The sequence below is a fragment of the Somniosus microcephalus genome, chromosome 3 (assembly GCF_052327205.1).
Source record: "Somniosus microcephalus isolate GS21.2 chromosome 3, FLI_Smic_1.0, whole genome shotgun sequence".
NCBI classification, from domain to species: domain Eukaryota; kingdom Metazoa; phylum Chordata; class Chondrichthyes; order Squaliformes; family Somniosidae; genus Somniosus; species Somniosus microcephalus.
Genome location: NC_140989.1, coordinates 92,424,771 through 93,001,486, shown reverse-complemented (window position 1 = coordinate 93,001,486; position 576,716 = coordinate 92,424,771). Strand labels below are relative to the sequence as shown.

Sequence of the window (576,716 nt, the reverse complement as noted above, 5' to 3'; positions counted from 1 at the left end):
CATTTTACTTTCCAAAATGCATCACTTTACACTTCTCTATTACATTTCATCTGACACGTGTCTGCCCATTTCATCAGTCGGTCTAGAATGCAAAGAACATAAAACAAAATACAGGAAACTCTTTTTTATCCGGCACTGACGGGACCGGCGTGTTGCCGGTTTATCAAAATTTCCGGATGACGGAGAGGGTTATCTACCGAGGCTATTTTTAACAAAGAAAAATAAAAAAAATCAAGAAATGTGCAGTATACAGTAATTGGGTACTCACCTACAGAATGTTGTGTAAAATGGACGGTGGAAGATGCTTGATTAAGTACAGTACTGCCAGTTAAGGGTAATCCATAACTCTTTAATTACTTAACAGTAAAACAAAACTTATAAATGACTGTACAGTACAGTATAAAGTACTGTGGTTGACTGTACACTTATTCCAAGTCAACTGGTTCATCAGGAATATCCATGTCAGCTGAGTCATCAGGATCATGCACTTCAACAGATTCTTCAGGCACTTCCATTACTTCAACTCTTTTCGAAGCTTTCCTAAACATGTCCCGGATGTCTGCTTGCTTAGTGGACTCTTGCCTTTTTTGTAGAAAGGTGGAATGCAGAATATGAAGGTGCATAACTTCTTGGGCAGAATAGCAAGGCTGCCTTTCAGCAAATTTGAGGAATAAAGCAAATCCTTCTGCAGCTTTAGCCCAAGAAATCTTCTTCTCTTCAGAAATCTCATCCTCTTCACTTTCCATCTCACTTTCCTTTTCTTTCTTTGGATTCAAAACATTCTCTATTATTTCATCATCACTTAGCATATGCACAACAGCAACTTCTCTATCTGCATCAACCCACTGCTCAATATCACTTTCACTGAGGTGACGTAGAGGGTTTGCTGGGCCTACATTTATCACCATGCCAGCCATTTCCATTACTGTACTCCTCTTGGGACGAACATTGAACCCATGAAATTCCTCCTCTGAAGAAGAACCTTCAGCAAACATTACAGAAGGCCACAATTTGCACCAGGCTTGCCTCAAAGTGTGACCTTTCACCAAGTTCCAGGAACATGCAGCATTAAAGATGGCGGCCTAGAAATTCAATTGTGTCCGCCAGCCGTTAGCGCCATAAGAGGGGTAGATTTCCAGCGCTCGGCACTTAGCGCCCGGGCGCAGGCCGATCTGCGCCTACGCCCAACTTCAGTTGACATTTAGCGCCGGCGCAAAGTGTTTGCGCCCGCTCAGCTGCGCGCGCAGCTTATGACGTCATTTCGTCGTGCAACGCTGTTTGTGCGCCCCAAACCGGAAATTCAGTGGCGCCTGCCCAATGTGGGCGTGGCGCTGTTAAGAACTGTGAAGTGGAACGCAGCAGAGGCCCTGCGGGCCTCGGGGAGCGCTAATTAAAGGGCACTTACACTGAACTATAAAGGCCAGCCATTTTGCTGCAATGACTTTAGTGCTTTGGATTTCTGGACAGAGACCAAGGAACAGACCTTCCTGATTTGGGACAACATAGGAGAGGTATTTTTGGCTTCTGGCCAGAGCTTGGAACTTTCACTCATTGTGATTTCACTGTTTGCAAGTTTATTATGGGGGCTGCATGGGGTTCCAACCCTCAGTTCCAGCATTATGTGCGAAGGGCTCGCAGACGCTGTGTGAGAGGGGCAGCCATGCCTAGACGCAGAGGGGCCATCAGGCGTCGGCAACGTAGGCCTTACCCACTCAGGGAATACCAGCAGCAGGTGTCCTATCTCACCATGACTGCCGCGCATTGTGTTAAGAGGCTGCGCTTCAGAAGGGAGGTGGTTGCAGAGATCTGCCAGCTGCTTCACAGAGATCTGCGTCCACAGCTGATGTGCAGGACGTCTCTGTCGGTGGAAGTGAAGGTCACGGTGGCTCTGAACTTTTATGCAAGCGGATCATTCCAAGCTGCTGCTGGGGACATAGCGAACATTTCCCAGTTCGCCGTGCATCGCTGCATCCGGCAGGTCACCGATGCCCTTTTCGCAAGGAGACACCAATTCATCTCTTTCCCCATGACCCTAGAGAGGCAGGAGCAGCGTGCAGTCGGATTTGCCAGGATCGCCGACTTCCCCATGGTGCAGGGCGCCATTGACTGCACGCATGTGGCTATGCGGGCACCTATCGACAATGCCGAGGATTACCGCAACCGGAAGGGCTACCATTCCCTCAATGTACAGCTGGTGTGTGACCACAGGCAGCGCATCCTAGCTGTCAATGCCCGCTTTCCAGGAAGCAGCCACGATGCATTTATCCTGCGCCAGACTACTGTGGCTGACATGTTCGAGGCACAGCCTCCACCAAGGGGATGGCTTATTGGGGACAAGGGCTACCCTTTGTGTACATGGCTCATGACCCCGCTCCGCGCGCCCAGGACCCCTGCGGAGGAGACATACAACGAAAGCCATCAAGCCACAAGGAACATCATAGAGCAAACGATTGGCGTCCTCAAGCAACGGTTCCGCTGCCTGGATCGTTCCGGCGGATCTCTACAGTATTCGCCGGATAGAGTCTCCCAGTTCGTCGTCGTTTGCTGCATGCTGCACAACCTGGCTATCCGCAGGACTCAGGCACTGCCACCTCACGTTAGACCACCACCTCAGGAGGACGAGCAGGAGGACCATGAGGAGGAGGAGGAGGAGGAGGAGTACCAGCCCAGGAGGGAGCCACAAGGTCCAAGGGCCGTCCGCCGGCGGCTTATTGAACGGCACTTCTAGGCCCCCTGTCAGGGAATGGCTTGTGGCAATGAACGCACCTGAATGCAGCCGCTCCGCAAGCCCTCAGCCGGTTAACGCAACAACCACTTGAAACATGACACCTGGACAAGCTGAATAAATAAAAAGCTTTATTTAACAAACTCAGGGCCGTTCCCACATGAAACAGAGAAACAGACAAGACCCCCAAAAAACAGTCAAAAACATATCTCACTCCCACAACCTGGGGAGGAATAACAAAACTTGTCAATAGCATTTGCCTTCATCTTCGGCCTTCCCAAAATAAGCCCCCCCCCCCCCCCCAGAACACAAACACCCCCATATAAAAAAACAGTTGGCAACACACTCTACTTGGTGTGCCGAGAGGGCGAGTCCTTGTGCAGGCTTCTCCGGCCCCTGCCCGGCCTGTTGCTCCGCCTCAACCTGGGCCCTGTGGGTGTGGCAAGCCTCCTGAGGGGCACACTGCGTGACGGCAGATGCCCTTGGGGGTCGGCCTAGACGAGGTCCGGCCCTGGAGGGGCCGGCTGCTGACTGCTGCAGCTGTGGCTGGGCAGCATCAGTCTCTGCATTAGCTCGTCACACCTTGGCTGGGGGAGTGGCAGTGGTGGCTGCAGCAATGGGGGCAAGCTGGCTGATGCCAGGCGCTCGCTGGTCGCCAGAGACACTGGCACTCGGCCGGGCTGGCACTGCAGCAAGCGCAGCAATCTGGTGGAGGCCAGACCGCTGTGCTGCAGCAGGGCGGCGGGTGCCCTGGCGATGCTTCCGTGACACCGCGAGTGTGGCAGAAGTGAGTGCCCGAACTGCCCTGGTCTGTGCCCGCATCAGATCAGCCAGTGTCTGCACGGCACCACTCATGAACTCGCGACTCGCGTCCTGTGCTGCCGCGAGTTGGTCGACACCCCTGGCCTGTGCTGCCGTGAGTTGCTCGACACCCCTGGCCTGTGAGTCCCCGAAAGCGGCCACACTATGAGCCAGGGACTCAATGGCCTGAGGCATCTGTCCCACAACCCCCATGAACTCGTTGTGGCGCCGCTCCAAGGCCGCGGACATTTCATCAAGGAGGCGCACCTCCTGGGCGAGGACCGTCTCCGGACTGGAGGGCGGACTCTCCCTCTGGGGAGAAGGCCGCCGTGCTGCCCGACCCTTCCCGCGTGCCTGGACGCCACTGGGCCCAGCAACTGCCCTCCCCTGCAACACTTCCCCCCTCTGGGGAGAAGGCAGCCGTGCTGCCCGACCCTTCCCGCGTGCCTGGGCGCCACTGGGCCCAGGAGCTACACCCCCCTGCAACACTTCCCCTTGGCTCTCCTCCAGGCAAGACGTCTCCCCTCCATTGCCATCCCCTGGCGCGGATGAGGGTTCCCCCGATGTGCCGCCTTCCTCTTGGTCCTCGTCGTCCTCCTCTTCCGAGGGACTGGCACTCTCAGCTTCATGGACCTCCTCCTCACCAGCTGAAAGCAGGAAGGCACAAGAGTAGCTTTAGAGTGAGGACAGGGCGTCAGCGAGGGAGGCATGAGTGGTGGCATTATGCGCATTGGTCGGACAGTGGCAAAGGATGTAGATCTGAAGCGCAAGGGGAACGAGAGAGGTCCAAACGGTCATGTCCTTACCATTGGGGCCCAGCACAGGGTCCGCATCACCAATAGCAACGGGGCCAACCACCCGGCCACGCATGAGTCGAGCCACGCGCTCCTCCAGCTCACTGAGCTCCTGGAACTGGGCACGGCCTCCCCCGGTGACATTCCGGCTCTTCATATTCTGGGCCAGCTTGGCCTGCAAGAGAAAGGACGGCCTCTAAATACAGTGTGGTGCCCTGTTGTTGTGTGCACTGCCTCCCATGGTCGAATAGCTTGGCCAGTGTGTAAAGTGCAGAAAGTGCTATTGATGATCATGCCAGTGCCATAGCTGCGGGAGTAGGGCTGGCCATTAGGCCTTTGAGGTCCCTTTGCCCATAATGTGAGGTGCATATGCAAGGATGAGGAGGACACTGGAAAGGCTACTCACCTTGACCAACCGAGTGAGGTCGTTGTACTTCTTGCGGCATTGGTCACCAGTCCTGGGGACATCGCTGGTGGCTGACACCTTGTGGGCGATTTCCCTCCAGGCTCTCCTGAACTGCCTCCTGGGAGCCTTCTTGCCACTGTCCGGGCACAAGATCTCTCTTCTCTTTTCCAAACCCTTAAGCAGCACCCACAAAGCAGGCTCTGAGAAGCGCTGCGCTCGTTCACAGGCCTTCTGCATGGCTTCAGGCGCTATTTGGGTCCACCAGCAGTGTTGAGGCCTAGCTGCAGGGCTCCACTATCCAGGGCGTGGCAGCAGACAAAGTCGACCCTTCCCCCTTTAAGAGCTGGCCGGCGTCAGGGTGTCTGCTGTCAATCAAAACATGACCGCACCTGCGCTGCGCCCGGCCTCGGCGTTATCAGTCCGCACCGCCGGCTTAGCACCTAAAGATAGGAGTGCAACGCCAGTTTCAGCGCTCGCCCAAGCTCCTTGGCCAAATCTACTGAATTTCGGCGAAGTGGCCTACACTTTCCGGCGGGCGCTAACTTTAGCGACCGCCCGACTTTAGCTCCCCAAAAGTGGCGCGACTGAATTTCTAGGCCGGCATCTTTAAGATTGTATTCCTTCTGAAATGCGTGAATATTGTCATCTTGGTTTATCAGTTTACGTAGGAAGTCTTTCTTGTAATGAAACTTGAGATTTTGGATAACGCCCTGGTCCATGGGTTGTATGAGAGAAGTTACATTTGGTGGCAAATAAATGGTGAAAATATTTCCCGAAACCAACTCGGATTCATGCGGATGGGCTCTACAATTATCAAGTAATAAAATGCATTTGCTATCTTCAGGTTTCCCTATTCTACGGAAATGTTCCCTCACAGATGGAACAAAAATATGATGGAACCAATTCAAAAAGATTTCCTTATCCATCCAAGCATTTCTTTGAGCTTTGTACTCAACAGTTAAGTGCCTCACATTTTTAAATGCACGGGGATTTTTATACTTCCCAATGACAAGAAGTTTAACCCAGTGTGATCCAGCAGCGTTCGCGCATGTTAGCACAGCTACACGATCTTTATTTTTCTTGTAACCTAAAGCATTAGCCTCACTAGCCCCAGCAAGCGCTGATTCTGGCAAAAACCTCCAAAATAAGCCAGTTTCATCGGCATTGTATAGCTGTGCTGGCGACAAATCATATTGCTGCACAATCCGATTGAAATAATCGCAGTATTCTTCTGCGGCGTCGTGATCAGCTGATTTCTTCTCCCCAGAAATATCGAGTCGTCGTATCCCATGCCGTACTTTGAAGCATGTTAGCCATCCCTCAGAGAAAGCACGCTTGTCAGTGAGCTCCATCTTTGCATAGAAATCCGTCGCTTTTTCGATTAGCATGGGTCCGGAAATCAGAACACCCTCTGAACGCTTAAGAGAAAACCACTCATAAAGCACGGTATCCAGCTCTTCAAGCGGCTTATGAAGCGTACGCCGTTTCTCTACACTCTTAGATGTCTCCGAGCTTGAATAAAACTTGAGCAGCTTATCCTTCTGCGATTTGATGTCGTAGATTGTTGACGAACCGATTTTGAATTCATTCATAATGTTGATACGCTTCTCTCCCCTTTCTAGTCGTTGGCATATGTCGATTTTCTGTTTTAAAGTTAACACCACTCTCTTCCTTTTGCTTGGACCAACTTTTGGGATTTCCATAATGCAATGCAATGACTACCAGCAGCGTGGGAGACACACAGTACCCTTGTAAAATGGCGGATCAGAAGAGACTACCGGCAGCGCAGAGAGTCAGACTCCTGTTACAGGGGTTTTGAGGTGTTCCGACTTCCGACAGCGCCAAGAAGCCGAGTAGTGGCAGTTTGGAGAACTACCCCCACTGACTAACTCGGCTACCGCAGGAGACTCGGACTCGGCAATATTGCCGGTTATTGAGGTGTTGTTTTCGGAGTGAGAATTTTGCCGGTTAAGAGAGAAAATTCCGGATATTTAGGTGCCGTTTAAACGAGAGTTTCCTGTAGTAAAATATTCTACAGGCACACAAATAAAAAAAGGAAAGTCGGGATGGGAATAGTGCCACTAAGGGACGGTCAGGATAAAATCACAGGCAGCAATAGCGAAATGGCAGAAATACTAGCTAATTACTTTGCTTCAGTATTTACCAGGGGCACAGATCAGGTGGACATGACATCGGAAGATGAGATTAGAAATGATATAACGGCATTTAAAATAAAGAGAGAAATATTAATTAAACGAATCAAACTCAAAGAGGATAAAACCCCTGGTCCAGACAGATTACTTCCGCGCGCATTTTAAGAGAATCTAGGGAAGAGATAGCAGAGGCACTTTTACACATATTTAATAATTCATTGGAAAAAGGTGTAGTGTCAGAGGGCTGGTGGATAGCTAATGTAATGCCTATATGTAAGAAGGGAGATAGAACATTTCCAGGGCACTATAGACCAGTCAGCTTAACATTGGTGGTAGGAAAAATAATGGAATCCCTACTAAAGGTGAAAAATAGAAGAACTTCTAGAAACCAAAAATATAATAATGAATAGTCAGCATGGATTTCAAAAGGGAACGTCTTGCTTGACCAACCTCATTGAATTCTTTGAAGAGGTAACAGGGAGAGTGGACAAGGGTAATGCAGTAGATGTAATTTATCTGGATTTCCAAAAGGCCTTCGATAAGGTACCACATAATCAACTAATGAAGAAGGTCAGAGAATGCGGAGTCAGGGGACAAGTAGCAGAATGGATAACTAGCTGGCTTCAAGACAGACAGCATAGGGTAGGAGTAAAGGGTAAAGGGTAGCTATTCAGAGTGGCAGAAGGTGGAAAGTGGTGCTCCACAGGATCAGGGCTGGAACCAGTGCTGTTCACAATTTATATTAATGATTTAGACTTTGGAATCAAAAATACAATTTCTAAATTTGCAGATGACACTAATTTTTTTTTTTGAGGTGGGAAGATAGTCAATACTGAGGAAGACTGCAACAAATTACAAGGAGACATTAATAAACTTGCAGAATGGCATATAATTGGCAAATGAATTTCAACACAGATAAATGTGCAGTATTACATTTTGGTAAGAAAAATAAGGATGTCACATATTACTTGGAAAATAAGAATCTAAATGGGGTAGAAGAGCAAAGGGATCTCGGAGTACAGATACACAAATCACTAAAAGTAGCGACACAGGTTAATAAGGCCATAAAAAAGGCAAACCAAGCACTAGGGTTTATTTCTAGAGAGATAGAATTGAAAAGCAGAGAAGTTATGTTAAGCTTGTATCGAACCTTGGTTAGACCACACTTGTGGAGTACTGTGTGCAATTCTGGTCACCATATTATAAAAAGGATATAGAGGCACTGCAGAGGGTACAAAAAAGATTTCGAAGGATGATACCAGAAATGCGAGGTTCACAGAATCACAGAATCACAGAAACCCCACAGTGCAGATAGAGGCCATTTCGGCCCATCGAGCCTGCACCGACACATATCCCACCCGATCCTATCAGGAAAGGATGAACAGGATGGGTGTCTTTTCGCTTGAAAAGAGAAAGCTAAGGGGTGACCTAATAGAGCTTTTTAAAATTATGAAAGGTTTTTGATAGAGTAGACACAGAGAATGTTTCCACTTGTGGTGAAGAGCAAAACTAGAGGCCATCAATATTAAGATGGTCACCAAGAAATTAAATAAGGAATTCAGAAGAAACTTCTTCACCCTGGACCTGATGGCTTACATCCTAGGGTCTTGAGGGAAGTGGCGGTAGGGATTGTGGATGCATTGGTAATAATTTTCCAAAACTCCCTGGACTCGGCAAAGGTCCCGGCAGACTGGAAAACTGCTAATGTAACACCCTTATTTAAAAAGGGCAGTAGACAGAAGGCTGGAAACTATAGACCGGTTAGCCTAACATCTGTGGTAGGTAAAATTTTGGAGTCCATTATTAAGGAGACAGTAACAGGACATTTGGATAATCATAATTTAATAGGACAAAGTCAGCATGGTTTTATGAAGGGGAAGTCATGTTTGACAAATTTGCTGGAGTTCTTTGAGGAAGTAACATATAGGGTGGATAAAGGGGAACCAGTGGACGTAGTGTATTTAGACTTCCAAAAGACATTTGACAAGGTGCCACACAAAAGATTATTGCTTAAGATAACAAATCACGGGATTGGGGGTAATATTCTGGCATGGATAGAGGATTGGCTATCTAACAGAAGGCAGAGAGTTGGGATAAATGGTTCATTCTCAGACTGGCAATCAGTAACTAGTGGTGTTCCGCAGGGGTCAGTGCTGGGTCCCCAACTCTTTACAATCTATATTAACGATTTGGAGGAGGGGACCGAGTGTAACATATCAAAGTTTGCAGATGATACTAAGATGGGAGGGAAAGCCTGCAGACAGGCTAAGTAAGTGGGCAGAGATTTGGCAGATGGAATACAATACTGGAAAGTGTGAGGTTATGCACTTTGGCAGGAAAAATCGTAGAGCAAGTTATTATCTTAATGGCAAGAAACTGGAAAGTACTGAAGTACAAAGGGATCTGGGGGTCCTGGTGCACGAAACTCAAAAGGTTAGTATGCAGGTGCAGCAAGTGATTAAGAAGGCCAATGGAATGTTGGCTTTCATTGCTAGGGGGATAGAATATAAAAATAGGGAGGTATTGCTTCAGTTGTACAAGGTATTGGTGAGACCACACCTGGAATACTGCATACAGTTTTGGTGTCCATACTTAAGAAAAGACATACTTGCTCTCGAGTCAGTACAAAGAAGGTTCACTTGGTTAATCCCGGGGATGAGGGGATGGACATATGAGGAGAGGTTGAGTAGATTGGGACTCTACTCATTGGAGTTCAGAAGAATGAGAGGCGATCTTATTGAAACATATAAGATTGTGAAGAGGTTGGATCGGGTGGATGCGGGGAGGATGTTCCCGATGATGGGTGAAACTAGAACTAGGGGGCATAGTCTTAGAATAAGGGGCTGCTCTTTCAAAACTGAGATGAGGAGGAACTACTTCACTCAGAGGGTGGCAGGTCCATGGAATATGCTGCCCCAAAAAGCTGTAGAAGCTACATCATTACATAAATTTAAAACAGAAATAGACAGTTTCCTAGAAGTAAAGGGAATTAAGGGTTACGGGGAGCGGGCAGGAATTTGGACATGAGTCTAGGTTCGGATCGGACATGGCCCTGTGGGTAGCGGAGCGGGCCCAGGTAGCCTGATCCTGCTCCTATTTCGTGTGTCTAATTCTGTTAGATTCAGGAGATGGTTCTGTGATAGTAGATTGGCGGTTAGGATCAGATCAGCCATGATCTTATTGAATGGCGGAGCAGGCTCAAGGGGCCGATTGGCCTACTCCTGCTCCTATTTCTTATGTTCTTATGTAAAGTGCATCCAGGAGAGCTTTTTGAGCCACCATGTAGAAAGTCCTACAAGAGAGGGGGCGGTACTGGACCTAATTCTAGGGAATGTGGCCGGGCAAGTGGTAGAAGTGTTAGTAGGTGAGCACTTTGGTGACAGTGACCATAATTCGGTGAGATTTAAGGTAGTCATGGAAAAGGACAGAGATGGACCGGAAATAAAGGTTCTAAATTGGGGGGGGGGGGGAAGGCCGATTTTAACATGATAAGGCAGGATCTGGCCAAAGTGGACTGGGATCAGCTGCTTGTAGGAAAATCCACATCGGAGCAATGGGAGTCTTTCAGAAAGGAAATTGAGAGAGTACAATGGCAACATGTTCCCGTAAAGGTCAAGGGTGGGACCAACAAGCCCAGGGAACCTTGGATGTCAAGGGATACACGAGAATGGATTAGGAAAAAAAGGAGGGCTTTTGGCAGATACAAAGGACTAAAGACAGAGGAAGCCCTGGAGGAGTATAAAAAGTGCAGGGGGATACTTAAAAAAGAAATTAGGAGAGCGAGGAGGGGCCATGAAATAACACTGGCGAGCAAAATAAAGGAAAATCCTAAGGTGTTTTATAAGTATATTAAGGGCAAGAGGATAACTAGGGAAAGAGTAGGGCCCATTAGGGACCAAAGTGGCAATCTGTGTGTGGAGCCAGAAGATGTAGGTGGGGTTTTAAATGAATATTTTGCATCTGTGTTCACTATGGAAAAGGACGATGTAGACATAGAAATCGGGCAGGGGGACTGTGATATACTTGAACATATTAGCATCGAGAGGGAGGAGGTACTGGCGGTTTTAGCAGGCTTAAAAGTGGATAAATCCCCAGGCCCGGACGAGATGTATCCCAGGCTGCTGAGTGAGGCAAAGAAGAAGATTGCAGGGGCTCTGACACAAATTTTCAGAACCTCTCTGGCCACAGGGGATGTGCCAGAGGACTGGAGAACAGCTAGCGTAGTACCATTATTCAAGAAGGATAGTAGGGATAAACCAGGGAATTACAGGCCAGTGAGCCTAACATCAGTGGTAGGGAAATTATTGGAAAAAATTCTGAGGGACAGAATTAGTCTCCACTTGGAGAGGCAAGGATTAATCAGGGATAGTCAGCATGGCTTTGTCAAGGGAAAATCATGTCTCACTAATTTGATTGAATTTTGAGAGGGGGTGACTAGGTGTGTGGATGAGGATAGTGCAGTGGATGTGGTATACATGGATTTCAGTAAGGCTTTCGATAAAGTCCCGCATAGGAGACTGGTCAAGAAGGCACATTGGATCCAAAACTGGCTTAGTGTCAGAAGGCAGAGGGTGATGGTCGAAGGTTGTTTTTGTGACTGGAAGCCTGTGTCCAGTGGGGTACCGCAGGGATCGGTGCTGGGTCCCTTGCTGTTTGTGGTCTACATTAATGATTTGGATGTGAATGTAGAAGGTATGGTCAGTAAGTTCGCAGATGACACGAAAATTGGTGGGGTGGTAAATAGCGAGGAGGGTAGCCTCAGTCTGCAGGACGATATAGATGGGTTGGTCAGATGGGCGGAACAGTGGCAAATGGAATTTAACCCTGAAAAGTGTGAGGTGATGCATTTTGGAGTGACTAACAAGGCAAGGGAATACACAATGAATGGTAAGACCCTAGGAAAGACAGAGGATCAGAGGGACCTTGGTGTGCATGTACATAGATCCCTGAAGGCAGCAGAACAGGTGGATAAGGTGGTTAAAAAGGCATATGGGATACTTGCCTTCATTAGCCGAGGCATAGAATATAAGAGCAGGGAGGTTATGATGGAGCTGTACAAAACGCTGGTTAGGCCACAGCTGGAATACTGTGTGCAGTTCTGGTCGCCACACTATAGGAAGGATGTGATTGCTTTGGAGAGGGTGCAGAGGAGATTCACCAGGATGTTACCTGGGCTGGAGCGCTTCAGCTATGAAGAAAGACTGGACAGGCTGGGGTTGTTTTCCTTGGAGCAGAGAAGGCTGAGGGGGGACCTGATTGAGGTGTACAAAATTATGAGGGGCATAGATGGGGTAGATAGAAAGGAACTTTTTCCCTTAGTGGAGGGGTCAATAACAAGGGGGCATAGATTCAAGGTAAGGGGTAGGAGGTTTAGAGGGGATTTGAGGAAGAACCTTTTCACCCAGAGGGTGGTTGGAATCTGGAACTCACTGCCTGAAAGGGTGGTAGAAGCAGGAACCCTCACAACATTCAAGAAGCATTTGGATGAGCACTTGAAATGCCATAGCATACAAGGCTACGGACCAAATGCTGGAAAATGGGATTAGATTAGACAGGGCCTGATGGCCGGCGCAGACACGATAGGCCGAAGGGCCTCTTTCTGTGCTGTATAACTCTGACTCTATGACAACAAACAGCTAGCTGACAGTTACAGCTCATTTTTTCATGTTGTAGTCAAAAAATGTGTGTAATTAAGTCTTGCATCCAGCATGTATTGTCATGTCACACCTATCAAAGGCATGACCTGAAATTACAGTCCCTGTCTCAAAGCTATTGCAACTCAAAAGTGTCACAGTTCAAGATGATCAAACATCTAAAGGACAAAATGTAATAAATGAAATAAGGACCTTTCTGTTAAGCTACCAATTAAACGTGAAAGAATCAAATGTAGTTTGATTCATTCAATAAAAAACAACGCGGAGCAAGCAGAGAAAACTAAGCAATGAAATTGATCAACTTCTTTTCAAAACTACCAATGCCGAATGATCATGCATGCAGAAATCAACCAATTAAATCCTTCAAATAAATCAGTGAACTTGGTTTGAGCTGCCAACTCAATTTTCAGCTAACTAAAAATATATCCATCTAAGTAACATTTATAACATAAATAATTAAAAAAAACAATTCAGAATAAAATGCGTATTCTTACTCATAGAATTGTTTGTAGTTTTGTCACAGACCTTCTGTTTCAATTCTATGTATTTCCCTGGAGGTTAAATTACTGAGTAGGACTTTGTCATCTGTTTTTTTTCTGCTGATGACTTGGATCCTCCTAATTAGCTGTAGCCCATGTTCCACTACGGTGCTCCCTTCAGCAATCTATCCCAACCCCATCCCTGTTTTTTTCTTCAGCTGCCTGATCCAACCCACTTTCCATGTTCTATTCTGCAACTTGGCCCAATCTGCTCCCTTCAGTGGCCCAGCCCAGCCCAACCCAAGAGAGGTATACACTGTCTGAGAGCTAAATACCAAGGTGCCTTTACCCAGTAAACCTTTAGGGAATCAGAAAAGATATGGGATCGGTGCCGTTGCTCACACAAAAAAGGACAACTTCTGTTGGGTTTGTGGGCCTTGCTTTGAGGAATGTTTTAATGTTTGGTGAGGTTGTTGATCCAATGAAGTTCTGCACTTGTGGGCTGACAATTAGTTAATTAGGTAATGTAATATTTTATTGCAACATTCAGGGGTACAGAGTGTAACAATTTTTCATATATCTGATACAAGGCATCTAGGAGTAAGGGGGAATGTTCACTGTTTATGACCAAAACATGTCTCTTCTAATCTCCACTATGCAAGTTGCTGTTGGTGGTGGTGGTGGTTGAAATACAGTATACCTGTATTATTATTCAATCTTCTGTTAAACTGGGAACGCAAATTTTCATAACAGTAGACAAATGATAACTTTATACAGCTATAACAATACACAAACTCAAATCTGTATAAAACATACAGGGGGAAAAATTGGGTGAGTAGCGCCACCTGCTAGCGCCTAAAGAGGCAGTCAGTGGCTGTAACACCACTGGCTGCGCCTCCCGCGATATTCAGCAGGGCCGCTAATGGTGGCGTTAGCCATTTGCGCTGCGCCGCCACCGATGACGTCATCGGTGTGCGCAGCGCCCCATTCGCGCCCCGTTCGCGATATTTGGTAGCGAACGGCGCAGTTGCGCCGTTCGCTACCTGCGCCCGTTTCACGGGGCCTTGCTGTGCCGGCAGCGGCGCAAGTTAAGGTGGAGGTGCGGGGCGGCCGCCTGCCAGTACCTCTGTCCCCGGCCTCCTGACACCCCCCCCCCCCACCCTCTCCTTGGTGCCGGGCTCGTTTGCTGGCACTCACGAGCGGGGATCGCGCTGTTGCAGGCCCCTCCCCCTTAACAATGGGAGGAAGGCCTGCAGTACCGCAGCGTGCCGTGCCGCAGCGTGTGGCGCTGCGGCATGTTGCGCTGCGATATTCAGTTTCAGCGCCCTAAGCGCCTCGAGCCTCGCCCCGTCTCCCTCTAGGGGCAATTAAACTGAATATCTGACGATCACTAAAGCCTCGAACGCTGCGCTAAATCCTGCGCTCAGGCGACTTTGGCGCCCCAACCCAATTTCTAGGCCACAGGATATTCCACACTTGCTCTTTCAAAAACTTGTCAGTCCTCCATTCCAGAAGCGTATCACACTTCACACACTCCTGGCCAACTCAATTACTGTTATATGAATCCAGACAATGCAAAGCAGTGGTTACAAACACCCGCACTGTAGTATTCCCTTTAAAGCATGGGCCCTGACATTTTTCATCCCGCTCCATCAATACAAATGCAGTGGACCGGAACCCCTGTCCACCCATGTCCAAAGGAGCAGGGCCCATCCAAATTGCAGATATGGGGTCATTTGCATGGCCAGTGCTGAAAGAAGCAGAAGAGAGATTGCCTAAAGAAAATCTTTTTTTTCCATATCCTGCTCCGAGTGGAGCAAGTGGGCCTCTTGGAGAAGGTAACTAATCTCCTCTGGACTTGATTACCTTTCCCTAATTAAGGATTGGTGGCTTCATAAAGCCCTCAGGGGACTTCATGCCAGCTAAAAGCACTGCATTTGTTAGCATAGGTACAGGCCATTCAGCCGAATTGGTTCATACTTCACACAAACCTCCTCCCACGCTAATGACCTCTTCTCACCCTGCCCCCCCGTATCCCTCTATTTATTTCTCCCTCATGTATGCATCAAGCCTCCCCTTAAATTCATCAATGCAATCTGCTTCAACCACTCCACGAGTGGCAGTGAGTTCTACATTCACACCACTCTGTGTAAACAAATCCCTCCTAAATTTTTTATTTAATCTGTTAGTGGCTATCTTATATTAATGCCCCCTTGTTCTGGACTCAAGCACAAGTGGAAGATGTTTCTCCACCCGATCAAACCCCTTCATAATTTTAAAGACCTCTTATCAGCTCTCCTCTTAGTCTTTTCCAGAGAGAAGAACCCAGCCTGCTTAATCTTTCCAATAGTTGCATGCTCTCAATTCTGGTAACATACTTGTAAATCTTTTCTGCACTTTCTCCAGTACTTCAATATCCTTTTTGCAGTGATCAGAACTGCACACAGTACTCAAAGTGTGGTCTACCCAAGTATTAACACAAATTTAACATTACTTCCCTGCTTTTGTATTCTATTCCTCTAGAAATAATTCCCAGTACTTTCTTTGCACACTTTATGGCTTTATCAACTTGTAATGCTACTTTTAAGAACATAAGAAGTAGGAGCAGGCCATACGGCCCCTCGGGCCTGCTCCGCCATTCAATAGAATCATGGCTGATCCGAATCTAGACTCACGTCCACTTCCCTGCCCTCTCCCCGTAACCCCTAATTCCCTTATCTGCTAGGAAACTGTCTATCTCCATTTTAAATTTATTTAATGTTGCAGCTTCCACAGCTCTCTGGGGTAGCAAATTCCATAGATTTACTACCCTCTGAGTGAACAAGTTTCTCCTCATCTCAGTTTTGAAAGGGCAGCCCCTTATTCTAAGATTATGCCCCCTAGTTCTAGTCTCACCCATCAGTGGAAACATCCTCCCCGCATCCACCCGATCAAGCCCCGTCACAATCTTATATGTTTCGATAAGATCGCCTCTCATTCTTCTGAACTCCAATGAGTAGAGTCCCAACCTACTCAACCTTTCCTCATACGTCAACCCCCTCATCTCCGGAATCAACCGAGTGAACCTTCTCTGAACCGCCTCGAGAGCAAGTATATCTTTTCTTAAATATGGAAACCAAAACTGCATGCAGTATTCCAGGTGTGGCCTCACCAATACCCTGTATAACTGCAGCAAGACTTCCCTGTTTTTATACTCCATCCCCCTTGCAATAAAAGCCAAGATTCCATTGGCCTTCCTGATCACCTGCTGCACCTGCATACTAACTTTTTGTGTTTCATGCACCAGGACCCCCAGATCCCTTTGTACTGTAGCACTTTGCAGTTTCTTTCAATTTAGATAATAACTTGCTCTTTGATTTTTTCTGCCAAAGTGCATAACCTCACACTTTCCAACATTATATTGCATCTGCCAAATCTCTGCCCACTCACTTAGCCTGTCTATGTCCTTTTGCAGGTTTTTTATGTCATCCTCACTCATTGCTTTCCCTCCCATCTTTGTATCATCGGCAAACTTGGATATGTTGCACTCGGTCCCTTCCTCCAAATCGTTAATATAGATTGTAAAGAGTTGGGGTCCCAGCACTGACCCCTGCGGAACACCACTAGTTACTGATTGCCAGCCCGAGAACGAACCATTTATCCCAACTCTGTTTTCTGTTAGATAGCCAATCTTCCACCCATGCCAGTATATTACCCCCAATCCCGTGATTTCTTATCTTGATCAGTAATCTTTTGTGTGGAACCTTGTCAAATGCCTTTTGGAACTCCAAATACACTACATCCACTGGTTCCCCTTTATCCACCCTGTATGTTACATCCTCAAAGAATTCGAGCAAATTTGTCAAACATGACTTCCCCTTCATAAAACCATGCTGACTCTGTCCTATTAAATTATGTTTATCCAAATGCTCTGTTACTGTTTCCTTAATAATGGACTCCAACATTTTGCCAACCACAGATGTTAGGCTAACTGGTTTATAGTTTCCAGCTTTTTGTCTACTTCCCTTCTTAAATAAGGGTGTTACATTAGCAGTTTTCCAATCTGCCGGGACCTTTCCCGAGTCCAGGGAGTTCTGGAAAATAATCACCAATGCATCCACGATCCCTACCGCCACTTCTCTCAAGACCCTAGGATGTAGGCCATCAGGTCCGGGGGATTTATCCGCCTTAAGTCCCATTATTTTACTGAGTACCATCTCCTTAGTGATTTTAATCGTCTTTAGCTTCTCTCCGCCCCCCCCCCCCCATTGCCCCCTGTTTGTCCAGTGTTGGGATATTTTTAGTGTCCTCTACTGTAAAGACTGATACAAAATATTTGTTCAGCGTCTTTGCCATCTCCATGTTCCCCACCACTAGTTTCCCGGCCCCATCCTCTAAGGGACCAACGTTCACTTTAGCCACCCTTTTTCTTTTTATATAGCTGTAGAAACTCTTGCTATCTGTTTTTATATTTTTTGCTAGTTTACTTTCATAATCTATCTTCCCTTTCTTAATTAATCTTTTAGTTATTGTTTGCTGGCTTTTAAATGCTTCCCAATCTTCTATCCTCCCACTAGATTTGGCTACTTTATATGCCCTTGTTTTCAGTCGGATACTATCCTTTATTACTTTACTAAGCCACGGATGGCTGTCTTTTCTTTTACTCCCCTTTTTCCTCAGTGGAATATATTTATCTTGAAAGATGTGAAATATCTCCTTGAATGTAGACCACTGCTCTTGTACCGTCTTACACTTTAATCTGTTTTCCCAGTCCACTTTAGTCAATTCTACTCTCATACCTTCATAGTCTCCTTTATTTAAGCTCAGTATGCTGGTTTGAGATCCAACTCTCTCACCCTCAAACTGAATATGGAATTCAACCATATTATGGTCACTCATTCCAAGGGGATCCTTTACTAGGACATTTTTTTATTAATCCTGTTTCATTACACAGGACCAGATCTAAGATTGCCTGCCCCCTGCTTGGTTCAGTTACATACTGCTCAAGGAACCCGTCCCTAATACACTCTATGAACTCTTCCTCAAGGCTGCCATGCCCAATTTGATTAGTCCAGTCAATATGAAAGTTAAAATCCCCCATGATTATAGCTGTTCCCTTATTACAAGCCCCAACTATTTCCTGATTTATACTCCGACCAACAGAGTTGCAACTGTTAGGAGGCCTATAGACTACGCCCACTAGTGACTTTTTCCCCTTATTATTCCTTATCTCCACCCAAACTATTTCACTATCCTGATCCTTTGACCCAATATCATTTCTGACTTTTGCAGTGATTCCATCCTTGATTAACATAGCAACCCCACCTCCCTTTCCTTCCTGTCTGTCCTTCCTAATTGTCAAATACCCTTGTATGTTTAGTTCCCAGTCATGATTATCTTGCAGCCATGTTTCCGTAATGGCCACCAGATCATACCCATGTGTAGTTATTTGTACCGTCAATTTTGTTACGAATGCTGCGTGCATTCAGATAAAGAACTTTCAAATATGTTTTCTGACAATTTATTCCTGCTTTTACCCCTTTTACTACTTTACCTTTATCATTATACATTCTGTCCCTTCCCAACACGCTCTGGTTTTTAATTCCCCCACTGCTACCTTGCTCTATTGCCTTCTCCGCTGTCATTTTTATTTTTCGCTCTCTTAAAACCTCCCCTCCACTAATTAGTTTAAAGCCCTCTCTACAGCCTAGTTATTCGATTCGCCAGGACTCTAGTCCCAGCACTGGCCAAGTGAAGTCCATCCCAACGGAACAGCTCTCTCCTGTCCCAGTACTGATGCCAATGTCCCAGGAAGCAAAACCCATTTCTCCCACACCAGGCTTTGAGCCACGCATTTAACTCTCTAATTTTATTTACCCTAGCCAAATTTGCACGTGGCTCAGGTAGTAATCCAGAGATTACTACCCTTGTGGTTCTGCTTTTTAATTTGGCCCCTAGCTGCTCAAACTCCCTCAGCAGAACCTCCTTCCTTGTCCTATCTATGTCGTTGGTACCAACATGGACCACGACAACTGGATCCTCCCCCTCCCACTCCAAGTTTCTCTCCAGCCCAGAGGAGATGTCCTTAACCCTGGCACCGGGTTATGGATCTATAGTCCCAGATCACTTTGCTCAACTACCCTATCAGTTTCTCACCTTCAAAGGAATAACTGGCCTCCTTATTACTGCTACCAAAATGAACCACCTCACACTTTGTTATATCGAATTTCATTTGCGATTTATCCACCCATTCTGCAAGCCCATTTATCTCTTCCTCCACATTATTAGTTATACTCCCAATTTGGTATCATCTGCAAATTTCAACACCAATTTCTGATTCCAAATCGTTTATGCATATGGTGAACAACAGTGGTCCCACCACGATCGCTGCAGGACACCACTTCCCACTTTCTATCAGTCCAACAAACTTCACCTCACTCCTACCCTTCGTGTTTTGAAGCCATCTTTCAATCCATTCTGCTGCCTGGCCCTGACTCTGCATGTCCTGATCTTTGTCAGGAGACCCTTATGTGGCACGTTATCGAAGGCCTTCTTAAAGTCCATGTGCATCATATCCACTGCATTACATTTAAATGTAATTTGCATCTCAGTTAATTTGCTTCAATAATTATGCCAACATGACACAGACAACCAAGGATGCATTCACACTGCAATTGTAGCATCAGTGCATAGTGGTTTCACTTTGTATCAATGCTGCAGTTAGAATGTAAATGCAGCTTGAAACTGAAATTAGGGCATCACCCATTGCCAGAGAGAAACAGAGTAAGGCTCCCTAGCCTTGACATCCGATTTACACTCGTGCGAAGCCAACATTAAACTTGCAGTGTAAATGAACTGCAACTGTACTCTTCCATATTATCCGTTCCTTGTAGTTAAACAGGCATTTTCTATTAGACTTACGGATATATCCTACTGAACACTGAAACAACAGAATATTCCAATATATTAAAATCATAAGAATGATCCAACTTCATGGTGCAATGAGAGTACTGCGCTGGCACCTACTTAATTGGGCATAATCCCATTTTTTGGCCTACACAATTTTCTGTCCATTATTTTAACAGCTAGAAAATCATGTGGGACATGAATCAGGTGCACTGACCCGTGCACCCACATTTCTGATGTGCATTATCATCATGCAAAGCTCTGCACCAGGAGCACCAAATTGTAAAATGTATTCAATACTTCTTTATTGGTTCTTTGCACCCATACTAATTATTTTACACATGTTCCCACTGAACTGCATCTGCCACCTGCTGGCCCAGCTGCCCAAGGGAACTGTTACAGAGTGATGCACAGCCAACAGACCAGAGTTATAATGATAGCTCCCACATTGTTTTCTGCCCAGGCACAATAGTGCTGCATTTACTTTTAACATCAGGAAAGAGCCCAAGGGGCAGTCAGCATTCTTCTAACATTACAAACATAAGAACATAGGAATAGGAGTAGGCCATTGAGCACCTCGAGCCTGTTCCACCATTCAATGAGATAATGGCTGATCTGCAACCTAGCTCCATATACCTGCCTTTGCCCCATATCTCTTAATGCCTTTGGTTAACAAAAATCTATCAATCTCAGATTTAAAATTAACAATTGATCCAGCATCAACTGCGGCTTGTGGAAGAGTATGCCAAAATTCTACCACCCTTTGTGTGTAGATGTGTTTCCTAAATTCACTCCTGAAAGGTCTGGCTCTAATTTTTAGATTATGCCCCCTAGTCCTAGACTCCCCAACCAGCGGAAATAGTTTCTCTATCTATTCCCCTTAATATCTTGAAAACTTTGATCAAATCACCCCTTAACCTTCTAAATTCCAGGGAATAAAACCCTAGTTTGTGTAATCTCTACTTGTGGTTGAAGGGGCGGGTGGGTGGGGTGCTTGGGTTGAAGTGCGTTGCTTGCGCTTGACTTCCGCTTGCACCCGGCGAAGTGACTCGAGGTGCTCACGTCACTGCCTACAATGCTGCCTATCTTTGTGTCATCAGCAAATTTGGATATGTGGCTTTCTATCCCATCATCTAAGGCATTAATAAATACAGTGAATGGTCGAGGCCCCAACACAGATCCCTGTGGGACACCACTAGTCACATCCTGCCAATTAAAGTACTTGCCCATTATCCCTACTCTGTCTCCTGCTGCTCAGCTAATTTCATAACCAGGTCAATAATTTACATACAAACATAGAAGATAGGAGCAGGAGCAGGCCATTCGGCCCCTCGAGCCTGCTCCGCCATTCAATGAGATCATGGCTGATCATCCAAACTCAGTACCCTGTCCCTGCCTTCTCCCCATGTCCCTTGATCTCTTTCGCCTTAACAAATATCTATCTATCTATCTATATATATATATATATATAAAAGGATAGTTCCGTCTGTCTGTCTGTCTGTCTGTCCTGGCATCACTCAAAATTTATAGAGCGTACCTACACATGTGTTATATCAAAAGAAAGCTTATGATTAGGGGAGTCTACTAGGCGTCTTTACTTTTTGGTCAGACAAAAATTGTTGGACAGTAGACAAAAAACGTTCAAAAAACAGGAAAAAATCCGCTCATTAGCGGTTGACCAATCCTACCGCTCATTAGCATTGATTGACGTGATGGTTGACTAATCCTACAGTTCAGTGACCTGATGGTTGACCAATCGGTGCATCACGGGGGGCGTTTCATGGTGTTTGTGGGCGGGGCCTAATCCTTCAAACTGCCGTTACTGAGGTGAGTGACGGCCATTACAGAGCGGCCGGGCCTGAAGCTTAAAAAAGTTCTCTCTCTCTCTCTCTCCTTTCCCCCCCCCCCTCTCTCTCTCTCCTCTTCCCTCTCTTCTTCCCTCTCTCTCGCTCCTTCCCCCGCTCTCTCTTGCCGTGTGTGCAGGACTGGGAAAACCGGGGCTTTCACACGAGCCGTCCCCGACCGATATCGGACATGGGAGTCCGGGTCGAGAGGCATTCCACTGCCGCCCAGCCAGCCGGGTCCAAAGACCCGCCGCGTTAACCATGAGGAACCCCGGGCTCGCTTCGGAGCAATGGGCACCCGGACTCCCGGTGTCGGATATGCTCCGTTCTGGTACCGTGGTGAGTCGGAGGGAGAGGAGAGGGAGAGAGAGGGAGAGGGGAGGGAGGGAGAGAGAGAGAGCGGGGAGGGACGGGGAGAGAGGGGCAGGGAGAGACAGGGGCACGGAGAGAGAGGGGGCGGGAGAGGGGGAGGGAGAGAGAGAGGGAACTTCCCGCCGACCTCACAAAATGCCGGCCGCCCTTCTTCACCCGCAGTCTCTCTCTCTCTCTCCCCCCCAGTCTCTCTCTCTCTCCCCCCAAGTCTCTCTCTTCTCCCCCCAATCTCTCTCTCTTCTCCCCCCAATCTCTCTCTCTCTTCCCCCCAGTCTCTCTCTCCCCCCCGCAGTCTCTCTCTCGATCCCCGGGTCTCTTTCCCCCCCCCCCCCAGTCTCTCCCTCCCTCTCTCCTTCCCACACAGACAGACAGACAAACTCATTTTAATATCTAAATATTATTTCTACTTTTTTCATAACAACATGCCCTCAAAAAACCCTCGGCACCGCCGGGCACTCCAGCTAGTATTTAATAAAATGGCCGCAACTGCCTTCTGTGGTAGAGAATTCCACAGGTTCACCACTCTCTGGGTGAAGAAATTCCTCCTCATCTCTGTCCGAAATGGCTTACCCCTTATCTTTAGACTGTGACCCCTGGTTCTGGACTCCCCCGCAATCGGGAACATCCTTCCTGCATCTAGTCTGTCTAGTCCTGTTAGAATTTTATAAGTTTCAATGAGATCCCCTCTCATTCTTCTAAACTCCAGCGAGTATAAACCCAATTGACCCAATCTCTCCTCATATGTCATTCCTGCCATCCCAGGTATCAGTCTGGTGAATCTTCGCTGCACTCCCTCCATGGCAAGAACATCCTTCCTCAAATAAGGCGACCAAAACTGCACACAATATTCAAGGTGTGGTCTCACCAAGGCCCTGTACAACTGCAGCAAGACACCCTTGCTCCTGTACTTGAATCCTCTCGCTACGAAGGCCAACATACCATTTGCCTTCTTAAGCGCCTGCTGCACCTGCATGCTTACCTTCAGCGACTGGTGCACAAGGACACCCAGGTCTCATTGCACTTCCCCTTCTCCCAATCTATTGCCATTCAGATAATAATCTGCCTTCCTGTTTTTGCCACCAAAGTGGATAACCTCGCATTTATCCACATTATACTGCATCTGCCATACATCTGCCCAATCACCCAACCTGTCCAAATCATACTGGAGTTTCTCGGCATCCTCCTAACAGCACACACACCCACCCAGCTTTGTGTCGTCTGCAAACTTGGAAATATTACATCTAGTTCCCTCGTCTAGATCATTAATATATATTGTGCATAGCTGGGGTCCTAGCACCGATCCCTGCGGTACCCCACTAGTCACTGCCTGCCACTCGGAAAAAGACCCGTTTATTCCAACTCTTTGCTTCCTGTCTGCCAGCCAGTAACTTGCCCCCAATCCCATGTGCTTTAACTTTACACGCTAATCTCTTATGCGAGACCTTATCGAAAGTGTTCTGAAAGTGCAAATACACCACATCCACTGGTTCTCCCTTATCTATTTTACCAGTTACATCCTCAAAAAATTCCAGTAGATTAGTCAAGCACGATTTACCTTTTGTAAATCCATGTTGACTTTGTCCGATCCTGTCACTGTTTTCCAAGTGCTCTGCTATTACATCTTTTATAATGGACTCTAGCATTTTCCCCACTACCGATGTCAGGCTTACCGGTCTATAATTCCCCGTTTTCCCTCTACCATCTTTTTTGAATAGTGGGGTAACATTAGCTACCCTCCAATCCATGGGAACTGTTCCAAAATTCTATACATTCTGGAAGATGACCAGCAATGCATCTACTATTTCTAGGGTCACTTCCTTAAGTACCCTAGGATGTAGATTATCAGGCCCTGGGGATTTATCGGCCTTCAATCCCGTCAATTTCCCTAACACCATTTCCCTACAAATACTGATTTCATTCAATTCCTCCCTCTCATTAGAGCCTATGTTCCCCGACATCTCTGGGAGGTTATTTGTGTCCTCCTTTGTGAAGACAGAACCAAAGTATGTATTTAATTGGTCAGCCATTTCTTTGTCCCCCATTATAAATTCCCCTGATTCTGACTGCAAGGGACCTACACTTGACTTCACCAATCTTTTTCTCTTCACAAATCTATAGAAGCTTTTACAGTCAGTTTTTATGTTCCCTGAAAGCTTACTCTCATACTTTATTTTCCCCCTCTTAATTAATCCCTTTGTCCTCCTTTGCTGAATCCTAAACTGCTCCCAAACCTCAGGTTTACTGCTTTTTCTGGCCAATTTATATGTCCTCTCCTTGGATCTTATGCTATCCCCAATTTCCCTTGTTAGCCACGGTTGAGTCACCTTTTTTGTTTTATTTTTATGCCAAACTGGGATGAACAAATTCTGTAGTTCATCCATGCGATCTTTAAATGTTTGCCATCAACCCTTTAAGTAACATTCCCCAAATATCCTACCCAACTCGCACCTCATACCACCAGTTTCCTTTATTTAAATTCAGGACCCTAGTCTCTGAATCAAATGCTTCACTCTCCATCTTAATGAAAAATTCGATCATATTATGCTCACTCCGCCCCAAGGCGTCTCGCACAAGATTGCTAATTAATCCTTTCACATTACATAATACCCAGTCTAAGATGGCCTGATCTCTAGTTGGTTCCTCGACATATTGGTCCAGGAAACCATCCCGTATACACTCCAGGCATTCCTCCTCCACAGTATTGTTACTAATTTGGTTAGTGTAGTGTATGTACCTTTAAGGGGAGAACTACCTTTTACAGCTCCTGTATACTGTAGTACCGGCAGTGACCACACCTGTATATAAACCCTGAGTAGGGATCTGTACGTTTAGTTTTAGAGTAACCCTCATCCAGTAAACACCTGTTGATTGTTCCCTGCAGTCTCGTGTCTAGTTATTGAAGGACACACAACATCAAAATACACGGATCTAACATTGGCGACGAGGCAGATTCAAACCTACCTGCAACTCTGCATTACCTCCCAGGGATTCACTCCTGGAGAACAGTGGAAGGTTGAGGCCAGAAGCACGGGCGTCGACCACGAGCAACCGCCCAGTCATCCAGCGGGAATTTGAGCATCGCAGGGGAGGCTGTTGAGAGCTGAGCTTGGTTCCCCAGTCACGGTGGTCCAGCGAAACGGGCTGGCAACAGGTAAGGCGCAGACCCTTCCTGGACAGCGGCAGCTAGAGCCGGCCGATGGCACTGAAAAGGCCGAGCAGCGTCGTTGGGAGAAGAGAGAGGGTAGAGCGCACAGGGCGCAGCCGGTGTTCAGGACCTAGCGGCGTCGACGGGAAAAGAGAGAGGGTAGAGTGCACAGGGCGCAACCGGTGTTCAGGACCGAACGGCGTCGACGGGAAAAGAGAGAGAGGCGTGAAGGAAAACGCGCAGAGCGCAGCCGGTGTTCAAGGGCCGAGCAGCCGCAGCGGAGGAGAAGGGAGAGCGCGGGAAACGCCATTTTGAGCCGCAGCGGAGAAGAAGGGAGAGCGCGGGAAAACGGCATTTTGAGCCGCAGCGGAGAAGAAGGGAGAGCGCGGGAAAATGCCATTTTGAGCCAGTCTAACCACACCCAGGGATGCCGAAGAGTGGCAGTATCACAGCGTTCGACAATGAAGTCGAAGATTGGACGACATATGTCGAACGCATAGAAGTGTACTGCAAGGAGAATGAAGTGCCAGATGAGAGGAAAGCGCTGGTATTGTTGAATTCAATGGGTGCAAAAACGTATGGCTTACTGCGAAACCTAGTAACCCCAGAGAAGCCAGTGGAAAAGGATTTTGGAAACAGGCCTAGAAATTCAGTATAGACACGTTTGGGGCGCTACAGTCGGGCGGCCGCTAAAGTTTGCGCCCGGCGCAAGTTCGCGCCACCTTCGCCGATATTCAGTCGCATCGCCCCAAGAGGTTGCTGCTGCGCTAAAACAGGCGATGCACGACTATCTTTAGGCGCTAAGCCGGCGGTGCTGAGCGATACTCGCGAGGCCGGGCGCAGCACAGGTGCGGCGAGTTTCTGATTGACGGCAGACACTCTGGTGCCGGTCAGCTCTTAAAGGGGGAGGGTGGATTTGTTTGCCTGCCACGCCCTGCACACTGCAGCCCTCAAGCTAGGCCTGACCACTTCTGCTTCATCTGCACAACGCCCAGGGCTATGGAGAAGGCCAGGGAGAGAGCGCAGCGCTTCAGCGACGGTGACCTGAGGGTGCTGGTTGGTGGAGTGGAGCGCAGGCGCCATGTTCTGTTCCCAGAAGGTGGCAGGAGGCCGCTGCCCAGCGCCTACCGGAAAGCCTGGAGGGAGGTCTCAAACAGGGTGACTTCCAACAGCGTGGTTGCCAGGACTCCTGTGCAATGCCGGAAAAAGTTCAACGACCTCACTCGGGTTGTCAGGGTGAGTACCCTTTCCAGTGTCCTCCTCATCCCTGCATGTGCACCTCAGTTTATGGGCAAAGGGACCTGAAAGCCCTAATGGCCAGCCCTCATCCAGCAGCTATGGGACTGTCATGAAAATCACTTGCACATTCAGCACTTTACACACTGTACAAGATATTCGACCATGGGAGGCATTGCAGACAAGATCAGGGCTTCACACTGTCAGGGCCAGTCCACCATGGGAGGCAGTGCAGACAAGATCAGGGCTTCACACTGTCAGGGCCAGTCCACCATGGGAGGCAGTGCAGACAAGATCAGGGCTTCACACTGTACTTAGAGGCCGTCCTTTCTCTTGCAGGCCAAGGTGGCGCACAACCGGAGGAAGCTACGTGAGACCGGGGGAGGCTGTCCTGACGTCAAAGAGCTCTCCGACCTCGACCAGCGTGTGGAGCGCATTATGGCAGGCCGGCTGATTGGCCCCGTCGCCAGTGGAGATGCCGACCCTGTTCTGGGCATCAATGGTAAGGGCATCACCTTTTTGACCTCTCTCTTTCCACTTGCGCCTCAGATCAGCATCCTTTGCCACTGTCCGACCAATGCAGTGCATGGCAGCACTCATGCCTCCCTCGCTGCCGCCCTGTCCTCACTCTAAAGCTACTCTTGTGCCTCCCTGCTTTCAGATGGTGAATCGCCAGGTGAGGAGGCGGGCCCTCAAGCTGCCACTGTCAGCGATTCCGAATTCGAAGAGGAGGAAGAGGAAGCCGGCCCATCAGTGCCACCCTCAGCCGCGCCAGCCCATGGCGATGAAGGGGACACGTCTTCCCTGGAGGGGAGCCGGGGGGAAGGGTCGGAGGAGAGTGAAGCTCCGGGGCCCAGCGGCCTGCAGCAATGCGGGAGGGGTGGTGAAGCTCGGCGGACTTCTCCCCAGAGGGTGAGTGCGGCCTCCAGTCCTGCGACGGTGAGCGCAGAGGAGGTCCGGCTCCTGGAGGAAATGGCCGTCCAGGCTGAGCGCAGGCACACTGAGCTCATGGCTGCAGTGGCAAGGATGCCTGACTCCATTGAGTCTCTGTCAAGGAGTGTGCAGGAATTCGGAGCAGCACAGGCCAGGAGTCTGCAACAATTCAGTGCAGCACAGGCCAGGAGTCTGCAACAATTCAGTGCAGCACAGGCCAGGAGTCTGCAGGACTTCGCGGCAGCACAGGCGGCTTCGAGCCAAGTGCTCAGTCGTGCCGTTCATTCACTGGCTGGTGACATGCGGACACAGACCAGGGCCACACGGGCACTAACTGCTGCCACCCTCGCTGGATCGGCCAGGCATCGCCAGGTCACTCGCCGCGCAGCAGCAGCCCAGCAGTCTGTTCTTCAGCTGTTTGCTGCGCATGCTGCAGTGCTGGCCCGTGCGAGTGCCAATGTATCAGGCGACCAGGGAGTACCTGCGATCTGTCAGGTTGGCACCATTCCTGCAGCCGGCACTGCCACTCCGCCATTGCAGCTGCCACGAGCCGCTGGACAGACTGCTGCCGCCCAAGCAGAGTTGGAGCAGTCAGCAGCCGGACCCTCCAGGGCCAGAGCTGGTACAGGCCGACCCCCAAGGGCATCTGCCGTCTCGCCATCTGACCCTCAGCAACCTTCCCCCAGCCTTGCTGCAGCCACTGGGGTCCCATTGAGGAGCTGCTGCAGGGCGGGCAGGGGCCAGTCACGGATGCGAAAGGCATCGCCCTCGCAGGGCAAAAAGTAGAAGGTCTGCACAAATGCTTTGTGTTTTTGTAAGGCCGAGACTGGTGTCTTTCTTTGTTTTGTAAGGCCGAGACTGTTAGTTTTGTGTTTTTGGAGGGGGCATCTCTCCATGAGGTTGTAATGTGGGAAGGGCAGAGGTTTGCAATAAATTAATGTTCTTAAATTGCACTGTGCATGCTTTTTTTTTGCAAGTCCTGGTTGCCCTGCTCGGCTGAGGGCTTGTGGAGCGGCTACATTCATCTGGTGACATTGGCACAAGCCATTCCCTGAGAGGGGGCCTAGAACCGACGTTCAATAAGCCGGCGACGGGCGGCCCTTGCACTTTCTGCCTCCCTCCTGTGCTGGTCCTCCTCCTCCTCCTCCTCCTCAGGTGGTCCTCCAATCTCTGGTGGCAGTGGCTGAGTCCTGCGGATAGCCAGGTTGTGCAGCATGCAGCACACGACCACGAAATGGGAGACTCGCTCCGGGGAATATTGTAGGGCTCCACCGGAACGATCCAGACAGCGGAACCGTTGCTTCAGGACGCCGATTGTTTGCTCAATGATGTTCCTGGTCGCTTGATGGCTGTCGTTGTATCCCTCTTCAGCAGGGGTGCTGGGCGCACGGAGCGGGATCAGCCAGGTACACAAAGGATAGCCTTTGTCCCCGAGAAGCCATCCTCGTGGGTGAGGCTGGGCCTGGAACATGTCTGCCACAGAAGTCTGGCGCAGGATGAAGGCATCGTGGCTGCTGCCTGGAAAGCGGGCATTGACAGCTAGGATGGGCTGCCTGTGGTCACACACCAGCTGAACGTTGAGCGAATGGTAGCCCTTCCGGTTGCGGTAATCCTCGGCATTCTCCAGAGGTGCCCGCAAAGCCACATGCGTGCAGTCAATGGCGCCCTGCATCATGGGGAAGCCCGCGAATGCTGCAAAGCCCATTGCACGCTGTTGCTGTTTGACAAGGGCCATGGAGAAGGAGATGAACTGACGTCTCCTTTTGAAAAGGGCATTGGTCACCTGGCGGATGCAGCAATGCACGGCGAACTGGGAGATGTTGGAAATGTCCCCAGTAGCGGATTGGAAGGAGCCGGTGGCATAGAAGTTGACAGCCACCGTCACCTTCACTGCCACCGACAGAGACGTCCTGCTCCTCAGATGTGGCTGCAGATCACCGCCAAGCAGATGGCAGATCTCAGTGACCACCTCCCTTCGGAATCGCAGCCTCCGAACACACTGCTCGTCAGACATGTTCAGATAGGAGAACTGCTGGCGGTATACCCTGGGTGGGTAAGACCTCCTTTCCCGACGCCTGTTGCCCCCTCTCCGTCTAGCCAGGACTGCCACTCTCTCATGGCGTCTGTGAGCCCTTTGGGTGCAATGGAGAAAGCCAGCGTTTGCACCCATTGCAGCCCCCATTATATGTTAGCAAACAATGATATGTCACTGAAGGCAAAGACAAGTGGAAAGCTGTGGCCTGAAGCCACAAGTACCTGTCCGAGTGTTGAGCCAAAGCAGAAAGCTCGCTACCTTGGTCTCACTGCAAAGATCCGTCTCTCAAAAAGGAGTGCTGCCAAATGGCAGCCTTTTCTACTGCAGGAGGTGTGCCCTTTAATTTGCGCCCCCCGCGCCCCGCTTCGACTGAGAACCGTTCCCCTCTACCAGTCGCTAGGGGTGCCAGGCGCACAATAGGGCGTCGCGACTGAATTTCCGGTTTGGGGCGCACAAAGGGCGTTGCACGAGGAAATGACGTCGGGATCTGCGCGCGCAGCTGAGCGCGCGCAAAGACTTTGCGCCGCCGCTAAATCGTGAGTGAAGTTGGGGAGAGGCGCAGATCGCGCTGCGCCCGGCCGCTAGCCGCCTAGCGCCCAACATCTCCTACTCCTAAGGCGCTACCGGCTGGCCCAAGCAACTGAATTTCTCGGCCATAGTGTCAATCCTACAGGACCACTTAAACCCCACACCGCTGCTGATAGCAGAAAGATTTAAGTTTCACAAAAGGAACCAGCATAAAGATGAAAGTAATGCTGAGTATTTAACGGAACTGCGCAAGCTATCGAAACACTGCCAGTTTGGAACGGGACTAGCAGATACTTGAAGGGACAAGTTTGTGTGTGGGCTTCAAAGTGAAGGAACCCAGAAACAGCTTCTATCAGAAAAGGATCTTACACTGGACAAGGCTTTCAGCATGGCAGTATCACACGATGCAGCCGCACGGGGCGCTGCAGAGATACAACGGAGACCGCAAGAATATGGCACAAATGAAATGTCATACGGAACAGTGAAGTGCTATCGCTGCGGCAGAACAACACACGACCATAATGATTGCTGGTTCAAGGACAAAGTGTGCAGACAGTGTGGAAAAGCAGGACACATAGCAAGAGTCTGCAGGTCGGGAAAGAAAACCAGCAGCAAGAAATCTCCACAGGAGAAGTACAAGAAGGTACATAAGATGACGGAGAGTAGTTCAGACGAACAGAAGAGTGATACAGACTCCGGAAGCAAGGAGCTGGGTTGTCTGAAACTACATAAGGTGATCAAAACGGAGGATCACCAAACTATCTGGGTCACGCTCAAGATAGCTGGAGTCCAAGTGAAAATGGAATTGGACACAGGATCAGCCCTAACAGTCATAAACCGAAGGGACTACAAGCGGCTATTCTCACATATACCCTTGAGAGATATAGAGATTGTCTTGAAGACGTACACGGGGCAAAAAGTCTACCCCAAAGGAAAAATAAGGGTGAACGTTATATATAACAGCAAGGAAACACCAAAAATGGACCTATATGTATTGCCAGATGGAGGACCACCACTACTAGGACGTGAATGGATCCAGAAGATACAGCTAGATTGGCATTCCATACAAGCACTGACTGTAGATGCCAAAAAGGATGACGACGTCACACCTGGACGACTGTCAAAAATGCTAACTGACGCACAAGAAATGTTCCAGGAAGGACTCGGAACACTAAAAGGAATAACAGCGATGATCAAAATAGAGGAAAATGCAAGCCCAAAGTTTTTTTTAAGGCCAGACCGGTGCCTTATGCGATCCGCCCAGCCGTCGAAGCAGAGCTGGAAGGTTTGGAACGTTCAGGAGTACTGTCCAAAGTGGACTGGAGCGAGTGGGCTACACCCATCGTTCCTGTAATGAAGAGGTCATTGAGTAATACGCCTGGGGAACCAAAGAAGGTTCGCATCTGTGGGGACTTTAAGGTGACAGTGAACCCAGTCCTTCACACGGTACAATATCCGCTTCCACGGATTGAAGATATTTTCGCCTCGCTATCTGGAGGGAAACGCTTCACCAAGATTGATCTGGCCCAGGCGTACCTGCAAATGGAGGTAGAAGAAGCCTCGAAACAGTACCTCACGATCAACACTCACAAAGGTCTCTACCAATACAACCGGCTGGTGTTCGGGGTAGCATCACCTCCGGCTATTTGGCAAAGGGCAATGGATCAAGTCCTGCAAGGGATTCCAGGGACCCAGTGTTATTTGGACGACATCCTGGTCACGGGCGAAAATGACAGTGATCACCTTGCCAACCTGGAGCAGGTGCTCACTAGATTGAAGGAATATGGGCTCCGAGCAAATCGCCACAAATGCGAGTTTTTCCAGAAGCAGATCTCGTATTGTGGCCACGTTATTGATGAAGAGGGGTTACATAAGTCCCCTGAAAAGATTGAGGCAGTAGTCAAGGCTCCAGCACCGGAAAATGTGTCACAACTGATGTCGTTCCTCGGGCTGGTGAACTACTACCATAAGTTCTTGCCGAATTTGTCTACAGTACTACACCCACTGAACACCCTACTGCAAACAGGGGTACCATGGAAGTGGAATGACGAATGTAAACGAGCTTTCCAGAAGTGCAAAGAATTGATCACATCAAAAGAGGTGTTGGCTCATTTCAACCCAGCACTACCAATTCGGTTGGCGTGTGATGCATCACCCTATGGCATTGGAGCGGTGCTGTCGCACAAGTTCCCGGACGGCTCGGAGAGGCCAGTAGCTTTTGCGTCTCGGTCACTAACCTCAGCCAAGCGTAACTACGCACAGATTGACAGGGAGGCCCTCTGCCTAGTGTGGGGAGTGAAAAAGTTCAACCACTATCTGCACGGGCAGAAGTTCACCTTGCTGACTGACCACCAACCACTTGTCTCCATCTTTAATCCAAAGAAGGGCGTTCCAGTGATGACTGCACAATGACTACAAAGATGGTCCCTTTTTCTAGGGGCGAACCAATATGAAATCGAGTATAAGGGCACGAAACAGCATGGAAACGCTGATGGGCTATCACGCCTGCCACTGCCTACTGCGGAGGAAGCACCAGCAGTGGACCCTGTCGAAATATTTTATTCGACTATAATTGAACGCTTGCCAGTAACTAACACTGATAGAGAGGAGACCCGAAATGAACCGACACTGTCTCGGGTATATGACTTGACGGTGAAGGGATGGCCAACACATGGCGACTCACTGTTGCCAGCATTCTCATCCAGAAGAGAACAGCTGTCAGTATGCCAGGGGACCTTGATGTGTGGATCCCGAGTGGTAATTCCACCCAAGTTAAGGGAGAGTGTGCTCAATGAGCTTCACGAAGGCCATCTGGGAGGGGTGAAAATGAAAAGCCTTGCTAGGGCTTATGTGTGGTGGCCGGGGATCGATCAGCAAATTGAGGACCTGACAAAGAGCTGCTCAGGATGCCAGAAGGTCCAAAATGCACCACCACATGCCCCTCTACACCCATGGGAGTGGCCCTCATCTCCATGGCAACGGGTGCATATTGATTTTGCTGGTCCATTCATGGACTCAATGTTTTTAATAGCCGTGGATGCGCACTCGAAATGGCCTGAGGTGATCAAAATGTCGTCCACCACCACGGAGAAAACTATTGCAGTCCTACGGACCATATTTGCCAGGAACGGCTTGCCAGAGCAGATTTGCTCTGATAACGGACCACAGAGTTTCGAAGATTCATGAAAAGGAATGGGGTAAGGCATTACACATCCGCCCCGTATCATCCAGCCACAAATGGATTGGCTGAGAGGTTCGTACAAACCTTTAAAAAAGCAGTAAGGGCCATGTGCTATGACGACATTCCACTGCAGCATAAGGTGGACAATTTCCTGTTAGCCTACAGAAATGCGACACATGCAGTCACCAACCAGACCCCGGCCATGATGTTCTTTAACCGAAGGTTGAGATCTCGTCTGGATTTGCTCAGACCAAATGTACGAAGAGATGTTGAGAATAAGCAATTCCAGCACATCAATGAGAAGCCGACAAGGAGCTTCAATGTAGGGCAACCAGTCTTGGCCCGCGACTACCGAACAGAGAAATGGCAACCAGGAACGATATGCTCACGGCAGGGGCCACTAATGTACACAGTGGATGTTGGGGAGAACATTGTGAGATGCCATGTCGACTAGATCCTAGAGTCACAGGAACGAGTCAACCCCATGTCTCGCGCACCTGGTGATGAACCCGACATACAGGTAGCATCTACCCCAGAAACAGTAGCATTGGAAGCTGATGAACCAACTGACGACAAGGGGCCTCTGCACCAAGAGCAAGACACTCAGGAAAGGCGCTATTCAGAAAGGATCAGGAAGCCGCCCCAAAGACTGAATTTATAAATGGACTATTTTCAGTTAATGTGCATGTTAAACGTGTTAATTGTTAAATGAATGTTACGGTACTGTTAATCTAAAAGGGGAGGAATTGTAATGTATGTACCTTTAAGGGGAGAACTACTTTTTACAGCTCCTGTATACTGTAGTACCGGCAGTGACCACACCTGTATATAAACCCTGAGTAGGGATCTGTACATTTAGTTTTAGAGTAACCCTCATCCAGCAAACACCTGTTGATTACTCCCTGCAGTCTCGTGTCTAGTTATTGAAGGACACACAACATCAAAATACACGGATCTAACAGTTAGCCCAATCTACATGTAGATTAAAGTCACCCATGATAACTGCTTTGCCCTTATTGCACGCTTCTCTAATTTTCCATTTAATGCCATCCCCAACATCGGCATTACTGATTGGGGGTCTGTATACAACCTCCACTAATGCCCAGCGCTATTAGTGACAGTTCGAAGGAGGGCTAACAGGCCCTTCTCGGAGTAGGGGGGCGCTATTTAAAGGGGACAGCTTTAGTGCAGAATCTTCTGCCACTTGGCCTGCTCATTGCGATCGTTGCTAGAGAGAGTTGGCGAGCTAATGTGGAGCCGAGTTCTGGGAATTTAGCTTTACAGTACTTGGGTCCTTCAAACCTGTCCGAAGCACTTGCAGCACTACACCGAAAAGCCTTTTGACCAATTGGCATCGGAATGAGAGTTTGTTTGGAGGGCGACGGCCTCATCGCCCAACACTGTGAAGGGGCAGAGAGACGGTGGGAGGGCCGGGATTGGCCAGAAGGAGGAGGGGCAATGGAGGTCGGCCAATCCGACGGGAAGCTGCGGGGGTCTTTAGGCAGCAGGTGACAAGCCTTGACATGTCGGAGGAGCAGTGTTTGGGAAGGCTCCGATTCTGGACAGACATTGTTACTGATCTGTGCCACCTGTTTGGTCAGGATCTGCAGCCGCGTGAACGCTGCAGAACCTCTCTGTCCGTGATGGCTAAACTGACCGATGGCCTCCATTTTTATGCCAACGGATCCTTTCAGTCAGCCATTGGGGACATTGCGACTGTCGCTCAGGTTGCAGTCCACTGTTGCATCCGGCAAGTTACAGAAGCCCTTTATAGGCGAAGGCGTCAAATCATGACCTTCCCTCGGACCCTGCACAAGCAGGCGGAGGGCGCGCAGGGTGTCGCTTCTATTGCGGACTTCCCCATGGTGCAGGGGGCGAGTGACAGCACACACGTGGCTTTGAGGGCGCCATGCCATCATCCTTAGGACTTCCGCAACCGCAAGGGGTTGCACTCCCTCAACATGCAGCTGGTCTGTGACCACCGCCAAATCATCATGGCAGTCACCGCGCATTTCCCAGGGTGCAGCCACGATGCCTTTATCCTGCGGTTGACCTCAGTTTGTAACCTTTTTGAGGGGCTGCCTCGAAGACGAGGCTGGCTTACTGGGGACAAGGGCTATCCTCTCTGGCCATGGCTGATGACAACACTCCGTGTGGCCGACACCCCAGCAGAAGAGCTGATCAGCAGCGGCCATCAGGCGACCAGGCACAGTAAACAGCACACTATTGGTGATGTCAAAAAGCGTTTCCAATGTCTGGAACATTCGGGGGGATCCCTGCAGTACTCGCCGCAGCAAGTGGCACACATCGTCGTCGTCTGCTGCATGCTCCACAACTTGGCGAATCGACGCACCCAGCCAATTCCAGCTGTCCCTCAACGACCAGCAGAGCAGGCGGAGGAGGAGGAGTATGAGGAGGAGGAGGAGGAGGAAGAGCAGGCGGAGGAGGAGGAGGAGGAGGAGGAGTATGAGGAGGAGGAGGAGGAAGAGGAGGAGGAAGAGCAGGCGGAGGAGGAGGAAGAGGAGTATGAGGAGGAGGAGGAGGAGGAGGAGGAGGAGGAGGAGGAAGATGGAAGGGCTGCTGAAAGTGGAAGGGCCATACGTCAGAGGCTCATCTGGACTTGTGTCGAGACCCCTGTGGCGGAATGATGAGAGTCTTAACTCATGCGCACTTTGGATATTTGAGGGCCTCTGAATGCCAGCATCACTGAAACTAGTCACATGCACCATGCCACATTGAAACTTCTGTTTATTGGCACAAAAGTCTTTCATTACAGCTAAACAACGTAATGTCAACAGAAACCATAACTTTCAAAATAACTGTGAACTGTTCGGCAAAGCCGCAAAACTCAACAAACCTTCTGCAAATATAACAGCAGGTGAGGGTGTCCTTGAATTTGAACAAACAAACGTCTCAGCACCTCCCTCTACAACTGGCCCCTTGAGGGAGAACGACTTCTTTTTCGCGCCCAGCCCCTTCCCTCCCTGCTGCTCCTACGTAATTGGACCCCAGTGGCGGCCTCAAGGCTGGGGGACGCCTGCTGACTGTCTGGAAGCGCAGAAGCCCCTGAGGGACGGCCTGGCCGACCTCTGGGCTTGGAGGGTGCGGACGCAGGATGCTTGATGTGACCATGGCTGGAAGTAGTGTGGCCTGCAGGTGGTGGCAGCTGCAATGCAGGCGTCCCAGCGCTGGCATGTGCAGTGGTCTCCTGCCGAGAGAGGACACCTGCACCATGGTCGGACGACACACTGGCTATCTGAGGGGAGCGGCTCGGCTCATCCGCCACAATCGCATGCTCCACTGATTGCTGGCCTTGTATGGGACTGGAAGGGCCCGGGGTGATCCTAACTGATGCAGAGAGGGTGGCTACAGTGAGAGATCGCGTTGCGTCAATCTGGCTGTGGAGGAGCCCAGCAAGTGACTGCGTGGCAACAGTGAGGACCTGTGTGCCAGGTGCCAGTGCTTCGGAGAAGGCCTGGACAGTTCTTCCCATTGCTTCGGACAAGCCAGGTGCCGACCGCTCCACTGCCTCGGACAAGCCCTGCACAGACCTTTCCAGGGATTGTCCGAAGCCCTGAACAGTCCTTTCCATAGCCGACTCAAAGCCGTGGACAGTCCTCTCCATTGTTGGGCCGAAGCCCTGGATAGTCCTGTCCATTGTTGCCCCGAAGCCCTGGATAGACCTGTCCATTGTTGCCCCAAACACCTGCAGAGTCCTGTCCATTGTTGCCCCAAAGCCCTGGAGAGTCCTCTCCATTGTTGCCCCGAAGTCCAACATACTCTTAGCCAATGAATCTATTGACTCAGGCATCTTCTCAACTGCAGCCATCAGCTCCGTGTGTCTGACCCGGGCCGGTTTGCTCATCTCAGCCAGGCGACGCACCTCATCTGCACTCTGTGCAGCAGTCATCACGACCTGCCTTGCCCTCCGGGGAGACGGTGGCCGAACTTGCCTATCCCTCGTGCGTTGCTGCATGCCGCTTGGTCCGGCAACTGGTTCATCCTCAGAGCCACCCCCCCCTCCCCTCCAGGGGACTACTATCCCCAGTCTGTAGATGTGTCAGCTCCCCGGATTCTGCAACGGCTGGTCCGGATTCCTCCTGGTCCTCGCCTCCGGTGGCACTGGCACTGGCAGCTTCAGCGCGTTGAGCCCGAGTTGGTGCTGCTTCATCTGAAAGTGGGAGGTGGAAGAGTGGCTTTAGCAAAAGGACAGGTTTGCTGAAAGGCATGCCAGATTGCGGCAAGGCTCTGACATGGCTGCACACTGAGGATGCATGCTGGCGGGGGGACCAAGTGGAAGGCAACAGGTGAAAAAGGTGAGAGTCTTACCCTCGCTGTCGGTAATGGGGTCTGCAGATGCAGTGGTCACAGGACCAGACAGACGTCCTCCAAGTATCTGGTGCACTCTCTCCTCCGGATCCGTCAGAGTGACCACTTGTGGAGGTCCGCCACCGGTTCGACGTTGCTCCTTCTGGATCATCGCCAGCTTGGGCTGCAGGGGAAAGGGGAAGTTCTGTAACATGATGCCTTGAGAGATCATCGGATGCCCCCCATGGTGCAAGAGCCCTTACATGAGGCCTTGAGAGATCATCGCATGCCCCCCATGGTGCAAGAGCCCTTACATGAGGCCTTGAGAGATCATCGCATGCCCCCCATGGTGCAAGAGCCCTTACATGAGGCCTTGAGACATCTGTCCATGTGTGTGCCCAGAAAGGGCCATGGGTGCATGCTGACAGATGGCCATTGGGGCATCATTGCAGCAGGGTGCCCGAAGTCAGCTGCAGATGGAGGGAATCAGAAGATTGCTAAACCATCACTCACCCTAATGATCCATGTGAGGTCGTTGAATTTCTTCCTGCACTGAACAGGGGTCCTGGTCGCCATGCTGCTGGAGTTGACCCTCACAGCAACCTCCCTCCAAGATCATCGGTAAGCCTTCTGATTCGACCTCTTGCCATTATCCGGATACAGGACCTCTCGACGGCGTTCAACTGCAGCCACCAAGTGGTCCAGAGCCTCAGTGCTGAAGCGCTCTGCTCTCTGTCTAACCTTCTCCATGCTGAACAAGTTTGTACCGCCAGACAAGGGCGAGCGTCGAATCTATGAGGCCTACAGGGCGTTGGGTGTTGAAGCTCAAGCTGACTGACCAACCCCTTTAAGAGCCGGCCGGCGCCTGGAGGTCTTGTGGTTTCCCGTAATTGAGATCACCTGCGCTGCACCCGTCCGCGTCGATATTGAGTAGCGCCTGAACTTTTGCGCCTTAAGAGCACCGTGCAACGGCTGAATTAGCGCCTCAATCCTCTTTGGGGGCGATGCAACCCAATATCTCGCCAGGCAGCGATAACTTTCGTCTGGCTATAAACTTAGCGCTCCGCCAGTTCTAACGCCTCAAGCGAGGCTATACCCAATTTCCAGGCCAAAGTCTTCAGGCTTTTTTTTTTTTAAACACTCTTTGACCTTTTAGAACTATTATTTACTGTGGCCATGTTTGATTTAAACCCTTGGCTTCTCTGCCTGCCACTTTTGCTTTTCTCCTTCCTGTCTTTTGCTTCTATCCTTGTTTCCCATTCCTCTGTCTCCTTGCACAGGTTCCCAACCCCCTGCCATTTTAGTTTAAACCCTCCCCAACAGCACTAGCAAACACTCTCCCTAGGACATTGTTCCCGGTCCTGCCCAGGTGCAAACTGTCCAGTTTGTACTGGTCCCACCTCCCGCAGAACCGGTTCCAATGTCCTAGGAATTTGAATCCCTCCCCCTTGTACCATTCCTGTAGCCACGTATTCATCTGAAATATCCTTCTATTTCTACTCTGACTAGCACGTGGCACTGGTAGCAATCCTGAGATTACTACCTTTGAGGTCCTATTTTTTAATTTACCTCCTAACTCCCTATATTCAGCTTTTCGGACCTCATCCTGGTTTTTACCTATATCGTTGGTACCTATATGCACCACGACAACTGGCTGCTCACCCTCCCCCTCCAGAATGCTCTGCAGCTGCTCCGAGACATCCTCGACCCTTGCACCAGGGAGGCAACATACCATCCTGGAGTCTCGTTTGCGGCCGCAGAAATGCCTATCTATTCCCCTTACAATAGAATCCCCTATTACTATAGCTCTCCCACTCTTTTTCCGCCTGTCCTGTGCAGCAGAACCACCCACGGTGCCAGGAAGTTGGCTACTGCTGCCTTACCCCGATAAGCCATCTCCCCCAACAATATCCAAAGCGGTATATCTGTTTGAGAGGGGGATGGCCACAGGGGACCCCTGCACTACCTGCCTGCACCTACTACTCTGCCTGACGGTCACCCATTCCCTTCCTGCCTGCGCAGCCTTTACCTGCGGTGTGACCAACTCCCTAAACGTGCTTTCCACGACGTCCTCAGCATCGCGAATGCTGCAGTATGTATGCATTCATAGCTCCAGTGCCGCAATGCGGTCTGCCAGTAGCTGCAGCTGGATACACTTCCCACACACATGATCGTCAGAGACACAGGAAGTGTACCTGATTTCCCACATAGTGCAGGAGGAGCATACCATGGCACCGAGCTGTCCTGCATGACTTACCCTTCAATTAAGTTTAATTAACTTAAATCAAATCAATACCAATTACACTACAATTAAATGCTGTACTCAAGGGCCCTTGGTTACTAGCACTAGAAACTATAACCACAAAAAAATTAAGACCTTCTAAACTTTATAAACTATGGGGGAGAAATTGGGTGAGTAGCGCCACCTGTTAGCACCTAAAGAGGCAGTCAGTGGCTGTAGCGCCACTGGCTGCATCTCCCGCGATATTCAGTAGGGGCGCTAATGGTGGCATTAGGCATTTGCGCTGCGCCGCCACCGATGATGTCATCGGTGTGCGCAGCGCCCCATTCGCGATATTTGGTAGCGAACGCCGCATTTGCGCCGTTCGCTACCTGCGCCCGGTTCACTGGGCCTTGCTGTGCCGGCAGCGGCGCAAGTTAAGGTGGAGGTGCGAGCCGACCGCTTTTTTGGCGGCCGCCTGCCAGCACCTCCGTCCCCGGCCTCCTAAACCTCCCCCCGTGGCATTGCCGGCTGTTTCCCGAGAGCCCGGCACTTCTCCTTGGTGCCGGGCTCATTTGCCAGCACTCGCGAGCGGGGATCGCGCTGTTGCAGGCACCTCCCCCTTAACAGTGGGAGGAAGGCCTGCAGTACCGCAGCGTGCCGTGCCGCAGCGTCTGGCGCTGCGGCACGTTGCGCTGCGATAATCAGTTTCAGCGCCCTAAGAGGGACGCGGAGCGCCTCGAGCCTCGCCCCATGTCCCTCGAGCGGCACTGAAACTGAATTTTTGGCGATCGGTATTACTCCGATCGCTGCGCTAAATCCTGCGCTCAGGCGACTTTTGCGCCCCAACCCAATTTCTAGGCCTATGAACCTTAACTGTCAAACTATAGAGTAGTATAAATACTCCATGGCCGTACTCACCCAATCAGCTGCTCCCTCCTGCCCGCGTCACGTTTTGAATCGTGACGTGGCTCTGGAACGCCGCCGCCGGTCTGAGATTGGTAAGAAAGCCCACGAAAGTGAGTTTAAATACTCATTGGGTCTCCGATCTCACTGCTCCCGACACCAGCCTCTGCAAAGAAAGCCCGCGAAAGTGAGTTTAAATACTTACTGGGTCTCCTGACTCTCCGCTCCCGACACCAGACTCTGCGGGAACTCTTCAGGGTGGGTAAGCACATACACCACCACCGACAGTTCAGCGTGTTGGGCGCTCATGGTGCTCGGGAGTTTAATGGCCTTGGCAATGCCTGCCTTTGGGTCAAAAATCCCGCATCTAGTGAGTCGCTCCCCGGCCACCAATGTACTGGACCCGTCTACATAGATCTCGCGGCCCGTGGGATGGATCCCAGCCCGAAACCCTATGTCTATGTCCCATACCCCTTCAATAGAACAGTTGTGGGTCACCCCTGGGTAGATCAAATTTGCGGCGAGCTTGGGCTCACAGAGGCCTTTCACACTCAAATTCATCTGAGAGCAATAAAGTCCAGCTAGCAATGCGTGCACTGCTCACCGTGCCGTCCTTTATCCTCCCATCCAGAAGCATCTGAGTGGGCATATGATGGGTTAAGAGAGTTACCGGGGACGTCCCCGTGAAGATTTGTGATCTCCTCACGGCCCAATGTGTGGCAAGCAGGTGCCTCTCACAATTGGAGTGCCCTCTCTCTACATCTGTGAGGATTCTTGATGAGTATGCAACAGGCCTCAGCTTGTCATGCCACTCCTGGAGCAGCACTGCGCTCAAACTGTCCCCTGTGGCAGCTACCTCCAAAAAGAACTCCTTTTCCCCCATCAATCGCTCCTAAAGCCGGTGCGGTCTGCAGATCTCCCTTCAGACGACTAAAAGCTGCCATGCAGTCCTCATCCCACTCCTTTCAAGTCCATGGCCTTCAACCTTAGTTAACACTCTCTTACATGGGACGTTATCAAATGCCTTCTGGAAGTCCATATAAATAACATCCACTACTTTAGTCAACTCTTCAAAAAATGCAATCAGGTTTGTCAGGCATGACCTACCTTTTACAAATCCATACTGGCTGATGTAAGAAAAAGGAGTCTTACCATCAAGTAACTTTAAAGTAAGCTTTAAGTAACTTATAAACACACTGGGCCAGAAATTCCAGGCCAGAAGCGTGAGTACGGTCGGGTTACTCACGCATCTGGCCGTTGGAAATGCCGGCGTTCAGCAGGAACAGCGCATGCGGGGAACGCCGGCATTTCCAGACCCGAGGTCTATTCACAGCGCGTGCGACTGCACAGGCAGCGCTTGCGCAGTGAACTTTGTAGATTTCACTGATGGATTCAGTGAGGGTAAGTCCCTAGAACTTACACGTGAAAAAAGCAAGTGTAAAGTTGTTCATTGGCTGGGGAAGGAGATATATTTTATGGAGGAGCTTATGAAATGCAATATTTAGGTTTGGGAAAGGGAGGGAAGTTATTTTAAGAAATTTTAAGTAAATTTTAAACATTAATTTTTTTTTTTTTTTTTAAACGGGTTTTCAGAACGGTAGGTAGAAGGAGCAATTGTGGCTGTGTGAATGGAATGTGAGAATGAGTTATGTATGTATGTCCACATATATTCCTTTACGTATATGTATGTATGTTTTATATTCCTTTACTAATGTGTATGAATGTATATTTTTAATTATTTTCCAATAAGTTACTTTCTCTGAAAGTCATAATTAAATAATACATTCATACACATAAGTAAAGGAATATATACATAACACGCAAAGGAATATATACAGACATACATACTTTCAGAAGCTCCACGATAAGAAATATCTTCCTCCGCAGCCTCTGGAGCAACTGTACCCATGCTTTTTTCATGTGTAAGTTGTAATGACTGGACCTCACTGAAAGCATTAATGAAAGCGGCGAATTATACTGCGCACGCGCTGCCTGTGCAGTCGCACGCGTTCTGCCTCTGAGCCCCTTCGTTCAGAGGACAGGAAATGCCGGTTTTCCCCACATGCACTGTGCATGCTGAAAACCGGCATTTCATCTGGCCAGATGCGTAAGTACCCCGACCGTACTAGCGCATTTGGAAGGGAATTACTGGGCCAGCATTTTACATGTCAATAAAATAAAAAATTTAACAATTGCACGACTTGCCCCCTCGCATCTGCGACTGAGGGTCCAAGGAGGTGCATTGCGCAAGAGGTCATCATCGTACGTATCCTCACACTGTTCCCTTTGGGGAACTGTATGAAGTGGTGGAAGGATTTATGGCCGTGATTAACGCTCATTCCGTGACCGTAACCATCTTTGAACCAGCCATTAGGGTGGTTAGTCCTATGGCGGGAGGGTTTTACGGGCTCCCACAACCCATCTGAGGGGGCGGGGGGCACCAACACCCACGGACGCAAGTATCCCGCTGGATGTCCACCCAGAATTTAAAGTTGGAGCTCCGACTCCACTTGCCGGGACTGTCTGGAGTGGGGTTCAAAACCCTACTCCTTCTGGCCCAGTGGCGGGGATGCTTACTGCTACGCAAAAGGCCCACTCCGCACAAAAGGTGACACCCATACGTTTCCTGCGCCTTTTCCCTCCCCGTGACTGGAGCCCTATGCTGCCATTTCACGTTGCTAATTGGATTGGGCCTTTGTCATAGCGGTAGGATCCTCGCCGCTGGGCCAGATCAGGGTAGGGTTTCGAACCCCGCTCCAGACAGTCCCGGCAAGTGGAGTCGGAGCTCCGGCTCTAAATTCTGGGTTGACATCCAGTGGGATATTTGCGTCCGTGGGTGTGGGTGGCCCCCCCTCCTTGTATAGCTTGTGGGAGCCCGTAAAACCCTCCCGCCATAGGACTAACCGCCCTAATGGCTGGTTCAAAGATGGTTACGGTCACGGAATGAGCGTTAATCATGGCCATAAATCCTTCCACCACTTCATACAGTTCCCCAAAGGGAACAGTGTGAAGACACGTATGACGACGACATTGCTAAATAAATAAATGGAATTAAAAAAATTCTTTTAGGGCTTTTAAAAGTCTTTAAATTGCTTTAATTCTCTTTAAAACTACTTCAGATTACTCAAAATAATGTAAACATTTTAAAAAGTTTATAAAAGTTACCAAAATCTTCAAAAAACTTCCAAAAACCTATTTAAACTGCTGCTTTGCATGTAAAAATCCTTAGCAGCTTGACAGAAACACTGGGGGCGTGTCCAGTGAAACTGAGGCCTCAAGGGGCGTGTCTCACTTACACTGCACGCTCCTGGCTTCGCACTGGCTGCACTCCTGGGCGGCGTGACGTCATACGCTGCCCGGGAATGTGCTTTATATTTCTGCAAGTTCAGGCGTCCCAGAAGCTGATCGGCACGAGCGCGGGGTAAGTGCAAATACAGGGCTTGCACGCGCTGCAAGCCCCGTTCTGGAATTTCTGGGCCACTATATACAAGAGAGGTCTTTACCATGCCTCTGGTAGAAGCCTCTTACAATACTGAACAGACCAGTATTTATACCAGTCCAACAGGAAGTGACATATGACAGGAAGTGAGGTATGTACACAGTTCATGGTTCATAGTTCACAGGAAGTGATGACATAACTTCCCGGAAGTTATTATTATTATCACATTCTTCCCTCCTGCAGGATTAGGAGGCTGTGGTCTACCTTTTGGTCCGCAGCCGCCGAACAAGGAAGAGTCGCACCCGTTTGGATTCCCGTCGTAGAGGGTCGCTGGTCCGCTTACATGCGGTTGGCCATTGGTCAGAGTCTGTGTGGCCTGGATTGCCCTGTGAAGGGTCGGGGAGATCATGGCTTCGAGTACGAGCCCCAATAGGTTCAAAGTCGGACTGCCTCTGTTCAGAGGGAGGTGCAGAGCTGGTCTGTGGCGGATCAGTACTTTCATGCGCGGTACTGGGAGGGTCGCAACCTTGAGTACGGGGTTCTACCAGCACCAAGCTAGTTGGTGTCCGATCAGGATCCTGGACAGGGGTACCCGATAGGTCCCAAGAGTTTCCTGGTGAAATGCCATCACCCGATGTCCCACTAGGTCCTGGTGGGCAGGGAGCCAGATCCCGTAATGATACGGTAGATTCTCGGCCGTCGGAATATCGTATGTTTGCATAGGTGGAGTTGGCATCGGTTAGTTCGACCTCGTCTACGAGAGGGTCATTTTTAGATGTCCGAACGTATCTTCAGAGTAATACAGGTCCAGGAGTAGTTAGCCATGACGGGAGTGATGTCCCATGAGATGAGCGACGCTGGAATCCAAAGAACCGCTCATGAGGTGTAGTATTTGTGGCTGTAGAAAGAAGGGACCGTATAGAGTGCAATGCATCCGGAAGCACTGTTTCCCATTGCTGGTCTGGTAGGCCCCGAGATCTTAAAGCGAGACATACGGAATTCCAGATGATACCGTTATACCTCTCTACCTGCCCATTTCCGATGGGATGGTATGGTGTTGTTTTGCTTGTAGCAATTCCCCGTTCTGAGAGGTAGTCCTTGAGTTCCCTTGACATAAAGGATGGACCCCGATCTGAGTGAATATAAGCCGGCATGCCACAGAGAGAAAATACCTGCTCAAGGCAGCAGATTACTGTGGACGCCAGTATATTGGAGCAGGGGAAGGCAAACGGAAAACGTGAATATTCGTCGATCATGGTGAGCAAATATGTGTTCCGAGTTGAAGAGGGCACTGGGCCCTTAAAATCGATGCTAAGTCGTTGCATCGGTTGGGTTGCATGTATGAGTATACCATCTGAGGGGCGGAAGAACTGAGGTTTTAATTCCACACAAAGCCGGCATTCTGAGCATATTTTCTTTACATCTCCAGTGGAAAAAGGGAGATTCCGTGATCGTACGAAATGTAGCATGCGCGTAATGCCAGGATGACACAATCCATTGTGGACATCCATGAGAGTAGAGGATGACACAGTGGAGCAGAATGCCCGTGTGAGGGTGTCCGTGGCCACATTCTCCTTGCCAGGCCGATAGAGAATGGTATAACCAAAAGAGGCCAGTTCCATCCTCCAAAGTTGTATTTTATTATTCTTAATTTTGGTTCGTTTTCGATTATCGAGCATGAAGGCGACTGATCGTTGGTCCGTGATCAATGTAAAGTGCTGGCGAGCTAGAAAATGGTTCCACTTCCGTACTGCCTCTATGATGGCTGTGGCTTCTTTCTCAACCGGAGGATAATGTAGCTCGGCACCTTGTAAGGTCCTGGACATAAATGCTACAGGACGACCTTCCTGATTCAGAGTAGCCGAGATCGCCACCTCCGAGGCATCACATTCAACCACGAAAGGGAGATTCTCATCGATGGAGTGAAGAGCTGCTTTCTCCAACTGTTTTTTGAGAAGGTTAAAGGCTGCAACAGCCGCTGTTCCCAGTGGAAATGATCTAGCATGCAGCAAGGGTTGGATTTTGTCCAAAAAATGAGGAATCCATTTAGCGTAGTATGCAAACAGACCGAGAGCCCGACGTAAAGAAGCCGGATTCTTAGGTGACGGGAGCTCTTGGAGCGGGCGAAGTCTTTCTGGGTCTGGCTTAATGATACCATTGCCTACGCAGTAGCCAAGGATGTTGATGGTTGGTTGCGACTCAACAGATTTGGATTCATTCAGGGTCAAATTACGGCGATGGAGGGCATCCCGAAATTTTTGGAGGTTGGCGTCGTGTTCCTGTTGATCGTGACCTGCAATGGTAATGTTATCAAGATAGGGAAAAGTGTCCCTTAGGTTTTCCTGCTTAACCAGGCCATCCATTGCCCGTTGGAAGACAGCCACTCCATTAGTAACCCCGAATGGGAGGCGACAAAATTGGTACAGCCGTCCATTAGCCTCAAAGGCCGTGTACTGCTTATCTGAGACCTTCAAGGGTACCTGATGATAGGCACTTTTTAAATCGTAAGTTGAGAACACTTTGCGTTCGGCCAGTTTATTAACCAAATCATCAATGCGTGGCAATGGGTAGGCATCCAAGTCGGTATATTGATTGATGGTTTGCGAATAATCGATGCATAGTCGCTGTTTGTGAGTTTTTAGAGGGTTCTTGACAATGACGACTTGAGCCCGCCAGGGCGACGAACATGGTTCGATGATATCCTCTGCTAGAAGTCGAGAGATTTCAGCCGCAATAAAAGATTGGTCTTCCTGATTAAAGCGCCGCAATTTCGTTATTATTGGTTTGCATTGAGGCGGAATACTGGCAAATAATGAGGGTTCATCAAGTGAAGCTGCTGACAATGCACAAAACGGTAATTTAGACGGTATATTAGAAATAGTAAGTCCGGGTTTGGATCCACCAAACTCAATGGTGAGTTTCTTATGCTGTTTTTGGAAGTCCAGCCCTAAGAGGAGATCACTACATAAGTCCTTGAGCACCGAAAGTCGGGTGGAGGGATACATACGACCATGAAGTGTCATATCAACAACACAAAAGCTGGAGATTCTGGTATTAAGTGATGACTGGGCCATCGCAATTGCCTGGTCCGATGGGAAGACATGTAGTTTCAATTTCGCAACAATCTGTTCCTTAATGAAACTATCAGTACTTCCTGAGTCAATTAAGGCATCTAAGGTATGCCCTTTAATTGAAATTTTTGTGGCTGCATGAGACAGGTTCTGTGGGCAAGCAGCTGTAATTGGTGTCGTTGCACAGAGAGTGGCTAAAACTCTCGGTGTGCTTCTTCGGGAGAGAGCTCGAGAGGAAGCTTGATAGGTCCTAGCTGGAGCATCTTGATAGGCCCTAATTGGGGCAGTTCGGTAGGCCTTAGCTGGATTGGCCCTCGTAGAGGCCCTTGATAGGCAAACTTTAGCAAAGTGTACTTTTTTTTTGCAATAACTGCAGATTGCATTGCGAGCAGGGCAGGTTTTCCTAGGGTGAAAAGCATCTCCACAAAAGAAGCACTCCTTCCTAGATTGCCAAGAGGCTGCTAAAGTGGGGTCATCCTCCTCTTCTTCATCAGAATTATCAGAATTAGATTCCCCCATGATAGGGTTCACCTGAGACCGCTTGAATTGTCTGGTTGCAGCTACAGCAGCAGATCGAGATCTGGGCAGCTGATAGAGGTCTGCATTTCTCTTTGCCAAATCCAGAGAACAAGCTAGGTCAAAAGCTTTTTGTAGCTCAAGTGTTTTACTTTCTAGTAGACGCTGGCGTATAAATGGAGAGGCAATCCCGCAGATGAAAGCATCACGAATCATTTCTTTGCGGTACAGCTCAGCTGAGGCTGCCTGAAAGTTACAATCTATGCTGAGCCTGCGAAGTTCTTGCAGGAATTCGTCAATTGATTCCCCTGGCCCTTGTTGGGCTGTGGCCAGTAGATGTCTAGCATAGACCTCATTTGGGGTCTTGGCATACAGTTTCTTAAGTGCCCGAATCACCTCATCGTAATTATCCCATTCATCAACATATTCGAACACTTTTGGGGTCACATAATTGATAAGTATCCTCAATCTAGCAGGAGCATCCGCTTCACATTCATCCAGAAAATTCTCAAAAGTACGGTACCAATGCTTCCATACCCTGCCAGCTGCTGGTGTATTCGGGTCCAAGTCCAGACGAATAGGTCTAAGGATTCTCTCCATGATGGGTGGTTCCCTGGATCCTTAACTCCGAGTTTGTCCGAAGGTCTAGTATTTGTGAGTGTAAATACTAAGTTACTTAAATTGATGTAAGAAAAAGAAGGAGTCTTACCATCAAGTAACTTTAAAGTAAGCTTTAAGTAACTTATAAACACACTATATACAAGAGAGGTCTTTACCATGCCTCTGGTAGAAGCCTCTTACAATACTGAACAGACCAGTATTTATACCAGTCCAACAGGAAGTGACATATGACAGGAAGTGAGGTATGTACACAGTTCATAGTTCACAGTAAGTGATGACATAACTTCCCGGAAGTTATTATTATTATCACACTGGCTCTCTCTGATCAGCTGAAAATTTTCCAGGTGTTCAGTCACCCTATCCTTAATTATAGACTCTAGTAATTTTCCGACAACAGATGTTAGACTAACTGGTCTATAATTCCCTGGTTTCCCTCTCTCACCATTCTTAAATAGTGGAGTGACATGCGCAATTTTCCAATCTGAAGGAACAGTTCCTGAATCGAGAGAACTTTGGAAGATTATAGTTAGGGCATCTGCAATGTGCTCACCTACTTCCTTTAAAACCCTGGGATGGAAACCATCTGGTCCTGGAGATTTGTCACTCTTTAGTGCCATTATTTTTTCCATCACTGTTATTTTGCTTACATTAATTTTGCTGAGTCCCTGTCCCTGATTCAATATTAGTTTCCTTGGGATTTCTGGCATGCTATCCTCTTCCTCTATTGTAAATACTGATGCAAAGTAATTATTCAATATGTCTGCCATTTTCTTATCAAGGTCACTATCACAGTTATCAGTTTTCAAGGGACCAACATTGCTCCTGACTAGGGTTGCAACATTCGGGAATTTTTAAAAGAGGCCATTTTCCATGGGAATTTAGAGTTCTTTTTGCACACTGATGGTTTTTGTCTCTGACCCTTATATTATCTTTGTCATCAAAATAGACATACTGTTAGATACAAATAAAAACAGGCTTTCAAAACTTTATTTAGGTTATAATTTTGAACTTTATTGAACCCCCACAAAAAAGACCCATCTAAAATAAAATAAAAAGAGCGTCAGCTTATTTAGCCTGTAATTTGTCCTTATTTTGTCCCTTTGAATCTTCTACTCATGGGTCTTCTACTCATCATTGCTCCTCCTGATTCTCTGACTCTGGCTCTGACGTCTCCATTTCCTCCTCTGTGTCACTGTCTAGCTGTGTGGTGGACACTTCTGTATTTGGCTCAATAAGTTGTAGGTTCGTCTGGATAGCCACCAATTTCTCCACTCTCTTGTTAGTCAGCCTGTTGCGCACCTTTGTATGCGTATTCCCAAAAAGTGAACAGTTTCGATCAGAGGCCACTGATGAAGGTGGGATTTGGAGTATCACCGATGCAATGGGTGACAGGGCCTCAGATGCACAAAGTCCCTTCCACCAGGTATGTGCACTGATATGCTTGCATGATTCCCATATCCCGTCCCCATTCCAAAGACCTTGTTTGGTACAGAACTTTGCTAGACTTCCCACAACTTTGCCCACGTCCAGATTGAGGTGGCGTGAGAGGGTAGAAATCACACTGTAAGCGCTGTTGATCTGTTCTCCAGAAAGCATTGGTCTCCCAACATGCTTTGGGTCCAGCATGTATGCTGCAGCATGAATCGGCTTGACACAAAATTCTTGCGGTCGGTCAGCACGATTGCAACAGGGTGAGTAAATGTTTCCTGATGCTCCATGTGATGGAAGCATGACCTGTGCACGCACGACGTTACATCACCAATAGAGGGAGCTCATTGCTTATCTACTCATCCAACCAATCAGGACACATTTGTTCAGTCACACACAAAACTTGCAATTATTAAAACAAGCCAAGCAAGAAGATAAACATATATTGATTAAGAAATTCCTTAATAATTAAGATTCTATCTCTTAGTAATTTTAAGAGAGGACCTGTGAAAAAAAATGAAAGAAATACAAAAAAAAAACAATATTATGCTAGCATGTGCTTTTTTGGGCAAAATTCCCAAGCTAAACTTCCCGTGGAAAATTTCTACCGCTTCCCAACCCTACTCCTGACCGCCCTCTTTTTCCTAATTTAATTGTAAAAAAAAGTGTGTTGATTTCGATATCCCTTGCAAATTTCTTTTCCTACTCCCTTCTTGTAGCTCTTACTATCAGTTTTGTCACTCTTTGCTGTTCTTTCCCATTCACCAGGATCTGTGCTATTTCTTGCATTTTTTTATGCTTTTTCTTTTAGTATTATGTTGTCCCTTATCTCTTTAGTCATCCGTGGCTGTTTTTTTTTGGCAAGTAGAGCTCTTACCCCTTGGGAGTATAAACTGGTTCCGTATAACATTAAATTCTTTTTTGAACACCTCCCACTGATCTTCTGTCATTTTATCAATTAACAGATTTGCCCAGTTTACTGTGGACAATCTGTCTCATCGCATTGAAGTCAGCCTTACCTAAATCTAGAATCTTAGTAGCTGTTTCGCGTTTCTCCCTTCCAAACACTATGTTGAACATGTTATGATTGCTATTAGATAAATGTTCACGCACCGTTAGGCTGTTAACTAAATCTGTCTCATTACTCATTATTAAATCTAATGTGGCATGTCCCCTTGTTCGTTCCAGGACATATTGCTGCAGCAATCTATCCTGGACACCTTTCTGACATGTGCTATCTGCTTATCCCAATCCATATGAAAGTTAAAATCCCCCATTAAACCACTCTTCCTTTACTACATGCTTGTCGAACCTCTGCATTTATACAATCTAGCACTTCACAGCTGCTACCAGGGGGCCAATACACAACTCCCACTACAGTCTTAAATCCTTTCCTATTTCTTAATTTTACTCAAAGTCTCAACTGCCTGCTTACCTCTCCTTATATCCTCTCTTATCATTGACGTGATTTCATCTTTAATCACTAAGGAGAGTCCCCCCCTTCTACCATTTTCCCTATCTTTCCTGAAGGCTTTATAACATGGTATATTTAGTTCCCAGTCCTAACCGTCTTGCAGTCATGTCTCATGTCAAATCCAAGTTGAATGTCTGCAATTCATTCAATTTATTCCTTATACCCAGTGTGTTTGTATAAAGAACGCTTATTTGGGCCACAAACCCTAACTTGTCCTTGAGCTCTAATGTTTCATTCACATGTCATTTATTTCTCTCTCCTGGTTTAATCATTTTACATCTTTTAGTTTTCCCTTTACCTGTAGTGCCTAAAGCACAATTTCTGACCGTTACTCTACTCTCTTACCTTTCATTTGTTTTTGAACTATTATTTATACTACATTTTCCACCTGAGCCCTCATATAGATTAAAGTTTGGAGAGTTCCCAGGTGGTCCAAGACCTAGAAACTTTTTAAACTCGACTTTGCGTGGGACTGCAAGAAACATAGAAGATAGGATAGGAGCAGAAGTAGGCCATTCGGCCCCTCGAGACTGATCCGCCATTCAATGAGATCATGGCTGATCATCCAAATTCAGTACCCTCTCCCTGCCTTCTCTCCATATCCCTTGATCCCTTTAGCCTTAAGAAATATATCTGACCCCTTCATGAATATATTTAATGAATTGGCCTCTACTGCCTTCTGTGGTAGAGAATTCCACAAGTTCACCACTCTCTGGGTGAAGAAATTCCTCCTCATCTCTGTCCTAAATGGCTTACCCCTTATCCTTAGACTGTGACCCCCGGTTCTGGACTCCCCGGCTATCGGGAACACCCTTCCTGCATCAAGTCTGTCTAGTCCTGTTAGAATTTTATAAGTTTCAATGAGATCCCCTCTCATTCTTCTAAACTCCAGCAAGTATAAGCCCAATCGACCCAATCTCTCCTCATACGTCATTCCTGCCATCCCAGGTATCAGTCTGGTGAATCTTCGCTGCCATCTTCAATCTGTCATTGGCCCAAGCAGTAGTCCCTATATGCTTCAAGACCGCTACCATTATTCCTGTGCCAAAACAAACGGCTGTGACGTGCCTGAACGACTATCGACCTGTCGCACTCACACCCATCATAATGAAGTGTTGAGAGAGACTGGTCCTGGCTCACATCAAAGCCAGTGTTCCCGCCTCTCTTGACCAACACCAGTTTGCCTATCGTGCAAACAGATCAACGGAGGATGCAATCACAACTGCTCTACACTCTGCACTGAATCACTTAGATGGTAAAGAGACCTACATCAGAATGCTGTTCATAGACTACAGCTCAGCATTCAAGACTATCGTCCCCAACAAGCTGGCCACCAAACTCCACACTCTTGGCCTGAACACTTCCCTCTGCAAATGGACCCTGGACTTCCTAACAAACAGACCCCAGTCTGTCAAATTAGGTAACCACACCTCCACCCCCCTGACCCTGAACACGGGGGCCCCACAAGGATGTGTGCTGAGCCCCCTCCTCTACTCCCTCTTCACCCACGACTGTGTGGCTGTTCATGGTTCCAACACCATCATCAAATTTGCGGATGATACCACGGTAGTAGGCCAGATCACCAACAACGATGAGTCAGCCTACAGGGAGGAGGTCCAGCATCTCGTGAAGTGGTGCGCCGATAACATCCTGGCCCTTAACATGAAGAAAACCAAAGAAATCATTGTGGACTTCAGGAAGTCTAAAGGCGGAAGTCACACCCCCATTCACATCAATGGGGCTGTGGTGGAAAGGGTGGACAGCTTTAAGTTCCTCGGAGTCCACATCACGGAAGACCTCTCCTGGTCCCTCAATACCTCCTCTCTGGTGAAGAAGGCCCAGCAGCGCCTATATTTCCTAAGGAGGCTGAAGGGATGTAACCTGTCACCCCTGATCCTCTCTAACTTTTACCGCTGCACAATAGAGAGCATCCTGACGAACTGTATCACAGTATGGTATGGCAGCTGTAGCTACTATGACCGGAAAGCCCTGCAGCGGGTAGTCAAAACTGCCCAACGCATTACCGGCACCCGGCTACCGACCATAGAGCACATATACCAGAAACGCTGTTTACGGAGGTCACGAACCATCATCAAAGACCCTACCCGCCCCAGCCACAGTCTGTTCGCCCTACTGCCATCTGGGAGACGCTACAGATGCATTCGCACCCGTACGACCAGATTTAGGAACAGCTTCTTTCCCAGGGCTGTCATCCTACTGAACTCCACAAATAAACTCTAAAGCCTGCACATCTGCCAATGCACTTTATTATGGTTATGTTTGCGTTAATGTATTACAATCCAAATGTATGTTGAATGTTTAAATGTCTTAATCTAAATGTACACTCTCGGGAGCCGCAAGCCTACATTTCGTTGTACTGCACTTGTGCACTAACAATTACAATAAAGTTTATTATTATTATTATTATTCGATGTCTCCACTAGTCCCTGTGATTAGAACCATCTCCTGAAATCTAACAGAATTAGGACACAAGAAGTAGGAGCAGGACCAGGCTACACGGCCCCTGGGCCCGCTCCGCTACCCACAGGGCCATGACCGTTCCGAACCTAGATTCATGTCCAATTTCCTGCCCGCTCCCCGTAACCCCTAATTCCCTTACTTCTAGGAAACTGTCCATTTCTGTTTTAAATTTATTTAATGATGTAGCTTCCACAGCTTTCTGGGGCAGCAAATTCCACAGACCTACTACCCTCCGAGTAAAGAAGTTTCTCCTCATCTCAGTTTTGAAAGAGCAGCCCCTTATTCTAAGATTGTGCCCCCTAGTTCTAGTTTCACCCATCATTGGGAACATCCTCACCACATCCACCCGATCAAGCCCCTTCACAATCTTATATGTTTCAATAAGATCGCCTCTCATTCTTCTGAACTCCAATGAGTAGAGTCCCAATCTACTCAACCTCTCCTCATATGACCACCCCCTCATCCCCGGGATTAACCGAGTGAACCTTCTTTGTACTGACTCGAGAGCAAGTATGTCTTTTCTTAAGTATGGACACCAAAACTGTATGCAGTATTCCAGGTGCGGTCTCACCAATACCTTGTACAACTGCAGCAATACCTCCCTGTTTTTATATTCTATCTCCCTAGCAATAAAAGCCAACATTCCATTGGCCTTCTTGATCACTTGCTGCACCTGCATACTAACTTTTTGAGTTTCGTGCACCAGGACCCCCAGATCCCTTTGTACTACAGTACTTTCCAGTTTCTTGCCATTAAGATAATAACTTGCTCTATGATTTTTCCTGCCAAAGTGCATAACCTCACACTTTCCAGTATTGTATTCCATCTGCCAAATCTCTGCCCACTTACTTAGCCTGTCCATGTCCCTTTGCAGGTTTTTTATGTCCTCCTCACTCACTACTTTCCCTCCCATCTTTGTATCATCTGCAAACTTTGATATGTTACACTCGATCCCCTCCTCCAAATTGTTAATATAGATTGTAAAGAGTTGGGGACCCAACACTGACCCCTGCGGAACACCACTAGTTACTGATTGCCAGTCTGAGAATCACCCATTTATCCCAACTCTCTGCTTTCTGTTAGATAACCAATCCTCCACCCATGCCAGAATATTACCCCCAATCCCGTGATTTTTTATCTTGAGCAATAATCTTTTGTGGGGCACCTTGTCAAATGCCTTTTGGAAGTCTAAATACACAACGTCCACTGGTTCCCCTCTATCCACCCTGTATGTTACTTCCTCAAAGAACTCAAGCAAATTTGTCAAACATGACTTCCCCTTCATAAAACCATGCTGGCTTTGTCCTATTAAATTATGTTTATCCAAATATCTCGTTACTGTCTCCTTAATAATGGACTCTAAAATTTTACCAACCGCAGATGTTAGGCTAACAGGTCTATAGTTTCCAGCCTTCTGCCTACTACCCTTTTTAAATAAGGGTGTTACATTAGCAGTTTTCCAATCTGCCGGGACCTTTGCTGAGTCCAGGGAGTTTTGGAAAATTATTACCAATGCATCCACAATCCCTACCGCCACTTCCCTCAAGACCCTAGGATGTAAGCCATCGGGTCCAGGGGATTTATCCGCCTTGAGTCCCATTATTTTACCGAGTACCACTTCCTTAGTGATTTTAATCGTATTTAGCTCCTCCCCCCCTAGAGCCCCCTGTTTGTCCAGTGTTGGGATATTCTTGGTGTCCTCTACCGTAAAGACTGATACAAAATATTTGTTCAGCGTTTTTGCCATCTCCATGTTTCCCACCATTAATTTCCCAGTCTCATCCTCTAAGGGACCAACATTTACTTTAGCCACCCTTTTTCTTTTTATATAACTATAGAAACTTCATCTCTGGAAGGTTATTTGTGTCCTCCTTTGTGAAGACAGAAGCAAAGTATGTATTTAATCGGTCTGCCATTTCTTTGTTCCCCATTATAAATTCCCCTGATTCTGACTGCAAGGGACCTACGCTTGACTTCACCAATCTTTTTCTCTTCACATATCTATAAAAGCTTTTAGTTAGTTTTTATGTTCCCTGAAAGCTTACTCTCATACTCTATTTTCCCCCTCTTAATTAATCCCTTTGTCCTCCTTTGTTGAATCCTAAACTGCTCCCAATCCTCAGGTTTACTGCTTTTTCTGGCCAATTTATATGTCCTCTCCTTGGATCTTATGCTATCCCTAATTTCCCTTGTTAGCCACAGTTGAGTCACCTTATTTGTTTTATTTTTATGCCGAACTGGGATGAACAAATTCTGTAGTTCATCCATGCGATCTTTGAATGTTTCCCATTGCCTATCCACCGTCAACCCTTTGAGTGACATTCCCCAATCAATCCTACCCAACTCGCGCCTCATACCATCGTAGTTTCCTTTATTTAAATTCAGGACCCTCGTCTCTGAGTCAACTACTTCACTCTCCATCTTAATGAAGAATTCGATCATATTATGATCGCTCCAACCCAAGGGGCCTCGCACAAGATTGCTAATTAATCCTTGCTCATTACATAATACCCAGTCTAAGATGGCCTGATCTCTGGTTGGTTCCTTGACATATTGGTCCAGGAAACCATCCCGTATACACTCCAGGAATTCCTCCTCCACAGTATTGTTACTAATTTGGTTAGCCCAATCTATATGTAGATTAAAGTCACCCATGATAACTGCTGTGCCCTTACTGCACGCTTCCCTAATTTCCCTTTTAATGCCATCCCCAACCTCTGCATTACTGTTTGGAGGTCTATATACCACTCCCACTAACGGTTTCTGCCCCTTGGTATTTCTCAGTTCTACCCATACAGATTCCACAACATCAGAGCTAATATCCTTCCTTACAATTGTGTTAATCCCCTCTTTAACCAGCAATGCTACCCCACCTCCTTTTTCTTTTTGCCTATCTTTCCTGAATATTGAATACCCCTGGATGTTGAGTTCCCAGCCTTGGCCACCCTGGAGCCATGTTTCCATAATCCCAATCATATCATATTCGTTTACCTCTATTTGCGCAGCTAATTCATCCACCTTATTACGAATGCTCCTCGCATTAAGACACAAAGGGGGAGAAATTCGGTGGAGCCGCAAACAGGGCACCAAGCTCGCCTGGGCGCCGGAATTAGCGCAGCGATCGGAGCAGTTGCGACCGCCGGAAATTCAGCTTGAACACCCCAAGAGGGACATAGGGCAAGGCTCGAGGTGCTCCGCGTCCCTCTTAGGGCGCTGAAACTGAATATCGCAGCGCAACGTGCCGCAGCGGCGCGCTGCGGTACTGCAGGCCTTCCTCCCATTCTTAAGGGGGAGGGGCCTGCACCAGCACGAGCGGAGATCGCAAGTGCCGGCAAAAGAGCCCGGCACCGAGGAGAAGTGCCGGGCTCTCGGAAAACAGCCGGCACTGCCGTGGAGGGAGATCAGGAGGCCGGGGACAGAGGTGCTGGCAGGCGGCCGCCGAAAAAACGGCTGCCCCGCACCTCCACCTTAATTTGCACCACTGCCGCCACAGGTAAGCCCCGTGAACCGGGCGCGATTTGCCAACGGCGCTAGAGGCGGTCGCAAACAAATTTCGCGATCGGGGCGGTAGCGGGGCGCTGCGCACACCGATGACGTCATCGGTGGCGGCGCAGCGCAACAGGCTAACGCCGCCATTAGCGCCCCAGCTAAATATCGCGGGAGGCGTGGCCAGTGGCGCTAAAGCCACTGAGTGCCCTCTTTAGGCGCTAACTGGTGGCGCAGCCCACCGAATTTCTAGGCCAAAGCCTTCAGGTTTGTTTTTTTGTAATTTCCCACATAATTTAATGACCTCTGCAGAGCTGGACAATTTCCAGCAGAGGCACCATGCATCTATTTACTGTGTAATTTGTAATAACTGACTTTCTTCCCTGTCTCACACTGCAAATTTCAATCATCTTACAGAAACAGATGTTCATTTTGAATATGCCCAAATGCAGGAAATCCAGCTTCTGAATCAGCATCAATAAGAGAATATTGTTCAAGTAACAAAGAAACTGCTTTATGAGCATGCGCAAGGTCTTTCCCACACTTTATCGACTAGATGCCATCAGTATTTTGCTGAGTGTTTTCCCACAAAGGCCATAATTCCATGACACAACAGTAATGTCAATGGGATAGTGGCGTATTCTGTAACCATTTATAGCATGTTAGAAATTCATCTGTTCATAGGCAATTTTCTACCTATATGTATGTCGGAAGTACAATTTCAAAATTTGTGGATTTGGGGACTTTAGTTAATACAGAGGAGGACGGTGACAAAATACAGGAAGACATTAATGAACTTGCTGAATGAGCGTGTAATTGGCAAACGAACTACAACATAGATAAATGTGAGGTTGTACATTTTGATAGGAATAATAAGGAGGCCACATACTCCTTGGAAAATAAGTGTCTAAATGGGGTTGCGGAACAGAGGGATCTGGGGGTACAGATACACAAATCACTAAAAGTAGTGACACAGGTTAATAAGGCCATAAAAAAAACAAAGCACTGGGGTTCATTTCTTGAGAGATAGAATTGAAAAGCAGAGAAGTTATGTTAATCTTGTATAGAACCTTGGTTAGGCCACAGTAGGAGTACTATGAACAGTTCTGGTCTTCATATTATAAAAAGGACATAGAGGCACTGGAGAAGCTGCGAAAAAGATTTACAAGGATGATACCAGAACTGAGAGGTTATACCTATCAGGAAAGATTAAACCGGCTAGGCTAGAAGACCTGATGGAAGTCTTTAAGATTATGAAATGATTTGATAAGGTAGATGTAGAGAAGATGTTTCTTCTTGCAGGTGAGACCAGAACTAGGAGCCATAAATACAAGATAATCACTAATAAATCTAATACGGAATTCAGGAGAAACTTCTTCACCCAGAGAGTGGTTAGAATATGTAACTCGCTACCACAAGGAGTAGTTGAGGTGACTAGCATAGATGTGTTTAAGGGGAAGCTAGATAAGCACATGAGGGGGTAAGGAATAGAAGGATATGTTGATGGGGTTAGATGAAGAAACATAGAAGATAGGAGCAGGAGTAGGCCATTCGGCCCTTCGAGCCTGCTCCGCCATTCAATGAGATCATGGCTGATCATCCAAACCCTAGCACCCGGTCCCTACACCGACAGCCATCCCACCCAAGCCCTATCCCCGTAACCCCACGTATTTAATCCCCCCTAACACTAAGGGCCAATTTTTTTTTATCATGGCCAATCAACCTAACCCGCACATCTTTGGACTGTGGGAGGAAACCGGAGCACCCGGAGGAAACCCACGCAAACACGGGGAGAATGTGCAAACTCCACACAGACAGTCACCCGAGGCCGGATTTGAACCCGGGTCCCTGGCGCTGTGAGGCAACAGTGCTAACCACTATGCCACCGTGCCAAGAAGGGTGTGAGGAGTCTCGTGTGGTGCATACACGCTGGCAAAAACCTATTGGGCCGAATAGCCTGTTTGTGTGCTGTAAATACTTTGTAATCTTCAGAGAATATAGATTATTATTGAACAAGCCACTGTATATATTCATAAGGTGCAAACTTCAGGAAACAGCAAAGCTGCTACAAAGAAGGATGCTAAGATTTTCACTGTTATAGTTTTGCCTTCCTTTGCACTTTCATTGGAATAAAGTACAACAATCTAATGTGACTACACTTTATTTAATCAGTCACTGAATCTGAAATGTAATTTCAGTCATTTTGCCAATCCTTCAATAAGAAAAGGCCAAGCTAATTGCACAAGACTAACTCATTAGGATTTCTAAACAACAACAGTATGAAGGTCCTCTTACTTCCTCTGTTAGTTGGAATAATCCTTGCTTTCTCACTAGAGAGCAAGAAATTGAGAAGTACAGCACTGAATCCCAGCCCCATCAACTTCTTGTAAGGAAGCATCTAAATTACAACAGACTTGATTCTGACATAAAAAGATTTAAAGGGTGCACATCACAATACCTATGACGCAGAACACTGTTGCACAAATTTCTAGAATAGAAATTGCCTCAGACTGGGTATCTTATTACAGAAGTCTGCTGATCCAGTAATTCGTGATCTCCTATTCAAACTTGTAAAAAATGGTGGACAATATAAAAAAGTGATACGCTGTAATTGTATGCACCAATTACAACAAAGAAAAGTTTCCTGTAAACATGTAATTGCTGGATTAAAAAAAGGTCAGTAATAACTGATCAAACTAGTCTCATTAAAAGTAGAAGTATTCTGAAAATTATAGTACAGGAAACTTTGGTTTATCCGGAGGTTGTATGTCCGGAAACCTCGATCTAACGGCAGAAATCAGCAGCCGTTTTGGTTAGGTTTTTTTTCTTCTCCTAGCATTTTTTTAAACAGTCAGGCTCGGGAAAGCGTCTCTGTAGCTTAGCAACAGCTTCAGAGACGCTTCCAAGGTACGGGCTGAGTGTTTACAAGCTGTTGCTAAGCAACAGTGTTTGTTGTCAGATACGGAGATGAAAACCTCCGTATCCTTCAACATTAGCGCTGGTCTATCCGGAAGTTTTGATAGATCGGCAGCAGCTCGGTCCCGGACATCGCGAAGTTTCCTGTAGCTCCAGTGGAGTTTAATAAAAATAAGCAAGTTAAATCCTACCTATTTGTCAGCAAATATATTCAAGCTGCAAATCACACTATAGTATCTCAGGAAGTTGTATAAACCCTTTTTTGGCATGAACACTGGTAATGCGTATTACATGAAGCAGTACGTCCAGGATACACTGGCAAGATTGCTACCAAACTGTACACACCACTTGTTTCGCACAACTTTTAGATTTAGTGGCAGTAGACTTTCAAAAACCTTTTCAAGAGTTCATGAAGTAAAAGCGACTTATCTGCAATTCTTTCTGGTTGCAAAGCTAGATATCTACAGTAACTTTAATCTTAATTACTCAACAGAGCAGGCACACTTTGCTGTGTAATCTTGCTGATTCTCGCTGGAACGCTTCATTTGAGGCAAAAAAATATTGGCCTGTAATTTGCAGTCACAAGGTCAGCGGCAATTGCTGTTGCAACGCCGCTGACCTCGAAGAAAGCTGCCCACAGAAATCTTGTGATTTCTGTGGCGAGAACTTTAGCTTCCTCGATGTGCAATTGATTGTAGCACTGTGAATAGGGGATTCCTAGTGTACAGTAGCAGTGACATCATCAAGCTGTCTAAGCAGCCAATCACACTGAAGAATTCTCAGACAGCAAACCAGGAAATGAAAAGCACTGATTGTAACATTTTTTTAAAGTGCAGATAGAGAGCAAAATAAAGATCGGGACATACACATGGGGTTAAGGTAGAAGTTGAAATTCATGAACAAACTTGAAAAAATATATATTTTTTTTTACTTTTAAAAATTTTTGCAGTTTTTAAATCATAATGGAGAAATTTGACATTCCACAAATATAAATTTAGTTTTTCAGGGCCAGAATGGTTGTTTAAGCAGTCAATACACTGTTAAAACCCCAGTTACATCTATTGCAACAAGGCTTAACATTTAAAGGGGGGTTTAACAGCGATATTAGCGTGGAAAAGCTTAAGTTCTCATCAGTTCCACTGATTGCCGGCTATGGGGGTGGGGGGGGGGGGGGGGGGGGGGAGATGGGGAGGCGGCGGGTAGGGGTCCATAGCTGTATCAGAGTAGTGAATGACTAACTGCAACTTCAGGATTTCCGCGGCTGCGATGGCATCGGAAATTCAGGGAAGCTTCTCTTCATCACCGACTCCCTATCTGGTTGACGTTTCCTTTGCGACACCGGGGCGCAGTGTAGCATCCTACCTGCGTCAAATCTCGATATACTAGCCGGGGGCCATGGCCCCGCCCTCGCGGCGGCTAATGGCGTGGCCATTCGGACGGCGGCGGGTCCAGGTGTGTTTCGGCGGCCAGCGCTTCCACTGGGAATTCATCACAGCCAAAGTCATGCAGGCCATCCTTGGGGCGGATTTTTTGTGCGCCAACGGTCTCCTGGTCGATGTCAGGCACCGCCGGTTGATCAATGCGGCCACATTCCACTCCATCCCATGCCACCGCGGTAAAGCGGTGCGTTCCCACCTCCAGACGACTTCACTCGCCTCCTCGGAGAGTTCCCGGATCTGACCAGGCCCACCTTCTCCTCCTCGGCCACTAAACATGGTGTAGAACATCACATCACCACTAGCGGCCCCCCGGTTTACGCACGGGCCCGACGACTCAAACCCGGCAAGCTCGCGGCTGCGAAAGCGGAGTTCGACACGATGGAGCGGCTGGGGATTATTCACCGGTCGAATAGTCCCTGGTCTTCGCCTCTCCACATTGTTCCGAAACCCGGCAGCGTATGGCGGCCATGCGGCGACTACCGACGCCTGAATGACGCCACTACTCCTGATCGGTACCCGATCCCGCATATCCAAGATTTCTCGGCCCATTTGGCGGGAAATACTTTTTATTCGAAAGTCAACCTCATCCGCGGTTACCACCAGGTCCCCGTGCACCCGCAAGACGTCCCGAAAACCGCAGTCATCACCCAATTCGGCCTGTTTGAATTTCTGCGGATGCCGTTTGGCTTGAAGAACACTGCACAGGCTTTCCAGCACTTGATGGACTCCGTGCTTCGGGACCTAAAATTCCTCTTTGTCTACCTCGACGACATCCTCATCGCCAGCCCTAGCAAAGAGGAGCACTTCTGCCATTTGCGCACCCTCTTCACATGCCTCAGTCAACACAGTTCGGCCTGCAGCGGATTGATTTCTTGGGCCACCGCATCACATCAGATGGCGCAATTCCCTTACAGGCGAAGGTAGAGGCGGTTACATCTTTCCCGCGCCCACAGACCGTCAAGGCCCTACAAGAGTTCCTCGAGATGGTCAATTTTTATCACCGGTTCGTCCCTAAGGCGGCTCTGCTTATGCAGCCCTTGTACGAGGCCCTCAAGGCCAAGTCCGGTAAGGATCCGATCAGCTGGACGGCCGAGATGGACCGGGCGTTCGTCAACACCAAAGGCGCCTTGGCCAACGCAACCATGCTGGCGCGCCCGCTTCCAGGTGCCACCATTTCCCTTACCACCAACGCGTCGGACTACACAATCGGCGCAGTGCAGGAACAGTGGGTGAATGGGACGTGGCAACCGCTGGCGTTTTTCAGCCGTCAAGTACGGTGAAACGAAAGAAAGTACAGCACTTTCGACTGGGAGTTGCTGGCCCTTTTTCTAGCCATCCGCCATTTCCGGTTCTTACTAGAGGGACGTCCGTTCATGGCTTTTGTAGACCACAAGCCACTAACGTAGGCTATGGCCAAGACCGCCGAACCGTGGTCAGCTCGGCAACAACGTCACCTGACGTTCATTTCAGAATTCACCACGGACATTCAATATTTGTCCGGCAAAGACAACCTGGTGGCGGATTGCCTCTCCCGCGTGACTGTTCACGCAGTCCAACTCGGAATCGACTATGCCCTCATGGCTGCGGATCAAGCCTCGGGCCCAGAGGTCCAAGCATACAGGACCAGCCCCTCTAGCTTCCAAGCGGCCGACGTCAAATTCCATGCCGCAGGCACCACGCTACTTTGCGACGTCTCCATGGGAGCTCCCCGCCCTTTCGTACCAGTCACCTGGCGCCGTAAAGTTTTCGATGCCATACACGGGTTGTCACACCCTGGCATGAAGGCCTCGCAAAGGCTGATGTCATCAAAATTTGTCTGGAGGGGTATGCACATGGATGTCAGCGACTGGGCCAACACCTGCGTGGTCTGCCAAAAGGCCAAGGTACAGCGTCATGTAAAAGCTCCATTGGCCACTTTCGCTGTTCCGGAGCGTCGATTCGACCACGTGAATGTGGACCTCGTGGGGCCGCTTCCACCTTCTCAAGGTTTTACACACATCCTCAAAATGGTAGACCGCACCGCTAGATGGCCAGAGGCAGTTCCTTTGGTTTCCACCACTTCGGCAGTCGTAGCCAGAGCTTTCATCTCTTGGGTTGCTCGTTTCGGGGTGCCGGCGGACATCTCTTCCGATCGTGGATCACAGTTTTCCTCTGAGCTCTGGAACGCTGTGGCTCAGGGGCTTGGCACCAAACTACATCGCACCACTGCCTATCATCCACAGGCGAGCGGCCTGTGCGAGCAATTCTGCGGGCCAGTCTTCAAGGCGCGGGATGGGTGGACAGACTTCCCTGGGTCCTTTTGGGTCTTCGTACAGCGCCCAAAGAAGATTTGCAATCGTCCTCGGCGGAACTCGTATATGGCCAGCCACTACGAGTACCAGGGGATTTCCTCCCGTCGCCAACAGAGCCATGGTCCGCATCCCAGCAACTCGTCAGCCACCAGGAAGCGGCCAGATGTTTCGCTCCAGTGCCTACGTCGCATCACGGCTTACAGAGCTCCCACGTCCCAACTGAGCTGAAAAGCGCCGAGTACGTGTTTATCCGCCACGACGCTCACCGGGATCCGCTCAAGCCTCCTTACACTGGTCCCTTCCGCGTCATAGAGCCAGGAGACAAAACCTTTTCGGTCGATATCGGAGGTAAACCGGACCACATTTCGGTTGACCGGTTGAAGCCGGCATACTTAGACCTGGACCGCCCAGTCGAAATCGCTCAACCGCCAAAACGGGGCCGACCGCCCACACAGTCGCCATGCCAGATCCACCACAACCGCCCGCCAGCTCGACCACCGTCCATCAGCTTCCACTTCAGGGTTACAGAAGTCACTCGGACAGGCTTGTCAGGCCTCCTCGCCGTCTCACTTTTGCTGTTAAAGACAATTCTGGGGGGGCGCATGTGGCGGAGCCACTAAAGGACTCAGATCATTTGTATATAATTCCCTTTAACAACATGTTAGCTACAGCCTGAGTCTGTATCTTTATTTATACTGTTTACTTGTACTTTAACAGCGCAGGTAAACGCGATGACGTCACGCCGTTCATCACGTGATTCCCCCACTGGCGGGAAGAACGTGATGATGTCATGACGTCAACCACGGGACCGCCCTAGCAGTCCTCGTGGAGCCTCCGAACTGAACAGACCTACACTCAATGTTCTCCTGCAGTTACTTGTTTAAACCTGTTTGTTTCCATTAAACTTTGTTTTGTTTGATCGCCTGAGTGGACCTCAGTCTTTGGATAGGAACTAGACATTCCTACAATGCCACAGCTCTCTACAATATTGAGTACAATCTAACAAGTGTTTAAACCAGTTTCTCCAATGAATGGTCCCAGACCTGAAACGTTAACTCTGTTTCTCTCTCCACGGATGCTGCCTGGCCTGCTGAGTATTTCCAGCATTTTCTGTTGTTATTCTCCAATAACTTGTCTTATTTGCTTACGAATCCTGTGTAGTGCGGAACTGAGCTCACACACATCTCAGTTATCAGATTTTTAAACTCTGGTTTCTCCTACCTCTTCTCCCTCATTCAGCAACAGACACCTTTTCATTGTTGTTAAGTCTGTGAGTTGTTCAAGTAATTAATACTCAGACTTAATCAGTAACAATAAAACAGGTCTTTACTGGTTGGAGGTAGGGACTACACTGAATACAAGATTACTGCACAGTGCTTATATACCGGCGTGTTCACCCCCGGTATTACGTCTACAGCAGCCTGAGAAAGTAGTACATCTCTTAAGGTGGAACAGGCTTAAGCTCTCTTAAGGTGGAACAGGTTACATACACAACACTCCTCCCTTCTTAGCTTTATAGTCATCCCCCCCATTTAACATAACGTAATAACATATATACATATATAACTTCATGTTTAACGTAGCATATCACAGATTCAGTCTCTGCGGAAAACAGTTCACAGATTCAATCTCTGTGGTGTAGTCGGTTCACGTTACTCATTCAATAGTCCTTTCATGGATTTAACAGCTTGAACTTCCGAACTGATTTGGCTCCGTTCGGAGGGACCACGTGTGTGATCTGGTAGAGGTGATAATGGTTCAGATGGGTCATCTTCTGTTTTTACTTTTCCTTTTCTGCTTCTTGAAGACTCTCTGGGCTCCATTGTCAGCTGCCACAGCTGCCAGCTGCATGCGCAGTTCCTCCTTCTCTTCCTCCTGTTTCCGTCGTAGAGCCAGCTTCTCCCGATGTTCCGTAGACTTTTGGTGCTCCTCCATGATTTCTGCACTTTGGGAGTCGAAGTTACAAGCTGGGCAGGACAGGACATCGTAATATTCGGTGTCGTCCACCAGGTCATGGTAATATTCGGTGTCGTCCTGAGCTAGACCAGTGAGAGGGTCGTCTATTCCCTCCATACCCAGCTGGACGTTAGCCAGCTCTTGTTCCAAATCCAGACATCTTTCCTGAAGAGACTTCTTCATGTGTACCTCTGCATCCAGCTTTTTCTGGGCTTTCAGCAAGTCGTTTACTAGTGACCTCATTTGTGATTTTAATACTTCAACTTCCTTTGGAGATTGATTGATCGGACTATGCAATCCCTCTACCGGAGCAGCTGTTTCAGCGGTCTGTTGTTCTACATTGACGTGAGTCAGCGTACTTTTGGCATCCAATGGCTGCTCTGTTGCAGTCGTTTCAGTCTGTGTCGTCACATCAGCCATCTCAATGACTTTTGAGAGCTCCGAACCCTTTTCCTTTGAAGATCGCAGCTCGTGTTCAAGTTTTTCCCATTTCAGAGTCTTGTCCCTCAGCATATGAAGGAGTTGGCTGACCGTTAACTCTTCTGACACCAGATTATGGCACGCACCTTCAGAACCTGAATCAGCTTTGATTCGTTCGGCCTCCTCGCGCAGATGGTTGGTGTGCTCCTGCTCCATTTTCTCCATCAGTTGCTTCTGTTGACTTTCCAGATTCTCCCACTCTGTAACAAAGAACTTTTTTATTTCATTCATCTCTTGCTCAAAACGGCGAATCATTTGTTCTAATTGCTGTTGTAGTTTGAAATGGAGTTGAGTTCGAGCCCAGTGTCCCTCAAAAATGTGCATATCAGTAGACTTGACAGACTCAGAATTCTCTGTTAAACTATGTTGTTGTTGCTCAGTGGAATTCTGTGCTGAAACTTTGTCTTTTGCACATGGGTTGGTCTTACCATCATCAGTTCTAGAGTCTGGGCTGATTATCTGCACCGAGTTCTCACTCTTTATGGCTTTTAGCGAATGCCAGTCCATATTTATGTTTCTAAACCACTCCCGGCCTAGTAGTGGTGGACCTCCCTCCGGTAGCACATATAAGTCCATTATTTGACTTCCTTCGCCCTTGTTGGCCACTGCAACCTTTATTGTCCCGATGGGGTACACTCTCTGCCCCGTGTAGGTTGTCAATATAATCTCCGTATCCTGTAGGGGAATATGTTGGAATAACCTTCTGTAATCTTTCTTATTCATGACCGACAATGCCGATCCAGTGTCCAATTCCATTTTTACTTGGACTCCTTCTATCTGAAGAGTAACCCAAATTGTCTGGAGGTCTGCACCCTTACCAACATTGAGTACCCTTAAGCTAGCCAGTTCAATACTGCTTGCGTCTGAATCGGACTCCTGTTCGGCCACCTTGTGTACCTTTGCGTATTTCCCTTGCGGTGACTTCTTGTTGCTGGTCTTCTTCGCTGACCTGCATACTCTAGCTATATGTCCAAGCCTACCACAAGTTCTGCATTCTTGGTTTTTAACCCAACACTGGTTCTGATCATGCGTTGTCTTTCCACAACGATAACATTTGCCAGAACTCACACCCAATTTGTGTGCACTGAGCTCCGGTGACCGTAGCTGCATTACTGCCGTGCCTCTCGCTGCGGCTTCGTGTGCTGCTGCCATAGTGACCGCCTTCTCAAGCGTCAGCTCATTCTCCTCGAGCAGTCGCTTTTGTGTATCCTGTTTAAATAAACCACACACAAATTTGTCTCGAAGTGCCTCTGTCAGTCCCGTTCCAAACTGGCAATATTTCGCTAATTTACGCAATTCCAGCAAATATTCAGCATTGCTTTCATGCTGTAGCTGCCTTCTGTCGTAAAATTTAAATCGTTCCGCTAGCATCAGCGGCGTGGGGTTTAGATGATCTTTCAGGACAGTAACAATCTCATCGAACGTCTTATCCGCCGGTTCATCTGGTGATAACAGGTGTTTCAATTGCCCGTATGTCTTCGCACCCATTAAATTTAATAATGTTAGAGCTTTATCTTGGTCACGAATTTTATTGGCCTTACAATAATTTTTTACTCTTTCAACATATATGGCCCAATCTTCGAGGTCACTATCAAAGGTGCTAATATTCCCGTGTTTAGGCATTGTAGATTTGCAATTTCTCAGATTTTATTTTCTTTACTTGTTATCAAAGATGGCGGCTTCCCGCTCTTGCCGTCGTCCTCCGCCCACAAAATGGCAGTTTTCCCGCGCTTGGCGGTCTTCACCCGTCCCCCGACGCCGTCTCCCTTCAGCCCCCGAGTGCGGCCCTTATCAGCGGATGCGATCGATGGCCCGGCTGCGCCTCGCACTTGAAAGCGGCCCGGCCCTTATCTGCCGATCGCTATCGCCCTGTACCTCTCTTCCCCAGTCCTGTCTTCTACTCCGGTTCACAAGCTGATGGAGGCTTCAGGGTCCTAATGCCTGTCGCTTCCAGTCGCTGGAAGCTGTCAGGATTTCTGCTGCCCTTCAGTTTTGAGTGGGGTGTTGAGGATTGAAACCTCTCTTCAACGTCCTGTCTTTGGACGAAGCCGCCGTGGAATAACTGCCGCAGGGTAAGAGCCTGACTCGTCGCCAGTGTTAAGTCTGTGAGTTGTTCAAGTAATTAATACTCAGACTTAATCAGTAACAATAAAACAGGTCTTTACTGGTTGGAGGTAGGGACTACACTGAATACAAGATTACTGCACAGTGCTTATATACCGGTGTGTTCACCCCCGGTATTACGTCTACAGCAGCCTGAGAAAGTAGTACATCTCTTAAGGTGGAACAGGCTTAAGCTCTCTTAAGGTGGAACAGGTTACATACACAACAATTGTCCCAAGTCACTCTCACCAGTATGCATTTCTAATACCCACTGGCAGCTAATAAGGTACCTCACTAATGGCGAGAACTCCGAAGATCTACCTTTATGTCGCCACCTCTGGCTTCTCTCCTCTCTTTCCTAAGTTTATCTTTGCTAGTCACCTTTGCTTCTCCCCTCGTGTTACTATCTAGTTCCAGCTCCTCTTTAACCAAACATTAGCGATTGGTTGAACTTTGTTCTTGGTCACGTCACTTCCACAATCTGATATCACAGGATTTTTAGGTTGCAGGTCTTTGATTTTGGGGTTGTTAAAATGCCCAGGACATCCAGGGTTCTGAGATACAATATCCAAAGATTGTAGATCCTATCCAAATACTTCTGAATCTGGCTACACAATTTCTTATTATTTCCACTGCCTCTTATATTGCTATTGCCTCATTTTGGGTTTTTACACTAGACGCTGAAGTAAGGAGATCTCACAACTCATACAATCTGCAATGTATCTTTTTCTGCCCATTACCTAGGTAAGTGAGAGCGAGATGCAGGGATCTTCAGAGAACCCTACTTTGTACACACGCTACTGAAACGTGATTTCCCCTCTCTTTGTAAGGCAGACAGAATATACACTCTTAACAGAGCAAAACTCAGGCTCTGAACCAACAAATGGTTTTATTTAAATAGGACAGGTTAATGAACCGTACACCATGTAAACCAATGTAAAATATGCTCTCTGTTCCCCTCAATGCATCCAACAATAAATATACTACTCACTTTTTTGCTATACAAAGACTTTAAAACATATGGTCACATCTTGCATTGTAGAACAGGCTGCAATTTAAAAATTAGCCCAGCGCCTCTGTTCGCTGGCACAATCTTAAAACACAAAACCTTGCTGTAGCCTTTAAAGCCGAGATATTCACTCTTTTTGGTGCACAGGCTTCTATAGGTACTACAACAATAGCGCATGGGTTCTTTACATTCAATTCCACCTTTTCCACAGCATCTAGTAACAATAATGTATGGGCAAGAACGTGAACCAAGAGGGGTTGGAGGTGGAGGAACGATTGCAGTCTGGTGGGGGGTGCGGACTGCCGGGGAAGAGGAGGCCCAAGATTGCCTCTTGATCAGGTGTGCTTCTCCTGGCCCACATGGAACTTCTGTCCCCAATCCCGCTTAAGGACTGCTTTTACTGGCAGCTCCGGGTCTGTGTGTGATTCGTGCATCTCAGATTTAAATTAGCATTGGGTCCGAATTATGTCATCGGAACCTGATATTGACATATTTATGAAGCCCCCGCCTGCCTGCAGCAAGCAGCCTCAACACTCCTGGAAATCCGGGAGTTAAAATGGCAGTGGCCACAAACGGCGCAAGAACATAGAGGGTAGCACCCATCCACCATTTTAACCAGCGCACACACTGTTCCGGCCATGCGGGCAGAGTTAAAATCAGGCTTTAAATGTAGGAGACACTTATGGCTGGGGTTCTCCAGATCAGTCTTAAGACTGGTCTCAAATGCCAGCTCCAGTATAAATGAATAGAGCCTTTTCAGGACTCCTTCTTGTAAGAAAGTTGTAATAACTCTGACCAGAGGGTTGATTTCTTACATGACTTGTATACTCTGCTGAACAATGGAAGGAGAATTTTTCTCTGTTATAGCAAATGACCTTGGGCCTTGGATAGAGGCAAGAAGCCAGACAGAGTTATACGGTTGATGGCTTTGTGCATTACGCCCTTGGGATGATCTTATCATACAAGCCAATGGTTCGCATTTGATGCAGACAGCCAATGTTTTGGGTGCCAGTCCGCATTCATGGATGAAAATCAGTGCAGACCATTTCCTTCCCCTCAGCAACACGCTTAAGGCTCTTACCCGGCTCTTCTTGTTGCTGCTGAACAAAGTAGCAAACTGCTGGTGGCAATTATCACAAGATCAGGAATTCTGCATTGAATTGCTTCAACTTACAGTAGCAGCAAATAGGAGATGTTTACAAGCCATGGAACGGTGCTAAGAGAAAAAAGGGGGAAAAAAGATGGGAGCAGCGATAAAGGGGGAGGAGGAAGGATACTACCAGCATGGACTGAAGTTATTGGTGAAAGGAGAGTGTCAACATTGACTAGGAGGTGGAAGAACAATGGCTGCATGAGATAAGGGGTTAGGGGTACCACCCAGAACTATTTGCGGGGGTGGGGGGGGGGGGGGGGGGAATAAAAGAGGCAGGTTAAACTCCGGGAATGGGGGGTAAAGGGGAGTGCCAGCATGGACCAGGAGGGCTTGGGCAGGAAGAGGAGTACCATTATGAACTTGGGAAAAGGGAGGCGAGTACCAACAAAAACTGGGGGAGAAGGAAAAAGAGTTCCAAAATGGACTGGGAAGTAAAAAGAGTGTCATCTTGAACAGTGCGGGGTAGGAGGGAGAATGGAACCATGAACTAACATTTTATTAACATTTATACACTAACACGATTAATATCACCTTCATACTAGCACTAGAGAGTGCACAACATACTTAAACAGAGGTTATAAAGAAAGAACAAATGAACTGAGCATTTATCTAGCACCTTTCACATCCTCAGAATGTCCCACAACATTTCACAACCAATGAACTACTTTTGAAGTGCAATCGCTTTTAATGGAGGCAAACACACAGTAAGGTCCCACAAATAACAATGAGACGAATGACCAGATAATCTGTTTGTGGTGATGTCGGTTGAAGAATAAATGTTGGCCAGGCCACCAGGAAAACTCCCCTAGTTTCTTTGAATGCTGCTATGGGATTTTTTTTTACCTCCAACTGACGGGACAGACGAGGCCTCAGTTTATAGTCTCATCCAATAGATAGCACCCCCAACAGTACAACACTCCCTCAGTACTGCACTGAAGTGTCAGCCTAGATTATTTGCTGAAGCCCCTTGCAGAATTAACTCACCAAACTGTACAACTGACAAGTTACCAACTTTAATTGCTGCTTTAAATATTAACTCTACTTCTGTAAACTAACATAGTGTAATCTATGTCAAATATATTTAATCTTATCAAGGGTCACACTTTTGTTATCAATACTCTGGTGGAAAGGCAAGAGGAGTGTTATTAAATATTCAAACAAAACTTATGTTTTTCCCTCCTTTCAAAGTGGCCTTGATCAAACCAGTTTTCTACACAACTTAATGATGGCTGTCACAATTTTCAGGATTTTGCATTAGATATTCTCTCAGGTTCAGTATTCAGTCACTTCCATCAGCACACCTTTTCTGCCCAATATCTAGTTAAACAATAGCACAACCCGTATACTGGCTACTGAAATATGATAGGTGTCACCTCTATGGAAGGTGGACCTACAGCACTTCATCAAAACAAAGGCATAGCTTTATACCAATAACTGGTTATAATGACAAGAGGTATAATACATAAAAAACTAGCTGGAGTGCCCGGCGGTGCCGAGGCTTTTTTGAGGGCATATTGTTGTTGGAAGAGAGAGCGAGAGCGACTGGGGGGGAAGAGAGAGCGCGACTGGGGGGGAAGAGAGCGCGCGACTGGGGGGAAAGAGAGAGCGCGACTGGGGGGAAAGAGAGAGCGCGACTGGGGGGGAAGAGAGAGCGCGACTGGGGGGAAGAGAGAGCGCGACTGGGGGGGGGGAAGAGAGAGCGCGACTGGGGGGGGGGAAGAGAGAGCGCGACTGGGGGGGGAAGAGAGAGCGCGACTGGGGGGAAGAGAGCGCGCGACTGGGGGGAAGAGAGCGCGCGACTGGGGGGAAGAGAGCGCGCGACTGGGGGGAAGAGAGCGCGCGACTGGGGGGGAAGAGAGAGCGCGACTGGGGGGAAGAGAGAGCGCGACTGGGGGGAAGAGAGCGCGACTGGGGGGAAGAGAGCGCGACTGGGGGGAAGAGAGAGCGCGACTGGGGGGGAAGAGAGAGCGCGACTGGGGGGGAAGAGAGAGCGCGACTGGGGGGGGGAAGAGAGAGCGCGACTGGGGGGGGGAAGAGAGAGCGCGACTGGGGGGGAAGAGAGAGCGCGACTGGGGGGGAAGAGAGAGCGCGACTGGGGGGGAAGAGAGAGCGCGACTGGGGGGGAAGAGAGAGCGCGACTGGGGGGGAAGAGAGAGCGCGACTGGGGGGGAAGAGAGAGCGCGACTGGGGGGGAAGAGAGAGCGCGACTGGGGGGGGAAGAGAGAGCGCGACTGGGGGGGAAGAGAGAGCGCGACTGGGGGGAAGAGAGCGCGCGACTGGGGGGAAGAGAGAGCGCGACTGGGGGGAAGAGAGCGCGCGACTGGGGGGAAGAGAGCGCGCGACTGGGGTGAAGAGAGCGCGCGACTGGGGTGAAGAGAGCGCGCGACTGGGGGGAAGAGAGCGCGCGACTGGGGGGAAGAGAGCGCGCGACTGGGGGGGAAGAGAGAGCGCGACTGGGGGGAAGAGAGAGCGCGACTGGGGGGAAGAGAGAGCGCGACTGGGGGGAAGAGAGCGCGCGACTGGGGGGAAGAGAGAGCGCGACTGGGGGGAAGAGAGAGCGCGACTGGGGGGAAGAGAGAGCGCGACTGGGGGGAAGAGAGAGCGCGACTGGGGGGAAGAGAGAGCGCGACTGGGGGGGAAGAGAGAGCGCGACTGGGGGGAAGAGAGAGCGCGACTGGGGGGGAAGAGAGCGCGCGACTGGGGGGAAGAGAGAGCGCGACTGGGGGGAAGAGAGAGCGCGACTGGGGGGAAGAGAGAGCGCGACTGGGGGGAAGAGAGAGCGCGACTGGGGGGAAGAGAGAGCGCGACTGGGGGGAAGAGAGAGCGCGACTGGGGGGAAGAGAGAGCGCGACTGGGGGGAAGAGAGAGCGCGACTGGGGGGGAAGAGAGAGCGCGACTGGGGGGGAAGAGAGAGCGCGACTGGGGGGAAGAGAGAGCGCGACTGGGGGGAAGAGAGAGCGCGACTGGGGGGAAGAGAGAGCGCGACTGGGGGGAAGAGAGAGCGCGACTGGGGGGAAGAGAGAGCGCGACTGGGGGGAAGAGAGAGCGCGACTGGGGGGGAAGAGAGAGCGCGACTGGGGGGAAGAGAGAGCGCGACTGGGGGGAAGAGAGAGCGCGACTGGGGGGAAGAGAGAGCGCGACTGGGGGGAAGAGAGAGCGCGACTGGGGGGAAGAGAGAGCGCGACTGGGGGGAAGAGAGAGCGCGACTGGGGGGAAGAGAGAGCGCGACTGGGGGGAAGAGAGAGCGCGACTGGGGGGAAGAGAGAGCGCGACTGGGGGGAAGAGAGAGCGCGACTGGGGGGAAGAGAGAGCGCGACTGGGGGGAAGAGAGAGCGCGACTGGGGGGAAGAGAGAGCGCGACTGGGGGGAAGAGAGAGCGCGACTGGGGGGAAGAGAGAGCGCGACTGGGGGGAAGAGAGAGCGCGACTGGGGGGAAGAGAGAGCGCGACTGGGGGGAAGAGAGAGCGCGACTGGGGGGAAGAGAGAGCGCGACTGGGGGGAAGAGAGAGCGCGACTGGGGGGAAGAGAGAGCGCGACTGGGGGGAAGAGAGAGCGCGACTGGGGGGAAGAGAGAGCGCGACTGGGGGGAAGAGAGAGCGCGACTGGGGGGAAGAGAGAGCGCGACTGGGGGGAAGAGAGAGCGCGACTGGGGGGAAGAGAGAGCGCGACTGGGGGGAAGAGAGAGCGCGACTGGGGGGAAGAGAGAGCGCGACTGGGGGGAAGAGAGAGCGCGACTGGGGGGAAGAGAGAGCGCGACTGGGGGGAAGAGAGAGCGCGACTGGGGGGAAGAGAGAGCGCGACTGGGGGGAAGAGAGAGCGCGACTGGGGGGAAGAGAGAGCGCGACTGGGGGGGAAGAGAGAGCGCGACTGGGGGGAAGAGAGAGCGCGACTGGGGGGAAGAGAGAGCGCGACTGGGGGGAAGAGAGAGCGCGACTGGGGGGGAAGAGAGAGCGCGACTGGGGGGGAAGAGAGAGCGCGACTGGGGGGGAAGAGAGAGCGCGACTGGGGGGGAAAGAGAGAGCGCGACTGGGGGGGAAAGAGAGAGCGCGACTGGGGGGAAGAGAGAGCGCGACTGGGGGGAAGAGAGAGCGCGACTGGGGGGAAGAGAGAGCGCGACTGGGGGGAAGAGAGAGCGCGACTGGGGGGAAGAGAGAGCGCGACTGGGGGGAAGAGAGAGCGCGACTGGGGGGAAGAGAGAGCGCGACTGGGGGGAAGAGAGAGCGCGACTGGGGGGAAGAGAGAGCGCGACTGGGGGGAAGAGAGAGCGCGACTGGGGGGAAGAGAGAGCGCGACTGGGGGGAAGAGAGAGCGCGACTGGGGGGAAGAGAGAGCGCGACTGGGGGGAAGAGAGAGCGCGACTGGGGGGAAGAGAGAGCGCGACTGGGGGGAAGAGAGAGCGCGACTGGGGGGAAGAGAGCGCGCGACTGGGGGGAAGAGAGCGCGCGACTGGGGGGAAGAGAGAGCGCGACTGGGGGGAAGAGAGAGCGCGACTGGGGGGAAGAGAGAGCGCGACTGGGGGGAAGAGAGAGCGCGACTGGGGGGAAGAGAGAGCGCGACTGGGGGGGAAGAGAGAGCGCGACTGGGGGGGAAGAGAGAGCGCGACTGGGGGGGAAGAGAGAGCGCGACGGGGGGGAAGAGAGCGCGCGACTGGGGGGGGAGAGCGCGACTGGGGGGGAAGAGAGAGCGCGACTGGGGGGAAGAGAGCGCGACTGGGGGGGAAGAGAGAGCGCGACTGGGGGGAAGAGAGAGCGCGACTGGGGGGGAAGAGAGCGCGCGACTGGGGGGGAAGAGAGAGCGCGACTGGGGGGGAAGAGAGAGCGCGACTGGGGGGGAAGAGAGAGCGCGACTGGGGGGAAGAGAGCGCGACTGGGGGGGAGAGAGAGCGCGACTGGGGGGGGGAGAGAGAGCGCGACTGGGGGGGAAGAGAGAGCGCGACTGGGGGGGAAGAGAGAGCGCGACTGGGGGGGAAGAGAGAGCGCGACTGGGGGGGAAGAGAGCGCGCGACTGGGGGGGAAGAGAGAGCGCGACTGGGGGGGAAGAGCGCGACTGGGGGGGAAGAGAGAGCGCGACTGGGGGGAAGAGAGAGCGCGACTGGGGGAAGGGGGGGATGGGGAAGGGGGAAGGGGGGTGGAGGGGGAGGGTGGATGGGGAGGGGGGTTGGAGGGGCGGAAGGGGGGGTGAAGGGGGAGTGGGAAGTGTGTGGGGGGAAAGGGTGTGGGGGGAAGGGTGGGGGAACGAGGGGGAGGGGGGAAGGGAGAAAGGGAGGGGTGGGGAGCCAGCAGACCCTCTCCTCTCTGCCGACGATGGCTCCGCGGAGCTCCGTGCCGCCCCACGCACTGACATGGCCCAGCCGAGCGCAGCGCCCCGGTCAGTCCGAGCCCCGCCCCCCCGAGCCCCACCCCACGCCCTCCCGAGCCCCGGCTTCAAGACCGCCGATTGCGGCTGGGCCTGCGCTGGAGCCAAGCCCCGGGAACAGGCGTGAGCCGGCTTGAGGCTGTGAGAGGGGGCCGGGCCCGGTTGCCGGGGTAACCCTTCCCCCCTCTTTCCGCTCTCCCGAGCACCGGCCTCCCGAGCCCCGCCCTCCCGAGCCCTGCCCTCCCGAGCACCGGCCCCCCGCCTGACCAGCGGGGGAGGGGAAGGAGAGGGAGAGCCGCCGCTCCTCCTCCGGTCGATGTGTTGCGGGCCGACCCCTGATGAGCGCCCGATCAGCTGAGCCCGAGCCCCGCGGTGACCGCAACTCACCTCCCACTAGGCTCCCTCCCTCCCTCCCCGCCAGCCTTTACCAAAATGGCGGCGATGGCTACGCTCGGCCCAGTCCCGCACCGCCAGCCTTTACAAAGATGGCAGCGATCGCGGGGCGGGCCCAGCGGGAGGGGCAGTGCCTAGCTCGGGCGTGGCTGGGCAACAGAGGCCCAGGCTTCCAGGCCTGCAAAAACGGTGAAAGGTAGGGAAATTATAGAGGTTAGAGAAAAGATTTACAAATTAATTAACTTTTTAAAAAACAATTTGTGTTTTAAAAGCAACTTTTTTTTTTGCTGGAAATCTAGATTTGAAAAGAAACACGCAGACAGTGGGAAAAAAAAATAAACTTACGAATCAAGATGGCTGACACTCACCTCAGTTCAGAATGATAAGGCCCGCCCACACACGCACCGATTGGTCAACCGTCAGGTCACTGAACTGTAGGATTGGTCAATCGTCACGTCACTCAACTCTAGGATGGCCCGCCCCCACGCGATGCTAATGAACGGATAATGAGCGGAATTTTAAACGTTTTTTGGATACCGTCGGCACAATTTTTGTCCGACCAAAAAGTAAATACACCTATGAGAGTCCCCTAATGATAAGCTTTCTTTTGATATAACATATAGCTTCTGATCGTATAGCCGGACAGACAGACAGAGAGACAGACAGAGAGACAGACAGAGAGACAGACAGACAGACAGACAGAGACAAAGGCCTAGAAATTCAGTCGCGCCACTTCTGGGGCGCTAAAGTCGGGCGGGCGCTAAAGTTAGCGCCCGCCGGAAAGTGTAGGCCACTTTGCCGAAATTCAGTAGATTTGGCCAAGGAGTTTGGGCGAGCGCTGAAACTGGCGTTGCACTCCTATCTTTAGGCGCTAAGCCGGCGGTGCGGACTGATAACGCCGAGGCCGGGCGCAGCGCAGGTGCGGTCATGTTTTGATTGACAGCAGACACCCTGACGCCGGCCAGCTCTTAAAGGGGGAAGGGTCGACTTTGTCTGCTGCCACGCCCTGGATAGTGGAGCCCTGCAGCTAGGCCTGAACACTGGTGGTGGGCCCAAATAGCGCCTGAAGCCATGCAGAAGGCCCGTGAACGAGCGCAGCGCTTCTCAGAGCATGCTTTGAGGGTGCTGCTTAAGGCTTTTGAAAAGAGAAGAGAGATCTTGTGCCCGGACAGTGGCAAGAAGGCTCCCAGGAGGCAGTACAGGAGAGCCTGGAGGGAAATCGCCCACAGGGTGTCATCCACCAGCGATGTCCCCAGGAGTGCGGACCAATGCCGCAAGAAGTACAACGACCTCACTCGGATGGTCAGGGTGAGTACCCTTTCCAGTGTCCTCCTCATCCTTGCATGTGCACCTCACATTATGGGCAAAGGGACCTCAAAGGCCTAATGGCCATCCCTCCTCCCGCAGCTATGGCACTGGCATGATCATCAATAGCACTTTCTGCACTTTACACACTGGCCAAGCTATTCGACCATGGGAGGCAGTGCACACAACAACAGGGCACCACACTGGCCATGCTAATCGACCATGGGAGGCAGTGCAGACAACAACAGGGCAACACACTGTACTTAGAGGCCGTCCTTTCTCTTGCAGGCCAAGCTGGCCAAGAATATGAAGAGCCGGAATGTCACCGGGGGAGGCCGTGCCCAGTTCCAGGAGCTCAGTGAGCTGGAGGAGCGCGTGGCTCGACTCATGCGTGGCCGGGTGGTTGGCCCTGTTGCTATTGGTGACGCGGACCCTGTGCTGGGCCCCAATGGTAAGGACATGACCGTTTGGACCTCTCTCGTTCCCCTTGCGCTTCAGATCTACATCCTTTGCCACTGTCCGACCAATGCGCATAATGCCACCACTCATGCCTCCCTCGCTGACGCCCTGTCCTCACTCTAAAGCTACTCTTGTGCCTTCCTGCTTTCAGCTGGTGAGGAGGAGGTCCATGAAGCTGAGAGTGCCAGTCCCTCGGAAGAGGAGGACGACGAGGACCAAGAGGAAGGCGGCACATCGGGGGAACCCTCATCCGCGCCAGGGGATGGCAATGGAGGGGACACGTCTTGCCTGGAGGAGAGCCAGGGGGAAGTGTTGCAGCGGGGTGCAGCTCCTGGGCCCAGTGGCGTCCAGGCAGGCAGGGTCAGGCAGCACGGCTGCCTTCTCCCCAGAGGGGGGAAGTGTTGCAGGGAAGGGCAGTTGCTGGGCCCAGTGGCGTCCAGGCACGCGGGAAGGGTCGGGCAGCTCGGCGGCCTTCTCCCCAGATGGAGAGTCCGCCCTCCAGTCCGGAGACAGTCCTCGCCCAGGAGGTGCGCCTCCTTGATGAAATGTCCGCGGCCTCCAAGCGGCGCCACAACGAGTTCATGGGGGTTGTGGGACAGTTGCCTCAGGCCATTGAGTCCTTGGCTCATAGTGTGGCCGCTTTCGGGGACTCACAGGCCAGGGGTGTCGAGCAACTCGCGGCAGCACAGGCCAGGGGTGTCGACCAACTCGCGGCAGCACAGGACGCGAGTCGCGAGTTCATGAGTGGTGCCGTGCAGACACTGGCTGATCTGATGCGGGCACAGAACAGGGCAGTTCGGGCACTCACTTCTGCCACACTCGCTGTGTCACGGAAGCATCGACAGGGCACCCGCTGCCCTGCTGCAGCACAGCGGTCTGGCCTCCACCAGATTGCTGCGCTTGCTGCAGTGCCAGCCCGGCCGAGTGCCAATGTCTCTGGCGACCAGCGAGCGCCTGGCATCAGCCAGCTTGCCCCCATTGCTGCAGCCGCCACTGCCACTCCCCCAGCCAAGGTGCGACGAGCTGCTGCAGAGACTGATGCTGCCCAGCCACAGCTGCAGCAGTCAGCAGCCGGACCCTCCAGGGCTGGACCTCGTCTAGGCCGACCCCCAAGGGCATCTGCCGTTACGCATTGCGGCCCTCAGGAGCCTTTCCCCAGCCTCCCAACACCCACAGGGCCCAGGTTGAGGCGGAGCAACAGGTCGGGCAGGGGCCGGAGAAGCCTGCACAAGGACTCGCCCTCTCGGCACACCAAGTAGAGGGTGTCGGCAACTGTTTTTTTTATATGGGGGTGTTTGTGTTCTGGACGGGGGGGGGGGCTTATTTTGGAAAGGCCGAAGATGAAGGCCAATTGGATTGACAAGATTTGTTATTCCTCCCCAGGTTGTGGGAGTGAGATATGTTTTTCACTGTTTTTTGGGGGTCTTGTCTGTTTTTCTGTTTCATGTGGGAAGGGCCCTGAGTTTGTTAAATAAAGCTTTTTTTTTATTCAGCTTGTCCAGGTGTCATGTTTCAAGTGGTTGTTGCGTTAGCCGGCTGAGGGCTTGCGGAGCGGCTGCATTCAGGTGCGTTCATTGCCACAAGCCATTCCCTGACAGGGGGCCTAGAAGTGTCGTTCAATAAGCCGCCGGCGGACGGCCCTTGGACCTTGTGGCTCCCTTCTGGGCTGGTACTCCTCCTCCTCCTCCTCCTCCTCACGGTCCTCCTGCTCGTCCTCCTGAGGTGGTGGCCCAACGTGAGGTGGCAGTGCCTGAGTCCTGCGGATAGCCAGGTTGTGCAGCATGCAGCAAACGACGACGAACTGGGAGACTCTATCCGGCGAATACTGTAGAGATCCGCCGGATCGATCCAGGCAGCGGAACCGTTGCTTCAGGACGCCAATCGTTTGCTCTATGATGTTCCTTGTGGCTTGATGGCTTTCGTTGTATGCCTCCTCCGCAGGGGTCCTGGGCGCGCGGAGCGGGGTCATGAGCCATGTGCACAAAGGGTAGCCCTTGTCCCCGATAGACCATCCCCTTGGTGGAGGCTGTGCCTCGAACATGTCAGCCACAGTAGTCTGGCGCAGGATAAATGCATCGTGGCTGCTTCCTGGAAAGCGGGCATTGACAGCTAGGATGCGCTGCCTGTGGTCACACACCAGCTGTACATTGAGGGAATGGTAGCCCTTCCGGTTGCGGTAATCCTCGGCATTGTCGATAGGTGCCCGCATAGCCACATGCGTGCAGTCAATGGCGCCCTGCACCATGGGGAAGTCGGCGATCCTGGCAAATCCGACTGCACGCTGCTCCTGCCTCTCTAGGGTCATGGGGAAGGAGATGAATTGGTGTCTCCTTGCGAAAAGGGCATCGGTGACCTGCCGGATGCAGCGATGCACGGCGAACTGGGAGATGTTCGCTATGTCCGCAGCAGCAGCTTGGTAGGAGCCGCTTGCATAAAAGTTCAGAGCCACCGTGACCTTCACTTCCACCGACAGAGAGGTCCTGCACATCAGCTGTGGACGCAGATCTCTGTGAAGCAGCTGGCAGATCTCTGCAACCACCTCCCTTCTGAAGCGCAGCCTCTTAACACAATGCGCGGCAGTCATGGTGAGATAGGATACCTGCTGCCGGTATTCCCTGAGTGGGTAAGGCCTACGTTGCCGACGCCTGATGGCCCCTCTGCGTCTAGGCATGGCTGCCCCTCTCACACAGCGTCTGCGAGCCCTTCGCACATAATGCTGGAACTGAGGGTTGGAACCCCATGCAGCCCCCATAATAAACTTGCAAACAATGAAATCACAAAGAGTCAAATTTCCAAGCTCTGGCCAGAAGCCAAAAATACCTCTCCTATGTTGTCCCAAATCAGGAAGGTCTGTTCCTTGGTCTCTGTCCAGAAATCCAAAGCACTAAAGTCATTGCAGCAAAATGGCTGGCCTTTATAGTTCAGTGTAAGTGCCCTTTAATTAGCGCTCCCCGAGGCCCGCAGGGCCTCTGCTGCGTTCCACTTCACAGTTCTTAACAGCGCCACGCCCACATTGGGCGGGCGCCACTGAATTTCCGGTTTAGGGCGCACAAACAGCGTTGCACGACGAAATGACGTCATAAGCTGCGCGCGCAGCTGAGCGGGCGCAAACACTTTGCGCCGGCGCTAAATGTCAACTGAAGTTGGGCGTTGGCGCAGACCGGCCTGCGCCCGGGTACTAAGTGCCTAGCGCTGGAAATCTACCCCTCTTATGGCGTTAACGGCTGGCGAACGCAACTGAATTTCTAGGCCATACTGTTTTATATGAGACGTAATGATGAATGTATATAAACCCTTAGTATGACCACAGTTGGAGTACTACGTGCAGTTTTGGGTTCCACAAGATAGGAAGGATGTTGCGGCAATAGGCAGTGTTAAGTACAGATTCATTAGAATACTGCCTGGTATGAGGAAATAAAGACAAAGAAAGATTTGAAAAATTGGGGCTGCTTTTGTTAGAACAGAGGAGATTAAGGTGTGGCGGAACCACCAGAGGATTACGGACAATTGTATATAATTCCTTTTACAGCAATGTAGTACAGCTGGGGGCTGCACCTTTAATGTATCTGTTAACTGTACTAGGGCTTCTTTCCTGTACTCCGTGTGCCGTCCGTCACGTGATCTCTCAACGGCGGGAAGAACGTGATGACGTCAGAGCTCGGAACCTTCTAGCAGTAGAGCTCAGAACCTGCTAGCAGTTGAGCTCGGAACCTGCTAGCAGTTGAGTGAGCTCGGAACCTTCTAGCAGTTTCCAGAGAGGCTTTCAAGCAGACCAGACCTATTTGCATTGTATCCTACAGTTTCCTGTACAGCTTCGTTTGTTCATTAAATTTTATTGTTTTTGATTTTCTGAGTCGATCTCAATTCTTCGGCTAGGAACCCCAGTTCCTATAAAGGGGTAATTTGATGTGTTTAAAATTATGAAGCAATGGAATGGAGTAGACAGAAACAGACACTTTCTGGTGGTTGAGGGATCTAGAACGGGTTATAGAAACAAGACTAAATTTTAAGGATTGAGGACAGGGAGCAGGAGAGACTTTTTTGGGGTTGTGAAGCTGTGGAATGCACTAGCAGTGTTAGTGATTGAAGCAGAAACCATGTCAATAGTTAAGAAGCGGAGTTGGTGATTGAAGGAGAACCCTTGGGGTAGATTTTGACTGTCGAGCAGCCGACCATGGAGCTGCCCAATTGTGCCGATAAGAGTCCTGGGCCGCTTTGAGGGCCAGGCCTCATTAGCATTGAGCTGACGGGCTACCGGCAGAAAATGAGCGCCCTGGAGCAACCCGCCGCAATATCATCTGACTCCAGCTGGAAGAATATAGGTCCAACAGGGGGTTTCGGTTTCGGGTCGATTGGAAGCCAGAGTGGCAACAACCCAAGCTGGTTTTGTGGAGCCTGTAGGAGCTCCAAAAAACAAAAAAACTTACCTGTCGGCTACTTTGGTTAGACTGCCAACTGATGCTGGGCAGAGCATGCGCAGTACACACTTCGCCCAGTACTGTCCTAAAATGGCAAATGGGGTTCTATGTTTGTTGCAACTTACAACCTCTCTAAGCATGGGTTCACCTTCTCTATCTTAACCTTTTCAAGGTAAGCTGGGTCAGACCTTTAAAGTGCAGACGGCATGTTGCTGCTGCTACAAAAAATCACTGATTATAGTGTAGAAAGAGAGGCTCCTCTCAGGAAACAGCTACCCCTTAAGTCTGTATGTAAACAATAGATCTTTCATCACTTAATTAACCCAGAACAGCGAATTCACCAATATTGTTTGGAGATAAAGCAGACCATTTTATTAGGTCTGCCTTAAATATTCTCTCAGTACAGCACTGCTAATCACTCATGTAAGCAGTCCGAACATCTGTGCCCATACTGCCCAATATCTAATTATACGATAGCGTAACCTGGGCTTTAACAATAGGTCTATGTAACCTGAACTAAATATTGTGACTTACACACTCACACACACACCTCACCTATGCTTCTCCAACTTTTCTGAAAGTAGAATGACTTAGTGAGACAAGTACAGGTAATTAAACTGCTCTATTTTGTCAGAAAAAAAGTGTAACAGTTGTAATTAAATATTATCCCCCACTCCTCCCACCCCGCTTCCTGTAAAAACTCTATTCCATTCTCCCACTTTCTCCGTCTCGGTCACATCTGTTCTGTCGATGCCACCTTCCACACCATTGCTTCCGATAAGTCTTCCTTTTTCCTCAACCGAGGATTCCCCCCCACCATGGTTGGCATGAAATTGCATAAGGATGAACGTGATTGGGAGTGATGGATGGATAGATGGAGATTTGAGTAAGTGCATAGAAAGAGAAGGATGGGTGCGTATGCAAGGTAAATGGGTGCGAGGAGTGATATGATAGAATAGGTTTGAAAAGTCAGAGTGAGGGGGTGGGGTGATGTGCACAACAGGATGTAGGTGAATGTGCAACTTTACTAACCTTTCCTGACCTGGTTAGGTCATTAAAGCACTACCTGCACTGAATCCATGAGCGTGGCTCTCCACTCCTGCTGCTGACCTCCTCAGCCACCTCCAGCCATGCCTTCTTGGTGTCAGCAGCAGGTTTCATCCTCCCATTGCTAGGGAAGAGTATCTCTCTCCATCTCCTCACTGACTCCATCAGTACACCAAGCGAGGTGTCACTGAACCTTGGTGCAGCCTTTGCCCATCTGGAATCCATTGTCACACCTTGTCTTCTCTTGTTTCCAACTCCTCCAAATTCCATCTTCGGATTGGTCCTTTAAATACTGGAGCTGAGATCGCGTCATGCGGGTCCTCATCACACCCGCTGCCATGCATTGGACACCAAACCCAGAAGTAAAATGCTGATAAGCTGGCTGAGTTAAAAAGCTACTGACATAGAAACATAGAAGATAGGCGCAGGAGTATGCCATTCGGCCCCTCGAGTCTGTTCCGCCATTTAATGAGATCATAGCTGATCATCCAAATTCAGTACACTGTCCCTGCTGTCTCCCCATATCTCTTGATCCCTTTAGCCTTAAGAAATATATCTAACTCCTTCTTGAATATATTTAATGAACTGGCCTCCACTGCCTCCTGTGGCAGAGAATTCCACAGGTTCACCACTCTCTGGGTGAAGAAATTCCTCATCTCATAAGAACATAAGAACATAAGAAATAGGAGCAGGAGTAGGCCAATCGGCCCCTCGAGCCTGCTCCGCCATTCAATAAGATCATGGCTGATCTGATCCTAACCGCAAATCCACTATCATAGAACCATCTCCTGAATCTAACAGAATTAGACACACGAAATAGGAGCAGGATCAGGCTACACGGCCCCTGGGCCCGCTCCGCTACCCACAGGGCCATGACCGGTCCGAACCTAGACTCATGTCCAAATTCCTGCCCGCTCCCCGTAACCCTTAATTCCCTTTACTTCTAGGAAACTGTCTATTTCTGTTTTAAATTTATGTAATGATGTAGCTTCTACAGCTTTTTGGGGCAGCATATTCCATGGACCTACCACCCTCTGAGTGAAGTAGTTCCTCCTCATCTCAGTTTTAAAAGAGCAGCCCCTTATTCTAAGACTATGCCCCCTAGTTCTAGTTTCACCCATCATCGGGAACATCTTCCCCGCATCCACCCGATCCGACCCCTTCACAATCTTATATGTTTCAATAAGATCGCCTCTCATTCTTCTGAACTCCAATGAGTAGAGTCTCAATCTACTCAACCTCTCCTCATATGTCCATCCCCTCATCCCCGGGATTAACCGAGTGAACCTTCTTTGTACTGACTCGAGAGCAAGAATGTCCTTTCTTAAGTATGGACACCAAAACTGTACGCAGTATTCCAGGTGCGGCCTCACCAATACCTTGTACAACTGAAGCAATACCTCCCTGTTTTTATATTCTATCCCCCTAGCAATGAAAGCCAACATTCCATTGGCCTTCTTAATCACTTGCTGCACCTGCATACTAACCTTTTGAGTTTCGTGCACCAGGACCCCCAGATCCCTTTGTACTTCAGTACTTTCCAGTTTCTTGCCATTAAGATAATAACTTGCTCTACGATTTTTCCTGCCAAAGTGCATAACCTCACACTTTCCAGTATTGTATTCCATCTGCCAAATCTCTGCCCACTTACTTAGCCTGTCTATGTCCCCTTGCAGGTTTTTTATGTCCTCCTCACTCACTACTTTCCCTCCCATCTTAGTATCATCTGCAAACTTTGATATGTTACACTCGGTCCCCTCCTCCAAATCGTTAATATAGATTGTAAAGAGTTGGGGACCCAGCACTGGCCCCTGCGGAACACCACTAGTTACTGATTGCCAGTCTGAGAATGAACCATTTATCCCAAATCTCTGCCTTCTGTTAGATAGCCAATCCTCTATCCATGCCAGAATATTACCCCCAATCCCGTGATTTGTTATCTTAAGCAATAATCTTTTGTGTGGCACCTTGTCAAATGTCTTTTGGAAGTCTAAATACACTACGTCCACTGGTTCCCCTTTATCCACCCTATACGTTACTTCCTCAAAGAACTCCAGCAAATTTGTCAAACATGACTTCCCCTTCATAAAACCATGCTGACTTTGTCCTATTAAATTATGATTATCCAAATGTCCTGTTACTGTCTCCTTAATAATGGACTCCAAAATTTTACCTACCACAGATGTTAGGCTAACCGGTCTATAGTTTCCAGCCTTCTGTCTACTGCCCTTTTTAAATAAGGGTGTTACATTAGCAGTTTTCCAGTCTGCCAGGACCTTTGCCGAGTCCAGGGAGTTTTGGAAAATTATTACCAATGCATCCACAATCCCTACCGCCACTTCCCTCAAGACCCTAGGAGGTAAGCCATCAGGTCCAGGCGATTTATCCGCCTTGAGTCCCATTATTTTACCGAGTACCACTTCCTTAGTGATTTTGATCGTGTTTAGCTCCTCCCCCCCCTTTAGCCCCCTGTTTGTCCAGTGTTGGGATATTCTTAGTGTCTTCTACTGTAAAGGCTGATGTAAAATATTCAGTGTTTTTGCCATCTCCATATTCCCCACCATTAATTTCCCGGTCTCATCCTCTAAGGGACCAACATTTACTTTAGCCACCCTTTTTCTTTTTATATAACTATAAAAACTCTTACTATCTGTTTTTATATTTTTTGCTAATTTACTTTCATAATCTATCTTCCCTTTCTTAATCAATCTATTTGTTATTTTTTGCTGTCTTTTAAAGTTTTCCCAATCCTCTATCCTCCCACTAGATTTGGCTACCTTATATGCCCTTGTTTTTGGTCGAATACTATCCTTAATTTCTTTACTTAGCCACGGATGGCTGTCTTTTCTTTTACACCCTTTTCTTCTCAGTGGAATATTTTTTTTTTGGAAGTTGTAAAATAACTCCTTGAATGTACACCACTGATCATGTATCGTCTTACCCTTTAATCTATTTTCCCAATCCACTCTACTCAATTCCGCTCTCATACCTTCATAGTCTCCTTTATTCAAGCTTAGCACGCTTGTTTGAGATCCAACCTTCTCACCCTCTAATTGAATATGGAATTCAACCATGTTATGGTCACTCATTCCAAGGGGATCCTTTACTAGGACATTTTTAATTAATCCCATCTCGTTACACAGGACCAGATCTAAGGTTGCTTGCCCCCTGGTCGGTTCAGTTACATACTGCTCAAGAAACCCATCCCTAGTACACTCAATGAACTCATCCTCAAGGCTGCTCTGCCCAGTTTGATTTGTCCAATTAATATGATAGTTGAAATCCCCCATAATTATAGATGTTCCCTTATTACAAGCCTCAACTATTTCCTGATTGATACTCCGTCCAACAGAGTTGCCACTGTTCGGAGGCCTATAGACTACGCCCACTAGTGTTTTTTTCCCCTTATTATTCCTTACCTCCACCCAAACTGTTTCATTATCCTGATCTTTTGACCCAATATCATTTCTCTGTATTACAGTGATTCCTTCCTTTATTAACATAGCCACCCCACCTCCCCTTCCTTCCTGCCTGTCCTTCCTGATCGTTAAATCACCTGGTATGTTTAATTCCCAGGCATTGTCACCCTGCAGCCATGTTTCTGTAATGGCCACAAGATCATACCCATATGTAGTTATTTGTGCCATTAACTCATCTATTTTGTTACGAATGCTACGTGCATTCAGATAGAGAACTTTCAAAGATGTTTTGTGACACTTAGTTCCTGCTTTTGCCCTTTTTATTACTTTACCTTTTACTCCATACCTTCTGCCACTTCCTGACACGCTCTGGTTTTTAATTTCCCCACTGCTACCTAAGTCTAAGTCTATTACCTTCTCTGTTGTCATTTTTATTATTTGCTCTCTAGGAACCTCCCCCCCACTAGTTAGTTTAAAGCCCTCTCTACAGCCCTAGCTATATGATCCACCAGGACTCTAGTCCCAGCACTGGCCAAGTGAAGCCCGTCCCAACGGAACAGCTCCCTCCTGCCCCAGTACTGGTGCCAGTGTCCCAGGAAGCAAAACCCATTTCTCCCACACCAGTCTTTGAGCCACGCATTTAACTCTCTAATTTTATTTGTCCTAGCCAAATTCACTCGTGGCTCAGGTAATAATCCAGAGATTATTACCCTTGTGGTTCTGCTTTTTAATTTGGCCCCTAGCTGCTCAAACTCCCTCAGCAGAACCTCCTTCCTTGTCCTATCTATGTCGTTGGTACCAACATGGACCATGACAACTGGATCCTCCCCCTCCCACTCCAAGTTTCTCTCCAGTCCAGAGGAGATGTCCTTAACCCTGGCACCGGGCAGGCAACACAGCCTTCGGGACTCTCGCTCTCGGCTGCAAAGAACTCTATCTATCCCCCTAACGATACTATCCCCTACCACTACAATATTTCCTTTAACTCCCCCCACTTGAATGGCCCCCTGCTCCACGGTGCTGTGGCCAGGTTGCTCATCCTCCCTGCAGTCCCTGCTCCTGTCCCCACAGGGAGTAAGAGCCTCGAACCTGTTGGACAAGTGCAAGGGCTGCGGCTCCTCCAACACTACCTCCTGGGTCCCCGTACCTGCCTCACTTCTAGTCACACCATCCTGACCCTGGCCACAGACTGCATCTGAATTAATTAATCTAATTGGTGTGACTACCTCCTGATACACAGAGTCCAGGTAACTCTCCCCCTCCCTGATGTGTCTCAGTGTTTGAAGCTCTGTCTCCAGCTCTTCAACACGGAGCCGGAGTTCCTCGAGCAGCCAACACTTACTGCAAATGTGATCACCATGAGCATCAATGGTGTTCACCAGCTCCCACATATTGCAGCAGCAACACATCGCCTGATCTCCCATTCTATGTAATTAATTAAATTTATTAATATTATTCTTAAATCAGTCCTAAATGGCTTACCCCTTATCCTTAGGCTGTGACCCCTGGTTCTGGACGCCCCTGCCATCGGGAACATCCTTCCTGCATCTAGTTTGTCTAGTCCATTAGAATTTTATACGTTTCAATGAGATCCCCTCTCATTCTTCTAAACTCTAGCGAATACAAGCCCAATCGACCCAATCTCTCTTCATATGTCATTCCTGCCATCCCAGGTATCAGTTTGGTGAATCTTCACTGCACTCCCTCCAGGGCAAGAACATCCTTCCTCAGATAAGGCGACCAAAACTGCACACAATACTCAAGGTGTGCTCTCACCAAGGCCCTGTACAACTGCAGCAAGACATCCTTGTTCCTGTACTCGAATCCTCTCGCTATGAAGGCCAACATACCATTTGCCTTCTTAACTGCCTGCTGCACCTGCATGCTTACCTTCAGCGACTGGTGCACAAGGACACCCAGGACTCGTTGCACTTCCCCTTTTCCCAATCTATTGCCGTTCAGATAATAATCTGCCTTCCTGTTTTTGCCACCAAAGTGGATAACCTCACATTTATCCACATTATACTGCATCTGCCATGGATCTGCCCAATCACCCAACTTCTCCAAATCATACTGGAGTTTCTCTGCATCCTCCTCACAGCACACACGCCCACCCAGCTTTGTGTCGTCTGCAAACTTGGAGATACTACATCTCGTTCCCTCGTCTAGATCATTAATATATATTGTGAATAATTGGGGTCCTAGCACCGATCCCTGCGGTACCCCACTAGTCACTACCTGCCACTCGGAAAAAGACCAGTTTATTCCAACTCTTTGCTTCCTGTCTGCCAACCAGTTCTCTATCCAAGTCAGTGCCTTACCCCCAATCCCATGTGCTTTAACTTTGCACGCTAATCTCTTATGCGGGACCTTATCGAAAGCCTTCCGAAAGTCCAAATACACCACATCCACTGGTTCTCCCTTATCTACTCTACCAGTTCCATCCTTTAAAAATTCCAGTAGATTAGTCAAGCACGATTTACCTTTTGTAGATCCATGTTGACTTTGTCCGATCCCGTCACTGTTTTCCAAGTGCTCTGCTATTACATCTTTTATAATGGACTCTAGCATTTGCCCCACTACCAATGTCAGGCTTACTATAATTCCCCATTTTCTCTCTACCACCTTTTTTAAATAGTGGGGTTACATTAGCTACCGTCCAATCCATGGGAACTGTTCCAGAGTCTATAGAATTTTGGAAGATGACCAACAATGCATCTACTATTTCTAGGGCCACTTCCTTAAGTACCCTAGGATGTAGATTATCAAGCCCTGGGGATTTATCGGCGTTCAATCCCGTCAATTTCCCTAACACCATTTCCCTACAAATACTGATTTCATTCAGTTCCTCTCTCTCATTAGACCCTATGTTCCCTGGCATCTCTGGGAGGTTATTTGTGTCCTCCTTTGTGAAGACAGAACCAAAGTATGTATTTAATTGGTCTGCCATTTCTTTGTTCCCCATTATAAATTCCCCTGATTCTGACTGCAAGGGACCTATGCTTGACTTCACCAATCTTTTTCTCTTCACATATCTATAGAAACTATTACAGTCAGTTTTTATGTTCCCTGAAAGCTTACTCTCATACTCTATTTTCCCCCTCAGACACGCTGAGCTTTCTTCCAGGTTTCCCATGTGATATCGGAGCACATTTCAGCATGAATGCCATCCAATTTGAGTTCCACAATATTTTTAGTACCACTTCCTTATCTATGGTTATCCGATTGGATAGTTCAACCTCCTCCCTTTGTACCCTTTCATTCCCACTATCAGTCTTCTATGAAAATTGAGGCAAAGAACTGATTTAGTATCTCCATCATTTCTTCATCTTCCATGAAAAGATTTCTCCTTTAGTTCCTAATTGGCCCTATTAACTATTTTATTTTTTATATGTTTATAAAATCATTTACTATTTCACTTTGTTAGGTGCCACTCTTTCTTTATACCACATTTTAGACTTTCTAATCTATTTTGTTTTTCTTCTACTTTCTATAATCCACTTGATTTTCTTTTGAACTATTACATAGGATTACATAGAATATAAAGCATAGAAACAGGCCATTTGGCCCAACCAGTCCATGCCGGCGTTTATGCTCCACTCGAGCCTCCTCTCATCCTTCCTCATCTAACTCTATCAGCATTACTCTCTATTCCCTTCTCCCTCATATGCTTATCTAGCATCCCCTTAAATGCACTTAGCCTATTTGCTTCAACCACTCCCAGAGTTCCACATTCTCACCACTCTCTGGGTAAAGAAGTTTCTTCTGAATTCCCTATTGGATTTCTTGGTGACTATCTTATATTGATGGCCTCTAGTTTTGCTCTTCCCCACAAGTGGAAACACTCTGTGTGTCTACTCTATCAAAACCTTTCAGAATTTTAAAGACCTCTATTAGGTCACTCCTCCGCCTTCTCTTTTTTGCCTTGGGATGTTTTACCATGTTAAAGGCGCTATATAAATACAAGATGTTGTTGTTGTGAAGACTCAAAAGAGAATTGGATGGATATCTTATTCAGCAGAAAGTGGTGTCGGCGGGAGGCGCGAGCGGGAAGCTTAAAAAGGCCCCAGAGACCCAGGTAAGGCCTCAGACTGCAGGTGTCGGCGGGAGGCGCGAGCGGGAAGCTTAAAAAGGCTCCCGAGACCCAGGTAAGGCGTACCAATCTCCAGTGTCGGACCTCAGAGGGAAGGAGAGAGGTAAAAAGTAATCCAAGTGTGACGTCACCAGAAAGCGGGTAAGTGATTGGTTGGTGAGTATTTCTCTCTTTTGAAGCATAAACTCTGTGGTTTATAGTTTCTAAGGTGTGATATTCATCATCTAGAATCGGGGCAGAGGGTATTTAAGAATAATATTAATAAATTTAATTAATTACATAGAATGGGAGATCAGGTGATGTGTTGCTGCTGCAATATGTGGGAGCTGGTGGACACCAATGATGCTCACAGTGATCACATTTGCAGTAAGTGTTGGCTGCTCGAGGAATTCCGGCTCCGTGTTGAAGAGCTGGAGTCCGAGCTTCAAACACTGGGACACATCAGGGAGGGGGAGAGTTACCTGGACTCTGTGTATCAGGAGGTAGTCACACCAATTAGATTAATTAATTCAGATGTAGTCCGTGGCCAGGGTCAGGATGGTGTGACTAGAAGTGAGGCAGGTACGGGGATTCAGGAGGTAGTGTTGGAGGAGCCGTAGCCCTTGCTCTTGTCCAACAGGTTTGAGGCTCTTACTCCCGGTGAGGATGGGAACGGGGACTGCGGGGAGGATGAGCAACCCGGCCACAGCACCGTGGAGCGGGGAGCCATTCAAGTGGGGGGAGATAAAAGAAATGTTGTAGTGGTAGGGGATAGTACCGTTAGGGGGATAGATAGAATTCTTTGCAGCCGAGAGCGAGAGTCCCGAAGGTTGTGTTGCCTGCCCGGTGCCAGGGTTAAGGACATCTCCTCTGGGCTGGAGAGAAACTTGGAGTGGGAGGGGGAGGATCCAGTTGTCATGGTCCATGTTGGTACCAACGACATAGATAGGACAAGGAAGGAGGTTCTGCTGAGGGAGTTTGAGCAGCTAGGGGCCAAATTAAAAAGCAGAACCACAAGGGTAATAATCTCTGGATTACTACCTGAGCCACGTGCAAATTTGGCTAGGGTAAATAAAATCAGAGAGTTAAATGCGTGGCTCAAAGCCTGGTGTGGGAGAAATGGGTTTTGCTTCCTGGGACACTGGCATCAGTACTGGGACAGGAGAGAGCTGTTCCGTTGGGACGGACTTCACTTGGCCAGTGCTGGGACTAGAATCCTGGCAAATCGAATAACTAGGGCTGTAGAGAGGGCTTTAAACTAATTAGTGGGGGGGGGAGGTTTTAAGAGAGCGAAAAATAAAAATGACAGCGGAGAAGGCAATAGAGCAAGGTAGCAGTGGGGGAATTAAAAACCAGAGCGTGTCAGGAAGGGACAGAATGTATAATGATAAAGGTAAAGTAGTAAAAGGGGTAAAAGCAGGAATAAATTGTCAGAAAACATATTTGGAAGTTCTTTATCTGAATGCACGCAGCATTCGTAACAAAATTGACGAGTTGACGGTACAAATAACTACACATGGGTATGATCTGGTGGCCATTACGGAAACATGGCTGCAAGATAATCATGACTGGGAACTAAACATACAAGGGTATTTGACAATTAGGAAGGACAGACAGGAAGGAAAGGGAGGTGGGGTTGCTATGTTAATCAAGGATGGAATCACTGCAATAGTCAGAAATGATATTGGGTCAAAGGATCAGGATAGTGAAATAGTTTGGGTGGAGATAAGAAATAAGAAGGGGAAAAAGTCACTAGTGGGCGTAGTCTATAGGCCTCCTAACAGTTGCAACTCTGTTGGTCGGAGTATAAATCAGGAAATAGTTGGGGCTTGTAATAAGGGAACAGCTATAATCATGGGGGATTTTAACTTTCATATTGACTGGACTAATCAAATTGGGCATGGCAGCCTTGAGGAAGAGTTCATAGAGTGTATTAGGGACGGGTTCCTTGAGCAGTATGTAACTGAACCAACCAGGGGGCAGGCAATCTTAGATCTGGTCCTGTGTAATGAAACAGGATTAATAAAAAATGTCCTAGTAAAGGATCCCCTTGGAATGAGTGACCATAATATGGTTGAATTCCATATTCAGTTTGAGGGTGAGAGAGTTGGATCTCAAACCAGCATACTGAGCTTAAATAAAGGAGACTATGAAGGTATGAGAGTAGAATTGACTAAAGTGGACTGGGAAAACAGATTAAAGTGTAAGACGGTACAAGAGCAGTGGTCTACATTCAAGGAGATATTTCACATCTTTCAAGATAAATATATTCCACTGAGGAAAAAGGGGAGTAAAAGAAAAGACAGCCATCCGTGGCTTAGTAAAGTAATAAAGGATAGTATCCGACTGAAAACAAGGGCATATAAAGTAGCCAAATCTAGTGGGAGGATAGAAGATTGGGAAGCATTTAAAAGCCAGCAAACAATAACTAAAAGATTAATTAAGAAAGGGAAGATAGATTATGAAAGTAAACTAGCAAAAAATATAAAAACAGATAGCAAGAGTTTCTACAGCTATATAAAAAGAAAAAGGGTGGCTAAAGTGAACGTTGGTCCCTTAGAGGATGGGGCCGGGAAACTAGTGGTGGGGAACATGGAGATGGCAAAGACGCTGAACAAATATTTTGTATCAGTCTTTACAGTAGAGGACACTAAAAATATCCCAACACTGGACAAACAGGGGGCAATGGGGGGGGGGGGGGGGGTGGAGGAGCTAAAGACGATTAAAATCACTAAGGAGATGGTACTCAGTAAAATAATGGGACTTAAGGCGGATAAATCCCCCGGACCTGATGGCCTACATCCTAGGGTCTTGAGAGAAGTGGCGGTAGGGATTGTGGATGCATTGGTGATCATTTTCCAGGACTCCCTGGACTCAGGAAAGGTCCCGGCAGATTGGAAAACTGCTAATGTAACACCCTTATTTAAGAAGGGAAGTAGACAAAAAGCTGGAAACTATAGACCAGTTAGCCTAACATCTGTGGTTGGCAAAATGTTGGAGTCCATTATTAAGGAAACAGTAACAGAGCATTTGGATAAACATAATTTAATAGGACAGAGTCAGCATGGTTTTATGAAGGGGAAGTCATGTTTGACAAATTTGCTCGAATTCTTTGAGGATGTAACATACAGGGTGGATAAAGGGGAACCAGTGGATGTAGTGTATTTGTACTTCCAAAAGGCATTTGACAAGGTTCCACACAAAAGATTACTGATTGGGGGTAATATACTGGCATGGGTGGAAGATTGGCTATCTAACAGAAAACAAAGAGTTGGGATAAATGGTTCATTCTCGGGCTGGCAATCAGTAACTAGTGGTGTTCCACGGGGGTCAGTGCTGGGACCCCAACTCTTTACAATCTATATTAACGATTTGGAGGAAGGGACCGAGTGCAACATATCCAAGTTTGCCGACGATACAAAGATGGGAGGGAAAGCAGTGAGTGAGGATGACATAAAAAACCTGCAAAAGGACATAGACAGGCTAAGTGAGTGGGCAGTGATTTGGCAGATGCAATATAATGTTGGAAAGTGTGAGGTTATGCACTTTGGCAGAAAAAAATCAAAGAGCAAGTTATTATCTAAATGGAAAGAAACTGCAAAGTGCTACAGTACAAAGGGATCTGGGGGTCCTGGTGCATGAAACACAAAAAGTTAGTATGCAGGTGCAGCAGGTGATCAGGAAGGCCAATGGAATCTTGGCTTTTATTGCAAGGGGGATGGAGTATAAAAACAGGGAAGTCTTGCTGCAGTTATACAGGGTATTGGTGAGGCCACACCTGGAATACTGCGTGCAGTTTTGGTTTCCATATTTAAGAAAAGATATACTTGCTCTCGAGGCGGTTCAGAGAAGGTTCACTCGGTTGATTCCGGAGATGAGGGGGTTGACATATGAGGAAAGGTTGAGTAGGTTGGGACTCTACTCATTGGAGTTCAGGAGAATGAGAGGCGATCTTATCGAAACATATAAGATTGTGAGGGGGCTTGATCGGGTGGATGCGGGGAGGATGTTTCCACTGATGGGTGAGACTAGAACTAGGGGGCATAATCTAAGAATAAGGGGCTGCCCTTTCAAAACTGAGATGAGGAGAAACTTCTTCACTCAGAGGGTAGTAAATCTATGGAATTTGCTACCCCAGAGAGCTGTGGAAGCTGCAACATTAAATAAATTTAAAATGGAGATAGACAGTTTCCTAGCAGATAAGGGAATTAGGGGTTACGGGGAGAGGGCAGGGAAGTGGACGTGAGTCTAGATTCGGATCAGCCATGATCCTATTGAATGGCGGAGCAGGCCCGAGGGGCCGTATGGCCTACTCCTGCTCCTACTTCTTATGTTCTTATGTTCTTATGTGGATTGGGAATAAAACACAAAATATGGCCACATGGAGCACTGGATCATGACCTGGATGATTGGGTTAGTTGAATAAGCCTTTCCCTCTATTTATTTTTAGGTCTAATTTGAATTTCTCTACTTATCCAAGGACTTCCAGATTTTCCAGGGTACTCCATGTAATTGAGCTAGGATGACAACCATCCCGAAGGATTAGCAATTGTGATATGATTACTGGAAGTCTGAGTGAAAAATCTACAGTTCATTATCAGAATGCAATACAGGAATCCTGCCCCAAAAATGGTAGGTTTTGCCATACGCAGAATTCACGTATACATGGCTTCATCTCTGCGGCAATTTTTGCCAACCGCCGCAGTGAATTTTGAGTATACGCGGTTTGCCACGAGACTGCATTCATCCACGCCACTCTTTTCAGCATAATAACAACCACATGTGTGAACGTTTAGCCATTAATCAGACACCTAAGCGTAATCTCAGTGGTAAAGGCGAATCAATAGCGAAAAGGGCAAGGAATGTACTAACCTTAGATAGGAAATTAGATGTCGTTAATAGACTTGCCCGTGGTGAAAGTACAGTGTCGGGTGGATGACTAATGGACGTTAACGAGTCCACCATTGGAACCATAAAAAAAAGTGAGGTGTCGATAAGGACTAGTATTGCGGGTGGCTCTTCAAAAAGTGCTAAAGTATCATTTATGCCACGGGACCATAGCTTGAAAAAAATGGAGAAGGCACTTAATATCTGGTTGGAAGACCAGAACCAGAAAAAAGCGAATGTTAATTCCGCATGGGTACGTAAGAAGGCCCTTAGTATCTACAGGCATCTTACTGTGGCTGCCGGGGAAAGTGTAGATGACAAAGTTTCAAGCGAGTAAGGGCTGGTTGGAAAATTTTAAGAGGAGGTTCGCCTTGACTAACCTCAAGGTTGTGGGGGAAATCGGCCTCAGCCGATCACGAGGCCGCTGCCAAGTTCCCAGAGGAGCTGAAGAAGTTGGTCGCCGAGAAGGGTTACCTGCCGGAGCAGGTATTTAATGCGGATGAGACTGGTCTCTTCTGGAAGCGGATGCCTTCCCGAACTTTCATCGCAAAGGCTGAGAAGCATGCTTCGGGATTCAAGGTGGCTAAGGATAGGGTGACCCTTCTCCTTTGTGCTAATGCCGAGGGAGACTGTTTAGTGAAGCCGATGCTGCTCTACCGCTCTCCTAATCCCCACGCTCTGAAGGGCAAAAACAAAAATTATCTACCTGTCTTTTGGCATTCTAACCGCAAGGCGTGGGTTACTGCTGCAGTCTTCATGGACTGGTTTCATAACTGTTTTGTGCATGACGTGGAGCGGTACCTTGCGAGAGAAAATCTGGCCTTCAAGGTCCTACTCCCCCTCGACAATGCCCCCAGCAACCCGCCAGCACTCCAATTCACCCACCCTAATATCGAAGTCGTCTTCCTGCCTCCCAACACGACATCACTCCTTCAACCCATGGACCAAGGTGTGATAGCCACCTTCAAGGCATACTACATACGACGCAGCTTTGACCGCATGATGGAGGCTATGGAGGATGACGCAACACTGATGGTGAAAACTTGTTGGAAGGATTACACCATTGCTGACTGCATCACCAACATAAAAGAATCGATGGATGAACTGAAGAGGATGACGATCAATGCCTGCTGGGGTAAACTTGTGGAAGGAGGCAGTGAATGGCTTCCGAGGCTTCCCTACAGTTGACGATGAAGTTGATCGCATTATGAAGGCTGCGCGACGTTTGGGAGGCGAGGGGCTGGCCGACAGAGCCTGATGACATCGAGGAGCTCCTTGAGTTGCACGGTGAGGAGTTGACGGAGGAGGACCTTGATGAGCTGATACAGCATTCTAGTGAGGACGAGGACGAAGATGAGGATATGGTGGAGAAGTCGAAGATGACAAGTGCCAACCTTATCAAAGCAATGCTCCTCGTTACTAATCTCTGGGACCTCTTTATGGAGATTGACCCATTCTTGGAGCGTAGTTTAAAATTCAAGTGAGGTTTGGAGGATTTAATGAGACCATACAAGCAGGTCCAGAAAGATATTCAGAAAAAAATATGAGTCAACCATCCATCGCAGAATTCTTTAAGAAACCGCCCAGTTGATCTTTTTTATTGTGTTACAGTATTTGAACTTTTATTGTTTTTGTTACGTTGTGTATTTTATTTGTGTTTAATAAAAGAACGAGCAACATTTATTGTTTTTGTTACGTTATTGTGTATTTTATTTGTGTTTAATAAAAGAACAAGCAACTTACACAGGCTCTGAAGAGTTTAAATGCGACCGCATTCCCCCTAACCCCATTTTTCCCATAGGGTCTTGTATTTGCCAACCGCGGTTTTACAAACCACGGGGGTTTTCAGGGACGTATCCCCCACGGTTGGGGAGGAATCCCTGTACAGTAATGATATATTCCAACATTGGCGTTATACTATACAACCTTGATGTGTCTGTTTGCACTTGTGCATCATCCTTGCAGCAACTTTTTTTTTTTCAACCCATTCATTTTGTTTCCATTTTTCTCCAAATTATTCACACTTAGAAGTAGCCAGGGACAATCCAACTTTGTGGGACGACAACCAAACTACGGCGAGTGGGCGGGGGGCGCAGTAGGAAAGAATGTGGCAGAATGTACTGCAAACCTAACATAATTATGAAGAACTGGATAACACAGGATGAGTTACTACCATCATCTCCAAGGCAGTTATTATCTAAGTTTTTAGCTCCCAAACAAAACTCATCGGTCACTAGAATAGACCGTAGTACTTTTTTATACTAATGTAAATATTTCAAATTAGTACATCTTTTTAAAAAAAACTTCTGGAATACAGGGCCATTAAAAAGACAAATTCAAATTTTCAGTTTTTGCTTGGGACAATCACAGTAGGGCTTGAATTTAAGCAAAGCCAGTGAATAAATGCAGTTAAATTGCACATATTGGTATAGGAGCAGTACAAGTAGACAGTGTGGAAGAATTGGTTAGATTGTCTGGTCATTCATCTAGCTGCATACCTCCTGCTCACACTGCTTTACACTTTAATCCGGTAGAGTTTTGCACATGCATACTTTTCTAACATTAAAATTATCAGCTCTTTTCTCACAGTAAAAATTATAGTGGTAAACTTTCAGCAGAACACCTAAAACATTTCAAATTTGGCATAACTTTTTGTAATTATACTGCAAAGCTGAAACAGTGCGAGATCACTTCTTCAAAGTGCTACAGAAAGTCTGAATTGCTCCTGGTTTGGCACTGAAAACAAAATTATATGGCACTTCTTAGGTCAGTGTGATAAGAATACCACATTGCACCGTCAATGAATATTCAATATTAACCTGAGTAACAGCTCTTACAAAGTAGTTTCAGCTCGTCTAAATTATGCCTAATGCTGCAGTAAAATACTTACTCCTTACAAAAATTATGTGCCATAGATACAAGATTAAATGTAAGAGATTTGGAACAGAGCGCAAGAGAAACTTCTTTATACAGAGCTGTGAAGCCATGGAATTCACTTTCAGAGTTAGTGGTCAATGCAGAAATTGTCAACATTCAAGATTAGATTGGATAGGTAGATGAAGGAAAAAGGAATACAAAGATATAGGAACATGGCGGATAAGCGTGATTATGACTATTTGCTCACCTGGAGCATAAACTCGAACAGGGATTGGTTGGGCAGAATGGCTTGTTTCCAGTTGTATCTTCTATGTATTACTGTGTATAAAGTTTTTGAATGCTAATTCTGACTTCTACTCTTGCCAGGAACCTCGGGAACCAAGATCACCACCAGTCAACTATTTTTGAAAAAATTATGTATTTACTAAAACACAAGATCAATTGAAATAGTCTCTGTTACTATGTTGGGTCTTCAAGCATGGAAAATCTACTCCCAATGTCCATATAAAACGAAAAGGGTAAATTCATACTGAGCAACAGCCACTTCAGCAATGTGAACTTCTGTGCAAATTGGTATTTTTCTGCTTTTCATATCAATTTCACATTAAGCTCATTGGATATTATTGCCCAACTCTGTTTACAAACCTTACAAAATGATAATATAATTTCCTCTCCAAATTTTTATTTACCCCATTTGGGTTGTACACTATCTCCTGCTTCATTGGCCAGCAATGCAACCTCCCAAACCCACAACCTCTACCACCTAGAAGGACAAGGGCAGCAGGCAAATGGTAACACCACCGCCTCCAAGTTCCCCTCCAAGTCACACACCATCCTGACTTGGAACTATATTGCCATTCCTTCATCGTGGAACTCCCTCCCTAATAGCATTGTGGGAGTACTTTCACCTCATGGTTTGCAGCGGTTCAAGGCGGCGGCTCACCACCATCTTCTCAAAGGCAATTAGGGATGGGCAATAAATGCTGGACTTGCCAGTGATGCCCACATCCCATGAATGAATAAAAAAACATCTGCTCCCAGGCCCTTACCATACTTTTCTTGGCTGCTTAGCAGATTTACAAGAGAAACCTCAAGTAATTTCAATTTTGAATTTTTCTCCCGTCTCTTTGGAGGAGGGAAAAGTCCCAGGCCGTTATAAATTGGGACGCGCATCGTTTGCTTGTCAGGCGGTAATCAGCCTACTAAGCCCCCAATATGGTGGACAGAAAGTGCATGCACATTTCCGATCGAAAGTGCGCCACCCACTCTTATGTTCATTAATAAATAGACATTCTTATTATGAACACAGCTAGCTTTTGCTAGACACTTTTATTGAGCACGTGGACTAGGTACAGTATCTGTAGAGGCTTTCATCTTGACTGCTGCCTTGTGGGTAGCCTAGTGCCTCATGGGTAATGTAGTCTTAATATCTATACAGCTGGGTAGTGTAGTCTTACATACAGCTCTACACAGCTCTACGGCTCCACCTAGTGTCCACTATAGAATGACATGTTATTGATCATTACATCCTCCTTTCTTTGAGGTTTAATAAAATCAATATCAATCAACTTTCAAGAAAACAATAAAGATTATCAGTAACACTTTTGTTAGTGCTCTATAAACATAAACATTTTCAAAACAGTCAACACATTTTCAAAGCTTTACATAGACTTAATCTTTGAGTACAATCAGGCTTTTTTACTTCACGTGTGGATCTTCTCAACACGGGTAAGTCTGATGTGTCTTCATGAGATTGTTCTGGCGGTGAATGACAAGATGCAGTTGCAGCATTGTCATCAATCTGGTCTTGAATAGATCGAGGTCTCCTTGCGATCTTTGCTTGGAGAGGGTTTCAGTGTTTCCTTCACTCTTCATGCCATAACTCTCAATGTAGTCAATGCACTCTTGAAAAACTGCTGGCAGCTGGATCCCATCATACAGCATAGTCCTCTCAGCAGCCTCAGCTAATGGAACACCAAAGATTGGCCTGAGGGAAGAAGGAGTATCCACCGGAACTGCTTCCTGCTCTGGTGCAGGCTTCTTCTTTTTCTTTTTCTCTTTCCACTGCTTAACAACATCTGCTGCGGTTATATCTTTGGACTTTTTCTCCTTGTGTTTTTCTTCCTTTGGCTTCTCTTTGACCTTGAAGTCTTTTTCTTTCTTCTTGGAGAAACTAGGCTTTTTGAAGACATGGATACCCTTTGGCCTTTTCATCCTTGATGGGCTCTCTGCTTCATCACCTGAGTCATCTGGTCTGCTTATGGCACAGTTTATACGGTAGACTCTCTTGACCAGTTCTAAGTCTTCACAAGCTTTGTCACCTAGTATCGAATCAAGTCTTTCAGCCACAACAGAAAACATGAGATGATGCACTTTGTCTTTGACTGTCACTTTAAGTCTGCATACACCTAAGCTATCTATTTTCTGTCCATTATAGTCCTTCAGTAGTACTGACTTTTTCTGTATTTTGGGCTTTTCTTTCATATTTTTTTATGTCACTCATACTGATTAAGTTTGCTTTTGCCCCAGTGTCCAGTTTCAATGTAACTAATGCTCCATTTATCTGCAGTGGGATCATCCATTTGTCCTCTTTTACTGCATTGACTTTATGTTCAGCATTGTCCATTTCTGAGGGCTGCACATTTTCTGTATCTTTTTTGATATCGTCACATGACACCATTCCTACAAAAAATGTCTCACTTAAATCAGTGTCCTCAATCACATTAACTTGTTGCCCTTTCGTTGTTTTTACTTTCAAAAAGCATTGTTTGGCAAAGTGATTCTTTCCATTACACTTTGTGCACATTTTTCCAAATGCTGGGCATTGTCTTAACTGGTGTTTGTAACCACAGCGTTTACAATTAAAAATGTCATCCTCCGATTGCTTTTCATTTCTGTTCTGCCCACGTTTCTTCCCCTTGTAGGACACAGCACCGACAGCAGCATTATCACTCATTACAATCGCATCATTATTGATTTCACTGAAAGTCTTCGCGTGCTTTCGAGCTAGCTCGCTGGCTTGGCATATTTTCACTGCATTTTCCAAATTTAGTTCGGTTTCTCTCAACAGACGTTCCCTGACTTTTTTATCATGAATACCAAACACAATCTGGTCACGAATCATGGGTGATTTCAGCTCAGAGAAATTACATGTCTGTGCTTTCAGTTTCAGATCAGTTATGAAGCTATCAAAAGTCTAATTTTGTTGCTGTGTCCGAGAATGGAAGATGTATCTTTCATACGTCTCATTCTTTTTGGGAGAGCAATGTGCATCAAAATTTTTTAGCACATCTTCTAATTTTTCTCTGTTCTCCGCTGGATTAAATACAAATGTATTAAATACCTCTATCGCCTGTGGGCCTGCAACCGTGAGCAGCAACACTATCTTCCTTGCGTCTGGCTTCGTACCGAATCCGATGGCTGCAATGTAGAGTTTGAATTGTTGTTTAAAAGTCTGCCAATTGTAGTCGATTTTTTCTGTGAGTTTCAAACGCTCTGGTGGCTTCAAATTCTCCATGTCGCTTTTCACAATTTTCACCACCCTGGTACCATCTTATGTTCATTAATAAATAGACATTCTTATTATGAACACAGCTAGCTTTTGCTAGTTACTTTATTGAGCACATGTGGACTAGGTACAGTATCTGTAGAGGCTTCCATCTTGACTGCTGCCTTGTGGGTAGCCTAGTGCCTCATGGGTAATGTAGTCTTAATATATATACAGCTGGGTAGTGTAGTCTTATATATACAGCTCTACACAGCTCTATGGCTCCACCTAGTGTCCACTATAGAATGACATGTTATTGATCATTACACCCACCATATTGGGAAAGGACAAAAAATCATCATCCAGTACCAATATTTGAAACAGGCATTAGGTCCTTTGCATTTGCAAATAAGGAGCCAAACACCTGTTTGAGGCCCCCCACTGCAAGATGGGTTTGTCCTGAGGCAGTCAGCGCCAAGGTCGGCTGCACTCAGGAAAATTAGACCTTGGGGCGTGATGATGCCAGCCCTGGAGAGGCGGGTATGGAGGCAGGACTGCCAGGAAAATGGCAGAATCGGGAGATGGGTGCCCAACCCGCCCCCGTGCCATCTTGTCAGGAGGCAGGTAGCCGACCCACGCCGGGTCCTGTCTCCTTGGAGGCGGGAAGGGGATTAGTGCCACTTTCCTGCCTGTTATCAGCTATTTAACAGGCAGATAAGAGGATTATCCCCATTTTGCACACACAAGTGCGGGCTTCCCGAAGGCTCCGAACCCCGCCAGGGTCACCGAGGCGAGCAGTGGGTCTGCGGGGGTCGGAGGGGTGCAAAAGTGCGCTGTGGAGGTAAGTGATGGGTGCAAGTGAGAAGAGGTGAGCATGTGAGGTAAGTGGAAAGTGTTAGTAAAAGTTTACTTACCTTTGTTTCTTCCTGCAGGCTTCAAGAGTTGGGTATGCAGAGAGTCTCGCACCTCTGCGGCAGAGATGACAGATAGCCGCTGCATTCTCCAATGCAACAACAATCTAATTTCTGCTAAATAAAGAGGTTTGATGAGTCTTGAATTGCAGAACTCATCAAACTACAGAGAATGTCAGTATTTGACAGCTTCACAGAGCTGTCAAACGATGACAATTCATCTGTCAAAAATTTTTGACAAATGAAACATCATACGTTGACGTTCTCTGTAACCAGCATTCCCTTAATTGGCCTGGTGGGTTTAACAAGGTCAATCAAGGGAAAATAGCATGAGTTGGCCAGAAGTTGATGGAGGCGGGACTGAAACCCGACAAGTGGGAGTCCCGCCTCCAAAAGCTCCCCATTGGCAAAATCCAGCTCTTGGTACTGTGGTAAACCACTGTTATTGTTATTCACTGTTGTTGTTGTTGTTGCACACTGTTGTACCTATGCATGCCTCAACATGTCTCGGCTGGCTCCACCCACAGGCCCAGGTATAAAGGTGATTGACCTGCAGCCCCCTGCCTTCTTGGAACCCAGTCAACCACGAGAGGCATGCTCTGTTCTTTGCTAATAAAAGCCTTTAGTTACTCTCCTAACTCTCCGTCTTTTATGAGTAATTGATAGCGCATCAGGTACCAACAAGGAAAGTTTTTGAAATGGAATACTCCTCCTGAACCCACATTTCATGAACACGGGTCACCACCACGCCGCTCCCTCCCTCCACCCCCGGATCGCCGCTGCTCCCCGATCCCCTCAGCCTCTGATCCTCCCAACCAGTCTTCTCTTACCCGAGGGCTGCTGCGATGCTAGCAGCGACCCAATATTCGTTGACTCTTTGCCAACAGGCTCTTGGTACCTCACCAGCTTAATGGAAATGATTTAATCTTGTGCCTACCCCCAACATGCCCAAAGATGGACGCACCTGAATTTCTACCCCAAGTCTCTATTTTGCTCTTCCCCCTACAGCATGAACTGATCAAATAACAGGGACTTGCCATGTGGGAATTCTAAATCTACCTCTATGATACAGCATATTACATTATGCCAGCAACGACTAAAGACCTTTAACAGGTAAAATACAGCGGCAACTTGCTTAATTGCAATTCCTGTTTTAACAAAAAATTTCCTAAAGTCCCGTTTTCCAACCTACCAATTGTAAAAAGTTTGTTTTATTGCAATGTTCCAGTACAGCTACAACACTGGCATCTATCCGACAATGTGTAATACTGCCCAGGTATGTCCTGTCCACAAAAAGCAGGACAAAGCCAATCCGGCCAATTACCACACCATCAGTCTACTCTCAATCATCAGCAAAGTCATGGAAGGTGTCGTCGACAGTGCTATCAAGCAGTACTTACTCACCAATATCCTGCTCACTGATGCCCAGTTTGGGTTCTGCCAGGACCACTCGGCTCCAGACCTCATTACAGCTTTGGTCCAAACATGGACAAAAGAGCTGAATTCCAGAGGTGAGATGAGAATGACTGCCCTTAACATCAAGGCAGCATTTGACCGAGTGTGGCATCAAGGAGCCCTAGTAAAACTGAAGTCAATGGGAATCGGGGGGGGGAAATTCTCTACTGGCTGGAGTCATACCTAGCACAAAGATAGATGGCTGTGGTGGTTGGAGGTCAGTCATCAAATCCCTAGGACATCACTGCAGAAGTTCCTCAGGGCAGTGTCCTAGGCCCAACCATCTTCAGCTGCTTCATCAAAGACCTTCCCTCCATCATAAGGTCAGAAGTGGGGATGTTCGCTGATGACTGCACAGTGTTCAGTGCCATTCACAACTCCTCAGATAATGAAGCAGTCCATGCCCGCATGCAGCAAGACCTGGATGACATTTAGGCTTGGGCTGATAAGTGGCAGGTAACATTTGCACCACACAAATGCCAGGCAATGACTATCTCCAACAAGCGAGCATCTAACCACCACCCCTTGACATTACCATCGCCAAATCCCCCACCATCAATGTCCTGGGGGGGGGGGGGGGGTCACCATTGACCAGAAACTTAACTGGACCAGCCACATAAATACTGTGGCACCAAGAGCAAGTCAGATGTTGGGTATTCTGCGGCAAGTGTCTCACCTCCTGACTCCCCAAAGCCTTGCCACCATCTACAAAGCACAAGTCAGGAGTGTAATGGAATACTCTCCACTTGCCTGGATGAATGCAGCTACAACAACACTCAAGAAGCTCGACACCATCCAAGACAAGGCAGCCCGCTTGATTGGCACCCCATCCACCACCTTAAACATTCACTCCCTCCACCACCGGTGTACCGTGGCTGCAGCGTGTACCATCTACAAGATGCAATGCAGCAACTCGCCAAGGCTTCTTTGGCAGTAGCTCCCAAACCAGCTACCTCTACCACCAGAAGGACAAGGGCAGCAGGCGCATGGGAACACCACCACCTCCAAGTTCCCCTCCAAGTCACACACCATCCTGACTTGGAAGTATATCGCTGTTCCTTCATCATCACTGGGTCAAAATCCTGGAACTCCCTCTCTAACAGCACTGTGGGAGTACCTTTACCACACGAACTGCAGTGGTTCAATAAGGCGGCTCACCACCACCTTCTCAAGGGCAACTAGGGATGGGCAATAAATGCTAGCCTTACCAGCGACACCCACATCCCATAAACGAATAAAAAAAATATATTTTATTGCGATTCCCACTTCGATGCAAGTGTGATGCGCAGGAATCCTACTTTAACAATGCTTGCCACCTCCGAACCAGAGATTTTCACCACTCAATCTGATTGGGTTCGGTGGTTAATATGTCTAAGAACTGGTTTGACTTGGATTCCACCTGTTTGTTAGTGTTGTGTGGGTGAGGGAGGAATGGAAGTTGAATTTCCAGGTGGCTAAACAAAACAAGCACCGTGACTTTTTGCTGCGCAAGCAAGTGGATGTTTTGAACAGTTTGAAGGAATTGAGGATCCAGAAGCTGGTCGCACAGAAGCATGGCATTTCTGAATTTCAGGTTTCTAGAATTCTCAAAAGAAAAGCGAACATCTTGAACGACTGGGGCAAAATGAGAACCGGGATGGGAAATGGAAGTATATGAAAATAAGACAGCCAATATTGAAGAAGCGCTGTTTAGGTGCTTTAATCACAAAAGAACTCTGAAAATCCTACTTGATGGATGTCTGTTGAAAGTTAAAACTAATGAGCTTGCCAAACAATTTGGCTTGGAAAGCGTGGAGAGATGACTGATGCAGAAATTGTTTCTTCTCTGAAAGACTTGGAAACAGACTGCAGAGGACGTGAATGCATATATGCCGGAGCTGGAAATTCCTAAAATTAGGAAGGTCGATTCATCAAGTCAAAAGATAGTGAAATGCTTGATTTTTATATAAGGGAAGGTAAAGTATGGAGGCTGATGACTTCTGATCTCCACCAAAAAGAATTCATAGAATTATTGAAGCATGAAAAGTACTCACGAGATGCGAGCATTTTCCTTTCATTTCTAAGATGGTATATTGTATTCACCTTTAAGATATTGAAAGAAGTTGCAATTTTTAAGATGTTGCACTAGTTGTAAGATGTTATATAACATTTAGGCAAATAAAGGTTGTTATCCACTAAACTAGCCTCTTCCCGCTTTATAGATATTCCCTTTTTATCACAATTTGCAAGGTTATCTCAAGCGGTTGCAATTAAATGGATTCCACAAAAAATGTTCGATTTTGAACAATTTTAATCAGATTTCATGTGTAACAAGTCAAACAATTGCCTTTGAATGTGAATAATCTTGATCTATTATTCTATTTATGGGAGTCTGAAATTAGCATATGTTTGCAAAGTATCATGTTTAGGAATTTATTATCTACTTGCTTTTAGATGGGCTGTGCCTATTTACACATTACTTTGGGACTACAAGTTTATCACAAGGCTAATAACTTTACAATCATTGTTGTTAAGAGTGTCTCCACTGAACAGACTCCATAACCTTTACTAATAGTCAAATACTAGAGAAGAAAACATTGCAATTGGTATATGGATTGCTTTTGACTGACCCATTTTCAAGCTTTTAAAAGAATGCCAGGTGCACGTTTTGATTCAACAGCTGCTGCTATGGTGACAGATTACAGTTATTCTTTTCAGCTGGCAGCATTAAAGGACAACAAAAAAAGCTTTTAACTCCTAGTGCTAAATACAGTATAAGCTGGTATCCAAAACAATAAATGGGATCCCGAACAGAGAAAACATAATAGTTTTGCAAATATAAGCATAGTTAAGATTGTTATGTTGCTGCATTACAGTACTGATTTGATAGAATAAAACTGACAACTCTATTTGCCAGTAATCTTTCCTAACCACTCTATTGGTGTCAGCCAGTGGCTCACTTGGTAACACTCTCGCCCGAGTCAGAAGGTTGCGGGTTCATAGTCCCGCTCCAGAGACTTGAGCACAAAAATCTAGGCTGACACTCCAGCGCAGTACTTTCGGATGAGACGTTAAACCGAGGCCCCGTCTGCTCTCTCAGGTGGACGTAAAAGATCCCATGGCACTTTTTCGAAGAAGAGCAGGGGAGTTAGCCCTGGTGTCTTGGTCAATGTTTATCCCTCAATCAACATCACTAAAAAACAGATTATCTGGTCATTATCACGTTTGTGGGAACTTGCAGTGCACAAAATTGGCTGCCGTGTTTCCTACATTACAGCAGTGACTACACTTCAAAAAGTACTTCATTGGCTGTAAAGCGCTTTGGGACCTCCGGTAGTCGTGAAAGGCGCTATATAAATGCAAGTCTTTCTTTTTATTATTGTTTGTTTTAAAACTAATATTAACCTTAAAACAGTCGTCACACATGTTAGATAGAAAGTCACTTTTGTTGTAATTTAATAATGTGGAGTTCCTAATTGTTGAAAGAGTTAAAGGTTCATTTTAAACACTATGTCAGTCACTGAGAAATTTCAAGTAGAGGCACCATACTAACCAAGAAGACTGATATGCTATTTCAGCAGTACAGTGTTTACTCTGCAACCAAGTGCTATATTTAAACATAATGAAAGACAAATTTTTAAGTGTTATTTTAAAAATTTGGTGCTATTGCTTGGAGGACTTCTATTGCTGGAGGCAGACACTGAATACATGTAAATAGAGATCATAATATATGTGCACAGTTTTACAGTATTTCCTCTTCTGCTGAACTACTATATTTGTCAATTTCGGGCTAATTCCTTAAATTCAAAATCAACATCAGCAATTTATTTTCTACATCACGATCATGGAAATTGTCTGTGATAACTGCACTACTATAATGAAATTACAGCAATATAAAAAAATGAATTAAAACTAGACTTTCACATGGGCGATTAAAAATATAAATTCCAAAAACTAGAAATAGAATACCAATTTTCAAAACGAAGTGGAAATTATTTCAAATAACATGTATTGTATTATACACTCTCGAGGCCGCTTTTTGTTCCAATTTCCATGAGTAAAGGAATAAAACCAAGCGGCTCTTAACGGACTGCACCGGACCTCATCGCTGTGTTGAATACTTGTTAAATCTAGCAATGCGAATACCAGCGGTACAAATATGGTTAGACAGATTCGGCTTAGGACAAAACCATTTATTGCTGTCGGTATACGGTACGCGATACGTTACCTCCCTCCGAAATCACTTGGTTGAGCTTTTGTTTCTATGGACAGTGCGTACTACAGCAATTTCGTTCACCTTCCCGTCAGTGTTAGGAGAGATACTGTATCGTTTCCTTAAAGATTAATTTCACCTATCTTTCCAGTACGAACGAAAACATAGCAAAACAGACTGTGATTTGACTCGACAAGTTGCAATGAAACAACAGACTAGTGGAGCACTACCAGAATTTAGCATTAAATCAATGTAAAATGGAAACAAACCTGGAAACATGCACCTGAATTCTACGCTAAACGATCAATTTTAAAACTACTCAAAAATATGAAATCCGAGTTTAATTAAAACATTTCTACTTTAAAACATTTAAATTACAGGTTCAATTATCTTGATCTTATTGGCTTACAAAAATTAATGTATAGGTTGCATATTTTATATTCCACTGTTTAATGCATAAAGACGCCTATAAATTATCATAAAACTTGAAATGTTTTGCTTGAAATTAATACATGTTATAATCTTACAAAAGCAAACTATGACTATCAATAATGCATCAATATATATGTTGTACAAAAATAAATATTGCATTACTGAATTTATTAACCATTCAAATCTTTGCGTCACGAATCATATTTTTAAACACAGATGGTGAAACCGGGAACTATTATTCTGCAAAGTGTCACATTTCATTCCGCATGGTGTACGGTACCTGATAATATCATCGTTGTGACCAAGAAAAAATTTCTGTGTGTGTTCCCTGGTGTTGTACACAATTCCCACTCCGGCAACGAAGTAGACCACCTCCTTGGCAACCGTGTAGTATAGATTATTCCGGCACTGGTGACCTCGGTAACCATAAACCCACTCTAACCGCAGCTGGCATTTCGGTGCAGTTCTATCAGCCATTTCCTTTCCTTCCTATTATTTCTCTGCCGTCCCTCTCTCTCTGCCCCAAACAGACTGCTGCTCCAAATAACGCTTTGGAGAAGAAGAAAAAAAATCTTTATTAAAATTTCAACCAAAAAAAATACGCCCGTTAACTCACAGCGGCACAATAACTACCAATGATGTCAGCTGGATGCAGCTGCAAGCCACCGACACTGAAGGACGCCGATCGATTCGTTGGAAGTGATGCGCGCGCTCGTTACCAGGTGGGAAGAAGCGCTTAGTAACAACGCCGCAGCGGCCGTTGACGTCGGGCGGGGATAGGACGTCGGCCGCGTGCAATGTGCGTGCTATAGCGTCAGCGCGCGCGCGGAAGAAACGGTTTGTGCGTCCCTTGAAAAATGTTTCCTTTCTTTCGCCATGAACAAAAGGAATTTGGGAAATGTCCTTTTTTTTTGCTTCATTTTAACTTTGACCTTTTTTTCTCCCCCCCCCTCTTGCACCCTAAGGCAGATGCCAAACTCAACACAGGGATCAAGACAGGGGTGCGCTGTAAGGATGAGATTATGGTTTGAGTTCTGATATTCTTTGCTGGTGATAACAAGAAAAACATTTATAAAATTGTCTCCACACCATGAGACAGATAAATAAAATTAAAACTTTTACTTTTAAACAAGGCAATTGAGGTCTGGTGTTGGGTCAGAATGGAATTATTTACTAACCTGACAGCTGCAAATGGTCTATGAAAGCTCCCATTTCATAATGTTAGAAGCTGTTGCTTACTGCATTTAGAAGACAGATTGAGCTTTATGCAGCTAGCAAGTGTTTTGAGCAAACACTCCATCCAGTGTCACCTCATTGGAACAACCTCTCTCACCATTGACAGATCGCTTCTGTCATCTCAATCTCACCTGCCATCTATTCCATCAGCATCGGTGCCCTTGAAAGATCTCACCTTGGTCCTCAGAATCCGAACACGATCAGCCCCAACACCAGTAGCACCAACATCCACACCAACCTTCTCCGCAATCGACTCATGCTGCCCTGGAAACAAAGCATCATCACCCGTGCACATTGCTGCCTGGGATGCCAGCGATGGCCTCACCATGTCCAGATTTGCTTTACTTAACACTACACCCTGGCTGCCACATGATGCATCAGGTTGGCACCACCCCACACCAGCACCATAACACATCCTTACAATGTCCAAGCCATTCCTTTCATACTCATCACCGGGGGGGGCGTTATGTCTCTCCATTCACTGGAACTCACTAAGACACTTTCAAAGGTGCACACAAATCTGTCCAAGAAGGCAAAGTGGTGAAAATAAGGATTTCAATGCTTGACAACACATTAACAGAAACTTTAAACGAGCATTGACTAAAGCACACAAGTGCCTACCCTTATGTGTTAGTTTGAATGATGTAAAAAAAAATGTTATTCGTTTTATGGGATGTGGGCATCGCTGGCAAGGCCAGCATTTATTGCCCATCCCTAATTGCCCTTGAGAAGGTGGTGGTGAGCCACCTTCTTGAACTGCTGCAGTCCGTGTGGTAAAGGTACTCCCACAGTGCAGTTAGGTAGGGAGTTCCATGAATTTGACCCAGTGACGATGAAGGATCGGCGATATACTTCTAAGTCAGGATGGTGTGTGACTTGGAGAGGAACTTGAAGGCGGTGGTATTCCCATGCGCCTGCTGCCCTTGTCCTGCTAGGTGGAAGAGGTCACGGGTTTGGGAGGTGCTGCCAAAGAAGCCTTGATTGGACAAGAATGAGGGTGAGTGTGAGGGCTGGCGAGTGAGATGGAAAGTAATAATGTAGATAGAGACGGATGGATGGAGGTGTAAGGTAAGTTGGTGTAAGGATGTGCAGGAGTAGGGTAGGGAAGGCAGAGTGATGGGGATGTGATGAGTGCCACAGGAGAATGAGGTTGAGTGTGGCTTTGCAGTAACGTTTTGTGATCTACTGTGATCATTGAAAGATTTGCGCCACTGCAGCCTGGTCCTCCTGACAACATCCCTGCTTGTGCCCTCCTGTGCAATGTGTAACCAGGCTGCGTTGGTGTCTTGGGGAGGTCTCTTCCACCCATTGGAAGGGAAGAGGACCTCCCTGCATGCTGTGACTCCCTCCATAAGCACATTGTGGGAGTCATGGGAGAACCTGGGTACAGCCGTGCACCTCTGTGCAGCGCTTGTCAGTGTTTGCAGCACTTCAATGCTGTAGAACACTGACAGCACAACTGTCAAAAATGAATGCGGACATGGTCCCTTTAAGGAAACTGGCTGATGACGCGTCATCAGACCCGCTTCCTTTTAATTGGCTGGGAACCTCGCAGGGCGGGCTTAACAAGCCCAATCAGGGCAAAATCACTTGGGAGGAGGCGGGATGAAGACGGGCGTGGGTTTGAGGCAGCTGCCTACTCCAGCCGCACCGGACTGCCATGGCTGGCGAAATCGCAGCCTAGGTGTCTATTCATGCACAGAACATTATAATGTTGCTCACTGTTGAATTTCTAAGATCCATGTGTGCTGCACTCTTCTGGAAGTTTATGTACGTCAATGAGTACAATAGTGTAGTGGCTATGTTACTGGACTAATAATCCAGAGAATATGAGTTTAAGTCCCACCATGGCAGTTTGAGAATTTGAATTCTGTTTTAAAAATCTGGAAATAAAAAAACTGATATCAGTAAAATTGACCATGAAGCTGTCAGATTGCCAGAAAAACCCAACTGATTCACTAATTCGCAAGCCTACATTTCGTTGTACTGCACTTGTGCACTAACAATGACAATAAAAGTTGATTTTGATTTGATTTAATGTATTTTCAGGAAAGAAACCTGCTGTCCTTAACTATATGTGCTGGCCTATATGTATCTCTAGTCCCACACCAACATGATTGACTCTTAACTGCATCTGAAGTGGTCTAGCAAGCCACTCAGTTGTATCAAACAGCTACCACCACCACAGGGATGGGGAATAAATGCTAGTGATGTCCTCACCCCACGACTGAGTAAGAAAAAGTATTTTTATGATGTTTTGCTCCTGGTAAGCCTAGAAATTCCTCTTCCTCATTAGCATTGGCTAATATCCATGTACAAAAACATGAGTCTAGCCTCATTAAAATGTTATTTTTGAGGTTCAAGCCAAATATTTTATACAAGATGTCCCATGTAGCCTCAATAGAAGATTGGTGTGCATATCAGCATTCAAGATCACTTTTAACTCCTATGTGCAAATCATGAATATGAAAAAATAAAATAACACAGAAATGGAATATTTCTATAAATACTGTATTGAATATTTTATTTTCTATTAATGTTGGGAGCAAACAACAGATATCAATACATTACTGTAAAACTAAAAGATACAATCACAATACAGGAAGCATCACATCTTTCACCAGAATCCAGTATGGTACAATACACCAAGATACACTCTTTAACAGTTTCACAAACTGTCAACACCCAATGGCATAGCACACGTTGCTTTTCATTTCTGACATACTTCAACTTGTTTCTGATTTGGGGCAGTTGTACAGGCTCAGATGGCAGGGATTCTAAACAAAGGAGTTTTTCTCCAAATGCCAAACAGCTTTGCTTGTTGTTGGCTTCTCTTCCTCAGGTTCATCCTGAACAGTTTGCTGGGATGTGTATGTGTGGGGGGGGGGGGGGGGTGGTGAAAGATTGCCTCTTTGCTATTTCTAAAATCATGAGGATGTTTATAAATAATGCATTTACTAGTTTGCTACAAATCATGAACAGAGGACATCTTTCCCCTCTGAAATCCATGCTGTGATCTCCAGAGCAACCTGTTGTTGATTCTTTTGAAAAGCTGCTCAGCCATTTGATTTGCAATTATCCTTGACAGAGGTACGCTGAATTGCCTCTGTGCGAATTGTGTGAATGCCTCATTATGCAGTATCTCATCATAGCAGCTCACATTTTCTTGCAGTGAGTCGACATGTGAGAATAGCATCATAAAGCTTTGATTCTTCCTTGATCCTCTCGTGCAAGGTCCCCTCTGGAATCCTAAGTTCTTTGATGGAATTACCCTGGTCTTCAATCAGTCCACAGTTCCAAGCAAAGGGGTCACTTATGGTCTCAGACATTGCTAATTGGTTCACATACTACTGCAGAGCACAAGAATTATAGATTCATAGAATAGTACAGCACAGAAGAAGGTCATTCAGCCCATCGAGTCTGTGCCAGCTCTTTCGAAGAGCAATACCGTTAGTCCCCCGCTCTTGCCTCATATCCCTGCAATATTTTCTCCTTCAGATATTTATCCAATTCCCTTTTGAAGGCTACTATTGACTCTGCATCCACCACACTATCAGGCAGTGCATTCCAGATCCTAACTACTCGCTGCATAAAGAGCTTTTTCCTCATGTCGCCTCTGGTTCTTTTGCCAATCACCTTAAATCTGTGCCCTCTCATTATCAGCCCTTCAGCCATTGGAAACAGTTTCTCTTTATTTACTCTATCTAAACCCTTCATGATTTTAAACACCTCTATCAAATCTCCTCTTAGCCTTGTCTGCTCCAAGGAGAACAACCCCTTCTCTAGTCTATCCACGTAACTGTAATCCCTCATATCCCTGGAACCATTCTAGTAAATCTCTTCTGTACCCTCTCCAAAGCCTTCATGTCCTTCCTAAAGTATGGTGCCCAGAATTGGACACGATACTCCAGCTGTGGCCGAACTAGTGTTTTATATAGGTTTAACATAACCTCTGACTTTTGTACTCTATGCCTCTACTAACAAAGCCCAGGATCCCATATACTTTATTAACTGCTTTGTTAACCTGTCCTGCCACCTTTCAAAGGTTTGTGCACCAGCACCCCCAGGTCTCTCTGTTCTTGCACCCCCTTTAAATTTGTACCATTTAGTATGTATGGTCTCTCCTCATTTTTCCTACCAAAATGTATCACCTCATACTTCTCTGCATTGAATTTCATCTGCCATGTATCTGCCCAGTCTACCAGCCTGTCCATGTCTTCTTGAAGTCTATTACTGTCTTCCTCACTGTTTACTACACTTTCAAGTTTCGTGCCATCCGCAAATTTCAAAATTGTGCCCTGTACCCCCAAGTCCAAGTCATTAATGTATATCAGAAACAACAAGACTTCACTGAAAATTATATACAGAATCTAAACAACCACAGAACAGGAAAAATAGCACTCTTTACAATTCTTCCACAAACCATACAGTTTTAATACAGTACTTTACTCAGCACATCTGCTTGCTCCTCCAGTTCTGATCAGTAGCATTTTCACATCTCAGTCATTGGATACTCTGCTTATAGTAAACAAGCCATTCCAGCCACAATTACTGTAGCATTCACTCTTGGATTGAAAACAACGTGGAGAACTTGGGAGCCATGATTATATAGCTTTACAAGCAGAATCACAGTCACAACCACCAATCATAAGATAGTTGCCTTTGCCTCACTCAAGGCAGATTAATTTCCAACTATTGACCATTTGTCTACTCCCCTACTTGATGGCAAACCGCACAGCTCCTTCAAGCAGCTGGGGGAGGATATGAGCTACTGAATTACTAAAGTTCAATGCTCTCAAGCTGGCACGGTGTTCAGTCACCCTCAGTATCGCAAAGTTTCACGTAAATTGTCATTTATCAGAAATACTAGAATAACTATAATGCCAAGCAGATGAGCGAGATAAATTCTGAGTACAGGTTTGTTCTAGTTCACCCCACTACTAAACTGTAGCCCTCCCAAATTATTTTACTTTGAAAGACCTACTGTTGGTTCTAATATGATAAGTAATGTCCTAGCATATCTACAATAACAATGGATGTAGACTGGTACTATATTAGCCTTTGTTAAATATTGTTTACAATATTCTTTCTTCTTCCACAGCTAGTTTGGGTAGACCTATACCCAAGACTGGCAGAGCTCCTACCTCATAAGAGGAAAGACCTAAAATGGCAGGCCCTTGAAATTGAAAGTCATCATAAAATGCACCATTCCTAACTAAGTAGTCAGGTAAAAACCTGTTTATAGGCTCTGTCAATGCCACTCTGTAACCAGTCTTTAGGATGTTCATGAGAGAAGTTAAATTTAACTGGTTATCTGATTTTTCTTTCCTCCCATTGAGGAACTGGCTCACTTTCAATCTGTCTTGACCACCTGCGTTCCCAGCTGAAGAACACTGCATGGTGAAGAGTTGTTGCAGGGACTTGGAAGGACAAAATTAATTAGAGATATAAAACAGAAGATTTCTTCTCATGTATCTTATATTGCTTTCAGTTGATGAATGCTCACTTTAATACTTGGTGATGGACTGACTATAAATATTAATTATTAATGCTCATTTTAGAGAGTTGAGCTAAATGCATAATTCATAGTAACTCATAAAAATTAAAAGAACCTAAGATTATCTAAGAAACTGCAAACATTCTGAATAAGTGAAGACACATAGTTAGGGATGATAACTCAGTTGCATAATTTGATAGAGACTAGTAGAGAAACTTACCACCCTAATCGATTCCAGTAAATTTGTAGTTTTCACTGATACAGGTCCAATTCTCATACTATTGGATTACCTGCTTAGGAATTCATTGTGAATGTTGGAATAACATTAGGCTTGAAATTAAGGTCGAAGAACCATCTGGCAGCACAAACAATAACTGAAAAGAAATCATAGCAGAGTAAATTTTAGTTGGCCTGAAATAGACATACTTTGTGTGTAGGAGGGTTGTGTAGTGTGGATGCTTTGGCCTTGAAATGTGTTCACTGATCTAGTGGGTTTGTCACTCTTCTATTATCTCTGGTTCTTTTTTGGTAAGTTATTTTGTATTTTCTCCGTTCCCTTTTTTATATTTCCTAGAGCCATGAGTCATTCACTGACCTAAAAATAAGCTATCTGCTTCCAGGTCTTTGAAATGACTTTCTCCCAGGCCTTTGACAATACCATTCTTGAGCTGGTCACCAGGAGGTGTCCAAAAGAATCCATGGAGGACTCACATTACAGTTTTCCTTTCTTTCACACAGGGAAGTGTTTGTCCCAGTCTCACCACTTCTCCCAATGGTACAGCTGAGACAAAGATCTCAATTTACATCCTTCCACTGTGCCGTGTGAGGTCGTACTGATTGACAGCTGACAGTACAGCAAAAGGATATGTGATTTAAAAAGAATAGATCAGAGTACCTTCTAGATGGTGAAAAGCTAGAAATGGTGGAGGTCCAAAGAGACTTAGGGGTCCATGTACATAGATCATTAAAATGTCATGGACAGGTACAGAAAATAATCAAAAAGGCTAATGGAATGCTGAGCTTTATATCTAGAGGACTAGAATACAATGGGGTAGAAGTTATGCTGCAGCTATACAAAACCTTGGTTAGACCACACCTGGAGTATTGTGTTTAGTTCTGGACACCACATCTTTGGAAGGATATATTGGCCTTGGAGGCAGTGCCGCGTGGATTTACTAGAATGATAGCTGAGGGTTAAATTACGAGGAGAGGTTACATAACCTAGGGATGTATTCCCTGGAATTTAGAAGATTAAGGGGTGATTTGATTGAAGTTTTCAAGATGTTAAGGGGAACTGATAGGGTAGATAGAGAGAAACTATTTCTGTTGGTTGGGGAGTCTAGGACTAGCCTAAAAATTAGAGCCAGGCCTTTCAGGAGTGAAGTTAGGAAACACTTCTACACGAAAGGGTGGTAGAAGTTTGGAACTCTCTTCCTCAAATGGCAGTTGATGCTGGGTCAATTGTTAATTTTAAATCTGAGATTGATAGATTTTTGTTAACCAAAGTTATTAAGGGATATGGGGCAAAAGTGGGTATATGGAGTTAGGCCACAGATCAGCCATGATCTCACTGAATAGCGGAACAGGCTAGAGGGTTTGCTCGGATTACAGGCTTCCCCATGGTGCAGGGTGCCATTGACTGTACGCACATTGTTTTGCGTGTGTCTCAAGTGAACTCTGCTATTTTCATGAACTATGTATAGGAGGGAGAAGAGAGAAAAATTATGTTGCAGTGAAACAAATGTTCACCTGTATCTGTGACTCCTTTATGTGCCGTTCAGTTCATTGTTGCATATGCTATGGTGATACAACTTGGGAATTTTGAAAGGCATTTTATGTTAATGAAGGGGTTCTGGGAACGCAATGTGGGAAGGGAGACATGTGACCTTAAAGCACCATTCTCCCCTTTTTAACAGGGGTGGCATTTGCCTTGTGGGGGCCCCCATGCAAAGGTTCAGTTTGGGGGTCCTACAATACGAGACAATTATACTAAATACTACCTATTTAATCTGGTATCAAATCCACACACGGACGATCGTAAAAAGGCATATTTGCAATAGGTAATATAAAAATAGTTGGCAAAATGTTAAGTGATAGCTAATACAAGAGGAAATGACATGGAATGCAACTCAGAAACTAGCTTTTTGTGTTTTAGCTCCAGAGAAGATTTGTATAATATGAGTACTCAAGTGGTACTTACAGTTCGGAAGAACAGAATTTCGTCTTCTTCTCCCACCTCAGCCATGAATGCCTGGCAATATCCACCCAGGGTCTTTAGGGAGCAATTCACTAACCTCAACTTCATCGAGGCCCAATGCTCAAGACGTTTTCACTTCACTAAAGAGGTTGTGACTGAAATCTACCACAGCCACAACTACAACCTCAAAGCAGAGCAAGGACAGCATTGCCTGTGGCTGTCAAAGTGACCATGGCTCTTAACTTTTACGCAACTGGCTCCGTCCAGTCTGCTGCTGGAGATATAAGCAACATCTCACAGTTTGCAGTACACTGCTGCATAAGGGAAGTCACTAAAGCTCTTTATACAAAGAGAGACAGCTTTAGCTCATTCCCTCTTGTCAGAGACAAGCGGGCGGAGCGAGCACAAGGGTTTGCTCGGATTACAGGCTTCCCCATGGTGCAGGGTGCCATTGACTGTACGCACATTGTTTTGCGTGTGTCTCAAGTGAACTCTGCTATTTTCATGAACTGAAAGGGATTCCACTCCCTCAATGTGCAGCTGGTGTGCAACCACAGGCAATGCATCATGCAGGTGAATGCCCAGTATCCTTGCAGTAGTCATGAGTCCTTCATTCTGCGGCAGTCCTCTGTGCCAGCTGCATTTGACCCACCACCGCAAGTCAAAGGCTGGCTACTCGGTGACAAGGGTTATCCACTCATGAAATGGCTCATGACTCTGGACCAGAACCCTCACACACATGCACAGCAGGCCTACAATGAGAGCCATGCTGCTATAAGGAACATTATAGAGCACACCATCAGCATCCTCAAACAACGCGTCCGCTGCTTGGACCGCTCTGGAGGAGCCCTGCAGGACTCAGCTGAGCAGATATCAAGATTTGTGGTAGTATGCTGCATGGTAAACAACATCACCATTATGAGGGAATAACTCTTGCCACCACCTATCAGGCGAGAAGCTGAGGAGCAGGAGCACGAGAAAGAGGAGGCGGAGGCGGAAGAGGAAGAGGAAGGGAGGCTACAATGTAGACAGCCCCTTTCTGCCCAGGCTCTACTTGATCAAATAGTTCATGAAAGATACTAGTAACCTCAACCACAACTCCCCATTCACCAACAGTCCCACACTCTATCATTGACCATCTCTTCATCCTCTTTCAGACAACACAAAAATAAAAGCCACCAGAAAATGCACATTCGAATCCAAATTGCTGCTGACCTCTAATTGAGATGGCTTTGGAGGGCGACCTCAAGCAGTTCTGGGCTTGGAAGGCTTCAGACTGCACCATTTCGGCCTGGGCTGCAGCAGACTGGGCTGGCTGGCTGACAGGCAACAACATGGGGAATTGGTGGACTGGTAGGGGTGGGAGCACAAATGCTGTCATCCTGAGAGAGGAAAGCAGGTTCATACTCCATGGAGCCACCTCCACTTTTCCAAGGCAGTGCCTCAGAAATCCTACTGATCTGTTGGAGAACTGATTAATGGACCGCTGCAACACCCTGGAAGCCTCTTTGAATATTGGTAAACCAAGCCTTGATGGCAGCAGTCTGAGCTTCCACAGCAGCAGTCAGACCTTTGGTAGAACCTGTTGTGCTGCAATGGAAGTTGAGACATTGGCAATCAGATGCTGCATCCTGCTGGGTTCCACAGGTGTGTTGATGGAGGTGACCACCGTTCCATGTTGGAAAGGATGGGCTCCAAGCTCTGTGCAAAGCCTTGTGCCAAGTTGTTGCTGGACTTCTCCATGCTCCTTGACATGGAGTGTAGGCTTTCCAGTGCACCAAGAATTTGGGTGAGTACACCCATCAGCCTTCTTCTGTAGCCTGGCTCATTAAAGTCCTCATCTGAGTCCTCTGCAGCAGAATTAGTGTGCAACCTGGCCCTCCGGCAAGCGGGCACCTGCCTCCGAGCCCTGGCTCCTATGCACTTGTGCCTGGTGACTCAGCACACACAGATCCCTCCTCTCTCCTAGCCTCTAAAATACATGCAGTGTCAGTATCTGAGCTGGTGGCTGCGAGTATAAGATCGAGTGATGGTGTCTTGTCATCTTCATCGTCTTCTTCCTCTTCCTCCACTGCCTGGAGTATCTGAAATGAAAAAGGGACAAGAGTTGGGTTGTGGTGAGGGGAGAAGAGAAAGTAAGAAATGCTTACACTCTCTGCAGCTTCTCGCTCAGAAAAGATTGAGGGATGAGGGAGAAGTGGGATGAAAGAAGGAGGATTAGGTATGTGGATACCCTCATCATCAATCACTTCAGCGCCGCCAGTGGCCACGGCCTCAGCAATGCCCCTTCCACGTTGGCCAGCATTATCTCCTCCATGGGTGCTAAAACATGCAGGCGCACTTGTCCCCCTCCAGTTCTTTGCTATTGCCTGCTGTTATGCTCCTGCAAGAAAGAGAGAAGTCTGTCAGTGTCGTGTAATATGTTTGGGTGATGTGGCTGTCATGTTTGAATAGCTGCCAGTGTGTGCGAGCTGTTAAGTTGTGGGCTTGATGCTTGCAACAGTGCTAAGTGTGTGAGGGTGAGGTAAAGCATATGAATGTTAGGGTTGAGTCCTAATTGATAGATTGTTGGTTGGTGAGTGATGGGGTTTAGTGAATTGAGCAGTGGATGAGGCTATTGGTGCAGTTGGTGGGATATGCTGTTTGAAGATGAAGTCACTCACCTTGACAACTCGTGCAAGATCATTAAGCTTCTTCCTGCACTGCATCCAGTTTGACGAGCAACACCCCTGGCATTGACATCCAGTGCTATTTCTTGCCACTGCCTCTTGAGCATGTGTCTGGAGGGCCTCCTGCCCCCTGCAGATACAGGACATCTCTCCTCCTTTCCAGGTCTTCCACCAAGGCCTCCAGTGCATTGTCTGAAAACCTTGGTGCACGCTCTCTCGCATGTTCAGCCATTGCTCAAAGTATCACAGCACTGATTACATTTTGGAAAAACTCCCACCACTCGTTGCAGCCACAATACACCTCCCCTTTAAGAGGTGCAGGCTCTCTTTAAGAAGCGCTAGACACTCACAATATCGGCCCCCTGCTGATGCATGCAGCCAATTAAAGTGGTCACTGAAATGCTTGAAAGATAAAGTTCATGCTAGGAAAGACTTTCTCGTAATGAGATGTAAATAACATTGATCTTAGAAAATCTAATCAGAATGACATCAGATCACTATTATAAATGGGGAAACTAAAGGATCTCCAAGTGCCAAGCTGTTAACAGATAGTCAAATTATTTTTATTGGACTCATTGTTATTCATTTGTTCAACGGAACTTGTTACAGATGAGAAAGCAGAATGTTAGCCAGTAATAGTTAGGAGTACAATTAAAGCTTGACATCTTACATGTTATGAATAAATGAGATGATAATTATTTAGCTTGGGTCTTAGTACTTGAACTGCAACAATAAAGAATTCAAACAAATAAACCCAGAGTGTAAAAAGGTGCATTCTCCATTATTGTGTTAATTCTATACATCAAAGGCTTCCAAACTGAGAGGCTTGACGAGGACGCCAGAAAATTCCTCAGATCTGCTCACTGAAGAAACTGCAAAAAGATTTACAAGGATGGTACCAGAACTGAGAGGGTACAACTACCAGGAAAGAATTTGAGGTGACCTGATGGAGGTCTTTAAAATTATGAAGGGGTTCAATACTGTAGACGTTTCCACTTATGGGGGAGTCCTAAACTATGGGCCATAAATATAAGGTAATCACTATAAATTCAATAAGCAATTCAGGAGAAACTTCTTTGCTCAGAGAGTGGTGAGAATGTGGAACTCATTACCATAAGGAGTGGTTGAGGCAAATAGCATAGATGCATTTAAGGGGAAGCTAGATAAGTACAGTAAACTCTTGTTTAAATGGCACTTAATCATCTGGAATACTTTAATAACCGGCAAAATAGATAACCGGTAATCTTGCCGAATCCATCCAGCACTCATTTTGCCGAGTCCGAGTCTCCCGTGGTGGCCGAGTTAGTCAGTGGTTTTTATTTTTGTTTATGTTATAAATTGCCTTGGTAGGTATATCTCTCTGTTATCCAGAATTTTTCATCAACTGGCACCATCCTGGTCCCGTAGGTGCCGGATAAGAGTTTACTGTATGAGGGAGAAAGGAATAGAAAGCTATGTTGATAAGGTGATATGAAGTAAGAACATAAGAAATAGGAGCAGGAGTAGGCCATTTGGCCCTTTGAGCCTACTCCACCATTCAATAAGATCATGGCTGATCTTTACCTCCTCTCCACTTTCCTGCACTATCCCCATATCCCTTGATTCCCTTAGAACATGAGATGTAGGAGCAGGAGTAGGTCATTTGGCCCCTCGAGCCTGCTCCACCATTCAATAAGATCATGGCTGATCTGATCTTGGCCTCAACTCCACTTCCCTGCCTGCTCCCCATAACCCTCGACTCCCTTATCATTCAAAAATCTGTCTATCTCCACCTTAAATATATTCAATGACCCAGCCTCCACAGCTCTCTGAGGAAGAGAATTCCAAAGATTCACGACCCTCAGAGAAGAAATTCCTCCTCATTTCCGATTTAAAAGGGTTTCCCCTTATTCTGAAATTATGCCCCCTAGTTCTAGATTCCCCCACGAGGGGAAACATCCTCTCTGCATCTACCCTGTCAAGCCCCTTCAGAACCTTTTGGGGGAGAAATTCAGTCGGTTGCGCCACCCGTTAGCGCCTTAAGAGGGCACTAAGTGGGTCGCAAGCCAACTGGCGCCCGGGCACGGCACTGCCCACGCCTCCCGCTACATTCCGGCACTGCCCACGCCTCCCGCTGACGCCCCGGCCGCGCCCCCTGATTTACCGCCGGACGCTATGTCCGACTGGTTCAGAGGGGCCTACCTGCGGCCGGGGAGGCGCAAATTAAAGGCGAGGTGAGGGGCGGCCATTTTTGTTGCTGGCCGCCTGCCAGCACCTGCCTGCGCTCCCGTCCCCGGCCTCCTGGAACCCCCCCCCCGCGGAGTGCCGGCTGCGCTCCAAGAGCCCGCCACTTCTCCTCGGTGCCGGGCTCTTTTGCCTGCACTCCCGATCCTCGGGGGCCCAGCTGGGCCCCAGATCGCGCTGCACAAGGCCCCTCCCCTTTAAAAAGGGGAGGAAGGCCTGCAATACCGCAGCGCGACGTACCGGAGCGTGTGGCGCTGCGGCACGTAGCGCCACGATATTCACTTGCAGCGCCCCAAGAGGGATGCGGGGCGCCTCCAGTAGCGCCGCGCTTCCCTTTGGGGCGCAACAACTCAATTTCCGGTGCGCGGGCGCGAATGTTTCCGGGGCGTTACTTTTAGCGCCCTGGCGAGGCTGGTGCCCCAGACGGGGCTATACTCAATTTCTCCCCCTATGTGTTTCAATAAGATCCCCTCTCATTCTTCTAAACTCCAATGAGTATAGGCCCAACCTGCTTAACCTTTCTTCATAAGACAACCCCTTCATCTCCGGAATCAACCTCATGAACCTTCTGTGAACTGCCTCCAAAGCAAGTATATCCTTCCTTAAATAAGGAGACCAAAACTGTATGCAGTATTCCAGGTGTGGTCTCACCAATGCCCTGTACAGTTGTAACAGGGCTTCCCTACTTTTATACTCCATTCCCTTTGCAATAAAGGGGCAACATTCCATTTGCTTTTCTAATTACTTGCTGTACCTGCATGCTAACTTTTTGTGATTCATGTACAAGGACCCCCAGATCCCTCAGTACCTCAGCATTTTGTAATCTCTCCCCATTTAAATAATAATTTGCTTTTTTATTTGTCCTACCAAAGTGGATAACCTTGCATTTTCCCACATTAAACTCCATCTGCCAGATTTTTGCCCACTTAGCCTATCTATATCCCTTTGGAGATTCTTTGCGTCCTCCACACAATTTACTTTCCCACCTATCTTTGGCTACATTACACTCAGTCCCTTCATCCAAGTCATTAATATAGAGTAGATTGTAAATAGTTGATGCCCCAGTACTGATCCCTGCGGCACCCCACTAGTTACAGATTGGTGGGAGGAGGCTTGTGTAGAGCATAAACACCGGCATGGATGGACCTGTTGGGCTGAATGGTCTGTTTCTGTGCTGTAAAATTCTACGTAATTCTATGCTCCATTGGTGCTATTTCGCTAGAAGCGCTGCGGAACCCCCATTTACGTGCATAATCAGGGTTTCCAGCGAAGTATTGCTGACAAAGCAGGAGATCAGAGGAATTTAGTGGCCAGTGAGTTTTAATCATATGGATTTCAGAATGAAAATAGCTAAAATGACAGAACTGCAGAAGTATTCTGGGTTACCAGCTACATTTACACCAACATTAATTTAACTCCTTCGGTGTCTAGCCCCTCAAAGCCAATTTCACAAAAGAATCCCAAAGAAACACCAGAAATTAACTGGGTCAGGGAGGGGATTTAATATTAATGCTTAGGAGAGATACTTGGCGTGTCCTCTCCTCATTAAGCACATATATATGTAAAAAAAAAAAATCACCCATCTCTCCAATGGGAAAATGCTACTTTCAGTGTCCATATAAAATGAGCACTGGCTGGATGACTTTTGCATCCATTTTGGGGCTTGCTGTCTTGATAATAATTTTGTTATTTAAGTAAGGCACATTTGATTAGATTCTGCACTAGTTATCCTAGTGATTTTTTGCCTGTTTCTTCCATTTTTTTTCCTGCAGCATATTAAATATATCCCATTTTTCATCTGGACCATAGCTCCCAACTATGGGTGTTCTCACAACACCAGTGTCACAATTCTGAGCAAGGATATTATGGACACCATTATATTTGCTTGTTCTAGAGAAAGATCTAAGGAGACACGAGAGTGAGGTGTATTTTTCCTTAGGCAGTCATTCTGCACCCACCCTTACTCAATCACACATCTATACATAATAAGGTGTACTTATCTTTACATGTTAGAAGAGATCTGCCTAAGAGACTATGATTCACAAGGATGCAGTGACAGAAATTTGAAGAGCTAGGAAAATTGGACTGATTGCTTGCGGACTAAGGCTTTCTTCTTCAGCCTTGACTTATGATCGCTCTGAGGTAGACATGAGCAAGAGCTTAAAGAGCTCCTTCTAAGTAATTCTCCAGTGGGAGGAGGAAGTGTGGTGACTGCCAGCTGGCTGTCAATCTGTGCTTTCCGGGTGAAGTGTTGAAAAACCTGGCAAAGGTGGTATATTATATTTAACACTTAAATATCAGCACGGTAGGATACCCTGCACTCCTTGAATTCTGTATGCCAGTTTTTGAGATCTCAGCACACACACTGATATTGAAAATCCTCTAATATTACAGTAATGCTACAGTGATCCATGGACTGTGTTATTAATACTATTCATTTAAAAAAAATAAAGTTTAAAGCCTTTATTTCTGCTCTGTCTCTTGTCTGGTTTCCCCTATGCTTTATACCTTCCCTAGTCACTTTATTTTATATTCACTATTTTATACAATTATTTGTTGCTTATATTGCTTTAACATTTATTTTAGATTATTGTTTACTTAAATTGAAACATCATGCAGTAAAAATTAGTCAGCGCTGGTTTTGGGCACAAAGGCAGCATGTAACTGCAACACGCACCCAACCATGGATGCCCGAGATAACAACAGAAAATGCTGGAAGCATCCACGGAGAGAGAAACAGAGTTAACGTTTCAAGTCTGTGACCCTTCATCAGAACTGGGAAAGGTTAGAGATGTAACAGATTTTAAGCAGGTGCAGAGACAGGGAAAGGGGGGGGGGAGGAAGGAATTGAAGGAACAGTCTGGGTAGGAGGCAGGAGTGGTTAAATGTTGCAAATGGGGATGGCAGAATCATCAACAGCCGCCTGAAAAACGGGGGCAAGGGTTATAGTCTGAAATTGTTAAACTCAGTGTTGAATCCTGAAGGCTGTAAAGTGCCTAATCAAAAAATGAGGTGCTGTTCCTCGAGCTTCCATTGAGCTTCATTAGAACAGTGCAAGAGGCCAAGGATAGAGAGGTCAGAGTGTGAGTGGAGCGGAGCATTAAAGTGACAGGCGACCGGAAGCTCGGGATCAGCCTTACGGACTGAACGGAGGTGTTCCGCAAAGCAGTCGCCCAATCTGCGTTTGGTCTCCCCAATGTAAAGGAGACTGCATCGTGAGCAGCGAATACAGTATACTGAATTGCAAGAAGTACAAGTAAATCGCTGTTTCACCTGGAAGGGGTGTTTGGGGCCCTGGACAGTGGGAAGGGAGGAAGTAAAAGGCAGGTATTGCATCCTCTGCGCTTGCACGGGAAGGTGCCGGGCGAAGGGGAAGGGCTATTGGGGGTGATTGAGGAGTGGACCAGGGTGTTGTGGAGGGAGCGGTCCCTTTGGAATGCTGAAAAGGGAGGTGAGGGGAAGATGTGTTCGGTGGTAGGATCACGTTGCAGATGACGGAAATGGCGGAGGATGATCCGTTGAATGTCAAGGCTGGTGGGGTGAAAGGTGAGGACAAGGGGAACCCTATCGTGGTTCTGGGCGGGTGGGGAAAGGGTGACAGCAGAAGTGTGGGAAATGGAACGGACATGGTCAAGGGCTAGGTCAACCATGGTAGAGGGGAATCCTCAGTTGAGGAAAAAGGAAGACATATCTGAAGCACTGATATGGAAGGTGGCATCGTCAGAACAGATGCGGCGGAGATGGAGAAACTGGGAGAATAGAATAGAGTCCTTGCAGGAAGCGGGGTGGGAGGAAGTGTAGTCCAGGTAGCTGTGGGAGTCAGTGGGCTTGTAGATAGCCTATTGCCAGAAATGGAGACAGAGAAATCAAGGAAGGGAAGGGAAGAATCGGAGATGGACCATGTGAAGGTGAGGGAAGGGTGGAAATTGGAAGCAAAGTGAATGAAATTTTCTAGTTCAGGGCGAGAGCAGGAAACAGCACCGATACAGTCATCAATGTACCGGAAAAAGAGGTGAGGGAGGGGACCCGAGTAGGACTGGAACAAAGAATGTTCCACATATCCCATGAAAAGGCAGGCATAGCAACACCTTTAATTTGGAGGAAGTGAGTGGAGTCAAAGGAGAAGTTGTTCAATGTGGGAACAAGTTCAGGCAGGCGGAGGAGGGTGGCGGTGGATGGGGACTGGTTAGGCCTCTGATCAAAGAAGAAGCAGAGTGCCCTCAGGCCATCCTGGTGGGGGATGGAGGTGTAGAGGGATTGGACGTCTATAGTGAAGAGACAGTTGCAGCCAGGAAACTGTTAAAATGGCGGAGGGCGTCGGAAGAGTCGCGAATGTTGGTGGGAAGAGACTGGACAAGGGGAGAAAAAAATTGAGTCGAGATAGGAAGAGATAAGTTCTGTGGGGCAAGAACAGGCTGAAACGATGGGTCTACCAGGGCAGTCCTGTTTGTGGATCTTGGGAAGGAGGTAGAAGCGGGCTGTGCAGGGTTGGGGGACTATGAGGTTGGCGGCCATGGAGGGAAGATCTCCAGAGGAGATGAGGTCAGTGACAGTCTTGGAAACAATGGCTTGATGGTTGGTAGTGGGGTCATGGGTCCAGGGGGAGGTAGGAGGAGGTGTCAGAGAGTTGGCCTTCAGCCTCCGCACGGTAGAGGTCGGTTCGCCAAACAACAGCACCACCCTTGTCAGCAGGTTTAATGATAATGTTAGGGTTGGATCGGAGAGAACAGAGTGCTGCAAGTTTAGAGGGAGGTAGGTTGGAGTGAGAGAGGAGAGCAGAGAAATTGAGATGGCCGATGTCACGCCGGCAGTTGACAATGAAAAGATCTAGAGAGGGTAAGAGGCCAGAGGGAGGGGTCCAGTTAGAACGAGAATTCAGAAAGCCGAAGGGTCAGCCGTGTGGGGGGGGGGGGGGGGGGGGGGGGGGGGGGAAGACTCCTGGCCAAAGAAGTGGGCACGGAGACGAAGGTGACGGAAAAAGAGCTCAGCATCGTGCCGAGCTTGAAATTCATTGAGATGGGGCGTAAGGGGATGAAGCTCAGGCCTTTGCCGAGGACTGATTGTTCGGGGTCAGAGACCGGCTTGAAATTAGGCCTTAGGCCTCATTTAGATAATTTATTGTTGCCTCCACATGTAGCTCGCTCAACTTTTGAGATGAATAAGATGAATTGAATTTCAGGCCATTTCATTCCGAAGGGACCACTCCCTCCGCGACACCCTGGTACACTCCTCTATCACCAACACCCCTTCCCCTGGCATCTTCCCGTGCAAGCGCAGGAGATGCAACATATGCCCTTATACCTCCCCACTGTCCAGGGCCCCAAACACCCCTTCCAGGTGAAACAGCGCTTTACTTGTATTTCTTGCAATTTAGTATACTGTATTCGCTGCTCACGATGTGGTCTCCTCTACATTGGGGAAACTAAATGCAGATTGGGTGACTGCTTTGCGGAACACCTCCATTCAGTCTGTAAGGGGGACCCCAAAATTCCGGTCGCCTGTCACTTTAATTCTCCGCTCCACTCCCATTCAGACCTCACAGTCCTCAACCTTTTGCATTGTTCCACTGATGCTCAGCATAAGCACGAGGAACAGCAACTCATCTTTCGATTAGGCACTTTACAGCCTTCTGGACTCAACATAGAGTTCAACAATTTCAGACCATAACCTCGGCCCCGATCATACATATATTTTTTATCCACACCTTTTGTTTGTACTTCTTTTCTTCTCCCTCATGGCAGCTGTCTTTCATTCTGCCAGCACAATTTCCAGTTCATCTAGTCATCCTTTGTTTCTTAACCTGTCCCATTACCATCTCCTTCTGCCTTGAATATCTCTCAATGTCTCTTAACCTCTCCTGCCTTCTGTCCTATCCCAGACCTTCCCTTTTCCGAGCTCCCACACTTGCTTAAAAATCTGTTCCATTTCCTGCTTTTTTCCAGTTCTGACGAAAGGTCATCGACCTGAAACTTTAACTCTGTTTCTCTCTTCACAGATGCTGCCTGACCTGCTGAGTATCTCCAGCATGTTCTGTTTTTATTTCAGGCCAGCTGCCTTGCCGGCAGAGGCCCTCAGATAAGTTCAGTGAGGTCAGAGGACAGCAGAAGGGGAGTCGAAAGGAGCACTCATGCTCGTACAGGAGATTGTTTTTAAGAAACAAAAATGTCCCGTCTCCCCCCACCCACTACAATCCCCCCCCTATCCCCGTTAGCAAACTACTACCCCCGGTTGCGCTCCCGTCCGCTTCCTCACTTACCGGAAGGTTGCTATGACGCTAGTAGCAGCCCAATCTTTAGTGACACTTTGCTGGGCGAGCTGCCTCTTGCTCTACACAGCTGCCATTCAGGCATGGGGATTGTACCCTGTGCCCCATGCGTGTCCAAAAATGGGCGTGCTGGACACAATTGCCCGAATTTCTAGGCTTTTATCTTTTTAATTCCAATTCCCCAGTTTTACTTTATATCCCTTACTTTCAAACACCTCATTTGATTCTGTATTTATGGCCATCTGGGACAGTGCATTCCACACCTTCACAGCCCTTTCTGTGAAGACAGTTTTCCTGAATTGAATGTTAACCTATATTGTTTGAATTTTATGAATATGTTCCCTTGTCCTGGATTCCATTACAAAAAGAATGTTCCCTACCTACCTTGCCAAATAAACACTTCAATCAGATCACCTTAGCATTCCCAACTCCAGGGAATAAAACCCAAGTTTAGGCAGTCTCAAATCATAGCTAAGTTCAGAGAATGTGAATTCAAATCCCACCATAGCGGTTTGAGAATTTGAATTCAGTTTAAAATAATCTGGAAATAAAAAGCTGGTTATCAGTAAAAGTGACCATGATGCCCAGTTTGGGTTCCGCCAAGACTACTTGGCTCCCAACCTCATTACAGCCTTGGTCCAAACATGGACAAAGGAACTGAATTCCAGAGGTGAGGCGAGAGAGACTGCCTTTGACATCAAGGCAGCATTTGACAAGTGTGACATCAAGGAGCCCTAGAATAACTGAAGTCAATGGGAATCGGGGGGAAAACGCTCCACTGGCTGGAGTCATACCTAGCACAAAGGAAGATGGTTGTGGTGGTTGAAGGTCAATCATCACAGCCCCATGACATCGCTGCAGGAGTTCCTCAAGGCAGTGTCCTAGGCCTAACCACCTTCAGCTGCTTCATTAATGACCTGCCCTCCAACATAAGGTCAGAAATGGGGATGTACGCTGATGACTACACAGTGTTCAGTGCCATTCACAACTCCTCAGATAATGAAGCAGTCCATGCCCACATGCAACAAGACCTGGACAACATTCAGGCTTGGGCTGATAAGTGGCAGGTAACATTCGCGCCACACAAGTGAGGAGAGGTTGAGTAGATTGGGACTCTACTCATTGGAGTTCAGAAGAATGAGAGGCGATCTTATTGAAACATATAAGATTGTGAAGGGGTTGGATCGGGTGGATGCGGGGAGGATGTTCCCGATGATGGGTGAAACTAGAACTAGGGGGCATAGTCTTAGAATAAGGGGCTGCTCTTTCAAAAGTGAGATGAGGAGGAACTACTTCACTCAGAGGGTGGTAGGTCCATGGAATATGCTGCCCCAAAAAGCTGTCGAAGCTACATCATTACATAAATTTAAAACAGAAATAGACAGTTTCCTAGAAGTAAAGGGAATTAAGGGTTACGGGGAGCGGGCAGGAATTTGGACATGAGTCTAGGTTCGGATCGGTCATGGCCCTGTGGGTAGCGGAGCAGGCCCAGGGGCCGTGTAGCCTGATCCTGCTCCTATTTCGTGTGTCTAACTCTGTTAGATTCAGGAGATGGTTCTGTGATAGTAGATTGGCGGTTAGGATCAGATCAGCCATGATCTTATTGAATGGCGGAGCAGGCTCGAGGGGCCGATTGGACTACTCCTGCTCTTATTTCTTATGTTAAGTGCCAGGCAATGGCTATCTCCAATAATGGAGAGTCTAACCACCTCCCCATGATATTCAACGGCATTACCATTGCCGAATCCCCCACCTTCAGCATCCTGGGGGGTCACCATTGACCAAAAACTTAACTGGACCACTCACATAAATACAAAAATGTGCGGGTTAGGTTGATTGGCTATGATAAATTGACCCTTAGTAATAGGTGGGGTTACAGGGATAGGGTGGGATATGTGTTGGGGTTACGGGGATCGGGTGGGATATGTGTCGGTGCAGGCTCGATGGGCCGAAATGGCCTCTATCTGCACTGTGGGGTTTCTGTGATTCTGTGATTCTGTGAAGAGGTCAGAGGCTAGGTATTCTGCGGCGATTATCTCACCTCCTGACTCCCCAAGGCCTTTCCACCATCTACAAGGCGTGTGATGGAATACTCTCCACTTGCCTGAATGAGTGCAGCTCCAACAACACTCAAGAAGCTTGACACCATCCAGGACAAAGCAGCCCACTTGATTGGCACCCCATCCACCACATTAAACATTCACTCCCTCCACCACCGGCGTACCGTGGCTGCAGTGTGTACCATCTACAAGATGCACTGCAGCAACTTGCCAAGGCTTCTTCGGCAGCACCTCACAAACCCGCAACCTCTTACACCTAGAAGGACAAGGGCAGCTGGTGCACGGGAACACCACCACCTCCAAGTTCCCCTCCAAGTCACACACCATCCTGACTTAGAAGTATATCGCCGATCCTTCATCGTCACTGGGTCAAAATCCTGGAACTCCCTACCTAACAGCATTGTGGGAGTACCTTCACCACACAGACTGCAGAGGTTCACGAAGGCAGCTCACCACCACCTTCTCAAGGGCAACTAGGGATGGGCAATAAATGCTGGCTTTGCCAGCGACGCCCACATCCCAAAAACTAATTAAAAAAAACACCCATACCCCAAGAATGAATTTTAAAAATGCATTGGTTGGGGGTGGGGGGTGGGGAAGGGTGCAGTCAATAGCCCCTGCAGAATTTTCTATCCAATTGACAGAACATCCTGTGAGGCAGGCTGACCTCCGCTCCTGAATTCCCAACATGTAATCTGGCATGTAGTCTATCCTTGTATCTCTCATTCTGTAACTGTTTTGTTCCTAAACTTTATTTCTTGTAATGGAATCAAGGGAGGGGATGGGGAAGTACAGCTGGGTGAGATCAGTACACATAGGTAGACTGATGAGATGAACATCTCCTCTGTCTGCTGGCTGTAAAAGTCTTGTGAAGTCCAATTCCTAGCGAGCACATGTATACCGGACAAAACCTGCTCCTAATTTGGCACTACTTGACATTCTCACTCAGAGAAATGGAATAAAGTTTCACTCTGGTGCAGTAGGGAGGGGGTATTCTTTTAAGGCTGGGAATGAGGTATGCTGTTGGTGCAGAGTAAGGGAGCTTTCACTGTTCTTCTGGCAAGCTAAACCTGACTTGAGCGTGCTTGATGCTGACACTGGGTGCATTCAAAAAAATCTTTGATATAGTTGTGAAAAATGACTACTAAGTTACGTCTTGTAGAATATGTGGAGAGATTCTAGGTTGGATACCAAATTGGTTGTATTACAGACAGGGGTGGTTATTAATGGCATCAGCTCTGCTTGGGGACTACTTACCAGTGGGGTCCTGCAGGGATCCATGTTAGGTCTATTGCTCGTTATCTTTATTACTGATCAGTATGAAGGCATTAGAGGAGTATCCACAAGTTTGCTGATGGCATGCAGGAGTTAGGGCCCTAACTTAAGTAATTGGTCAAGGGTGCTGAGCAGAAGGACCTAGAGCTTGTATTTCATGAAGTATTGAAGGTCCATCACCAGTGTCACAATGCTGATGCGAAACCGCACAAGATGTTAGGTTGAAAACCAGGACATTAATATCAAACTAGAAGTACAGTTCTTACCTTGTACAAGACCTTGGTTCGGCCTCATCTAGAATACTGCCTCCAATTGTGGCTCCCTCACATGGCAGGGTATATAGAGGCTCTGAAAAATGTTCAAAGAAGAGCCACTTGCTAGATAATTAGTTGAAGGGCCCTTAGTTATCAGGACAGGCTTAGACAACTGGGGCTTTTTACTCAGAAAAGTGCAGATTTCAGGGGGATATAATTGAGGTCTTTAAAATAGTGAAGGGATTAGATTCTATCCAAGTGGATAAGTCTTACAGTCCTTAAAATACCTGTTTTGCAATAAGACTTTTCTGGCCAACAGAACTTACAAAAGACATTTATATCTAGCTGTTGAAATTGGCCATATAAACTTTAGATCAAGTTTAGGTCTGCTCATAGAAGAGTAGTGACTCATTGGGCACCCTCACTCAAGAGGTGCAACAAGGATTGCTGGTATTGGAAATTAAAATATAGGGTGCACACAACCTTAGCCACTTTAGATTAACACATATTGTTGTCTAAATATTTCTACCCTGCATCTAATCTATTGCGGTTCAAGTCCTGGGAAACCAGCAAAGGTCTTTCCAAAGTGATAAACTCACTGATTATATACAGCAGTTAGAACTTGGTTGTGACATATATTGAGGCAAAAGTTCCCATAATGTACACAAACTGCATTTAGCTCTGAAACAAAAGGTTTATTGAAACTTATACAAGAATACCCATGGCACAATAAAGTTTTTAAAGCATTTAATGACATCGCACATTTTTAACAGATAGGCTAAAAGTCTACAGGTGCAGTCCCATACAACCGAAAGCCTGTTGTACTACATAACTACGGGCCCAGTCTTTGCAAGGATTCATTCCTATTATGTATCCTGATTGTGCAGTAAGATGAAATTTTCATTACAATAGTTACAGTGACAAATACACACTATGTATCAAATAGTAAGGTAATGTAGCAAAATTATGACACGCAGTGCTTTAGCCAACAAGCAAATAACCATTTGAGTAACATTACTTTTCCAGAGAATGAATCCCCACTTCAACACTTAACATCAATGCCTTGAAAGGTTTTAATATACATCTAAAGTTTTATACTTTGTACTAGAATTATTTGAAACATACAGTATAATGCAACTGAGCAACAAAAAAGAAATATTGTTAAAATTACAGATTATTTAAAAGTGAATCAGTATACTAATTCATTCTTATATACCAACATTCTTTAATCACATTTGCTGCACAAAGACCCAGCAGTATTTGTTAATATCTGCTGCCAGGCTAACATGATTTTTTTTAATTGAAATGCAAATTAATGCACATTTGCCTTTTGTTATAGCAAAGATGATACAATATACTTTTTAAATAAATGGGAATGGAAGTTTCTACTAGCCAAGACTCAGCATAGCAACTTTAGTAAATGGAATTGGACAAGTATTTTGGATTTTTTTTAATACACATTCCATGTGCACAATAAAAGTTTTCAAAAGCACTGCTGCCTTGCATTCCAGTAGCACATGGATGTAGGTTGTTTTACTTCCAAGACAGCCTCACAAAATTGAGGAGAAATTTAGATGCTTGGACCCTAAACTACATACAAATCATCAACAACTGGTCCTTTTGTTTTTAAATGAAAACTGCCCAATGCACCTCACATTCTACAGATTAGCAATGCTCTGATGCTTTCTGTAAATTAAAATTAACTGGCTTGAGGGACATTAGGCACAGAGTGTAATGTACTGGTTCTAAACGCTCATGCTGGAGTTTTGTTGGAAATGTAAGAAGTGCAGGTTGCTGTGCTGCTCTACTTCTTCTTGCCAAACAGACTGAATCTCTTTTCTTTGTCTTTCTCTTTCTCTTTGTCTCGTCTGCCAGGGCTGGATTCACCAGTCAACACAACACTAGCTGGCAGTGTCTGTGCACGGCTAGCTGCTGGGGTACTCTGGCTGCTTGGAGACGCCTCGGTCTTATCTGTAGATACAGCTGAAGTGATAGCTTGAATCCAGCTGTTCATTTCCTCCTGTTTAATGAAATAAAGTAGTCACTAAGTTAAAAGAAGACGTTTTCATAGTACTTACATTAATACTTTGTACTATGCATCAGTAAATGAACTGTGTATGACTGGACAAAGTGCATTACACTAGAATGACTTACAGAGGGTATACGGCACAGAAACAGCCATTCGGCCCAACCAGTCCATGCCGGCGTTTATGCTCCACTCGAGCCTCCTCCCGTCTTTCCTCATCTAAATCTATCAGCATAACCTTCTATTCCCTTCTCCCTCAGATGCTTATCTAACTGCCCCTTAAATGCCTCTATACTATTCGCTTCAATCAATCCCTGTGGTAGCGAGTTCCACATTCTCACCACTCTCTGGGTAAAGAAGTTTCTTCTGAATTCCCTATTTGATTTTTTGTATCTTATATTGATGGCCTGTAGTTATGCTCCTCCCCACAAGTGGAAACACTCTCTCTGTATCTACTCTATCAAAACCTTTCATAACTTTAAAGACCTTTATTAGGTCACCCCTCAGCCTTCTCTTTTCAAGAGAAAAGAGACCCAGCCTGTTCATCCTTTCCTGATAGGTCTCCCTCGTACTTCTGGTATCATCCTTTTAAATCTTCTCTGCACCCTCTCCAGTCTCTCTATATCCCTTTTATATGGCGACCAGAATTGAACGCAGTACTCCAAGTGTGGTCTAACCAAGGTTCGATACGAGTTTAGCATAACTTCACCACTTTTCAATTCTATCCCTCTAGAAATAAACCCTATGCTTGGTTTGCTTTTTTATGGCCTTATTAACCTGTGTCGGTACTTTTAGCGATTTGTGTATTTTCACTCAGAGCTCCCTTTGCTCCTCTACCCCACCCAGACTCACACCCGCCAAGTAATAATATTCTTCCTACCAAAATGTAATACCTCACATTTATCTGTGTTGAAATTCATTTGCCAATTATATGCCAATTCTGCAAGTTTATTAATGTCTTCCTGTAATTTGTTACAGTCCTCCTCAGTATTGACTATACCCCAGCAATTTGGTGGCATCCGCAAATTTAGAAAGTGTTTTTGATTCCAAAGTCTAAAGCATTAATATAAATTGTAAACAACAGTGGTCCCAGCACTGATCCTTGTGAAACATCATTTTCCACTTTCTGCTACTCTGAATAGCTACCCTTTACCCCTACTCTCTGCTTTCTGTCTTGAAGCCAGCTAGCTATCCATTCTGCTACTTGTCCCCTGACTCTGCATTCTCTGACCTTTTTCTTTAGTCTATTATGTGGTACCTTATCAAAGGTCTTTTGAAAATCTAGATAAATTACATCTACTGCATTACACTTGTCCACTCCCTCTGTTACCTCTTCAAAAAATTCAATGAGGTTGGTTAATACGCTTAGTAAAAATTCCAGTTAACAATTTTTTTTTTTTTTTTTTTTTTTAAAAAGATTTGTATATACACAGAAATAAATGTTGAAAAACATAATTCAAGCATCAAAGATTCAGGAAGATGGTAATGAGGCATAACTGAGTACAATAAAACTAACTTGAATATCAAAATGCAAATAAGATAATAAATGCCTAGTTTTGTTCATGACATATTTAGAAACTTACATCATCTTTGGCTTGGAAGAGATATTCATTGCCATCGCTCAGCCTGTTTTTAACAAAAAGGCACAGATTATATGCATGTTTTATTTGTTATAACATAAAACCTAACACCAGCAGTTCCAGGTTTGACTCCCCACCAGTCGGCATTAAGTCACAGCTGCAGTGTTCCCAGGCTAGGGAAGAGAATATTGGCTGGTGTGCATGTGGACAAGAAAAATGGTGAGCAATGATACTCCCATGATCAACTAGCATGCTGGTAGACACTGCCTTGCCCATACACAAAGAATGGCCACTTGGATGAGATACTGGCGGGCAACTGCCATTCATGGAACTGTACCCCAACCAACATCTTCAGGAGATGTGAACTAAACAGAAAATAGACTGCTATACATGTCTTTGTATATTTGATGGCATATGCTTGGTTATTTACAAAATATTTGCACCTATACATAAGAAATTTCAAACATCATCTTCACATTCACTGGCAATGTAAGTTAAAGATAGTATTAGATCAAAGGGAGAGGCTTATAATGTTGCCAAAAAGAGTAGTAAGCCTGAGGATTGGGAGGATTTTAGAATTCAGCAAAGGAGGACCAAGAAATTGATGGAGGGAGAAAATAGAATGAGAGTAAACTATCGGGAGACATAAAAACAGATTGAAAAAGCTTCTATAGGTACGTAAAAAGGAAAAGATTAGCAAAAGTAAATGTGGGTCCCTTACAGGCTGAGACAGGAGAAACTGTAATAGGGAATAAGGAAATGGCAGAGAAATTAAACAAATACTTTGTGTCTGTCTTCACGGAAGAAGATGCAAAAAACTTCCCAGAAATACTGGAGAACCAAGGGTCTAGTGAGAATGAGGAACTGAAAGAAATTAGTGTAAGTAAAAAAATAGTACTGGAGAAATTAATGGGACCGAAAGCCAATAAATCCCCTGGACCTGATGGCCTAAATCCTAGGGTTTTGAAAGAGGTAGCTATAGAGATAGTGGATGCATTGGTTGTCATTTTCCAAAATTCCATAGATTCTAGAACGGTTCCCGCAGATTGGAAGGTAGCAAATGTAACCCCACTATTTAAGAAAGGAGGGAGAGAGAAAACGGGGAACTACCAGTTAGTCTGACATCAGTAGTAGGGAAAATGCTAGAATCTATTATTAAGGACGTGGTAACAGGACACTTGGAAAATAATAATAGGATTAGGCAGAGTCAACACGGATTTATGAAAGGGAAATCATGTTTGACAAATCTGAGTTTTTTGAGGTTGTAACTAGCAGAATAGATAAGGGGGAACCAGTGGATGTGGTGTATTTGGATTTTCAGAAGACATTCGATAAGGTGCCACACAAGAGGGTATTAAACATAATTAGGGCTCATGAGATTGGGGGTAATATTTTGAAGCCCCTGTATACTGTAGTACCAGTAGTGACCACTCGGGTATATAAGCCTGTGTAGTGTCTTGTGTTAGTTCACCTCCAGACTTTGTTCAGTAAACACTTGTTAAATCAACTCCTGCATTCCGTGTCTCCATTAACACACGGATCTAACAGTGGCGACGAGTTAGAAACGAACTTACCTGCAATTCGGCAGCACCTCAAGGGGATCGATTCCTCAGACGAAGGTCGAAGCCAGAAGCAAGGAAAAAAAATAAAAAAAATAACTCGAAAACGAGGGCCAGGCTTGGTCTCCAGTCTGTGGTTTCCCCAGCTAAACGGGCTGGTGGCAGGTAGTGCACTGATCCTTCCTGGGCTGCGGCGGGCTAGAGCTCGATCGGGTGGCTCTGCAACGGAGCCGGGCAGCGAGTCAGGAAGCAGAAGCAAAGAGAGAGGGTGGAGCACTCAGGGCGCGGCCGGTGCTGCAAAGCAGGTCGGCATTCGGACCGAGCAGAGGGAGGGGAAAGTCCCAGAGGGTCCGTGCCACGACGGGAACGGTTCTCCAAGTAACGGAGAAACTATTGAAGCGATATATAAAAAAAAATAGAAATACCGCGAAAAGCTGCAGGTCGCAACAGGAACCGCGGAGAACAGCGTTGGCAGCAGCGGCAGGAAAGCGCGGGAGGCGCCATCTTAACTCGGCAGGGAAGAAAAGCGCGGGAAGCGCCATTTTAGATTTTCAAGATGCCGAAGACTGGCAAAATTACTGCTTTCGATAGTGATATAGAAGATTGGACCACATATGTGGAAAGAGTGGAGGTATATTGCAAGGCGAAGTAGCGGGTGATAAAAAGGCATCGGTACTTCTAAATCTGATGGGCGCAAGGACATACGGGCTGTTACAAAACTTGATCACTTCAGCCAAACCGATGGACAAGAATTTTAAGGAGATTGTTGATACCTTACAGGAGCACTTAAACCCAACAGCGCTGCTGATAGCGGAACAATTCAAATTCTTCAGGAGGAATCAGCACAAGAATGAAAGTAACGCTGATTACCTCACCGAATTACGAAAGCTGTCAAAGCACTGCCAATTCGGGGCAGGACTGGCAGATTCTCTACGAGACAAATTCATCTGCAGTCTCCTAAGCGAAGGAACACAGAAAAGACTACTTTCTGAGAAAGATTTGACACTGGACAAGGCTTTCAGTGTGGCTGTATCATACGAAGCAGCAGCAAGAGGAGCTGCAGAGATACAGCAAAAGCCACCGGACTTCGGCACCCATGAAATGACACGGGGTTTCGAGAGATGTTATCGCTGCGGCAGATCCACCCATGACCAGAAGGACTGCTGGTTCAAGGACAAAGCATGCAGGCAATGCGGAAAGATGGGACACATTGCACGTGTATGCAGATCTGGAAAGAAATCCGCTGACAGTAAAAAGGTCAATAAGGAAAAGTACAGAAAGGTACAAATGATGACGGACAGTAGCTCCGAAGACCAGAAGAGCGATAGCGACTCCGGAAACAAGAGACTAAGCTGTCTCAAATTACATAATGTAATTGCCAAAGAAGATTACCAGACCATTTGGGTTACCCTCACGAAAGCGGGGTCCCCAGTCAAAATGGAGCTAGATACAGGATCAGCTCTGACCGTCATGAGTCGACGGGATTACGAGCGGCTATTTCCGCATATACCTTTGAAAGACACATCCATTGTCTTGAAGACACATACAGGGCAGAAAGTATACCCCAGAGGGAAAATAAGGGTGCCTGTTATATACAACGGCAAGGAAATACAGAAGTTGTACTTATACGTTCTGCAAGATGGTGGTCCACCGTTGTTGGGACGTGAATGGATCAGAAAGATACATTTAGACTGGCACTCCATTCAGGCACGGACGGTGACCAGTAAGAAAAAAAACGATGATGACGTCATACCTGGACGATTAAAAGAAATCTTGGCTAACGCCAAAGAAGTGTTTCAACAGGAGCTAGGAACCCTGAAAGGCGCCACAGCCTCAATAAAAGTGGAAGATGCGGCAATTCCCAAGTTTTTTAAGGCAAGGCCGGTGCCATATGCAATTCGTCCAGCCGTCGAGGCAGAGCTGGAGAATTTGGAAAAAGCAGGCGTGTTATCCAAGGTAGATTGGAGCGAGTGGGCAACACCCATCGTCCCGGTCATGAAGAAAACGTTGAATAATGATAAATCTGAAGAACAGAGAAAAGTTCGCATCTGTGGGGACTTCAAGGTGACTGTAAACCCGGTTCTTCACACGGTACATTCCGAGGATAGAAGATATTTTCGCCTCACTATCCGGAGGGAAACGTTTCACCAAAATTGACTTAGCACAGGCATATCTACAGATGGAGGTTGAGGAGGCCTCTAAAAAGTATCTCACGATAAACACACACAAAGGCCTGTACCAGTACAATCGACTGGTTTTCGGAGTGGCATCAGCTCCGGCTATCTGGCAAAGAGCTATGGAGCAAGTCCTGCAAGGGATTCCGGGGACTCAATGCTACCTAGACGACATCCTTGTAACAGGAGAAAACGACAACGAGCACCTTGCCAACTTGGAGCAGGTGCTCACGAGGCTGAGAGAACGGGGCCTACGAGCAAATTGCCCCAAATGCGAATTTTTCCAGAAACAAATATCATATTGTGGCCATGACATTAACGAAGAAGGGTTGCATAAGTCACCTGAAAAAATTGAAGCGGTCGTAAAGGCCCCAGCGCCTGAAAATGTCTCACAATTAAGGTCGTTCCTGGGATTAGTAAATTACTATCATAAATTTTTACCAAACTTGTCGACGGTTCTGCACCCGCTTAACGCACTGCTACAAACGGGAGTAGTTTGGAAATGGAGCGAAGACTGTAAACGTGCCTTCCATAAATGCAAAGGCTTGATCACGTCCAGGGAAGTGTTGGCTCATTACAACCCATCACTGCCAATCAGACTGGCGTGTGATGCATCCCCTTACGGCGTGGGAGCGGTATTATCGCATAGATTCCCTGATGGCTCGGAGCGGCCGATAGCTTTTGCGTCACGCTCATTGAACTCAGCTGAGCGTAACTATGCCCAGATCGACAGGGAAGCACTCAGCCTGGTGTGGGGAGTGAAGAAATTCAACCATTACCTACACGGACAAAAGTTTACCTTGTTGACTGACCATCAACCCCTCGTCTCCATATTCAACCCCAAAAAGGGCGTTCCCATTATGACAGCGCAAAGGCTACAGAGGTGGTCCCTTTTCCTGGGGCACACCAATATGACAAGAGTACAAAGGAACAAAACAGCATGGGAATGCTGACGGGTTATCGCGCCTACCGTTGCCAACGGTGGAAGAGGCGCCTACAGTGGACCCAGTGGAGATATTCCACTCGACCATAGTGGAATGTCTACCGGTGACAAATTCTACCATTGAAAAGGAAACGCGAAATGACCCGACTCTCTCACGAGTCTACGATTTAACGGTGAAGGGATGGCCAGCACATGGCGAACCACTGTTGCCAGCATTCTCGCAAAGAAGAGAACAGCTGTCAGTGTGCCAAGGAACCTTGATGTGTGGATCTAGAGTGGTGATTCCACCCAAACTCAAGGATAGAGTGCGAAAGGAGCTTCACGAGGGGCATCTGGGTGGAGTGAAAATGAAGAACATAGCCAGAGCATTTGTGTGCTGGCCAGGTATCGATGGAGACATCGAAGAAATGACCAAGAGCTGTCTAGGATGCCAGAAGGTCCAAAATGCCCCACCACAAGCCCCTCTACATCCACGGGAGTGGCCCTCATCTCCATGGCAAAGGGTACATATCGACTTTGCTGGTCCATTTATGGACTCAATGTTCTTAATCGCGGTGGATGCACACTCCAAGTGGCCGGAGGTAATAAAGGTGTCCTCCACCACCACGGAAAAAACCATCACAGTATTAAGGACCATGTTCGCCAGGAATGGGCTGCCTGAACAGATCTGTTCTGATAATGGACCGCAATTTGTATCCGAAGAATTCAGGAAGTTCTTAAAAAACAATGGGGTTAAGCACTACACGTCCGCCCCATACCATCCCGCCACCAATGGATTGGCTGAAAGGTTTGTCCAGACCTTCAAGGCGGCCATAAAGGCCATGGGTAATGAAGACATAAATCTACAACATAAGGTAGATAACTTCTTGTTTGCATACAGGAATGCAACACATGTGGTTACAAACCAAACCCCCGCCATGATGTTTTTCAATAGAAGACTAAGATGCCGGCTGGATTTGGTCAAGCCAAACGTCAGAAGGGACGTAGAGAACCGGCAATTTCAAAGCATGAATGAAAGGCCAACTAGAACCTTCCAGATAGGTCAACCAGTTTTGGCCCGGGACTACCGTACCGAGAAATGGCAGCCTGGAACTATTTGCACACGACTAGGACCGCTGATGTATACCGTGGACATTGGAGAAAGCATAATAAGGCGCCATGCTGACCAGATCATAGAGTCATCCGAAAAAGGACAACCTACACCACAACTCTATACGCCTAGTGATGAAGCAGAGATACCCATAGTATCTACCTCCGATCCGGTGATACTGGAACCAGATAAACCCGACACTAGCATTGAAGCCGAATCGACCTTGCCAAAAGAACCTACTGCACCACCGAGGCGTTATCCGGACCGAGTCAGGAAGCCTCCAGAGAGACTGAATTTGTAATTGATTAACTTCAGCAAATGTGTATATTATTGTTCTTGTAAAAATGTTATTTAATGATTACTTAAAATGTTATGTACTATTTATCTAAAAGGGGAGGAATTGTAGTGTATGTACCTTTAAGAGGAACTATGTTTTTGAAGCCCCTGTATACTGTAGTACCAGTAGTGACTACTCGGGTATATAAGCCTGTGTAGCATCTTGTGTTGTTAGTTCACCTCCAGACTTTGTTCAGTAAACACTTGTTAAATCAACTCCTGCATTCCGTGTCTCCATTAACACATGGATCTAACAGTTAACGGACAGAAAACAGAGAGTAGGAATAAACGGGTCATTTTCGGGTTGGCAGTCTGTAACTAGTGGGGTACCGCAAGGATCAATACTTGGGCCTCAGCTATTCACAATCTATGATTTGGATGTGGGGACCAAATGTAATTTTACTGATGATACAAAGCTGGGTGGGAATGTAAGTTGTGAGGAGGATGCAAAGAGACTTCATGGGGATATAGACAAGCTAAGTGAGTGGGCAAGAACATGCAAATAGGATATAATGTGGAGAAATGTGAAGTTATCCACTTTGGTAGGAAAAATAGAAAAGCAGAATATTTTTTTTAAATGGTGAGAGATTGTGAAATGTTGGTGTTCAGAGGGACCTGGGTGTCCTTGTACATGAATCACTGAAAGTTAACATGCAGGTACAGCAAGCAATTAGGAAAGCAAATGTTATGTTGGCCTTTATTACAAGAGGATTTGAGTATAAGAGTAAAGACGTCTTACTGCAATTATATAGGGCCCTGGTGAGACCACACCTGGAGTATTGTGTACAGTTTTGGTCTCTTAACCTAAGGAAGGATATACTTGCCATAGAGGTAGTGCAACAAAGGTTCACCAGACTGATTCCTGGGATGGGGGATTGTCCTATGAGGAGATATTGAGTAGACTCGGCCTATATTCTCTAGAGTTTAGAAGAATGAAGTGATCTCATTGAATCATACAAAATTCTTACAGGGCTTGACAGGGTAGATGCAGGGAGGATGTTTCCCCTGGCTGGGGAGTCTAGAACACGGGGTCACAGTCTCAGAGTAAGGGGTCGGCCATTTAGGACTAAAATGAGGAGAAATTTCTTCACTCAGAGGGTGGTGAATCTTTGGAATTCTCTACCCCAGAGGGCTGTGGAGGCTCAGTCGTTGAGTATATTCAAGACAGAGATTGATAGATTTTTGGATATTAAGGGAATCAAGGGATATTGCAGGAAAGTGGAGTTGAGGTAGATCAGCCATGATCTTATTGAATGGCGGAGCAGGCTCGAGGGACCAAATGGTCTACTCCTGCTCCTATTTCTTATGTTACAGAAATGCAGAATCGTGCACTAAACACTAACTTCTAATTGTTTTTCTTAAATTCTGCTTTTCTCCATTTTTATCAATAATTGTTGAGCTTGACCACGTATCCTCTCCATCACAAAGAGCCCTACAGACTAGAAAGGTTCCAGATTCAAACCTTGAGCTGAAATGAATTAGTTGACCTCAGCAAGGGTGTTGGTAGAAACTGCTAATACTTGTCTCAGTGCCTCAGGGTTAGGGTGTAGAGATCACTACCCAGCAATCCCTGCTGGTTTGTGTGTATGTGGTTGGATGTTGGGCAAAATGACTGGGCTCAGCTATTATGCCCCTTTTGGTTTGAATATCCTGTTGACTGACAGTCATTGTCAAGGCTCACACATGAACACCAGCCACTTGAGTGAGATACTGTAGGGCATCTAGCATTTGTGGAACTGTACCTAGGCAAGGAGAGGCAATGCCTCAAGAAGAGGAGGGGGAAAGATTGCAATAAAGAAACCTCACAAGCATCCATCTGTGTCATGTTGTTGTACAGAGCACTGAGCCAGTGCTTGAACTTGCTACGTCACTCCGCTTTGAGAAGTCACTTATGAAGATTAGTGAAAGTAAAGCATTTTACATTAAGTCAACAAGTAAATGTGTCTGACCAATCAACAGGTTACAAATTACTCTGTGAACCATGTACATAAATGTACAGATCTGTTGGATCCCCAGCATAGCTTCTTTTTAAAAACATTCAGAGGCTGATGAGAAGCAGCTTGAATGGAAATTTATGCAAATAATTCAAGTTACTGATGTAAGTGTCTGCAGGTCTGTGTGAACGAGACAGTCAATTCTCCGCATAGCAGTTTTCAAAGGGAATCAGTTGGCTGTATTTAATTTGGAATGATTATGTGTTGTTTACAGAGGACAGACATAAATCAATGCCATCAGAAATTCCTTCAGTTCACTTAGCCACTTCTTGTCATAAGAACATAAGAAGTAGGAGCAGGAGTAGGCCATATGGCCCCTCGGGCCTGCTCCGCCATTCAATAGGATCATGGCTGATCCGAATCTAGACTCACGTCCACTTCCCTGCCCTCTCCCCGTAACCCCTAATTCCCTTATCTGTTGGGAAACTGTCTATCTCTGTTTTAAATTTATTTAATGTTGCAGCTTCCGCAGCTCTCTGGGGTAGCAAATTCCATAGATTTACTACCCTTTGAGTGAAGAAGTTTCTCCTCATCTCAGTTTTGAAAGGACAGCCCCTTATTCTAAGATTATGCCCCCTAGTTCTAGTCTCACCCATCAGTGGAAACATCCTCACCGCATCCACCCGATCAAGTCCCCTCACAATCTTATATGTTTCGATAAGATCGCCTCTCATTCTTCTGAACTCCAATGAGTAGAGGCCCAACCTACTCGACCTTTCCTCATACGTCAACCCCCTCATCTCCAGAATCAACCGAGTGAACCTTCTCTGAACCGCCTCGAGAGCGAGTATATCTTTTCTTAAATATGGAAACCAAAACTGCACGCAGTATTCCAGGTGTGGCCTCACCAATACCCTGTATAACTGCAGCAAGACTTCCCTGTTTTTATACTCCATCCCCCTTGCAATAAAAGCCAAGATTCCATTGGCCTTCCTGATCACCTGCTGCACCTGCATATTAACTTTTTGTGTTTCATGCACCAGGATCCCCAGATCCCTTTGTACTGTAGCACTTTGCAGTTTCTTTCCATTTAGATAATAACTTGCTCTTTGATTTTTTCTGCCAAAGTGCATAACCTCACACTTTCCAATATTATATTCCATCTGCCAAATCTCTGCCCACTCACTTAGCCTGTCTATGTCCTTTTGCAGGTTTTTTATGTCCTCCTCACTCACTGCTTTCCCTCCCATCTTTGTATCGTCGGCAAACTTGGATATGTTGCACTTGGTCCCCTCCTCCAAATCGTTAATATAGATTGTAAAGAGTTGGGGTCCCAGCACTGACCCCTGCGGAACACCACTAGTTACTGATTGCCAGCCCGAGAACGAACCATTTATCCCAACTCTTTGTTTTCTGTTAGATAGCCAATCTTCCATCCATGCCAGTATATTACCCCCATCCCATGATTTTATGTTTTATGGCTATTTCATCTATGATTGAATAAAACTTTTAGTTCTACGCCCAAAATGTTAACCTATTTTCTCTTTCAGGAGTTGACTGACATTGCTGTGAATTTTCTGTCTTTATTTCAGATTTTCAGTATTCCAGTTTTTCTTTAAATCTCCTCTATGTGTCTTTATTTAAGAAAGACTCATGAAATGTATTAAAAAACACAATGTTAAACTCGCTATGGCAATAAGTTTAATTGATTTGGAATGGATGTGGAGGAGGTAAATCTCATATGACATTTCAAGCACAAAAAATGGAATAAATAAGAAAGCACTTACTTTAGTTTAAAGACGTGCTTCTTCTTCTTATAGTCAACAGCTACTTCACACATTGCTTCCTTTAGGTTAATTGGGACCTCACCATGATATGTGATACCTGAACTAGCGTTCTTTGCATCTTTATAGAAGCCCATCTCCTGGTTGTTTATTACACAATATACATTGTGCCAAGATCTAAAAAAATGAAAAAATAAAATCAGTCATCAATAGTTCAACATTTGTATCTTGTAACATACCAACATTTGTTTAATCAAATTCACAATCATGAGATACTGCAAAGTCATAATGTTTAATTAAAAACATTTTACTTTCTTTTCTCTTCAGGACCCAGACTCATTGGGTGCAATCAGCCCTCCAGTATCTTGCTCAAGTGTTCATTCTTCATGTGTGTTAGTTAGCATCAGCAGGCTATTCACGATGATCAAACCCAATTCTGTCTCCACACATGCACTTTTTAGTATAGGTCATTGGAGATTGCTCAAGAGTGGTATCCCTGGCTGACTGTTCGCTTCTCAGCTTCAACTGTAGTATACATATTGTCAACCTGGCTGACATCAACTAGCTCAGAACAGATTGAGAATTGAACTTAGGACTTTCTTGGTCTGGTTTAGTAGTACGCCTGGGCTTTGCATTTACTCAGTAAGCCATAAGGGGATTCCCCATGTTGAATGTACATATTTAATCTGTAGTAAAACAAAGTTCTATGTATACCTGCTAGATAATGTTGATCAGATCCTCCTCCCAAAAACCTGTTAGAACTTTTAACAGCTTATTATCTGTAGAGGAGTGCCTTTTCACACTTTAAAAGCACAATACTTTTCACACGTCTCAATTAATTTTTTTTGTATTCTATAGAAGCCTTTATATGCATACGAGGTTAATATACTATTATAACACTCTTAAAATAATAGTTTGCTGTGTTAAGTTGCAGTGCAGTATTTTTGAGCACCAGTGCTGGGCATCATTAAACTCCTGATCTCAGGCAGACTACTGTGGAGAAATACGAACAGTGGCACAGCAAGGACAGATCATGGCCGAGGGCAGAAGGCTGGTGGGGGGAAAAGAGTTGGTTTGATTTTACACACTTAAGTCCCAGGAGTGCAGAAGGCCTGAAAGCAGATTACCCAGCCGCTCAGCTACCAGAGGTGCAGGACAGGGAAAAAGGGATTTCTACTCTCCAAAAAAAAAAATAGAATCACATTAAATAGCCCAGATTCAAGTTACTTCACAGAAATGTGTACTTAAGAAATTGATGTTACCTGCTTGACGCTTTCTTATTGTGATTTTCCCATTCGTGCTTGCGATGCAGGAATCCCTCCATCTGTGCTGAGGGAGTTTCTTGTGACTTGACAGGTAAAGTAGCAGATTGAGACTGCAAAGGTGAGGTCTTGGTTTTACGATCTGAAGTTGGTGAAGCAGCTGGGCTGGGCTCTTTGGAACTGGTTCTCTGTTCAGTGGCGCCATTCACCATCTCACTTGTCTCAATTGTCTCAGACACCTGGATTCAACAGATAATGAATGAATCACCATTTTAATGTCCAAAAATAGCTTGAAACCAAACACCTTGATATCTGAGGCTGTGTATTCTTCATGCACTGAAAATTTCATTATTGGTATATGAATTGTATGTATTGATATGTTCAGTGGATTGAATCACATTACAATGGAACATTAACTATTTAAAAATTGCTACGGGTTGATGACCACCCCCATTGATGGGCAATTGCACAGTGAAGTGTGGCATTGAATTATGTAGGTCACCAATGTCCTAACTTAGATCTATGTTGTGTGGGGAGTTAGCTGAAGAGATAACAGGAGTCCTGTACTAAGTAGGGGAAAAATTAACCAGGATTTTGACTCCAGATTCCTAGCCATTGATCTGTGCTGGAATTGCATGTATGGGTGAGGAGAGGAGCAAGCACAACTGTAATGGTCACCACAGTCAAATAGCTAGCGCCAACACTTGCTGTCTGAGTTTACATGTTGCAACTTGAATGAGGTACCTGAAAGCTACTGGTGCCCATGTACCTTAGCATGAGTTGTTGCCTTAAGATCTTACAAATCTTGTGTGTGTGTTTGGGGGGGGGGGGGGGGGGGGGGGGCGGGGGCAGAGAATGGGGTAAGTTCCTAGCATTGCTAATTTTAGTGAAAAGTTCCTGGCATTGCTAATTTTAGTGAAAAAGTTAGCATGAGTAGTGCTCCTTGTGATAAATTTTAATCCTAAAATTAACAAAGAGGAATTTCACCCACTGGTGAATTACCAAGAAGCGCATGTAACCTCTGAGGTGGACACGACTGACATGTAACAGCAGCCTCTAACTGTGGAGCAGATTTAAATCATTCTTGCATAACAATATTCATTTTCACCCAGTGAGACTAAGCACACAGCAACTTTAACAGTGACCTGGACAAGGTAAACTGTTATTTTTTATAGAATGAGTATAAACAAAGTCTACAATGATTTTTTTTTTTTTTTTTTTAATTTTTTTTAAAAAAGGTGAATGGTTTAGTAATAACTTTTTAGTAGTCCTCTCCCTCTTTTTCTTTCCATTTTTCTGAGATGGACTAAAATTAACACTGTACTACTTGCTTAGTTTCTTGTATATCATCTGAAGGAGACCCAGATGTGACATTTGGATGGAAGTATATGTGTGCTGACATTGCTGAGAGAATGCAGCTCTACACTGGCATTCAAACAAGTAACATCAAACCACTCCAGTAGAAGCAAAGCATAAAAAGCACAGCAGTTGCACTTTTAAAATGGAAAGGAAAGCTGATGGTGCAAAAATTGAAGTCTATTTTTAATGCTAGCAAATAAATGTATTACCCCAAAATAACTTAGTGCATATAGTCCATCAAAAACTAGTTCCAGAGTGGTCTTCATACAGGTGCTTATGGGAAAGTGGGGAAAATTTTGACAGGGAACTAAACCAGACATAGAAATAAAGATAAATGATGAGGTACTTTAAAAACCTTGTACTATCCCATTCTATTGACCTCACCTTCAATACAGATCAAGTTATCCTTCAACACAGACTTTGCTTATGCTCATTCACTCTTTTCGATTAAGAAATAATTCAGGCATGCAGAGGTTTCAACCTTTATAGATCACATCATGCAGACCAACACCACCACCCAGGCATAGTTATTTGTAGTTTGATAAGATCAAGGAAGGAGCACAGTTCTCAATGCAAACAGCATTTTAAGCAGAGTAATTATCAAATTTTAACTATTATGGATTTGAAATTTTGTTAAAAAAAAGCCAAGAAAGTCACTCAAAGCCAACAGTTATTTACCCCCAAAAACAGACAGACCCAAGGTCTTGTCCATCACTTGCTTTGTTGTTCATGTTGCTTGGTGCAGTGTGATCCTGACAACCTAGAGAGCAGCCAAGCTTCCAGCAGCTCTGCAGTTTCTATCTGGACAAGGTGGGTATCTTCAGAATCCAGTCATCCAAATTATTTGAATTGTAATTCCACTAGATTTAGCCACAGAAATTCAGATCACTCTTGGTTCTTGTGCTATCAATACTTTTCTCTTGTTTTTCTGAAATGTATTTGCAAGGTGGATGCAGCAATCGACTAGTCACACAATGACTAGCATGTAATTAGCAATTTACTACAGCTAATGCTTTAGCTTTAATTAAAAGATGATCAAGCATGTGCACTCTTTGAGAGATGTGCAAACTCATACCAGTGTTGAAACAAATAAAGCCATAGAAAAGCTCAGGGCAACATTTGGAATGCTTTTTACAAACAGAAGGTGTGGTGTCAGAATTCTCAGATCAAGTGGTCTATAGCAATGCCTGTTCATCTGATTGATTGTCTCCTTTGCTTTCTAACATTATTTTTTACATTTAGTTCACAATCAAAAGGGAAAGCAAGAATTAGCTGCTTTATTCCGTTGGCATTTCACTCAGAAATCATCATTCATACTTTGTATCTGTTTATTTTTCTAAAATCTTTAAAAGAAGTTGAGAACACTGCAGAAACAGCCAATCTCTAAACTTCCACATAATAAATATGCTTAAGTACTTTTAGACCTCATTAAACTACTACAGCTTACACGATACCACGTACTTTTTTTTTTTAAGTTGACATTAATTCAGTAGTTAAACAATCCCTAAGCTCAGTGTACATTAATAACTGAAAAATCAAGTTAAGGCATTGACACACAAAAGAAAACTGGTTGTAAGAAAATAACTTTCAACTGTCATTCTATCATGTTAATTTGGGGTTGCAGAGATTTCATATCAAGGCAATTTCTATTTAAAGTAAGATGCCCTTAAACAGTCTTTTCTGGCTAGGGAGCCTCATTTGGTGATATATTTCCCTGAATCACCATTTATCTTGGTCAATGCTTTTCTATAAAATTTGGTAGAATAAAAGGCTTCTTCAATATGCATGAACTTTGCATAGTCAAAGTTGACAGATCTGTAAAGTGCTCGTAATATAGAACATTTTGTTCAACACAATGATGCCCTCTACTGTAAGAAAATGGTAGTTAATGGGAGACATTAAAAGAAAGCTGATTAAATGATAGACAGGACTAACAAATCAAACCAGTGTTAGTAAATTCAGTGAGAACACACAGACAGTAAGTTAAGACTAGAGAACATAACCTACTAATAAAGCCTTCAACCTTGACTGTTGTATGTATACTTTCTAAACCAAGAAATACGTCTTCAAAAGCTGCAACATAGTACAAGTTGAAGCTCTGAAATAAAGGACTTTCAGGTTTCAGAACTATGCACACTTTTGCTATTGTGATCTTTGGCCTATTAGGCTTAAATTTACTCACATCAATGCTTTAAAAATGTACAGTTCTGATCGAGAGAAAATTATGTACAGAAAGTAAGAAATGATTATGACAATGTTCTTTTGCAAACACTTACACAAAGTTAACAAAGAAAACATTCAAATGTAAGGTGAACTTTAATAATTAAGGCTTAAAACATGCTAAATGCATGCAAAAATAATACCATTATGAAACATAAAAATGACAGAATTAGTTAATCTAGTGATAGTTACAACAGAATCAAAGACAAACATCAGATTTGTTCCATTTATAACAATGTTATTGTGTGTTAGTAGCAAGGCTTTAACGCTCAATTAGGTGATGGCCGACACTGTAACAGCTAAATCAAAATGAACAAACATGCAGTAAGAACAGTGTGTGACTAAAGATGAAAACAAAATGCATCAACAACCTTCATGTGCATAGAGCAATTAAGCTGGTCCAATGACAGATTACATTTGACAAAATGTATGAAAAAAAAATCCGAAGACAAAAAAGTTTAAACTGGGCCTAAATTGAATTCCAATAAACATTATTTAAGGGGATATATATTGGCATTGCATTTGATCCAGCAAGCTGCTTAAGATTATTAAGATCAAACCAGACATGATAATTAACCACTTTTAATGTTTGAGGACAGACTGATTATTGCATATAAATATTTAGAATAAGTTAAAAGCACTCTGCTTACAGCTCATTAGTTGGAAGCTCAATTAATTTAAAATAGCATTTTTTGTCTTATTGCTATTAAACAGAGTCTAAATGCTGCTACGGATAAAGTTAATTTGTTACCAGAATTTTTAGGCCTCAAGACAACTCATTTAATAAAAATGTCAACACATGGGACGTTTGTCATCATACAGTGCTTTATGAACCATTCACCAAAGCAGAGTTCCAGTACTGGTAAGCAGTCCATCACCACCAGTGCAGAAAAAAACACAAAATATTAATACTGCAATCATCATCACTGCAAGGTACAGACTAGAAGGTACAAGAAATGCAGAGAAGTAAAGAATACTGACTATTTCATTTGAATCAGTTTATAGGAAAGTGCAAAAAAATCATCTGTAGTTTAACTACACTGCAGAGTATGAAAATAATAACTCAACACAGTAATTCCATTACATCTATAAAATAAACTACTGCATGTACCATCACAGTAAATGTACACAAAATTTAAGTTATAGTCTTCACTATTCAACATCAACTTAGAAAAAGGTTTACACCTAGTTCTGCCGCTCTAATACTTGGTTAGAAAAAATACAATAGCAGCTCTGGGCACTGTTTAGTGATGTCAATGTGCTGCCTGTGGACTTTGTTATTTGTATGTAAAATAGGGCTTTGATGATAGAGCTTGAATTAGTAGCTTCTAAACATGCTAATAATTTGTTAATAAATCCTTCTCAGCTTATGTGCTGACATGTTAGTGTCTCGCATTTGGACTGAACTACTTGGGACAAATTTTCCTCCATTCACTGTTAGCAAAAAAAGTTGGTGTAAATAGAGTGCAGGAAACCACTTTTCCACTGACGTTAATCCCCTTGTACAGTATAGCCCCTTTGCTTTCCTAAAGTAAAAACTGATGAACTTTTACTTGAAAACTCAAGATGCTAAGTTAAAAATCAAAACTTACCTTTCTTTAAAAAAAAATCCTAAGAGCCACCTGAGACTTTGGAATAGCCAAAACAATTACCAAATCTCCTTTCCAGAATAATTTATGAATAAGTGAAAGTGCTAAGTGCTGAGTCTTGCTTTCCCCTGACTTCAGCACCAGTCAGAAATAAAATGTATTCCTTTGAATTTTATCACCTCAAGTGAATATTCCTTTTACACCTCTAAAGTGTAAAAAGACTGCCTACTGGGGAGAGTAGTATACTCTTAGAAATATTTTGAGAGTCACCCCTCAACTCAGCACTCCAGTTACAGTAGTGTTGGTCTCACTGCCCAGACTCTCAACAAGCACGTCAGTTCAGGGTATGAGAACAGGGGAATAACTGCCACCACCATCACATCTGAGACAGCCACTGAACTATTAATAAAGTATCATATCTCAGTTTGATGAGGACAAAAATTCATTAATTTTAAAAACTGTAGTTCATAATTTGAGGTTTACAAATACAATTCACAAGTCCTCTTGTGACTGGTATTAAAGATTAAACCTTAGATAAGGGCAACCCAGTATTATATAAGTATAAAATAGAAATGTGCTTGTAGTAATTTATCTACCTAACATCTCCTTGCAGGTGTACATCCAATCGAATTGTTTTAAATAAACCTCTCCAATCCACCCTAAGTAAACAGAATGAAGTATAGAGAATGAAGCTTTTTTTTAAACCCACAAATGGAAGCGCAGAGCCTTAGTATGTCTTGCAAATGCAATAATATGGTCTTATTGTCCATGAATATAGTATAAATAAGGGAACTCTGCTAATGTAGGCACGTGATGATTCAGTCTGAAAAAACATTATACAGTACTGTGCACCACGAGAGTAGCTGCACAAGTGGTCCAAAGGGAGCGCTGAATTAGGAGAGCAGATTCGGCTTCAGTTTCTTTTGGGCCTGCAATTCGGTTCCTCTCTATTTTTGAGAGAGCTGAAGTGCTTGTACCCATTTCCTACGTGAATGGGTGACCATAGATTTCATGAAAGTTAGATTTAAATGGACATCTAGCACAATTCAGTGGTATTTGTGCTAGGTTTGCTCTTTTTTCTCATTTGGAATAGGAGTAAGGGAAGCTTCATGGGTGCAGGAGCTCAAAATACCCTTTGGAAGGGTCTATTTTGTAATGTTTATAGTACCTTTATAGTTCAGTTTGTTAGACATGGTGCATATTTCTGATTTGTATTAATTTTTTGAAAAACATTGGCAGCTATTTTTTATAATTTTTTTTCACGTAAGCTTGCTTTTAAAACACTTCAAATAAATATTGTTTCCTGGTTGAGGTGGTACAAGATGAAAGAGGGAATATGCCAGGGAGATCAGGAGGCCCAGATCATTCTGTAGACTGTGGCACACCTGCCTGCCAACGAGGACAAGTGACTCACCTTGCTACAGGTCAGCAGGACAGCTTTGTTATGATCACTAATATCCTCAATTGGTATACCTATGGCTTATTCCTGACCAGCATTGCAATGTCAGGTAGTGTCTGAAGCAAAAGGTAACTGGTGCTTTGGTCAGAAAGGCCAGGTTTTTTATCTCCTTTTCCACTGAATGCCATGAAAAGTGGCGCTGCCCCCAACCCCCGAAATTGATGGCTGCGAAATGAATGCCTTGACACGCATACCCAATGTCACCACATTGGTACATTTTAGGAAGTGCAAGGGGTCACTGATGATTGCCACACGTCCAACCTGAAGACCATGGAAGATGAGAGTGTGGCAAGGCTTTCAATTGTATATGCCATCTTGACTAACTTTCCTACCGAGATATGCAAGAGGTGCTATAAAAGAACGAAGATTTTGTGAGGGCTTGGTGGACCAGCAGTAAAAGTGGAACAGACTGACAGGCTACACGTTGTGGCATGTGTCATCTAACCTGGTTCATGGTACTGTTGATTAGTCTTACCACGGCACATTCTTAGTGTACTGTCTTCTCATGCATCTGTTTCCAGATCCTTCAGGCACTGTAGACAGTGTTCAAGTTGGCCACCACCTCCTGCCAGACATGATGCACTGCCATCCTCTGGGGAGGGTGCACTGGAGTGCCAAACAGGACAGCTCTCCTCACACCTGCTTCATGCAACAGAACATTCATTTCGCAGCCATCAATTTCGGGGGTTGGGGGGCAGCGCCACTTTTCTTTTTGCCCAGATTTTGTGCCTCTACGTTACATAGCCTGACCTTATAACCTCACCAGTCAATCCTCTCCCCCTCCTCCCGCTGCCCCCCCCCCACCAACCCTCCCAAATAACAGCATGTGCAAAGGCTGAAAACTACAGTGATAATTTCAAAATCTTGATAAGGCTTCAACATTTTTATTAACTTGAAGTGGCTGCATCTCTTTATTTTTAAGCAACAGTTCTTTAAGGGCTGCATGCTCTGGATTCATTCCCCCCGCTACACTTCATTAGACTTCATATGCAAGGCTCAAGCTTTGCAAGGAGCACCTGTAAAGTTATTAAAATTAGTTGACTTTGTTGAATCTGGCGAAGTCAGCTCCCCAATCTGTTTGTGCAGGTGTGCTCACGTTTCCCCGGGAACACAGAATTGACCTTTACCAACCTTAACTCAGAGGCATGTTTTTACTGCGAGAGGTGAATAATGTCCCAAGTTGCTAAATAACCTTTTTCAATTTCACACTACCTTTTGTTAATCTAATTGATGCCGGAAACTCAGTTACATTGCATAAAACATGGAACAACAAAAACTAATTCCTTCCATTGACCATGTACAATTTGCCCTATTATGGACTCCATACCAGCTATTTAATCTTCTGAAGGAAAGTTATGGCTAAATCCTCCCTAATCGTCTATTGTAATCGAACAAAACCCTCCCTAATCTTCTATTGTAATCAAACAAAACTCCAGAATATTTATCCTTTCCCACATCTTTACCTTTCAAGCTTGGATGGCTGCCCATTACAAACAAAACTTTCACCAGTTCCAGTGACACAGGAGCCATCATGTCTCATGAATTATTTATACTTATCCCTGTAATTGTAATAAAAAATCTGCTTGCATCAGGGATGAGTTCTTTGACTAACTTATCACAGAGCATGTCTACTTGAAAGCTTTAATTTCCACATAAAATGTTAGGTTTCTGTTGTTCTTCTCATGCAAGGCTGCCAAAATAACTTGCTGACCATTAAATGTGACAGAAGACCAAAAGCAGTAGGAGTTCTTGAGATGGATGGATACTTTTCAACTAGATTTTTCATGAAAGAAACTGATTTGGATAAATAAAGCAGGTGAAAAAAGCAGCAGTTAAATGGGAATGAATGCATGGGTTAGTGTAAGAAGGTGCATTTATTTTCATTCTGACTGGGTTGGATTTCACAATCCAGATCGGGCCCATTCATTGCCAGCTCGTCTGTTCTGAAAGTTTTTGTAGATTTGGTAGTTTTGGGAGCGGTAACTAACCCGTGGGGACTCCTGGTCTGATGGTAATCCATTCTGTGATAGGTGTTCTTCTCTAGCCCCTTCCCTGGAAAAAAGCAGAAGAAAAAGTCTCATGTGACAAGATGCACATTATTGAACAACCACTGACAATCAAAACTTTTGGACTGTGAAGTGAATTTTTCTTCCCTTATCCTTTTGTATTCATTCTAAAGAAAGAAAGACTTGCATCTATATAGCGCCTTTCATGACCTCAGGACGTCGCAAAGCGCGTTACAGCCAATGAAGTACTTTTAAAGTGTAGTCACTGTTGTAATGTAGGGAACGTGGCAGCCAATTTGCACACAGCAAGCTCCCACAAACAGCAATGTGATAATGACCAGATAATCTGCATCAGTGATGTTGGTTAAGGGATAAATATTGGCCAGGACACTGGGGATAACTCCCCTGCTCTTCTTCGAAATAGTGCTATGGGATCTTTTACGTCCACCCGAAAGGTGCAGCACTCCCTCAGGACTGCACTGGAGTGTCAGTGTAGAGGCTAGAGTGCTCCCATATGAGCCACGGCTGACACTGGGACTGGGGAGGCTTAGCAGGAGTATGAATTCCAGTCAAGACTAGGATTTGAATGAGGATATCCTATATCCTTTTTTGGAGAAATACTTTTGTCAGATATTAAACATTAACATACTGCTGAGTATGTTAGATAGAGGATAAAAGGTGCACTGTTTTGTTCAATTTGCTACACAGTTTGCATTTATAGAGTGCCTTTAACATAGAAAAGCATCCCAGGATGCTTCACAGAGGCATAATCAGAAAAAAATGGATGCCAAGAAGAGGAATTATTAGGAGGGCTAAGCAAAAGCTTGATCAAGGAGATGGGTTTTAAGGAAGGTCTTAATGGAGGAGAGGCGGGTGCAGAGACAGAGAGGTTCCAAAGCTTAGGGCCTAGGTGGTAAAGGCATGGCTGCCAATAGTGGGGTGAAGGGAGAGGGGATGCAAGGGACCAGAACTGGAGAGTTCATGGGGGGGGGTGGGGGGGGGGGGGGGCGGCGACGGAATTGTAAGGCTGGAGAAGATTACAGAAATAGGGAGGGTTTTAAACACAATTTTAAATTTGAGGTTTTGGGGGACCAGGAAGGATGCAATGTAGGTGATGGGTGAGTGGGATTTGAGGCGGCAGAAGATATGAGCAGCAGAGTTTGGATGAGATCAAGTTTACGGAGGGTGGAGTCTGCAGGATTGGAGGCCGACCAGGAGATCATTGATATAGTCGAATCTCAGCAGGGATGCAGGTTTCAGCACCAGATGGGCTGACGACGGGCGATGTTATGGAGGTGAAAGTAGGCGCTCTGTATGATGGAGAGGATATGGGGTTGAAAGCTCAGTTCAGGGTTGAATATGACACTGATGTTGTGAACAGTCTGGTTCAGCCTGAGACTGTGGCCATGGAATCGGTGGTACAGTGTTTGTGTCAAGGGTCATTCCCAATATTTGAACTAAAGGAAACTGCAGCTCATCCAAGACTGGATGTCGGAGATGCAGTCTGACAACACAGAGGCAGTTGAGCAGTTGGTGGAGCGGTGAATCATATGTCGTCAGTGTCCATGTGGAGGTTGACTCCATCACTACAGGTGATGTTACCAAGGGGCAGCATATGGATGAGGAAGATGAGAGTGCCAAGGATAGGCGCTTGGGACTTGCCAGAGCCTACGCTGTAGGGGCGGGAAGAGAAGGCATTGTTGGAGATAAGAGTGGAACCAAGCGAGGACAGTCCCACTAACCTGAACAACGGAGGTGTGCTGTAGGAGGATGGTGTGGTCGGCTGTGTAAAAGGCTACACAGAAGTCAAGGAGGCTGCATCATGATCATAATTACAGAGGATGTTATTTGTGACGTTGATTAGAGCCATTTCTGTGCTGCAGAAATCTGATTGGAGGGGGGAAATTTCAGCCCACCAGGAGGGGCGGGGCATGGTAAAATTCTTATATATGGGAAACCCGACCCCAAGCCACCACGAACGCGCCTACTTCCGGTTTAACCGGGGCAGGTTAGGGGACAGGCGAGTAATCTGCTCTCGAGGGCAGGTCATTAATTAGACTATGTTAATGAGGCTGCGTGCCTCAAATTTTAGCAGCCAATTAGACTTAATGGCTGCGGGCAGGTTTCCCAGGGCTCAGGATACCCGGCAGCTAAAGGGAGCCGAAAATTGCCGAATCCAGCAGGTAAGTGCTTTTCCAGCACTGCTTGTGGGCCAGGAGGTGCAGGAGTGCTTCCACCCAGCCCCCCAAGCTAACCTGCCACGATCTCTTCCTCCCTGCAATCGGTCGCCCCCACCCCAGCAATCCAATGTCTCGCCCTCACGATCAGCTGACACCCCGGCGTTCCGATGTTTCACGTCCAGCGATCGGCCGACACCCCTGCGATCCGATGCCCCCCATCCTCTCCACCGCGATCTCTCCAGTCCTCTGCCTTGTATGGTAGGCATTCCCACGCAACAGCCTCTTAATTTGGCTGGCTGCCAGGTAGGAAACGGAGAGAAAAAATTCACATGAGGTCCTGCCATTAAATTCAGCAGGAACTTTGTCTTTCCCATATTTCCCAGCCCACTGACAATTGCCACTGCTCCCTCATCACCAATATCGGGGCCAGAGTTTCATCAAAGATGGACATGGATTTGGGAGGCAATAGCACATTCAAGGACTTTGGAGAGCAGAGTAAAGGGAGGTTGGAGAAGGGGCAGTAGTTGGCAAAGGTGAGAGGTTGAGGTTGGGCTTTTTGAGGAAGGGCACAATAGCTGAGGAGAGGGAACAATGTTATTAAAATACATTGTTGTACAGGAAAATCTGAGGAAGGCCCAATGAAAAGCTCAGACCATCTAAGCCCGACTGCCAAAAGCCAAGGAGATGCTCAATATGTAATTAACACCTCAACCATATCTCTTAGGGGCCTGAATAAAGCCACTGACTGATACCCAAACTTGAAAATTATCTGTAGAAGCTACTGACCACTGCTTAAACAAAACATAAATTTAAAAAACCCAAACTGCAGCCTTATCCGGAGAGTGGACATCGGGGGTGAGATGTCTTTTGTCAATTTTAGTGAAAATTTCAGCTCGAGTACAAAGGAGAACATTTTTACTAAAATTAACAAAAGGAATGTCTTCCCCCCGCCCCCCCTATCAGTATTTACAAACTTCTTAACTTCTGAGCATTCTTCAGATTCTCCTGCAATAGCAAGTGTGGTAACTAGTTAGTGTGTTATAGTGCGACTGACTATTATTTTCTAAGGTTCTAAAGCTTTTTAACGGGTTTTATCTCAAACCTCCGATAGTGCCTTACCACTGTTGTGGTGATTCAGACTCGTCGGAAGGATGCGGGGTTGGCTGTGGTGATGGTTGTCTCTTCCTCTCCTCCTCTTCCTGCCTCCTACGTACTTCAAGCAACTCCAGCTGTAGGGATAGAGAATGTAAGTGTTACATTTGTGAAACCTCAAATCTTAAAGCAACTGTTTCATTTTTAAAGTATATTTTCTGCAATTTCTTCAATTTGTTTTGAGTATTGTGTGCAATGTAGAATATGTGATGAATTATTTATGCTAAATGTATGAATTAATTAAAAATTGTCAAGATAGAAGCTTTTTTTTAATGACCAAATTAGGATGTCAGAACTTGTAAAATAATATTATTTATCTCAGGAGCTTGCCTCTGCCACATTGCTGCCAAAACTCTAATCCATACCTTTATCACCTTGAGACTTGACTTCTGTAACATCATTCTCACTTCCACAAACAATTTATTCAGAACACTATGACCCTCTTAATTTGGACAAGGACCTACACTCCATCATTCCAGTGAATGGATTTCAAAATCCTCATCCTCACCTTGAAATCTTTCCATAGCTTCACCACTCTAAACGCGGGGATCTCTACCAGCCATATTTGCCCCCCATGCATGCTCCACTCCTCTGACATTGGTTAACTTCCCATTTTCCCTATGCCTCTATTCTCTGGAAGTCCCCCCCGCCCCCACTTGCCATCTCACTCCCTAATTTCAAAAGTCCAAAATCCCTTCTCTTTGACAATGCTTTCAATCTACCAGCAACCTTTCGGTTTCTCTTTTTCCCTCCTGCTGGATGCCTACTGTCATGAATCTTATCATTCATGAAGAAATGAATCATGAAATAACACTGGGCGGCCAGCTGGTGGCACCATCCAAGGAGTATAAATACTTGGGCGTGGGCCCAGCTTTCCCAGGACGTTTTTGTAACCAGGAACTAGTGATGTACAGGAAACTTCGTTTAACCGGAGGTTAAAAGTCCGGAAAGCTCTATCTACCGGCAAAATTCAGGAGCCGTTTTCTATAAGTTTTTTTACTTCTTGTTGCTTTTTTTTCCCCCCAAGTCAGGCTCTGCAAGGTCTGTAGCTAAGCAACAGCTTCAGCTAGAGACGCTTGCAGCTGCAGCCGACTGTTTTGAAGCTGTTGCTAAGCAACAGGGTTTGTTGATTCACACGGAGCTGAAAAGCTCTGTATGTTTTAACATTGCCGCTGGTTTATACGGCAGTTTTGATCTAACGGCACCAGCTCGGTCCCGTCAGTGCCGGATACCAGAAAGTTTCCTGTAACTAGAATCTCATGGTTGTGAAACAGTTGATTAAAGCCTTGTTTTATACTCAACCAAGTGCTTAGTGAGTTTTCTTACGTCACCTACTTTTCTCCTGTCACGGAAAAATTAATTTGTATGTCTATTTTCTGCAAATTACTCCACAAAAATGAGATTCAAGAAATAGTTGCAAGCCAATGTTCAAATATAAAAAACAGCGCATTCAGATCATTAGAACACAAAACCAATTTTATGACTACCTTGTCTGAATTTGCATTTATGACAAATATATTTATACATCTATGTAGCATCATTAACATGTCATTGAAATCTCGTAAAATGCTTCACACAATTAATTGCTTTTGGAATACAGTGATTGTTACGTGGACAAACGAGAGAGTCAGTCTACACCAGCCATGTCCCATAAACAGCAATGAGGTGAATGATGAGTTAATCAGTAGTATTTTTTTATGGCGTTGGTTGAGGGATGAATGTTGGGTAGGACATCAGAAGAATGTCCTGCTATTCTTCAAATAATTGCCAAAGGATTTTTAACATCCATCTGAAGAAAAGCACCTCAGTGGAGGACTAGAGAGTCAGTCTAAATTAAGGCATTTGACTCGAACCCATAACCGTCTAACCCAAAAATGAGAGTGATGCCAACTAAGGCAAGCTGACAAGTAATTTCAATTGCTAATAAAAACGTAGGGTGCCAGTGCAGGTCCAGTTCTCCTATTGTTCCATGATTACAAAGGGATTTAAAAATATATACTCACTGTTGTCAGTCTCTCCAATGCTGAAAACCTTTCATCCCATGTAGCTGCTGACTTCTCAAATGCCTCATGCCTCTTAATCAGTTTCTCCACCTCATCCACACTCTGACCCAATTCTCGACTGGACAGGTATGGCTCTTGGCCTAAAAGCCAGGCTTCTGCCACACCTGCATCTCTGGCAAACTGATGCACTTCCAAAACTAAGCAAAGAAACAATATTCAAGAGGAGGCTTCACAAATTAAAGATAAAATGCAGTGGAAAAGCAATAACATTCATAGATTTCCAGATGTAACTCACATAGACAAAACACTCAGAAAAAACTTAAGGCCTCCATCAATAGGTTGCAATGTACAGTCAGAAAGATTGACTAAAAAGTTCCTATAAAGAATCTGATTATAGGAAAATAGACATGCATTACATGTTCAGCAAAATATGTGCTTTGTTAAATAGGATTTCTGTCGTGCAATAGGAATAGTAAGTACATTTACCTAGTCTGAGCCACTCCCATCTGTCCTCCCACTTGTCAATCATTTCTTTCCTCTTATCCGTTAGCTGCAACAGCTTCTCCTTAATCTGTATGTGAACAGAGAATTAATTCGAGTAGAGGTATGATAATCTTTACTGTTGCATTTAACAAAGCCTTCTCTCCCTCATCTTACAACTGAGTACCGACAATCATGAAGCATTCATTTGGAAATGGAGGTAAACATCTATGCAAATATTGAACTTAATAAAAGTTCAGTCATCTCCTTAAACATCAACATGCATCGTGAAACATTTCATCAAACATACCCTTAAATTAGAACCTTTACTCTGTATCTGGCAGTATTTCACACTTGGGAGTACTTGACACACACATTCAGGGCTGGATTATTCCAACCTCAGCGGGTCCGTGGCGTGTGGGGACCCTGCATCTGTCTCGATCCCGGCCTCCAACAAAATTTTCTGTTGATGGGGCTTGTTAAGCTCGCCCTGCGAGGTTCCCGGCCAATTAATAGGAAGCGGGTCTGATCACGTCATTTGATGACGCATCATCTGCCGGTTTCCTTAAAGGGACCATGTCTACATTCATTTTGACAGTTGTGCTGTCAGTATTCTGCACCATTGAGGTGCTGCAAACACTGACGAGCACTGCATGGCTGCACCCAGGCTCTACCATTACTCACTCAATATGCTTATAGAGGGAGTCACAGCATGCAGGGAGGTCCTCTTCCCTTTCCATGGGTGGGAGAGACCTCCCCAGGACACGAACGCAGCCTGGTTGTACATTGCACAGGAGGGCACAAGCAGCGGCGGCGGCGGGAATCTCGGCGAGTATTTAAAGAGGCCCCAGAGCGTACTAATCTCCGAACTCAGAGGGAAGGAGAGAAGTAAAAAGTAATCGAAGTGTGAGGTCACCAGAAAGCAGGTAAGTGATTGGTTGGTGAGTATTTCTCTCTTTTAAACTTTAACTCTGTGGTTTATAGTTTCTAAGCTCTCTGTGGGGTAGTGGGGACTGTTGGTAAACCAGGGCCCTTAAATATACCATTTAACTGTAGTTTAATTGGTGGGATTGATTTGATTTAATTTAATTTCAATTAATTAAAGGGTAAGTCATGACAGGAGATCCCGGCCCCGTGACATGCTCCTCCTGTGCTATGTGGGAACTCAGGGACACTTCCTGTGTCCCCGACAACTATGTGTGCAGGAAGTGTGTCCAGTTGCAGCTACTGGCAGACCGCATTGCGGTGCTGGAGCTGCGATTGGATACATACTGGACCATCCGCGATGCTGAGAAAGTCGTGGATAACACGTTTAAGCAGTTGGTCACACCGCAGGCAAAGGTTGGACAGGCAGAAAGGGAAGGGGTGACCAACAGACAGAGTGCTAGGCGCAGGCAGGTAGTGCAGGGGTCCCCTGTGGACATCCCCCTCTCAAACAGATACACCACTGAGTACTGTAGGGGGGGATGGCTTATCAGAGGAAGGCAGCAGCAGCCAACTTCCTGGCACCAGGGGTGGCTCTGCTGCACAGGATGGGAGGAAAAAGAGGGGTAGAACTATAGTATTGGGGATTCTATTGTAAGGGGAATAGATAGGCGTTTCTGCGGCCGCAAACGAGACTCCAGGATGGTGTGTTGCCTCCCTGGTGCAAGGGTCAAGGATGTCTCAGAGCGGCTGCAGAACATTTTGGAAGGGGAGGGTGAACAGTCAGTTGTCGTGGTGCATATAGGTACCAACGATATAGGTAAAAAATGGGATGAGGTCCTAAAAGCTGAATATAAGGAGTTAGGAGGTAAATTAAAAAATAGGACCTCAAAGGTAGTAATCTCAGGATTGCTACCAGTGCCACGTGCTAGTCAGAGTACAAATAGAAGGATATTTCAGATGAATATGTGGCTAGAGGAATGGTGCGAGGGGGAGGGATTCAAATTCCTGGGACATTGGAACCGGTTCTGGGGGAGGTGGGACCAGTTCAAACCGGATGGTTTGCACCCGGGCAGGGCCGAGACCGATGTCCTAGGGGGAGTGTTTGCTAGTGCTCTCGGGGAGGGTTTAAACTAAAATGGCAGGGGGGTTGGGAACCTCAGCAGGGGGACAGAGGAAAGGGAAACAAGGATAAAAGCAAAAGATAGGAAGGAGAAAAACAAAGGTGGCAATCAGAGAAATCAACAGTTTAAATCAAACATGGCCACAGTAAATAATAATTCTAATACAGGAAACTTTCGATTTACCGGCACCTAAATAACCGGAAATCTCGGTTAACCGGCAAAATTCAGGAGTAGGTTCATACTTCATATTACTTGCCTTCCTCCATGTGTTGCTGTGCAAGGGTGTGGCTGCAGCTGTTGTTAAGTTACAGAGACGCTTGTAACTTTTGCCCATTGTTCGGAACCTGTTGCTAAGCAACAGGGTTTGTTGCTTTATACGGAGCTCTCAGCTCTCGTATCTTTTACTATAGCACTCGGTGATCCGGAATTTTTGATGAACCAGCACCACGTCGGTCCCGTCAGTGCCGGATAAAAAAAAGTTTCCTGTAGGTCTACGAGCATTAAAAAAACAAGCCTGAAGGCCTTGTGTCTTAATGCGAGGAGCATTCGTAATAAGGTGGATGAATTAGCTGCGCAAATAGAGGTAAACGAATATGATTTGATTGAGATTACGGAAACATGGCTCCAGGGTGGCCAAGGCTGGGAACTCAACATCCAGGGGTATTCAATATTCAGGAAAGATAGGCAAAAAGGAAAGGGAGGTGGGGTAGCATTGCTGGTTAAAGAAGGGATTAACACAATTGTAAGGAAGGATATTAGCTCTGATGATGTGGAATCTGTATGGGTAGAACTGAGAAATACCAAGGGGCAGAAAACGTTAGTGGGAGTGGTATATAGACCTCCAAACAGTAATGCGGAGGTTGGGGTGGCATTAAAAGGGAAATTAGAGAAGTGTGCAATAAGGGCACAGGAGTCATCATGGGTGACTTTAATTTACATATAGATTGGGCTAACCAAATTAGTAACAATACTGTGGAGGAGGAATTCCTGGAGTGTTTACGGGATGGTTTCCTGGACCAATATGTCGAGGAACCAACCAGAGATCAGGCCATCTTAGACTGGGTATTATGTAACGAGAAAGGATTAATTAGCAATCTTGTTGTACGAGGCCCCTTGGGTTGGAGCGATCATAAATATGATCGAATTCTTCATTAAGATGGAGAATGAAGTCGTTGACTCAGAGACTAGGGTCCTGAATTTAAATAAAGGAAACTACGATGGTCTGAGGCGCGAGTTGGGTAGAATTGATTGGGGAATGTCACTCAAAGGGTTGACGGTGGATAGGCAATGGCAAACATTCAAAGACCGCATGGATGATCTACAGAATTTGTTCATCCTAGTTTGGCATAAAAATAAAACAAATAAGGTGACTCAACCGTGGCTAACAAGGGAAATTAGGGATAGCATAAGATCCAAGGAGAGGACATATAAATTGGCCAGAAAAAGCAGTAAACCTGAGGATTGGGAGCAGTTCAGGATTCAACAAAGGAGGGAAAAGGGATTAATTAAGAAGGGGAAAATAGAATATGAGAGTAAGCTTGCAGGGAACATAAAAACTGACTGTAAAAGCTTTTATAGATATGTGAAGAGAAAAAGATTGGTGAAGTCAAGCATAGGTCCCTTGCGGTCAGAATCAGGGGAATTTATAATGGGGAACAAAGAAATGGCTGACCAATTAAATACATATTTTGGTTCTGTCTTCACAAAGGAGGACACAAATAACCTCCCAGAGATGTCGGGGAACATAGGGTCTGATAAGAACATAAGAAATAGGAGCAGGAGTAGGCCATACGGCCCCTCGGGCCTGCCCCGCCATTCAATAGGATCATGGCTGATCTGAACCTAGACTCACGTCCACTTCCCTGCCCTCTCCCCGTAACCCCTAATTCCCTTATCTGCTAGGAAACTGTCTATCTCCATTTTAAATTTATTTAATGTTGCAGCTTCCACAGCTCTCTGGGGTAGCAAATTCCATAGATTTACTACCCTCTGAGTGAAGAAGTTTCTCATCTCAGTTTTGAAAGGGCAGCCTCTTATTCTAAGATTATGCCCCCTAGTTCTAATCTCACCCATCAGTGGAAACATCCTCACCGCATCCACCCGATCAAGCCCCGTCACAATCTTATATGTTTCGATAAGATCGCCTCTCATTCTTCTGAACTCCAATGAGTAGAGTCCCAACTTTCCTCATACGTCAACCCCCTCATCTCTGGAATCAACCGAGTGAACCTTCTCTGAACCGCCTCGAGAGCAAGTATATCTTTTCTTAAATATGGAAACCAAAACTGCACGCAGTATTCCAGGTGTGGCCTCACCAATACCCTGTATAACTGCAGCAAGACTTCCCTGTTTTTATACTCCATCCCCCTTGCAATAAAAGCCAAGATTCCATTGGCCTTCCTGATCACCTGCTGCACCTGCATACTAACTTTTTGTGTTTTATGCACCAGGACCCCCAGATCCCTTTGTACTGTAGCACTTTGCAGTTTCTCTCCATTTAGATAATAACTTGCTCTTTGATTTTTTCTGCCAAAGTGCATAACCTCACACTTTCCAACATTATATTGCATCTGCCAAATCTCTGCCCACTCACTTAGCCTGTCTATGTCCTTTTGCAGGTTTTTTATGTCCTCCTCACTTACTGCTTTCCCTCCCATCTTTGTATCGTCGGCAAACTTGGATATGTTGCACTCGGTCCCTTCCTCCAAATCGTTAATATAGATTGTAAAGAGTTGGGGTCCCAGCACTGACCCCTGCGGAACACCACTAGTTACCGATTGCCAGCCCGAGAACGAACCATTTATCCCAACTCTTTGTTTTCTGTTAGATAGCCAATCTTCCACCCATGCCAGTATATTACCCCCAATCCCGTGATTTTTTATCTTGAGCAGTAATCTTTTGTGTGGAACCTTGTCAAATGCCTTTTGGAAGTCCAAATACACTACATCCACTGGTTCCCCTTTATCCACCCTGTATGTTACATCCTCAAAGAATTCGAGCAAATTTGTCAAACATAACTTCCCCTTCGTAAAACCATGCTGACTCTGTCCTATTAAATTATGTTTACCCAAATGCTCTGTTACTGTATCCTTAATAATGGACTCCAACATTTTGCCAACCACAGATGTTAGGCTAACTGGTCTATAGTTTCCAGCTTTTTGTCTACTTCCCTTCTTAAATAAGAGTGTTACATTAGCAGTTTTCCAATCTGCCGGGACCTTTCCCGAGTCCAGGGAGTTCTGGAAAATGATCACCAATGCATCCACAATCCCTACCGCCACTTCTCTCAAGACCCTAGGATGTAGGCCATCAGGTCCGGGGGATTTATCCGCCTTAAGTCCCATTATTTTACTGAGTACCATCTCCTTAGTGATTTTATTGTGTTTAGCTCCTCCCCCCCCCCCCCATTGCCCCCTGTTTGTCCAGTGTTGGGATATTTTTAGTGTCCCCTACTGTAAAGACTGATACAAAATATTTGTTCAGCGTCTTTGCCATCTCCATGTTCCCCACCACTAGTTTCCCAGTCCCATCCTCTAAGGGACCAACGTTCACTTTAGCCACCCTTTTTCTTTTTATATAGCTGTAGAAACTCTTGCTATCTGTTTTTATATTTTTTGCTAGTTTACTTTCATAATCTATCTTCCCTTTCTTAATTAATCTTTTAGTTATTGTTTGCTGGCTTTTAAATGCTTCCCAATCTTCTATCCTCCCACTAGCTTTGGCTAATTTATATGCCCTTGTTTTCAGTCGAATACTATCCTTTATTACTTTACTCAGCCACGGATGGCTGTCTTTTCTTTTACTCCCCATTTTCCTCAGTGGAATATATTTATCTTGAAAGATGTGAAATATCTCCTTGAATGTAGACCACTGCTCTTGTACCGTCTTACACTTTAATCTGTTTTCCCAGTCCACTTTAGTCAATTCTACTCTCATACCTTCATAGTCTCCTTTATTTAAGCTCAGTACGCTGGTTTGAGATCCAACTCTCACCCTCAAACTGAATTTGGAATTCAACCATATTATGGTCACTCATTCCAAGGGGCTCCTTTACTAGGACATTTTTTATTAATCCTGTCTCATTACACAGGACCAGATTTAAGATTGCCTGCCCCCTGGTTGGTTCAGTTACATACTGCTCAAGGAACCCATCCCTAATACACTCTATGAACTCTTCCTCAATGCTGCCATGCCCAATTTGATTAGTCCAGTCAATATGAAAGTTAAAATCCCCCATGATTATAGCTGTTCCCTTATTACAAGATGAAAGGGAGGAACTGAAAGAAATCAGTATTTGTAGGGAAATTGACGGGATTGAAGGCCGATAAATCCCCAGGGTCTGATAATCTAGGAAGTGGCCCTAGAAATAGTAGGTGCATTGCTGATCATCTTCCAACATTCGATGGAATGTGGAACAGTACCCATGGATTGGAGGGTAGCTAATGTTACCCCACAATTCAAAAAAGGTGGTAGAGAGAAAATGGGGAATTACAGACCGGTAAGCCTGACATTGGTAGTGGGGAAAATGCTAGAGTCCATTATAAAAGATGTAATAGCAGAGCATTTGGAAAACAGTGACAGGATCGGACAAAGTCAACATGGATTTACAAAAGGTAACTTGTGCTTGACTAATCTACTGGAATTTTTTGAGGATGTAACTGGTAAAATAGATGAGAGAACCAGTGGATGTGGTGTATTTGGACTTTCAGAAGGCTTTTGATAAGGTCCCGCATAAGAGATTAGCGTGTAAAGTTAAGGCACATGGGATTGGGGGCAAGGTATTGACTTGGATAGAGAACTGGTTGGCAGACAGAAAGCAAATCGTTGGAATAAACGGGTCTTTTTCCAAGTGGCAGGCAGTGACTAGTGGGGTACCGCAGGGATCGGTCTTTGGACCCCAGCTATTTCACAATATATATTAATGATCTAGACAAGGGAACTAGATGTAATATCTCCAAATTTGCAGACGACACAAAGCTGGGTGGGAGTGTGTGCTGTGAGGAGGATGCCGAGAAACTCCAGTATGATTTGGATAGGTTGGGTGATTGGGCAAAAACATGGCAGATGCGATATAACGTGGATAAATGTGAGGTTATCCACTTTGGTGGCAAAAACAGGAAGGCAGATTATTATCTGAATGGCAATAGATTGGGAGAAGGGGAAGTGCAACAAGACCTGGGTGTCCTTGTGCACCAGTCGCTGAAGGTAATCATGCAGGTGCAGCAGGCGGTCAAGAAGGCAAATGGTATGTTGGCCTTCGTAGCGAGAGGGTTTGAGTACAGGAACAAGGATGTCTTGCTGCAGTTGTACAGGGCCTTGGTGAGACCACATCTTGAATATTGTGTGCAGTTTTGGTCACCTTATCTGAGGAAGGATGTTCTTGCCATGTAAGGAGTTCAGCGAAGATTCACCAGGCCGATACCTGGGATGGCAGGAATGACGTATGAGGAGAGATTGGGACGATTGGGCTTGTACTCGCTGGTGTTTAGAAGAATGAGAGGGGATCTTATTGAAACTTAGAAAATTCTGACAGGACTGGACAGACTAGATGCAGGAAGGATGTTCCCGATGGTCGGGGAGTCCAGAACCAGGGGTCACAGTCTAAGGATAAGGGGTAGGCCATTTAGGACAGAAATAAGGAGGAATTTCTTCACCCAGAGAGTGGTGAACCTGTGGAATTCTCTACCACAGAAGGCAGTAGAGGCCAATACATTAAATATATTCAAGAAGGAGTTGGATATATTTCTTAAGGCTAAAGGGATCAAGGGTATGGGGAGAAAGCAGGGACCGGGTACTGAAATTGGATGATCAGCCATGATCGCATTGAATGGCGGAGCAGGCTCGAGGGGCCGAATGGCCTACTCCTGCTCTTATCTTCTATGTTTCTACGGGATGTCGTCAGGATGACCTGGCTGCAGTGGCGCAAATCTTTCAATGATCACAGTAGATCACGAAAAGTTACTGCAAAGCCACACTCAATCTCATCCTCCTGTGCCACGCATTACATCCCCATCACTCTGCCTTCCCAACCCTACTCCTACACATCTTTACTCACACCAACTTACATTATCACTTCCCCATCTCACTAGCCACCCCTCACACTCACCCTCATTCTTACCCAATCATTCAAACTAACACATAAGGGTAGGCACTTGTGTGCTTTAGCCAATGTTCGTGTAGTTTCTGTTAATGTGTTGTCAAGCATTGAAATCTTTATTTTCACCACTTTGTCTTCTTGAACAGATTTGTGTGCACCTTTGAAAGTGTCTTACTGAGTTCCAGTAGAATGGTGAGACATAACACCCCCCCACCTCCCAATGGTGAGGAGTGTGAAAGGAATGGCTTGGACATTGTAGGGATGCTTTATGGTGCTGGTGCCAACCTGGTGCATCATGTGACAACCAGGATCTAAAGTGTTAAGTGAAGTAAATCTGGACATGGTGAGGCCATCGCTGGCGTCCCGGGCACCAATGTGCATGGGTGATGATGCCCTGTGCAGCATCAGTTGATTGTGGAGAAGGTTGGTGTGGATGTTGGTGCTGCTGGTGTTGGGAATGATCGTGTTGGGATTCTGAGGACCAAGGTGAGATTTTTTCAAGGGCACCAATGCTGATGGAATAGATGGTAGGTGAGATTGACATGACAGAAGCAATGTCAATGGTGAGAGAGATTGTTCCAATGAGGTGACACTGGAGAGAATTTACTCCAAACACTTGCTAGTTGCATAAAGGTCAATCTGTCTTCCAAATACAGTAAGCAACAGCTTCTAACCTTGGAAAGTGAAGACCTATGAAATGGGAGCTTTCATAGAATATTTGCAGCTGTCAGTTAGTAAATCATTCCATGCTGACACAACACCCGACCTACTTACTTGACCGGATACCCGCTCTCCGGGAACCTCATTAAAAACCTAGTAAAATGGCAAGTACATGGGAAAATGGTTCTTAACTACCTTTTAAGAAGCTTTTAAGTATCTAAATTGGCTGGCCCGCCGCTTGGTGTCGGGTCTGTTCAGGGGTCACTTGGGAAACTGACAAGGAGGCGGGTTTACACCGGGATACCAACCCGCTGTCAATCTCTGTGATTTTGACAGCGGACCCGCCTCCAAACCTGCACTCTGAGTGCCGGTAAAATTCCGGCCTCAGTGTCCAAAGTAGAAAGTATTCCATTCCCCAGTACTGATCTTTGTCACATCTTCATAAGTTCAAAAATTCTGTAAAACAGTATTAAGAACAAAACTCGAATTTTCTCATGTTCCAATAATCCAGTAAAACCTAGCAATCTGTTTTTATTGTTTCTATTTACAGTGACTGGACCATTCAAACATGATGAAAGCTGACAAAATGCAGCAATTAAAAATGCAGCCAGCAGTCCTAACATCAAGGCTGAGCACGATTTGTTGATAAAGGGAATGCTACCTCTTCTGATGCATAGTGCTTTCTTGCCAGGAGAGACTTGCCAAGTTCAATGCATGTTGTGAAACTGTCATTACGGGCATCAATTTCAGCCTTGATGCCTTGATGATTGTTCATTAGCAATTCCACTGACGAAACATCTCTGAAGGAAGATAAAATATATACTCTAATTATTAACAACTGGCAGTTATATAGCACTTTTAACATAGTAAAAGATCCCAAGGCACTTCACAGAAGCGTAATCAGCCAAAAATCGACACAAATACTGGAAGAGATGGCTAACAAGGTCACAGAACATGTGCACAACAAAATACTCGGTAATTATTACTAACTACTCTCTCTCTTTCTTTCTCTCCCCTAATTTGGCACACTGATTTTACCTTGGTTTCTCCTGGGTCTCAATTTGCCGAATAACATCTTCCATCCAAAGCATCAGATCACGCACCATACTAAAGAAACGGAACTTGTCACCAGTGTCAAAAAGCTTTGCCCTCCGAGCCTCACATGCATCAAGAAGTGTTTTCCATGCCTCCAAAACTTCTGCTTCACGTTTCTGAATGTCATCAGCCTTGTCACCAGCATAAGCAGCCTGGAGACGAGCAGCGTCCTCCTGCAGCTGCCTTACCTGTAACATAGCAATATATCAGCATTGTACCACAATCATTTATTCTTTCCTACACCCATTAGCTTCGTTTAGTTACTATAATGCCTCTAACCCAACAACTATGCAAAACCTAACAAAATCAATTACAAATTAAAGCAGTAGCTTCGAGTGACAGATAACTAGGGACCACGGGACGTGAAGCAAGTAGTATAACAGCATTTTCAAAGTTATATGTATTGATCTTGTTGTAATGTTAATGTTAAAAGCACTGTATTTTTCCACAGATTTCAATTATGACAATTTATGTAAATCCCATATCTTGTGTGTAATGCTAGATTATACCCTTTTCTTTTAAAGAATTCAGAAATAGAAAAGTTTCAGTGGTTTAACATCTCCACAGCTATCACTCGATTTCTTAGCTCTCATTTCCCTGTATGTTCAAAAGTTCTATTCTTTCAATGTGAGAAAACAGGCACTATGAAAGTAATATCCATGAACTCCATTTAAAGTGTGTTACTTATTCATCTATAAGGTTGTTGTAAACCCCTCCCCCCACTCTCAGTCTAAACTTTCTTACCTTCAGATTTATATTCAGGATTCATTACCTGCATTTCTTTAAAAGGTGCAGCTATGTTTGATTAAATTTCTTTGAAAAAAATAATTGAAAGACTGTCAAATCAAAAATTATGGCCCATATTTTCCGATCGGAGGCTTCCTGCATGCGGGGGCCTCCGATCTGGAAAAAATCTACGCCCTTACCTGAGGGCTGCAGAGGTCCGGCCATTTCTGATCCTGGGCCTCTCCACAACAAAATGTGCAGGGCCCACATATCCCAGGGGCGCAGGCGGTTCGCAAGTGTCCCTGGGATCACGTGGGCCATGGGGAGCCAATGGGAGAAGGGAATCTCCCTTCATACTTTTGACAGGTAGACCTGTCAAAAGTATGAATGGAGAGCACTCCAAAAACATTAAATACATTTTTTTTTAAATTACGTTTTTAAAATTAGTTAAAATTACATTAAATTAAATATTTTAAACAAATGTTAAATTTTTGGGGAAATAAATTAAAGTCTTTTATGGGGCTAAAAATAAACTTACCTTTCTAAAAAGTATTTAAAAATTATTAATGAATGATTTACTTTTTTAAACTCTTATGCTGGTAAAAGCAGGCCTTACGCCTGCTTTTACCAGGCGTAAGAATTTTAAGTGTTTTCAGCAGGCGGAGGTTCTGCAGAAAGTGGAACTCTTCACCCGCAGAGGCCCTTCTCCAGGGCAGGCGTGCGATCTGTCAAGATCGGAAATGCCGGTTTTCAGCGCATGCGCTTCGCTTGCCTGAAACTGGCATTTGCGAGGTCCCTACAGGTGTGTACACAGCTCATACACACCCGTAGGGATCGGAAAATACAGGCCTATATTTTCAAGATAGCAATTGCTGTAAGATTGAGAAAAAAACAGAATAACCTCGGATTCTAATCTTTCAGTAAAAGGTATACAACAATTTAGAATTACTAAGGAGAACACTTTCAGACATTAGCAAAATTATTCTTGGAGAATATGAAATTAATTTTCCAGCATGATAATTATTAACACTGCTTTTTCTTTTTTAATTTAATGCAAGACAGCTTGATCTTCATTGTATGTATGGCTGCAGAATAATGCTTGGATGATAAAGGTGATTAAAATGTTGTGATCCACAGGGTGCCACAGAGTAGTCGTTTGCAGGTATCTGCTTGCGATCCTCCACAGCGAGGTATCAACTTCTGCCATACAGTCATGACAAGATGCTGAGTGGAGGCCTGCTGCTCCCCCACAGAAGGTGGGAAAAAAAATCAAAGGGCGTCACGGCTGCCAATCTTGTACAGTTACTCGCTTCCAATTTCAAAGTGGCACTGCGAGAGTTCTGGAGCAGGTTACCCACTCACTGCTTTGCCTAGGGATACAGGCCAATAGAAGGAAGAAGAGAAATACCCTTTTTAATTAAAAAAGCATAATTCTCATCCTCAGTTATCAAGCAGCTGGCAGAGATCTTGCAGCAGGTTTTCCGAATGGTCATCTGGACTGGACTTTCTGTGCCACCTGGGAGATTGGAAAGGAAGACAAGAAGCTAAATATATTTTTTTAATAAAATGTGACATAGCCTGAAAAATAGAATGAACAGGAGGCAATCACTCTCGTGACTGAACTTCATGTCCAATAATGGTCTGCATATTAAAATCTATAACGGTTCTTGTAATAAAATCACCATTATATCATACAGTACCTACATTGTGTAATGATCTTCAAAAGCATTAGTGATACCACCTTGACTTTGAAGGTCCAGTGTTGGAAAAATAAATTTGCAACCGTATTATAGCCTATAGAATATTCCATTAAAAAGGTAACAAACCCAAGCTATTGTATTAACTGTATTGAGGTTGTTTGATATTCTACCTGAGTACCAAGAGCCTGAATGTCATGTTCAAATGTTGTATGCATTCTCTGCAATGCTTCCACAGTGTTCTGATCTCGCCCTAGTTCCTCTGGAAGCTTCTTGTGTTTGTCTTGAATTCGTCCAAGGATCTCCTTAGCATCATGGTAAAATTTGTGCAGTTCGTAAGAAGCTGCCAGAATCTGTGTTCTGGTGTCAATAAGCTCAAGGAGATCTGCCCAAGCCTCATTGAGTCCATCTTTCCATTCTGCAATTGTGGCAGCATCAGAATGTCCAGAATTGATCAGCTCATCTGCCATATGGTTCACGCTGTCGACACGCTCCTGACCAATGTTACCAGTATCACGGGCAAATTCACGGAACCTCTCTTGTAGCATCTGAAAAGAAATATCACTTATTAAATCAAGAAGAACAGAGTAAGTTTTTCGATTTAGTTGCTTAGCTCAAACTAACATTTTAAATAAAACTCAATACATTTTAATGAAACACTAGTTGACCTCCTGTGGTGCTGTATGTGAGCAGTTGATACCAAGTGCAGTTTTCAGGTGAAGCTGGGTTGGAGGGCTGGGATGACTGGACCAGAGCATGCAGATGTAATTCAGTCACAATTTTAAAATTCATATATTGTCTTAATTTTTATATAATACTTTGATATTTTGGGAAGCGCCGTAGGATGTTTTTATACGTTAAAAGTGCTATATTAATGCAAGTTGTTATATTATTTATAGTTAAATAGCAAAATGTTCCACAATTTGGGAAGCAAAAAGTAGAGATGGTTACAGCACAAGAGTTTCTCTGCAAAACTGAAGTGCTACAACACCACAATAACAACTTGTATTTATATAGTGCCTTTAATGTAGTAAAACATCCCAAGGAACTTCACGAGTAAGAAAAGTTGGTGAAATTAGTGGTGCACTGAAATATTTTCCACAGTAGAGTACCATGTACATGTATATAATGTGTTTTAAGCAGAGCTAAGAGGAATTCTTCAGTAACATTAAGACTAGTTTCCAGTCTTAATTAATCAGATTTAAAAAATGCAAAATTTATAAAAAAGTACTTTTGAGACAAATGTTTACCGTAACATGCTCATAGTCCTGTCCAAGCTCATGTGATCCAGCGACCACCTCACGTTCAGCGATCCACTGCTCCAAGTCATCCACCTCCCTGTTCAGTTGGAAAAGGCGGTACCTCTCATCCAGTTTCCCTCTTCTCTCCTCAGCCAAATCTTTCAGGCCAGCATAAAGCTTGTCCACCTGGGACTGGCGCATGCTGATACGTTCACTGAAAACCAAAAGATGTCAAAAATTAATAAATAACAAGGCTTCTTGTAAAAACAAATGCCAACCACTCCTATACAAAACTAAGATCCAAGTAGATCAAAAATACAATAATAAAGAACATAGAGGAGCATGGATTTTCTGCAACTGCACAGGGAAGTGGGTAAAATACATTTTAATCTTATGGCACACCTGCTACCTCATCTGTGATACCACGGCTTCTACTTGGCATTCGCTTACTTTTGCCCAGTTCCATGGATATTCCTGCTGTCATTAGCCTCAATATCACAAATGAGTGTGATGTCACTGTATGTTTACATTTTGCTTTGCTTCTTTAGTGAGTTCACACGTTCCATGCTGTTTGTAAGATCTCATTCTCAATTTGCACCATAGTCCTCAGCTGGGTACTCGTGAAAACAATGCGATTAATTTAAAACCAACTGGCGATCAGTCAAGACCAAACATGTATGATTTTAGAAAGGCAAACTTCAATGGAGTAAGGGAGCAATTAACTCGGAAGTGCTGCTAAAAGATAACGGAGTTGAAGAAAAAAAACACTTAAAACGATTTAAGAGCTACTTTACCAACTTGTGCTCCTGGCATGGAGCTTCGCCTGCTGGGAGCACATACCAGGAATTTGGGCATGGAGGTCAGGTAGGAAGAAATGCCCATTAATTTTAATAGATGGAAAATCCTATAGGCCACATCTACTTCCCTGCCCAAATGTCAGGTTGTGTGTTCCCGGCAGGTGAAGCTCCACACTGGGAGCATGAATTTGTAACATTTATCCATAATGCTAATGTGCAACATAAATTTATGTCTAATAATACATGTAAACTAAATAAGCAATCAATAGGCCAATTAAAATAGGAAGAAAACAAAATCACAAAAATCTACACAGAGAATAAAAGAGCAAGCACAATGGTGATGGGAAATACGTATGTGGATTTTCTGAAAGCTGTTACAGGTACAAAATGTGCCAGGATATCAAAATAGCAAAAGAAGTTAAGAATGTATTTGAACTATTTTTTAATATCATAATAGTAAAAGGGTAGCTCAAGAAAAAGCTAAAATTCTATAAAATAAAAATGCAGCTAAAGTTGATGGGGATGGCAAAAATTGTTAAGATATATATTTTCTATGGGAAATGTTTGCAGTCAGTGTGCCAGACATACCCGAAAGATTAAAGGAAGTTAAGGACAACAAATCCCCATGGCCATACGCTCTAGGATTCCGAAGATCTGGGAGGATATTATACATAGAACGGATCATAATCATGCAGGAATCATTGGACACTGCGGCGTTTCCGCAGTATTGGAAACATGCTAACGCAATACTTGTATTCAAAAAAGGTGATGGGACTGGACCGGGCAACTACAGGCCAATTAGTCTAACATCATTATCAGCAGAGGAAGCTAATTCAAGCAATTTTACATAAAAATTATGAACCTTTAGACATTAAGTCAGTGAGAAACAAATGAATAACATGGAAGATTTGTAGAAGGATGAAATAAGAGAGAAATTCTCCCATGTGTTCATGCTCCATGTGCAATGATTATAATAAAATAGCGTAACACTGGAGGTAAAAAAATTGGGACTTGTTAGGCCTTGGAAAACAAAGGCACCAACGCACGTATCTTGAGAGTAATGTTCAGAAAAATCCTAAAAATCATCCAAGTAGCTGCCTTGCAGAGAAAATTCAGAGTACATTTTTCTCGTTGCTCAGGAATTGACTGCAGTAGAAGTACCAGCAACAGACTGGACCTAAGCAAAAGAGTATGTGATGCAATACCTCTCTGGATAAAGTACCAGTTAAAGTTTCCTTTAGTACAGGATTTGCCAGAAAAGGATGCCAGATCCAATGGGAATCTTTGCTCAGCATCAAAGACTTTTTGAGATACCTACCAGAGCTTATGCAAGTTGCAGAGGGCCTAAAAAATTCACTCTACTTCCACAGTTCTAAGCAGAACATGACTTGGCAGCTTCCTTTGGGGTAGTATTGTCTAAGACATGGCTATTCGTTGCACTCGGTTTTTTGTCCACTTGCACTCGTGTTTTGAATGTGGATTGCACTGGCTGCGCTTGGTGGATCAAACATCCCTGTCCTTACCTCCAGGATCACTTTCCAGCACTCATGATTGGGGTTTGGAATAGGCTGTAAACTACAAGAAGTTGTACAATGTGCGAAGATGACCACTGCTGGCAGGTATCTTGCTGGAAAGGTCCAGTGACAACACATGCAACTGCGGAGTTCAGCAGGCATAAATGAAATAGGATTTTGGTCACATCAGCAACAATTAACTGGCATACATCACAACTATGGAAAACAAACTGCACTTTGTGAATAAGGATTTGGTAACAAGGTTGCAGCACAAGCATGGCAATGAGAAGGACAAAAACAGCATGAAGTGCAAATTTAGAATGAGGCTCTATGTATGGCAGGGGCCAGAGGAGATCACAACATAGACTTTCTGCTGTTAGTATAGTTTCAACCTGAATTCTGGTTGTGGGTTTTAGACAGACGCTAGTGAAAGTGTGCTGTTCCCATCCAATTTTCTGAGAATAATTAATTTGTAGATGTGTATACCAGTGATTTGCCAGAGCATCTCTCAAGCAGCCTGCCTGCCATCATGTTACTGATTTTCTTCTTTGTCCAACTACCTCAGATAAGAATATTCCCAGGGGGCAAAAAATAAATAATTTACAGCAACTGGCATAAATGCTCATGAGAAACTAAGCGCCAGTAGGGAAAAAGAAAACACAAAAAGATAGTTACAAAATGACTGAAATACACTTACCTTAATATTACTGTCTCTTTTCAGTGAGTTTCTGTATAGTTACCACCACCAAGCAACCCTTGATGCCCATTTGATATGGGCGTGATTTACAACTGATAACCTACATACCACAACATCCAAAAGGGCATGCAGGTCATCTCTGCCTCAAACTAATACTTAAATTAAGCAACTGTTTGTTTGAGGTGGGTGAATCTGTCACCACTGGTCCCTGCGCCCTGAAAGTTACACTGGAGCCAAGTTCAGGCGGAATGAAATTCCTGCTCATTTTCTACTGGTGGCTATCTGACTTGCGCCAATACAATGGGTGGACAGGAAGAGAAAATCCAGACTTGTTTTGCAAAGGCTACAAAGTGAAAAACCTTAAAGAGACAGTCTCACAATTTCACACAGTTGGATGACAACTATACAATGGTATAGGAAAATGAACAAATGAGGAATGATTAAACATTTAGGGTTGAAATTGATCTTTGGCGGTAGTACAAGATGGGCGATAACGAATCGGCAGACTGTTTTACAGCCAATCAATGGAAAAGAAATCGCTAATTATGCTATCGCCGAAGACCAATTTCACTCTTTTTGTATTTCAATGCTACTGAACTTAGATGTAATACTAATGTCAAGGATTAAACCAACCTCTCCGGGTGCCCATCTGCCACCAGAGCTCTGCTCGTCTTTGAGAGTTGATGAACAGTCTCAGCATAATCTTCCACTGCTAGCTCCAAAATCTGATGTTTCTTCAACATCATCACTGCACTCTGCTCATCCTGCAAAGTAAAACATTCATGAAAAGCTGTTTTTAACAGTTCCCTGGGAATTTTCTAAATTTCTATTTAAAAATATTGAAGGATTGAGCAGAGCACCACAAATGCTGTGACTAATGACTTAAGTGGTTTAAGAAATCCAGATACAGAATTTTTAAAGGTGCCCAGAAATGCAGTGCTGGATTTTCATGGGGAAGGCGGGTTGGGGGCAGGCTCCGATGCGGGCGGGAAACCCGGGAGAACGGGTTTCCCGCAGGCCCCGATATGCATCTGAAGTCTCTATTTCCGACCCGCAACCAGCCAGATGAAGAGGTTGGCTGGCTGCGGGCAGGTAGGCCTGTGGCACTAGGCCGCACAGAGGAGGGAGAGATCGGGTGGGAGCTGGTGCCAGCCTGCGGATAATGGGGGGGGGGGTCCGGGAAGGCGATCGGAGGCCTCGTGCGGGGGGGGGGGGGGGGGTGGTCGCTGATCACGGGGGAGTGGGTTAAGCAGGGACCCTGGATCCAGGAGGTAGGTACAAAGGCACTTACCTCCTGGATGCAGCAGCCTTGCTGTAACTGCAGGGTTTTATGAAGTGTGCAAAACACAACCAGATAGAGTTAAAAACAAAATGGGGTTAAAGAGGCTTCCAGCCACATTGTAATATTTAAATTGACATCCCGCCTCCTGGCAACGGGTTGGCTGCCTACCCCCATCCTGGCTTGGTTAGAACCGGAAGTGGGCGGGTTGGAGGCATGTTCATCGAGATTCTGATTTTTAACAATTTAACTACCCCCACGCTCCAAACCCACTGGTTCTTTCAGGTAAAAATTCCCCCAGCAGATTGGAAAAGGGAATGGGAAATAATAGCAAAGATATATTTTGTTCTGAGTACATTGCCCAATATGTCCAGAACATTTAACGGGGGTGGGGGCAGTGGCCATTATAGACAACTACCTTTTGTTAAAATATTCTAGAAATATAGAGATAGCAAAGAGATGTAATTAAATTTTAAGTACAGAAAATCCTGTAACTTTTATTGAAAAATGCAGGTTTGGGATATCATTCCCTGGAAGTTTTTGAAAGAAGTCTCCATGGATTTTAGTCAAATTGTCCACAGACTTTAGAGAGATGCTGCTCACTTTTGTAAATAATGCTGCTTTTACAATAGCTTTGTTTTTGTTAAATTTAACAGATTTTCTTTTAGCCTTTTTCAGTTATCAGCACTCTATCAGAATGATAAAATATGCAATATTTAACCTTCGCTTTCTCTTCTGACATCATGTACAATTCCTGTTCACTCATCCAGGCTTCAGCCTCTGCAGCATCAAAATAGTACTGTTGGGCTTTGTGAGACTCCACCAGGCGTTTGTGCCGCTTCTCCGTTTCTTCAGACAATAATTTCCAAAGTTCTCGTAGATCTGATAATCTCTGCTGAATAGCCTCAGCACTTGGGGTGTCAGCAGTTACCATACTTTGGCTTCTCTCAAATATATCATCAATACGTGGTTTATGGCCTTGAATTTCCTTTTGAAGAGTCTGGACAGGACAAAAAACATGTGGCCGTATTACTATAACAGAAAACAAACATAGTCCCCTAGTGGGTGCATTCGTGTGAACACGATTGCCTGTTATATGTGATAGCCAGTATAATGAGGTAGTGTTAATTTCAAGTATTGTAAATTTGTTGTCTGTGAAGCACTTTGGCCTTTTGACCTGCAGTTGTTCTTTTAAGTCATTAATTAAATGGGTTTGCAATCTGCCTTACTCTTTGTTCAGTTTTAATACTTTGTAAATGTTGCTATTCTTCTCATAAAAGTTTCTGTTTAGATGGTTGTTTGAAAAGAAAAAAGGCATGAAATGTATTTTGGTCTAAGTAAAATTACAACTGCTGGATTACTGCTATGATCTCCCCATAATATGCTGTAAAGTAACTTAGCTGTCTTATGGAAAAGGAGGGGGAGTAGCCCTGATAATAAAGGATGACATAAGGACAGTAGCAAGAAAGGATCTCGGCTCGGAAGATCAGGAAGTAGAATTAGTATGGGTGGAGATAAGGAATAACAAGGGGCAGAAAACACGGATAGGAGTAGTACATAGGCCCCCTAACAGTAGCTATACCGGTGGACAGAATATTAATCAAGAAATATTAGGAGCTTGCAACAAAGGTAATGCAATAATCTTGGGGGACTTAAATCTTCATATAGACTGGACAAATCAAATTGGCAAAGGTAGTCTGGAGGATGAGTTCATGGAATGCATTTGGGAGTTTCCTAGAATAATACATCATGGAACCAACCAGGGATCAGGCTATTTTAGATCTTGTATTATGTAATGAGACAGGGTTAATTAGCAATCTCATAGTAAAGGATCCTCTGGGGCAGAGTGATCATAATATGATAAAATTAATGTGAAATTCTGAGAGTGACTTGCCTAAGTCCGAAACTAGAGTCTTAAACTTAAATAAAGCTAATTACATAGGTATGAGGGGTGAGTTGGCTAAGGTAGATTGGAAAAATAAATTAAAAGGTATGGCAGTAGATAAGCAGTGGCTAGCATTTAAAGAAATATTTCATAATTTTCAACAAAAATACATTCCATTGAGAAACAAAAACTCCATGGGAAAAGTGATCGAACCGTGGTTAACTAAAGAAGTTAAGGATAGCATTAGATTGACAGAAGAAGCTTATAATGTTACAAAGAATAAGAGTAAGTCTGAGGATTGGGAGGGTTTCAGAAACCAGCAAAGGTTGACCAAAAAATTGATAGAAAGGGAAAAAATAGAATGAGAGAAAACTAGCAAAAAATGTAGAAGCTCTTACAATCTGCTTTTATAAGTATGTAAAAAGGAAAAGAGTAGCAAAAGTAAACGTTGGTCCCTTAGAGGCTGAGACAGGAGAAATTATTATGGGAAATAAGGAAATGGCAGAAACATTAAACAAATATTTTGTATCTGTCTTCACAGTAGAAGACACAAAAAATGGTGGGAAACCAAGGGTCTAATGAGGGTGAGGAACTTAATGTAATTAATATAAGTAGAGAAGAAGTGTCATGAATCTTACCATTCATGTAGAAATGACTCACGAGATAACACTGGGCGGCCAGCTGGTGGCGCCGTCCAAGGAAAGTATAAATAGTCGGGCGTGGGCCCAGCTTGCTCAGGACGTTTTTGTAACCAGGAACTAGTGATGTAACTAGAACTCATGGTTGTGAAATAATTGATTAAAGCCTTGTTTTATACTCAGACCAAGTGCTTAGTAGTTTTCTTACGTCAAGAAGTACTAGAGAAACTAATGGGACTAAAAGCTGACAAATCCCCTGGACCTGACGGCCAACACCCTAGGGTTCTAAAAGAGGTGGCTGAAGAGATAGTGGATGCATTGGTTTTGATCTTCTAAAATTCTCTAGATTCTGGAATGGTCCCAGTGGATTGGAAGGTCACAAATGTAACACCACTATTCAAGAAAAATGTGAGAGAAAAAACAGGGAACTACAGGCTATCGTACAGGCCAGTCAGCTTGACATCAGTCCTTGGGAAAATGCTGGAATCCATTGTTAAGGAAGTGGTATTAAGTCACTTAGAAAATCATAACATAACATGATTAGGCAGAGTCAACATGGTTTTATGAAAGGAAAATCGTGTTTGACAAATATATTAGTTTTTTTGGGGATGTAACTAGCAGGGCAGATAAAGGGGAACCAGTGGATGTAGTATATTTGGATTTCCAAAAGGCATTCGATAAGGTGCCACATAAAAGGTAATTGCACAAGATTAGGGCTCATGGGGTTGGCGGTAATATAGTAGCATGGATAGAAAATTGGTTAATGGACAAAAAACAGAGTAGGGATAAACAGATCTTTTTTAGGTTGGCAGGCTGTAACTAGTGGGGTGCCGCAAGGATCAGTGTTGGGATCTCAGCTATTTACAATCTAAATTAATGACCTAGATGAAGGGACCGAGTGTAATGTATCCAAGTTTGCTGATGATACAAAGCTAGGTGGGACAGTAAGCTGTGAGAACACAAACGCCGCGATTTTCTGTTCAGTGTCAGGATGGGTGCGGGTCAGCTGGTTTCCAGGTTCCGGTCTCACCCCAGCTGCCTCCGCTCCACAGACGTGATTTTCCCTTGACTGGCCTTAACAGGGAGTGGGTCTGATCCCTTCAATTCACAGCCAAGAAATTATTTTTGAGATGTAATCACTGTTATTTTCTAAGCAAATGTGGCAGCGAATTCTCAAACAGCAAATCATCACAAACGTCAATGACATGAATAACCAGTTAATCTGTATAGATGGCATTGGTTGAGGGTTGAATGTTAGCCAAGCCACTGAGGTACAATGTTCCCACTAAGGTGCACGGCCGCGCAGTAATCTGAAAGATCCCGTGTAGGCAGCCCATCAGCTTTTACATTGTAAATACCGTGCGTGTGCAGAAATTTAAAGGGACCGCGCATTAAAAGAAACAGGCCATTCAGAACAAGTGCAGCTTACAGGGAGCATTGCTGAGGGATCTCCCTACTCTTCTTCAAAAAAGTGCTATGGGAACTTTTACTTTCAATCGCAAAGGCAGACAGAGCTCAGTTTAACATCTCATCCAAAAGGCGGCATCTCTGACAATGCAGCACTTTCTCAGTACTGCAGTGAAGTGTCAGTGTAGATTATATCTTCAAATCCTGGATGGAGTCTTGAACCCACAACCCTCTGACTCAGAGACTGAGCCAAATTAACATTTTGGGCTATCAGACCCCTAGCAGTGAACAATTGTGCTACATTTTCAAAACATTTGTGCTCTAGATATTTTTCATCTCTGTCACCTGGTTTTTCTTGATCAGCATCTGTACAGTCTGGAGGTTGTGACCATGATCGGTGGATGTTGCAAGAGGCATGCGTTCTTCAGCCCACAACTGAAAAATAGATAGAAACACAAGACTGAAAACTGCAAGAATTATGTTCATAGTGTAACTGATGGTCATATGGTTTCACCACAAATATTTTCATGTAAGTGAAATACTAACAAAAAAATTCAAAATACAGGAAACTCTTTGGTATCCGGCACCGGCGGGACCGGGATGGTGCCGGTTGATTAAAAATTCCGGATGACGGAGAGGGTTATCTACCGAGGCTATTTTTAACAAACAAAGAGTCAGACTCCTGTTATTGAGGTGTTCGGACTTCTGACAGTGCCAAGAAGCCGAGTAGTGGCAGTTTGGAGAACTACCCCCACTGACTAACTGGGCCACCGCGGGAGACTCGGACTCGGCAACATTTCCGGTTATTGAGGTGTTTTTGGAGTATGAATTTTGCCGGTTAATAGAGAATTCCGGATATTTAGGTGCCGTTTAAACGAGAGTTTCCTGTATATATATTTTCTGAATGTGATTAGCTCATGTGGATGAGAACTGGTACTCAGATTCAGTATAAACCTAGAAAATCAGACAAATCAGGAATATCTTAAAATGAAACACAAAACACCATTAGCTTAAGAGCCAAAATGTGTGAAAAGAATTTCCACACTGCTCACTAACTTATAATTCAACTTTTTCACCAGCACTAACCTAATATATATATATATATGCTTCAAGTTTAATGCTCGGCATAGCAACAGTATTAATATTAATTCACTAGGTTAGTGAAAAGCTTAAAGATAATTCAGCTCAAGGGTGTAGTGAGATTGGCCCTGATTGCAGTGTTCAGTGTTGGAATGACCTTTGGGTTATAACATTTAAAAAAAACTGTTCTTGTGATGTGGGTGATGCTCGACAGGTTGCTTTTCATTTCGAGTTGCCCTGAGGTGGTGAAATCAGTTATTTTCCTTAAACCACTGCAGTATTTCTGCTGATGGTAGTCCCACAAGGGTAAGAAATTCCAGCATTTTGACCCGGCGACAATGAAGGAACAACAGTATATGGCCAAGTCTGGATGGTGCGTGATTTGGAGGTGATGGTGTTCCCATGATCTTGCTACCCCATGGGCACAATAATACGCTCACTTTCAAGTTTGGGTGTTATAGCTCATATAAGATGGGCCAAATGGCTTCCATCTGTGGTGTAAGATTCTATGCCTTGTACGTACACTCACTTTTGGGGAATTTTTTTTTATTGCAACCTTCAACCATTATCAAATATTTGTGTTGCAAAAGGTAAAATTATTACATAGAATTATACAGAGTCTATAGAAACAGGCTAATCGGCCCAAATTTAGAACATAAGTAAGAGCAGTAGACCATACTGCCCCTCGAACCAGCTCCGCCATTCAGTACGATCATGGCCGATCTTCTACCTCAACTCCACTTTCCCGCCCTATCCCCATATCCCTTGATTTCCTTAGTGTACAAAAAAACTGGTCTATGCCGGCATTTATGCTCCACATGAGCCTCCTCCCACCCTACTTCATCTAATCCTATCAGCACATCTTTCTATTCCTTTTTCCCTCATGTGCTTATCTAACTTCCCCTTAAATGCATCTATGCTATTCACCTCAACTACTCATTGTGGCAGCGAGTTCCACATTCTAACCATTCTTTGGGTAAAGAAGGTTCCCCTGAATTATTTATTGGTGACTATCTTATGTTTACGGCCCCTAGTTTTGATCTCCACAACTGGAAATATCTTTTCTACGCCTACCCTATCAAACCCTTTCATAATCTTGAAGACCTCTATCAGGTCACCCCTCAGCCTTCTCTCTTCTAGGGAAAAGAGCCCCTTCTTGCTCGGCCTTTCCTGGTAAGTATATCCTCTCAGTTCTGGTATCATTCTTATGAATCTTTTTTGCACTTTCTCCAGTGTCTCTATATTCTTTTTATAATATGGAGACCAGAACTATGTGGTCTAACCAAGGTTCAATACATATTTAACATAGTTTCTCTCCTTTTCAATTCTATCCCTCTAGAAATGAACCCCAGGGCTTGGTTTGCTATTTTAATGGTCTTTTAACCTGTGTCAGTACTTTGTGATTACGTATATACAATAAAAAATTGTTTTTGTAGCCGTTTCGCTGGAGAATACACTTAAAGCACGCTCCAATTGTTCCTACATTTTTGAAAGTATATTTTTGAACAAAAGAACTTAAATGAGAAAATGCCTGAAAGTTCACGTATCTATCACATGTGCAACTAGGTTGCGTTCTTCAATTTTAGAGAGTAATAAGAATAGGTATAATTTTGTACAAGAAATTAACTGATTGGAGTCCTGATTTTTAATTTTACTATTTTTCTTCTTCCAAGTGGAAAGGAGAAAAAAAGGAACAAATTAAATGAAGATGTTACACATATGTAAGAAGTCACACAACACTAGGTTATAGTCCAACAACTTTATTTGAAGTCACAAGCTTTCGGAGCGCTGCTCCTTCGTCAGGTGAAGACTTCACCTGATGAAGGAGCAGCGCTCCGAAAGCTTGTGACTTCAAATAAAGCTGTTGGACAAAAACCTGGTGTTGTGTGACTTCTTACATTTGTCCACCCCAGTCCAACTCCGGCATCGCCACACCATGTTACACATAAGCATTACATTTTGGTGTTGGCAGTTTTAACTTTACTAGTAATTATAGAATCATAGAATGGTTACAGCACAGGAGGCCATTCGGCACATCGAGCCCGTGCCAGCTCTCTGCAAGAGCACTTCAGCTAGTCCCACTCCCTCGCCCTTTCCCTGTAGCCCTGCAAATTATTTTCCTTCAGGTACTTATCCAATTACCTTTTGAAAGCCATGATTGAATCTGCCTCCACCACCCTTTCAGACAGTGCATTCTAGATCCTAACCACTCGCTGCATGAAAAAAGTTTTTCCTCATGTCGCCTTTGGTTCTTCTGCCAATCACCTTAAATCTGTCTTCTCTGGTTCTCAATCCTTCCGCCAATAGGAACAGTTTCTCACTATCTACTCTGTCTAGACCACTCATGATTTTGAACACCTCTATCAAATCTCCTCTCAACCTTCTCTGCTCTAAGGAGAACCCCAGCTTTTCATGGTTCACTATACGTCCAAGTTTTGTGTCATTTGCAAATTTTGAAATTGTACATCCAAGTCATTAAAATATATATATTATATATATATATAATATAATAAAGAAAAGCAGCGGTCCTAGTACCGACCCCTGGGGAACACCACTGTGTACCTTCCTCCAGTCCGATAAACAACCGTTCACCACTACTCTATGTTTCCTGTCACTTAGCCAATTTCGTATCCATGCTGCCACTGTCCCTTTTATTCCATGGGCTTCAACTTTGCAGGCAAGCCTATTATGTGGCACTTTATCAAATGCCTTTTGGAAGTCCATGTACACCACATCAACCACATTGCCCTCATCAACCCGCTCTGTTACCTCATCAAAAAACTCAATCAAGTTAGTTAAACACAATTAGATAACCTTTCAAACAAAATTAAAGGTGTAACTAATACAAAAGCAAAATACTGGGGGTGCTGGAAATCTGAAATAAAAACAGAAAATGCTGGAAACACTAAGCAGGTCAAGCAGCATCTGGGGAGAGAAAAACAGAGTTAACATTTATAAGACTGCTTCCACTTTTGAAATACCTAAAGTACAGGAGTAGCATCAGCTACTTTGTAGTCCAGCAATTCTACCTTTAATTAAACAATCAGTACTTACCAAAAGACCAAGACCCAAGACAACACAGTGATGTAAAAGTATTAAATTGTTTAATTTTGCATGGATTTATGCCAAGCCAAAATAAAGTACAAGTTAATGTGCTCTCTTTAAAATACGTATATTGGTACTCCTACTTACAATCTCATCCTCCAGGTCTCTGTTGAATTGATGGATTTCTTTAGATGCCAACAAGTAGTGTTTCCTTTCATGCAGTGGTTCCAGTAACTGCAAGAATCTTTTTTCAACTATCGTGCGCTTGCTATCCACCTCGTCAGTATCTTTACCTTCTTGGCTCAAAACCTTGGCCTGGCCTTTCAGTTCCTCCACTTCTTTCTTTCGCACTTCAATCTGATTTTCTAACATCTAATGAAAGAGGAGGGGAAAAAAAGAAGTTTGTAATTGTAAGATGCACCAATTGACAAACGTGCTGTAATATGGAATTTCTCTTCATGTGGTCTACAGTTATTTGTGGGATCAGAAAACAAGTCAATATCTAAGCTGTGCAGTTTCAATGAAGTATTAATCGATATATCATGCATGAATTAGGATGAATTACCACTCCCTATCCACCAAACAAACACACCCACAATGTCATGCCACTCATTTAAGTTGTACAATGGAGTCAGAATCTGAATAGACTTAAACATAATGAAAAACATTTTTACTTAAATGTGTTCAACTATTGTAAGAGTGATAATCTTTCCAAAATAAGGGATTAACATAGTATGTAATGGACTGGAAAAACTGATATGGCAAACTAACTATGGCAACAATGAAACATTTTTGTCTAATATTTAACTTTGTATTGGCCTATTTTTTAATTCTGTAATGATACAGAGGAGGTTAAAAACCAGTTTTACTCACAAAAATAATGTCCCAGCTTATCTTAATAGATTATTTGCAACAATTGTTTTATTGGGTACTAGGCAGCTTACTTGAGGAAGTAGTCAAGCCTCTCAATTCTAATAAAGTCATGTTGTTGATTTGTTTAGACAGGTGCCTGAATGGCATCTTTTTGAATGAAGAAAAAGAAAAAAAGACGCTATATAAAAGCATTTATATAACGCCTTTCACGACCTCAGGACGTTCCAAAGCGCTTTACAGCCAATTAAGTACTTTTTGAAGTGTAGTCGCTGTTATAATATAGGAAACAGGGGTGCCAATTTGCACATAGCAAGCTCCCACAAACAGTAATTTGATAATGACCAGATAATTATTAGGTGGTGTTGATTGAGGGATAAATATTGGCCAGGATGCTAGGGAGAACTCCAATGCTCTTTTTCAAAATAGCGCCATGGGATCTTTTTTATCCGCCTGAGGGCAGAGCCTCGTTGTAACTTCTCATCTGAAAGACGGCACCTCCGACAGTGCAGCCCTCCCCCTCAGTGTCAGCCTGGATTATGTGCTCGAGTCTCTGGAGTGGGACTTGAACCCACAAGCTTCTGACTCTGAGGCGAGCATGCTGATACCTTGAATTTAATAAAGTTATTTAAAATCATGAAGCCCTGAGCCTGCATTTTAAAATCAAGGAGCTTTATCTGGACCCTTGAAAATGAAGATAGCGTGTCTGGAATTTCTGAAGAGAGTTAGTTGTATGGAAAGGAAAAAGAATCACTGCATAGGAAGTCCAATTTTAACAGAGTTGCAAACTATTATTTTTGTACTATACAGTAAACTCTTTCTTATCCGGCACCTATGGGACCAGGATGGTGCCGGTTGATGAAAAATTCTGGATAACAGAGAGGTATACCTACCAAGGTAATTTTTAACACAAACAAAAATTAAAAAATCAAGAAATGTACTGTATAATTGGGTACTCACCTACAGAATGTTCTGTTAAATGTATGGTAGAATTGGCAAGATTACCGGTTATTGAGGTGTTTTGTATTGAGATATATCTATTTTGCCGGTTATTAAAGTATTCCGGATGATAAAGTGCCGTTTAAACAAGAGTTTACTGTACAAGGAGCTAGCAGAAATTACCCACTATAAAAATATCTAGAGTAAAAAAAAAAGTACCACTATCATTTCTGTCAAAAGTGCACTAGATGTTTGGTGCCACATTTGGTTAAAATGTTATCCTCCCACCTCTGGGATCTACATTCAAATCCAGCCCAAATTTACTGGATGTAAGTCTCCTGTTTCTACCAAGTGTAAGGATTCTATGTGAAATTATTTTAATGCTTAATCTCACCCTAGCTCCCAAAACTCTGCTGTCCGTATCTTAACTCGCACCAAGTCCCGTTCACCCATCACCCCTGTGCATGCTGACCTGCATTGGCTCCCGGTCCGGCAACACCTCAATCTTAAAATTCTCATCCTTGTTTTAAATCCCATCATGGCCTCGGTCCTCCATATCTCCGTAACCTCCTCCAGCCCTACAATCCCCCAAGATCTCTGCACTCGTCCAATTCTGGCCTCTTGTGCATCCCCAATTTTAATCGTTCCACCATTGGCAGATGTGCTTCAGCTGCCAAGACCCCAAGCTCTGGAATACCCTCCCTAAACCTCGCCACCTCTCTACCTCTTTCTCCTCCTTTAAGATGCTCCTTAAAACCTACCTCTTTCACCTGTCCCAATATCTCCTTACGTGACTCAGTGTCAAATTTTGTTTGATAACGCTCCTGTGAAGTGCCTTGGGAGGTTTTACTGTGTTAAAGGTGCTATATAAGTGCAAGTTGTTGTTGTTGTGGATTCACAGCACTAATTTAATACTAAATTAGCAATGTGATCCAAAGAGGCCACCAAACTACCCAGTCTGAATTTTACATTTCCCATAGTTAACACAGGTTATTCCTTATTAGATTTATAGCTTACTCTACTAAAAAGCAAGTGGGCTAGAGAAACTTATTACTTATTTTGGATTAATAACAGCAATTCCTGATGACAATTTCACAGAAATGTTCTATTTAGTCAAAAAGACCTAATCAAAGATACTTAAAAGTACCCAAAATTAAGATTTATTTTATTTTGATGTAGTAAACTACCTACTATTTCTCATCATTTTAAAAAGGATCAGCTGTAGCTGGGTTCTGTACAATACTGCAATTAATTTTCCAAAGATACTATTCCAATCTTCACTGTATTGAGGTTTGACATTTACATATTGCTATCTGTCAATGAAAATATCATTTGAGTCACTGAAGCCTGCTACTAATGCAGTGAAAATCATCTCTAAGCTCTGAACATATACTTCTTCACCAAGATGCCTAACAAAAGCTGTGTTTGTTCATGGAGTTGGAAATGGCTGATCAGAGGAATATAGAAAAGAAAAAGACAGATTTGAAAGTTCAGCTGGCGTGCCCCATGTTCCTTTGTCATATACCTGTTGTTTTTTGAGTAGAATAGAGACACTGGTAAGGTCCTTGCCATAATCATCAGACTGGAGCTGACCTTCCAGGTTATGCAGCCATTTGTCTAAATCGGCACAGCTCTGGGTGAAAAGCTCTGCTTTGTTGGCATCGAACAGACGCTGAGCTTTGGCCTGTGTAGTAGATTCTAGTTCTTCCCACAAATGGTGCAGGGCGGACAGCTTTTCCTTCACGACCACCTCAGTCTCTGGCTTCTCTGCAGTCAGCTGCATTCCTTCCTACAGGATGAATTGAATTACATATTCAGCAATCTACCAGGTTCTTGCAGCAGCGTAATTGTGGAAATTCAAGCAAGTTACCTTATATAGCTTAAGATGTTAACTTCACCTCCCACACAATGAATCTTTTGCATTTGTCTATAAATAGAAAGCACTTGAGTATGTGAGGATTCTGCGCCAATGCTGTGTCATCTAAAGGGTAGTGGGCACAATGTAAAATAAATGTCCACAATGGAATCTCAGGGCATCAACCAATAAAGCAAACCTGGATGGATAGTATGGTAGGGTACCTGTGCGCTGGACCACACAGAAGGATTCCTGATGAGGAGAGTTCTCAATTTCAGGATGGCGTGTGGAGGGAAACACCAGTCAGATATGTGGCATTTAACCTCAGAGGATGTAAATAAAAATCAAAAGGACAAGCTAATCTAGGTTGCTTTTATGCAGCCTCCAATCACATTCAGATGGCACTGGCACAAATTTTGATAGACTGTTCTCTACCCATTTGGAAATGGTATATAGACAAGGAAAATAGAACAAATCAATAAACCTACAACCATTCCTTTCGATCTAATTAGCTTTCATACCTCAACGCCTTTTGTACAAAATTACTAGTTGTTTATACATGGCCACCACTCCAGACAGTAACACAAGTACTAAACATTAGCTTTATCTAAGCCGTAATACAAAGAGATACATTCTGACCATTGAATTGATGCTGCAAAGAACTACAGCAGAAACATCTATTTTCCTACAATTGTCATACTGACCAGTGCTGCTGCTGCTCAGCTTATCACAGCACTGCCATTTTATAATCATATAGTAAAGCCATACCGTATTGAGAGAAAATACAGTATTTAAAATGAACAGAATTATATTAAGTAAATTCAATTTAAAAAAAGGAATGGAGATCTAGGGAAGGAGAACAAAATAGAACAATTAAAAAAATAATGATGCCTCTGTAATTCCACTGCTTTTTCCTGGTGTCCTGCTGGAACTTTGGCAGAACCCCTGGAGAAATGGCATAAATCGGCTGGGGGGGGGGGGGGGGAAGGTGGTTAGGTCGCTGGTCTCCTGCCAAAGAACTCCTGTGGAATTTCCAGGCATATATATATTGAAACCCATTCTAGTCCACCAGTTACATCTCAAATTGAACGTGTTTGTCCAAGCACTATCTTGTTATACTCAAAACTTATGTGGAATTACATAATGATAAGGGACGGAATAAACTCTTGTTAAGTAACTACACAGGTTAAGATTATAAAATTGATTTGAAAAATAAGGAGGTCAAAAAGGAGAGAGCAAAATTTTAAAAACAAATCATCTAACTCTGCAGGAGTACAGCAAATCACTAAAACAATAGTATGAATCGGTAAATCCAATTTTTACAAGGTACCACTCTGTTTCCACAGAAGCACCAATACTTTAATCCTGCAAATTTAAGATTTTATGCATCAGGTAAGCTGGCACCAATTATTACGTTTTATGTTGCCATCTCAAAATTGACAATAGAAGTGAAAGGTTTAGATCTCTCAAATTGGAAACTAAAAAAAAAAATCACCCAAGTTACCTTATATTTATTGCAGAAACAGAATTCTGGCATATTCGAGACGCTATCATACCTTATCAATTTTATCCAGCCATTCTTTATTTGATGCGAGCTCTGCCATAAAAGCCTGATGCTTCTGCCATTTGCTGTGCAAATTTCGGGCTTCATCATAGGACATGTCCTGAGCTGTGAGCATCTTCTCGCTGATCCAAAGGGACAGCTGTAAAACAAAAACATTATTGTGTGTTCAGGGAATATAAAATTTATAATCGACAATACACATATAACGCAAATAGTATTGTGTTTGTTAAAAATAACTGCTATAGGCAAGCTTACTTCCTGGCAGTCTTGAAGAAATTTCTGTAGGTCTCTATTGTCCTTAAGACGCATAAGAAGTTCACTGGCAGCCTCACGGTTCTTTTTATGTCTGTAGGTTGAATTCAATAGTAACATTTTAAAAAAGTTGTTCAGAATAATTTCTAAAATGAAAAAGGTTTTTTTATTTTTTAAAACAGATGTGTTACTTTAGGGACACTGTACATTAGCTTTTCAACATATAACTTACCCCTTTTCATGCCATATATTGCACCCTGATGTAAAAATTTCAGTTCTTGAGTGTGTCAAAGAGAAGGGAATTAATTTATCCAATAAATACAATAACTCTACCTTGAAAACTACACTGCAGTTCAAAACTATAACATGAGCTAATGCTTCAGATTAGGTTAAATGCAAGGACAAATCTCAAATTGTTGAGAGTCATGAGGCACTTTTTGGGAGAGTTGAATGTACCTGAGCTTTAAGATGTATCCTGATGGAACATGGACTGAAACTGGAGCCTTGCAAGCTTTGAAGATAGGAATGGATATTGGGGAATGTTACCAATAGTTTGGGTCTTCCGCCACTTACTGTTGCACACAGTTAGGAGAATAGGTTGTCTGGGCACTGTAATGACTTTCATTACTGTCAGCCTTCAGGACTTTGCACTTCCTGCTAATAGCCAGGTTGTCAATTGTAATCTGGACAATGCAGAGTAAAATCTCTCTCTCTAACAGTAAATCTTCCTGTTCTGGGTGTTAAGAGACCGAATTTAAAACAAGTCTGTAGAATTGAGTGGAATGTGAGTTGTGCGTTGCTATCAGAAATCTCTGGCTTACTTTGCTCTGACTTTTTGGAGAAGTGTTAAGAATTTCTTCCAGAAAAATGATCCCTTGAATTTGAAACCTGACTTTTTTTTATTCATTCCAGAATGTGGGCGTCGCTGGCATGGCCAGCATTTATTGCCCATCCTTAATTGCTCTCGAGAACCACTGCAGTCCGTGTGGTGAAGATACTCCCACAATGCTGTTAGGGAAGGAGTTCCAGGATTTTGACCCAGCGTTGATGAAGGAACGGCGATATATTTCCAAGTCAGGACGGTGTGTAACTTGGAAGGGAACTTGCAGGTGATGGTGTTCCCATGCGCATGATGCCGTTGTCCTTCTAGGTGGTAGAGGTCGTGGGTTTGGGAGGTGATGCCGAAGAAGCCTTGGCAAGTTTCTGCAGTGCATCTTGTAGACGGTACACACTGCAGCCACGGTACGCCGGTGGTGGAGGGAGTGAATGTTTAAGGTGGTGGATGGGGTGCCAATCAAGCAGGCTGCTTTGTCCTGGATGGTGTCAAGCTTCTTGAGTGTTGTTGGAGCTGCACTCATCCAGGCAAGTGGAGAGTATTCCATCACACTCCTGACTTGTGCCTTGTAGATGGTGGAAAGGATTTGGGGAGTCAGGAGGCGAGCGACTCGCCACAGAATACCCAGCCTCTGACCTGCCCTTGCTGCCACAGTATTTATGTGGCTGGTCCAGTTAAGTTTCTGGTCAATGGTGACCCCCAGGATGTTGATGGTGGGAGATTCAGCGATGGTAATGCCGTTGAATGTCAAGAGGAGGTGGTTACACTCTCGTTTGTTGGAGGAAGTTATTGCCTGGCACTTGTGTGGCATGAATGTTACTTGCCACTTATAAGCCCAAGCCTGAATGTCGTCCAGGTCTTGCTGCATGTGAGCATGGACTGCTTCATTATCTGAGGTGTTGCGAATGGAACTGAACACTGTGCCATCATCAGCGAACATCCCCACTTCTTATGTTATGATGGTGGGACGGTCATTGATGAAGCAGCTGAAGATGGTTGGGCCTAGGACACTGCCCTGAGGAACTCCTGCAGCGATGTCCTGGGGCTGAGATGATTGACCTCCAACAACCATAACTATATTCCTTTGCGCTAGGTATGACTCCAGCCAGTGGAAAGTTTACCTCTTGATTCCCATTGACTTCAATTTTACTAGGGCTCCTTGATACCACACTCGGACAAATGCTGCTTTGACCTCACCTCTGGAATTCAGCTCTTTTGTCCATGTTTGGAACAAGGCTGTAATAAGGTTAGGAGCCGAGTGGTCCTGGTGGAACCCAAACTGAGCAACGGTGAGCGGGTTATTTTTGAGTAAGTGCCGCTTGATAGCACTGTCCATCTTCCATCACTTTGCTGATGATTGAGAGTGGACTGATGGGACGGTAATTGGCCGGATTGGATTTGTCCTGCTTTTTGTGGACAGGACATACCTGGGCAGTTTGCCACATTGTCGGGTAGATGCCAGTGTTGTAGCTGTACTGGAACAGCTTGGATAGAGGCGCGACTAGTTCTGGAGCACAAGTCTTGAGCACGACAGCTGGGATGTTGTTGGGGCCTATAGCCTTTGCTGTATCCAGTGCGCTCATCGTTTCTTGATATCATGTGGAGTGAATCGAATTGGCTAAAGACTGGCTTCTGTGATGGTGGGGACCTCAGGAGGAGAAGTTTGTATTCAGGGACGGTTCTATGTGGGAATCTCTGGACTGACCAGGAAATCTGGTAACTTTGAACAGCCCTTTAGGCCAGCTCTCCAAAGGCTTCTCTCGCTAGAGTAAGTGACCAAACATTGGGCATAAGGATGAGAACGGGCTGTAATTTATTGGTAAAGATCCTGGCTATGGAAAACTGTATTGGTAACAGGAACACACCACTTAAAAGATCCCAAGGAACTTATGATTTCTCTTTTTGAATTTAAAATCTGACAAATGTTCTACCGTCAGAATATTTGAAAGTATTCACCACTCTACTCGGACTGCAGTTTTTTTCTGGGGGAGCGGGGGAGACATCTATTGTGATTCAAATAGCTAGCAGTTTTCAACCCTTGTAATTGCTGATTAGCTTTCAACACGCATCATTAAACAGGTCTGACGATAGCCACAGAGTGCAGTGAAAAGAAAAATGGGAAGAGGTCATTTAATTGTTAAAACAATTTATCAGGGAAGGGTAATTTTTCCAGAAACAGCTTTTCAAAAGGCAAGTAAAATAATTAATGGGCTGTTGGTGATTGCATTATAATTTCTATCATGAATTCTTCTTTTAATACTAGTTTAAAAATGGTGTATACAATTACAGTTCCACTATGTCATCTTAAAGGATCTGGTTGCTTTGTTGAATAAAGGCTAAAAATTGGTATTGCAAAATGGCACTCAATGGAAATTCCCTTTGGAGTAAATTCTCCAACAAAACAAGGCTCCAACACCAGATAATGAAGCATGTACAGTAACAAGTCACTCCTAGTAAAGTAGAATATAACTATTTTCAAAGTACTAACTTCAAGCATATAGGATATTAAACTTAAGGGTTTACAAAAAGGACTGAATCTTACTTCATTAGATTTTTTTACCTTTCATCAATAGAGTCAACTTTTTCCTGGATTTTGTCAGAATAAATATTGCCATCGCTGACCAGTCTCCTGCCTGTCTCCACCACTCCATTGATCTTATCTTCATTTGCATCCATGGTAGTCATAAAGTCTTCCTGCTTCTTAATGGCAGCTTCAGCAGCCTCTAGTGTGGTGGGCATTTCAGTGTGTGCCAACACATACTCCTTTATTTTAACAAATCAAAGAATTGTCAGTCAACTTTTTACTGTTACTTGTAATCAGGGGACAAAAACACTGATTGCACAGAAAACGACTAGTTCCAGCTTTAAAGTTATTAGTGCTCATCACAAGATTTTTCTTAGGGCAGCCTGGATTACAGTCCAGTATTTTCCAAATTCTTATAGCTTTCTCTTTATATTGCTCTTTTTCACCTCTTAAGTTTCAATTTCCATCTCATTTGATTTATTTAAAGTAATGCATGTTAAAAAAAACCTGGTGACACGTACAAAAAAATCTTCTCAATAGATTACTTCACCTATTTCACTATCTGTATCTGCTTAGCTGTTTATTTTCTGCTGATCTAGACCTAATGACAGCAGGTCCAAACAGTGGACCACTGGAATTTTTGATGGCGGCTTTTAGTTTTCATCAGATTGAAGTTAAAATAGACTAGGCTTATATTCCCTAGTGTTTAGAAAAATGAGGGGGTTAATGCTGGGAAAATGTTTCCCCTGGCTGGGAATCTAGAACCAGAGGTCACAGTCTCAGAATAAGGGGTCGGCCATTTAGGACTGAGATGAGGAGAAATTTCTTCACTCAGAGGGTGGTGAATCTTTGAAATTCTCTACCCCAGAGAGCTGTGGATGCTCAGTCATTGAGTATAGACAGAGGTCGATAAATTATTGGGAACTAAGGGATATGGGGATAGTGCGGGAAGGTGGAGTTGAGGTAGAAGATCAGCCATGATCTTGTTGAATGGCAGAGCAGGCTCAAAAGGGCCAAATAGCCTACTCCGGCTCCTATTTCTTATGTTCTTATAATAAAAAAGGAGGAAAAATCTTACTATGCTAGAAACAAACTTCTCTGTCAGTACTCGAAACATAATACATACCAAATGTTCCAGGTTTTAAGGTGGAACTGGAAGTCAAAATTCAATATAAGATTTTGTGCTTAGCTTACCTGGTTGTTGAGGAATCCTTCTGCTTGCTTTGTGTCTCTTAAGAACAGTTGGTATGAATGAGACTGGGATAGGTGATTCTGTCTGTTCTCCCACATCTTGTGCAGTTCATTCCATCCAGTATCCAAAGCCTGCAGACGCTGGCGTAAGAACATATATTGTGCATCTGTTTGTCCCTGCGTTACCATTTCACCCATGTCTCGCATTTTCTGGTAGTCTTCCTCATAATTATTAATTTCATTTTTGATGTTTTCGTGCTGGGTGAGCAACTTCTCTCCTTCTGCCAGGGTGTTGGGCATATCTTCGGAAGCAATAGCCGTTTGGGTTTTTGATAGCCAGGATTGGAAGTCATCCAAATCACGCAGGAATTGCTGGAGCTTGTTTGCTTCGCCAAGTGATTCTTCTCGGTTCTTCAAAGTAGATTTCATTTCTTCCCAGACATCATTTATTTCAGCAAGACGGCTCATAATAGATTGTGCCTGGTCGGGATGTTCAGCAGCAAGTTTTTCGGCTTCTTTCTGCAGATCATCTAGTTTAGCTTCAATAGCTGTCAAATCACGTTCCATTCCAGTTAATTTCCTTTGGAGGGCCATGACACCAGCAAGATCATTGCCCAGATCTTGCGTGGACTCAATGACTTTGGTCTTTTCCCTAATCCAAGACTTTGTTTCATTGCATTCAAGGTGGTAATTTTGAATGCTGAGTGCAGAATTGAGTGCATCTTTCTTTTGGTCCACTAGTTGACGGAATTGACTCCATCTGGAATCAAAACGGAATCAAATTTATAGGTAAACATAGTATTGTACCCTTCCTGGCCCACAAGAAAAGCTGAAAAATAAATTTACAACTTACTTTCTGGGCCTCTTCAGGCCCAGGATCCGGCTCCCGACAGGTTTTGCCAGATGGGGGAGCCGACACTGCTCCCCTGGCCGCACCCTACCCCCATCTCAGCTTGAAATTGCAGATTGGGTCCTGATGACATCATCGGACCCAATCTGCATATTTAAAACAGGACCCCGCTTCCTTCCTGTGGGTGTCCTACTCGCCTGCTCAAAAGTGGCTTGCATTATTTTAACTCACTTCCCTACCCCGCTTCCCTGGTTTCCACCAGGTGGGGACAGTTAAAATTGGAGTCATGATGTCTGTGTGCTTAAGCTTCAGTGTGGCATCTATTTAGACTATAATCCATTTTTCTATGCCAATCCCTCTACACCTTTATGGCCCCACCAGGACAGCCCGAGGGCTCTTGCTTCTTCCTCGAACGGAGGCCCAACCAGTCCCCATCCACCACCACCTTCCTCCGCCTGGCTGAACTTGTTCTCACATTGAGCAACTTCTCCTTTGACTCCACTCACTTCTTCCAAATAAAAGATGTTGCTATGGGAACCCGCATGGGTCCTAGCTATGCCTGCCTTTTCGTGAGATATGTGGAACATTCTTTGTTCCAGCCCTACTCAGGTCTCCTCTCTCACCTCTTTTTCCGGTGCACTGATGACTGTATCAGTGCCGTTTCCTGCTCTCGCCCCGAACTGGAAAATTTCATCAACTTTGTTCCCAATTTCCACCCTACCCTCACCTTCACATGGTCCACCTCTGACTCTTCTCTTCCTCGACTTTTCTGTCTCCATTTCTGGGGATAGGCTATCGACCAATATCCACTATAAGCCCACTGACCCCCACAGCTACCTTGACTACACTTCCTCCCACTCCACTTCCTATAAGGACTCTATTCCATTCTCCCAGTTTGTCCATCTCCGTCGCATCTGGTCCGACAATGCCACATTCCATACCAGTTCTTCTGATAAGTATTCCTTTTTCCTCAGCCGAAGATTCCCCTCCACCGTGGTTTACAGGGCCCTTGCCCGTGTCTGTTCCATTTCCCACACTTCTGCTCTCACCCCTTCCCCTCCCTTCCAGAACCATGGGCAATAGGGTTCCCCTTGTCCTCACCTTCCACCCCACCAGTCTCCACATTCAACGGATCATCCTCCACCATTTCTGCCACCTCAAGCGTGATCCCACCACCAAACACATCTTCCCCTCCCCTTCTTTTCAGCATTCTGAAGAGACCGTTCCCTCCTCGACACCCTGGTCCACTCCTCTATCACCTCCAACACCCACTCCTCTGCCCACGGCACCTTCCCATGCAAGCGCAGGAGATGCAACACCTGCCATTTTACCTCCTCCCTTCCCACCGTCCAAGCCCCAAATACTCCTTCCAAGTGAAACGATTTACTTGTACTTCTTTCAATTTAGTATACTGTATTCGCTGCTCACTATACAGTCTCCTCTACAGTGGGGAAACCAAACGCAGATGGGTGACCGCTTTGCAGAACACCTCCGTTCAGTCCACAAGCATGATCCTGAGCTTCCGGTCGCATGTCATTTTAATTCTACGGACTACTCCCAGTCTGACCTTGGCTTCCTACACTGTTCCAATGAAGCTCAATATAAGCTCGAGGAACAGCACCTCATCTTTCTATTAAGCATTTTACAGCCTTCCAGACTCGACATTAAGTTCAACAATTTCAGTGCATAACCTCTGCTCCTATTTTTTCAGATGGCAGCTGTTGATGATTCTGCTATACCCATTTACACCTCTTCTAGACCCATCTTTTGTTTCTTTACTTGGTCCATTACCATCTCCTTTCGCCTTGCACCATCATCCCTTTTGTCATTTAATCTTTCCTGCCTTCCACCCGATCACAGACCGTCCCTATTTGTTCTTTCCTCCCCTCCCCCCTTTCCCTGCCTCGGTACTTGCTTGAAACCTGTTACATCTCTAACCTTTTCCAGTTCTGACGAAAGGTCATCGACCTGAAACATTAACTCTGTTTCTCTCTCCACAGATGCTGCCTGACCTGCTGAGTATTTCCAGCAGTTTCTGTTTACATTTCTATGCAAAGTTTGATATATTAAATAATTCACTAAAATAAATTGGAAATATCTTTTGAATGAAGAATAAAATATACATCTCAGTTTGAAGTCTGATCCATGCACAGGAAAAACAAACCTGTATAACAGGTCATATAGCTGCTTACAGTGTGTTAGGTAACCAGTGAACACAAATCTCGCAGCAAGTGGACAAACACAAAGAACTCTTAGCTTTGTATGGTGCAGCTGAAATTACGTCCAAGTTCAATTAACAGACTGCAGGTGGGTTCATGCCATCATACAAACCAGGACATAATCCAATAGAGCTGCACTGTGCTTTATTGTAGTCTCTGGACCTCAAGGCTAAAAGTTACAGCTACGTAGAATGGCACCTTGGTACAGAAATTATTAGTTTGCTCTCACAATGGACATAGTCTCTGACTGAGATCAGCATAAAATGAAAAATATCGGGGCATTTTGGACTTAATTTAACTTTATAATTCAAACAAACTTGAAATGGGAATCTAAATAAGCTCCCATAGTGGTAAAATTAGAAGGAGGAATTCATTCATTGCTGTCAATAGTGACAAAGTGGCAAATGTCAACAGTAGTAGCTTGAAATTAGCTGGTAGCAAAGAAATCCAATGAGATGAGGACTCTATAACCAGTGCTGAACGTGGTCTGAAGGTCAGGCTCCAATGGGCAGCACAACTTGGCAACAACCTCTCTACTGAATCGTAGTCGGCAAAGGTAGGTCTCTTTCAATATGCCCAAGTAGGCAGGGATGTTACTGTCGAAGGTATGCACCAAAAGATTCATAAGAATCATAATCGTGCATAAAAATAAAGCAATAAGGTTCCATAGATATTTATGCTCAATGCAAAAATAGCCTTTTCTATAAAACTTCTCAATCGAGTTCTATTTTCTTATCAGGATAATATTTACCCTTTATGTGACAGACATACCTTGTATTTAGCTTATCTTGCTGTGCTTTGATCTCCTTCTCACTAGGATGCCCGCTGTGGATCAATTGACGAGCTATCTGGTTCACCACTGCTATACGGGAAGCCTGGTTGTTCATCTCTGGCTCTAGACTTTCAAACCTGAAGCAGAAATGTAAAAATTAAACCTACATAAATCAAAAGAGGGGATGACCAGCTGGATTAGGGGATTGATTCCCTAATTCTTTCAAAATAAAAATATTGAACAGTACCACCAAGCAGACCCTGGGAACATTTCGAAAACCTAAAATTTCAATTTGTCTAATGTTTTCTGTTCCCAGCTTTCTACCCCTTTTTCAGTAAGTGAAGAAAGCAATTTATGCTGCAATAAGATGTCACTGGTACTTTCAGCTTTCTGCTACTTTGCCATAGTGGACATTCTTTACGCGTGAGCCGGGACAGCAAGCACTGGTAGGCTCTTTAATTGTGGAGGTATTACTGCCTAGCTCAGTCTCATCATATCCACACCCAATGTGTCACAAGGGACTTCAACTTTGTTTCGTTCTCCACAGATGCTGCCCGACCGGCTGAGTATTTTCCAGCATTTTTTGTTTTTATTTCAGATTTCTGATATCCGCAATATTTTGCTTTTGACCCATTAAGAGAGCCGTTCATCTAATTTAGTAGCGATTTGTGGCACGAGACTCAAGATTTTTGTCAAAGTTATCACCATAGTAGATAATGTAGAACTAGACCTCCAATACACTGGTATGACACAAGCATTGTATACAATGCTATTTAAATATTCAAAGATGCTCATTTAAAAGCAAAATAAATCTTAATTCATGCTTGTATGAAAGCAAATCATTTTAGTTGTAACAGTGAAGTAACCAATAAGTGCATTTTACTTGTAAACTACAAGAAAGCATTCTTAGACTATGTACCGAGAATATTTGGTCCCCACCTTATTTTAATTTTCAATCACATCTTATATAATGTACATCTTGAATCAATGTTGTCAATCTTTTACCTTTCATAACCCAAACATTTTATTCCTTACCTGTGTTGGATAACCTCTAGATCTTCAAGTTTTTCTGGGATCTCCATGTTGTTCAGCCACTGCTCCTTTTCATCAATCCACAGTTCACAAGCATCTGCTTCACTGAACATCTTGTACTGTGACAGTGCATCCTGAAGGGCTTGTTTACGAAGCCGTGCCAGTTCTGCTAACTCCTTGTAACGTTCCTCAATATCAGTCAATCTACCTTCTATTTCTGGTGACTTATAGTACTCATCAGGCAAGCTTCGTCCCTGTTCATGTAGTGCATCAATGATTTGTCTGTAGCTAGCAACCTCCTCACCAACATCTTTGTGTTTCTTCACTAGGGCTTGAGTGGAGTATTCATCATGACCAACATCATTACTGGAGACGATTCTCAGAATATCTAACATCCACACATCAATATCATCGCCATCAGCCTTAAACTGGTGAACATTAGCAGCTTCTTCTAATCGCTTTTTCTGAACTGCAGACAGCTGCTCAAGGTGGGCCCACTGCTCCTGAATGTCCTTAATTCTCTCCTTAATCTTCTCTGATCCAAAGTGCTCCTCAGCTACCATTGCTTCGCCTTCCTTTATGGTTTGCTGAAGAGGTCCACGGCGCCCACTCATTTCATCTTCAAATGCCTTGTGTTTACTGAGAAGACGAATCACACTAGTCAGATCCTTGCCATAGTCAGCTGATGAAAGTATCTGTTCTTTCTCCCGGATCCAGCCTTCTTCCTCTGCCATCTCCCAGAAGAACTTCCAGAGGCGTCGGGACTCTTCCAAACGAGCCCTTCGTTCAGCAGCCAGCTGACAAAGCTCTTGGTAACAGAACTCCAGGTGAGTCACACGATCACGAATAACCTGTGGGTCACATGGTCTGTAACCTGAAGAGGGAGAAGAAGTTTAACAAAATTCATTTCAGTTCAATATAGTAATACAACACTAACGCGGGGTCCCATATGCCAGCAGAGACTTTCACCATTCCCTGTGGTTGATATGTTAAATAACTATTTCAGTGACATCTTGCTGTTTCTTCCATTAGCTATGTACCAAAGGCAGCTTTAAGAAGACAAATGACCTGCTCGCAGGTCTACACCAATGCCATTCTGAGCTGGCCGCTAGATGACACACGCGAGTAGCTTGGGATGATTCTCCTTCGCTCCAACTTCCTATTTGTGCTCAAATCGGTTATGCTGTTATGCTCCCCAATTTAACCAATTGTATTTTTCTAGCACTTTACATTTTTTCCTCATTGCCATCCTGGCTGAGATCAATTGAGACAAATCTGGAATCAACCCAAGACCTCTATGGTCTATGTGCCTCAATGGCACACCACATGCCTTTTCTATCAGAGCTGACTGAATCGCAATCAAGAACTGAAACTCTAGATGATTTTTATCCCCCCTACTTACCTCAGGGAAACCAAAGCACCCTTAATACTAGCCAGGCTGAGATTAGCTAACTCAGCACTGGTTAAGGCTAGCTGCTGGGACCTTCCTGATCTGCACTCATCATTCAGTCTCACAATATACAGTGCATTTACCCACTAAGCCATAATGGGAGCACCCAAAATACTACTTAAAAAGCCGAGAGAGGAAAAGATAAAGCTTAAAACATACCTTCTCCTTCAGAAGCAAATTTCTGAGCAGAAGCATTGACAACTTTCACTCTGTCAGCCTGAATAGCAATGTCAGCTTCAACCAGTGCATGCTTCTGTAGGAGATCTTCTACACCAAGTAAATGTTTCCCATAGTCTTGTGACAGCAATAGCACCTGCAATAGTTTCAACAACTTTCATTGAGTGTTTATAACAAATATACTGAATGGAACATAGAGTTTAGAACACATTGAACAAGTTATTTAGAAAGAAATTTGAAACCTTCCAATCTTGCAATACTGGTACAAGCGCTATAAAATTCTTATCTTAGCTCTTAGGTGCTTTAACATATTAGTTATACCTGATAAAAATAAAAGAAATCACACATTACACATCTGCTTTACAATAGGAACAGAAGAACTGATTTTTATACCTTCATTTCATCCATCCAGTCCATAATGTACAGCATTTCCTGGAAAATTTTTTGTAAGTTGAGATTCATTTCTAAACGATGACGACGAGCTCGCAGTAATTCCAGTAGGTATTCCCACAGCCTGTAGACATTCTCTTTCCTTGCTGTGATGCGTTTGATGTCATGGTAGTTCTCTGCTTCAAGCTCCTTGGCCACAGCCACCACTGCCTGCACTCGTTCTTCATATGCAGCAATGTCTGTCTCAATAGCTTCATGCTTCTTAGTAGCAGCCTCCACAGCTGGGAGATCAAAACCAAAATTGTCCTGTAGCACAAGAGTTGGAAGTCATCTTGGATGATATTTTAAAATATTCAGAGAGACTGCTATCCTTGGGGTAGGTCAATATGAATAGAAACATACGCTGCCAATGAAGCATACATTTATTTTCAGAACCCTACTGCTGAAGGACATTAAAAATACAAAAAGCACTTGTAGTTTTAAACAGTTATATGAACAGCACACTGTAGCACTCAAACTCAATTTTATCAAGTCACTCTAGAAAGATGTGTGGTCAAACAAGATTTCCTCAATTTTCCTCCCCTCCCACAAAATTGTGTTTTTCCCTGCCACAACCCACCAATCAATAGTAAAGATAACAAGCAGTTACCTTCCCCTAGGGCCCTGCAAATGATGCTATGTAATTGACTAATAGGACAGTCTCATCACTGTGGCCTGGGTTGAGTTAACCTGAAAGTGTGTAACATGGTGAGGAAGTTGCTCCTCTTGACAGCTCAGTTGGGATCAAGAGTTTATCATGAGGAGTTATGAGGCACATTTACATTAGTGCGAAAGTTCTGGAAGAGGGGCACTGAAGAATAAATCCACAACCTCAGCTCCCCTCACTGTGGTGTAGCAGCATGTTGCTGATGCTTGTTGGGAGGGTGAACAGGAAGAGTCCCAGGTTTTGTCCTGCTCTGAACTCAGATGGCAAAAAGATCCCTGGAGCTGCTGGAAGCACTTGAAGTTGCCTCCTTTATGATAGTGGCCTGCCATGGCAGCACTACTGTGTATCTGTTCCTAATGGAATATTATCAATGTACAAGTCTGTAATCTGTCTGTCTGTTTTCATAATAGCACACAAACCTGTCTGTTTCCAGTTGCATTTGAGTTTTGGCAAACACATCTAATGATTTTTATTTCAATATAAGAAAATTAGTGGGCTCTTCATACCTACAGAAATTATAAAACAATTAAATAAACAGGAAAGAAAATATCAGCCTTTCAGGGTTGATCTTCATTCTTGTTTGCATTACTGTAGTCTTGAATTCTCAACACTAAACCTACATGATATCTTGATAGTTTCACATAAATTATAAAATCAACTGATTTATAACTTAAATATTTTTACAATGGATTGAAAAAAATGGGTAAAGCATTACCTGAGAAACAAGGCGCTGGTTTTCACTTAGCCAAGTTTCCCTCATAGCAGCTTTACGGTCAAATCGGCGTGCAAGTTGTTCCAGCTTTTCTTGCCTGATCAGCTCAGTCCTTAATGCCAGTTCTCGTTCATGTTCGGCTTTTTCCAGTCTTTCCCAGGCCTGTAAGTGAGATTCACAGAATCACAGAAACCCCAGAGTGCAGATAGAGGCCATTTCGGCCCATCGAGCCTGCACCGACACATATCCCACCCGATCCCCGTAACCCCTACACCAACACATATCCCACCCTATCCCCGTAACCCCACGTATTTAATCCCCCTAACACTAAGGGTCAATTTTTTTTTAATCATAGCCAATCAACCTAACCCGCACATCTTTGGACCAGATTGGTGATATCTGGTAATTTTGCAACATTTTAATTAATCCTTTAAATAGCTCACTGAACGGTGTTAAAATCAAAATTAATTAAATTTTAACAGGGAAAAATAGATATAAATTACCTAAATTAGATGAAAGAGATTGAAGATGAAAACAAAAATGATTGAAACTTTTGTCAATTTATGGCCCAGCCATGTGGAGGCAGACTCTGATCAGCAACAAACAGCAGCTGCAAGAAGCTTATGAAACTAATGTCCAAAGAATGGACTGAAGCATGTCTAAATTGCCATCAACACTGGAATGCCACAAGATTTGCAAACACTGTTGGGTCTTTGCATAATAACACAGATCTAGAGTAGTCTTGGGGAAGGAAAGAAAGGCCAAAATTTCAGATGTCTGTGGGAAAATGATCTGCAAACTCCAGGCTATTGAGAGAGGCCAAAGCCTTCAAGTAAAAACCTTAATGAAGGCATTCAAAAGCACAAAGTACAATTTGCAGTTAAGTTTTATCATCTGTATTGTGCAATTTTAATGTCTTTTTTATTCCAGCCAATCAAAAAATTGTGAAACCACAGTAATATGGATGAACTAAGCACTATCATACTGTATTTAATATACAGTATGACTAGCAGTTCTACCATGGGGTTGCTCACAGTTGGAATATATGCTTTTTATATGGGGGGGTGGTGTTAATCAATAGATTGTGAAAGGGAAAGTCTAACGGTCACAGGAAGTGTGTTGTACGCAAGACTTATAGTACTTGAAGATCTCCTATGGCTGCTCACAGTGAGTCAGAGGTTTATAATAACGATAAAATTAGCAATCACTTTTTCACCCAAAGGATAGTGGAAATGTAGAACACTCTCCTCAAAAAAGGCTGTGGATGCTGGGTCAACTGAAATTTTTAAGACCGAGTCTGATAGATGTTTGTTAGGTTATGGGTATCAAGGGATATGGGTAAAAGGTGGCTAAATGGAGTTGAGGTACAGATCTGCCATGATCTAATTGAATGATGGAACAGGCTCGAGGACCTGAATGGCTTACTTCTGTTCCTATTTGTTAAGCCAAGTAGTATCAGAGGCACGGATTCTTCAGCACTGGGGGCGGTCCTAGGAGCATTGGAAAAGAGACCCAGGTTCTAATGGTACTGAGATGGGACCTGGGCTCGAGCAGTGCTTTAAGGGGGTGGTGAAGGGGAGGGGTCTGAGCACACTAGGAGGAGGACACCAGGCACAAGACTTTTAATACAATATAGGTACTCAGCTATTAGGAGAAATGTTACTCTCCAACGCTGTGCTGCCCCCATCATGGATCCAGCATTTTAAGCATATGCGCTCAGCTGAAGTCTGCTTTAAATCGACATCCAGAAACCAGGAGTAACTGTATGCTAGTTCTACTCAAGGGATGTAGCTGTTCAGATGAGTGTGTTTCTGGGGTCAGCTGAAACTATTGAGGGCTTCTGATAAGGTTAAATATATTTCCTTCAAGGAAAAAATAAAATAAAATGAACATTATTCATGATTACCTTGTTGATATCTGAGATGAGTTTGCCTTCTCTTGGCATGTACACTTTCTGATTGTTTGCTCTCATTTTGCTTTGAATGGTGAAAAGCAATACTTCCAGGTTTCCTTTTTCTGTAAACCTACACCAGAAGAAAACAAAATATTAGATAAGAGCCAAACCATTTTATATCCTACACATTTATTTACAAAATAATGGAAGTTGCACACTTTTAAAATTTCTGTAGCAAACGCAATAGGTGAAGCAACAAGTAAGTTTAATAGTGATATAACTAGCGCTGCAAATTCCAGCAAAAATGCATGTGCCACATTTGGAATGCGTTTAAATTGATTATCATGATAGCACGAAACAAGAGTATGGGAAAGGGAGGAAAATCAGAATTGTCCATTTGTACTGTGAAAAGCTCGCTTTGGGTCAACTAACATCCAGCTTTGGCTGACAAGCAGCAGGTAACATTTGCACTACATAAATGACCATCTCCAACAAGAAAAATCCAACTACATTCAACGGCATCACCACTGCCAAGACTCACACCAATGTCTGGTCACCCCTGACCAGAAGATTAACTGGGCTAGCCTATCAAGATGGTCTGCAGAAGCAGGGCAGAGATTGTGTACTTTGATATAAGTGGCTATGTCTGACCCCTCAACGCTTCTACATCATCGACAAAGCTCAAGCCATCAGGCGCAACAACCTTAAAGAAGCTCAACGTCATTCAGTACAGAGCAGTCCGTTTGAATACCAGCCCTCCCATTGATTTAGTATCCATTCCCTCTGCAGTACATACTATCTACAGGAAGCTTTGCAACAATCCTACTTCTACAGGCCTCCCAGCCCTGTGATGGTGAAAAGCACAAGAGCATCATGGGAGCACCATCATCTCCAAATGACAAACCACCCTGACTTGGACCTATAATGCTATTCCTTCATTGTTGCTTAGTAAATTTCTGAAATTCTCTACCTAACACGATCACGAGAGCAATCACCTGCAGGAGACATCGCACCAGTACCTTCTCAGGGCAACGAGGGCTGGGTAATAAATGCAGCTTTGTCAGTGTAACCCATATCCAGAGAATAAATTAAAAAAATTCAAACTCTTTTGCTCAGCTAAGAGCTAGCCAAATATCATAATTCGTCTAGGTTTTCCTTATTGCGACTTTAACTTGGTTTACCACACAATAAGCTATTTGTGCGTTGTGACACTATATATTGTTAAATGTGCTGAGTCACACAATTATGATAAGTGTTCAGTAATTAGCTCTCAGCTATGTTCTCACAAGTGACTTATGAAGCTAATTAAAGAAGTAATTTAGTAATTGTTTTAACAATCTTACTTTGATGGTTTTTCTACTGTGCGATATGTGTTAAATGCTTGTAGCTGCTGCTGAACACCAACCAGCGAGTTGGCAAATTTACGATTGTTCAGGATGATGATAGTCTGTTCAATCCACTCCAGCAGGTCAGATGCCAGAGACTCGTATTTTTCTATCATTTTTTCAGTCTCAATTGCATAGTCAAGTACCTAGGACAGGTGGAAATGGAACAATTTTATTGCAACAAAGCTCAGGCATGCCAGGTCTATAAAAAGAATACTGTTGTACAATCATTTCAGTAAATGATTTCTGAGATGGTTTAATGTGCTACTTATTATATTAGGATAGATACCTTGGAATGAATTAAATGGCTGTAACATGATCGAGAATTTAAACCCAGTAACTTAATTGACAGAATCGGTACTGTGTGAACTTTTAAGGTGATTGTTATGGGGCAGCATAGTGTTAAAATCCATCTGACGAGTTTACGATCTTGGTTCAGCCATTAAGGGATGGTGCGGCATTTCCCAAAAATAAGGAATTTTAAAAAAAGGCAAGTAACCCTTCTATCTCTGGACATGTGGTTCAGTAGCATCATTACCAGAGACAGAGAACAAGTCTGACTACTGAGAATAGTATTCATCAACTTAGGATGGGACAATTACAGTTTCAATGTAAAAGTTCCAGGTGCTATGGGGGGGCGGGACTGTTATGCATTCTTAGTTTACCACTGAATTACATTGTGCTATTACTGGAAGTTCTCCCCAAATTAATATGTAGTAGATTACAAGAATTTTTAAAATACCTTTCCAATACGTTTTCCTTCCACAGCCAGGGCCTTCATCTTGGAGAAGTAATGGTAGTATGTCACCACATAGGTAATAATTGACTTCTCATCAGGGTGGTCAACACTGACATCTGGCAAACAAAATGCAGAGCAGAGTCTAAAACAGCTTGTATAAAATGTGAATGTAGGGCAATGATCAGTTTTACATTATAAGCACTATTACATTACAGTGAGCGTGTAGTTTATTGATGGTAACGCATATTTTCAAGAAGGCAAGTGAGAGGAATCAAAGGAAATAAGGCTGATGGTGTTTCAATGCCATTCTCAATTTAAACCTTTTATGAACAACAGATTGAGGGATGAGGGATGGGGGAGGGGAAAGAGTTCAGGAAATAAAAAGGTGATTGCTTTTGAGTGGGGAATTAACAATACAGTCTGAAAGAAAAAAAATCTTCAAACAGTTCTAAATGATACAAAAAAATTAAATGAAATTTTCCAACACAAGTAATGCCAAGATTTAAAAATGAAACATTAAAAACTAACCTTCAGGGTCCAGCAGCTTGGTAAGTCCAAGGTGTTGCTCTGCAAGGTTGAAAGCATTCTGGAGATTGTAGTGAGCATTAGACTTCTTAAGTTTGTCAAAATCAATCAGGTCCGGCCTGACCAAATGAAAACACAGTGAGGAGATATGGACACACACATGCAGCAAGCTGGATGTAAACAGTGTGATTATTTAAATATTTCTTTGAATCCAACAATACCAACATACCTATGCTTGTGTATAACAGCATTGAATGCCATGCCATCCCTCCAGCTGGTGGTAAAGTTGTGAATGTTGACATTGAGGTAGCTATGGAGAGAAAAAGAAAATGTGATAGTTCTTCAATTTTGTTTTCAAAGCAGAAAAAAGTAAGTGCAACAAGTTAAAAATATTAATGACTTGGATGAAGGAACTGAGTATAATGTAGCCAAATTTGCTGATGATGCAAAGATAGGTGGGAAAGCAAGTTGTGAAGAGGACACACAGAATCTGCACAGATATATAGATAGGTTAAGTGAGTGGGCAAAAATTTGGCAGATGGAGTATAATGTGGGAAAATGTGAGGTTATCCACTTTGGTAGGAAAAATAAAAAAGCAAATTGTTATTTAAATGGGGAGAGACTACAAAATGCTGCAGTACAGAGGGATCTGGGGGACCTTGTACATGAAACACAAAAAGTTAGCATGCAGGTACAGCAAGTAATTAGGAAGGCAAATGGAACGTTGGCCTTTATTGCAAGGGGGATGGAGTATAAAAGTAGGGAAGTCTTGCTACAACTGTACAGGGCGCTGGTGAGACCACACCTGGAGTACTGCATACAGTTTTGGTCTCCTTATTTAAGGAGGGATATACTTGCATTGGAGGCAGTTCAGAGAAGGTTCACTAGGTTGATTCCTGAGATGAAGGGGTTGTCTTATGAAGAAAGGTTGAGCAGGTTGGGCCTATACTCATTGGAGTTTAGACGAATGAGAGGTGATCTTACTGAAATGTATAAGATTCTGGGGGGGCTTGACAGGGTAGGTGCCGAGAGGATGTTTCCCCTCGTGGGGGAATCTAGAACCAGGGGGCATCGTTTCAGAATATGGGGGTTGCCCATTTAAAACGGAGTTGAGGAGGAATTTCTTCTCTCAGAATCTTTGGAATTCTCTTCCCCAGAGAGCTGTGGAGGCTGGGTCATTGAATATATTTAAGGCAGAGCTAGACAGATTCTTGAATGATAAGGGAGTCAAGGGTTATGGGGAGCGGGCAGGAAAGTGGAGTTGAGGCCAAGACCAGATCAGCCATGATCTTGCTGAATGACGGAGCAGGCTCGAGGGGCCAAATGGCCTACTCCTGCTCCTATTTCTTATGTTCTTATAACAAGCCAGTTTTCATCTGATGGGTAGATTTCCTGGTTGCCATGTTTAATAAAATTAAATCCATTCCTTATAAACAGATTTATGATTTGGTTACACAGAGGGAATCTTCTTATAGGTTAGTAATATTGTACCCGCAGTGGGATGATTTCCTCAAATTCCTATCTCTGGTGAACATGTTCTTTTAGGGTTTTGCTAGAAAAATAGGAAAACTTGCTACAGTTACTATATCACTAACATATAGTAACCAGAAAAAAAATCACCCCCAACATTAAACTTCACATTTAGCAAATATGCAGCTACTCTTGTAAGTTTACGGTAACTAAAAGTTTGCTGGATAAGGCCAAGAGTAAAAATAGGGTGCCAAATAAGAACAAAATATAAACTTCCGCAAAAGGAGGGTGGGTGAAGGAAACACTAAGAACAAGAGTTAATTTGTTCAGAATTTTGCTAGCTACATTTTTATAAGATAGAAACCTAGAGATTAATGGCAAGCCAATACCAAAATTAGTCTACCTAGTACCACTGAAGACAATTTTAAACCGAAGAGCATGTGCTTGCGTGTGCATACGAGTATATGTTTAAGTGCGAGATGTGTGTAAACCTTGAGAACTAGGATTATAATGTTTCTACTATTACTCTGCATCTAAAACCCCATTTAATTTCCAAATTATATACTCGATTTCACACGATTTCCAAGTACCAATGCTAACATTGCAACCAACAGAGAGTTTCAGAAATGCCTTGAAATGATAGCTCCAAATGACGAGACCCTCTGCTATGCAATACAAGTCTGAAATGTAATATTTTTTCTGAACTAAAAAAACACCAAGAGGTATAGTTTTGTAGGTACTGAACACCCAAGAGTATGACCTTAAATGAAGCATTCCATCAAAAATAAAAATGTGAAAAGTGTGTCAATTGGAGATGTTGAAGAAAAGCAAAGCATATTTTTTGTTCAACCCCGAGAGCTTAAAGAGCCCAACATTCCAACTAAAACAACCACTGCATTGCATGGAAACTTTACACAACAATCCCTTTGATGGCACTCACCCTGCTGTTTTCATCTGGCACCACAACAGCAAGGCATCTTTTGCAGATTTTTTTTCCTTGTTGTCTTCCGATTCAACGCTGATATCTTGGATCTGGGGAATACAAATGAATGCCAATCAAATGGGTTCTTTTGATAATCTTTCATCTCTATTAATTTCATTATTTCCTGGAACCTAAATTGTGTTATTGAAAGGAAGCAGATTTAAGTAGTTCTAAATATGTTAGATGCTTTAACAAAAAAGGAGTGCCAAAGTAGCCAAAAGTTTAGAACAATAATTAAAACAAGCATTAATTCACCCTAAAGATCTTAGTGGCATTCATTGCATTGCTGAATTTACCTGGAATCGGAGAATGATGGTCCAAATTAGACCAAGAGTTAGTCGATGGTTTCCATCCACAATATCATGAGATCCCATGTTTTCTAAATGAACTCTTTGCTCTTTAAGGAACTGAAGGGCTTTGTCGACATTTTCAAGACAATGGATTCGCATTCGTCCTTTTGTTGGTTTGGGCTGGTAGAGAAACAGAAGGAATATGCATATAAGTACCAAACGTCATTGAGTAAAAGAACTACGGCACTGAAGTACCGAGTAAATATTCTTCTCATCATTATTCTAGAATAATTAACATTGGCATATTAAACTTACAAAACACTTATTGGATTTCTTCTCAGAAGAAATGCACTGTAGTAATGGGATGACTTCTTTCAATTGGGAAAAAAATAATTCTCACTTGTGTTCTTCATTAATCTGATGTTGAAGAATTACTGCTCAAATGGAATGAATGATGCCTCTCCAGTTTCCATTTAAGAGGAAATTATACAAAAATGTTCTTGTAATATTTTGGAGGCAATTCTCCTGAATTTATGATCTGTCACATTTATAATATGGAGGCCATTTTTGTGCTGTAGAGATGACAGTTGTCAACAAGGCAGCAACAGCAGACACATGCAATCCACTTGCAGCAACCAAAGAGCAAAATAAAATGTGTGGAAGGCAGAAACCTTTAACAGTAAAGATAGGCAGCAGAGTGGGGCAAGCACTCTTTTCTTTCACCTTGGGACTTGGGTTTCAATCCAATCTAAATTAATGGGATAGATCATGAGTGTGGGGCAGGCTTGATGAACTAGCTGGTCTTTTCCTGCCCGTTATTTTTGTATGTTCAACAACTACAACTACTTGCATTTATTTAGCGTGTTTAATGTAGTAAAAAAAATCCCACGGCGCTTCATGGGAGTGTTTGCAAACAAAATTTGACACCGAGCCACAAAAGATATTGGGACAGACAAAGAGGTAGGTTTTAAGGAGTGTCTTAAAGGAGACGAGAGAGGTAGAAGCCGAGAGGATTAGGGAGGGAATTCCAGAGCTTAGGGCGTAAGCAGCTGAAGGCATGGCCGCCAATGGTGGAAAGATTAAAATCGGGGATGCGCAAGAGGCCAGAATTGGAGGAGGGCAGAGATCTCAGAAAGTTGTTGGGCTGGAGGAGGTTAGAGAGATAGGAAAAGCGAGGACGTGGAGGGATTTGAAAACAGGAATAAGAATTTTAAAATCAAGGCGTTGCCGAACAGAGAGCCAATGTACGTCAGCGAGCACAGGGCTGATGAGTGACCGGGAGTTGGTGCGAGTTAGGACACAGGTTGCAGAGCTTTGGATGAGCTCAAGTGTAAAGAGGGTGCAAGGGGGAAGGCCGGTCAGAAGGACATTGGAATAGTCGGGTCTAGAGGTAACAAAGGCATGAATGAGGGTTTCAGCAGCAGATGAGCTGAGGCAGGGGCAGACACGGGCAATATTACGGAGTTGGATGTAGGCGGCCTTGGAGATGGAGAGGATATGGAGTCGGAAGTTCAGTTCGGGGTCAAATAGGACACCAAGGTGGTGAATAGTCTGGTTCAGCCTCAGACAGTGGCCAGGGAGAGGGATGGATTTAGCGGCTAGGGAATGCACTTTGTGGCAGGGACCAAAGAGAATGGCTTCGGTCTCCCCAATATTTAGTTGGAGGAAATTTCTGCTCATCCAATACTGGATGTCGTACAAGCAGCATGACAAATCAGAGGCAGTGGAGGGGTCGAGGATAGTGATGGTGAGGTCGAGCTGGGTTTTTACATTTCTCCTTTCTGCTGGCAGCAAGTATCCGGTAGTCTCAGTGCCCGGTTAGGTGGAGTCAACAGTTCAAACTGTTTTTCTATTTGGATAAGAAAGCCTATAATTGCCAAAAGCAGACTTATACAGGTTATGATCAACGTTCCCGCTAAGCTGCGCGGCTGTCTGCTGGTCCCGCGCCTTTCCAATGGTAAATTTCGCGCATGCGCGAAACTGTAAATGGGCCGTGCAGCCCATTAAAGGGGCCGCGTGCCCCAAAAAAATATGGGGAACATTGGTTATGATGCCAATTTTTCAAACAATGAATCACTTTTGAAAAGGCCACTTTTAATATTGTTGCTTGGAAAAGCATAGGTGTGAATGGGGGATGATGAAGGAAGACACGTCCTGATCTAATGGCAAGCACCATAATGGCATATTTTTCAATCTCAGCTAGCAGAACTGACACGATGTAAACATTGAGCTCACACACCTTCCAGGGCCGTCATCATTATTTATTCATGGCCCTCACCACTATCGTTGATGCCCTAGTCCCTACTAAAACAATTACCCTCTCTCACTCTGGCCGTTCCCCCTGGTACGGCTCTCATCTCCGCTCCCTTAAGTCCAAGGGACGCAGACTGGAACGGGTATGGCAGACAACTGGTTTAGCCATTCACCACCAGATCTGGCTGGACCACATAAAGCACGATCGGGTCCTGCTCTCATCTGCCAAAATTGCTCACTATTCCAGATTCATTCTGGAATGCAAAGATAAACCTCGGCTCCTATTCTCTACTGCTAACAGTCTTCTTAAACCCCTCTCCCCTGTCTCCTCCACCCTCACCTTCGATAACAAGCGTGGGGATCTCATGGACTTCTTTGTCGCTAAGATTGAGACCATCTGTTCAGCTCTGCCACTTCCATTCCTTCCCCTAGCTCTGAACTCACATCTTTCTCCAGTTTCTCTCCAATCTCCCCTCATGACCTCTCTGTGCTCATCTTGTCTATGAGACCCACCTCCTGCTCCCTCGACCCTAGTCCCACCAAACTGCTGACCACCCAACTTCCTTTTCTGGCTCCCATGTTAGCGGAGATTGCCAACGGTTCTCTCTCCTCAGGTACTGACCCCCCTCTCCCTCAAATCTGCCGTCATCACCCCTCTCCTCAAAAACCAAACCTTGATCCCTTTGTCCTTGCAAACTACCGCCCCATCTCCAACCTCCCTTTCCTCTCCAAAGTCCTTGAACGGGTTGTTGCCTCCAATTCCATGCCCATCTTTCCCGCAATTCCATGTTTGAATCCCTTCAATCAGGTTTCTGCCCTTCCCACACTACCAAACGGCTCTCATCAAAGTCACAAATGACATCCTTTGTGACGGTGACGAAGGTAAACTATCCCTCCTTGTCCTTCTCGACTTTTCTGCAGTCTTTGACACGGTTGACTACTCCATCCTTCTCCAACGCCTCTCCACCGTCATCCAGCTGGGTGGAACTGCACTCGCCTGGTTCCATTCTTATTTATCTAATCGTAACCAGAGAATCACCTGCAACGGCTTCTCTTCCCACTCCCGCATCATTACCTCTGGTGTCCCCCAAGGATCTATCCTTGGCCCCCTCCCATTTCTCATCTACATGTTGCCCCAACATCATCCAAAAACACAGCGTCAGTTTCCACATGTACGCTGACGACACCCAGCTTTACCTCACCACCACTTCTCTCGACCTCTCCATGGTGTCTAAATTGTCAGACTGCTTGTCCGACGTACAGTTCTGGATGAGCAAAAATTTTCTCCAATTAAATATTGGGAAGACCGAAGCCATTGTTTTCGGTCCCTGCCACAAACTCTGTTCCCTAGCCACCGACTCCATCCCTCTCCCTAACGTCTGTCTGAGGCTGAACCACACTGTTCGCAACCTTGGTGTCATATTTGACCCTGAAATGAGCTTCCGACCACGTATCCGCAGCATAACAAAGACCGCCTACTTCCACCTCCGTAACATTGTCCGTCTCCGCCCTTGCCTCAGCTCATCTGCTGCTGAAACCCTCATCCATGCTTTTGTTACCTCGAGTCTTGACTATTCCAACGCACTCCTGGCTGGCCTCCCACATTCCACCCTACGTAAACTTGAGGTCATCCAAAACTTGGCTGCTCGTGTCCTAACTTGCACCAAGTCCCGTTCGCCCATCACCCCTGTGCTCGTTGACCTACATTGGCTCCCAGTTAAGCAGCGTCTCGATTTCAAAATTCTCATCCTCATTTTCAAATCCCTCCATGGCCTCGCCCCTTCCTATCTGTGTAATCTCCTTCAGCCCCACAACCTCCCCCGAGATATCTGCGCTCCTCTAATTCTGCCCTCTTGAACATCCCTGATTATAATCGCTCAACCTTTGGTGGCTGTGCCTTCTGTTGCCTTGGCCCTAAGCTCTGAAATTCCCTGCCTAAACCTGTCCGACTTACTAGCTCTCCTTCCGCCTTTAAGATGCTCCTTAAAACCTACCTCTTTGACCAAGCCTTTGGTCACCTGCCCTAATTTATCCTTATGTGGATCGGTGTCAAATTTTTTTTGTCTTAAAGTACTCCTGTGCAGTGCCTTGTGACATTTTACTATGTTAAAAGCGCTATATAAATACAACGTTGTTGTTGTTGTTGTAATTATTGGCCTGGATTGGACCTGGTCCTGGAACCTCACTTAATGTGAGGAGAGGTAATTTCCTGTACTATGCCAAGTATAATTTAAAGGGGGAGGTCTTGTTTGTTAGGTAGGCAGTAAATTATATTTGCATTCCATAGAGCCTCACAGACAAATTACATCAGTGAGCACAATTCACAGATACAGCAGTGTAGGTTTTCATACGAAAGGAGGCAGAAAGCCACAAGTGAGCCAAATGCATTGTGTGGGAGGGGGTAGCCAAAAGAGTAAACACACTGGAATGCAGAGGAACTGGCAGGTGAGGAAGCCATTTTGCAGCCACAGGAAAACTGCCAAAAGACGACTACTCAACTTGATTCTAGACTAATTAGAACTCTGGATATAGAGGGGGAATTTTAACCCTCCCACGATGGGTGGGAGAGGGTCGGGCGGGGTTAAATTGCTAAAATTCTGAAAGCCGACCCCACCCCGTTGCGAATGCGCCTACTTCTGGTTTATGCACGGCAGGTTTGGGGGTGGCTGGGTAACCTGCTCTGGAGAGGCAAGTCAGTGATTTTAATGTTAATGAGGCTGCGTTCCTCAGATTTTGAAAACCATTTAAATTTAACGCTGGCTGGCAGCTGAAGGGAGGTGAGAACTGTTGGATCCAGCAGATAAGTGCGTTTCCAGCAATGCTTGTGGGCCAGGAGGAGCAGGAGTGCTTCCCCCCAGCCCCTTAAGCAAACCTGCCACAATCTCCTCCCCACCGCGATTGGTCGACTCTCTCTCTCCCCCCACCCACCCCCCGCACCACCAGTGATCTCTCCCTCCTTGCTGCCACACTCCAAGCCACCTCCCTCCATTCCCACTGAACCCCGAACTTCTTGATTGCCAGGGACCGTCCCCAACTGCTGCGTTCTACAGCAGGTTTATCGGCTCATTATGGCTGGTTCCTGCCCAGCAGCTGGCCAGCTAACAGATATCCTGCCATTAAATTCAACAGGAGCTCTGCCTTCCCGGTATTTCCGGGTTTCACAGCTGCTGACGCGTGCCCCCGCTCCCTCCCCGCAAATATTGGGGCCAATGACTTTTGCCAGAAAGTGTGTCCTCTTGACCTATTACAGCTTGACTGAGACTGCAACTGCATGCAAAGCTCTTGGACAATCTTACAGCTCATTCACATTGGAGCCAAGCTGACACTAAATCGAACCTACATTCTGCTAGCCTGGAAATGCTCGATAGCGATAGTGGTGGCCTGAAATGGGACGTGTGCTATTTCCTAGGACTAATATTTTTCATTTTGAAAATTGCAAAATTCTCCAAGTAAAACTAGGCAGCAGAGCAAAAGATTGGATCTGATTAGCCGATGAATGGTTTTTCATCTTATCTTTGAGAGGCTATAGTCATTGTATGATATGTTATCATATAGAAGTCACTAAGAACTTAGCTAAAGCTGTGTTCATATTGGGTCTAGTGGGGTGCCAGCCCACAATGGGCTGGTGTTCTGCAGCAGGCAGCAACCTCTAGGTAAACGAGCTGGATGCATTAAGGTTAGCAGCTGGGAAGACCTAGTAAAAAAGATATCTCAATGGCTGTGCGTCTTAGTGAATCCAGCAAGTTGGGATTGCTGTGCGAGACCAATGTGTCAGGAGCTCATGGTCGCCAGCACCAACATTCCCGTTTAGCTGCGCGGCCGCGCATCTCTCTGAAGCTCTTGAGCAGGCCGCTTGCTGGGTTCTCAATGGAAAAACTGCGCACGCACGGAAGTCTGAAGGGGCCACACACCCAAATAAAATGAGGGGGAAAATTGGCCAGCACCCCATTAATCGCAATATAAAAGCAGTTCAAATCAGCACACGGATAGCATATACGGGACATCGTTACTGAACAGCAATTGGTTAAATGCTAATCTTCCACTGTTTTCAAAGCAGGATTTAACACTTGCCATTTCAAATCATCTCAGTTGATACCAATCTAACTTCCGAGTTAGATGGTTCTTCAAACTCCACACTAGAACTTGAGTACATAAACTAAGCTGATGCTCCAATGGAGTACTGAGGAAGTATTCCTATTTCTCAAGCAACTATCTAGTTACTATTAAAACTCTGGGTCAATAACAGCTTGAGGCAGAAAATTCCACATTCTACTCACTGTAAAGGATTTTTTTAAACTTCCCCTTTGAAGAGTCTAATTGGGGTAGAGGAGCAAATGGATCTAGGGGTAGATACACAAATCACTAAAAGTAGCGACGCAGGTTAATATGGCCATTAAAAATAAGCAAACAAAGCACTTGGGTTCATTTCTAGAGGGATATAAGTGAAATGCAGATAAGTTATGTTAAACTTGTATAGAACCTTGGTTAGACCACACTTGGAGTACTGTGCACAGTTCTGGTCTCCATATTATAAAAAGGATATAGAAGCACTGGAGAAGGTGTAAAAAAGATTTACAAGGATGAAAGCAGAACGGAGAGATTATACCCATCAGGAAAGACTGAACAGGATGGGGCTCTTTTCTCTAGGAAAGTGAAGGCTAAGGGGTGACCTAATGGAGGTCTTTAAAATTATGAAAGGATTTGATAGAGTAGATGTAGAGAAGATGTTTTCACTTGGGAACGGTAGCATAGTGGTTATGTTACTGGACTAGTAATCCAGAGGCCTGGACTAATGATCCAAAGACGTGAGTTCAAGTCCCACCATGGCAGCTGGGGAATTTAAATTCAGTTAATTAAATAAAGCTGGAATAAAAAGCTAGTATCAGTGACCATGAAACTATCGGATTGTCGTAAAAACCCATCTGGTTCACTGATGTCCTTTAGAGAAAGAACTCTGCCGTCCTTACCTGGTCTGGCCTATGTGACTCCAGACCCACAGCAACTGCCTGACATAGTCATACACACAGAATCATTCCTTTCAGCCAATGTCCCAAACTCCTCAATCACCATCCCTGGGTATGACCTGTCCCACCGGCAGGACAGACCCACCAGGGGTGGCGGCACTGTGGTATACATTGACTCCAGACCCCATGAAGTCTCATGGCTTCATGTCAAGCATGGGCAAGGAAACTTCCTGCTGATTACAACCATCCCTCAGTACTCCTTCATGTGAAGCAGCACTGAGAGTAGCAAAGGCACAGAATGTACCCTGGGTGGGGGAATTCAACGTCTATCACCAAGAGTGGCTCGGTAGCACTGAGCTGGCCGAGTCCTGAAGGACACAGCTGTCAGTCTGGGCCTGCGAGAGAACCAACACGAGGGAAAAACCTACTTGACATCATCCTCACCAATCTACCTGTCGCAGATGCATCTGTCCATGACAGTATTGGTAGCAGTGACCACCGCAGTCATTGTGGAGACGAAGTTCCATCGTCACACTGAGGACGCCCTCCGTCGTGTTGTGTGGCACTACCACCGTGCTAAATGGGATAGATTCAGAACAGATCTAGCAGCTCAAAACTGGGTATCCATGAAGCGCTGTGGGCCATCAGCAGCAGCAGAATTATCTTCCACCACAATCTGTAACCTCATGGCCCGGCATATCCCTCACTCTACCATTACCATCAAGCCAGAGGACAACCCTGGTTCAATAAGGAGTACAGAAGAGCATGCCAGGAGCAGCACCAGGCGTACATAAAAATGAGGTGCCAACCTGGGGAAGCTGCAACACAGGACTACATTCATGCTAAAAAGCAGAATCAGCATGCTATACAGGGCTAAGCGATCCTGCCACATCCAGTCGTGAATAGTGGTGGACCATTAAACAACTAACAGGAGGAGGAGGCTCCATGAATATCCCCATCCTCATTGATGGTGGAGCCCAGCACGTGAGTGCAAAAGACAAGGCTGAAGCGTTTGCAACCATCTTCAGCCAGAAGTGCCGAGTGGATGATCCATATTGGCCTCCTCCTGAGGTCCCCACCATCACAGAAGCCAGTCTTCAGCCAATTCGATTCACTCCATGTGATATCAAGAAACTGCTGTGTGCACTGGATACAGCAAAGGCTATCGGCCCCGACAACATCCCGGCTGTCGTGCTGAAGACTTGTGCTCCAGAACTAGCCGTGCCTCTAGCCAAGCTGTTCCAGTACAGCTACAACGCTGACATCTATCTGGCAATGTGGAAAACTGCCCAGGTATGTCCTGTCCACAAAGAGCAGAACAAACCCAATCTGGCCAATTACCGCCCCACCAGTCTACTCTCAATCATCAGCAAACTGATGGAAGGTATCGTCGACAGTGCTATCAAGCGGCACTTACTCACCAATAACCTGCTCACTGATGCTCAGTTTGGGTTCCACCAAGACCACTCGGCTCCAGACCTCATTACAGCCTTGGTCCAAACATGGACAAAGGAGCTCAATTCCAGAGGTGAGGCGAGAGTGACTGCCCTTGACATCAAGGCAGCATTTGACCGAGTGTGGCATCAAGGAGCCCTAGTAAAATTGAAGTCAATGGGAATCGGGAGGAAAACGCTCCACTGGCTGGAGTCATACCTAGCACAAAGGAAGATGGTTGTGGTGGTTGGAGGTCAATCATCACAGCCCCAGGACATCGCTGCAGGAGTTCCTCAGGGCAGTGTCCTAGGCCCAACCATATTCATCTGCTTCATCAATGACCTCCTTTCCAACATAAGGTCAGAAATGGGACTGTTCGCTGTTGACTGCACAGTGTTCAGTGCCATTCGCAACTCCTCAGATAATGAAGCAGTCCATGCCCGCATGCAACAAAACCTGGACGACATTCAGGCTTGGGCTGATAAGTGTCAGATAACGTTTGCACCACACAAGAGCCAGGCAATGACCATCTCCAACAAGCGAGTGTCTAAACGCTGCCCCATGACATGTAATAGCATTACCATCGCCGAATCCCCAATCAGCAACATCCTGGGGAGGTCACCATTGACCAGAAACTTAACTGGACCAGCTACATAAATACTGTGACAACTAGAGGAGGTCAGAGGCTAGGTATTCTGCGGCGAGTATCTCACCTCCTGACTCCCCAAAGCCTTTCCACCATCTAAAAGGCACAAGTAAGGAGTGTGATGGAATACGCTCCACCTGCCTGGATGAGTGCAGCTCCAACAACACTCAAGAAGCTTGACACCATCCAAGACAAAGTAGCCCATTTGATTGGCACCCCATCCACCACCTTAAACATTCACTCCCTCCACCACCGGCGTACCATGGCTGCAGTGTATACCATCTACAAGATGCACTGCAGCAGCTCACCAAGGTTTCTTCGGCAGCACTTCCCAAACTCTCAACCTCTACCACATAGAAGGACAAGGGCAGCAGGCGCATGGGAGCACCACCACTTCCAAGTTCCCTTCCAAGTCGCACACCATCCGAACTTGGAAGTATATCGCGGGTCCTTCATCATCGCTGGGTGAAAACCCTGGAACTCCCTCCCTAACAGCACAGTGGGAGTACCTTCACCACACGGACTGCAGCAGTTCAAGAAGGCGGCTCACCACCACCTACTCAAAGGCAATTAGGGATGGGCAATAAATGCTGGCCTTGCCAGTGACGCCCACATCCCGTGAACGAATTTTAAAAAAACTTGTGGGGAGTCCAAAATTAGGGGGTCATAAATATAAGATCAAATAATAAATCCAATAAAGAATTCAGGAGAAACTGCTTTACTCAGAGTGGTTAGCATGTGGAACTTGCTATCACAAGGAGTAGTTGGGAAAGAAAACACAAGCATGTTTTTCTTAAGATTGTATTAGACTGAATGTACCTTAAGAAACCAATGGCCTAACTCTGGGAACATCGTTATAGAAACCATAGCTACCTAGTTACACAGGTGATTAATGATCAGACTAATCTTTAATCTACAGTATTGCATTCTATTGCAACAAACATTCCTGTGAGTATATTCAAATAAAGGCGTGTTCAACTGCATTGTCTTCAGGAGGACAAAACAGTTCCCTCACGAATCAGAGGTTTTCACTCCCATTGTAAATGGTGTGCAATGCCAAGTAACAGTACCTGTTCCTTAAGAGCCTACTTTTTTTGTATACACTATCTTTATTTGACAATAGTTGAAATATCTGTAGAAGTTGGCACCTAGACAATGAAAGCTGTACCCAAATCTCAAAACTAAACTAAATTGTTCAATTAGAAACAAAAGAAAACAATAATGGCAATCAATGGTAGTACAGTATAACAAAGTGATGAAGAATTTTATTTATGCAATTGAAGTACTTAAAATTTCTTTCAATCAACTGCATACTTAAGATCTCAGTGGGGTCCTTGGAACAGCTGAAACCTATAACTCCACTGCTCTACACAGAATTTAGTCTGATTAATGTCAAATCTCAAGTTTAATATTTTAAGTTAATATTTTCTTCATGTACACAGATATAAGACATGACACCAGAGCTCAGCAATGACCATGTCAAGATTATGGATACATGATTTTCTTGCTAGTAAAAATAAAGTGACGGTACTGGGCCCTTCTAAATAGCTAAGAAAGAATCATTAAAAAAAAATGAAATTAAACAAGCAGAAGTACTACGTTTGTACTGGTTATAATGATCTTTAATAACTAATTATATTAATTCCAGCCCAAAGAAAAACTGCTTCTCAGAGATCTTCAGTTCTCAACTGAAGCTGCAGTTTATCTACATTTTGTTTAATTTAATAAACATACCAAGAACTGCTACCTGAACAAAGCCTTCCATAGTCACATGCTTGTGTAGGAAGCAAGTAATTGACAGCATTTTGATCAAGGGAATATTGCGGGTCATGCATCCTTCTGTTAATCAAATACTTACAAGTCTTTCTCCTGACAACACCTCGAGTAGTTTGATCAGCATCCGGCCATCGCGTAGATCTGTGTATAAATCTGTGATTCTGCAAGACACTCGTGCCAAGTGTGAGTTCACCCATTTTGTGAATGTCTTCTTTTGAACAGCTTCACGCTCGTCTGTAAAATGAAAACAAACAAAAAACTAGTTTATTCACTATTCAACCGATTCAACATTTTGAGGAAGTATTCATCCTTAAAGTTAGAAATTAAGTACCTCTGGGAAAGGGTTCAAATAGCACGAATCTACAATTGGGTTTAGAGTTTAAGCAATGCACTGAAAATGCCCAGGTCTAAACATCTGCATGGTCAATGAAGGTCTGCTATTATAGCCAGGCATCTGAATTTTGATAGAAAGCTCTAATATGCCCTAGTTATACTGAATACTTCATGAACGTATATATTCTCAGATTCCAGCCTTTTCATTATTTCCACATCAGGAATCATATTCACACTTAGAAATCTCAATATGCAAATAAACCATCACTTTATCATTAATATGGTTATGAAGAGCTTCAAGTTTCTTCGATTGGTTCTTTGCTGAACAAATATGCTGTGAAAGGGTGCCAAACAGTAAGCAATATGTCAAATGCTTCAACAACCAATCGCCATTGGTTTTGTAAAGACGGGATAACTCGGTCACTTTAAATGATGTTATGCTGCTGGCTCCTGACACACAGCAACCTCAACCTAAACTTATCAGATTTATTAAGGCCAGGACAACCTGTTTTTAGTGGGTCTTCCCAACTGCCACTAATCTATCTGGGCAGAGCAAATGTGCTGTTCTGACTGTCGTGCAATTCCTTTTAAGTGTGGCCTCTGAAGTGCTTTGGAATGTTTTTCTATGTTAAAGGTGTTATATAATAGAAGTTGTTGGTTACACCATGATATCAGCATGTAAAGATGCATATCTGACCGACATCACAACACCAGTCAGGACTTTGCACATGTACACTAGCTAAACAATCACAGCCAGTCTGTGCAGACATTATATAGCTGTATCCAGTTTCCAACTGGTTTGCACGGAGACCGGCTGCACTATTCAAGTATAACTGTGGGAGATTAACTGTTCTTCAGCAATCTGGCCAGCAATATAAAAGCGGCTTTATATTAATTTCCAATCAACATCAAACTGTGAAATCTTTTTTTTAGTTCCCATGTATATTTAGATAAAGCGCCAGAGGAAATGATAAAATTAACATTTGTGATCACACTTTTGGACTTCAAAGCTGACTTAAGGATACCATCAAATAAAAGGCATGGTTCTCGGATCAGAAAGGCTTTGAACTTTGTCTTGGACTTTTGTAAATCATCGTACAACTTCTTCACAAGTTACTCAAAATTCACTGTTTTACAAAATTTGAAAGCAGGTTCTGGATCAGAGCTGCAATAGACAGCATTTCAAGACTCAACTTCGAGGTCACTCATTGTCACTCTGCATGTTAAATACAGAAATTGCTGGGTTGCTATGCATCTGAGGCATTTCATCAATTCATGGAAGGCTGGAGATTTCAAATGAAGCCTCATACTGTACTGTACATTAATATTCATCACAGATATGGGCAGATTTGAGCAACAGCTCTCTTTGGGAAATTTAGACCAATTCCAGACTGCAAATCACATGAGCACATTCAGGAGTGGCATCTTTTTTAGCTTCATATTTCCTTTTGAATCCAGTCATTGTCTTAACAAGGGACATATGTCTGTGACCACTCCCATAGGGAGTTATATTTGGAACATATTTACAGGCTGCAACATTTCCAGTGATGAGTTATTGTTACATTTATTACCCCTCTATCAAAACCGTCTCCCTTCTCATATCCTCAAAGATAAAATCAGAATAATTCCTTGTAAAATCTTCTGCAGTTTTCGATTGGCATGGCATATCTGGGATTTGACAGATTTGTATCGAGTCCGACACAGCTGGGTCAGTGACCAGTAGCAGTAGATACATAATTAACCCAGAAAAGCAAATATGAGCACAATGAACCTCTTGGTCTGACTTTCCTGTCACAATTAGTTTCAAATTTTAGACTAGGGGAGTACTTGGAGAAAATATTAAATTTTTTCCCCATGATTTGTTGGTGTTGACATCGACTTGAAGTTTGGCATTTTTGTCGGGTTTTAAGAAAACTGGGATCCTTATACCTTGGCTCAGGGTATAAAAAATTAGGGAAAGTGAGTTTAATGCCCGAGAGAAGTGCATTATGTGGCCCTTTCCATTTCAAGATGGGAATTAGCAGCTTGCGATTATAAATTAACTTCCATGGCTACAGCTAATCACTGGTCTGTACTCTGATTGATTCAGTAATTAGAATTGAAAAGAGTGATGGATACAATGGGGGTGGTGCCATTAACCTACAAATCCCTGTCCTAAACACAGTGGAGCTCTGCTCAAACATTACCATTATAGTCCTTAGAGACAGATCCACTATGCAAGTGTGCAATGCAGCATTTTACAGGATACAGTTTTCTCAAATATTCAAAACAAAGCTTAAATCTGATCAATGCCCTAGTCACGGTAAAAGGCAACCTTTCCTTCTAACTACTGCATAGCAGTCTCTCCTCTGTTTTTCATGCTAAGAGATGAGTGATATGGTCAGATTATTTATGGAACACACAAGCACCATTATTCTGACATTAATTCACACACTGCTGCTAAGCAACAGATAATGCATCAAATGACCTTCAGCTGAGGTCTGAAGAATAAATAAATAATTGAGCTTTTCAGTCTAGGTATTTTATAGTAGGCCTACTTATTTACTTACAGCCTGATAAACTGAAAATCTATTATGTTCTGCCTGAATGGAATGGCAATAGCAGAAAATGAATCTATAAACTAATAAGTACAGCAAAATAATGCTAGAGCTAAACAGAAATTGGGTTATATAAAGCTAGTTCACAACAACTATAATGTCCTATAAGATACCTGAAGAAGGTGACCAATCTTTATCTCAAAGCAGAATACAAAGAAGGACAATGCAGCAAAGACCCTAGAAGAGATGCACCAAATCAAAATACTTTGGTTACCTGTGCGTTGTATACAGTTGTGCAATTACAGTAGGTTTTGCTCAATGGGTTTTTAAAAAGCCCCTCAGTTGTTAGGCCAATACTTAAACACTGTTGCTGCTTGACCTTTCAATCCGTCTCCAGTAACTAGCTTACATCAACAGTTCATGAATATTTCTACATCTCCTCCTCCTCTTCTTCTTAGACAGTCCCTCGGAACCGAGGATGACTTGCTTCCACATTAAAAATGAGTTCGCAGGTGACTGATGAGTCCAATGCGGGACCTACAGTCTCTGTCACAGGTGGGGCAGACGGTGGTTGAAGGGGCGGGTGGGTTGGGTGCTTGGGTTGACGTGCGCTCCTTGCGCTTGCTCCTGGCGAAGAGACTCAAGGTGTTTGGCGCCTTCCCGGATGCTTCTCCTCCACTTTGTGCGGTCTTGGGCCAGGGATTCCCAGGTGTCGGTGGGGATGTTACACTTTTTCAAGGAGGCTTTTGAGGGTGTCCTTGAAGCGTTTCCTCTGTCCACCTGGGGCCCTCTTGCCGTGTCGGAGCTCCGAGTAGAGCGCTTGTTTTGGGAGTCTCGTTCTACACCTATCAATTATAGCATCCACAGAATCACAGCACAGGAGGCGGCCATTTGGCCCAAAACACTTAGAGGTACCTGCTCTAATCGTTTTTTGCAGACCTTGCTGGGTTAGCTTTTATATTCATACTTTTGGAAACCTATCCAACTCCCTTTTAAATTAATACAATGACAAAGGGGCCGAGGGTGGGCTTTTTGAGGAGGATAATGATGACAGAAGTTTTGAAAAGGAGGGGGACAGTACCTGAGAAGATGGAGCCAGTTACAATGTTAGCTCTCATGTGGGCCAGGAAGGCAACTTGAGTGGTCAGGAGTTTAGGGGGATTGGGGTCGAGAGAGTAGGAGCTGGATCTCGTTGACAAGATGAGCTTGGAGAAAGCATGAGGGGAGTTAAGAGAAAAACTAGAGAAAGACGTGGGCTCAGGACTAGGGAATTGAGGAAACCTTGGGGGAAGTTGGCGGACAAGAGCAGAGCCAGTTGAATCGATTGTCTCAATCTTAATGACAAAGTTGTTGGTGGTGAGGGCAGAGAACAGGAGTTTAAAGAAATTCTTGTTAGTGGAGAAAAGAAGCCGGGAGTTACTTTAGCATTCCAGGACGATCCTGGAATAGTAAATAGTTTTGGCAGCGGGGAGCAGAGCTCAATAGTGTTTGATGTGATCCAGCTAGATGTGGCAATGGATGGCTAAACCAATTATGCGTCAGATACTTTTAAGTCTGCATTCCTTGGACTTGAGGGAGCAAGAATGGGGGCCATACTAGTGGGAAATACCAGGTGGGAGAGAGTAAGTGCTTTACTGGGGACAAGGGCATCAAAGGGAGAAGTGAGGGAGTGATGGAATAAATTGACCGTTGCAGAAGTATAGTGGCAAATGGAAGGCCAAAAGTTAGACAGTTGGGTGTTTGAAAGTCCTGTTGCAAATGACTTGGGGGAAGAGTTTTTTCCAGGGGCAGACACAGAAGGAAATGGGATTGGAAAGGGGTAGGGGGATGTGAGTGATCCAAGGAAGTGGCCAGAGATTGCTCTGTCTGTGATCGAGACAATGGCAGTAGATGGGCCACATGAAGTGGCAAGGGTGGCTTTTATTTTTGTTTATGTGAAGGGGGAGGATTAAGGGAGGACAGGAGAGCAGTGAAATTGGCAGAGAGGGCAGGTGAGTTGAGATGGAGATTGAAATCACCGAGTATGAGTCGTCGCTCAATGCGGAGGCTTAGGGAGGAAAGAAGTGAGGATGTCTCAGTGAGAAACTTGGCATGGCGCTTGGGGGGGGGGGGGGGGGGGGCGCAGTAGAGAATGACAAATTTAAATGAGAGGGATGGAACAAGGCAAGGTACTCAAAGGAGGAGACGGTGCCAGAAGTTGGGAGAGCTATCAAGGTGATATTTGGTGACAAGGGCCACCATCACAGTTTGCGTGGGGCAGGTGGTGGGAAAGTATAGCCAGGTGGACAGGCTTCAGTAAGGGGCAAAGTGTCAGCACCCAAGTTTCACTCAAATACAAGATATCAATGCAATCATCCACAAGAAGATCGTGGATGGTAATGGCTTTGCTCGTGAATTAACAAACTTTCTGGAGGGAACTCATGGTGATTGTTGGTCTGCTGTCAAGGGTCCAGCAGTAGCTCGGGTGAGTGGGACAGGAAGGAAGTTCTCATGAATAGTCCCCAAGCAGGTGACTGGGCAAGGTGGTCAACGAGAGAGGAATACGGGGAAGTTGGGGTTGTTACTCGCCAGGGGGCAGCAATGGATGACGTGATGAGCCCTTCGCAGAATGCCAAGAAAGGCATAAAAGATAGCGGTGGGCTTATCCAAGGGGAGAATTCCAGTCTGGGATGGCGGCTAGAGAATAGGAAGGTAGAGGAAGTGTGAAAGGTTGGGGTAGGGATTTGGTGCTGCGGGGTGGAGAAGAAAGTACCCCAAGAGGGTAGAAATGAAAGGTGCCATGATTAGTTGACAGATAGGGGAGGAAACAGGAGAGAGACCAAGAGAAGAGAGAAAAAGAGAGATAGAAGTAATTGGTTCGGATCCAGAGTACCAGTCAAAATGCGTACGCGAGTAGGCACAGAGGAAACTCAGGCATGGCAAAGATCAGTCAAAGATATGTCCTGGCTGTAAACAGAGGATAGGGAGTACATAATATGAGAGCATAAAGTTAAAGCGAATCCCATGGTGGGGCGATGTTGACTTGTAGACAGGGTAGAGTCACCTTATAATCAGGGGTCCAAAATCTGCACATTTACAGAAACCCTGAAAATAAAGTACCAAAAAATGCCAACTGCCAAACCAACCTCCCACAAAGAACTAAAACAAATCTTCACCATTGTGCCAAAGGATTTGGCAAATGTGATCTCCGATTCTCTTGAACCGACCCCAACACCTCAAACACACCATTAACATATCACACATTGATGTGCAATGCATATTTGGTTTAATTCACCATTTATACTGCACTATAACCTGAATGACTCAAATCACCTCTGCTTTCAGAAATGTAATGCAATGCCTTTAACTTGCCCTTAAACTGGATAATACCACAACAAACAAAACCAGCACAATGTGTTGGTTTGGATTTGGTTTTGAGCATGCAAGTGCAGGTCGCCACAAGTTAATTTGGTTCTGAATTCTTCATCTAAGAATGCAGCAAACAGCAATGCAAACAAAAAGAATAAAGCTATAAATGCTGGCAATCTGAACCAAGAACAGGAAATGCTGTAAATACACAGCAGGTCTGTCAGCATCTATAAAGAGAAGTGAAGTTAAAGTTTCAGATGTAACCTTTGTCAGAACTGAAAACAAAAATACGTTAGCCTCTTAGTAGAGTTAAAAAAAAGAAATAACACCAATTACAGAGTGGAAGTTAATGTGTTTACAATACAATAGCACTATATTGCTATATGATGCCCTCTAGGACAATAATCTAATCTATCCCAAGATTTCAAAACACATTTTTATATAAACTAATATAACTGACATGAACTACAAAATAAGTAATCACTGTTCTAGATTCTAGACGCCAGAAACCAATATAACTAACTGTTATGTTAAGGGATATATGGATAGGGCAGGAAAGTGGAGTTGAAGTAGTTCGCAACCTTGTGTCGTATTTGACCCTGAAATGAGCTTCCGACCACATGTCCGCAGCATAACTAAGACCACTTATTTCCACCTCCGTAGCATCGCCCGTCTCTGCCCTTGCCTCAGCTCATCCGCTGCTGAAACCCTCATCCAGACCTTTGTTACCTCTAGACTTGACTATTCCAACGCACTCCTGGCTGGCCTCCCATGTCCTACCCTACGTAAACTTGAGGTCATCCAAAACTCGGCTGCCCGTGTCCTAACTCGCACCAAGTTCCGTTCACCCATCACCCGTGCTTGCTCACCTACACTGACTCCCTGTTAAGCAACTCCCCGATTTAAAAATTCTCATCCTTGTTTTCAAATCCCTCCGAGACTGTGACCCCCTAGTTCTAGACTCCCCAGCCAGGAGAAACATTCTCCCTGCATCTACCCTGTCAATCCCTGTAAGAATTTTGTATGTTTCAATGAGATCACCTCTCATTCTTCTAAACTCTAGAAAATATAGGCCTAGTCTACTCAATCTCTCCTTATAGGACAATCCCCCCATCCCAAGAATCAGTTTGGCGAACCTTCGTTGCACTCCCTCTATGGCAAGTATATCCTTCCTTAGGTAAGGAGACCAAAACTGTACACAATACTCCAGGTGTGGTCTCACCAGGGCCCTATATAATTGCAGCAAGATGTCTTTACTCTTATACAGGTAGACTATCCTTTATCCGAAAACCTCGGGACCAGCCGAGTTTCGGATAAAGGAGAATTTCGGATTTCGGAAGGTGGGTCGGCGGGGGGGGGGGGTTGGCGGGGGGGTCGTGCGCACGACTTACGCTGACGCTCAGCGTAAGTCAGTCGGGGTCGGCGGGGGTCGGGGCCGGCGGGGTACGCGGGGGGGGGTCGGCGGTTGTCGGGGTCGGCGGTTGTGGGGGCCGGCGGGGTCCGCGGTTGTCGGGGCCGGCGGGGTCCACGCTGGCGGGGTCGGCGGGGCCGTGCGCATGACTTACCCTTTATCCGAACTTCCGAAACCGGAACCCTCTAAAAACCGACGGTTTTTTCGTTCGTATGCACGACTTACGCTGAACGAAAAAACCTTTGGTTTTTAGAGGGTTTCGGTTTTCGGAAGTCCGGATAAAGGGTAGTCTACCTGTACTCAAATCCTCTTGTAATAAAGCCCAACATACCATTTGCTTTCCTAATTGCTTGCTGTACCCGCATGTACACGAATCACTGAAAGTTAACAAGGACACCCAGGTCCCTCTGAACACCAACATTTCCCAATCTCTCACCATTTAAAAAAAATATTCTGCTTTTCTATTTTTCCTACCAAAGTGGATAACTTCACATTTCTCCCCATTATATTCCATTTGCCATGTTCTTGCCCACTCACTTAACTTGTCCATATCCCCCTGAAGCCTCTTTGCATCCTCCTCACAACTTGCATTTCCAGCCAGCTTTGTATCATCAGCAAACTTGGATATATTACATTTGGTCCCCTCATCCAAATCATTGATATAGATTGTGAATCGCTGAGGCTCAAGCATTCATCCTAGCAGTACTCCGCTAGTTACAGCCTGCCAACCCAAAAATGACCCTTTATTCCTTCTCTGTTTTCTGTCCGTTAACCAATCCTCAATCCATGCTAGTATATTGCCCCCAATCCCATGAGCCCTAATTTTGTTTAATAACCTCGTGTGGCACCGTATCGAATGCCTTTTGAAAATACAAATACACCACATCCACTGGTTCCCCCTTATCTATTCCGCTAGTTACAACCTCAAAAAACTCTTAACTGATGCGTGAAACATGATTTCCCTTTTAGAAATCCGTGTTGACTCTGCCCAATCCTATTATTATTTTCTAAGTGCCCTGTTACCATGTCCTTATTAATAGATTCTAGCATTTTCCCTACTAATGTCAGGCTAACTGGTTTGTAGTTCCCAGGTTTCTCTCTCCCTCCTTTCTTAAATAGTAGGGTTACATTTGCTACTTTCCAATCTGCAGGAACCGTTCTAGAATCTATGGAATTTTGGAAAATGACAACCAATGCATCCACTATTTCTACAGCCACCTCTTTCAAAACCCTAGGATGTAGGCCATCAGGCCCAGGGGATTTATCGGCTTTCAGTCCCATTAATTTCTCCAGTACTACTTTTTTTTTTAAACTAATACTAATTTCTTTCAGTTCCTCATTCTCGCTAGACCCTTGGTTCTCCACTATTTCCGGGAAGTTTTTTTGCATCTTCTTCTGTGAAGACAAACACAAAGTATTTGTTTAATTTCTCTGCCATTTCTTTATTGCCCATTATAATTTATCCTGTCTCAGCCTGTAAGTGACCCACATTTACTTTCGCTAATCTTTTCCTTGTTACATGCCTATAGAAGCTTTTGCAGTCTGCTTTTATGTCTCTCGATAGTTTACTCTCGTATTCTATTTTCCCTTTCTTTATTAATTTCCTGGTCCTCCTTTGCTGAATTCTAAAATCCTCCCAATCTTCAGGCTTACTACTCTTTTTGGCAACATTATAAGCCTCTTCCTTTGATCTAATACTATCTTTAACTGCTCTCGTTAGCCACAGTTGGACCACTTTTCCTGTGGGGTTTTTGTGCCTTAAAGGAATGTATATGTGTTGTAAATGATGTATTTAATTCTTTAAATGCTAGCCATTGCTTATCTATCATCATACCTTTTAATGTAGTTTCCAATCTACCTTAGCCAACTCGCCCCTCATACCTACGTAGTTTGCTTTGTTTAGATTTAAGACCCTAGTTTCGGATTTAACTAAATCACTTTCAAACTCAGTATAAAATTCTTTCATATTATGGTCACTCTTCCCTAAAGGCCCCTTTACTACAAGGTTATTAGTGAACCCTTTCTCGTTGCACAATACTAGATCTAAAATAGCCTGTTCCCGAGTTGGTTCTTCAGCATACTGATCTAGAAAACTATCTTGCATATATTTCATGAATTCGTCCGCCACACTATTACTGCAAATTTGGTTTGCCCAGTCTATATATAGATTAAAGTCCATGATTACTGTATTACCCTTGTTAATTGCGTCTCTAATTTTCTGATTTATACTCTGCCCTACATTGCAACTACTGTTTGCGGGCCTATAAACAACTCCCACCAATGTTTTCTGTCCCTTGCCGTTTCTTAGCTCCACCCAAACTGATTCTATTTCTTGATTTTCAGAGCTAAGATCCTTTCTCTCTACTGTCTTTGTCCCATCCTTTATCAGGGCTACCCCTCCTCCTTTTCCATTTTGTCTATCTCTTCTAAAAGTTAAGTATCCTGGAATATTTAGTTCCCAATCTTGGCCACATTGCAACCACGTCTCTGTGATGGCTATTAGATCAAACCTATTAATTTCTATCTGCGCTATTAATTCATCTATTTTGTTGCAAATGCTTCGTGCATTCACTGTAGTGCCTTTAGCTTTGACTTATTTCTATTTTTACCTGATGTCACCTTAGTCACTGATGCCTTATTACCTTCGTTAGTCTTTGTCCCTTCCTGACCCACTCTGCTTATTTTTTTACCCAAAACGCTACTCTGCTCTAGAGCTTTGACATTTTTCTCGCTGCTTTTAAATGTACTCTTTCTCTAAATTTACTCTGAATCCCCCCCCCCCCCCACTTCATTAGTTTAAAGCCATGGGATCTAGGAAGTAACAGCTGCCAATAGCGGGGTGAATGGAGGGAGCGATGCACAAGAGGCCAGAGTTGGAGGAATGGAGAGTTAGATGGGGCGGGTTGTAGGGCTGAAGGAGGTTATAGACATAGGGAGGAATGAGTCCATGAAGTGATTTAAACACAAGGACGAGAATTTTAAATTTGAGGCATGGGGGACTGGAAGCTAATGTAGTTCAGCAAGGACAGGTATGATGGGCGAACGTGACTTGGTGCATGATAGGGTATGGGTAGCACATGATGGGCGAATGTGACTTGGTGCGCGATAGGGTATGGGTAGCACATGATGGGCGAACGTGACTTGGTGCGCGATAGGGTATGGGTAGCACATGATGGGCGAACGTGACTTGGTGTGCGATAGGGTATGGGTAGCACATGTTGAATGAGCTGAAGTTTATGGCTGGAGGCCGGCAAGGAGAGCACTGAATAGTTGAGTCTGGAGGTGACAAGAGCATGGAGGATAGTTACAGCAGCAGGTAGGCTGAGGTAGGGGCAATGGTAAGATATGTTAGAGGTGGAAGTAGGCAGTCTTCGTGACAGGGTCAGAAGGCCAGTTTGGGATCGAATAGAATATACTCTGGGTGGGAGATTTCAATATCCATCAAGAATGGCTTGATCGTATCATCACTGACTGAGCTGCCCGAGTTCTGAAGGACATAGCTGCCAGATTGGGCTTATGGCACGTAGCGATAGAAGCAATAGGAGGGAATAACTTAACCTCATCCTCACCAATGTACCTGTCGCAGATGCATTTGTTCATGACAGCACTGGTAAGTGTGACCACTGCACAGTCCTTTTGAAACTAAGTCCCGTCTTCACACTGAGGACACACTCCATCGTGTCGTGTGGCATAAGTGGGATAGATCAACCAGTCTAGCAACTCAAAACTGGACATCCATGAGGTGCTGTGGGCCATCAGCAACAGCAGAATAGTACTCCACTACAATCTGTAACCTCATAGCCCGGTATATCCCTCATTCCTCCATCATCAAACCAGATGACCAAAATTGGTTCAATGAGGAGTGTAGAAGAGCTACGTGGAAGCAGCACCAGGCGTACCTGAAAATGAGATGCTAACCTTGTGAAGCTACAATACAGGACTATATGCATGCTAAACAGCAAAAGCAGCATGTTACAGACAGAGCGAAATCATCCCACAGCCAACAGTTTAGGTCAAAGCTCTGCATGCCTGCCATATCCAGTCGGTGGACAATTAAGCAACTAACGGGAGGAGGCTCCATGAATGTTCGCATTCTCAATGATGACTGAGCCCAGCACGCGAGTGCAAAAAACATGGCTGAAGCATTCAAAACCATCTTCAGCCAGAAGTGCCGAGTGGATGATCCTTCTCGGCCTCCTCCTGAGAACCCAACTATCACAGCTGCCAGTCTTCAATAAATTCAATTCACTCAAGAAATAGCTGAGTGCACTGGACACAGCAAAGGTTACTGCCTCCGACAACATTGCGAATGTAGTGCTGAAGACCTATGCTCCAGAACTAACTGTGCCTCCAGCCAACCTATTCAAATAGGGATGGAACACTGGCATCTACCAAACAATGTTGAAAATTGCCCAGGTATGTCCACTCCACATAAAGCAAGACAAATCTAACCTGTCCAATTACTATCCTATCAGCCTACTCACAATCATCAGCAAAGTGATGGAAGGAGTCATTAACAATACTATCAAGTGGCATTTACTCACCAATAACCTGCACCAACCCGACTTAGATTATATCACTGTTCCTTCATTGGCACTGGGTTAAAATCCTGGAACATGCTACCTAATAACATTATGGGTCTACCTTCACCACATGGACTGCAGCAGTTCAAGAAGGCCCACCACGTCCTTCTCAAGGACAACTACGGATGGACAATAAATGCTGGCTTTGCTAGTGACGCCCATATCCCAAGAATGAATTTTTAAAAACGCCAAGGTTGTGAACAGCATGGTTCACCCAACATTAAACAGGTGTTGCTACCAGATTTGCAAAGACAGGTACGTTTAACTTCAGTAGTACCCAGACTGGACGAGATCAAATGTCATGTCAGCGACATGTAAAATCATCTTTCATCTAGTTTTCATAATGTATAGCAAAGTATCCTGCCCACAGATTTTGTTTTGCTCCTTACAGGGATAGATGGTTGCCTACTAAATGGCACATTGAGTTAGAACGCTAACACACAACACTATTCATCTGCCCAACTCACCTCACAAAGGTTGCAGGCTTTATAAGTTTAAAGAACATAGAAACCCTGAAAAGAATCTTTCCTCCTCCTAACATTGTTAGTATTATTGTGTTTTTGCTTTAAACTTAACAAATTTGGTTGGAACTAATTATGTTTTAAAAGACGCTACAGATGGGTACAACTCTCTTTTTCTCATTTAATTATTTAGCATGTGAAAATCCCAAATCAAAGGAAATTGGCCCCAATTTTGCCTACAAGATAAAATTAGTGAGTATTTAGAAATGCATTGGTTAATCAAGGACAGTCAGGACATGTTTGTTAAAGGCAAGTCCTGTTTGACAAATTCAGTGGAGTATTTTTTAAGTGATTGAATAGATAAAGGAATGTAGGTGCAGTTTATTTGGATTTTGAGAAGATGTTCAGTAAGGTAACTTAAGAACCTTGTTAAAATTGGGTGTATGGTAATGGATAAAATGTACCAGCATAGGTAGAAATGTCACTGATGGACAGGAAGCAAAGAGCTGGGATAAATGGATGTTACTTAGAATGGAAGTGGTGTACCCCAGGGGCACACGCTGGCCACTTTTGTTCTTGTATCTATAATTTGGACTTGGGTATATGGAGCTCAATCTTGAAATATGCTGATAACACAAAAGGAGTTGTTTGGCAAGCTGTAAGGAAGACTGTACAAGACTTCAGGATGACATAGATATACAAGCCGAATGGGAAAACAAGGGTCAGATACAACTTAATACCGGTAAGTGTGAGGTAACATGAGGTATATGCTCAACGGAAAGATTCTGAAGTGTGTGGATACATAGAGGGCCAAATACATATTTCTTTCTGCGAGTGCAGATAGCTAAAGCTATAAAACAGGCCAATGACATTTTGGGTTTTATAAATAAGGCATAGGGCAGAAGAGTAAAGAAATAATGATACATTTATACAAGCATTGTAAGGACACAGTTAAGAGTACTTTGTGCAGTTTTGGATGCTCCATTGTAGACCACATATTAAAGCCATAGAGAACACACAGCATAGATTTACCAGGATGCTGCCAGGGATATGGAAACTATAATTACAAGGAGATACTTGATACACTAGGATTATGTTCACTGGAGCAGAAAAGAGTAAGAAAGGATTTAATACAAATTCTTAAACTGATTAAGAGTTTTGATAATGTGAATAGGGAAAGGCTACTTCCTCTGGTTGAGAAATCAGTAATAAGGAGTCATCAATTTAAAAATCAATAAGAGTGAGCAGAATTTTTTTTTTTTTTTTTTTTAAAACACAGAGGGTTGTTGGAGCTTTGAAATGTTTTGCTATAGGGTGTGGCTGAGGCAGAGATCAGTGCATCTTTTAAAGGAAAACTGGATAAATATTTGAATCGAAGAAGATACAGGGCTATGAGGAGAAAGCAGGGCAGTGGGATTAATTTTGGATTGGTCAAGCATAGCACCAGCATAGACATGATGGGCTGTATGGCCTCCTTCTGTACTTTAACCGTCTGTGGTTTTACATCTCTTGGATGTCAATTTGTGCTCTGTCATGCTGGGAAAACACCAGCTAAGTATGCTTAATGATGTAATCAACATTTACAAAAAACTATACATCCATAACTCTACAGGAGCAACAGTGTGTAATGTTGTTTTATTTATTTTATGGAATGCAGTGATCACTGTTTAAGTACTGATCCTTTGAATAGGCATGATGTGGTGTACTTGCAGTTTCAAAACAGAATTTTATTAGAATGACCACATGGTTCTAAAAGGTCAAACAAACTTCCCTCAACCACACTTGCAAGTAACCAAAAGCTGGCATCATTTGAATACGCTTTACACTGAATTTGTCTTCAAGACCAGTCTATTAGTTAACTGATTAATTGTGCAAGAGACTCAGTTTACGACACTGCATAATTTGAGTCGTAATATTCAAATCCTCCCTTTCTTTGTATATCCTACATTTATTTTTTGAAAATAGGTTTTAGCAAAGGATAACTGTGATGCAAAAATTGACTGCCTATTCAACAGATATTATTTCTCCTGCATATAAAAGTCATCTATCTACATCATAGACAGGAAGTACAACTATGCTCAATATTTTAGTATTTATCCAAACTGCATGTACTAAGCATAACTTTTTAACTTTAGAACTAGTCAGCTATTAAGTGTGGTAGGGAATGTGAACAGGTGTGATTATGAGTACAATCTGTTAACCCTAAAAATTCCCCCCATTGCCACTTAAGAAACTTACTATCAAATAGTATGCATTTTTAGTTACTTAAAAATCTCAGGGGACTAGATGATATAGGTGGGGTCTTGTTTATCTTGCATACTAGCAAGAATGTTTTCCCAGGGGTTTACAAACAGAATACATTATATGATGAACTCAACACAGGAAAAAGGAAACTGCACAAACACTTGTATTGATAATAGGCAGTCTCTGAGCGTTATCTTCAAGCAACACTCGAAGGAAGTTTCCTCTTGACGGAAGTAGCATACAGTTTAGAGTTACCACATTGAGGATTTCAGTTACTGCATCAATACCACTGGCAGAAAATGTGATCGTTGTTTGGCTAACCTAATATACGCATATATACCATTTTTTTTCTCCCATCTTCTCAGTGTCTGAAGTTCCATTGCCGGATAAATAAGAAAAGACAAAAAAAAAAATCAGAAATCTGACAGTAGATTTTAGTTACTTTTACCTCCTTAGGACAGACTTCAGCAGATTGTGTTGTTTAAAAGCTGCTAGCAAGCAGTCTGGTTATTTAAAAAAATTTAATGCTAAAAATTACTATTACATTTCACATCGTACAATGCAAATTGTATTTTGAGATTCTCAAGCTAGGATCATCGTTCGAATGTTGGAATGTAAATGACATTAAACTTTGAAGGTTAAAAGACACTCCTGGCACAAAGAGGATAGTTTCATGAAAGCATACTCAATGCAGAAGCACGCATACCACAACTTTTAATAAATAAATCCTGCCTAGAATGTTCAGGAGCAGTGCCATGGAATCAGAATGCTTCCTGGTTGACAGAAAATATTCCAGACATCTCTACACTCATCCAAGTATCTTTTCGGAGTCTGAAATTGACATTTCTGATTTGTCCAGTGCACTCAGGATAAAACCAATCCAGATATTAATTACCACATAACTATTGATTGCAACCTTTTACTGAACTTATACCAGTCGCTAAACTACTAAACATTCAATCGTTTTTTCTTTGTCAAGAATAGACACCAATATTAAATGTACACGTTCGTGTATACAAACACTACTTATTTTCCTCTTGTCCCAGTTGACTTCAGAACAAAAAAGAAACAAGACAAGCTTCCTTGGACAACAAAATTCAGGAAACTTAGCCCTTCCTGCAGAATTAGCCTAATGTAATGCACATACAATAGCAGCCTGGATAAGCACATTAGTAATAATTCATGTAACTTGGACATTACCAAGTCAAAATCTGCTTGAAGTGGGAAACAAAAGTGAGACTTTTGTTGGGGAAGCAGGGGTGGGGGGGAAGGGAGAGAAATATAAGGCAAAAAGCTCACATTTGATGCTATGTCACAAATTTTGAGAATTTGCAATAAATTGTCAGTGAATGCAGACCTCTAATAAATACAAAGCTCTATACTCAACTTTGTAGCTAAAAATTAACCCAACTCCCTGGAGCTCTCCTACTTGTGACTCCGTTCTCATGCCAATTTTCACTAAACCTACCTTATACATGACTCCTTCCTGCATGATTGAAAAAGTTAACATCTGAAAATGTTTTGAAGATGTATTACACTTTTGGCTTCTGTGTCTCTAACAACTTGTGTAAGTGAGCCCTCAGCTCTTATACCTTTGACAGCGTTCACACATGCCCTGAAAATACAGGCACGTTTGATGATGTGCCCACAATAATGAACAGAAAGTTTTTCTTTATACTGCATGTCTCCACAGGATCTTTTGCAAGAAGCAGCAGAATGATACACATGTTCCTTAGGCATAATTGCTAACTGAATTCGTTTAACAATAACTGAAGAATAAATAACAATTATGGTATATTTACAGTAAATGCTAGGCTATTCTGACTCCAAGTATAAGAAAAATAATGAAATGGTTTGCAAACTACATTTTATAACCAACTTCTACATATGCAAGTTCTATTAAATTCTCACAAACTATGGAAATGGCTGCTTAGCTGATTCTAATTTCAGATTCTATTCTGACAAACCTGATTTCACAGCACAAAATTAAAGCCCATGGGATTAAAGGGACAGTGACAGTGTGGATACAAAATTGGCTAAGGGGCAGAAAGCAGAGAATAGTGGTGAATGGTTGTTTTTCAGACTGGAGGGAAGTATACAATGGTGTTCCTTAGGAGGGGTTGGTATTAGGACCACTACTCTTTTTAATAATATATTAATGACCTGGACTTGGGTATACAGGGCATAATTTCAAAGTGTGCAGATGACTTGAAACTTAGAAATGTAGTAAACAATGAGGAGGATCGTAACTGACTTCAGGGGGACATTGACAGACTAGTGAAATGGGCAGACACACAGCAGATGAGATTTAATGCAGAGAAGTGTGAAGTGATACATTTTGGTAGGAAGAATGAGGCGAGCCAATATAAACGAAATGGTGCAATTTTAAAGGGGGTGCAGGAACAGAGAAACCTGGAGGTGTATGTACACAAATCTTTGAAGGTGGCAGGACATGATCAGAAGGCTGTTTAAAAAGCATAGGCGGTCCTTGGCTTTAATAATAAGAGGAATAGAGTACAAAAGCAGAGAAGTTATGCGAAACCTTTATAAAACACTGGTTAGGCCTCAGCTGGAGTATTGTGTTCAATTCTGGGCACCACACTTCAGGAAGGATGTCAAGGCATTAGAGAGGGTGCAGAAGAGATTTACTAGAATGGTAACAGGGTTGAAGGACTTCAGTTATGTGGAGACTCTGGAGAAGCTGAGGATGTTCTCCTTAGAGCAGAGACAGTTAAGAGATTTGATAGAGGTGTTCAAAATCATGAATGGTTTTGATAGAGTAAATAAATATAAACTGTTTCCAGTGGCAGAAGGGACGATAACTAGAGGACACAGATTTAAGGTGATTGGCAAAAGAACCAGAGGTGACACGAGGAAACATTTTTTTTTAAGCAGCAAGTTGTTGTGATCCAGAATACACTGCCTGAAAGGGTGGTGGGAGCAGATTCAATAGTAACTTTCAAAGGAAATTCGATAAATACTTGAAAGGAAATTTTTTTTTTTTTTTTTTTTTAAAAACAGGGATATGGGGAAAGAGCAGGGGAGTGGGACTAATCGGATAGCTCTACCAAAGAGGCCTCCTTCTGTGCTTTATCATTTTATGATTCTATGCATTAAAACTGAAACTAGAAAAAGATGTTTCATTTTGTCAAAGGCTGCACATATTTTTTTTTTTTTTTTTTTTTAATTTCTCTTTCTTTCATGAACCCTGCAAAGAGATGCCAGATTCAAAGTAGGTCCTGTGAAAACCACCTGATGGGGTAGCTGGGACATCAGGAGGTGGGCAGCTGATGATGATGGGTTTCTTTCCTCATTCATGAAACCATGATGCAGTTTGAATGGAATGCTATTGGTAACAGAAAGGAATACCTCTGACTTCGCAGAGCCAAATTCCAAAAGCAGCTCTGATCACAAGCAGGTTAATATTCGATAATGTTATAATAAGCCTTGATGAAATTGAACTTTGACTCCACTTCCACATTGTGCATAACCAGAATGTGTCTTCGGATCAATTACGTGCATTTATTTCAAATTCAAGGCAATTTTGACAATGTATTTATTGCAGAACCACTTCAAGAAGCTGTCTTGAAATACAGAAGAGAAATATAAGGCAAAAAGCTCACATTTGATGCTTTGTCACAAATTTTGAGAATTTGCAATAAATTGTCAGTGAATGCAGACCTCTAATAAATACAAAGCTCTATACTCAACTTTGTAGCTAAAAATTAACCCAACTCCCTAGAGCTCTCCTACTTGTGACTCCGTTCTCATGCCAATTTTCACTAAACCTACCTTATACATGACTCCTTCTTGCAGTGCTGTGGAAACTGTCTCTTAAGTTGTGTAATGGAACAGAGAACTGGAATTGTTCAAGGTTTTGCACATGCAGTCACGTACAAGTCGCACCATCAGATTCACTTCCAGAAATAGCAGTTAAGCAGCTCTAAGTCATAGGCATAGCAACTTAATACAGAAGATGTCTCATTCTGAATCGATGAATGCATTATATTGTGAACCTCTTTCCGCTACATGGATATATTCATAGAATGCATCTGGACAGTTTGCCAATGTAATAAGCTCATGAGTGTGAATTTTCTTATTATATGGCTATTAGCTATCACAAAGCCTCTGCTGACCATTACTGAATATCCTTTCTCATTGTTATTGTATTACATTTATCATTGTCTAATTCAATGGATTCTGGCACACAGGATATAATCATTCTCAGGATATAATGCACAAACTTCCACCACAGAACAATAGACCTTACCAGAGGTATGTACAGAACTTCCATGCAGTCCTTGCCATTTCCCATCAAAAAAAGCAAACCATGAACTTTTAACACTTACATGTTGAGGAAAAAATCTGTAGCATGTCCTGCCATAAATCACCCATTTCCACTTACTCCAAATACCTGCTAAATAAAAATTTGCTGCAGGCAGAAGTGTACTTGAGTTCTAAACAGTTATCAAATCCATCTTTTTTACGTTTAAGAGCAGAAAGTACATTATATAATGTCCCATAATTCTTAGGCATCTGTCAATAGGAAAACATGTTACAACCCCTCACTACATCCATAATTTTCCTTTCACAGTAGTAAACAGGAGCCAAAACAACCCATGTTTTGATTCTGTCTTGCCTCTATACACCATCTATTTCCATAATACCCAACATAAACCCACTTTTCTAGTGAAATTCCAAAGTGTCGGCAGCAAAATAGACATGGGCCTAGAAGTTGGTTATGGCCACAAAACGGGCAGTGTTAAGGCCCAATGATGTTAAGCTGCGCCGGGTCAAAATGGTCTAGGTAGTACGCAAAATTTATGCTCAGTCCTCATTAACATGATTGTAGTCTTGACCTCAGCGCTAAAACCGCTGCTCATTGGCTTACCGCTCAACAGAAGGGCCAATATCGAGTCCAGTCAAATTCCCAGTCATGTTTGGCACAGGCTTTATTCAGTACTTAAAGGGGAGGTGTATTGATGCTACAGCACCTCATTGTCAAGCCACTTACAATTTCAGCTGGAAGAAGACAGCAGTGGAAACACATGGAGGAGCCTCAGCACAAGGAGAGAGCCCACAGGTTCTCAGACGCGGCTCGAGGCCCTAGTCGCGGCCGTGGAGAGGAGGCGAGCTGTCCTTTTCCCACACACTGGCAGGAAGCCCTCGCCATACACCTCTTGAAGGCTCTGACAGGAGATAGTCGCCTATTTGACGGCAAACACTGTGGTCCCAAGGTCAGCCATCCAGTGCCGCAAGAAGTTTAATGACCTCACACGGTAGGTCAAAGCTTCAGCAAATGCCATATCCCATCATCTGCACCAAAAGCCTCACACACTGCTCAATGCACCACACCCCGAGAACTCACCTACCAATAATCTCTACCTAGCACCATTCAGACCTCACAATCAGAGCTTCACTTCACCCTCACAACCTCCCACTGCTGCAACACTCACACCCAGCACACACCGACAACTATTCAACCATGGCAGGCACATCACCCATACATATTGCACCACACACACACACTTTTCTTTCTCTTGCAGGCCAAATTCACGCATAATCGGAGAGAGCAACGGCAGATTGGGGGGGGGGGGGGGGGGGGGGCAAGCTGCCATACAGGACCCGAGCCAGCTGGAGGAGAGCGCGCTGGAGATCATTGGGCAGCAGATAATGGAGGCTGTGGCAACTGGCGAGGTTGAAGCCCATGGGGACAACAACGGTATGCTCATTCCTAATGCTTCTTCTCACAACCCACTTGCCCCTCATCCCACAATCGCTTCTCACTTTCAAGCTGCTGATGCTGTATGCAAGCTTCCACCCACCTCCACCATATCCCAACTCTTGTGCCTTTCTGCTTATCAAGACCAAGCAATTGAGCAGCCAGTCCCCGAGGCAAAGCAGGAGACCGAGGAGGAAGAAGAAGAAGACAGTGTCACTGCATCTGTCACTCGCAGACACCAGCTCAGAAACTGGCACTACGCGTACTTTAGAGGCTAGTGTAGAAGCGGGATCTGCACAGGATGAAGCACTGGGCACGAGTGGGCTGCAGCAATGCCAGAGAAAAAGGGTAGCTCAGGGCCAGCTCCCTGGAGGGCGAGTCAGTGTACGAGTTCTACTGCACAGGACTCAGATGAGGACCTTGATGGGGCGGCCTTCAGAAGAAGGGTGATGGGCATGCACACCGAATTGCTAGGTGAAATGGCAAGCCTGCTAGAGAGCCTCTTGGCAATGTCAAGGAGCATGGAGGAGTCTGCCTCCAACATTGCACGGGGCTTGGAGCCCAGGATTTTCAGGCTGGAAATGATGGAAGACTCCCAAGAGACCGTGTCAACCCAGACATGATGGTGCAGTGCGTGTGACAGGCGATGTCGCGGCTGCCATTGCAACACAGGCGGAAGCGACCCAACATCTTAGCGCTGAACGAAAGCACAGACCACTCTCAAGAAGTCTCGGCTTGATGCCACCCTGCTGTCATGCAGTCTCAGCTTGATGCCATCCAAGCTCAGATTGCCACCATTGTGGCTGGGTTTACTAGCGTCGACCAGGGCTTGCAGGGTGTCACAGCAGCCCAGCAATCTGTGCTCCAACAGATTGCCAGGAATGCTGAGGCACCACCCTGGGGGAGTGTCAATGGGTCAGCGGAGCAGAACCATGCTGTCCTCTCTCAGGATGACAGCATTCCTGTTCCCACCAATGCCACTCCGCCATTGCCCTTGCTGCTGCCGCCCATGTTGAGGTGGTTCAGTCTACAGCCGGGCCTTCTAGGGCCAGAGCTGCTCTAGGTCGTCTTGCAAGGCCATCTGAAGTCTCCTCCATGGAAACTCAGCAGCCTTTCATCAGCCATGCTGGGGAATAACAGACACTGCACAAGGGCGATTAGCTCATATTGTAAGTATAAATATGTGTCAATTGATTTTGGATAAATTGATTAATTTTGTGTGGATTCGTTTGTGGTGGATCTCATTTCAGCTTTGTGCCCAGGAGGACGTTGTGATATTCCGTGACAGAGGGATGGTATGATGGGAATGTGGTAAGCAACAGGGATCTGGTGTTTTTCATTGGAATCAGAGTCTGATGAGGCGTTCATGGACAGCCCATCCAGAACAAGGACTGGCTGCCTGCCTCCTCCCTCCCTCCTTTTGATCATCTTCCTCTTCCACCTCCTCCTCTCCCTCGTCCTCCTCCTGAGGTGGTCCTGCAGTGTCTGGTGTCTAGGGCTGCGCCCTCATGATGGCCAAGCTGTGAAGCATGCAGCAGACCACCATGAAATGGGACACCCCAAGTGGTCGCACACCAACTGCACATTAAGTGTGTGGTGGCCTTTGCAGTTGCGGAAGATCTCAGGGTTGTTATACGGCACCCGCAGTGTCACGTGAGTGCAGTCGACGGCGCTCCGCACCATGGCGAAGCCCGCTATCCTGGCAACGCCACATGCGCACTCGTCTTGCTTCTCTCGCCTCAGAGCGAAGAAAACATAGACCTTCCCCTGGTGTGGAGAGCCTCAGTGACCACCCGGATACAGCGATGGACGGTGAACTGTAAGATTTTAGCTATATCTCCTGCTGCAGACAGGAAGGAGCCACCAGCGAAGGAATTGAGGGCCATGGTGACCTTGACTGCCACTGGGAGAGCCGTGTTCGCCCTGCTCTCAGGCTGCAGGTCTGGTTGCAGGAGGTGGCAGAGTTCTGTGACCATCTCCTTGCTGAAGCGTAGCCTCCTTGCTTAAATGGATACAAGAGAAGTTCTCTTGGAAGACCCTAGGTGGGTAAGGCCTCCTCTGTTAAGAGCCCTCCTGGCCCCCATCCTCCTCCCTCTGCGTGCATCTTCTCGTCTTCTTTGCTACCTCCGCTCCCTCTCTCTCTTGAAGATACTCGAGCGCGAAGGGGACTGCCAGTAGAGCCCCCATGACTGTGAGTAAGTGTTGTGAGCAGAAATTTTAAAATAAGAATGAAGGCGTTCTCCATTTGCAACAGCACTCCCTGTTACCATAGAACCTTGACAGAAGTTAATAAAGCTGCTGGAGTTGCAGAAAGTTGCACAGGCAGTCAAACTGCAGAAACATGTCAGTTGCAAGTAGTTGCTGATGATCCCTTTAAATACCGCTGCTGGAACCTCCTTCCTGCTGGTCAATGCCTGACCAGCTTGCCACACTTAAGGCATGCTGGTAAGTGGAGCGGCGAAGTCGAAATTCGCAGATGGGCGTCAAGTGAGCATTGCACACTCACTGATGTCATGATCTGCATAATCTACATATCCGTAGCAAGCGTGGACATTGGTAGCACTGCCGGCCATCTGAAAATAGTGGCCGCCACGGGACCCACCAGCAGCAGGCAGAAGAGCGGTAGCCGCCATTTTTTTGCCCGAATCTGGCAGTAACGGGTGACGCTAAACCCCTGAATTTCTAGGCCTTTGACTTTTCTGACTGTCTGTGATGACAGAAGTGCAAGTAGCAGATCAACCACACCTACCCCTCTGCTTCCCATGCTGGAAGTAGATTATGCAGCACTTATTAGCTCTACGTACATTTGTATAAACATGGCAGAGTAGAACAATTTGCCTTAAAAGAAACCTTTTTCAAAAACTTAATGCGCCAGCCCACCACGTGTGTTTTAAAACCATAGAAACTAAGCCAGTTTTCACCACTGTATAGAAAACACAGTACTATAAATGTTCCAGAAACTATTTTAATTGCAGTATGGGTAGGAATCAACAGTGCTGGTGCAGGCCGTGGTTACTGCCCAGTACTTTCTCCATCATGCTAGTGGTCTTTTCACAGTTTATAAACAGGCAGTTTTACCAGAACATAATGAGGTAGATCGACTTAGTACGACAGTGTAAAACGGGGTATAAGGAGTTGGCAGTCTGTTTTACATCGCACGATTTTTATTTTCAGTGACTTCAAGACAGTTAACAAGAAGTTTAAATGTTTGAGCTTTCCTTCATAACTTAGTCCCCTAAGGTCTTGAATCATTGTACTCACTCTTCAAGCCTTTTCTAATACTTCCCAATAGAACTAGTCTTTCCCCAACCTGCCCCCAAGCCCCCTGCAACTCCGAATAAAATAGGACCCTTTCATGTTATACATATTGACTATTACCTGTTCCAATATTATTACCCTACATTTATCCACATTAAAACCCACCTGTCATATCTCAACCCATCTACACAATTAGTACAAGTCACTCCAATGATACTCTCCTTTCTATTCATTACCTGCGCACATAGTTTTGTACATATTTATACTACGAGAGACATCCAGTTTCCTATCATTCACAGATATTATGTACAGCACGGCTGCAGAACAAATTGCTATGGAACGCCACTAAGTGAAACCCCTTTTAAAAGCAGCTTTAGAACTATTAAAAATGGTACAAACAGGTATGTATTCCCAATATGAATCACTAAATAATGCCATAATTCTACCTCCAACCCCCTAACCCACATTGGAATGCTCCCTTATATCGATCGATTACAAGAGTGGCTTTCACAGGAATTCAGGCATTGACATTTGGTCAGGGCAAATTAATCCCCTCAATTACCACAACATAGAGGGAAAAATTGGGTATAGCCCATTTTCGGACGTTAATTTTAGCTCGCCGAAAAAGTTAGCGACCCTACCCCGTAAATTCAGTAGTAGCACCTCAAGGAGGAGGTGGAGCGCTACTGGAAGCGTCCACCTCCTTCTTGGAACGCTACAACTCAATGTCGCGGCGCTACGTGCAGTAGCGCTGCATCATTGCAGGCTTCCTCCCCTGATTAAAGGGGTGGGGCCTAGCGCTGTGCGCACCGGGGCCCTGCCGGACAAGAGGAGTGCCGGCTGAACGATCATGGCCGGCACCCTGCATACAAATGTGAAAGGGGGCAGGCGCTGGCAGTCGGCCAAAATAAAAATGGCCGCCTGACACCTGCCCTTTAAATTGCGATGCCGCCCGCTACCACCACTGAAAAGCCACCCCCTGATTCTGTTGCACGTATCGCTCGGCAATAGGTATGGGGGCGCAAGGGAAGTTTGCGGCCGGGGCACTACGCACAGCAATGACATCATCACGGAATTTCGCGGGAGCGGCGCCGCGCCCATGCACTAGGGCATTTGCGCCCCATTAGCGCCCCCCGGGGGTGCTAACAAGTGGCACAAAGCAACCCAATTTCTATCTAGCCCATAATTCCCAAACACAAAAGATCAACCACTGCCGTTAAATGAAAAATGTGTTTTCAACAGTCCTAACATAAATACATATTGAATGAAAACCTACAAGTGTCAGCTAAGCTGAGTTGGTAGCACTCTTGTTTGTGTGGCAAAGTTCTGGGTGCAAGCTTCACACTAGGACTCAAATACACAAATTAGACTGGCAGTCGAGTTGCAGTACTAAAGGAGCATCATATTGTCAACGGTACTGTTCTTCAGGTGAGAAATTGAATCATGGTCCTATATACCTGGATGCTAAAGATCCCATAGCACTACATGAGGAAGACTCCTGACCAAAGCGCAGGATATTCATGCCACTGTTGTTTGAGAATCTGCTGTCACAGAATGGCTGCCACATACCAACAAAAGTCACTGCTTATTTTCTTTTTTAGTTTTCCTTATCAGCTTCAGTGAAAGCAACCTTCATATAGACATCATAAAAGGTTACAAATTAAAAAGGATCCAGAACAAGAACCTGCAGTACTATTTTTTCTTTTCAGATATAGATGGATGGACCTGCCGAGTATTACTATTTTTACTTGAGATGTTCAAACTATCTTAGTCTCTTGGATAATTCAAGTTTACACCCTCACTACTGCACTGGGAAGATCTTACCTGATATAAAGTATTCTGTGAATAAGGACTTTCTCACATCAGTTTGGAATTGCATTTACAGCTTGTACCTATGTCTCCTTGCCCTACAGCCACAACTTAATTTGAAATAGTTGGGTTTATCTTTTCTATTTTACTTAGTATCTCATACCCCTCTATGGCCCCCTCTTATTTGGTTTCTTTCCAAGCTTAATTGCCCGAGGGTTTTTTTTAAATCAAGAACATTAGAGAATCCAAGATGCAGTTGGATGCTACGCTGAGTGAGCTGAAATACTAACTGGACAAGCTCAGTGTGCCAAATTACCTTTGTTTTTTCTTATTTTCTATCCTATTTGTATAACTCAGTGCTTTGGTGATGAGCAGCAGCCTCATGGGTCTTCACTGAGTGGGCTCCATTGCTTCAATGTTTTCCTTGTATCTTGGTGATTAGAAATGAACTGAGTACTCAAGGTGTGACCTGAACAGAGTACTGTAGATTGCCTCACACTTGTACACTGCAATGTAGTTCATTATTCTGTTAGTTTTATTGATTGCTACTCTACAATGACCAGACATTCTAAGTGTTGAGTATCAGCACCTCCTTAGCTCTTTCAGTCTTCCCTTAGCTATTTCAGTATTAGGGTGCTATTTCTAGACATATTTTAAAGCAGCTCTGAAGCATTCAGCTTTTTTTTGGTCCAATACAAATTTAAAATGTTCAGAGGGTTAAGTCAATACTTTTGCTTACAAGGGAAGATCCCATAATGCTGTGTATTAGTACTTAGAGAATGCATGATTTACATCTATATTTGGACACCATAAAATATTAGATTAGAATTTACACAGAACCAAAAACAATTTAAATAAAATCAATAATATTCCCATGTACATTTTACTTTACAAAGGTCAAAAAAATCTCTTGTTCCAATTTTCTGCCCTATCTTGAAGGTACTGACATTTGCTTAAGATACATTTCCTCATCAAGTAGCCATTCATCCTGTGTGAGCTTAGACAGTGAATGTCACAAGGTCACTGAACCATTGAGAACATCACAGCTGAGCCGGATCCCATCCTCACTCATCAAATGCCACAAGTGCAATTCCTAGCCAGAGTCACTAGATACCAATCAGGATCTCTGGGCAATTTTCCCCTCTCTAGTGCAGGACATTGAGGCCAATTGTTGTGCCCCTGCTGCACAGAAATACAGCATAAAGGCCCAGTAACTGTATCGAGTTTGGGCCTCATGGCCGTTTGGGTGCTTGTCTTGATGCTTAAACTAAGCCTGAATCAAGTTTCTTACGGACATATTTCAACAGGCACCAGGTATGTTTGTACAGTGTTATCAGTAGGAAGTTTCTCTGTTCAATGAAAAAAAATAAGAACATTCTATTACTAATATAGAGGGTGCAGAGGAGATTTACCAGAATGGCACCTGGAATGAAGGACTACAGTTATGTGGGGAGACTAGAGAAGCTAGGATTGTTCCCCTTAGAGCAGAGAAGAGATTTAATAGGTGTTCAAAATTATAAGGGGTTTAGATACAGTATATAGGGAGTAACTGTCTCCACTGGCAAGAAGGTTGGTAACCAGAGGACACAGATTTAAGATATTTGCCAAAAAGCCATGGGAGATGAGGAGCATTTCTTTTGCCCAGCAAGTTGTTATTATCTGGAATGCACTGCCTGAAAGGGTGGTGGAAACAGATTCAATAGTAACTTACAAAAGAAAATTGGATATATATTTGGAAAGAAGAAATCTGCAGGGCTATGGGGAAAGAGCAAGGGAGTGAGACTAATTGGATAGCTCTTCAAAGAGCTGGCAACGAACACAATGGTCCCAATGGCCTCCTTCAGTGTTATTTGATTCTATGAATAGCTTGACAGTTACTGGTAAAAATGTCACAGAAGCATTAAAAAGTGTCGCATAAAAAGAGGCCATTCAACCCATTCCTTCCAGACTACGTACAATCCATTCCTTGTGCTAAACCCAATGCACTTCATTTTCTGATGGAAGGTTCTGTAAAACTTTCCGTGCCGTCACAAGTATATCAGGCAAAACTCTAGACCATCATCCAATCTTACATCTCACATCCTTGGCAAACTATGTTCTGTGGCATTACATTACCATGGTCCCAACAGCTCAGGATAGATCATGCTCCACACCGCACTTGATCAACACTATCTGTACTTATCCTTAAACCCTCAAGAACAATCACCTGCATTTATACAGCGCCTTTAACGTAGTTAAACATCCCACGGCACTTCACAGGAGCGTTATCAAACAAAATTTGACACCGAGCCACAATGTTATTAGGACACATGACCAAAGGCTTGGTCAAAGAGGTAGGTTTTACGGGGTGTCTTAGAAGGAGAGAGAGGTAGAGAGGCGGAGCAGTTTAGGGAGGGAATTCCAGAGCTTAGGGCCTAGGCAGCTGAAGGCACGGCCACCAATGGTGGAGCGATTCAAATCAGGGATGCACAAGAGGCCAGAATTGGAGGAGCACAGAGATGTGGGAGGGTTGTAGGGCTACAGGAGGTTACAGAGATAGGATGGGTGAGGCCATGAAGGAATTTGAAAACAAGTATGAGAATTTTAAAATCGAGGCATTGCCAATGTAGATCAGCGAGCACAGGGGTGATGATGAACGGGACTTGGTGCGAGTTAGGATCCGGGCAGCAGCGTTTTCGATGAGCTCAAGTTTATGGAGGGTGGAAGATGGAAGGCTGGCCAGGAAAGCATTGGAATAGTCAAATCTAGAGGTAACACAGGCATGGATGAGGGTTTCAGCAACAGATAAGCTGAAGCAGGGGCAGAAACTGGCGATGTTACGGAGGTGGAAGTAGGCGATCTTGGTGACGGAGAGGACATGGGGTCGAAAGCTCATCTCAGGGTCAAATAGGATGACAAAGTTGTGAACAGTCTTGTTCAGCCTCAGACAGTGGCCAGGGAGAGGGATGCAATCCCATTCCTGAATTATTTCTTTTTTTTTTAAAGGTATTAATTGACACAGCATTAATTGCTTTATCTGGAAGACGATTCTTCATATCCACATCCTGTGGAAGGATGGGCTGGAGGAGGGGAAAGGGGCGAATCCTAATTTCAAGTTTTGCTTGAGGTTTATAAATTTTATACTCATGCCCCTCAGTGCTGGAGAGAGAAACAACTAAGGTCCAGGGAGACCACAGGAATAACTAAATAAGTACAGCAAAAAAAGGCCAAGTATAAAAATAAAAGTAGAGGCAGGAAACTAAAACAGGTAAAAGGACTGAAGATAAAATGTAAAAAGTGAACTTCAGATGGGACCACATACAAGAGGTTAGTCCACTGCAAGGTTTTGTTCATCATACTCTGAGATGACAACCCGCAGTTTGTTGCCGAGCCTGGGTGAACTACCCAATGACTCCATCCCTCTGTCCGATCGTTTTCTCAGGCGAAACTAGATTTTTGCAACCTCAACAAGCCATCTGACCTCAAGCTAAGCTTCCAACGCCATATTCTCTCCATCACAAAGACTGTCTCCACCCCTACCTCAGCCTACCTGCTGCTGAAACCCCCATCGATGCTTTTGTCACCTACAGATTCAACCATTCCAATGGTCTCCTGGCCTCCCCTCCTCCACACTCCATACACTTTGGCTCATCCCAAACTCTGCTCCTGTATCCCCTTCCATCTAACACAAAGTCCCACTAGCCCATTACCAATGTCCTTGCTGACCTATATAAGTTCCCAGTCCCTCAATGCTTCAAATTTAAAGTGCTCATCCTTGTGTTTAAATCCCTTCATGGTCTTGCTCCTCCCTACCTCTCTAACCTCCCCCCTGTTCACTTCCAGTAACTTCAGCCTCATGCATCTCCCCACTCCCTTTGCCCCTCACTGGTGGCTGTACCATCAGTTGTCTAGGCCTCTCACTCCAGAATTCCCTCTGCCTTGCCACCTCCCATTAAGATCCTCCTTAAAATCCACCTTTTCGACCAGGCTTTTGGTCACCCCTACCAATATCTCCTTCCTTGCATTTAAAAAAATTATAAATCTGTGTAATGCTTTGGGATGTTTTTCTCTGTTAAAAGCACTATAGAAGTGCAAGTTGTTGCTGATGTATTGCGCAAATTCTTTTCATCCAAGGTGCAGCAGAAATTCTTAATAAAACTAAAGGATAGTTTCCCCATGATTTTGATCTTAAAATGTGGTTCATGTCACCTACAACCTGTGCACAAGTTAATATTTGATTCTGGAAAATGTTTTCTCTCCAATTGTCTCAGTTTAGTGCTAGTCTATTTTACATCATAGCTTTGGATAAAAGAAACCGAAAGGCTGTGTCAAAGTGCTAAATCTTGGGTCAGTATTATATCAGTTAAGGCCTTTTGTTCAGTCATAGATGTGACAAGTCTGAATTAGTCCTCATGAATCATGCAGCATCTCATCTAAATGATGAATAAACTAACACAATTCTTGCCCCACTGAAGTCACAGTTGCTGTTGTACCACCATTATGGAAATTCAAATTTCACGTACTTGCCCTTAAGTAAAGAAAGATGTGGGAAATGGAAGTGCAAAACCATTTTTAAGTAGTTTTGCCTTTAAGTCTCCAGACAATGTCAGAATCTATATTAAGCTGGTTTTATATTGCAGCCAGAGTCTCTGGAGAGCAAGCTAACTGCGTCATTCTCCCACATCAACTTTTGTAATGGGCAGCCAGTCCTCTTGAAAACCAGCTGTATTATGGAGACCCGCCATTTCATGCATGTGCAGACTGGCTGTGACATTTTGGCCTATGCACAGGCATGGAGTAGTGATATCATAATGTTGCGGCATGACACCACTACATAAAGAACAGTATGTGACAATGTCACCAAATCACACAGGAAGACCGGACAGAGACTGTCTTAACAAACCTAGTTCATTTACTTTGACGTGGCTGCTGGTGGTGCAGGATCCACGCTATGGGAACTGGCAGCCAAAGGCTAATGGCTGCCACACCTTCACCTGCAACAATGTAAGCAAAGCAGCTTTGCTGATAAATATAAATACTCTCGATTTACCGGCACCTAAATAACCAGAAATCTCTGTTAAACGGCAAAATTCAGGAGTAGGTTCAGGTAAGTTTTACTTCATATTAATGGCAGTTCCTGGATCTGTGGCTGTGTAACTGGAGTTCCTGCACTTGTTGCTAAGCAACAGGGACGCTTGGTCTGCGGTCGGAGTTCCTGCACATGTTGCTAAGCAACAGGGAAGCCTGGATTTGTCGCTGTGTACAGAGCTCTCGTACCTTTTAACTATACCTCTCTGTAATCCGGACTTTTTGATAAACCGGCACCACGCCGGTCCTGTTGGTGCCGGATAATAAAGAGTTTCCTGTACTGTCACCAGCAGTATCGGACACCCAATTTTTGAAGCCCATGAGGCTGAGCACTCAGTTCACTTGTACAAGTGGCCAATGTGGTTTTTTGCTTGTTCTATAAACAAACTCCGTGGATTCAAAATTGTCCAACTGATATGTAATACTGATGCTTTTATTTTTTTTTGAACTGAAAAGAACGGATATGAAGTGGGGTGTGCTATTGCTGGATTTCTAGCGATGTTTTAAAATATTGAACTTTACTTCAGCTATGGAAAAGATGTATAATAATTTTCAAAAATTTCACATGACCTTGAAGCCTTGAAGTTTTGATGCTTGGCCACACTGTAATCACTGTACTGCTGTTTAAACCTTCTGTTCTTCTGAATTGAAAGGCCCCTCAGTTTCACATTTTTTCCAAGTGGGACACAGTGAAGCATTCAATGCTGCTACTAAGGCTGGTTAACATTGCTTTCCCTACAGTAGTTCTCTCACAAAGAGCACACTCTCTTCTGACTGTTAGCGTTCCAAGAAGGCTATCCGAGCTTCTTTGTGTAGCATGGACTCTCCCACCGTCGTGACCTTAGCGACAAAACCAGAAGTCACATGCATGAGTGGATATTATTCATCTTGTACATTTAGAAGAGAGGAGTAAGGAGGTCAAATGTGGTTGCAGGCATCATTGTACCGCATTCATGGACGCTCAACAAAAAGAAACCCAGCCAAAAAGATGATAATCAATATCTCTCATTTCTAGATTACAGCCTTCCCACCCTCACTCAATCCAGATATAAAAAGGAACAGAGAAAAAAATCCATTAAAAAATAGCAACACAGGACAGGTTGTACTGACAGGCATTTAATGCACACATGCTTAATTTTTGTTTGAGAAATTTTTGGTGCATACACAAAATCAGTAAAGTAGCATCATAATCACCATGGTTACAAATTTCCATCCAATTTCAGTTGTTTACCACCAAATAGTGCGGTCACTAGGGTTTCAGTAAAGTGTAATGTAGACACTTTCATACCATGCTGACTTCAACGGTACACTCAGCAGTAGAGTTACGCATTTCGTCTCTCCAAACTTGGATCTAGAATTTTAATCTACATAATAACCTCCTTCATATTATATCAATAGGCACGGGAATAAATTTTCAGGCTCGTGTCTTCAAGTGATCTTTGTCTTCATAAGAAATGTCAGGTGATAAAGGCCTAGAATGTGCTTCCACCCCTCCTTCCCTTGTATGCACTGGTGCCCATGAAAATAAAATGAAGGAGCTGAAACATATTCTAGAACTTTACCATCTGAAATTTCTTACAATTACAAAGAAAATTTGAAGACATGAACACTTTAATGTGTACAAACTTTAATTCCCAGGGATTCCCTGGCTACCTGCTAATTGCTCATTATTACCTTTATAATGTCTAAACATCTTTTCAACTAGTTAATTATCTGGCAAATAATGACAAGATCAGTTGGTAACTGAATTTCATACCAGACCACTAATTCTTCCAATTAGTTTCGATGTGGTTTTTTATGCCATTTAATTCCAATACCAAAAATACTTCTAATGCATAAGTCACTGGATAGAATTATAACCTCCAAAGTCACAACTTAAAATTCACCAAGCCATAAGTCAACAACAACTTGGATTTATATAGCACCATTAACGCAGAAAAACATTACAAAAGCAGAATCAGACAAAAACAGACACCAAGCCAAAGGAAGAGAAATTGGGAAGGATGACTAAAAACTTGGTCATAAAGGTGGATTTTATAGAGGCGAGGTGGAGAATTTTAGGAACAGTAGGGTCTCAACGTTGAAAGCACAGCTGTCAATAGTGGGGCGAAGAGAGGGGCAATGCACAAGAGGAATGCAGAGTTCTTAGGGAGCTTGCAGAGGTTACAGAGATAGGGAAGGGCAAGGCCATGAAGGAATTTAAACACGAGATGAGAATTTTAAATATAAAGCATTGGGGGACCGGGAGCCAATGCAGGACAGGGGTGATGGGCGAATAGCACGTGGTGTGGGATAGGATCTAGGCAGCAACGTTTATGATGAGATGAAGTTTATGGAGGATGGGAGATTGACCAAGAAACCATTAGAAAAGTCTGAAGGTGACAAGTGCATGGATGAGGGTTTCACCAGCAACACCAACTTGCATTTATATAGCGCCTTTAATATAATAAAATGTTCCAAGGCGCTTCACAGTAGTGTAATTAGACAAAAATTGACAGAGCTAAAAAAAGGAGATTTTAAGGCGGGCGACTAAAGACCTGGTCAAAGAGGTAGGTTTCAAGGAGCTTTTTAAAGGAGGAGAGGTGGAGACGCAGAGGTTCAGGGAAGGAATTCCAGAGTTTAGAGCTTAAACGGCTGAAGGCACGGCCGTCAATAGCGGGGCTGATCTGCTTACTGAAACTAATCAGGCTGTTTGTACGGAATCCACTAAGAGGGAATTAACAATCAACACTCACTGACTGGGCTCCTATATGAAGGATGAGCATTTGGGGGAGGTACTGGAGGGATTACAGCACCTGTGGAATTGCAACCCAGTAAGTCTTCTAAAAACAAGGAGAGTAAAGGGGAGAAAATAGACAAAAAAAAGCTTTATTAGACTTTAATGTAGTTATAATGCAGGCGCTGGTTTGACACTGGTGCCATTTTTGGACAAATGAGAATAGACAATATGAAGTTATTCTGCCCATTCACAATGCTCTTCAGCCTGAGAAAGTATAGTTTTACATAGGGGATATATAAACACACATGACTCCTAGCTATTTTCAGCAGGCTTAACAAAACCAAACCGCTGAATTCAAGAAGACTATGCTCATTTCTACCTGATGTAGTGTTGTATGCAGTACCCCTGTGATACTTTCACATTTGATGGTGGGCAGTTGGCAACTGGAGCATGTACTCGTGTAGCCGGTAACACACTAATGTATAAAAGGTGGTGAACTCTGTGCCCGAGAGTGCAAAAAAAGGGGCCGTTTCGGTTGGCCCCTCCAACATGGACAACAATAACAACTTGCATTTATATAGCACTTTTAACGTAGTAAAATTTCTGAAGGCGCTTCACAGGAGCGTTGTCAAACAAAATTTGACACCAAGCCACATAAGGAAATATTAGTACGATAGCAAAATACTGCAGATGTTGGAAATCCGAAATAACAACAGAAAATGCTGGAAAAACTCAGCAGGTCAGGCAACACCCGTGGAGAGAAATTTGAGTTGACGTTTCGGGTCGAACCCTTCTTCAAAACTGGAAATAAAATAAAATAGATCGAAGGCAGGGCTGCGATCGGACAAAAGAAGTAAAAGAAACAAAAGTAAGAGACAATAAAAGGTATACGAAGCTAGACGAGATGGTAATAGGCTGAGATTAGGTGTGAAGCGTACTGGCAGGGCAAGAGATAGCTGCCAGGTGTGAGAGAGAAACAAAAGGAAAGGGGAGGGGGGGAAAGGAGTGGAAAAATTACATGTGAAAATGTAATAGGGGCCGAGGTTATGATCTGAAATTGTTGAACTCAATATTGAGTCCGGAAGGCTGCAAAGTGCCTAATCGGAAGATGAGGTGCTGTTCCTCGAGTTTACGTTGAGCTTCTGTGGAACAATACAAGAGGCCAAGGACGGTGAGGTCCGAGTGGGAACGGAGCGGTGATTTAAAATGACAGGCGACCGGAAGCTCGGGGTCACCCTTACGGACTGAACGGAGGTGTTCCGCAAAGCGGTCACCCAATCTGCGTTTGGTCTCCCCAATGTATAGGAGACCGCATCGTGAGCAGCGAATACAGTATACTAGATTGCGAGAAGTACAAGTAAATCGCTGTTTCACCTGGAAGGGGTGTTTGGGGCCCTGGACAGTGGGAAGGGGGGCGGTATAGGGGCAGGTGTTACATCTCCTCCGCTTGCACGGGAAGGTGCCAGGCGAAGGGGAAGGGCTGTTTGGGGTGATAGAGGAGTGGACTAGGGTGTCTCGGAGGGAGCGGTCCCTATGGAATGCTGAAAGGGGAGGGGAGGGGAGGGGAAGATACGTTTGGTGGTGGGATCACTTTGGAGGTAGCGGAAATGCCGGAGGATGATCCGTTGAATGTGGAGGCTGGTGGGGTGAAAGGTGAGGACAAGGGGAACCCTATCGTGGTTCCGGGAGGGAGGGGGACAAGGGGAACCCTATCGTGGTTCCGGGAGGGAGGGGTATTAGGACAGGTGACCAAAAGCTTGATCAAAGAGGTAGATTTTAAGGAGCGTCTTAAAAGAGGTTACAGGAGCTCTGTGAAGAAGCCAGTCTCTTGCTGTGCAAGTTGGTTTTGGGCAGTTGTCAGTAGTAGCTTACACTGATAAAAAGGCAACTCATTTTACACATAAGACAGAGAGACAGACACCAGAACTTGCACGAGCACACACACAAACTTTAAATTTGCATTTATCTGGGGATTGGCTCAGCATAATTCTCAGTTTGAGAATGCGTGTAGCTCATTTACTCAAACTCAGAACAAGAAACCCAGTCTCTAAGTGCATTAAAGTCACAAATGTGCATTTAAAAATCGCAGAACTGCGATTAGCCATGGCCGAGCCCTTTGGGAAGCATGTTGCAGAGACTCTCTACCTGAATCTGGACTGGCTAACAAAATATACAAAGCAAATCAGACACCATAGATAAATTCAAATTTTACAGTTAAATCCAATTACTATAAAGAAGTTACTTTCATCCTTCTCAATTGAATTCTATCAAACAGGGGTCTTATATCCACCAAATTTACCTCTATAGTTGACCACAACATGTTTGTAGTAGTTTATAATAATCTGTATATGACATTATGCTGCGTTAATTTGTACAATTCAGTTAACAGCCTCAAGATTTCACATAAGAACATTTAAAAAGAACTACACATGAAGACTTTTCTGAGAGACTTGGCGAGATGTTTTACTAAAAAGAATCCTTTATTCTCCAGCACCATTGATCCTTCATTTAGATGAATTAAGCACCAATAGTTGACACATTCAACTGAAGGAATAAATTGATTCTATAACATATAATGCAAAGACAAAAAAAAGTGAATTTAACAGATTGTTGAATGCATATTGAGGCCAATTTCACAATATTAACTGGTCCACTTTGTGCAGAATCTAATCCACGTTGGAAAGTGCATTTTCCTTCTCAATAAAAGTTGTCACTTTGTAGACAATGAATCCCTGCAGTAGGTTGCAGATGACTGATAGGTAACATATGTGGCACTTGGATGCATGTTTAGACACATGAAACACCAGTCAAACAGGCCTGCTGAGTATTTCCAGCATTTTCTGTTATTTCAGATTTCCAGCATCTGCAGTATTTTGCTATTAGGTTATTAGAATAGCTGCTAATGGCCATCAACACTTTGCAACCCAGCAAAAATGGCGATTGCCACTGTCTGAATCCCGTGACACTCTTTGATTAGTTCCTGTACAAAAGCTATCTCCTTTACACCATCTTCAGTGAGACAGCCGCATGTGGATTAGATTCTGCACAAACGTGGACCCAGTTAATACTGTGAAATTGGCCTCAATATGCATTCAACAATCTGTTAAATTTACATTTTTATGTCTTTGCATTGTATGTTACAGAATCAATTTATTCCTTAAGTTGAATGTGTCAACTATTGGTGCTTAACTCATCTAAATGAAGGATCAATAGCACTGGACAATAAAAGATTTAAAAAAATAAAACACCTCGTCAAGTCTCTCAGAAAATTCTCCATGTGCTTCCCACAAAGTTAATTAATTTGAAGTGTTTGTTACGCAGACAGTCATGACAGATGCTTTGCAGACATCAAGATGCCACAAACAGGGATGAGATGAATGACCAGTTAATTTGTTTGTGGTAGTTTTGGTTGAGGAAAGAATGTTGGGCAGGGCACAGACAAATCCTGATCATCGTCTTCAACAACATCCACTTGAGTCACTAAAAAACAGAAGGGATCTGAGGCTGAAGTCTCATTGGAAAAATAGCACCTGTGACAATGCAGCACTCTCTCAGTCCAGTACTGGCGTGCTGAGATTATGTGCGCAATAATAATTTCACACACAATTTTCTGCCCCAGATGAGGGGTAAAAATGGAAGCAGACTGGCACAATGATGCACTTTTCCCATTTCATGAACCGTCTATCAGCATGAAGTACTTTCAGATCAGTTCGAGGTCAGCTAATTGCACAGCACAGTTCCATTGACTCTGCTCCAACAATGTGCCCCAGCCACAACCCAGAAGAGCACCCTTTAGCATAATGTGCTGGCAGTGTTGGAACCCCATCACAGACAGTACTCTACAATATAAACTAGGTAAATGCTGTGCCTCTGATAGCGTCTAGAACCTAAAGTTTCATGTATCCTGAGAATGGAGGTTGGAGTCAGCGCAAAACCTGGCCTCTTCGCACTGCCTGTCCAACAAAAATCAACAGCATACTGGTACACTATGAAAAGGACAGAACAGCATCTGGAGGTCATTGGTTACTCCTCAGCTCCCCTCTCCCTCATTCTCAACACTTAAAAGTGTCTATTGTAACCATCCCATAGCAGACATCTTTGAGGCGTGAGTGAAAATTGTTGTTAGTTTTGCGCTGCGCCCACTAGTGACTTAATAGAGCGTGCAGAGAGCATGTGTGCGAGCATGCATGCACGGATGAGAGAGTGACTGCACGGATGCGACAGTGAATAAGTGTCCGTGAGTAAAAAGAAAACAGACTTTGTATATTGAAAAGCATCACATTTGGGGATTGGAGTGGAATAGGGGAAGGAGGTCAATTACCAGAGGTAGCCAAAGAGGTGTGCTTTAAGGTGGATTTTGAAGTCGAGAAGATATGTTGCATGGGGAAGGGGGAGTTCCAGAATGTGATGGCAAGATGGCTGAAAGCTCCGCCACCAATAGCAGAGCAACAGGAGGATGGGGGGAGTGTACAGTAGATCATGTATGTAGGGAGGAGGGAGGCCATGGGGGATTTGTAGGCAAGGATTTTACAGTCGATGCAATGAGGCATGGGAAGCCAATAGAGGTCAGCAAGGACAAGGGTGATGGGAAAACTCACCAATGTTTTTCTCTTTGAACTATTGATTGCATTGGTGCACAGAGGATTATTGAAGGATGACTGATGACAGGTTTACATCACAAGTAATACTATCTGCATTTAAAAAAAACCATGGGCACGAAGGTTTTCTAGATTAGCAATGTCATGTTACATCATCTGAGCATTTACCTTAGGCAGACAATGGTGTGAAACACTGCATTGAGCAGGCAAATTGTCATACTTCTCATCAATCTGGTAGGGTTTACTTGACTTGATTGTTGGGAGGAATTATTATTTTTCAAAGAATCCCCAATTTAAGAATTTGAAGTGTCTGGCTAAACCATTTCCCCCCACATAGCACAAGTCAATTGAATATTTCCAGAGTTAAATTAGTAATTATGTACAAGTATGCAGAAAATTTCCACAAAACTGTACCAGTGTCCAATAACAGAGTAATTTAACTTTCTGTTAAAGCTTATGCAAGTTACTTGATGGTCAGTTGGAAACCTGCCAATATGCTGAAGAGTTTCTAAATCAAGCTACTTCGCCAGCTAAAACTGCACAGCTTACCAGCACACAGCACTGGCAAGCTCCCTGCTGTTTATCCAGGTAGAACCAGGCTACTAGTTTGGACACTGACTTGCAAGTTTACCTGGAGCAGAATGAAATGAATCTCAGACCCATAAATGAGGCTGGCTAATCAATTGTCAACAGTGCCCTGGAATACTGCAGACCGAGTGCAATGTATCCAAGTTTGCTGATGATACAAAGCAAGGTGGGAAATTAAGCTGTGAGGGGGATGCAACGAGGCTGCAATGGGATATAGACAGGTTAAGTGAGCAGGCAAGAACGTGGCAGATGGAATACAATGTGGAGAATTGTGAAGTTATCCACTTTGGTAGGAAAAATAAAAAATATTTTTTAAATGGAGAGAGATTGGGAAATGTTCGTATTCAGAGGGACCTGGGTGTGTCCTTGTACATAAATCACAGAAAGTTAAGATGCAGGTACAGCAAGCAATTAGGAAAGCAAATGGTATGATATACAACAATCCTTTTGTAATAAAGGCCAAGAGTAAAGAAGTCTTACTACAATTATATAGGGTCCTCGTGATACCACACCAGGAGTACTTTGTACAGTTTTGGTCTCCTTACCTAATGAAGGATATACTTGCCTTTGAGGGAGTGCAACGAAGGTTCACTAGACTGATTCCTGGGGTGGGGGGATTGTCCTATGATGAGAGATTGAGTAGACTAGGCCTATATTCCCTAGATTTTAGAAGAATGAGAGGTGATCTCATTGAAACGTATAAAATTCTTAAGGGGCTTGACAGGGTAGATGCTGGGAGGATGTTTCCCCTGGCTGGAGAGTCTAGAACTAGGGGTCACAGTCTCAGAATAAGGGGTCGGCCATTTAAGACTGAGATGAGGAGAAATTTCTTCACTCAAAGGGTTGTGAATCTTTGGAATTGTCTACCTCATTAAGCAGAGATCGATAGATCTCAAGACAGAGATCGATAGATTTTTTGATACTAAGGAAATCAAGGGATATGGGGATAGTACGGGAAGGTGGAGTTGAGGTAGAGGATCAGCTATGATCTTATTAAATGTCAGAGCAGGCTCGAAGGGCCGAAATGACCTACTCCTGCTCCTATTTCTTGGCCCGTATTTTCCGACCCCTACGGGTGTGTACAAGCTGTGTACATACCCATAGGGGCCTCGTAAGTGCCGGTTTCAGGCATGCAAAACACATGCGCTGAAAACCAGCACTTCCAATCTGTCAAGAATTCGCTTGACAGATCCTCCGCCTGCCCTGGAGAAGGGCCTCTGCGGGTGGAGAATTCCGCTCTCTGCAGAACCTCCACCCGCTGAAAACTTTAAAAAATCTTACGCCTGGTAAAAGCAGGCGTAAGGCCTACTTTTACCAGCATAAGAGTTTAAAAAAGTAAAAAAAATCCAAAAAAAAATCACTCATTTATAATTTTAAAATAAAATACTTTTAGAAAAGGTAAGTTTATTTTTAGCCCTGTAAAAAACTTTTCAAAAAATTAAATTTAATGTAATTTTAACTAATTTTAAATAAGTGATTTAAAAACAAATGTATTTCATGTTTTAGGGTTTTCTGAGTGATCCCCATTTATACTTTTGACAGGTCTATCCGGAGAGACCTGTCAAAAGTGTGAAGTAGGATTCCCTTCTTCCATTGGTTCCCATAGCCCACATGATCCCAGGGACGCTTGCGAACTGCCTGCGCCCCTGGGATATCTGGGCCTTTGTGCACGCAGCAGGAGAGGCCCAGGAGCGGAAGTGTTGGGACCTACGAAACCAGCAGTTAAGATCGTAGATTTTTTTCCAGATCGGAGGCATCCGCACGCAGGAAGCCTCCGATCGGGAAATCCGGGCCCTTATGTTCTTATGACCTGTCCAACTGAGGTATCAGATTACTGAGTATGCCACAGCGGATCAACTCAGTTTCAAATCTCCCATTACCTATTTTCAAGTATGGTTTCCATCTTGGTTAATATTTAAAGGAATCAAGAGCTCACAGAGAAGGAAATTGGCTTGCAGGAATTCCTGTGCTGTATTGTGTAAGGAAGCTGAATTATAATCAGCAGAGATGGGCATTGCTCAGAATACTTGAGCAACAGTGTCATTTTAGTAACTGCGTATTAACTTCAATCCCTTACTACAATTTCTCGCAGCCAATTTCCCCGATATCAGCATTGTTTAGGGAAAAATAAATATTTAAGTTAATCAACAAGAACTTGCCTTTATATAGCGCCTTTAACATAGTAAAATGTCAAGCCAAGAATTGATACCGAGTCTAAGGAGATATTAGGATGGGTAACTGAAATGTTGGTTAAAGCGGTAGGTTTTAAGGAGTGTCTTAAAGGAGGAGAGGTGTAGGGAAGAAATTCCAGAGTTTAGAATCTAGATGACTGAAGGTACAGCTGCCAATGGTGAGGCAAAGGAAGTGGGGGATGCACAAGAGGGCAGAGTCGGAGGAACACAAAGTTCTGAGCGGGTAGTAGGGCTGCAGAAGATTACAGAGTTGGGAGGGGCAAGGCCATGGAATGATCTGAATGCTAGTAACACTAAGAATTTTGAAATCAAGGCGTTGGTGGATCAGGAGCCAATGTAGGTCAGCAAACACAGGCATGATGGGTGAACGGGACTTGGTGCCGAGTTAGGGTATGGGCAGCAGTGTTTTGGTTGAGCTCAAATTTATGGAGGGTGGAAGATGGGAGGCTGGTCAGGAAAGCATTGGAATAGTCAAGTCTGAATGTAACAAAAGCATGGATGAGGGTTTCAGCATCAGATGGGCTGAGACTGAGGCAGGTACAGAGGTGGAAGTAGGAGGTCTTTGTGATGGAGAGGATAGGAGGTCAAAAGCTCAGCTCGGGGTCAAAAGGACGCCAAGGTTCAGCAGATTTTGTAGCAAAAATCAAAATTTGTTACATTTTATAAATACATTGTACTCCTATAATACATTTGGGGGGGTTAATTCACCTTGCTATCCTCATAAAATCATTCTCAGACGTGCAGTAGTGCACGGGAGTGTCAATCTTTATGGCTTAAATCCTGATTTGAAACTCAAACACAACTTTCTAATTTAAGAGGCAAAGGTGCTAACAATTAGGCACAAATATCATCAGTATCTTCTGAAAATCTAAGAGCTGGAGTCTATAAATCTTTTCTCTTCTGGACTGATCCATTTCTCTTAGGGTACATTCCCACAATAACTGTAGTGTAAGAACAAATGTTGCAGTTATAGTGTAAGCGTAGCTGGAACTTCTAGAGGTGGTAGTGTCACTCTGCTTCCCCTCAGAGGCAGTTCAGCTTGATACCTAATTCATACTCCAAGTTTAGAGTGGAGCCAAAACAGCTTTGCACCAACACTAACCACGTGGAGTGTGAATGTAGTCAAGAGTCCACTATACAGTGTACTTTCAAAGCTGTGTTCTCACCCCAACTTTGAAAAATAGATGAGACATTAAAGTTCAACACCCATGTACTATTCCAATGGTTCAAGGTGTACATTAAAGACACAAGACACTATTAAGGAGTGGGAAATTCTTCCAACGTGGGCCAAGATTTCCCTGTCAACCAACACCATCAGATATACATTGGGCCAGAAATTCGGGTCCCCACGGGTGAGTACGCTGTGTACTCACGCGTAGGGTCAACGAAAGTGCTGGTTCCGTGCATGCACTGGAAACCGGAACTTCCATTCCCTTGAAGGAAGGGGTTCACAGGTCAAACGCGTGCGTCAAAGAGGCAGCGCGTAGACCTGGAACTTCCGATTTAAATTTTTTATTTATTTATTTTTAATTTTTTTTTTTTTTTAAACAGGTTTCTCCGTGCAGATAAGTCCCTAGCAGCTGCGCGTGAAAAAAGCAGGTGCAAGGCCTGCTTTTAACAAGGTAAGAGGTTAATTAAGTAAAATTAAAACATTTTTTCCACAGGTTTATCATTTTAAAATACTTTTAAAAAAGTAAGTTTATTAGCCCCGTTAAAAACTTAAATTTTTTCAAAAATTAAATTTTTTGTTTAAAATAGTTAATTTGTGTAATTTATAGTTATTTTAAAAATGTGATTTAAAAAAAAATGTATTTGAAGTTTTACTTAGGTTTTGGGGCCGATCTCTATTCATAGATTTGACAGGTCTTTCTGTCAAATCTATGAATGGAGATTCCCTGCTCTGATTGGCTCCCCATGGTCCACGTGATCCCAGGGGACGTTGCGAACTAACTTTGCCGCTGGGATACGTAAGCACTGCACACCGGCAGCTGGAGGAGGCCCAGGATCGGAATCCCACGCGGCCCCACAGCACAACGGCTGGCGCGCTATGTAAGTGCAGGTCGGGGGCTTGCGCCCGCGGGAAACCTTCGACCTGAATTTCTGGCCCATTAAAGACTGATGGAAATTTATAGCACTATTGCTTGTAGGATATAGCTGTGTACAAAATGACTGCCTCATTTCTCTACATAACAATTACTGCATTTCAAATGTAATGTACTTACTTTTTTCTTAAGGATTCTCTGCCATGTTTCCTTCCTCGAGGGAGGGGGGGCAATCTGGGCTGTAATCATCATCGATGCATTCCATAATTTGCAACTATCTATAGTTGCAGAATGTTCCACCTAACTGCCAGGTCAAAGTGGGTCAACAGTCATCCAATGACAATATGTATGCCTGAATTTGAATGTGTCACTATCATGATGCCCCTATGGTTAATTCTAATACCCGAGAAACAGAGATACCAAGGCTTCCTAATCCAAGTTACTTTGATATTTAACTCACTAAAATACATTCACTGCTATTTTTTAAACCGGCCCCATTAAGTGTGCATTTTCACTACAACTGTAGCTGCAGTGCAAAGCAGTTTGGTTTGCATTGACGTGGCAGTTATAGTGTAAATGGAACAAATGTCTAAGAGGACAACGGGGGGGGGGGGGGGGCGGGGGGGAGAAAGCAGGATGAGGCTGTCTGGAGGAGGCAGTCCTTATCCTGCTTCATTTCAGATAGATTGCACTTTCATACCCAAGTCAATAAGTTTAGTGTTGATGTGATAAGGTTTAGGTTTTGCACGGACACTAAACTTGCATTGAATCATTGTAAAATTCTCCACATAATGCTTATGATGGGCACGGAATCTGGAACCCAAACTAAAATTCTACAGGAACAAACATGACCGCTTTGGGATTGTTATACTATTGACTGGAGAGTGAATTTCTCTTTAATTAGGAACCATTCTCAACATGGCAGCACATCATTCCAAGGAAGCAGGTTCAGTTTCCTTCCTACTTTACTGAGGCGACTTCCTGACAAGTCAAAAAGCAAAAGCATCGATACCATCTGGGTGGGACTCTCCACACTTTCCTGAACGAGGATAGCATGTTATATATTTTAAAAAGACATCATGGAAGGGGACAGAGGAGAAGGAAACTGCAGAAACATTGCTAACTTTAAAAAAACTTTCATTCTAAGTGGCCAGAAACTATATATTGCCAACCTTCATCCACATAATACCCAAGCCCTGTGTTTGCAAGTTGAGCTAATCAAAAAGGATGCACATTTCCTTTCAGGGCATCCTCAGTATTCCACTTGTAAAAATACACAGCATCTGGTATTTCCACAGCTTTTCTATAATGTCCATTGTTGTAGATAAAGAATATGCTGTAATTTACTCATGATTGGCTCTATCTCAATTTTCACATAGAAATACCCTGTTTCAACTTACTAGCTATTACACTGACATGCTACAAGCTGAGCTAATTAGACAGTAACAAAGATTTCATCTAAAGACAATACTTTTTCAATCTATATCTTACAGCTTAAAGGCACAGCAGGCAATGTGTGCTTTAACAGTTAGGTGCAAGCACCAGATGTACACTGTCTGTTTTAGGCAAATGTAGACTGACTACACAAAGTCAAAGAGATTTTAAAACTTAAAACAAACTCACACTAAAAAATTGTTTCCTATGGGAGGTACTCATCAAGGACAGAGAAGCAGTCAGTGCCTGCTGGAAGGAGCACTTCGAAGATCTCCTTAGCCTAAAATACAGAGAAGTCTTGACCAACAGAAGTTTCCGATCTCCGCAAATAAAAAAGTTAATTGCACACAGTCAGATCAATGTTGTGGATCAATGCCAGTGGCCCAGGTCCATTCCCTACTCAAAACTCATTTCAAGATCTGCAAGTCACAACAAGAATGTACTGATTTAGAAAACAGTGATAGCTTACATGAGATGTGTCTTCAGCATTTATTAGGAAATTTGTGGGGGACCTGTTGTTTTTACCCTTCCTTTAAAAAAATATTTTACAGTTATTTATGTGGGATAACTTAATTCCTCGTCCTGCTCCTTTTCCAGATTGAAGTTTTTTTTTTGCTATATTTCCCATGTGGAGCTGGTCCCAGTTTCAGTTATAACTTCCATTCATCATTTTACCTAAACTCGGCACAGTATAGCCTCACCCTGGACTTTCAACTCTCATGTCAGCTTGTCATAGTGGTAGCACTCTCATATCTCGAGTCAAAAAGTTGGGGGTTGAGACCTACTCCAGGATTTGAGCACGTAATCTAGGTTGACACTTCGGTGCAGTACTGAGGGAGTGCTGCATTGTTTTTGAGATAAGACACTAAACCGAGGTCCTGTCTGCCCCAAGAGCACATAAAGGATCCCATGGCACTGAGAAGAGGAATTCTCCCAGTGTCCTGGTCAACACTTATTCCCACAACCAAAACAATAAGTGGCCCTCTATCTCATTTGCTATTTGTGGGACCTTGCTAGCTGCAGATTGGTTGCCATGTTTGCCTTATATATAATAAATAAATGGCTGCAGTTCAAAATGAATTCAATGATTCTGAAGCATTTTGGGATTTCCTCAAGATATGAAATGCGCAATTTCTTTCTTGCAGTTAATTCGGGGATGGGGAGAGTGAAAGTGTGAGTGCGAGTATGAGTGAAAGTCAGAAAGATCGAATGAGTATGAGTGTGTGAGAGCGAGATCACAAAAACAAGGGATGGAGGAAGAGGGAAAAGGACAGTACAGAAGAGGGGTTTTGGAGAAAGTGTGCTTGGTGTCTCTGATAGCACAGGGTTGGGCCTTTAGAAACAAGACTTTTACAGCACAAAAAGTGCCATACAGCCCATTGCACCTGTGCTCACTATGAAAGAGCTATGTACATATTCTCATCCCATCTTCTCCCCATATCCTTTTAAATGTTTCTTTTTTACATCCTCATCTACTTCCCTTTCAAAAGCTATTATGGATTCTGCTCCCACCACTATTTGTGGTAGGGCACTCCATGTCCTAACAACTCTGTGAAAAAACATCCTTCTAACCTCTCCCTTCATCCTTTTGGAGATGATCTTAAATTTGTGTCCTCCAGTTAGCAACTCACTTAATGGGCGGAAATTGGGGGGAAACTATTTACCTTATCAAAACCTCTCAATTTTGAACACCTCTTTCAGATCTCCTCTTAACTTTCTTTGCCCTGCTGAAAAGAGAACCAGTTTCTTCTCATACTGAAGCATGCGATCCCTGGTACATCTTAGTGAATCTGCACCCTTTCCTCAGCCTTATGTAATGCTTCTAAAACTGCTGCCTAATCTTTGATTTGTATAGATTTAGCATTATCTCATTGCTTTTGCACTCTATGTACCTATTTGTAAAACCTAGGTTCCCATAATTTTTTTTTTTAAAGTTAACTTTCATCAACTTTTCAGCCCACTTTTAAAGATCTGCATATCTGAATCTTTAAGTCTGTCTTGGTCTGTTATGTACTCAGGATGAGAAAAGCCCATCAGGTCCATACACACTTGCTCACTTCTTACTGGACTCATTCCTGTATCACCACCTTTTCTTCATCCCTACCTCTTTGGAGAGGCAAAATTCAATAAAACTTTTAAAAATTCCTCTCAGCCCTCAAAGGTAATTAGACAAGCCCAAACAAACCATAACCTGTTGGTTATTGCCCAAAATATTGTGCTCCTTCTGCTATGATCTTGTAGTTTTCTAAAAATGTATCTACATCCTCTTAAAGGATTGTAAGGGGTCAGTCCTCACTATCAGCAATGCAATACTATTCCACAAATCAATCATCTTCGAAGAAAAACAAAGCTTCCGCACATCCTACTGGATTCCCTGCTTTCTCAATTTAAATAGTTGGCCCCTAGTTCTATTTGGCCACATTGCCACAATCTATCCGCTTGTATATTGATATTGTATACAGAATATTGATTCCCGTAAAAATTTCAAAGATCCGAAACAGATCCCCTCTTAGTCCATACATCACTAGTGAATCCAAAACCATAGCACAATGTCTATCTCCATAACTCAATGTGCCAATGTTCAGTGTCCTCGTCTGTACCTTCTCTGGAACCAACAGTTTATCCTTGAGGTATGGGGACCAAAATGTTACATGGTACTCAAAATGAGGACTCGCCAAAGCCTTACATAACTATTATTGTGGCCCTAGTTTTATACTAAACAGTGCGGGCACTACAGCCCAGGACCCTGTTTGTTTTGGTCACAGCTGCTCAACAGGAGCTTGATCCTTTATAGAGTGGTCAACACCACTCTTAAGTCACCCTCCCAGTTATCTTTAACCTACCCACCCATGTTACACTTGATACTTAAATGAACACTCATCTACAAAGAAGGACATCTGCTAATCTTGGGTTCACTTCCCTAATCTATCTATATCCATTCGTAAACTATCATTTATTTCCTTTTCTAAGATCTTGACTCGAATACACAATTTAGCATCATTTGTGAATTTAATAGCTGCACTATTTATACCCTGCTCCAATTTATTAATAAATGTAAAAGGAGGGAACACAACATGCAACCCTTGGGCAAATGGGAAATAATATTATCAGAGAGTCTCTCATGTGGCACTTTAAAGCAATCTTTTGGAAATCCAAGTAGATGATATCTACTGGATCTCCCTGATCTACCGTTCCAGTGACTTCTTCAAAAAAATGGATCATGTTTGTCAAAAATAACCTGTTTTCTACAGCCATATTGAACATCCCCCATCAAGGCCTGGTTTTGTAGGTAATCTGCTCCTCTACTTCTTTTGAAATTTTAATGTATATTCCCCTCTCTTTATTCTTCCTCCAAAAATGTATCATCTCATACTTCTCCATGTTAAACTTCACATAACATTATTTGCCCAGCCTACTAGCCTATCTATGTCCTCTTGTAGTCACTTACAATACTCTTTACTGTTGGTGACATTCCCTATTTTTGTGTTGATTGCAAACAGTGTTACTGTGCCCATCCAGATCATACATACTTTATAGCATTACTCACGAGCTGCCCTTGCTTTGGAAGCAACCCCGTAAAATAAATCAGATAAGGTCTTAGTACAGACCAGGGATTGAACTAATGACCTTCCTGGACGGTATGGTTCAGTACAACACTGCCACGGGCCATCAGGAGAAGCAGAGATTCAGATCGATTTAATAGCTAGTAGTATAAATGCCATTAACCAACGTCATGCCAGTACTGCCTTAAAAAAAAATACCTTGTATCTCCTTGAAAACTTTTAAAAAAGTCAATACAGTTTAAAAACAAGTGTAATAACACCATCACTGTAGTCACTGCCCCCAGCATACATGAGGACTTACTGGTCGTTGGATAGCAACAAGAAGTGGGAACCCTGAATGATTTTCCGTCTCCAACCAGCAGGCACAGGAACTCCCAGCTGAGATCAGCCCATTTGCCAGAGAACACAGAAAACCCCATGGACCTTCCTGGTCAGCATGGCTTAGCTGCTCAGTGAATACACTCACAGAGCCATCAGGGGAACATTTTTACAGCAGGACCAGGCACATGATGGCCCAGTTTGATTGCTCAAATTTTAAATAGTTCGGAAGCACTTTTTCTTTCAGCTAATAAAACATTAGCCTTCCAGATCATACAGTCGACTGAGTGTCCTACAGTTAACAGCTAAACTGTTTTTTAATCTCCTTTCTCCCAGCAAAAAAAAATCAGAACTACAAAAAGAAAAAGCTCCTCATGGCCATTTCAAGCTCAAAGACGTTAATAGTCAGGAACACAATTACCATGGCTTCAGTCATCTTTCTTCTCCTGTTTATAATTTATGTGGCAGTGCTAAATATTTCAAAGGGTTGCTAAAGAACAAGGGAGTCCTTTCACAGTCTGAAGCGGAGAGCAAAGCCTAGTTCCTGCAAGATTAAATGGCATAGCAATATTTGGGAATTCCACGAGAGATCTAAAAAAAAGACCACTCCCTCTTTTCTTCCTCTATTGTTCTCAGCAGCTCAGTTACCAAAATGTCCTGTTATCGCATTTAAGGCTAAATATAGGGAAGGTTAAATAGCATTATCTGATCACTCTGAACCTAGAAGTTGCTCTCATTCTGTCTTTTGTTTCAAAAAGTAGAACCAAACAGCATTCTTTAATATTTTTCACCTGGTGCCAGATGTTTTATAAAAATGTATCACTTTAAAAATAAAGTCCAATTAGCTAAAACAAATGATGGCACCACATGGTTACTGCACCTGCTAAGTGGAGTTCACGGGGATCTCAGCAACAGCACTAACAATGGCTTGGCACTCTTACCTTGAAGCTGCTTGAATCGTCCTTCCAGCTGATTATAATTGTATGGCATCTGAGCAGGAAAGCCAGCAGATAATGGTCCCGATATGCTGGATGCCCTCTGTACTTCCATTTGGTAGCAGTAAATTAAAGTGCAATACAGTAAAAAAAGGAGGAATGTAATCCTCCCGTAAACTCAGTCAGCCACAACCCCTTACAGAAAGGCTGACCACAGTCCCTGTAACTAGCTAACAATCAAGCTTCTTAAATAAACAGAAATCCAGCACGCCCCAGCAGTATAGGTTGATGGTGTAAAAAGGCATCAGCCATAGATCAGCAGCATGTTGTTTTTTGATTGTCTGGCTTCCACTCCGCTAGTCTCCAGACTATTTTAAACAGCAACTCTGAATTTCAAAGGAACGACTGAACGGCACACCCACCAAGCACAAGCCCACGGCTAATCTTCCTTCTTTCTGAAGCCAATAAGCACACCTTCACATTACTCCAGTCTGCAGTGTAATTTAATCAGTAGGCAGTCACAGTTTGAATGATGTCACTATTAACATAAGGGCAGCATGGAGTGGGAATGTACCACTTGTAAAAAAATAAAGAGGGGTTTACAAAAGGTATGCAAAAAAAAAGTTTAAAAAAATTTCAACCAACTGTTAGAAACACAGTTGTTCTTTGTGCACATACTAAATTAAATAAAACCTTCAAGTTTCCTCTTTTTAAAAAACAAATGCTTATTGTTTTTTGCAGAAAACAAACAATAAAGTACTTCCTGTAATGGTCCCTCCTTAAACAAAACTGGTAGAATTACAATCTCTTGTTTAAGTGCCTCCTGTAACGGAAAAGTCTCAGATTTCCATCACATGGGAAGGAGGAAGAATTTCCTTTCAGTTGCATTCCACACAATATAATATTGCAAACATGTCAACATTACTATTAAACTTCTGGAATCAGTTAAAAGTGGGATTACACACAACAGTCTCATGTCTTAGTCTGTTCTGCTACAACCAGTACATCAATCAATGAAAATTGATAAATTCTTAACTCTTAAAACACTGGCAGCTATTTAAAATTTTCAGAAACAAAGTAGTGCTTTCGACACTGCTTTAGCTTTTTGAGGCTCTATATAAAATGTGGCAGCGTGTAAATCGTGATTGGCAGAATATAGTGGCTAGCACCCCAATCATAAATAACAACCTGAGGAAACATTACATTCAAAGCACTTAAGATCCATTTACTTCCAAACAAAACAAATCAGCCTTCATTTGTCCCTTCTCCACACATACGTTCCCTGCCTCTCTCTACACAGTAATCCCGTTTCCCAGTCTTGTGTTTTCTTTAGACCCACCCATCCTACCTCCACAAAATAAATCTACCCACGTTTTTGTGTACGACAGGAAAGTGAACAGAAAACAATAAAATACAGCATTTATGGAATATTCTTTTATATTATGTTCTGAAGACGTCTTACACCAGTCCGCAAACATTTAAGTATTGTCTTTTTTCAAGGAACTGGGTAGGTCCAGTTGCCTTTCATATCTGGGATCTGGGTTGAAATCCAGCCCAGAGCAATAGGATGAGAATCTTGCATCTCTGTGGTATAAAAGCCCCACACAAAATTAGTTCTGGCCAGCCTCCGTACAATTCCCTGTGGGTATGGGCATAACACAAAACTATCCTAAATAGGAACTAATTGGACATCTTACTCAGAAATTACTTTCACATTGCATGAAACCAATGCTAGTCTCGCTGGTTCCCGAAGTGTGGGATTCGCACAGCAGGCCGCAAACCGAATTTAGGACTACTGAGATTCAATGAAACCGGTTGCCAGGAAGACTGTTTTTTAGAATGGATCTTGCACAATGTAAAAGCAACTAGAGAAATCACAGGGTGACTGGTGAGAGAAATGGAAACTGTGATCTTGGCACAACAGGGCATGTTCTTCTGAGATTGGGACTGCGGCGCATTGCTGAGCCAGAGCAGAAAAAGCTTTACTTTACATCCAATCTAGATGTCCATTCTCCAACATTAACACCCCTCATCCCGTGAAGAACAAAAATTCACACACACAGAAAAATGTATCCTTATTTTAAAAGGTGCAAACTCAAACAGAATATAAATAATCACATCTGATACAGCAATTTACAATTCAAACAAAATGAAAGTAAATAAAAATAAGTTGACAGCTTTGCACCAGCTCTCATTAAGAGAACCTATTGTTAAGACTGAATAAATATTTGATGCATATGCAGTAAAGAAAGAACTTCTTTCATGTCCTCAGGACATCCCAAAATGCTTCACAACCAATTAATTACTTTTTTTTTAAAATGTAGTCACTGTTGTTTTTTCGACAAATGTAGTAGCCAATTTGCATACAGTAAAATCCTACAGGCGGCAATTGAGATGACCAGTTACTCTGCTTTGCTGATTTAGGTTGAGAGATAAACGTTGGCGAGGACGTGGGGAGAACACCACTGTTCTTGTAATAGTATCATGGAATCTTTTATGTCCAAATGAACAGGCAGACAAGGCCTTAGTTTAGTGCCTCATATGAAAGATGGCTCTAATGACAATGTAGCACTCCCTCAGTACTGCACTGAAGTATCGGCCTAGATTACATGCTTAAAGCCTGGAGTGAGGTTTGAACTCTTGGCCTTCTGATTCAGAGACAAGAGTGCCATCACTTGAGTATGGTGACGCTATTTCATCGATCAAAGGATAAAAGAACTTGCATTGATACAGTATCTTTCACGATCTCAGGATGTCCCAAAGCGCTTTACAGCCAATGAAGTACTTTTAAAAGCAGGACCCCGCTGCCTTCTGGTGGACTCTCACTTGCCCATCAAAAGAGCAGTTTAAAATTCCAACCCGCGGGAAGGCAGTGGGATCACAGTGGGTAAGAACATAAGAAATAGGAGTAGGGGTAGACCATTTGGCCCTTTGAGCCTGCTCTGCCATTCGTTAAGATCATGGCTGATCTTCTACCTCATCTCCACTTTCCTGCACTATCCCCATATCCCTTGATTCCCTTAATATTCAAAAATCTATCTATCTCTGTCTTGAATATACTAAACGACTGAGCCTCCACAGCCCTCTGGGGTAGAGAATTCCAAAGATTCACCACCCTCCGAGTGAAGAATTTTCTTCTCATCTCAGTCCTAAATGGCCGACCCCTTCCCTTATTCTGAGTTTGTGACCCCTGGTTCTAGACTCCCCAGCCAGGGAAAACATCCTCCCTGCATCTACCCTGTCAAGTCCTGTAAGAATTTTGTATGTTTCAATGAGATCATCTCTCATTCTTCCAAACTCTAGAGATTATAGGCCGAGTCTACTCAATCTCTCCCCATAGGACAACCCCCCCCCAATCACAGGAACCAGTCTGGTTAACCTTCGCTGCACTCCCTCTATGGCAAGTATATCCTTCCTTAGGCAAGTTGCTGCAACCATTTTAACTGCTCACCTGCTCCATTTCCAGTTATAATCGGTTTTTTATTGCCTTAATTTGAGCTCAGTATTGCAAGAGCAGATTGAGTGTAGCTGTTTTTCGCCCAACTGTTCTGGCTCTCAGTGAATGTTTATTAAAACTGTGCATACAGGCAGGCACACAAGAACAATTATGCACAACAGAAGATGCCTATGTAGTCAGAACAAACAGATGAGAGGAAATGAGAAAGTGCATAAGCAGAGAAAACTGTGTTAGGATGGAAAAGGCAAAACTTTTTACATTATGCCTAACAGACTGACTATAGATCAAGACTACAGATTAAAAGTTACATCTATACCCAGTTTTCAGAGAATATCACTCAACTCACTTTTTCAGTAGTATAGTCGAGACATTTTGGAGAAACTCTGACAAAGCATAAGTGCTTTTGCATTGGCTTTAATAGGGTATCACCACCCTCTGATAGACGGGTCTCATTCAGCCAGTAGCAATTCCAAAGTAAAACTTGCCAAATGTGCTGAGTCCGTGGCTAGAGACACATTTTCACTACGGTCAATGGCTACAGAGACTGGTTTTACTAGATATACAGAGCTGCTGACCTTAATGAATCTGGCAAGTTTACCAAGGAATTTCTGCCAGCTATGTGAAACTTATGCATGTAGAGCTGGAGTCCTTAGCACTAAACGTTACTTAAACACTTCTGTAGTTAATATTTTACACCATGTGACATGCATGCATGTTGCCACTTCATTACTATAACTACTGGTAGAGTTTCAAAGGTGAATGCAGAAAGTATTCATTGATACATGTCCTTCATAACTACAATATGCTTCCAACGACTCAACATTTAACCTTGACAGTGAGTGTCAGTAGGCTATTTAGTCATGACAGGTACCACTGCCGAGCCCAATCCCGTGTCCATGCACACAGATACATACCAGGATAAGTTGCTGTTTGTCAATCAGGAATGGGATCCCGGACTCATTATTTCCCTTCCCTACCTTGAGACAGTGTAGCCAGTTTCAGTACCTCACTACTGTCATAGTTGAGATCTGCTAACTAGCACATGACAAACATGAAACATTGCATATGCATTTTTTTTTAAACTTTGGAATCCCACTTTGTATTTCATTTTCTTCCTCTTCCCCCATTCTACACACCAAATGTACCACAACCTTTGTAAAACTGCTCCACCAAGAGGTGCACAAGTGGTCTGGTTAGATATCAAATGCCTCAGCTTAAAAATTAACCATCATAGAATTGTACAGCACAGAAGGTGGCCGTTCGGCCCATCAAGTCTGCGCCAGCTCTTTTCGAAGAGCAATCTAGTTAGTCCCACTTCCCAGCTCTTTCCCCATATCCCTGCAATGTTTTTTCCTTCAAGTATTTATCCAATTCCCCTTTGAAAGCTACTATTGAATCTGTTTCCACCACCCTATCAGGCAGTGCATTCCAAATCCTAACTGCTCGTTGCATAGAGGTTTTTCCTCAGGTCACCTCTGGTTCTTTTGCCAATCACCTTAAATCTGTGCCCTCTGATTATCGACCCTTCAGCCATTGGAAACAGTTTCTCCTTATTTACTCTTTCTAAACCATTCATGATTTTAAACACCTCTTTCAAATCTCCTTTTAGCCTTCTCTGTTCTCAGGACAACAAACCCCAGCTTCTTCATTCTTTCCACGTAATTGTAATCCCTCATCCCTGGAACCATTCTAGCAAATCTCTTCAATATCCTCTCTGAAACCTTCACATCTTTCCTGAAGTGTGGTGCCCAGAATTGGACACAATATTCCATATATATTAATATATATTTTATATTATATAATAAAAAGTATTTCCTCTGATTAGCATGATTTTGTTTTAAATGACAAGTTAGTGTTCAACTACAAAAAGTATCTAAACATGTGGCTCGAAGGACAGATAGTTGAACAACAACTTGCATTTATATAGCACCTTTAATGTAGTCAAACGTTCCAAAGTGCTTCTTAGAGGCGTAATTAGATGAATATTGACACTGAGCCAAAGGAGACAACATTCGGACAGGTGGCCAAAAGATTAGTCAAAGAATAGGTTTTAAGGAGCTTCTTAAAGGAGGCAAAAGAGATGGAAAGGCGGCGAGCTTTCGGGAGGGAATTCTAGACCTCCGGGCCTAGATGGCTGAAGGTACAGCCGCCAATAGTGGGGCGAAGGAAGTGGGAGACGCACAAGAGTCTCAAATTGGAGGAACAAAGATTTCTCAAAGGGGTGTAGGTCTGCAGGTTACAGAGATGGGGAGCAGCAAGGCCATGGAGGGATTTGAACACAAGGATGAGAATGTTAAAATCAGGCATTGCTGAACCTGGAGCCAATTTAGGTCAGCGAGCACATGGGTGATGGGTCTTCATGCGAGTTAGGATATGGGAAGCAGAGTTTTGAATAAGCTTAAGTTTATGGAGGGTGCAAGATGGGAGGCCGGCCAGGAGAACATTGGAATTGTCGAGTCTGGAGGTAACAAAAGCATGGATGGGGGGTTTCAGCAGCAGATAGGCTGAGGCAGAAATGGATGATATTACAGAGCTGGAAGTATGTGGTCTTGGTGATGGTGTGGATATGGGGTCGGAAGCTCAGCACAGGGTCAAATAGGATGCCGAGGATGCGAACAGTCTGGTTCAGTCTAAGACAGTGGCCAGGGATGGGGATGAAATAGGTGGGTAGGGAATAAAGTTTGTAGAGGGGGCTGAAGACAATGGCTTTGGCCTTCACAATGCTTAATCCATGACTGGATGTCAGACAATCAGTCTTTCAACACAGATAGTGGAAGGGTCAAGAGAGTGGTGGTGAGGTAGAGCTGGGTGTTGTCCATGTACATGTGAAACCTGACATGCTTTTGGATGATATCATCAAGGGCAGCATGTAGATGGGAAATAGGAGGGGACCAAGAATAGACTCTCGGGGGACACCAGAGGTAACGGCGCAGGAGCGGGAAGAGAAACCATTGCATGAGACTCTCTGGCTATGACTGGATAGGTAAAAATGGATCCAGGCAAGGTCAGTCCCGCTCAACTGGAAAAGAGGAGAGAGGCATCGGAGAAGGATAGTGTGGTCAACCGTGTTAAAGGCTGTAGACAGGTCGAGAAGCATGAAGAAGGATAATGCAGCATGGTTACAGTCACATAGGTTGTCATTTGTGGCTTTGATTAGGACCATCTCAGTGCTGTGGCAGGTGTGGAAATCTGATTAGACATGTTCCTACCCTCGCAATTTATAAAAGGAACCCAAAGAACAAAGATATCGCTCATCATAAAAGGACGATTCAAAGGCAAGTTAATAAATTGAGTTACCATTACATGTTCAGATATACAAAACAGGGTATGTCAGTTGGGCCATAGGCCCATTCTCTAAAACATCCCAAGGACCAAAGGTTCTTGCCTTTGCTAACTTGACAAAAACAGAGACGCAAGTAAAATATGGTAGAAAGTGTAACAGACTATTTAGCCCACTCTCACCATCACAAAAATAGATTAATGCAATGTTAACAAAAAGGCAGTTTTTCCTTGCTGAAGCCTGGTTAAGCTCATTAATGAAGAACTCATGCGACATTCCACAGCTGCAGTCAAGTCAAACAGTCTTTTACACAAGGTCAGACCTGGCACTATGGTCTCAATGAAAGGCACGATTTCAAAGAGGCACATGGGACCTGGCACATAATCCTTGTGGGGCTGGAGGCAGAGAGGGGAAACGATTAAGAATTTTTTTTGACTAAGCTAGTTAGCAAATTGATGCCTCTTCTAATTTTCTTCCAAAAAAAAGCCATTGAAGGGCACCATTAATTAGTTATGATCGTCTAATCCAGACACAAACAGAATGTATTTTTACAGCTAACCTTGGTAACTTAGTTCTGCGACGTATTATTAACTTTCAGATTGTAAAAATCTATCTATATATTACATTTTTGCACTGGGCACATTCTTGAAGGATGCAAAGCATAATGACTTGATCAAATTTCAGATTCACTAAATAGGAACCAACTAATCAGAAACAAAAACTTATTTCAGATGTTCTCAAAAAGTAAAAAAGGAACTAATCAGATCTCTGAAAATCCACATTCTAGTAGTTTCCATTTTGGCTCATCACTATGTGCCCCTAAAATAAAATTTATAAACTGTACAAAAATATTCAACAATTGTGGGGGGGAAATCCAAATAAATTTCATCAATAAATTCACCACTGCATCATATAGCATGTTCAACAACTTTTCTCATTACATTCTGCTTCTCTCTTGGGCTTTGGGGTTACTTCCTACTCCATTCCGAGAGCTTAGAAGCTTTAGCTAGGCTTTGGGTCCCAATATTATTCAGGCCTCAGCGTATGCATGACGAGGCCTGTAGCTGATTTCAGTAGCAGAACCCAGTGAGACACCTACAACTGAGTTGTGCTAGCACAATACAGTAACAGTTAAACTAAGATCTCACCTTTCAGTAAAAAAGCTCCTACAATATTTAACTTATTGGCCCATTTAGTTAATTTTATCACTAAATTTAAAAAATCCACATAGTGAATATATATTTTATATAAATCAAGTGGCAGATGGAATTCAATACATGTCAGTAAATGTGAGGTTGCACATTTTGATTAAAAAAATTATACTTTTGGGAGAAAGTTGGGTGATATGGAGGAGCAGAGGGATTTGGTAGTCAGGTTCACAAAACATTGAAAACAGCATACCCAGTAGAAAGGCCATAAAAAGTACAAATATGCAGAAAGACGTGAAAAATTGGGGCTGTTTTCATTAGAACAGAGGAGATTGCAGGGTGATTTGATAAAGGTGGTATCAATTTTAAGGGATGGGATAGAGTATAGAAACAGACTGTTTCTAGTGATTGAGATACTAGAATGAGGGAACATAGATATAATTAAATGTAAGAAAGTTAGGACTGAGAGAAGAAGAAACTTTTTTTTTTTTTTTAAAAACAGAGGGTTGTGAGGCTACAGAATATATTACAGGAAACTTTGGTTGTATGTCCGGAATACTTGATCTAACGGCAAAAATCAGGAGCCGTTTTCTATAAGTTTTTTTAGTTCTCGTTCTTTTTTATCCCCCCAGTCAGGCAGTGCAAGGCCTGTAGCTATAGCAACAGCTTCAGCTAGAGACGCTTGCAGCTGCAGCCGACTCTTTAGAAGCTGTTGCTAAGCAACAGTGTTTGTTGTCAGGTACGGAGATGAAAACCTCCGTATGCTTCAACACTAACTTTGTATGTCCGGCAGTTTTGATAGATCGGCAACACGCCGGTCCCGTTGGTGCCGGATATCACAAAGTTTCCTGTACCAGAATTAGTGACCGAAGCAGAGATCATTTCAAAATTTAAGAGTAGGTTTGATAGGTAGCTGAAGGAAAGGAGAATCAAGGAATATGGGAACAGAGCAGGTACATAGGACTACTGATCACTTGAACTTACTGGTTGGGCAGAACAGCCTGTTTCTGTATTGTAATTCTACGTAATAATAAGGGCCCTGAATTTGCGGTCGGAGGCATACCAGAAGAATACGCCTCCGAACCGGAAAAAAAAAATCCAAACTTACCTGGTGTTTCCGGAGCTTTGGACTTTTCGGGTCCTGGACCTGCGTAAAGGCCCATGGACCCAGGTGTGCATGCAACTCGCAAGCGTCCCTGGGATCAAGTGGGCCCGGTCAACCAATTAAAAAGGGAGATTCCTATGATGACCATTTACGTACAGAATCCCCATAAGCATAATAGAAATCCCCAAATAAATATAAATTCACATCACTTAAATAAAATGATCGCATGTTCAAAATTGATTAAGCATTTAAAATAAAAATCTAATTTTTTGAAAAATAAATGTAAACATTTTAAAATGGGCCAAAATTTACCTAAACTAATTTTAAATGTATGTGTATGTTTAAATAATTTTTAAAATGTTACTTTAACATTTATTTTAACCCTTACGCTGGTAAAAGGCAGCCTTACGCCTGCTTTTACCAGGCGTAAGGGTTTTGTGATCATTCGCTGGGCAGCAGTTGGGCAAACAGCCCAATTCTGTGCCAGCGAAAGTGATTTTGTACCGGATGCAAAGGATCTGTCCAAGCGAAACTTGACAGATCACAAGTTCCGGGTTTTCACGCATGCGGAAACCCGAAACTTGCGGGGCCATTCTGAAGGCTTCCGACAGCGTAATTTCCGGCCCATCGTGTTTTGATATGCACAGTAGCTTTATTTGTAGCTTATTTGTATTGATTCGTCTTTCAGATGCATACAATTGAATGTAAATATAGCACTTTCAAAAGTTACATGAATATAAAAACTATATCTACTGTATACGGTGCAAACTTCTGGTATCCTATCCAAACAATATTCCCTTTCATGTAAAGATTTTGAGGCACAAAATGTTTGACAATTAGAAGATGGCCAATGAAGTGCAACCCCGATTACTCGCCCTTCCTATTATCCGCATTCCCGATTAACCCACGAACTGGTCTGACGGAAGACAGAACTTTGCATTTAATTGTGTCCATCAAATGCTGGCCTGCAGCTTTGGGTTGGATCTTCTAAGTACAAGTTGGATCAGGATTTGGATTGGGACAGCTGTGAAATGTGCTGCCTTTAAAACTGTTGCAAGTACCTGATGGACCCTTTTAATCAATTTTTGCTTCCCCTTCAGCACCTAGCAACATTGACACCCATTTTTTATGCGTGTAATTAATGCTTAAGCGTAAGTGATTTGTAACAGGTAGAACTTTAAGGCAGGTGGGTGGTTAGGTGAGCAATAAAAAAGCTGAGCCTTGAGGTGATGAAAGGCTGAGGGCGTGAAAGGCACTATACGAAATGCAAATTCTTTCACTATATAAAATGTTTTATATAGTGAACGAGAAGGGAGTCAAGGGGAGTGGGCAGGGAAGTGGAGTTGAGGCCAAGATCAGATTGGCCATGATCTTATTGAATGGCGGAGCAGGCTTGATGGGCCAAATGACCTAATCCTGCTCCTATGTCTTATATTTGCCCTATTCATAACTCACAAGCACTCAATTAAATACTATCCATATTTGACATATATTATGACAAAATTATTCCCAAGACCTTCTTGGCCTTTAGTTGCGTATATAAATCACACTCTGTTCCTTTCAGCTTGAAAATACAAGATGACAGACTATAGAGTTTATTAGATATCATTTTGGATTTTAATATTCTATTAGTTCAGAAACATTTCAAGTATTTAACAAAGTGTATTATCTATCACTAGCTTTCTAAAACAGATTGTTTTTGGAAAGTTAATATCCTAGAAAATGAAGAGGACCAAATCTGAATTCTGAAAATGGAATTTAAATATCTCATTAGAATATGTTAGCACTATCAGCATAAATTTATTACAACCTTGCTAATAAAAAATTGTTATACCATCTGAAAGTTCCAGGGTTTACTAGTTCTAGGAGCAATGTGTTGTGAGAAATTCTCTTCATAGGACAGTATCACAAACAGTACATTCAGGAAGCAGGTCTTACGGAAAACTAATGTTGTCTACAGACATGCAGGCTTTGATGATGTATGTACTGTTCTTATACATATATAAACATGGCCAGTAATAAATATATTCCCCGCCAGCAAAAATTCTAATGACGAAGAGTGGAAATGACACTTTGGCATAAAGTCTTGAAATGTCGATACAATAAGGATGGAAATTATCCTTTTACATTTTCAATAGAAACTATGGGAAATACCATCATTCTGGGACAGCATGACCAACATCTGGTTCCCAACTACAAAGTGATGATGCAGGTTACCTAACTTATTTGCCAAATAATTTCATTACTTAAGAATTTCAACAACTCGTGTTTTACAGTACAACCACTACAGTAGTACAGCAACTTGTATTTTTTTATATGTTTAGTTCTGATAAAGCTGCTTTCAATGCACAGCTTCCAGTAACCACATATTTAATCAGAATAACACCAAATGTTTCCCATACACACAATACTATTGCAGTAATGTTATTTGGTCATCAGAATAGGAAGAAAATCTTCTCAGAGTGCACAAAACCATGTGCACCTTAAAGCAAACAAATGTCAAACCTTTGAGCCAGAATACTTTTCTCACTAAACAGCAGCTGGTATGCTTTATTTTTTCCTCCCCACTCCCCAAAAACTTTTGTTCAGGACTATAAATATGTAGGGTTGAGAGTAGGGACTTATGATGGGGCTGATTTTCATGTACCAGTGATAATCAGTTCTGAATGGTTGAGAACCATCGTAGAATCAGAGTAGTACAGCACAGAAGGAGACAATTCAGCCTATCAAGTCTGCGCTGGCTCTTTCCCCATATCCCTGCAATTTTTTCACCTTCAAGTATATATCCAATTCCCTTTTGAAGGTTACTACTGAATCTGTACCCACCATCCTATCAGGCAGTGCATTCCAAATCCTAACCACTCGTTGCATGAAAAGGTTTTTCCTCATGTCGCCTCTGGTTCTTTTGCCAATCACCTTAAATCTGTGCCCTCTGGTTATGGACCCTTCAGCCATTGGAAATAGTTTATTATTTACTCCATCTAAACCCTTAATGATTTTAAACACCTCTTTCAAATCTCCTCTCAGCCTTCTCTGCTTTAAGAAGAACTACCCCAGCTTCTCCAGTCAAACCATGTAACTGTAATCCTTCATCTCTGTAACCATTCTAGTAAATCTTTTCTGTATCCTCTTGAAGATCCTTCATGTCCTTCCTAAAGTGCGGTGCCCAGAATTGGACACAATACTCCAGCTGGGGCCGAACTAGTGTTTTATATAGGTTTAGCATAACTTCCTGGCTTTTGTACTCTATGCCTCTATTTATAAAATCCAGGATCCCATATGCTTTATTAGCTGCTTTGACAAAAGTCACCTCAACCCATTGGCAGCCAAGGCTGAAGGGAGAAGGCGGCAAAGAAGTGACCAGAAAAAACAAAGAGAAAGAACCCAATGGTCAAATACGAGTCTGCAGACAAGAGATGGAGCAGCTCAGCACCTGAGCCCCTGTTTGACGGCTGCTGGCATGGAGATAGGGCTATGTGAGGTGGTTGCGAAGAAGGTGTCCATTTGCCTCTCACTGCACTATCCTCATAGGTCAGCATTCAAGCAGACTTGGAAGATGATGGCTGTGGGCTTGAGGCTGCAGCTGACTCTACGATCACTGGCTGTACCAGGCCTACAGTGCGTGTTAACGGGAGGTGGGGGCACGGGTGGGTGGCTGGAGGACATACGGAAAATGTGAAATAATAAAAATACACATAATAGATAATTTTTTTAATACTTACCTGATTACCTGAAGTTGGGCTAAGAGCTGGCAAACGATATTGGCCTGGAAATTCCTGGAGGCCCGCTCCGCTGGCGTAAGTGCAGGGGAGCGGAACTTATGCTCAGTGAAATTGAAGGAGGCTGACCTGATCAGAGATTTTGTGGTCAGCTAATTTAAATAATGCTGGTTGGACAAGGTTGGATGTCCCATCAGTAGGTGTTCAGATACGCTGAAGCAGCCATAAAATTCAAGAAGGGAACGGAGAAAGGATGTAATTCCCCGATTTAAAGGGCTCTATGTGGTTAAAGGGAGGAGCAGCTGAAATGGCTGGAGCTAAAGATGAATAAAGACAAGCTTTTAGTCTTTCAGAGGCTGAAGGAGAAGTGCTGCTAGTACAAATTTGAGAACAAAGGGAAGTTATTGTCGAATTTTAGAAGAATTACAGGCAGAGTGGGCCACATGAAAGGAGGTGGCTGTGGCTGTGAATGGGAGTTCCAGAACCCCAAGGACATCCCTGCAGTGCCCTTTGAGGTATCACATGGCACTATGTCACTTTGTAGTGGTCACGTTAAGATCTTACATCTTGTAATACTCGCTAGCACACAAGTCTGTCAATCTTGGGCCTTGTCCCCAGACACCAAGCATTATTACTATCCATTCCACGAATCTTGACTGCTTATAACTGCAGGATTTGGAGACTGTAGCAGCCACTTAACACTGTTTATTCCTCCTGCTGGAGGAAATAGTACACAATGCCAGGGAATTCCAGGCTATTGGAGGAGGATGTGCCAACATCCGGCATTTGACAGCACATGAAGAGGAAGCAATAGCCATAATTGACTTCCACCCTGGCCTAGCAGATGGAGATGTGGGAGTCTCTGTGCCTTCAGTGGGTTGGTGAGAATGTATACCTTTTCTTATTTAATGTTTCTATGTGTTCTTCAATCTCTTCACCAGCTACCACTTTTCTCCTGAGAAATCCACAAAGTAAGCCTGATTAATACAGAATGTTGCACATGTACACCAAAGTTAACAGTACTGTTCGCTCCTCCAGAAGCTGCAAGCCAGGAGACAGTGGAGAACATTAGTGAAGAGCAAGACCTTGCAGTCCCCTATACCGCTGGCAACACTGGCGACCACTTACCCACCCAGTCATTTATCCTCTAATTGCACTCAGAAAGAACTTGGAGGGACTGAAGAATATTCTGTTGACTCCCTGGGATTGAAGGATCTGTTCTCCCACTGATCACTGGTAACCAGAATTCTGCCCCAGTACAAATGGAAAAGCTGTGTGCGTGCCTCAATGGTTACGTTCCCTCACAACACCAGCACAGTAGAGCACTCCATCAGCTCCCCACAGAAGCCGTCACCTTTGCAGGATCAGGTTCCCAAAGAGCCCATGACAAAGAGTCAACCTGTCCTCTGTCCATTCCAGGATTTGGCAGCCCCGATAGAGGGGCCACCTCTATTCCCCTGAGGTTCATAAGATTTTGCAGAAGCCATCTACATCTCAGACCCCAGGTGGCACACAAAAGTGTTAGAAAAACCTTGTTGGATCATAAAGGCTATATTAAATCTCTGGAATATATGGCGCAAAGGCTGCTTGGGGCTTGGTCCTCTTCTATGATAACCGGGGACAGGTAATGGGCTGAAGTTGAGGCTCACGTTTAGGATGTGATGGTTAAGAAGTAAAGAACCATTGAAAGTTTGATGAGAAGCGACAGATTTTTGATAGGCTAAGATTTCCAAATAATAGTAATCTATTCACCTGTGAAGGTGTGCCGAATGAATCTGTGAAGTGCTTTGGGAGGCCTTGAGGGCATGACAGGTGCTTTATAAATGCAAGTTCTTTCTTTTTTTGCTGTACCTACATCAGTTCTTTCCTGGTTGCAAAACTGTGAATCACACAACATGCCACAATTTGTAACATTCCCCAGAATTCCAAATTGACTGATGGAGCCCTATACCCTGCTGTACAGGTTTGGGGCAAGCGTTGATACCTCAGGATGCAAGGAGAAAGCAACCAGGCCATAGCAAAAAATACTGGGGAGTTAACAACTTATATTTATATAGCGCCTTTAATGTAATAAAATGTCCCACAGGAGCATTATCAAAAAAAAATTAACACCAAGCCATACAAGGAGATGTTAGGGCAGATGAACAAAAGCTTGGTCGAAGAGGTAGGTTTTAAGGAGCATCTTAAAAAAGGTAAGCGAAGTGGAGAGGCAGAGAGATTTAAGGAGGGAATTCCAGAGCTTAGGCCCTAGGCAGCTGAAGGCATGACTACCAATGGTAGCAATTAAAATCAGGGATGTTCAAAAGACCAGGATAGGCAGAGCACAGATGTCTAGGAGGATTATAGGGCTGGAGGAGATTATAGAGATAGGGAGGGGTGAGACCATGGAGGGATTTGAAAACAAGAATGAAAATTTTAAAATGTAGGCGTTGCTTAACTGGGAGCCAATGGTGGCCAGCAAGCACAGGGGAAATGGGCGAGTGGGACTTGCGCCGAGTTCGGACACGGACGGCAGAGTTTTGGATGACCTCAAGTTTATGGAGGGTAGAACTAGGGAGGCTGGCCAACAGCGCGTTGGAATAGTCAAGTCTAGAGGTGATAAAGGCATGGATGAGGATTTCGGCAGCAGGCAAGTTGAGGGAAGGGCGGAGACGAGCGATATTACAAAAGGTGGGAATGGGGGGGTCTTAGTGATAGAACGGATAAGGTTGGAAGCTCAATTCGTGATTAAATATGATACCAAGGATGCAAACAGACGGTCAGCCTTAGACAGGTGCCAGGGAGAGAGATTTAGGGATGGAATGCTGGATGTCAGACAAGCAGTCTGATAGTAGAGAGACGGTGGAGGATTCAAGAAAGATGGAGGAACGGTAGAGCTGGGTATCATCAGCATACATGTGAAAACACTCGTCGTGTCGTCGGATGATTTCACAGAGAGGCAGCATCTAGATGAGAAATAGGAGGGGGCCAAGGATAAATCTTGGGGGACACCAGTGCGGGATCAGGAAGAGGAGCCAGTACAGGTGATTCTAAGGTTGCAGCTGGAAAGATAGAAATGAAACCAGGCGAGTGCAGTCCCACCCAGTTGGACGACGGCAGAAGTGTGTTGGAACAGAATTTTGTGGTCAACCATGTCTAAGGCTGCAGACAGGTTCAGAAGGATGAGAAGGGATAGTTTACCTTTGTCGCAGTCAATTAGGTTGTCATTTGTGACCTTGGTAAGAGCCATTTCGGGGCGGAAGCCTGATTGAAGGATGCAAACAATCTGGGAAAGACGGACACTGAATTGGGAGGCGACAACACGTTCAAGAACTTTGAAGAGGAAAGGGAGGTTGGAGATGGGCCGATAATTTGCAAGGACGGAGGGGTCAAGGGTTGGTTTTTGAAGAAAGGGGTGATGACGCAGATTTGAACAATAAATGTGAGGAGTTAACATGGAAGGCAGGAAAGGAAGTTGGGTGGTCAGCAATTTAGTAGGAATAGGGTCGAGAGAGCAAGAGGTCAGTCTCATTGACAAGATGAGCTCTGAAAGGGCAAGAGGGGAGATAGGAGAGAAATTAGCAAAATATGCAAATGTAGGTTTAGGGTGGGGGGAAACGGAGAGGAAGTACGGTCCAATGGGCTAGGGAAAGGGAGGGAAGTAGCAGAGGCAGTTGAATGGATGTTGTTGATCTTTTTAAGAAGTCCATGAGCTTCTCACATTTATTGTTGGAGGTGAGGCAGGGGAGGGTGGTTTGAGAAGATGGTTGGTGATGGAGAAGCCTGGTGTTATTTTTGCCACCCTGGATAATTTTTTAAAATTTGTTCCTGGGATGTGGGTGCCCTTGGCAATGCCATTATTTATTGCCCATCCCTAATTGCTTGAGAAGGTGGTGGTGAGCCACCTTCTTGAACCGCTGGTAAAGATACTCCTCTCGTGCTGTTAGAGAGGGAGTTCCAGGATTTTGATCCAGCGACGATGAAGGAACTGCAATATATTTCAAAGTTAGGACAGTGTGAAATTTGGAGGTATACTTGCAGGTGATGGTGCTCCCATGCACCTGCTGCCCTTGTCCTTCTAGGTGGTAGAGGTCACGGGTTTGGGAGGTGCTACTGAAGCCTTGGCGAGTGGCTGCAGTGCATCTTGTAGATGGTACACACTTGCAGCCATGGTGTGCCGGTGGTGGAGGGAGTGAATATTTAAGGTGGTGAATGGGGTGCCAATTTAGCGGACTGTTTTGTACTGGATGGTGTCGAGCTTTTTGAGTGTTATTGGAACTGCACTCATCCAGGCAAGTGGAGAGTATTCCATCACATTCCTGACTTATGCCTTGTAGATGGTGGAAAGACTGGGGAGTCAGAAGGTGAGACCCTACCTCTGACCTGCTCTTGTTGCCACAGTATTTATGTGGCTAGTCCAGTTAAGTTTCTGGTCAATGGTGACCCCCCCAGGATATTGATGGTGGGGGAATCGGCAATGGTAATGCCACTGAATGTCATGGGGCAGTGGTTAGACTCTCTCTTGTTGGAGATAGTTATGGCCTGGCACTTGTGTGGCGCAAATGTTGCTTGCCACTTACCAGCCCAAGCCTGAATGTTATCCAGGTCTTGCTGCATGCGGGCATAGATTGCTTCATTATCTGAGGAGTTGCGAATGGAATTGAACACGGTGCAATCATCAGTGAACATCCCCACTTCTGACCTTATGATGGAAGGAAGGTCATTGATGAAGCAGCTGAAGATGGTTGGGCCTAGGACACTGCCCTGAGGAACTCCTGCAGCGATGTCCTGGGGCTGAGATGATTGGCCTCCAACAACTTATCTTTGAATAGTGGGCAGTTTTAGTGATGGAGAGCAGGACCTGGTAGTGCCTCATATGATCTCGCCAAATCTGGTGATGGATGATTAGGCCAGTTGCCCACCAAAGACATTCCAAGTCTGTGTCCCGTGGAATTAATGGAGTGGAGATGAGGACTATACGGTGGAACAACTAGGGAGACAGACTGTAATGATTTTAATGGGGACAAAGGCATCAAAGGTGGTGGAGAGGGTGCGATTTAGTCAGTCAGTAGCTGCAGAAATGTCATGAAGAATTGTAGGCCAAAGGCTAGATAGTTGGGAATTAGAAAGTCCAGTGGTAAGGGACTTGAGCGAGAGTTTTTCCGGGGCAGATACAAAAATAAGTAGGGTTAGGAGGGGGAAGGGGAATATGGGTAGAGAGTGATAAGGAAATGGTCAGCGATTGCCTTATCGGTGATGGTTACAGAGGGGATAGTGAGACCAAGTGAGATGATAAGATCGAAGGGGTGGCCGTCTATATGGGTGGGGTAGTATACATGAAGGGAGAGATTAAGGGAGAGGGGAGGGAGCAAGTGTTGAGGTGGAGGTTGAAATCACCGAGGGTGAGAAGTCGCTCGGTGCAAAAGCAGAGGGAGGAAAGCAGAGAAGATATCTTGGTGAGAAAATTGGTGTTGTATTTGGGTGGGCGGTACAGAACAAGGATTTTAAAATAGAGACGTGAGGGATGGAACAAGGTGAGTTGCTCGAAGGAGAAGTTGCCCAAGGAGTAGGACAGAGAATAAATCAAGAAATAATAGAGGCTTGTGAGAAAGGAACGGCTATAATCATGGGAGATTTTAATCTTCATATTGATTGGACAAAGCAAATTAGCAAAGGTAGACTTGAGGAAGAGTTCTTAGAGAGTATGCAGGATGGTTTCTTGGAACAATATGTTGTGGAACCAACCAGGGAGAAGACTATTTTAGATCTGGTAATGTGTAATTAGGCTGGATTAATTAATGATCTCGAACTAAAGGAGCCTCTTGGAAAGAGTGATCATAGCATGGTAGAATTTCAAATTCAGTTTGAGGGTGAGAAAGCTAGGTCTCAAACTAGTGTCTTGAACTTAAACAAAGGTAATTACAAAGGTATGAAGGCAGACTTGGTTAAAGTGGACTGGAAAAATATATTACAGGGTAAGACTGTAGAAAAGTAGTGGCAAACATTTAAGGAGATATTTCATAACTCTCAGCAAAGCTATATTCCAGTGAGAGAGAAAGAAAGACTCCAAGAGAAGGATGAACCATCCGTGACTAACTAAGGAAGTAAAGGATGGTATCAAATTGAAAACAAAAGCATACAATGCTGCAAAGAAGTGTGAAAGGCCAGAGGATTGGGAAATTTTTTTAAACCAGCAAAGGACGACTAAAAAAATGATAGAGAGAAGATAGCTTATGAGAGTAAGCTAGCAAGAAATATAAAAACAGACATTAAGAGCTTCAACAGGTATATAAAAAGGAAGATAGTAGCTAAAGTAAACGGTGGTCCCCTAGAGGATGAGTCTGGGGAATTAATAATGGGAAACAGGGAAATGGCGGAGACTTTGAACAAATATTTTTGTATCGGTCTTCTCGGTAGAAGACACTATGGATAATCAAGGGGCTATTGGGGTGGGGGGGGGGGGGCAACTTAAAACAAATCACCATCACTGGAGAGAAAGTACTAGGCAAACTAATGGAACTAAAGATGGAGAAGTCCCCTGGACCCGATGGCCTGCATCCTAGAGTCTTAAAAGAGCTGGCTGCAGAGATAGTGGATGCAATGGTTGTAATCTACCCAAATTCCCTGGATTCTGGAGAGGTCCCAGTGGACTGGAAAACCGCAAATGTAACGCCCCTATTTAAGAAAGGAGGGAGACAGAAAGCAGGCAACTATCGACCAGTTAGCTTAACATCCGTCATTAGGAAAATGCTGGAGTCCATCATTAAGGAAGTGATAGCAGGACATTTAGAAAATCATAATATAGTCAAGCAGAGTCAGCATGGTTTTATGAAAGGGAAATCATGTTTGACAAATTTGCTGGAGTTCTTTGAGGATGTAACGAGCAGGGTGGATAAAGGGGAACCAGTAGATGTCATGTATTTGGATTTCCAGAAGGCATTCAATAAGGTGCCACATAAAAGGTTACTACACAAGATAAGAGCTTAAGGGGTTGGGGGTAATATATTAGCATGGATAGAGGATTGGCTAACTAACAAAGTCAGGATAAATGGGTCATTTTCAGGTTGGCAAACTGTAACTAGTGGGGTGCCACAGGGATCAGTGCTGGGGCCTCAACTATTTACAATCTATATTAATGACTTGGATGAAGGGACTGAGTGTAATGTAGCCAAATTTGCTGATGGTACAAAAAGATAGGTGGGAAAGCAAATTGTGTGGAGGACACAAAGAATCTCCAAAGGGATATAGATAGGCTAAGTGAGTGGGCAAAAATCTGACAGATGGAGTTTAATGTGGGAAAATGCGAGGTTATCCACTTTGGTAGGAAAAATAAAAGAGCAAATTATTATTTAAATGGGGAGAGATTACAAAATGCTGAGGTACAGAGGGATCTGGGGGTCCTTGTACATGAATCAGAAAAAATTAGCATGCAGGTACAACAAGTAATTAGGAAGGCAAATGGAATGTTGGCCTTTATTGCAAAGGCAATGGAGTATAAAAGTAGGGAAGTTCTGTTACAACTGTGCAGGGCGTTGGTGAGACCACACCTGGAGTACTGTGTACAGTTTTGGCATCCTTATTTAAGGAAGGCTATACTTGCATTGGAGGCAGTTCAGAGAAGGTTCATGAGGTTGATTCCGGAGATGAAGGGGTTGTCTTATGAAGAAAGGTTGAGCAGGTTGGGCCTATGCTCATTGGACTTCAGAAGAATGAGAGGGGACCTTATTGAAACAGAAGATTCTGAAGGGGCTTGACAGGGTAGATGCAGAGAGGATGTTTCCCCTCATGGGGGATTCTAGAACTAGGGGGCATAATTTCAGAATAAGGGGAAACCCTTTTAAATCAGAAATGAGGAGGAATTTCTTCTCAGAGGGTCATGAATCTTTGGAATTCTCTTCCCCAGAGAGCTGTGGAGGCTGGGTCATTGAATATATTTAAGGTGGAGATAAACAGATTTTTGAACGATATAGGAGTCAAGGGTTATGGGGAGCGGGCAGGGAAGTGGAGTTGAGGCCAAGATCAGATCAGCCATGATCTTATTGAATGGTGGAGCAGGCTCAAGGAGCCAAATGACCTCCTACTGCTCCTACGTCTTATGTTCTTATGAGTAGGGAGACAGACCAAGGTGTGATTTAGCTACAAGGACTAGACCACCACTGCGGCGGTTTGGGAGTGGAATATGGTGGAAAGTATAGTCAGGTGGGGAAGCTTCATTAATGGGAAAGGTGTCATCACCCCTCAACCATGTCTCTATCAATGCCATGATGTCAATTTGAGCATCCACAATAAGGACATGGATGGCAAGGCCCTTATTTACAAGTGAATGTATATTTTGAAGGGAAATGTAGAGAGTAGCGATCATACCTAATTTACTGGTGGAGTCCAGAGGAGCAGAACAGAGAGGAACAGGGAGGAGGTTGGCGTGATTAGCCCGCAGCAGACGCTTAGGGCAGGGAGAGAGTAAGATAGGGCAATTTGGGTTGCTGCTTGCTAGTAGGCAGCGATGATTGCCTCCATGGGCCTTTCGAAGGATGCAGAGAGAGGCACAGAGGGAAGCTGTGGAATTATTTAGGTGGGAGTCAAACCTTGAGCAGCAGCAGGAGAGTAATGATGATGAATAGTGCAGAATAGGGGTTAGTGAGGGTGGAGAAAACAGAAAGAAAGGCATGAATGCTGGGGGGGGTAAAAAAAAAGACGAAAAAGGGAGATATAAAAGTGATGGAACTCTGGTCCAGGGCAGCAGCCAAAATGTGCACGCAGATGGACAGAGGGATTATGTTACAAAGGCATAATCAAATGCTAGATTATAAACCATGATCTGAATTATTCTGAAAAGTTGATGTAGTCAATGATCCATAGATGTCAGGGGCTGAGACAATGATTTAAAGTATTTCTTGAGGTTGAGTAGAAGCAGATTATTGTCAGTTGTCAATGGCGGTTGGTCAAACGATGCAATGATAAGTTTCAATCAACATTGTTAAGGCTTCGGGATGCAGAGAACACCACCTTCTTTGATAAATTGCCCTTTTAGTTCCCAATAAATGAGAAGGGTAAATTTTCACCATGGTTGTGGTCCAATGTGAAAGTGTATCACAAATGGCCCAAGTCAGACCTCATGAGTGAGGGGGAGATTCTCTTTCAGAGTTCAGTTCTTTATCAGCTGACACATTACTGAAAAAACAGGGAGGGCACTACACATTAAAGGCAGAAGGGAGCATGGCTGTTTCAATGATGATATTATGAGGAACAAGACGAGGAGACTTCCATTACAATGTCCACCATGGTCTGAACAGGGCATTGAACTAGGTGAAGTGAATACCCATATATTAATGACATGATTACCAGAAGGTGAAAATATCCAGTTTACTCTAATCTCTCATATCCCCATTGCCTTCATCTATCTATGCAATCTAATCTTGAATGCTGATGTAGTTTCTGCCTCAACCACTAACCCTGGAAGTGAATTCCATAACCTCACAACTGTGTAAAGAAATTTCTCCTGCACTCAGGTCTAAATCTCCTACATTTAATCTTGTATCTATGGCCCCTCATTCTAGACCCAACTGCTGAAAACAGTCTGCTTCTATCTACCCTGTTCGATACTTGCGTAATTTTAAACACTGCTATCATATCACCCTGCAATCTGTAGTGTTTGAAAATAAAATTTCAAGTCTTCATATTTGTATTTCCTCATACCAGATCAGCATCCTAGTGAATCTGTAGCGACAGCGATCAAGGGGATGCAACAGCGATGATCTGGAGTAGCAGACACGATTGGGGGGGGGGGGGAAGCAAGGTAGCATCAGCGGTCGGGCGGGGTGGGGGGGGGGCGGTGGTTTGGGGGTGAAATGCAATGTTCCCCCTAATTTTTTGGGGGTGCGCGGTCCCTTTTAACAGGCTGCGCAATGCACAAAATTTCATGTTTGACAAGCCATGCGCGGGATTGGTAGACAACTGCACGGCCGCGCAGCTTTGAGGGAACGTTGGTGAAAAGTAGCGGTGGTGATTTGTGGGTGGGAGGGGGGTGGGTGGAAGAGAGAACGGTGGCTGGCACTTGCTGTCCGGAGGGGCTCTCTTGTTCCTCCCAGCTCCATATTCATCAGATAAATATATTTGAGAAACTTTGGTTGTAGCCCTTTAAGGATCGCTTGTTAGGAAAACCAGGTCTCCATGCGACCTGAGTGCAGCCGATGTCAGCTGCCTAAGGGCAAACCAATCTTGCAATGGGGACCCCAAACAGGTGTTAGGCCCCTTATTTGCATAAGCACCGCATGCCGACTTTTTTTTTGCCTTTTCCAATATGATGGATGGCGCATGTCTGACTCATATTGAACGTGCACTTCCTGCCCTCCATTTTGGAGGCTCAAGAGGTCAGTTAGCACCTGAAAAATGGTTGCTGCGCGGCCGAATTTCTAGGCCAATATGTTTTTGATTTCGTTCCTCAAAAATCCCTGCAGTTTTTCCTGAATCCAACTCTCACATTTCTTTAAAACTTAACATGTATAGTTACACTTGTTTTCAGTCATTAACTTAATTGTGCTATCAACTTTAGAATATATTAAAAGTTAATGGCAATTCCAAGATTGTTTTCAGCAAATAATCTGCCATCTGCTTCCACTGAGGAATCGGACACTTTGTTAAACATTTAAAGTGGAAGCAGCTATAAATAGAAAGGTCTCAACACTCTGACTTAATTATTATATCAGCAAATTGAAAATGTAAGATGATTGCAGGTACACACCGTTCAAAATAAAAAGTTTATGATTGATGGATGAGAAAGATTAAAATATTTCCAATGTCTTTATTTCCACAGTATTTGCTTCTTTACAAACACACCTTACCACCTGCTTCCTCTTGCATATTTCAAGAACAAGTAAATTATTCAGTAACCAAAATTTCTGGTAATGGACCCTGCTGCTTCCTAAATTCTTGGTGGATCACTCAGACCAACACCAAAAGTAGTTACTGGTAAATTAAAGAAAGTGCTTGCATTTAGCATCTTATCACATCTCAGGATGTCTCAAAGCACTTCACATAATTATCTTTGTATGCAATCACTGCTGTTATGCGGGCAAACATGGCAACAAATGAGATGAACAGGTAATTTTTTTTGATGGGGTCGCTCAAAGGAGGATGTTTTATTTATGGATCTCCCACGGCATTGCTCAATGTGTCAGAACTTATGCGGTTTTGTAATGTAGGCTTAAATGTTCTTCATGGTCCCAGCGCAGCCAGTTACACGCCTCATCCCATAATATGGTTTCTCTTCCTCTCTCCTCCCCCTGCACCCCCAGTCAACATGGTCTCTCTCTCTCTATCCCCTAAAGATAGCTCTCCCTCTTGTTCCTCCTCTGAGCAGGGGACATGTGTTGCTTTCTTCCTTCTCACCCATGCAATACAGACTGTCCTTCCTACTCTAACAGAGTCCAGGTAATTATATTCTTTTATATCAGAGACGAATACCTGCAGATGTATACTTTCTTCATTTATACTCTGATCGTTACATTGAGCCTCCAAATATGAAATGTCAACTTAATGCCTTTGCTGCCCGTCCCCCAAATATGGGCGGGCAGCAAAGGCAAAGGTAAAGGTGTAGACCAATATGTTCAGAGGCCTGTTAAGATGCATTGTGGTGTTTGTGGAAGAGTGAGTGAAATTGTTGAAGCCAAATTTGTGGGCACTTTTACAAATTTTTGTCAAATATTTTGAGTGTATGTGAGATAACTTTTTTCTTTAAGGGTTTGTAGTGGTGGAAGTGGAGAAAAAAAAAGGAAAAAAAGAAACAGATGGAGTGAATGAGAAACAAAGAGAAAAAGAAAAAGAAAAATAAAGACAGATAAAGAAAGCCTTCAGCTGCCTCAATACAGTACTACTCTTTGGAACTCCTTTCCTAAACCGCTGTCTCTCAATCTTTAAATGCTCAAAATCCTTCTCTTAGACCAATCTATTGATCATCTCAATCTGTTCTTTCCTGGGTTCATGTCAGTTATTCTTATGCCGATTTGTGAAGGGCCTTGGAAAGTTTCTCTAGATTGAAGGCACTATGTAATTGCAAGTTGTCGTCATCAGGTGCATGTCTACTTGACCAGCTGGACTCCAGTGGAACCCCAAATGTCACAGCTGTCCAAACATACTACTTTAGGAGGCCTGAATCCAACAAAAGATTGACATCTTATGAGTTGTGGTGCCGGTTCCCTACAGGTCAGGTCATTCATATTTAGAACTGCAACCTACTTCAGGGCACCACTGTCCTGACAAAACTTAGAGCACAATAGCACCACATCAGTGATCACAGGTCCCAGGTTCATTTACCTCACGATAGCATACATTGTTTATACTGTTCATTGTTGACCAGATCACTCCAGTTTACAGCAGCCTAAGGGGGCATCAGATAAGGGAACGGTAGGAATGGAAGACCTAAACAAGCATTTTAATAAAAGTTCTCTAGTTAAGTGTTCATTATGCTATTTCCAAAAGAAGCTGATCGAACAGACAGCATTGAAGATTTATTCCATCAAGGTTACAATCAATTCAGAAACAAAAGCACTCTTGCAGCCATTATACTGAAATATTAAATAGTAACCTAGTATTACATTCCATTTTCACTATTTTACATTACAAAACAGAGGGATTAACATTTAAAATAAATTCCTCATAGCAAAGAGGAATTTGATACACAGTATTTGTACAGTAATATGGAACAGCATAATTTCCAATGTCATGAATAGCACACATTATATGGGAGGGGAGGGGGTGTGGGGGAAGGATACATTTTTTAAAAAAGGGCCAGGGCTTGTAATCCTGATTGCTATGCAGTGAGTCCTGCTAGCAGTGGGTCTGTGTGTGCCTTCGTTAAGGACTGCATTTGGTGTTGGGTGTGATGTCCTCTGCAACCGAATAACCTTCAAACACTCTCTCTCCTGGAACACACATAATGGGCCAGAAATTCCAGGCCAGAAGCGTGAGTACGGTCGGCTTACTCACGCTTCTGGCCGTTGGAAATGCCGGCGTTCAGCATGAACAGCGCATGCGGGGAACGCCGGCATTTCCAGACCTCGAGCGCGTGCGACTGCACAGGCAGCGCTTGCGCAGTGAACTTCGTGGATTTCATTCATGAAATCCGTGAGGGTAAGTCCTTAGAAGTTACACTTGTAAAAAGCAAGTGTAAAGTTGTTCATTGGCTGCGGAGGAAGATATATTTTATCGTGGAGCTTTTGAAATGCAATATTTTTGTTTGGGAAAGGGAGGGAAGTTATTTTAAGAAATTTTAAGTAAGTTTAAAAGTTTAAATTTTTTTTTTAGAAAAGGGTTTTCAGAACGGTAGGTAGAAGGAACAATTGTGGCTGTGTGAATGGAATGTGAGAATGAGTTATGTATGTATGTCCACATATATTCCTTTACGTATATGTATGTATGTTTTATATTCCTTTACTAATGTGTATGAATGTATGTTTTTAATTATGATTTTCCAATAAGTTACTTTCTCTGAAAGTCATAATTAAATAATACATTCATACACATAAATAAAGGAATATATACATAACACGCAAAGGAATATATACAGACATACATACTTTCAGAAGCTCCACGATAAGAAATATCTTCCTCCGCAGCCTGTGGAGCAACTGTACCCATGCTTTTTTCATGTGCAAGTTGTAATGACTGGACCTCACTGAAAGCATTAATGAAAGCGGCAAATTATACTGCGCACGCGCTGCCTGTGCAGTCGCACGCGTTCTGCCTCTGAACCCCTTCGTTCAGAGGACAGGAAATGCCGGTTTTCCCCACATGCACTGTGAATGCTGAAAACCGGCATTTCATCCGGCCAGATGCGTAAGTACCCCGACCGTACTAGCGCATTTGGAAGGGAATTACTGGGCCAACATTTTACATGTCAATAAAATAAAAAATTTAACAATTGCACGACTTGCCCCCTCGCATCTGCGACTGAGGGCCCAAGGAGGTGCATTGCGCAAGAGGTCATCATCGTACGTATCCTCACACTGTTCCCTTTGGGGAACTGTATGAAGTGGTGGAAGGATTTATGGCCGTGATTAACGCTCATTCCGTGACCGTAACCATCTTTGAACCAGCCATTAGGGTGGTTAGTCCTATGGCGGGAGGGTTTTACGGGCTCCCACAACCCATCTGAGGGGGGGGGGGGGGGGGGGGCCACCAACACCCACGGACGCAAGTATCCCGCTGGATGTCCACCCAGAATTTAAAGTTGGAGCTCCGACTCCACTTGCCGGGACTGTCTGGAGTGGGGTTCAAAACCCTACTCCTTCTTGCCCAGTGGCGGGGATGCTTACTGCTACGCAAAAGGCCCACTCCGCACAAAAGGTGACACCCATACGTTTCCTGCGCCTTTTCCCTCCCCTTGACTGGAGCCCTATGCTGCCATTTCACGTTACTAATTGGATTGGGCCTTTGTCATAGCGGTAGGATCCCCGCCGCTGGGCCAGATCAGGGTAGGGTTTCGAACCCCGCTCCAGACAGTCCCGGCAAGTGGAGTCGGAGCTCCGGCTCTAAATTCTGGGTTGACATCCAGTGGGATATTTGCGTCCGTGGGTGTGGGTGGCCCCCCCTCCTTGTATAGCTTGTGGGAGCCCGTAAAACCCTCCCGCCATAGGACTAACCGCCCTAATGGCTGGTTCAAAGATGGTTACGGTCACGGAATGAGCGTTAATCATGGCCATAAATCCTTCCACCACTTCATACAGTTCCCCAAAGGGAACAGTGTGAAGACACGTATGACGACGACATTGCTAAATAAATAAATGGAATTTAAAAAATTCTTTTAGGGCTTTTAAAAGTCTTTAAATTGCTTTAATTCTCTTTAAAACTACTTCAGATTACTCAAAATAATGTAAACATTTTAAAAAGTTTATAAAAGTTACCAAAATCTTCAAAAAACTATTTAAACTGCTGCTTTGCATGTAAAAATCCTTAGCAGCTTGACAGAAACATTGGGGGCGTGTCCAGTGAAACTGAGACCTCAAGGGGCGTGTCTCACTTACACTGCACGCTCCTGGCTTCGCGCTGGCTGCACTCCTGGGCGGCGTGACGTCATACGCTGCCCGGGAATGTGCTTTCTATTTCTGCAAGTTCAGGCGTCCCAGAAGCTGATCGGCACGAGCGCGGGGTAAGTGCAAATACGGGGCTTGCACGCACTGCAAGCCCCGTTCTGGAATTTCTGGGCCAATGAATGTTCACTTGGGCGAGGTATTAGACTACTGTGTGCCCCAGTAAGCAGTAAACACCTTCAAGACATGAGGAAGGGAAGCAAATGGGCAGAAATAGAAGGGAAAGAAATAATGGATGTTCTGCTCTCTACCACTAAGTTTAACCTGACTAAAAGGGCTCTTGTGTAGATACCACATACCTGCTAAGGCTTTAATACGGGATCTTTCAAACAGCCTGGCAGAGCTGTTTTCATTATCCCATTCTTCCACATCCCAACGATTGTTGACATCACTATACTGCTGCTGAATATCAATGTTGTCGTAGTCTGTTGCTATTGCCGTCATCGTGCCTTCTTAGCTGCCCCTCGTCATGAGCTGCCTTTCACAAAAAGTTCTGGAAACAAATGAAAACAGCACTTCAGAACACAGCATCATATATTATCTTATAATGCTTGTAAATGCACATCTGGAACTGCACAATTCTCAAACCTCTATCTTGCTCAAGGGCAGATCAGCATTTAGTAGAACTGTCATGGACCGCATTAGTTGTGAACTGGACTATGAAAAAGGTGCTTCAATATGATGCAGCACAGGAGTGGAAGAAATTACTGATGCCAAAACATTCAGCCTAGATTTTCTGCTTCAAAAAATCATCACCACCCAATGTGAAGTGGGGTGATGTCACTTAAATTCACTTTTTCTTTTAAGTGCCGACACCAGAAAATACTGTAGAGCAAATAAAAACAAAATCAGTTGCAACATTCCAACTGTTCAGAAAATGAAAAGGCCACATTTAATAAAGTTTGTGAAGCTTCCAATATTATACATTCAAAAATATTACTTGTAATTGTGCTTCCCAAGTAGTACACATTTACTCCAGAGCCTTACATTCTGAACAAGAATTTTCCTTTGTTCCACTATGTGGCTGAGAAAACTCTTACTGCAACTGAAGGGGATTAATTGCTAAAACAAAAAAAAGTGGAAAGCCACGTGCATCAAAAAGATAAAGTCTACAAGACAGTGAGTTATTTAACTGGAGCTGGAGTTGTGCACATGGAGGAAAGAATAGAGTACGACTGAAGGAAATAAAAGCGCAGCCAGTGATGATGGCCCATTTAAGGGGTTAATAACACGGGGAGAAATTGTATCTAGATATTCAAGGACAAGTGCGTGAGGATTACCTTCAAATTTAACAATGGGGATATAATGGTCTCAGGCATACTTCCTGTGTGTAGGAAAGGGGAAGAGTTTGCTCAGAAGTAGAGGATGTAAACAAATGGCTGGCCAATTGGTATAATAATGATGTGATTTTCCATAAGTAACTGGAACATTTTTCAGGATAAAAAGGAATGGTTTCTGAAAGATGGGTTGAATCTTAACTGAGTAACAGGAGACTAATAAGGAACACAGGATCAGCCTTTATAAACCATTTAAACTAAATGGAGAGGGGAAAAGGGGTACATAGCTAATTGCATCCCATGAGATTGAAATAGGAATACATTACAAGCAACAAGCTAGAGGGAATTCACTAACTTAGGTAGAAATACTGGATCCCGCCTCCAGCGAGAGTCGGGCACCAAGGGCAGAAGGAGGAGAAAAATCTTTACTGTTTAGGTATTTGGGATTTAAAGGAAGTAAACCCTGATGGAAAGGAAAAACTACCCAGAGCTAATAAAATCCTCTCTTGTCCCTCTTATTCATAATTAATGCTCTGTAGCAAATGGCTAGTTTTATGGAGATAAAAATGTGAAAACATGAAAGCTACATTAATAAGGAATTTCAGTAAACCAAAAATAAATTGTGAATGGCTAAATAATCTAAAGGCAAAATTGGTTAGTGCATGATTGCTTCATGACACGTGGAGCATGGGTTGGAGAATCAGAGCTACAATGTTGTAGCCTAATCTCCAACCTGTGTGCTCTCTGTCTCGTTCTGTCTCTGTGCCATTATGTGCCCCCCCCCACCCCTCTCTCAACTTGTCTTTCTTTTCCCATGATTCCCAGTCTCTCCCTGCATGTGTCCTCCTGTCTTTGTCCTCACATTTGTCCCACTCTCTATCCTGCGCCCCCGCCATGTCTTCACGATTCCTTCCCTAACCTTGCTGCCCCAATCTCTTTATTTTTCTAGGATTTGCTGGGTGGAATAGGGCTGAACAAAAAGGCCAGGGGCAGAAGAAGCACAGCCAGCAGTGCCAAAAAAATTAAAGTGGTCCACAAGGCTGAAGGGAGCAGGGGTGACACCATGAAATTGGCCCATACAACCAAAAGAAACAGGAAATGGGATGGGAGCTATACTTTTAAAACTGTTAGTGCAGGCCCGGCTAAAGGCCCAAGGGATGCATAAAAATATTTAAGGCACAGACAATTTCCATAAAAGCTTTGCAGTTGTTAGATCAATGCAGTGGGACTCAGCTGCTGGGAGACTGCTGAGTCCTACCACTCATTCCTCTTCCTGCCACCCCCTCACTCCTATCATTACCCCTACCTCTTCCCCTTTGAACAGCTCATTCCCTGTATCCTCATCGTCCCCTTACTCCAGTAACTCACTTCATCCTAAACCCTTCTTAGCACCCACCCTTGGGAGTGGATGATGTCAGAGGCACCCTCATACGCAAACAGTTTACCTCCTCCTCTCCCTTATCAGTTTTCCTCAAAGAGACTTGGTTTGCTTTCAAAATGCAACTTTTTTTTTTTAAATATAAAAAAAAATTAAAAAAAAGACTGCCTACCTGTCTTTCCTTCTGTCTTATAGGTGTTAGAAATTTGAATCTCATGTGTACGTGATTAGCATTGACCTTTTCCAACTGCAACAAACCAACATCGGGGTAATATCGAATCATAGAATGGTTACAGCACGGAAGGCAGCCATTCGGCCTGTCGAGCCCATGCCGGCTCTCTACAAGAGCACTTCAGCTAGTCCCACTCCCCCGCCCTTTCCCCGTAGCCCTGCAAATTTTTTCCCTTCAGGTACTTATCCAATTCCCTTTTGAAAGCCATGATTGAATCTGCCTCCACCACCCTTTCAGGCAGTGCATTCCAGATCCTATCCACTCGCTGAGTAAAAAGGTTTTTCCTCATGTCGCCTTTGGTTCTTCTGCCAATCACCTTAAGTCGGTGTCCCCTGGTTCTCGACCCTTCTGCCAATGGGAACAGTTTCTCTCTATCTACTCTGTCTAGACCCCTCATGATTTTGAACACCTCTATCAAATCTCCTCTCAACCTTCTCTGCTCTAAGGAGAACAACCCCAGCTTCTCCAGTCTAGCCACATAACTGAAGTCCCTCATCCCTGAAATCATTCTCGTAAATCTTTTCTGCACCCTCTTCTAAGGCCTTCACATCCTTCCTGAAGTGCGGTGTCCAGAATTGGACACAATACTCCAGTTGAGGCTGAACCAGTGTTTTATACAGGTTCATCATAACTTCCTTGCTTTTGTACTCTATGCCTCTATTCCTGAAGCCCATTTTATATATATTCTAACTATGCTATTGTGTTCGCACAGTTTGGCACCTTTAACATTGAAAATATTTAATACAGCACCACCTACAGGAGTAACAGGAGATTGAATAATTTTATTAAATTTGGTACATGAAAACCTTAATACATAATTAATCAATCTCCCGTGGCACAGCATACAAGGGAGTTAAGATCAAGTTCAGTCTTTAGGTGAAGCAGGGTAGAGGGGTGAGCATGTGGGAAAAGTGGGGCAAGGGGAGGGAAAAAAAGAGGCTAAGTGGGAGTGAGGGATGCAAATGAGAGGGAGAGGATAACTGTGATAGCCAATTGTTATTAAACAATTCTATAGGTAATTTAATCATATAATGGTGAAATAGACACTTTGTTTTTAATTATGCTGAAACCTTATTTTGAACCCTGGATATCTGAATTTGTGAGAAAGAAAATTATACAAATAGTTTTTGAAAATTGTCAAAATTTGTGATTTGGTTTCAGCCTTTTAAAAGTATCAGTATTGTTCCTCCTGGCTCATAATTAGAGTTCTAATTTATTGCAGTTTTACAAGTACAAAAGTTGAGCCAATCAACAAAGTATGACACGAGAGCTATGATGTCTTGCATGCAATGGACAGGAAGTGCATGCACACATATTTGTAAGAACAGTACATAAACTATTTTTCTGTTCTGTTGCCACACATGCAGGGAGCACATATTAGGAAACTGCACCTCCATTTCCTGCTGGAGATGTACAATTCCCCAATATGCCAAAAAACTCCTCTATTATATAGATATTAGGTGATGTAATAGGATGCAAGTGAAGTGCACTGCAATGAGGCAATCAGTTTTTTCAATTTTCTGCTTCACCTCAAGTTCTCTTGCGTCTTCTTTTGTTTTTAATGCCTTGTAAACTTTGAATTTAGATTACTTTTGGTAAGTAAATGGAACAATTATATCAGTTGTACTACTTTGTTTCTACCACTAAGTGGCACTATAGCCCCCTATGTTGGCAATAACTGGGTATCGTCACTGGTCCAAACTTAAAAATCTGTCTCAATTGTTAAACTCCAGCTGTCAGACAGAAATAAAAGAAAATGCAATAGTCCAACATTTAAATGAATTGTCTTTCGTAACTGGTTACATAAATACTTTATTACAGCTTCCACGACTATGTATGTTGTGCTATTTGGTGCAAGATTGGTACAAATGAGATTTTTGGGGGCATGGAACAGCATGTAAAAATGTTTTTACATACTATTCTTCCGAATAAAAAAAAGAGTTCTTTGATCATAAATTAATAATTTGATGTAATTCAGTGCCTCAGTTTTCCAATTAGACAGACTCCTTTCTACACCAGAATTGCAACAAATTCTATATTCTACATTCATTAAGTCCTTTGTTCTTCAACCCTCCTGTACCTCTCTCGGGTCCATCTACGTGCATACTTCACAATTGGAGCAGTTTGTTAGATAGGTACACAGACTGGATTCATTATACAGGAAAAATGCAGTGTCTTGAACGTGCCTTTCAGCTTGACCTCATCACCAGCACATATCTATACTTAGCTTTTAGCTACAGTCCCAATGGTATCAACCTACATTTCCATTGGCTCAGCTACTTGTGAGTTTTCATTTAAATAGCATCACTTCACAAGAGTTTAAGAACCTCAGAAAAACAAGGTAGCCATTTAACCACCAGAATTTACTGGCGTTCCAAGAATAACTGCATGTACAGAATAGAGGAGGAAAATGTTTAAAGATGTATTCATTGTGACTGTCTCAGACATACTAATGTAATACCCACTGGAAATGTTATGTACGCTAAGTATGGTTATCAATCTTTAACTTAGACACTGTATTATCATTGTTATAAATCCCTGGGTTAAAGTTGCCCATGTGAAGGTACGGCAAGAACTTTTAAGGACACAATGTGACTAAGAGCATACTTTCCATAATTCTGCACCAGTATCAACTGTTGCAGACAGTGAGGCTGCGCAGTCTCCAGGCAGAAACCGCGGGAGGAAGGGGTGGAGTGGGGTTTTTCGAGCGGGAAGAGAGGAGCAACTGGAAGAGAAGAGGGCAGGAGCTCTGAAGAGGGCTCAGGAAGCAAATGGCTGCCGCATCCCGTCCCGGGCTTCCAAACTCGGCCGCCGCCCTTCGTATTAGTAGCTCTGCATCCAGAACTCAAAGTGGGATTCAGTGATCGTGAAGAGAATTCAACGAAGGGGTTCGGAGTCGTAAGTCTTGCGGACATTATACATACCATGAGCTCCAACTTAAGCGCGCCAACGAAAGAGTGCACTCGAATTTGGACACAGGGACAGATTCTCCTTTGAATCCATATAAATGGAGAATGTATGTTTATTATGTCTAGATTCATTCTAATGTATGCAAATGTCTAATTTAGGTCATTGACCCGTAATCTTCTTCTACTGTCTGACGTTAAAACTATAAAGTAAGATAATTAGAATTAAGCCATTGTAGTAGTGATCTCCTTACTGGACTATAGAATACTGTCTACAACAGAGACCACATCTCACATATATCTAGAGAACCGTGAAGGGGTTACACTAAATACAGCAAATATGATTTTACACAGTATTGTGGTGCAATACTAAGCTACATGGACATGCATAGCCAAGAATAAATGCATGTTGAACAAGTTTCCAAAACGGTTTTATTGGTAGTTAATACATTGGATGGGAGAATCTCCTGCAATGGCTTTTCTTCCCGCTCTCGAGTCTCCCGAGGATTTATCCTTGGCCCCCTCCTGAGTCTCCATCCTTGGCCCCCTCCTATTTCTCATCTACATGCTGCTCCTCAGTGACATCATCAAAAACACAATGTCAGATTCCACTTGTACGCAGACGACACCTAGCTCTACCTCACCACCACCTCTCCGCTGCCTCCAATTTGTCACGCTGCTTGTCGGACATCCAGTACTGGATGGAGCAGAAATTGCCTCCACTTAAATATTGGGAAATCATCTTTGGTCTCCACCACAAACACCATTCCCTAACCACCAACCCCATCACTCTCGCTGGCCACAGTTTCAGGGTGAACCGGACTGTTCACAACCTCACCATCCTATCTGACCCCGAGCTGAGCTGCCGACCACATATCCTCTCCATCACCATCACCAAGACCACCTACTTCCACTTCCATAATATCACCCCTCTCCACCCCTGCCTCAGCTCATCCACTGCTGAAACCCTCCTCCAAGCCTTTGTTACCTCCAGACTGGACTATTCCAATGTTCTCCAGGCTGGCCTCCCACCTTGCACCCTCTGTAAACTCGTGTTCATCCAAAACTCTGCTGCCCAGATCCTAACTCGCACCAAGTCCCATTCACCCATCACCCCTGTGCTCGTTGTCCTATACTGGCTCCTGGTTCAGCAACACCTCTATTTTAAAATTCTCATCCCTGCATTCAAATCCATCCATGGCCTCGCCCTCCCCACCCTCCCTTTTTCTGTACCCTCCTCCAGCCCTACAACCCTCCGAGATCACTGCAATCCTCCAATTCTGGCATCTTGCGCATCCCCGATTTTGATTGCTCCACCACTGGTGACTCTGCCTTCAACTGCCTGGACCCTCGGCTCTGGAATTCCCTCCCTGAACCCCTCCACCTCTCTCTCCTCCTTTAAGACACTCCTTAAAACCTACCTCTTTGACCAAGCTTTTGGTCACCTGTCCTAATTTTGTTTGATAACACTCCTGTGAAGCACCTTGGGATGTTTTACTACGTTAAAGGCGCTATATAAATGCAAGTTGTTGTTTATACAATAAAATTTAAATTAAATTTCTAAGTTTAACATTGCTGGATTGCAGGACAGGTGGCAAATTTTTTTTTTTTTTTTTTTTTTAAATCATTGATGGGATGTGGGCGTCGCTGGCTAGGCCTGCATTTAGTGCCCATCCCTAATTGCCCTCGAGAAGATGGTGGTGAGCCGCCTTCTTGAACCGCTGCAGTCCATATGGTGTAGGTACACCCACAATGCTGTTAGGTAGGGAGTTCCAGGATTTTGGCCCAGCGACAGTGAAGGAATGGCGATACAGGTCCAAGTCAGGATGGTGTGTGGCTTGGAGGGGAACTTGTAGGTGGTGATGTTCCCATGCGTCTGCTGCCCTTGTCCTTCTAAGTGGTAGAGGTCGCGGGTTTGGAAGGTGTTGAAGGAGCTTTGGCGAGTTGCTGCAGTGCATCTTGTAGATGGTACACACTGCAGCCACAGTGCGCCGGTGGTGGAGGGAGTGAATGTTGAAGGTGGTGGATGGAGTGCCAATCAAGCGGGCTGCTTTATCCTGAATGGTGTCGAGCTTCTTGAGTGTTGTTGGAGCTGCACTCATCCAGGCAAGTGGAGAGTATTCCATCACACTCCTGACTTGTGCTTTGTAGATGGTAGAAAGGCTTTGGGGAGTCAGGAGGTGAGACACTCGCCGCAGAATTCCCAGCCTCTGGCCTGCTCTTGTAGCCACAGTATTTATATGGCTGGTCCAGTTCAGTTTCTGATCAATGGTAACCCCCAGGATGTTGATAGTGGGGGATTCAGCGATGGTAATGCCATTGAATGTCAAGGGTAGATGGTTAGAGTCTCGCTTGTTGGAGATGGTCATTGCCTGGCACTTGTATGGTGTGAATGTTACTTGCCACTTGTCAGCCCAAGTCTGAATGTTGTCCAGGTCTTGCTGCATATGGACACGGACTGCGTCAGTATCTGACGAGTCTCGAATGGTGCTGAACAGTGTGCAATCATCAGCAAACATCCCCACTTCTGACCTTATGATGGAGGGAAGGTCATTGATGAAACAGCTGAAGATGGTTGGGCCTAGGACACTACCCTGAGGAACTCCTGCAGTGATGTCATGTGATTGAGATGAATGACCTCCAACAACCACAGCCAACTTCCTTTGTGCTAGGTATGATTCCAACCAATGGAGAGTTTTCCCCTTGATTCCCATTGACTTCAGTTTTGCTAGGGCTCCTTGATGCCACACTCGATCAAATGCTGCCTTGATGTCAAGGGCAGTCACTCTCACCTCACCTCTTGAGTTCAGCTCTTTTGTCCATGTTTGGACCAAGGCTGTAATGAGGTCAGGAGCGGAGTGGCCCTGGCGGAACCCAAACTGGGCGTCAGTTAGCAGGTTATTGCTGAGTAAGTGCCGCTTGATAGCACTGTCGACGACACCTTCCATCACTTTGCTGATGATTGAGAGTAGACTGATGGGACGGTAATTGGCCGGGTCGGATTTGTCCTGCTTTTTGTAGACAGGACATACTTGGGCAATTTTCCACATTGCCGGGTAGATGCCAGTGTTGTAGCTGTACTGGAACAGCTTGGCTAGGGGCGCATATTTGTTAAATATGAAGCTTGTAATCAGCATATAGCAAAAGCATCTTTTAAAATTATTGATGCGAAAAACAGACAAAAGTCAGTCCTTAAAGGCAATGATTTTTTCCTGTTCCAAGCATTGTTTTTAGAAGGACGTGACAGCAGATGCTTTCAGATCTCATTTTTGTAGATTATCCTTCAATAGTAATAAATGATTCATAAAAAGGCATGTAAAACCAGCCATCAAGAACATTAGGTTATTAGAGGGTCAGATGTCCTCCTTCCAAAAAGACTAAAAAAAACGATTCATTCTTTGCCCTTTACCTTAATTGCTCGACGTCTGCATGAACGGGATGAGACATGGTAAAAGTAATCCTAAAATGTCAAGAAATGCTTTATCTAAAAATTTAAATCTATAATTACATATCAATTTTATACACATTACTGACCAGACTCTTCTTCCAGTGTGAGTGAGACAGAGCATGCATGTGTGTGTGTGTGAGACACCTTACTATAAATATCTGCTGACATCTCCAAATCATATATCCAAACATCACAGTGGTCAGCAAGAGGTGTGTGGGAGTTTAATTCCTACCACCTGGCCAGCAACAAGCTACACAGTGCAGATAGAAAGCAGCTCTGGATTACTTTTCACCGTAGACTCAAGAACACTGAAAAGTAAGAATACTAATACTGTATTCTTCAACTAAAAAACTGAATGTGGGAGCGACAGCCCACAACTACCCAACATCAACAATATAAGTATTTGGCTCAAAACACTGCCACTATTTTTTCAATAAAGCAAGCCTCCAATCAAAGTGCCTAAAAGATGCAATAAAAATTCTGGTACCCAACAAGCCATTGCTTAAACCAGAATAATCACATTTTCATGTGCTCCTTTGCTGTCAGCTAAATGTCTGTTATCTTTAGGTGGACCCTAGTGTTGTGACTGGTATCTCAGAGAGCATTAGCGCTACAGAAGCAAAGTTCAAGGAAACAAAAGATTTAAAAACCCAACAAATAAATAACTCCAACTGAAATACTGCAGTACTGTTTCTATTACAACATGCTGCCTCAATCATTACCTTCTCTCTATCTCACCAGTAACAATTCATCTCCTCTGTACTCCCACATCATCACTCTCCTGAGGATATCAGCCAGTAGAGCAAGTCTACTACTAGAGAAGGAAAGTTACATAAATGTGACATTTTTACAGTTCATGAGTCTATAATTAAACCCAATTTAGTAGCTTGCAGCTTGAAAGTTCATTTTAAATGTAACTGTTCGTGCTTCCAGCCTAATTTGTCGATGACCAGATTTGCATCTCTTCCCCACTCTATACTTGAACGGAAAATAATCAGAGTTATAACAAAGTGCAAAATATCTAAATGTGTCAGCTGCTACACCTTAAATACCCCAAAACACAGAAGTCCCGTTAGAATAGAATTAATTGAGCAAAGTGGTCACTTTAAGCCTGGATGTTGCTGAAATTTCACACTGATCTAAATCAATGTCTAAATACCAGTTTCACAAATTACATTTTTAAAATTAGTTTTAAAAAGTACCTTTTCTCAAGCAAGGCATATCAAATCAAAACCCTCTTCCGTAGCACAATGGTTAGCATGTTCTAACATAGTACAGTCAAGCCCACTTAAATGGATAACTGATAAAAGAATAAAATGTTAGAGAATAAAATCGCCATTCACAAGTCCCTTTTCTATCTTTTCCAATGATAGCTGTCCATGTTAAAATGAATAAAAAGGTTAAATGAATCACAAAAGTCTGGATTTATTCATTTAAGCTTTGTACTGCCTCCCTAAAGCCGATGTGTTAAGCTCCTTTTGCCAATCAGTGTATCAAGCTCTCATTATAAGTGCTGTGGCATTGAGTGCTGCTAGAGTTTGGTAAGTGGGAGAAAAGTCATTTAAGTGTATTTTGCGAATTTTAGTGTGTTAAAAAGTTAATTATTTGAAGTGAGTTTAATTTTTTAAGTGTATATTAAACTGCTGGGGAGTTTAAACCGGAAGTAGAATCCGGGTATAAAAGGGGCGGGACGAGTGCTGTGGCATGGAGTGCTGCTAGAGTTTGGTAAGTGGGACAGTTCGGGCAAGTGGGAGGTGAGGGTGTGTTTTTTGCTCTGTTTTGTTCCCCACTCCCAGAGCGGAGCAGCGAGACGAGTCAACCAAACAGGCCCCACAGACAGTATTCAAGGAGGAGGTTGGTGATCAGCTGGTTGGTTGGTTGGTTTTCTTCCTTCTCTTTTATACCTTTAAGTTGGTAAGTCCTATTGAATAGTGGTGTAATATCATCTATAATCGGGGCAGAGGGTCTTCATAACTAATAAGAAATTTAATTAAATACATAGATATGGGTGAACAGGTGATGTGTCACTGTTGCGAAATGTGGGAGCTGGTGGACCCCATTGAGGCTCACAGTGATTACATTTGCGATAAGTGTTTGCTGCTAGAGGAACTCAAGCTCCATGTTAGAGCTTGAGACTGAGCTTCAGACACTGCGACACATCAGGGAGGGGGAGAAGTTCCTGGACTCTGTTTCAGGAGGTGGTCACACCTATGAAATTAATTAATGCAGATGTAGTCCGTGGTCAGGGACAGGACGGTGTGACTACGAGTGAGGCAGGTACAGGGATCCAGGAGGTAGAGTTGAAGGAGCCGCAGCCCTTGCTCTTGTCAAGCAGGATCGAGGTTCTTACTCCCTGTGATGGCGGGAGCGGGGACTGCAGGGAGGATGAGCAACCTGGCCACAGCACCGTGGTACAGGGGGCCATTCAAGTGGAGGGAGTAAAAATAAATGTTGTAATGGTAGGGGATAGTATCATTAGGGGGATAGATAGGGTTCTCTGCAGTCAAGAGCGGGAGTCCCGAAGGCTGTGTTGCCTGCCCGGTGCCAGGGTTAAGGACATCTCTCCTGGGCTGGAAAGAAACTTGGAGTGGGAGGGGGAGGATCCAGTTGTCGTGGTCCATGTTGGTACAAACAACGTAGATAGGACAAGGAAGATGGTTCTGTTAAAGGAGTATGAGCAGCTAGGGGTCAAATTAAAAAACAGAACCTCAAGGGTAATAATCTCTGGGTTATTACCTGAGCCACGAGCGAATTTGGCTAGAATAAATAAAATTAAAGAGTTAAATGCGTGGCTCAAAGACTGGTGTGGGAGAAATGGGTTTTGCTTCTTGGGACACTGGCACCAGTACTGGGACAGGAGGGAGCTGTTCCGTTGGGACGGACTCCACTTGGCAAGTGCTGGGACTAGAGTCCTGGCAAATCATATAACTAGGGCTGTAGAGAGGGCTTTAAACTAATTAGTGGGGGGGGGGGGGGGGGGGAGAGGTTTCTAGAGAGCAAATAATAGAAATGACAACGGAGAAGGTCATAGGCTTAGGTAGCAGTGGGGGAATTAAAAAACAGAACATGTCAGGAAGGGACAGAAGGTATGGAGTAAAAAGGTAAAGTACTAAAAAGGGGAAAAAACAGGAACAAAGTGTAACAAAACATATTGGAAAGTTCTTTATCTGAATGCATGTAGCATTCGTAACAAAATGAATGAGTTAACGGCACAAATAACTACATATGGGTATGATCTTGTGGCCATTACAGAAACATGGCTGCAGGGTGACCATGACTGGGAATTAAACATACCAGGTTATTTAACAATCAGGAAGGACAGGCAGGAAGGGAGGGGAGGTGGGGTGGCTATGTTAATAAAGGAAGGAATCACTATAATACTATAATACAGAGAAATGATATTGGGTCAAAGGAGCAGGATAGTGAAACAGTTTGGGTGGAGATAAGGAATAATAAGGTGAAAAAAACACTAGTGGGCGTAGTCTAGAGGCCTCCGAACAGTTGCAACTCTGTTGGACGGAGTATTAATCAGGAAATAGTTGAGGCTTGTAATAAGGGAACAGCTATAATTATGGGGGATTTTAACTATCATATTAACTGGACAAATCAAATTGGGCAGAGCAGCCTTGAGGATGAGTTCATTGAGTGTATTAGGGATGGGTTTCTTGAGCAGTATGTAACTGAACCGACCAGGGGGCAAGCAACCTTAGATTTGGTCCTGTGTAATGAGACAGGATTAATTAAAAATGTCCTAGTAAAGGATCCCCTTGGAATGAGTGACCATAACATGGTTGAATTCCATATTCAATTAGAGGGTGAGAAGGTTGGATCTCAAACAAGCGTGCTGAGCTTGAATAAAGGAGACTATGAAGGTATGAGAGCGGAATTGATTAGAGTGGACTGGGAAAATAGATTAAAGGGTAAGACGGTACATGATCAGTGGTGTACATTTAAGGAGTTATTTTACAACTTCCAAAAAATATATATTCCACTGAGGAAAAAAGGGTGTAAAAGAAAAGATAGCCATCCGTGGCTAAGTAATTAAGGATAGTATCCGACTAAAAACAAGGGCATATAAGGTAGCCAAATCTAGTGGGAGGATAGAAGATTGGGAAGTCTTTAAAAGACAGCAAAAAATAACAAAGATTGATTAAGAAAGGGAAGATAGATTATGAAAGTAAATTAGCAAAAAATATAAAAACAGATAGCAAAAGTTTCTATAGTTATATAAAAAGAAAAAAGGGTGGTTAAAGTAAATGTTGGTCCCTTAGAGGATGAGACCGGGAAATTAATGGTGGGAAACATGGAGATGGCAAAAACGCTTAACAAATATTTTGTATCAGTCTTTACGGTAGAAGACACTAAGAATATCCCAACACTGGACAAACAGGGGGCTCTGGGGGGGGGGGGGGGGGGCGTGGAGGAGCTAAATACGATTAAAATCACTAAGGAAGTGGTACTTGGTAAAATAATGGGACTCAAGGCGGATAAATCCCCTGGACCTGATGGCTTACATCCTAGGGTCTCGAGGGAAGTGGCGTTAGGGATTGTGGATGCATTGGTAATAATTTTCCAAAACTCCCTGGACTCAGCAAAGGTCCCGGCAGATTGGAAAACTGCTAATGTAACACCCTTATTTAAAAAGGGTAGTAGGCAGAAGGCTAGAAACTATAGACCTGTTAGCCTAACATCTGTGGTTGGTAAAATGTTAGAGTCCATTATTAAGGAGACAGTAACGGGACATTTGGATAAACATAATTTAATAGGACAAACTCAGCATGGTTTCATGAAAGGGAAGTCATGTTTGACAAATTTGCTCGAGTTCTTTGAGGAAGTAACGTATAGGGTGGATAAAGGGGAACTAGTGGACGTAGTGTATTTAGACTTCCAAAAGGCATTTGACAAGGTGCCACACAAAAGATTATTGCTTAAGATAAAAATTCACAGGATTGGGAGTAATATTCTGGCGTGGGTGGAGGATTGGCTCTCTAACAGAAAGCAGAGAGTTGGGATAAATGGGTCATTCTCAGACTGGCAATCAGTAACTAGTGGTGTTCCGCAGGGGTCAGTGCTGGGTCCCCAACTCTTTACAATCTATATTAACGATTTGGAGGAGGGAACCGAGTGTAACATATCAAAGTTTGCAGATGATACAAAGATGGGAGGGAAAGTAGTGAGTGAGGAGGACATAAAAAACCTGCAAAGGGACATAGACAGGCTAAGTAAGTGGGCAGAGATTTGGCAGATAGAATACAATACTGGAAAGTGTGAGGTTATGCACTTTGGCAGGAAAAATCATAGAGCAAGTTATTATCTTAATGGCAAGAAACTGGAAAGTACTGTAGTACAAAGGGACCTGGGGGTCCTGGTGCACGAAACTCAAAAAGTTAGTATGCAGGTGCAGCAAGTGATTAAGAAGGCCAATGGAATGTTGGCTTTTATTGCCAGGGGGATAGAATATAAAAACAGGGAGGTATTGCTGCAGTTGTACAAGGTATTGGTGAGACCGCACCTGGAATACTGCATACAGTTTTGGTGTCCATACTTAAGAAAAGACATACTTGCTCTCGAGTCAGTACAAAGAAGGTTCACTCGGTTAATCCCGGGGATGAGGGGGTGGTCATATGAGGAGAGGCTGAGTAGATTGGGACTCTACTCATTGGAGTTCAGAAGAATGAGAGGCGATCTTATTGAAACATATAAGATTGTGAAGGGGCTTGATCGGGTGGATGCGGTGAGGATGTTCCCAATGATGGGTGAAACTAGAACTAGGGGGCATAATCTTAGAATAAGGGGCTGCTCTTTCAAAACTGAGATGAAGAGAAACTTCTTCACTCAGAGGGTGGTAGGTTTGTGGAATTTGCTGCCCCAGAAAGCTGTGGAAGCTACATCATTAAATAAATTTAAAACAGAAATAGATAGTTTCCTAGAAGTAAAGGGAATTAAAGGTTACGGGGAGCGGGCAGGAAATTGGACATGAGTCTAGGTTCGGAATGGTCATGGCCCTGTGGGTAGTGGAGTGGGCCCAGGGGCCGTGTAGCCTGGTTCTGCTCCTACTTCTTGTGTTCTAATTCTGTGTTAGATTTCAGGAGATGGTTTTATTCCTGTTCCTGGCTGGGGTGGAGATCGCCTTTACAGAAGGTAAGTACTGTAGAAAATATAGGGATAGAGTGATCTGCTGGACGAGTTTCGATCGCCTAGATGGGTCGGAGAGGAATTTCCCAGATTTTTTCTCCCAAATTGGCCATTGGGTTTTTTATCTGATTTTTCGCCTCTCCCGGGAGATCACATGGGTTCGGGTGGATGGAGTGTGATAGAAGATTTGAGGTTAGGATCAGATCAGCCATGATCTTATTGAATGGTGGAGCAGGCTCGAGGGGCCGATTGGCCTACTCCTGCTCCTATTTCTTATGTTCTTATGTATTTTTGTCTAATTGCGAAAAACACCTAGTAGCCAATTCAGTGTTATTTCAAGAGTCTTTTTCACCTCATCAGGTACTAATGATGAAGCTTTGTGATACTTATTACTTACCCAAGTTTTAGTGGCACAAAAACCCTTTGGCAACAAACTATGGCAAAAACTCTTGTTTCTTTGAATAATGGCAACACTACCTCAAAAGGCAGCTCTTTCTCTTGCTAATAAGGTAAAAGTAAATGCCATGCTGAATAGGCCTGAAGTTCCCAAGATTCGTAGAGTGAAATCACTAAACAATTTGGTGTATCACAACCATTAAAAAAAAAGATTTGTTGTGGGGCACTGCAATGTGTACATTGCAATGCAGCAAATGACAAACACACTGGCCCAGAAATTCGGGTCGGGGGTTTCCCCCGGGTGCAAGCCCCCAACCTGCACTTACCTAGCGCGCCAGCCGTTGTGCTGTGGGCCCGCGTGGGATTCCGATCCTGGGCCTCCTTCAACTGCCGGCACGCAGTGCTTGCATATCCCAGGGGCGCAGTTAGTTCGATGCGTCCCCTGGGATCACATGGGCCATGGAGAGCCAATCGGAGCAGGGAATGCTCATTCATAAGTCTGACAGGAAGAGCTGTCAAACCTATAAATACTATAAGCCCCAAAACATCACTAAAACTTCAAATAAATTTTTTTTTTTTTTTTTTTAAATCACATTTTTAAAATAACTATAAATTACATGAAATAACTACTTTAAACAATAATTTAAATTTTTGAAAAAATTAATTACATTTTCTAACGGGGCTAAAAATAAACTTACCTTTAAAGTATTTAAAAATAATAAACCTGTGGAAATTTTTTTAATTTTAATTAATTCACCACTTACCTTGTTAAAAGCAGGCCTTGCGCCTGCTTTTTAAGTGTAACTGCTGGAGACTTACCCTCCCGGAGAAACCTGCAAAAAAAACGTAAGTTCAATGCGCACGCGCTGCCTCTCCGGCACACGCGTTCGACCACTGAACCCCTTCTTTCAGGGGAATGGAAGTGCCGGTTTCCCGCGCATGCGCAGTGCATGCACGAAACCGGCACTTTCGTTGGGCCTACCCCGTGCATACTCACGCGTTGGGACCCGAATTTCTGGACCACTTTGTTATCCTTAACAACTGTGTAACCGTTTTCACAGTACGTTAATTGCAACTCAGTTTGCATTCCATTGTTAACTCCGTGCCAAACTTGGATTTAAAAAAATGGAATGGATAAGTAAATAAAATTACCTGCCAAAAATCATTATTCATTTAATAGTTTTCCTCTGTAAAACCAACTTCAATTTCAAGTCAAACCTGGTGTACACTACCACTGCTTTATCAACATAGCAAAACAAGAAGTAGTCCCCAATTTACAAGCTATTCAGCCCTGCTGTTTCATTAATACTCAATTCACATAATGGCATGTGCAGGGATTTAAAAAAAATCAAAAATGAATATTTGCCAACTACAACATATTTTCCAGCTCAAGCCACCTGGATAGGGGAGGAGTGCAGGGAAGGGAACTAGATTGAACAAAGCTGACCACTGGTTACATTTCAAGATAACGAAGCAGTCCAAGCCCGCATGCAACGACCTGGATGACTTTCAGGCTTGGGCTGATAAGTGGCGTGTAACATTCGCACCACAGAAGTGCCAGGCAATGACTATCTCCAACAAGCAAGAGTCTAACCACCTCCCCTTGACATTCAACAGCATTACATCGCCGAATCCCCCACCACCAACATCCTGGGGGTCACCAATGACCAGAAACTTAAGTGGACCAGACACATAAATACTGTGGCAACAAGAGCAGGTCAGAGGCTGGGTATTCTGCAGTGAGTGTCTCACCTCCTGACTCCCCAAAGCCTTTCCACCATCTACAAGGCACAAGTCAGGAGTGTGATGGAATACTCTCCACTTGCCTGGGTGAGTGCAGCTCCAACAACACTCAAGAAGCTCGACACCATCCAGGACAAAGCAGCCCGCTTGATTGGCACCCCATCTGCCACCTTAAACATTCACTCCCTCCACCACCGGCGTACCATGGCTGCAGTGTGTACCATCTACAAGATGCACTGCAGCAACTCACCAAGGCTTCTTCGGCAGCACCTCCCAAACCCGCAACCTCTTCCACCTAGAAGGACAAGGGCAGCAGTCGCATTAGAACACCACCACCTCCAAGTTCCCCTCCAAGTCACACACCATCCTGAATTAGAAGTTTATCGCCGATCCTTCATCGTCGCGGAGTCAAATTCCTGGAACTCCCTCCCTAACAGCACTGTGGGAGTACCTTCACCACACGGACTGCAGAGGTTCAAGGTGGTGGTTCAGCACCACCTTCTCAAGGGCAGTTGGGGATGGGCAATAAATGCTGGCCTTGCCAGCAATGCCCACATCCAATAAACGAATAAAAAAAAGTTTTAATCATCTCTGCAGACAATTTTTAAATTTAGAATAAAAAATAAATCACAAGTTATTACAAGTAAATGCAAACAACTATATTTGGATCAGATTCATCTAATCAAAACTTAATTACTAGGCAAATGGGCAGACTAAATCCTTTTAAATTTTCTTAAGCTTCCTTTTATATAGAAGGCCTCCTGGGGTTTCACACTGACTCACTGCAACCCTCTGTTCCAAGTTTGAAATTCAGTAACAAGAGTAATTTCTAAAAATCTGGCTGGTAATAAATTAGCAAAACAGGATCATCATCACCCCAACCAGCAGCTTCAGCATTTATGAAATGGCAAGACCGACATCTTACTCGTGAAGAAGAATGCTTTACATCCTGAAGACAGAAAACTGCTTCAGAACTACTATTAATAATATAAATGCATTCACTGTTTTACTATAATTTCACAATGTGGGCATTGCATTAACATTGAGCATACACCATTCAATACGGAGCATCCTTGGTTGATATTACTTTACTGTACTGCAGGATAGAAGTTTCTGGAAAGCTTGTCATTTTACTGGTTTCCCTTGCAGTCACATTCCTCTCTGTGCGCATGTCCAGCACTGACATCATTACTCATGGGTCCAATGGTACCATGACTGGCTGCACAAAGCTGGTTTCTTTCACCACCTTGCAGATGAAATACATTACATCATTTCTTGGACAGGCAACACAGCTAAGCTGTCTTTAAAAAAAAAACTAGGCTTATTTCTGTATCTGATTTAGAGAATTTTTAAAATTATATCTTAGCAGACTTCAATTTGCTAAAGCGATTACATATTTTAATAGGTAAATAGTACAATTGGTTAGCAGTTTGAAGAGGAAAAATATTCCAAATACCGCTGAAAGATGCATTACAGATTATGCTCCAACGTGAACCAGTAAGTTAAAGTACAGCTTTCAGCTGGTGGTGAATAATTAAAAAATCAATTTACATCAAATGTTATTTTTAGCAAATTTATTTGATTTACTGCCCTTTTCCCTCAAGTCTCCTTGTGCGGATAGCTGGGCTATAGACCTGCTTTCAGGCCTTTTCTGCTCTCTAGCTAGCTGCCAGGCTGTGTGAGGAGGACCCAGGATAGCTGGTCGTCCCATTTTCCCTTTCGATGCAAAAGCAGCTGGCCTACACACGCCATCATGCTTCAGATTGAGAACTCAGTGTATTGTAAATCACAGACACAGGCTTGTGCTTTACACCTCTATTATCCATATCAAGATGTACTAAAAAAGATTGTTTTATGCATGTTGCTTATATTTCTTCACACATTTTCCACAAAGTATTTCCCTTATGCAGAGTTTTTGTAGCTTCGGCATAACAATATAGCGAGGTCGGGACCCAGGAGCGAGGACGAACTGAGCAGCGTGGACCATCAGAGTGACAGAGAGAGAGTGTGCGCTAGGCCGTTGTAGCAGAGCCTGGTCTCCAATTGTCCGGGATCCCCTTGCCATTGGACCAAGACCTTGCTCTGTCAAGCCCGTGTGGTAACTGGTGTGCAGCGGCCACCCCATGTTAAAAGAATTCACGCACAGACATCTTCCACCCTTTAAAATGAAGTTCGGGACCTGGAACATCAGGACCCTCATGGACAACCCCAAGTGTGACAGACCGGAACACCGTACTGCTATCGTTGCCCGGGAGCTCACACGTTTCGACTCAGACATCGCCGCCCTAAGAGAGACCCGGCGGGCAGGGGAAGGCCAGCTCAAGGAGCAAGGCGGTGGTTACAATTCCTTCTGGAAAGGCAAACCTGAAGAACGCCGCCTCCATGGGGTAGGCTTCGCCATAAAAAAAATCAGCTAGTTGGACGTCTCAGAGACTCCCCTTGCGGAATCAACGAACGCCTCATGACTCGAGCTCACCCTAGCCCGGAACCCGTGCGCTACGGTCATCAGTGCGTATGCCCCAACACTGGAAGCCACAGACGAGACCAAAGAGGAATTCTACTCCAGCCTCGAACAATCCCTGTCCGGAGTCCCAATGGGCGACAAGCTGATCCTCCTTGGAGAGTTGGAAAGGACACAGACCTCTGGGAAGGCGTGATCGGCAGAGAGGGGGTAGGGAAAGCCAACTCCAACGGTCTTCTTCTCGTACCCTCCTCCTGACGAAATGCTTAGAACATGGCCTCGTCACGTCAGAGAGTCAAGTACAAGGCTTCAGGACAACACCCTCGCACCAAGCACTGGCATCTGCTGGACTAAGTCATCGACCAAGCGAGGGACCGCAAGGACGTCCGCATCACCCGCGCCATGACAGGAGCTGATGACTGCTGGACAGACCACTGCCTAATCCGCTCTGACATCTCCGTCAACGTAGCCCCAAAACAGCGGCGGCAACAGAAACAATGCCACAGGAAAATCAACGCTGGAGCACTCAAAGACCCTGCTAAGAAAGCCTTATTCAGCCTGCGCCTCACAACCAACCTGACGACGCCCAGTGATTCAGAGACACAGTGTCCACAGCGCCTGGTCTGCACTCAAGCCCTCCATAATCAGCACCTGTGAAGAGACGCTCGGTCACTCGACCAGGAAACAACAAGACTGGTTCGATGAGAACGACCAGGAGATCCAGGAGCTAATAAGCTCACAAGGTATTCCTGATCTGGAAAAAGCAACACAACTCGAGAGCAAGAAAGCAGCTCTACAGACGCCTGAAGGCCAAGGTCCAACAAAAAACTCGCGACCTAAAGAACAGATAGTGGTTGGAGAAAGCGCAGGAGATCCAGCAGTTAGCCAACAACCACGACGTGCATGGATTCTTTAGCGTAGTCAAGACCACCTGCGGCCCAAGCACCCAAGGTCCTACCCCACTGTGGGCCAATAACGGAGAGGTGCTCATCAAGGACAGAGAGGCAGTCAGTGCCCGCTGGAAGGAGCACTTCGAAGATCTCAACAGAGGCTGTCTTCGACACGAGTGTCCTCAACTCCATCCTGCAGCATGCTACCTGCCACCACCTCAGCACAGCCCCAGCCTGGCATCAGGTTGAAAAGGCCATCTGATAACTGAAGAACAACAAGGCCTCAGGAGCAGACGGAATCCCCGCCGAGGCACTAAAGCATGGCGGAGAAGCACTCTTGGCGCGAATATATGAACTCATTTCTCTTATTTAGAAGGAGGAGAGCATGCCAGGGGATCTCAGAGATGCCATAATCGTGACCATCTTCAAGAAAGGTGACAAGTCCGATTGTGGTAATTAGAGGAGTTTCCCTGTTGTCTGCCACAGGTAAAGTCATCGCAAGAATCCTCCTCAATTGCCTTCTCCCACTGGCTGAAAAGCTCCTCCCAGAGTCGCAATGTAGATTCCGCCCACTAAGGGGGACAATAGATATGATCTTCACCGCTCGCCAATTACAAGAGAAATGCAGGGAACAGCACCAACCGCTGTACATGGCCTTTTTTGACCTCACATAGGCCTTCGACACAGTCAACCATGAGGGATTATGGAGTGTCCTCCTCAAATTCGGCTGCACTCAAAAGTTTGTCACCATCCTATGCCTGCTTCACGATGACATGGACCATGTACAGCAGGCACCTCAAAGCACTGGAGAGGTACCACCAACGCATCCTCCGCAAGATCCTGCAAATCCACTGGCAGGATAGGCGCACCAACGTCAGTGTTCTTGCTCAGGCCAACATCCCCAGCATCGAAGCTCTGACCACGCTTGATCAGCTCCGATGGATGGGCCACATCGTCCGCATGCCCGATACGAGACTCCCAAAACAAGCGCTCTACTCGGAGCTCCGACACGGCAGGAGAGCCCCAGGTGGGCAGAGGAAATGCTTCAAGGACACCCTCAAAGCCTCCTTCAAAAAGTGCAACATCCCCACCGACACCTGGGAATCCCTGGCCCAAGACCGCACAAAGTGGAGGAAAAGCATCAGGGAAGGCGCCGAACACTGAGTCTCTTCGCCGGGAGCAAGCAGAAGCCAAGCGCAAACAGCAGAAGGAGCGCACGTCAACCCAAGCACCCCATCCACTCACCCCTTCAACCACCGTCTGCCCCACCTGTGACAGAGACTGTAGATCCCGCATTGGACTCGTCAATCACCAGAGAACTCATTTTTAGTGTGGAAGCAAGTCATCCTCGTTTCTTAGGGACTGCCTAAGAAGAGAGAAGACGACTAAAGGGGAATATTCATTTTAGCAAGTGGCTGGCCATAGTTTCCCATCCATCCTTAGAGAGATCCAGGAGCTGGAGTACACATGATAAATAAAATTTGAGATTCCATCACGTACTATAGCTACCAGCCTGTTCACAGGGCACTAGGTTGAAAGACTTATATAATTCAATAAAGCAATGCTATAGAGCATGCCATAATTTAAGTAATGTTGCCTTTGCAAAGATAAAGTTACTCTTCCCACACTACTGCTGAAATGAAAAAAACGAGTAAGGAAAAGAAATAAATTGTATCTATACAGCAACAAAACATACCTCTTAGTACATTGCAAGCACTCTGCATCAATGAATTATTTTTGAAGTGCATTTACTGCTGTTATGTAAGCAGCCATCCTGTGCACTCCTCTTTCACATTACTTTCCGCTGCCACTGTGCTCTGGTCAAATCCCTCCCCCCATCTACAGCCTTGGTTGAATCCCTCCGCATACCCACCACCTGTGGCCTGGAAGACATCCGGCCACCCCAGAGCATGCCAGCAACACTGGCCGGATCCCATCTGGAAAATGCAGTCAAAACACTGCCTCCCAGCTGAAAGCATAGGGGTAGTGAAAAGGAAGGAAGTAGTAGATAGATAGATGCAAGAGGTTGGGAGAGGGAGAGAGAGGGGAAGAGAGAGAGAGAGAGAGAGAGGGGGAGAGAGAGAGAGAGACTCAAATGCAATAAAAAGTCGTTGTAGTCTGCACTATAGAAAACTTGCTGTAGGTCAGAAAAATATTGAAAATGTGCTCGAGAACTGCAGAACATGGAGTCTTTGTGCCTTCCCTGCTGACCTTGATCTTCATAAATTACCAAGCCAATATGGTAAGGAAGTGATCATTTTACCTTTGAAAGCTACTCACAGAACAGAAGGAATTGAAACTGACATTAAATCATACTATGTACACACAAACAGCAAGCTCAAACCATTGTTTTACTATTAAAACAGGAAACCTATCAATCCTGGCCAGTACTGGCAATCATCTAAACAGATAGAATGGAACAACTGCAGCGGAGAACAGCTGGCACAGAAAACTGCCCTCTGTTTCCAGGTCAAGCAGTTAGCAGGGCTACATTGATTGGCTGGGTTCATTTATACAGAAAGTAGCTCATCAGCTGCTAATTCCTCTCCACTTTCCCATGGAGAGTTCAGACAAATGACAGTTGAATGTCCTAACACATACATTACCATTATCGCACTCAGTATGTTTTTGATAGAATCTGCAGTCAAGATGTCAGTAAAACAAAATAATCCCATGAAAAGAGATATTTGAAGACACCATTTTATTTAGAATTCAAGAACAATGCTGTCAAAAATGTTAGGAGTAAAATTAAAACCATACATTTTTTTATACTACTTGCCAAACATTTTACTGAGTTTTGTGTGTGGGCTGTGTTGACTATAATGAGGATGGGCAGAATGAACAAAAAGAATCTTGCATCCCAAGATATTACAATACTTATTATTTTCATGTAATTAAAAGTCATGATCTTTGCAGGCTTTTAAATTCCAAACTTTACAGGTGTCAGCCTTGGCTCAGTAGTACTGTAGCACTCATGCCTCTGAAGGTCATGGGTTCAAGCCCCACTCCAGGCTGACACTGTAGTACTGAGGGAATGCTGCGTTTGTCAGAGGTGCCATCTTTCGGATGAGGCGTTAAACCGAAGTTCTGTCTGGCCTCTCAGATAGGTGCAAAAGATCCCGTGGCCCTATTCAAAGAAGACATGGCAGCTCTCCTGGTATCTAAGCTAACATTTATTCCTCAAGCAACATCACTGAAACAGATTATCTTGTCAATTCATTCACCGTTGAATGTGGGGCCCTGCTGTGTGCAAATTGGTCGTGATTCCCTCTATGCTGTGTAGTCACAATATTAGTTGTGAAGCGCTTTGGGACATCCTGAGGTTGTGAAAGGGGCTTCTTGCTTCTAACTGTCTCTTCATCCATGCCCACACTCTCACTTTACAGTAGGGCTCACAAAACAGTAAGCAGGAATGGAATCCCTAACTGAACTTTCCCCCCTCCCTACCCAGGAAATACTAAATGCTAATTATAGTCCCTGGTACCCAATTGTAATTAGCAAACTCAAAACAGACAAGGGAAGAAACTCGATCTGTTTGAATCCCTGCTCAACACAGAGTAAGAAAGTCACCAAGATCTTGATCACTAGACTAGACACAATTCCCCCTGACTTGGTCCCCATTGACCAAATGTGCTTTATATAGGCTGCCATTCTGCCTACGGAACATGGTACACCACTGCAACAGCAATAGCCACCCACCCTATACTTTCCCTGGATGCGGAGAAGGTGTTTGACCAGCTACAGTGAGAAGGCTAGTAATCTCAGGAATATTTAGGATGTTTAGGGGTGGGGGAAGCTTTACACATGGTACAGGCTTCACCTGAATTAGATCTGTACCAATGTGCTTGGAGAGAGAGTTAATAGGGAAGTGTTGGGAGATTTAAACTGATAAGGCAGTGGAGGGACAACCACATTAGACCTAGGCAGTGGAGGGACAACCACATTAGACCTAGAAAGAGGCAAAGCAAAGAGTGATGGAAGTAGAAAAGATAAAGAAGCTAGATGTTATGGTGCAGAGCAGAGTGGATGACAATTCAAGTCCAGACACTGATATAGCAAGTAAATATGCAGAGGATATGAGCATATAGGGCAATAATGGCAAAATAAACATCAGTCTAGGAAGTGGATGTCTCAAAATATGAAAGCTAGCAGTCTTAGTAATAAAATGGGAGGTCCTTGCTGGAGAGTGTGGCTATGCTATCATGGGCATCACAGAGCTTTGATTCAACAATGACATGGGTTGGGTATAGGGATACAGATTACTTCAGGAGGTAGAAAAGACAAACTGTTCAAAAGAAAGAACAGTTAGAAACTGGTACAAACTGTTAGAAAGTCACACGGTTACATATATTCAGATTGTGCCCCCACATTTGTCTATTCTGGACAGTCTTCTCAGAAGCTACAGAGAACATGACAGAATTCACAATCAGTTTCAGACCCAGACTTGTGCCTATTGTGTCAACTGATCTGTGCGACGGCTGGAAAGGGGATGTTTATTAGGATCTTTGATGACGAGCTCCGGCAGACAGGCCTGGATCATAGTGAATGGTCATCTGTTCAAGGTGCTGGTTATTGGAGACTCAGCAGTGGGAAACCTCCCTAGTGCTGGGCTACAGTAATGATAGATTCAGTATGAAAACAAAAACTACAAGTCCACTGTAGGAAGTAAGGGGAAAGAAAAAAAATGCTTTTGTAATCATATAAACAACAGACAAAAGATTGAGAAGGCAAGAATAAAAGTAAATACTGTAAATTATTGTGGGAAGGGCGGCAAAATATATTTCACACTGCAAATAAATGAGAATAAGTACATAGAACATAAAAAAGTGAGCAAGAAAAGGCCATCCAGCCCATCATGTTCACTCCATCCAGAGCAACAACAACAACTTGCATATAGCACCTTTAACATAGTAACATTTCCCAAGACACTTCACAGGAGCATTATCAAACAAAATTTGACACCAAGCCACATAGGGAAATATTAGGGCAGATGGTCAAAGAGGTAGGTTTTAAGGAGCATCTTAAAGGAGGAAAGAGAGGTAAAGAGGCAGAGAGGTTTAGGGAGGGAATTCCAGAGCTTAGACCAAAGGCAGCAGAAAGCACAGCCACCAATGGTGGAGCAATTAAAATCGGAGATGCTCAAGAGGCCAGAATTGGTGGAGCACAGAGATCTTGGTTGGGGGCTGGGGTTGTAGGAGATTGGCAGGGGCGAGGCCATGGAGGGATTTGAAAACAAGAATGAGAATTTTAAAATTGAGGCGTTGCTTAACTGGAAGCTAAAGTAGGTCAGCGAGCACAGGGGAGATGGGCGAGTGGGACTTGGTGCGAATTATGACGCAGATAGTTTTGGATGACCTCAAGTTTATGGAGGATAGAACTAGCGAGGACGGTCAAGAGTGCGTTGGAATAGTCAAGTCTAGAGGAAACAAAGGAATGGATGAGGGTTTCAGCAGCAGATAAGCTGAGGCAAGGGCAGAGTCGGGTGAGTCCGGAGTTACGGAGGTGGAAATAGGCGGTCTTAGTGATGACATGGTTATGTGGTAGGAAGCTCATCTCGGGGTCAAATATAATACCAAGGTTGCGAACAGTCTGGTACAGCCTCACACAGTTGCCAGGGAGTAGGATGGAATCAGTGGCAAGAGAATGGAGTTTGTGGCAGGGGCCGAAGGCAATGGCTTTGATCTTCCCAATACTTAACTGGAGGAAATTTCTGCTCATCGAGTACTGGATGTCAGACAAGCAGTCTGGCAGTTTAAAGACAGTGGAGGGGTCACAAGAGGTGGAGATGAGGTAGAGCTGGGTGTCGTCAGTTTACATGTGGAAACTGACGCTGTGTTGTCAGATGATGTCGCCAAGGGGCAGCATGTAGATGAGAAATAGGAGGGGGCCAAGGATAGATGGGGGGGGCACCAGAGGTAACAGTGCAGGAGCTGGAAGAGAAGCCACTGCAGGTGATTCTTGAGCTACAACTGGATAGTTAAGAATGGAACCAGGCGAGTGCAGTCCCACCCAGCTGGATGACTGTGGAGAGGCGTTGGAGGAGGATGGTGTGGTCAATCATATCAAAGGCTGCAGACAGGTGAGAAGGACGAGGAGGGATAGCTTACCTTTGTCACAGTCCACTAGGATGTCATTTACGGCTTTGGTAAGGGCCGTTTCAGTACTGTGGTGGGGGCGGAAACCTGATTGGAGGGATTCAAACATGGAGATCCGGGAAAGATGGGCACGAATTTGGAAGGTGACAACACATTCAAGGACTTGGGAGAGGAAATGGAGGTTAGAGATGGGGCTGTAGTTTGCAAGGATATTTTTTGAGGAGGAGTGATGACAGAAGATTTGAAGGAGAGGGGGTCAGTCCCTGAAGAGAGAGAACTATTAACAATGTCAGCTAACATGGGAGCCAGGCAGAGAAGTTGGGTGGTCAGCAGTTTAGTGAGAATAGGGTCGAGGGAGCAGGAGGCGAGTCTCATCGACAAGATGAGCTCTGACAGGGCATGAGGGGAGATAGGAGAGAAACTAGAGAAATATGCAAATTCAGGGTTAGAGCAGGGGGGAAACCATAGAGGATGTTAGGCCCGGTGAGCTACAGAAGGGAGGGGAGCAGCAGCGGCAGCTGAACGGATGAAAACAGAAAAATAGGAGCAGGAGTAGGCCATTCAGCCCTTCGAGCCTGCTCTGCCATTCAATATGATCATGGCTGATCTTCTATCTCAATACCATATTCCCACTCTCTCCCCATACCCCTTGATGCCTTTTGTGTCTAGAAATCTATCTATCTCCTTCTTAAAATATATTCTCTCCTGGCCTAAACTTCTTTCAATGCCCCATGTTGTAGTATCTTTGACCGCGTCGCCCAGTTCATATCTCCAAACTGGTATTAGTCGTGTTGCATCTTTCTGCAAACCGGTCATTAAAAAAAGAAATAGAAACCTAATACAATACAAAACATGTGTGAGAGCCAACACTGACTCGATCTTTGCAACAAAAAAGTTCATGAGCTCCTCACACTTATAGTTGGGAGGTGAGGGTGGTTTGAGAAGACGGTTTGTGGTGAAGAGAACCCGTTATTATTCCATCATGGACTTCATTCCCACACCACTAGTTTATACCTTGAGCTTATTCTGAATGATTGCATCGACATCCTGGCCTTGACAGAGACTTGGCTGATGGGTGATGACACCGTCCTCCTTAATGAAGCTTTTCCCCCAGCTATACCTTCCACCACTTTCTCCATCCAGACCGTTGCGGTGGCGGTGTGGTCCTAATCACCAAATCACACCTTGGTCTGTCTCGCTACTCCTCTGGCACCTTCTCCTCCTTTGAGGATCTCACCTTGTTCCACCCTGTCGTCTCTCCTTTAAAATCCTCTTTCTCCACCGCCCACTTTGTACCTCACCAAGTTTCTCACGGAGATATCTTCACTGCTTTCCTCCCTCAGCCTCTGCACCGAGTGACTTCTCATCCTCAGTGATTTCAACCTCAATCTCAACTCACCATGCCCTCTCGCCTGAGTTACTGCCCTCCAATCCTCCTTTAATCTCACCCTCCATATAAACTCCCCATCCCATATTCACGGCCACGCCCTCAACCTGGTCATCTCACAAGGCCCCTTCCCCCTCATAACCCCACTTCCTTCTGTGTCCACCCCTGGAAAAACTCTCCCTCAAGTCACTTACAAAGGCACTTTCAAACTCCCAACTGTGTAGCCTATGGCCCTTCATTCACAATGACATTTCTGTAGCTACCTATCTGCTCAATCACACCCTCATCTCCACCTTTGATGCCCCCGTCCCCATTAAAACCATTACTCTCCATCACCCTGGTCGTTTCCCGGGTGTGACCTTCATCTCCGCTCCCTTAAGTCCAAGGGATGCAGACTTGAACGGTAATGGCAGACAACTGGTTTAGCCATTCATCACCAGATCTGGTTGGGTGCGCATAAAGCACTATAGGCTCCTGCTCTCCTCTGCCAAAACCGCTCACTATTTCACATCCTGGAATGCAAAGGTAACCCTCGGCTTCTCTTCTCCACTGTAAACAGTCTTCTTAAAACCCGCTCCCCTGCCTCCTCAACCCTCACCCAGCCAACATGTTGGAGGAGCTCATGGAATTCTGTGTCGCTAAGATTGAGACCATCAGTTCAGCTGCCTCTGCTGCTTCCCTCCTTTCCTCTATCCAACCAAGTCAAACCTCCCCCAAGATTTCCCCCCTGCCCTTGCATCATTCTCTAGTTTCTCTCCCATCTTCCCTCATGCCCTCTCCGAGCTCATCGTGTCCACGAGACCCAGCTCCTGTTCCCTCGACCTTATTCCCACTAAACTGCTGACCTCCAAACTTCCCTTCCTGGCCCCCATGTTAGCGGATATTGTCAACGGTTCCCTCTCCTCAGGTACTGTCCCCCTCCTCTTCAAACCTGCCATTATCTTTGGTCCCTGCAACAAACTCTGCTCCCTAACTACCAACTCCATCCCTCTCCCTGGCCGCTGTCTGAGGCTGATCAGGACAGTTCGCAACCTTGGCATCCTATCTGACCCAGAGATGAGCTTCCGACCACATATCCGCTCCATCACCACGACCGCCTACATCCACCTCCGTAACATTGCCCGTCTATGGCCTTGCCTCAGCTCATCCATGCATTTGTTATCTCCAGGCTGGACTATTCCAATGCTGTTCTGGCCGGCCTCCCATCTTCCACCCTCCAAGAATTTGAACTCACCCAAAACTCTGTTGCCCTTATCCTAATTCACAAGTCCAATTTACCCATCACCCCTGTGCTTGCTGACCTACACCGAATTCAATATTTCCTGTAAGCTGTGCAGCCCTCCAAGGGTCCCGTGCAGCCAGCTTTTCAATAGAAAAACCACACATGCACGGTATTTTGAATGGGCCGCGCGGCCCCTGGAAAAAAATTACAGGGAACATTGACTGGATCCCAGTCCGGCAACACCTCGATTTAAAAATTCTCATCCTTGTTTTCAAATTCTTCCTTGGCCTCGCCCCTCCCTATCTCAGTAACCTCCGCCAGCCCTATAACCCTCTAAGATCTTTGGGCTCCTCCAATTCTGGCCTCCCCGATTTTAGTCGCTCCCACATTGGTGGCCATGCTGCCTAGGCCCTGAGCTCCTCAATTCCCTCCCTAAACCTCTCCATCTCTCTAGCTCGCTCTCCTCCTTTAAGACGCTCCTTAAAACCTACCTCTTTGACCAACCTGTCCCAATATCTCCTTATGTGGCTCGGCGTCAAATTTTGTTTGGAAAAACTCATCTGAAGCACCGTGGGACATTTTACTCCATTAAAGGTGCTATATAAATGCAAGTAGTTGTTGTTTAGGATCACTAATTTCCTTCCTCAACCTTCTCTTTAAAAAAAACCCAAGCGGTCTTGTTAAAAAGCTTGATCGTCCTCAATCCCATTTCCCAACAGATATTGATCCAGCTTGATGCCAACTGACCCAACAATTTTCTATAAGTCTTAAAAGTTCAGGGGTGGGAAGAACAAAGATACTTAGTTTCACCTTAAGCAAATGTTTTGAAGTGGAGGTCAAATTAGTATTACATGAGAAATATATCATATTTGGGACCTCATTTCCTTTTGTACCACTAACATGTAACATTTTCACCTTTTGTCTACCCTGTTATTAACTGCTTCAGCAAATTTGCTATTACTGCAATGTAGTGGAACCAGTCAAAATCAGGGGTTCACACTCTAGGACCGGCATCACCACAGGAGATATACCAGATAATCACTGAAGATAAAATGTCACTCAGCCACACTGAGCATTTTCTCTCCTTTTATGTAGACATGCTTCCCATATGCAGAAACACTTGTGAATGCATAATAAGCAAGGAAGGAAGGAAGGAATTTGCATTTATACAGTGCCTTTCATGGCCACAAGACATCTCAAAACTCGTCACAGCCAATGAATTACTTCTGAAGTGCAGTAACTGTTGTAATATGGGGAAATCTGACAGCCAATTTTCACACAAGGTCCCACCAACCGTAATGAGATAAATGATCAGATAATCTGTTGCAGTGATGTTGGTTAAGGGATAAATTTTGGCCTGGACATCAGGAGACCTCTCCTGCTCTCCTTCCAATTGTGCCATGGGATCTTATACATCCATCTGAGAGGGCCGATGGGGCCCTGGTTAATATTTCATCTCAGATAGGCCAGCTCTGATAATACAGCACTTGCTCAACCCTGCACTGAAGTGTCAGCCTAGATTATATGTTCGAAATCTCTGGAGTGGGGCTTGAACACACACCCATCTGACCCAGAGGCGAAATGGCTAACACTGAGCCAAGGCTAACACCTAGAATTGCAAGAGTCAAGAATTGCTGACAGGAATTTAAATGTACACAAAAACATTTTTTTTAGACCTTCCCCCACCAAATGCATTACCTGATGTTTCAATGAACCATACAGAGCAGAAAGGTCCAATATTTGATCCCTGAGGTTATTCTATTCAGCAGCACAAAATGGATTAAAACAGTTTAGAGATAGGGTATAGTTATGATGCAGTACATAAATCCTAATTCTGTTAAAAGATTACTTTTTGGAGATGGTTCTGTTTGAACAATCTTATCACTACCAGACATACTGGTGCTGGACTTTTGGGAGTACTGTTTCACAAGTTAAGGGTAATCCATAAGAAGCTAGTGATTTCTTTTGGTAAAATGGCAGTTATTTATCCTGCCATTTAAATGTGAGAATGCCTCAACTGACACAGGCATGTCAAGTAAACATAGAAGGGGACCAACAAGCAATTAGGTTATTTTAACTCTCTTAAAATGAGCTGAACAGACCAATTTCCTGCCATATCTATAATATTCTCCACAAGCGTTACTTCTGATGATCTGCTGTCAGACCAGATTGTAAGAAATTTCAGAAAACTGCATTAAAGAATAATCAATATCAGATAAGAGTCTGAAGTCTGTTCCAAGGCAGTAACACAATTTGAGATTGGGATGATGTTACAAACCACTTGAACATCACTCTTGTGATTAAGATAATCCCAGCTCAGAGATTTATTACTCACTTGGAACAGTCTCTTTACAATAAATAGAAATACGGTCCTTTTTTACCTTTTGAAGGCTAGTTCATATGCGTGCACATTGGGATTTCAAGCAGACAGTAGGCTCCCATTTAAGCACCACATGATTAGGGAAGAAGTGATATTGGAATTTGCACCAATGATGATATGGGAGAATGTTATAGCTTTTAAAATGGATAATGCCTTAATGGTGCAAAATGACGCAGTGCATAAACTGCATGATTTGTTCAAAAGACAGACCTAATCACTTGACCAGAAACAAAAGGTCAATAGTTGGCAACGACAGAAACCAAAAGATTAAATTTAAGCTTTCGGCTTTGATGCAAGAATGACCTGCAATAAAACATACATTGACTCTCCATGCTGTGTGCTGCAGTTTTAGACTCCCTCCCCCAGAACCCTTTCTTTTTGGTTGTTTCTTCATAGGACTGAAGATGTTTACTGTTGTGCATACACTCCCCCAACTGTAACCCAACATTTTATGAACCTAAATAATGCAGCATTGCTACACTTACTTATATACGTCCAGTATACGGTACTAGTTTTTTTCTTGGCTAAAGTTGCAATTTAAAAAATGAACTATGTCATAATGGACAGCTCACAACTTAAGCAACACAGTTAGTGGAATTATCTCTGTTCAGATTGTATTCAAATTTGCCATTCTATTCCAGACTCAGATTAATGACAGTCCAGATTTTCATAGTTGAGATATTAAAATATACTCCTTTATACTGGTGCTTTTCCAACATTTTCATTACCACCAGGAAATAAAGTAAAAGCCATACAAATATGCCAGAGAACATAAATAATATTTATTTTTGGTACAGTTAACTTCATATGCACTAGAAGCACCTTGGAGTTAAACTGTACTAAACACCTTTATTATTTCACTAGTGTACTATAAAAAGACAGGATGAAGAATTAAATCAGTAACTTTCTTTTGGCAGAACATAGCAGTCATCTTATTAGGCCAAGTTGGCCTAAGAGAGGTCAGGATAACTATCAAAACACATCATAAATGACAGACAAATAAAGGGACCACGTGCATATTTTTGATTGGGACTTTTATAAGAGACAGTTTTCTCTTTGGTTCACATAGGTTTCTGAAAGCAGACCTTGTCCCCTTACAATCCAGATGCTAAATGAATAAATTGGTATGTTTTCGAAGTACGGTTTTTGCAGAGGTTGAGAGATCCAGATCTAACAATTACCTTGACTGCAGTAAATTGGCGTACTAGAATTTCTGCAGACATGTACTCCACTTTCAACCATGTCATTATGATGTAAATCAAACAAAGAATAGAGCTTTTACAAGCTAAAGAAAGAATGGGGCTCAAAGGGAAAACCCCAGGGCATCGCTGCAGGGGTTCTTCAGTGAAGTATCCTCGGCCCAGCTACCTTCAGCTGCTTCATCTGTCATAAGGTCAGGAGTAGGGCTGTTTACTGTTGATTCTACTGTGTTCAGTTCCATTCACAACTCCTCTGATAACAAAGCCCACACTGGCTTAAAGCAGGATGTGGATAACCGCCAGGCTTGGGCCGACAAGTGGCAGGCAATATTCATGCCATGCAAGTGCCAAGTAATGACCATTTCCAACAAGAGGAAGTCCAGCCATCTCCCTTGACTTTCAATGGTCCCACTTTCGAGTCCCGTCCCCCCCAGCAAAATAATCTTGAGTTAACCATTAACCAGAAATTTAGCTGGACCAGCCACACCATGGTTACAAGAACAGGGCAGATTCTGGGTACTTTGCGACAAGTGGCTCATCACATGACCCCTCAAAGCCTCTCCACCATCTACAAGGCTCAAGCTCGGCATGTGATAAGGTACTCACCACTTGCCTGGATGGGTACAACCACAACACTCAAGAAACTCCACATCATCCAGGACAGAGCAATTTGATTGCTCTGCGCCCATTCCTCAATTCAATATCCATCTCTCCATCACTGGTGCACTATGGCTACTATATGTACTATTGAAAGAATGCAGTGCAGCAACTCACCACATGGTTACATCAATGGCATTCTCTCTGCCCATGACCTCTACCACCAAAAAAGGACAAGACTAGCAATATCATGGGAATGCCATCACCTCCAAGTCCCACATCATCCTGACTTGCACAATACCATTGTTCCATCATTGTTGCTGGGAAGATATTCCGAAATTCCCTACCTAAACTTTTTTTTTTTTGGAACAGCTTCATCATGAGGACTGCAGTGGTTCAAGAAGGCAGCCCATCACCACCTTCTCAGGGTAACTAGAGAGGCACTAAATGAGGCCTTGCCATCATCCCACACTCCAAGAATACATTTTTTAAAGTATTAATTTATAAAACAAAATTAAGCCTTATAAGCCAGCAATATTACAACTATGCAATTTACTACAATGATCAAATGTAGAAGTGCCTGTAAAGGGTTAGTTTACCCTCTTCAAGTGATCTCTTCGGCACTATTTGGGAAGTTTTTTGATGAAAAAGAGAGTTATTTCTTTACACAGTTTCATTAAAAAAAAATACTGTAAGTGAAGTCTCCTTGTTCTCTATTTCTCCAGCATAATCTTTTAGGAAGTGAATACATCTTCCCTTCCACTTTTTAGAACTCTCAAAGATATACTGTACAGGTACAGTCAAACAAGTAGCTCAAAACCTAAAATGTGAGATTAGGATTTACAATTAATTTATGGACTTTGGACATGAAAGTTGTAAATATAGCTCAGGAAGGACATAACCCTCCACCTATTAGATATGAAGTTAAATACATTATAACAAGTCAATACGGTACAGCAGCGTAGTGTCAATGTTGCTGGACTAATAATCTAGAGGCCTCAACTAATAATCCAGATATCTTGAGTTCAAATCCCATTAGCACAGTTTGAGAATTTGAATTCAGTTTAAAAATCTGGAACTAAAAAGCTGGTATCAGTAAAAGTGACCATGAAGCTGTCTGATTGTTGTAATGGTCATAATTGATGTAATTTAGGGAAAGAAACCTGCTGTCCTTACCTGGTCTGTCTTACATGGGACTCCCGTCCTACACCAACATGGCTGAATCTTAACTGCCCTCTGAAGTGGCCTAGCAAACCTATTATCACCACCCACTCAGGGCAACTATAGTAGGCAATAAATGCCAGCCTTGTCAGTGACGCCCACATCTCGAGAAAGAATTGAAACAAAATACACATCAAAATAAATACATTCTATCCTAGTCTGCAGTCCCAGTGGTAAAATATTTGCAAATTGTTTTAACAAACTCCCGGATACATTGCTTTTGACATCAAGGACATAAATTAGCACCTCAAAACAGAAAACAAATTTAAACATTGATCAAAGGAGAACTTTATTGCTATTGCAGCCAGGTTGGTGATGGTTCCCATTTTAGATTTAAAGCAGCATGACAATTATAATCTTCCACATTTCAGTAGTTTCCTACATCTTTATTTCCAGAAAGGTGATTAAGTCTCGAGAGGGAGAAAAAGTATTGGTTGCTTTCTAACTCATTTACAACTGAGCCCCTTTGTCTAGGCAATGTAAATTCAATTGTGAAACAGGCCAGACTTGTAGTGATCAATAGCATGTCATTCTAGTGGACACTAGGTGGAGCTGTATATAGCTGTATGTATAAGACTACACTACCCAGCTGTATGATATTAAGACTACATTACCCATGAGGCACTAGGCTACCCACAAGGCAACAGTCAAGATGGCAGCCTGCACACAGGAGCACAATGCTGTATCTCTACAGATACTGTACCAAGTCCACATGGCTCAATAAAGTAACTAGCAAAAGCTAGCTGTGTTCATAATAAGAATGTCTATTTATTAATGAACATAACATGGTACCAGGGTGGTGAAGATCTGCTGAAAATTGTGAAAAGCGACATGGAGAATTTGAAGACACCAGAGCGTTTGAAACTCACAGAAAAAATCGACTACAATTGGCAGACTTTTAAACAGCAATTCGAACTCTACATTGCAGCCATCGGATTCGGTACGAAGCCAGACGCAAGGAAGATAGCGTTGCTGCTTACGGTTGCAGGCCCACAGGCGATAGAGGTATTTAATACATTTGTATTTAATCCAGTGGAGAACAGAGACAAATTAGACGATGTGCTACAGAAATTTGATGCACATTGTTCTCCCAAAAAGAATGAGACGTATGAAAGATACATCTTCCGTTCTCGGACACAGCAACAAAATCAGACCTTTGATAGCTTTATAACTGATCTGAAACTGAAAGCAGACATGTAATTTCTCTGAGCTCAAAGCATCCATGATTCGTGACCAGATTGTGTTTGGTATTCATGATAAAAAAGACAGGGAACGTCTGTTGAGAGAAACCGAACTAACATTGGAAAATGCTGTGACAATATGCAAAGCCAGTGAGCTAGCTCAAAAGCATGCAAAGACTTTCAGTGAAATCAATAATGATGCGATTGTAGTAAGTGCTGCTGTCGGTGCCGTGTCCTACAAGGGGAAGAAACGTGGGCAGAACAGAAATGAAAAGCAATCGGAGGATGAAATTTTTAATTGTAAACGCTGTAGTTACAAACACCAGTTAAGACAATGCCCAGCGTTTGGAAAAATGTGCACAAAGTGTAATGGAAAGAATCACTTTGCCAAACAATGCTTTTCAAAAGTAAAAACGACGAAAGGGCAACGAGTTAATGTGATTGAGGACACTGATTTAAGTGAGATATTTTTGTAGGAATGGTGTCGTGACGATATCAAAAAAGATACAGAAAATGTGCAGCCCTCAGAAATAGACAATGCTGAACATAAAGTTAATGCAGTAAAAGAGGACAAATGGATGATCCCACTGCAGATAAATGGAGCATTAGTTACATTGAAACTGGACACTGGGGCAAAAGCAAACTTAATCAGTATGAGTGACATTAACAATATGAAAGAAAAGCCCAAAATACAGAAAAAGTCAGTACTACTGAAGGACTATAATGGACAGAAAATAGATAGCTTAGGTGTATGCAGACTTAAAGTGACAGTCAAAGACAAAGTGCATCATCTCATGTTTTCTGTTGTGGCTGAAAGGCTTGATTCACTACTGGGTGACAAAGCTTGTGAGGACTTAGAACTGGTCAAAAGAGTCTACCGTATAAACTGTGCCATAAGCAGACCAGATGACTCGGTGGATTCTGTAGTGAATAATTTCCAGGATGTGTTCAAAGGATTTGGAGTTCTACCATTCACTTACAAGATCCAGCTAAAGCAGGATGCTCAGCCAGTGGTACATGCTCCACGAAGAGTTCCAGCACCCCTGCGTGACCGGCTCAAGAATGAACTGGACAGAATGACCACACTAGGAGTCATTAGGAAAGTCGAAGAGCCAACAGACTGGGTTAACTCCATGGTATGTGTAAAGAAAAAGAACAATGATCTAAGAATATGCATGGATCCAAAGAACTTAAATGCAAACATAAAACGTGAACACTACCAGATTCCCAAGCGAGAAGAAATCACCAGTGAAATGTCAGGTGCCAGATACTTTACAAAGCTCGATGTCTCACAAGGATTTTGGCAACTAAAACTGGATGAAGAGAGCACCAAATACCGTACCTTCAACACACCATTTGGCAGGTATTGTTTCCTCAGAATGCCTTTCGGGATAATATCTGCATCTGAAATCTTTCATAGAGCGATGAAACACATAATTGAAGGTCTGGAAGGAGTTCGGGTCTATGTTGATGACATCATCTGGGGCTCCACACTGAAAGAACACAATGAGAGACTGACTAAAGTGCTACAGAGCATACGCCGGAATGGACTGAAGCTCAACAAAGCCAAGTGTCAGTTTGGCATCCAGGAAGTCACTTTCCTTGGAGATAATCTATCTGGTAAAGGAATAGAGCCAGATATGGAAAAAGTAAACGCCATACTCAAAATGCCCCGACCCACTGACAAAAAGAGTGCTACGCATCATGGGGATGATAAACTTCATTGGAAAGTTCATTCCTAACTTGTCAGCCAAGACAGCCTGTCTGCGAGACCTGCTACATAAAACAAATGAGTTCGCATGGACAGAAAGACATGAACAAGAGTGGATAAACCTCAAAACAGTGCTGACAACCACACCTGTACTCACCTTCTTTGACCCAACCAAAAGAATCAAAGTGTCAACGGATGCATCAAAAGATGGCCTAGGTGCGGTCTTGCTACAAGCAGAGGGTGAAGATTGGAAGCCTGTTGCCTATGCCTCCAGGTCTATGACTGATACTGAGTGTCGATACGCCCAGATTGAAAAGGAATGTCTAGGCTTGGTAGTTGGACTAGAAAAGTTTCATGGCTACATATATGGACTTCCCACCTTCACAGTTGAGACAGACCACAGCCCTCTGGTTGCCATCATAAAAAAAAACCTGAATGAGATGTCTCCAAGGATTCAACGACTCATGATGAAGCTGCAAAGATATGACTTTGAACTGATCTACACACCAGGCAAATACATAGTGTTAGCAGATGCACTATCCCGAGCACCCACAATGAGTCATGTGAGCTCTACTGAAGAAGACGTGGATGTTCATGTGAGTATGGTCACTGCTGCGCTGCCCGTGTCAGACACAAAATCAAAGCAAATAGCAGAAGAAACAGTAAAAGATACAGTATTACAAACAGTAATAGAGAACATTCATCATGGTTGGCCAAAAGGTTCCTGTCCAAAATATTTTCACATAAGGTCAGAATTGAGTGTCGCAAGTGGACTATTACTAAAACAGAACAGAATAGTCATTCCACAGGCTCTACGTCAAGACATGCTCAAAAGGATTCATGAGGGACACCTCGGAATTGAAAAATGCAAAAGGAGAGCAAGAGACACTGTTTATTGGCCTGGCATAAATAAGGACATTGAGAACATGATAGGCAAATGTGAGACATGTCAGAAACACCAAAACAAACAAGCAAAGGAACAAATGATAGTAGCTGACATACCAACAGCAGCATGGCAAAAGGTTGGTATGGACCTTTTTCATTTAAAAAGACTATCTAATAGTGATTGACTGCTATTCTAACTATCCTGAGATGGTGCTGCTCTCAAGCACCACAGCAAGCAGTGTCATATTGCATGTGAAATCCATCTTCGCCAGACATGGAATTCCCAGGATTGCCGTTAGCGACAATGGTCCGTGCTTCAACTGTAAGGAGTGGCAACAGTTTGCAGCACATTATGACTTTCAGCACATCACATCCAGTCCTTTGTATGCTCAGTCAAATGGTAAGGCAGAGAAAGGTGTTCAAGTTCTCAAGCAGCTACTGAAGAAAGCGACAGAAAGCAAGTCTGATCCTTATCTCGCCCTGCTGAGCTACCGAGCCTCACCTTTAGACTGTGGTTCTTCACCTGCTGAACTACTAATGAGTCGCAAGTTGCGCACCACGCTACCCTGCTGTGTAAAAGAACAGCAAAGTGAGGAACTGAGACAGAGACTTCAACTGTTAAAGCTGAAACAGAAATCATACTATGACAAGTCATCCAAAACTCTAAAACCATTGACAAGGGATGATGTTGTCAGGGTTGAGGATCCAGATGCATGGAACAGGAAAGCTACAGTTCTTGAGGAAGTAGGACCAAGGTCATACACTGTTAGAACTGAGGAAGGACAGATTCTCAGGAGGAACCGCCGTTCCCTCCTAAAAACACAAGAGACTATTCAAGACCAGATTGATGACAATGCCGCAACTGCATCTTGTCATTCACCGCCAGAACAATCTCATGAAGACACATCAGACTTACCCGTGTTGAGAAGATCCACACGTGAAGTAAAAAAGCCTGATAGACTTAGTCTTTGAGTACAATGTAAAGCTTTGAAAATGTGTTGACTGTTTTGAAAATGTTTATGTTTATAGAGCACTAACAAAAGTGTTACTGATATTATCTTTATTGTTTTCTTGAAAGTTGATTGATATTGATATTGTTAAACCTCAAAGAAAGGGGGATGTAGTAATCAATAGCATGTCATTCTATAGTGGACACTAGGTGGAGCTGTATATAGCTGTATGTATAAGACTACACTACCCAGCTGTATGATATTAAGACTACATTACCCATGAAGCACTAGGCTACCCACAAGGCAACAGTCAAGATGGCAGCCTGCACACAGGAGCACAATGCTGTATCTTTACAGATACTGTACCAAGTCCACATGGCTCAATAAAGTAACTAGCAAAAGCTAGCTGTGTTCATAATAAGAATGTCTATTTATTAATGAACATAACATTTCAGTAGTTTCCTACATCTTTATTTCCAGAAAGGTGATTAAGTCTCGAGAGGGAGAAAAAGTATTGGTTGCTTTCTAACTCATTTACAACTGAGCCCCTTTGTCTAGGCAATGTAAATTCAATTGTGAAACAGGCCAGACTGACATTAGTTTTCAAATTTTAAAAATAACTTAGCCAAAATTTAGGCTGGCAAAAGTCCAGAGGTTCATTAAGTATAGTTAGCTTCTAATAAGAAATGAATTGGAAAATATAATCCCAGAGTCAATGTCATATGTTTCAAATATTTTATCACTGCAGTAAAGTTTCTTGGATTTTGGTTATATTACTTGTAATGTTCCAGCAATTCTTTGTAAACATATTCTACCAATTACTGAAATGAACATTCAAGACAAAGGCTCATTTAGCATAATGTTATTAGAAAGTGTTACGGTAAAGGGCATATTTCCTCCAATAGTTTCAAGTTAATACATTTACAAATTGCCAATGGGGGGGGCGGGGGGTGTTGATATTCCACTTGTCGGTACTATTAATAGCCACCCAATGCCATGTGGTACACGTGCGACTTGGTGTAAGAGTACAGTCAGCACTGAGGAACGGCTCACAGGTTCAACAGGATAGTAACATTTCAACACCACTGGCTTGACAATAGAAAATTCATGGGAAAGGGAGTGGATCCAATGAATTATAGCCAAACAATTACTGAATCCCAGTGAGGTGGACCCTACTCACTCATTCCAGGCCTCAGTTTAAGCAGTTTGATGAGAATCAATATGTTTCATTATGTACAATCATAGGAATAAAAAAAAGTTAACTCTGCGGTACTAATGCATGGGAATGCATCATACACGAATAGGGAGAATTGGCAAACACATTTTCAAACACTGCCTTGAGTGCTATGAACCTATTTTGAATTGTGCTACAGATATGCATGATTATGATTACACATTTACTGAATGAATACATGGCACATGAAACTGGACACCAAGCTTGGCAATCTCCACATGGCTAAAGTAATGTTGTTAGGACTCCAAGAAGTAAAAATGCCAAATAATTAAAACTTCACCCAAGAGCAGGCAATCACCATGCTGAACAATTCACTCTACATACAGACTTGGAAGAGAAGGCATAAGAGGGAGATATGAGAGAAAAGAATAAATGTACTTTTTTGACAACTCGAAAAAACATCACGTCTTTGCCCTTCCTTCTGATGTTGGTGGCAATGTGGCTGTTCCTAGGAAGGTACGAGTGCCTGGCAAAATGTTTGACTAGGGTAGCTCACTCATCCTGTGAGAAACTTTGCCGCGGTTACCTCTTTCTGGACTCCAACTTTGGCATGACCATTAGCAGTATGCATGACTATCAGCAGTGTGCATCACGTCATATTTATGTGTTTGTTAACATACATTATAAAACCCATGTAAAATATAAAAGGCTTCATTGGAATGAGATGTTTGAATAAAGTAAATTAGCTTCCGATTTGATATTTTCACTTACCACTGGTAGCAAGTTAAGACACTGATTTGCAGGAATTGTTGTCTTTATATTCAAGCAGGAACTATGACCCGTTGCCACTAGGATGGTTTCTAAAGAGCAAAGAATGCAAAATGCATTTTAGCCAGTTTTACAATTACACAGATGCCAGAAATCTACCAGAGATAAATCATGAACATTACTGTATTAAACTTGTATTGAATAAAAATTGTCAGTATTCTGTCTTACTTCAAGAGTGCAGGGCATTACCCAAACAAATTACCAGGCAGCAAGTGCAGGCCAAATACCAGAAATTAGCCTCACCAAATACTTCAAATATTCATTTCAGACTACTTTTTCAAATGGAAAAACTGGATGCTCAGCTAAAATAAACCCAAAATGTTCCTTTTGTTCTGGCAAGAGTAACCAATCTCCACCAGGACACATCCTAAATTACCAAATGCACACACCAAACAGGATGTCCATTTCAATTATTTAAGCCACTATAATCACTTCCCTGCAAGTAATTAATTTTTAAGTCGTTAAAAAAAAAACAATAATAATTGCCACCACCTTGACTGCATTTTAGAATTGCAATGAAAGACACCTTGTACTCAGGGATGGCACAAGGAATGGAAAATTGCTTCTCAAACTGGCGCTACATGCCAGTGTTGAACTTGGTATGCAGATACTTGGCAATAAAGGGCATGTTACTTTTGTGATTCGGCAGTAAGTGCATACTGGCTGATCTAAGTGATGTCCCCTGCTGGTGCATGGAAGGACCCAATGGCAAAGTAGTTTAGTTCAGTAGTCATTTTCACTTCTACTGAATGCACCATTTGGATGTTCTTGTTGGCTGCAGATCTAGAGCTGGCACAAACCGAAAATCATAAGCCTCCTCAGGTATAATCTCCGTACACACTATTCCTTGCCGAGGTCCAGCTAGGTGGTACATCATTAGCACCCGTGCTGCTTTCTGAAAGTCTGCTTACCATACCCTTGAACCTCCCAGAACATCAGGAAGAGACACACTGATTTTTCATCGACCTGAAACGTTAACTCAGTTTCTCTCTCCACAGATGCTGCCTGACCTGCTGAGTAGTTCCAGCATTTTCTGTTTTTATTACAAGTTGCGCTCTAATTGGAATGACAGAATTCAGACTGCTACAGTTAAAATTAAATACCTCTAACCACCTTTTAAATACAAGTTCAGGGACACGTGTACAAAAGACAGTAATTTTATCAATTCAAGCTTTTTAAGTGTTTTTCTATATGCATTGACAATTTAAAAGAAACCCTCCCCATTCCCAGGCGTTCCAACCCAAAAAAATTCTGTTGCGCAACAAAACAAAATAATGTATTGTGGTGAGAGAATGGTCTTACAATCATCTACACTACAAATCATGGCTGCTATAGCCATTCGTTAAAACACAAGAAGTTTGTTGTAGAATAAAGCATTTCCCAGCAGTGGGAAGTGTAACTGTCCTTCTGTAAATCTAATGCATTGAATGCAGTGAAACATATCTTGCACTACCCTATAAGTCAGTCCTACGTGCTTGAATATTCTTCAACTTTTCTGTTCTGAATCGTTTTAAGGTAAAACTATTGAATTCAGAAGCAAGTTTATGCCTAGGTCATGTATATTTGAAGTTCAGGACATACCAGTAAGAGTCCTAAAATATAATAGAAGTAATTTATTTCCCTATCCCACCCCCCCCCCAAACAGTAAATGTTTCATCTAGATACATGCAGCACATTTGTCTGAACAGATTTGCTGTAATTACTGAAACACAATGATGTTTGATCGGAGAGAAGTTAATGCAAAAGTAATGCACAGATTAAACTGACAGGCAGAAACTCAAATTGCCAGAACTAATTTTAGCAAATACATATATTCAATTGGTTTCACAAATAGGCATTTAACACAATTGGCATCATTTTATAAAACAAATCATTTATGAACCTTGCAGTATGCAGTTTCAATAACTTGAGGATTTCAAATTCAGTTTTGAATTATAAATATCCCACACAATGGGGGGAATTTTAACCTAAAAAAAAAATGGACGGGTTGGAGTTGTGTGGGAAGTTAGTGTTAAAAATCTGAATCCCAACCAGAAACAACCTCCAACCAACCCACTTCCAGTTTTAATGGAGGCGAGGCGGGACAGGCAGCTAACCCGCTCACCGGAAGCAGTTTGTCTATTTAAATATTATAATGAGGCCGGAAGCCTCTGCTTTAACCTCCATTTGAATTTAACTTCAGCTCGTCGGGTTTTGCAGGCCTCGTGAAACCCGCCAGCTCATACAAGGCGAGGACTGTTGGGTTCAGTAAGTGCCTTTACACTTACCTCCTAAAACCAGGATCCCTGCCTAACCCACCCCCCACGACATCAGATTCCCCCCCACCCCCAGGCCTCCGATCCCCCACGGCCCCTGATCCTCACCAACCCACCCCCACTTCTCCGGCCCACGATCCTCACCGATCTCTCTATTTCCTCCCCCACCCCCACTACGGCCCCCGATCTTCACCCCTCTGCCACTGCTCCAGCCCCCGATCTTCAAATTTCTGCAAGGCCTCACTTCTCCCCATCTCTGCAACCTCCTCCAGCCCTACAACCCTCAGCGATCTCTTTCTTCCACCAACTCTGGCTTCTTGTGCACCCCGCACTTCCTTCATCCCACCACTGGAGGCCGGGTCATGATCCGTCTAAGCCCCAAACTCTGGAATTCCCTCCCTAAACGTCTCCAGTTCTCTCTCCATCCTTAAATCCCACCTCTTTGACCTGTCCTAATGTTTCCTTCTTTGACTCGGCGTCAATTCGTGTCTGATTACGGTCCTGTGAAGTGCATTGGAACTTTTACTACATTAAAGGCACTACATATAACTGCAAGTTGTTGTTAAGCTAAAATATCAAATATTTCAACTGTGGTGCTCAGTAAGTTTTTTATTATGTGAATCTGGTTATTATTACATGTTAACTGGTCCTTTAACACAGGTGTGTTCCATATGTAGCTCTCAAGCGCTGGCAATCCAGCTTTCAAAGCCCAAGCAACTCAGTCCTATTTGTGCTTATATTTTTTAGTCACTGATTGTCCGGTTTGAAATTTGCAGGCCTGGAAATTTGGAAAGGTAATTTTTAGTACTACTGCCTCACTGATGGAAAATTCCCAATGAGAACACCAACATTTTCTAGCTTCAGCAACTCAAGATATATGCAAATTAATGGGAACATAAACTTACCAAAGTTTATATGTGGCCCCTAAGATTCTGTGCCACGCACCTATGCAGCCTACAAAAGATTGGGCACTCACTTTATAAAGCTCTCCACAGTTGAAATGTGCAGGACCCACGTATCCCAGGGGCGCATGCGGTTTGCAAACGTCCCTGGGATCACGTGGGCCAGGCCAGCCAATAGAAGGAAATCCCCCTTCATACTTTTGACAGATAGACCCGTCAAAAGTATGAGTGGGGATCACTGAAAAAAGACACTAAAACATTAAATACATTTTTTTTTTTTTAAACCATCATGTTTTTAAAATGAGTTAAAATTAAATTTTTTGAAAAAATAATTAAAGTTTTTTATGGGGCTAAAAATAAACACCTTTTTAAAACTTATTTTAAATTATAAATGAGAGAATTTTTTTAAATTTTATAAAAAAACTTTTTAAAACTCTTATGCTGGTAAAAGCAGGCCTTACGCCAGGCATAAGATTTCTAAGGGTTTCCAGCGGGCAGAGGTTCTGCAGAAAGCGGAACTCTCCACCCGCAGAGGCCCTTCTCCAGGGCAGGCGTCCGATCTGTCAAGAGGATTCTTGACAGATCGGAAATGCCAGTTTTCAGCGCATGTGCTTTGCATGCCTGAAACCGGCATTTCCGATTTCCCTGCGGGTGTGTACACAGCTCGTACACACACACCCGTAGGCATCGGAAAATACAGGCCTATGTCTTCTGAGAGTGTGCTAAATTTGATTACACATTACAAAAATCAATTTTGACTCTGTTCTATCAGCTTTAATTATCAGCTTGGTTCAATGGGCAGCATTCACGCCTCCGAGTCAGAAGGTTGAGAGTTCAAGCCCCAATTTAGAATTTGAGTACATAATCACGGCAGAGACGTTAGTGCAGCATTGAGGGAATGCTGCAGACTTTCAGATGAGACATTAAACTGAGGTCCCACCCATCTATTACACTGAAGGAGGAGCAGAGTTCTCTGTCAAAATCAGATTATCTTGTCATTGTTATTTCTATTTGTGGCATCTCACCTCACGGGATGGTCTGAGCTTTAAAATTAATGCTGAATCAATCAGCTACCAGAAGACATAATCTGAGCACAGCAAGTACAACATGCCAGTTTTCCTCCCAGTAGAAGCTCCCAAAATTGCCATGAAACAATATCAAAGTTCTTTTTGTGTGAAAGCCAATAAAATAAAGCATTGATTTGATTAACAGTGTTACATCAAAATTCAATGGTTAAATTTTTCATATGAAAAGGTAACTTATAAATTGTGTTTAAACCCAGTAGTGTTGCTCACCATCTACAAAACACCAGTTAATAAACCACACTACTTTATTGGGTTGGTACTTTTTATTCACACATTAACAGTGCCACACATCAGGTCCCCAGGTAGGTTTGAACTTCATTCAGTTCCTAATTAGCGTTTGATCAAACAATTCGCAATGTTGCCCAGCAGGTAGGGACAAAATCGGAGTCACATTTGAGCAGTCCTGGACACATGGACATTGACAGCAACTTGGCTGCCAGCTGTTGTCAGGCATTTGAAGAAAAAAAGGGACCATTATAAGAGGAAGTTTGGGAAATCTGTTCAGAAAATACCCATATGAAAAAAGAAAGTCAAAGAAACACCACCATTTTATTGAACGCAAGAGTGCATTTGCACTGCTGGTTTAGTGTCAGTGCAAAGCGGTTTCTGTTTCACTCCAATTACACTTGTAGAGTAATACTGGTGTTAGGGCCTGACAAAACAAAATTAGGCTGTTAATCAAATTAATGCTTTAGTTTACAACTCGCTAGCTATCTTGAGAGGTTTTACTGAGGAAAACTGGTATGTTGTGGATCACCTGCGTTTAAACCTACCTGACCTTAAATTAAGTGCTTGTAGAGAGTGGCAATTCTCTGCTCTAGTTCTTAAATAGTTACATTTTTATATGTTGCAAGAGTGCTACAAATTTGCATAATCACATTTGTGCAGAACTCTCTTCTCAGCTGGATGATTACAGAGGTACTAACTGGCAAGCAATGTAAACATGGTACTGACTGGTTCAAACGTGAACTGCAGCGCTGGTCTCAGATAGATCAGGACTGTGTAAATGCTCTCTATCGCCACCAATGGTGGGGCGAAGGAATTCAGGGATGCACAAGAAAAGGTTAAGCATGTTAAGCATAGAAAAGTAAACATTACAAAAAACACATGGCCATTATAGGATCAGATTTTGGTATGTCTGAGATGGTTTTATTTCTGCATGAGCAGCTTACATTTCGCAATGTGCATTTACCTGCAAGTAAATTTCAGACGTGCATTTGCACCCCTGGACTCGTGCGTTTGCCAAAAAGTATTTCACTGTACAAACAAGATTTTAGAATTAGTCACACGAAGGCTGCAGTGGTATTCTGCGCTGAAAAAGGTGAGAATGGTATTAATCTAGAAAAAATTCTAAAGGCACTCAAAATTTCAATTAAAAAATATTTATAAAAGAAAAGTTATGGATAGCTAAAAGTGTTATTTGTGGAACTGAAAGAACAATCAGAATTCTAGTCCGATTTCTATGATCACTGCGACCTGGATTTCTTCATTCAAATAATGTGAGGGGAGTTCTGGCTTTTGTCTGGAAGAGCAGTCAGTATATGACCTGGAGTGGCTGATATAATCACTGTGCAAAAATTAGAAAAATATTCCATGGTGCACCTTCACCTTGAGAAGCACAAATATGCTCAAAACACTCCAGAATGGAATTTATTTGCATTTGGCTGAAGTCCACTGACTTTGCATTTAAATCCAAAATATGTTGCACTGAATCACACAAGTAATCTCAGCCACACTGCTTCTGCAGATCATTTCTCCAATGCTACAACACTCTACAACATGGCTTTTCAAATGTGGTTCCATGCAGGGATCCAAGAGGGTCCCTAAAGTCAGATTTGTCAAGTCGGTCATTGGAGTTTGTATTTGTTCTCTTTAGGTTTCAGAATATAACAAAGAAAAAAAAAATCTGTAATGACAACACTGTTTCCTTTTGGGTAGCTGACATTCTTTTCTGGAAGTTGGGTCACAGGTTCCTGTGAATGTATCAATATTTACAAGGGGTCCCCCACAAAAGTTTGAAAACTAGTCCTTTACACAAATGTATATACTTATGTATGTTTCACATCCAACTTCAGAAACCAGTGAAATTGTTGTTTATCCTGCCCTATAAAACAAAATTAGGACCTTCACTTTTCTGCAAACAAGAGTTCTGTTTTCATCATTGTCAACAGTAGTTATTTTGATCAGTTAGTCACAGCAAAGTGTGTACAGTAATTAGGCTAAGATTTAAGAACTACTCAAAATCAGAACAGGAGGACTGTAAATTCTCAAATCAACAAAGAGGGATGAAGAATGTGAGAAACATTTCACAATGCACCTCAACTATTTTACTGTATGTTACAGAGAGTCAAAACTATCAACAGCTGTAAATTACTTCATTCCTTGCGTACAAGCTAATCAAGTACATGAAGTATTCAAGGCATTCTGCTTGGGGTGTAGATTTGGCAGTTGCCACCTGCCAGTAGATAGAAGGCCAAAGACAACAGAATATGAAACGTTCATCCATCATCACTCATGGGACACATTCCCATCATCAATCCTAATCCAGTCCATGTATAATACCTATATATGATCCAATACATAGTTAGAATGCCAAGTAGTAAATCACAAACATGTGGTTATTACACAAAGATTTCTACACAGGAGTGCTGCAATAGGCTTATCAATGTTGATAACGTAACTTAGTGCATTGCCTGAAAATGCAAAATCGGATCCTTTACAACAAAGTGCTTTATATTCAACTTTAGCAGGTCAATCTACAATTCCAACAATTTTTTCCACAAAGATAAAAAAATCTTAAGGAACTCCAAGAATTTTTTTTGACATTTGAATAGGAAAATTACACAAATTATTCTGCCACTGCTATAGCATATTGGAAACATCAATTAAACCCAGTTACCACATACTTCAGAAAGGAGAATTTATTCCAAAATGACTCGGGCACAGATTTCTTGCCACTACTAAATTACAACAATTTTGCCAACTAAACAGGTATGCCAAGCAAAATGGTGCAGTGCTTTTGCCAGGAGCAATTTGTGAGTAGTGCTCACTTTTCCAGTTCAAGATGGCACATTGTACACTGTAGTGACCAAGATTGGTGGTGTTAGTATTCACTGACAACACAAAAAAAGGCAAATAATGTTTGTTGTAACAAATAAAACTGAGCTTTGCAATAGCAAGTTAAATTTCTAAGTAATTAAGAAAAAAAACATGACTACTGGAAACAGCTTCAAGTAAGAGTGTGATGCCATTAATCTACTGCAATTAAGATTATTAAAAGACAAAAGGTGAGATGTTCAGAAAAGAGGAATCTCTCAAAAACCACAAGTCTAGTGGCTCAGTACAATTTAAGGTGTAAAGGCACGTTCACATTTACTGGTGAGTATTATATAGAATACCTCCCTTTACAATTTAAATTCCTTAAGACATGTTACAGATTTAATACTGTAAAGAACCAAATGCAACAAATTTACAGCAGTTAGTGGTCAGCAGCCTACCGTGCAAAATGAAGCAATGCAAATTGTTTTTAGTTCTATAGTGCAGTTGACAGTAAATTTGAGCGTAAATTTTAATTTGTAGTTGCATTAAGTCTTGGTACTAAAAATCTGTACTAGCCCTGCAGATCAGTGTTGAATCAAGTTGTAACTGAGGCAGAGATGCGTCTTGCTCATTGACTCCGATGGCAATCAGTCAGCTGTCTCTGGCATGTAGTAGCTCATAAGGAACCGAACAGGGATTGAAGCAAATTTCATGTTCGTTGTCATCTCCATTCAAAATATTTATCAAATACAGATCAGAGATTTCAAGAAACATCTTCTAGCTAAACACCACAGTTGGCTTCAAAATCTCTTTTTCATCATATTCTCATCACAACTAAGCACATTTATAAAAAGCAAGGGCAGACAAAGAGAATCTAAAACAGTGAAACTGGCCAATCCTAGACACAGGCCAGTAAAAAGGGTGGTGGGAAAGTTATGTGAAGGAAAACTATATGCAAGCAGACTCCAGAATTGAAATTAACTACGCAGAATGTCTGGACAGTATGACCAGTAAGTGGCAAAATAACACGACTTCACAATCTAAAAATAGGAACATAACAGAAGCTGAAATTGTACGAGTTGCGGCAGTTACACTCTCATTATCTTCTCGGTTAATATACTGGTCTTAGGTTCATCTCACGATGGCCCCATCATGATGAAAGATAAAGTAGGGAGCACCTGTCAGAATGACCTTAGCAAACAAATGTACCACTAACATGGCTATCAAACAAGTCATGAACTTAATAGACTCAAAGCAGCTTTCGGAGATGGATTTTGTTTCCATGCATGGCTAGTGGATTTGTTTGTCAGCCATTCTTTCATATATTGCTGCTGAAACAGACAAGATTCTGAGGGGGATTGACAGGGTAGATGCCGAGAGGTTCGTTCCCTGGCTGGAGGGTCTAGAACTAGGGGGCATAGTTTCAGGTTAAGGGGTCGACCATTTAAGACTGAGATGAGGAGGAATTTCTTCACTCAGAGGGTTGTGAATTTTTGGAATTCTCTACCCCAAAGGGCTGTGGAAGCTGAATCGTTGACCATATTCAAGGCTGAGATAGAAAGAATTTTGGACTCTAGGGGAAATCAAGGGATATGGAGATCGGGCGGAAAAGTGGAGTTGACTCGTATGGCCTACTCCTGCTCCTAATTCTTATGTTCTTAAAATCTTAGAAGTGCCATGAAATTAGTTGTTCTAATGGTGAACTGACCTTTCTTTTCTGGTACTAGAAGGGAACATCTCTTGCAATTGGATTTCGCATCTATTAAATTTGTGGGTTGAAGTAACACCATACCAGTGTACGCAACAATTTAACAATTACTGCTTGTTATTCTGTATGGCGTTAGATAATGAGTGCCATCTTCCTAACTTTGGTTGGTTGTACACGGGTGAAGTACACCTACCTAACAGCAAGCTTAACAGGCATGGTAGACCTGGTAAATGAATGGCTATCTGCAGAATTCTTTCCAAGGACACCTTGCACCCAAGGCACTTGTCTCGTAAAACAATCCTTTTTACAGGGAGTTTTCCCATTGTGAAATCTAGAGATAATGGTGCTTCAAGCTAGTACTAACACAAGGTGGACTAATGTGCCTATTACCCAAACTTTCTTTGGTATTATTCTAAAGTGACAAGACACATAGAAAACCCTGCCAGTACTTGGTATAGAATGCTTTCTAGGTTTGAAGTTCCTTGTACCATAATGCAACTCAAAGGAAGTTTCTAAATAAAAAGTCAGCTGTCTGAATGCCTGAAAACATTTAACAAGAGGAGAGAAAATACAGTTTGAACTATTCTGCACCAGTTATATGTTCTTTGCTGAACCACTTCTTCCAGAACATGCCCTGAAATTCTGAACAGAGTTTACTACTGACCAGCAAACCTAAGTCATGCTATTACGGCAGATTTTGTGGACCTTAAAAAAAAAATCCTGACATAATAAAAGGCTAACGCATATAAAAAGAAAATACTACAAATAAACTAAACAAGACTAATCAAAATTACTTGCTAATATTGATTATTCTCACACAAATGAAAGCAACATAAATTCAGAGCAGTTTCCAATAACTGGAGAAAAATAATTGCAGAGGGACCATCTGGTAACCATGTGTCCAGTGGAACATTTCCTGTGTATTTTGGATGAAGCAGATACCCATGAGATAGAGAGTAAATTATGTCTTTCATAGAAATACATAGATGTCACTACACGGAAATAGGTCATTTGGATCTACCGACGTACACTGGCTCCTGTTTCATCAATGCCTTAATTTTAAAATTCTCATCCTCATGTTCAAATCCCCCCATATCTCTAACCTCCTCCAGCCCTACAACCCTCCAAGATCTCTGCATTCCCTCAACTCTGGCTTCTTGTGCATCCAACTTTATTAGCCCCACCACTGGCAGCCATGTCTACAGCCATATAGTCCCCAAACTCTGGGATACCCTCCCTAAACCCCTCCGCCTCGCTCTCTTCCTTATAAGCATACCACTTTGACCAGGATTTTAGTCACCCATCCCAGTATATCCATCTTTGGCTTAGTGTCAATTTTTGTCTGATTACGCCCCTATGAAGCACCTAGGGATGCTTTCCAACGTTAAAGGCACTATATAAATCTATGTTGTTGTTGTTGTTACCCTCCACATGAGCAAATAGCTCCAATCACATTTACCCACACTATTACCATATCCCTTCAATTCCTTCTCCTTCATCCATCTATCCAATCTAATCTTGAATGTTGACAGCTTCTGCCGCAACCACTAACCTTGGAAGTGAATGCCACATCCTTACAACGCTGTATAAAGAATATTCTCCTATCCTCTGCTCTAAATCTCCTACATTTCATCTTGTATTTTTCTTAAAGGCTCTCTAAATGACATAACTTCACAAAACTGCTCTCCTTGGGTAATGATATAAACATGTTGAGCAAGGTAACACTCCTCCTACCTTGCCACTGCATTTTTAATTCCCCTTCCCCACTGCCCCCCATACAAATTGTTTTCACTCCTCTTCTGAAGGCACTGACTGCAGCAACCCTTCTTTAACTTACGCAAGTGCCTATTCTTCATGTGTGAATCTGGACAGTGAGCATTAGCAGGATAGTTACCTGTGGAGATATCACAGCTGAACCCAATCCATCCCTCAGCAAGACTTGAGGCCGACTTTTCCTTTCCTTAACTGCAGCCAATTGTCGACTACAAATGTTGGGCCTGATTTTGCTAAACTTTTGTGCCATAGTAATGGCGTAGGCCATTATTATGGTGCAGAAACTCCAGCAGTGTGACTAATGTCATTACGTATGCCATGCTATAATTTTCTGGGACTTTTGTGCTGCTCCAGAGACCCTTACTGAAAAATTTGAATGGATAATTATCATAGCTCCGCCCACATTAAAACCAATGAGAGATCAAGTTTTCTGAATGAATGCCACTGTGATCGTCACAGCTGGGTCCCTTCTTCATGCCGACTTATATGGTTTCACTACAAACTCATCAGTATAAATTAAACCCAACCTGGTTATTTTATCCGTATATACTGCAACCCACGCCCACATTATCAAATCCAAGCCATTACATTCCTATTATAAATAACCTGTTGCTCTGATTGGTGTCATGCCCTGGTACCTTGGCTGTGCTGCTCCTCATCCACCACAATGCTCACTGCAGCGTATTCTAACTATTTTTCCAGCAAATTGTTGCGTGAATTCGCCACTGGAGGATTGGGGAACACAACTTATAGCGTTGGTCGCCAATATTACTATTGCAATGTGTTAGCTGGGATCAGGTAACTCACCACAGACCAAACGTAGGAACTTCCGCTCTGTATGATTTAGTAACCAAATGACTTTATCCACTAAGCCATTGGGAGATGCTATTAAATATAACAATGATAGGTTAATTATTGCATCTGGTCACTCCGACTGATACAGGAACAGTTGGATAAGAGGTACCATTTATTTTGAAGTACCTCCAAACAGACTCTCATACCTTTTCTTGCAAAGTTAAAAATAAATAACATATCAAAATTTCCTGTTAAATACTTTTGAGTATCCACAAAAAATATATTTTATCCAAGTAAATTTCAGTGGTAACTCTATTAGAGTATGATGAGATATCATGAAGTGCTAAAATATTCATAATTCTCTCTTTGAATCATAGAATGATGCAGCACAGGAGGCCATTCACTCCATCGTGCCAGTACCAGGTCTTTGGTAGAGCTATCCAATTAGTCCCACGCTCCTGTTCTTTCCCCACATCCCTGTAAACATTTTCCCTTCAAGTATTTATCCAATTCCATTTTGAAAGTTATTATTCAATCTGCTTCCACCACCCTTTCAGGCCGTGCATTCTAGATCATAACAACTCGCTGCGTAAAAAAAGTTTCCTCATGTTGCCTCTGGTTCTTTTGCCAATTACCTTAAATCTGTATCCTCTCGTAACTGACCCTTCTGCCACTGGAAACCGTTGCTCCTTATTTACTCTATCAAAACTGTTATGAAAGCCTCCATCAAATCTCCTCTTAACCTTTTCTGCTCTAAGGAGAACAAGCCCAGCTTCTCCAGTCTATCCACATAACTGAAGTCCCTCATCCCTGGTATTATTCTAGTAAATCTCTTCTGCACCCTCTCTAAGGCCTTGACATCCTTGCTAAAGTGTGGTGCCCAGAATTGAACGCAATACTCCAGCTGGGGCCTAACCAGTGTTTTATAACGGTTTAGCATAACTTCCCTGCTTTTGTACTCTATGGGCCAGATTATCCAACCCACACGGGTGTGCAAGCACCCGTAGGGGCCGCGCAAGTGCTGGGTTTAGGCATGCGAAACGCATGCACTAAAACCTGGCACTTGCGATCTGTCAAGAATTCTACTGACAGATCACATGCATGCCCGGGGGAAGGGCCTCCGCGGGCTGAGAGTTGCGTTTTCTGCACAACTACTGCCCGCTGAAAACCTTTAAAAATCTTATGCCTGGCAAAAGCAGGCGTAAGGCCTGCTTTTACCACATATAAGAGTTTTTTTTTTTAATTACTTTTTTTCCCCCACTTATTTATAATTTTAAAATACTTTTAAGAAAAGGTAAGTTTATTTTTAGTCCCATAAAAAACTTTAAAATTAGTATTTTCAAAAAATTGAATTTGTTTAAAATATAATTTAATGTAATTTTAAATATGTGATTTAAATTTTTTTTGTTGTGTTTTTAAATGTGATCCCCATTCATACCTTTGACAGATCTATGCGTAGAGTGTGAAGGGGGATTCCCTTTGATTGGTTCCCCATGGCCCACGTGATCCCAGGGATGCTTGCGAACCGCCTGCGCCCCTGGGATACCTGGGTCTCTGCGCATTTCATAGTGGAGAGGCCCAGGATTGCAAGAATCGAGACCTACGGAGCCAGCAGGTAAGTGCGTAGATTTTTTCCAATCGGAGGCATCTGCCCACAGGAAGCCTCTGATCGGAAATTCAGGCCCTATGTCTCTATTATTAAAGCCAAGAAACCCGTATGCTTTTTTTAAAAAAAAAAAAAAACAGCCTTCTCAACTTGTCCTGCCACCTTCCAAGATTCGTGTACATGCACCCCCAGGCCTCTCTGTTCCTGCATTTGGATTACATTTTTTGTATTAATCAAAAACTTATTTAGCTTAATTGTTGTCGAAACAAGCAAGCATGAGCCACAGAGAAGTGCAAGGTCATCTACCATTTAAGTTACTCCTCTGCAGTCATCATTTTGGTTAAAAATATAATATCCAGATTTCTTGTGTTTACAGAGCTTAAAACATTCATGAAGATGCTGTCAATACACCGGATTTCACAGTAGGAAACCTATCGCCCATCACCACTGTCCTTTTTCCCCACCATGAGGACAGATTTAGCCCATTTAGTACTTGCTAGAGTAAGTGGCTCATCTCCAGTTAATGACAAGTCCAATGCAGAAATACAAATGCACTCTTCCCTGGGAACTGAAATCCATTTCATACTACTGTACTGCTAACACTGCTGCATCCCACAGATCTAAATGGCTCCTTGCCTAACCTCACATTCTGTTTTTCAATGAATACTCCCCTTTAAACAACAGCTGCTTTATCTTCAGAATGACCACATAGACATTCTTGAGCACTACTGTAGTGTTAGGCTGGAAACGCCTTTAGGGTCATATTGGGTTTGTAACTGTTTGACGGCATTCTACCCCAAAACGGATCTGTAACCTTGACAAGTTTCTGCAACAAATCTAAAAGCTACAAGAAGCAATTTATAAAAAATATTTTAGGTCACTTGGTGCAGCTGCAGGAAATCTCAATTTGTCAGGACCCTCACTGGTCATTCAATCTTCCCATCTACAGCTTTGTGACCTATGATCTGTCAATTTACACTAGATGAAAAATATTTTTTTCAAAAAGTGGGGTGATTGAATGGTGCAATAGATTAGACACTTTCACCTTTAGGAGTGAGGTCCCAATCCAGCCCAGATTGTCCCTAATATAACAACAGAAAACGCTGGAAAAACTCAGCAGGCCAGGGCAGCATCCATGGAGAGAGAAACAGAGTTAACGTGTCGGGTCGATGACCTTTCGTCAGAACTGGAAAAAAGCAGGAAATGGAAAGCAGGTTTAGGGGCTGGGAAAAGGGGGAGGGGAGGAAAGAACAAAAGGGAAGGTCAGTGATAGGATAGAAAGCAGGAGAGATTAAGAGACATTAAGAGATATTCAAGGCGAGAGGAGGTGGTAATAGGACAGGTGACGGAACAAAGGATGGCTCTAGATGGGGTGTGAATTGCGCTGGCAGAATGAAAGACAGCTGCCATGTAGGAGGGAAGAAGAAAAAAGGGGCCAAACAAAAATTGTAGATAAAAAAAAGAAAATATATATATGCGATAAGGGCCGAGGTTATGGCCTGAAATGTTGACTGTTTCTCTCTCCACGGATGCTGCCCTGGCCTGCTGAGCTTTTCCAGCGTTTTCTGTTGTTATTTCGGATTTCCAGCATCCGCAGTATGTTGCTACCAGATTGTCCCTACTTTGGCAGTGATGGGCACTAAATTGTCAATCCCACTGGAGGTGCAGTATGCAGTGTGTAAACTGTAACACTGTCACATTGGTGCTATAGAAGGTGCTTTTCTGAAGTTAGGACTGAGACACACTGCTTAGGTAACATAGGAGGACAATTAATCTATATCTAACCTGAGTGTGCTTGCTGCTGACACTGGGTGCCTGAAACTGAAAGTGTTCTATTCACCAATGCTAACAACTTTCACCTTCATAAGCACAGAATTCTGCAAAGACAAATTTAGCAACTGTGCATTGCCATTTATTACAAATAGCATTAACATGTCTGGGATTAGATTACATATTTCAAAACCTGCTAAATATTGTCTATTTAGATTTTGTTTCAAAGAACATGATAATAATGACACTTAACAACATGATTCATGTTAACCATTTAATCTAGTGTTGTAAACAATTTGAATTATACAATTCTCCATAAAAGTAATGGCTTCAGCAGAGAAATATATATTAAAACATGTCAAGTAAACCAAAATTATTTTCTTTATATAAAAACTTTCATAAATTTATGTAAACCATTAAAATAGGCAACATTTCTGGAACATTTTATTTACATGCTGATTGGATGGGAACAGAATCTCTACATCAAGAATCAAAAACAATCTCGGTTATTATTCTGTGGCCAGTATACATAGAAACTTCCCTGTCACTAATTCTAAGCACTATATTCAGGAAAAGCACGAGTTTGCGGTTATCTAGATTGCTCCCTCCTCTTGCTCCGCCGAGTTCTCACCAAATCAAACATATTTGACTTTCTATTTGTGCTTTTCCTGCGATAAGCAAGATCATAGAAACAAAGACATTTCAGCACAGGAGGTGGCCATTCAGGCACTTGGTCTGTGGCAGTGCTGGCAGAGCTATCTACCCTAAACACATTGCCCTGCTCTTTCCTCATATCGTATAGAATATTGATCAGACTGTACGATATCCTACATGACTACGCAAATCAGAGAGCGCATTTTTTTTTTGCAATACTCAAAAAGTGCACTTCTACAGCAGCTAATAACCAGTTTTCATAAAATACATTCACTATGTAAACTAAATTTTCAAAAACTGTTCCAACAACGTGACTCCTTTAAATTACCTATCTGTATTCATTGTTGGCAGCACAATGCAGGCATAAAAATCTACATCTCTGCACTCTTCAGTACCCGAGAGACTGATTTTGGAACTTATTGTTATACCTGGGAGCACAAGAAATTCTGCATACACGTCCAAAACCAGAGAGTGAAGCCTGGCAATCCACAGTCCTCCCAACCTTTCCCAGTGATTATCCAAGTTTATTCGCCTGTAAATTGACACAGCTTCTGTATCTTTATTGGTTGTATTTATTTGCAACACCAGTGGGTTGGACCAGATTTCTGATTGGTGTGTCTTGTCCTCCAAGGGGAACACACCAAAGAGTTTGTCTGGAATGCGTAATTTGATCCTGCCTGCTGTAGACAACCCTGCAATGTGTAATTTGATGTAGGCTGGTCAGGCAGCCTACAGAAAGATGAACTGGAGTTAGTTTTGTGCAGATTCTCTGTTATCTAGTGTTCTGCAATTGTAATTAGTTGTCCTTGGCTGGTAAAATAAAAGACTTCATACTCTAATTAGAGGCTTTGTTACATCTTTGGAGGTTTATGGGGTTTTCTTCCTGCTGAAAGTGATAAAAATTCTTGGATTCAGAATGAAAGGATCAAGGACAAGACTATAACTTTAAGAAACACTCATTAAAATAAGAAATGGAAAACAAGTGGAGCAAATACTCAGTGGCCTCTGGATCTCAGGTGGTGCTGCTATAGCAGGAAGCTAGTGTGTGTGTGTGTGTGTGTGTGTGTGTGTGTGTGTGTGTGTGTATCCAACCATCTGACACACCAGGGAGTTCACACTGGAGAGACGCAGTGTGTGAGAAAGGATTTCCAATTCATCCGGTTGGAAGAACATGATCCACGTCTAAGAGGGGAGAGAACATTATCAGTCTTCCCATCTGGATTACGTTCTAACTCTCAATCCCCGCCCCCCTCCCTTTTAGACCTGGATCATGTTCTTCCCCCCATTCCCACTGTTCTCTCCATGCTCCAACACCCATCCCCAGAGTTCCTGACCTTCTCCTCCCCCACAACCCCCGCCGAGATCCTGACCAGCTCTCCTCTGACAAGCTCAGAGCTCTGTCCTCTCCCCGCCTCCCCCACACTACCCCCGCCTCTCCCACCCCCGCCTCCCCCACTCTCCCCGCCCCGCCTCCCCCACTATTCCCCCCGCCTCAGAGCTCCCCCACTCCCCTTTGCTCCTCCACTCTCCCTGCCTCCGAGCTCCTCCTCTCTCCACCTCCCCTCCCCGCTTTCGAGCTCCCCTCTCCCGAGCTTCCCCTCCCCGCTTTCGAGCTCCCCTCTCCCGAGCTTCCCCCACCCCGCCTCCAAGCTCCTCTCCCTATCCTCGCCTCCAAGCTCCCCGAGCTTGCCTCTCCCCGCCCCAGAGCTCCTCTCTCCCTCTCCCCGCCCCAGAGCTCCCCTCTCCCTGCCCCAGAGCTCCTCTCTCCCTCTCCCCGCCCCAGAGCTCCCCTCTCCCCGCCCCAGAGCTCCTCTCTCCCTCTCCCCGCCCCAGAGCTCCTCTCTCCCTCTCCCCGCCCCAGAGCTCCCCTCTCCCCGCCCCAGAGCTCCCCTCTCCCCGCCCCAGAGCTCCTCTCTCCCTCTCCCCGAGCTCCTCTCTCCCTCTCCCCGCCCCAGAGCTCCCCTCTCCCCGCCCCAGAGCTCCCCTCTCCCTCTCCCCGCCCCAGAGCTCCTCTCTCCCTCTCCCCGCCCCAGAGCTCCCCTCTCCCTCTCCCCGCCCCAGAGCTCCCCTCCCCAGAGCTCCCCTCTCCCTCCCCCCGCCCCAGAGCTCCCCTCTCCCTCTCCCCGCCCCAGAGCTCCCCTCTCCCCGCCCCAGACCTCCCCGCCCCAGAGCTCCCCTCTCCCTCTCCCCGCCCCAGAGCTCCCCTCTCCCTCTCCCCGCCCCAGAGCTCCCCTCTCCCTCTCCCCGCCCCAGAGCTCCCCTCTCCCTCTCCCCGCCCCAGAGCTCCCCTCTCCCTCTCCCCGCCCCAGAGCTCCCCTCTCCCCGCCCCAGAGCTCCCCTCTCCCTCTCCCCGCCCCAGAGCTCCCCTCTCCCTCTCCCCGCCCCAGAGCTCCCCTCTCCCTCTCCCCGCCCCAGAGCTCCCCTCTCCCTCTCCCCGCCCCAGAGCTCCCCTCTCCCTCTCCCCGCCCCAGAGCTCCCCTCTCCCTCTCCCCGCCCCAGAGCTCCCCTCTCCCTCTCCCCGCCCCAGAGCTCCCCTCTCCCTCTCCCCGCCCCAGAGCTCCCCTCTCCCTCTCCCCGCCCCAGAGCTCCCCTCTCCCTCTCCCCGCCCCAGAGCTCCCCTCTCCCTCTCCCCGCCCCAGAGCTCCCCTCTTCCTCTCCCCGCCCCAGAGCTCCCCTCTCCCTCTCCCCGCCCCAGACCTCCTCTCTCCCCGCCCCAGAGCTCCTCTCTCCCCTTCCCCGCCCCAGAGCTCCCCTCCCCATTCCTCTCCTCTTCCCACCTCCGAGCTCCACTCCTCTCCCCGCCCCCGAGTTCTTCTTCTCCTTTCCCCACCTCCGAGCTCCTCTCCTCTCCCACCCTCCGGTACATATGCGCATCCAGAACGTCAGGTGTGCATGAGCGGTTGCGGTGGGGCGGATGTTTAGGCTTCTCCCCCATACAGTGCGCATGCGCAGAATGGTGCAGAAGACTTTGCAAATAATCACTCCAATTTTAATTAGATTAACTGAGAACAATACCTTTCGTGTCAGAAAGAAGGATCCTACCGAGGGTAAAAAGCATAAGTAATCTTTTATTGACAGCACCTATAAAATGTTATGGTTTTTTTAAGCAGCAGTTGTTCAAAAGGATGTGTGGTCTGAATATAGAAAGCTTTGGTTTTTAAAAACCTCTTTAGACATCTTAAGAATAAAGTGATAGCATGTAACTTCTTGGTTTAGAGCACTCTAGAAATTCTGTACAGAAAGATGTATATTGCCTTGTCCTTTTACACGTTGTATTTGGAATTTACTCTTTATTTTCATGAGCATTATGAAGCTCATTAGATAATTGTAGATGACTGTTTGCATTTAGCCGGGTTACTAAATGAAAACTGGTTTGAGCTGGGTGAAACAGGAGCAAGCTTACTCCTTCTATACAAGCCAGTTACCACAGAATTCCCACGAGTGAATGACGCTATTAATTTATGCTTTCTCATATACTCCCATATTGCTGGTATGTACAACAGACACACCCAAGTAACCATTCATATTATGGAAAATATTTAGCTTTTAGTTGCATTGCAGTCAGTGAGTACATTATACAAAATAAGGAAGCAATATGTAATTAACTACGGTAAACACTCAATACAAATGTAAAGTTAGAATTGGCAGGAACACTTTAATAAAACCTTCATAGTGGCAGATCACATGCAGTTTTTCTTTAAAAAAAGAGGTACAGGATCAAAAAGTGCAGAGCTTGGTCGTAAGTGAAAATAATTCAGTAAAGCTGAGGGAATTTATTATTTGATCGGGGGGGGGGGGGGGGGGTGAGTCAGGATTAAGAGTGTCTCTTTTCCCTCTCTGAACTCAGTAAAAATTTACAAATTTCTCTGCCCTATTTCCCCTCCTGATGTTTCTACATACCAGGCTTACAGGGTGATCTTGTGACCTATTCAAGGCGAATAAGGGAAATCCAGGATAAGTAGTTCTCCTAAATTCACACCTTTCGTGTGGGAAAGCAACAGGCCTCTACTTACCAACAATGGGCACAGGTACTCATCACATGGAGAAATCACAAGCAGCAACATATCCGACAACCATTTTTCGCTTTATGCTCTGGTCAACAATCTGGCTGGAAATCAACCGAAATTCAGCAACTTTAATTTAAAAAAACTCTTCCAAGTCCTACTTTTTGCAACAAAACTGCGTAACAGAGCTACTCAATTTATGTCGTCAGACACTCAATCTTGGGCACAGGAGCTACCATGCCTGATACATACAGCAACATTCATCTAGTTTTGGGATAGAAGCACATCATCTCAAATATTCATGGGATGAAGACTTGCGTAACGAGAGCCCATGAATTATTTGAAATTATGTCTTTTTTGTTCATTTTAAGCTTGTTAGGATCATACATTAATGACTAATTGTCTGTATTTTTAGAGAGTTACAAGAAATGTCTGCGCAGAGTTGTTAGAGCATAAAGTGCTTTGCCACAGGGAGTAGTTGAAGCAGAGACTGTTGCAGCTTTTCAGGGAAAACTGGATAAATATTTGAAGCAGAGGAAGATACACGGCTGCAAGGAAGGAAGCAGGGTAGTGGGGTTTAAGCAGTGGATTGCTCTAGCAAAGAGCCTACACAGGCATGATTGGCAAATGGCCTCCTTCTGTACTGTAAACTGCTGTGGTTTGATTGTAGCTACAGAATGACTTAACAAAGTGGCAGTAGTTGTAACAAATGGCGAGAGAGAGCAATACTACTGTAGTTGTGAAATTTGAAACAAATAATCTGATTGTTTAAAGCTACAGAGCTTTAAGAGAGTTAGGTCCGAAAGAAATATGCCCATTTTGAAAAATTCTTACAAAGTATCATCTACATCAAAACGTCTAACTGAGTGCTGCCTCCTCATGTGACTATAGAACAGAGAGAAGAGAATAATTTAGCTTTGGGCACAGACACTCAAAGGTAAACCATTAGTAACATTTATTGGGTTCCTTTACTGCTGATTTACTTTCTTTCAATTATCCCACCATCTTTCTACTGATAAAAAGAAAATGAAGTAGCAGTAGTGTGTATGGTTTTACTTTTAGAAAAGCCAGGTAGATATACCACAGCTGGAAAAAAGCAGAACTAATGCAAGAGAGTTGGTCTTACTAAAATTGATAAAGTCAAGCTAGCACCGAGTTATACCAGACTTCTGGGGTTGGAATGAGGAAAATTCCAATGTGTAGTATAGTCTTGTTGCTAACCGCTTCCCTTTGACAAAAAAAGCTCAAAGTCAAAGAATGTTAATCAATAGCCAGAATGTACATCTTGCACCTTCCTGAATTAGACTTCCATTATAAAATCTTGATCACCTTTGTAATAAACATTGCTAAAACATTTTGTAGAATCATACAGCACAGAAGGAGGCCATTCGGTCCATCGTGCCTGTGCCGGCTCTTTGAAAGATCTATCCAATTAGTCCCACTCCTCTGCTCTTTCACCATAGCCCTGTAAATTTTCCTTTTCAGAAAAGTCTTAACAGAAGTCTTTGCTTGTACCCATATAGAAACCAGAAAAAACTAGCCAAAGTGCAACTTTAATGGAATTATTAAATTGCCTCATGTACAGCTGAAGAGGGCATATACATATTGCTTCATGCATTATGTAAATTCATTGAGGGGGGGGAAAACATTAATTTTTCAATTAACCTGGATATCCCCATTTGACCTTGAAACATAGCTGTTCAAGTTAATTGTTGTTAATACTTCACAAAATAACTACTCATGGAAAGTAGAAAGGCCAACCAATAACCATGTTACTTTGCAGCCACAAACACAAGTTTAACAGCATTTTATACAGATATAAATGAATGGTTCAGGAAAAAAAAGATTTAATCATTTACATTGCCCAACATTTCGTACTCAATCCAAGTAGTATTGATAACAGTTGCTCCGGTTGAAAGATTCTGTGGGGGACAGTAAAGCGCCATTCATCAGTTTTATTATTATAAAGTGGCCTAATACCATCAACCCCTCTATTTTCATTTAGTACAGATAAAATGTTAAAATATTTTGCCTTGTGATGTCAAACAGTATGAGCCATTACCAACCAAGTCGACACTCTTGCAAGGGAACACTTTATTTTCTAACAATAAGTGATATTTCTGTAAAATATATTCAATTATTGAGTTATCATTAGATAGTAATCTTTTGCAGCCTTACTTGATTACTCTCAGGATCACAAAACTATCAGCTTCCCCCTAAGTAGTATTAAGTATTTTCAGTAACAAGAGACACTAATGCTAACCTGAAGATGTGCAAGAATTGTCCAAAGTACCAAAAAATGAGCAGGTGGAAGTGTGTATATCATGAATATAAGGTTATAGACAAACAGGTCAAAATTGGGGCCCAGAATTTCCTGAAACCGGCAAGTTACACCAAAATTTACATTATTCTTCCCATGGGAAGTTGCACCGAAATTGCCTGAGAATCTCATTAGCATACACAGGAATTTAAAAACCGGCATAAATCAAGTGGAAATCAGCATAAACAATCAGGGCCCGAGGAAAGGGCCAAACTTAGGCCATATTCCTTCTTTAAGTTCCTCTTTATGCATGAAAAATAAAAGTTTGAAGCCATCATTTACGCACATTAGGCACAACATATTTAAGAAACTGCAATCATGGAAGTTTCAATTTTTTTTATAGAAATCATTCTGATGCCTTAAAAGATGTATTCAAAGATACAGAAATGACACTGTAGGTCGCAATGAGGATATAACTGCTTTCAAAAAAAATCACTAACACACCAGAAATGTGACTTTGGGTCCTGTAGCACCCAAAATTTTAGGAGTAAATTTACAGCCCATTCAGAACTGGAAATTCGCATGAGCTGCACTTTTGCATGGGGGGCAGAGCTATGTTACTGAGTGAGAGGGTTTGGTGGCAGTTTCGCACAATTGGCGTAAAACATCACAGAAAATTGGGTGTAATTTTCCCCTAATTGTTTGGGCTGTGCGGCCCATTCACAGTTTCGTGCATGCACGAAATTTAACATTAGAAAAGCCGTCCCAGGCTGTGTGGGACCTGTAGAGAGCTGTGCGGCAGCACCACTTTTAGGGAACGTTGATTGAGTTTAGCGTGAAGACGTCCAAATTTCCTCAATCTTCTGTGCTTAAAATTGGCATAACGACTTACTCATGCCATTGTTTCAGCCCAAGTTTTCAAGAAATTCCAGCCCATTATTTAAAGTGAAGTCAGAATATATTACACCTGTGACAAATGTGTATCCTTGTAGTGGATAAAGCAAAGATTTATAGAAGGTCATAAGAAACTATGAGGCAACCAAAAAAAGCCCAAAACAGTTTTCCTGGTAAATCAGAGCTCTAATGGGGTTACTTAAAGAAATATCAATTTATTTAAGACCATACAAGCAGTGAGGAGAAAAGAATTGTGTTGTATCATGGTAGAGGAGTATGGAAATAAATTGAGGCACACGGAAGAATATTCTGAGCAAAGGAGCATTAACAAGGTTTATTGAAAAACCATAGTTGTGGTGGGAGATTTGGTAATTAGAGATGACAGATGTTTGTGTAGAAGAGAAGGGAAATGATGCAATTTTGTGTTTACTGGGGCTAAGTCACATTACAGAAAAGCTAGGTGAAGTTAAACGGATTGGAAAGGAGTAAACATTACTAAATGGAATTTTATCACAGAACCAAAGAAAATTAGAGAATCTCCTGTGGTACTGCTAATGGATTATCCTGTTTAGTAGTAAACTTGGTCTGTGCCTTTAAGGCCACTGCTTTAAATAGACAAATCTAGGTTAACTGTAGCTACTTATAAACTACTGAGGTTAATCAGCAGATAATTGCTAATGCTGGCAAACTTCATCCTCCCAGATATTGATAGACTCTCTAAGGGTAGTTTTGCATCTATAACCAAGTGTGACGTCTGGAATATGACAGACACCTGCTGGGTTTATCTATCTATATATTTAAAATCTGTGTATGATGCACTTCCTGCTTTCATGATATTTGGTCATGTTTTTATGCCACCATTTAACATCACTAGTGACGCGTGCAATAAGGGCACAGCAGTCATCATGGGTGACTTCAATCTACATATAGATTCGGCTAACCAAATTAGTAACAATATTGTGGAGGAGGAATTCCTGCAGTGTTTAAGGGATGCTTTCCTGGACCAATATGTCGAGGAACCAACCAGAGATCAGGCCATCTTAGACTGGGTATTATGTAACGAGAAAGGATTAATTAGCAATCTTGTTGTACGAGGCCCCTTGGGTCGGAGCGATCATAATATGATCAAATTCTTCATTAAGATGGAGAATGAAGTAGTCGACTCAGAGACTAGGGTCCTAAATTTAAATAAATAAAGGAAACTACGATGGTCTGAGGTGCGAGTTGGGTAGGATTGATTGGGGAATGTCACTCAAAGGGTCGACGGTGGATAGGCAATGGCAAACATTCAAAGACCACATGGATGAACTACAGAATTTGTTCAGCCCAGTTTGGCATAAAAATAAAACAAAAAAGGTGACTCAATTGTGGCTAACAAGGGAAATTAGGGATAGCATAAGATCCAAGGAGAGGACATATAAATTGGCCAGAAAAAGCAGTAAACCTGAGGATTGGGAGCAGTTTAGGATTCAACAAAGGAGGACAAAGGGATTAATTAAGAAAGGGAATATAGAGTATGAGAGTAAGCTTGCAGGGAACATAAAAACTGACTGTAAAAGCTTTTATAGATATGTGAAGAGAAAAAGATTGGTGAAGTCAAGCGTAGGTCCCTTGCAGTCAGAATCAGGGGAATTTATAATGGGGAACAAAGAAATGGCAGAGCAATTAAATACATATTTTGGTTCTGTCTTCACAAAGGAGGACACAAATAACCTCCCAGAGATGTCAGGAAACATAGGTTCTGATGAAAGGGAGGAACTGAAAGAAATCAGTATTTGTAGGGAAATGGTGTTTGGGAAATTGATGGGATTGAAGGCCGATAAATCCCCAGGGCCTGACAATCTACATCCCAGGGTACTTAAGGAAGTGGCCCTAGAAATAGTTGATGCTTTGCTGATCATCTTCCAGCATTTGATGGAATCAGGAACAGTACCCATGGATTGGAGGGTAGCTAATGTTACCCCACTATTCAAAAAAGGTGGTACAGAGAAAACGGGGAATTGCAGACCGGTAAGCCTGACATCGGTAGTGGGGAAAATGCTAGAGTCCATTATAAAAGATGTAATAGCAGAGCACTTGGAAAACAGTGACAGGGTTGGACAAAGTCAACATGGATTTACAAAAGGTAAATCGTGCTTGACTAATCTACTGGAATTTTTTGAGGATGTAACTGGTAAAATAGATAAGGGAGAACCAGTGGATGTGGTGTATTTGGACTTTCAGAAGGCCCCACATAAGAAATTAGCGTGTAAAGTTAAGGCACATGGGATTGGAGGCAAGGTATTGACTTGGATAGAGAACTGGTAGGCAGACAGAAAGCAAAGAGTTGGAATAAACAGGTCTTTTTCCGAGTGGCAAGCAGTGACTAGTGGGGTACCGCAGGGATCGGTCCTTGGGCCCCAGCTATTCACAATCTATATTAATGATCTAGACAAGGGAACTAGATGTACTATCTCCAAATTTGCAGACGACACAAAGCTGGGTGGGCGTGTGTGCTGTGAGGAGGATGCCGAGAAACTCCAGTACGATTTGGACAGGTTGGGTGATTGGGCAAAAGCATGGCAGATGCAATATAATGTGGATAAATGCGAGGTTATCCACTTTGGTGGCAAAAACAGGAAGGCAGATTATTATCTGAATGGCAATAGGTTAGGAGAAGGGGAAGTGCAACGAGACCTGGGTGTCCTTGTGCGCCAGTCGCTGAAGGCAAGCATGCAGGTGCAGCAGGTGGTTAAGAAGGCAAATGGCACGTTGGCCTTCGTAGCGAGAGGGGGGTTTGAGTACAGGAACAAGGATGTCTTGCAGGGCCTTGGTGAGACCACATCTTGAGTATTGTGTGCAGTTTTGGTCACCTTATCTGAGGAAGGATGTTCTTGCCATGGAAGGAGTTCAGTGAAGATTCACCAGGCTGATACCTGGGATGGCAGGAATGACATATGAGGAGAGATTGGGTCGATTGGGCTTGTACTCGCTGGAGTTTAGAAGAATGAGAGGGGATCTCATTGAAACTTATAAAATTCTGACAGGACTGGACAGACTAGATGCAGGAAGGATGTTCCCGATGGTCAGGGAGTCCAGAACCAGGGGTTACAGTCTAAGGATAAGGGGTAAGCCATTTAGGACAGAAATAAGGAGGAATTTCTTCACCCAGAGAGTGGTGAACCTGTGGAATTCTCTACCACAGAAGGCAGTAGAGGCCAATACATTAAATATATTCAAGAAGGAGTTGGATATATTTCTTAAGGCTAAAGGGATCAAGGGGTATGGGGAGAAAGCGGGGACCGGGTACTGAATTTGGATGATCAGCCATGATCTCATTGAATGGCGGAGCAGGCTCGAGGGGCCGAATGGCCTACTCCTGCTCCTATCTTCTATGTTTTTATGTATCACAGCTGCCTAAACAGAATTTAAAATAAATGCCGGTATATGTAGTTGCATGGTCTTGCCACTAGGTGGCGGTCAAGCAAGTTTGAATCTCACAACAACAACTTTTATTTATATAGCGTGTTTAACGTAGTAAAAGGTTCCAAGGCGCTGCACAGGAGTATTATAAGACAAAAAAAATTAAAGGAGCAATTAGGGTAGGTGATCAAAAGCTTGGTCAAAGAGGTAGGTTTAAAGGAGCGTCTTAAAGGAGGAAAGAGGTAGCAAGGCGGAGAGGTTTAGGCAGGGAATTCCAGAGCTTAAGGCCTAGGCAACAGAAGGTTCTCCCCTCTAGGAATGGACTGGCTCCCTGAAAGGGCATGAGAATCTTAGAGAAAAGGGGGACATCGATAATACAGCACTATAGAAATGGGGCACAAGGGCAATCTCCCTTATAGCCATTCCCCCCACTCTTATTTCTGTTTGCCATATTGTTTTTTCTGCTCTGCTTACAGACAAGTACTTTTTAAATGTTTTAACATTTTTAAATATATGCCTGGAAGATATTGCAACAGACACAATGATGTGGACAAGAGATTGTGAGGACACATCACTGGACAGATAGCAATCCATGCAGCAAAGACACAGCGTTGGAGACAGAAACATGAGGGTTAAAAAAAGGTACAGATTTGGGGGTACAATATATAGAGAGAGAGAGAGCGAGAGAAAAGCAAAATACTGCAGATGCTGGAAATCTGAAATAAAAGCAGAAAATGCTGGAAATAAATCAGATCAGGCAGCATCTGTGGAGAGAGGAACAGAGTTAACATTTCAGGTCGATGACCTTTCGTCAGGACCTGAAACATTAACACTGTTTCTCCCTCCACAGATGCTGCCTGATCTGCTGAGTATTTCCAGCATGTTCTGTTTTTATTTTGGAGAGAGAAACAGACAGACAGAGCGAGCGAGCAGCAAAATTAGTCGGACATAGAGATTAGCAAGGACAGAAATAACTGGTTCACAGATAGATGGAAAGAAAGATCATCCAAGAAAAGTCCAGCGAGAAATAGGTGGATAGACAGAGATCCAGCAGAAGAATAATGAGTGGACAGAGATCAGGTAGACAGAGATCAGGTAGACAGACCTCAGTGACAGAGTGACACAAACCTCCAGAGGATGAAAGTGAGATTATATGCGAGAGATCATACATGTGTGAGAGAGCATGAAAATAGACATCCAAAAAGGGCACCAGCTGAGAAAAAGAGACATACAGGAAACTCTCATTTAAACGGCACCTAAATATCCGGAATTCTCTATTAACCGTCGGTGCCGGATACCAGAGAGTTTGCTGTACTGCAGCAGAGAGAGACAGTCAGGCCAACATAACAGAATGAGATAGAGAAAAGATCAAGGGATCAGAGAACTGACTGTGAGCAACGCCATGGGAGATCTACTCAGTCGAACTCCCATGTTGCTCACAATTAGTCAGGGAAAATGCTACGCCTTTTATTGATGTTTAATCCAACAGGCTGAAAGAAGTTACAGCAGCAGTTCTGGAGCAAGCAAAAACAGCTGTTCTCAGAATTTTCTTTAAAGAGGTAACCATTACCCACTGATTTCAATGGGCTGGAAGTATTAAAATGTTTCTAACTCGAGGATTATATTATTTATAAATATATAAGTAGACAGATACTGTATATCTATATGCATTACATTTTTTGCATATAGCACAGATTTCCTGCAAGTGTTACACTTAATTTGTGCAACACTTTCCCCCAAATACACTTTGTTGATTGGCTTAAAGTAAAGCACCAGCAAATAAGAATTGAAGAAGTAGGAAATATGTGAATCAAAAGCAAGGAAGTAGCTAGAAAATTGCTAGTGAGAAATTAGTGGGGACTTGTGAAACATCCAGTCCTGAATGACCAGTCAGGATAACTTACCAATAAAAGAAATGAGAAAGTGAACCATTCAAATCACTCAATGTCTTTTGAAAACATTGATCATCAGTAACTGAAATTACTAATGGCAAAAATAAGGTTTGCCTCATAAAAACATTTTTTTTTAAATACATATGTTACAATATCATAAAACTTAAATATAAAGTTTTTGTTTCATCTTTGAGCACCTTCAGCAATGTTTTTCCTTGAAGGCCACAGCATCTCTCAAAAGCCTAGACTGGGATTTGATATTTTTGCGCTAAATTACAAATGTCAGCTAAAGGCAGATCCGCAGTCCGAGTACATGCATTGTACAAAGTTTCCTAGAATGCATCAGTAGTATTTTGTCAAATCAACTGGAATAATGTTTCTTTTCAGCCTCTAACAATATCTACGTATTTGGTTGTATTTTGAAATAGTTTCAAGAAAAGCTGGAGGCCAAATTTCAAAAGCTCTATTCAGATAAAATTTACTTGGATTGTGCTTTAAAAAAAATTAGGTTAGAGGTACGAGGTGGGAATGGGAGAGGACACTGCTTCAGATATGACAGACAATGCTGATTACACACCCACAGTAGCTCTTGTTTATGTTTCAATTCTGAACAATCTATTATAATGGAGAAGAAAAAATATGGCTCAGCAGAATATCATTTCAGTTAGTGCGTGTGATGAAATATGCCATTCATCAGGCACTGTATTCCCTGTGTTTAGTTTAGTTTCAGTTTCATTTCCTTACCTGTATTGTATTATGTGTAGGGCTCCGCCCATACCTGGCCCCTACTTAAGCAAGCCCCAGCGTGTCTCACAGCAGTACAGCAGACCTCTGGATGAGAGACACTTCTCCAATGTGTATTACTTTCTGAGTTAATAAAAGCCTTGCTTTGCTCAGTTAACGTCGAGTCTCGGATTCATTGAGGCACATCAGTGTGTTTTTGAAATGATTTGAATACAAATTGGATGATGACTCAGAGTAGGTTTTCAACTACAAACTAAAAGCTATTAACTTGCTTTAGTACTTCAGAAAACACGTCAAGCAGTGGCAAAAAGAGAAAGATGGGAAAAAAGAAACAATTCACTGCGCACTTCAGATTTGATTGTACATCTGCTGTGGGCATTTGAAAAACTAATTATTTACTGTTAACTGAAAGATCTGGAAGCTGAGCAAGATCATTTTTTTTGTATATAACATTAATATGATAACATAAATCATTTCATGCTTAGGGCTTTACTCTTAAAAACACTTATCAAGTAAATAATGTTTTCGGAGTAGGTTTTGTAAGTGTTTACGATTGATAGGAAGACTGACAGTTTACAGAGAATGTTCATGCAAATCCCACCTGCTCCTACTCTTTCTGCGAGATAATGGGTTTTCTGGTTGAAAATAAAAATCATTTTATTATAGCAACCATTAACTGCTCCAGAAAAGCAGAAACGGAGAACCAGAAAGAGAGGGCAGCATCTATATATTTGTGCAGCTGTTAATATTTTATCTTAAAAAGCAGTGGACCTGTAATTGCGGTCGGCGGCTTCCCACGGGCGAATGCCTCCGATCTGCAAGAAAAGTACGCACCTACCTGGTGCCGCTGTATCTTTGACTCTTGTGGCTCTGGGCCTACAGGCGTACACCTGTGTAAAGGCCCACGTATCCCGGGGTGCATGCGGTTCGCAAGCGTCCTGGGATCAGGTGGGCCGGCCCAACCAATCAGAAAGGGGATTCCCATTATGCTTATGGGGATTCCATTTGTGTACGGAATCCCCATAAGCATAACAGGAATTACATAAAAATACATTTTTACACAACCTAAATAAAAAATAAATCACCACGTTTAAAATGAATTAAAATACAATTTAATGAAACATTTAAAACAAAACTTTAACTTTTTGAAAAATAAATTTAAATATTTTTGAAGGGGCCAAAAATAACCTAAACTAATTTTAAAGGTTTTTGAATGTTTAAATGATTAAAAATAAAAATTATTTTAATATTTATTTAAAACCTTACGCTGGTGAAAGGCGGCCCTACGCCTACTTTTACCAGGTGTAATAGTTTCGTGGGCATTCACTGGGCAGTAATAACCCAACTCTCCGCCAGCAAATGTTCATTTCCTGCGCATGCGGATGATCTGTCAAGGGTTTTCGAGCACGCGGAAAGCCGGAACTTGCGGGGCACTTACGGCCGCATCATAGGCCCCATAAAATCCAGGCCAATATTTTTCCAGGAATCAGTTACCAAACAATTAATTTAATGTTTGGAAAGAGCTATTACAATTTATAAACCAGCGCTGCCAGATGCAAGATTTCGCACCAATGTTGTTCTCCCCTTCCATTTCTGATGGACCCCAGGAATCCTGTGAACGAAACCCCAGTTCTGCTAAATCCCAAATTCCTCCTCCATGGTGTTGCCAAACTACAGCAACTCCACCCAAAGGTTGCCAAATCCCTGACAATTCCACCCCTACTAGTACTGCTAAACATTAGGTACAACCTCCAACCTGGTACATTGTGCATACCATCTGTATGTGTGTTCTCTGCTTTAAAAATGTATTTTTAGGTAAAGGAATATATAAAAAATAAAAGGCAACTTATTTATGAATACAAGAATAATCAAGACCACAGTTACAATTTTCAGAGAGATGAAAACACTTCTAAAATGCCAGAATACCTTGTAACAAAAACAGACTTATTCAGTAACAGTAAACCAGTAGCCCTCATAAGTCATTGTGTACTACATGGCATAACCCTACTATTGTTATAAAACAACATATCCTGACTCACCAAGAACAATGTGAAGGGACATCTGCTGAAATAATACATAACTTTCTTTCTCTCTGCACGCACGCTCACACATGTAGATATACACACTCTTCCAACCCCCACTGGATCTCCTCTGGCATTTCTCATGATGAATCAGAGGTTATGAAAACAGGAGTGGTCAAATATAATGTGAGGAATGATACAAGGCTCAATGAAGTATCTATCTATAATATATATATAAAATGCCCTGTCTCTAGTGGACACTTGCTGATTGTCAAATTTACTTCCTATACCACAATTTTTTCACACCTAGATATTGCTTTAAGCTGTTATGCATGTATTACCATTATACTTGCCTTTCACTTCTCCCAACATTAGGTGGCATTGCTGCTCTTCCTGCCACCAGAAAAGTTTTTATTTCAAATGTTTATTATTTTCCAACAGGTTAGTTTTATTTGAAGTTTATTTAAGTTTATAGATTGTTATAACTAATATAAACTTTTATGTTTATTTAAATTTTACTAACTGCATTTCAGGCAATGCTGAAGCCACTTCCACTGGCCTGCCCATCCTCCCCATCGTGGTGCTCAGGGTTCGGGCTGCTTGACATTCCTCTTGGCTCCACCCTGAGACTCAGCGCCTACTTTAGACGCACATTTACATCACCTCACTCTGCACTGCGGCCACCCCTTGTCGCTGTTCTCCCACTCACCTGTCAGGCCACTCTCCCTGTGTGATATGTTCGCTTGCCCAACCCCCTTTCCCTGTTCCTTTTCAAGTACCTTGTTGATAAGTTACCAATTCTCTGGTTTCCCAGCACTAAGCTGGAAAACCAGAAATGTGTGTGTGTTTTTAAAGCATTTACACATGATCTCTATGTTCTACTTATTGCTGGTTTAGTGCTGTAAAACTGGTTTTGGGTCAGCCTAGTTTGGGGGCAGGGTGGGGGAGGATGGGGAAATAGGTGGATTAAGCAGAGAGAAAAGGGGGAAGTAAGGATATCGAGTAGGGAGTAGAGAAAGAAACAAGGGTGAGGGGTTAGTGAAAAAAGAAAGGCACAAGTGAGACAATGGGATCAGGAGATGGTGGGAAGGCAAGGAGGTGGAAACAGGAAGGAGTAAGGGATGTGATGGGAGCAGGGGAAAGGGTAACAGGAGGTACTGGAGGAAGTCAGTAGCTTTTATTTTGTAGTTATAGGGGAAGAAAATCAGGAGATGATACAAAAGGGCAGCAAGGAGCATGGCAGGATGCAAAGGCTGAGTTGGTGGTTGGAAAGGATAAGATGTGAAATCGCAGGTGGGGTGGTGGGAGGAGGTAGGGAAGTGATGACAAGTAGTATCGAGGCACTCAGTACGTGTTGGTGAGAAGGTATGGGAGTGCAGTTGGTGAGGTTGGTGAGTAGGGGTAAGGTGGGAGCACGCTGAGCAGATCCCTCTCTCCCACCACCCATGACCAGCATACTGCCTTGCATCACCATCCCTACATGGACCCCATCCCCACCTGTGACCTCCAAGCAAGTGGCCCTGCCCGGATACCTCCCGTGACCAGCATCCCACACCCACTACCTGAAAATACCCTCTACGGTTGTCAATGGTTCCCTTACCCACACCTACCATTGGAAGAATATTGCCTGTGGCCCTCAGTCCCTTTCCCCGTTATGCCACACCATCCATAAGGAAGAAGATGGAGAAGCAAAAGAGCATAGAGATACAGGAGCACAAAGGAGAAAGAGAGAAATAGCAAGACCGATTAATGAAATGGGTGAGAGAACTTCTGCTCCAATGTATTGTGACCAACACCACTGGAGATTTCCTGGTAATATACAAAAAATGTTGCACATATTCCTGTCTATTTCATATTCCCATGTCAACATTTTTGTGTAATGATACCTTTGCCATGCCTATCTGGCATATATATATATATAGCTGTTATTATGCACTTATATTTACTTTTGAGTTCTCCCAATGCTAACTGGCACTGGTTCTCCTCCAATATCCATTCCTCCAGGTGACGCTACAGGCAAGTTTTAAATTATTTCAAATGTTAAGTTTATTTAATTTTTATTTGCTGATAAATTTTATTGTACCGTTATTTAAATTTATTATTTTAAGTTAGCTTAGCGCTTGCTTGCTCTCCCCCAGGCCTGCCCGTTCTTGCCATTCGGGGGTCTGGCTGGCTGATTGCCCCATCGAATGTGGCACCCAGTGCTCCACTCAGGCCCTTGCCCGCTCACACATCAGGCCTCCGGCTTCTCTCCCTGACGCTCTACCTTCCAATGCTCATCTACCACCGCTCTTCAGGCCATCTCCCCATCACAGGATGCATCTTCACCATTTTCCCACCAATAAGCTAGTAAACTAAAATTTGCTTTTAAAGCACCTACTGCACTGTAGTCTACATACAGCTTTATAAATGGAATATAGCAGAATAAGTGCTTTAAAAACAAATTGCTGGTTTCCTAACTTAGTGTTAGGAGACCAGTTTTGGAGTCAGATTGATTGGGAGGGGGTGGGGGGGGGGGGCAGTGGTCGGGAAGGTAAAGTGGAGCAAGGGAACAGAGGGTAAACAATGGCGAGATGAGGTTTGCAGGAGAGGGGAGAGAGAATTATTCAGAGTGAGAGATGTGATGGGAAATAGGTCCCACCACCCTCAATGCCATCCCATAGCCCTACCCAGATCCCTCCAGTGATCAGCACCCACAACTGTCATTACAAAATGCAGCCTGCAGTCCTTGGCAACTCCCTGCCACCTACTACCTCCCACCTAAAAGGAGAGAGAAAGCTGCAGATAAGTAAAAAAACACCGTATGCTGTAACATACCGTGAAATGCCACAGAAGATCCAGTTATACAATAAGCAGCAGATGCGAGCGGTCCAAGAATTAGATCATGGGACCTTCTCCGGGTCCCACAAGGAAAGCTTAGGCCTACCAAGCCACAGACTTGGCCCCCTGACCCCGCCACGAGACAACCCCCGGCAGTCAATCTCGCCACCTACCCAGTTTGTTGGGCAGCCTGCCTGCAGAAATTAAGCAAGGTCAGGCTGTTAAAATCGTCTCATTCGGCTGCAGGGAAATTAACTCGACAGTGTGATTTCCTGCCGGAAACCGGATGGCAGCTAAATTTCAGGCCCAAAATTTTGTACGTTTATCAAATAAAAAGGCCCAGTTCATAATATGCTTGAGCATGGATTGGAAGAGGATTCTTCCTCTCATTAAAGTGATCGTGGAAAATAGTAATATGGTGCCAATGCCATGTCGCTCAAGGAGGATGCATCAGTCACAGGCCTTAGTATTAAAGCATTTGTTGACTAGTTACCCAAGTGAAACCTAGATTGCAAAAACAATGCTGCTTTCCAGATTATACACCAAACACCATTACTTTCAACAGTTTGCAACATTGTTGCTGCAGAAAACAGCTAGTCATCAAAATGTTAGATTTTACAAACAATATATAGTTTCTGAAACAAATTAAATAAAAATGTATCATGTTATTTGTTTTAAAGTTAAATGGTTTTGGCAGCAGAAGCCACTTTCAGCCCTGTGTACCAGATCACCATTCAGTTATTGAACTCCTCATGAGCGGCACTTTTTATTCCCTTCACCAAAGGGGCATTTATCTCCTACCACATTGAGGAATGGACCACCACTGTGAGACAGCTGCGACTGTAAAACATTTACCAATTCTGAAACTGAAATACCTTGACGGGTACAATGTGTTACTGGACTAGTAATCCCGAGGCCTGGACTAATGATCCAGAGACGGGAGTTCAAATCCCACCACGGCAGCTGGGGAATTTAAATACAGTTAATTAAATAAATCTGGAATAAAAAGCTAGTATCAGTGAACATGAAACTATCGGATTGTCGTAAAAACTCATCTGGTTCACTAATGTCCTTTAGGGAAGGAAATCTGTCATCCTTACCTGGTCTGGCCTATGTGTGACTCCAGACCCACCGCAATGTGGTTGGCTCTTAACTGCCCTCTGAAATGGCCTAGCAAGCTACTCAGTTGTAACTAACCGCTACGAAAAACACGAAGAATAAAACCGGACGGACCACCCGGCATCGGCTTCGGACACGACAACGACACACCCAGCCCAGTGGACCCTGCAAACATCTGGGGAATTGTGCCAAAATTGGAAGAGCTGTCCCACAGACTAGTCAAGCAACAGCCTGACATAGTCATACTCACCGAATCATACTTTTCAGCCAATGACCCAGATTCCTCCATCACCATCCCTGGGAATGTCCTGTCCCACCAGCAGGACAGACCCACCAGAGATGACGGCACAGTGGTATGCAGTCGGGAGGGAGTGGCCCTGGGAGTCGTCAACAGTGACTCCGGACCTCATGAAGTCTCGTGGCTTCAGGTCAAACACGGGCACAGAAAACTCCTGATCATCACCTACCACCCTCCCTCAGTTCATGAATCAGTACTCCTCCATGCTGAACACCACTTGGAAGAAGCACCGAGAGTAGCAAGGGCACAGAATGTACTCTGGGTAGGGGACTTCAATGTCCATTACCAAGAGTGGCTCGGTAGCACCACTACTGATCGAGCTGGTCAAGTCCTGAAGGACATAGCTGCCAGACTAGGACTGCGGCAGGTGGAGAGAGAACCTACACGAGGGATAAACCTACTTGACCTCGTCCTCACCATTATACCGGTCGCAGATACATCTGTCCATGACAGTATTGGTAGCAGTGACCACCACAGTCCTTGTGGAGACAAAATCCTGTCTTCACACTGAGGACACCCTCCATCGTGTTGTGTGGCACCACCACTGTGCTAAATGGGATAGATTCAGAACAGAACTAGCAGCTCAAAACTGGGCATCCATGAGGCGCTATGGGCCACCAGCAGCAGCAGAATTGTATTCCCCCACAATCTGTACTCTCATGGCCCGGCACATCCCTCACTCTACCATTACCATCAAGCCAGGGGACCAACCCTGGTTCAATAAGGAGTACAGAAGAGCATGCCAGGAGCAGCACCAGGCATACCTAAACCTGGGGAAGCTGCAACACAGGACTACATGCATGCCAAACAGTGGAAGCAGCATGCTATAGGCAGAGCTAAGCAATCCAACAATCAACGCATCAGATCAAAGCTCTGCAGTCCTGCCACATCCAGTCATGAATGGTGGTGGTCAATTAAACAACTAACGGGAGGAGGAGGCTCCATGACTATTTCCATCCTCATTGATGGTGGAGCCCAGCATACGAGTGCAAAAGACAAGGCTGAAGCATTTGCAACCACCTTCAGCCAGTAGTGCCAAGTGGATGATCCAGATCAGACTCCTCCTGAGGTCCCCACCATCGCAGAAGCCAGTCTTCAGCCAATTCGATTCACTCCATGTGATATCAAGAAACTGCTGAGCACACTGGATATAGCAAAGGCTATCAAGCAGCACTTACTCACCAATAACCTGCTCACCATTGTTCAGTTTGGGTCTCGCCAGGACCACTCGGCTCCAGACCTCATTACAGCCTTGGTCCAAACGTGGACAAAAGAGCTGAATTCCAGAGGTGAGGTGAGAGCGACTGCCCTTGACATTAAGGCTGCATTTGACCGAGTGTGGCATCAAGGAGCCCTAGTAAAATTGAAGTCAATGGGAATCAGGGGGAAAACTCTCCACTGGCTGGAGTCATACCTAGCACAAAGGAAACACAGAAGATAGGAGCAGGAGTAGGCCATTCAGCCCCTCGAGCCTGTTCCGGCATTTAATGAGATCATGGCTGATCATCCAAATTCAGTGCCCTGTCCCTGCTTTCTCCCCATATCCCTTTAGCCTTAAGAAATATATCTAACTCCTTCTTGAATATATTTAATAAGTTGGCCTCAACTGCCTTCTGTGGTAGGAAATTCCACAGGTTCACCACTCTCTGGGTGAAGAAATTCCTCCTCATCTCAGTCCTAAATGGCTTACCCCTTATCCTTAGGCTATGACCCCTGGTTCTGGACTCCCCCAAACGGGAAGATCCTTCCTGCATCTAGTCTGTCTCGTCCTGTTAGAATTTTATAAGTTTCAATGATTGTGGTGGTTGGAGGCCAATCATCACAACCCCAGGACATCACTGCAGGAGTTCATCAGGGCAGTGTCCTGGGCCCAACCATCTTCAGCTGCTTCATCCATGACCTTCCCTCCAACATAAGTTCAGAAATGGGGATGTTCGCTGATGACTGCACAGTGTTCAGTTCCATTCGCAACTCCTCAGATAATGAAGCAGTCCATGCCCAAATGCAGCAAGACCTGGATGACATTCAGGCTTGGTCTGATAAGTGGCAAGTAACATTCGCGGCACACACAGGCAATGACTATCTCCAACAAGCGAGAGTCTAACCACCTCCCCTTGACATTCAACGGCATTACCATCACTGAATCCCCCACCATCAACATCCTGGAGGGGTCACCATTGAACAGAAACTTAACTGGAACACCCACATAAATACTGTGGCTATAAGAACAGGTCAGAGGCTAGGTATTCTGCGGCGAGTGTCTCACCTCCTGACTCCCCAAAGCCTTTCCACCATCTACAAGGCACAAGTAAGAAGTGTGATGGAATACTCTCCACTTGCCTGGATGAGTGCAGCTCCAACAACACAAGAAGCTCAACACCATCCAGGACAAAGCAGCTTGCTTGATTGGCACCCCATCCACCACCTTAAACATTCACTCCCCCCACCACCAGCGTACTGTGGCTACAGTGTGTACCATCTACAAGATGCACTGCAGCAACTCGCCAAGGTTTCTTCGGCAGCACCTCCCAAACCCGCAACCTCCACCACCTAGAAGGACAAGGGCAGCAGGCGCATGGGAACACCATCACCTCCAAGTTCCCCTCCAAGTTACACACCATCCTGACTTAGAAGTATATCGTCGTTCCTTCGTCGCCACTGGGTCAAAATCCTGGAAATCCCTTTTTACATTATAAACTGTCCACCTGAGAATGTTCAATTTACTCACATTCTATCAAAAATACATGGGAAAAAAGTCAATGTTTTTAAACACAATATGTTCATAAGTAATGTACCCACTGGAAGGCAAAACCAAGTAGGATACAAATATCCCGATTCCTGATAGTCAGTGATTCAGTATCATCAATACCTTTATTCCATTTGCACAGCAGGTTGAATTTGATTTGAAACAGTAAGTTTGAACCAAATTCCATCTCTTTAGAATTCAGACAGTACCCTGCCTCAAAAGCAGCAGTTCATTCGATAGTATCAAATTAACATCCCTATTCATAGCCGGTGTTGAATAAAAGGACACAGAACCCAGTGGGAATTGTAATCAGATTGTTTACGTGTTTGAAATTTGAATAGTTTTAGTTCAGTTTAAAAAGAACAACTTGCATTTATATAGCACCTTCAAGGCACTTGCAAGGGATAAGGAGACAGGAGATGTATATTTTCACTCTCCAGTATATAGACACATTTACTCAAATCATTTCAATTCATAACAGCTGCAAATGCGGTAGAAATCCAAATTAGCAGCTGCTCTGTAAGCTAGCTATGACAGAGACTACTGTGTGAGGGAATGGATAGACAAAGCTAGCAGTTGCCAAGAGCAAAAGTACCGTGGAAAAAAATCTGAATTTGCACAAAATAATCAAATATAAATATCATTTTTTTTTTAAATGTTGTTTCAATGCTATTTTCCCCAATGGCTTTGTGGGTAAATGTTTTGAGTGACATGACACTGAACTACACAGAGCACAAGATTCCCAGGTTTGATCCTGGTCTGTGCTGTCAAGAAGCTGAACTGCCCAATGCTCCTGCACTCATGGCTACGAGAGCGCTGCTGGAGGGCAGTTGGCACCATGGAATCATACCTAGTATGAGTCAGCACCTTCAATGAGGGAAGAAAATTGGGGATGGGGGGGGAGGTAAAAATGCTGAATGACCTTTAAACTAAAAATGATCTGCCCTGAAAAGACCTATAATCCATAAAAGCCTCCTGTTGCTGACTCAAGAAATAGCTAAATCTAAGCTGCCTGTTGAAAGGTAACCACTTAAATATCGTCTTTCAAACCATTTTTCTGGGGACATGGTCAGGTCAGAGGGGGTTACTTTTGTTACCCTTCTTTTGGTGGTATTTACATGCCACTAAAGGAAGAAAATAATTGCATAACCTATTAGCTAATGGGTAAATTATAAATGATTATTTCAGAATGAGCACCATGTGCACCTGAGTACATTTGGTAGCTAAAGAACAAACTAGCACCTTTCAAGTCCTCAGGACATGCCAAAGCATTTCACAGCCAATGACACACTTTTGAAGACGAATCACTGTTGTAATGTAAAAACATGGCAGCCAATGTTGCATGCACCAAGGATGTGCAAACAGTTCATACTAAGTGGCCGTTAATCTGTTTTGGTGCTATTGGTTGAGGGATAAATGTGGCCCGAGACACCAAGAGAATGCTACCGCTCTTCTTCCAATAAGGTCATAGGTCCGCCTGAACAAGCAGATGGGGCCTCAGTTTACTCAGCATCAGTTAGCACTGATTTACAATGATGCACTGAATTGCCTGTGTAACCTTTGCTACTCGTTTTGTTTAGTAACTCTGTCCATTAATGATTTGCTACTCAACTGCCAGATGACTCCAATTACATTTATGCGTGTCTATTAAGCATTTGTGTACCCAATTTTAACTTTAAGTTGTGATTTGTAACCAATAAATAGTGTCTAGTGCCTTATTTGTGGCCTGTCTTGATCCTTGATGATTTGGCAAGAAAGATTCACTCACTCATCAGCTTGAGGGTAACCTAATCGAGGGCTAGTAAATTAAATTAATTTCCAATTAGTGCAAGATGATTCAGTGAGCCAAATCAGGCCTCATTCATCCCTAGTCCTACGCTGGGAGGTAAACCTCCAAACGGTTCCTTAGTAAGGAGAGAATTAAGGATTTGTCTTGTTCCTCAGCCTATATTCGTCAGGATACCAAAACCCAGCTTTCTTAAACACTTATAATATTAAATAAAACCAAAATTATTTCACATGACGACAACATTCCATTTCCTCTGTCACCAAGGATTCATAATTACTAGCTTTAAAATGCAATTAAATGCATAAAATCCAATCTTGGCATTAGACAAATACTGTAAATTTTAAAAACTAGGATTTGACATCCTTAGTTCACATCAAATCAAAACTATTATCCAACTTACAACAAAGCAGAATCATATTTTCCATTCAAATATATAGGTCCAGCAACCACTGTACTGCTGTCCATACAGTATTACAGTAAGGTCAACATGTTTTAGTAATAAATGGTATAATTGTCATTAGGACAACATTGCCTCTAACACTAATACAGACCATGATGCATTCACTGTAATAGATTCACAAATTTACGTGAAGCAACCTGCACCTCCGTAATTAAATCAGCAGCAGCATACAATATGCAAATTGGGAAGCTTTAACATACATGCTGAAATTGTTAAGTCATATAAAAAGCTCCCGTGGTTTTACTGATTGTTTCAGATGTAAAAATCTATTGAGATGGTATGGGTAATTAAACTTTCAGTGCTGTCACTAGGAGCTCAGTACAGTGTAATGGCACATAGGTGAAATGTTCATCCTATGTCCACCTGAACTGTGAAAAACCACTCACCAATATTACAGATTTTGTCCTTCCAAAATGTTGTATTTGGAGACGGTGTTTTGATCTATTTAACAGTAGGGTAAAGCACCGGTGGTTACAGGTTCATCAATAGTCACAGAAGCAAATTTAGGTATTAAAAAAGTATCACATAATGAATTGGCATAAATGCAGTTATTCCTATAGCATATTGTTATCACTAAATAAGTTGAGCTACAAAACTGTATTTAAGAAATAAAGACTACACATTATGTCCTTGGGATGAACATTATTTCCTCCACATTCTATTGGGCCTCAGACTACAGATGAATTGTAGCCAGAATTTCTAATCCCATGTATCTGCATACACTGCTTTTAAGTGATCATTAAGAGGTGCTGGTTAGCAGCAGAAAGCACAGGTCAGTTACAGGTGCACACAAACCATGGATTACTCGGAAGCAAAACTTCAAACTTATAACTGCACAACTCAAATGAACACTATTTTTTCTAAGTACATTCCTTCAACTTTTAACTGAGGAAAGTTTTATTCAGGGGCACTGTAGCTTGAACTACAGATTTTATGTAATAGTTTCCTCAGGTCAGATTAAATTATTAACTACGTACAGTATATACACAGAACAGTCTGTTCTTTTTCCAAATTAAAATCATTGCAAGCTTGACAGGCAACATATATTCACCTAATAAATAACAGTAAAATCTTCTTCCAGTCCAATAGCAAGAGGCTTTTCAGAGAAGAGGTAAGAGCATTAAAATATGCAAATGATCTTGAAATTGAGGATGAGCACAAGATAATATAATATTCTGAATGATTACTGCCTCAAGGGAAGAAATAAACAAGCCCACCCCCAAAAAATGTACCACGGCATAATTCAAGACTTCAATATAAATGAGATGGAAGACAAGCTGAAAGGACTTAAAATAAATCCTCAGGGTTAAACAGTATTTATTCCAACACGTTGAGAGAGACTAGGTGAGGAGATGTGTCTAACACTGGCATTCATTATGAGGGAGTCAGTGGGCATAGAGTGGGGGAGAGGGGGCTAACAATAAATTGGAAAGAGGCCAATGTAGTACCCATATTCAAAAGGGTGACAAAACAGACACAGGCAACTACAGACCCATTAGACTTACTTCAATTCCTTGTAAAATAATGTAATTAATTATCAAGAGTAAACTTGATTATCTGTAAAATAACCTAGTTAACAGAGGGCAACATGGCCTTTAGGTGGAGAAGATCCTACCTGACCAACTTCCTTGATTTCCTGGAGGAAGTGACAACCCAAGTCAACTATATCACTAAAGAAAATATGTGAGTGGACTGAACAACAGCAGATGAAATTTAATGCAGCCAAGTGTAAAGAATTGTCCATCGGAAGGAAAAATGTGTCACATACTTGCCTAGTGCTGAAATAGCTATGGGTAAAAGTGAGATATATAGATCTAGGCGCCTTAGTTGACTGAACACTCAACATATCCAGCCAATGCAAAACAGCAATCAACAATGCCAACAGAATGGTGAACTACATAGAAGATAGGAGCAGGAGCAGGCCATTTGGCCCCTCGAGCCTGCTCCGCCATTCAATGAGATCATGGCTGATCATCCAAACTCAGTACCCTGTCCCTGCCGTCTCCCCATATCCCTTGATCCCTTTAGCCTTAAGAAATATATCTAACTCTTTCTTGAATATATTTAATGAATTGGCCTCAACTGCCTTCTGTGGTATAGAATTCCACAGGTTCACCACTCTCTGGGTGAAGAAATTCCTCCTCATCTCTGTCCTAAATGGCTTACCCCTTATCCTTAGACTGTAACCCCTGGTTCTGGACTCCCCGCCATCGGGAACATCCTTCCTGCATCAAGTCTGTCTAGTCCTGTTAGAATTTTATAAGTTTCAATGAGATCCCCTCTCATTCTTCCAAACTCCAGCAAGTATAAGCCCAATCGACCCAATCTCTCCTCATACGTCATTCCTGCCATCCCAGGTATCAGCCTGGTGAATCTTCGCTGCACTCCGTCCATGGCAAGAACATCCTTCTTCAGATAAGGCGACCAAAACTACACACAATACTCAAGATGTGGTCTCACCAAGGCCCTGTACAACTGCAGCAAGACATCCTTGTTCCTGTACTCAAACCCTCTTGCTACGAAGGCCAACATACCATTTGCCTTCTTAAACGCCTGCTGCACCTGCATGCTTACCTTCAGCGACTGGTGCACAAGGACACCCAGGTCTCATTGCACTTCCCCCTTCTCCCAATCTATTGCCGTTCAGATAATAATCTGCCTTCCTGTTTTTGCCACCAAAGTGGATAACCTCGCACTTATCCACATTATACTGCATCTGCCCAATCACCGAACCTGTCCAAACCATACTGGAGTTTCTCAGCATCCTCCTCACAGCACACACGCCCACCCAGCTTAGTGTCATCTGAAAACTTGGAGATATTACATCTAGTTCCCTCATCTAGATCATTAATATATATTGTGAATAGCTGGGGTCCTAGGACCGATCCCTGCGGTACCCCACTAGTCACTGCCTGCCACTCGGAAAAAGACCCGTTTATTCCAACTCTTTGCTTCCTGTCTGCCAACCAGTTCTCTATCCAAGGCAGTACCTTGCCCCCAATCCCATGTGCCTTAACTTTACACACTAATCTCTTATGCGGGACCTTATCGAAAGCCTTCTGAAAGTCCAAATACACCACATCCACTGGTTCTCCCTTATCTATTCTACCAGTTACATCCTCAAAAAATTCCAGTAGATCAGTCAAGCACGATTTACCTTTTGTAAATCCATGTTGACTTTGTCCAATCCTATCACTGTTTTCCAAGTGCTCTGCTATTACATCTTTTATAATGGACTCTAGCATTTTCCCCACTACCGATGTCAGGCTTACCGGTCTATAATTCCCCGTTTTCTCTGTACCACCTTTTTTGAATAGTGGGGTAACATTAGCTACCCTCCAATCCATGGGAACTGTTCCAGAATCTATAGAATTTTGGAAGATGACCAGCAATGCATCTACTATTTCTAGGGCCACTTCCTCAAGTACCCTAGGATGTAGATTATCAGGCCCTGGGGATTTATCGGCCTTCAATCCCGTCAATTTCCCCAACACCATTTCCCTACAAATACTGATTTCATTCAGTTCCTCCCTCTAGACCCTATGTTCCCTGACATCTCTGGGAGGTTATTTGTGTCCTCCTTTGTGAAGACAGAACCAAAGTATGTATTTAATTGGTCTGCCATTTCTTTGTTCCCCATTATAAATTCCCCGGATTGACTGCAAGGGACCTACGCTTGACTTCACCAATCTTTTTCTCTTCACATATCTATGGAAGCTTTTAGTCAGTTTTTATGTTCCCTGCAAGCTTACCCTCATACTCTATTTTCCCCCTCTTAATTAATCCCTTTGTCCTCCTTTGTTGAATCCTAAACTGCTCCCAATCCTCAGGTTTACTGCTTTTTCTGGCCAATTTATATGTCCTCTCCTTGGATCTTATGCTATCCCTAATTTCCCTTGTTAGCCACGGTTGAGTCACCTTTTTTGTTTTATTTTTATGCCAAACTGGGATTAACAAATTCTGTAGTTCATCCATGCGATCTTTAAATGTTTGCCGTTGCCTATCCACCATCAACCCTTTAAGTAACATTCCCCAATCAATCCTACCCAACTCACGCCTCATACCATCGTAGTTTCCTTTATTTAAATTCAGGACCCTAGTCTCTGAGTCAACTACTTCACTCTCCATCTTAAATGAAGAATTCTATCATATTATGATCGCTCCGCCCCAAGGGGCCTTGCACAAGATTGCTAATTATTCCTTTCTCATTACATAATACCCAGTCTAAGATGGCCCGATCGCTAATTGGTTCCTCGACATATTGGTCCAGGAAACCGTCCCTTAAACACTCCAGGAATTCCTCCTCCACAGTATTGCTACTAATTTGGTTAGCCCAATCTATATGTAGATTAAAGTCACCCATGATAACTGCTGTGCCCTTATTGCACGCGTCTCTAATTTCCCGTTTAATACCATCCCCAACCTCCGCATTACTGTTTGGGGGTCTGTATACAACTCCCACTAGCGTTTTCTGCCCCATGGTATTTCTCAGCTCTACCCAAAGATTCCACATCATCAGAGCTAATATCCTTCCTTACAATTGTGTTAACCTCCTCTTTAACCAGCAATGCTACCCCACCTCCTTTTCCTTTTTGCCTGCCTTTCCTGAATATTGAATATCCCTGGATGTTGAGTTCCCAGCCTTGGTCACCCTGGAGCCATGTTTCCGTAATCCCAATCATATCCGTTTACATCTATTTGCGCAGCTAATTCATCCACCTTATTACGAATTCTACTCGCATTAAGACACAAAGCCTTCAGGCTTGTTTTTTTAACACTCTTAGACCTTTTAGAATTATTACTGTGGCCATGTTTGATTTAAACCCTTGATTTCTCTGACTGCCACTTTTGCTTTTCTCCTTCCTGTCTTTTGCTTCTATCCTTGTTTCCCTTTCCTCTGTCTCCCTGCACAGGTTCCCGACCCACTGCCATTTTAGTTTAAACCCTCCCCAACAGCACTAGCAAACACTCCCCCTAGGACATCGGTCCCGGTCCTGCCCAGGTGCAAACCGTCCAGTTTGTACTGGTCCCACCTCCCCCAGAACCGGTTCCAATGTCCCAGGAATTTGAATCCCTCCCCCTTGCACCATTCCTCTAGCCACGTATTCATCTGAAATATCCTTCTATTCCTACTCTGACTAGCATGTGGCACTGGTAGCAATCCTGAGATTACTACCTTTGAGGTCCTATTTTTTTAAAATTTACCTCCTAATTCCCTATATTCAGCTTTTAGGACCTCATTCCAGTTTATACCTATATCATTGGTACCTATATGCACCACGACAACTGGCTGTTCACCCTCCCCTTCCAAAATGCTCTGCAGCCACTCCGATACAGCCTTGACCCTTGCACCAGGGAGGCAACATACCATCCTGGAGTCTCGTTTACGGCCGCAGAAACGCCTATCTATTCCCCTTACAATAGAATCCCCTATTACTATAGCTCGCCCACTCTTTTTCCTCCCGTCCTGTGCAGCAGAAACACCCACAGTGCCAGGAAGTTGGCTGCTGCGGTCTTCCCCCAATAAGCCATCTCCCTCAACAATCTCCAAAGTGGTATATCTGTTTGAAAGGGGGATGGCCACAGGGGACCCCTGCACTACCTGCTTGCGCCTACTATTCTGCCTGGCGGTCACCCATTCCCAAAACAGAACATAAGTCAGAGGAAGTCATGATCAAATCATACAATTCAAGCACTGAGAAGTGCCATGAGGCTGACCCCTCGTGTCATGAGTTTGAGCTATAAGGAAAGACTAGAGAGACCTCTTTTTTCCACCTGGAAAGGAGGCATCCGAGATGTGATCTTATAGATAGTTTAATTTATCGTTTTCAAGATTAACCCTTTTCATACCATTTACTATGGGAGTAAGACAATGGACAGTTTCAAAGTAGTAGAAAAGGTAACTGGTCTCAGGTGGTTTTTCTTCACACAGAATAATCAACACCTAGAATGGACTTCTGGGTAGAATGGTTGAGATGAAAACTCTGGAATCATTTAAGAAACAACTAGATGCAGCAAAAGGGGAAGTGTAGGGTTCTTCAGAATTTACAAATTACGATGGACCGAACAGCCTTCCTCATCTGTAAGTATCTTGTTATACGTCGCCCACTCCCAAGGCTTGAGTACACAATCTAGGCTGACACTCCAATACACGACTGAGGTTCCGCTGTGTTGTTGCAGATGCGATCTTTTGGATGAAACCCTAAACTGACTGCTCCACTGGTTCAGGTGGATGATAAAGATGCCATGGCACTTTAAGAGTAAGGGGTGCTCTCACTGTCTGGTCCCACTGTCCGAGCCAACATGCCTCCCTTAATTGCCACCACCAAAAACAGATTAAATCATCACTCATCTCATTGCTGTATGTGGGACCTTGCTCTGTGCAAAATGCATAGTGTTTTCCTATACAAGAGTCACTACATTTCAAAGAAAATTACATTGGAATGTTTGAAAAATTTGATAAGATATTCAATATCTACAAGTTTTTATTTTAATCCACCAGAATTCTTAATATGCTCCAACACCTCAACACGATAACGTTAAGTACTAAAAGCTCAAAACCAAATGTACTTCTTGACTTCATGTAAAACTGGACAGAAAAGATATACAAATTTATGAACCTAAATCAAAAATCTTGCTCTGCATTTAAAATTTCATTCTGCTCTGGAATTCTCTGCCCTTCTTTGCACCCCCCACATTACTGTTTTGAAACTTCCACATTTGCAGTACTGTACTAACATGTGTGACCAATTTTCAAGGAATTACATCAGCATTCCACCTCATGGAACTAAAGGAGATGAATAATCTGACATACACAAATGCTTGTTCGCATAATCTAGATCACAATGTTTTAAATAATATCAAACCGAGTCAGTAAGTATCTTTGTTTCTAATGTATGTAAGGTTTCTAAAATATGCATCAAAATCAGACTGGCAAAAAAAGTCACAACAGAATATATTCACATAACAGAAAACGAAGTTTTCGTTTTGCTGATGTAAATTTGCTTTCATGTTATTAAAAGGCTAATAAATGAACTGACCTATCAGAAAGTCTTTATTGCTAAAAGTAAATGCAGCCTCACGTCACTCAGGAAACTTCACCAGATTGAATGTGCTGACCAATTTATGATTGTAGTTCAAAAGTAGCCAGCATTTTAAGATTAATATGCATCTGTAATGGAGGGACATTTTCATGTACTGCCGTACTGTTTTTCATATATATTACTGGTGAACCTCCTGTAGTGTTGGTCATGACAAGTTGGATGAAAAACTGTTTTATAAGGACTTGAATATTATACCATGAAATAGACAATGAATCATTCTGTTGACAAGTTGGAGCGGTCTCACTTTAAGGCCACAAAATCTAATTGTAAACAGAGCTCCAGGCCAATCACTGTTTGATTGTTGTATGCGATGTAACTGGGCAGACTGTACATAAGAAATAGGAGCAGGAGGCGGCCATTTGGCCCCTCGAGCCTGCTCTGCCATTCAATAAGATCATGGCTGATCTTCTACCTCAACTCCACTTTCCTGCACTATCCCCATATCCCTTGATTCCCTTGTAAAATCCCTACAAAGTTTCATGCTTCGGGACAGAGGCACCCAGCATTATGTATCAGGTAGTCTGTGATCTGGAGCACTGTTGCATTTATCCGCTAACCTAAATAGGTTCCGAGGTGGAAGTTTAATTATCCTTTGGTGAAGAAACTTTGCAGATAGCAGTTTGTAAATTTCCAGCTTCAGATAAGAGAAAAGCCAACATATATTTCTTTTAATCTTTTTATATGTGGTTGACTCTTAACTGCCCTCTGAAATGGCCTAGCAAGACAGTCAGTTGCATCAAACCACCAGGAAAAACGATAAGAATGAAACTGGCCAGACCAATCAGCATCCACCTCAGCACCGGACTCAAAACACAGCAAAGGCTCACCCAGCCCAGTCAACCTGCAAAGTCCTCCTCACTAACATCTGGGGACTTGTGCCAAAATTGGGAAAGCTGTCCCACAGACTAGTCAAACAACAACCTGATATAGTCATACCTTTCAGCCAATGTCCCAGACTTCTTCATCACCATCCCTGGGTATGTCCTGTCCCACCGGCAGGACACACCCATCAGAGGTGGCAGCACAGTGATATAGTCATGAAGGAGTGGCCCTGGGAGTCCTCAACATTGACTCCGGACCCCATGAAGTCTCATGGCATCAGGTCAAACATGGACAAGGGAACCTCCTGCTGATTACCACCTACCGCCCTCCCTCAGCTGACGAATCAGTACTCCTCCATGTTGAACACCACTTGGAAGAAACACTAAGGGTAGCAAGGGCACAGAATGCACTCTGGGTGGGGGACTTCAATGTCCATCACCAAGAGTGGCTCGGTAGCACCACTAATAGCCGAGCTGGCCGAGTCCTGAAGGAAACAGCTGCCAGACTGGGCCTGTGGCAGATGGTGAGAGAACCACCATGAGGGAAAAACCTAAGTGGCCATAACCTCACCAATCTACGTGTCGCAGATGCATCTGTTCATGACAGTATTGGTAGGAGTGACCACCACACAGTCCTTGTGGAGATTGAATCCCGTCTTCAAACTGAGGACACCCTCCAACGTGTTGTGTGGCACTACAACTGTGCTAAATGGGATAGATTCAGAACAGATCTAGCAGCTCAAAACTGGGCACGCACAAGGCGGTGGGCCATCAGCAGCAGCAGAATTGCATACCACCACAATCTGTAACCTCATGGCCCGGCATATTCCTCACTCTACCATTCCAATAAAGCCAGGGGACCAACTCAGTTTCAATGAGTATAGAAGAGCATGCACCAGGCGTACCTAAAAATGAGGTGCCAACTTGGTGAAACTACAACACAGGACTACATGCATGCTAAACAGCGGAAGCAGCATGCTATGGACAGAGCTAAGTGATCCCACAACAAACGTATCAGATCAAAGTTCTGCAGTCCTGCCACATCCAGTCGTGAATGGTGGTGGACAACTAACAGAAGGAGGATGCTCCATGAACATCCCCATCCTCAATGATAGCATGCAAGTGCAAAAGACAAGGCTGAAGTGTTTGTAAACATCTTCAGCCAGAAGTGCAGAGTGTATGATCCATCTCGGCCTCTTTCTGAGGTCCCCACCATCACAGAAGCCAGTCTTCAGCTAATTCGATTCACTCCATGAGATCAAGGAACGGCTGAGCACACTGGATACAGCAAAGGCTATGGGCCCCGACAACATCCCGGCTGTATTGCTGAAGACTTATGCTCCAGAACTAGCCATGCCTCTCGCCAAGCTGTTCCAGTACAGCTACAACACTGACAAAGTGGAAAATTGCCCAGGTATGTCCTGTCCATAAAAAGCAAGACAAATCCAATCCAGCCAATTACCGCCCCATTAGACTACTTTGAATCATCAGCAGTGACGGAAGGAGTCTTCAACAGTGCTATTAAGCGGCACTTACTTATCAATAACTCGCTCACCAATGCTCAGTTTGGGATCCGCCATGACCACTCGGCTTCAGACCTTATTACAGCCTTAGTCCAAACATGGACAAAAGAGCTGAATTCCAGAGGTGAGGCGAGAGTGACTGCCCTTGACATCAAGGCAGCATTTGACTGAGTGTGGCATTAGGAGCCCTAGTAAAATTGAAGTCAATGGGAATCAGGGGGAAAACTCTCCACTGGCTGGAGTCATACCTAGCACAAAGGAAGATGGTTGTGGTTGCTGGAGGCCAACCATCTCAGTCCCAGTACATCGCTGCAGGAGTTCCTCAGGGCAGTGTCCTAGGCCCAACCATCTTCAGTTGCTTCATCAATGACCTTCCCACCATCATAAAGTCAGAAGTGGGGATGTTCGCTGATGATTGCTGATGCGCTATCAATTACTCAAAAGACTGAGGTTAAGCGAGTAACTAACAGGCTTTTATTAACAAGAGAATGAAGGTGTGCCTCGAGTGGTCGACCAGTCCAGAATACAGAGGGACTGTGAAGCAGTCACCTTTATACCTGGACTCGTGGGAGGAGTCAGCCGAGGCATGTACAGACATGTACACAGTGGAATACAAACACCCACACAGGCAGGTATAACAGTGGTTTACCACATTCACCCCTTGTTTAAAAATGAGTCTGGCGGGGTGAAGTGTATTAAAAGTGTGTGTATTGGAGTCTCTCCGGAGATCTTGTCTGCCGCTGTGATCGACGTGGCGACGGCAGGGGTAGTGAAGCTTCCGGCGTCGAGTCCCGCGTCCTCACGTGTCTTCTCAGTAGGACCGGCCCTGGGGACGTCAGCCATGGCGGTAGCGATGTCCCCGATGTGGACTTCCTTGGGAAGACAAACATTTTCTCACGAGTGGTGGCGTTAGTGGCAGTGCAGAGCAGTGACCGAATAGAGTGGAGCGCATCGGGGAGCACAGCCTGCCAGCGGGAGGTCGGAAGGCCCCTAGACTTTAAGGCTAGCAGGGCGGCCTTCCAAACTGTCGCATTCTCCCTTTCCAGCTGTCCGTTCCCCCGGGGGTTGTAACTGGTGGTCCTGCTTGTGGCAATACCCCTAGCGAGCAGGTACTGGCGGAGTTCGTCGCTCATAAACGATGAGCCCCGGTCGCTATGGATATAGCTGGGGAAACCGAACAGGGTGAAGAGGTCGTTCAGACATTTAATGACCGTGGCACTGGTCATGTCCGGGCAGGGGATGGCGAACGGGAAATGGGAGTACTCATCAATAATGTTGAGGAAGTACACATTGCGGTCAGAGGAGGGGAGAGGCCCTTTAAAATCAACGCTCAGGCGCTCGAAGGGGCGAGTGGCTTTTATCAGGTGAGCCCTGTCTGGTCTATAAAAGTGCGGTCTCGCTTGGTCCAGCATAACGGAGGCCAGCGTAGGGGTCGGTGTGTCGCTGCGGGTATCAGATGAGGCGGTGTTGGGGGCCTGCTGCGTCCCAGCTGGCGTCCAAGATGGCGGCGTCCATGATCCCCATGTGGCTGGAGGCGTCCAAAATGGCTGCTGTTCCGGTGGTTCGCACATGGCTGGGGAGGCCCAAGATGGTGGCCAGCACGGCCCACACGCGGCGCTGCTGGGGTTCGGGGTGGCTTTAGCCCTGCAGACGCTGGCGTAGTGTCCCTTCTTCCCGCAGCCCGAGCAGATCGCATTTTTCGCCGGGCAGCGCACTCTGGGGTGTTTGGCCTGGCCACAGAAGTAGCATTTCTGGCCTTGGGACACTGCTGCGGTAGTTGGGATGTGGCTGGGGCGGCACGACGCTATGAGACGGTCCTACCGTGTCCCAGGCTGTCGTTCCCCGCGGCGTCCACGGTGCAGAGGAGTAGGCATCCATGCCCCGGTAGGCTGCGTCCAATGATAGTGCGAGTTCAGAGGCCTTGTTGAGGTCGAGGTCACTCTGCTCCAACAGTCGCTGTCGGGTGTAATTGGACCTGTGGCCCGCTACAAAAGCGTCCCGGATAAGTTCCTCTGTGTACACGGCGGCCTTTACATCCTTACAACCACAGGCCCGGCCAAGCACAGACAGTGCCTGAAGGTATTCCTCAGTCGATTCCCCAGGTTGTTGTTTACGACTCCCCAGGAGGTGCCTGGCGTACACTTCGTTCACTGGGCGCGTGTACTGGTCCTTGAGGAGCTTGAGAGCAGCCGTGTACGAGGTCGCGTCCTGGATGACCGAGTACGCTCGGTGGTTCACTTTGGAGGTCAGGACATCCAGTTTGTCCTCATCCGATTTGACCGTTGCAGCGGAGGCGATCAGGAATCTTTCAAAGCACCTAAGCCAGTGAGCAAACTTGGTGGATGCGTCTGCCTCCCGATGGTCTAAGTCCAGGCATGCCGGTGTGAGGATCTTCTCCATTATAAAAATCTTGTTAATAAAATTGATGCGCTATCAATTACTCAAAAGACTGAGGTTAAGCGAGTAACTAACAGGCTTTTATTAACAAGAGAATGAAGGTGTGCCTCGAGTGGTCGACCAGTCCAGAATACAGAGGGACTGTGGAGCAGTCACCTTTATACATGGACTCGTGGGAGGAGTCAGCCGAGGCATGTACAGACATGTACACAGTGGAATACAAACACCCACACAGGCAGGTATAACAGTGGTTTACCACAATTGCACAGTGTTCAGTTCCATTCGCAACTCCTCAGATAATGCAGTCCGTACCCGCATGCAGCAAGATCTGGACAACATTCAGGCTTGGGCTGATGTGTGACACAAATGTTACTTGGCACCTAAGTGCCAGGCAATGACCATCTCCAATAAGAGAGAGTCTAGCCAACTTCCCTTGACCTTCAATGGGAATACCATTGCCAAATGCCCCACCATCAACATGCTGGGGGTCACCATTGACCAGAAACTTAACTGAACCAGTCACATAAATACTGTGGCTACAAGAGCAGGTCAGAGGCTGGGTATTCTGCAGCGAGTGTCTCACCTCCCGACTTCCCAAAGCCTTTCGACCATCTACAAGGTACAAGTCAGTAGTGTGATGGAATACTCTCCACTTGCCTGGATGAGTGCAGCTCCAACAACATTCAAGAAGCTCGACACCATCCAGGACAAAGCAACCCGCTTGATTGGCACCCATCCACCACCTTAAGCATTCACTCCCTCCATCACCAGCCATTGCTGCAGTGTGTACCATCTACAAGATGCACTGCAGCAACTCACCAAGGCTCGCCCAAACCCATAACCACTAACACCTAGAAGGGCAAGGGCAACAGGCGCATGGGAACATCACCATCAGCAAGTTCCCCTCCAAATCACATACCATCCTGACTTTGAAATATATTGCTGTTCCTTCGTTGTAGCTGGGTCAAAATCCTGGAACTCCCTCCCTAACAGAACTTCACCTTCACCTCATGGACTGCATTGCTTCAAGAAGGTGTATGGCTCACCAACACCTTCTCAAAGTCAATTAGGGATGGGCAATAAATGCTGGTCTTGCCAGCGACGTCCACGTCGCATGAATGAATTTTAAAAAAAATATAACGAAATGCTACATCTGGACTATGACAGATATGTGCTTGATGCAAGACATTATATTTCATTAGATCTCCTGTGGTGCTGCTTACAGCAAGTCAGATGATACATCTTTTATAAAGGATCGTAGCATTATACCATGTAATGCACAATGTATTATTCTGTTGCTAAAGTGTAGGTGCAAGTCACTTTAGGGGTGTCAGGTGTAATTTGTTCTACATTCTTGAAATGAATGCTTGGGTCAATTGCAGGTCTGGGTTTCTTTTCCTTAAGGGTTGAAATCTCTAATCGTCATGAATTAAACAGAGGCTTAACGATAACTCAGAATTTAACTGGTCAGGGAACTGCGGAGATTGGAATACACTTGTCAGTTTCAGCCTGCAGCTAAGAATCACACAGCATTTTAAGATTGCATCTAAAAACATATCTGGAGTGCGACATTCTGTTTTTATTAAGAGATATGGATATCTATCAATTTCAATTTAGTCGTAAATACAATTTTGTGGTATACAAATAACAGTTCCAAAAGTTTCACTAAATATATTAGGATAGTCCAACGAAAAAAATACAACTAGTTCTGTTCCACAGCATCTTCTCTTATGGATATAAAATACTAGCGCATCTCCTGTGCATTACTCATCTACTGAAGATGAAGCTAGGCAAATTGTGGTGAATGTGGAAACCCAGGAGTAAACAGGAGGGCAGGGCAAAGGCAGTCAGGAAGTGCATGACAGGCAAAAAGCCATTAACAGTGAGGTCTAGAAAACCAGTGATGTGGAAAGCCACAGCTGATACTAGGAGGCCCAACCAGTGAGCTAGCTGTAGAATGATGCAATCAGGTATTATGGAGGCAAGTTAGGACTTCATTGATTTCCTATTTTCTCTTGGCTGGTGATGGAGACTGAAGTAGGGACCTGTCATGGCAGCTGCACATTGACTTTTTTCTTAATCAGAAATTGTAGGAATCAGAAATTGTAGGAATAGAAAACCAATGAGAAAGTTGAGACAGGAGCCTACAGACAGATACATAAAAAAATATTAAGATAGAAGATGAATTGAGAATTACAGGAACTCTTTTTAAATAAAGGTTTGAAATTGGTGCAAAATTCTACATGTGTGTAATAGAATTAATATAACTGAAAATCCAAGATGATTTGGTGTCACAAAAAAAAGGTTTAATTAGGGAAAACGAAGTGACACACTATTCTTTCTTTGACCTCAAAACTGGTTTCAAATCCAGCCTACACTGGGGCACAAACATCTTCTTTTCCCATTGTCTGTATTAGGAAATAAGTTTGGAAAGTTTTAACCCAGCTCCCAATGACTGTTCCACACCATGCAACTACCTCTTAACTGACATTAATCAACTTTTAATTTGGCATCTCTTTCAGGAAGCCTTAGGAATAACTGGTATGGGAAATGTCACACTAATGCAATAAGGGATGTTTGAATTAAGGCATAGTTTGTGGAGTAGAATGAAGGAAGTTTGCGTCTAGCCATGTTGCACTAAACTGGAAAGTGCCTAATACCAACACTGTAGATGCATAAACTGTGAAGGTATTCCATTTCCAACATTATTAAAAAAACAGAAATAAAGTTTAATCATCCATTACTGTAAAATACCAAACAATTGACAAAAGAATGTAATCAGATTGCTTTCTGTAGACTGAGGAATCTGATATTCTATTATAGCATTTTTTTCAAATCTTCCCAGCAGCTGCACATTCAAATGCATGTTTAATATTGATAATGACATATGAATCTCCTTCACTCAGTAGAAGTTATGAAGATTGACATTTTAGAGAGTTTTGATGCACTAAACTTTCAATGGAATCAATACTGGAGCAGGAAGAGACTATATCAATGTTCCTGCAGCATAATTACTTATTGCAACTAAGCAGATTATACTATTTAGAAATGTATTATGTAACATATACGTGGGAATGTGTTACAAGGCAGCAACAATACACAAAAGTTGAGATGACATCACTAAACACGAGTACAGCTTCAGCAGTTTATCCATGTCACCACAAATCCAATATGTCTGTCCTTGAAATACATTCCAACCTCCTCCTACCAGAGAATACAGTATCGAATGCTTGGATAACTGCACAGTACAAATGTTTCCACCATTACATGAATGAAAGCTACTAGATACGAAATGTTCGACCATACTCTTACAGCCTTGGTTACTCAACCTGAAAAACAGGTTTTGCAGCACTAAATTCAAAATGTAAAATAAATTAAAATAATTGTCACTAGTGAAATTAAAGTGCATTGGTTCCAATGGAGAACTTGGAATCATATGGGCCATTTCCAAATAAAGTTATAGCCAATCAAAACAGTGCACATTAAACTGATTTGACATTTTAAACTGCAACAAAAACTGCATCAATTGAATCAGATGACAGATCTCAATTTATCCAGATGACATCTTAATCTCCATTAAGATTTCCATCCACAAATCTCTTAAAACAATGGTCATCAGATATTGCATAATGTTATTTATGCTTAGTTACTGAATCACTATAATTTAGGTGATGCATTCAAAACTAGATGTAGCTTGGGAAAGTAGGTTGAGAAACATGATATCCTGGAGGTTGCAGGATAACTGAATAGTAAATCTGATGGTCAAAAGAAATGCATCAATATATTGACCTATAAAGATACCAGATCAATACACAGAACGGTGGGAGGTGCCACAGGGCAGAGTAGAATCTCAAACTGGAAGGGGATTTACACAGAGGAAATGGCAAATGTAGTATCATGTTAGGTTATTGCAGGGTATAGCAAACACTTTGTAACTGATATAATATCTAAAGGCTATGTGGGATGTCCAAGAAATTCCCCAATGAACTATCATTACATCCCTGTTGATAGGGTACATTTTAGGAGTATATTTAGGCCGAAGTAATGGCAAGGAAATCGTCACCACTGGGGTTGATGCATGTGAAACAGAAACAATAATGTTCAGGGCAACCACTGCATTTTCAGCAATAATATTTTGCTGGAGTGGGAAGAGAGCGGGTAGTAATAGTAATTGAACTTGATGTTGCCTTATTTAATGAGTCATGCAGCTACAGTGGTCTGTGCACAAGGCCACTGAAGGGTGTTTTTGAAATATGCAATTCCTGCAGTTTTAGCCTCGCTTATTACGTACGAACTGCACACCAAATAACTCAACCGTCAGTGAGGGAAGCTAACAGGTTAACGATTACAACATTAATTTGATTGTTCCACTGCAATAGTGTCATTCAGTAGAGCATTTAAAAAAAAAGTCTACATGCTTCTTCTTGTACGGACTGCTGACCTGAAACCGCCCAACACCTAATCTATGCTATGGACCTCTCGATCCAAAAAAGGATCAAAATCATTTCAAGATCATGTTTCAATAATTTATTCAATACCCCGATTTCCGAGGTCCAAAAGTCTCCCAGAACCGTGGAAGAGCTTGGTAGGTCAAATCTCAAGCTGTGTTATGCCTTAAAGTGTTGGGTGAGGTGGGCCGTATGGGTTATCTTAACTATTGAGGAAAGGGCTGGGATGCGAAAAACCAGGATGTCTTTACCGCCCCTGTGTGTACGCCATTGGAAATGGAGGATAGGGGACTGTACAATCAACAGGTTAATTACTCTGCAATCTCTAAAGGTTATCTCAAACACGTTTTCCAATTGCAAATCCATACATTTTAGTTGCCCACGCTGTGTCTGACCCCACCCCGGCCAATCTAACTGTACAATGACGATTAATATTGAATGCAGCTGTAAGCTGGACACGACGAGCACCGCATTCGGTTGCAGCATTGCGATCCATAATAAAGCATCGCGTTAACCACCACTCCCCCCCACCTCATTCTATGACAAAATGCGCAAGTATCCACGCTTCACACTACCACTTACCTTTAATGTTACTGTTAACAGTCTAAACGGAAAATTAAGTGTCAAGGGTAGTTTATGAAAAATAAATCTCTATCAGATTTGAATGAGTTTTTTTTTAAAAAGGGTACCAGACATTAAAAAATATTTAATGCAAGATTACGGCAAAAAAAAACACAAAACCGTTCAGATTCTTGATCGAATTTGCATTCATCTGACAGCTGCAACCAGAGAATTAAAAGCAAAGCGCTCAGTTTTCCGCGCATTCAACAGCTCTTGTGCTGGTCGCAGCCCCGAGATCCGCACGGCCACGCCTATTTGCATCTGTACCGTTAGACTCACATCTTAATGTGGAGGGAAAAAAATAAACGATTGGCTTTTACAGGACTCAAACCTGAATAAAATATCAAATACAAATCCCTGACCAAAAAAAAATGAAGTAAACACATCTCCAAACGGGGGCTGGTTACATGTTAAACAAATCCATCTGCCCCGGTAACAGCCTCAGAGGATGGTCAGACACCGCGGACATTCCCACATCGGGCTTCACCCCATTTCACCTTCAGATTCAAATAGGGTTTTTTAAATGAATCAGAAACGATATCTTTACTTGCCGTGCACTCGAAATTATTTACATAATTACATATTAAATGAAGGCTCTGGATGCGACCTATTTCCCGGAGCACCGTCCTGGCCCAATGAGGAATACATACCTTTACCCGGAGGAGAAGCGAGCAGTGTGGAGGAGCGGGAGACAGGGCTGGGAGAATCCGCACCGTAGAGCAAAAGCAGAGGCACTGATTGACTGGGCGCTGACACAGGCTGAGGGAGGGCTGAGCCGAGCTGGGCTGGGCCGGGCGGGCCGAGGAGGCGGGACAACAACCCGCGTCACCTCACTCCATCCATCAACAACAACAACAAAATAATCCTCACCGCATCCGGCACTTACCCGGGCCCTGAGGGCCAGTCCCCGGTCGGCACAGAGGTCGCAGCGGCTCTGTGCCCGGCGAGAAGCGGTGTGCGCGACGCCGATCTGCTCGGGAAGGAATGGCGGCCAGAAAGGCGGCGGAGGGATAAGCTGTGCTGCCGGCGGCGGAGGGAGAAGGTGAAGCGCCTGCGACGAAAGCGACAGATACCTGCACCCCGGGGAGGCCGCCCTGGCTCGGCTCGGCATAACATGGCACGGCAGCGGCAAACCTCATGTGGAAGGTTCACAATTACACTGCAGAAAGAAGGACTTACAATCATATTGAAGTTAAATCTCATTTGAATTCCATGGAGAGGAGGGCAAGAAGAATCACCGACTTGTTTTGTCCCTGCATTTCAATATTTCATGAAACCAGGGTTGACTCGACTTGTGGTTTTTTTTGTTTGTTCGGGGGATTTTACAAGGAGAACAACAATAATATAACGTTTATTAAAAATTCAGATCTGGTCCTCGTCCATTGTAAAGAGCGACTCTTGGTAGAATATTCGAGAGTGGCCGTATTTTGTGTTTTCTAAACGGTTTTGTTTTGAAGTATATTGGTCACTTGTTTCTAAGCCCAAGAAGGAAATGCAACAGTTATTTTCAAGTTACATTTTTGTGTATTTTTCCTCATTATTTTGTGCAAAATAGCTAAAAATCGAAAATTGGAAAGCACGGAGGGTAATTTTTTTGGTGACATGCTGATTACACTACTGAAGGACATAATTTAGTTTTGTTACCACAGTACCAGAAACACATAATTCAAGATTTATTTTGTTGGGGATTGGATGATGCAGAAGTTAAATCTAGACAGATTATATATCTGATAATTATTAAGGAGTTTATTATTAAGGAGTTTAACTGAGGCTGGAGACTATCCACCTAACCCCATTTGGTAAATTCCAAATTTTCTGAGACTTAAAGTTGTAGTGTAAAAGGAGATAAAGTCACCTTTGAGAGGCAAGAGAAGTTGAAAAATTGTAAATCCATTGATAATGGCCCGTAATTTCCGATCCCTACGGGTGTGTACAAGCTGTGAACACACCCGTAGGTACCTCACAGGTGCCGGTTTCAGGCATGTGAAGCTTGACAGATCGCACGCCTGCCCTGGAGAAGGGCCTATGCGGGTGGAGTGTTCCGCTTTCTGCAGAACCTCCGCCCGCTGAAATACCAGCATGAGAGTTAAAAAGTAAAAAAATAATTTTTTTCATTCATAATGTAAAAATACTTTTAAAAATGGAAGTTTATTTTTAGCCCCGTAAAAATCTTTAATTTTTTTTCAAAAAATTAAATTTTTGTTTAAAATATTTAATTTAATGTAATTTTAACTCATTTTGAAAACGTGATTTAAATTTTTATTTTATTTAATGTTGTAGTGTAGGTATTTGGGTTCACCTATGTAGGTATTGGACGAATTCCTACTTAATAATCCAGTTCGACTCCAGGAGAACAATCAAAAAGGTTTTTATGCAGGAACAGAGGAATTCTAACAGGTTGCAGAGCTAGGTACAGGAGAGCCATAAAATAGGTCTTCACCAGACGGAGACGCCACGAGGACTGAGTAGCTAGTCCCGTGGATTGCGTGATGACGTCATCGCGTTCTTCCCGCGCTTGGGTAGTCACGTGACTTGCGTGATGATGTCATCGTGTTTTTCCCACGCTTGGGTAGTCACGTGACTTGCGTGATGACGTCATCGTGTTTGCCCACGCTTGGGACGGTCACGTGATGTGCGACGTGACGTCATCGCGTTCGCCCGCGCTCCCAAAGGAGGAAAGCCCCGCACCAGCTACATCGTTACGTTAAAGGGAATTATGTACGGTAAGTAAGGGACACTCGGTGGTACCGCTACAGTAGTCTTTTTTCAGTGATCCCCATTCATACTTTTGACAGGGCTTCTGCACACACGGACCAGGAGAGGCCCAGGAGCAGAAAAGTCCAGACATCGGGAGCCCTCAGGTAAGGGCGTAGATTTTATCCCGATAGGAGGCATCCGCACGCAGGATGCCTCCTATCGGAAATTACGGGCCATTGTAAATAATGGAAGTGATATTAGTTAGAGATACATGTCTCTTTAAGTGCTCCTTCAACTACATTCATAGGCACTTCCTTGAAAGCATTCTACAAGACCAGCTCATCAGTTCTTTTGGACAGAGCAAGTATCTTTGCAGAAGGCTTAGTTATTAAATGACAAAGTCTAATAAGAAAAGGAGAAATCCACTTATTTTGCTAATAACTGGTAGTACAAAATAAGTTGTTTCAAGTAACAAATGATTCAAGAATTAGTACCAACAATATTGGATTAGTCAATATTAGTCAAACCTAAAAAAAATTACATTTTGGCTGCAAATAAATGCCTGAAAAATAAACACAGAGGGTAGATACATAAGTGAAGGAACAGAACCTAAATTATTGTGATTGAGTTGTGTTGGTCAACAGTATTTGTGTAAAGTCATGTGACTGCCCTTTTCTCAAGACTCCCATAGTGAAAAAGGATTTTGTACCTGTTAAGAGCTGCCGTTACGTTCTCCCTACCTTTTAAATCTACAGTAGTTAACAAATTTTGATTTTGGCACTAATGCTCTATTTTTAGGGCATCATGTTAGACTCCTGGGACATGTATTTCATGTTCCATCCTTCCCACCCCAAACCATGTTCGTATAATGGCTGTTGTATCATTAAACCAAAGGAAAATTGACCAATTTGGACCTGGAAGTGTTTTTCTGTGTACACGATGAATTGTAGTTGGGACTATGGGGTGAGTCACTTTCCCTTGTTCTGCTTTGTGCAGATGAGTGATGGATTGACCAGGGCCTGATCATCTCATGTGTTATCTGAGTGCACAGCTATCGGCAAGGGACATAGAACGACTCCAAAGGATGTGACATGAAAGGACAGTGTATGAAACTGGAATTTTCTAGCACTTGGAATGTGTAAAACATGGGTTTTCTGGCTACAGGAAATGGGCATTTTTCAAATAAGTTTATACCAACCAATCTCCTGGCACTTGTATGAACAGATTGACCATCTTTAACATTTCCCCCTTTAAGAATTTAAGATTCAGGATGGACTAGAATCCACTTGTCCTCTTCAGTCTCATAAAATGGAGGTAACAAATGCAAATATGACTTATTTGTACAAAGATCACTTTTTTCCTCAGTGAAGCAGTAAGAAAGACTTGCATTTATATAGCGCCTTTCACGACCACCAGACATCCCAAAGCACTTTAAAGCCAATTAAGTTATTTTTGAAGTGTAGTCACTGTTGTAATGTAGGAAATGCGGCAGCCAATTTGCATACAGCAAACTCCCACAAACAGCAATATGATAAAGACCAGATAATGTGTTTTTGTTATGTTGATTGAGGGATATAGGCCAGGACACAGGGATAACTCCCCTGCTCCTCTTCTTCAAAATAGTGACATGGGATCTCTTGGGTCTAGGTGGGAGAGCAGACGGGACCTCTGTTTAATGTCTCATCCGAAAGACCGTACCTCCAACAGTGCAGCACTCCCTCAGTACTGCACTGGAGCATCAGCCTAGATTTTTGTGCTCAAGTCTCTGGAGTGGGACTATGAACCCACAACCTTCTGACTCGGAGGTGAGGCTGCTACCAACTGAGCCACTGGCTGACACTGAAGTACACAATTGCCAGACTGAAGAAAAATACATACGGTTAACTTGTAATTTTTGTTCTTACAACATGGACAAAGCTGGCAAGACTGCATTTATTGCTGCTGCCTGATTAGCTAATGTTTATACAGCTGAGTGGCTTGCTAGGCTATTGTAGAGGGCCAACCAAGTAGTGTGAACTAGAGTCACATGTAGGTAAGATTAGGTAGGGATGGCAGGTTCCATTCCCAGAAGGATATCAGTGAGCCATTTGGAGTCTTATGACAAAATGGCAGCTTTCATGATTCATTCTAGTGTTAACTACAAATTATTAGATTATCAAATTAAACTTCACAGCTTCCCTTGCACTCACAAAGGAATAGAATGCTGAAAGGAAGACAACATTGCCTTTGATGAAAAGTTTGTTGAAAGAGTGCATTAGTGGAATCATTTTTAATTTCCCCCATTATTTTCCTATCGAGCTTCTGTACGACTGGGAGGAAAAAGTTTATTTTATACTTCCACTTTGAGATCCAAGTGGATAAATAGATTCTGGTCCTTGCAGAATCTCAAATTCTTAGTGTTAAAGATTCTCGTCCGTGTTATTCTGTTGCCAGTTGCCAGTATCTTGGTCCAGCAATGCAGGAATGTTGGGAACGATAATTGAAAAAGTATTTTTCAAATAGTAGGAAGGTTTCATGTATAATCAGGTTAGTGGGAGTTTGGAAAAGGATCTAGTAAGTTTATCTCATGATCACCTCAGAGTATTTCAGCCTGACTCCTGATACAAAGTAGAAAATTCAGTGCCATTCTCATCCCTGTTGATTTTGAACACATATGCAGAAAAACAATAGTGCAATTTTGTGATTGATAGAACTTTCCAATATTTTTGAGGGCTATGTTTCTTCTAGATTTTCTTCTATGATGAACCCTGGTCATAAAATAATGTTCACTGCAAGAATTCTTCCACCGATTTAATAGCCAGATAATATGATGCCATCTTCAGCCATTTTGGAAATTAGAGAACTAAAGGTGTATATGAGACCCAGAGAATGTGTGAATAGCTAAAGCAGGATAGCTAAGTGGAGAGGGAAAAACTGTCAAAGCAGAGCAGGGTCCAGCGGTCAGGAGTCTGGTGGAAGAAAAAGGCTGGTCGTCACCAGGTTTATATGTTACTTAGAGGGAGGAACTGGAAATTGACAGAGTCTCATTGGGTGAACCTGGAAGATAGAAAAGTGAAAAATCGTTTGTGGTAGGAAAATGTTACAGGCCCCCACAAAATAAAATGGAGGTGGATGTACTGCTGTGGGAGGTTATAAAAGAGATTAATGCTAGGGCCTAAATTGTAATCATGGGGATTTTAATCTTCCTAGCATAGCCTGCGACTTAAGGATGAGAGTTTTCAGTTTGAGAATTGTAAATCCAATATTGTCTTCCCCCTTGTGGGTTCCCTCACCTGCTGATTTAAGATGATTCTTGAAGTAGTTTAATAAATTCCCTTGTGCATATAAATTGCCTCACTTATCATTTATTTTCATGATAAATGAGGAACAATACATCGTGTACGTATTAGGTAAAATCTAAGATTGAGCAGACCAGTTGGCTTCTGTGCAGACAACAGATAAGTTAACATTTCAGGTTACAGCTCTTCATCAGAATTTAGTTTTTTTTTAATATGCCTTTAAAATTTTACACTGGATAAAGGTCCTTGAAGTGTGTCAATTGTTTCAAATGAATTACTTTCATTATTAATGGCATCAGTATAAAGAGAGATAAAAGCTTGTTATATGTAATCTAATTTAACCTGTTATGAGTGGGTGGAATCATAATCCTCACAACATATTTAATGAGTAGTAAGGAGGAGTCTCTGAGACATCTTGGTACCCAGTCCAGTGATGCCGTATGACAGCGGCCTAAGAACGTGATGAGATTTGATCTTTGAACATGTAAACAACTGAGTATAAAGAGTGATGCAGAGGAAGTGATGTCATTGTTTCCAGCTAATGCCTGAGTGGCTGCTACTTTTGTGTGGGCGAGGCTTCTGTGCCCATCCAATGTCTACTGGGAAATAAATTTATTTTAAGATGTAACCTAGATTTGTTCACTGCTGAATGTCTGAGCAGAAATGTACTGCAAGCTGGATGTAGATAAAATCCCTATAGGATCCCTGCTAAGTAAGACCAAAGCTAAGGATTGTACCAGCTGAAAAACTATTAGAAATTGCAAACTATACCATATATATGCTGTTTGCAAGGCAAATCTTCTATAGACTGCCTTCAAGTTGTAAGAATGGTTCATTCCTAGCACTCTGTTTTACACGCCACCTGATTATGGAAACACAAACACTAACTGGCATGACTTCTTAAAGATTCTTGCACATGTACTGTACAACTTAATTTATAGCCCTCACTGGTTTCATATTTTGTCAATCATACATATATTACTCTTTGACTTTAGTTTGTGCATATGTTTGTGGCTTAATTCTGACCGTTCATTGTTGTATTGTCCTAATTTTACGAGACCCGATTACAGCACAGAAGGAGGCTGTTCAGCCTGTTGTTTCTGTGTTGGCGGTTTCCTAGAGCAACCCAAAACTAATCCCATTTCCCTGTATTCTCCCCACAGTCCTGGAACAGTTTTTGTTTCAAATGTTTCTCTACTATTCCTTCAAAAGATGAATGTCTCTGCTTCACGTACTCTCTGCTTCACCTACTCTCTCTGGCACAGCATTCCATGCTCTAATAACTCTGCATAAATAAATTTCTCTTATCCTCTCTTTGCTTTCTTAGCAACAATTTTAAATTGATAACAGCTCATCGGTAACTTGCCAACCAGTGGAAATAATCTTTGCAAATTTACCCTAATAAAACTTTTGATAACTTAAAAAATATCAGTTAAATTTCTTCTTAATTGTTCCAGTGGAAATAATCCCAATATCTCAAGTCTCTCCTCATTGCTACAGTTTCTTATCACTGGATTACCCTCCTGAATATATGCTGTTTTCCCTCTGACTTTAATGTGCTATCTGTAATGGGTTGCCCAAAACTACACACAGTACTTTAGCCATTACTTTGTACAAATTTATCGTAACATATTTGTGCTTTTACTATATGTCAACATATAGAAAACCTAAAGTGCCTACTTCCACCTCTGTAACATCGCCCAATTCCACCTCTGCCTCAGCTCATCTGCTGCTGAAACCCTCATTTATGCCTTTGTTACCTCTAGACTTGACTATTCCAATGCTCTCTCTGCCGGCCTCCCATCTTCCACCCTCCATAAACTTGAGCTCATCCAAAACTCTGCAGCCTAGGCACGAAGCTCTCGAATTCTCTCCCTAAACCTCTCTACCCCTTTCTCCTCCTTAAAACCTACCTCTTTAACCAAGCTTTTGGTCATCTGTACTAATATCTCCCTGTTCCTGGGACTAGGGACAGGGTCACTGGCAAGGCTTGGAAGCTAAGCAGAGCTAGGCCTGGTTAGTACCTGGAGGGGTGACCATCAGGGATAGACCAGGTGCAGAAGGTCACGGAAAGAGCCCCGAGGAGGGGCGGTTGGTGAGAAGGTCACGGAAGGAGCCCCGGGAGGGGCGGCTGGTGAGCAGGCCCGGGCGTTGGGCTGAAGATTGTCGGACAGGAGGAATGGTGGAAATGGAATGGCGGCACGCACAGACGCAGCGGCTTTGCTTCTCCCAGGACAGTGCTATTTACGTTTAATGTTAATGTTATTTGTACTGGACTCATGGGAGCTTGCAAGATCACATTTCGTTGTTCATGTACTTGTGCATTGTACAATGACAATAAAGTTGAATTATTATTATGTGGCTCGGTGTCCAATTTTGATTGATAACGCTCCTGTGAATCGCCTTGGGACATTTTACTACGTTAAAGGTGCTATATAAATGCAAGTTGTTGTTATAGCTTTATTACTTCGATATGAGTGTCGTCAACTCCATCCCGCAGCATGCTACCCGCCACCACCTCAGCACAACCCCAGCCCGGCATGAGGTTGAAAAGGCCATCCGACAATTGAAGAACAACAAGGCCTCAGGAGCAGATGGAATCCCTGCCAAGGCACTAAAGCATAGCGGACAAGCACTACTGGTGCAAATTCATGAACTAATTTCTCTTATCTGGAAGGAGGAGAGCATGCCAGGGGAGCTCCAAGACGCCGTAATTGTGACCATCTTCAAGGAAGGTGACAAGTCCGATTGCGATAATTACAGAGGAGCTTCCCTGCTGTCTGCCACAGGGAAAGTCATCGCAAAAATCCTCAATCGCCTTCTCCCAGTGGTTGAAGAGCTCTTCCAAGAGTCGCAATACAGATTCCGCCCATTAAGGGGAATTACAAGAGAAATGCAGGGAACAGCACCACCCGCTGTACATGGCCGCCTTTGATCTCACAAAGGCCTTTGACACTCAACCATAAGGGATTATGGAGCGTTCTCCTCAAATTCGGCTGCCCTCAAAAGTGTGTTGCCATCCTCCGCCTGCTTCACGACAACATGCAAGCTGTGATCCTGACCAACGGTTCCACCACAGACCCAATTCACGTACCGGGGTCAAGCAAGGCTGTGTCATCGCACCAACGCTCTTTTCGATCTTCCTTGCTGAAATGCTCCATCTCACCCTCAGTAAGCTCCCCGCTGGAGTGGAGCTAATTTACAGAACTAACGGGAAACTGTTCAACCTCCGTTGCCTCCAGTCCAGATCCAAGGATGTCCCATCCTCTGTCATCGAGTTACAGTATGCAGACGATGCTTGCGTCTACGCACACTCGGAGGTCAGACTCCAAACCATCGTCAACACCTTCACCGAAGCGTACGAGAGCATAGGCCTTACACTAAACATCCGTAAGACAAAGGTCCTCTACCAACCTGCCCCCGGCACACAGTACTGCCCCCCGATTATCAAAATCCACGACAAGGCCTTAGACAACGTGGACCACTTTCCATACCTTGGAAGCCTAATGTCAACAAGGGCAGACGTCGATGATGAAGTCCAACACTGCCTTCAGTATGCCAGTGCAGCCTTCGGTCGCCTGAGGAAACATAGAAGATAGGAGCAGGAGTAGGCCATTCGGCCCCTCGAGCCTGCTCCACCATTCAATGAGATCATGACTGATCATCCAAATTCAGTACCCCGTTCCTGCCTTCTCCCCATATCCCTTGATCCCTTTAGCCTTAAGAAATATATCCAACTCCTTCTTGAATATATTTAATGAATTGGCCTCCACTGCCTTCTGTGGTAGAGAATTCCACAGGTTCACTACGCTCTGCGTGAAGAAATTCCTCCTCATCTCAGTCCTAAATGGCTTACCCCTTATCCTTAGACTATGACCCCTAGTTCGGGACTCCCCGGCCATCGGGAACATCCTTCTTGCATCTAGTCTGTCCAGGCCTGACAGAATTTTATAGGTTTCAATGAGATCCCCTCTCAATCTTCTAAACTCCAGTGAGTACAAGCCCAATCGACCCAATCTCTCCTCATACGTCATTCCTGCCATCCCAGGTATTAGCCTGGTGAATCTTCGCTGCACTCCTTCCATGGCAAGAACATCCTTCCTCAGATAAGGCGACCAAAACTGCACACAATACTCAAGGTGCGGTCTCACCAAGGCCCTGTACAACTGCAGCAAGACATCCTTGTTCTTGTACTCGAACCCTCTTGCTACGAAGGCCAACAGACCATTTGCCTTCTTAACCGCCTGCTGCACCTGCATGCTTACCTTCAGCGACTGGTACACAAGAACACCCAGGTCTCTTTGCACTTCCCCTTCTCCCAATCTATTGCCATTCAAATAATCTGCCTTCCTGTTTTTGCCACCAAAGTGGATAACCTCACATTTATCCACATTATAGTGCATTTGCCATGTTTCTGCCCAATCACCCAACCTGTCCAAATCGTACTGGAATTTCACATCCTCCTCACAGCATACCCTCCCACCCAGCTTTGTGTCGTCTGCAAATTTGGAGATACTACATCCAATTCCCTCGTCCAGATCATTAATATATATTGTGAACAGCTGGGGTCCTAGGACCGAGCCTTGCGGTACCCCACTAGTCACTGCCTGCCACTCAGAAAACGACCCATGTATTCCAACTCTTTGCTTTCTATCTGCCAACCAGTTCTCTATCTAAGTCAATACCTTGCCCCCAATCCCATGTGCCTTAATTTTACAAGCTAACCTCTTATGCGGGACCTTATCGAAAGCCTTCTGAAAGTCCAAATACACCACATCCACTGGTTCTCCCTTATCTATTTTACCAGTTACATCCTCAAAAAGGGAGAGAGTGTTTGAAGGCCAGGACCTCAAACCCGGCACCAAGCTCATGGTCTACAGAGCAGTAGTGATACCCGCCGTCCTGTATGCTTCAGAGACATGGACCATGTACAGCAGACACCTCAAAGCGCTGGAGAGGTACCACCAACACTGCCTCCGCAAGATCCTGCAAATCCATTGGCAGGATAGGTGCATCACGTCAGTGTTCTTGCTCAGGCCAATATCCCCAGCGTCGAAGCTTTGACCACGCTCGACCAGCTCCGATGGATGGGTCACATCGTCCACGTGCCCGATACTAGACTCCCAAAACAAGCGCTCTGCTCGGAGCTCCAGCACGGCAAGAGAGTCCCAGGTGGGCAGGGGAAACGCTTCAAGGACACCCTCAAAGCCTCCTTGTAAAAGTGCAACATCCCCACTGATACCTGGGAATCCCTGGCCCAAGACCGCACAAAGTGGAGGAGAAGCATCCAGGAAGGCGCCAAACACCTCAAGTCTCTTCGCCGGGAGCAAGCGGAAGCCAAGCGCAAGGAGCGCACGTCAACCCAAGCACCCCACCCACCCGCCCCTTCAACCACCATCTGCCCCACCTGTGACAGAGACTGTAGGTCCTGCATTGGACTCATCAGTCACCTGAGAACTCATTTTGAATGGGGAAGCAAGTTATCCTCGGTTCCGAGGGACTGCCTAAGAAGAGAAGACTTGCCTTTATTTGCAAGTGCAATGTATTATACATTTGCCCTGCTACGTCTCTTTGTTCCGCCACACACTTAAGAGTCATTGAATGAATCTCCCATCCTTTTTTTTTCCTCCCAAAATGCAATACATCACACTTCCCTAAACTAAATTGTCTCTGCTATGTGTTTTGCCATTCTACTTATCTATTTCTTCCTGAAGTCATTTATATTCCTGCACAATGTTTGCCAAGCCCCCTGTTTGATATTGTGTGCCCAAATCAAAATTATTATTATACATCAAGATCAAAAGTGGCCCCAGCACTGACTTCTGGTGTACCCCACTTCCAATCCTCTACAATCCAACACCTATCAACCCTAACTCTTGTTTCCTGTCTGTCAAATGATCTTCTATTCATGCTGCTATACTTCTTCATGCCTAAATTTTTGTATCGGGGTTCCTGTGAGACATCTTATCAAATATCTTCCAAAAATCCATATATAGTATGGGCTGGATTTCCCCAGCTGAGGCGGGATTGCGGCGGGAGAGGTAGTTGGCGAGTTCCGGTCCTACTCCCAGCTAAGCCGCTCTGTCAAAAGGATTTTCCGTTAATAGAGCTTGTTAAGCCCACCCTGCGAAGTTCCTGGCCAATTAAAAGGAAGCGGGTATGATGACATCATTTTGTGACGCACCATCAGCTGGTTTCCTTAAAGGGACCATGTCCAAATTGATCTTGACAGTTCTGCTGTCAGTGTTCTGCAGCATTGAGGCGCAGCAAACACTGATGAGCACTGCACAAAGGTACACAGCTGCATCCAGGCTCTCGCATGACTTCCTCCATATGCAGGGAGTCACAGCACTCAGGGAGGTTCTCTTCCCTTCCCATGGGTGGAAGAGACCTCCCCAGGACACTAACGCAGCCTGGTTGCACATTGCACATGAGGACACAAGCAGGGATGTCATCAGGAGGACCAGGCTGCAGTGGTGAAAACCTTTCAATGATTTCAGTGGATCACAAAACGTTACTGCAAAGCCACACTCAACCTCATCCTGCTGTGCCACTCATTACATCCCCATAACTCTGCCTTCCCTACCCTACTCCTGCACATCCTTACACCAAATTACCTTGCACCTCCACCCAGCCCCCTCTATCTACATTATCACTTCCCTATCTCACTAGCCACCCCTCACACTCGCCCTCATCCTTGTGCAATAAAAACAACGAACAACACACAAGGGTAGGCACTTGGGAGTCTTATGCAATGTTCATGTAAATTTTCTGTTAATGTGATGTCAAACATTGAAATCTTTATTTTCAACACTTTGCCTTATTGGACAAATCTGTGCTCACCTTTAGAAGCGTCTTAGTGAGTTGCAGTGAATGGTGAGACATAACGGTATCTCCTGCAATGGTGATGAGTGTAAAAGGTCATGGTCATTGTAGGAATGCTTTATGGTGATGGTGTGGGGTGGTGTTAACCTGGCACATCATGTGGCAGCCAGGGTGTACAGTGTCAAGTGAACTAAATTTGGCCATGGTGATGCCATCACTGGCCTCCCGGGCAGTAGTGTGGTCAGGTGCTGGTGCCCTGTGTCTTGTGCAGCATCAGGTGATTGCGGAGAAGGTTGGTGTGCTTGGTGATGTTGGTGTGCCTGGTGATGTTGGTGTTGGGGCTGATCGTGGAGGGATTCAGAGGACCAAGGTGAGATTTTTTCAAGAGCACCGATGTTGCTGGAATAGATGGCAGGTGAAGTAGAGATGACAGAAGCGATCTGTCAATGGTGAGAGAGGTTGCTCCAAGGAGGTGACAGTGGATAGAGTTTATTCCAAACACTTCCAAACTGCATACAGCTCAAAAGTGTCTTCCAAGTCCTAAAGGCTCAAGCTTCTGGCATTGGAAAGAGACCAACTGTGAAATGGTAACTTTCATACCACTTTTGCAGCTGTCACCTATTCACAGCAATGGGGAGACATAGAGAACCTAACCTACTTACCTGATGTGAACCCCGTTAAAAATGTGGCAAAATAGAAAAAAGCCAGCAAAATAGTAGTTAACAAGCAGTTAACTATCTTAAATGCCTCCCCCGCTTGGTGTCGGGTCTGTCTGAATTCGCAGACCCGACACTTTGGAAACTTATATGGAGGCGGGTTCAGAGTGGGGTCCCAACCTGCTGTCAATCATTTCAATTTTGACAGGGGATCCGCCTCCGAACCCGCACTCTGAGCACTGGCAAAATCGCAGCCTATGTCTACTGTATTTCCCTTTATATAATCATTGGTTTCTTCAAAAAAAAAAAAAATTTACCAAACCTGATTTGTTTTTAAGAAATCAGTGCTTAACTAATTTGATCTCAAATTATGGATTCTTAGGCCGCGATTTTGCTGACACTTAGAGGGTGGGTTCGGAGGCAGGTCAGGTGTTAAAGTCGCAATGATTGACGGCGGATCAGTAACCCACCGCGAACCCGCCTCCGTGTGAGTTTCAAGAGTGTCGGGTCTGCGATTTCACAACAGGCCCGACACCAAGCGGCGGGTAAGAGATTTAAGGCACTTAACTCCTTGTTAACTGCTATTTTGACAGCCTTTTCCTATTTTCCAACATTTTAATCGGGTTTCACGACGTTTGGAGATCACACCAGGTAAGTTTGTCGGGAGGACCAACGAGCTGCATTCTTCACAGCTGCAACTTTAAAAAAATTTGTTTATGGGATGTAGGCATCAATGGCAAGTCCAGCATTTATTGCCCATCCCTAATTGCCCTTGAGAAGGTGGTGGTGAACCACCTTCTTCAACTGCTGCAGTCCATGTAGTGAAGGTACTCCCATAGTGCTGGTAGGTAGGGAGTTCCAGGATTTTGATCCAGTGACGATGAAAGATCGGCGATAGACTTCTAAATCAAGATGGTGTGTGACTTGGAGGGGAACTTGCAGGTGGTGGTGTTCCTATGCGCCTGCTGCCCTTGTCCTTCTAGGTGGAAGAGGTCGCGGGTTCAGGAGGTGCTGCCGAAGAAGCCAACTGCAGTCTAAAAGCTGCACTATCACATCTGCTCAATTTCAAATGTCAGAGGTTCGGATTCACGATTTGGGAGACACATTCTGTCTTGAGGCTGTATGTGTCTGGTGTTAACTCTATATCCACTGTCATCTGCACTGCTGGACATAAAAGGTGCCCTCATCCTTCACTGTGCCACCTCAAATTGTGAGCACACAAATGGCAACGATGCCAAACATTCATACAACATTAATTTATTCCAACATAATAAAAGAACACCCAAGTGAGTACCCTTGTGATCATTTATGTGTCATCTTTCTCTTACACGTGCTTCTACATTGTGCTACCCCTGTGGCTTCAGCAGATGTAGAGACAGTCTGCTCACTTCCCTGCTGCGCCTGCTTAGATGCCTCTGACAGTCGTCCTCTGGGATTTGGAGCCTGTGAAGGCCCCGCCAAAGTCTGCTCCTCCTGTGGCTGCACAGGAGCAGACTCGGCCATCACTGCTCGGGCAGTCATCTGGGGCTCTGACCGAGGGGTTGGCAAGGGGATGGAAGTTGGAGCGTTTGGAGAGGAGCCCCCACTTGCATGTCGCCTCCCACCATCAACCCTCTCATGGGCCACCCGCACTTCTCTGCTAGCAAGTAGCTGGAGAACACCTTGCTGCACATCAGTGGGGCCATGAGGACCCATCTCTGTACTGATAGTCCTCATAACGGGGACGTCCATGGACCTCTGGTTCCTCTCCGCGATAGATGCCCATCTATTTAGAAGAGTCACCATGTTTATTTGAGTCTGGCGATTTATGCTCTCCATGGAGGTTGCCATCCGTTCCATGGCGGGACCTACATTCACCTTTGCGTGCACCAAGGCATTGCTCATGTTTGAGATGGACTCCTCCATTCCCTGCACACTCGCAGTCACCATGGTTGCAAACCCAGTCAGAGCCTCCTGCACTTGTTCCTGAAACTCCAGCACCGCTCTTTTTCTGGATGGCCCCCGAGGCTCAGCGTCTACATGCAGCTGAGTAGAGCTAGGAGCGTCCTGCGGCCTCAGACGAGGACTCTCCACAGCTATCCCTGTCTTCACCATCTGCTCTTGCTCACTCGTGCGTTATGATACACCAGGTGACAACACTACTCTATCTTGCAAATGACCCACTGAGCTGTGCATCTCTGTGCTGGGTGCGATCATTTTTGACACTGCTCCCTCAGAGGATGTAGCATCCTCTGAGGAGTCCTTGTGTTCTTCCTCCTGGACAGTAGGGAGGGGGGCTCTTGATAGTCCTGTAGGAGAGTAAAGACATGAATTAGACATGTAATATGTAGATTGCAGACACATCCCATTGTGCACCTGATGAGCATTCAGTTTCTAATGACATCAGATGCCATATGTGTCACTCATGAATGTCAAATAAGATGGACGGAGAAGCATTCTGTCACCAGAATGTTCAACTGAGCCTGTTTCTCTGTTCCCCCACTTCGAGCTGTTCTACTGATCCAACAATGTCCAGAGAGGCCTCCTCAGCATTGGTCAGCTGTGATAAGGATGGTGGTCCTCCTCCTGTTCTCTCCCTCTTATTGTGGCCTCTCTTTTCCTGCAATGAGGGAAAGAAGTGGAGTTTCAGTGAGAGTGATGTAATGAGTGTAAAGAATGGATAGGATAGATGTTTAGAGGGAGACTGTGAAGGAGTGGGTTCCCATTACAAAGTTCCCTCCTTTTGAGTTGTTAGTTGTCAGTGCATAACCTTGAGGGTGTGTGTGAGGGGTGCATAGTAAGATGGGGAAGTGGTTCTGTGCATAGGGAGAGAGGGATGGGGGATGGTGCAAGGAATGTTGGGTTGAGTGAGGATGTGCAGGAGTAGGGTTGGCAATGCAGAGTGATGGTGATGTGATGACAGGCACAGCAGAATTAAGGTAAGTGTGCTTTTATACTCACTTTTCCAGAGCACAGGAGATCATTGAACCTTTTCCTGCATTGGACCCAGGTGCGTCTGTACATAGACCTGGCACTGACCTCCTCAGCTATTCGCAACCAGCCCGCCTTTCTCTGCTGAGGAAGTTTCCTTCTTCCATCACCTGGGTATAGGACCTCCCGACGTCCTCTGATTCCCTCCACTAGAACATGGGGAGCTGCCTTTTGTTTCTCTGCAGATATCGTGGTGAGAAGCTGCAATTAGAAGCATCAGAAACGACCTGAGATCTAATAGTGAAATGGCCCCCTTAAATGCACCAGCTGCATATCAGCTCAACAGACCCGCACCTTGTGATCAGGGCAGGTAATCCACACGGTGGGCTTAACTAGCCCAATTAACCAAAAATTGTGTCAGCAGGCTGACTGGAGCTGGCAGTTGGACCGGAACTCGCTGACTACCGTTCCTGACGCCAGCCTGCCTCCAAGCAGAAAATCGTGGCCTAAGAATTTGCCCACAATGGGTGCTAGACTAAATGATCTGTAGTTACCTGGTTTATTCTCCCTTCTTGAATAGAGGTGTTACATTGGCTACTCTAGAATCCTTTGCTGCAACTTACACAATGATGATTGAAAGATGATGGCCAGAGCCTCGGCTATCTGCATTCCACCAGGACCCAGTCATTTAACCAATTTGAGCTCTGCTGATTTTTCTCAGGACAAATTCATTTTCTACAATTATTTCTAAAATATGTTTCACATCCTCCCTAGTACACCTGAACCAGGGGGGAACCAATATCCTTGCGGGGAGGTTTGCTAGCACTGCTGGGGAGGGTTTAAACTAACTTGGCAGGGGGTTGGGGTACAGAGTGGAGCTATAGTAGGGGGTGATTTACGGCCAAATACAGAGGGAAAAACAAGTCAGCTGGGAAGGCAGAGCAAATATGTGAAGGCAAAAGAGAATATGGCAGGGCTGGAAGGCATTTATTTTAATGCAAGGAGTCTTGCAAATAAGGTGGATGAACTGAAGGTGTTGTTGAACACATGGGAGTACGATATTGTTGCTATCACGGAGACATGGTTGAGGGAGGGTCAGGACTGGCAGCTCAATATTCCGGGGTATAGAATCTTCAGGCGAGACAGAGGGGGGTGTAAAAGGGGAGGGGGTGTTGCAATATTAATTAAGGAGTCAATTACTGCTGTAAGGAGGGATGATATATTAGCGGGTTCCTCTAATGAGGCCATATGGGTAGAACTTAAAAACAAAAAGGGGGCAAGCACTTTGCTGGGAGTGTACTATAGGCCCCCAAACAGTCAGGGGGAGATAGAGGAACAGATATGTAGGCAAATCTCAGAGAAGTGCGAAAATAATAGGGTAATAATAGTGGGGGATTTCAACTTCCCCAATATAAATTGGGACAGTCAGAGTGTGAAAGGCTTAGAGGGTGCAGAATTCTTAAAGTGCATCCAGGAGAGCTTTTTGAGCCAACATGTAGAAAGTCCTACAAGAGAGGGGGCGGTACTGGACCTAATTCTGGGGAATGTAGCCGGGCAAGTGGTGGAAGTGTCAGTAGGAGAGCATTTTGGCGACAGTGACCATAATTCGGTGAGATTTAAGGTGGTCATGGAAAAAGACAAAGACGGCCCGGAAATAAGGGTTCTAAATTGGGGGAAGGCCAATTTTAATATGATAAGGCAGGATCTGGCCAAAGTGGACTGGGAGCAGCTGCTTATAGGAAAATCCACATCAAAACAGTGGGAGACTTTCAGAAGGGAAATAGAGAGAGTACAACGCCAACATGTTCCTGTAAAGGTCAAGGGTGGGACCAACAAGCAAAGGGAACCTTGGATGACAAGGGATATACAAAAATGCATTAGAAATAAAAGGGGGGCTTTTGGCAGTTACAAAAGACTAAAGACAGAAGAAGCCCTAGAGGAGTATAAAAAGTGCAGGGGCATACTTAAAAAAGAAATTAGGAGGGCGAGGAGGGGCCATGAAATAACACTGGCGAGCAAAATAAAGGAAAATCCTAAGATGTTTTATAAGTATATTAAGGGCAAGAGGATAACCAGGGAAAGGGTAGGGCCCATTAGGGACCAAAGTGGCAATCTGTGTGTAGAGCCAGAGGATGTAGGCGGGGTTTTAAATGAATTTTTTGCATCTGTGTTCACTATGGAGAAAGACGATGCAGACATAGAAATCGGGCAAGGGGACGGTGACATACTTGAACATATTAGCATCGAGAGGGAGGAGGTGCTAGCGGTTTTAGCGGGCCAAAAAGTGGATAAATCCCCAGGCCCGGACGAGATGTATCCCAGGCTGCTGTGGGAGGCAAGGGAGGAGATTGCAGGGGCTCTGACACAAATTTTCAGAACCTCTCTGGCCACAGGGGATGTACCAGAGGACTGGAGAACAGCTAACGTAGTACCATTATTCAAGAAGGGTAGCAGGGATAAACCAGGGAATTACAGGCCAGTGAGTCTAACATCTGTGGTGGGGAAATTATTGGAAAAAATTCTGAGGGACAAAATTAATCTCCACTTGGAGAGGCAAGGATTAATCGGGGATAGTCAGCATGGCTTTGTCAAGGGTAAATCATGTCTAACAAATCTGATCGAATTTTTCGAGGGGGTGACTAGTGGGGTGGATGAGGGAAATGCTGTGGATGTGGTTTACATGGACTTCAGTAAAGCTTTTGACAAAGTCCCGCATAGGAGACTGGTCAAGAAGGTAAGAGCCCATGGGATCCAGGGTGCCTTGGCGCGTTGGATCCTAAACTGGCTGAGTGGCAGGAGGCAGAGGGTGATGGTCGAAGGTTGCTTTTGTGACTGGAAGCCTGTGTCCAGTGGGGTACCTCAGGGATCGGTGCTGGGTCCCTTATTGTTTGTGATCTACATAAATGATTTGGATGAAAATGTAAAAGGTATGATCAGTAAGTTCGCAGATGACACGAAAATTGGTGGGGTGGTAAATTGCGAGGAGGAAAGCCTCCGGCTACAGGACGATATAAACGGGTTGGTCAGATGGGCGGAGAAGTGGCAAATGGAATTTAACCCTGAAAAGTGTGAGGTGATGCATTTTGGACGGACAAATAAGGCAAGGGAATACACAATGAGTGGTAGGACCCTAGGAAGTACAGAGGGTCAGAGGGACCTTGGTGTACATGTACATAGATCCCTGAAGGCAGCGGAACAGGTAGATAAGGTGGTTAAAAAGGCATATGGGATACTTGCCTTCATTAGCCGAGGCATAGAATATAAGAGCAGGGAGGTTATGATGGAGCTGTACAAAACGCTGGTGAGGCCACAGCTGGAGTACTGTGTGCAGTTCTGGTCGCCTCACTATAGGAAGGATGTGATTGCTTTGGAGAGGGTGCAGAGAAGATTCACCAGGATGTTACCTGGGATGGAGCGCCTCAGCTATGAAGAGAGGCTGGACAGGCTGGAGTTGTTTTCCTTGGAGCAGAGAAGGCTGAGGGGGGACCTGATTGAGGTGTACAAAATAATGAGGGGCATAGATAGGGTAGATAAAGAGGAACTTTTCCCCTTAGTGGGGGGGTCAATAACAAGGGGGCATAGATTCAGGGTAAGGGGCAGGAGATTTAGAGGGGATTTGAGGAGGAACTTTTTCACCCAGAGGGTGGTTGGAATGTGGAACTCAATGCCTGAAAGGGTGGTGGAGGCAGGAACCCTCACAACATTCAAGAAGCATTTGGATGAGCACTTGAAATGCCATTGCATACAAGGCTATGGACCAAATGCTGGAAAATGGGATTAGACTGGACAGGGATGGATGGGCGGCGCAGACACGATGGGCCGAAGGGCCTCTTTCTGTGCTGTAAAACTCTATGACTCTATGACTCACATTCACCATCATTTGTAAAAACTAACACAAAATATTTATTTAATATTTCTGCCACACTGTCATCTTCCCTAAGTAGGTTCTCCCCAAGACCCTTGAGTAGTTGTTACTTTTTTCTTTTATATTATCTGCTATCTTTTTTTCATATTCACTTAACCCTTCTAACCTCCCTTTTCACTTCCCCACAATACTATTTATAGTCCTCGTGGTTTTCTTATGCCTCACTTTTAAGTTTCAGTTGAGTTTTAATTTCTTTCTTTATCAACAGAACACTAGCCTTTGATACACCCCTTTTCACCTTATAGGAACAGACCTATTTTGCATTTTATCCATCTTGTATTTGTAAGTTAACCACTGCTGCTCTGTCATTCTGTTTTCTCACTTTTCTACCAAGCTAATTTGGTTGCACTAAACTGTGCCTTTTCCCAGTCAAGCACCCTTGTCTTTGACTCTTATCATAAAATTATACATCACGGAAGGAGGCCATTCGGCCCATTGTACCTGTGCTGGATCTTTGAAATAGCTATCCAATTATCACAGAAACCCCACAGTGCAGATAAAGGCCATTTCGGCCCATCGAGCCTGCACCGACACATATCCCACCCGATCCCCGTAACCCCTACACCAACACATATCCCACCCTATCCCCGTAACCCCACGTATTTAATCCCCCTAACACTAAGGGTCAATTTATCATAGCCAATCATCCTAACCCGCACATCTTTGGACTGTGGGAGGAAACCGGAGCACCCGGAGGAAACCCACGCAAACACGGGGAGAATGTGCAAACTCCACACAGACAGTCACCCGAGGCCGGATTCGAACCCGGGTCCCTGGCGCTGTGAGGCAACAGTGCTAACCACTATGCCACCGTCCCACTCCCCTGCCCTTTCTCCATAGCCGTGCAAATTAGTCCTCTTCAAGTATATGTCCAATTGCCTTTTGAAAGTTCCTATGGAATCTGATTCCACTACCCTTTCAGGTAGTGCGTTCCAGATCTTAATAACGCTCTGTGTGGAAAAAAAATTCTCCTCATTTTCCCTCTAGTTATATTGCCAATTATTTTAAATCTATGACCTCTGGTTGCCTTGCCAAAGGAAACAGTTTCTCCCTACTTGCTCTATCCAAAATCCCCATAATTTTGAATATCTCTGTTGGGTCTCCCCTCTGCTCTAACGAGAACAAGCCCAGCTTCTCCAATCTCTCCACATAACTGAAGTCCCTCATCCTTGGTAGTATCCTGGTAAACCTCCTCTGTACCCTCTCCAAGGCTTTGACATCCTTCCTAAAGTGTGGTGCCCAGAATTGTACACCATACTCCAGCTGAGGCCTAAACAGAGATTTGTAAAGGTTTAGCATGACTTCTTTGTTTCTGTAATCAATGGCCCTATTTATAAAGCCAAGTATCCCATACACTTTCTTAACTGCCTTATCAACTTGCTCTTCCACCTTCAAGGATTTGTGAATATGCATCCCCGGGTCCTTCTGCTCTTACAACCCACTCAGAATAGTATCAATTAGATTACACTGCCCCTCCATGTTTTTTCTCCCAAGGTGCATCACTTCATGCTTACCCACATTAATTTGCATCTGCTATGTGTCTGCCCATTTCACTAGTCTGTCTATGTCCTCCTGAAGTCTGCTACTATCCTGTTAGACTATTTACTACATTGCCAAATTTTGTATCATCCACAAACTTCAAAATTGTACTCCCTATACCCAAGTCCAGGTCAGAAATAACAAGGAAAGCAAAGGTCCTAATACCAGCCCCTATGGTACTCCACTGCATATTACTCTCCAGTCAGAAAAATACATCCATTCACCACTACTCTCTGCCTCTTATCCCTTAGCCAATTACGTACCGAAGTTACCACCGTCCATTTAATACCATGAGCTTCTATTTTCCGAATAAGTCTGTTATGTGGTACTTTATCAAATGCCTTTTGAAAATCCATATATACATCTACTGCACTATCTTCATCAACCCTCTCTGTTACTTCCTTAAGGTTCGTAATATCAAGATTATTTGTGGTTCCACTCACTAGTTAATATAGGAATAGTAAGATAAGGGAGATAAATGTGTGGTTGAAGAACCAATGTAAGAGGTAAAGATTTAGATTCCTAATAGAGGTGCATGTCAGGCACCCACCTGCCCTCCCCCCCCCCGAGGCATCAATATCCTGTGTTCTATGCCGCCCATCCATGCAAAGTGTACAAGGAGTGATGTGGCAGGAGCTGAAGTACTTTTTGCTAACTTCAAGGCTTTTGCACAAAGCAGTTGCTCCCAGACATGGGTGCACTAGTAAGTCTTCCTCTTGGAATTAAGCATGACTGGGAGAATGAGCAGAGGCCACGCAAAGCAGGACAAGCTGCTAGAAGAAGGAGGAGGAGAAGGGCTCTCAGCAGGAGGCCATATCAGCCCAGGATGTTTCAGGGAGCAATTCTTCTACCTGAACCTCAGTGACAATCAATGTTTGCGATGTCTGCGCTTCACTAAGGAGGTTATCACTAAAATCTGCCAACTGCTGCAGCCACAACTCCAACCTCAGAGCAGGGCAAGAAGCACATTGCCAGTGGCTGTGAAGGTGACTGTGGTTATGAACTTCTATGTGTCTGGCTCCTTCCAGGCTGGCACTGGAGATATTAGCAACATCTTGCAGTTTGCAGTTCTCTGTTGCATAAGGGAGGTTGCTGGGGCTCTCTATTCAAAGAGATGTAACTTCATTTCCTTCCCTCTTACCAGAGAGAAGCAGGTGGAGCGAGCACGAGGGTTTGCAAGGATTTCAGGCTTCCCCATGGTGCAGGGTGCCATGACTCATGTCAACTCTGCCATGTATTGGAACTGAAAGGGATTTCACTCCCTCAACATGAAGCAGGGGTGTGACCATAGGCAGCGAATCATGCAGGTCAATGCAGGTATCCTGGCAGCAGTCATGATGCCTTCATTCTGCGGCAGTCCGCTGTGCCAGCTGTATTTCAGTCATCACGGCAAATCAAAGGGTGGCTACTGGGCAACAAGGGCTATCCACTGACAACTTGGCTCATGACTCCGGTTCGCAACCCATGGACACATGCGGAGCATGCACATGATGAGAGCTGTACTGCCACAAGAAATCTGACAGAGCAGACCATTGGCGTCTTGAAGCAACAATTCCACTGCCTGGAGTGCTCTGGAGGAGTGCTGCTGTACTCGTATGCACGGGTCTCAAAATTTGTGGTGGTATGCTGCATGCTGCACAACCTTGTCATCATGAGGGAACAGCCCTTGCCACCACCTATCAGGCGAGAAGCTGAGGATGAGAAGGAAGGGAGGCTGTACGTGAAGAACTAATTCAAGTGCTCTTGGCCACAATGCAAAAATAAAAGCCAACAGAAAATACACATTCCAAACCAAATTTAGAAATTAAAGCATGCCATATTGCATACAAAGTTAAACTAATCATTCTTGTGCATTCCCTTGTGCCTGTTTTCCGTGTGCCTTTGCCTGTCCTTGTGCTCCTACGAAGTGGCTGCAGCATGGTTGGTGGAAGGCTGCTGACTTTCACTGGAGGAGGCTGCAGATGGCCTTGGAGGGCGACCTTGAGCAGCTCTAGGTCTAGAAGGCCCAGCTCATAGTGCACCATCTCAGCATAGGTGACAGCAGTCTGGGCTGGCTGGCTGACAGGCAATAGCAAGGGCAGTGGTGGAGTGGCAGCGGTGGGATCATGAATGCTGTCATCCTGAGAGAGGACAGCAGGTTCATGCTCCACGGAGGCATTGCCACTCCCCCAGGGTGGCACCTCAGCAATCCTAGTAATCTGTTGGAGGAAGATTGATGGACTGCTGTGATGCCCTGGAAGTCCCTCTGAACACCGGTAACCGCAGCCATGATGGCAGCAGTCTGAGCTTCCACTGCAGCACTCAGACTTTTGGTGAAATCTGCTTGTGCTCTAATGGAAGCTGAGACATTGGTCATCAGACGCTGCATCATGGTTGGTTCCACAAGAGTGTTGATGGAGTTGGCCACCAGTTCCGTACTGGAAAGGATGGGCTCCAAGCTCTGCGCAAAGCCCTGTGCCATGTTGGTGCCGGACTCCTTCATGCTCCTTGACATTGAACTCAGGCTTTCTGGCAGGCTTCCCAATGCACCAAGTATTTCATTGTATACACCCATCAGCCTTCGCCTGTAGTCCATTGAAGTTTTCATCGGAGTCCTGTGCAGCAGCATTCGTCTGCAACCACGCCCTCCAGTAAGCCGGCACCTGCACTATCCTTGCCCCCCTGCCCTGGCTGCAGCGCACTTGTGCCTGGTGTCTTACCACGTGCATGTCCCACCTCTATGCTATCCTCTAAGATACGTGCAGTGTCAGTAGCTGAGCTAGTGACTGCAAGTGGGAAATCAAGTGACAGTGTGTCTTCATCATCACTGTCTTCTTGGTCTTCCTCCACTGCGTGGGCAGGTTGCAGTTCCTGGGTATCTGAAAGGAAAAAAGGACAAGGGTTGGGTAAGGTTGTGGTGAGGGGTAAAGGGAAAGTAAGAAGCGCATGCTTACACCATCTGCAGCTTGTAAATCAGAAGAGATTGTGGGATGAATCACAGAAATCACAGAATCACAGAAACCCCACAGTGCAGATAGAGGCCATTTCGGCCCATCGAGCCTGCACCGACACATATCCCACCCGATCCCCGTAACCCCTACACCAACACATATCCCACCCTATCCCCGTAACCCCACGTATTTAATCCCCCTAACACTAAGGGTCAATTTATCATAGCCAATCAACCTAACCCGCACATCTTTAGACTGTGGGAGGAAACCGGAGCACCCGGAGGAAACCCACGCAAACACGGGGAGAATGTGCAAACTCCACACAGACAGTCACCCGAGGCCGGATTCGAGCCTGGGTCCCTGGTGCTGTGAGGCAACAGTGCTAACCACTATGCCACCGTGCGATTCAGCCCCGCTGGTGGCCACGGCCACGGCCAGCACTGTCTCCTCCATGGGGGTTAGCTCCTGCTGCCTCCGGTTGTGCGCCACCTTTTCCTGCAAGAGAGAGGGAAGTATGTCAGTGAGTGTCGTGCAATCTGTTTGGGTGATGTGGCTGTCATGGTTAAATAGCTGGTAGTGTGCAAGGTGTGAGATGTGGGTATGAGGCATGCAACAGTGCTAAGTGTGTGAGGGTGTGGTGAAGCATATGAGTGTTAGGTATGAGTCCTGATTGATAGAGATTGTTGGTAGGTGAGTGATGGCGGTGTAGTGAACTGAGTACTGGCTGAGGCTAGTGGTGCAGTTGACAGGATTTGGCATTGGAAGATGAATTCACTGACTTTGACCACTCATGTGAGGTCATTAAACTTCTTACAGGTACTGCATCCAGGTCCTTGGGGCTAAGTTCCTGGTATTGACCTCCGTGGCAATCTGTTTCCACTGCCTCCTCACCATGTGTCTGGAGGGTCTCCTGTTCCCCCCCCCCGAGGTTACAGGACATCTCTCCTCCTTTCCACCTCCTCCACCAAGACCTCCAATGCAATGTCTGAAAACCTTGGTGCCTGTTCTCTCCTATGGTCAGCCATTGTTGATTGTTGCACAGCACCATTTCCACCTAAATAAGAACATAAGAAATAGGAGCAGGAGTAGGCCATTTGGCCCTTCGAGCCTGCTCCGCCATTCAATAAGATCATGGCTGATCTTCTACCTCATCTCCACTTTCCTGCACTATCCCCATATCCCTTGATTCCCTTAACATTCAAAAGTCTATCGATCTCTGTCTTGAATCTGCTCATCAACTGAACCTCCACAGCCCTCTGGGGTAGAGAATTCCAAAGATTCACCACCCTCTGAGTGAAGAAATTTCTCCTCATCTCAGTCCTAAATGGCCGACTCCTTATTCTGAGATTGTGACCCCGTGTTCGAGACTCCCCAGCCAGGGGAAACACCCTGTAAGAATTTTTTATGTTTCAATGAGCTAACCTCTCATTCTTCTAAACTCTAGAGAATACAAGCCTAGTCTACTCAATCTTTCTGCATAGGACAATCCCCCATCCCAGGAACCAGTCTGGTGAACCTTTGCTGCACTCCCTCTATGGCAAGTCTATCCTTCCTTAGGTAAAGAAACCAAAACTGTACACAATACTCCAGGTGTGGTCTCACCAGGGCCCTATATAATTGTAGTAAGATGTCTTTACTCTTATACTCAAATCCTCTTGTAATAAAGGCCAACATACCATTTGCTTTCCTAATTGCTTGCTGTACCGGCAGGTTAACTTTAAGTGATCCGTGTACAAGGACACCCAGGTCCCTCTGAACACCAACACTTTCCAATCTCTCACCATTTAAAAAATACTCTGCTTTTCTATTTTTCCTACCAAAGTGGATAACTTCACATTTCTCCACATTATATTCCATTTGCCATGTTCTTGCCCACTCACTTAGCCTGTCTATATCCCCTTGAAGCCTCTTTGCATCCTGCTTACAACTTACATGCCCACCCAGCTTTGTATCAACCTCCACTATCTTTGCACCTGCTCCAGCCACAATACACCTTCCCTTTAAGAGGTGCAGGCTAGCTTTAAGTACTGCTAAGAAGGAAGGATATTGGGCTCTCTGCTGATACATGCAGCCAATCAACAGCTTCAGCACTGGCTTCATGCAGAAACCATTATAATGAACATGCAGCACTTTGAAGGAATAGACATATTCAGAAAAATACACCATCCTATGAACAGAATTTTGACTTCATTAAAACATGACATATTGGGTTTGAAAGTCTGGAAGCCTTAACAATCAAAAGCTGTAAACAGCATACAGGCAAGATAACTTGTTGACAATGAAACAATAGCCCTATTGAAGCAGCAGGTTGGATGTTCCTCTAAGTCTGCAGCATTGGAAAAAAGACAACGATACACCCAGTTAAATTGTCTTAAACCAACACTTCGGAAAGAAACACAGAAAGATTAAAGAAACATGTGCCTTTGTAAAAATGACATCAAGTAAAAGAAACACCGAACATCAAATGAAACACAGGAGGCACCAGCCAGCACATTGTTTTTGTGTTGAACTTGGAACACCTAGGAGACACGAAGTCTGTGTTGCAACCAGCTGAGGTGTTCTAAATGCAAAAGATACAAACAGGAGACTTTGATAAAAATGACATCAAATAGAACCACTGCTCCACATTATTTTTATGATAAGTTTTGAACATCTAAAGGTATAGATACCTACACAGCAGACACAAGTCTGCTTGCGACAGCTGAACTGACTGTAAGAATAGAAGAGGTCAACAGAAAAATGACTAGAGAAAATTAGCTTACATCAGCAGAAAGGGTATAAAAATTAGACTTTCAAATGAGAAGTCAGATTCACTGTAAAGGGGCAAAGCGATTCTCAGGCTTCAGAGGCAAGCTCTGCAAGTCTTCAATTCTTTGTATCTCGGGGATCAAGGTACTTGTATTTGATTTTGGTGGATATCCTGGAATAGACTAAGAAATGTAAAAATGTAACGAAGTTAAGATTTGAGAATAAGGATCTCTGATAATAAGAACTGTAAGCTTTTTTATTTGGAACTGTTAATGTTGCAATTGAATCACCAGCTGTAAGTTACATGTCGGTTCTTTAATAAATCTATTTTTTTAGAATTGTCTCACATAGTACTTCTGTATCAAACTCGTGAACTCAATCTCTGTACACTCTTTGGTGAGGAGTTGCAGAATTCTGCAGGAGTTTTCTGGACCCTCATAATATCCGGAAGGTTACAGTCTGGCTAAACTTATTAAAAGTGCTATCTGGAGGACGGGAACATCTTCAGGTCATTCCTTTTCCTTTAGGGAGAGATAGTCTGAACCTTTAGACCCAATTAAGCATCTTTAGGATTCGGCTACCTCTAACTTTAGTTGAAGGTGAACGTCTGGGGAATATGCCTGATCTGGGGTAGCCCGAAAGGGGCTAGGACTTGTAATGATCCTTTCAGTACGAAGTTGGCGTGCCCGTTTTCGGGTGCTATCCAATTTAACCTCCATAAACTCTTGACGTTGGAAGTCCTCGCCTCCAGCCTTCACCTTCCCCGCCCCTGCCCCCGCCCCCCCCCCACAACCCCAACCATGCTGATGGCCTTGTAAGGAGTGGATGGAGGTTTAACTACTTCCAAAGCTCTGGGGAATACCTCGCATAAGACTGGGACCCAATGTATCCTGGTCCCAGCTTGTCGGGGGCTGCGGCAGAATAGTGCCAGAAGGACCAAGGATTTTCAGCTGGGTAAGGTTTAGAATAGTTGATTCTGCTTGGAATCTAAACCTGCTTGTATAATTACATTTATGTATATGGACAATGGCTCTTTTTAATAACATGTGCAGCTATTGGTCACAATCTGGACCAGTGCTATCACAATATTTATTAGTATTGATTTGGATAGAAATTAGTGTTGATATTATAAAAATATAGCAAGCTCTCTTACTCTGCAAAGTGTTTGCCAGCTGTCTTGTGTTGTATTAAACGTGGATCTATTCATCCGTGGCCTATCCCTCTTCTGTGTTATGACTAACAGTTTTATTTTGTAAATAAGTTTAGAAACATTCCCATATGTTCTTAAATAGCCCCTATTGTAGATAGGGTGTATACATGATACTTTCCTTAGTGATTGTCTCACCAAGTTTCTGCGATCACGTATCAACCCCAGAGAATTATTTCTTCAGCCAGAAGAGTGTGATATGTATCGTGATATCAACATTATGAAAACAAGTTTCCTCCTGAAAGCTAATCCATTGTTTTCATTTGGGAGGCCAACCAAGTCGACAGTTTATTAAGGTGACTGCTGTGCTGACTCCGATAGCCTTTCTGACCACAGCTAGGACTCCAGAGGCCCTTGATTACACAACCTCACCAAAATATAATCTAATAAATCTTTCCTTGTCCTTAAAATAGTTACAACTAGGGAGAGTAACATCAAGGGTCTTTTTTTAAAATCATTTTCCACCAACTTTGTTGTAGTTTTCAAGTTGATGTAGCAATTAAAGATTTTTTAATGAATCCAGTATTTTTCCTTTTTGTACATTGCACTTTTACAAGTAATTAAAATATATGAGCTCAAGACATGGTCCTATGTAATAGGGTTACAGTCCCTCGATGTGGGACTGAACTTTACAGACCAAGCTCAGCTACTGTTCTGTGCTGATGTTAGCTGGAGTAGGATTGTGGCACTAAAATTGATGTCTGTATCCCAAGCTAGGGAAGGAAAAACATCAACCAAGTTGTTCCATTCCTAATCAGGATTGGGTCTTGGGATCTGGGAGCATGAAGGTGGGAAGTCCTGTTGCATGGGAGCAAAGGGAAGGCAATCTAAGGATTTATGAGTACAGGAAAGAATTCTGGAAGTGAGGTGAACCTGGCATATTGGCGGGGTGGGGGGTGGGGATGCTGGGTAAGGTCTAGCAGCCTTCTGGGGGAAGAAGCCCAGGAATATGAGATCCAAACTGATCATGGCACTTTTCAGATAATTAAGCTTCCCCCACTGCATTTCTGCAGGTCAGCCTTATCACTGACCCATCCGTGACCCATTTTGAGCTGTCAGGCTTCCCTCCCCTGCTTACCCAAAGTTAGTTGGTTTCTGCATAGAAGTTCCTGCTTTAAAGCACTAAGTGCACTATTAGTGAGTAGGCCAACTTATACAGTCTTTAATAAACATAAATTTTCAAAAATGACAAAAAGTACCTCATAAAAGTTCAAAGGTTCATTTGTTTTTGCAGTTTCCAAGTTTTTATACAAAGCAAACTACTTTTAATCCTCAAAAATTGTTTGCTGCCTTTCCCAGAGGAAAAAGATTTTGAAACTAAATTTGGAACTAAAATGAAAGGCTTGAGATGATTGACAGTCAGCAGCCAATCAGGAGGAACCCAATAGTTCAAAATCATCTTCCAGCTAGGTTTACATCACTGGAAAATCAAACTGAAATGCTATTTGACTTCCGCCCAAAGAAAAACAAATCCATTCTTAATAAATTATATTTATTTTATTTATTAGCACCAGTGGTTTAATTATTATCAAGGGACAGGAGTAGGCCATTCAGCCCCTCAAGCCTGTTTCACCATTCACTTAGATCATGGCTGATCTATACCTCAACTTCATTTACCCGCCTTTGTTCTAGATCCCTTGATACCCGTGCTTAACAAAAACCTATTGATCTTGGTCATGAAAATTTCAATTGACCCAGCCTCCACAGCCTTTTGGAGCAGCGAGTTACAGAATTCTATCATCTTTTGTGTGAAAAAGTGCTTCCTGATTTCACTCCTAAATGGCCAAGCTCTCATTTTAAAATTATGCCCTCTTAAGAACATAAGAACACAAGAAATAGGAGCAGGAGTAGGCCATACGGCCCCTCGGGCCTGCTCCGCCATTCAATAGGATCATGGCTGATCCGAATCTAGACTCACGTCCACTTCCCTGCCCTTTCCCCGTAACCCCTAATTCCCTTATCTGCTAGGAAAATGTCTATCTCCATTTTAAATGTATTTAATGTTGCAGCTTCCACAGCTCTCTGGGGTAGCAAATTCCATAGATTTACTACCCTCTGAGTGAAGAAGTTTCTCCTCATCTCAGTTTTGAAAGGGCAGCCCCTTATTCTAAGATTATGCCCCCTAGTTCTAATCTCACCCATCAGTGGAAACATCCTCACCGCATCCACCCGATCAAGCCCCCTCACAATCTTATATGTTTCGATAAGATCGCCTCTCATTCTTCTGAACTCCAATGAGTAGAGTCCCAACCTACTCAACCTTTCCTCATATGTCAACCCCCTCATCTCTGGAATCAACCGAGTGAACCTTCTCTGAACCGCCTCGAGAGCAAGTATATCTTTTCTTAAATATGGAAACCAAAACTGCACGCAGTATTCCAGGTGTGGCCTCACCAATACCCTGTATAACTGCAGCAAGACTTCCCTGTTTTTATACTCCATCCCCCTTGCAATAAAAGCCAAGATTCCATTGGCCTTCCTGATCACCTGCTGCACCTGCATACTAACTTTTTGTGTTTCATGCACCAGGACCCCCAGATCCCTTTGTACTGTAGCACTTTGCAGTTTCTCTCCATTTAGATAATAACTTGCTCTTTGATTTTTTCTGCCAAAGTGCATAACCTCACACTTTCCAACATTATATTGCATCTGACAAATCTCTGCCCACTCACTTAGCCTGTCTATGTCCTTTTGCAGGTTTTTTATGTCCTCCTCACTCACTGCTTTCCCTCCCATCTTTGTATCGTCGGCAAACTTGGATATGTTGCACTCGGTTCCTTCCTCCAAATCGTTAATATAGATTGTAAAGAGTTGGGGTCCCAGCACTGACCCCTGCGGAACACCACTAGTTACTGATTGCCAGCCCGAGAACGAGCCATTTATCCCAACTCTTTGTTTTCTGTTAGATAGCCAATCTTCCACCCATGCCAGTATATTACCCCCAATCCCGTGATTTTTTATCTTGATCAGTAATCTTTTGTGTGGAACCTTGTCCAATGCCTTTTGGAAGTCCAAATACACAACATCCACTGGTTCGCCTTTGTCCACCCTGTATGTTACATCCTCAAAGAATTCGAGCAAATTTGTCAAACATGACTTCCCCTTCGTAAAACCATGCTGACTCTGTCCTATTAAATTATGTTTATCCAAATGCTCTGTTACTGTATCCTTAATAATGGACTCCAACATTTTGCCAACCACAGATGTTAGGCTAACTGGTCTATAGTTTCCAGCTTTTTGTCTACCTCCCTTCTTAAATAAGGGTGTTACATTAGCAGTTTTCCAATCTGCCAGGACCTTTCCTGAGTCCAGGGAGTTCTGGAAAATGATCACCAATGCATCCACAATCCCTACCGCCACTTCTCTCAAGACCCTAGGATGTAGGCCATCAGGTCCGGGGGATTTATCCGCCTTAAGTCCCATTATTTTACTGAGTACCATCTCCTTAGTGATTTTAATCATCTTTAGCTCCCCCCCCCCATTGCCCCCTGTTTGTGCAGTGTTGGGGTATTTTTAGTGTCCTCTACTGTAAAGACTGATACAAAATATTTGTTCAGCGTCTTTGCCATCTCCATGTTCCCCACCACTAGTTTCCCAGTCCCATCCTCTAAGGGACCAACGTTCACTTTAGCCACCCTTTTTCTTTTTATATAGCTGTAGAAACTCTTGCTATCTGTTTTTATATTTTTTGCTAGTTTACTTTCATAATCTATCTTCCCTTTCTTAATTAATCTTTTAGTTATTGTTTGCTGGCTTTTAAATGCTTCCCAATCTTCTATCCTCCCACCAGATTTGGCTAATTTATATGCCCTTGTTTTCAGTCGAATACTATCCTTTATTACTTTACGAAGCCACGGATGGCTGTCTTTTCTTTTACTCCCCTTTTTCCTCAGTGGAACATATTTATCTTGAAAGATGTGAAATATCTCCTTGAATGTAAACCACTACTCTTGTACCGTCTTACACTTTAATCTGTTTTCCCAGTCCACTTTAGTCAATTCTACTCTCATACCTTCAGTCTCCTTTATTTAAGCTCAGTACGCTGGTTTGAGATCCAACTCTCTCACCCTCAAACTGAATTTGGAATTCAACCATATTATGGTCACTCATTCCAAGGGGATCCTTTACTAGGACATTCTGGTAGGAATTCCCCCACCAGAGGAAATAGTTTCTCTGTATCTGCCCTATTGAATCCCTTAATTACTTTAAAGGCTTCAATTAGATCACCCTCAACGTTCTAAACTCCAGCGAATACAAACCAAGTTTATGCAACCTTTTAAGCTGGTATCATTCTGGCAAATCTGCGCTGTACCCCTTCCAAGGCCAATATATCTTCCTGAAATTCAGTGTCCAAAACTGAATGCAGTACTCCAGTTGGGGTCTGACCAAGGCTCTGTACAACTGAAGCATCACTTTCTCACTTGAATTTCAACCCCCTTAAGATAAAGGTCAACATTTAATTCGCATTTTTGTATCTATGCACTAGCTTTTGCTTATTTGTGTACATGGACATCGAAATCCCTTTGTTCCTCCATAGTTCCTAATCTCTCGGCAATGAGAAAATTTGTTTTTCTCTGATCTAAAGTGGATGGCCTCACACTTACCCACATTGAACGCCATCTGCCATAGTCTTTCCCACTCATTTAGTTTGTCTCTGTCCCTCTGTCCTGCTCCTATCCACACAACTTAATGTGCCTCCTAACTTAGTGTCCTCTGCAAACTTGAATATACAACTCTCTATTCCTTCATCCAAGTCAATGATATATATGGTGAAAAGCTGAGGCCCCAGTACAGATCCCTGAGGATCACCACCTGCCAATCAGAGAACGTTCCCCTTATCCCTACTCTGTTTCCTACCTCCCAACCAATTGCCGACCCATGTCACAAGGTTCTAATTGTCTGTCTAATTTGCCTCGATCACTAGGCTTGCTATTTCATAGAAGTGCTCGAATAGGTTTGTCATACGCAGCTTCCTTCCCATTAAGCCATGCTTCTAATTTACTTTCTCCAGGTATTGAAATAATTATGACAGTAAATCCCTGTCTTGTGAGGGGTGCGGCCTTTTAGAAAAAATTGTTCCTTGGTCTCCTTCCCTTTTTTCCTTTAGGTCGCATAGGTAAAAAGATCCACTCCTATCTTGTGCAGCCTCTTGGCATTTTTCTTTTCTCTAGTTTACTTCCTACAAATGAAACCGATTTATAGGGGTTAAAATCAGGGTAAATAATCACTTGTATATGATTGCTAGGCATCCATCATTAGTTTACATGGACATGCTGACTGACAATTTTGCCTCAAAGCAATTTGTATGCAACGCACATACATGAAACATTTCTGGTTTAACAATTTTGTATTTAGTTTGTGCCAGGAATTTTAAACACCAACAACAAAAGTGTACAAAAAAAAGAATTTGCAACAGTCTCTTTGAACTGCCGCCAATTATTACTGTTGGCTGTTCACTCTCTGTTAAGCTGTGTAAAAGTCTGGTTTACTATTTAGGCCCAGAAGTAGATCATTGTGATGGAATGAACACTGAAGTTTTCAACTTTAGGAGTAAAGCTATGTAAAATATTCAGTAAATTGTGAAATTTTCTTGGAAGATCAGAAAGACAAAGGGCCAAATTTCCAGAAGTTCACAATTTGCAGTTGTCTTCTTTGCATACTTTTAAAGCCACATGCTAAAGCAACAGACAAATCAAGTCAAGCATATTATTTAATTTGCAATTATGCATTTGGTGTAAATGGAGGTCAAATCCAATTTTTAAAATTGTTTTTAGGCACGACTGCTATAACTGGGTTTCTGCCCCTCATTTTTTTTGTTATATTTCTCATGAGATTCTGTTCTCCCATTTGCCTCTGTGTACTGAATCTGGCACACAAGCTAAGGGGGAGCAAAGGCAAAATTAATGTGATGATACCATTGGAACTTGATGTAATTATAGCCTGTGACCTTGCCACAGCCCCCTTGATACAAAAGTTTCCACAGTAGAGGGCAGCCTCAAAATTAACATTTTTGTTTTAATTTTTTTGTGTGAATATTATTTTTTTTAATCACAGTTAAGGATGTTAGTGCTAGGGAATGAGACAATGTCCATTCAGGCACAGTGTCAGCAGTAGGCACTTCCAGATCAGGCACAGATGATTAGATGCAGCGTAAAGCTTCCTCCAGTGAGTATGCCCACTTTTTATTTTTGGAGGCAAGGGTATGCTCTCTTTTTTGCAGCATGTAATCAAATGTATCTTCAATTTTTATTTTTTTTGAGGGTGGGGAGGAGGGAAAAAAATCTAGTGCTGCTGCAGCAAATGAAAAGGCTAGGGTGACTATTTTGTCTCTGTATCCATGTGGCTCACGGCAGCGTCTGAGCCTGGTACTTCTTTAGGGGACCATTCTCACAGATTTAAAGACTTTTCAGTCGAGGTGTGACTATAATCTGGCAAAGGTGAATCAAGCCTTTTGGCCTCAAGGGAATAGGGACCACAAAAGACATAATCCAGGCTCCGTGGAAGGAGGTTGCCATGGCAGTAAGTGCCACCTTCAGCAATCCCATGTGACTAATCAATGCTGGTTAATTGACCTCTCTAGGTCAGCCAGGGTAACAGGAAGCACTCACACCTTGTATCAATACACTGCAATAAACATCTTTCTCAGTTGTAGCTACCTTGCCCTCATTGCATGGAACATTATCTGTAACTTACCAGCAAAGTGCAAGACGTACCATAACACCCTTCACACTGCCATTCCTTCTCCTAAATTTACTCACAGCTGAACATGTAGAAAAGCAATGGATTAGTTCAGGTCTCAGGGGTGAAAGGAAAGTACAAATTCAAATTAAGTGCTGACTAGTAGTGCTAGATGTTGGCGTCCCATTTGACCAAGAGGTGAGCTTCTGACCTATATCCTCTTCATCACAAAGACAGCTTACTTCCACCTCTGTAACATCGCCCGGCTCCACCCATATATTCGTGAAGCTCTCTTCCTTTGTCATCTTCAGGCTTGACTATTCCAATGCTCTGCTGGCCAGCTTTGTGTCTTTCTTGCTCTGTAAACTTCAGCTCATCCAAAATTCAGCTACCGATATCCTATCCTGCACCACGTCCCACTCACCCATCACCCCAGTCCTTCCTTACCTACATTGGCTCCCAGTCCGCCAACATCTCCAATTTAAAATTCTCATCTTCATGTTTAAATCCCTTCATGGCCTTGTCCCTTTCTATCTCTGTAACCCAACTATCTTCAGCAGCTTCATCAATGACCGTCCCTCCATCATAAGGTCAGAAGTGGGGATGTTCGATAATGATTGCTCAGTGTTCAGTTCCATTCGCAACTCCTCAGATAATGAAGCAGTCCATGCTCGCAATCAGCAAGGCCTGGATGACATTCAGGTTTGGGCTGATAAGTGGCAAGTAACACAAGTGCCAGGCAATGACTATCTCCAACAAGCGAGAGTCTAACCACCTCCCCATGACATTCAACGGCATTACCATTGCCGAATCCCCCACCATCAATATCCTGGGGGTAACCATTGACCAGAAACTTAACTGGACCAGCCACATAAATACTGTGGCAACAAGAGCAGGTCAAAGGCTGGGTATTCTGCAGCAAGTGTCTCACCTCCTGACTCCCCAAAGCCTTTCTACCATCTACAAGGCACAAGTCAGGCGTGTGATGGAATACTCTCCACTTGCCTGGATGAGTGCAGCTCCAACAACACTCAAGAAGCTCGACATCATCCAGGACAAAGCAGCCTGCTTGATTGGCACCTCATCCACCACCTTAAACATTCACTCCCCTCACCACTGGCATACCGTGGCTGCAGTGTGTACCAGCTACAAGATGCACTGCAGCAACTCACCAAGGCTTCTCACCAAGCACCTCCCAAACCCACGACCTCTACCACCTAAAAGGACAAAGGCCGCAGGCACATGGAAACACCACCACCTTCAAGTTCCCCTCCAAGTCACACACCATCCTGACTTGGAAATATATCACCGTTCCTTCATTGTAACTGGGTCAAAATCCTGGAACTCCCTCCCTAACAGCACTATGGGAGTACCTTCACCACAGGAACTACAGCTGTTCAAGGCGGCTCACCACCACCTTCTCAAGGGCAATTAGGGATGGGCAATAAATGCTGGCCTTGCCAGCAATGCCCACATCCCATGAACAAATAAAATAAACCTCCTCCAGCCCTATAACCCCTTCCAGAACTCTCCTCCATTCCTCCACTTATGGCTTTGTGTGCATCGGCCTTCCCTTTGCTCCATCATTGGTGGCTGTGCTTTTAGCCGTCTAGGCCCCATGCTTTGGAATTCCCTCCCTAAACCCCTTTGTCTTTCCACCACCCTCTCCTCCTTTAAACCCTCCTTAAAACACAGCTCTGACCAAACTTTTGGTCACCTCTCCTCGTATCTCCTTTGGCTTGGCATTTATTTTTGTCTGATTACATCTCTGTGAAACACTTTGGGACATTTTTCTATGTTAAAGGCGCTATATGAATGCAAGTTGTTGTTAGCGCACAACTGCTCAGTGCCATAGAGTGAAAGGACCGAAGTTTGATTCCTGCTCCACTCAGTTCCTGATTTGTGTTGCAGTTGGCAAGGAGGTAACTGCATCTTTCTCTAATGGGAGAAAGAAAATCAGATGTGGGAGTTCCACCATCACCAATCTGCTTATGGCTGACATGAGTTCAAATCCCACCACGGCAGCTCGGGAATTTAAATTCAGTTAATTTAATAAATCCAGAATAAAAAGCTAGTGTCAGTAATGGTGACCATGAAACTACCGGATTGTCGTTAAAAACCCATCTGGTTCACTAATGTCCTTTAGGGAAGGAAATCTGCCATCCTTACCTGGTTTGGCCTATATGTGACTCCAGACCCACAGCAATGTGGTTGACTCTTAACTGCCCTCTGAAATGGCAGCTCACCACCACCCTCTCAAGGGCAATTAGGGATGGGCTATAAATGCTGACCTTGCCAGCGACGCCCACATCCTGTGAATGAATTTTAAAAAAAGGATACCAATGCTCTCAGTAACAGAAGAAAAGGGCTTTGACAAGATCTATGCATATCAGGGGAGAAAACAGATATCCTCAGCAAGGACATTTACCAGAAAGCATAAGCATAGACACCTGATCCAAATGGGTCACATGTTCAAAATCTGAGGGTAAATAGTTCAGTGTTGCTTTCACATACTGGTAGGGAAGATCAGCATTAAAAAAAGCCCTGGAAAAACAACCACTTGATTGGGAAATAATGAACCTAAGCAGATGGGAAAATAACACATAAAAGAGGATATTTAAAATATATGTATTTTATATGGGTTCAAGTGCTCAAAGAACTCTTAACAGGGCTAGTTGCATATTATTTTCCTGATTGCCTCTTTTGTATGCTCCTCTAGGTCATCAGGGCTGAGTAATTGAACATTGACAGATAAAAGTACAGCATAGTCAGAACAAGGTGCCTTGATTCAAATGTCGGAAAAACACCTCAAACAGAATAAAAGCATGCAACAAATAATCACAAATGATCTCTGTATTCTCTACGTACTGTTTAAGACTGTTTCCACCCTAACAATCAACTAAAATCCCAGGGCAGCAATAGAAAAGATAAAATAGAAGATTAAATGTTTCTTTTTGAGTCGTAGTTCCCTGCATTTAAAGACATGAGGCTAGAAATTACTGTTGACAGTGATAGAAGATGATTGCTTCATATGAATGTATGATGTTCATCTATCTACTACTTTAATGGAGACTCACATTTAAAATAAAAGGGGTAAATCCCCATTAAAATAGCAGACAGAGGAACGTCATAAGTTTGTGTTGAATGCTCGTATTCTAATATTGGCAAGTGATTTCTAGGCTATAGTATGTTGTGCACATAGACACATCGAAAGTAAATAAATATTTAGCCCTTCTGTATTATGGTTAAACTTTTCAAATTAGCTTCTTGTGTCAGTATTGTGCTACTTAAAGACAGCTCAAACACATCACATGCTCGCACAGATATTTGTAAATATAATGCAGATGTACAGTAAGGTGCACAAGTAACCAAGAAGTGTGCTGGCACAGCCAAGAAGTTCAGGGTCATTGGTAAAGTGCCATAGAATAGTGGTGAGTTCCTGATTGGCACTGGAGTGGAGGGCATCTACTCCTCCAATGGGAAAGAAGGAAGATCTCATAGAGTCATAGAGTAATACAGCACGGATAGAGGCCCTTCGGCCCATCGTGTCCGCGCCGGCCATCAAGCCCTGTCTAATCTAATCCCATATTCCAGCATTTGGCCCGTAGCCTTGTATGCTATGGCATTTCAAGTGCTCATCCAAATGCTTCTTAAATGTTGTGAGGGTTTCTGCCTCCACAACCCTTTCAGGCAGTGAGTTCCAGACTCCAACCACCCTCTGGGTGAAAAAGTTCTTTCTCAAATCCCCTCTAAACCTCCCGCCCTTTACCTTGAATCTATGCCCCCTAGTTATTGACCCCTCTACTAAGGGAAAAAGCTCCTCAGCATCCATCCTATCTATGCCCCTCATCATTTTGTACACCTCAATCATGTCCCCCCTCAGCCTCCTCTGCTCCAAGGAAAACAAACCCAATCTGCCCAGTCTCTCTTCATAGCTGAAGCGCTCCAGCCCTGGTAACATCCTGGTGAACCTCCTCTGCACCCTCTCTAACGCGATCACATCCTTCCTGTAGTGTGGCGACCAGAACTGCACACAGTATTCCAGCTGTGGCCTAACCAGTGTTTTATACAGCTCCATCATAACCTCCTTGCTCTTATATTCAATGCCTCGGCTAATGAAGGCAAGTATCCCATATGCCTTTTTTACCACCTTATCCACCTGTTCCGCCGCCTTCAGGGATCTGTGTGCTTGCACACCCAGATCCCTCTGACCCTCCGTCTTGCCTAGGGTCTTTCCATTCATTGTGTATTCCCTTGCCTTGTTAGTCCCCCCAAAGTGCATCACCTCGCACTTTTCCGGGTTAAATTCCATTTGCCACTGTTCCGCCCATCTGACCAACCCATCTATATCGTCCTGCAGACTGAGGCTACCCTCCTCGCTATTTACCACCCTTCCAATTTTTGTATCATCCGCGAACTTACTGATCATACCCTTTACATTCATATCCAAGTCATTAATGTAGACCACAAACTGAGAGTGAATTGTTCGGTGCTGCTTTCATATACATCCTGGTAACTAGGCCAGGAGGTATATGAAAGCAGAGTCCTGGAAACGGAAGCCTAGCTGACTCACTTGATTGAACATGAGCAGATAAGGAAAAATAACACTTCAAATGGTAATTAAAAAAAATAAAATTTATATTTGCTCAAATAACTCTTAACAGGGCCAATTGCACATTTTTTGCACTCCTTTTGGTAAGGGATGTCAGTGTTGGGTAATCAAATGTTGCCAGAGTTGTAACATTGCCATGTGCAGTCTAGAGGTCTCTCCACTGTGCTCCAACAAATGTGCCTTAACTTTAGCCTCAGAAGCAGACCTCGAACAACCATTCGCACTCATTGCTCCTGAGACAATCCTATCAATTTGAACTTTTGCCAAGTTAGGCTGATGGACTCTATTTGGGGATGAGGGAAGTCAGTTTTGACACTGGAGTCAGGTTTTTAAAAAAAAAGAGCTGGGAAAAGAGAAAGCAGTCAGGCAGTGAAATGCAGTGACAGGGAGAAAACGTTCTTCCCTGTGCTGTAGGACAGAATGCAGAGGAATTATTCTGTTTAAATTATATAAGACAACTCACTGAAGTGGGGTAGTATAGCATTTTAATTATCTTTATGGCATTATGTGAAGATAAGTTTTATCGATTGGACTAAGTGAACCTAATCATAACAGTTGCATTGTATATGCTCCTTACTGTGGAATAAAGCAGATTAACAATTTGAAGCAAGCTTTGCTTCATCTCGTGTTAACTTGATCTGCCTTTGGAGAGATTGAAGAAATACACGTGCAAAAGATGGTGAGATCACAAGGGAGTATGGTCATTACAACTCCAGGACCTGCTATCATAAAATTGGATACAGGGCAGTGTGAGATAACTCTCTTAAATGGGTGCGACTGATGTCACTAAACCCGAGTATGGCAGACCTAAATTTGTAACAAATCCTTACGTTTTCTCCGAGTCAGAGTGTTAACTTCGGGCTAATTTGCACTAAACAGACTGCAGTTTTCTATTGTGAGACCACATTCACAGAAACCCAAACCTGCAGAAACTGGGTTGAGAATGCCAAATTCCATTTCACTCAAGACCCTTACAGCCAGCAGAGAGGAGACCATAGATTCAAACTCAGGAGATTCAAACTCAGATCTCCCAGGTGAAAGGGGAGTATGGTGACTTCTATTTTAGCAAAAGAAAAATCTGGAATCTGAACATTTTTATATAACTTTCTTGGACACAACCATTTTATTAGGTGATATACATTTATCAAACTGTAACAAAATTATTTCTCACAGATTTAACATAGCATTCAGATTAGAATTAGAATATATAACATGACTAAAGCAAACTCAAGTAGTTTTCATTATTTGTTTTGCACATTGAGTCATTTTTTTTATAAAGAAAAAAATAACTGCAAAAAATTTGAAATAAAAACAGGAAATGTTGGAATTGTACAATGGGTTAGTCAGCATCTGAAAGAGAAAGACAGATTAATGTTATAGATGGGACCTTTTATTAGAACTGATGAAGGATTACACCCAAAAATATATTGTCGCCAGTAATCTATCTTTCTCAGTTGCGGAATGATCTGCTATGCATTTGTGGCATATTCTGATTATAGCTTTGCTCTCGGCACCAGTAATTAACTTTAGTCACCAAAAATTAAGTAACGTTTTCAGAGTGTAAATCGTAAAAAATTGAGGTATCAGTAACAATAGGCATTGCAAATTGGGCACACTGATCTCCACAACCGATTCTTCAATTTGCACTCTCACTAGATGAGGCTGCATGCGGAGAGCCTTGCGACGTTTACCCTATAGAATGGTGACTGAAATTAATACACTGTGCCTAGAAAATCATATCTGGGTTAAATGTATCTTTAGGAGTAAAATGTTTACAAGAATATGACTAAATAGTATAATGATTAACTTTTGGAAATATGCTTTTTATTTGTCAGCTAAAATGCTCTGATTCTATGCAATTTAGATAACAAATGCTTGAGAATGAAACTAATGCAGTATGTAATTCTTTTTTGAAGCACAAGGTGAGATAACAGCCTTGAAATCACTCCAGCGTAATTTAAAATAAAATATAGACTGTAGTGTGACACTCACAGAATCATTGTAGGTACGAGCAGAGTGCAGCCATTTTGTCGAACATGCTGAAGTTAGCTACTCTATCCAATTTCCCTGTCCTTTCCCCATGTTCTTTCATATTGTTTCAAATATTTATACATTTCTATCTTAAATTATGTTATAGTCTCTGCCTCAACAGCCACTTGTGGTAACAGATTTCATGTTCTAATAATTTGCAGTATGAAAAATGTCTTCTAATTTTCCCTTGTTTTCTTCTATTCATGATCCTGAGTTTATGCCTATTGTTACAGATATCTCAATTTTTCACTATTTTCACTCTGAAAACATTACAGAATTTTGAAAAACTTTATTAGATCCCCCTTTAACCTTCTCTGTTGTAGTGCTAAAATACCTCAATTTTGAGCCTTTCTTCAGCCTCTCATTCCCGGTATTATTCTAGTGAATTTTCACTGAACTGTTTCCATGATTCTAACATCCTTCCTCTAATGTGGTGCCCAGAACTCCATGCAAAACTCCAACTAGGGCCTAACCAAAGTCTTGTACAAATTTAATATCACTTCCTTGCTTATATTCAATTCTTCTATGTATAAAAGCTAGGCCTAGAAATTTGTTGATGCCACGCCCAGTTTACCGTCCTAAAACAGATGCCCAAGTCTCCAATATGGCGGGCGGCTTGCGCACCCACAATCCACGCCGCCCGCTATATTGGTAAAAGCTCCAAGCATTCATCCCTTTACATATGCAAATAGAGGGTCTAACACCTGTTTGAGGCCCTCTTCCCGAAATTGGGTTGCCCCGAATACAGCCGGTGCTGGGCTTGCTGTATTCAGGATAATTATGTCTGCATGCTACCTATCCATCGGTTCTCACAGGAGGCCGTCATTAAAAAGGTAAGTTTAAAAAAAAAATTACCTGAATGTGAAGCAGGAGTGCTCCTCTCGGCTCCACAGTAGTTCCGAGGACAGTTACCGGCCCCTCCAGATGACCTCTCTTCCCCACCGCCCCCCCCCCCCCAATCGCCTCAGTTTCTTCTCCCATAAACTGGCCACTGCCAGGGAGGTAGCCGACAACTTCTTCCTCGTGGTACTGGTGAGCTGTGTCTGGAAGTCTGATTGTCATCCGTAGCTCACCGGCAATATGCTGATGAGGCCCGAGGCTCAATTTTGGGTGGGCTTCTGGTGCATGCTCCCAGCGCGCTGTTTATTTCAGTTTTGAAAGTGAGCCGAAATAAAATTTCTCCCACTGGAATCCTATTTGCCATTTTATGGCCTTTTCCATCTGTATTCCCCACGTTAAAGATCAGATTCCCAGATTTAGAGGAAAGAGATGTATGTGCACCCCTAGATCTCATCTCACTGTTCCTCCAGGCTTAAGAATCTTACCATTTAGGATATACTTCACTGTGCATTTTTTCAAAAATGGGTGGCTTCATTCCATTTGGGAAAAGAATGACTGTAATGGTAGATACTTATGGTCAGTGTGCCTTGAAGCAGTGCACACTAAAAGACTAATGATTATGTCATAGGGATAGATTTTCAGCGTCACTGCCTGGGCAGTAATATGGAGGAGTGGATTGTCCGCCTTTATAGAGCCCGCCCTATTTTCATTGCATTGCCATATTATAAAAAGGATATAGAAGCACTGGAGAGGGTGCAAAAAAGATTTACAAGGATGATACTAGAACTGCAAGGTTATCAGGAAAGGATGGACAGGTTGGGTCTCTTTTCTCTTGAAAAGAGTAGGTTGAGGGGTGACCTAATAGAGAGCTTTAAAATTATGAACGGTTTTGATAGAATAGACACAGATGCCTGAATTTTATTCTTTTGGCGAATTGGGGGGCTTGGAAGCAGTTGGGAAACCCAGGCGAACGGGTTTCCCACAAACCCTGCTGAATTTAATGGCAGGACTTGATTTGCATTTGAAACATCCGTTTCCCACACGCAGCCACCCAGATGGAGAGGCTGGCTGGCTGTGGGCAGGTAGGCCTGGCTGCACAGAGGAGGGAGAGAGGGATCACATGGGGGCCGGAGGCTGATCGGGGGGCTGGAGGCTGATCGGGGGGCTGGGGCCTCATTGTGTGGGGGCTGGGGGTTGATCGGTGGGCTGGGAGCTCATTGCATGGGGGCCAATCGGGGGGCCGGGAGCTGATCGGGGGGCTGGGGACTCATTGCGTGGGGGCTGGGGGTTGATCGGTGGGCTGGGGGCTCATTGCGTGGGGGCTGGGGGCCCGGGGTTGATCGGGGGCTTATCGGGGGGCTGGGGGCCCGGGGCCCGGGGTTGATCGGGGGGCCGGGGGCTCAGGGTTGATCGGGGGGGCCGGGGGCTCATTGCGTGGGGACTGCAGGAGCATCGGGAGGGTGAGGGGGGGAGGCAGATGACATGGGGGGGGGGAAGGGGGTGGATGCAGACAACATCGCGGGCTGCAGGATCATGGGGGCTGGTGGCAGATGACATTGGGGGCTGGGGGAGCAATGCGGGGCAGGCATACAACATCGGGGAGGGGGGCCAGAGTAGCATCGGTGGTGGGGGAGGCTTGGAAGGCGATCAGTGGCCTGGTGGGGGAAACGGAGGCTTGAGGCTAGCATTGGAGGCTGTTGTGTCTGTACCTTTCTACCTAGACACAATTAGGACTCAGAACTCAGAGATTCAAACATGAAGTGCTTTATTCAAAAAGAAGGTTCTGGAGCGTACCGAACAAAGAGAACTAAAACTTAATCAAGAGAACAAACCCAACCATTTATCTGCTGTGACAGCGCCACCGCAGGTGGGAGGAGAACACACAATACATAACATATTCCTCCCCTCTTAAATGAAAGGTCCACATTATTCCTCAACAGGTAAGTTACTTTCAATGCACTCAACTAACCAAGGGTAGAGGTGGACTGCCTCAAACCCTGACTTTACCCTGGGGTTTATTCTGCCCCAGTCTTGTGGGTAAGTCACTAAGCCTACAGATCCAAGCGTCTTGGAGGCCACCGCTCTCTGACAGGATGCCGGCGGTCATCGCTGGCTTCCACAGCAGTAGGCATTGACACAGGCCTAGATAGAGAAGGTGCCTGTGTCAGTCAAAAGTCAGGAGTTTGCACAGGTGGAACAGTCTCTTTGACTTCCTGTGTTGGAGTAGAGCACTGTGGCAAAGGATGCTGGTTTGCGGTATCATCCGGAAACAGTTCAGGCCAACCAGCTGTTGGAGCCTCTGTGGCTGTCTCTGCTCCTAGCAACAGTTGATCTGTGTGTCTTCTCCAGATGACGTCCTCAGCAGTCTCAACCATGTAAGACACAGGGCCCGTCTGCGCGATCACCGTAGCAGGAACCCATTTCGGTCCAGTGTTGTAGTTTCGAGCTAGGACGTGCTCTCCAGGATGAAACCGTCTCTCCTTGGCTCTTTTCTCTCTCTTTTCAACTTGAGCTTGTTGTTGACGATGGACAACCTGCTCTGCCCTTGGAGGTTTGAGTAAGTCAAAACTTGTCCACAACTGCCTCTTCATCATGAGCGAAGCGGGGGAAGTTTTGGTTGTGGCATGCGGCTCGTTCCTGTAGGACAACAGGAAGCTGTTCAGACATTGGTGGATTGAGCCATGACCTTGCGATGCCTTCAAGGCGTGCTTCAAAGTTTGCACGAACCTTTCTGCCAGGCCGTTAGTAGAGGGATGATAGGGCGCAGACCTGATGTGTTGGACACCATTCACATGCAGGAAGGTTGCAAACTCTTGTGATACAAATTGTGGACCGTTGTCACTTACGAGTTGTTCCGGTGAGCCATAACGGCTGAACATCTCACCAAGTTTCTCAATTGTTTTCTCTGCCATGGTAGACCTCATCACAGCGACCTCCGGCCACTTGCTACGAGCGTCCACAACCACCATAAACATCTTCTCCTCGAAAGGACCGACGAAGTCCACATGTACTCGCTGCCACACTTCTTCAGGCCAATCCTAGGGGTGTAGGGTTGCCAGCTGTGGAACATTCCGGACCCTTTGACATGGGGAACATGTTTTGGCTTTCTCCTCAATACTTCCATCGAGACCTGGCCACCAGAAGTAGCTTCTTGCCATTTCCTTCATCCGAACCATCCCACTGTGGCCTGTATGAAGTTGTTGCAGTATAGGTTCCCTCAGAGGTGGCGGAATGATGACATGGCATCCCCAAAGAAGACAACCTGCCTGGACAGAGAGCTCATTTCTTTTTGAAACGTAAGGTTTCAAACTAGGAAAATCTCCTATAGCTCTCCCTCGAATGACATTGTCCATTACCTCATACAGGACTGGATCGTTACGGGTGTACCTTCGCACCTGAACTGCAGTGACAGGTGCTCCCTCCACTTGTCTAAAGTAGAAGATGTCTATCTGATGAGGCTCTGGGGGAGTAACAGGCAAGGGCAGCCTCGAGAGACCGTCTGCGTTGCCGTGCAAGTCTGATTTGCGATATTTGATGTCGTATGTGTGTCCTGACAACAGTAAAGCCCACCTTTGCATCCTGCTTGCAGCAAGAGACGGAATTCCGGTGTGGGGCCCGAAGATTGAAGTCAATGGACGGTGATCCGTCAGGAGTGTGAACCTTCTCCCAAACAGGTACTGATGAAATTTTCGAATTCCAAAAACGATTCCCAAGGTCTCGCGCTCGATCTGCGCATAGTTACTCTCGGCATTGTTCAAGGTGCGTGATGCAAAGGCGATAGGTTTCTCTTCCCCAGAAGGCATGATGTGGGATATGACTGCTCCCACACCATATGGTGATGCATCACATGCTAGCTGCACGGGTAGCTTTGGGTCGAAGTGTGTCAGGACCTCCGACTTCAGCAATGCTTTCTTTGCTTGGGCGAAAGCTTCGTTGCACAGTTCAGTCCATTTCCATGTTTTGCCTTGACATAGCAACTGATGTAACGGCTTCAGCAATGTTGCTAAGTTTGGAATAAACTTCCCATAGTAGTTAAGTAGCCCCAGAAATGAATGTAACTGGCTCACATTCTGGGGTGCTGGGGCCTCCACGATCGCCTTGACCTTTGACGGCGCCTTATGCAGGCCAGTAGCGTCAATCACATGCCCCAGGTACTCAACTGAAGACTGAAAGAATTCACATTTGTCCTTACGAACTCTGAGTCCGTACCTTTCAGTCGCTGTAGTGTCGCATCTAAGTTCAGAAGATGATCCTCCTCATTTGTCCCAGTGACAAGGATGTCGTCCAGGTAGCACTGGACTCCTGGCAGTCCACTCAAAACCTGATCCATTGCCCTTTGGAATAGAGCAGGGGCCGATGTAATTCCAAACAGAAGGCGACAGTACCGGTATAGCCCCTTGTGTGTCACAATTGTCAGCAGCTCCTTTGATTTGTCATCGACATGCATTTGTAGATAAGCCTGGCATAAGTCTATTTTGCTGAACTTTTGCCCTCCGGCCAGACCCGTAAACAGATCACCAATGAGGGGAAGAGGGTACTGTTCCGCAGACAGCACCGGGTTAATAGTCACTTTAAAATCCCCGCAGATTCGAACAGATCCATCCTTTTTCAGGACAGGAACAATGGGTGTGGCCCATTTTGCTCACGCTCACAGGCTCCAGGACTCCATTCTCGACTAAGGCCTCCAAGTTAGCCTCAACTTTTGGCCTAATTGCATAGGGTACAGGTCGGGCTTTGTGAAACTTCGGCTTGCTGTCAGGTTTAATGTCCAGTCTCACGCTGATCTTTTTCATGCTCCCAAGTTCACCATTGAAGAGTTCTGCGTGTTTGTTTAAAACTGCAGTCAGACCTGACTCCCCTTTTGACATCATGCGGACTGCAGGCCAATCCAGCGTGATTTTCTCTAGCCACGCAAGTCCCAGTAGAGATGGGTAATTTCCCTTCACCACATATAGTGGCAGTTTCGCAGTCTGTCCATTCAATTTAACTGTCACCTCAATGGCGCCTCTCATGGCCACAGGTTCGCCGGTATACGTCTTTAGCACAATGTTTGTTGGCTGAAGGGTAAGATGCTTTAGCATTTTGTTGTAGACAGTGCCTGAAACAAGGGACACAGCCGTGCCTGTGTCCACCTCCATCCGCACTGATTGTTCCTCCATCAGTGGTGAAACTCAGTAGCCATTTGGACCACCTGCAACCGTCAGTATGTGCACCTCTTCCTCCTCAGAGGTGTCGCTCCCCTCTGTTTTGCTTGTTCCATCATACTGCACTGAATGAAGACTCTTTTTCTTCTCTTGTCCAAATACAGACATTTTGCTTTCATGCTTCCCAGCTCTGTTTGTTCTTTTTTTACCTCTACAGGCACGTTCAATGTGACCTTTTTTGCCACAATTTCGGCATTCCAGCTCAGTACACCAGCAGTCATTAGCGTGATGGCCCGTTTTCCCACAACGGTAACATGTGCCGTTCCGCGCCCTTTTAGGCTCAGACGACACCTTGTGAACTCTCCCTGTTGAACTCAACTGGTGAGCCTCCTTTTCCGCCATCTCCATGGAGACACTAACTTCAATGGCCTTTTCAAGAGTAAGGTTGTGTTCAGTAAGAAGGCGCTTCTGTGTGGCTGCACTTAGCAGACCACACACAAGTCTGTCTCTAATGGTGTCATTCAGCACCTCCTTGAACTCGCAGTGTTCTGACAACCTTTTTAAAGCAGCAATAAACATAATCACTGATTCCCTCTCCTCTTGATTCCGTTTGTGAAATCTAAATCTCTCAGCAATAACCAGAGGTTTTGGTGAAAAATGTGCTCCAAGAATTTCCACTAGTTGTTTATATGTTTTAGTTCCTGGCTTATCTGGCTGTACAAGGCTGCGAAGTAAATTGAATGTCTTTGCCCCCATTATACTCAAAAAGGTAGGCACGACCTTTTCGTTTGCCACCGCATTTGCCAAAACAAAATAGTCAAAACGTTCCGTATAAGCGCTCCATTGCTCCACATTTTCATCAAAATCACCGATGTTTCCTAATATAGTAGCCATCTCACGTTTCAAATTTTAATTTCTGTTTACTCACTGCTGCTGCAATCTCTGTTCCGAGTGTTTTGTAGTCGAAAACAAGTAAGTTCCCACAACGCAGATTCATCCGATCCTCGTCGCCACTTTGTTGTGTCTGTACCTTTCTACCTAGACACAATTAGGACTCAGAACTCAGAGATTCAAACATGAAGTGCTTTATTCAAAAAGAAGGTTCTGGAGAGTACCGAACAAAGAGAACAAAAACTTAACCAAGAAAACAACCCCAACCATTTATCTGCTGTGACAGCGCCACCGCAGGTGGGAGGAGAACACACAATACATAACAGAGGCCTTGTGGGGGAGGTCTCCGATCACAGCAGTAGGTTAGGAATGGACACTGGATCCAGGATTTAAGTGTAAAGGCACTTACCTCCTAGATCCAGCAGTCCACACCTACCATTAGCTACTGTTAAATTTTAAATGGTGGTTAAATCTGAGGCACGTATGTCTCATTATAAAATTTAAATGGCTGCCTGTCCCCCATCCCACCTCCATTAAAACTAGAAGTGGGTGGATTGGAGGCGGGGTCGGGTGGAAATGAACTTTGTTAATCTGAATCCCAACCCCAACCCCAACCCGCCTCCAAACCACCCGTTTTATTTGGGTTAAAATTCCCCCAGAGAGAGTGTTTCCACTTGTGGGGAAGAGCAAAACTAGAGACCATCAATATAAGACAGTCACCAAGAAATCAAATACGGAATTCAGAAGAAACTTTTTTACCCAGAGTGAGGAGAATATGGAACTCGCTACTACAGGGAGTAGTTGAGGTGAATAATATAGAAGCATTTAAGGGGAAGCTAGATAAGCATATAAGGGAGAAGGGAATAGAGGGTTATGCTGATAGAGTTAGATGAGGAAAGACAGGAGGAGGCTCATGTGGAGCATAAACGCCGGCATGAACTGGTTGGGCCGAATGGCCTTGTTTCTGTGCTCTATATCCTATGTAATTCTATAAAAGGTGGGTGATCTGTTCCACCTGATTGCCGCCCAGGCAGTTATGATGAAAATCTAGCCCATAATCTTTATTTGTTTATTGAATGATAATCAACATTAATTCAGTAAGGAAATATATATCTAATATAAATTATATACTGGTATTGAACGATTTTAAAAATCAAATTTCAGTCCAAGCAAGAGATGACTGCTTCTGCTCAGTTATCATTATATTTCCTTCCTGCTTATTTTAATTGCAAAATGAAACAGTACAAAGCTGAATTCTAAGATTGGCAAATTATAAAGGTAATGAAATACTTTGATATATAATAAGCCAGTAAGGAAGCTTGTTTTCTTATTGAACAAAGAGGGGCTTCACCAGTTGCTTTCTGGCCTCCAGCAACTCAATACCAACAGTTTATGGAAAGGAAAAACAAGTTAATTTGGATAAGCGGTAACACTTCAGCTACTGTGCACTCCTTGAAATTTCCTACAGGTGGTTACAATATATTTTGTCAGTAGTTATTTAATTTGTTTCAAAACTAGCATTGTTCATTATAGAGAAGACTAGTCTACCAAAATATTGACTATACCAATAAAACATGAAGGCATCAGAAAGAGAGGTGAGGGGCTTTGCAGTGAATGTGTTTCTCAAGTAAGAAAGATGATTTCAAATCCCATTTTAAGTCTGTTCAACTGACCTTATCTGATATTTAAACACAAGGGCAGGTTTTATTCTTATACTTCTTTGTCGTAGTTTGTTACAACTGAGTGGCTTGCTAGGCCATTTCAGAGGGCAGTTAAGAGTCAACCACAGTGCTGTGGGTCTGGAGTCACATATAGGCCAGACCGGCTAAGGACGGCAGATTTCCTTCCCTGAAGGAAATTAATGAACCAATTGGGATTTTACGACATTCCTATAGCTTCATAGCCACCATTACTGATGTTAGCTTTTTATTTCAGATTTATTTAATTGTTTTTAAAAAAAACTGAATTCAAATTCACAAACTGACATGGTAGCGAGGCCCGTAACTCGGCGCCAAACACGTGACTGCTGGTTAAATTCGGACCCCAAATGACATAATTGTTCTCCAACATTTAGGGCAATGGGTGAGGGCCTCACATGCTGCTCCAAATACACCTGTAAAGATGGCACTGGGCGTGAGTGCAGCGTCCGTTTGGAGGGAAGAATGGTGCCTGTATTTTAACTCCTCACACGCCCTGTTCTCTTCGGGTGCAAGGGGTTAAAATCGGGGCTTATATTTCCAGCATTTTCCGTTTGTATTTAAGAAAAATACTTATTTTTCAAACAGGAAAAAGATTTCAAATAAATTTATTACAATTGAACTCAATATTTTTATTGTTTTAAGAAAAAGTATAAATACTTTTAATCACAAAAGGAATGATGTAACTCTTAACTGTGTACAGCTGAAGTGCAGCATATGGAATTACAGCATTTAAAATAAATAATTTTAATTAATTCTTGCCTTTAATATTTCAGCTTTACAATACTACTTCACGTTTGCTGGGATGGGTTAGGACGCCAGAATAGATTGGAACAATTTTCCACCATCTGTAAATTTAAAATTCATTCAGGAATGAAATGGGTAGGCCAGACTTATTGTTATTGTCTGTGGCCTGCCTTCGCTGGTCTGGGCAGAACAGAGCAGCAGCGATACACAAAAGTGAGTGAAAAATTCCAATTTAAATCTAAGCCAGAATTTATGAATGCTTTGTACTGCTGATAGAATGCAGATCTAGCACTGAGGAGCACAGGACCATTAGCAGAATTGCAGTTGGCAACAATGTTCGAATAACTACAGAAGCAGGCTCATGCACCAACAAGGTATTCTGACACTGAAGTTAAACTGAAATGAACAGGTTTATATACAGTCCAGAAAAGCTTCTTTTTTGGTGTAATAATGATGCCTATAAAGATCAAACTACTGAACAGCTGTGCCATTTGAAAAAGGCTGTATTTTTTTAAGTGCTGACTGGTGTCAGTTTGTGTTTGGTGTTATTGTTGCTGACTGGAACAAGTGAATAATTAGTCGGAGACATCATGCTCACTGTTGGAGATGATCGATGCAATGTTGTGCTAACAGTTGTACCAACAGGGCTACACTTTTGTTTTGTGGCTGATGTGGGATCCAGAGCAACTTGCTGCCGTTCCCCGACTCCAATATGTATATCATCTGCCTGTGAGCGAAAGCTGTTTTGTCCTTCAGCAGGAATTCTGGGATAAGCCTTGGCTGCTTCCTCCAGGTCTGGTTTTGATAAGCAAGTTCCAGAACACAGCATCTGTTGAGAATTCATTGAGCTGGGCTTGGGTGAGGCCAATATGTTTTCCCCCAAATTTCCTTTCTCTTTTTTTAGCTGTTCCAGTGAATGTGACCCTCCAGCAACCAGGAATGTTTCTTCTCCTCTGAGAGCTATCTTTCCACTCTGTGGGTTTATCTGTGTGCACACAAAGGCTCCATGACGCTAGAAAGGGAAACAAATTCAGCTTTAACAAGCGGAACACAAGCATCTTGTGGATGCAGCTGTAGGCTCAGTTCATTTATTAGCTCAAGTGCTGGCACTCACTTGCTTCTTCCACTCCACTGGCCGTAGTTCAGTTATCTACAGGCAGCAGATAATGGATATTCTGTCAGCTCAACTTATTCATGAAATTAAACAACAATGGAAAGTTTGGAATTAAGAACTTGGCTCTGAAATGACTAAAAAGAAAAGCAGTCTTACTTTGTTACAATTTGAACCCATTTTCCATTTATCACTCAAATGCATGTGACTAGAATATTACAATGTGTGTTATGGTCTCAATTAGATTTCACGTCTTACAGCATGGGTTCCCATGGATACTATTTCACACTGATTATTTTATGGGCTGACAGATTTATAGCTGAATTTTGATCACCTTTCTTTTAGTGCATATCACATGAGTAGAAATTAAATGCATTTGTTCGAAGGATCAAGAGGATACTTGCACCTTGTTCTCTTCGAGTGCAGCTATGAGGTACATGAGTGTCATGACAGGTTCTCTGGTTTTCCCTTCCTCCCCTCGGCTTGGTATGGCTGAACTTGGGTGCTTAACCACTTTGCTGGAATGTGCTACACTTCCATACTCCTGAGAGAAGTTCGGAAGTATTCTGTTGGAAAACCTGTTATTACCATGTTTTTATACATCAACTATAAGGCAGCATTGCACATTAATAATGTTTAGCTTCACAGATTACAAACTCTTCTCCTTCATAGTGCCTGGCAGCTGATCTTTTGCAAAGTCTTATATTTTTGTGCCAGATATTTCCTTGCATTCAACATCACTCGGTACTCCCATAGGTGGACTTTGCATCCTCCCTTAATGGACTAGAGTGTGTCTTTACTTGCCCAATATTTAGATAAACGTAGAAAGACGCAAGAGTTGAACAAAGAACTCCTGTCATTGGACTCTGCCTTAACTGGAATATATCACACGCGGCCACTTCATCATTGGTAGGCAGAACAATATAGATCACAACTTGGGCTATAAACCACTAAACAAATTTATTGAACACTAAACAGGTAAATGAGCAGTACTCAGTACAAACAGTATCTTTACAGTAATTACACTCTCTACTTATCTCAAAATATAAGAATGAACAAATATACCTCTTAAGCTAACCCCAACATTAAACTGGCTGTTGAAACAAATTCACTTACTTTTCACATGGCTATCTGCTATCATAGAGTCCTCCTACCAACTGTGTATCCCTGAAGGCTCCAGATCACTGTCTTGATGCAATACTTCCCCCAACTCCTTTGAAGATATCCCAGAACAGAGACATTAATACCTATATCGAAACCTTTATCTCTTATAACTAGATTAGGTGGTAATTTACCAAATGAAAAGGCACTGTAGCAGCCCCACAGGATGTTTGTATTTGAATTGAATGGCTTGACCCACTGATCTGTTCCAATCAATGAATGACCAGTTACCTGCATTCCTATCCAAGGACAATGGCAGCAATTAATGCACACATACACAGGTCTTCCTGGACTAAGCTAAACCTTTGCTTTGTCCCAAAGGTGTGTAGGAGATGCATTTCCTGCAACCTGCAGAAATAGTTAGCTGTAACCAATTTTAATATCGTTTGAGCTGTGACCAGCAAGAAAGAATTCAATAAATGATCCAGCATGGAAAAATGCTTTATTTTTGTCATGCAGAACAATCCTCTGAACCAAGTAGGTGCTAATGTTAGGTGACCGACCGTCGTTTAAAAAAAAGTTTTGACTTTCAGCTCAAATAATACAATAAATGAGAAACAACATTTAACTAATTTGTGATTCATTGTTTAAGATTTAAAGCTATAACCATAGAACCATAAAAGTTTACAGCACAGAAGGAGACCATTCATCCCATCATGTCTGCATCAGCTAGGTGCTACAGCAAATCACCATTAATCCCACTGCCTTGCTGTCTCCCCAGATCCCTGTATTATCGTCTGCTCTAAATTTTTACCTACTCATCCCTTAAAAGATGTCATGGTCTCTGCCTCAGCTATTCCTTTTGGCAAAGTAATATGTTCTAATAGTAATCTGTGCAAATACATTTCTTCTAACCTCTCTCCTCACTCTCTTGGGAACAATTTTAAATTGATGATCCCTCATCATTGACTCCCCAACCAGAGGATATAGTTTTTTCCTTATTCATCTTGTCAAAGCCCTTCGAAATTAAAAAAAAACTCAATTATATCCTGCCTTCTCTGTACTAGCGAAAATATTCCCAGTATCTCAATTCTGTCCAAATAGTATAGTTTCTTATATCTGGCATTATCCTGGTGAATCTATGTTGTATGCTCTCTATGGTTTTGACTACTTTCTATATGGGGTGCCCAAATCTGCACATGTGGTGTAATGATTGCCTTGTACAAATTTATCGTAATCTCTTTGCTCTTACACTTGGCTACTTCACAAAAGGACAGTAATTGCTTTTAGGTAAGTGGAAAAGGATTAAAACATCCTGTACAGTTACAGTGACAGGATTAATACTCTTCCTGAAAAATAGTATCAAGAGTACTGATATTATTTAACATTATACTGAGCACAAACTCATTAAGATCAGTGTGTGGATGATGGAAAATAATGTCCTTAAATCAAGTTGTTGAGGCTGCTCACTCAGGCTGCCTTCAGCTGCCTAGGCTCTAAGCTCTGAAATTCACTTCCAAAACCTCTCGACCTCTCTCTCCTCCTTTAAGACACTCCTTAAGACCTATCTCTTTGACTTAATATCTCATGTGGCTCGGTGTCAAATTTTGTTTGATAACGCTCCTGTGAAGCGCCTTGGGACGCTTTACGACGTTAAATGCGCTATATAAATGCAAGTTGTTCACAAAAAGGAGGCAAAGCTGGTGGGATGGCATCATCTGCTGAGATTCCTGCTGCTCCTACCGCCTGTGCCCCGAACGTGCTGGACACTAGCAACGTACCACATTCAGTACAGTGGAGCAGCATAAGTGAAGCTCAGTAGATTATTCCAGGCTGGCACCATGCCTTGTAGCACTCCAAAATTGAAATGTTGGCCCTAGTGAAACCATCCCTCTTATAAAAGGGGAAGCAATTTCATCTTTTTACTGATGTTGCTGGTGGACCTACCAGCTTCTCCCCAATGTGACTGGCAGGTGCCACATTCCCCCCCCTCCCCACTCCCCCTGCCCCAACCAAGATGCGCACAAGATGGTACAAGTCCCTGGCTGTTTTATGAAAAAGGCCCGACTGTGAAAATGTTGTGGTGGGATCAGGCCTTCAGAACATCGGCAGTACATGATTCCTGTTCAATCATAGTTACACCGTGGAGTGGGATCGCAGATATTTGGCCCAAATGTATTTTAGCTCTAATTAGGCATTGGTGCAGAAAGGAATTTAAAAACATTCCCATGTACAGGAAACTTTCGATTAACCGGCCCCTAAATAACCGGAACGCTCTCTCCACCGGCAAAATTCAGGAGTCGGTTCAGGTAACTTTTTTACTTTTAGTTACTTTTTTTACTCTATTTGTTGCTTTGCAAGGGTGTAGCTGAAGCTGTTGCTAAGCTACAGAGACGCTTGCAACTTGTGCCGATTGTTTTGAAGCTGCAACAGGGTTTGTTGCTTTATACGGAGCTCTGAGCTCCGTATCTTTTACTATAGCGTTCGGTTATCCGGAATTGTTGATGAACCGGCACCACGTCGGTCCCGTCCGTGCCGGATACCAGAAAGTTTCCTGTAACAGGAATGTAATTATATATTCAGGTTTAGAAAAATAAACCGAGTCTTGTATTAAGGAAATAGCGTTTTGCTGGCTTCAGTAGAGAGGTCAATAGCGCAACAGTAGTATTACTGTGAAAGGTTGATGTGTGTCTGACATTACCAGTGTTTCTCAGAATTTCTTCAGGGATTGTCTTTAATATTTTCAATTTGACCTTAAGTATATAGTGTTTCATTATGGGGGGATGGTTGACTCCTTCTCCCCCCACTTCCCACCCTTTCCTTACTTGTTCTTGGCTCCCCTTTCCAGTTCCGCTCTTTTGCTCACACTGGCAAAGATCAGCTAGTTCAACTCAGACTGGCCATTTAATCTATGACCTTTCTGAGTTTTATGGCTTAGTTCCATACCAGATTGTGCATTAACCTACTTAGCCACTGAAGGAGTCCCTTCAAGTACATCTGAGCCAGACATAGTCCATGAATTTCCTTTGACACAGCTTCAGTAGTTACTCACATATTACTTCAATGCAGTTTGCACATAAACCTTACAGCTATAAACCCTGCCTTACCTTTCCTCTGATGGGTTCATTTGGATACTTCCTTGCATCATATTGGTGAATGTAAGATATATGTTCCCGATAAACCTTTGGAGAAGATAGTGACTCACTGGGATCCACCTGTGGAACTTGGTGACAGTTTCAAGAAATAGATAAGTTCATAACAGAATAAAAACAAAATACTACGTACTAGAGCCTGTTATTGTACTACTTGCTGCAGTATGTCACTGTTATACACTTCATTTCCAAAACTGTCAGTCCCGGAGTACAATTGAGTTTCAAAAACTGATCCCAAGATTGAGAGTTCTCAGTTTACTGAAACAGTATAGTTGAGGAGCAGTGCATGTTCATTTTTATGCTATTGAGTATCACAATAGGTACAAGGCCTAGTATTTCATGGCATAAAACCAGCAGATCATTTCAGCTGGAGTCATGCAACCTCATGTCACTTTGCTGGTACACTGAGAATTTTGTTTCATAATCATTAAACTCCACTACCTCCTGTGCTTTCAGAGGTCTCTCTCTCTCTCTCTCTCTCTCTCACTATGTCTATATATTATTAAAATCGGTATGTCCGTCATCTTTCCATCCAAAAGTTCTATGTCAGCAATATTTATAACCTTTACAAAGTTAATTGTGTCCACATTTGGTGACACCTGCCCTGTCATGTTTATAATAGGAGTTCCCATTAATGTGACAGGCTGTGATGCTGCAGTTGCTGAAGCTGACCATCAGGTGGCACTGTAGAGAAATACAGTAGCTTTTTTTGTGTTCCTCATCCTTCATCTTGGCAAAGGTAGGTAATAGAGGTATGTATAAAATTTTCCTTTTAAATCTATTATTTTAAAAGTTTATTTTCACGGGCCTCCAACCCACTCCTGATTCTTCCTCCTTTTCCACCATTTGGTGTCGCCAGGCTTCCCACTGTGCTTTGTGTCAGGTGCCAGCCTCTTCCTAGGAAAGTTGCACTGGATTTTTCTTTCTCCTCCCATGTTCAGCCATTGTAAGCATGCAGTGCTACCTGACTATTAAGGCGCTCACTCATACACCGCTTAGCTACCTTCTCCCGCCCCTCGACCTCTAATCCTATTCTACCATCCCCCTTACCTCTCCCTCACCTAGTTCCTTTCCCTCATCTTGTAAGCCTCCCCAACCTTTCTCTTCCCCTCTGGTCTACCTACTCCCTCTTCTCACCTCTAGATTTGCACTCCTCCCTCAGCCCTGGTCCTCTTATTCCCCGTTCTCACATTACTCAACCCGAAGACCACACTTGGTGTTCACTAGATGTGTGCAACAACACAGGAGATCAGCTGCTATAGATGTAAAAAAAATAGAAAGCACAAGCAAGCGCGTGCTTTAAACCAGAAAAAACATCTTGTGGTTTAGATAACACTAATGAGCTATGTTTTATGAGATCACTTAAGCACTCAATATAGTGTTTCTTGTAACACATTTTTAGTTACTTATTATCCTGTGTATAATGTACATTTTTGCATATTGAACTAAAGCAGATTTATATTCTGGGAATTTTTTAGCTCATTTTTCTGGAATGGCATTTTAACACAATATCAATTAAAAATGCAGTTCTGTTGCACAACATATTCTTCAAAGATTTACTTTGTCTTTTTCTCTTTCTATTTTCCTTGCCTGAAATATGTCATATAATGCACAAGAAAGCAAACTGTCACTGCCGCTGCAGAGATCAACTTTGGAACAGATGACTGAATTTTACAGTACCCTGGTAGCAGACAGTTTGGGAATTTTCAACTATAAATCCTTACTTAATGTTTTTATTTTTACCAGCTTGTCTCAGTTGGTAGCACTCTCACCTCCGAGTCAAAAGGTTGTAGGTTCAGCCCCACGACAGACTTGAGTGATTTAATGCGATACTAAGGCTGTGCTGTGTTGCTGGAGCTGCTGTCACTCTGATGGGACGTTAAACCAAGGGCTGTCTGCTTTTTCTGGTGGACATAAAAACTCCTATAGTTCTATTTGAAGAAGAGCAGGACGTTCTCCTGGTGTTCTGGCCAACAATCGTCATGCAACCAAAACCACCAAAAAGATTAACTCTAATTTGTTGTTTGTAGGACCTTGCTGTGTGCAAATTGGCTCCTGTGTTTGCCTACATAACAGTGATTTATTAAATGAGAAGTACTTTGAATGTCCTGAGGATGGAATAAGGTACTATATTCCTTCCTAAATAGAATATATATGTACACAATATATTTATCAGTGATTCAACGTTGTAAAAGGAAAACAAGTTGCTAAACTGAATACTCATGACACGGACAATAACTAATATCCCAATGTCGAAGCATAATCAACATTCATTGGCGGTTATTTACAGAGTAAACTCTGTGTTATAAGATGCTGGTTTCATATTATTCAATTTAATTTATTAAATCAAAAATAACATTGACATTAATTATATTTAGGTATGATTAAAGACATACTGCAGACTGCCAGTATGTGATCACATAATGAGAACTTAATAAAATCAAGTGTGCTATGTCCTCAATGTACTTTTTTTTACCTTACTGCGACTAAATAAATTGAATAGATCTCTTAGGCACAGAACTACAGGAAACTCTTTTTTATCCGGTACCGACGGGACCGCCGTGGTGCCGGTTTATCAAAAAGTCCGGATTACAGAGAGGTATAGTTAAAAGGTACGAGAGCTCCGTACACAGCAACAAATCCAGGCTTCCCTGTTGCTTAGCAACAAGTGCAGGAACCCCGGCCACAGACCAAGCGTCCCTGTTGCTTAGCAACAAGAGCAGAAACCCCGATTACACAGCCACAGATCCAAGAACGGCCACTAATATGAAGTAAAACTTACCTGAACCTACTCCTGAATTTTGCCGGTTAACAGAGATTTCCGGTTATTTTGGGTGCCGGTAAATCGAGAGTTTCCTGTAGTCTGTAATGGTTAGCACTATTTGTCCCAGTGAGTACACTCAACCTGACTGTCTGATTATATGCCTGACCTTTACAATAAATTCTTTCCTGTGGGCCTGTGAAGCGATGTTTGAACAGGAAAAGGACAGGAAATACATTTGGGGTACTTGACATTCAATTTAGTTTCACAGTCAGCATGTGGTATTTCTTTAAGTCTTCAGAAGAGAACATTTGCAGTTCAATTAAATAACCATTGACTTCTTTTATAAGTTTTACTATTAAAGTCCATCCAGGAATTTCATTTCAATTTATAATGCATCTATTTACTTATTAAAAGAACGCATAACATTAAAATAATGTGATTGAGTGGTGAGCAGACACCCATGTTCGATTAGTTTTGTAAACCGAAGTGTTGGTTTCCTCCAGCACCTACATACCTCTGGCCTTGAGTTTATCAACTTTCCCAGCTACTACCTCAGACTAAGTCCAGAGGCACAGAAACTTAGCATACCTCTTGCCTGAGTTGAGCTTCCTTCCCCAGATCCGTTCTATTACCAAGACTGTGTTCTTCCACCATCTCTGCACCTACCTCTCTCCCAACTGCTGCCAAACAGTAATCCACAACATTATTACCTCAAGGCTCGACTTTTCTAATGCCATTCTCCACAAACTACAGCTGCCAAAGTCCACATCCTCAGCAGCACAACGACTTGCACTCATCACCATGTCCTTACACTCTCCATGGGCGCTGCTCTCAGTGTTCCAGTACAATGACTTCAAGATCCTCACCTCACTTGTAAATCCTTCCACAGCCACCTCCCATCCTCAATGATCTCCACAAGCCTTATGTCTCTAGCACTTACTCTCTGCTTCTCTAACACCAGTTCACTTCTTGTTCCCTGTTCCTTCTTGTTCCCTGTTCCTTCTGCTCTATCAGTGGTGGCCATTCTTTCAGCCATTATGCCCCTGCCTTCTAAACATCCTCCCCAAATCCCTATACTTTACCAGCTCTGACTCCACTTTTGACTGAATCTTTGTGCCTCCCCCCCAACATTTTTCAGTTTTCCTGTCTTCCTCTTGCCAGCGTCCACTGTTTGTCATCACCTTGTAAAGTGCTTTGAGATGTTTTTCTGTAAGTGAGGAGCACTATACAAAAGTAAATTGTTGTCTGTCATCTTAAGAATCAATTTAAATATCAAAAGTGGTGCCACATCTATTATGGGGATTAGCTGCAGAGCTATCTAGTAGTGGTTATAGTGTAGGAATTGTACATGCAGTTTTAGAATGATCATAGAAACTACTTATGCTAATGCTAGGTCTACAACTGGAGTTATCTACTCTAATTCTATTTTCTTGTCCTTTCCCCATATCTTCTTCTAGAGCACGACCCTGCAGCTCTTGAATGACCAACACCTTGTGCTTCAATGAATCTCCAACTTCTATTCCAGCATAGAGCCTCAGTGCTTGCATTTGTAACAAGTCCCATCGTTCCTTAAGATCCCCCTTTAGACAACAGAACCAGTACAACGCTCAGGGCCTGGATCCTCGGACGCATTGATCAGCTGTAAGTTGCACTTAGTACTAAAGGAATTGGTATCTAATGTCAGTTTTCAACTTGCAACAAATCCTCTGAGGAGTGTACTGATTATTTACCATATGTTATGGCAGAAAGGGTTTTAATTATAAATTTCAAGAAATTCACTATAATTTTAAGATTTGAATAACAACAGCAGGAAATTCATACTCTGAGGACAAGGCTGCAGTTACACCTAAGAACAGAGCTGTCAATTGATTTCACCATGGATACATGGCAGACAGTCAGTCGTGTTGGTAACTGTACTGAATTAAACAAAGAGTGCTCTCATGATGGTTCTAAAACAAGTGAAATGCCAAAGACCAAAAAATCTAATAAAGTTTCTGTTGAAGCAGCTTTAAATACACTAAAGTTGTTTGCTTTAAATGTTTATGTTAAAGATTAGAAATATTACAGGCAATATAGAAGTTATTCCTGATTTTTTTTTTTTTGGTTTGTAATTTTCTCTGTTCCTCTCTTGAAGGCACTGACTCCTGCTGGGAGCTATGTCCACAAGCCCTCTAGTACTTTGTCCAAAAGGACATTCTCCATGAGGGAGACTAAGCAAGGAATGTTGCCAACCAATAATATGCATTTCCCAGCAGGGGTCAGTGGACAGTAAACCGTAGCCTCCTTAGCCCACTGAAGATCGGAATTGGGATGTTGTAGTCTATGGGGTGGATTTTCTGAGGTGGTCACAGAAGCCGTCCAAATGGTGCAGTGCGTAACGAGTGCCCATCCAAATTAGGCATAGTCCAGTGAGTCCAACGCCTGGGTCAGGGCTCGTTATGTAAAGAAAACGAGCTCCCAGCAGGATTTTGAGGTTAAACTCTGGGAGCTCACACAGCTGTGAGAGAATGGGATTTTAAATGTCAGTCCACTTGTTGCATAATTAAAGGGGGTACAGGCTGCAACATTTAAAGTGAAGATGTGACGTGTTAAGTCTGTGTGTCCCAGTTATGCTTATTATAAATCACCGGACACAGACCACAAGAATAACTTTAACAGGTCTTTACTATTCGGAGGTCAGGGCTGAACTGCCCAGCAAATCCCTACACAACACTTATATACCGGTGTGGTCACCACCGGTATTACAGTATACAGCAGCCAAGAGAAAGTAGTACATCTCTTAAGGTAGTTCTCTTAAGGTGGAACAGGTTACATACACCACAATCCTTCCTTTTTAGCTTAACAGTTATATCCCCATTTAACATAACATAATAACATATATATATACAACTTCATGCAAAACAGTTCAAAGATTCAGTCTCTGAGGAGGCCTCCTGATTCGAGTTGGATAACGCCTTTCAGGGGTCTCTGATTCTCGTTGCTGGGGTGACTCATCTAGTTGGTCTCTTATGGATTGGACATCATCAGGTACATTCACTTCTGAGGTAGATGCTTCAGGTTCACTAACTTCTTCCACGGTTGTCTCTGCCGTAACCATGGGTTCGACCCTTGTTCTCGATTCTACCAGTTGGTCAGCATGACGCCGTATTACATTTTCACCAATATCTACCGTGTACATCAGGGGTCCTTGTCTGGCCCGAATTGTTCCAGATTGCCATTTCTCGTTTTTATAGTCCCGGGCTAACACTGGTTGTCCTATTTCGAAACTCCGAGTGGTCTTGTTATTTATATGCTGGAACTGTTTGTTTTCAACTTCCCTCCGCACATTTGGTTTTAACAAGTCCAACCTGGACCGCAACCTCCTGTTATAGAACATCATGGCAGGACTTTGGTTTGTCACTGCATGAGTGGCGTTTCGATATGCCAGTAGGAATTTGTCCACCTTGTGTTGTAGTGGAATCTGATCTTCGCTCATGGCCTTTATTGCTTTTTTGAACGTTTGTACAAATCTCTCGGCCAACCCGTTTGTAGCCGGATGATATGGGGCAGAGGTATAATGTTTCACCCCATTCTTCTTCATGAATTTCTGGAATTCTCCTGACACGAACTGTGGTCCGTTGTCTGAACATATTTGTTCTGGCAATCCATTTCTTGCAAATATCGTTCTTAGCACCGCGATCGTCTTTTCCGAGGTAGTGGTAGTCATCTTAATCACTTCTGGCCATTTAGAATGTGCGTCCACCACAATTAAAAACATGGAGTCCATGAATGGACCAGCAAAGTCAATATGTACACGTTGCCATGGGGTTGAAGGCCATTCCCATGGATGCAGCGGTGCAATCGGAGGTGCATTTTGCACTTTTTGGCACCCTGAGCAGCTTTTCGTCAGCTCCTCTATCTGTTGGTCGATACCCGGCCACCACACATAAGCCCTAGCAAGGCTTTTCATCTTGACTCCCCCCAGATGACCTTCATGCAGTTCCTTTAGAACTCTCTCTCTTAACTTAGGAGGAATAATCACCCTTGTTCCATACATCAATGTTCCTTGACAGACGGACAGCTGTTCTCGTCTTGCTGAGAATGCCGGTAACAGTGGATCACCATGTGCTGGCCATCCCTTCACTGTCACTTCGTAGACCCGGGACAGTGTCGGGTCGTTCCTGGTTTCTCTTTCAATACTTGCATTGGTGACTGGTAAACATTCGATGATGGTCGAGTGAAATAACTCAACAGGGTCAACCGTCGGTGCCTCCTCCTCTGTAGGTAGTGGCAGGCGCGACAGCCCATCAGCATTACCATGCTGCTTTGTACCTTTGAATTCGATCTGATATTGATGTGCCCCTAGGAAAAGGGACCATCTCTGGAGGCTCTGTGCTGTCATCACCGAAACACCCTTCTTAGGGTTAAAAATGGATACCAACGGCTGGTGGTCTGTCAGAAGCGTAAACTTTTGGCCCTGCAGGTAATGATTAAACTTCTTTACTCCCCACACAAGGCTGAGAGCCCCCCTATCTATCTGAGCATAGTTGCGCTCAGCGGAGGTCAATGATCTGGATGCGAACGCAACTGGCCTCTCCAGGCCATTTGGCAACTTGTGTGAGAGTACTGCCCCAATACCATATGGAGAAGCATCACAAGCCAAACGAATAGGCAGCGTTGGGTTGAAGTGAGCCAACACTTCCTCTGAGGTGATCAATGCCTTGCTTTTGCGAAAGGCCCTCTTACAGTCCTCGCTCCACTTCCATGGTACTCCCTTCTGCAAAAGAGCGTTCAGCGGGTGCAGCACCGTGGATAAATTTGGCAGAAACTTATGGTAATAGTTAATCAACCCTAGGAACGACCTCAACTGGGATACATTATCCGGAGCGGGAGCCTTCACAACAGCTTCGATCTTGTCAGGAGACTTATGAAGCCCCTCCTGGTCAATGACATGACCACAGTACGAGATCCGCTTCTGAAAGAACTCACATTTCTGGCGATTAACTCGAAGTCCATATTCTTTCAATCTGGTGAGCACCAGTTCCAAATTTGCAAGGTGTTCCTCGTCATCATCTCCTGTAATCAGAATATCGTCCAGGTAACATTGTGTGCCTGGAATTCCCTGTAATACCTGCTCCATGGCCCTCTGCCAAATTGCTGGAGCCGATGCCACTCCAAAAACCATCTATTATACCGGTACAAGCCTCTATGCGTGTTGATCGTGAGATACTGGCGTGACTCTTCCTCAACTTCCATCTGTAAGTACGCCTGCGCCAGGTCTATCTTGGTGAAGTGTTTCCCGCCAGACAACGAAGCGAAGATATCCTCAATCCGCGGAAGCGGATACTGCACCGTGTGAAGCACCGGATTAACAGTGATCTTGAAATCTCCACAGATGCGAACCTTCCCCGGTTCCCCCAGCTTGTTGCTCGATGAACGCTTCATGACGGGGACAATGGGCGTGGCCCACTCACTCCAGTCTACCTTAGACAGTACTCCTGAATGTTCTAGCCCTTCCAGCTCAGCTTCCACAGCAGGTCGTATCGCATAAGGTACCGGTCTGGCTTTGAAAAATTTCGGGTTTGCATGTTCTTCAACCTTGATGTTTGCCGTAATTCCTCTCAGTGTTCCCAGTCCCTGTTGGAACACCTCTTTAGCATCGTCCAATATTCTGGACAATCGTTTAGGTTTGACATCTTTTTTTCCGGAATCTACCGTTAGTGCTTTTAAGGAATGCCAGTCCATATTTATTTTCCTAATCCACTCCCGTCCCAGTAGTGGTGGACCTCCCTCAGGTAGCACATATAAGTCCATTCCTCGGCTTTCTTTGCCCTTGTGGGCCACCTTTACCTCTATCTTCCCGATGGGGTATACTTTTTGCCCCGTGTATGTTTTCAATACAATCTCCGTATCCCGTAGGGGAATATGTGGGAATAACCTTTTGTAATCTTGCTTATTCATGACCGTCAATGCCGATCCAGTGTCCAATTCCATCTTCACTTGGACTCCTGCTATCTGAAGTGTGACCCAGATTGTTTGGAGGTCTGCTTCATTACCAACATTGTGTACTCTTAGACTACCCAGTTCATTACTGCTGGAGTCTGAATTTGACTTCTGTTCGTTCGAACTGTTCTCTGTCACCTTGTGTACCTTTCTGTACTTTTCCTGCGGTGACTTTTTGTTGCTGGTCTTCTTTCCTGACTGGCATACTTTAGCTATGTGACCAAGCCTGCCACATTTTCTGCATTCCTGATTTTTGAACCAGCACTGGTTCTGATCGTGCGTTGTCTTTCCACAACGATAACATTTTACTGTACCCAAGACCATTTGATTGGTGCTGAGTTCCGGTGACCGTAACTGCATTTCCGCAGTGCCTCTCCCTGCGGCTTCGTGCGATGCTGCAATAGTGACAGCTTTATCAAGCGTAAGATCATTCTCCTCAAGCAGTCGCTTTTGTGTTCCTTCTTTTAACAATCCACACACAAATTTATCTCTCAGTGCATCTGCTAGTCCTGTTCCAAACTGACAGTACCCCGACAGCCTACGCAGTTCAATTAAAAATTCAGCGTTGCTTTCGTCTTTCAGCTGCGTTCTTCTGTAAAATTTAAATCGTTCCGCTATCATCAGCGGCGTGGGGTTTAAATGATTTTTCAGGACAGTAACAATATTCGCGAAAGTCTGATCCGCCGGTTTATCTGGTGACAGAAGGTGCTTCAATAGCCCGTATGTCTTCGCACCCATTGAGCTTAATAAGGTTAGTGCTTTCTCATCATCTGGTACCTTATTTGCTTTACAATAAACTTCCATGCGTTCTACATACGTGGTCCAATCTTCGATATCGCTATCAAAGGTATTAATGTTCCCATGTTTAGGCATCCTTGAAAGTTTTTAAATTTTTCTTTTTCTCAAAATGGCGGTCTTTCCCGCGCTCGTCTTCTTCCCCCGCTGGCTGCAATGGCGATTGCCGTGCTGCTGCCGTTCTCGCCTCCCCAGCGGTTCTCAATTCCCCGACGCTGCTTTTACTCCCCCGCGGTTTCCGTGGGCATTCACGCTTCCCCTGCTGTTGCGCCTCTCAGCCCCGCATGCAGCCCGGTCCTTTACACCGTCTGCGTTTGAGTTCTCCGCGGCTCTCGTGCCTTAAGCTGCCCCAGTCGCTGCGCCTCTCGGCCTCGATTGCAGCCCGGCCCTTTTCACCGGCCGTGGTCGAGTTCTCCGCCCTTTTTCCTCCGTTTTCCCTCCCCCACTCCACAGTCAACGCGGCTGACTTTCTGCTCGTGTCGCTGATCGGCTTACCCACCACCGTGGTAGAAGGGATGATCACTGCCTGTCGCTGATGGAGGGCTTCGTGGTCAGAATTTTTCTTTTTAACCCGGGTTCTCGATGCCTCCCGTGCGATGGTGCTCAGCAGGATGATGAGGGCGGATGCCTCTTCTCGACGCCCGTTCTGAGGACGAAGCTGCCTTGGATGTAAAACTGCCGCAGGGTAAGATCGGACTCGTCGCCACTGTTAAGTCTGTGTGTCCCAGTTATGCTTATTATAAATCACTGGACACAGACCACAAGAATAACTTTAACAAGTCTTTACTATTCGGAGGTCAGGGCTGAACTGCCCAGCAAATCCCTACACAACACTTATATACCGGTGTGGTCACCACCGGTATTACAGTATACAGCAGCCAAGAGAAAGTAGTACATCTCTTAAGGTAGTTCTCTTAAGGTGGAACAGGTTACATACACCACATGACGGAGCTGCAGCAAAGAAAAGCTGCAGAGTCTACAGGTTCTAAACTGGAGTTACGGTTGTAAAAAGTGGCCAAAAGAGCATTGCCGAATTAAGCACCCCAGACACCCTCCCCACAGCAGAGGAACTCATGCCTGATGAGAGGTAGTGGCCATCATGAATGCCAACAGGATGCACAGGAAAGCATATGCTCAAGAAGTTCTCCGGTATTAAAACATTTGCCAAGGTAAGGCTACCAAACATTTTTCTTTACCAAATAGATGGGTGAAGTATGCATACCACAAAGTGTTTCCTCCCAACCTTTTACATCTTGACTGCAGCTGTATGCAAAACACTGAGACAACCATACAATTCATTAATCGCTAAACATGCCCATACTGCAGTAGGGCACACACCACCTGCTCAGGATAGTAGATTAAAAATCACAGAACCTGGTGGTTTCAGGGCCAGTAAGTAACTCGGCATTTTAACTGCCTAACCAGGCAGCAAGCGTTAAAATCACCTCTGTGTAGTCAGCTTCCACATGTACGCTAACGACACCCAGATCTACTTTTCCATCACTTCTCTCAAACCCGCCACTGCCTCCCTATTGTCAGACTGCTTATCCGACATCCAACCTTGGATGAGCTGCAATTTCTTCCAGCTAAACATTGGTAAGGCCAAAACCATCAACTTTGGCCCTTGCCACACAGGCTCAACCAGACAGCTTCCAACCTTGGCATCATATTCAACCCTGAACTGAGTTTTGGACCCAATATTCTCTCTATCACAAAGACCATTTACTTCCAGCTCTGTAACATTCCTACCTCATCCCATCTGCTGCTGAAAACCTCATTAATGCTGTTGTTATTTTCAGAATTGACTATTCTAATGCTCTCCTGGCCCACCCTCCATATACTTCAGCTGATGAAAAACTCTGCTGCCCATATCTTATCCCGCTTACCCATCACCCATTATCGCTCACCCTCATTGGCTCCTGGTCCCCCAGTGCTTCAAATTTAAAACACTTCATGACCTTGCTTCGTAACCTCTTGCAGCCCTACATCCCTACCAAACTCTCCATTCCTCTGACTCACAGTAAGACAAGAACTTCGAGATGTCACATAATCATTAATAATTGGGCAGAATAATTCTCTGGGAGAGGCTACTTTGAGAACAATAGTTGGACATTAAATAGAACATAAACTGTAAAATTGCAAGCCAAAACACTGTGCAGTGAGATAAATGAAACCAGTCAGTATTTAGAAGCAATCATATGGGAAATTTGAAAAATGATCAGTTCAAACTAAAAGAGAGAAAATTGTGTGAATGATGTGGAATGTAGCATAGATCCAAAAGTTGCCCAGTTTTTGGGAAAGCATGTAATAAATGTAGAAAAATAACCACTATGCAAGATGTCTCAAATCACAGAACAGGTAAAATCATTTGCACACCGTGGAGAAAAGCTGCTTGAGGAATTGTATGTGGATATAGTAGGGTTAATTAATTAATGCAAATGAGAGATGTGATGGTACTATTTGTAAATAAATGAAAGTCATATGATTTAGTATAAGTGAATGTCACATCCAAGCAAGAGTACAAGAATTGTACTATTGACCTAAACATCAGCAGGCTAAGATGATAGCATACCAGAGAGCAAACATACCAGTGAAAGAAAGATGTATTGTCACATTTCATATAATATGGAGTGGAGCTAATTTACAGAACAAATGGGAAACTATTCAACCTCCGTCGCCTCCAGTTCAGATCCAAGGTCGTCCCATCCTCTGTCGTCGAATTACAGTGTGCAGACGACGTTTGCGTCTGCGCACACTCGGAGGTCGAACTCCAAACCATCGTCAACACCATCACCGAAGCGTACGAGAGCATGAGATTTACACTAAACATCCGTAAGACAAAGGTCCTCTACCAACCTGCCCCCGCCACACAGTACTGCCCCCCGACTATCAAAATCTATGACAAGGCCTTGGACAACGTGGGCCACTTGCCATACCTCGGGAGTCTACTGTTAACAAGGGCAGATGTCAATGAAGAAGTCCAACATCGCCTTCAATGTGCCAGTGCAGCCTTCGGTCACCTGAGGAAGAGAGTGTTTGAAGACCAGGACCTCAAACCCGGCACCAAGCTCATGGTCTACAGAGCAGTAGTGATACCCGCCCTCCTGTATGCTTCAGAGACATGGATCATGTACAGCAGGCACCTTCAATGCTGCTTCTGTAAGATCCTACAAATCCATTGGCAGAATAGGCGCACCAATGTCAGTGTTCTTGCTCAGGCCAACATCGAACCTTTGACCATGCTCGATCAGCTCCGATGGACGGGTCACATCATCTGCATGCCCGATACGAGACTCCCAAAACAAGCGCTCTACTTGGAGCTCAGACATGGCCAGAGAGCCCAAAGTGGGCAGAGGAAACGCTTCAAGGACACCCTCAAAGCCTCCTTGAAAAAGTGCAACATCCCCACCGACACCTGGGAATCCCTGGCCCAAGACCACACAAAGTGGAGGAGAAGCTTCCAGGAAGGTGCCGAACACCTCGAGTCTCTTCGCCGGGAGCAAGCAGAAGCCAAGCACAAACAGCGCAAGGAGCGCACGTCAACCCAAGCACCTCACCCACCCGCCCTTTCAACCACCGCCTGCCACACCTGTGACAGAGACTGTAGGTCCCGCATTGGACTCATCAGTCACCTAAGAACTCATTTTTAATGTGGAAGCAAGTCATCCTCGGTGCCTAAGAAGAAAAGTTATAATTTTTTACAGTGTAAAAAGATGTTCAGCCAATTTGAGGTCTGAGTACTTGTGAGAAACTTTATCTTGGTTAAAAGGGTGCTCACAATAAAGGTTCAAAACTACATTTGGTTTTTTAAAATTGTTTTTGAGAAGTTGGCATTGCTGGCAAGACTGCATTTATTGCCCATCCCTGATTGCTCTGAGGAAGTAGTAGTGGGCCTTTTCCTTCAACCGCTGCAGTCCTTGTGATGATGGTGCTCCCACGGTGGTATTGGGTACAGAATTATAGGACCCAGTGAAGGTAAAAGAATAGCAATATATCACCAAGTTAGTAGGGAACACTAACACAGAAATACAAGAATATATTTCAAGGATTGGATTGTTTTCCAGGGAAAAACTGGGGAACAAGACTGATAAACAAATGAATGCAGCCATTCAGAAAAATACCATTTGCACTGTAGTAAAAATTTTAAATGGAGCTTTATAGAGTGGTGGAAGATAACGGAATGAGTGAGTTCATTACTAATTGTTCACAAAATGAATGGTAAAGTGTGAATTTGGTTTGGCCCCAGAAACTTAAACAGGACTATTAAAATGGAACAATTCAAATTTCAAACTTAGAAAGAAAGTTTTTATGTAAAATATAAATATGTCTTGGAGGACCCCAGCTCCAAGTTATGCATGCATATTCAATACTCCTTATGGGAGGTACAGATCCTTATTGGTATTGCTTCAGCTCTGGAGGTTCATCACAAAACTATCCCTATGAAAATTTAACATAATGAAAGTTTTAACACATCAATAGATGATGTGACAGTGTGGAATTCATTCAAAGAGGTATATGGTGACAGACTTCAGAAAGTTACTGGAAAAGTTAACATGAAATTTAGTGTTTTTGTAATCACTGAACTAACTTTTGTTGGTGATGTGAAGGTTATAAAGAAACAAAAGACTTACATTTATGTAGCACCTTTCACAATCTCAAAGCATTTTACAGCCAATGAAGTACTTTTGGAGTGTAGTCACTGTTGTAATGTGGTAAATGCGGCAGCCAATTTGTGCACAAATAGCAATGTGATAATGACGAGATAATCTGTTTTTGTTATGTTGATTGAGGGATAAATATTGGCCAGGACACCGGGGATAACTCACAAGTTCGTCTTCGAAATAGTGCCATGGGATCTATTATGTCCACCTGAGAGCAGACAGGGCCTCGGTTTAACGTCTCATCTGAAAGATGGCACCTCCGACAGTGCAGCACTCCCTCAGCACTGCGCTGGAGTGTCAGCCTAGCTTTAGGTGCTCAAGTCCCTGGAGTGGGACTTGAACCCACAGCCTTCTTGTATTCAGAGACAAGTGTGTTACCCACTGAGCCACAGCTGACACTGGCTAGTTGTGGTCAAAATTGAGCATTTCTATGCAAGCCTTAACTTGATATGTGCTTCTTTAATTCTGTCATGGTACATAGAAGTTAAAAACCATCTTCACTCACAGAAGAATATTCCAGCTCATTTTTGAATTTAACAGACAGTTGTTTAGTTCTGTTTGGTCTTGGTCTGAAGGTATTGATCAGTGTCTTTTTCAAACGTCTGTCTGGAGCCTTCAAAGAGAGTTAGAGGCCAGATAGCTTCCATATTTGGTGAGAAAAAGAACCACTACATTAGAAAAAATTACATATATCATAACTTAGCGTATCAGTTTCTTTTGAAGAACTACTGTAAAAATACATGTTGTGCTACTGCTAATAATTGCTTAATGAATTACTGTTTAATACATTTTGTCTGGCAGTTAAAGCCTAAAGCAAGGTCTAGTGTAGTGTTATTCTGCTGCCTTACAACTGCAAGAGGCATCCCATGGAGACATGGGCCCGTAATTTCCGATGCCTACGGGTGTGTACGAGCCAATTAAGTACTTTTTAAACTATAGTCACTGGTATAATGTAGGAAATGCACCAGGACACCAAGTGAACTCCCTTTCTCATCAAAATACTGCCATGGGATCTTTTACATCCACCTGAGAGGGCAGATGGGGCATTGGTTTAGCATCTCATCCGAAAGACGGCACCTCCAACAGTGCAGCACTCCCTCAGTACTGCACCGGAGTGTCAGCCTAGATTTTGTGTTCAAGTCGCTGGAGTGGGACCCACAATCTTCTGACTCAGAGGTGATCGTGGTACCACTGAGCCACAGCCGACATTATTTCATACATCTAAAACAAAAATAGTATCTGTTATTTATAAATAACATGCTGAAATGTATTGCATATTCTGGAAATCTGGAATAAAACTGAAAATGCACAGCATTTCGTTCAGAATCTAAAAGAGACAAAAACACTTTAAGTATCAGAGGTGACCCTACAACCCGCCCCTATCAGAATAGTACTATCTTTTCTGATGATGGGTCACATTCTAAATATTAACCTATTATATCTTTCAGATTCTTCCTGGATAGATCCCTTTAACTCTTACTGGCATGTGAAGGAAGCTGTAATTACTGTGGCTTTAAATAACTCTAATGTACCTCTTTCAGAATATCCAGCAATACGCTGGCATTACATAAAAGAGAACTATTTTTTGATAAAATCAGAGATTTTATTTTAAGTAACTGAATGACCAGAGCCTAAAGAATATAAGATATAGGAGCAGGAGTAGGCCATATAGCCCCTCGAGCCTGCTCCGCCATTCAATAAGATCATGGCTGAATTTCTACTTTCAAGCCCGATCACCATATCCCTCGATTCCCTTAGTGCCCCCCCAAAAAATGTACTTATTATGTCTTTCATTCTTCCTGGATAAAGATACATTGAAAACTAATGATTTGGAGTCCAAAGAGTTAAAAGTATAAAACTGAACATCCTGGTGGGGCTTACATTGTTTCTGGCACTGAACCATAAAGAGCTTTGTATAGAAACAATACTGCATGAATCATTTTGAGATCATAAAGGTCCTTCCTGAAGTAAGAGATCGAATGTTATGTGGTTTGGAAACGGAACTGTTTGTGTATTTAAAATTTTCAAGTCTGTGGTCACAATTCCAGTTATGTCATTAGTATTAAAAACCTTTTAACTCACTGTGGTTTAAGGGCAATACAGGGGAAGTCAACAGTTAAATAGTCAACAATCAACTATTTTTGCTTTGATCTACTAATTATTTTAAGGACAAAAAGAAAGGTAGGAACCTGATGGAGCCCTACTTCTGCAGCACGTCAGCCTGGAGAAGACTGTTACAGTGCAGTCACACGACAAGTTTAGTGCTGATACAAAGCTGTTTCAGTTTTTCACCAATGTTAAACTTGGGCAATGTAAATCAGGTATGAAGGCCCAAGCTGCCTTTAATATATTAAAACATTCCAAGATGCTTCATTGAGGTATAAGGAAAATCAATTGCTGAACCAAAAAAGTAGAGGAAAGGTTGGTCAGAGGTGGTTTTTAATGATGGCTTTAAAGGAGGAGAGGGAGGTGGAGGGGTTTAGGTAGGAAATAGCAGACCGTGGGGCCAAGGCAAAAGAAAGCACAGCCGCCAATTGTGGAATGAAGAGGAGGGATGTGCAAGAGGTGGGAGTCAGAGGAGTAGAGAGTTCTGAGCTGAAGGGAACATCTAAAGCTGGTTACAAGATAGGGAGGGATGTATATAAAAGTTTCAACAGTAAATGGGCTACAGTAGGGGTGGAGGCAGGCATTACATAGGTAGAAGTAGGAGGTCTTGTGATGAAAGGATATGGGGTTGGAAGCTCAGAATGGGGTCGAACAGGATGCTGACATTGTGAACTGTCTGCTTCAGCCTGTGGCCATGGCCGGTGAGGGAGATGGAGTCAGTATTGAGAGTATGGAGTTTGTGGGGGGAGCTGAAGATGATAGCTTTAGTTTTCCCAATGTTTTAGCTGGAGGAAACTATGGCTCATACACGTTTGAATGTTAAACAAGCAGCTATGAGAGCACAGATGCAGTGAAGGGATCGAGAGAGGTAATGGAAATGGAGTTTTGAATGTCATCATCATTCATATGGAAGCTAACTCCATGTCTGCAGATGATATCACTTAAGAGCAGCATGTAGATCAGGAAAAGGAGCAGGCCAAGGATGGAGCCTTGGATGACTCCCGAGGTGGTGCCACATTACTAAAGATGTTCTGGCTACGATCAGATAGGTAAGAGTTCAACCAAGCAAGGGCAGCCCCTCCATCTATATATATAAATAAAAGGATATGTCTGTCTGTCTGTCTCTCTGTCTGTCTCTCTGTCCGGCTATACAATCAAAAGTTATAGAGCGTACCTACACGTGTGTTACATCAAAAGAAAGCTTACGATTCCAGAACGGTCGTAAGCATATTTACGTTTCGGTGAGACAAAAATTGTGCCCGCGGTATCCAAAAAACGTTCAAAATTCTGCTCATTATCTGCTCATTAGCATTGAGTGACGTCGAGGTCGACCAATCGTACGGTCGAGTGACCCGACGGTCGACCAATCGCTGCGTGGTGGCGGCGGGTTCCTGGCGCGTGTGGGCGGGCCCTCCTAGAGTCGAGTGACGGGACGATTGACCAATCCTACACTTCGGTGACCTGACGGTCGACCAATCGGTGCGTGTGTGGGCAGGCCTTATCGTTCTGAACCGAGGTGAGTCGCCGCCATCTTGATTCCAAACTTTTCATTTCTTTTTCCCGCTTTCTGCGTCTTTAAAAAAAAAAGTTGCTTTTAAAACACATATTGTTTTTTAAAAAAGTTAATTACTTTCTAAATGTTTTATCTAATCTCATTAATTTTCCTACCTTTCCCCGTTTTTGCAGGTAGGCCTCGAAGCCTGGGCGTCTGTTGCCAGCTATGCTGGACCCTAGGCAATTGTTTTGTGGCAAGCTCCTCCCACCCCTCAACCCCCACCCCCCCGCTGGGCCCGATTCCGAACCAGCGGCCAGCCATCTTGGTAAAGGCTGGCTGGGCTCACTACAAGCTCTTCGCGCTCGCACTGCACGGCGCACGCGCACCTCCCCACAGAGCGCGGCCAGAGGGAAGTGAGCAGGTTGGCGGGGGGGGGGAGGGGCAGGGCTCGGGAGGGGAGGGGGAGCGGAGAGGGTTACCCCGGCAACTGGGCTCGCCAGCCGCAATCGGCCGTCTCAAGCCACTCAGGCCCGGCCTCGGGAGGGCGGGGCTCGGGCTGACCGGGGCGCTGCGCTCGGCATGTCAGTGCGTGGGGTGGCACGGAGCTCAGCGGAGCCATCGCCGGCAGAGGGGAGAGGGTCTGCTGGCTCCCCCCTCCCTTTCTCCCCCCTCCTTCCCCCACCCCTCCCCTCTCCCCCCCCTCCTCTCCCTCCCCTCCCCCTCCTCCTCTCTCCCTCTCCCCCCCTCTCTTCCTCCCCCCCTCCTCCCCTTCCTCTCACTGCTGTAAAATGGAACACTTTTTATGGCTAATGACAGTGTCGGGCATTCTCGTGCAAGACAAAAGAGTTAATTGCCCTTTGCAGTGTCCCAAAAATGTGCTTTAGATTCAGGATAAGGTTCCTTGTGCCCTACTTGTATAAGAACAATTGTCTCTTATCCCCTATCTCAGAAGAGGACATCCTATCTTCACCCCCTTACCCCATAGTATTAGTTTGGCATTTTTATTTTCAACACTAGCCAACTTGTGGCCTTTCTAAGTAATTGCCAATTGCCTTGAATTTTAGGGTAGCTTTCCAGTGTAACTGCACACCCAGTAGGAACTGTATCCAGACTGCCCAACCTCGTCTCATGCAGAATTTTTACAGCAGCAGACAGTGGAAACATCCCATTAGTCTGCCTGGATTCAAACCCAGACCTGAGAGATGAAAAGGCAATGTGCTAACCGACTGCACCAGTCCTCCTTTGTAATACCACTTTATATTTCACTGTTAAAAATGACCTGCACAGTTCACCATCTTCAACAGTCAGATTTAAAGTGATATTACACCCCCATTCTATATTTTCCATACAACTACTAACTACTTTGCAACAGTGACTATACTTCAAAAAGTACTTCATTGGCTGTAAAGCGCTTTGGGATGTCCGGTGGTCGTGAAAGGCGTTGTATAAAGAAAAGAAAGACTACCATTTATATAGCAAAATACTGCGGATGCTGGAAATCTGAAATAACAACAGAAAACGCAGGAAACACTCGGCAGGCCAGGCAGCATCCTTGGAGAGAGAAACAGAGTTAACGTTTAAGGTCTGGGACCCTTCATCAGAACTGGAAAAAGCTGGAGATGTAACAGATATTAAGCAGGTGCAGAGACGGGGGGTGGGGGAGGGGGCAGCAGGGGAGGGAGGAATTGAAGGAACATACTGTGCTTATGTAAGAGGCAGGAAAGATAAAATGTTGCAAATGGGAATGGCAAAATCATACAGCATGAAAAATGGGGGCAGGGGTTATAGTTTGAAATTGTTGAACTCTATGTTGAGTCCAGAAGGCTGTAAAGTGCCTAATCGAAAGACGAGGTGCTGTTCCTCGAGCTTACGTTGAGCTTCATTGGAACAATGTAAGAGGCCAAGGACAGAGAGATCAGAGTGGGAGTGAAGCGGTGAATTAAAGTGACAGGCGACCGGAAGCTCAGGGTCACCCTTAGAGTGAATGGAGGTGTTCCGCAAAGCGGTCGTCCAATCTGCGTTTGGTCTCCCCAATGTAGAGAAGACCGCTTCGTGAACAGCGAATACAGTATACTAAATTGCAAGAAGTACAAGTAAGTCGCTGTTTCACCTGGAAGGGGTGTTTGGGGCCCTCTGTCTTCGCCACGTCTGTTCTGACGATGCCACCTTCCATACCAGTGCTTCAGACATGTCTTCCTTTTTCCTCAACCGAGGATTCTCCTCTACTGTGGTTGGCATGGCCCTTGACCGTGTCTGTTCCATTTCCCGCACTTCTGCTCTCACCCTTCCCCTCCCTCTCAGAACCACGATAGGGTTCCCCTTGTCCTCACCTTTCACCCCACCAGCCTCCACATTCAACGGATCATCCTCTGCCATTTCTGCCACCTCCAACGTGATCCCACCACCAAATGCATCTTCCCCTTCCCTCCCCTTTCAGCATTCTGAAGTGCCGCTCCCTTCGCGACACCCTGGTCCACTCCTCAATCACCCCTAACAGCCCTTCCCCTTCGCCCGGTACCTTCCCGTGCAAGCGCAGGAGATGCAACACATGCCCTTTTACCTCCTCCCTTCCCACTGTCCAGGGCCCCAAACACCCCTTCCAGGCGAAACAGTGATTTACCTGTACTTCTTGCAATTTAATATACTGTATTCGCTGCTCACAATGCGCTCTCCTCTACATTGGGGAGACCAAACGCAGATTGGGTGACCGCTTTGCGGAACACCTCCGTTCAGTCCGTAAGGGTGACACCGAGCTTCTGATCGCCTGTCATTTTCATTCACCACCCCATTCCCACTTTGATCTCTCTGTCCTCGGCCTCTTACATTGTTCCAATGAAGCTCAACGTAAGCTCGAGGAACAGCACCTCATCTTACGATTAGGCACTTTACAGCCTTCTGGACTCAACATTGAGTTCAACAATTTCAAACTATAACCCCTGCCCCCATTTTTCATGCTGTATGATTTTGCCATTCCCATTTGCAACATTTTATCTTTCCTGCCTCTTACATAAGCACAGCATTGATGGGCCTTCAATAACCACAAAACTAGAAGTTATAGACTTAAACAAGTTGGCTTTTAATCACTAAGATCAGAGCTAACATCTCAACATGCCGACTGGTTCACAGGAATGAGTCATACAGATCCTGGGATTTTTATGCAAGGGAAGTCAGGGGCGGAGCCAAGAGCCAAGACCTGGAACCACCCAGGTTAGTCGGGAAAGAGGAAGTGAAACTATACACAGTGGGGGAGGGTAATATACATGAGTGCAAAACGAATACAGGATCAAGACAAACAGATTTCATTACATTCACCCCTTCTATAGATTTAGTCCATCGGGGTGATGTTTCTTAAAAGTTGGTATAAGTGAGTCTGTCAGGAGGTTTTGCAGTTCTCAGTGATTGGCGCAAAGCCGGTTGGGGTGCCTCTAGGGGAGTGGATTCTGGTTCCTCCGCTGTCCGGGCCTCCGCAGTGTCTTCCAGGTTATCTGCAGTGTCCTCCAGGTTAAAGTTGGGTATTGATACCTCTGGGCGTCCTGTCTCTTTGTAGTGTAGGTCTTCATCGGGTAGTCTCCCATCGTTCTCTCCGCTCCCCGAGGGAGCGAGGTATTTTATGGAAACAGTGTCCTCTCGCCCGTCAGAGTATTCGATATAGGCGTACTGAGGGTTTGCATGGAGGAGCTGTACCTTTTCCACAAGGGGGTCCATTTTATGGCCTCTCACGTGCTTCTGCAATAGTACTGTCCCCGGAGACGTCAGCCACGCGGGTAGAGATATGCCCGAGGTGGATATCCGGGGGAAAACGAACATCTTTTCATGAGGGGTAGCGTTAGTGGCAGTACATAACAGAGACCTTATGGAGTGGAGCACGTCTGGGAGGACTTCCTGCCAGCGGGAGGTCGGAAGGCCTTTTGACTTTAAGGCTAACGTGACAGCCTTCCAAACAGTAGCATTCTCCCTTTCCACTTGCCCATTACCCTGGGGGTTGTAGCTAATGGTTCTGCTAGTGGTTATCCCCTTCGAGAGCAAGAACTGGCGCAGCTCGTCACTCATGAATGACGTCCCCCTATCGCTGTGTATGTAGTTCGGCATGCCAAACATGCAGAATAGATTACAGAGACACTTGATGACCGTGGCACTGGTCATGTCTGGGCAGGGAATGGCGAAGGGGAAGCGGGAATATTCATCAATGATATTGAGGAAGTATACGTTACGGTCGGCAGAGGGAAGGGGTCCCTTGAAGTTCAGACTTAAGCTCTCGAATGGCTGTGTGGCTTTGATAAGGTGTGCACGGTCAGGCCTGCAGAAACGAGGCTTGCATTCCGCACAGATGCGGCAGGCTCTGGTCATTGCCCTGACCTCCTCGATGGAGTGGGGCAGATTGCGGGACTTTATAAAATGGTATAGTCGGGTGACCCCTGGGTGACAGAGGTCATTGTGGAGACCCTGTAATTTGTCCGTATGAATGCTGGCACACATTCCCTGCGATAGGGCGTCTGGGGGTTCATTAAGGGCTCCCGGCCTGTACATAATATCATAGTCGAACGTGGATAGTTCGATCCTCCACCTGAGTATTTTGTCATTCTTGATTTTCCCCCTTTGTTTGTTATTAAACATGAAAGCCACCGACCGCTGGTCGGTGAGCAGGGTGAAACGTTTGCCAGCTAGGTAGTGTCTCCAGTGCCGCACTGCCTCCACTATAGCCTGTGCCTCCTTCTCGACAGAAGAGTGCCTGATTTCAGGTCCCTGAAGGGTTCGGGAGAAGAAGGCCGCAGGTCTCCCAGCCTGATTGAGGGTCGCAGCTAAGGCAAAGTCTGACGCATCGCTTTCGACTTGAAAGGGAATGCATTCGTCCACTGCACACACTGCAGCCCTTTCAATGTCCTGTTTAATACTGGTGAAAGCCTCCCGAGCTTCAGCTGATAGTGGGAAGGACGTCGATTTAATGAGGGGTCGGGCCTTATCAGAGTAATTGGGCACCCATTGGGCATAATACGAAAAAATCCCAGGCACCTTTTTAAAGCTTTGGGATTGTGTGGCAGGGGCAGTTCCTTTAGGGGGCGTAATCGGTCAGGGTCCGGTCCAATTACCCCATCTTCCACCACACAGCCGAGGACACAGAGACGGGTTGTGTTGAAGACACATTTGTCTTTGTTGTAGGTTAGATTCAGCTTTAGGGCAGTTTTTAAAAATCTCGCAAGATTTAGATCGTGGTCTTGCTGGTTGTGCCCGCAGATAGTGACATTGTCCAGATAGGGGTAGGTAGCTTGTAGTTTATTCTCGTCAACCATGCGGTCCATCTCACGTTGGAAGACCGAGACCCCATTTGTTACCCCGAAGGGCACTCTGAGAAAATGGTAGAGGCGCCCGTTCGCCTCGAAGGCGGTGTATGGGCGGTCCTCCGTTCTAATGGGGAGCTGGTGATACACGGATTTGAGGTCGATAGTCGAGAAGACTCGGTATTGCGCAATCTGGTTGACCATTTCTGATATGCGGGGTAAAGGGTAGGCGTCCAGCTGGGTATAAATATTAACAGTCTGGCTGTAGTCAATTACCATCCGTTTCTTTTCGCTATTTTTAACTATGACTACTTGGGCACGCCACGGGCTGGTACTGCATTCAATAATGCCTTCCCGCAGGAGTCTGTCCACTTCCGCCTTGATAAAGTGTCTGTCTTCCAGACTGTACCGTCTACTTTTGGTCGCTATGGGCCTGCAGTTCGGAGCGAGATTAGCGAATAAAGAGGGCGGGCTGATTTTTAAGGTTGATAGGCCACAGACTGTGAGTGGCGGCTGGGACCCGCCATATGCTAGCGTGACACTTTCGTGGTGGCACTGGAAGTCCAGGCCCAAGATTACATTAACACAGAGTTCTGGCATCACGAGAAGTTTAAAATCCTTGTAGTCCGTGCCTTTTACAGTCCGTGTTACCACACAGTAGCCCAAAATGTCCGAAGCGTGGGGCTTAGCAGCCATAGCAATTCTGCTCCGTGTAGGGGTTACCGTTAATGAGTGCCGCCGTACCAGGTTAGGGTGGATAAAACTCTCGGTACTCCCACAGTCAATTAAACATTTCGTTAAATTCCCGTTTACCTGTATGTCCATCATGGATTTTGTCAACGGGTGTGGCCTGGATTGATCCACCGTGATCGAAGCCACTGTTGGGCCCTGGGCGGCCGTTGAGTCGGGAAAAGATGGCGGATCCCAAGATGGCGGCCCGCACAGCACGCACGAGGCGGTGACGGAGTTGGAAATCGGATTCCCCCTGCAGACTTTGCTAAAATGCCCCTTTTTCTTACATTTGAAGCATGTAGCGTCCTTCGCTGGGCATCATTGTCTGGGGTGCTTGGCCTGGCCGCAGAAGTAGCATTTCAGGCCTCGAGACATTGCCGCTGTAGTAGGACTCCTGGGTGAACTTCTGTGTGGGGACTCCGGCGGCGTAGAGCTGGTCTGAGACCTGGATGGGGAAGATGGCTGATTCCAAGATGGCGGCCCCCTCGGCGCGCACGAGGCGGTGAGGGCCGCATGGCCGGAAGAATAAGAGTCAGAGCTTTTCTGGGCCACGTCCAGCGATCGCGCAGTGGCCACTGCCTTTTTTAAGTCCAGGACCTCCTTCTCCAGCAGTCTCTGCCGGATATAATTCGATTTGAGACCCGTGATGAAGGAATCGTGGAGCAATTCATCAGAGTACGCGTTGGCCGTCACGGCCTTGCAGTTACAGTCCCAGACCAGGTCCTTTAGGCCCTGTAAGAAATCGTCCATTGATTCCTCTGGTCACTGCCTGCGTGTAGCCAGCAGATGTCTGGCGTACACTTCGTTTACCGGCCTCTGGTATTGGGCCTTCAGGATAGTGATGGCCTCCGTGTAAGAGGTGGCGTCCCGGATGAACGAATAAATCCGATGACTTACGCGAGTAGTCAGTAGACTCAGTTTATCTACCTCGCTAGCGGATGAGGCCCCCGCGAAGAGTTCGAAGCATTTGAGCCAGTGTCCAAATTGATTTGATGCTTCAGCAGAATGTGGATCCAAGTCCAGACACTCTGGTTTTAGGAGTCGATCCATCCTAGTATTCTTTAGTGATTAAAATTGATGGGCCTTCAATAACCACAAAACTAGAAGTTATAGACTTAAACAAGTTGGCTTTTAATCACTAAGATCAGAGCTAACATCTCAACACGCTGACTGGTTCACAGGAATGAGTCATACAGATCCTGGGATCTTTATGTAAGAGAAGTCAGGGGCGGAGCCAAGAGCCAAGACCTGGAACCTCCCAGGTTAGTCGGGAAAGAGGAAGTGAAACTATACACAGTGGGGGAGGGTAATATACATGAGTGCAAAACGAATACAGGATCAAGCCAAACAGATTTCATTCCAAGCATGTTGCTTCAATTCCTTCCTCCCCTCCCACCCCCTTGTCTCTGCACCTGCTTAATATGTTACATCTCCAGCTTTTTCCAGTTCTGATGAAGGATCCCAGACCTGAAACATTAACTCTGTTTCTCTCTCCACGGATGCTGCCTGGCCTGCTGAATCTTTCCAGCGTTTTCTGTTTTTCTTTTCTTTATGATTATCACAGATAATTAATTTCAGAAGACTTTGAATAAGTAGTACAATCTTTCCACTAAGATACCTGCTTACCTATGCCTGAACAAGGATATTTGTTTGGATTGCATCCATGTCTTGTTTGCAGGTGAGGTTTAGAGGTGAAGTTCTGGAAATCATGCCTTTGGGTGCTTTCCAAGCTGTAAGTTGGTACGTGCTGCATCAGAAATGGTGATTCATGTGTCATCCACTGAAACTGTGAAACAATAACAAAGCAGTGGACAAAAGGTCTTGTAATGTTCATCTTTATTCTCCTTCCTTACAGCGCTCCTAGAATGTGATAAGGGACTTCCGGTATACCATGTAATTTTCCTGCATTCCATCTGCTGATTTGCTTCTTCAGGAATGTAAGCATGCCGGGAAATAGGATGGGAACAATTAAGCGGTTTCCCATATTTCTTTCTCTTATTTGTAGATACTAAAATGTTGTAATGTAAAATATGTAACTCATTGGTTCTGTCTCGTCACCACCCTTTCTCTGTGCTTTTCCTGTTTGCTTCCATTTCTGTTTTTACTTAGCTTCAGAATTAAGGCTATAAGAAACGTTAAGCGATGAGAAAAAGGCAATTGGATTTACCCCTCGTACATTAACTTCCTCATCATGAGATCTAATTGAATTTTAAATAAACTCAATGTTTTGATTTCTGTTGCCCTGCTTTGTGAATTATTCAAATATTCATCACTCTTTGAATAAAGAATAATTTTCCTTTATTAACTTAACTATACACTCATTTCTATTATGTCCTTTGATCTTATTTTCTTGCCACGCTTGGAATGAATAATCAGGATTTTACCCAATCTGTACCATTTAGTATTTTAGATATTTCAGTGAGAACCATCCTTAACCGACTTCTTTCCAGTCTGTAAGGGCTCAATTTTGCCACTGCTGCGGGCTGGGTGCGTGTCAGCCACCTTTCATGTTAGCCACCCGACTTGAATTTGATGTGGGAAAAATATGCGATTTTCTCTTAATTGGGCAATTGATTTCCAGCGTGTGGGAACCCCTGGCCCACTTAGTCTTTCCATCCTGAAAGTCGCTTCCGATGATGTCATCAGTGCTGCTGGATTTAAGGCCTGCAAGCAGCCTTGCTTCTTCTGCAGACTGTAAACCTTATGCCCTTTGCTGTGATAGATTCCTCCAGCTAATATGTCCAGCAATAGGCCAAAGTTTGCACCAAGGTTCGATGACGCCGCCCTGCAAGCTCTGGTGGAGGGAGCAAGAAGAAATAAGGAGGTGCTCTTCCCTTCCTCAGGGAGGAAGAAGCCTCCCCAGCAGACGAAAGCTGGATGCAAGTGGCCCAGGAGGTCAACTCTTTCTCTATGTGCCGCAAAACCTGGCTGCAGTGCAGGAAGAGGTTTCATGACCTTCTGCGCACTGGAAAAGTGAGTATGACTTTCTCATCACCCTCACTCTGATCCCCATTGCCTCTCCTCACCAGCACTCAGCTTTGACAACCTCTTCCTCCACATCCCACTTGACACTGACATCCCTGCACCCTTACCCATTCCCTCTCTCTCTACGGTCACATTCACCTAACTATTCGACTATGCAGCCCTCACATTCCCTAGCGCTGTGATGCTATGAAAACAACTGACAACACACAGGGAGGGCCCTTGGTCTTGCCACCTCACTCCATCTTTGTCTCCTTCTAACCATCAATGATATGGATTCTCTGCACTCACTCCTTCATTCTCACTCAAACTCCACTTGTCTCCCTCATTGCAGGAAAAGAGAGCTCACAATAAGAGGGAAAGAGCGAGGACAGGAGGAGGGCCACCCTCAATAGCCCAGCTCACCCCCTGGGAGGAGGCGGCCCTGGAGATTGTGGGAGTGGAGGAGGATGCGCAAGTGGGGGATGGACAGACGGGTGCATCAGAGCAAGCTGGTGACAGAATAGTTTATCATCTCTCTCACTGACATTGCATGAGTCACTGATAAAGATTCTGATGCTCTAACAGATTGACTTTTGATCATCTGCAATATTCAATGTGCATGTAACTTTGGCCTCATATCTCTGACACTTTCCTTTACTCCCTCACAGGACCATCAAAAGCCCCCGTCCCCACTATCCAGGAGGAACAGCCTGAGCCTCCAGACTCCTCAGAGGAAGCTGCAACCTCTGAGGGTGCAGAGTCAGCAGAATTCAGCGCACCCAGCACCAGCGCAGACACACTCACCTCGGTGGGACCTTCGCGAGATAAAGTAGTGTTGGCACCTGGTGTATCACAGCTCACAAGTGAGCATCAGCAGATGGTGGAGACAGGGACAGCAGTGGAGAGTCCGAGTCGGAGGGCGCAGGACTCTGCCAGCTCGGCTCACCTGCATGTCGACCTTCTGCCTCCGGGTCCATCCAGAAGAAGAGCGGTGCTGGAACTCCAGGAAGAGGTGCAGAAGTCTCTGGCAGGTTTTGTCTCCAGAATCGCTGCGAGTGCAGAGCAAATGGAGGAGTCCATCGCTAACATGAGCAGAGCCTTTGTGGAGGCATTGGCACATGAACACATCACCACGGAAAGGATGGCAACCTCCATGGTAAGGCTGGCTACCATAGAGGAGAGGATGGCTACGTCCATGGAGGAGCTTAGTCGCCAGGGTATGGAAAACATGGTATTTGTTCAGAATAGACTGACATCTCTTGAGGAGCGATTGTAAGATTCGAAATTTTCATTAATAATCACGCAGTAAAATAGGGTTAATAAGACAGTTTTATTGACCAAAAGAAGCTTGTACAGAGAAACCTTTGATAAAAGGGCACACAAAATGGCCGCCGGACCTCGTGACCAGCTTCTGGGACCATTTGACTTTCTGCTACTGCAAGTCAGACAGGCTTGTGGATTGAGGACATTAAGCCGCGAAAACCAGTTTCGGGAAACCGAAACTCAGGGAACTGAGCATACATATTGATTAGATTATAAGTACAGGACAGTTTTGGGTAGCAGGATGAGGCCCATCAAGAAATGGGCGGACAATTGAACGAACACTTAAACCCATTTACTGTACAAAGAAAAGCCGTTTAACAGCCATCAAGGGCAACCTCCAGACCGATCAATATACAAACCAAGTTACGGTGACAAAGCAAAGACATTATCAGCCCAGGAAGGCCAGTTAAGCTATCACCGGCTCCCGTTACGAAGACAAAACGCCCCTGCAGAGAATTCTGCCCGCCAAAAATATTACAAAGACAGGACTATGATTTGGCGGGAGATAAGAATGTCCCAAAAAGGTATAACTGTGGATTGAAAGGTCGATCAGTGGCTTCACTTCGGTTTTCATTTCTTCAACGCTTCGGGACAGACTCTTCGGTTAAGGCAGCACTTTGGTTTCGGAACGTGGTCGGTGTTCGGCCAGGCAAGGCTCGGCCATGACGGGAAGACGACGAGGGTGGCCCGGGTACTTTTGTCGGGAGATCATCGACGACCCAGGCCGAAGGAGAAGACACCCTCGGGAAAAACAACGATCCAGGCCGGAGATAAAAGGACACTCCGGGCCCAGCACTCTAGTGCCTCAACATCCCATCGGTAACGGATTCTCACAGGTGCATTCAGTGCTTCAACATCACGTCGGTAATGGATTCATCCGTGGCGAGCGCTCACCAAGGCTGTATCGGCAGCCTCATCGCGGGAGAACCAAGAGGAAAACAAGCTGCGGCAGAAGTTTCCAAATCCACGTGACGACGGAAAGCTGTGCCAAAAAGGCTGCGAACCCCTTTTCGCAATTCTGAAAGTGGTGAGCATGATCCCGAGTTCCTCAAGTCGAAACTTAGTTAGGTCTAGGGGAGGGGGTTAAGGGTAGTTGTAATGTGTTACCCCTTTTACGATGTGCCATGTGTTCCCCATTTCCATAGAGTTAAGTTCATAGATGTGTGCATGCTTGTAGTAGCTTTAATCTGTGCTTATGACATGTATTTTATAATGCTGCAAACTGTTTAATAAAAGCATCCATTTCGTGCTATTCAAACTGGTCTATTGAGTTTTCTCTGCACTACAGTTCCCTGCACCTAAGTCCAAGGTCTAGAACCGTAGGGAAGAGTGGGTCGAACCACTCAAGGGTAATTATTGCAAGAAGCCTGGCAGGAGACCAGAGCAAGCAAGAGAAACCCCCTACAGAGATGGCGACCGCGGCAGGATCTTGGCAGCAGGAATGTAGTGTTTTAGATCAAGGTCTGAATAAACGAAATGTGATGGATGAGAGAATAGCGGACTATGTTTTTGGGAAGGTAAACCTTACAAAACAGTGGATATCTGACCTATTAAGAGATAGGCGCCCGCTAGACGCAGCCATCAAATGGACAGAAAGCAAAGAGCACAAAAGATCTGTAGAAAAGGCGGTCTGGCTGATGTGCTACAAGAAGCAAGTCCAGCTTTTGGACCAAGTCGTTGTAGCACAGACAGCCCAGATAAAAGGGTTACTAGCAGAAGTAGAGGAAAAGGTTGCGGGAGGTCAGAAACTGATTGAATCGCTTAACGCGCTGAATCAGGAACGCCAATCCGTAACTCACCACCATGAGACCAGGATAGATTACTTGGAGTGTCAGGTCGTTGAGGCCAAGGCCAGTGAAGGTAGAATGAGAGACAGGTGTTTCCGCCTAGCTAAGCAGGTAGAGACACAGGAGGAAAGTATTCTGGGAGCTAGGGCAGCATACAAGATGGCCATGGAGGATAGGTCTGAGAACACCGACCATAGCGCTTGCCACAGGGAGCTAGAGGACCTGAGAACGGCCCTAGCGAAGGCAAACGGCTTGGTGTGCCTCATAAACCCACCAGCGAGCCAGCTACTGTTAGCCAAGGAATCCAAAAGACCGATTCCGCAAGAGGCAGTTGGGGTACCAATCCCCGAGCCCTCGGCACCTCCCGCCTATACTGAGTCTTGGACTCCGGGGAAGGAAACGGTGTAGTTAGACAAAGAGGTTCCTGAGGTAGAGCAACCCCAGGTAGTAGAGTCGGGGCCGGCGCCGATGTGTCCAACTCGACACCGGAGGCTCGGTCCGGGCGTAGTGGATGGCGAGGATGGACCCCTCGTGAATCAGATCATAATGCCCCACAGCGCACAACAGCTGAGGGCAATGATAAGTCACATCCCAAAACTCTCCGAGTCAGGAGATCCCTCCGTTCATTTTAGGGACGTGGAGCAGACCGCAGCAGTTAATGACTGCGACGGGGTTGAACAGTCCAAAATGCTGCTGTTCTCCCTGGACAGCTCGCTCCTCCAGTGTCTCCCTGACGAGAGCAGGAGAGGGCACAAGGCGTATGAGGAGTTACGGGACGAGATCCTGGAGATTATAGGGGAGGGTGACGGAAGTCCGTTCCTCCGATTGGAAAGGACGATACAGCTAGAGGGAGAACCCCCACGGGTTTTTGCCGGAAGGTTGTGGCCAGTGTATCGGCGCAGCTGCCCGGGCGGGCCGGCCCGGGCTGGGCTGAATAATGACCAAAGGGCTCATTGGCTCCGGTGCCTGGTCGCCAATTGCTTGCCACAGGTGAGGGAGCAGGCCAAAACATGGTTTGACCCCACTAACCCCCGCTCCACGGAGGAACTAGTACTTGATCAGCTCACGATAAGTTACAGGAACGACAAGAGTAGGGATGTGCCTTCCTCAAAGGGAAAGGTGCATGAGGCGAGGCCTGTAGCTCCTGCTAAAAAGGAATGGCATCAGGAGGGGAATCGCCCTCCCCAAGCCAAGAGCAGTTGTTACGGGTGTGGGAAGGAGGGTCATTGGCGCCGGGACTGTAAAAATCCCTGGAAGGATTTAAAGGGAAAAACTCCCTCAGCCCCAGCCCAAACGCCCATCCGGGAGAAAGGAGCCGATGTGTCGATCCATCCCGATGCGATCGAGTCGGTTTTAGAGGCAATGCGGTCTCTAATGACCTCGCAGGGGAAAGTGGCAGTCGCCAACAGCCCTGTTGCTCCCCCAACCCCAACCGAAGCGCCCAAATGACTGAAGCCCGCGCAGCCCGTCTACCTGTGTCCGCTCCGCTATGACGCGTGGAGAAGACCCGTTGTGGAGATGGAGGTGGAGAAGGAAAAGGGTAGTTAACTGTTGGATACGGGAGCATCATGTACCGTGATCCACACAGCTAAACCTTTTGCCTCACCTCTGTCTACCCAGGCTCCATTCTCAGTAGCGGGTTTCACAGGCAAAGAACAGGCTGGCGCGTACTCCATCCCGCTCTCCATTCATTTGGGAGCACTCCACACCACATGGACGTGTATCCTGTTGAAGTGGAATGAGGGGGGTGGTGAAGGCACCTCGGGTCTGATTTCTTGGTGGAACACGAGATCCTCGTGGACCTCAGAAATCACTGTCTCTGGGGAGCCGAGAATGGGTTAGGTAAGGTAGTCGTGATCCCAGGGAAGGGAGAAAAGGGGACCCTGTGCACCATGAAGCCGTCAGGGGGTTACGACCTCGAGCTTATGGTCGCGGACGTCCCAACGGACTTGCAGGCATGTGTGTCGGACAATCTGACCGCATTTGCCACCCACAAGCACGACTGTGGGAGAGTCACCGGGTTTGAGGTCAGCGTAGACGGGGACCCCATGATCCGACCCCAAAAGCAGTATAACTTCCCCAAGGAGGCAGAACCCGACATGGAGATAGCAATATCTTCATTGGTGCAGCAGGGCGTGCTGAGGCCAATAGCCACTCACGTGAACTCCCCATTATGGCCGGTAAAGAAGCCGGACAATTCGTGGAGGGCTACGGTGGACTATAGAGTCCTCAACAGTAACATCCCAGCCTGCGCGCCCACGGTAGCAGCAGTTGCCGACCTAATAGGGAGTATTCCAGCATCGGCGACCACGTTCACGGTGCTGGATATCTCGAACGGTTTTTGGTCCATTCCGCTGCGGTGGGAGGATCAGTACAAGTTTGCCTTTACTTTTAAAGGGCAACAGTACACTTGGAACTGCTTGCCACAGGGTTTTCACAACAGCCCCAGCATTTTCCATCAGTGCATGGCAGGAAGTTTAAAGGAATTTAGCCAGCCCAATCAGATAGTGCAGTATGTGGACGACTTGCTCCTGTTCACGGACTCAAGAGAGGAGCATGGCCCACTATTAGCCGAACTATTGGAGCTATTGGAAAGGAAGGGTTTCAAAGTAAACCCAAAGAAAGCACGGATCGGCCAGCAAGAGGTGAAATTCCTGGGTCTGGCCATCCGAGCTGAGGAAAGAGCCATAGATAAGGCTAGGCGGGAATCGGTGCAAGACTTGCCGATTCCCAACACAGTAACGGGTGTGAGGTCCTTTTTGGGACTGACCGGGTACTGCAGAGATTTCATCGAGGACTATGCAGCCACAGCAGCCCCGCTACTCCGACTCTTACACAAGGGGGTCGAGTGGTCTTGGGATGAGGGTTGTCAGGCAGCATTCGAGAAGTTGAAAAGGGATCTGCAGACCGCGCCAGCCCTAGGGGCCATAGATGGGGGGGGGGGAGGAGTTTTTCCTGGAAGTAGCCGCTAGTGGGGACAGCCTGAGTGCCGTGCTGCTCCAGGAGCGACACGGCAAGCTGAGACCAGTGGTCTATTCCTCCAGGGTGCTCACGGATGTGGAGAGGAGTTTTTCCAATTGCGAACGGCATCTCCTGGCCACGCATTGGGCTGTGAACAGATCAGTGATCTTCACAGGAACCTCTCCCCTCACTCTCCTCACCCATCACACCCCCACAAAGATGCTTCTGGATGGAAGGATTAAGGATGGGACCATAAGCAGCGCTCGGATTGCGCGCTGGACCCTCCTCCTTTCCCAGATGGATCTCAAAGTTAAAGGTCTTTGCGAGCCGAAGCTCGCGGCGAACATGGTATATCCCGGAACAGCCCATCGGTGTTCCGTCGAAGGGGTATGGGAGGTCAACATAGGTTTACGGGCCAGGATACACCCCACAGGCCGCGAGACCTACGTAGACGGTTCCAGCACGGTATCTGCTGGCGAATGACTCACAGGGTGTGGAGTTTATGACCCTACGGCAGACATTGCCCTGGCGATTAAGCTCCCCAGCACTATGAGCGCACAGCAGGCTGAACTGTCCGCGGTGGTGTACGTGGTTACCCACCCCGAGATCTTCCCAACCCCATACACGATTTGCTCGGACAGCATGTTCACATGCAATTCGTGCATGGAGTACCTCGCCATCTGGTCCCACCGCGGATATACCTCCGCGGACGGGCGACCTTTAACCGTTAAGCCCTTGCTGGAAAAGATCCTGGCAGCAGTGGGGGAGGAAGGGGAGGTGTTCATCCACAAGGTGAAGGCTCATTCCACCACAGAACCCCGCAGTCAGGGCAACCAGCATTCGGATGCGCTAGCCAGGGAGGGTGCCCGCAACGGCATTTTCTGGGACCCCAATGGACCCGGACCCATGGCAGCGATCCGAGGCAGGGAGGGGACTCCAGGGAACACAGGGGTGACACCGCCCCTAGGCCTAAAGACCGTCCAAACCCTGGATCCCGCCCTAAAAACAGTCCTCAAAGCCATCACTGAGGGCAAGCAGGTAGAGGGTCCGTACAGTACGGCAGCCCTCTCAGTCAAGGAAGGCATGCTGTTCCGAGAGGAACAGTGGTTTTTTAAATTTTTTTATACAGCACGGATAGAGGCCCTTCGGCCCATCGTGTCCGCGCCGGCCATCACGCCCTGTCTAATCTAATCCCATATTCCAGCATTTGGTCCGTAGCCTTGTATGCTATGGCATTTCAAGTGCTCATCCAAATGCTTCTTGAATGTTGTGAGGGTTCCAGCCTCCACAACCCTTTCGGGCAGTGAGTTCCAGACTCCAACCACCCTCTGGGTGAAAAAGTTCTTTCTCAAATCCCCTCTAAACCTCCCGCCCTTTACCTTGAATCTATGCCCCCTAGTTATTGACCCTTCTACTAAGGGAAAAAGCTCCTTAGTATCAATCCTATCTATGCCCCTCATAATTTTGTACACCTCAATCATGTCCCCCCTCAGCCTCCTCTGCTCCAAGGAAAACAAACCCAATCTGCCCAGTCTCTCTTCATAGCTGAAGCGTTCCAGCCCTGGTAGCATCCTGGTGAATCTCCTCTGCACCCTCTCCAAAGCTATCACATCCTTCCTGTAGTGTGGCGACCAGAACTGCACACAGTATTCCAGCTGTGGCCTAACCAGTGTTTTATACAGCTCCATCATAACCTCCTTGCTCTTATATTCTATGCCTCGGCTAATGAAGGCAAGTATCCCATATGCCTTTTTTACCACCTTATCCACCTGTTCCGCCGCCTTCAGGGATCTGTGTACTTGCACACCCAGATCCCTCTGACCCTCCGTCTTGCCTAGGGTCTTACCATTCATTGTGTATTCCCTTGCCTTGTTAGTCCCCCAAAGTGCATCACCTCGCACTTTTCCGGGTTAAATTTCATTTGCCACTGTTCCGCCCATCTGACCAACCCATCGATATTGTCCTGCAGACTGAGACTACCCTCCTCGCTATTTACCACCCTACCAATTTTTGTATCATCCGCGAACTTACTGATCATACCTTTTACATTCATATCCAAGTCATTAATATAGACCACAAACAGCAAGGGACCCAGCACCGATCCCTGTGGTACCCCACTGGCCACAGGCTTCCAGTCACAAAAACAACCTTCGACCATCACCCTCTGCCTTCTGCCACTAAGCCAGTTTTTTATCCAACGTGCCAAGGCCCCCTGGATTCCATGGGCTCTTACCTTCTTGACCAGTCTCCTGTGCGGGACTTTATCGAAGGCCTTACTGAAATCCATGTATACCACAACCACTGCGTTGCCCTCATCCACACACCTAGTCACCCCCTCAAAAAATTCAATCAAATTAGTCAGACATGATCTTCCCTTGACAAAGCCATGTTGACTATCCCTGATTAATCCTTGCCTCTCCAAGTGGAGACTGATTTTGTCCCTCAGAATTTTTTCCAATAATTTTCCCACCACTGATGTTAGGCTCACTGGCCTGTAGTTCCCCAGTTTTTCCCTACTCCCCTTCTTGAATAATGGAACTACATTAGCTGTTCTCCAGTCCTCTGGCACATCCCCTGTGGCCAGAGAGGTTCTGAATATGTGTGTTAGAGCCCCCGCAATCTCTTCCTTTGCCTCACACAGCAGCCTGGGATACATTTCGTCCGGGCCTGGGGATTTATCCATTTTTAGGCCTGCTAAAACCGCCAATACCTCCTCCCTCTCGAGGTTAATGTGTTCGAGCATATCACAGTCCCCCCACCCTATTTCTATGTCTACATCGTCCCTCTCCATAGTGAAAACAGATGCAAAAAATTCATTTAGAACCCCTCCTACATCTTCTGGCTCCACACACAGATTGCCACTTTTGTCCCTAATGGGCCCTATTTTTTCCCTCGTTATCCTCTTACCCTTAATCTATATATATAAAGCGGCTCTTCTGTCTGTCCCGATGTCTGTCTGTCTGTCCCGATGTCTGTCTGTTCTCTATACGTTTGAAAGTTACAGAGCGTACCGACGCGCGCGTCGCCTCAAAAGAAAGCTTGCGATTCCGGACCGGTCATAGGCGTATTTACGTTTCGGCCGGACAAAAACCGCGCCCGCGGTATCCGAAAAACGTTCAGCCTTCCGCTCATTAGCATCTCATTAGCGACCGTGTGACGTCGAGGTCGACCAATCGGACGGCGGGTTCCTTCCTACAGTTGAGTGTCGAGTGACTCGACGATTGACCAATCCTACGCTTCGGTGACCTGACCGGTCGACCAATCGGTGCGTGTGTGGGCGGGCCTTATCCTTCTGAACTGAGGTGAGTGGCCGCCATCTTGATTTTTCACAATTTTTTCCCCACACTTTCAGTGTGTTAGGGAAGTAAGGTAAATATTTTAATGATGTGTTAGGGAATTAAATAACAATTTAATAGGTGGGGGGGAGAGCCTCGGGAAATCGCGGGGGGGGAGAGCCTTGGGAAATCGCGGGGGGGGAGAGCCTCGGGAAATCGCGGGGGGGGGGAGAGCCTCGGGAAATCGCGGGGGGGGGGAGAGCCTCGGGAAATCGCGGGGGGGGGAGAGCCTCGGGAAATCGCGGGGGGGAGAGCCTCGGGAAATCGCGGGGGGGGGGGAGAGCTGATGAGTTTAAAAAAAAGAGGCCGCCAGTTGCGCGGCCGCCTTGACAACGGCACGCATTCGCACGGCCCCCGTTACCCCGGCAACGGAGCACGCCAGCGGTCTTGCCTGCTCCCCGCGGGCTGCCTCGCGCCGCCCGCACTGACCGCGCATGCGCCACCCGCACTGACCGCGCATGCGCCGCCCGCGAGAGCCCACTCCCGGCGCCGGCTGCCGCTCAGCATTCCCGCTATCGCAACGGCACCGGACCTCAGGCGCTAGGCAGGGGGAGGGGCCGGAGAGAGGGACAGAGGGGAGCAGGGGAGTGGGGGAGGGGTGGGGGTGGGCGAGGGGAGGGGAGGGAGGGAGGGAGACAGGGGAGGGGAGGGAGGGAGACAGGGGAGGGGAGGGAGGGAGAGGAGGGGAGGGAGAGAGGGGAGGGGAGGGAGGGATAGGACAGGGAGAGGACATGACAGGGAGAGGGGGGACACACACGGGCAGGGAGACCAATCGCCCCAAAATTGCCCTCGCAACGCGGGGCTCCCCAGCTAGTATACTTATAAAACATCTTAGGATTTTCCTTTATTTTGCTCGCCAGTGTTATTTCATGGCCCCTCCTTGATCTCCTCATTTCTTTTTTAAGTATCCCCCTGCACTTTTTGTACTCCTCTAGGGCTTCCTCCGTCTTTAGCCTTTTGTATCTGCCAAAAGCCCTCCTTTTTTTTCTATTCCATTCTCGTATATCCCCTGACATCCAAGGTTCCCTGTGGTTTTTGGAACCACCCTTGACCTTTACGGGAACATGTTGCCATTGTATGATCTCAATCTCCCTCCTGAAAGCCTCCCATTGCTCCGATGCGGATTTTCCTACAAGTAGCTGATCCCAGTCCATTTTGGCCAGATCCTGCCTTATCCTATTAAAATCGGCCTTCCCCCAATTTAGAACCTTTATTTCCGGCCCATCCCTGTCCTTTTCCATGACCACCTTAAATCTCACCATATTATGGTCACTGTCACCAAAGTGCTCACCTACTAGCACTTCTTCCACTTGGCCGGCCACATTCCCTAGAATTAGATCCAGTACCGCCCCCTCTCTTGTAGGACCTTCTACATGCTGGCTCAAAAAGCTCTCCTGGATGCACTTTAAGAATTCTACACCCTCTGTGCCTTTCACACTCTGACTATCCCAGTTAATATTGGGGAAGTTGAAATCCCCCATTATTATTACCCTATTATTTGCACATTTCTCTGAGATTTGCCTACATATCTGTTCCTCTATCTCCCCCTGACGGTTGTGCTGCAGCAGCACCAGAGGGAATTCCTTCAACTGGCCCATGAGGGTCCAGGGGCAGGACACCCCGGGCCTGAGGTTACCTGGCAACGGGTAGAGCAGGCGGGATGGTGGCCGGGACTTCGAGACGATGTCCGCGAGTTCTGTGCAAGTTGTCTTGTGTGCGCCGCGAACAACCCAGACCCCCAGAAAAGGAAGGTGCCTATGGGGCACATCAGGAGGGTAGAGGGACCATGGCAGTCGATACAGGTCGACTACATAGGGCCCCTGCCCACCGCACAGGGAGGCTATAAGTACTGCCTTGTCCTGGTGGATGTGTTTACCAAGTGGGTAGAAGCCTTCCCGTGTAGAACAGCTACGGCGCTGGGTACTGCTAAGATCTTGGTCCGGGAAGTGTTCTCATGGTGGGGGCTCCCCCGTTTTGTGGAGTCCGACCGAGGGAGTCAGTTCACCGGTCAAGTGATGCAGAACACCTTCATGCTCTTGGGCATCGAAGGGAAGTGGCACGTAACGTACAATCCCCAGTCATCCGGGATCGTTGAACGTATGAACCGGACCCTCAAGGAAAAGCTGAGGAAAGAGGTGATGGGCTCGCCCCAGAAATGGGCGGAGATCCTGCCTCTAATCCTCATGGGGATCCGGGCCAGCCAGTCCAAAAGTACGGGGCACTCCCCGCACGAGTTAATGACTGGAAGGATCATGCGAACACCCACCCATGTACTAGCCCCGGTGCTCACCGAGGGCCAGCTCCAAGAGGTGAATCGGGACAAGTTCATCCAAACCCTCTTGGAGCGCCTGAAACGGATTTATGAGCAAGCGGCTGGGAACATGGGGAGACAGTATCAGGGCAATCGACTGTTGCTGGAACCTCGTAAGCAGCAAGAGTGGGAAGTCGGAGACCAGGTCATGGTTAGGAACTATGCCCGAGTAGGGAGTCTTGAACCACTGTACATGGGGCCTTACAGCATTGTAGACAAGGCCAGCCCCATGGTTTATGCAGTGAAGGTACCCCGACGTACTAAATGGTTTCACATTAACCAGTGTAAACTGTTTAAGCCGGGTGCACAAGGGCCAACAACAGGGGCCAGGTCTGAGGACAAAAATCCTCAGCCTGCGACAGAGTCACAGACCACACAGGCTGGAACTGTAGCCTGCGTGAAGGGAGGAGTCATCCCATCGGAGTGGGAGGTCTCCCCTCTAGTTTGGGATTCGGACGAGGAAGAGCCCGAACAGCTCGACCCCGCCCTTGACCCGATCACGGAGGAGGAAGAGTCGGAGGACGAAGATCCCGCCCTCGACTCAAGCTTAGGGGAGGTAGGGATTGGGGGCGGAGACTCACCACCTGTAGGGACAGGTGAGGTGGAGTCAGATGCCACAGATCCCGGCCCCGGGGGGGCGGAGCCTGAGGAAAGGGAGCCGGAGCCGGCAGCTGTGGTGGGACCACAGGCTGTGACGGTGAAGGTCCCAATCCCCGGTCCGTTAGCCCTGGGAGCCTCGCCCAAGGCGCCCCCTCGTAAGTCGGTTCGGACGCCTCAGCCCAGAAAGGCTTGGCCAGATTCTCCGTATTTTCCCCAACCTCGGTCCAGGGTAGCCCCAGAAAGACACGGTTCCCGTTCAGCAGCGACAGGCTGCGGGGGATCAAAGCCGAAGGTCAGTGTAGCCCCGCCACAGGGAGCGGCACGCTGCAGCCCTCACAGGAATTAGGTAGGCCGCCCGAAGGAGGGCGGCGCTGTACATAGGTTTAGGTATGTTTAAGTTTAGGTTTAGGTAAGTTAAGTTAAGTAATTTTAATGTTAGTTTAAGGTATGTAAAGTTTAAGACGATGGGGATGTTTTAATAGGTAGTTTTCGAAGCCTGCCCAGTATGTGTGTTTGTTTGGAAGCAGGGTCAGGGGACCCGACGTCAGTTTAATTAGGCCAGCACCTATTGGGAGCCTGGCTACATCATCTTATCGGTTACAGAAACCAGGAATACAATGGAGAGGATTCTCGTGGTGCTCGCGGCGATTGGGTGCGGGCTGGCCTACCGAGGCCGCACCAAGGACGTCATCGTGTTCGGATGCTCCGGGGACACAGCCCCCATCGCGACGGATGGGACGGGGAAGCGAGAGGTTGAGGAAACCGCCACCTACTTCCACCAAGGGAGATGGCCAGGATGGCTGGGGTCGAATTCTACAGAATACTCCAGCAATTTCGGGTTTGCCTACCAAGAGACTTTGTTATCGTGTCCTCGGGTGAGGATCCTTGCACCCAGAGTCAGTGTTACCGTGGGAAGGAGGATCTGTTTGGTGTGTAATGGGAATGTACCGCTAAGTAGATGGTGGTGGCTCCGAAAGCTGGGAAAGAATATGAAGAACGCTACAATCGAGTGGGAGCGACTGGGTAACAATACCCATCGGACAATTACGGGGAGTCGCGGACAGTTACGTGTGTGTTGGGACAAATGGTGGGAACCAGATGAAGGGATATATGCCTGCATGTGGGGTTCAAAGCGCGTTTGCCCCAAGGGCATGTCCATCTTTTTCCAGAGGCAGTGGCAGGATGCATGGAAAGGGATGAGGTGGGACGTCAGCACCCGGGCGTGCGGAGTCCCATTCTCCCCGATTCCGGTAAACGCCACTGAACTCATCACCCGCCCACGCAAGCCCCTGCCCACGATTCCGGTAGCACTAGCCCAGGAAGAAGGGTGCCCCGCCACCACAAAGGGACCCGGGAATGGTTTAGTATTGGTACCCACCGGTCAGATGCTGTACCAAGGGGTACACTACGTGGTGGCCTCAGTGATTTTAAACCTCACTGAGGTACGATTGCCGGAGTGGTGTCCCAAGGAAACGGAACAATTGTACCAGGTCCTGTTAACCAGAATGTTCAGACAATTTTACGAGTTTGACTTTGCCGACATCGACAAGGCCAAATTGTACACCACACCACAGGAAGTTTTGGATCGGGTAGGGAGGCAAAGGAGGGGCACTGTAAATGACATTTTCACTGCTTTTAGTAGCGGGACGTCTGTTGTCAACGCTCTAGACAACGTGGAGCTGCAGACACAGATCAATGGTTTAAAGGCCCAGTTAAGGAACATACTGACAAACAAAAATAAGGTCGTGGGTTCTGAACTACATGAGGATCAGGCCATGACACTACACTTAAAAGAAATAATCGCTGAGCTGGAGAAACACGCTAGAATGGTAAATGCACTCATTAGGATCGGAATGCGTCCGATCAGGCTGCGCAGAACGAGGCTTGTGTGCTATACGGGGCGTGGTTACTGGGCGAGGGCCGCAGTAATCTGGAGGATTTAAAACAAGGTTTGGTCCCGTCCTGGATCAGCAACAAGCACTTGCAAGCGCTCCACCCTTTTGAGAATGCATTAAGTCCGTGCCAGCTCAGACTAGCTGCAGAGGCGTACCCAGTCCCAGTGGACTGCGGACGCTCGAATCACACTATCATGGGAATAGTGGTAAGGATGCCGGTGTTGGGTCCCACAGCAAAGCCCGCCCCGGTATACAGGGTGGAGAACATTGGAGTCATACAGGGGGGTGCGCACATTCGTTACGCAGTGGTCCCGCCTTATGTCATCAGATGGGAGCGTACGATGACAGGCACCGACCTCTCGGGGTGTCGAAGCCGGGGAGCACACATCATCCTGTGTCCCCAGCACTTGAATGCCTTTTTGAAACCACAGTGCGGGTTCAGAGCCGCTAGCGCGAAGCCGATAAATTGCACCATGGAGGCAATGGCAAAGGACCATGTGCCCCCGCAGGTGGCATATATCGGAGGTGGGACATACTGTGTTACCACTGCAGCGCCTCACTACCACCACGGACAGCACGGGTGGTGTCCGGTCAGTGATAGCAGTTTCTGTTTCAAACCCAGGGCTGAAGTTCAAGTGGCACAACAACGGATTGTCCCCATTCCTGTACCTTCCACCGTTCACCTCACTGTAAAAGAGAATTTCACAGATTTGTAGCGATTCGTTGCGCACTTTGGTTATGTCATTCCCCCTCTCCCCGAACACCTCACCAAGATTTTAAAAGCCGTAATAGTCTCACAGAAGCATTTTTACACATTAGAGCAGAAGACATTGGAGATAGGGAAAGACATATTGGACATAGTCACCCCACCATGGTGGGACCTGTTCACTAATATAGAGATCCCACCCTGGATTAGAATAGCATCCCACATCCTAGTAGTGTGTCAGGTTTTGATTGTAATATTTTTACTGTTCGTGCATTGCAAGAGAGGCAAACGCCTCCAGAGGCACGAGAACACAGGAGAATGGAGAGAACGCTATGTATGAGTGGGTGAAGAGGACACCCCAGTTTAAGCTGCTAAGTATTAAAGGATAAAGCGTCCCTCCACTCTTGGTTTTAGTTACTGTATGATTTAAGTGTGTGAATACTGTTGTGTTATAGCCGTTCAGAAGGTTTTCTGGTTTTTTTAATTAATAAAATGTGTATGCAGGTGGTGTAAGGGGTATCGGCCCCTTCACATCTGAAAGATGAATGTGTTATGGTTTAAGGTAGTACTGCCTATGATTGTCCAACTGTACACAATGTAATTTTTCTGAAATGGGAACTGCATGTGTCGTGGGGGTCATAGATAGCTAATTACCAGGAACGTTTGGATGTGGGGAATCAGGGAAAATTTGCTCACCAAGGGTTATTGATACTTTAAGCAAGCTATCAGTATCACAGGAGGGACTGTAAGATTCGAAATTTTCATTAATAATCACGCAGTAAAATAGGGTTAATAAGGCAGTTTTATTGACCAAAAGAAGCTTGTACAGAGAAACCTTTGATAAAAGGGCACACAAAATGGCCACCGGACCTCGTGACCAGCTTCTGGGACCATTTGAATTTCTGTTACTGCAAGTCAGACAGGCTTGTGGATTGAGGACATTAAGCCCGCGAAAACCAGTTTCGGGAAACCGAAACTCAGGGAACTGAGCATACATATTGATTAGATTATAAGTACAGGACAGTTTTGGGTAGCAGGATGAGGCCCATCAAGAAATGGGCGGACAATTGAACGAACACTTAAACCCATTTACTGTACAAAGAAAAGCCGTTTAACAGCCATCAAGGGCAATCTCCAGACCGATCAATATACAAACCAAGTTACGGTGACAAAGCAAAGACATTATCGGCCCAGGAAGGCCAGTTAAGCTATCACCGGCTCCCGTTACGAAGACAAAACGCCCCTGCAGAGAATTCTGCCCGCCAAAAATATTACAAAGACAGGACTATGATTTGGCGGGAGATAAGAATATCCCAAAAAGGTATAACTGTGGATTGAAAGGTCGATCAGTGGCTTCATTTCGGTTTTCATTTCTTCAACGCTTCGGGACAGACTCTTCGGTTAAGGCAGCACTTCGGTTTCGGAACGTGGTCGGTGTTCGGCCAGGCAAGGCTCGGCCACGACGGGAAGACGACGAGGGTGGCCCGGGTACTTTTGTCGGGAGATCATCGACGACCCAGGCCGAAGGAGAAGACACCCTCGGGAAAAATGACGATCCAGGCCGGAGATAAAAGGACACTCTAGTGCCTCAACATCCCATTGGTAACGGATTCTCACAGGTGCATTCAGTGCTTCAACATCACGTCGGTAACGGATTCATCCGTGGCGAGCGCTCACCAAGGCTGTATCGGCAGCCTCATCGTGGGAGAACCAAGAGGAAAACAAGCTGCGCCAGAAGTTTCCAAATCCACGTGACGATGGAAAGCTGTGCCAAAAAGGCTGCGAACCCCTTTTCGCAATTCTGAAAGTGGTGAGCATGATCCCGAGTTCCTCAAGTCGAAACTTAGTTAGGTCTAGGGGAGGGGGTTAAGGGTAGTTGTAATGTGTTACCCCTTTTACGATGTGCCGTGTGTTCCCCATTTCCATAGCGTTAAGTTCATAGATGTGTGCATGCTTGTAGTAGCTTTAATCTGTGCTTATGACATGTATTTTATAATGCTGCAAACTGTTTAATAAAAGCCTCCATTTCGTGCTATTCAACCTGGTCTATTGAGTTTTCTCTGCACTACAGTTCCCTGCACCTAAGTCCAAGGTCTAGAACCGTAGGGAAGAGTGGGTCAAACCACTCAAGGGTAATTATTGCAAGAAGCCTGGCAGGAGGCCAGAGCAAGCAAGAGAAACCCCCTACAGATGGTCAGGTCTTGAGCAAACAAACCAGACCTTCAGGCAAGTCCTCGGGCGTAGGACTTCCAGTACAGTAACGGGTTCTCATGGTCCCCCTGAATTGCAGCAAAGTGCTGTCAAGCCACTTGCTAGGTCTGAAGTGGGGCTGACCCATGAGAGGGATGTTGGTGGCAGACAACAAGGAAATGGGGGCCTCGGTCAGAGCCCCACCCGAGTCCCCACCCAACTGAGATCGGCGTCTCAACCCCTGCACAGCTGCAGGAGCAGCAGACTGTTGCCGAGCCCTCACAGGTTCGCAACTCCAGAGGACGCCCACCAAAGGTGTCGAGACAGGAGCAGCAAGAAAGTGAGCAAGGGACCTCGACATCCGTTGAAGCCACAGGGGAAGCACCACGTAGGAGCACGCCTAAGAGGAAGATAATGCACAAGTAGTCACAAGGGTAGTCACTTGGGTGAAATGTTATGTTTAATGTTGAAAAGCCATCAGTTGGTTATTGTCATTAAAAATTCTGATGTCAACTGTTGCAATTGTGGAGTGTGTCATATCGCTAATGGGGCTTCCACATTGAGGGCTTAGGATGACTTGCAATTGTCAGTATGGTAGTCAGAGTGGTAGGAACCGCAGGTTCTTGGCCATTGTCGATGCTCTGGTAAGAAGCTGCGAGGCAAAAGTGCTTGATTGGCTAGGCTAAGCAAATCTGGCCAAGATGAGTGCATGCCTTGCATCCCAGCCAGCAATATGCTTGTGTGCTGCTGGTGCTGTTTGATACACCTCTGCAAGCTGGTCGTTGTCGCTCTTCTCCTCCTCCTCTTCCTCCTCCTCATCTGAGGAGGCTATGTGATGAGCTACTTGTTCCTCAGGCATCTGCAAGCCATGATGCTGTGCCATGTTGTGAAGTGCACAGCAAACCATGATGATTCTGGAGACCCTGGCTGCTGAGTACTGCCGGGCTCGACCTGATCTATCCAAGCATCTGAAGCGCATCTTCAGCAAGCCAATGGTTTGCTCGATTATGGATCTGGTGGACATGTGGCTCAAGTTGTAGCGCTCCTCAGCTTCATTGGATGGGCTCCTCAATGGCGTCATTAGCCACGTCTTCAGGGGATAGCCCTTGTCTCCAAGTAGCCATCTGCTAAGTTGGTCTGGCGGACTGAAGAGCGGAGGCACACTAGACTGGCGCAGAATGAAGGAGTCATGGCAACTACCAGGGTACTTGGCACAAACATGCAAATTGTCCTTCTTGTGGTCACACACCAGCTGTACATTGAGGGAGTGGAAGCCCTTGCGGTTGACAAAAATACCTGGATTGTGATGGGGTGCCTTAAGGACCACATGTGTGCAGTCAACGACGCCCTGCACCCTTGGAAAGCCTGCCGGATTGTCAAACCCAACTGAATGCGCAGTTACACTGGCTTGATCCTTGGAGAAATGGATGTGATTGTGCACGATGGCAAAGAGGGCATCGGTCACCTGCATGATGCAAGTATGTGCGGCCGCCTGGGAGACGCCGCTGATGTCTGCTGCTGGTCCCTGGAATGAGCCTGAAGCAAAAAAGTTGCGTGCGGTGGTGACTTTGACGGCCACTGATAAGGGGTGTCCAACTGCTCCTCTGGGCTCCAGGTCTTGCTGCAGCATTGTGCAGATGTCACCCACTACCTCTCGCGAAAGTCTGAGCCTCCTTTGGCACTGCTGCTCAGTCGTCATGTTGAGGTAGCTGATCCTGTCTGTAGAGCCTGTTTGGGGGGTATCTCCTGCGCCGACGGGCTTCCATGCGCTGGCGCCTTCTGGCCTGTGCAGCTTCAGGTGGGTGAGCAGCAGCTTGGATCTCCTGCTGTTGCTCCTGCAGTTGGTGGTGCTGTTGTTCAGGGTTCTGCTGCTGCCACGGCTAGTCTTCGTCCGAATCCGATGTCCAGGAGGAAAGGAAATAAATGATTCCCATTCTTCTGGTATATACCTCAGTTGAGGAAGCGCTGATTCAAGGTGGGGAGAGGGGTTTCCCAGGAGGTCACACTGGAGATGGGGATCAGGCTCCAAACTTCCACAACAATGAGTAGGCCTGTTAAAAGTTCCCCCAGACCTGAGACAACAAAGTTCTGCCACCTGCAAATGATGCTTGGTGAAAATTCCTTTTTAATGGTGGAGCTGCAGATGTTAGTAAGCAACCCACTTGTGCTGCCGCCAGGTTTCACTGGCGTGTTTCAGGGGAGACGTGCAGCACGTGGGAAAACAGTTAAAATCAGAAAGGCCTCTCAAAATGGGATTATAGAGGCAATTAACTGGTTGTTAAGGGCCTTAAGGGCCTACCCGCCTCTTGGAGACGGGATGGAGACGGGGTCAGAAAACTCGCATGTGGGAAAATTGCTCGGAGGCAGGATCGGACCCGCCCGCCAGCTTTTGCGATTTTAACACCTCACACTCCTCCAATCCTGCCTCCTCGGGCCTGGCAAAATCGAGCCCTAAGACTTAAATTGTTTTTACCTTTCATCCAAACTCATCCCCTTTACAGGTGGGATCCATTTTGCTTCAGATTTTTTGTATTCTTTCTAATGGAAGTACATCTTTTTGTAGTTTAATCCAAAATTGATTACAATACCTGAAGTGTACTTTGACCACTTGGCAAAACATTTGCAGAATTACATTCTAATGTTCTGTCTAGATCTCCCAGTGTGCTATCAACTTTTATAATTGTTTTGATAATTTGGATATTGAAAGTGTCGTGCTTCAGTTCCATTCATTGTATAGAAACATAGAAGATAAGAGCAGGAGTAGGCCATTCGGCCCCTCGAGCCTGCTCCGCCATTTAAAGAGATCATGGCTGATCATCCAAATTCAGTACCCTGTTCCTGCTTTCTCCCCATATCCCTTGATCCCTTTAGCCTTAAGAAACATATCTAACTCTTTCTTGAATATATTTAATGAATTGGCCTCAACTGCCTTCTGTGGTAGAGAATTCCACAGGTTCACCACTCTCTGGGTGAAGAAATTCCTCATCTGTCCTAAATGGCTTACCCCTTATCCTTAGACTGCAACCCCTGGTTCTGGACTCCCCCACCATTGAGTACATCCTTCCTGCATCCAGTCTGTCTAGTCCTGTTAGAATTTTATAAGTTTCAATGAGATCCCCTTTCATTCTTCTACAGTCTATTGAATTAAGCCTAATCGACCCACTCTCTCTTCATACGTCATTCCTGCCATCCCAAGTATCAGTCTGGTGAATCTTCGCTGCACTTCCTCCATGGCAAGAACATTCTTCCTCAGATAAGGCGACCAAAACTGCACACAATACTCAAGGTGTGGTCTCACCAAGGCCCTGTACAACTGCAGCACGACATCCTTGCTCCTGTACTCGAATCCTCTCGCTATGAAGGCCAACATACCATTTGCCTTCTTAACCGCCTGCTGCACCTGCATGCTTACCTTCAGCGACTGGTGCACAAGGACACCCAGGTCTCGTTGCACTTCCCCTTCTCCCAATCTATTGCTGTTCAGATAATAATCTGCCTTCCTGTTTTTGCCACCAAAGTGGATAACCTCGCATTTATCCACATTATACTGCATCTGCCATGCATCTGCCCAATCACCCAACCTGTCCAAATCATACTGGAGTTTCTCTGCAACCTCCTCACAGCACACACGCCCACCCAGCTTTGTGTCGTCTGCAAACTTGGAGATATTACATCTAGTTCCCTCGTCTAGATCATTAATATATATTGTGAATAGCTGGGGTCCTAGCACCGATCCCTGCGGTACCCCACTAGTCACTGCATGCCACTCGGAAAAAGACCCGTATGCTTATGTCCCACATTTTTTCATCGTGAGTGTAATACCAGTGCCAAATTTAATTTGCTATTTATTGGCCCAATTACATAATGTATCCAAATCCTTTTATGTCTTTGCTACCTTTTATATCTGTCACCCTACTTTTGTCTCATCGGCAAATTTGACCAGCTTACATTTGCCTTTGATATCCAAGTCATTTATGTACATGCAATACAATAGGCCCAACACTTCTCCCTAGGTTGACATTATAACTTTCAGCAGTGCTCTCTCTCTCTTTCTATTTCCTAACCACTTTTCTAGACCCATGTTCTAGTCTGGATTTCTTGCTTTGATTCCCTTTTATTTAATTTCCCTTAATCTCTCCCCACCCCGCAACTGACAGTTCATCAGCCACAAAAACACATTGATGAGATTTTCTGAGAGTCTGAGAAACTTTTTAGAATGTTGGTAGTCATTTTAAAAGCAGCAGCAACTCTCTCAAAATTAGTGTGAGTCAGCTTGTTCCTCTTCATATCTTTGCTCTAAAATGTGAATTTCTTTAGTTCTGACAGCACTGTAATTTGACACAGGCTAATGGACAAGAATGCAGTGTAAAATGGTTGACACTATTAACAAAATTAGTGCTTTTTGATGCCAGTTGAAAAAGTAACAAATTAAAAACCAAAATTCATAATCCAGAGATGGACTCTCTAGTTACATCATAAGAACGTAACATAAGAAATAGGAGCGGGAGTAGGCCATTTGGCCCTTCGAGCCTGCTCCGCCATTCAATAAGATCATGGCTGATCTTCTACCTCATCTCCACTTTCCTGCACTATCCCCATATCCCTCGATTCCCTTAATATTCAAAAATCTATCGATCTCCGTCTTGGATATACTCAACAACTGAGCCTCCTTAGCCCTCTGGGGTAGAGGATTCCAAAGATTCACCACCCTCTGAGTGAAGAAATTTCTCATTTTAATCCTAAATGGCCGACCCCTTATTCTGAGACTGTGACTCCTGGTTCTAGACTCCCCAGTCAGAGAAACATCCTCCCTGCATCTACCCTGTCAAACCCTGTAAGAATTTTATATGTTTCAATGAGATCACCTCTCATTCTTCTAAACTCTAGAGAATATAGGCCTAGTCTACTCAATCTGTCCGCATAGGACAATCCCCCTATCCCAGGAACCAGTCTGGTGAACCTTCATTGCACTCCCTCTATGGCAAGTATATCCTTCCTTAGGTAAGGAGACCAAAACTGTACACAATACTCCAGGTGTGGTCTCACCAGGGCCCTATATAATTGCAGTAAGATGTCTTCACTTTTATACTCAAATCCTCTTGTAATAAAGGCCAACATACCATTTGCTTTCCTAATTGCTTGCTGTACCTGCATGTTAACTTTCAGTGATTCGTGTACAAGGACACCCAGGTCCCTCTGAACACCACCATTTCCCAATCTCTCACCATTTAAAAAATACTCTGCTCTTCTATTTTTCTTACCAAAGAGGATAACTTCACATTTCTCCACATTATATTCCATTTGCCATGTTCTTGCCCACTCACCTAGCCTGTCTATATCCCCTTGAAGCCTCCTTGCATCCTCCTCACAACTTACATTCCCACCCAGCCTTGTATCATCAGCAAACTTGGATATATTACATTTGGTCCCCTCATCCAAATCATTGATTTAGATTGTGAATAGCTGAGGCCCAAGCACTGATCCTTGCGGTACCCCACTAGTTACAGCCTGCCAACCCGAAAATGACCTGTTTATTCCTACTCTCTGTTTTCTGTCCATTAACCAATCCTCAAGCCATGCTAGTATATAACCCCAATCCCATAAGCCCTAATTTTGTCTAATAGCCTCTTGTGTGGCACCTTATTGAATGCCTTCTGAAAATCCAAAAACACCACTTCCCCTGGTTCCCCCTTATCTATTCTGCTAGTTACAACCTCAAAAAACTCAATAGATTTGTCAAACACAATTTCCCTTTCATATTATTATTTTCTAAGTGCCCTGTTACCACGTCCTTAATAACAGATTCTAGCATTTTCCCTAGTACCGATGTCAGGCTTGGGAGGTTTGTCTTAAATAGTGGGGTTACATTTGCTAACTTCCAATCCACGGGAACCATTCTAGAATCTGTGGAATTTTGGAAAATGACAACCAATGCATCCACTATCTCCATAGCCACCTCTTTCAAAACCCTAGGATGTAGGTCATCAGGTCCAGGGGATTTATCAGCTTTCAGTACCATTAATTTCTGCAGTACTATTTTTTTACTAATACTAATTTCTTTCAGTTCCTCATTCTTGCTAGATCCTTGGTTCTCCACTATTTCTGGGAAGTTTTTTGAGTCTTCTTCCGTGAAGACAGACACATAGGGCTCGAATTTCCAAGCCCCGTGGAGGCGGGTTTGGAGGCGGGAGTGGTGGGAAAATTGCAGAATCGGGGGGCAGGAACCCATCCCGCCCCCAACCCCCCTCCGTGTCAATGTCCCAGGAGGCGGGTATCTGACCTGTGCTGGGAGCCGCCTCCCCGAAGCGGGAAGGGGATTATTGCCAATTAACTGCCTGTTAACAGGCAGTTTTTTGCCTAATCCCTATTTTTAGCCCTGAAGTGTGGTCTTCCTGATGGCTCCGAACCACGCCAAGTTAGCGAGGCGGACCGTCGGTCTGAAGGGGTTGGAGGGGTCAAGATGTCTGTTGTGCAGGTGAGTGATGGGTGCATGTGTGCAGAGGTAAGTGTGTGAGGTAAGTGTAAAGTGTTTTAATAAGTTTTACTTAACTTTACTTTCTCCTGCAGGCTTCCTTCCTTCAGTTTTTGGGAGTCCCTCAGTTCACTGGCACAGAAAGCAGAATGGCCACTGAAATGTCAAAATCTGCAGCATTTTGCTTTCTGGTCTGGAAAGATCTCTAACTGAGTCTGAGTAGAAGGACTCAAGTTAGAAAACAGATCGTCAGTGTGTGACAGCTTCACAGAGCTGTCAAACGCTGATTTTTCATCTGTCAAAAGCTCTTGACAGATGAAATGTCAATCACTGACGTCACCAGTAACCAGGTGTCCCTTAATTGGCCTGCTGAGCCCGCTGGGTGGGCTTAACAAGGTCAATCAAGGGAAAATAGCGTGGGTTGGCCACAAATCAATGGAGGCGGGACTACAACCCAAAAAGTGGGAGTCCCGCCTCCATCACGTCCCCATTGACAAAATCCAGCCCATAGGGCTCGATTTTGCCAGGCCTGAGGAGACGGGATTGGAGGCGTGAGGTGGTAAAATCTCAAAAAATGGCAGGCGGGCCCGATCCCGCCTCCATCCCACCGCCGAGCAATTTTCCCAAATGCGTGTTTTCTGACCCCGTTTCCATCCCGCCTCCAAGAGGCGGGATAGGCCCTTAACAACCAGTTAAGTGCCTCTATAATCCCATTTTGAGAGGCCTTTCTGATTTTACCCCTTTTCACACGTCCTGCACATCTCCTCTGGAACACGCCAGTGAATCCTGGCAGCCTCACAAGTGGACTGCTTACTAACAGCTGCAGCTCCACCATTAAAAAGGAGTTTTCAGCAATCATCATTTGCAGGTGGCAGAACTTTGTTGTCTCAGGTCTGGGGGAACTTTTACCAGGCATACTCATTGTTGTGGAAGTTTGGAGCCTGACACCCATCTCTAGTGTGACCTCCTGGGAAACACTGAGCCACCTTGACTGAGTGCTTCCTCAACTGAGGCATATACCAGAAGCATGGGAACCACTTATTTCCTTTCCTCCTGGACATCAGATTCGGACGAAGACCAGCCGTGGCAGCAGCAGAACCATGAACAACAGCAACACCAACAGCAGCAGCAACAACAGGAGCACCAAGCTGCTGCTCACCCACCTGAAGCTTCACAGGCCAGAAGGTGCTAGCGCGCAACCACATTGCTGCCCGGGACGCAAGGGACGCACTCATCTAGGCCAGATTTGCTTAGCCTGCACAATCAAACAATTTTGCCTCGCACCTTCTCATCAGACCATCGACAATATTGGCCAAGAACCTGTGGATTCCTATCACTCTGACCACCATACTGACAATTGCAAGTCGCCCTAAGCCCTCAATGTGGAAGTCCCATTACCGAAATGACACCCACCACAACTGCAACAGTTTGCCATCAGAATTTTTTATGACAATAAGCAACTGATGGCTTTTCAAAATTAAACACATTACACCCAAGTGAATACGGTAGCCAGCCTTACCATGGAGGTAGCCAGCCTTACCATGGAGGTAGCCATCCTTTCCAAGGAGGTTGCCATCCTTTCTGTGGTGACGCGTCATGCGCCAACGCCGCCACAAAGGCTCTGCTCATGTTGGCGATGGACTCCTCCATTCGCTCCACACTCGCAGCGACCCTGGAGACAAAACCTGCCAGAGACTCCTGCACCTGTTCCTGGAGTTCCAGCACTGCTCTTCTTCTGGATGGACCCAGAGGCACAGGGTTGACATGCAGCGGGGCAGAGTTGGGAGCGTCCTCTCCACTGCGACGAGGACTCTCCACTGCTGTCCCTGTCTCCACCATCTGCTGATGCTCACTTGTGAGCTGTAATACAGTACCCATGGATTGGAGGGTAGCTAATGTTACCCCACTATTCAAAAAAGGTGGCAGAGAAAAAGCGGGGAATTATAGACTGGTAAGCCTGACATCGGTAGTGGGGAAAATGCTAGAGTCAATTATAAAAGATGTAATAGCAGAGCACTTGGAAAGCAGTGACAGGATCGGACAAAGTCAACATGGATTTACAAAAGGTAAATCATGCTTGACTAATCTACTGGAATTTTTTGAGGATGTAACTGGTAAAATAGATAAGGGAGAACCAGTGGATGTGGTGTATTTGGACTTTCAGAAGGCTTTCGATAAGGTCCCGCATAAGAGATTAGCGTGCAAAATTAAGGCACATGGGATTGGGGGCAAGGTATTGACTTGGATAGAGAACTGGTTGGCGGACAGAAAGCAAAGAGTTGGAATAAACGGGTTGTTTTCCGAGTGGCAGGCAGTGACTAGTGGGGTGCCGCAAGGATCGGTCCTAGGACCCCAGCTGTTCACAATATATATTAATGATCTGGATGAGGGAATTGGATGTAATATCTCCAAATTTGCAGACGACACAAAGCTGGGTGGGAGGGTATGCTGTGAGGAGGATGTCATGAAACTCCAGTACAATTTGGACAGGTTGGGTGATTGGGCAGAAACATGGCAAATGCACTATAATGTGGATAAATGTGAGGTTATCCACTTTGGTGGCAAAAACAGGAAGGCAGATTATTATTTGAATGGCAATAGATTGGGAGAAGGGGAAGTGCAAAGAGACCTGGGTGTTCTTGTGCACCAGTCGCTGAAGGTAAGCATGCAGGTGCAGCAGGCGGTTAAGAAGGCAAATGGTATGTTGGCCTTCGTAGCAAGAGGGTTCGAGTACAAGAACAAGGATGTCTTGCTGCAGTTGTACAGGGCCTTGGTGAGACCGCACCTTGAGTATTGTGTGCAGTTTTGGTCACCTTACCTGAGGAAGGACGTTCTTGCCATGGAGGGAGTGCAGCGAAGATTCACCAGGCTGATACCTGGGATGGCAGGAATGACGTACGAGGAGAGATTGTGTCAATTGGGCTTATACTCACTGAAGTTTAGAAGATTGAGAGGGGATCTCATCGAAACCTATAAAATTCTGTCAGGTCTGGACAGACTAGATGCAGAAAGGATGTTTCTGATGGCCAGGGAGTCCAGAACCAAGGGTCATAGTCTAGGGATAAGGGGTAAGCCATTTAGGACTGAAATGAGGAGGAATTTCTTCACCCAGAGAGTGGTGAACCTGTGGAATTCTCTGCCACAGAGGGCGGTGGAGGCCAGTTCATTAAATATATTCAAGAAAGAGTTGGATATATTTCTTAAGGCTAAAGGGATCAAGGGATATGGGGAGAAGGCAGGGACAGGGTACTGAATTTGGATGATCAGCCATGATCTCATTGAATGGCGGAGCAGGCTCGAAGGGCCGAATGGCCTACTCCTGCTCCTATCTTCTCTGTTTCTATGTTTCTATACACCAGGCGACAACTCTACTCTATGTCCTGAAGGTCCCACCAAGGTGTGAGTGTCTGCGCTGGTGCAAGGTGCACTTAATTCTGCTGACGGAGTGCCCTCAGATGTTGCAGCTTCCTCTGAGGAGTCTGGAAGCTCAGGCTCAACCGCCTGGCCAGTGGGGACGGGGGCTCTCGATGGTCCTGTGGGGGAGTAAAGGAAAGATTTAGAGATGGGAGGTAAAGGTTGTATGCACATTGAATTGCGCTGATGATCATAAATCAATCTGTTAGAGCATCAGAATCATTATCAGTCACTCATGCAATGTCAATGACAGAGATGCCAAACTATTCTGTCACCAGCTTGCTGTGATGCGCCCGTGTGTCCGTCCCCCACTTGGGAATCCTCCTCGATCCCGGCAATTTCCAGGGCCGCCTTCTCCGAGGTGGTGAGCTGGGCTACTGAGGGTGGCCCTCCTCCTGTCCTCGCTCTTTCCCTCTTATTGTGGGCTCTCTTTTCCTGCAATGAGGGAGACAAGTGTAGGCTGCATGGTTGAATAGTTAAGTGAATGTGACCATAGAGAGGGAATGGGTAAGGGTGCAGGGATGTCAGTGTCAAGTGGGATGTGGAGGAAGAGTGGGCAAAGCAGAGTGCTGGTGAGGAGAGGCGATGGGGATGAGATTGAGGGTGATGAGAAAGTCATACTCACTTTTCCTGTGCGGAAAAGGTCATGAAACCTCATCCTGCACTGCAGCCAGGTTCTGCGGCACAGAGATGGCATTGACCTCCTGGGCCACTTGCAGCCACACAGCTTTAGTCTGTTGTGGTAGCTTTTTTCTCCCCGAGGAAGGGAGGAGCGCCTCCTTATTAGATCTTGCTCCCTGCACCAGAGCTTAGAGGGAGGGATCATCAAAGCGAGGTGCACACTTTTGCTTGCTGGTGGACATGGTCGGTAAATGAAGTCTTTCATACAATGTCCAAAGCGTTTCCGGTCTCCAGAAGAAGCAAGGCTGCTTGCAGGCCTTAAATCCAGCAGCACTGATGATGTCATCAGAGGCGACTTTCAGGATGGAAAGACTAATTGGACCAGGGGTTCCCACACGCTGGGAATCAAGTGCCCAATTAGGGGAAATCGCACTTTTTTCCCACTTCACATTGGAGTCGGGGTCCTGACACAAAAACCACCTGACACGCCCCAGCCCGACCCCAATGGCAAAATCGAGCCCAAAGTATTTGTTTAATTTTTCTGCCATTTCCTTATTCCCCATTATAATTTCTCCTGTCTCAGCCTGTAAGGGACCAACATTTACTTTCACTATAATCTTTTCCTTTTTACATACCTATAGAAGCTTTTACAGTCTGTTTTTATGTCCCTCGCTAGTTTACTCTCATATTCTATTTTCCCTTTCTTTATCAATTTCTTGGTCCTCCTTTGCTGAATTCTAAAATCCTCCCAAGCCTCAGGCTTACTATTCTTTTTGGCAACATTATGAGCCTCTTCCTTTGATCTAATACCATCTTTAACTTCTCTTGTTAGCTACGGTTGGACCACTTTTCCTGTGGGGTTTTTGTGCCTTAAAGGAATGTATATTTGTTCTAATATATGTATTAATTCTTTAAATGCTAGCCATTGCTTGTCTACCATCATACCTTCTATTGTAGCTTCCCAATCTACCTTAGCCAACTCACCCCTCATACCTACATAGTTTGCTTTGTTTAGATTCAAGACCCTAGTTTCGGATTTAACTAAATCACTTTCAAACTCAATATAAAATTCTATCATATTATGGTCACTCTTCCCTAAAGGCCCCTTTACTACAAGGTTATTAATTAACCCTTTCTCATTGCACAATACTAGATCTTAAATAGCCTGTGCTCTAGTTGGTTCCTCCACATACTGATCTAGAAAACTATCTTGCATACATTCCATGAATTCGTCCTCCACACTATTACTGCAAATTTGGTTTGCCCAGTCTATATGTAGATTAAAGTCCCCCATGATTACTGTATTACCCTTGTTACATGCGCCTCTAATTTCCTGATTTATACTCTGCCCTACATTACAACTACTGTTTGGGGGCCGATAAACAACTCCCACCAATGTTTTTTGCCCCTTGTTGTTTCTTAGCTCCACCCAAACTGATTCTACTTCTTGATTTTCAGAGCTAAGATCCTTTCTCTCTACTGTCTTTATCCCATCTTTTATTATCAGGGCTACCCCTCCTCCTTTTCCATTTTGCCCATCTCTTCTAAAAGTTAAGTATCCTGGAATATTTAGTTCCCAACCTTGGCCACTTTGCAACCACGTCTCCGTAATGGCTATTAGATCAAACCTGTTCATTTCTATCTGCGCTATTAATTCATCTATTTTGTTGTGAATGCTTCACGCATTCAGATATAGTGCCTTTAGCTTTGACTTATTTCTCTTTTTCCCTGATGTCACCTTAGTCACTGATGCCTTATTACCTTTATTACTCTCTCTGTCCCTTCCTGACCCATTCTGCTTATTTTTACCCAAAATGACCCATGATGAGTCTTTTATTTTGGCTGGTAAACCCAACAACTATCAAAGAAACTACTTTTTCTTTTTCCTTAGTTTTCTCCTTATTGCTCCTCTACTGAAGGCAGTGATTCACAATGGGCACAAATCTATAGGCATTAACAACCTTCCAATACCATGCCAAATAGTCACCCATGAGCCTAGAAGCGTGCGATGCCAGATATCTGACTGTCCAAACATCACAGCTAAGCCAATTCTTGTCTTCACCTGAGATCCACAAACGGCAATGAAGGTTCATGGGAGTTGGAGAAGGAGGCCTGCTGATTTTTTCTTCCCTAGTCAGAGGACATGAAAGGCAAATGCACTGCTCGCACTGCTGCTTTGGCTGAGATCATCTAGCCCAGGGATTCTGAACCGGGGGCCCGCGGCTCCCCAAGAAGGTTTCAAGGGGTCCTGTCATAAATAACCTCCGGAATTTAAAAAAAAGTCAAGATTTAAAAAAAAAGAAAAATACACCGTGGCGTAAAGGTGGGATCGAGCTGAACAAATTGGCAGCTCAGACCTCCGTTTCCTCCCTCCTGAACATCTGTGTGATGATGGCGGCAGCTGCCGCTGAGCCCAGGCCCCCGCTTGCTGAGAAGGGAGAGAGGCGGCGGTCGCTGGAAGCAGATCCCCCAGCTCGAGCTCTCCTCTCGCCAGGTCCCACTGTATATTTTGTCACCCTCACTTGGCCTAATGCCACGCTGTGTGGGTTGTTGTTGCCCCACCCCTGGGCTAATTGGAGCTCTTCTCCTTTCACCCCTCGCTCCCTGAATCCTCTCACTGCTATAGGTCACCAGCAACAACTGTAATCCATTCAGTTCACGTATCCTGCGACTATTGAAACCAGCCAATGGCGGCTCCGCGCGCATACTTCGGTTCAGTTTCAGATTTGAATTTTTTTGTCCTATTTTTGTTATTCTCGGGGTCGCAATTGTCAATCAAATGAAGAAGGGGCAAGGAAATAGGCGGCAGCTGCAAGGAGGGAAGGAGCTGCTAGGGTCAAACAGTGAATCGCTGTCTTTGTTGAGGAAGAAGAGCGGAATATTAGGAAACTATTAGGATTGACACTTATTACCAGCAAAACTGAAACAGTTTGCAAACTCACTTAAATATTCTGCACTGAATAATCCCGCCCCCCCCACCTTTCCATTTTCTCTCCTGCTGTCTTCAAGGTGTTGACTCACACTGTAGTATAGTGACAGGGGTGCTAGCTGCCCTTTGGCGCTGAACCTCATTCATTCTTCACCTGCAAGCCTACACATTGAGTGTTAGCGGTCGTGCTCTACCAAGAAGGACATCAAAGGCAGACCTGGTTGTTCACGCCCAATGTTGGCCTCCAGCTAGGATTTCATCCTTCCAGGATTGTCCTGGAGTCACCAGGAATAAAACATTAATCTGGACACTTCTGCGAGCAATTTGGGAGAAAAATCATACAGGCCTTAAAAAAGTGTGTTTTTTTCCATTTTCATTGTGCACTTTTGTTTCTTAGTTATAAAGATATTGGAGAAGGGGGAAAAATCACTGTTTGACTGACAATCAAGCAGAGAACTGGGACCAGCTGATGTGCTGGGAACAGTCGGTGAGGGAGTCAGGGTTGCGGGAGAAAGAGGGAGACTGGTGGTCAGGTGATTGGGGCTCATGTGGAGGGAACGAGCGAGTGGGTTGGGCGTGAAGAACAGTATTTTCTGCAGTGCTGGGGCAGCAGCAGCAGTAACATGGTGAGTGGGAGCAACGCGGAGAGAAATTTTATACAGAAAAAATACTTGTGTTGTGTTACAGGGGCTCCATGGAATGTTTATAATACAGGAGGGGGCCTCAGAAGCAAAAGGGTTGAGAACCCCTGATCTAACCCTGCCCTGAGCAAAGGTCAAAACTAGAGTCTTTTGGGTGATTAAGAGTTAATTATACTTCTTCTCATTTTAATCACACGTGTCAACAGCCAGGTATAATGCAGTCAGAGTATTGTTCCCGTTCTTAAATTTTATTATCTTGGAAATGAATTTTCCAGTAAGGTATGTGTTGCACAAAGCAGTTTTTCATAACAGTTGCACAAATGGTTTATTCAGGGATTGCTTCCATTTGGCAGGAGTATATAAAGCGACAAACAACTCTATGCAGCAGTGTGGCCTCAGTGTTGACTCAAAATGCAGGTAATGTTTAATGCAGAGGACACTGGATAAACAGAGGCAATTAGTTGGATATATTTTAGTATATTTGGTACACACTGTGTAAAAGCTGACACTGATGTGCACAATTGACAATAACATGGCAAGGAGTCAGTCCAAGGTTCCAACACCCTTGAGGGGCTTGGATGACATAACAAACCTACATCAGTAAAGTTTGAGCAGTTTCGGAATACCTGAACCCCCAAGAGACAGTCACACCCTGAGAGCACAGCTCCAGGAAGTTTTGATTCTTTTTATTCAAATGTTCCGTGTTTATTTTTATTTTTTTACTGAGATTTCCCATTTAGGTTTTCCGGTAGTGTTAGTATTTTCTATTTTTGCTATCATTTTTCTTTTACTATCATTTTGACTGCTACGTTTAGTCATATTAGATTACATGAAAGGAAGAGTGTGTTTAAAAAAAATTAAGCCAGTATTGTAATATTATCAGCTGACAAGAGGAAAAATGAGTGGAAAATAATGCACCGGCTAATGGATTACATATATCCATGTTATGTGTGTAGCAGTCCAGGAAATATCCACCATTTATATAACTACTGTACCTGTCTTGAGATTTGAGGCAAATGAATATTGATTTCTCTATCACCAATAAAACAAATTCTGGAACTCCTATCAACTACTGTATATTGCTATGAAGAGTTGTAAATTATCCAGTAACAGTGCATCTAAAATAGCAACTTTGTTGCTATGGGACATACAACATACTTAGTAACAAAACACCTATAGGAATCATGCGTGGGTCACAGTGTGGACATGAGTGAACTTCCAGCTTTAGGTGGTTGTGTAAATATAAAATGTTTAACTATATTTTTATTTGTGAAGGTATATCTGTGACCTATCATTCAGTTACACTATCACCTAATACATCCAATTTACATGAATGAAACTTTGTCCACTCTTTCATTATAGAGCAAAGAAACAACTCCTGTTCACATTCTACAGACGTGAACCCCAGGATTTTTTTAAAAGACAAAATTATTACTAATTTCCAATCAGAAAGGTCTATCTTTGATTTTGGGCTGTTTAGATTGATCATCTGAGAACTGCGACAGTCATCAAATGAGAAATGCAAGATTGACAAGGAACTGATCAAATTCCCAGCACCTAAGACTTTTTAAGGTGTGGAGATGCCGGTGTTGGACTGGGGTGGACAAATGTAAGAAATCACACAACACCAGGTTATAGTCCAACAGCTTTATTTGAAATCACAAGCTTTCGGAGCGCTGCTCCTTCGTCAGGTGAAGTGGAGAGATGCATAAAAACACAGCTTATATAGTCAGAGAACAATGTCAGATGTTTACAGGTAATCTTTCTAACTGCCATTTATCACACCTCGGCAGAGAGATAATCACAGTAATCAAAGGTGTAAATGGTGTCCAAACAGGTCAGTCAGGAAAACATTACATCAAAGAACAATAAGGTGGGGTCACAAGGGGTCAAATGTGTAGTGTATGTACCTTGAAGAAGGAACTATATTCTGCAGCCCCTGTATACTGCAGTACCAGTAGTGACCACCCCTGTATATAAGCCTGTGTAGTAACTTTGTATAGTAGTTCCAGTTTTGTCTCCATTCAGTAAACACCTGTTATAACCAACTTCTGCAGTCCGTGTCTCAATTACACACGGACATTAGATTGGCGACGAACAGATCCGAACTTACCTACAGTTCTGCACCACCTCACAGGGATCCATCCCTGAAGCGAAGTTATTAGAGGTCGAAGCCAGAAGGAAGAAATCCAAAAAGAGAAAAAAAAACAAACAGAAGAAACGGGCGTCGACCGTGGGCAACTACCCTCTGATTCATTGAATTCGAAGATTTGCAGGAGAGGCTGTCGCGAGCTGGGCTTCGTTATCCAGTCTATGGTGTTCCAGCTAATTGGGCTGGTGGCAGGTAGTACACTGATCCTTCCTGGGCTGCGGCGGGCTAGAGCTCGATCGGGTGGCTTTTCAACGGGGCCGAGCAGCGTTGTCGGGAAGAGGAGAGGGAGAGGGTGGAGCACACAGGGCGCGGCCGGTGCTACGAAGCCGGGCAGCATACAGACCCGAGAAGAGGGAGGGAAGTGTCCCATAGGGTCTGCTCTGACGACGGGAACAGTAATTAAAAGAAAAGAAAAAGAAATTAGAAGCGCAGAAAGCCGCGAGGAGCTGCAGTTTGCCACGGGGACCGCAGAGAGCGGCGTTGGCAGCAGCGCGGGGGGAAGCACGCGAAGACCATAGGGCGTCGCCATCAAGGCACGAAAATGCCAGCAACAGCGCTGGCAGCAGCGGAAAAGGCAGAAAGCGCGGGAGGCGCCATCTTAATCCAGCGGGGAAGAAGGCAAAGCGTGGGAGGCGCCATTTTGTTCAATCGGGGAAGAAGGCAAAGCGCGGGAGGCGCCATCTTAGATCTCCAAGATGCCGAAGACTGGCAATATCACTGCCTTCGATAATGCAATAGAAGACTGGACCACGTATGTGGAAAGAGTCGAAGTATATTGCAAGGCAAATGAAGTAGCCGATGAGAAAAAGGCATCGGTACTACTAAACTTAATGGGCGCAAGAACGTACGGGCTATTGCGGAACCTGATCACTCCAGTCAAACCGATGGCGAAGAGTTTTAACGAAATTGTTGATATCCTACAGGAACACCTAAATCCTACACCGCTGCTGATAGCAGAAAGATTTAAATTCCACAAGAGAAATCAGCATAAAGATGAGAGCAATGCTGATTACCTTACGGAACTACGCAAGCTATCAAAGCACTGCCAGTTCGGAGCAGGACTGGCAGATACCCTACGGGACAAATTTGTCTGTGGACTCCTGAGTGAAGGAACCCAGAAGAGGTTACTCTCAGAGAAAGAGCTGACGCTAGATAAGGCTTTCAGCGTGGCAGTATCGTACGAAGCAGCAGCAAGGGGAGCTGCGGAAATACAGCAAAAGCCACAGGAATACGGCACCCATGAAATGACACGGGGATTTGAAAAATGTTATCGCTGCGGCAGAACAACCCATGACCAGAAGGACTGCTGGTCCAAGGACAAAACATGCAGGCAATGCGGAAAGATGGGACACATTGCACGTGTTTGCAGGTCCAGGAAGAAGACTAACGACAACAAAAAGACTACTAAGGAACAGTACAGGAAAGTACAAAAGATGATGGACAGTAGCTCCGAAGACCAGAAGAGCGATAGTGAATCCGGGAACAAGAGACTAAGCTGTCTCAAATTACACAACTTAATCACAAAAGAGGATCACCGAACCATTTGGGTCACCCTCACGATAGCAGGGTCCCAAGTCAAAATGGAATTGGATACAGGATCAGCCCTGACCGTCGTGAATCGACGAGACTACGAGCGGCTATTCTCACACATACCCTTGAAAGACATATCCATTGTCTTGAAGACATATACGGGGCAGAAAGTATACCCCAGAGGGAAAATAAGGGTGCCTGTCGAATACAACGGCAAGGAAATACAGAAATTGTATCTGTACATACTGCAAGATGGTGGACCACCGTTATTGGGATGTGAATGGATCAGAAAGATAAGTTTAGACTGGCACTCCATTCAGGCACTGACTGTGGCTGGTAAAAAGGATGATGACGTCACACCTGGACGATTGTCAAAAATCTTAGCTAACGCTAAAGAGGTATTTCAACAAGGACTGGGCACTCTTAAAGGCGTAACCGCCTCGATAAAAATAGAAGAGAATGCAATTCCCAAGTTTTTCAAAGCAAGACTGGTACCGTATGCAATTCGCCCAGTCGTCGAGGCAGAGCTGGAGAATCTGGAGAATGCAGGCGTGTTATCTAAGGTAGACTGGAGTGAGTGGGTGACACCCATCGTTCCTGTCATGAAGAAAACGTTAAACAATAAGTCTGAGGAGCCAAGGAAGGTTCGCATCTGTGGGGACTTCAAGGTGACTGTGAACCCAGTCCTTCACACAGTACAGTATCCTCTTCCGAGGATAGAAGATATTTTCGCCTCACTATCTGGAGGGAAATGTTTTACAAATATTGACCTAGCGCAAGCATATTTGCAGATGGAGGTTGAAGAATCCTTTAGGAAATATCTCACAATAAACACTCACAAAGGTCTTTACCAGTATAATCGACTGGTATTCGGAGTTGCATCAGCTCCAGCTATATGGCAAAGAGCGATGGAACAAGTCCTGCAAGGGATTCCGGGGACTCAGTGTTACTTGGACGACATCCTTGTAACAGGTGAAGATGACAGTGAACACCTTGCCAACCTAGAGCAGGTGCTCACTAGACTAAGAGAACATGGGCTACGAGCCAATCGCCCCAAGTGCGAGTCTTTTAAGAAACAAATATCGTATTGTGGCCACGTGATTGATGAAGAGGGGTTACATAAGTCCCCTGACAAAATTGAAACGCTAGTTAAGGCTCCAGCGCCTGAAAATGTGTCGCAACTGAGGTCATTCCTCGGATTGGTGAATTACTACCATAAGTTTTTGCCGAATTTGTCCACAATTCTGCACCCACTGAATGCCCTGCTACAAACTGGAGTAGCATGGAAATGGAGCGATGAATGTAAGCGGGCCTTTCAGAAGTGTAAAGGCCTGATCACTTCAAGAGAAGTATTGGCTCACTACAACCCATCACTACCGATAAGACTGGCGTGTGATGCGTCTCCCTACGGCGTTGGAGCGGTAGTGTCACATAAATCCCTTGATGGTTCAGAGAGGCCGATAGCTTTTGCATCACGCTCGTTAACTGCAGCCGAGCGTAACTACGCCCAGATTGACAGAGAGGCCCTCAGCCTGGTGTGGGGGGTGAAGAAGTTCAATCACTACCTGCACGGACAGAAATTTACTCTACTAACTGATCATCAACCTCTTGTCTCCATTTTCAACCCTAAGAAGGGCATCCCGATAATGACAGCACAACGGCTACAGAGGTGGTCCCTTTTCCTAGGGGCACACCAATATGACATCGAGTACAAAGGAGCTAAACAGCATGGGAATGCTGATGGATTGTCGCGCCTACCGTTGCCGACGGTGGAAGAAGCACCTGTAGTGGATCCTGTGGGGATATTCCACTCGACCATAGTCGAATGTCTACCTGTGACGAATGCAAACATAGAAAAGGAAACACGAAATGACCCAACACTCTCCAGGGTCTATGATTTAACGGTGAAGGGATGGCCAGCACATGGCGAACCACTGTTGCCAGCATTCTCGCCGAGAAGAGAACAGCTGTCAGTGTGCCGAGGAACCTTGATGTGTGGATCCAGAGTAGTAATTCCACCCAAATTGAAGGATAGAGTGCTCAATGAGCTTCATGAGGGTCATCTGGGAGGGGTAAAAATGAAGAACTTAGCCAGAGCGTTTGTGTGGTGGCCGGGAATCGATAGAGAAATCGAAGAGATGACCAAGAGCTGTACAGGATGCCAGAAGGTCCAAAACGCCCCACCACAAGCCCCTCTACATCCATGGGAGTGGCCCTCATCTCCATGGCAAAGGGTACACATTGATTTTGCTGGTCCATTTATGGACTTGATGTTTTTAATTGCGATGGATGCACATTCAAAGTGGCCAGAGGTAATAAAAATGTCCTCAACCACCACAGAAAAAACCATCACAGTCTTACGAACCATATTCGCCAGAAATGGGCTGCCTGAACAGATTTGCTCCGACAATGGACCACAGTTTGTGTCTGAAGAGTTCCGGAGGTTCTTAAAGAACAATGGTGTTAAGCATTACACATCCGCCCCATATTATCCAGCCACCAATGGATTGGCTGAGAGGTTCGTTCAAACATTCAAGAAGGCTATCAAGGCAATGTGTAATGAAGACATACCCCCTACAACACAAGGTGGATAACTTCTTGTTTGCCTACCGGAATGCGACACATGCGGTTACCAACCAAACTCCAGCCATGATGTTCTTCAATCAAAGACTAAGATGCTGCTTGGATTTGGTTAAGCCAAACATCAGAAGAGATGTGGAGAACAGGCAATTTCAGAATATGAATGAAAGGCCAACCAGGAGTTTCAAGATAGGTCAACCAGTTTTGGCCCGGGACTACCGTACAGAGAAATGGCAGCCAGGAACGATCTGCACACGGTGATGCGCTATCAATTCCTCATAAAAGACAGAGTTAATTAATAGGCTTTTATTAGCAAAGAACAGAGCATGCCTCTCGTGGTTGCCTGCTATCCAAAAGGGCAGGGGGGCTGCAGAGCAGTCACCTTTATACCCGGGCATGTGGGTGGAGCCAGGGGCGGAGTCAGCTGAGGCATGCATAGGCACAACAGTGTGCAACAACAACAACAATAACAAACAGTGGTTTACCACATTCACCCCTTGTTTAAAATTGAGTCCGGCGGGGTGAAGTGTACTAAAAGTTCGTGTAAACTAAAAGTTCATGTAATTAAGTCTATCCGGTGGCCTTGTATGCCGTCCTGATCGTCGTAGCAGCGGCGGTGATGGTGGTGTCACGGGGCACCCGAAGGTGCGAGGTCTCGTGTGGAGACTGCGTCCTCCCGCCCGTCCGGGTACGCTACGTAAGCATACTGGGGGTAGGCGTGGGTAGTGGTGGGTGGCGAAGGAAGTGTTTCGGGAGCACCCGAAGGTGCGAGGTCTCGTATGGAGATTGTGTCCTCCCGCCCATCCGGGTACACCACGTAAGCATACTGAGGGTTGGCGTGGAGGAGGCTCACCCTCTCGACCAGGGGGTCCGTCTTATGGGACCTCACGTGCTTCCGCAGTAGGACGGGTCCTGGAGAAGTCAGCCATGTCGGTAACGAGATCCCCGATGTGGACTTCCTGGGGAAGGAGAACATTCTCTCATGAGGGGTGGCATTGGTGGCTGTACAGAGCAGTGACCGAATGGAATGGAGTGCCGCAGGGAGGACCTCCTGCCAGCGAGAGGTCGGAGGCCCTTAGATTTCAAGTTTAAAAGGACTGCTTTCCAGACCGTCGCATTCTCTCTTTCCACCTGGCCATTCCCCCGGGGGTTGTAGCTGGTGGTCCTGCTTGTAGCAATATCTCTCGCGAGCAGGTACTGACGAAGTTAGTCGCTCATAAAGGATGAGCCCCTGTCGCTATGAATATAGCTAGGGAAACCGAACAAGGCGAAGAGGTCATTCAGACATTTAATGACCGTGGTACTGGTCATGTCTGAGCAAGGGATGGCAAACGGGAAACGGGAGTACTCATCAATTATATTGAGGAAGTACACATTGCGGTCAGAGGAGGGGAGGGGCCCTTTAAAATCGCCGCTCAGCCGCTCGAAGGGGCGCGTGGCTTTGATCAGGCTCGCTCTGTCAGGCCTATAAAAATGCGGTTTGCACTCGGCACAGATTTGGCAGTTCCTGGTCAAGGTCCTGACCTCCTCGATGGAGTAGGGCAGGTTATGGGATTTGATGAAATGGAAGAACCTGGTGACACCCGGGTGGCAGAGGTCATTGTGGAGGGTCTTCAGTCTATCAACCTGCGCGTTGGCGCATGTACCACGTGATAGGGCATCTGGGGGCTCATTGAGTTTCCCGGGCCGGTACAAGATATCGTAATTGTAGGTGGAGAGTTCGATTCTCCACCTCAAGATCTTGTCGTTCTTGATTTTGCCCCTCTGCTTATTATTAAACATAAAAGCTACTGAACGCTGGTCAGTGAGCAGGGTAAATCGTTTTCCGGCCAGGTAATGTCGCACAGCTTCCACAATGGCCTGGGCCTCCTTTTCGACAGAGGAGTGTCGAATCTCGGGGCCCTGGAGGGTCCTTGAGAACAAGGACACGGGTCTCCCCGCCTGGTTAAGGGTTGCAGCTAGGGCAAAGTCGGATGCGTCGCTCTCCACTTGGAAAGGGATGGACTCATCCACTGCGTGCATTGTGGCCTTCGCAATATTTCTTTTTATGAGAGTGAAGGCTGCACATGCCTCTGCTGTCAGGGGGAAGGAGGCGGACTTGATGAGGGGTCTGGCTTTGTCCACATAGTTGGGCACCCACTGAGCATAGTACGAGAAAAACCCTAGGCATCTCTTCAGTGCTTTTTGGCAGTGGGGGAGGGGGAGCTCCATAAGGGGGCGCATTCTGTCGGGGTCGGGGCCGATGACTCCGTTCTCCACTACGCAGCCAAGAATGGCAAGGCGCGTGGTACGAAACATACATTTGTCCTTGTTGTATGTTAGATTCAGCCACTGGGCCGTACGGAGGAATTTCTCTAGGTTAACATCATGGTCCTGCTGGTCGTGGCCGCAGATGGTGACGTTGTCTAGATAGGGGAAAGTGGCCTGGAGCGCGTTCTGGTCAACCATCCGGTCCATCTCCCGCTGGAAGACTGAAACCCCGTTGGTGACGCCGAAGGGAACTCTGAGGAAGTGGTAGAGACGACCGTCAGCTTCAAAAGCTGTGTACTGGCGGTCCTCAGCCCTGATGGGGAGCTGGTGGTATGCCGACTTCAGATCAATCGTCGAGAACACCCGGTATTGTGCAATCTGATTGACCATGTCAGATATGCGGGGGAGTGGGTATGCATCCAACTGGGTGTAGCGATTGATCGTCTGGCTGTAGTCAATAACTAGGCGCTGTTTTCCGCCAGTCTTCACCACCACCACTTGTGCTCACCCTGGGCTGGTGCTACTCAATAATCCCTTCCTTCAGGAGTCTCGCTACCTCGGATTTAATGAAGCTCCTATCCCCGGCACTGTAACGCCTGCTTTTGGTAGCGATGGGCTTACAGTCGCGGGTGAGGTTAGCGAACAAGGATGCGGGGGGAGACTTTAAGGGTGGAGAGGCTGCAAATGGTGCGCGGCGGGTGATTTAAAAGCTGCTGGCTGCAGACTGTGAGTGGGGGGAGGGGTCCGTCGTACGCTAATGTAACACTTTTAAGGTGGCACTGAAAATCCAACCCCAGTAGAACGGCAGCGCAGAGATGGGGCAGGACCAGAAGTTTAAAATTTTTGTATTCTGTGCCCTGTACTGAAAAGGTCACTACACAGTAGCCACCGACGTCCGCTGACTGGGCTTTGGAAGCCATAGAGATCCGATGGCGCGTCGGCAGGACCGGGAGAGAGTAACTGCGCACCATGTCGGGGTGGATAAAGCTCTCCGTGCTCCCGCTGTCAAAAAGGCAGGTAGTGGCGCGGCCATTTACCGTAATGTCCATCATGGACCTGGACAGTTGATGAGGGAGAGATTGGTCCAGCGTATGGTCAAGCGAGTCGATGTGGACGTCAGATGAGGTGGTGGTTGAGTCCGGGTCCCCTGTGATTGAAGTTGGAGGCGTCCAAGATGGCGGACAAAATGGCGGCGCCCATGATCCCGATCCCCACGCGGCTGGGGGAGCCCAAGATGGCGGACAAGATGGCTGCCCCCACGGTTCGCACGCGGCGCTGCTGGCGTTAGCGGTTTTACCTTTGCAGGCGCTGACATAGTATCCTTTCTTCCCGCAGCCGGAGCAGGTTGCGTTTTTCGCCGGGCAGCGTGCTCTGGGGTGTTTTGCCTGGCCACAAAAATAACATTTCTGTGCCTTGGACATTGCTGCAGCAGTTGGAGGTGGCGGTCCCATGACCCAAGGTTGCGGCGTCCACGGTGCGGAGCGGTTAGGGGAGAAAGCGTCCATATTCCTGTGGGCCGCGTCGAGCGAGAGCGCGAGGGACACTGCCTTTTTCAGGTCTATTTCTCCCTTCTCCAACAGTCTCTGCCGGGAGTAGTCGGACCTTAGACCCGCAACGAAAGCATCTCGGATCAGTCCCTCCGTGTGTGCTACGGCTGATACTTCTTTGCAATCGCAGCCTCGGCTGAGTATCCGTAGTGCCCGTAGGAAAGCCTACACCGATTCCCCGGGCTGCTGTCTGCGGGATCTTAAGAGGTGGCTGGCATAGACCGTATTTACCGGGCGTGCGTATTGCCCTTTATGCAGATCGATAGCCGCCGCGTAGGTCGTCGCATCCTGGATTAGTGTATAAACTTGGTGGCTCACCTTTGAGGCCAGGATTTTCAGCTTGTTTTCGTCTAGGGTCACAGTTGAGGCTTCCAGGTAAGCCTCGAAGCAACGCAGCCATTGTGCGAATTTGGTAGCCGAACCCGCTTCTTGGGGGTCCAGGTCCAGGCATGTTGGTCTGAGGGCTCGCAGCAGCACCTGCTGCTCAGCGTTTGGCGCCGTCGGTTGATGCAGCTCCTGCTGTTCAGCATTTGGACCCGACATTTTGTTTTGCTAATAAAATTGATGCGCTATCAATTCCTCATAAAAGACAGAGAGTTAATTAATAGGCTTTTATTAGCAAAGAACAGAGCATGCCTCTCGTGGTTGCCTGGTATCCAAAAGGGCAGGGAGCTGCAGAGCAGTCACCTTTATACCCGGGCATGTGGGTGGAGCCAGGGGCGGAGTCAGCTGAGGCATGCATAGGCACAACAGTGTGCAACAACAACAACATTAACAAACAGTGGTTTACCACACACGGCAAGGACCTCTAATGTATACCGTGGACGTTGGAGAGAGCATTGTAAGACGCCATGCTGACCAGATTCTAGAGTCACTGGAAAACGTCAAATCTACACCACGATCCTATACACCTGGTGATGAAACCGAAGTACCAATTGCATCTACCTCAGAATCGGTGATATTGGAAGCAGACGAACCAAACAACGATGTTGATCCCGAATCAACTTTGCCAGAAGAACCTGATACCCCAAAGAGGCATTATCCGGACAGAATCAGGAAGCCTCCTCAAAGACTGAATTTATAATTGATTAACTTCAGCTAATGTATATAGCAACTGTAATTGTAAATATGTTATTTAATTATTAATCGAATGTTATGTACTGTTTAGCTAAAAGGGGAGGAATTGTAGTGTATGTACCTTGAAGAAGGAACTATATTCTGCAGCCCCTGTATACTGCAGTACCAGTAGTGACCACCCCTGTATATAAGCCTGTAAAGTAACTTTGCATAGTAGTTCCAGTTTTGTCTCCATTCAGTAAACACCTGTTATAACCAACTTCTGCAGTCCGTGTCTCAATTACACACGGACATTACAAAATGTTGCAGATGCTGGGGTCTGTATGAAAAACAAAGAAACAGACAAAAAACATTTTTTTTTGCTGGAAATCACAGCAGGTCCGGCCGCATCTGTGTGGAGAGAACAAGCCAGCGACGACTCGAGTCTGGATGACCCTACGTCAGGTGGGGTTACATGTAGCGTGACATGAACCCAAGATCCCAGTTGAGGCCGTCCTCATGGATGCGGAACTTGGCTATCAGTTTTTGCTCGACGATTTTGCGTTGTCGTGTGTCTCGAAGGCCGCCTTGGAGAATGCTTACCCGAAGATCGGAGGCTGAATGTCCTTGACTGTTGAAGTGTTCCCTGACTGGGAGGGAACACTCCTGCCTGGCGATTGTTGCGCGGTGTCCGTTCATCTGCTGTCGCAGTGTCTGCATGGTCTCGCCGATGTACCCTGCTCCGGGGCATCCTTTCCTGCAACGTATGAGGTAGACAACGTTGGTCGAGTCACATGAGTATGTACCATGTACCTGGTGGGTGGTGTCCTCACGTGTGATGATGGTATCTGTGTTGATGATCTGGCATGTCTTGCAGAGGTTGCCATGGCAGGGTTGTGTGGTGCCGTGGTCGCTGTTCTCCTGAAAGCTGGGTAATTTGCTGCGAACGATGGTCTGTTTGAGGTTAGGCGGCTGTTTGAAGGCGAGTAGTGGAGGCGTGGGGATGGCCTTAGTGAGGTGTTCGTCATCATCGATGACATGTTGAAGGCTGCGAAGAACATGGCGTAGTTTCTCCGCTCCGGGGAAGTACTGGACGACGAAGGGTACTCTGTTGGTTGTTGTAAAGTCTGTGGGTTGTTTAGTTAATTAATACACAGACTACCAGAGTAACTTAAAACAGGACTTTACTATTCGAAGGTCAGGGCGAATCTGCCCAATAAATCCTGACACAGCACTTATATACCGGTGTGGTCACTGTCGGTATTACAGTATACAGAAGCCAACAAAGTAGTGCAACACCTAAAGTAGTTCTCTTAAAGGTGGACGGTTACATACAATAGTTCTCTTAAAGGTAGACGGGTACATACACTACAATCCTCCCTTTTTAGCTTACAACATACTGATTCCCCATTAAACATACATTATAACATATATACAACTTTATGCAAGACAGTTCACAGATTCAGTCTCTCTGGAGGTTTCCGGACTCTGTCCGGATAACGCCTCGGTGGTGTCGTAACACCCGGCGGGGTAGTAGGTGCTTCTGGCAAGGTCGATTCGGCTTGAAGGACAGTGTCAGGTTCATCTGATTCCAGTATTACCAGATCGGAGGTAGGTGTTCTGGGTATCTCTGTCTCAACATTAACCGTGTAAGGTGGTGGAGTAGGTTGGCCATTTGTGGCTGACCCTATGATCTGGTCAACATGGCGCCTTATTATACTGTCCCCAATGTCCACCGTATACATCAACGGCCCTAGCCTTTTTCCAATAGTTCCACGCTGCCATTTCTCGGTACGGTAGTCCCGGGCCAAAACTTGTTGACCTATCTGAAAAGATCTAGTTGGCCTTTCATTCATGCCCTGGAATTGCCGGTTCTCTACGTCCCTTCTGACGTTTGGCTTAAGCAAATCCAGCCGGCATCTTAGTCGTCTATTAAAAAACATCATGGCGGGAGTTTGATTTGTGACCGCATGTGTTGCATTCCTGTACGCCAACAAGAAGCTATCCACCTTATGTTGTAAGTTAATGGCTTCATTACCCATGGCCTTTATGGCCTTCTTGAAGGTCTGGACAAACCTTTCAGCCAATCCACTGGAGGCGGGATGGTATGGGGCTGACGTGTAGTGCTTAACCCCATTGCTCTTTAAGAATTTCTTGAATTCTTCGGACACAAATTGCGGTCCATTATCAGAACAGATCTGTTCCGGCAGCCCATTCCTAGCAAACATGGTCCTTAACACTGTGATGGTTTTTTCCGTGGTGGTGGTGGACATCTTTATTACCTCCGGCCACTTGGAGTGTGCATCCACTGCTATTAGAAACATTGAGTCCATAAATGGACCAGCAAAGTCGATGTGTACCCTTTGCCAAGGAGATGAGGGCCACTCCCATGGATGCAGAGGAGCCTGTGGTGGCGCGTTTTGGACCTTCTGGCATCCTAGACAGCTCTTAGTGATTTCTTCGATGTCCCCATCAATGCCTGGCCACCACACAAACGCTCTTGCTAGGTTCTTCATTTTCACTCCACCCAGATGTCCCTCGTGCAGCTCCTTTAACACCTTCTGTTGAAGTTTGGGTGGAATCACCACTCTAGATCCACACATCAGGGTTCCTCGACACACTGACAGCTGTTCTTTTCTCTGCGAAAATGCTGGCAGCGTTGGTTCGCCCTGTGCTGGCCATCCCTCCACCGTTAAATCATAGACTCGTGAGAGAGTCGGGTCATTTCTCGTTTCGTTTTCGATCATCGAATTTGTTACTGGTAGACATTCCACTATGGATGAGTGGAACATCTCTACCGGGTCCACTGTAGTCGCTTCTTCTACTATCGGCAATGGCAAGCGCGATAACCCATCAGCATTTCCATGCTGTTTGGACCTTTTGTATTCGATGTCATATTGGTGTGCCCCAAGTAACACGGACCACCTCTGTAACCTTTGCGCTGTCATGGTGGAAACGGCCTTGTTAGGGTTGAATATGGACACCAACGGCTGGTGGTCTGTCAGTAATGTGAACTTCTTGCCCTGCAGGTAATGATTGAATTTCTTTACGCCCCACACAAGGCTGAGGGCCTCCCTATCTATTTGAGCATAATTTCGCTCCGCGAAGGTCAATGATCGGGACGCGAATGCCACTGGCCTTTCCGAGCCATTTGGTAACTTGTGTGAAAGTACTGCTCCAATTCCATAGGGGGAAGCATCACAAGCTAGACGAAGAGGTAACGTTGGGTTGAAATGAGGCAACACTTCTTCAGAGGTAATCAACGCCTTGCTTCTGCGAAAGGCCTTTTTACATTCCTCACTCCACTTCCATGGTACTTCTTTCCGCAACAGAGCATTCAGCGGATGCAGCACCGTGGATAGATTCGGCAGAAACTTGTGATAATAATTAATCAACCCCAAGAATGATCTTAACTGTGATACGTTTTCCGGAGCGGGGGCCTTCACGACAGCTTCTATCTTGTCAGGTGACTTGTGCAGCCCCTCTCGGTCAATGACATGACCGCAGTACGAGATCCGTTTTTGGAAGAACTCACATTTCTTGCGATTAACTCGAAGGCCATATTCCTTCAACCTAGTGAGCACCAGTTTCAAATTTGTGAGGTGTTCTTCCTCGTCTTCTCCCGTAATCAGGATATCGTCTAAGTAACACTGCGTGCTTGGAATTCCTTGTAATACCTGCTCCATGGCCCTCTGCCAAATTGCTGGAGCCGAAGCTACCCCAAAAACCAGTCTATTATAACGATACAAGCCTCTGTGTGTGTTGATGGTGAGGTACTGACGCGACTCTTCCTCGACTTCCATTTGTAAGTATGCCTGTGCCAGGTCTATCTTGGTGAAGTGTTTCCCTCCAGCCAACGAAGCAAAGATATCTTCAATCCGCGGAAGCGGGTATTGTACCGTGTGAAGCACCGGATTCACTGTGATCTTGAAGTCTCCGCAGATGCGGACCTTCCCCGGTCCCCCTGGCTTGTTACTTGGTGAAGACTTCATGACGGGAACAATGGGCGTGGCCCACTCACTCCAGTCCACTTTTGACAGTACCCCTGATCGTTCAAGTTCTTCCAGTTCTGCCTCCACAGCAGGTCGTATCGCGTAAGGTACCGATCTGGCTTTGAAAAATTTTGGGCTTGCATGTTCTGCAATCTTAACCTTTGCTTTAATTCCTCGCAGTGTTCCCAGTCCTTGCTGGAATACCTCTTTAGCTTCGTCTAATATTCTGGACAACCGTTCAGGTTTGACATCTTCCTTTCCGGAATCTACCGTCATGGTGTTTAGTGAATGCCAGTCTATCTTTATTTTCCTGATCCACTCCCGTCCCAGAAGTGGTGGACCTCCCTCAGGCAACACATACAGGTCCATCCTTTGGTGCTCTTTGTCCTTGTATCTCACCTTGACTTCTATCTTTCCGATGGGGTATACTTTGTGCCCCGTGTATGTCTTCAATACTAATTCCGTATCCCGTAGGGGAATATGCTTGAATAACTTTTTATAATCATGCTTATTCATGACCGTCAACGCCGATCCGGTGTCCACTTCCATTTTCACTTGGACTTTTGCAATCTGTAGTGTGATCCAGATAGCTTGGTCAGCTTCATTACTCACATTGTGAATTCTCAGACTATCCAGTTCCTTGCAGTTGGAGTGTGAGTCCGAATTCTGTTCTTCCGGACTCTTCCTAGTCACCTCATGTACCTTTCTGTACCTCTTTTGTGGTGACTCATTATTGTTGGTCTTCTTTCCTGACCGGCATACCTTAGCTATGTGACCGAGCTTGCCACATTTCCTACATTCCTGGTTTTTAAACCAGCATTGGTTCTGGTCGTGTGTTGTCTTCCCACAACGATAGCATTTCGTTGTACCCGAAGTAATTTGCTGCACCCTGAGTGCCGCTGCCTTTAGCTGCATTTCCGCCGTTCCTTTCGCTGCGGCTTCGTTCGATGCAGCAATAAGGACAGCCTTCTCAAGTGTAAGATCGTTCTCTTCGAGCAGTCGTTTTTGTGTTTCTCCCTTCGACATTCCGCACACGAATTTGTCTCGCAATGCCTCTGTCAGATTCCCTCCAAACTGGCAGTGTTTCGCTAGTCTATGCAGTTCGACCAAGTATTCTGCGTTGCTTTCGTCTTTCCTTTGCGTTCTCGCATAGAATTTGAATCGTTCCGCCAACATCAACGGTGTGGGGTTCACGTGATCCTTCAGAACAGTCACAATATCATCGAAAGTCTGATCCGCCGGTTTAGCTGGTGCTAGTAGATGCTTCAAGAGCCCGTATGTCTTCGTGCCCATCGAGTTTAGCAAGGTTATAGCTTTGTCATCTTCTTCTATTTTATTGGCCTCACAATAGATCTCAATGCGTTCCACATACGTGGCCCAGTCTTCTACCTCGGAATTAAAATCGTTGATGTTACCACGCTTCGGCATCTTCCTCTCTTCCTGATAACACCACGAATTATTTCTTTAAATTTTCTTTTCTTTTTTTTTTCCCAAGATGGCGGTTCCCGCGAAAATGGCGGTTTCCCGCGCTTATCTTCTCTCCCCGCCCACTTCAATGGCGGTTTCCCGCTTCTGTCTTCTTCCCCGCCTAATGGCGGCTTCCCGCGTTTCTTCCCTAGCGGGAGGGGTACACTTTCCCCACGGGCGACGGCCGCTGGCTTTCAGGTTCACAGCCTGCGCGTCGGCTTCAGTGCTTTCCCTTTTCTCGGCAGGGCAACCGGCGCTGGGTACACCCCGTTGACGGCGAACAGTTTCAGCCGCTGGGCTGGCTCTCGCTCAGTCTCCCTTGGTCGGCTCTGCCTCTCCCGCTCGCTCGGCTCCCAATCGCGCCTCCCAGCCCTCTCGCAGTCCGGAGCTTCCCTCCCCGGCTGCGGCTGAGTTTTTATATCTTCCCGCGCCTACGCTCCCGGTCGCAGCGCTTCATGGCTTCGGTCGCTGCCCGGCCTTTTTCGCCGGTCGCGGTCTAGCTGTCTCACGACGCCGTTGCGTCCCCAGCCTGTCTGTACCGCGGCTTCCTTGCTCCACGCTGCCCCAGTCTCAGCGCCTCTGGGCCCGACTTCTGTCCGGCTCCTTTCCCCCTCGACCGTGGTCGAGTGTACCGCCCTTATCCTCCGGTTATTCTTTTTACTTTTCCCTTACTCACAGTCACCGTGGCCGGCTTGCTTCTCGTGCTGATCGGCTCACTCCTCACCGTGGCAGAAGGGACAGTCAGTGCCTGTTGCTGATGGAAGTCTTGGTCTCTGAATTCTTCCTCCTTTCCAGCTCTGCAGACTCGAGTTTTCTCCCAGCAGAATGACGAGGGCGGTTGCCTCTTCTCGACGCTCGTTAACTGCTTCGGAAGTATTGTTGCCGCAGGGTACGATCGGACTCGTCGCCACTGTAAAGTCTGTGGGTTGTTTAGTTAATTAATACACAGACTACCAGAGTAACTTAAAACAGGACTTTACTATTCGAAGGTCAGGGCGAATCTGCCCAATAAATCCTGACACAGCACTTATATACCGGTGTGGTCACTGTCGGTATTACAGTATACAGAAGCCAACAAAGTAGTGCAACACCTAAAGTAGTTCTCTTAAAGGTGGACGGTTACATACAATAGTTCTCTTAAAGGTAGACGGGTACATACACTACAGTTGTGTTCCGTGTTTGTCTTCTGAGGAGGTCTATGCGATTTTTCGCTTTGGCCCATCGGAACTGTCGATCGATGAGTCGAGCGTCATATCCCGTTCTTATGAGGGTGTCTTTCAGCGTCTGTAGGTGTCCATCGCGTTCCTCCTCGTCTGAGCAGATCCTGTGTATTCGCAGGGCTTGTCCATAGGGGATGGCTTCTTTAACGTGGTTAGGGTGGAAGCTGGAGAAGTGGAGCATTGTGAGGTTGTCCGTGGGCTTGCGGTAGAGTGAAGTGCTGAGGTGTCCGTCTTTGATGGAGATTCGTGTGTCCAAGAATGAAACCGATTCTGAGGAGTAGTCCATGGTGAGTTTGATGGTGGGATGGAACTTGTTGATGTTATCGTGTAGTCTTTTCAGTGATTCTTCGCCGTGGGTCCATAGGAAGAAAATGTCGTTGATGTATCTGGTGTATAGCGTTGGTTGGAGGTCCTGTGCAGCGAAGAAGTCTTGCTCGAACTTGTGCATGAAGATGTTGGCGTATTGGGGTGCGAATTTGGTCCCCGTGGCTGTTCCGTGTGTTTGGGTAAAGAACTGGTTGTCGAAGGTGAAGACATTGTGGTCAAGGATGAAGCGGATGAGTTGTAGGATGGCGTCTGGAGATTGGCTGTTGTTGGTGTTGAGTACTGAGGCTGTCGCAGCGATGCCGTCATCGTGGGGGATACTGGTGTAGAGTGCCGAGACGTCCATCGTGGCGAGGAGTGTTCCTGGTTCAACTGGTCCGTGGGTACTGAGTTTCTGTAAGAATTCTGTAGTGTCACGACAGAAGCTGGGGGTTCCCTGTACGATGGGTTTCAGGATGCCCTCGACGTATCCAGAGAGGTCCTCACACAGGGTTCCGTTGCCTGATACGATAGGACGTCCGGGTGTGTTGGCTTTGTGTATCTTTGGGAGGCAGTAGAAGTCTCCCACGCGGGGAGTACGTGGGATGAGAGCGCATAGGATGCTTTGAATGTCTGGATCGAAGGTCTTGATCAGTCTGTTGAGTTGGCTGGTGTGTTCTTTGGTCGGATCTGCGGGTAACTGTCTGTAGTGTTCCTGGTTGTCCAGTTGTCGGTATGCTTCTTTGCAATAGTCCGTTCTGTTCTGTATGACGATTGCTCCTCCTTTGTCTGCTGGTTTGATGACGATGTTGCGGTTGGTCTTGAGAGCGTGGATGGCGTTGCGTTGTGCTCGGGTGACATTCTGGACTGTCTTGTGAGTGCGGCTGATGAATCTGGCGTTGATGCATCTCCTGACAGCTTGAGCATACATGTCAAGCTTAGGGCAGCGACCCTCCGGAGGGGTCCAATTTGACTCTTTCTTCTTCGGTTGCTGCACTGCGGATCCCTCTGTCTGCTGGTCCGGATCATTGATTGTCTCATTGGGTTCGCTGCTGACATCTTGGGATTTGTGGAAGAATTCCAGTAGCCTCATTCTCCTGATGAATTCCTCAGTGTCTGCCGCGAGACCGATGGGGTCCATTTTGGTGGTGGGGCAGAAATTGAGCCCTCGGCTGAGAACTTCAATTTCATCTGGTTGAAGGGTGTGGTCGGACAGGTTGACGATGGACTTCCCCGTGGTTTCAACCGTGGTACCGGGGGAGGCTTGGTTGCTGCTGCTGGTGATGCCGAGTTTCTCAAGCTTCCTGTTCTTGGTGTGCATGTAGGCAGCGTAGTTCCATTGCCTCGTCTGTTTGGTGGTGTCTCGTAGCTGGTCTGTATCCTGAGCACAGGCTGAGAACATAGACTCCATCTCGGTTTCGACGTCTGCTGTAGAGCTGGTGTACGAGATGGTTGAGGAGTGTGCGAGAGGTACGACGGCAGAGTCTCTCAGCGTAGTCTGTGTTGTAGGTCGACTTGAGTGGGTTCGTGATCTGTAGTCCTTTCGGGATCTTGTCTGCTTTCTTCCATCTCTGTAGAAACTTGATGTCTGTGTCAATATGCGCGATATTCTTGGAGATCCTCTCCACTTTGAGCTGGCAGTTTGTGGTGTCGGTAGTAGCCATGGTGTGGAGATGCCGGTGTTGGACTGGGGTGGACAAATGTAAGAAATCACACAACACCAGGTTATAGTCCAACAGCTTTATTTGAAATCACAAGCTTTCGGAGCGCTGCTCCTTCGTCAGGTGAAGTGGAGAGATGCATAAAAACACAGCTTATATAGTCAGAGAATAATGTCAGATGTTTACAGGTAATCTTTCTAACTGCCATTTATCACACCTCGGCAGAGAGGAGTTTTTTGTCTGTATTTTTGTTTTTCATACAGACCCCAGCATCTGCAACATTTGACCCCTTGTGACCCCACCTCATTGTTCTTTGATGTAATGTTTTCCTGACTGACCTGTTTGGACACCATTTACCCTTTGATTGCTGTGATTATCTCTCTGCCGAGGTGTGATAAATGGCAGTTAGAAAGATTACCTGTAAACATCTGACATTATTCTCTGACTATATAAACTGTGTTTTTATGCATCTCTCCACTTCACCTGATGAAGGAGCAGCGCTCCGAAAGCTCGTGATTTCAAATAAAGCTGTTGGACTATAACCTGGTGTTGTGCGATTTCAGACTTTTTAAAGCTGTTTTAAAAACAAATACTGGAAGATTTGTTATAATTTTTTTTTAATCGTAATTTTCCATGGAGAGTGTGGGCAGTCAACCAACTCTCTGGCTTCTCCAATACAACTGTTGGAGGATGTTCAAGATCAATCCAGGTTGACTGCTGGGTTAGAGGATTGACAGAAATGCAGTAATTTAGCAGAGGGTTTTTGTCATTTGTTTAATTTTAGCAAACAATTAGCCAATTCACATCTGATAATATATGTTGGAACTGTATTATGGCTTAATTCACAATGACATCATATCATATCTTTATTTTATCTCCAGTTCTTCCTCTCTTGTCAAAAAGTCACCCTCACCTATCACCCCTGTCTTTGCTGACTTACACTGGGAGCCAGTCCTCCAATCAAATTTATAATTCTCATTGTGCTTAAATCCATCCATGACCTTCCCCCTCCCTCTCTCTGTAACCTCCTCCAGCCCTACAAACCTCTCCAGAACCTCTCTGCTCCTCTGACTCTAGCCTCTTGTGCATCCCCCACATTCTACCCACCATTGGCAGCTGTGCCTTCAGCAGCTTAGGCCCTACACTCTGGAACTCCCTCCTGAAACCACTCCACCTTCCTGTCTCTGTTTAAGACCCTTCTTAAAACCCACATCTTTGACAAAGCTTTAGATCGGCCCTGCTTGATATCTCTTTGCTTGGCTTAGCATCAATTTTTTTTGATTACTCCTCTGCAAAGCATTGTGGGACATTTTTCTATCTTAAAGGTTCTGTACGAGTGCAAGTTTTGGTTGTTGTTCAGACCACACCCATGAATACCACAAGACTTGTATAATACTTATTTAAGTAATATCATTAAATGAGATATTTATTTAATACAAATTAATTAAGTAACAATTGTGGTGTATTGGACAGTAGAAAAAATTAACAGGACGGGTGTATCAACCACTAGACTTACCTGCTTTGACATCGTAGCTTCAGTTTCCATATATGCGAATGGCTCATTTATAAATCTTGAATTAGTTCTAATATATCTTGCATAATGTGGTTGAGGTTTATGACGATTTGGTGATCTTGGACGTTTGCAGCCATCATGGACATTGTTGAATATTCCTGAAGAGTTTGGGCTGAAACCAGAGACCAAATAGTTATTTAATTAAATAGTTGTTTAGGCATGTTAAACAGCAACATTAAGCAGAATAAGCCTCATTATGTATGTATATTCTATTTTATCATATTTTTTCCCTTCATTTTAAAAGTAATTTATTTTCTCCGGTTTTGATCCCATACATTACATGCATTCTCTGAGAGAGGAGGCAGGCAAATGGCTTGTTGCTAGGCACTGTCTGTAGTGTCTTGAAGATGATGATTTTGAAAGCGGGAGACCGTGCTTCAAGATAGGTAAGCTTTTGCAATATCAGCTCAAATAGGGGCTAGGAAAGGAAGTTGGGTGATCAGAATGAATGAGATGAAGAGCAGGAGGTAGGTCTCATGGATGAGATGAGCTTGCAGAGGGAAGTGGGGAGATGGGGGAGAAAGGGGGGACGATTTTCCCACTGGAGGTGAGGTGGAGGCGGGTTTCAGTTTGGGTGGGTTTGAAACTCACCTCCACTGATGGGAAAATCGCAAATTTTTGAAACCTATGATTGGCCACTTATTTCAGAGGTATGGGATGCCCTTGGTCAATAAGTGTTTTGGGACTAAAACTTGCTTCTGTTGACTGCACTTTTCCAGTCTGATTTTATGGCTTCTTTTATGGCTCATTCCACAGCATTTCTGCGTCTCTGGCACCACCTCCAACATCTTTTGAAAAACCACTATGTCCAATTCCAAGGCAAAGGCCTACCCGAGGCTCTCGGATGAGGCGCTGCAAAAGTTGTTGGAGGCGGTGACAGCTAGCATGGAGGTGCTCTTCCACTCATCTCTAAGGAAGAGGCCTGCCAAAGAAACCAAGGCTGTGTGGGTACAGCTGGCAAGGGATATAACCGCCAGATCTGTGTGCAGATTGGGAGACTGTTTCTGTGTATTGATGAAATGCCATCCCTGTTGGAAAGTATTAAAGTGATTTGAAGCCAATATGTTGGCGTTATGCCATCTGTTCTTTCACCTTAGGCAGCTCTACATTGTGGGCACTGCCACACTTGCGTTGTCAGGTTGGTGGCCTGAGTGAAAGGAAGCCAGAGAGTCCATTGTCAATGATGTCCTAAGATGGAGCAAAGGACATGTGCCAACTTGGGCAACCTATGCAAATCTGGCCATGACAAGTTCATCCCTTGCATCCCAGGCTCTGGCCTCCTCCTCCTCCTCCTCTGAGGTCCATGCAGAAAGAAAACGAATGGTTCCTATGCTGCTTGTAGATGCCTCCTTTGGGGAAGTGTTCATTGCAAGCGGGGAGAGGGTCTTCCAAGGAGGTCCCACAGTTGATAGAGTCAAGCTGCAGCACTGCCGACTTTGGAAGGCCTTCTAAAATTGCTCAGAGACCTTTTAAAGCCAAGGTCTGGCACCTGCAAGTAATCCTTGCTGCAATAAACGATGTCTTGTTAAACCTGCACCAGTGAGGAGGCCACCCACGAGTCAACCCGCCAGGTTTACCTGGCATGTTTCAGGAGGTGCGTGCATCACACCAAAAAGCTGGAAAAATCACGAGGGCCTCTCAAAATAGGATTAGAGAGGCCCTTAATGAGCATTTAAGGATGTTAAATAGCGCAGTGCCTAGCTGAAGGCGGGAGCGTTTCCTGACCTCCAAAACTGGCACGGCAAAATCCTGCGGAGGTGGGTTCCGAACCCGACCTCCTTGAATCTGATTTTCCTGCCTTTCCCGTCTCCAAACCCGCCTCCTCCGACTTCAGAAAATCACCCCCAAGGGTTCAGGGCTAGGATGGGGATAGGGCTCGGGGTATGTTTGGCTCAGTGAGCAAGTGGAGGGGGGAAGCAGCAGAGATAACTGGAAGAATGGCCTCTAATTTGGTGACAAAAAAAATCTCATACTTGTTGGAGGTGCGAGTGGAAATTGCAGGGGTTTAAGGAAGTGATTTGTAGTGGAGAAACGGAGCCAGGGATTAACTATGTCCTCCACGGTGATGATGTGGGCTGTTTATGCAGAGGTGAAGCCGGATCTGGCTAAATCAATTTTGTGACAAGTACACACAAGCTTTTGCCCCTTGTCTTGAGGGAGTGAAGATGGGGGACCATGCTAAGGTGGGAGATGGGGGCCACAGGGATGGGAAATAGTAGAGTTTTTGTCGGGGACAAACTTAAAGCTGGAGGCGAGAGTGGTTCAGCAGACCAACATGTATACAGGTATTGTGGAGTTGGCTGTAAGTTACTTGGGGGAATAGTTTTCCAGGGGCAGATGCAAAATGAAGTGAGGTTAGAAGAGGGTAAGAGGATGTGTGTGCCTTGTCAGTTACCCAGACAATGGGAGTGGAGAGATCATGGGAGATGTTGAGGTTGAGAGGTTGGCTGTGAATACAGTAGGAGCATTTACATGTGGTAGAAAGTATAACCAACTGGAGTGGTTTCAGTAAGTTGTCATCACCTATGAGACAGGTTTAAGTCATAGTGAGATCATGGATGGAAGGGCCTTGTTCAAGATTGAGCAGACATTCTGGAGAGAAATGTAAAAAAAAATTATTGCAAATACAATATACTTTCTCCTATTACTAACAGACCAGTCTGGCTCAGTTAGTAGTCTTGCCTCGGAGTCAGAAGGTTGTGGGTTGGTGGCCCATACCAGGAGTTTGAGCTCAGTACCGAGAGACTGCAGTATTACTGGAGGTACTATCCTTTGGAGGACATACAACATCAGGCCTCTTCTGCCTGTTCCAATGGTTCAGGTGGATGTTAAAGATTCCATGGCTCTATTTGAAGAAGAGGAGAGAGTTCTCCTCCCCCAATCAATATCAGTAAAAACAAATGAACTGGTTCTTCATCTTACTGCTATTTGTGAGATCTTGCTGTGCAGACTATAGCTACCACATTTGCATGCGTAACAACAATCATTTCAGAATTACTTATTTTGTGCAAAATGCTTTGTGCTGTCGTGGAGAGGCATGATAATCTGCTAAATAAATAGGTCTAGTTTTTTGATAAATATTATTACATTCATTCAGCCAGTCTGCCTCTAAGCTCTTCAAAGATAGGTGTGATATGTATTCTATGTCCCTATTGGGAGAGAGTATGCACTCATCAGGCAAACAGAAATCTTAAAACATGGTGATGGATGTCCATGTCTTCCAGGCATCCAGCAGACCAAAGAAAAACTGTCCAATACCTATAATTTCAAAAATCAATATAAAAATCATAAACTAAAAAGCGGTCTATATTGCAAAGACTGCGAGTGTATGCACTTTCCAGCACACAACTATAAAACATTTGCTGCCAGCCGTTAACACTTCATATTGCGATACGTAGCATCTCTATTAAGTACTGGTGATGAACTTAGGCTGCATTATCTAAATCAATTCTGATTTGGCAGTAGCTGAATCACGCTGCCTGATTGTAACTCAGATTCGCAGGTTTAGGGGAGAGCTCGGCTCCTGACCATTAAATTTCAAATATCTTAAGTAAGGACAGGAGCATCCATGTTTTCAAAAAATTTAAAATAACTCTTTATAAAGAGCAAGAGAATCACCTAAAGAAAGAATAGGGCCTATTAGAGACCAAAAAGGAAGCTTGTATGTGGAGGCAGAAGACGTGGGTGTGGTTCTTAATGAATAATTTGCATCTGTCTTCATAAATGAGAGGGACGATGCAGACATCGTATATAAGGAGGATGAGTGTGAAATATTTGATGAGATAAACATAGTGAGAGAGGAAGTATTAAGGGGTTTAGCATCTTTGAAAGCAGATAAATTGCCAGTCTCGGATGAAATGTATCCCAGGCTGTTAAGAGACGCAAGGAAGGAAATATTGGAGGCTCTGACCATCATTTTCCAATTCTCTCTGGCTACAGGTGGGGTGCTGGAGGACTGCTAACGTTGTACCGTTGATCAAAAAGGGAGAAAGGGATAGGCTGAGTAATTACAGGCCAGTCAGCCAAACCTGTTTGAAAAAATTCTGAGGGAGAGGCTAAATCTTCATTTAGAAAGACACGGATTAATCAAGGACAGTCAGCATGGATTTGTTACGGGAAGGTTTTGTCTGACTAAGGAGGAGGTAACAAGGAGGGTTGATGAGGGTAGTAGTGCATTTGATGTAGTCTACATGGATTTTAGCAAGGCTTTTGACAAGGTCCCACATGACAGACTGGTCAGAAAAGTAAAAGCCCATGGGATCCAAAGGAAAGTGTCAAGTTGGGTCCAAAATTAGCTCAGTGGCAGGAAGCAAAGGGTAATGGTCAACAGATGTTTTTGTGACTGGAAAGCGGTTTCCAGTGGGGTTCCGCAGGGCTCAGTATGAGGTCGCTTGCATTTTGTGGTATATATCAATGATTTAGACTTCAATCGAGGGGGCATGATTAAGAAGTTTGCAGATGATACAAAAATTGGCCATGTAGTTGATAATGAAGAAGAAGAAAGCTGCAGACTGCAGGAAGATATCAATGGACTAGTCAGATGGGCAGAAAAGTGGCAAATGGAATTTAATTCAGAGACGTGCGAGGTAATGCATTTGGGGAGGGCTAACAAGGCAAGGGAATACACATTAAATGGTAGGATACTGAGAAGTGTACAGGAACAGGGGGACGTTGGAGTGCATGTCCACAGATCCCTGAAGGTAGCAGGACAGGTAGATAAGGTGGTTAAGAAGGTATACGGGATACTTTCCTTTATTAGCGGAGGCATAAAATACAAGAGCATGGAGGTTATGCTTGAACTGTATAAAACTCTAGTTAGGCCACAGCTAGAGTACTGTGTACAGTTCTGGTCACCACATTACAGAAAAGATGTGATTGCACTGGAGAGGGTACATAGGAGATTTACGAAGATGTTGCTAGGAGTGGAAAATTTTAGCTATGAGGAAAGATAGGATAGGCTGAGGTTTTTTTCTTTAGAACGGAGGAGGCTGAGGGGAGACTTGATAGAGGTGTGATGAAATATTCCATTCATCACTGCCTGTGACTGTGGTCGGTTTCATTGTCATTTCCCTTCCCCCAGTCCTCATTGTATTGTTTATTGGAATGTGCTGGAATGTGCTGTGTGTGTAGGGCTCCGCCCATACCTGGCCCCTTTTGTAAGCTAGCTCAGTCTGGCCTCTAAGTTAATAAAAGCCTTGTTTTTGTTTCGCTAACATCGAGTCTCGGAATTATTGAGGCACATCAATTTTATTAACTTATTTTTCAACACTATGGATCAACTCCTGAAACCTGAACGTTTGGATTTGGATCAACATGCTCCGGACGCATCAGCACGCTTCGGACACTGGTTTGAGTGTATGGAATTCTTCCTGGACAATTCTGCAGCCGTCAAAGACGCTACGGACGCTGCGAGGATGAGACTCGGAATTCTGCGGAATTGGGTAAGCCACCGGGTTTACCCCCTCATCCAAGACGCCGATACGTACCTGGCCGCCTGTGACATCTTAAAGGCGCATTACCAGCAGCCTACGAATGAGGTGTATGCTAGGCATCTGCTCGCTACTCGCGCACAGCGACCTGGGGAATCGGTGGAGGAGTTCCTAAGCACCCTGAAAATGCTTGGCAAAGACTGCAAGTGCCGAGATGTAAAAGCCGCAGTGTACACTGATGAGCTTGTTTGCGATGCCTTTATCACAGGCCTCAGCTCCACTTACATCCGGCAAAGACTGCTGGAAAAAACGGGGTTGGACCTGAAACAGGCTGCGGACACCGCGCGATCCCTGGATGTGGCCCAGAGAAACTCGGACGCCTACTCTTCAGCCCGCGCCGTCCACGCCGCCACGTGTGCACCGAGGGCGCCGCCATCTTGGAAGGCATCTTCCCCGCCCGGCAGCCCGACACCGGCGGAGCCCCGCTCTCCCCCCAGAAGCCCTACGACAGCCGCGACGCGTCAGGGACCCAACTGCTACTTCTGCGGGCAGCCAAAACACACCAGAAACCTGTGCCCGGCGAAAGGCACCACCTGCTTTAAGTGCGGTAAGAAGGGGCACTTCGGGAAGGTGTGCAGAGGGAACCCCGCCGGAAAACCAACCGCCGGAAAACCCGCCACCGCCGCGTGTGCCGTGGGAGTGGCCATCTTGGACGCCATCTTGCCCGACCTCGTGGGGTCCGCCATCTTATGAGCAGACAGCGTGGACGCCATCTTGTATCGATCAGGGCCCTACAGTGGCATCGGTCACAGTGGACCAGACCAGGCCGCACCCGCTATCCAAATCAATGGTGGACATCGAGGTAAACGGGTGCTGGGTTAAATGTTTAATTGACAGTGGAAGCACGGAGAGTTTTATCCACCCTGAACTGGCACAGCAACTCTCCCTAAAGGTGGTCCCTGCTCAGGGTACCATCTCTATGGCTGATAAAACCCAGACATCGACCATTCTGGGTTACTGCACGGTACAATTGGGCGTTAACGGAACTGTATACGATAATTTTAAAGTATTAATCATGAAGAACCTATGTGCGAGCGTGATCTTGGGCCTGGATTTCCAGTGCAACCACCAAAGCATCACGCTCAAGTATGGTGGGTCCCAGCTGCCCCTCACAGTGTGCGGTCTGGCTACCCTGAAGGTAAAGCCGCCTTCGCTATTCGCGAACCTTACCCCTAACTGCCGGCCAATAGCGACCAAAAGTAGGAGGTACAGCTGGGAGGACAGGCGGTTTATCGCGACCGAGGTAGACAGGCTCCTGAAAGAGCGCATTATTGAATGCAGCAACAGCCCGTGGCGCGCCCAAGTGGTAGTGGTAAGGGGTAGCGAGAAGAAACGGATGGTGATCGACTATAGTCAAACGATCAACAGGTACACCCAACTAGACGCCTACCCGCTACCCCGCAAATCAGAAATGGTGAACCAAATTGCCCAATACCGGGTGTTCTCCACCATCGACCTCAAGTCAGCGTACCACCAGCTCCCTATCAGACCAGAGGACCGCCCGTACACCGCCTTCGAGGCGAACGGACGCCTCTACCAATTCCTCAGAGTCCCCTTTGGGGTGACGAATGGGGTCTCGGTTTTTCAGAGGGAGATGGACCGCATGGTCGATGACCACCACTTGCAGGCAACCTTCCCCTACCTCGACAACGTCACCATCTGCGGCCACAATCAGCAGGATCACGACTCGAACCTCGAGAGGTTCCTGGAAACCGCACAAAAACTCAACCTCACCTACAACGAGGACAAGTGCATTTTCAACACCACGCGCCTCTGCATACTAGGCAGCGTGGTGGAGAATGGGGAAATCGGACCAGACCCCGACCGATTGCGCCCCCTACGGGAGCTGCCCCTGCCCAACACTCCCAAAGCCCTGAAAAGGTGCCTGGGGTTATTTTCTTATTATTCCCAATGGGTCCCCAACTACTCCGACAAAGCCCGCCCCCTCTTGAAAGCATCCTCTTTTCCGCTCTCTGCTGAGGCCCACGCCGCCTTCAAAAGCATTAAGCAGGATATTGAGCGGGCCACGCTACAGGCAGTGGACGAGAACACTCCATTTCAAGTGGAAAGTGATGCGTCTGACTTCGCCTTGGCGGCCACCCTCAACCAGGCGGGGCGACCCGTAGCTTTCTTCTCGAGGACCCTCCAAGGGCCCGAGATCAGACACTCCTCCGTGGAAAAGGAGGCCCAAGTCATCGTGGAGGCAGTGCGCCACTGGCGCCACTACCTAGCCGGCAAATGCTTCACCCTACTTACCGACCAGCGGTCGGTAGCGTTTATGTTCAATAATAAACAGAGGGGGAAGATTAAAAATGATAAGATTCTTAGGTGGCGGATCGAGCTCTCCACCTTCGAGTACGACATCATTTACCGGCCAGGGGCCCTTAACGAATCCCCTGACGCCCTCTCACGAGGGATGTGTGCCAGCGCCACCGGGGATCGGCTACAGACCCTCCACAACGACCTCTGCCACCCAGGGGTCACGCGGCTGTTCCACTTCATAAAGTCCCGTAACTTACCCTACTCGATTGAGGAAGTTCGGTCTCTGACCAGGAACTGCCGCACTTGCGCTGAATGCAAGCCTCGGTTCTACCGCCCAGATAGAGCCCACTTAATCAAAGCTACACGGCCCTTTGAGCGGCTCAGCTTAGATTTCAAGGGCCCCCTCCCGTCCGTCGACCGCAATGTTTACTTCCTGAACATCGTGGACGAATACTCCCGGTTCCCATTCGCCTTCCCCTGCCCAGACATGACCAGCGCCACGGTCATTAAATGCCTCAACAGCCTGTTCTGCCTGTTCGGTATGCCGAGCTACATCCATACGGATAGGGGGGCGTCCTTCATGAGTGAAGAGCTACGCCAGTACATGCTTTCCAAGGGGATCGCCACGAGCCGTACCACCAGCTACAACCCCCGGGGTAACGGCCAAGTGGAGCGAGAGAACGGGACAGTATGGAAAGCAGTCACTCTAGCTCTAAGGACCAAGGGCCTCCCTATCTCCCGCTGGTAGGAAGTCCTCTCGGATGTGCTCCATTCGATACGGTCGCTATTGTGTACGGCCACTAATGCCACGCCTCATGAACGAATGTTTGTCTTTCCCCGGAAATCCACCTCAGGCGTATCCATGCCGTCATGGCTCTCCACCCCAGGTCCGGTACTCGTGCGAAGGCATGTGAGGGGCCACAAGATGGACCCTCTCGTGGAGCCAGTACACCTACTCCATGCCAACCCCCAATACGCATATGTCCGGCACGCCGACGGAAGGGAGGACACCGTGTCCATAAAAGACGTCGCCCCAGCCGGCATCGACAACAACCACGGCAATAGCAGCAACAACGATCACAGCAACTCTTACCCACCCACTACTCTTTCATCACCCCCGGAAGAACATCGACCAACGGCACCCCCACCAACTACCCCTTCAACAACCCTGGCGGCACCCCCGGCAGAGACCCAGGAGACTACCGGGGACACCCAGCCGACACCCGCGGCACCACAACAGCCACGTCGGTCGCAGAGGACTATCAAACCCCCGAACAGACTAAATCTATAGAAGGGGTGAATGTGATGAAATATTCCATTCATCACTGCCTGTGACTGTGGTCGGTTTCAGTGTCATTTCCCTTCCCCCAGTCCTCATTGTATTGTTTATTGGAATGTGCTGTGTGTGTAGGGCTCCGCCCATACCTGGCCCCTTTTGTAAGCTAGCTCAGTCTGGCCTCAGTCTCCAGAAGGAATATACCTCTCTCTCTTACGTGTTACTTTCTAAGTTAATAAAAGCCTTGTTTTTGTTTCGCTAACATCGAGTCTCTGAATTATTGAGGCACATCAAGAGGTATATAAAATTATGAGGGGCCTAGATAGAGTGGATAGGAAGGACCTATTTCCCCCAGCAGAGAGGTCAATAAGCAGGGGGCATAGATATAAAATAATTGGTAGAAGAATTAGAGGGGAGTTGAGGAGAAATATTTTTACACCCAGAGGGTGGTGGGGGTCTGGAACTCACTGCCTGAAAGGGTGGTAGAGGCAAAAACGCTCATCACATTTAACTTACAAGGCTACAGACCAAGAGCTGGAAAGTGGGATTAGGCTGGATAGCTTTTTCAGCCGGCAGAGACATGATGGGTCGAATGGCCTCCTTCTGTGGTGTAAATTTCTATGGTTCTATGATTCTAACTCTTCATAAATTAATAAAGTGTCCAGTCCCATCAGCACTTTTTGGATGAGTTTTGGCACCACAAGGGAGTTATGCTATATCTTTCAAGCCAAATCACTATGAGATTGTCTCCCTGAAGGGGGCTTGCATTAGTCTACTCGCAATCAGGACAGAACCCAATTCCAGAGTTATACTGTCACTTTTTAGCAATTTCCATTTTGCAGCAACACAAAAATGGCACTTTAATTGGACCCCTGGAGATCTAGTTGTTGTACAGCTGAAATATTCAGAAATACGTACCGAAATAAGCAGAAACTGAGGCACTGGGACATCTGTATGGGAATTAGACCAATAGAAAATAATACCTTTATCACAGAAAACAAAAGAGGAAGCCAGACTTTTGGATCATCTGGTAGGAATGTTTGTGAAGGAGTCTGTGGCCAGGAGGTCTTTAATATTTGGCATTACCAGTTCCCCTTTCCCAACCCATGCATCAAGAGGAACCTCTGGATAGAGGTTGACAGGCAGTTAAGCATAATCTTCGCACCAAAGTAAATTAGCATAAGCTCAGAAAAAAGTCAGCAATGAAGAGCGAACACATTATGTTCCTCAGTGGTTTAACAACCAATGCAACAGCTGAGGGAATTTTCTGAGGCAGAGAAAATGGTAGAAGGAGTCCCACTTCCTGCTCCCTTAACCTTATTCCCACTAATCTGCTGGCCACCCAACTTCCCTTCCTGGCCAATGTTAGCTGATATTGTTGATGGTTCTCTCTCCTCAGGAACTGTCCCTCTCCCCTTAAAATCTGCCGTTGTCACCCCTCTCCTAAAAGAAACAACCCTTGACCCCTCTGTCCTTGCAAAGTACTGCCCCATCTTCAACCTCCCTTTCCTCTCCAAAGTCCTTGAATGTGCTGTCGCCTCCCAAATCCATGCCCATCTTTCCCGGAACTCCATGTTTGAATCCCTCCAATCAGTTTTCCGCCCCAGCCACAGTACCAAAACAGCTCTTATCAAAGTCACAAATGACATGCTATGTGACTGACCATGGTAAACTATCCCTCCTCTTCCTTCTCGACCTGTCTGCAGCCTTTGACACAGTCCACCACACCAACCTGTTAATTATATTCAAGACAGAAGTCGATACATTTTTGGGAATTAAGGGATATGAGGATAGTGCGGGAAAGTGGAGTTGAGGTAGAAGATCTGCCATGATCTTGTTGAATGGAGGAGCAGGCTCGAAGGACCAAATGGCCTACTCCAGCTCCTATTTCTTATGTTCTTATATTCAACCTTCTCCAATGCGTCTCCTCCATCGTTCAACTGGGTGGGACTGCACTCGCCTTGTTCCATTCTTATCTATCCAGTCGTAGCCAGAGAATCATCTGCAATAGCTTCTCTTCCCGTTCCCCCACCGTTATCTCTGGTTTTCCCCAAGGATCTATCCTTGATCCCCTCCTATTTCTCATCTACATGCTGCCCCTTGGCGACATCATCTGAAAACAAAATGTCAGGTTCCACTTGTACGCTGACGACACCCAGCTTTACATCACCACCATCTCTTTCGACCCCTACACTGTCTCTAAATTGTCAGACTGCTTGTCCAGCATCCAGTGCTGGCTGAGCAGAAATTTCCTCCAACTAAATATTGAGAAGACCGAAGCCATTGGCTGCAGTTTCCCATTGTGGAGAGCTTTCGGATTTGGGGATGGGTCGGCCGCTAAAAGCACAGAAATTGACCGCGTCGACTTCCGCTTTTCACTGGAGTGCATTTCAAGATGCGCCACGGACCGGCTCATGAGAGACGGGCGGCCTCATTCAGGTTGTTAACTGCTCATTTACAGACCCCTAACTGCCGTTTTAACATTGAGCCTGCTCTGCCATTCAATAAGATCATGGATGATCTGATCTTGGCCTCAACTCCACTTCCCTGCCCGCTCCCCATAATCCTTGACTCCCTTACCTTTCAAAAATCTATCTCCACCTTAAATATATTCAATGACCCAGCCTCCACAGCTCTCTGGGGAAGAGAATTCCAAAGATTCACGACCCTCTGAGAGGAGAAATTCCTCCTCATTTCCGATTTAAAAGGGTGTCCCCTTATTCTGAAATTATGCCCCCTAGTTCTAGATTCCCCCATGAGGGGAACCATCCTCTCTCCATCTACCTTCATTCAGAATCTTACATGTTTCAATAAGATCCCCTCTCATTCTTCTAAACAATTAGTATAGGCTCAACCTTTCTTCATAAGACAACCCCTTCATCTCCCGAATCAACCTCGTGAACCTTCTCTGAACTGCCTCCAATGCAAGTATATCCTTCCTTAAATAAGGAGACCAAAACCGTACACAGTTCTACAGGTGTGGTCTCATCAACGCCCTGTACAGTTGTAACAGGATTTCCCTACTTTTATACTCCATTCCCTTTGCAATAAAGGCCAACATTCCATTTGCCTTCCTAATTACTTGCTGTACCTGCATGCTAACTTTTTGTGATTCATGTACAAGGACCCCCAGATCCCTCTGTACCTTAACATTTTGTAATCTCTCCCCATTTAAATAATAATTTGCTTTTTTATTTTTCCTACCAAAGTGGATAACCTCACATTTTCCAACATTAAACTCCATCTGCCATATTTTTGCCCACTCACTTAGCCTGTCTATATCCCTTTGGAGATTCTTTGCGTCCTCCACACAATTTTCTTTCCCACCTATCTTTGTATCATCAGCAAATTTGGCTACATTACACTCAGTCCCTTCATCCAAGTTATTAATATGGATTGTAAATAGTTGAGGTCCCAGCACTGATCCCTGCGGCACCCCATTAGTTACAGTTTGCCAACCTGAAAATGACCCATTTATCCCAACTCTCCATTTTCTGTTAGTTAGCCAATCCTCTATCCATGTTAATATATTACCCCCAACCCCATGAGCTCTTATCTTGTGTAGTAACCTTTTATGTGGCACCTTATTGAATGCCTTCTGGAAATCCAAATACACATCTACTGGTTCCCCTTTATCCACCCTGCTCATTACATCCTCAAAGAATTCCAGCAAATTTGTCAAACCTGATTTTCCTTTCATAAAACTAAGCTGATTCTGCTTGACTATATTATGATTTTCTAAATGTCCTGCTACCACTTCCTTAATGATGGACTCCAGCATTTTCCCAATGACAGATGTTAGGCTAACTAGTCGATAGTTGCCTGCTTTCTGTCTCCCTCCTTTCTTAAATAGGCATGGTGTGGAGATGCCAGTGTTGGACTGGGGTGGACAAATGTAAGAAGTCACACAACACCAGGTTATAGTCCAACAGTTTTATTTGAAATCACAAGCTTTCGGAGCGCTGCTCCTTTGTCAGGTGAAGTGGAGAGATGCATAAAGACACAGCTTATATAGTCAGAGAACACTGTCAGATGATTACAGGTAATCTTACTAACTGCCATTTATCACACCTTGGCAGAGAGATAATCACAGCAATCAAAGGTGTGAATGGTGTCCAAACAGGTCAGTCAGGAAAACATTACATCAAAGAACAATGAGGTGGGGTCACAAGGGGTCAAATGCTGCAGATGCTGGGGTCTGTATGAAAAACAAAAAACTTTTTTTTGCTGGAAATCACAGCAGGTCCGGCCGTATCTGTGTAGAAAGAACCAGCCAATGACGACTCGAGTCTGGATGACCCTACGTCAGGTGGGGTTACATGTAGCATGACATGAACCCAAGATCCCGGTTGAGGCCGTCCTCATGGGTGCAGAACTTGGCTATCAGTTTCTGCTCTACGATTTTGCGTTGTCGTGTGTCTCGAAGGCTGCCTTGGAGAATGCTTACCCGAAGATCGGAGGCTGAATGTCCTTGACTGCTGAAGTATTCCCCGACTGGGAGGGAACACTCCTACCTGGCGATTGTTGCACAGTGTCCGTTCATCCGTTGTCGCAGTGTCTGCATGGTCTCGCCGATGTACCATGCTCCGGGGCACCCTTTCCTGCAACGTATGAGGTAGACAACGTTGGCCGAGTCACATGAGTATGTACCATGTACCTGGTGGGTGGTGTCCTCACGTGTGATGATGGTATCTGTGTTGATGATCTGGCATGTCTTGCAGAGGTTGCCGTGGCAGGGTTGTGTGGTGTTGTGGTTGCTGTTCTCCTGAAAGCTGGGTAATTTGCTGCGAACGATGGTCTGTTTGAGGTTAGGCGGCTGTTTGAAGGCAAGTAGTGGAGGCGTGGGGATGGCCTTAGCGAGGTGTTCGTCATCATCGATGACATGTTGAAGGCTGCGAAGAACATGGCGTAGTTTCTCCGCTCCGGGGAAGTACTGGACGACGAAGGGTACTCTGTTGGTTGTGTCCCGTGTTTATCTTCTGAGGAGGTCTATGCGATTTTTTGCTGTGGCCCGTCAGAACTGTCGATCGACGAGTCGAGTGTCATATCCTGTTCTTACAAGGGCATCTTTCAGCGTCTGTAGGTGTCCATCGCGTTCTTCCTCGTCTGAGCAGATCCTGTGTATTCGCAGGGCTTGTCTATAGGGGATGGCTTCTTTAACATGGTTAGGGTGGAAGCTGGAGAAGTGGAGCATCCTGAGGTTGTCCGTGGGCTTGCGGTAGAGTGAAGTGCTGAGGTGTCCGTCTTTGATGGAGATTCGTGTGTCCAAGAATGAAATCGATTCTGAGGAGTAGTCCATGGTGAGTTTGATGGTGGGATGGAACTTGTTGATGTTATCGTGTAGTCTTTTCAGTGATTCTTCGCCGTGGGTCCATAGGAAGAAAATGTCGTCGATGTATCTGGTGTATAGCGTTGGTTGGAGGTCCTGTGCAGCGAAGAAGTCTTGCTTGAACTTGTGCATGAAGATGTTGGCGCATTGGGGTGCGAATTTGGTCCCCGTGGCTGTTCCGTGTGTTTGGGTAAAGAACTGGTTGTCGAAGGTGAAGACATTGTGGTCAAGGATGAAGCGGATGAGTTGTAGGATGGCGTCTGGAGATTGGCTGTTGTTGGTGTTGAGTACTGAGGCTGTCGCAGCGATGCCGTCATCGTGGGGGATACTGGTGTAGAGTGCCGCGACGTCCATCGTGGCGAGGAGTGTTCCTGGTTCAACTGGTCCGTGGGTGCTGAGTTTCTGTAATTACCTGTAATCATCTGGCAGTGTTCTCTGACTATATAAGCTGTGTCTTTATGCATCTCTTCACTTCACCTGACGAAGGAGCAGTGCTCTGAAAACTTGCGATTTCAAATAAAACTGTTGGACTATAACCTGGTGTTGTGTGACTTCTTACATTCTTAAATAGGGGCATTACATTTGCAGATTTCCAGTCTGCTGGGACCTCTCCAGAATCCAGGGCATTTTGGTAGATTACAACCAATGCATCCGCTATCTCTGCAGCCACCTCTTTTAAGGCTCTAGGATGCAGGCCATTGGATCCAGGGGACTTCTCCACCTTTAGTTCTGTTAGTTTGCCTAGTACTTTCTCTCTAATGATAGTGATTGTTTTAAGTTCCCCCCCCCCCCCAATAGTCCCTTGATTATCCATTATTGGGATGCTTTTAGTGTCTTCTACCGTGAAGACCGATACAAAATATTTGTTCAAAGTCTCTGCCATTTCCCTGTTTCCCATTATTAATTCCCCAGACTCATCCTCTAGGAGACCAATGTTTACTTTAGCTACGCTCTTCCTTTTTATATACCTGTAGAAGCTCTTACTGTCTGTTTTTATATTTCTTGCTAGGTTACTCTCATAAGCTCTCTCTATCATTTTTTTAGTCATCCTTTGCTGCTTTAAAAAAATTTCCCAACCCTCTGGCCTTTCACTATTCTTCGCAGCATTGTATGCTTTTGTTTTCAAATTAATACCATCCTTTACTTCCTTAGTTAGTCACGGATGGTTCATCCTTCTCTGAGAGTCTTTCTTTCTCTCTCACTGGAATATATCTTTGCTGAGAGTTATGAAATATCGCAAATGTTTGCCACTGCTTTTCTACAGTCTTACCCTGTAATATATTTTCCCAGTCCACTTTAACCAAGTCTGCCTTTATACCTTTGTAATTACCTTTGTTTAAGTTCAGGACACTAGTTTGAGATCTAGCTTTCTCACCCTCAAACTGAATTTGAAATTCTACCATGCTATGATCACTCTTCCCAAGAGGATCCTTCACTTCGAGATCATTAATTAATCCAGCACGGGAGTCATGCACCCCAGGAACATCGCCTGTGAGGGGGAGGTGGAAGCTCCATGGCCATTGTGAGAGTTCATTAAATGACAGCTGGAAAAAGCACATACTCACACCTTATACCTGTTTCCTTGCCTAAGGGAAAGGCTCTGGCTGACACCATTTTGTGCAGAGATTTTGCTTTCAGGAGTTTGCAGGTGATTTCTGCAGCCTCGGAAGCCACTCTCACCACATTGCTAGTCACTCTCAGTACATTGGAGGATTGTGCCTCTGACCCCTACTTTACCTGGCATGGATGCCGCTTATGTTGTCTCAGAATTGGACCAAGATAAGCCCCAACACCAACAGCGTTCTTCTCATCGACCTAATGCTCCACAGAAGAGAGGGGATCAGCACAGGGGTGCACCGCACATGATACCCCCAACACAGGGTATACAGGCAGAGGATGAGCTTCCTGGACATGGCTGAGCAGCAGTGCTTCAGAAGGCTCAGACTATCGTGCCAGGTCGTTGCAGACATTTGTAGCTTGCTGGAAGCAGACCTGGTGGTCACCACCGCCCTCAACTTCTTCGCCTCTGGCTCCTTCCAGGGATCTGCAGCAGACAATTGCAGGATCTCGCAGTCGGCCGCCAACAAATGCACCACCCAGGTGACCGATTCCATGTTTTACAAGTCAGGCAATTATGTAAACTTTGCCACTGATGAAGCCAGTGTTATTAAGCGGACACTCGGCTTTGCAGCTCTGGCTGACTTCCCACAGGTGCAGGGCATCATCGATTGCACACGTGGCCATCAAGGCACCCCACATCACCCAGAAGTGTTTGTGAACTGTAAGGGCTTCCACTCCCTCAATGTGCAGCTCATCTGCAACCATAAAAAGATCTTGCATGTGTGCACCAGATTCCCTGGCAGCTGTCATGACTCTTTTGTCCTGCGCCAGTCCACCCTCCCTCAGCTCTTCGCTCCTCCAAACAGACCTACTGGCTGGCTGTTTGGAGACATGGTTGATGACGCCATTGGGTAGGCCAAGCAATGAGGCCAAGGAGTGGTATAATGACAGCCACATGTGTCATAGAGCAAGCAATCGGCATGCTGAAGATGCCTTGACAGATCTGGAGGAGCTCTTCAGTACGCACCAGCCAGGGTCTCCAGAAACATCATCATATGCTGCGCGCTGCACAACATAGCGCAGCAGCGAGGATTGGAGCTGCAGGATGAGCAAGGCACAGAGTGCGCAGCCTCTTTGGAGGAGGAGGAACCTGAGGTGGAGATGGCACACATTGCTGGTCGGGATGGCCTCATAATGGCCCGTTTTATTTAACTTGCACCGTGCAACCAGATGGCTCCCAGGTGCTATACAAACATCGCCCCCCCACCGCCCAACCAACACCACAAAGCAGTCCTACAATGACCAAGCCATTCCTGTCAACCATACTCCCATTGTTCAAGGTGAAGTAATGTCTCACCATTCACTCCAAGTGGCAAAGTCAGGTAGCAGGCAAAAATGGATAAGACAGGCATAGTAGCGCAAAGAAATAAATTTATGTGCGTCTTAAATAGAAATGAAACTTAACACTACCATTTTGGCAAACACCCATGTGCATACCCTTGTGAATTTACGATTGTGTCTTTTTTCTTTTCCGAGTGCTCCTATGAGGTGCAACCCCTGTGGCTTCAGCAGAGGTAGAGGCAGGCTGCTCATTTCCCTGCTGCGACTGCATTGACACTTTTGGCGGACGTCCTCTGGGTTTTAGGGCCAAAGACTGCTCCTCCTGCAATTGTGCAGAGACAGACTCGGCCATCGGGATCTGAGACAGTATGTGGGGCTCTGACTGAGGGGGAGGCAATGGGGGAGGTGGGAGGGCTTTGATCGGAGCCCCCACTTCCATGTCCCCTCTCACCATCATCCCTCTCGTGGGCCACCTGCACTTCCCTGCTAGCAAGGAGCTGGAGAGCACCTTGCTGCACATCAGTGGGGGCGATGAATGCCCAAGTCTAGGTTGATATCCCTCCTTGAGATGAGGTCAATGAGAGTCTGCAATCTGTTGTTCACACAATCATGTTCTAATTCGACTGGTGCATTTGCTGCTCCATGCAGGTGGCCATCCTTTCCATGGAACAGCACATCGTCGCCATCACCTGCGAGATGGTGGTGCTCATGTTGGAGATGGACTCCTCCATTCTCTGTATAGTCACACACACCGCGGCTGCAAAAGCTGCCAGAGCCTCGCGCATTTGTTGCTTCTCCTCCAAGATCACCCTCTGTCTCGACAGCCCCCGAGGTTCAGCATCTGCATGTAGCGGAGCAGAGCTGGGAACGTTCTATGCCCTTTGGCGAGGACTCTCCACTGCTGTCCCGGTCTCCACCATCTCTTCTTGCTCATTTGTGATCTGAGAGACACCAGGTGACGACACTACTCTATGTCTCGCTGGACCTACCGAGGTGCGCATATCTGCTCTGGTGCTGGGTGCACATGGGTCTGGTGACGGTGCACCCTCAGAGTGTAGAGCGTCCTCTGAGGAGTCGTCTTCCTCCTCCGACTGGACAGTGGAGGGGCACTTGATGGACCTATGGGAGAGTAAAGACATGGATTAGAAATGTAATAAGAATGCACAATGTTACCATTATGCACATAATAACATTTCACTGGCTGCTGACATCAATAGTCACCATGAGTGACTGTTGTATGCCATGTGTCTGTATGATATTTAATTCTGTCACCAGGTTGCTGGGAGGTCCCCCTCTCTCCGTCTCCCACCGCCAGCAGCTCTGCAACTCCAGTATTTTGCGCCTCCTCCTCTGCTGGAGTTGGTGTAAATTGGAGGGCCGCCTCTGGTTCTTTGCCTCTCCCTGTTGTTCTGGGTGAGAGTGACGGAATGAGTGTAAGGAATGGATGGGCTACATCTATACATAGGATATATGGCACAGAAACAGGCTAATTGGCCCAACCAGTCCATGCCGGTGTTTATGCTCCACACGAGCCTCCTCCCGTCTTTCCTCATCTAAATCTACCAGCGTAACCCTCTATTCCCTTTTCCCTCATATGCTTGTCTAGCCTCCCCTTAAATGCATCTATACTATTCGCTTCAACCACTCCCTGTGGTAGCGAGTTCCACATTCTCACCACTCTTTGGGTAAAGAAGTTTCTTCTGAATTCCCTGTTGGATTTCTTGGTGACTATCTTATATTGATGGACTATAGTTATTCTCTTCCACACAAGTGGAAACATTCTCTCTGTATTCACTCTATCAAAACCTTTCATATTTTAAAAACTCTATTAGGTCACCCCTCAGCCTTTTTTCCAAGAGAAAAGAGACCCAGTCTGTTCATCCTTTCTTGATATGTATATCCTCGCATTTCTGGTATCAATCTTCTCTGCACCCTCTCCAGTGCCTCTATATCCTTTTTATATATGGTGACCAGAACTGTACGCAGTATTCCAAGTGTGGCCTAACCAAGGTTCGATACAGGTTTAGCATAACTTCCCAATTTTATACCTCTAGAAATAAACCCTAGTGCTTGGTTTGCTTTTTTATGGCCTTGTTAACCTGTGTATTTGTGCTCCGAGATCCCTTTGTTCCTCTACCCCACCTAGACTCACACCCTCTAAGTAATAAGTGACCTCCCTATTCTTCCTACCTAAATGAAATACCTTGTGGCAGAGCCACTGAAGGACTCTGAACAACTGTACATAATTCCCTTTAACGATGTGTTAGCTACAGACTAAATCTGTACCATTGTATATATTGTTTGCATGTGCAGTGCACGGCCCCTTTAAGAGCACGGGCAAACACGATGACGTCATGCCGCTAATCACGTGATCACCCAAACGCGGGAAAAACGTGATGACGTCATGACGCCATCCACGGGACCGCCCAGGCAGTGCTCGTGGAGCCTCCGACCTGTTAAGACCTGTATTCATAGTTCTCTTGCATCAATCTGTTTAAACTCGTTAGTTTGATATTAGAAACCTTTTTGATTGATTGCCTGCGTCGAACTCAATCTCTAGATAGGAATTTGACCATTCCTACATTGGTGACCCCGACTTCTGTGAACGGATTTCGCAAAAGGAACACAGCATGGAGGCGAATGCCGTTTCGTTGAAGCTGCCGCAGTTCTGGGAGCAACAAGCAAACTCGTGGTTCATTCAAGTCGAAGCCCAGTTCGCCCCGAGAGGCATCGTTGAGGATCAGACCCGATACTTATATGTGGTCTCCGCACTCGACGACTCTACCGCCTCGCGGATCGTCAGTCTTCTCGGGAATCCCCCAACTGACAGCAAGTAGGAGACCCTCAAGGCGCGGTTGCTACAGGTTTTCGGGCTCACGAAATCAGAGCGCGGCCGTTGGCTGCTCGCTATGCCCAGGATTGGTGGCTCCAAACCTTCCGAGCTGATGAGCCAAATGCTCACACTCCTCGGCTCTGAACCAGAATGCTTTCTCTTCAGAGAGTTATTCCTCAGCCAATTACCGGAGCAAGTGCAAGCGGCCTTGGCGAGATCCGAGGTCGAAGATTGCGCAGCGCTCGCTGCCGATGCAGACAAAATATTCGCAGTTACGCAACAGTACTGCGCTGCCACGAGGCGCCCATCCCCCACAGACGCCGCCCCAGCTCCTCAGCCCACGGGGCTGTGCTTCTACCACGCGCGGTTTGGCGCGAAGGCGAGATGTTGCCGCCCTCCCTGCAGCTTCTCTCAAAAACAAAATAAAAAACAACTCCGTCCAATGAAGAACGGGTCTAACGGGTGCCCCGCGGCCACGATGGCAATCGGCAATGCCGGCAAGCTGCTCTTTATCACAGATACCCTCTCCGGTCGTCGGTTCCTGTGCGACACCAGAGCGCAGTGCAGCATTCTACCCGCGTCAGCTCTTGATGTACAGGCTGGGGGGGGGGCACGGCCTCCCCCTCGAAGTGGCTAGTGGCGGAGCTATTCGGACCTTCGGCAGACGGCGGGTCCAGGTGTGCTTTGGCGGCCAGCGGTTTTTCTGGGAATTCGTTACGGCCAAGGTTTCGCAAGCCATTCTCGGTGCAGATTTCCTGTGCGCCAACGGCCTCCTGGTCGATGTAAGGAACCGGCGGCTGATCAACGCGGCCACGTTTCACTCTATCCCTTGCCACCGTAGTAACACCATGTCGCGCACCGTCTCCTGCGCTTTCCCGACTCCCAATGAGTTCGCTCGCCTGCTAGGCGAATTTCCAGACCTGACCAAGCCCACGTTCTCCTCCACAGCCACGAAGCATGCTGTGGAACACCACATCACCACCACCGGCCCCCTGGTCCACGCGCGGACCCGGCGCCTCAAACCTGGCAAGCTAACGGTCGCGCAGGGGGAGTTCGCTACAATGGAACGCTTAGGGGTTATTCGCAGGTCGAATAGTCCCTGGTCTTCGCCTCTTCACATCGTTCCAAAACCTGGCGGAGGATGGCGGCCCTGCGGCGACTATCGGCGCCACCACTCCTGATCGATACCCGATCCCCCACATTCAGGATTTCTCTGCCCATTTGGCTGGAAACAACTTCTTCTCCAAGGTCGACCTCGTCCGGGGCTACCACCAGGTCCCGGTGCACCCGCAGGATGTCCAGAAGACCGCAGTCATCACCCCATTCGGCCTTTTTGAATTTCTGTGCATGCCTTTCGGCTTAAAGAACGCTGCCCAGGCTTTCCAACGCCTGATGGATCCTGTGCTGCGGGACCTCAACTTCGTCTACATCTATCTGGATGACATTTTGATCGCCAGCCCCACCAAAGAGGAGCATCTTTGCCATCTACGCACCCTTTTTCAATGCCTCAGCCAACACGGCCTGATTATCAACCCGGCTAAGTGCCAGTTTGGCCTGCGACAAATCGATTTCCTGGGGCATCGCATCACTGCAGAGGGAGCGGTTCCTTTGCAGGCGAAGGTGGAGGCGGTGACACACTTCCCACGCCCGCAGAACATAAAGGCTCTGCAAGAATTCCTAGGCATGGTAAATTTCTACCACCGTTTCGTGCCTAAGGCAGCACTGCTCATGCAGCCCCTGTACGAGGCCCTCAAGGGCAAGTCTGGCAAGGATCCGGTGGGCTGGACGGTTGACATGGACCGGGCATTCACCGACACCAAGAGCGCCTTGGCCAACGCGACCATGCTGGCGCACCCGCTACCAGGAGCCACCATCGCCCTCACCACCGACGCGTCAGATTACGCAATCGGCGCCGTTCAGGAGCAGTGGGGAAATAGGACGTGGCAGCCGTTGGCATTCTTCAGCCATCAACTGCGGCGTAACGAGCGGGCATACAGTACTTTCAACAGGGAGTTGCTAGCCCTTTTTCTGGCCATCCGCCATTTCCGGTTCTTGTTGGAAGGACGTCCTTTCACCGCTTTCGTTGACCATAAGCCACTGACTTTTGCCATGGCCAAAACCGCCGAACCGTGGTCATCTCGACAACAACGTCAGCTGACACACATCTCCGAATTTACCACAGATATTCAGCACGTGGCCGGTAAAGACAACCTGGTGGCAGGTTGCCTCTCCCACGTGACCGTGCATGCGGTCCAGCTGGGCATCGACTACGCCCTCATGGCAGCGGACCAAGTCTCAGACTCAGAAGTGCAGGCTTACCGCACCAACACCACTAGCCTCCAGTTGACCGACGTCAGGTTCCATTCGGCTGGTACCACGTTGCTGTGTGACGTCTCCGTTCGGGACCCTCACCCTATTGTGCCGGTCGCCTGGCGCCGCAAGGTGTTTGACGCCATACATGGGTTGTCACACCCAGGAATGAAGGCTTCTCAGAAGCTAATGTCATCTAAGTTCGTTTGGTGGGGCATACATAAAGATGTCCGCGACTGGGCCAACACCTGCGTGGTCTGCCAAAAGGCCAAGGTACAGCGCCACATCAAGGCTCCATTGGTCACCTTTGCAGTTCCTGAGCGACGGTTTGACCACGTTAATGTGGACCTGGTAGGACCACTTCCACCTTCCCATGGTTTTACGCACATCCTGACCATAGTAGATCGCACCACCAGATGGCCGGAGGCGGTTCCCCTGTCATCTACTACTTCGGCGGACGTGGCCAGGGCGTTCATCTCTTCATGGGTCGCCCGTTTTGGAGTGCCTGCTGACATCTCTTCGGACCGGGGACCGCAGTTTTCCGCTGAACTCTGGAATGCGGTGGCTCAACGACTCGGTGTCAAGTTACACCGCACCACAGCCTACCACCCACAAGCGAACGGTCTGTGCGAACGTTTTCACAGATCGCTTAAGGCCGCACTGAAGGCCAGCCTCCAAGACACTGGATGGGCAGACAAGCTGCCGTGGGTCATGTTGGGCCTTCGCACGGCCCCCAAGGAAGACCTTCACTCTTCCGCGGCAGAGCTCGTTTATGGTCAGCCACTGCGAGTGCCAGGGGATTTCTTGCCAACACCAACGGAGCCATGGTCCGCCTCACGCCAGCTTGTCAGTCACCAGGAAGCAGCCAGATGTTTCGCGCCGGTTCCCACATCGCATCACGGGTTTCAGGGCTCTCACGTTCCAGCGGAGCTGAAACAAGCCGACTACGTGTTCTTCCGCCACGATGCTCACCAGGATCCGCTCAAGGCCCCATACGCTGGTTCTTTCCGTGTGTTAGAAGCAGGAGACAAAACCTTCAAGGTGGATGTCGGTGGTAAACCGGACCACATTTCGGTCGACCGTTTGAAGCCGGCACACCTGGACCTTGATCGTCCTGTCGAGACCGCACAGCCACCGAGACGAGGTCGGCCGCCCACCGTTGTCACGCCAGAACAAGTGCAACCACCCGCCAGTCCGCCCGCCGTCCAACAGCTTCCGCTTCGGGAATACAGGAGTCGTTCTGGCAGGCTTGTCAGACCCCCTCACCGTTTGACTTTTTCCGTTAAAGACAATTCTGGGGGGCGCATGTGGCAGAGCCACTGAGGGACTCTGAACAACTGTACATAATTCCCTTTAACGATGTGTTAGCTACAGACTAAATCTGTACCATTGTATATACTGTTTGCATGTGCAGTGCACGGCCCCTTTAAGAGCGCGGGCAAACGCGATGATGTCATGCCGCTAATCACGTGATCACCCAAATGCGGGAAAAACATGACGTCATGACGCCATCCACGGGACCGCCCAGGCAGTCCTCGTGGAGCCTCCGACCTGTTAAGGCCTGTATTCATAGTTCTCTTGCATCAATCTGTTTAAACTCGTTAGTTTGACATTAAAAACCTTTTTGATTGAGTTCGACGCAGGCACTCAATCTCTAGATAGGAATTTGACCATTCCTACAACCTCACATTTATCTGTGCTGAACTTTATTTGCCAATTATATGCCCATTCTGCAAGTTTATTAATGTCCTCCTGTAATTTGTTGCAGTCCTCCTCAGTATTGACTATCCCCCCAATTTGGTGCCATCCGCAGACTTAGAAATTGTGTTTTTGATTCCAACGTCTAAATCGTTGTGAATAGCAGTGGTCCCAGCACTGATCCTTGTGGAACACCACTACCCACCTTCTGCCATTGTGAATAGTGACCCTTTATACCTACTCTCTGCTTTCAGTCCTGAAGCCAGCCAGCAATCCATTCTGCTACTTGTCCCCTGACTCCGCATTCTCTGACCTTGGTCATCAGTCTATTATGAGGTACCTTATCGAAGGTCTTTTGAAAATCCAGATAACTGACACCTACTGCATTACCATTGTCGACTCTCTCTGTTACCTTTTCAAAAATTCAATAAGGTTGGTCAAGCAAAACTTTCCCTTTTGAAATCCATGCTGACTATTCATTATTATATTTTTGGTTTCTAGATGTTCTTCTATTTTCTCCTTTAGTGGGGATTCCATTATTTTTCCTACCACCGATGTTAAGCTGACTGGTCTATAATTCCCTGGACATGTTCCATTCCCCTTCTTAAATATTGGTATTACATTAGCTATCCACCAATCCTCTGGCACTACACCTTTTTCTAATGAATGATTAACTATGCATAGTAATGCCTCTGCTATCTCTTCCCTAGATTCTTTAAAATGCATGAATGCAATCCATCTGGACCAGGGGTTTAATCATCTTTGAGTTTGATTAGTTTATTTAATATATTCCCTTTTCTTATTTTAAATGCGCTTATCTCATTACTAATCTCATCATCCAATGTCATGTCCACCTGTTCTATCTCCATGGTAAATACTGAAGCAAAATAATTATTTAATATTTCTGCCATCTCTCTATCGTTACCTGTATTAGCCTGTCTATCCCTTAAAGGCCCTATTCCCATCCCAACTTTCCTTTTTTTATTGATGTGCCTATAAAATATTTTACTATTTTGTTTTATCTTCCTTGATAATTTAATTTCAGTTCCTCTTTGCCTCCCTAATTGTCTTTTTGACTTCTCTCCTAATCGTTTTGTATTCTCCCTTATCATGCACTCCCCTGCTGTCTTTGTACTTAATGTATGCCTCTTTCCTTACCCTCAATTGTCCCCTTATGGCTTTATTCATCCATGGAGTCTCGTTGTTGTTTAGTTTGTTCTTTCCTTTTAGCGGAATATATTTTTCCTGCACTCTGTTGAACACCATTTTAAATGTTTCCCATTGCTGTTCTGCATCATTGTTTGCCAATATTGTTGCCCATTTCTTTCCCCCAAGTTCTATTCTCGGCCCCTCAAAATCAGCTTTTCTCCAATCGATTAACCTGGTTTTCGTTATAATTATGTCCTTCTCAATTATCATCTTAAAGCGTATTATATTATGGTCACTATTGCCTATATGGTCCTCTATTTCTACTTCTCTTATCTGCTCTGGTTCATTTCCTATTACTACATCCAATAGCGAATCCTCCCTTGGTGGGCTTTTTACATATTGGGGGTGATTTTATCAATGGGGACGTGATGGAGGCGGGACTGCTGCTTGTCGGGTTTTAGTCCCGCCTCCATCGACGTCTGGCCAACCCATGCTATTTTCCCTTGATTCCCATGCGTACTCACCCGTGGAGACCTGAATTTCTGGGCCATTGCCTATTAGTGTGATTATTATCTTTTATCTCTATCCATATGGATTCTATTTTTGTCTTGCTGATATCTGCGTCACTTTTTACTACTGCCATTATGTTATCCCTAATAAGTACAGCTACTCCACCTCCCCTTTTTCCCTCCCCATCTTTTCTAAATATGTTATACCCTGCAATGTTTAATTCCCAGTCCTGTAGAGGGTGACTGAGAGAATGGCATAACAATGTCAAATGCCTCGTTCTGTGGTGTTACTTCCTATGATTGCATTAGGATAAGGGTGAGTGTCAGTGGTGGTTCATCAGATGGTGATATGAGTAGGTGCATAGAGAGTGAGCAATGGGTGCACCTTGGAAGGTAAGTCGGTGTGAGGATTGACGTGCAGGAGTAGGCTTGGGAAGGCAGAGTGATGGGGTTGCAGGTGACACGCACATCAGGATGTAGTTGAATGTGGCATTGCACTCACCTTTCCTGACTTTGAGATCATTAAATCTTTTCTGGCACTGGATCTAGGATCGCCTTATTTCATCCCTGCTGCTGACCTCCTCTGCTTTCTCCAGCCATGCCCTCTTGCTCTCACTGGCAGGTCTCTTGCACCCATCCCCAGGGAACAGGATGTCCCTGCGTGCTCGAACTCCCTGGAACAGAACTTCCAGGGAGGAGTCAGAGAATCTGGGCGCCGCCTTCTGTCGCTGGGGCTGCAAGCTTCCCTCAAGCCTCAGATGGAAAATCTTTACTTTCTGAACAACCACACCTCTGATCCTCCTCCAACAACCTTCAAGTGTGATGTGTGAAAGGCCTCTTTAAATATCTGAGCTCAAGGCGAGTCATCGATGACATCATCAGACCTGCTCCATTTAATTGGCCAGGAAACCCGCAGGCCTAACTTAATTGATCCAATTCAGTTAAACACAAGATGGACAGTGCGCTGCCAAGTGCTGCATGAGGCCAACCTGCTAAGCAGCGCGCCAACGCGCACCCCCCTTCCCACCCCGCCACACCCGACTCGCCTCACTGGTAAAAATTCGGCCATTGCCTTTGGTCCCCACCACAAACTGCGTTCCTTACCCACCGACTTCATCCCTCTCCCTGGCAACTGTCTGAGGCTGAACCAGACTGTTTGCAACCATGGTGCTATATTGGACCCAGTGCTGAGCTTACGACCACATATCCGTGCCATCACTATGATATACCTATCAATTCATTCCATGAAAAGCGACGAGTTAAGATAGTAACTATAGGTTTTTATTGGCTAAATAACAGAGCCCACCCTCGTGGGTGATCGGTTCCAGCAAGGAAGAATACGAGCCAAGCAATCACCTTTATACCTGGGCAAGCAGGCGGAGCCATGGGCGGAGTCAGCTGAGGTATGCCTAGGTATAACAGCGTGCGAGGCAAGAGGTAATCTTGTGTAGGTGATAACAACAGTGTAACAATAACAGTGGTTTACCACACACTAAGATTGCCTACTTCCACCTCCGCAACATCACCTGACGCTGCCCCTGACTCAGCTCGTCTGCTGCTGAAACCCTCATCCATGCCTTTGTTACCTCTAGACTTGTCTACTCCAACGCACTCCTGGTCGGCCTCCCATCTTCCACCCTCTATAAACTTAAACTCATCCAAAACTCTGCTGCATGTATCCTAACTCACACCAACTCCCGTTCGCCCATCACCCCTGTGCTCGCCGACCTACATTGGCTCCCTGTTGAGCAACGCTTCGATTTAAAATTTCTCATCCTTGTTTTCAATAACCTCATGGCCACGCCACTCTCTTTTCTCTGTAACCTCCTCCAGCCCTACAACCCACCGAGATATCTGCACTCCTCTAATTCTGGCCTTTTGCGCATCCCTGATTTTAATCGCTCCACCATTGGCGGCCGTACCTTCAGCTGCCGAGGATCAAGCTCTGAAATTCCCTCCCTAAACCCTCTTTACCTCTCTTTCCTCCTTTAAGACGCTCCTTAAAACCTACCTGTTTCTTCTGCTCTAATATCAAATTTTGTTTGATAATACTCCTGTGAAGCGCCTTGGGACATTTTATTCCGTTAAAGGTGCTATATAAATACAAGTTGTTTTTGTGGTAGAAAAGTCCTTCAGTCTGGAATGTTTGGAGCGGGTGACAGAAGTTGATGTGGGGCCTTCCAGCACTGATTCTGGTAAGGATCTCAATGTCCACTTCCCTGTCAGCAGATATTGAGCAATCACAATGTTGGGATCTATTACATAAATGTTTGACATAGAAGCATAGAAATATAGAAGATAGGAGCAGGAGTAGGCCATTTGGCCCCTCGAGCCTGCTCCGCCATTCAATGAGATCATGGCTGATCATCCAAATTCAGTACCCTGTTCCTGCCTTCTCTCCATATCCCTTGATCCCTTTAGCCTTAAGAAATATATCCAACTCCTTCTTGAATATATTTAATGAATTGGCCTCTACTGCCTTCTTTGGTAGAGAATTCCACAGGTTCACCACTCTCTGGGTGAAGAAATTCCTCCTCATCTCATAAGAACATAAGAAATAGGAGCAGGAGTAGGCCAATCGGCCCCTCGAGCCTGCTCCGCCATTCAATAAGATCATGGCTGATCTGATCCTAACCGCCAATCCACTATCACAGAACCATCTCCTGAATCTAACAGAATTAGACACACGAAATAGGAGCAGGATCAGGCTACACTGCCCCTGGGCCCGCTCCGCTACCCACAAGGCCATGACCGATCCGAACCTAGACTCATGTCCAAATTCCTGCCCGCTCCCCGTAACCCTTAATTCCCTTTACTTCTAGGAAACTGTCTATTTCTGTTTTAAATTTATGTAATGATGTAGCTTCTACAGCTTTTTGGGGCAGCATATTCCATGGACCTACCACCCTCTGAGTGAAGTAGTTCCTCCTCATCTCACTTTTGAAAGAGCAGCCCCTTATTCGAAGACTATGCCCCCTAGTTCTAGTTTCACCCATCATCGGGAACATCCTCCCCGCATCCACCCGATCCAACCCCTTCACAATCTTATATGTTTCAATAAGATCGCCTCTCATTCTTCTGAACTCCAATGAGTAGAGTCCCAATCTACTCAACCTCTCCTCATATGTCCATCCCCTCATCCCCAGGATTAACCGAGTGAACCTTCTTTGTACTGACTCGAGAGCAAGTATGTCCTTTCTTAAGTATGGACACCAAAACTGTACGCAGTATTCCAGGTGCGGTCTCACCAATACCTTGTACAACTGAAGCAATACCTCCCTATTTTTATATTCTATCCCCCTAGCAATGAAAGCCAACATTCCATTGGCCTTCGTAATCACTTGCTGCACCTGCATACTAACCTTTTGAGTTTCGTGCACCAGGAGTTTTGGAAGATTATTACCAATGCATCCACAATCCCTACCGCCACTTCCCTCAAGACCCTCGGATGTAAGCCATCAGGTCCAGGTGATTTATCCGCCTTGAGTCCCATTATTTTACCGAGTACCACTTCCTTAGTGATTTTGATCGTGTTTAGCTCCTCCCCCCCTTTAGCCCCCTGTTTGTCCAGTGTTGGGATATTCTTAGTGTCTTCTACTGTAAAGACTGATATAAAATATTCATTCAGTGTTTTTGCCATCTCCATATTTCCCACCATTAATTTCCTGGTCTCATCCTCTAAGGGACCAACATTTACTTTAGCCACCCTTTTTCTTTTTATATAACTATAAAAACTCTTACTATCTGTTTTTATATTTTTTGCTAATTTACTTTCATAATCTATCTTCCCTTTCTTAATCAATCTTTTTGTTATTTTTTGCTGTCTTTTAAAGTTTTCCCAATCCTCTATCCTCCCACTAGATTTGGCTACCTTATATGCCCTTGTTTTTAGTCGAATACTATCCTTAATTTCTTTACTTAGCCACGGATGGCTGTCTTTTCTTTTACACCCTTTTCTTCTCAGTGGAATATATATTTTTTGGAAGTTGTAAAATAACTCCTTAAATGTACACCACTGATCATGTATCGTCTTACCCTTTAATCTATTTTCCCAATCCACTCTACTCAATTCTGCTCTCATACCTTCATAGGCTCCTTTATTCAAGCTTAGCACGCTTGTTTGAGATCCAACCTTCTCACCCTCTAATTGAATATGGAATTCAATCATGTTATGGTCACTCATTCCAAGGGGATCCTTTACTAGGGCATTTTTAATTAATCCTGTCTCGTTACACAGGACCAGATCTAAGGTTGCTTGCCCCCTGGTCGGTTCAGTTACATACTGCTCAAGAAACCCATCCCTAATACACTCAATGAACTCATCCTCAAGGCAGCCCTGCCCAATTTGATTTGTTCAATTAATATGATAGTTAAAATCCCCCATAATTATAGATGTTCCCTTATTACAAGCCTCAACTATTTCCTGATTGATACTCCGTCCAACCGAGTTGCAACTGTTCGGAGGCCTATAGACTACGCCCACTAGTGTTTTTTTCCCCTTATTATTCCTTACCTCCACCCAAACTGTTTCATTATCCTGATCTTTTGACCCAATATCATTTCTCTGTATTACAGTGATTCCTTCCTTTATTAACATAGCCACCCCACCTCCCCTTCCTTCCTGCCTGTCCTTCCTGATCGTTAAATAACCTGGTATGTTTAATTCCCAGGCATTGTCACCCTGCAGCCATGTTTCTGTAATGGCCACAAGATCATACCCATATGTAGTTATTTGTGCCATTAACTCGTCTATTTTGTTACGAATGCTACGTGCATTCAGATAGAGAACATGCAAATATGTTTTGTGACACTTAGTTCCTGCTTTTGCCCTTTTTATTACTTTACCTTTTACTCCATACTTTCTGCCCCTTCCTGACACGCTCTGGTTTTTAATTTCCCCACTGCTACCTAAATCTATGACCTTCTCTGTTGTCATTTTTATTATTTGTTCTCTAGGAACCTCCCCCCCACTAGTTAGTTTAAAGCCCTCTCTACAGCCCTAGTTATATGATCCGCCAGGACTCTAGTCCCAGCACTGGCCAAGTGAAGCCCGTCCCAATGGAACAGCTCCCTCCTGCCCCAGTACTGGTGCCAGTGTCCCAGGAAGCAAAACCCATTTCTCCCACACCAGTCTTTGAGCCACGCATTTAACTCTCTAATTTTATTTGTCCTAGCCAAATTCGCTCGTGGCTCAGGTTGGTTCTGCTTTTTAATTTGGCCCCTAGCTGCTCAAACTCCCTCAGCAGAACCTCCTTCCTTGTCCTATGTCATTGGGACCAACATGGACCACGACAACTGGATCCACCCCCTCCCACTCCAAGTTTCTCTCCAGTCCAGAGGAGATGTCCTTAACCCTGGCACCGGGCAGGCAACACAGCCTTCGGGACTCTCGCTCTCAGCTGCAAAGAACTCTATCTATCCCCCTAACGATACTATCCCCTACCACTACAACATTTCTTTTAACTCCCCCCACTTGAATGGCCCCCCGCTCCACAGTGCTGTGGCCAGGTTGCTCATCCTCCCCGCAGTCCCTGTTCCCATCCTCACAGGGAGTAAGAGCCTCGAACCTGTTGGACAAGTGCAAGGGCTGCGGCTCCTCCAACACTACCTCCTGGATCCCCGTACCTGCGTCACTTCTAGTCACACCATCCTGACCCTGGCCACGGACTACATCTGAATTAATTAATCTAATTGGTGTGAATACCTCGTGATACACAGAGTCCACGTAACTCTCCCCCTCCCTGATGTGTCTCAGTGTTTGAAGCTCGGACTCCAGCTCTTCAACACGGAGCCGGAATTCCTCGAGCAGCCAACACTTACTGCAAATGTGATCACTGTGAGCATCAATGGTGTCCACCAGCTCCTACATATTGCAGCAGCAACACATCACCTGATCTCCCATTCTATGTAATTACTTAAATTTATTATTATTCTTAAATACCCTCTGCCCCGATTCTAGATGGTGAATATCACACCTTAGAAACTATAAACCAAAGAGATTTAAGCTTAAAAAGGGAGAAATACTTACCAACCCAATCACTTACCCGCTTTCTGGTGACATCACACTTGGATTATTTTTTACCTCTCTCCTTCCCTCCGAGTTCCCAGACTGGAGATTGGTAAACCTTACCTGGTCTCTGGGACTTTTGTAGCCCCGCTGCTGCCGCTGAGTTCCCGCCGACGCTGTGAGGCCTTACCTGGTCTCTGGGATTTTTATAGCCCCGCTGCTGCCGCTGAGTTCCTGCCGACGCTGTGAGGCCTTACCTGGTCTCTGGGACTTTTATAGCCCCGCTGCTGCCGCTGAGTTCCCGCCGACGCTGTGAGGCCTTACCTGGTCTCTGGAACTTTTATAGCCCCGCTGCTGCCGCTGAGTTCCCGCCGACGCACTGAGGCCTTACCTGGTCTCTGGGACTTTTATAGCCCCGCTGCTGCCGCTGAGTTCCCGCTGACGCCTAAATGGCTTGCCCCTTATCCTCAGACTGTGACCCCTGGTTCTGGACTCCCCGACCATCGGGAACATCCTTCCAGCATCTAGTCCTGTTAGAATTTTATAAGTTTCGATGAGATCCCCTCTCATTCTTCTAAACTCCAGCGAGTACAAGCCCAATCGACCCAATCTCTCCTCATATGTCATTCCTGCCATCCCAGGTATCAGCCTGGTGAATCTTCGCTGAACTCCTTCCATGGCAAGAACATCCTTCCTCAGATAAGGCGACCAAAACTGCACACAATACTCCAGATGTGGTCTCACCAAGGCCCTGTACAACTGCAGCAAGACATCCTTGTTCCTGTACTCAAACCCTCTCGCTACGAAGGCCAACATACCATTTGCCTTCTTAACCGCCTGCTGCACCTGCATGTTTACCTTCAGTGACTGGTGCACAAGGACACCCAGGTCTCGTTGCACTTTCCCTTCTCCCAATCTATTGCCATTCAGATAATAATCTGCCTTCCTGTTTTTGACACCAAAGTGGATAACCTCGCATTTATCCACGTTATATTGCATCTGCTATGCTTCTGCCCAATCACCCAACCTGTCCAAATCATACTGGAGTTTCTCGGTATCCTCCTCACAGCACACACGCCCACCCAGCTTTGTGTCGTCTGCAAACTTGGAGATATTACATCTAGTTCCCTCATCCAGATCATTAATATATATTGTGAATAGCTGGGGTCCAAGGACCAATCCCTGCGGTACCCCACTAGTCACTGCCTGCCACTCGGAAAAAGACCCGTTTATTCCAACTCTTTGCTTTCTGTCTGCCAACCAGTTCTCTATCCAAGTCAATACCTTGCCACCAATCCCACGTGCCTTAATTTTACACGCTAATCTCTTATGCGGGACCTTATCGAAAGCCTTTTGAAAATCCAAATACACCACATCCACTGGTTCTCCCTTATCTATTTTACCAGTTACATCCTCAAAAAATTCCAGTAGACAGTATCAATACTGATGTGATGCATTATTTCATACTGACATGATCAATAAAGATGCATTAGTATTGCAGCTGATAATCCTGAAGGTAATGCGATGCACTTCTAATACGTCCTTTATTCTCTGCAACATCTGGATTCCAAGAACAATCAGCACAGCACACTGCAACACACCCCTCACAAACTACAAGTACAACTGCACAGAGACTGAAGCACCTGCACTAACAAATAGTACTGAGCATTACCACATGAACAATAACCAAGCATATAGGAACTAATACTTCCTCTGGCCAAAGTCAAATTGGAAAGCCCAGTTGCAAGTCACAAATTTCATGGGATTGAGGTACAGCAGACCAACAGATGGTTAAGAGATCAACAGCCTGGTTTTCAAACTGCGAATGTTGGGGCAATGGTAGAACTTCCAATGCCAATTCTACAGTATGATATATCTGAGGATTGAAAGGCTAGGCAGCTCCCTCTCTGAGATGCTGTGCTGGATCATCAAATGGCTGCACTGCAGTACACCATGGCTGAAATAGAATAGTGAATGTGTATAATCAAGTACACCCAATAGGGTTGAGATGGCAGTAATAATACTAAATCATGGCTCCACTTTCCAGCAGTTTCTCTGTAATTAGGAACAGTGCTTCAATCACTTTTTCAGTATAAGTGAACACATTTCCTGTACAAGCATTTCAACATCCCTTGATAGATCTAATTGCCAGGAAAATAATGGCTGCTGTCCCTTCCACCAATGCAGGAGAGTGTTATATGGAAGAAATACAAGAAAAGAGTTGTAATTTTCCCAGCCAGACAGGCCATGAAAAGAGAAAGAATTCGATTGGTTAAGAGGGGAAAAATAGAGAGTAAACAAGCACGGAACATAAATGCGGATTGTAAAATCTTCTACAAGTATGTAAAAAGAAAAAGATTAGCGAAGACAAATGTAAGTCCTTTACATACAGAAACGGGAGAATTTATAATGGGGAACAGGGAAATGGCAGAGCAATTAAACAAATACTTTGGTTCTGTCTTCACAGAAGAGGACACAAATAACTTCCCAGAAATGCTAGGGAACCAAGGGTCTAGTGAGAAGGAGGAATTAAAGGAAATTAGTATTAGTAAAAAAATAGCGCTGGAGAAATTAATGGGACTGAAATCTGATAAATCCCCAGGGCCTGATAATCTGCATCCCAGAGAACTAAAAGAGGTAGCGTTGGAAATAGTGGATGCATTGGTTGTCATCTTCCAAAATTCTATAGATTATGGAACAGATCATGCAGATTGGAGGGTGGCAAATGTAACCCCACTATTTAAAAAAGGAGGGAGAGAGAAAACAGGGAACTACAGACCGGTTAGCCTAACATCAGTAGTAGGGAAAATGCTAGAGTCTATTATAAAGGATGTGATAACAGGACACTTAGAAAATATCAACGGGATTAGACAAAGTCAACATGGATTTATGAAAGGGAAATAGTGTTTGACAAACCTACTGGAGTTTTTTGAGGGTGTAACTGGTAGATTGGATAAGGGAGAACCAGCGGATGTGGTGTATTTGGATTTTCAGAAGGCCTTTGATAAAGTCCCACATAAGAGGTTAGTGTGCAAAATTAAAGCACATGGGATTGGGGGTAATATACTGGCATGGATTGAAAATTGGTTAACAGACAGGAAACAGAGAGTAGGAATAAATGGGTCTTTTTTGGGGTGGCAGGCGGTGACTAGCAGGGTACCGCAGGGATCAGTGCCTGGGCCACAGCTATTCACAATATATATCAATGATTTGGATGAGGGAACCAAATGTAATATTTCCAAGTTTGCTGATGACATGAAACTAGATGGGATTGTGAGTTGTGAGGAGGATGCAAAGAGGCTTCAAGGCAATTTAGACAAGTTGAGTGAGTAGGCAAATATATGGCAGATGCAGTATAACATGGATAAATATGACGTTATCCACTTTGGTAGGAAAAACAGAAAGGTAGAGTATTATTTAAATAGTGATAGATTGGGAAATGTTGATGTACAGAGGGACCTGGGTGTCCTTGTACACCAGTCACTGAAAGCAAACATGCAGGTGCAGCAAGCAGTTAGGAAGGCAAATGGTATGTTGGCCTTCATTGCAAGAGGATTTGAGTACAGGAGCAAGGATGTCTTACTGCAGTTATACAGGGCCTTGGTGAGACCACACCTGGAGTACTGTGTGCAGTTTTGGTCTCCTTACCTAAGAAAGGATATACTTGCCATAGAGGGAGTGCAGTGAAGGTTCACCAGACTGATTCCTGGGATGGCAGGATTGTTGTATAAGGAGAGATTGGGTCGACAAGGCCTGTATTCACGAGAGTTTAGAAGAATGAGAGGGGATCTCATTGAAACGTATAAAATTCTGACAGGGCTAGACAGACTGGATGTAGCGAGGATGTTTCCCCTGGCTGGGGGGGGGGGGGGGTCTAGAACGAGGGGTCACAGTCTCAGGATACAGCGTAGGACATTTAGGACTGAGATGAGGAGAAATTTCTTCACTCAGAGGATGGTGAACCTGTGGAATTCTCTACCACAGAAGACTGTGGAGGCCAAGTCACTGAATATATTTAAGAAGGCGATAGATAGATTTCTAGACACAAAAGGCATCAAGGGGTATGGGGAGAGAGGGGGAATATGGTATTGAGATAGAGGATCAGCCATGATCATATTGAATGGCGGAGCAGGCGCGAAGGGCCGAATGGCCTACTGCTGCTCCAATTTTTGTATGTTTCTATGTTTCTTATGTCTCCATTACAGAAAAAGGAAAGATAAAGAAATGCACAGAACGAGAAATGAGGAAAGAGGAAAATAAAGACTGAAAAAGACAGGGAAAGGAGAATAATACATTGATGCCACGTTTATGCTTTGGCCACGAATGGATACCTCCGGTATACAGCCCAGGACTGAAAATTGTGCACCTTCGATTCATCCCAATTTGACTGCTATGACTTTTGCAACTGCAGGCAGAACCGCTACAGTCACCAATGTACCTTTAAGTTGATTTACAGCATTGCATGTACCTCAAGACAATAACTTTCCTTTAAAGTCTGCACTTTGAATGCAAGTTGTTCCTATGATAGGCCTATTACATTTGAAGAGTTACATTTTTCACCTTTCATAGACAATAAGTGGAAAATCTAGCCCATGAGGGCTAGCACCCTTTCCCTGATGTAAGGTCATCTTCTCAGTTCCCTTGGTCCGTGTACTCCCACCTTCATTTCTTCTTCTCTTCCTCTAATAGCACTATTGCTGTTGCTAGCACAAGGGTAAGTGCCATGCTTGCTCTCCTGAAGAAAGAACCTTTCAGTTTACTGCTGCTGTTAATGTCTGATCCAAATGTGACTTACAGCACAGACTGAGAATGTCAGTTTGAAATTCCAAATATGCAGCATGATGATTCAAGTTAATTAGACCTGCTCTCCTCCCCTAATGATTGGCTGAATTTGTGTTTTTATTTAATTGTTTTTCATATCTTCACACTCTTTCCTTGAAGAATAGTGTGAAGTAGTGGTAAGATTCGCAGGCTGACTAACAGTCTAACAGGCTGCGGCGTGAACGCTCCTTTCATGGCCGTAACCATCTTTATACCAGCCAATTGGGTGGTTAGTCCTATACAGCGGAAGGATTTTATGGGATCCCACAATCTATACAATGAGGGAGGGGCCACCCGCACCCACACCAACCAGACATTAGAACCCACCACTGAGTGTCAACCCAGAATTCAGTCACTCTTCCCGAGCAGGGTTTGAACCCTGCATCTTCTGACTCAAGAGACATGAATTCACCAATGCAGGAGAGTGTTATATGGGAGAAATACAAGAAAAGAGTTGCAAATTTCCCAGTCAGACAGGCTATGAAAAGATGTTAAACACTTGTTGCTAGCACCTTGTTAAGTCTACATCAAAATGTGCAAACTGGTATTAATACTGGATTGGAAATAGCCCCCCAAATTATTAAGGATAATTTATTACAGTGCCAGCCACTAAACAGCATGTGAATAAAGGGTTGTCTGCTGTATTTGGACAACCTGCTGCAAGCCGATTTTTCCACAATGATTTTCTCTGGGCCAGTGGTTAGCGGGATGGCCAAATCGCTTCAATATGATTAAGCAGTTTGTCAAAGTCTCTCAATGAATGAAATGCTGGTAGGCTGGGGAGATCACAAACAGAACAGTCAGCTACAAGAATTGTGTTTGCACTCTGGGAGACTGAAACGCTGGGAGTCAATATAAAATGATGGGCTTCTCTTAGCCAGAACAATCCATTAAATGGGACATAACCCATTGTACCAAGATGTCTTTTTTAACTGGCTTGCATTGTAACCACTTATGCTTGTTATATCTAATTTATATCAATTAGATAAACAGCAAAGTATACTTTTCTGAGAGACTGCCAAGAACAGAAATGATCCCTTTCCAAACTTTGACAACATTTTCCGATAACAGAACATAGTAATGCATTAGTAGTTATACAAAATTTGCATAGGGTCCAATGGGTATGGAGGTATCTGACCTGCAGCAACACAGTTTTTGCACTCAGGAGCAGGGGTCAAAATGAGCACTGTAAAGCTGGCCCTTTTAAGATATAAATTAGATTGGTCACAAAGCATCCATAACTTGGACCCTATGAATGTTTGACGGACAGACCCATTCTCATGAGCAAATACTAATAGGCCCACTATCATGCTATGTTTTACAAAATATAATTGTAATTAGTTTTTAAACAAAGCACAAAAAAATTCGACTGCTTTTTATTCCAATATTAAAAAAAACTTTTTAAAATTGTAATTTGGTGAAAAACAGTGAGATCAGCATTAGAAATCACTCCAGTAGAAATAGTTTCCATCTTTTTTCCTGGGCCTATAAAATTCTTTTCCAGAAAACTATTTAACTTTATGTGAGTTACAGAAGTGATTTAAAAAGCTGTAGTATGAGGAGGATCTAACATCAGTTTTAGTGGAAAGACTACATGACACAGCCCTTCTCTTGAAATGACAAATTTTAACAGTTCAATCTGGTGGTCATTGACAACGGCTGACTTTTTATCTGTAACAAAACTGTCGTAACATTTTTATTAGGCATAATAATCTATGACCGTAATAGCCACAAAACAGCATATGGGTAAATGGGATGACTGCTTTATAGAAGATGACCTGCTAGAAGCCAATTTAGAAGAACTTTCAATATGAATATTAACATAAACAAACTGTTGGAACTAGTTTCACCTCTGACTGTAAAAAATATTACCACAGTTTTATTTTATGAACAAGTACTAATATACTCAAAGCAATGTGAATATTTCTTAAAACTGCTGATACCTAGTTTTCCAACTCCAGGTAACTAAAACACTAATGTATAATATATATTAAAATGTAAAGTCCCTCTTTACCTTTGTTTTTGGTGGTGGGGTTTAAAGTAGTTTGCCTAATCATCATTTAGGTGAATTCTGGTGACAACATTTTTACTTGACAATTAGAGTAAAAGGTAAAGCAGCACCTTTTTACAGGGCTGCTAAATTCATAAAGTGTTTGCTTAAAAAAAACCTTGTTGCATACAAACACACAGCCTAGTGATTTAAATTGCATCTGAGTACGTCACTTGCGTGAGAAGAATGTGACTGCTCTTGCCCCATCGTGAATATAATTATCGTGTTCAGATTCCAAATAAATGCAAGGCGTGATTTTTTTTGCAGTAAGTTTTGGATTTGTTGGTGGTCTAACTATCCACTTCTGAATTTGGCCTAGCAATATGCCAGGGAACTCGAGCACAGAGAGGACATTGTTTTTCATTTCAATTCATTTCAACTTTCAAGTTGGTTGGAATGTTTCTTAAGTTCATACTTACTAAAACTGGCTGGAGACCATTTGCTCTCTGTGAGTGTGCTCCTGTGGAGCCTGATGCATTTTGGTGTAGGAGCTCCCAGGAATAAGTGATAACAGACGCATTCAGCTTTGCCCGCGGTCTGCGAGCACAGGACTGTTTTGTCAATGTGCACCTGGTAAATTTCATGTTAGCTGTCTGTTGCTAGGTTACGCGTGCGCGTCTCCAACTGGGCAACAGGCAGGTCAGTAGAACGAGCATTGCACCAGGTGCAATAACTTGCAAGATTTTGCTTTCCATTATAGTAGTATTATATTTTTAAGATTCTCAAGTTAAAGATGACGAAACGTTTAATCTCCTGCTTTATATTTCCCCTTCTCTGTATTTTGTGTTCAGCATTTGTATTTCTAATTTTAAAAATCAGATGTATTTTAAAGGGCTCCCTTAAAATACAGCATTAGCTCTACCATGTTGACATAACCTGCCAATCTTACATGTGGTTCTGTTTATATTTTAACCTTTTGCTGATAGGGGCCACAGATTATATTACAGCTATGGCTGTCATCACCACTTCACATTCAGTCTGCACTAGACATGGGTGAAACTGGTTTTGTTAGATTTTCCTTCACATCATCCCATCCCATTCAGTTCTAACAGAGAATTTGAATATGATGTAATGAGACAGGTAAACTTGGGATTTAAAGTTGTGGGCAATATTTCCTTTTTCAGACCATAAATACTGACTCTATCTAAAATATGACTATCTCCAACAAGAGAAAGTCTAACCACCTTGACATTCAATTTCATTACCATGGTCGAATCCCCCACCATCAATATCCTGGGGGTCACCATTAACCAGAAACTTAATTGAACCAGCCACATAAAGACTGTGGCAACAAGAGCAGGTCAGAGGCTGGGTATTCTGCGGCGAGTTACTCACCTCCTGACTCCCCAAAGCCTTTCCACCATCTACAAGGCACAAGTCAGGAGTGTGATGGAATACTCTCCACCTGCCTAGATGAATGCAACTCCAACAACACTCAAGAAGCTCGACGCCACCCAGGACAAAACAGCCCGCTTGATTGGCAACCCATCCACTATTTAAACATTCACTCCCTCCACCACTGGCGTACCGTGGCTGCAGTGTGTACCATCTACAAGATGCACTGCAGAAACTCGCCAAGGCTTCTTCAACAGCACCTCCCAAATCCATGCCCTCTGCCTCCTAGAAGGACAAGGGCAGGAGGCTCATGGGAACACCACCACCTGTAAGTTCCCAAGAAATATATCGCCATTCCTTCATCGTCGCTGGGTCAAAATCCTGGAACTCCCTACCTAACAGTACTCTGGGAGTACCTTCACCACACAGACTGCAGCAGTTTAAGAAGGCGACTCACCACCACCTTCACAGGAGCAATTAGGGATTGACAATAAATGCTGCCCTTGCCAGCGATGGCCACATCCCATGAATGAATTTTTTAAAATAGGCCACCTGGAATGAGCA

The 576,716-nt window shown here is 44.8% G+C and overlaps 3 protein-coding genes across 10 annotated transcripts in view; all 3 read right to left on the bottom strand.

The window, feature by feature from the left end:
• Nucleotides 1-109,913, bottom strand: part of eml6 (EMAP like 6) — an 844,856-nt gene extending 734,943 nt beyond the window's left edge. For all 6 annotated transcript variants that reach the window (XM_085981352.1, XM_085981349.1, XM_085981353.1 and 3 more), the window contains exons 1-2: nucleotides 109,812-109,913; nucleotides 109,459-109,727 (exon numbers count right to left, since the gene is read on the bottom strand). In XM_085981352.1, the coding sequence (XP_085837478.1) occupies nucleotides 109,459-109,655 (197 nt within the window). In that variant the 5' untranslated portion in view covers nucleotides 109,656-109,727; nucleotides 109,812-109,913. The remainder of the gene's footprint in view (nucleotides 1-109,458; nucleotides 109,728-109,811) is intronic.
• Nucleotides 109,914-133,528: 23,615 nt separating this feature from the next.
• On the bottom strand, nucleotides 133,529-400,928 carry sptbn1 (spectrin, beta, non-erythrocytic 1). 3 transcript variants are annotated; one of them, XM_085981343.1, is made up of 37 exons: nucleotides 400,824-400,928; nucleotides 343,168-343,256; nucleotides 301,828-302,021; nucleotides 224,675-224,826; nucleotides 213,526-213,699; nucleotides 213,188-213,279; nucleotides 211,007-211,087; nucleotides 210,781-210,896; nucleotides 210,256-210,368; nucleotides 209,472-209,659; nucleotides 208,141-208,258; nucleotides 206,238-206,396; nucleotides 204,820-205,122; nucleotides 204,409-204,562; nucleotides 202,803-203,673; nucleotides 201,767-201,904; nucleotides 197,930-198,686; nucleotides 196,772-196,974; nucleotides 193,380-193,470; nucleotides 193,117-193,263; nucleotides 191,231-191,494; nucleotides 188,044-188,268; nucleotides 184,117-184,206; nucleotides 180,563-180,841; nucleotides 179,196-179,326; nucleotides 175,564-175,768; nucleotides 174,487-174,861; nucleotides 171,834-172,078; nucleotides 171,457-171,595; nucleotides 161,997-162,081; nucleotides 161,511-161,707; nucleotides 159,475-159,584; nucleotides 156,158-156,221; nucleotides 147,543-147,781; nucleotides 146,284-146,457; nucleotides 136,464-136,506; nucleotides 133,529-134,874 (listed from the first exon to the last, which is right to left on the bottom strand). In XM_085981343.1, the coding sequence occupies exons 3-37, from the start codon at nucleotides 301,970-301,972 to the stop codon at nucleotides 134,659-134,661; spliced, it is 7,083 nt and encodes a 2,360-aa protein (XP_085837469.1). In that variant the 5' UTR covers nucleotides 301,973-302,021; nucleotides 343,168-343,256; nucleotides 400,824-400,928; the 3' UTR covers nucleotides 133,529-134,658. The 3 variants fall into 3 exon arrangements, with proteins under 3 accessions (XP_085837469.1, XP_085837470.1, XP_085837471.1); XM_085981344.1 differs by lacking the exon at nucleotides 343,168-343,256 and having other exon boundaries at nucleotides 400,824-400,911; XM_085981345.1 differs by lacking the exons at nucleotides 301,828-302,021; nucleotides 343,168-343,256; nucleotides 400,824-400,928 and adding an exon at nucleotides 273,761-273,884.
• A 50,475-nt stretch (nucleotides 400,929-451,403) lies between these two features.
• On the bottom strand, nucleotides 451,404-575,394 carry LOC147121207 (ciliary microtubule inner protein 6-like). The gene is made up of 5 exons (XM_085981342.1): nucleotides 575,237-575,394; nucleotides 536,127-536,295; nucleotides 482,330-482,489; nucleotides 456,848-456,963; nucleotides 451,404-452,540 (listed from the first exon to the last, which is right to left on the bottom strand). Exons 1-5 carry the CDS (start codon nucleotides 575,335-575,337, stop codon nucleotides 452,040-452,042), a joined length of 1,047 nt encoding a protein of 348 aa, XP_085837468.1. The 5' UTR covers nucleotides 575,338-575,394; the 3' UTR covers nucleotides 451,404-452,039.
• Nucleotides 575,395-576,716: the final 1,322 nt, after the last annotated feature.

Excerpts from the sequence above, each read along its gene's own strand:
- sptbn1 (XM_085981343.1), bottom strand. The coding sequence starts at position 301,972 with ATGACGGCAATAGCAACAGACTACGACAACATTGATATTCAGCAGCAG. Across the intron at positions 201,905-202,802 it reads CTAGAGGTTATCCAACACAG|GTTTGAAAGTCTAGAGCCAG; the intron begins GTAAGGAATAAA and ends TTTCTGCTTCAG. Across the intron at positions 174,862-175,563 it reads AGGACTATGAGCATGTTACG|ATGCTACAAGAGAGGTTCCG; the intron begins GTAAACATTTGT and ends ATTTCTTTTCAG.
- LOC147121207 (XM_085981342.1), bottom strand. The coding sequence starts at position 575,337 with ATGCGTCTGTTATCACTTATTCCTGGGAGCTCCTACACCAAAATGCAT. Across the intron at positions 482,490-536,126 it reads AAGCTACGATGTCAAAGCAG|TTTCAGTGGATGACACATGA; the intron begins GTAAGTCTAGTG and ends ATTGTTTCACAG. Across the intron at positions 456,964-482,329 it reads ATATCCTTGTTCAGGCATAG|TTCCACAGGTGGATCCCAGT; the intron begins GTAAGCAGGTAT and ends ACTGTCACCAAG.